Here is a 410,592-nt window from a genome sequence, read left to right as displayed (position 1 = left end):
ATATAAAGAAAATATTTTTCCGGCTACTAATAATACGCGTGAAGTTTCTGCCATTATTTTGCATAGAATTGTTTAATTTTAATATGTGCGTTTTAAAAATTTATGCAATTTATATGAAACTCTACGAAACTATACGTAATTAAAAAAAACGTTACTATTCCGCGATGTCTATCGGCATTCATATCGTAATAGCGAAATGAAGGGAGTAAAAATTAAATTCATAAAATATACTTTTCATTTTCATGGGACATTATACGTTAATGAGGGGCATGTGTTCGCACGGGAAGATTTCGCGCGTCGATACGGCGTGCGTATTTTTTTTTCATACGGCATCATTTTACTTCTGTCAATAGATATTTTGAATGAAGCGTACTGTCAAAAAGTACTGTAGTGATTACTTCCGATATCCCTCGTTGGGGAGAGAAAAGCGATGGGGGAAAAAAAAAACCACCTGTCCTTTTAATGTATTTCGATAGAACGCCGCAATTCGACCAGACAGATCGATATTTCAAACCGGGACGCGCTCTTCGCGCTGTTACGATACAATCTGATATGGATTACAAGAGGATTTTATTCATTTATTTATATTACGGCTGTGAGAGAGAGAGAGAGAGAGAGAGAGAGAGAGAGAGAGAGAGAAAAAGAGAGAGAGCTGTTATACGTGCACGCGCGTATTCATTACTTATCAAAGTGCGTTTTATAAAAAGCACACTTGTCATTTCATTTTATTTCCTCGGTCCGCTTAGTGTATCCCGCGAAATTGCACGAGCTAATCGCAAATATCAATTGTCACATAATTATATATATTGCGTGTATTACGTGAACAGTGCATGGACTTTACGGGATGTACAGATGATATCCGTGATGCGGTATTTGTGCCACGTGAAATAAAACAATTGTTGCAGGCTCATTTTTTTCCGGCAATCTGGATCAATACTTCGCGTTATATTTCGGAATAAAATTTTACTTATAATTTATTTATAATTTTATATGCCACGTATTTTGATACGTGCATATATTTTAATAAATGTATATTTTCTACATCCATGTATTTTTGATTTTTCTGATAAAATGTTTGTCATATTATACACAGTATAACGTAACATTAAATAAAATCCTGATTTTTTTTTTTTTTTATTACGAATTGAAGATGGTCTGAAATAGACCCACGAGATTTTGTAAATAATCCCGATGGACGAATGTAAATAAATAAAATATGCATTTTGTGCAAATTCGTATTATGTGTAATTTAAAGTGCGGACGCGTGTTTTTAATTAACAAAATTAAATAATATGATTGTGTGTGTAAATCGAACATCGCGATTCTCCTATATTGCGCCATTAAAACGTTTGATGGTCGTGATAATATATTTAATGGTCGCGATAAAGCAAAATACTTTAATGATCGCATAAAATGTTTCATTAATCGCGATAACGTTCCTTACTGCTGCATCAGTCATTACAATATTTAATGCCATTGTTTTATTGTTAATCTTTAATTATCCGAAGGCTCGATCATACCTCAATCCGGATTATATTTTTTTTTTAAAACAAAAATATAAAACGCGTTGTGTAATTTAAAGATTTTATATTATTATTTAAACATTGTGCCGCATTACAAACTCGTTGTCCTGTTATCGTACAAGACTCGTATTACCGATCACTGAAGAGTTATTATGACATTATTGATGCTATATTCTTGCGTTTGTACCCCCGAGGCCAAATGATTAAAGCATCGATCGCGGAACGTTCAATTCCATGGTGACCGAGCTAATACACGGGAGCGCGCTTTATGCATGTTTAAAGACGGAAGAAAACCCAGGTTTTCGGTCGGTTGATTAATGCGATTCATACCGCGCACCCGCGCGATGATAACGGTAGGATGCCGGTTCTCGAAGCGGGGCGGAAGAGAAAGAGAAAGAGGAAGAGAGGAGCGAAAGAGAGGAAAAAGGGAGCCGGACACCCGGATTAATTATTTCAATTTTCCATAGCGATACGCTCGATGAAAAAAGAGGGGAAGCATCCAGTGGCGACTATAAGCGGCCGCTTTTATTCCGTCGACCCCACACGCCGCGCGATCTGCTTTCCGATTTTTTTTTTTTCCACTTTTCATTTTCGTTTTTCCGCCGCCATCACCACCATCGCCACCGCCACCGCCACTGCCACCACGGGTGAATCCCTACCTAATGGTCCTTTCTCGAGTCCGGACTGGCGGGAAACCTGCTGCAACGTTTCGCGCAAGGATCTATTTATCAAGGTCCTGAACGTCGCGCGGCCAGCACGAGATAAATAATTCCGCTTTGCCCGTGGTATCGCCGCGGGCCATTTCCGCAGCTTTCCCTCTGCACTTATTTCCCATACCCCACCGCGATGGGGAAGCGCGCTTGCTAAGGACATTGTTTAATCGAAGTATGCTAATGAACACGTTTCCGGGACGCGGGACCGCACACCCGCGTTGAGAGCACGACGCTGTCTGTTGTTGAAAATCAGGCGTTGTAATGGATATCTTTCCCTGTATCTCTCGCGGAGCGATTCTTTTTATACTGTTTTGTACTACCGTCTAGAAACTTTCTCACCGGTGGATTAAGGTTTTACCTTATCGAACCTTATCCTTTCAAAGTTTTACGATAATTTATTTTTATCTACGATCGTTTAATGGTATTTTTAATGGACCAATCCTAAAAATCGATCTTTACACATTTATTATGTAAAAATACGTTGTCAAGCAGGGTTTTGTATAATAAATTTTTTGTGTGTGGGCAAGATTTTAAAACAGTAATTTTCTAAAAAAACAGACATTTGATTTTATCGAAATATACACAGGGTGTCTGATTTCTGATGATACACCGTTTGTGTACAAGTAGAGTGAGCAGAAAAGTCCTTCATTAAGTCCATTTTGCGATTTTTGCAATTAGTCACAAATCATAAAAGCATGACGTATTAATACATCCTTCGATAACTGAAAAATTCATTTTAACGCAAATACATTAAAAAATATATACATATAGTACTTTATAACAATATATATAATGTACATAATCCTTTTAAAATTAAAGAAAGTTTTTTCGAAGCTAATGTTTTATTTGTTATAATAAATTATTTCACAAACAGACAAAGTTTATTTAGATTTCGAAGAAGACATTCATCTAAATTTTGTAGAAAAAGGTTACTATACGAAATTTTACGGGCCAAGGGCCATAATTGACCTCAATTGATAAGTTAACCTATTATCCCTCTCATGTCGTGACGAGGTTTTCTTCTTTGCACCAAAGTCGCTATAAATTCCCGAGGAAATACTTAAACCCATGCATTATCGTCATAACAAGCTGTCAGATAATAACGAGTTTTATGAATAAAGTAGAGCAACGAGCTTTTTCTCCTCGATAAATAAAAGCGAAAAATATACGAAGATATTAGAGCGTTTGCTTGTATTTCAAATTAAAGCGTTCTTCTACACAATGAATTACATATGAAATACAGAATTACAGAAAATTTCGCGAGAGGTATGAATAATGAAAAAGTATTAATTATATTTTACGGTTACGTTATGTGCGTGATTATATGATTAAAAATTTTTATTGAAAAATTTTTATTGAATCTAGATTTTGATAATAAATAAATAACTTCGCTAAGATCAAATGTCTCATTAAACTTTAACAAGTTATTAAACTTAACAAAATTATAAATAAATTAAACTTAACAAAATTATAAATAAATTAAACTTAACAAAATTATAAATAAATTATTACTTAATACTTACTTATAAAACTTTAATCACAAATCTTTGCTTTTTACAAAATTCCTCTACTTTTATTTTCGCATCGGTGCTTCCAATGTGGTTCGAGCAGTAATAACTGACAGTCCAAACTTGCATTTGCGAACTGCGGGTTTGGAGTGAGATTTAACAAGCGGCTGACTAGCATGGTTGAGAGATTAAAGCTCGTTGTTAGCACAGCTCTCTTTCGATTTGAACAAATTATCGAACATGCGCAATTAGCTATTGCAAATCGCCAATGACCATCGTCAATATCTTTAAATCAATGCCGGCTTACGTTCTCATTACGGTTAATCGCAAAGTTGGTAGTTTTATTTTCACGACGTAACCTTCTAAGTTTCGTATTTTTCACGAGGGAAATGAAGATAGGATAAAAAGATCTCTAAAATGGAGAAAGTCGTTCTGTAACAACAGAATGTACAGACACGTTCTCTCTTGGTTACTAAAGTCCACCTTCTTAGAACCCTTGTCTCTCCCACGCTTCTATTCCTGCCCGATCGAGGGCATTCAGGCCATTCGCAAGAAAGCCTTCCTCATTAGTTTGACCGCAATTTCAAACCGAACTCGATGTCACAACATTGTTAATAGAATTGTGTCGAGTTTCAAATTGAAACCAACAATAATATCTAGCTCGGCACGCGTAAAAGCTGCTTGAAGAATGTTCTCGTTTATTTCAAATGAGGAAAATTATTATTTCCATTTTTTGCTGATTGTTGTATATAAGAAATCAAGATATATAATTTGTTTCGATAATACGATTACGAAAGAAGATAAAATTGATAACGTCGGTAAGATAAGGTAAAAATCTGATTAGGTTTTAATAATATTAATTAGCAAGATATAATTGTAATTATAATTCCTTGGAATACCTTAAATTATAAATTTTATAATTATATAATTTAATATTTTCTTTCATTAATTACATTAAACAGCCTGTAACGAGATGAGTTGGCGCTGGAAGAAAAAGAAAGAGAGAGAGAGTGAGATGGAGGGAGAGACGGAGAAGAGTAGAGAGAGAGAGAGAGAGAGAGAGAGAGACTGTCACTTCAGGCAGTTCTTTTATAATAGACGGTTTCCTGCGGCGGCTTTTTCTCTTACAGCCTTCGTTTATTCGAGAGTCAAATCGAGCGAAGCAGATTAAAATGGTGAGAGCACACGGAAGCTCATACACTTTACATCCCGAGGTCATTCACACATTAAAACGGCTTCATCGTGCTCCTACGTGATATACCATAACAATAAGAGGTATATATTCGTAGTCGTTGTATAATTAAACAGAATATAAAAAATAAAGACACGTTATACTTTACAAATCTTCTAGTTATAATAATTGTTTCTACAGTGTTTTATATATGGAATGAGCCAACGACGAAATTACCATGGAATAACTTGTTGATTTCAGAAAAATGTTTATGAAATAGAAGTTTGATTTTTAACTAAAATCAAGATATATCGAATCGCTTTAAACATATAACGGAAATCTCGAGTTGTCTCAAATATTAATCTTCAAAGGAGAAAGATTTTGAAAAGTTTTAAATATTAAAGAAGAACATCTATATATTTTCCCTTTTCTATAACAATCGTTTATGTTGTTATTTCATCTAGTCTTTTTATTTTTATAGATACAATTATCGCTTTTGAGAATGTTAATCATTCCAGATATTCCAATGTTTCTAAGAAAAAAAAAATCCTAGATATTCAGAACTCTTTCGAGAGTTTCAGGAGTTTCAAGTCATTCAAGACATTCCACGGATTCTTTAAGATCCTTTCAAATTCCTGATTTCAAATCACGTCCAATGAAGGAGAACGAATCTCTGTACGATTAAATTGTTTTGCAAAAACCTGCAGAAGAAAGACTCTCGAACGAGTGTCGTATCTTTGTGATACAAAGATACACCGGTGGTGTTTATAATCCGAAATTGAAATGGCAAAGGCGATATGCCACGAGAGGCAGATAGATGTTCGCGCGAGAACATTTCTTAATTGTTGTTAATTGCCTTCTCATGTCTCTGTTGTACAGTTGCGTCGTGTCATTGGCAACCAGCACGAGGTGTCAGGTTCAATCCTCCGGTCTCTGGCATACGTGCCTGTTTATTCACTTGCTATCGACGATCCCCCGCTGAAAGGATCGCTTCATCGGCGCGTGAGGGAATTGCTCACGATCACGCCTCCGCGAATTTTGCACGAACCGCCGGATAATACCACGGACACAGGCACACCAATGGACACGTATCCATCCATATATTCACGATCGCCTGTGTGTGAAAAGCAGCGAGGCGTTCTCGCGCGGAGAGCGTGGCCGATGTGCAACAGGATTTCCCAACCGTCGATCCGGTCCGGATAGACCCGTTGCTCCGGGATTTAATTTTCATTACGTGTCGGATAAAACTCCAGTAAGATTTTCGCCATGATTTAAATCGACAAATCCTGAGATAACCACGTACAAATATTATCGAGATAATATGCATTAACAATTTATTGCACTACGATTTATTGGCGAGTGCTTCCTTCCCCCCCCGATTTGACACAGTGACAATGTCTCTGTTTAGAGAACCGTTCTCCCCCCCCCCCCCCTCTCTCTCTCTCTCTCTAATCGATACTATCCTAGCGAATATGTAAACGTGACGCGACGGGTTTCTGCGGCGATGAGGGTGACAATGAATGCGTTGTCGAGCTTGAACGTTATCGAGATGTGTGTCCATTACCTGTGATGGATACGACGCGGCATTGTCGCGTTCACCATCTGCGTGGAACAATCGCGATGTATGCGCGATGTATTCGTGAAAACGAGTAAAGGAAAGTTCAGAGGAACTCGCATCTCAAAAGTGAACCGACACTATAAGAAAAACGCCCGTGTGACAAACAGGTGTTTAACTTATCGATTCGCGCGGATGAGGAGGAGTTTGCATTATCTCTATTTTCTGTCGCCGCTCGTAGCAAGAAAAGTCCTTAGACCGCGAAGATAAATAATAAATATATTTTTATTTAAGTATATTATATATTATGCTGCAATAGCTGTAATTTTATATATTAATGTTGCAACATTACGTTTAATATAATAAATATTATAACAATTTAACAATTTAATATTCTAACGATTGTTATATTAATTTATATACCGCGTCGAAATTTAATAATCAAGGATATTAGATTACGTATTAGTATCTTTGTATACAGAGTGTTTCGCGCTGTTTCCGTGAACATTATTCTGTGAACCGTTTAATATTAATATCCATGAATATTACTTGTACGATATGTCATCATCCCCCGACGTCGCGCACGCTTGTCCGTATACTAAATTTGAACTGCCTCGCGAAACTCCCGGAAGTTTACGTCGACCGCAGTCGCCGGTCGGCCGTTTTTACCCAACCACGAAAACATTAGATGTATGTCCACTCTAAAGAATTACACGTGTTAAGTTCAGAAGCAGACCGAGAGAAATGAAAGGAAGAAAGTCTCCGAGAGAACGTGGAAAGAAAGACTATAAGGAAAGAGACTATAAGTGGGAAAAACGTGGAGAGTGCTACAGAATAAGACAGAGGATAAAAAAGAATTAAACTGTCTCTCCACAGACTATCACGGGTGATAAAGAACGTGATCTTGGAGCGCCTTGCAGAAGAAACTCGAGAGGTTCGACCATAGAAAGGTTTTAACTTCTACTCTATATTTCAAATTTTTTTCATCACTAAGATATGTCTAAATTTAGTGGTATATCGTTCTGTATTGTTAACCTTTTATCTTTTTCGACACATTCCTTCACACATTCCTTTATTCTTATTATTAGGAATACTCTTTAAATGGATATAGAAATCACTCGAGAAGAATATAACAAAAAAGTTTCTCAAAATTAAGTTTCATTCTGAGGATATATATATATATATATATATATATATATATATATATATATATATATACGATAAATGACATGCCTCGTAAATGTTCTGAGTACGTCTTGAGAATATACGGCTGTGATATGCAGATATTATACAAATATTCTTGGTACATGTGTGCATAATGTGATGACAATACATTTGATATAAAATATGTAATAAGTAAAACGTTTACGTATTATGTAAGTTTTATTTAACTTACAAATTTAAATGATATGTTAATCATCAATTTTTGATACTTCTTTAAGGCAACATAAAGCGCACCATATTTGGTGCCACTGTTTATCTTTTTACGAAATGGTAATCTGTTTTGTACTGCACACAACAGATGCGTAAAGATAAATAAGTAAACTCGCACGTGTATTCGCTAGATGTTAGGCGTTAGATATGAGGCGGGATATCCTACGGGATCCTAAATAGATCTGTGCATACAGTGTTCCGGTGTTCTCTCTATGCACGGTATTAACCGCGTGCACCAATGTAAATATATAATGTGTCTCCGCACATTCGGCTCTTCATCCTCCGTTAACATTTCACCGAAGAGTTCAACCATAATACCCGAAACTATTGAAATCTCGTCTCACGTGGATAACATCGCGTGAAACGTCGAACAGCTTTACCTAACTCTAGGAGAAGTTTACCCTTATTCCGTTCCACATCATTTTATTATTTATTATAATGTTTTCAAATATTTGCTATGTGAACAATGTCTCTTTCTGAGTTACTGTCTACTGAAATATGTAATTAAATCTGTATTAAAATCGAGAAGAGAACTCACAGATGTTTTAACGTGACCTTGTATTCTTTATAAGGATATTTCTTCCTTTTTTTTATTTTTCCCAAAGCTGTCAGATAAAATCAGAGTCAAATAAAAATTTTAAATAAATTTTTAAAATTATTTCTTGTTATCTTTATTCATTCATTCATTCATTCATTCAGATCGTAAGAGTAATGTATTATCTATTATTAAGATATTTGAACATTGTTTGTATATTATTTTGTATACTTCGAAACAGGAATATAAAAAGCTTTTTCTTAAGCTATATATCCTAGTCATTTTCAAGGTGCATCTTTTTTTTTTTAAATTTCAAGTGGATATTGTCGGAGCAATTTCATAATTAAGAATTGTTTGTTGGGAAATTTAATATCGAGAAGTCGATTTTAGATTAGTTAAAAAATCCGGCAATAAAACATCATTGTTGCTCTATATTAAAGCATATCAGACTGTAATAGACTGTTGCTATAGAACTCGAGATTAATAAATGCTTCTGCTGTACTCTATATACGTGATCGCATTCGCGAGGCGAGCGTGCATCCTACCTGATCCTTTAGGATTCTGAGCGACGGTAGCGTGAAATCAGATACCACGTAAAAAATATATATATATATCGTCGGTCGGATGCACGGTTCGCGCTGTGAAATTCGAAGTCGAACGGTGTCCATAGAGTTTTACGACGAGCGCGGAAAAATATGGGCGCGGCTGTATGAATTTGGTACATTACGCAGCTCGCGTGTCGAGGAGGGAGTGGATTTATGTTTACGATAATATATACGCGTATGCGTTATGAGAGATAAATGATGACATTTCGCGGAGGACTCGTATTAATTAGCGTGCGCACTTTCGCGTGACGCGGAGGAAACTTTCGTTTAAATGAAATAGTGCAACTCGAACAGGACATACAGAGACAATATGAGGGGGGGGGGGGGGGTCAAAGGCGCGTATAAAATATCAATATTATGCGTATGTATGAAAATATGAATTATTTTATTCGCTATCAAAAGTTTCTCTACGCGAAAATCTACGCGGGAAGATTTACCAAGTTCTTGAATATCATTTCAGGCAAATATCATTCCAGGATTCTGTTAACGTACTTTCCTTCCCGTATCCTCGCTCCTAACGTAGGTTGAATCCTTTAAAACCCGGAAACATTTTCAAAGCCGACGCGAAGGGATGTATGGTATGTACAGTAAGTTTAAATGAGATTGCTTCTGGAGGATTAACTTTATGCCGTGGTAAAGAACGGTTTATTGGGATCATCCAGTATTTAAGAAAGTAGATAATCATCGGGGTCGAAGAGGATTCCATGAACGTCGAATCTGAAGTTACTCGATTACCCTCTCACATATCCGATCTCGAGAGGTTTCTTTATCGCGCGTTTTAATGTACATCTTTCGAATAATAACGAACAGTGATTGAATAAAGTACTGAATATTTTTATTTTATTTTATAACGTAACAGAAAGAGTATACAAGACGCGTTTAAAAAAAATCCCCTGCGATCGAGGCTACCGGAAGAATGAGGACATCTCTTCGTAAATCAGGATATCTAGCTGCTACACGAATCACGACCACACGGAGCTTAAAATCTCCTCCATGGGTCGCCAGCAAATCCTGTCCGAGTCGATGGTAAAATTGAGAATGGCAACGCGTGAACTTTACACAACCGGAAATTACGTCACAATGTGCGGTTAATTAAACGTAATTCTTATTATTCGTATGTGTCTCGTAAAACGAGTGAACTCGAGAATACATCACGTTCCACCGTGATGTGCCTGAGTAACTCCTACACGTAGGAATTTTGCCCGTAACCCGTTCCTGTCACGCGTCCTACTTCCTGGACCCGGAATTAATCTGGCAATTCCGCCGGTGCGTCCATTAGTTGATTTATTAAAGAACTTGTTTGTTTCTCGGCAGGCGAAAGGTCATGTCCCGTAATAACGAAAAGCCGCGTGTCGTCGCGCCCACGTGATAATTAGCATGCTAATGCTTTCCTCGATGAGTTGTAATCGGTGTGTTGTTGGGGAAGTCGATCGTTAAACGGGCGACTTACAAAGAGTATTACGTTTTATTCGCGTGTCTTATGCAATTTCCTCGATATTCTTAATATATTTAGAATTTTTAATTTTTGAGATTTTTGGTATTTCTTTTATCAAAAAATGACGTAAAACATAGTCAAATTAATAATTATCGAAGGATCAAATTATTGATCCAAAATCGTGAGATGAGAAATAAAAGTAAGAAAGGTAGAAATGATTAACGATCAAGATTAGAAAACCTTTTAATGTATTTTACTCAAATTTGATTTGATTTTTATTCTAATAAAAAAATAATAAATAATAAATAAATTTACAATTTATAACTTGTACACAACAAGTAGGAGATATCATTTATAATACTTGCTACAAAAAGTAGAAGATACTATACATACGTTTTACCATGATAAAAGAATGCATTTAGAAATATTTTTCATTTTTGTCATCCAATCCAATCTATCGATAATCAATTATTTAGAGACTTTTAAATAAGATTTGTATATTAAGAATTGTGGCCTGACAACATAAAATATAACATGACAAATTTCTTTCAACACGAGCAATTAAATTTTGTTTTTTTTATAAATTCTTACTAGATCAGCACGTGCAACAAGTTTTAAATCTCCAGCAACTTTCGCACTTCGTCCTTAAATATTGGAAAGTAAGCACGAAATCCGTTCTACTTCCGCTCTCGTTGTCACTTACTGAAACGCAACTCAAACTTTTGAGAAAAATACTGGCGCTCCATGCACTCGGTTCTTTTGAGCGTTTGCGACCCTATCCGGGTCGCAAAAGCGACGGGTGAAGAATTGCTGACGAGGGATGGAAGAGAATCAACAAGGAAAAATGAAAACCGGCGAAGAAAAGCGCCTCGTCGGTTAAAAAAAAAAGTAGATAAAAAATTCATACGGTGTGAAGTATGAGGAATGCGAAAAAGAAAAAAAAAAGACATTGCGAAAAGTGCGAGGAAGGATCACTTGGATGTAACAAATATCTATTTTTTTTTCTATATTCATTTTTATCTTTCTTTATATAATTGTTACCAACAAAATGTTATAAATATTAAATTAATATTAAATTATTTTTAAATATGAAAGAGCTGCGCTGAATAAAAGCTTTTGCAAAAATTTTCAATATTTTAGTATACTAGAACAGTACAAAACACGCGTGCTTCGCGCGCGCTATTAATTTTTTAATATTATATATTTTTAAATATAAAATATTTACATCACATGTTATATAATCTTGCTACTAAAATTTCACATAATTACTAATATCAATTAACGTTACTTCGAATTTTCATTTTCAAAATTTAATATTTATTCTTGTTCCTGATATTTCCTCCGTGTGTAAAGCCCAATGGAAAGATATCTTATATATAATTTTTTTTATAAACGTTGAAATCTTTATGTTTGAGATAGCGATACAATAGGGCACGGCCTTGGTGTACTTTGTTTACAATCGACGAGTATATTGTATACGCGCGCGCAACGTGTTATCATTCAACCACCGACCACGCTCGTGCGAGCAGGTGGTGTTGCGTATCGCTCGGCATTTTCATATTTTCTTTTCGAATCGACGTCACGACGAATTCCAGATGATGTTCAGAACATCTTACGATGTATGTTATAATAAACGAATGATAGCTCGCGCAGTTATGAGTTTGTCAGTGTGTTGGATTTATACATACGTATATAAACATCAAAAGATGACTTGTTTTATTTGAATATTCCGGGAACTGACTCGTATTCATTGATTGGCGCTTATCTTTTGAAGCATAGTAATAATTTATTTTTGTAAACGATATTGTAACGACGGGTGTTGCCTTAACATGACGGAAGGGCTACGTATTTCGAAGGGCTTTCTTTAATGATTTAATTCGAGTATCTTCAATATAAATTCTCCTGGAATGGCGCTTCTCTGTTTTGAAATTCTCACCGATTTAAGTGCAATTTGCATTTTGTAATACGTTTAATTAGTTTATTGTATCAATCGTTTATTATAACAAATAAAATATATAAGAAATATATCTATATATATGTATCTCAAGTAAATTGTAACGAGTCTATTAAGAGTGTGTTTGTTTTGGATGCTCATGTGCCATAAGCATCATTTTACTTTTATTATCATATTTCATATTCACGTAAAGAAAGGAAACTAAAATAATGTTTCCAGCGTCCAAACAAATGCACTCTAAAGAACAAATGTATGACAATAGAAATTTAGAAAGTAAAATATCAACAATTGTATTATTTAATGTTTCGTTATCGAAAGATGTTATAACGCTTCGTGAAAATTAAATTTGATTTGTAATTTGTATGTTGAATTTCGTCTAGCCAAACTATTGTTGTTTAGAGTTGTTTACGCGCCGCGGCTGATACGTCACGTGTTTACGAACGCTCCGCGCGTCAATTATCAATGTCTCACCGGCGTTTGTAGGGGTAGGTCACAGTACGTACGTCGTATTTCTTCGCATTTCTTTAATGTTAAATGATTGCCAAATTGCGTTGTATCTTATGAATGTAATAGTAAATGCTTCTTAACGCGTGTGATTAACGACTTGTAAGCATATCGAAATGACAAATCTCTAACAAAGTATATACATATTTAACGTGATTTATTCCTTTGATATTCACGAGTTTTTATAAACGATAACTCCTCCAATGGGTACGGCCTTGACGTGGCAGAGGGGCTCAGTATTCCGAGGGATTCCTTTGGGTTCCCCAACGGAATCCCAAAGACGAAGAAGCTAACAGTACCCGTTGCACCGTTATTAGTAACATTAATATTAACATTAGATAATATTATTGTTATTAATACTAACTAAAGTAATAACAGCATAGCCACGATGGTTCGTTCAATGGCTCTTATGTGGCAAATTAATCGGTCGGTATTTTTTAATCGACCGTCATTTTTCCGCCGCCGATTTTCAAGTGAATGAACGAACTGCAACCAGTTCGTCGCGCCGCACATCTGCTTCGGGAGTGTCGTACGTAAATGACCGGACTAAGACTTTTATTTAAAATTAATCTGCGCATGATAATTCGCGAGTGTTTTACGCGAGTGTCCTGTGCTGCGAGGACATCCGACGACCCGACATCTTGAGAGGAGGAGGAGGCCTAGGAGAGGCATCGAGCACCGGCGGAGCAACCTTGCGGTAAATATACATTTTCTTTCTCATAACATAAAATTAATCAGTTTCACATTTATTTGGATTGATAAATTTCGATAATTTAAAATTTATAGTTTTTTTTCGAGAAAGAAAAACAGTTTAAAATATTATACGCCTTTACTTCTTAAAAAGATTGTTATTAAAAATTATTTTATTATTTTAATGAATATTTAATTGAAAGACAAATATGTCAATATACGTAAAAGCTATTTTGTAAAATATCTATCATTTAGAGCGCTGTTATAATTTGAATGTTTTGTTTCTGTGTTACAGAATCATCGTAGCTACGTGGCAGATTCACTCCGCTGTTGCGCATCGGATCGGTAAGTGACACAATTTTTTTAATAGGGTTACAAATCTGTGAAACTTGTCTTAGATTATTTTTATATATTTATATTTATAAAAAAAAGTATTGCAGTTGAATCTTCACAGATTCGTTGCCCTAAAATAGATAGGCATAAACAGTGAAATATATATTTAGTGCAGCGAGAAAACTAATCGGCATAACGACAAAATCGACAACAATAATTTCGATATATTCGATATATTCGAGTATCGACTCAACATGCCTTTTTTAAAAATGGATCATTTATAATATATTACTTTTTTCTTTTATTTTTTCAGTATGTCTACAAATTGAAGTGTTTTATAAATTTCAAATAATTCATCTCAAAATTCATGAAATATATAAAATCCATTTACATTACATTTATTATTAAGTTTTATAACGTAATGCCAAATTGTACAAATAAATAATTAAATTGATAGTATACAACAATAAACCGTACGAGCTTTGAATCAGTATATTCTGTATATTCTGTAATGAATCAATGGAACGGTTACATATATCACAGAATTAAATATTTACGTCAATTTGCTCTAGCCCATTCAATGCAATAAATCTGAAAGATGTTACTTGATTGCAATATTCTTAAATTTACAGATTATCTCGGATTAATAAAAGATGATTTGATACTTACCGATATGTGATGCGTAAAAACGTAATAAAGAGTTATAATTACAGTCTCAATATAGTTAATTGCATAATTAAATTCTTCACACGGTACTTTCTCTTTTTCGTAAAAAGTTCTCTGTCTTTACTTCTATTTTTTTTTTTAGAATTTCTCACAAGAATCTCAAATAAGAAGATCTTGTCCTAATTTAAATTATTATTAAAACTAATTCAATCATTATTAAAAATTAAACGCCAATATTTTATGATAGATCGTCTGACATCTCCGATGCTGTCTGACATTTATGTACCGTCTGGTTACCGTCGATGGTTGAAACTTTCGTTTCGCAGTACAGCTCGTCGATGCAAATATATGAGCGGCTCAGAAAGCTTTTTCCTTTCGTTCTCTCGCCGCGGCACGGTTATTCACGAGCTCCTTGTACGAAGAGCAAGTTTCGAAACTTTCCGCTTGCATTTTGTACAAGTTACGTGACGTAACACGTTACGTTGAAATGCATTATATGTTCGGGTGTAACATTAAAGTTGCTTTCGTCGCTTTTCAACGCAACGTAACGTGCGTACGTAGACGAGATTTTCGTAAATTAATATCGCAAGAAGAAAGCATATTATTCGTTTAGAAACACTTTCTAATTTTTAGATATACAATTGTGTATTATTATTATTATTATTATTATTATTATTATTATTATTATTATTATTATTATTATAGAAGAAGAATACTGAGATCTAAGAAGAAATAAAATACTGACTAGAAATAAAGAAATGAATGCAGGTTCATGAAACGTCGAAGTAATTTTTTATTGTTCCATATTTATACACATAATAAGCATACGATTACATCGTATTAGGTACTATAGATGTGTATATATAACTTATACGTATATATATATATATATATATATATATATATAATATATTTATAATATCCAGCGTTTTGTACAATAAATAAAGACTCTAGAGCATTTTAAACATAACATCGCGCGTTCCCGCGCGACCGTGGCGTCGAGTTATACAATAATTCAATAACGAGCTCTCTAATATCCCTCATTACACTTAAATTATCGCGAGAACGCGAATTAGCGATGATTGTGGGCAGTTTTCACGATCGATATCACGAATATCTTGTCGAAGTCAAGATATATACACACACACTACATCTTCACGAAAAACGTCACGATTTCATATACTTTTATTTCGTCACGTCTCTTTCGCGTTGATGCATTAATTAATTGATAATTGCGATGGGTTAACAAGTTTTTAATTGCTTTGGATATGTGACTTGAAAAATCTTGAATCATTTCCAACATTATTCAAGATCGGAAGTTCTCGAGAAATCTTAAAAACACATCTGCGACGAGAACGAGAATCGAATACTCATCGCTGTATGACACATTGATTCTTCAAATTGAGAAAAAAAAAAAAAAGATAAGCGAATATCAATTTGTTCATAAGCGATGCAAAATTTGGGATTTTGAAGCACGATTGTCCAGGCGAATGTGAATTGTTTAAACAATAAATTCCGGACACAGTCGTGGAGGAAGTTTCATGTTGAATCGCTGTTCCGTCTTGAGATTCGAATCTCCCGAACATACGTTTGGAGATGATCGTATCGGGAGATGAATTTCGGATACGAGAAATACGAATCGAGATATCGGTAATATAATTCTTCAATAAATGACGAGGTACTGAAAAAAGTAAGTGCAGAGCCTCGTGCGCGGATGTGAGAAATGCGCGGCCGGATCGTAACGCAAGTTATGGGATTCCCGTGTAATCGTCCGATAAATCCGCCGTATCCTCGAAAAGAAATATCGTGTTTAAGCTTGATTCGGAAGTGAGTGTGATATAAAAATTGATGACACGTGGCTCTCGCGTGGTTAGCGCCGCGGCCTCGTAAATTCTGCATAACGGCACGACGTTACGTTACGGAAACAACGTGGTAGCTCTCTTGGACCGCACTCGAGCACTCGGGGATCGATAAGCCGCTCTTTCTTCCCGAGCTATCGAACACCACCAGGTCCTTAATCGCGTCCCGTCGTAAGCTTTAATTGTTTTACTCGTCCCATCGAGCCGAACGAACCGCTGCGCGATTGCGCAATCGATATTAATTTACAGCAATTAACTAGCGGCGTCGACCTTAAATTACAATAATTTCCTCACACATTTGTGGCTCTTCTTAAATTTATCTTTATCGCCGGTACAGATGATTATTTTATATTCTTATTTTTGTTGCACAACATTGCCAACATGCGTTTGCGAATTGACATGTGTGTTGCAAATAAGAATACGAATTATTAAAATCAATATGTTTGACCTTAATAAAAAATCGCGCGCACGCGCGCGCGAGCGTTTATATTTATCGAGTTATCTTGCCGAATGTTTTTAACAATTTTGTGAATATCCAAATGATAACTTATCAGACTTTAGTTTATCAGACTTTTCAAGGAATGCATTCGTGTAATCGTTGTTATAATTATGTTTTAATTTAATCACAATCACTTCTCGCATCTTGATATTAATCGACGGGTAATTTTTAGTTTTCATTATATTTTTACGGCGTTTTATACATATAAATATGATTATTTTTAACAACTACGTTATATTATAATAGACTTTCTAGTAATAACGGCGTCCCGATAATCAGTAATAAATTTGCTTTATAGAGTTATATATAAAACAATTAACAAAATAATAAATATAATTATTGTATTTCGAGTAGCACTTTATATTTCGAAGCGAAATAATTATCTCGCTATTTCAGTTTCACTATTTCAGATTAAATTATTATTTTCTCTGCGACACATACACGCAGCTTATATAACTTTATAATTGTATCATCAATCTAGCGAATCGAAAAAAAAAATAACAAAATTTAGATAAAATCTAACGGTAAAGCTTTGGTTTAATTCCAGCTTGGAAATGCTAAGAATTATGCGGCTTAATTACGTAGCTTATCGGTAACTGGCATTCTTAATTCTAAACGACTGTAGAGAAAACATTCGAGAGCTGCAGATTGAATGTGAAACTGTCATGGTACATCTCTCTCGCGCGATATTTGGTTTGATAGTTTAGACTTTAAACATTCACGACAATTCGCTACACCTATCCATCCTCGCAGAATCAGCTTGACCGCTGACACCTATTGTCATTTAACATTCGCTAACACCCGGAAACATGTACGACATTGCATTTCTGTCTATCGTGTATCTCGAGTTTATACGGAAGAACGACAATCGATATTTTTTTTTTTTTTTTTTTTTTTTTTTTTTTTCAAAGATACGAGTCATGTACGACGTGATTATTTGCATCAATGCGATTGGAAACCACACAAATCAGATTTTTTTTTCAAGAGTTAACCACGAACAGTATTTTATTCTGTCTAAAGCGTTTGAGAAATGTGGGAAACAAACGTCGATTTTAACTTAATCAAATATTGAATCAAATATAGCATTCACTATTTCACAGAGAATAAAACTTTGGTCGTGATTAAATTTTTTTCTGGAAAAGAGATGTTATTCATGCGGCTTCCGATTGTACTGATTTATTTAAATTGAACACTTAGATCTGTCGCCTAAAATTACGAGTAAAGTTCCGAAAAGTCTATTTTCACCCCGAGTTGAAATCTGATGTAATAAAATACGTATATTTATCCGTTTACTGATCAAATGTTTATTTAATCTTATTTATAAATTAAACTAAATTATAGAAACCGAATTCTTATTCTTCGACAATTTTGTTTTTTATTTCTAAAAAAAAAGAGATTATTACCAAATACAACAGTAGTCGAGACAACAAAGATCTTTTCGGAGCTTTAATCAAAATTACAATTACTTATGGTAAATACACGCAACGTTCGACCGGTCTCAAATAATATTCGTAAACATCGATTTTTTAATAATGAAAATTCCGGAAGCGGTATACCTTTCCTTTCGCTTTAATCGTATTAGAAACATTGAGAGATGTATAAAAATTCGACAATCAGAGTTATTTGCTGGTCCTTATATCGTATATGTATATATTTTATTTCTTTTATCCCAAATGGGATACTTATTTAATAATCATGCAAAAGATTCGATTCATGTTTTCGTTCTTTTAACAAATCTGATTAATAAATCAATAATTGCTGACGGTTTCTGGAGAAACCGTGGGTGTTACTTGTTTGCGTAGTCGTTTGAAAATTCCAGGCGCGAATACGAAGATTTCAGTGATTTCGTTACGCGGCGTAGCAAAAGAGAACGACGCCGACATCGCGACGACGCCGACTCGCAAAGTGTACGTGACCCGAGCTGAATAATACAGGGTGTCTTGAAAAAGGATAAGTTTTTAGATTTAGATACGGTACTTACGCAATTCTATGAAAAAAAAAATTTATTCCGTTAGATATTAAAATTAATAATAATAGAAAAACAAATATGAATAATTTTTCACAGAGTTTATCTGAAATTTTTTTATGTTAACGAGGATTAAAATGTTCTTGTAAAAGATATATATCTGTCATAAAAGGAAACAGGCTTGAAAGAATTAGAATGGTTTAGACTAACTGTCACTCAACAGGTACATAGGCACAACTTTTATCGTAAGCGTCATTGTCGCTTTTAAAAACGTTAACGGAACCGAGTTACTAATCGTCGTAGGGCACACTCACCGTGGTCGACATCAGCCGTGTTTTTGAAAGCACCCCGGTATACGGAAAACCCCGGAAGAGGGCGAGAGCGAATCTCGGGGGAACCTCTTCCCGCGGAACGGCATTATCGCCGTTCAGACAGTTCTGCAATCTGCATGAGGTTGCTGCATCAGTGGAACTCGAAATCGTCGAGAGCATACCTCACCCTCCCTCCCCCCCTCCTCCCTCCCTCTCCCTTCTCTGCTCTTTCTCACTCTCTGCTCTATCTACTCCTATCTATCTTTTCGTCTGTTTGACGCAGCACACAAGAATGTGAGAACATCCCTTGCCTCCGCACTCCCATTTCTCTCCCCCGTAATCCGCGCTCTTATCGGCGGGACACGAGTCGGGGCACCGAGATGTTCTCCGCGATAAGGTAATTCGAGGGAACTTTTCTGACGGACAAGTATCGAGGAAAAGGAGATGGAGAGAGAGAGAGAGAGAGATAGAGCATTACTTCCACTCGAACATCCCTCAGCGTGGTCAAAGGGATGCCAAAGAGTGCGCCCCAAACGGGCGCGCGTCCTTTAGCTATCGGAAAAGTATTTGCGGGAAATCCTCGGTTCCCGCGCAAGAGATTCTGATGTTCCATCATTCTTACTCTCTCTCTCTCTCTCTCTCTCTCTCTCTCTCTCTCTCTCTCTCTGTTACGGATTTCGTTGGGATTTGCGCCATTAAAGGGGAGACTGCGTATTTTCGCTACGGACGCTAAGTGGGCAAAGTGATCTTAGCAAAAGTTTGCTGAAATTTCGGAAGTGCTCTTTTCACGTTCGGCTTTTACGATGAATCTATTCGTAGAGAGACTTGGATCCCCGTCGCAAAAAGTAATATTATGTACGAAAGGGTAAACGTCTAATCCTAGAAATAATTATTCACCTAATACAGCATAAAGGAGGTTAGCTTAAGTCGCGTGCGATATCGAAGAGGCGATATAAGAGCAAGATATAAAATTATCTCGCTGGGCAAGATTCGTTGAATGAGAAAAGTTACACGTTGACGTGTAACTGAAGAAAACATCGGTGAGAAAAAATTAACCCCGCGCTTTGTTCGCGATGAACTTTTTACGCTCGTTACAAAGCGCCTTTGATTAAAAACCATGCGGAACAACGGCGAAGAGCGAGATGTTCACGACGGGGTCCAAGGAGGGTTGGAGGAGAGATAGGAAGAAAAATCGTCTAATGGGTAATTCATTCTCGGGGAGGGAACAAACGATCGGCGGACGTCGCTGAAAAATATTCGAATGGCCGACGATCTATAAAGAAAGAAGAACAGAAGAAGCTCCCGCGAGGGAATCGCAGATGATATCGATGCTCCCTCCCCCGACTCGATCTTGCCGCGATCCGATTCTTCCTTAGAAATCGTCGTTGAAGCCGCCGAATCACAAATCCCGTCGACGCGGCTCGTTCTTTCTGTGCGATTACCTGAGACCGGAAACGCCGCGGATCTAAATCGCAAAATCCCGCTTTCGTGATGTTGATCGAGTATCCACGATGACGTTAAGTTAATTGCGGAAGAAATCTTCGATGTCAATGATCGAACGTCCGTCGGCGCGCGGTATATAATTTTAACCCTTTGGATGCGATTCTCTCGTTTCACTTAAAATTAGTTTATATCGATTGATATACGTGCTGAAGATATACGTGCTGGACCGGTAAAAAAAAAAGAACAATATAATAAATAGAATTAATTATTAATTATTGCTTCGTGTAATTTAATTTCAATTTAAAATTTCAAATATTATTTTCCTGAATGCGTCTTATTAATGCGTTTAACGATTGTGTTTTACTTTGTAAAAACTGCTCGATTTATTTCAATTGAATATCAATAGTGTATTATTATATTTGTTAATTAAAACACTTTATTTCATAGTAACATAACATAGTAATAAATTATAAGATAAATTTCAAAAGAGAGATTATATTTCGTAATTAAAAATTCTCTTGTGAAATGACTCTTGAGTTACTTTTTGATGCGGAAATTATTGTTTAATTTAACGCACAGGCGTCTCACGCCGGAGACGCCATTAATGTAGCACGTATACATCGAGTGTAGTCGACGGATTTCCGGCGTAAATCCGGCGTAATGTTCTAAGATTATTCGCGAGGCGGCATCCAAAGTGTTAGCACAATCGCGTTAATTAGTCCGAGAGAAACAGAGAAACACTCGGGCGCGTCTGGCGATCTGGGCGTCTCGAGATCGATCGATCCGTCCGTCTAATTTCACTACTGGCAAGATCTGAAGAGGACGCTCGACGAGAGGAGGCCGACGAGGGCCGCCCAAGTAACGAGATCGAGGGTGCCCCTCCTGGACCCGGCGCCCCCGTTCACGCAAGTCTCGCGGATGCTGACGTTCTTCAGGCCGCGCCGTCCCAGGAGATTGTGAACGCCTCGTTTGTCGCTGTTCTGCAGGGTGTGCTCGCGCGACAATAGCAGGGAGTACAGCTGATTGTTGGGATGCCGGGAGCAGAAAGTCAACACCATGTCCGAGGCGACGGCCTTCATTACGTGCACGTTGCCGGTGAACTGCATGTACTTTTTCCTCTCCGCCAGGGTACCTGCAAATTAAATCAACACCCGGGTTAAAAGAAGCAACGGGCCGCGATACGCAAGATGAAGAGGAAGGGGGGGAGGAAGGGAGGGGACGACCTCCCTATCGAATTTCCTGCCCCGGCTTTTCGTGTCAGCTTCCGTCCGCTGCACGAAGTAGAATCTCTTGTACAAACGGAACTGTCGCGACTGCAGAAATAAATGTCTGTCGACGACAAGTCTATTTTTACGAAGTAGTTTTATCTTCGCGAGGAATGCTCTTGAGTGAAATAGGAAGAAGAGATGGAAAAAGAGATGGAAGCGGAACACTTTGTACCTACGGTTTTTTATTTCACGTGAAAATAACTTGCGTATATTAGGAGGGATAAAAAAAAATTGAAATTCAAGTTTTTCTGACTGGTGGGCTTATTTGAACATTGTAAGAGTTTTCAATGACATTGAAAGTCCGAGATGAGCTCGGTATATTTAGTCGGTAATTAGTTCAACGTTGCACGCTCTCATGAGGTGAGAATGATAGATGAGACTTTCTCGAAATAGGCATCTAAGATATTGTCAGGATGGGATAGCGCGACAATAAAGAAGGATCGACCGAGCAGCGAAAGCTTGACTTTCCAATTTCCTGCCTCCACCGATACGGGACGGAGAGGAGAAACATTATATACATCTACCTATATATAATGCTAGTGCCACATAATAGAAACTATATATTATATACCAGGTCCATACGTGTGGACATGAAAGAAGTATTTAGACACTTCGTTCTTCGGGAAGAAACTTTTCGCAAGAGAGAAGCACGTTTCTATGACGTGCTTTATAATAATACAGGGCTGATAGCTAAGTAACTCTAAAAGATACTTAAATTTTGCATTAATTATTCATTACATAAAAAAAAAAAAATTGTACGTTTTATATGAATATAGTATTACGTAAAATTGATGTATGATGAACTTTCATGGATTTAATTAATTTCCATTATGGTATTTGAGAAGTGATTAAATCAGGATAATGAATACGAATATACATTGTAAAGTAATAAGAAGCTGATGTGAGTGAATACGAAATTACAAAGAAACCAAAGTGTTTCCTTTAGAAACTCCCATGGTGAGGTAACAAATAGTGCGCAATACTATTGTATTTAGTATCATTTGTCACGGACTTGGCACTTTTATCTGAACACGTTTAATGGACTAAGTCGCAGCTTTGACAAATGTAAGTTTCAACCACTTCACTGGACCCCGAGATATAAACTCCAAGCTGTGCAATGTTTAATCTGCAGAAATGTTTGATCTAAGTGAATTAACTGGGATAGAACGCAACCAGTATTTCACTATTTGCTTTATAATACAAGCGACATGAAAATTTAGAGTCGCGTTTTTATCTATCACATTTAATTTTTTCTTGCAGTATTTCACATTTTTCTTATAGTATTTATAAGTAATTTTGGCACTTAAGCAAATTAATCATTGCCGTTTATTGCAATTTCCGGATAAAATACTTGAATAATCGGAATTGCAATGATATGATTATGGTTTCACTCACTATTATGTAGTTCAAACGGATTCGATGATAATTTGTGACGACGTAAAACATACGAGCGTCGTAGAAATACGCAATATTACGGCTCATTACATAGTTGAGGACGCACTTAACGTTATGAAGGGAAATATACGGAGACGCGACAGCGAGCACGTGTACAATCTATATGCGCAATGTGCATCATAAGCGATGCATATGCATTTCACATTCATGGGATCACAACGAGGTCGGAAATATTTCAACGGGGATGGCACTTTAATACCGATATTTAGAAACATCCGCTCCGTTTCGAATTAAATTTATATATAAAAAGGAGGGACAAATCTATCTCTGTTGAATCAATCGTTAATCTTCGATAACCTTGATAAACAACTTTTAATAATTCTGAAGTCGATCTTTTTCTTACATAACAAAAATATTGAAAAATCCGTGTTAAACGTAACTCGGTCAAATAATGTTCATGATATAAATGTCTATAAAATTGAAATAAATCTTGTACGTACTCTTTTTTCGCAAATTAATTTTACGACGTATAGAATAGAATAGAATTTAGTTATAGAAACGTTTAAAACTAAACAAAAAATTTTATATTTTTCTGTACGTACGTATATAATATTTTATCTGTCGCTTGTAATTAAAGTTGATCGAAGTGTCGTCGAACGAAAACGGCGACATTTTGTGATAGATACGTGACATATCGATCATTGCCGCGAAACATTGCCTGTATCCTGACAATTCATTGAAATGACGATTCACCGAAATGGTCGCGATTGACATTTACTGCGACTGGATTGTTCCGGCTATTAAGCAAAGCGAACATGAATAGCGCGCGGGCAATGAAATCGAAAGCACGTCGCGATACCCGTAATTACATCGTGATAGCAATTAGATATTTATCTACTCGCTGCGCCTTCCTTCCCGACTGCGCCAAAGTCGGCAATTATATTAAAACGACAATGGTAATTGTAGCGCGTACGCCTAATTACATATGCTGCGAATGTGCTGGCAACGTCATCGCCCGTGATCGTCGTTTCGATCGATGTCGTGATTAATATTCAAATTTGTTCCCATACGCGTGACACTATCATTACATTTTGCTAACTACCGTTGTGTATATCGCCGCTCCAAATTGAATGGTTAAGCGATGGATTGCAGTTTACTTCTCTACACGCGTATGTAAATAATTACATATTAACGGCTAAACGGTATATACCTTACCGATAAATGAGCAATCGTGTATTAACAAGCAAACCAATTAACCGATTATCCTAAATGATTATATTCAACCCTCCCCCCTTTCCCTCCTCCCTCCCATATGCTATTAGCGTTGATAGTTTTTGATTGATAGTTCTCTCTCTCTCTCTCTCTCTCTCTCTCTCTCTCTCTCGGAAAAGTATATTAAAATTAAAATTTAGAAAATTTCTTTATTAATTTTATCAACTTTTGTTCCATTTAAATTAAATAAAATGTTGTGCGATCCCCCCCCGATTATGTAGCACTTTTACATCTTATCTCTAACGTATCTTAAGAAGAGGATAAAACGCTATCCGTTTGGAAACTAGGTCGGTTATCGATATAGATAGGAGGTCTTTATCTTCTCCGGAAAGTTGTTCCGCACTTACGCTCTTGGATAGGTAGCACTTACATCTATATATTAGTCTTCCCGAGGGTCTCTTCGTTGTCTCGTCAAGCGTCGCGTCCAGCAGCCGCGAAGTACACAAGTTACACAAGAATTATGAATTCCATCGCGAAAAACTGCCCCCCTTCGCGGATCTTCGTTCTTAGAGCCTAAGGTACCTAGCCTACGGCAGCTGCAGCTCTGATGAGATTTCCCGGCCGAAGTCGAGGGAAGTTAAATTTGGCGAGAGGAAGAAGTCGGAGGAAAGTTTTTCATTCCGTGTCGTCTATATAAAACGGCAAAAACATTCTCGCGGGTGAATCCTTGCGGATGAGTCCTAGTGCTGCCGGCTCGAGGAACGGCTAATGCACGAAATTGATTTAACTTTCCGTAATAAAGTCGCTTATGTTGCACCGACGAAAAAGTGACCACTGATCGCGCGTGTTTCTCCTATTCCCATAAAGAAATGTCCGAGGTAAAAACACGTTTCGCTTCTTTTGTAAAATCAAGCGATATGCGCGAACGCAGCAAAATAGCCAGCAGCAAAATACGAATTGTTCCAAAATTTTACGTGAGTTAAAATTATATTTTGGTTTATTAAAAGCTTGTTATTTGTCGGAGATACTTGACATTTATTTTTCATTATTTTTTTTTTTGTATTTTTCATTTGATATGCTATCCTCAAATTTAATTAACTGCACGGCAAATTTAATTATTCATTCATGTGTATGTATTACATACGTAATGTTTATTTTTATGTTTATTTTTATGTTATCCGTAGAAAATAATCAACTGTCACGTTTTTATACACAAGTAAAAATATATGAAAATATTTAACTCGTTCCTATCTCTTTCTCTCTTTCCCTTTCTCTCCTTTTTATGTCTGTCTTTTTGATATGGAAAGATATTCCTCAGGAATTCTATTACGCCGGAATTTTTCTCGTACCTCAATATTGAAATACTGGGTCAAAATTGGGTTTAACAAAGATTCTCTGACGCAAAACGTCAAAATTAAAAAACACTTTTCAATAATTTGATAGACATGCATTCTTAAAAGAGATAATTATAACAGTTATTTTACAAAGGAGGCCTTTATTATCAGTTAAATTTTCACTAGTAAAAAAATCAATTACTTAAAGAAAAAACTTTTGATATATTTGACAATTTATTTTAGAATTATTATACGTAACGATTGATTAAATTTAATAGCAAATTAATATATTATACATTACACACAAGCATTAGCAAATTAAAACAAGATAAGGAAAACTATTTTAATAATTGTGCCTTTTTCATTTCACAAGACACTTTTATTATTACTACGTTATAAAGAACAATGTATTTACTGCTTTTAATTCAAAAATAAAAAACTTAATCAATTTTCCGATTATAAAGTTACATGATCATAGAAATACACGCTCATTTCAGAGAGACGTTGGTCTCCCGAATGAAGATTCATTTACGAGAGAGGATTAGCATGAGAACGAATTCCGAATAGCTGTAGTTTTCCAAAGTTCCAACAAACAACGTCTATGCAATCGTCAATCGGGAACATATACTCTTGCAATTTCACGATGCCGCGGTATATTATCCCCGGGCCTCCAGTCCAGATCGTTTTCGGTTTTCGGATTAGTATACTCCGGTAGTCAGACGAACAGAAACGAAATCCCGGAGACCTCAATCCGCATTACATTCCGCGTTATACCGGGCATTATACCGGATCCTGTATTTGCCGTTGGCCGAAGAAGAGCGAAGAATAGCGTCGGACGAGGCTCTCGGCTCGAAGTGCTTGTCCGTAGGGGAGAGGGGGGGGGGAGAAGAGGAGGAAGAGACGAACTTGCAGAGTCGGCCGGAAAGAAATTAGAAAGAGCAGATGGCCGTGCGACTTTTGAAAAATTATTTTCCGCATCGCCGGATGCTTTCTCCTCGGGAGCGCCTAGCGACGAAATTTTCCGCGTTCCTCGTCATTCCCCCAGACAGCCAGCAGTCGTAATTGGATGCCTCGACTTCGCCGGCTTACGACGGCTGAATCCTCCCCGACTGACGGTTAACCGATAATCACACGGACAATTCCTCGAATTCATTAAGATCGTTAGCCAGCACGTCTTGGGATTTTAATTGCCGCCGGCGAAGCGTGTCCTGGTGAATTACATTGATATGCGATTGCGTTCGTTCCGTTTCTGAGATTCTCTCGGCTAATATATCTCATTGATCTTCATCTGGATATATTATATAGATAATTGACAACAACTGTATCGAATCTTCCAACTGTCTGCCTCGCATTTCTTTGTAATACATTGTTAAATGTACACGACTTCAAAATGTCATCAACTTCAACAATACAGCCAGAAAGAATCACATATAAATTTCACACAGGTGTAAGGAAAGAAAGATTTAAAGAAAAAAAGTATAATGTAATTGTATAAAATTTCTGCATGTGAGTTTTATCTTTTATCATACAACATAATGATAATTAATCCTTCACAATCCTTCGTTCTTAACATAGAAGATCGTTAACTTCGTGTTTTCCTTCGGATATAAGCAATCAGTATTTTGCTCAGTATTTTTACTTAACAAACTTTTTAATCTGCGCTTTTAATCCGCCAATGGACGCAAACATAGTAAAGAGGTCGAAGTTCAAAGAAGTATTCAGCGAGCCAAACAGTTTCGTTGAACCAATTTAATCTCCGCGTATTTTTCCTTTTCGAGATCTTTATCCCTACCATTAGTCACTAGATATCGAATGAGTGCAATAACCCGTTTCAATTTCACATTCTATTTTTCATTTGAATCTTATTACCACCATCATTATTCTATTGCAATATTTATTATATAATAACATTATTTCAGTTTTTATTTTCGTCGAAATAAATCATCGATTTTATGATTTATATAACGCGATTTATTTTATTGCTAATTTAATTTATTTTATGGTTATCCAGTTATCGATCGACTTTCTGTCAAAGAAGCTAGAATTGACAAAAAATCTATACATGAGAGACAGATATGATATAGAATTTTTTTTCAATATATGTGACATACATGCTATATTTCACGATTCTTTTTTCTCATTGCTTCGTGTTTAAAACTTCTCTCGCGACGGGAAATAAATTTCGATTGATTCTTCTGATGATGAAGGGATGCCCATTCGTTGCGAGCGTTTGCTCGTTTGACGATCCATTCAGAGGGCATATCTGTTCTAAGAGCCACCAGCCTAATGGCACGTTCCTAATGCCGATGCAACTTTGGGCGCGAATCGTTAATCCAATTTACCCTTTGCGAGGAGTTGCCCTGAAACTTTCGACCACCCATCCGGCAAGCACGGCGTGATCGGTTATTCGGACCGGCTTATGATAATCACCCCCGAAAGAACTTTGAACTCTGTGCCAAAGTTGGCCATACTAGATATATCTATTTCCCTTCTCGCTGCTCGTTATCGAAACAAAGAGACACTCTTTGCGCGCAAAAATTCTATTCGCAATTTTTTGATTAATCCGATTACTTCTTTTAATTCTTTTCCATTGATTTCTCTTTCGATATTTAAAAATATATTATAAAAATATATTATAATAAAAAAATTTCAATCCGATCATTCGGATTTTCCTCTCAAGCTTTTCATGAAAAAAAAAAGTAACTTTTTATAAAGCTTTCTATAAAAAAGTAATTCTAATATAATTTAAATTTATCAAGACATTATATTTCTTCGGATACATCTAACAAATCGATAAATAGAGAAAGCGAAAGAGAGAGAGAGAGAGAGAGAGAGAGAGAGAGAGAGAGAGAGAGAAAGGGAAAGAATGGAGAAAAAGAACGGCAAAGGAATAATAATGAGACGTTCAAAAGCACAACACGTTTTCGTCACAATTTGAGATAAATTGAAAAATTCCTACGCGGTGAAAGTAGAGTTTTAATTTCGTCCACTTGCAGAAAGCTATTCGAGATATAACGAAGTTGTGGATCGTATGCCAAAATTGTTGCACGCGCGTTTTCACGGAAATTACTCATCATCTTCCCTTCTTTTGCAATTTTCGAGAATTTTTCACAATTCCATTTCTTCGTATCTAAAGAGACACTCGAGGGAAGATCGAACGGGAAAAACGGGAGTTGTTCGAGTGATTGAAAAATTAAGAATCCCGGTTTTATCATGAAAGATTTTTTAATTCGGCTAACTGTGTAACATGGAAAATCAATCGCGATGAGAACTGTAACTTGTCTTAGAATTGGGACGGTCGGGTACTTTAAAACTTATCGAGAAAAGCGGAATACTGAGAGATTCGATTAAGATATAAAGAAGTAAAGTCCGCCCACCCACCCATCCAATCTTGATCGATTTGTCCGAAAGAGGTTATAACTTGAAAGCACGTTACTCTAATTTCGCTAACATGATGTTACTAATCACGAGGCTCATTTTGCACGATTGCTCCTTACGCAAATTTGTTTTTGCATCAGGTTCCAGTTTACACGTTTCATTGCGTAGATGTCAAATGTACAATACAAACGCATTAATTTGCACATCAATGATAATTAATGCATCTGATTTCAATATAATATTAATTTACGTATTCTAACCGGCAATAGTCTCATCGTCTCTGTTAATTAGATCGCAACGTTGCATTGTTGAATTGTGTTCAATTAAATGTTATTTAACTTTATCATGAAAACTTTGATAAAAATACATTTTATTATTATCAATTTATCATTATCTCAAAGTTGAAAAATACATATAATAATAATTCGAATAAATGACGTATAAATTTAAATAACCAGCCAGTTTAGAGCAACTAATACAATTTAAACGGAAAAACAAGGAGAAAAACTCTTTACCGTTTTGTGACGTCATGGTTTGCCAAAAGCCCTTTCTTTTAACGATGTCTTGTATCCGGAAGGTGTACTCCAAATTTCCAGAGTCTTCGCTCCACAACAATCTCAACGAAGCGTGATCTAACGGCCTCAACTTCACGATTGGACACGATTCAACGACGTACGAACTGCTCACTGGCTTCGTGGGGTCCACCCTGTGCTCCAGTATTTCCACGACGTACCATTTGCCCATTATCTGTAATGGAGTGAAATTGAAAGGTTACGTGAGCGAGTAAAACACGCTAAGTATACGACAGATAAAAAACATTCTGCATTCGATATCTTTCTATCAACATGCTTTCCTCCCGAGTCTCATTTTCCGGGATACTCGAGATATTAAAAACTTGCCATCAAGTCAAAAAAATGAAAAAAAAAAAAGATAAATTCTTCGGGGCTCGGGGAAAATTAGTTCTAGATTGGTCAAAGAGCTCGCAGGGAGAAAGTGCAGGGACATCGAATGTGTGTGTGTGTGTGTGTGTGTGTGTGTGTGTGCGAGAAAGTCGACTCAAGGTAATCCAGAAACTTCGGCAAAGAGTAGAGGTATAGATAATTCCGTGAGGAGCTTAAAGCAAATTACGGACGATTTATTGGCTGCACGGCCGTTAGTGATTAAGTCCGTGAAAATAATATCGACGAGAGGGCCGGAATAACCGCCGAGTCCCGATCGGCATAATGCACGCGGGATTTGTACTTTTTTTTTCTTTCCTTCATCTCGATTTTATACCTTCGTGAAATCTTGCTCTAATCGGATTGCGCTGCGCAATACTAAAGCTCGCTCGATGGTAATCCGTATATTTATTCACCGGACTTATCCTTTATTATCCGGAGTGTCGATCGATCTTACAACTTTACGACTTTTTGCCTCGCCGGCCTTACGGTAAACAACAGTAGTGAGCAATTTTAAATAGAGCATTAAGCTACGAGTACCGCCGAGGGGGTGAGAAGTTCGTCAATCTCACTCGTAGCGACGTTGACTGATACGTGTTGGAAAAATAAAAAAGCTAAGAGTTAAACAAGGAAATAGTGACAAAATCAAGAAAATCAAACGCCTGTCAATCTCGCAACGGCGTCAAAGTGAAAAAAATAAAAATCTTGATAATATTTTTCATGTAACGCGACTTTATTTCGTAAGAAAACTTTTAATCTAACAATCGGTAATCTAACAAGCGGCCAACTTTTGCCAGATACGCGATAGATATAGCTTTTATTTCTCGCGATAATGAGAGGAAACTCGCTTTAACTTTCGATTTAATCTACATGTAAAGTTGTGTATTATGCGCAAATACAGGTAATTGTTTATTCAATTCTCTCGTATATTAAACACGATGCTAATGTACTCATCGAAAGCGCTTAGGCCCAAAGTTGATGTACAGCAGATTATCAACTTGTTGAGCTCAGATGGTACGATACTGGTTTTGCCCGCGGGAAACGTTAAGGAGAGTTCACTAAACAATGACTATAATAATCCTTGCGAAGGTCCGAGATCCATAAAGGCTCCTCTGGTTGCTCTGCCTTTGCGATACCAATGAGCTTCCAGGGCAAATGCAATTCTTTGCCGCTTCGAGAATGTTCATAAAAGGTGCAATACGTAGAACGTTATTCTTATCAGCAGGAAAAAGGGAAGAAAGGGAGAAAAGAAATTTGCCAAATTCTTCTTTATTATGTTCAATCCTTAGATATACCTTAATTTAATGTTTAACAGATCTTCAGCAAAAAAGATTTGATCATTTTTGAAAAAAATTTCTTTATGTCTTTATATCTAATCGTTAATTATTTAAAGATTAAAGATATTTAACATTTCTTTTCACAGATCTGCCAAGAGATCTTCAGTGAAAAAAAAAAAAAAAAAAACATTTCATCTTGATTTTTGGGCACTCTGCAAACGAAGCGAATAGAATAGGAATATTCGATTTTCGTTTTTACCGAGTAGATACGTGCGTGTCCACGTGTATCGCGTTCATGCATACGTACATGTGCACACACCCTAGCCTTATTGTACCGGAAAAGCGCCATAAGTCATTGTCGTCGAGGTGCACGTGATACTGGGTCACACGGCGTGGTCGGGGGATTAAAATTAACGAGATAATAAATATGGCCTTTGTCGAATAGACCGCAAAAAATTTCAATTGTCATTTCGTGGGAATCGCCTCGCACGAACAATTTGCGATATCGTTCAATTGAAACTGTGCTTTTTTTTGTTCATTTTTAACAAACGTCCTAGCTGCATGCATAATGATATTAATGCTAAAATCGAAAATCAGATCCTACGGATAATATAAAATTATGCGTACGAACTTTGGAATTGTGCTGAGGTTCGAATAATAAGAATTAGGTAAATAATAGAAAGTAAAAAAATTGTAAAGTTTACAAATTTCTATAATTTTCACAACGTAACTACAATTACTAAAATGTAACTACAATTGTAACTACAATTACTAAAATTTTAAAGTATACACAGCTTAATAGTTTGGTATATAAAAAAAAAACAGCGATGAAAAGAAATCTAATATTGAAGGTAATTTTGTTTTTGTAGAAGGACTTTTATGAGCTCGTTTCGCTCTCAAAAATGCTTACTACGTTATTGAAGTTTGAATAAACAAGCTTCTCTCGGCCGTCTTTATAACGTTTCTTACTCGTTTCTTAAGAAATCCCGATGTGACGCCCGACAATGAACTTGATCGAGTTGCTTGATTTTTCAGTCTTATAAATAAGACATACACAATGCCGAGATAGCCGTATGTTGAAATTAATAGAAGTTTAATCAGTGTCGCTTGAAAAAGATGAGATTCTAGAGAGCATTCAGGACAGATAGCCCGCATCATCATCGCGCTGGCCTTGTAATTTATATCGCTAACAATGGCTGGATAAACACAAGCCTTCATTCTAGTTGCGAAAGTAGTTAGAAAAGTTTAATTGATACTCGGCTGCAACAGCACTATTACGTATAACGCGATTACATGAGCCCTTGGATATTTCCGATTAGCCACTAAATTATGGATCAAAATCTGATCCAGCTTGCGTCCCAGTTATATATCGCGGAGAGTAAAACACTGTAGATGAAATTACTCGTTGAAAATATCATTAAAATAAGAACACGTAAAACGTGCAAAAATATTTTAGGAAAAGGTTTTAGTAGTAATAAACTTCAATTAAATGCTTATAAACAAAAATGAATCATTTATTTCTGAATAATTGATATCAATTTGTTTCAATAAGCCTTTCCTAGTTTTAGTTTAATTTTTATTTTCGTTGTTTGCTAAATTTATTTTTTCTATCAGCTTTTCAGTACTATTTTTATAAAAATTTTCCGGTTTTACGTTTATAAAATTCAATCCATTTGGTAACGAAAAATCGCATTATTTGTTGGAAGAATTGATATATTCACCATGACATTTCGAACGATGTGAGTGTAATAAATATATTTTTTTGCAAATTGAAAACATCACCGACGTGAAATGGTTTAACAATCGTGGAGCTTTAAAAGCCCGCTATTCCGAATAATCTTATATCCTTTTACTAGATTTAACGTTCATTTATTTTAACCAGCAGTTTTTCACGTGAGAAGATACGCCGCATAAAATTGGATAAAAACCACCGTCAGACCACAGCGATTTTAAGCTCGACGCATTGCCAAACTAAATCCGTGCTACTTGCGCAAGAATCCAATTAAAGACATATTTATAAAAACACTCTTACCATTTCCCTTTCTTCGGAAGAAGATGTGTAATCTAATGCCAACGCACCGTGTTCTATACTATTTGTTTTGTTTTTTTGTTTTTTTTTTCTGTATAATGTTAAAAACTAGCTTGCATTTATATGTGCGTTTAAAGCAATCCCATTTTTTCCGTTCGATTAAAACCAACAATTAATATGTGGCGTATCACGCGAAAGCATTGATCGCGCGATAATTCTTGCCGCCCTGAAGAAATTACCAATAAACTCGGCTGACCCTGCCTAAATTCGCGAATTATAATTACAAGCCGAATAACATACGCGCGTTTTGTTTGCGTGCGACGCGACTCCGGGCAAAATTGCCGGCAAATAAACCGGTGTGTCGCGCGACGATAAATTTTCGTTTATTAGACACTACCGGACACCCGGCACGGACGCGCTTCCGTGACTTATACATTCGCATATCGTAACGAGAACGTCAGCGTTTTCACGGTAATATTGCAGTAATTAGTAGCAAGGTAAATTACCGCTACGCGTACGCTAATAGCGGGTAATTTCTGAAAAAAAAAAGAGCGAGAAGCGACGTGACGCGTGTTTTTTTCCGGGTTACACCTCGTTTCGGTTGCCTCATCGATCACGTGGCGAGAGAACAGCGATCCAAATATATATTCGGCTGCCCAAACTCGGTTTTGCCGCTCGTGTATTTTTCTCTCACTTCGGAAGCGCTTTGCTTCGCGGCAACAGCAACAGCGGCAGCGGCAACGGCAGCGATGTACCTTACGGAGGTTGATGTGGGGAATATCTCGAGGATATAGGAACTAGGTATTCCCTCGTACTCTTCCAAGATACTTCCGAAATACTTGTCCCTTCGCCTTTCGTGTAATAACATACATATTTGCGAATTGAGGAGCCCGTTTCACAGTTCCCGCGGGACATGGCTTTCAGTAATAAGAGAGAGAGAGAGAGAGAGAGAGAGAGCTGGTGGATTCATCGGCAAGTTCCTGGCGATTTCGAGCCTGTCGACCGACAGCTGGCAATCTCTCTCAGAGACGTGCATTTGCATCTTTACGACTTTCGATGGCGTTCCTCGTCGGCGTTCGCGTCGTCGTGACGCCTCTCCGGCGGACGAGCGGCAAAAATTGCGCCGAGTAGGATAGGTGCACGATCACAATTTGGAAAGAAGGAAAAAAAAAAGGAATGCGCGAGATCGTCCCCCTTCCCCTGTCTCCTCTCCCCTGCTGGACCACATGCGGCTCGGTTATTGTATTTATGCCTTTATTAAATTCCGAGCGCGACACCGGACGGTGAATTCTTACAACGCGACATTTGCGATATGAAATTCTACTTTTGGCCGCGTAGGCACACAGCCTCCTCCCTCCCCCTTCACTATTCGGTGATAAAAAACGAATTCTTTAACATTTATAGCAGTTATCGATAACGTGTCATATCGCAGATAGCAGATGGCTATCGCGTTAAAAATGTGTAACGTGATATAGCAGATATATTATATTTTTATATCCTATTCTATCAAATATATTAAGAATTATATAGATATCGACAGTTTTCAGATATCATAAATCTAACTCTTACTCTTCTTCTTGGCGTATCCGAAATTTTCTGAAAGTAACTGACAGTGATCAGAATCAGATCAGTCTGTCAATATTAAAAGCCATAGTAAACATGTAGCGATATCACGAGGTAAAAGGTAAATCGGCCGTATAGTAGTTACAGCGGGTGTCGATTTTAAAATAAATTGTCACATTGCAGTGCCTACGCAAAAGGAATTTAATTAAAACACGGGAATTTGCCTCTCATCGATTCGGCACCTCGTTCAAACGCACATTGACTCGTTATCGGTAGTTTTATGTACAGGGTGTCCCAAGCCTGTCGTGCTGTTAGCTTAATTCTTTGATCAATTTGCGCGATCCTACGCGTTCCATGAGGAAAAATAGCATGGCTCTAACAGCTTTCGAATTTCAAACGGTTAATAATTAACAAATATTTACGCAACGTGAAGAAGAAAGAAAAATAGTGAAAACGTTATCAAAAAAATAGAAAGCGCTTTAGAACATTAATTTTAATTCTCGCTTTTAATTTTAACCTCGTTTCTCTCTTCTCTGGGCGTAAAACATTCGGCAGACTAAAGACTCTATGTATCTGTATCGGGATGTGTTGTTTTCGTGCAGCTGTAAGTATTATTTTCTTCAGTCCTGTGTGTATGTGTGTGCCTTTTTACGAGTGTCGAGAATAAATCGACTCGCGCGGACCGGAACAAAACACTAGGAGGGTGCGAGGATACGGGGGCAGCTTAAGAGCGTGGAGAAGAGTCTCCGGGGTTCATGGGACCAAACCCTCCCCCCCCCTCTCCCCCTTTCGTCCGTAGGACAAACTCCCAGCCTCGGCGGCGCAGCGAGCTTAAAAATGAAAAAAGGAAGAAGACCGTCAAGATACCATAAGCCTCTCGTATATCTTTCCGCCGGCATCGTTTTTATATTTAAATCGATACTCCCCCGACGGCGTGGGTGACAGTTAGCCCTTTTTCATCCCGACACGAAGGTCGATCGCGAGTCGTTGACGGTCTCCCGGTGCCCGTCGCTCATCCTCTTGAATTTATTTGCCGTTATAAGTATTTTAATTGCACTTGCAATATATCGCGGGATCATTTAACTTTAATTACTTCCTCCTCGAAATAAGGGGAGACTATGATTTATGGGCTCTCGCCGGACTTTCTATTATAGCTCGGAATAATTGAGCCCTCGATGAATTTTCATTCCCCTTTATAGAGTTTTTGCATATTTAACAAATTACTTAATTATTCGCCGGTGGTTACCGAGCATTCCACGAGATTGACAGCTGAATTTCAAACTGCGATACGATGTTTGCTATGTATTTTACCGCTCCACGTAGTCAATAACATTTCAGTCGTCCGCGAATTTAACGTACATACACAGCCTACGATAACAAAAACAGAGTTGCGAACGAAATTCGACAGATTTCATGGAAACTGCACGCAGAAAACATGTAGAAAATAAAACATTAAAGTAACCGTTACAACTTCATTACATTGAAGCATTTGGATCCAAAACTGAGGATCCAATATTGAGAATCCAAAATTGTGTCAAAATTGTTAGCGGAAACATTTTAAAACTGCGCGTTCTTCTCTTCGTGTACGAAATTTTGTTATACTTTACATTCGTATTAAACAGGATGAAGGCCGAGTGATTATCTTCCATTTATCTACGTCCATCCGAGTCCAAAGTGAATTTTATTATTCTAATGAGTCGAATTAGAGGTCGTGTGATTCAACAAGAACATAATTTGCAACGGTAGCTTGTACGGAAATGGTGCGTTACTTCCTCGTGCATCATGATTTTATCGAGCGTAACAAAACGCGCCGGATCGATCGGATCGGCGACAAAGCCCGTCGACAACTTGAATTAATCAAACTAATTTTACTTTGTAACAGTTTAATATGCGCTCGGGCATGCAGCCGCAACGGTGAAACGAAACGCGCGCTGTTTACAGGATGTTCCGAAACTATCATCCGTTTCGAAACGATACTTCCCGATCCTGCCCCCCCCCCCCCCATTCCGTTTCATCCTTCTAATCCATTTTTGTTCCAAAGGTCTGTAAAATTTCAGACATGAAAATCTCCGTTTTTTTCTTTTTTTCTACGTTCTTTCGAAATTGATCTTTTCAGTCACTTCACTTCGAACGAACTTATCGAACATATAAAAAAAAAATATATATATACGATAAGTATGATTAATTAAAATATGTCGGGACAGTTTCGTTAAAGAATTATTCAATCGAAAGAATTGATGAAAGATGAACGAGAACGATGACTTTGAACGGAGATTTTCATTCTGCGGAGTCTGCTGAGGAATCTGCTGCGTCGCACATACGATCGCAAGCTGCAATTATATCTGTAATTATATATGTTGTATAAAACAATAGATTCCGAGCGACCAATGTGGTCGATCAAATTGGACGGTTGCGAGCGTGAGGCGTATATAATTTCGTGTGTAATCCGGTGCATTTCGGTGCTATTTGCAGCCGTAGAGCTTACCATTGTTCGAAATAGTTGCTGCGGTGAATGACCGCCCATCAATAAACAATCTATACATCTTCCTCGTCTTCACATTGCGTAAAAAAATAATGCAATATATATTTTTACTTTAAATAGGACAAAATGTTATTTGTTTTATTACTATATGAAGTGATCGATATACAGTGATATTTGAATGCTATTCTTTGAACGAAGCGAAAAAAGGAAAGGTGTATTTAAAAATATTTGAAATATTGATCTTTTTAAATTTCCTTATATAGTAAACTATTTTTCTGCATTTTATATTTAAAAATAAACTGACTTTTAATTTCACAGTCTGAATAAAGTTAAAAAAAGCATGATCAAGAAAAGATTTTAAAAATTTTAGATTTCTAAATAAAAGACGATTCAAGATGATCCAATAATGAGAATAAAAAAGAGATAATTTTGTTCTAAATTTCACAGCCGCACTCATCTTATTAATTAAATGAAAAAAAATCTCGAAATGCCTCAAAATAAAAGTAAAGAAATAATTATTTATATGTACTTTCACCCTGGAATTTGTATGCGATTAACAATTTATCAGAGAGAACTGATAAATAATACGCGTGAATGTTCGTGCAACGCTAAATTCATTATAACGTTATATCTAAACTGATATTAAGTTGCACACATTTTACGCTGCGTTGATATCAAGGGAATTATTATCTCACGTAAGACGTCGGCGTCGGTTTGTTTTAGTTACGCGGGTTTACTCCGAAAGAGCTTATTTACTCGCTCGCAGGCCGAAATTTCGACATGCGGGCGGAACTGAAGCTCTCGCGAATATCATTATCATTTTCAATTATATGTCTTCAGCAACGCCACTCCATTTCAAAGCGACAATGTAACTCTATACATACGATGGATGGGGAAAATCCCTCACACGAATTCCCCACATGAATTGAGCGAAGTGCAATCAAATTAATTATCATAAAATTATTATTGAATAAAACCACCGAGTAAATAAATTAACGATTAACGATTATAATTACACATAAATTTAATATTTAATTTATGATTGCGACTAATGATAAAAACAATTAGGTCCCAAATTGAATGTGCTTATCGATGATTACCGAAGATTAAATAGGAAATTCGGATTCGTGATCACGCGTTCACGAATGTTAAAAGAATATTACGGAGCTTTTTATAAAATTAAGCTCAATCGATGGGAAAGAGTTAATTAGAACGAAACTCGTACGTACGGCATCTCGTGGTCGCATAAAATTAAAACTTCAGCTATATAAAAACGTGGTAAAAAACGAAGACTTTAGCAGATTACAAAGATTAATTTGGCTACATCCTTGCGCGTTTTCTAAGACGGCTTCTTTGATCTCGCTCGGATACACACACCTCTCTTCCGAGACATTCTCAATACAGACTCAGTTGTCTTAGCACCCTTTAAGTCGGTGCTCGCGAACAGCCCTTATTTATGCTAACTTATGCGCCGCATTTGCATACGCGCGCTCGAGATATTCGCAGTGAAACGCTGACGCGTTTCTCGCCGAGGCGGATATCGCGCTTTTCGAGATCCGATATTAAAATCTCCCGTCTGGAGATACGCGCGAGCTACGTGGGAGACAATCGCGCTTCTCGGGGTGTTCCTATTGTTACGCCAACCCCCCCCCCCCCGCAGCGCGCGCTGGTCGCGTAGCGGGCTCGACTCCGAGTGCTGAAATTGTTAGACATCTGCGTTTCCTCGATTTGCCCGATTTGCTTCTCAATGTTGAAATTGGTCAAGTCATCGCGAAGTCTCCCTTCTCATGAGGGGCGGAAAGGTTTCGACGGGCTCCGTCGAAACAGGACAGGTTTCCAAAGTTTCTCGCTTCTCACGTTTATGGCTTCACGCTTAGAACCCCGAGTGCTCGCCCCCGAGGGGTTCGCAAGTCGCACGAGGGTTGCGAGCTCACTCGATTCGTGACCAGCTATAAGATTTCGTGAAGTTGTACGATCGCAATTCTCCTCGACTCGTCGTTCCTCTATTCCATGCCATTCCGCGGCACGGGAGGATCCGTTCTTTGGGTGAAAAAAAGGAAGAGGAGACCGCCCTGCAAACACGAGAAAAAAGAAACCGCTGTATCGCGCCAGCGCCAGCTTGATTGGATCGGTGACCGCAGCTAAACAGCGGTCCAGACAGTTCATCGATATTGCCGATTCGGGATATTGCCGCAGGTGAATTACACCGTATTCACAGTTCCGAGAGGCAATTTTCCTTTCCAATTAACTACTCCGGGTCTTTATAGATTCCTAATTGCACAGCCTTGAGCGCTTTGTACAAAGTGATACAAAAAATTGCGGAGATAAAACGCAATATTAAGAAATTAATGCCGTACAATAACGTTATATGTAATATTGGCAATAATAATATCTAATGGTATATAAAAACATCTCGATAAAAACATCTCGATAATATTAAAAAAATTACAATGTTTCGCTGTATGCTATTTACATCACTCTGGAAATGGCTTTGTTTTGTATAAAGCTTGGAAACTCAAAGTTACAACTAATTTTGCAGAAATTTTGAGAATGTGTACAACAGTTATTATGTTCAGCTATTTCAACATGACTCAACGCGACTCAATTCATTCATTTTTCACGCACACATTCACGCTTTATATCTTCCGATTCAGCCTAACGGAAGCCATTAAACGTTCCATTAATCATCCATCTGAAATAGAACACCGGCAATCCGCGGATCCATTGAAAAGCCGATTAATTGCGTTCCTTTCTTCTCTTTCAAGCGCCGCGAATTGATAAAGAAATCGATCGGAAACACTTGACGATAAACTCGCCCGAGGGACATTCCGAGCCGCCATACTCCAGGCTCGGTTCGATTCGGAACGGCGACGGAAACTCGCGCGGCAGGGCGAAAGTTTTTCAATAACCCTTTAAAAGCAACGCGCGTCGATTTCGCGATGATGTCGATTTGACTTGAACAATTTAGCGTTCCCGATGATTACCTCGACGAGCCGGACGTTTCTCGTCGGAATGGACGATAACGCGGCGGGTCTTAAGACCCGCGCTGAAATAATCCGACGAGCAGGAACGAGACGATGAAGTAATTAAAGGGAGGGTGTGAGGTGGTGGATCCCGAAATACGAAATTACGCACGCGGAAACGAGTGTCTCGAAATGAAATTCAAAACAGATGGCGATTAGCACATGCAAATACCATCTCTCTCGCGCGTGCAGTCGCGCGGGAAAATGTCTCGCGGGTGAAGAGGACGCGGCAAAACACGCGGAGGGTCCATCATTATGCAAAATACGACGCGCGGAAAAATTAAACGACGAAATTCGTAAACGGCGCGATTCCATTCAGGAAAAGTCGCGAAAGGGGAAGCGACGCATTAGACTAAAATTACTCTGTATTATTTGTTCGTCTGCGAACGACGCGAGCTGGAGAAACGTACGGTAGCGAGATAGGAAGATAAAAAAAATTACTTTTTTTTTTTTTTTTTTTTAGAAAAAGAATTTAAGCACAGGTGGCACACGCGAATCGCCGTGTTCGGTCGCAAGAGGAACGGAAACCTTCGACTAGAAAATCTAGAAAATTTGATTTCATCCCTCTACAGTCAATTGCAGTTTCTGGAAAAGGAGGAAAAAGAAAAAATAATAATAATTTGGAACAAATTTCAATGGGAATAGAATAATTAAAATCAAGTGACATGGGAAATTCGATATCACCACGAACTGTATAGTGTAACTGCACAGCTGGAAAACGTTATAATTAAACGTCTGTGCGCGTCGGAAGAAACACGGAAAGAAGCTGTACTATTTGTTCCACTTTTGCTTGCTTAACGAAAACTTGATTAATTCCGTAAACACCAGCCGGTCCTTTTGCATCCGTCGTTAGTATAACGGCGAATATAAATACGTTATGTTAAAAAAAAAATTCTCGCAAATTCAAAGTGTTTCAAGAATGTAAAGCCTAAGAATGTAAAGCCCCGGTATTTTTCAACAAATATTTTTCACATATAATTTTAATTGAATCTTGTGGTAATAGATTATCTACTTTGTGCATTTTTTTACAAGAAGAATTCAAAAATTTACAACGCATAATAACTAATATTAAATTATTGGTTCTAAATTTATTGAAAAGTTTATAATTAAAATATAAGAATGCAATAATTATCGGAGCCATTAAATGCATCAATCAATATTATTATTTTTTTCGTACTATTAGTAAGAGGAAAATGATTAATAAAGTAAATGTCAATATGTCAATGTTTGTCTATATTTCATAATTTATTATATTATACTATGCTGAAAAAAATATGAAAATACTTAATTAAGGTATTTTATTTAATTAAAACTTTTTTCTTCAACAAATAGCTTCAACGAATAAAAAATATTTAATGATCGCCATCCTTAGCTTCTTCTTCATTTATTCCAATCAGAGTTTGCGTTTTTTCTTACCTAAAATATTAATGTCATTTCTCCTCTCTTCTTTCCTTCCTAGGCATTAATGCGCTTTTATCTTACCGTGCATATCTCATTAGCATGCTTTTCATTGAATAATAATGAAAAATTAGTATGCTTCTTGTAACGCAAGAAAGACAATGATTAATCATCAATGATTAAGATCTCCTACTATCTGACAATTTTGCGAGATGAAAAGTTCTGCTGGTAGATTAATGGATTCGATGTATTTTATATATATCGAGCATTTATTAATGAAAATCGTCACAATAGCGAGTTTATCTCAATATCAATTATCATCCACGTCGTAATATTTATATCGCTAATTTTATCAGGCCTGGTGTACACGATTACGTGAGCCATTTTCCTGGCGCATTAATTATCCGCTTCGTTGAAGCGTCTCTCATTTATATATGAGTTTGATAAGCGCGATTGAAAATATATTTGTCATGTTGCCAGTTTATAATGCATATACCGCACGACGCGTCGTGTCCATAATTTGCATAACACAACATTGAAAACAAGATCTAGTTTGCCGTGCGGAAAACGTCAAGCTAATTAACGCACACGCGATGTAAGCCGGCGTGACCTTTTGATAACGAATTCATCAGCACTTACACGTTTGTTTGATAGCACTGTGTGAGCGTGTATGCGCGAGAATGCGCGTGTATACATATAAATATATATATATATATATATATATATATACATACGTGTATCGACAAAATATTGTCGTGGAAACTGCAAATATTTTCTAGCATCCTTCGCCTGCGGTTATACCACGCACCCGTTATACGTAGCGAGCGAATTTCTGCTTCGTTGCGAGATGCGCGCATCACACACGTATAATACACATATACATATGCAGATACAGTCGAATATTCCCTAAACTCGCATCTCTCGCGAAAGCTATTTACGAAGACTCGCGTGTAAAAGCGGCGATACGCCGCCGACACGACGCGATGTGGCGGACAAGTCCATCTCGCGAATTTGAATCTTATGCATACTGCAGCAGTGTCGGTTTCCTGGCATCGTGATATCAGCGCGCGAGTGCGTGTTTGTTAATCTCCGTGAAATCCCGGATTGGCGGGCTGAAATCTTCTGAAATCGAGAGCTCTTGGCGTAGCGCTTTCGTACCGACGCTCGGATGCTTTTAAGCCGCTCATGAGGGACGCGCCATCCCGGGAGAGGGATTTTTAATGCATATTTTCTCGTGTGTAACACTAAACAGGCGTAATTGGAATGAAATTGAAAAGCCACCACAATATGACGCGCAGGATGATGTGATGGGCGGATTAAAAAATAATAGATGAGTAATCATGGAAATCTCAGTTGAAAGAATATTAAGGTAATTATACTTTTAATTAGAAAAATATGAGATATATATATATATATATATATATATATATAGATATAAATGATATAAAAAAGATGAAAAAGATATTGAAGATTATTAAGCTATAATAATACAAATTTATTGTAAATTACATTTATTAAAATTACTTTATGTTCAAGCATGATGAAAATATTGCAAAAATTTTTGATATTCTAACAATTAATTTGAATATTCTACATGATTATTTTAATGTTCCAAAATTATTTTCAAATCTGTGTTTGGCCAATTTTTTAGATATTTCAGCAAAACTTTCTCCCATGTAGTAAATTATTATTAATATAATTTCTTATTTAAAAATATCTAAAAAATTATCTGAAATCTGATTATAAAATGATTCAGCAATTATTTATTAATTAAAAGATATTATCTATAAATTATTATATTTATAAAAATTTTAATAAACGAGGAAATTGGCACGACTTCAGATTTAACTCGACTAATTTTATCGTACGAGCCAAAGACACAAGACAAAGTAAACCATAAGCATGACCGTCATTCTGGCTTATGTCAGAAAAGTAATCCGCTGATGGACGAATGCCGAAAACGTTGAAAAATATTTGACTTGAAACTGAAGTGGTTGTTAAATTGACAATTTCAACTTAATCCGGCCAGCGCAACGTTTCGAAATCCGACAATGAACGTGTCCGTAACTGCGCCGGATTGTCAGCCGCGCGCGGTCCCGGAATTTTCTATCGTCGTCGGATGATCGATTAATTTTTCGATCCTGCCGATGCGAAATAACGATCAACGCGCACCGAGTGCTTCGTACGCGCGGCCAGTAATTTGCGCGACGAATTTCTGGCCAGGTCCCTCGGAGAATAATTAGACAGCGGTAATTTCGGCGCCGTGCGTGTATGATTAATAGGCGAAAACTTTTCGGTAATGAGCAAGTGAAGAAACATCATTTTCGTAACAATCTAAAATATAGATAAGATATAGATGTATACGCAACGAGCATCATCTTAATCAAATCACAAAGAAGTAAAACGTATCGTAATGCATTACACGTCAAATAGATATTACATATTGCTATTTATTTTTTGGAACAATTTATTTAAATTGAAAGTCGTTCATTTTTCTAGTTGTATTCCTTTATATAAAATGTTTCGAGAAATTTGTAGATGTAGTAAGCTCAATTTGAAAGAAATAGGAAAAGAGAATAGTGTTCGAAAGAAAAAAATTCCGGCTTTCGGAATTGATTTCCGCTAGTAGAATGCAGTAAAATGCGAACGGGAAAAACAGAAACGGATCGTATCAGCGAAAACGTGGTCGCTTTCGACGTGAAAAAAAAAAGCCCACTGCGATCCAGTGTTATCCATTAGTGGTCTGCTGACACCGCCACGTGTATGCTGCGTAATCCTTTAATCGAACATTATTTATCAAGCACTTCTCTCTCTCTCTCTCTCTCTCGAGGGATAAGAAACCATCGGGTGGAACGAAGCTTTGGCGAGACTTCGGCTTAAGAGACTAACGTTAAATTCTATTCTGTTCGGAACAGCGAAAGAGTTTTCCACAGAGTTGGACCGGATGCTATTAGCGTGGGTTTGTTACGTACATTCGAGTGAACTCCAACGATTTAGTGTCCAGTTTTGTTCTTAAAATGTTCGTAGAATCGTTGACGAAACAAAAAAGAAATAATATATTATGTAATTTTGGGCCGATGGAAGCATCGAAAGATCACTCGCTTCAGAGATTTAAGAATTAACGTCTTCCTTAACATCGTTATATGCGGGAATGAATATTGGTAGCATGTTGTACGCGAACGGATCGTATCCTCGCAGACGTTGCAGACGGGTTTCTTCGACTCGGCTCGTGAATACGACAAATTAACGTGGAATTACCATTTGAGTTACGATGCGATTGATTCAAGGAACCGTCGCTTTCGCAAATCGCCCGTAGCGATTGCTCCGTAAGCTCGAACGTGCCTCGGTGAAGAAAGCAGTTGCTCGAACGAGGAGATGGGGCAGGCCAGGCGAGAAAACGGGACGACCGCGCGAAGGAAGAGCGCGCGCTAAAATTTGCATTTAAACTTAGGCTGGCGCAGACCGAGTTTTCTATAGCGTTGGCGCCGCGCGCCATTAACGCAGCCCGCGGCATTATTATATTTTGTATTTAACCAAACTTCGAACTGCCTGTTATTTCCGGAGTTAAGCCTGCGCCGCCGCTTCGCGCGCTGGGACCTTCCAAGTTTTCAACAGCTTTCGCGTTTCCATCCTCCGAGGAGGAGGAATTCACCGTCGCGAAAAGAGAGAGAAGGGAGAAAATGCTGCCGTTTGCCTTTCAAAGGAACGGACGATTCTACTATCTTTTGTTGGTCCTTTTGTTACACTCGCGCGCGTGTCTCTGAATATACCGCTTCTGTTTGCTTTCTTTGCCGAAAGCTTCGCCAGAACGATGGTCGAAAATGGTTTCAAACTTCTCTCTCTCTCTCTCTCTCTCTCTCTCTCTCTCTCATCCTATTTTGCTTACGGCACCATTATGTCAGGCGTCATAATGCATCTGTCCTACATTTAGTTATTTTTCATGCAACGGATTAGCACGACGATTAGATTATTCTGTAATATTCTGTTGCACTTTAATTATGACTCACAGATGTATTATTTATTATTTATCAAATTGCAACGATGCAAAAATTGAGACCAAGTAATAAACGCAAATATTTTCCGTTTTTACTTTACAAGATGCACCACGTAGAGATGCAACCCGCTTAGCATCTCTTGGCAAAGATCAGGACTCTACACTTGTGCATTCTGAGTAATGTCAAAGCAGCCCACAACTTTTGATTTGACTTTAATTATGTTATAAAACTCATAAATGTCTTCTTTCAATTTTGACAAAAAAAATTCGAAAGCGAAATTATTTTAAATCTCAATATAAAAATATAACGATACAACTCGGCAAACAACAATATTTTCGAAGCATATTTACGTGCATATCAATTTTCTTTTTCGTTTTCAGTCCCCAATTTATTTCCCGAATGATTGCTCTCGACTTATGAAACAGTCTACATGTTTGAAGAAGTTTGACGAAAGCGAGAAAAGAAATGTTAGTACAGTCCAATGTGAAAACGGAAAATAAACCTAATGATAACGCGTGGCGATGAATAGCGAAGCGGTGTCTCGGAAAGTAGCTTACGGCGTGCACGGCTTACGGCGACATCGACGGTGGTTAACGTCGACGGCGGAGAATTTGCGAAATGGCCGACGGCGTAAATTTCACCGGCCGTTTCGCAGGCCGCGATGCCTGACGCCCGCATAATTTATAATTTTAATAACCGCGGCAAATGCCGGGGCGCCTCACCGCCGAGGCTCCACCGACTTTGCTCGTTCCACCCTCACGTGACGACAATCTGCCTGAGTAATGGCGCTAACGAGTGGGAGAAGAACTTTCAAAGAAACTCAGTCGCCACTCCGGCGTCCTCGACCGCGCCCGACTTTTACATATTTGCATGCCGCAGACCATTAGAGACTATTATTCTAATAAATCGGCTTTCAATTAAATTACAATTAGCCTCGCTTTCTAGAAATTCTGAAAAAATTCTGAAAAATATTTTATTTTTGGAAAAAAAATATTTCAGGAATTATCAATCTTTGTTAAAACTTAAAAGACCTGTAAGTCTAATAGATTTTTCCGACAATTAAAAATCTAAAATTTTGAAATCCTGGTGAATAATGATTTTTTTTTTTTTATAAATCTCTTTTCGAAAGTACTCATATAATTTGATTAAAAATTAATTTTAAATTAATTTAGAAAAAACGGTGATTAGAAAATGCGAGAGTAGAAATATCTCAAGTACAGAAATAAAAAAAAATGTTAGATCAAATAAGATATAATGTACTGAGTAATTAATTAAAAATAGAATCGCGATGCTTAATCAATTTGAAACAATTTTCAACCGCATTCTTCAAATGCGGTTTTTAACCGCGTAAACGCGCATATTTTGGCCATGTAAACGCATATAGGATAAAGTCGTAAAAGGGAACGGTTAGAAAGTTTCATAATCTTAGCTATAGTCGCTCTTAAAAACTTCCCAATGTCTTTGGGCGAGCAGCTTCTTGGACAGTGTGATCTTATTAAAGTATCATCTTTAAGTTGCGTTATGCACGCTTGAAAACTTAAATGAAAATTTGTAAGTATCAGAAAAGTCTTTGAGGGCAGATGTTTTTCTTTACTCTAGTTACTGACTTTCGGTTACTTCCATCAACTCCCTTTACCGTAAATTCTCTTTATACATACGGATAATCAAATATTTATTTCTCACGTCACGTTACACTTTGCGTCGTAAATTTTTACGACAAATCGACCGATATGACAAATATATTCGCGTTGTGAACGAGCGTACAGTTCGGCACCAGGTAACGATAAACGTGAACGTAAAAATGATCAGGTGCTTAATAACGTACGAGTCCGCGGCAATTTCGCATTCTCGTCTGACGGAACGGAACTGAAATATATATCCCGTTTAACAAACAGTCGCGACAGAACGCTGTCGCGCTTCGACAATATGTCGGCACGTCGCTTCGGATGTCCTTCTGGGATCTTGTTAGTGCGTCGGCAAGCAATTACCCGTAGGCAAGTCTGCGTATCAGCGACAGACTGGAAAATATCGTGAAGGGAACGTAAACAATTTTGAACTGCTCGTCAGCCTTCAGCCTTGACAAATGACTCAATTACACCTTTTATTTTTCGCATTCGTATATTAATGCCGTGCTCATTTTATTTAGCGAGTGTATCTCATTGAAAACGGGGAAACCGCCATTTATCATATATCTCATTAATATCTAGTTGCGATGACACGAGGATTATTCCGACATAATCCGGGCAGAATGCACTCCATTTGCATATAACGTATGTGCACGAATTTAAAAGCAAGAATTTAAAATACAAGCATATTATTAACATCCACCAGTCCGTCCGTCCGGTGTAACATCGTCAGAACTGTCAGAATAACATATAGACAAGAAAGCATGCCATTTTCCATGTTCAGAGCAAGAAAATGAAATTATACAAGCGCGTGTTCTTTTTATACTTTTATGCTTTTATGCTACGTTGTGCATTTTGAAAACAGGATTCATATTTATATTTTAACGAGTTTATCTCGACAAGAGTCGCATCATAATAAAGAAGTAGGTTAAAAAAATTACTAAGAGACAAGAGGACGCTTTTTATCATTTTCTTCCTCGCTCGTCGTCGCCTACGTTCCCTCTTTTTCTCGCGCATTCTCGATGCGCGACTGCTGTAAAAGTACGAAAAGCGAAGGAAGAGATCGCGCGCTGTGCAAAATTAATATTTATCGTGATCACGCGGTCCGAATGCTCGGATGGGTGTCCGTGGAGCACCACCGATCCGAGATACAATCATCAGAGATTTTCCTCGGTACGTCGCGTGTAATCGCGTTTGACCCTAAACACGCCGCAATACACAACGTTATAGTCACGTGCAACGTTGACGTGTCGTGCGATTGCATTTTGCACGGAAGGGAATCGGGACGGACTCGGGAGGCGTGCGCGTTGAATGTAGGTCATGGCATGTGAGTCCTTGCCTATGCCGTGATGCGACGTATCCGCATCAGGGCGAATGCCGCAGTCGGACTAATAGTAGAGCACAGACCAGAAACGACAGAGATTTGAATAAGCAATACGGCGGCCTACTCGAGATCAAACCGGTAGAAGGAGGACCAAATCCTTCCTTATCCTTCGATAAGTTTTTTGGCCAAAGTAGAATAAACTTTTTCTTTTGTGTCAATGCCGTGGTATTGTGATCTTAGTGATCTTCGAATTACAAAATTATATAATTATATAAGGAAGGGTTCGCGCCGAAAATTTTATAAACATAAAACTGCATTCTTCTAATTAATTTTAAATAAAATTTATCTTGACAGACTCTTGATTCAAAATGTAATATTGCAAAAAATGTGAAAAATTGGATAAAATTGCACTAAATTTGGTATTTTTACTAAATAAAAATTCGAATCCAAATTAACTAAAAAAATGTTAAGAAAATATCCAATAGTTCTGAAAAATTTGCGCAAAAAATATTTATTTAAACTTTTATAAATTAAGTTAAAAATTGCTAAGTAAATCAGCAAAAGTCTGTTTGATTGATTTATATATAGTTGTTTTTATTAATTTAATCTAACAATATATTGAGTTACGTTGCTGTATTCTCTCTCTCTCTCTCTCTCTCTCTCTCTCTCTCTCTCTCTCAATTCTCTTAAAGAAGAATAAACATTTACAATATATTTCAGTGCTTTTCGTGCGCGTACGTACGTATCCGTCGATCCTATTTCTAATGGACCGAATGACCTTACCGAATGCCGTAACTGCATCGGCGACGCAGCGTTTTCCCATAGGCAGGAAATCATTATGTAATCGATGCCTGCGGGCTATTTTTACTTCCAATTTATGCGCCCGTCGAATTTACGACGTGGCTCGCTGTATCGGTACTGCCGGTAGTGTAATCACCATTGCATAATCCTGCAGCAAATTCGATTTTGCTCGGATGGAGCAAAACAAACCGCTCTATTTACGCATTGTGTAAAATAGAAATCGAATCCCATTCTGCGATTACTCTGCATATATTCGCTGCAATAATTGAGCGAAACTGGCGATTAATCCGCTAATGGGATCTTAATATAAAATCTGTAAACTAAATAAAAAAAAAAAAATAAGATACCTTGAAACTTGACAGCTGCTAGTTCTTTTTCTTTAATTTTTTTTCATACTTTTTATTAAAATCCACTTGATTATGTAGAGTAACGCATTTAAAAAGCACCGTTGCTAATCACATTGTACCCCCCGTGTTTATGAGATTAGTCCGCTTACTTCGATATTGCGAGGGTACGCGGGTACGCGAAGTTTAGTTTCCTGAATACCTGCTAAAGTTGTTATCTGATATCATGCAGCTATAGCTGATATCGGCTGATATCAGATAATAATTAAGCATTACAAACGTTAATGTACGATTAATGTAATCTTAATCTCGCTCTCGCTCCCTCTTTTTCTCCACCTCTCACTCGAACATCAGATAATTTTTATATCACTATTCATTTATATGCCGAGAACGATGAATAATTAAACCGTTTAATTCCTTCCTTATTAAGTAATTCTTAATTAAGTTTTTGAGTACATTTTATTTCGCGTCTCTGTGCATTTCCCACCGCTCCGCGAGAGCAACGTTTCAAACGCTATGATTTAACTATGCATGCGATATTTGATGTGCAATTATTCCTGACAAACACGATGTATTAAGTCTCGTATTCCACGAATGTAGTCCTATATTACAATGCAGCGTTAGGGAAATCACGGTTTGGTCCGTTAATGCGGATGTACGATTTCCTCTATCGCGTATGAAGTTAGTATCTGGTTAGTATCTAGTTAGTCTAGTACAGTCCAGGATAAATGAAGTGATGTTTGTAATACGAAGACACTAGGGATTAAGATCTTTTTAAACGTGAATTGAACAACTGCCCTGTAAAGTGTCCTTCTTCCACAACAAGCATTGAAAAGCGCGAGAAATGCCTCGGAAATAGCTTATCATTATAAATTGAAAATTCCTGCGGGAATAACTGATCCGCGCACTCGTTTGGGTTTAGCGAATCTGACCCTAATACATTTTCGAATATTCACATACATTTACCGATATTATATACGCCGATATATAACGGCGGAAAATATGATAAATATTTGAAAGAGGAGAAATACAAGAGGAGAATACAAGGAGCGGATACAAGCATAAAAGTGGATGTAAGGTAATTAAAAGAATAAGAAGGATGAAAGCAAGAACTAGATTCATACATGGCACGAGATATATATATATATATATATATATATATATATATATGTTTGATATGATGGAATAGAATAGTGAGAGCTAAGGTCTTTTATTTATGTTTTTTTTTCATTAGATTTTCATTGAAAGAATTAAATTGAAAGAATTCAATTGAAAATGTAAAATTTGTATTTTATTTATGCAAATATTTGTTATGACAAGATTGCTAGCAAGATGCATTATTGCAATTACTACATTCGGATCAAGTTATTTACCAATGATGGCTGATTTATTGGGAATAAATATTTTGATAGCGCCAGAAGGGATGCGACTTCTGATCGATAAAAATGCATGTTCAATATATATATATATATATATGCACGTGATACGGGTACGAAAGACATGTATTTCGGACATGTAGGTCACACGATGCATTTTCTTGTATACCTTTACACGGTCAAATGAACAGTTGCGTAGTAGGCAGTTTAGCCTAAGTGTAATTATATTTCGTTTGCCAATAATGTAATAGGCTTTTTTCATTTTTCATTAACGCACGTTTCGTTTTGCAAGCCGTGCAATTTTGTAAATTTAAAAAAGGGAGAACATGAGAAACATGATGTAAAAAGTTTGAAATATTTATATAAAATTATCAGCGAGATCAATAAAATAATATGTAACATGAAGATGCATTATTAATTAATATTTATGAAATTAATTGATTCAAGTAGCTATTTGTAATTTATAGTTTTGAATTCAAAATGTAATATAAATTCAAGCAATTAATTAATTTGAGCAATTAATTAATTTTCAAGAATCCTCAATTAATGTACAAATTTTTACATGTTCCATGCAAAAATGATACGATGTAATTATAATATAAAGGTAATTTAAAGTTAAAGTAAAAAAATTTTCAATTAAGACAAATCTTTGCTAATAATTATCAGGTACATAAATAACATTTTTAAAAACAATACATGTAAATTATAGTTTTTTTACAATAATAAAAGATAAACCATTAACATTATTAACACATATTATTTTACAATATTGATACTTAAATATTTCATATATCGAAAAGATTTATATATAGAGAGAAAATTACTTGGAAACTATACACTTTGTTACTGTCATGGAACAAATTTAACTATTTTAATTTTGAATTTGCTTTTATACATTCTACTAAGGTAATATCTAAGGTAATATCTTTTTTATTAAGTGTTCAATTTAATATTATTAAAATATTATTTAAATATTAAAATTTTATTTTTCAAATTATTTTCAATATTATTTATATTATAATATCGTCAACGTTTTTAATATTTTTAAACCTTGTAAAAGCTAATGAATCCATAGTCACTAGTTTTGGCATATTTGTTGCAATCGGGACACAAAATGGAAGTGTAGCGTATCGACTACTCCACTATCTATTATCATCTTCATTTTACGCGGGAGTAAATCCGCGAAAGTTACGAGACAGAAAGTGCCTGAATTCTGGCGCCGACTATACACCTTCATCGATTTAATCCGAATGTGGTGTCAAAACTCGCGCATGCACGTGTCGCAGTGTATAAATGATTCCGATTCTGGAAACCTCGCCGTCCGTAGAACAAAGCGGCGGCGGTGGTGGTGTTAAAAGAGGAGGGAGGGGAGGGAGAGGGGGACCGGCTGAAAAAAAGAGAAGACGAGATCGCGATCGATATCTCCTTCTCGCGTGAACCTTTCCTAGCGTCCCGCCATCTCGCTCGCTGATGCATCTATGTGTATGAATTTAACCCAACGCTTCCGCGAGCTCCTCCTCTTCTCAGCCCGACGTCACAATATAGAATAGCCTTTCCGTTCACGGCCGAGCCGTTTCGCGATCCCTTTTGTACGCGGTCTTTTTCACGCCAGGCTCTCTCGCGCTCTTCTCGACCCTTCTCCGCTTCTCGTTCCAACCCCCTGCGTGGCGTTCATCCACGCTGAGAATGTTTTACCCGGCGGATGACGTATATCCCGAATGCGTTCTCCTATGGAAATCGCGCGAAACTCCGCAGACTGTGGACTATCGATGGGAAACGCGGTTGCCAATGTGCCGGCGGAACAAGAGACCGCGTGAATATTCCTACGTTTTTTTTCTCTTTTTTTTTTTTCTAAATAGAAAATTTATCGTATATTATTATGTACGTATTAAATTATGTGAATTGATATTCTCTCTCTCTCTCTCTCTCTCTCTCTCTCACAGCGATTATGTAAAATTCATCCGTTTAGCACGAGGAGAGAGAAAGGAGGGCGAATATATATTATTTAATAATTACATTACGACATCGAGTAAATTTAATCTAAATTACTCGATGAAGATTTGAATAATGCTTTTGAGTGAAAGTCAAAAGTAACATTATTTAACAAACATTTCGTGATATTGCGATGTGTGTTTAGGTCGCATTGGTTTTCGGGCAATCTTGAGAAATCTGGTCTGAATTTCATTCAGAGTTGGCAGAGATGATTGTTATATTATTCCTGGGGAATACGCCAATTTTATTTTCCGTGATTTCGCGGACATGTACACGATTGCAATCCTGCAGGCTTACGGTTCCGTGAGCTTTTCGCGGTCGTGGCCGCACCGGAGCGAGAAGTTGCGCGAACAACTTATTTACGATCTATGGGGGAGTTAGTTATGGGGCACTTTTTATCGTGGATATTTCGCAATAGCTTTTTTTATTTGCCGGTTGCCTGCGGGCGATGTAGAGTGCCTACAAGGATGGATCAAGGAGGCCGCGTAAGAAAGCTCTTAAGGGAAAATTGAGGCTCTCATAAATCGATGCGGTACACTGATCCCCGAACTCTTTAGAAATTATGTTGTGTGATAGGTTTTCTATTGTTGTGATATCTCCCCGTTATAGAGCCCCGCGAAGCGTGAAAGAGAGGCATTCGATCCTCGTGGGGAATTTGCAGCAAAATTTTTGATCAAAAACATGACAGTGAGGTATGGCACCGCGAATGAGGATCGATTGTCTTTGTCGCGATGCGATACTGTGCGGGTAAACAGGTGCGTTTACATCCGGAGCAATACGCGGACCACAATCGGTGCGGATTAGTGGAGCATTAACATCACCTAGATCGGGAATGCGGATCATTACATTCGAAAATCCACCGTATCTGATCGCCTGATCGCATGAAAATCGTAATTTAATTTGTACCTCTGTGACATTGTGCAAGAGGGCAGAAATTAGCCCTTTACATTAATCATCAGCTTTTCCGGTCGCAAGACTTTTTCCATGGACAAACGGATATTCATTTTACATAGTTACTCCGCTGATGTGTAAAATTTTTACTGCTTTCTTAATAATATGCATATTTTTTTCAATATTCGAAATGCATGGTACTTCATTACGATCTGAATACAGAACAATGTTACAACGATGTGATGAATTAAAAATATAAATATTTCATACAAATTTTCTGTAGCTTTACAGACATGAAGAAAAACTAAAACCATTTAAAAAAAAATTCATTTTTATTTTATTACTTTATCAAACATTTTATTATTTTTCATGATATTTTACACACACACACACACACACACACACACACACACACACACACACACACACACACACACAAAACACACACATATATATATATATATATATACAAGATCCCAAATCAGCGTGTTAATTCCATATACTTTTCATTAATTTTAATCTGTTTTTTTTAATGAAAATATTGAAATAGCAGTAGCTTTCAAATTATAAATTGCAAATAAATAAATTTGCGTAAATCAAATCTGAAAATTACTAATAAATAAAATGTAAAATGTTAGTCTGCAGATAATTTTAAAAAATTGCACTTTGATTTTATTTTAATTTAAGTTTTACTTACAAAGAGATATAATATTGGTAATAATATTGGAAATGACAAATTTCGAAAGAATGATATTTTATAAAATTGTTTTTCGAAGAATCTTAAAAATAATCAATGATTTTCTAGAAGAAAATACGATCAGTATATGGAATTTAATATTACGTAATGAATTAATAATTTTATTTATTAATGAAGTGATGTCATGATTCGTTCACACGCAATATCAGTTCGCTCACTGCGACTCACAATATTGAATTCTAAAATCGATAATTTTAACACATTATAAATATCTCTTTTTTATTCAGTTGCCCTTTCAATTATGATATGCAAATTTGTCTGATAACCCCTATACGCGGGAAGTTTTTTTCTATTAAAACTTCTATCGACGTCTATAAAGCACACGGCTCAACCAACGTTTTATTTTTATCGCAAGCATACAGGTTCTCTAATTTAACTCGTTTAATTTGTTCCCTGAAAGATATATACGCCATAAAGTAAAGGAATTGCATGAATGATAAACGATAACACAGAATTATAAAAACGTAATTATTTAAAGGTATATGGAGTTTATTATTTATTCTGACAGATAGTATCTGCAAATTAAATATAATTTTGTATCGAGAAAATTGGTTTTATAGATTTCATCCGGATACACGTTTGTATTATTCATGATGTATCCACGATATACGATCGAACGGTGTCAAACTTCGAAAGCGTGTGTCTGACGGGCCGTCGAAACAAGTTAACATGAGTAACATACCATTACTTTGCATTTGAATATTTAAAATATGTAACGATGACGTTCCTTGTGAAAAATTCATACACATACATTTAAATGTGAAATGTATGTAAGACACACATACACACACACACACACACACACACACACACACACACACACACACACACACACACACACACACACACATATCTACACATAGTGGTTGAATCAATCATCTTATCAAAAGACAATAGAATTAGTCGATTATTTCTCTTTGCGTCGGACCGAAATTAATTTTTTCAAGCCCAACTAAACTAATATTATTAAGATAATTGTGTCATCATCGAGATCATCGTGTTGTAATGGCGCTCCGCATCCCCATTCTAACACCCTGGTGACCCGATTCGCATAGTTATGCGAATACAATATACAGATACCACATGCGTTCGATACGACCCTCTTCCATTTTAGCTCGCGAGTAACAATTCCCAGGATTCCATGTGGACAGGACTTTTTAATTTGCGACGAGCCTGCAGTTTTTTTTTTGTCATCATCAACCTTCCTTTGTATGCATCATCACGCATTGCTTTCCGCATTGCAATTCTTTTTCCATCTCTTTTTCTCTTATACAAAACGCTTGCATTTTATAAAGCACCGCGCATTGTTCGATTGTAAAAGCATATCGAATGCAAAACAGCAAATTCGTATTTGCAAGGCAGAACTAGAAGGTATAAGATATATAAAATATGATATATAAGAGGTTGAAAGGTAAATATAATTAATGGAAAATGCATTGTATGCACACGCAGAGTAAAAGAATAAATAAATATAAAATATTAATAATAAATTATACAATATTTTTAAATTTATTAAATGTTTTCCAGCAAATAAAATATACATAAAATCTTATGCGTTCCGATTTATAAATTGTAATAAAATGAAGAATTTATTGATTTCTTTTAACTTTTATAATCATACGTAATAATTATGGTATGTGATACTTTATCTCTTTGATTTATCACACTCTTTGTTGCCGCGTCGTCGAACATCATTTGCGAATATTTATCTACACAATTTTTTTAAACTTTTAAAAATTGCCTTTGAATTGATATATAAATATTCTCATACTCATCGTGCGAAGAAATGTGAAAGAATAGTGGACAGAAAAAAATCGAATAAGTGGACACAAAAGAAAGAAGAGACAAATTTGTTTTTCGTAATAATTCGCATTTATATATAGTTTCACATTTTGGAATGAATTCCAATCATTTTTTCGACGCATTTCCCGAAGAAGCTCCACATTTCAAGACGAATCGTTCTTGCAAAAAAAAGGGAAAGAAAAATATAGACGTAACGGAAAATCTCGGTCTCGTATTGGGCGGTACTAGCGTCGCCCTTCACGTTCTATCGACGAGCGTTATCCTACCATGAAGACAGCTTTAGCGGCGGATCCAACTCGCCGAACGACACATTTTACGAGTCGGACTTTATCGGACGGCTGCTGTACGTGAGTAATGAAACAGAAACGGACCGGCATGGCCATCAAGGCCAGCTAGAAGGCCGAATTAGAAAAAAAAAAAAAAAAAAAAAAGAAAAGAAAAGTAGTCGGCTCTAAACCCGACTGCGCTTACCCCTTTAATGAATTTCGTAAACGGTCCGATTGAACAATTCACGCAGCAAATAACTGACAGCCGGCCGGTTTGTTCACACATCATGATTTGCTTATCAGCGTACACCGCACCTGGCACTAACAGCGTACACACCATTAAATTATCGACAGTAATTACGTGTTTCGCGGACCCGGCCTGCATGCATCGGAGAGCCGGCCGAAAAAAGAAGATTGAAATTTGTTTTGCTATCGTGTAATTTACGGTTATTTGGCACGTTGTTTCACAAAATCATAAATCGTTTAATGTAAAATATAAATCGTTTTATAAAATAGATTATTACGGGAAAATTGAAATCGTCAAAATTACAAAATTACACCATTACGAAGTGGTTAATAACGAGTTAGTTTTGCGTATGTTGCCGCAGTGCAACGCAATCAAATTATTCATGAAGGAAATGAAGAAAAGCTCTGCCGAAAAAAAAAATTTGTTGGCTCCGTACTTACAACTTATAAAAAATGTATTAACAATCAAAGTCAAAATTTTTATGTATAAATTAGCGTACGCGATGATATTTATATTTTATAATTTATTTGAGATATTTAAATTTAAGTTGCGGAAAATATCTTTCACTGTGATAATTCAAGGTGAATCATAAGAATCAGACGAGCGGACAAAAAGATATTGTGGCACGTTGGGCTTAATGCGATCGTTTATTGTCTGTTTCGCAGAATATTGCATTTCTGTCAGCTGCCTTCATTATTCCCGGTTTACACCAAATAGTAAATGCACTCCATTTGCATGTTGGTTTATGAAGCGCTGTATCACTGTTAGTTACCTTACTTAAATTGCCGATGTCGTAAAAGTTGCGCCTGCGATAAGGAAAACCCATTTAAGTTGCGGCTGCCGCGATTAAATCATTTTCGTCTAAATTTCCTTCTGGCGACTCTCAATTTTCAAAGTTGCCAAGAAATTAAAGTACGCTCGCCAGTATACCAGTGAAGTAAGAATTACTAGATTCATTTCTCATGTAGTTAATAGTAAAAGATATTATGCAACATTTTGCAGCAGACAGATAATAAGAATTACGTTTTAGTTAATTGCAAATGGAGATATAAAATAGATATAAAATTAAAATTAAAATCATAATAATTGGTCATATTTACTATGAGGCAACTTTAAAATTAATCTAATCAAATAATTCGTGATTAAAATAGCAAGGGAATCTAAGACCTTCGACATAACAATTCCTGATATATCGTAATTAAGTTATGTAATGCTTCAACTGTATTTTATCTAATGCGAATTTAATTAACAGAAATATTAGCATAGAATTTCTTAGGAAATTAAGCGAGATTACTTATCGACTTGTGGACGCTAATGCATCTGCAGTCATCATCACTAATAACGCATTCACCAATCCCAATTAAAGAGAGATCTGCAGAAAATTCCGATGAAAATAAATCACATATTCTCTTTACGAAGCTAAACTGTACGCACTGCCGTCTATTATCCATTTCACTGTGATAGTGTATTTTGGTTGCGTTCGTTATTCATGCAACAGTAATGCACTTCAATTACACGATCGTTTATGAAATTCCACGTCGTTATTGCCAGTTGAGATGGTTGAAATGGTTATCATCGAGAAAAATTTTACGCATAACAACATTACTTATATATAGGAGGAGGGGGAGTGTTTTTAAATATTGTAACACGAATTGAAACAATTTAAATATTGTGTATCGTAATAAAATGTTTTCAACATTTTTTTTTTTTTTTTCGTTAACTAGGTATGACATTTTTACAATGAATTTAAATTGGTGGAATTCACGTCTAAATAGAATGGAGCATTTTGGAGCACTTTTATATTCGCAAATAGCTAATACGAAAGAGAGATGGTTCATGAAAAATTCAAAGAGGAGCTTCCAACATTTTTTTACAAGGGACCGTAATATATTTTGATGTGTCGTCGAATATCGTTTACGAGCAATTTCAAAATCATGTGAAAGCAGGAGTAACACTTTCACAATTTCTTGGGTTTACGATATTAGACATGAATATGTTAGCTAAGGCAAAAATATGAAACCGCAGCCTCTTCTTTCCGTCCCCGTTCTTTTCTACGTAGTTTTTTTAACATGATTTTGTGAAACTGCACTCTTCTAATACATCAGCTATGGATACTGGCTTGCGCACGCTTGCTATGAAAAATATTATTTATTGAAATTTTTCAGTAAGGCGGAAATATATTTGACAGACGAGCCATTAAAATGATAAGAAAAAGTAATAAATCTAATTTACTTTTTTTTTACAGTTTTACAGTTTTTACAGTTTTTAGCTTCGATATCTCCTTCTTTTTAGTCCGATACGTAGTATCTCGCTCATTTCACTTTGCTATCAGTGTTAATCGACCGATTTCTTCAAACTTCCTTTGGCTGTATGAATTTCATATCGGTGCACCGATGTGTAAACGCTAACTTGACGTTATATGCATTCGCGCATGTCGATGTGTACACCCGTTTGAGTAATAAAGAGGGTAACGTATCGTGTATAGAAGTACATAGAGTTTCGCGGTACATAGTAGTATATACGTTATGTACCACAGCGTGATGCATGCAGATTGGATTGAAGTCATAAGAGAAAAGCGCGCGGAGCCGACTACGATTTCGACTAACGCTGCAACGAAATAGAAGGTGATCCGCGACTCTCGTACGAAATGTCAAGAGTAAAATTTCTACTTTTACGTCCAAAATAAAAATCCGTGTGCGGAAGAAAGAAAGTTAATTAACTTTTTCGAAATCAATATTAAAGAATTCTTCCGCTCGCGATTCGCGCGGAAATTTCGTTCTCTCTCCGGCTCCAATTTCAGGCATTCTTAAGGGATAAAACATGAATTCCACGTCGCACAGAAGCTTCGTCGTTCTAGACGTTAACCGACAACGTAGCGTAGTCCGGTGAAAAGTCGTGCGTGGAAACACTGGAAATTCGAAACCGCGGTGAATTTGCGGTTAAAAGAACGCTCGCCGCTTTCCCATACGGCCCGAAAAAAACGTTCTACAAATGCGGTCCTCTTCAGCGCGCGGGTTCTCCAAACTTGCGGAATTATTCTTGCGCGGAATTATTCACCCTTTTGCCTGTCGGATGTTTATCCACACGGTTATATCACACGCATTACTCCGTTATTAGTATGTGCACGTCAAACAAATAATTAAGCTTCCAGCGGTTCCGATTAACATGTGTGTGTGTGTGTGTGTGTGTGTGTGTGTGTGTATGTGTGTGTGTGTGTGTGTGTGTGTGTAAGCGTATATGTTTGGAAATATTCATTATATCACATTAACTAATGAAGTCTATTTTAGCATTTTTTTTATATCTTATGTCTTTTCCGTTCTTTAAAAATATGTAATTTTTAACTGCCGACTTGTCTATTACTACCAGCTCTCTTTTTATAATAATAAAAAAAAATAATATAACGTCTCATTGATATTTTTAATTTTTACCTTCATTACCAAGGCAGAGAATTTAAATATTTTTTTACAGTGGCAGTTTTGAAAACGTATTTATATATTCCGTAGTATATACCGCGATCGTTTGTGAAAATATTCGAGAATGCCGGAAATATATTTATAAATTAAAATCGTACAACCACTTTTGCGAGCCACTCTATATTTTGTTTGTTTCCGAGAAATATTCCGACGTTGAACTTTTTTAACTAAATCTGTGTTATCCGCGCAACGTTTGCAGAGCGCAGAAACTGTTGCATTGTCGCCAAGTATAAATATAACTGCAGAGAGGAACCACTCCTGTGATGTATATCCACAAGACATCTCAAATAGAGTTTGTACTTTTTGTCTACTTGTTATCTACTTGTTATCTACAGTGTATTCCACAATACCGGGCGTGTGTCTCGCATTATGATCGACAAATTTCCAATTCATTTCACTGTCGTCGCGTTCTGTCAGTTGACAATTTCTATCGAACGAAACGAAGCTTCCCGTCGAAGGTGTGGCAGATCGCGAGGAGTGCACGAGTGTGCGAGACATCTGTTCTTTCTAAAAGTATACTCGGAAAAGAATCTGTCAGCACGATTTTCAATAGCTTAACATTTCTATTTCGAATTTCTATGCTTTAGCCTACTGCTTTCCAAATTTATTTCAATTTATTCTATTCCGCATTTCTATTTGCGAAATTTCGTCGACTCGAAATTGATCAAAAATCATACACACATGTTTTATAAATAAATAACATTTCCATTAAAATTATTTCTCGAAACGATATTGCTGAATTATTATTGATTTTTCCCCGTGAAAGTATAAACATATTTTGAAGATCAAAGAATTACGGGCTGCTTTCAACCCGTATAAAAGCGTCAGCAGTTTTAAAATAACGTTTCAGCAAACAAACAAACGTTTCCATAAATATATTAATGGTGCTATGTGTGCGACATCATCTAGCTGAAATCTTTTCTGAGGAGCTCGTGAAAGAATGCACTTCTTTTTGGCGTCGCGGCAAGACGCATGTCAGGATGGCGTGCCTTTGCTTCAGAAAATATAGTCGTCGACTTGTTCGCTTTGTTTTTCGGGTCAGACAATGCAGATCTTGAATACAAACGAGGCTCAGGCATCCTGCCACAGAGAAACCACGTTCTTTCGCCGCATCCGTAATGACGGGCAAATATGGGCAAATTTTCTACAAATTCGTACATTATAGAGAACATAGACGTCTCACTGTCGTCTACACGAATATATATATATATATACAAATAGTACGATGATATCTGCATCTTTTTAATTTGCAAAGTTTCGAAACGTAAAGTTTAGATTTAAAATTTGTAATTTGTAAAACGCTCGATGAGCGTTTCCTCTCTTCAACCGGAAACGTTGCAAAGGAAATGGAAGTTTTCAAAAATTGGAAGAGCCATACTTTCCGCCAATTTCCCAGAGGAATCGGCCACGTATCGATAGGATTATATTTATATAGTTGCCCCCCCCCTCCGCCCCCCCCCCTCCCCCCCGCAAAAAGAACTTACATGGCACAATAATATATTCGACCACTCTCCGTTTCTCACTTCGTTTTCTGTTATTCCATTAAAATATTGCGCGAGTGCACATTCCCGGAACGGCCGTGTGCATATGAAATAGCGATCGCGGCGCATCTGCGAGCTCACGTTGTCGCGACGTCAGATGTCGGGATGTCGCAAGTGCGGTCTGAGGAATATTTCCCCTCGTTCTCGAGCGACGTTTTCGCCGTTGTCACGGAATCTTGAACAGCCGCATCGCGAGAAAGCTCGCTCGGGTTTCGGTCCGGGGCACACAGCACGGAAAGTCTCGCCGAAATTTCTTACGAGGCTCGTGCCTCGGGATCTCCGCTATCCAGAAAGTTGTCTCGGGGATGCAATCTTGAAATGCAACGTTCCACCACGTTCGAGCGAGAACGACGGTGTTTCGTTGCGACGGGGGGGGGGGTTTATGTATTTATACACCCCCCACGACCGCTTTATTAATGCCACTCGTGTGTTACTCCGTGCTCCCGGAGAGAAAGATTCCTTAGGATGTGCGCATTCTGATTCTCATGATCTCTCTGTCGTGTATTTGTTCTCGTGTCTTCCGACGATTTGGACTGCAGTCGCGTCTTCTCTCTTTCGCTTTCGGGTTTGACATTTGAAAGACATTTTAACTTTCGTTTAAAAGCGAAGAAACTAAAAGTACCGGAATAATAATAAACATAAAATTGTGTCATAGTATTATACTTCATTTTTTAGCAAGTTAGAGATAATTTAGAAATTTATTGATTTTCAAATTTACATTGAATTGAATAGTTCCTGGATATTAACATATAAGAAACTTTACTTTTAGATCACCAAATTAATTTTTAATTTTTGATTAATTCTTAACTTTTAATACTAATTTAATCATTAAAAATATCAACGATTTTAAACATAAATTCTTAATACAATTAATTTCTTAAAAGTCGATAAATGTCAAGCTTATGCTAATAACTCTTCTTCATGTCTGAAATATATATCATAGTCACATATTATCAGATTATATTGTACTCCGTAATCGCACGATTATCTTTATCCGTAAATTTTACATCGTACATTGTCAATGTATACATGCATCACGATACCGGATGGCCCCTCGAGGGGTTTTGCCCCGAGATATAATAAAATGCTTCTTTTCACACATACATATATGCATACATTCACTCCCCCTCTTTCTCCCCCCCCTCTCTCTCTCTCTCACACTGGTATGAGCGTGTTAAAACGATGGTGAAACAAAAAGTAATGCCCATTCATCTGTAGGACTTCCGGGTCGATCGTGATCGATCGGGAAAGAATCGCAGGGGCTTTGCGCTGTCGCGTCCGACAGAGAAATAGGGGTAAAAAGGGGACGTTTCTTCTTACCCTGTCGCAGCAGCAAGTTAACCGCTGTCTAGAAAACGTTGAAAAACTTTCCTTCTTGCACGAGAGAGATCCGGACGAAGTATAGATCTTACGACGGGTCGCGAGCTCGTTTCTGTACTATCGAATCGAGTCGTCGAATCGAATGTTCGTCGCGAATTGACTCTCGTCAGATTTTTCTATGGCGGCTTTAACGATGCGAGAGAAAAGGCGGATTATACGCTCGCTGAATGATAAACGACAGATTACGTAATTTCCCTCGTTCAATGGAAGGGAAAGATAATACACAATTGATCTTAAATTTATGTCAAAATTATTTAGCGTAAAAAAATTGTAATTTAATTCTTAAAATTCTTAAAAGATATGAAAATTATTGTTATACTCGATTAAGTTTAATGTTTTAGCTTCTGCATATGAAAAAGGCGCTCTCTCTCTCTCTCTCTCTCTCTCTCTCTCTCTCTCTCTCTCTCTATTCTTTTCTCGCTTTTTCGCGAGGAATCGATACGAAATACCATCTTCTAACTCATTCCACTTTTGTGGGAGGGGGAGACTCCTATCAATTCTTCATGAAATCTAACGGGGCGGAAAACAATAGGATTGCCCAGTTTTGCTGAAATTTTGATGTCGCGCATAAAGCAGATAAAACGTCGCTCGATTTTAGTTCTTTCATTTCAAGAATGAAAGGAGGATCAAACCTGAATTTTTAACATAAAAATTCCTTATCTTTTTAGTAAACGCCGAAAACTGCTGCGAAACTTGAAAATTTAATCAGTATTAAATATGTCTTGCAACTCTCTCTTACAACTTTGCATTTCTGGTTGTACTTTTGAGTGAGAAACAAATTGGAATTGACGATAACCAGATTGCCAATCAAGATGCAAGAAGAAGAAGAAGAAGAAGAAGAAGTAGTAGTAGCAGTAGTAGTAATACATCTTTTCGTTTTCGTGCTACTGGTAAATTTGATCAAAAGTTACCGCCGCGCGCCGTCTTGCAGTAAAAGTTAATCAAATGTTAAAGTTCTCGCTTTTTTTTTACGTCACGTTGCATTTTATGTCAACCTCATTTCTCTTACATATATAACGCGTTATCCTCCGTGAATTACCGTGTATTTCAACGTTTTTCCTCTATGCGTGTGCGGAAAAGTACATTATCGGGACGACTAATCAGAAGTTTCACGGAACATTTGCTATCGTTTTTATTCGCAGCATCTCCCTGGCCTCAATTCACTTGACAGCTACCGATCGATCATTCACCCATTACGTATTATGTAAGAGCTCATCAAACTGGCATCATTGGCATCGACGCGCCCACGTCGCATTTCTACGAAACGAAGCGGGAGATAAAAGTATCGTTGTTAAAAGAGCATTTTGTTTTCGACTGTTAAATATATTGTTATCTAATAAAAATTTTTTGCACTTAAAAAATATCCTGTCCACGGAATCTCCGCGTACCGTGGTAAAGATACACGTACTTGAAATTAAGATACATAGTAATTTTATCATTTCTATCTAATTATATAAATTTGTATAATCATATTTATTACTATAATTATATAAATGGTCAAGCAATCCTATCATTGTAATTATTAATTATCAAATAATCATGCTAGCATATTTGTATAATAATCAATAATCAAATAATATGCTGTGCACTACTATTAAATGCTAGATTAAGTTTGCTTTAATTATTACAGACACAATATAATAGATTGTTTCGATTTATCATAGATATTATATTTTGATATTATATCGAATCGAATATTGCAATAACAGCGTTATTAAAAGAGGTATATTATAAAAGTATGCATTTAGCTACTAGCGCAAAGATGCGAGATCAGTTTTGTCAAGATTTTCAGGATTAAATATACATCGCTCATACCCCGAATAAGATAAAGAATATTTTTAAACACCTGAGAGAAAAAAAAAATGTGTGTCGCCAATGAAGACATCCGTGAAAGTGCAGATCTCCTCTGATCTTTGACGGTCGTAAATCTTGAGGAAAAGCCACTTCCCGGATTCTCCTGGGCTTTAAAAGCGAATTTAAAATAGATTTCGTAGGTAATCGCTATCCCCGGTATCCCTCTTTGTTCGCAGCAGATAGTTACGACGAACAGATCGCGCGCAATCCGGCAGACTCTCGAAATCTACCTATCGAACGACGGCCTCGTGCCAAGACACGTAATTCCCTTCGTGTAATACGCGCGGTTAATTATAGCATTATTTATCAACTAAAGAACATCCATGGCGTACTGCGTCATATAAAGGATTACTCCAACTTAATAATATCAGCTTCGCTAAAACCCTTACTTACTATAAAAGTATAACGACGATGGAAAAACAATAATTTCGGGGGGGAACGGATAGTGCCACGTATAGTACGGTTTATAAATCGAATATCACACGATCGCGCGTTATCGTGCGCGCGCGAAGAATTGAAAAGATAAAAAGACTATATTTTATATATATAAAAAGCTATATACAATATACAATATAAGTCTTTTTTTTTTTCTTTTTTTTTTTTATTTTTAGCCTTTGTGTTTTGTAAAACCACGAACTATGTTGCCACTTTCTGTTTCTGTAAGAATTATTGTGTGTTAAAAAAAATTTACGAAACAGATATTCATTTCACAGATTCTAACTCTTCAGCTTCCCGTTTTTCTTAGTTAATTTCTTCCATAAACAGGGACGTGCGCGAGATGAGGATAGCGATCGAATCCAGAATCCTCCCCCAGACTATGAGATCTCACTTAGAGAGATCCACCAAGCGTCATTCGCCGTAATTGAAGACATATATTTTGTATGAAATACCCGCGACGTTTCCTGACGTTCGATTCATCGCAAGCGCGGCATAGCCTTTTATTCAAACGCGCGGCGAACGATGCGTCGAGACGAGATCCAAAGTCGCAGCCGGGAAGGTCTCCTAATAAATCTCCTCGCAATCCCGATCGATCGTAAATCGCCGGGCTACAAAGAAAAGCGGGCATTTCCGCCCGGTGGCACGGAAACATTGGATTCTTTTCCACGAGCTTGAAAAGCGAACCCCACGGACGCGGTGGTGCAGCGGTGCACCGGGGCGTTACATCGGAGGGTGGCCGTTGTACCCACCTTGCAGGGGAACGCATCGTCGCGGTCGCTTGTACATAAGGGTTGTGATCACGCCGGCTTTATACTCATACTATGTGCTTTTTACACGGAATTTATGTTAATCCGCTCGCCCGGATATCGCAAATCTATACAGGCGAGGGAGGATATTTTTGGTGTAAACCCAGAAAATTAATAGCGAGACCGTCGTATGAACGATATTTTCCTCAAATATATCGATCGTACATAAATAAAAAAAAAAAAAAAAAATTGAAATTCTCTAAAGAAATATTAATAATTTTAAGACGTATCGATAAGTTACGATAACACGGTTATGCATAATAGTAATAAATGATATACAATATTTTACAATATTTTATATATTTGTGAAATATTATTCCGTATTCGTCAATACATCACAAGTATTTGACACATTTTTTTTATCACGGAAAATATAAAATGTAAAATGACAAGCTCTCAAAACATTGTATTTTAAAATATTTCTGCTTTTGGTCTGATTTTTCTTTTTGAGGGAAAAACGTATAAATTCGGGGATACTCATGTCCAGTGTCATTCAACAAGATTTGAAAATAAAATGAGACAGTTGAGAAATGTTATACGGTAAAATAGTTACAAAACTCATAACGTAACTCATATAGCAAGTTAAATAGAGGAGATTTAGCCATTTAGGTAACAAACGTATTTAATCAGAGTTTGATTCGAGTAAATGAATTTGATCGGAATTTGATTTGTGTGCATGTATACCACGCTTGATGCAAGGAACAAGTTGCAGCGAATTCGGAGGACGAAATTGGGAACATCAAGTTGGTCGAAATTAGAAACTTTCGCTGTCTCAATATGGTGATCGTAATACCGTAATCCAGTAATCCTGCAATGTACTTCACGTTAAACTAACATGCAGGGTAATCCTATATATTAGACCTAATATAATAGGATAATCCTGTATTAGGAGCGATAAACGCCACGTTGAAATTTATCGATACACCGAGTGCAATTTGGGATTAATTGTATTTAAAGAAAATGCGTTAGAACATTTTCTAGAACTTTATACTATATACTCATAAGATTCATTATCACTTCCATCATAAAAAAAAAAACTTAATATAATTGCGAATTTTTATTTTAAATTAAAATTAATATATTACAATTCATTAAAATTGCATCACAGAATTATACATTAATTTTTAATTCGATATGACGGTGACATAAATTTTATGTCGTTTTAATAATATAATTTTTATGTACGAAGATGTTACACCAAGTTATAAAAGTAATGTAATTAGATATAGAATTATATATGTATATATACATTTATAAATAGGTAAAAATTAAAAATCTCTTTCCGCGCCGAAAGATGTTGACGCGAAAGAGTTTCGCGCTTCAGTTCTCCTACTCTTAACACAATTTAAATCTTTTCTTGAGAGAAAACTAAGTTTCAAATTTATTAAAATTCTGACGATAAAAATTCACTTAAAGTTAGAATGACGGATCTCAATAAAATATTCGCTTCCAGCTTAAACCACTGGATCTCGTAAAATTTTCGCATTACGCTTCTCTAATACGCGACACGCGTGCTTAATAACATGCTAAACTGCTAAACACTTAAGGGTGTCCAGAGAAACTCTGCAAAATAGTGCGCAGAGAGGACAGGACTTCTTCTCGCATGGGGAGAAAATTCCCAGGAATGCACTTACAGACGCATGTGACACGGTGTGGAAATGCAACTTTTGTGACAGCTTGCACGTAACTCGAGACATGACGCTTTTCACGCTGCATATCCGAAATGTTTAGGTCTTAACGAGTCGTAAACGAGTAGTTTATATTTACGCTATAAGATGTTTAAATACGTGTATATGTATATTTACGCTATAAGATGTTTAAATACGTGTATATGTATATTTACGCTATAAGATGTTTAAATACGTGTAATATGTTTTAGTGAGATTTAATGTCGACTTTTCGAATCGGTATCGTACGATTCTAGATGTGAAATTATTTGCTTCTAAGCGATCGAAATGATATTTCTTTTAAATTCATCACGAAGATATCGCGCGATAACGTCGTCGTATATATTTTGATTGGCGAATTACAAATAGTGCCGACGACGTTCATAGCTGCCGTTATTACTTGTTGTATTATCTGACGCCAGCAGGCATTTTCATGTGATATAATACAGAGAGTCATAACTTTATTCCTCTTTGACAGTTGCATTTGGACTGACGGTTTATTGCGATCCATGCCCTTTTGCGCGCACGATCATTTTCGATATCAGCAGATGCGCCTTTGACGAGGGAAAACGTTGTTACACCCAAACTGGAAACCGATATCGCGTAGCCTTTTTGAGTAGAGATGGAGACAGATAGAAGATGAATAGATAGATAGATGAATAGATAGATAGACAGATAGATGAATAGATAGATAGATGAGTAGATAGGTAGATAGATAGATAGATAGATAGATAGATAGATAGATAGATAGATAGATAGATAGATAGATATAGAGAGAGAGAGAGAGAGAGAGAGAGAGAGAGAGAGAGGGAGAGGGAGAGAGAGAGAAAGAGTGCCGGAAAAAGATAGGCCGGCTCTTTTTCGCCTCATGGAAAATTGCCAACGCGAACATGCTTGCAATTATGAGTGCACCGTGCACGTCGTTGGAACCGATTCAACGCCCGCAACAGCTTGCCCGTAATTCCGGCTGCGGCAGCGCTTACGCTTTACATTCAGTTCATGTTTTTCCAACGGAATTAATGTTAATCGCTAATAGCGGCGGAAAATTGGAAAGTCCGCGATGTAAAAGAGGAACGCCGACGGTTTCGGCTCGTTGGCGCGATGCGCCGATTTTCCGCGGTTCCTTTCGGTAGCTCCCCGGGGGAGCTTCCCCGAGGCGGAAATACGCGGATTACAACGCTTCGTCCTTCGAGTCGTAAAAAGTTTTCTTCTAGGTCGATAGACTCGGTCGGAAGATCGCGAATGGCGCGACCGAGAATACGGGATGGCGTATCGCGAAAGCTTATTAATAATAAAAGCGACGAGATTTTGATGTTTCACTAACGAGAAACTGTCTGTTACGTTTCATCGTGTGTACCATGTGACAGGGGGTCGTTTATCATCGCAGAGATATCTTTCTTTCGGCTAAATGACACCTTCATTATAGAGCAGTCCATATCTGACTTGTTTTGATACGTCGCGCGGAATCGAAGCTTATTCCTCGTGACTTAGAGAGAGAGAGAGAGAGAGACGAAGATTTCTGATGAATTATTGATAAGGGGTCGATGATTTTTATATAAAATTTGTATACGGGAAAGTTATAATGGAGATCTGAGATGTACATATTTTTACACGAACTCGCCAACTCGAAGCTTTAACTAGCTTTAACTAAACTTTGAGAATACACGACAATCCACAGTAATTTAAACGAACACACTCGGAATACGTATTCGACGTCAAAGGGATTGCTCGAGACGAAGGATTCGTTCCGGAACTTCAGATAGGGGGCGGAATATGGACCAAAAGAGAAAGTTCGCCTTCTTTCACCCTTCCCTCCTCCCTCCCCCCCCCTTCCAACTTCCCCATTTCTCCTCTCCGCTTTCCCACTCCTCAGAAGTGCAAATGCATACGTCGCTCGACAAAGCAGGGGTTGGGCGTTTTCGCGCTGCAACAGCTTGCCCATAAGCCGCCTTTACGCTATTGCTATATAATTTATATTCAGTACGCACAGACTTTCGCGCAAAACCGGCTTACGCGGCCTCATCGTCGAGGGTACGAGAAGGGTACGGAACGATATGTGCGGAAGAAGGCGCTCCAGCCAGCATCTCGCGGATGCGAACCGCCCCTTCCCGCCCCTCTCCCCTACCTCCCGTCGAGCAAAGGCGGGTCTTTTCAAGTTTACGAAACGTTAGTCAAATTGGCCGCATGGAAACGCGCACGCCAAAGGCTTTCGCCCCGCGCGGCCGGGCGAAGCGCGCGAGATCGGGCGAAGTTTCAGATCCCTCGGCCGCATTAGAAAGAGGATTTCCATAAATAAAGGGAAGAGAGCGGAGAGTTTAAGTCGGGGCGCTTTATGAAATTTCCTAGACCACGGGAACGAGTCTCGCCCTCCCCGTGATATTCGCTCTCTCACGACAAAGCGAGACGGCGCGAAGACGACGTGCGTTTCGACGGACCGTGATTGTTCTCGCGCGCTTACCATAACTCTCACGCGCTAACAAAACTGTGAATAAACGAGAGATTAATCGCGACGGAAATGACCAGAAATAGAGACTCGTTTGTCGCGAAGACGGAACACTCCGAGAGGATCTCCGAAAGGGCGTGAAATAAATGGCACAGAGACGATCGTGCTCGTTCCGCCCGCTATAACATATATTATACACGATATATGTCACGACATTATATTTCATATTTGCATACAATTATCAGCTCACGTACACTAATCCACGTTCTATCGTCCGCATGTCCGTACGTCCGTCAGCTGGAAAGACGTACAAGCCCGGGAGCGAGCTTTTGACGACATCTTGAACTCGAGATTAATTTTGGAGAGAAGATTCTTCACAAAGTCACATCTCCATGAAGTAACCGGACGTTTTTGAATACGAAAGCATCGCATACGGGACACTTCTCGAGATGATTTTTCATTTTTAAGAAGAATTTGTCATCAGAAATTGAGATCTTTCAATTGACTTGAATTAAAGCTGTCCGTTTCCTTTCGAATTAAATCCCGTGCCAGAATGAAATCGCACTGCGATATCTCCTTGATATCTCGCTGCTCATAATGCAAACATCTTTTACAATGAATTTTGAAACCACGCTAATTACCGGTGCGAGAAGTTTAAGAAATAAAACCCGGAAATAAATTCGGATGTCGTCGGTGAATACCTCTCTCAATGCGCCATACAAACGGCACAATGAGAAACGGCCGTGGTTTATTTGTTATTATTGTCTGCCGCGAAAACTTACACCGAAAGCCTTTTCAACAAAAAAATGGAAAGAGGAAAGTTCTCTCTTTCCTTTTCCTCCTTTCTTTTTCTTTTCTTTTTTTTTTTTTTTTATAAGCAAGATAACGCCCGCCTCGCCGTGGCCGCGATTTCGCGTTTGCTGTTACGACGCGGTTGCAAATGAAAGCGCCGCAGATGCGGTTTGCCGTTACGCTTGCTCTCAACACGTGACAGACGGACCATTTACAGGAACAGCTTATTTCGTGCAATTTCTAGACCGACCGTCTCGAAATATATGAAATACAAGAGCGCAGCATCACAAATAACAAATCGGTCTCGGGGAGAGAATCATTAGACGCTTCTTTTTTTTTTTTCGAAAATAATGACAAACGGGTCTGTCCCAAAACAAATGTTCGGAGTTAACTGTTTGCGATGCAACCGTGCAATTATACGTAAATCCACGGGTTGGTTTTTTGAAAATGAGAAATATGAAAAAATTTATAAAGTTTCATTTATATTCGTATTACTTTTTTTCATAGTTTGACCATTAATTTTGGTTTTATCCGCTTTTTCTCACGGATTAAAAGAAAAATGTAATATATCTGTCTGCAAAATGTGCATTTCTTTTTGTAAAACTATTCTAGATTCCTTTTAGGGGTATAATTTTTATTATAATTCTTATACCTCTCGATTTGTTATCTCTCTCTCTTTCACATCCTTCCGATTTTCTCAGATATAGATATTATTTTTCCTCTCACTCTCATAGATCGTAGACAAGCCGGGCATCGTGCTCTTAGCTCATTGCACGGCTGTAAGATGCAGTTCATACGAGTCCTATTGAACGACGACAAAAAGAGAAAACGTCGAGAGCTCACCGTACGATAGGAGCCTTGATAATAATGTAAGGTAAGTCCAGTTCGTGCGGAGGATGTGAGAAAAGATACGGGAAAGGGTGGCCTTTTTCGAACGTTAACTCGGCGGCATTGAAACGGGAGGGAATAAGATAGTTTATGAAATACGTGGGGAGAAAATATTCTGTTGAGATTTCCGATTTGCGAATGTGTATGTCTCCGCAATTCGCCGACGACTGCTTTTTTCCTCACTCGCATTCTGCTTTCTTTTTTTCTAATTTGTATCCGCAAAGCAGGAATAAAACCGATATAACTGAACTCGCAATAAATTCGTTTGTTTGAAAATTGGTAGCGCCCAAAAATGCAATAAAATAAATCCGCGTAAAAATAATAGCCATAGAAAAAAAACGAAATAAAAAGTGTAATAAAACAATTGTTTGTAATTTTATATAAATATTTTTTATTTCTCTTGAAACGAGAGCTGCATATATAATTCGTTGCGTACAAATTTTAATCTGACTGGATTTATTCATATTTATGTAATTTATGAAGTTTAGCAGACTTTCGTTAAAAAATTAAATTTTCAAGCTCGTCTAATTTGTGTTTCTCTTGTGGATAAAAATATTGTTCAACGATGTCAAAGCATTCCTAACAAATTGAGCCCTGTAAGAATTTATTAATTCAATATCACTTTCGGTATACAAATTTCTAAGAAAACTTGGTAATTAACTCTGGCTATTGACAAGAAAATAAAGCGTTGTAATTTATTAAATTCAAATTATAAAAATACTTTATTATTTATATCGCTGGCTTAATATTTATAAGAATACTTATAATTTCTTGAAATAATAATAATATGATTTTTCACATTATAAAATTTTATTAATTTAAATGGTCTTATAAACAAAATTTATAATGATTGAGAATATATTTCAACTAGATCTATATAGTGTGATTTTTTTTAAATGAATATTTATTGCTAGAATCGTAGATGCTTTAGGATTATTGATCGCCGCTAATGTATCGAATACTTAGAAAGCACAACACTTAGTCACGTTAGCGTACGGGTAACCTTGTTCCATTGAAATAACGGGTCTTGAACACGATTTAATTCATAACGACCACTTAATGCACCCTGCATGAAGCTTTAAGCGAGCATGACTTTGATAACTGCACGCATCGTGTCTCCAACAAGCTGTCTCCGATAATCCGTATCGAAATCCGTCGGATATGTCGGATATCCCAAGACATTGGCATTTCAATTAACGAATAGCGAATACTCCCACATCTAATTAGAATGCCCGAATAATAATGTGTGTAATAATTTGTGTTGGAATAGAAACTCGGTAATTTGTATATTGGATTAATCGGCTGAGCGTGACTCTTCAAACAAGGCTCAGTTGCAGTTTCGGTAGTGCATTTAACAATGTTTTATGGCGTTGCGATATTTCATTACATATCGCTGCACCACACGGAGAGTTGTGCGCGCGGTAAAAAGTGGCTCGTTAATTACGTATATGACTAACCCTCGTGGGATTGGAATTACAAGTCTTGGACGTAACCGTTTAAATTATGACCGGCACTTAATGCACTCCGTAATATAACTATATAAGCCGGAGAGCGGCTTGACAACTTCGTAGAGGCAGCGTGCCAGGAACCTCGTAATTGTTTTGAATTAACGATACTTTAAGCTTCGCCCAACTGTGAACCATTAGTTGCGATTCGTCCGTAACGATTGTAACGTCCAATTGTAACACTTGCGTACAACTGCATATCCTCCGCGCTAGAAAGAGGAGGTTTGAAAAAAAAAAAAAAAAAGTTACCGTTCTCCATTCTGATTTCAAGGATTATTAGGATTATTAGAATCCCGTTGACGGTTATTTCAGCCGGTTTAATCACGTAAATCGCTTTTATCACTAAAAATAGTTACACGGCGCGAGCTGGAAGTGACATTTCGTGTATAACAAAAATGCAAATTCGCATACGTCCATTAACCGGCGAAATAAATTTCGGTGGTTTTTTTCGTTAAAGAAGAAATGGTTGACCTGCTTTTTGAGGCCGTGACACACAGCGCCGTTAAATCTGGTTTAATCAATGGACGTGCCATGTTGCATGTACATGCATACATATGCGCGAGCATATACGTTGCGCATCTGAACGATTCGATAACAAAATCAACGCTTTGCCCGCTTTTTTTCCAGAATACCCTTAAAATGCATATTAATGAGCGAAGAATCAACTCGATTAGTTAAAAAAAATTTGGTATATATGAAATTCACACTTAAACTTAAAATGAAAAACGCGTCTGTACATCATCATCTGTACTCTTAAAAGTTGATCCGTACAAATTCTTCAATTTTCAAGCGCTCGCATGTTAAACAATGCTTTGACATCAAAACGAACATCGTTTTTCCCTCCTCTTTTTTTTTTTTTTTTTTTTTTTTTAGTTAACATGTAAAACGTAAACGTAACTGTAGTCAGAACAAATTGGGTAAGGCTGTGTGTATATATATGCTTCAACATAACACAAAGGTTCGAGTTTGAATCTAAATATCATCGAGCTAACGAGTCTCTTTTTAACGACTCTCCTCTTCTCCTCTTTTGTCTATGCGTTATAGTTACTATTTTTTACCGATAAAACAAATTCAATTTTTAAAACGATACGCCGTTCCTATATTATTAATATTACATTTGTAGTAGGCCGATATATCCGGATTGACATACCCGATTTATTACAAACTTTCGCGTTTCATATTTTCTGAACGGCGATTGATTGATTAAAAGCGGCTTATTTTCGGTTACACAGTTTAAATTACGTGTATCGAGCGGCCAATATAATATTTATAAATATTTTAGACACACTTATGATGCGTTTATTGATGTACGAACGTGTTAGGATAGAGAAAATTGCCATGATGATATAGTATTAATGAAGTTTATCTTTATTTAATGAGAGGTGAAAATTAAACGAAATAATTAATTAACGTGAAATCAATGTATCGCGCGGCGGATATGTGAAATCACGTAGACAAATTTCAATTACGCACATCTGATATCAAACGAAACGAACCGCGCGTTTTGCACCACGAAAGACATTTTTTTTCTCCGATTTGTGAGAAAGTTATATTAATGCAAATATATGCCAGACAGCCACAAGTGATGCTTATGACGGACCGTTGAATTATCGGCGAGCATCGGGTAATGTTCGTGACGGGGAACATATTAAAAGCCTAATATATTATCCCGCTGCCGAGACATTTCATCTGTACGCCGTATCGTAAGTATTTATAACAATCGGACGTGTTACACGGATCTCTCGTAATATCATTCTTTTTCAAGCATGCGCTTTTTAAATGGGGGGGGGGGGGGGGAGAAAAAATGAACGTATTCCCTCTAAATGTTCCTCAACGCTGCGTACATCTAACCGAGCATAAGTTAAATTTATAACAGACGTACAAAAGAGGGAGGAAAGTTGTAATTATATAATTAACATAGAAAATGCATTTTCTGCAGAAAAGTAAAATACTAAAATCTGCAGAGGTATGGGATAAATAGGTGCTCCATCTTTTTTCGGGATAACTTTGCGTAAAGGAGAAACATTTTTTTTCGCGGTGCGCTTTATCCGACAAATTACAATTCGTACAAATTAGAACGATGTACTTGAATGGAAACACTTTGCACAGGGATGCATTTTTCCTTGGTATAAAATTATCTGAGGCAAGAGACGCATCGGGACACGCAAATACTTATTTTCATCCCTTTTATATCACTGCCCCGTGTGTTTGCGGAGCGATAGCGTGGCGATAGCGGACGCTAATGATGGCAGCACACACATACCTTGTCGAGATCTATCTCGTCTTGAGCATTGAGTTCTGGACAATTGAAGATGTTGTTCGTATCGATGGCATTATCGCCCCTAGTCAGACCGGCGAATACCAACACCAACACGCACCACTTCATCGTTCACGTTAGATCCCAACTAATTAAGCGCCGAGCCTCACAGGAGCCAATTACGGCGGGCAGTTAATATAACCGCTCTTGTACCGCACGGATGTCAAATCTCTTTTATTTCGTCTGTTCGCTTCTACTTGTGTGTATATGTATATGTATATATACATATGTGTGTGTGTGTGTGTGTGTGTGTGTGTGTGTTTTGTGTGTGTGTGTGTATGTGTGTGCGTGCTCTTTCACACGAGTGAATCAGTTACATCTGTTCAGTTCTATAATCGACCGTAATACGCTTCAAAAGAGATTTCTACGAGTATTCTTTACTTTCACCGCATACATCGCCTCCTCAAAAAATGATATTTCAAAGCGATTCGATTATTCTTTTCCTCTTTCGCGAGTTCACGTTATGCTCTAGATTGTGCCTAGATTTCTTCTTATTGAAACGATAAAACACTTGTTCGCGGCAGCATCACGATCGCTCGCACTCGTGCGATTTCCAAATTGATCGAGTCACGCGACTTCTGTCCAGCTCTCTTTCTCCGTCACTCACACTCGCCTGTGCCTTATCACTATTACACTATCTGCCCGTCCTCGATACTAAAGCGAACTTTAACTTGATGTCCAGCGCGCCTGTAGGCCGCCCCTGTTTGTGACCCCCGATAATCGATGCTCCTTCAATCCATCGTGCTCGATCTCTCGCGAGATTCTACAATTTCCTTTGGATTCGCTCGCAAGCTTGTAGGAAAAGTCGAAATACGACGCGCGAGAAAAACGTGGCACCAGCATCAACACCGAAAACTTTACGAGCGCCGCTTCTTCCAGATGTCCATCCTAGACTCGACGAGTATATCTCAGTCGCGCGCTTAAATCTCACGCTTTTTATTTCCTGTGAGAAAACTGTAAAGTGGGTGGTTACGTCACTTCACGAAGGATTCCTATCGAGCGTTTATATCGAGAGTTATGCACCGTCGTTGACGCACGTAGCAATCGCTCCGAAACGTTGCGAAACGATTGTACGGAGATCCTTTCGCGGATATCCCGGAGAAAGAGGGAGATTTTTTTTTTTCTTTTTCTTTCCGGAGAGTATCCTCTCTCCGGGCACCTAGTAGTAAAATCTCCAATAATCAGACCGGACGTTCCCGCCGACGGAGCTCTTCAGAGATAATTCCCGAGATAGGGAGGGGGGGGAGGGGCAGAAATACCGTAGCGATGTAATCGAGAGAAACTCCGAAGGCGAGCTCCGCAATTCCGCGCGGAATGAAGTTCAGTTTCTCTCTCCCTCTCGATCCCAGCCGGTTGGATCGAGTTGCACCGTCGTTTTCAATTTCCGTTCCGCCCCTCTTCGCCGTGACGCCGCGAAAGCGTGAGTGGCTTTCTCGGACAGTCGCGGTATCACGAGCCTGGTATCTGGCCGGCGCGCGATAGACGGATAAATAGACAGACGTACAGACGTCGACCGCCCGCCGCGTATCGTCTCGCTCTCGCGTATGCGTACGATCGCGTAACGCGATTCGCAACGCAGGTCGTCCGCGATAGTAGCCCGCGATCTCCGTAGGGAGGGATGTGCACGCGACGAAGTCGGAGGGCACTCTGACGTTTCCAGCTGCTCTGCGCTGCGCTGGTCCTCGTTCGGCACGGCACGGCACGGCACGGCATGCTACGGCACAGCACGCCACGTCCGTCCTTCCTCCGTCGCGGACGCCAGAACGAGGAGAGAGAGAGAGGGAGAGAGAGATAGAGAGAGAGAGAGAGGGGGGGGGGGGGGAGCGGGCTAAACGGGGGATAACGACGGTGGGTGGAGGAGCGACGGAGGATCGCGCGAGGGATTCTGAAAACGGAGACAATATGGAATGGTCGGAGGAATACACTCCGCGTTTGCCATGGGATCGTGGTTGTCTTATGGAACCTTATGTGGCGCGATAAAGATGTTGCAAATTACGAGTTACAAATGGGAAGGGATGTGGACGCTTGTGAAATAGAAATCAACACCGTGGATCTCTCTCGAAGCTGAACTGAAATACGCGATTCGTCCCTGCGGGAAAAATTCCATTGCATTTTTATTCCTGCATAAAAAATTCAATTGTCACTATTTTAATATAATCTTTTATACATTCTACTTTATAGATAACAATTGTATTTTAAGAATGAGATTTATCTCTTGTACGTATCCTGGTTTTAGAGATGAGAGATGCGAACCTTTTTAAAACGAAGAGAATATTATTCCCAGACGATATTTTCTTCGTGCAAAGAAGAAATAATTTTATCTCAGACGATCTTATAATTTACATAATGCATCCATCAGGATAAGTGAATCACTTTTCCTTTCCTACGAAATCCTTTTCTCTTGTTTACGGATTTATTTCTAAATAAATCACAAGTGGATAATTCTTTCGCGAATAACCTGTCGCGAATAAAAACAACAAGTAATATAAGATATTAACACTAAATTTTTTAATAAATATATATTTCTTTATTTGAGACGCAAAAGGATGTGTAAGAAGGGAAAAATATTAATAAAAGATATTTTTTCCTTATCGTCGAAAAGGGAATTTCACCAAATATTCGCAGTATTTCGGACTTTGGATTCCTTGATGGAACTTTCCTTTCGAGGTTGCCACAATGCCATCAGGATCATATCGACCACATCAAATATCTTCCATCTCAAATCGAGCTCGTAGAATTACAATGGCGAATCGAGAATTTCTGCTGGACAAGTTAGGGCGTTTGATTGGCTGATATTTTAATATCTCACGCCTCGTTACGCGCTATCGCTTGGAAAAGTGAAAACGTATAAGAATTATCATTATCGCAAGAAAATCACGCAAAAATCACAGTACGATTAATTAAAAAGAAGCGTCAAAAGTGAGGACGACATTCAGTTATGGCATTTACATGTCTGAGATAGATTTCGTCGAAAATGATATCGATTATTATAAAAACGACTCTTTTTACTCATTTTGACTGAATATTTATTTATTCAATTTATTCAATTTACTCGTAAAATGTCATAATTCATAATTCTAAATTTTTATACATGTCTTTCGAAAAAAATTTACTTTTACATCCTCTTGTTTGCACGTAAATATTCTTCTATGAAAAAAAAATTGTATGAACTTTCTCACTTTTCTCCTCTTGTAAACGCCGTAAATAATTTTTTGTGCCTAATCGATACTTAATAGCACGGCTAAAATGCGACGCGATCTCAACGATAGATAGTTTTTTTAATTTTTAAATCGGCAATTTTATGATTTACAGCGCGCAAAATGTAGCGTGGATAAAAACGCGGGAAGGTGCTGGGTTGTAAAGAGATGTTCAAGCAGTAAAACGAGAGAGAGAGAGAGAAAGAAAACGTCGCGCCGGAAACGATGAGGAGAAAGACAGACACTGTCGTGAGGCGTGCAGGTCAAGACGATAAGACGCGAGAGTCGCGGGAGAAATGGCTCGCGGGGAAGGAGGAACGGTGTCCGCATTGTGGTGACCGCATCGGTGGAATGAGAGTTTAATTCGTTCATTGCGACCGCCGTACGGCGTAGCCCGCGTGCTGCCATCGCTGATAAACGGAGAGCAGCGAGAGCAAGGGGAGATCGAGAGCGCCTTCAGCACCGAGATGTCCGTGGGACGAGACGGAAGCGCGATGGGCCATCATCTTTACGAGTGTAGATGTTGGAACATCCGGATACAGGTATTTCTCTTCCCGAGCTCTCGCGCATTTTTTTTCTCCGCACCTGGGTGAGGTTACTGAGAGTAAGGTACTACTTTCGTGGTTTACGCGAAGGCGAAGGTAACCGCGCAGGAATTACACGCGCGGAGTTTATTCATGTTTAATGTACCCGTGGATGCGATTCCCTTAGGACGCATCCAGGAAGCCATTACGTACGTAACGATCTAATCGTGTTTTCTATTAATAGAAATAATTGAGCGCTTTGTACCTTGTACAATTTATTTCGCATTTTAGAGAACTTAATTAGAACGATAGAACTTAATTAATTATGATATAATCAGGTCAACCTAATAGGTTGCGTGAGACAAATCTACTTGTTTTAATGGACAATTAAAACTGGATGGTAAAATGCGCGAATATAGAGTAAAATGCGAATATAGAGAATGTCATAATGTACATTTCTTCGTAAATAATCAACCGCCTTTTTTTCTTACTTCCATATTTGATTCATACTTGATAAATATTACAAAAATATTTGATATGATTATATTGAACAATAACTTTCTCATATTCTTCTACCTTTCTCTGGTTATATAATAATTAACGAAATATAATAATTAACTTTTCATAGATGCGAAAAAATACGTCAAAAGCTTTCTTGAAAAAATTTTTTGTTATAATTGATAAATAATTTTTTGTGCAAACATCTATAATTCCGTATTAGATTCCATAAAGATTCTAAAGTTAAGAAACTTGGTTGAATTATTTCTCTCATTAATTTAAAATTGTTCTTTTTTTCTCTCTTAATTATAAATTTCAACTGAATTAATACGTTTTTTTCTAAATAACGGTTATTACAACAGCATGCAAACCGCATTGACCAGTGCGAGAATATAAATAAAATTCTTTATTGCATTGTTATTAAACAAATTAATATTATTCACAATAATTTATATTTTATAATATTTTAGAAAATTTATAACAATATAAAATATTTATAGAACATTTTGGTAAAAAATTTGAAATTTACATTCCATTTTTATGTTCTGTGGAATAAACATAGATTGTTGCGGCATATCGATCTAAAGGTGCAGCTGCTATCGCTGAAAAAATTATTATTGTCTAAAGTTTGATATGAACTATAACTATAAGTGAATACGTTTACCGTGTACTTAAACTTTTTAGGTAAAAGAAAACTTTGTTCTTTTTCTTTGAGTACTTGAGTAGAAATGCAATATCATCCTAATTTCTACCATTCGGCTTATGGCATTATTAATTCTCCTCGCTTCAGAGACGTCACGAATTCTCGGCGGAGAACTATACTCAGAAGTTGTTAGCCCGTACTTACCGAAATGACGTGCTGTCAGTCTTGCTCTCTGGAGAGATCGATTGTTAACTCGGTGTTCGCAACCCATTCGTTTTTGCTTTGGCTCGACCACCGTTTCATAAGTTTACGAATATAAGTATGACTAATCGACGCGGGCAAAGATGTATGACACACGAAAATAATTATTTGCGCATAGCGCAAACACGACAATGACTGGTGGGAGTTTGCAGTTCAATTTTGCACTCGTCTTTCGCGGGATCCTCCCTTTTCAGCCGCATTAGCGATACGATAATTCATTTTAATTTCCCTTCCCTGGCCTTTGTAACAATTACAAGTACACGTGATTAAAATTGAGCAGCGCATTTGATACGTAATATCGTATCCGACTCTCGACGAGGTAATAATTTTTTGAGAATACAACATAAAATATGTATAAGGAATTAAGTTAAATGCGCCGTGTGTTGGAGAGGCAGAATTTTGTTGCGCGCTGGGCTATTTGTCGCGTGTTCAATATTTATATGTCACACGCGCGGTGTAGTCAAACATGGCGTATTTACTAATGATATTCGATGAATACAAAGCGTGGGTATCGATCAATACCGAATTACGTTCCATCATTGAATGCTCCGTCATTTGCCTCAATGTGAATATTTATTCACGCGGCAATTTCATATTTTACGCTCTTACTCATTTTTTGCACAAGGAAAAACTAAAATTACGAGCTTTACCGAATACTAATTAGAAAATACAACTCATGCATATTTTCTTTGACTTCTTTGCTCTCTGAAAAGGTAAATTAACAAGGTAGAATAAACTTTTTCGTTGTGCCTCTCCTCTCCCGCTGTCATAGAATTATTTCAACGTGGAATTTATAACGATTACGTACAGCATCGCAAACACGCGGCGGGGCAACGCGATCGCTTATCGAAATTACGGCAAGAGTATGAAAAGCATGAAAATATGATAAGCTCGTTACGCGCTCTTCGAAATTTCGCGCACGCTCTCGCCGATCTCTCTCGTCGAAATGCACTTCTTGCCTGCATTTCGCACAAGTGGATTAATTAAAGCAGGAGGAGATTATCAACTGTGCCGAGTGCTATTAAGGCAGGTTTTAAAAAACTGGGAACGTTATACGAGCGAGCATTAGCGCGAGGGATGAGATAGATTCGTAGGGATGGGAATCGCAACGGGAAACGCACTCATTTTTTTCCCCGGAAAAGAAAATCTCCTTTTTAATAAATACTTTAATGCAATCTAATGAACCGAAGGCTAGGATATATATATATATATATCGTAGCCTTAGTAATATATATATATATATATATATACATATATACGCGTGTAATTTCACATTTAAATTCAGTTAACGCGCGCTGACATTATAAATAATTAAATTTACAGTTTTAACTGGCAGCGAGCACGACGTCCGCCGCGAGAGTAGCGATTCAAATTTCTCTCCCGGTTTATTTGTTCGTGGCGCGAAACGCTTATCCTGCCTGTCAGAATTTTATCAAATTCGCCCGAATATCGTGCACGCGGGGATACCAATTAACTGCCCGAAATACGGCGCCGGCATACGCGATATTTCCTTCAACGTTAATGAACACTCGCGATACGGGCGGGCGAATTATTGTTACGTTTAGTTTAAAAATTATGCTCGACGATTAAATACATTTGCCGTTACACGGAAAATGTAACTCGTGAAATCAAAACGCGCGCCGCGCGCACATTCTCGATTTACCCCCGCTAATGAAAGCTAAAGTTTTGTCAGACAATACTTGCGGGACCATTCACTTCATTTCCGTTATTACATACGGCCGTTGTGATAAATCTGCTTGTTTTCATGAATATTATGCTTGGCAGAATGCTCGCGCTGAGTCTACTTGTAATGTCATCCCTTTCTTGATTAGTGATAAAAATTATCAAGATGAAACATAATAAAAATATACTTTTAATTGGATTGCGCCAACATTGCGCGAGGGAAACTTACGTCGAGATAGAAACAATTACACAGATTATTCTTTTTTAAATCTGCGTGAAAGAGCCAGAATAGTAATAATAAACATAGCAGCGTTCCAAAGAGAGAAATTTCCAAATTAGTTTCTACTACATTGTACGTGTAACATTATGGGCATTTATCTCTGTTACTTTCCACGATATTTTCGCCGTAATAAAATTACGCCGCGCGTTGCTCTTCATTTTTTCGCTCGTGAATTAATACGTATCGCGGTGAAAAAATTCGTATCAAAACTTTCCGCCGAAGCAAATTGTGACATATATACCTGGGGATGAGTCGCGTTAAAGCACATTTTAAAATTCGCAATGCTCAGTCAGTCAATTAACGGCACTTTAATGAACCATAAAAGGGGAAGAAGGAAAGGAGAGAAAAATTGTGTGAGAGAAACGACAACGGTTAAGTTTACTTGTATTCGGGCAGAATCTTGAGTCTTTGTCTTTTTACACGGTGTATAAAAACGAGCAAGAACGAAAGAAAGATACGAAAGAAAGAGACAATGGTTATTTCTCTGTAAGTTCACGAGAATGTGAAATAAGAGGGAGATCGCGGTAACTACTTGCTGAAACGTGCCGCATCGGCATTGCGGCAAGTAGTACGAGTCGACGATGGCTCCGACCATTATGTGCCGACGAGAGGGATAACGGCAGATCGTTCTCTCGCTTAAATTAAACTCGACGATATCTTCGACTTTACTGTCTCGTCCCCCTTTTTAATTTCGACAACAGCCCGAGCGACGGAGAATCTTCGATCCGCGAGTTAACGAACGAGTAACTGAATCGACGTATTCTCAAATGAGTGTGGAACGAGCTAGGTGTTTAAGATATGGCAAGTGAGAGAGAGAGAGAGAGAGAGAGAGAGAGTGCGCGCGCGCATATATATATATATATATATATACACATTGCGAGACTGGAATAGGATTATTTTAAAGCTCGAACAGACTGCGTTCATAGGAGATTTCCATATTTACGACTTGCCGTGGAACGTCCGAAAAGGCGAGAAGCGCTCACAGATTTAGTTTTGTATATATTGATCTTTGTTTTAAAAGAACCATTTATTTGCATATATATCCTATATATTGCACAAAAGTTAGTATCGAATAGTTTCTTATTTCTTTTTAGAAGCCAGCGACAAAATATGAGAAAATAAGATAAAGTTCAGTTATATCCGCGTTATTAATGAGAAATCAATTTTAATACTTAAAAATTGGAATCAAGAATTGTAATTATAGTATTTCTTTATTATATCAATGTGATTTTAAATCGCTCTATTGTTAGTATAATAATAAATTAATTGAAAAATGGACAGTTATAATTTCTATTTAAATAATTATTAATTTGCAACTCGCGCATATATCATTTGATAAACCATTGAAATACTATATATTACAAACCATAAATTTAAAAGCGGGCAATTAAATACTCCTTGCTAATTTGCATTAAAAAAAGATAATATATGTTTTAATAAAGATATTTTTTTAATGATTGATGTTTTAACCAACTTGCATCTCAAGTGATTAACAATAAAAGTTTCGATAAATTAGATTTCCATATAAATAATAAAATTTTGTTTTAGTTAATTTAAAACTTAAAACAAAATTTCAGTATCTATTTTAATCCAATGTAATAAAAATTAAAACATTCTCATAAATATTAATCTCCTTTGAACTGCTTCTAGAAAAGAACTCTTAATTAATCAAAACGTTTTTATTATAAATAATGTGACATATGGAACAATCAACGGGTACAACGTCATTACATATGGTATTTTATCCCTTACAGCACGAAATCTGATTATTATAATTACGAAATAAATTACTCCAACGTACGTTTTGAAGTAGCACTCTCCAGAATTTGAATCCGGAAATTCTCGGATCCTCCATGGAAATATCGATCGATTTGGTGCGCGGTGTTCGACCAACTCCATGAATAAATTTACATCCATCGAACCGGGAAGTCTCTACTTTTCTAATTGCAATCTCGCTTATTTGCTCGATACGTCGCGTTTCTACCGGGACACGAAGCGGGGAAACGTATGTATGTACGCTCGCTAATATTTTAATAGTCATGACGGTAGCGCCAGACGGCTGCCATTGTCGATGAGGGATTTTATCGACGTGTTGACTTTACCGCCATTTCGCCGGGCTGCCGACTACCGGGTCAATCGCACCGTGAAAATCGGATATGACGTTTGCTCTGCCCCGCGAGTGTTCCCGGCAGCCAATCAGGGTCATATTACATGAAAGTTCGCGAAATCACGATATCTAATGGAGCGCAGACTTAGTTTGTTAAAGCATTAGTCTTAAAAATAACTCAGTTATTAAGACACACACACACACACACACACACACACGCGCGCGCGCGCGCGCGCGCGCGCGCGCACACACACACACACATGTTAAAATATATTAAAATATCTTGATTTAGCGCTTTTCTTACTATTTCTTAGACAAATTTCTTATACATATGTAATCTCAGGAAATCGATCATTATCGATTACAGAACATTCAATTTTTTTCAACTCATCTGATCGGCCGTTTATTGTAATATTTCTTTTGCCATTGTTTTAAATGATTTTTAACATTCCGCACCAGAACTTGTAACATTTTTCCGAAACCGCGAACGGTCGTCGCGCGTCTTTGACGACCCTCGGCTCAACAACTCACAGACCGTAAAGTGTTAAAGCCACCGTAAAACTACCAAGTTAGATCCGACAAATGCTAATACTTCTTCGCGCAAAATCTGTCGTTTAATCCTGGAAATTCTCCGCGACGCGAAATGCGCGAAGGAATCTTTCCGATTTTCCGGTGGCGCGGCTCCTTTAAATTTTTCTGCACACAATGGTCTCTTACGGGAGTCAATAAATTTGCTTTTCCATTTAACTTCGCGACGCACTAGACACAAGCCGGATTTTACACGAACTGCTGTAAGGAAGGAAGAAAGTACTTACGACGATTGCGAGTGAGTGTCAATAGCCAGCGCGCAAATATCCGGACAAACAGCCGGTGCGGAACCAGAAAACATTTTCGGCAACGGTGGCGGTCCAGGAAGTTCTCTGTCTCTCTGTCTCTCTCTCTCTCTCTCTCTCTCTCTCTCTCTCTCTCTCTCTCTCTCTCTCTCTCTCTCTTTTTTCCGGATGCCATCCTCTACGGCAAACACGATCCTCGTCCGTCAAATATACGCTATCCCAGGAGATAAGCCGGAAAATACGGCGTACTCTTAACGCACACGCACTCGAGATACCGCGACTCGACACGAAAAACTGATGTATTATGTATTTATTTATTTCTCCCCGTTGCGCGGAGAGAACCCGGGATCCGGCGCGCGGTAATGAATTATGCATCTTGATAAGGTTACGGGTGCCTTACAGAGCTACACATATGCGAGCGTGCGCGAAAAGCTTCGCGATTAGACAACGGACGCGGAAATGCGTTTTGGGGCGCTCGGGGATAGAATTGAGAATCGAATCGAATAAAAATCATTTGATTATTACGCGGATGTAGAAACGAAAAATCTCATTCGCACATAAATCACGTCTCGCGATAAGATTTACTCTCTCTCTCTCTCTCTCTCTCTCTCTCTCTCTCTCTCTCTCTCTCTCTCTCTCTCTCTCTCTCTCTGCTTCGAATTCCGATAGTAATATGAATAACTACGCGTACGTTGCGCCGAGCTGTCGATCACGCTGTCGTTCCATTTTAATTTTACAACGCGGCCCGATGTGCGTCTTGAAGTTAGACAAGCGTAAAAAAATCTGTTAAAAATTGATTTTTGGATCGAAGGGAATACGATATTGTGGAATCCGGCTGGCAAAAGGTGAAACAGCGCGTTTCCTCCCTGTTCGGAGTGCGGTAAAAAACGAATGGAATTTGAAACGAATTTGAAAAATTCGATCGTCCCTTTGAAAAGATTCGGCAGATGTCAAGCGTGGATAATGCGCGACCGATTTGCATAAGGGGAAGAAAAATGGGGAGGAAAAGTACCGTCACGACGGACACGTGGAGAGGCGGAAGTGCGGTGGCTCGAAACTCGAAAGTGGGTCGGCCGAGAGTCGCGCGAAGCCCCCCCCCCCCCTCTCTCTGAAGTAGATCGGCAGGGGCGATGCGCCGGGACGAGCGCGGTAATTAATATCAGTTTAGCGGCAACTTGGAGGATGCAATAAGTTAATAAGCGGAGAAGCCGCGCGCGAAGTTTCGTGCCCGCGATCGAGCATCCGACCGACCCGTGCCCCAGCGGAGTCTCGAGCCCGCGATGCCTTTAGCCATTTACACTCACGTCTTATCCGCGCGTGATATACACGGATATATCCCGGATATATCGTGATGCGATTGAGGCTTTTCCCAGTGCCCGCTGTGCGCCCGCGGAACGGGAATGGGATCTCGGATTTTGCCTCGGCTAACCGGAAACGAGAAAAAAAAATTGCCAAGATTATCCATTATCGCTTATCCTTTGTCGAGAGAATTTTCCTCGAGTATTTCGAAAATCGCGTTCAGGCCTCGCGTCAGCGCGTTTCCCCGGGATTTTGGAAATCACGATTTCGCCAGTGAACACGTGTTCCTCTCGCTGTTACCAAGTTAGTTACGGCGTTGGACGAAACGTGGAGAGCACACGCTAGAGCGAAGGGGCGCGCTCACGCAGCAGAATCACCACTTTCGGGGGGTTGAAAGCTATCCCGCAGGCATGCTTATCTGCCTCGGCGGTTCTGCCAAACTATTGCTCGCATCCTCGGCTATCTCCCTCCTCTTCGTACTCCCTCTTTATCTGCCCTCCGTCTGTCTGCCGACTTATCTATTTCTCGCTGCTTCTCCCGTACTCGATTAACGCCGTGGTATTGATCAGAATGCTTGCCGGAAATCTTGCTCGCTTTATCAAACTTGCCTGTGTGACGCCTCTCGATCCTAAAAGAATTCGTATTCGTAAGGCGTGTATTTACAAAATGATTTCTACTTTTGGATACAAAAGTCACACTACATTTTACCGTAAATAAATTATTTATCGAATATAATTAAAAATTTTATATAAATAACAACACCCACACAGAGTAGGGTCAATGTACTTTTGAGTTCACGCTGCGTTCTCCTGAAAAATTTCGGGATTACAAGTTTTTCGCAGTGTGTTATCCGTTCGCAAATTCTACGTTAGTCGAACTACGAGACTAAAACAACCGAGTTTGCTTATTTGGAATGCACGAAAATAACGAACGATAACGAGCACGCACTAGAAAAGCAGCTAAGCGGAGCTTGGCATAGATGGATATGCAAAGGCGCGAACTGCAAGGCGAGAACAATCACAAAGCTTGTCGGACGTACCATCAGTTCCGACGTGTCGCTAATAGGTAAACACACGTGCATAAACATACCCTTAGCCATGGAAGACGTATATGACGGCGCTTAGAACCTGCCTATATATTCTGAACTGGTTCAGATAAACCGAAATTGCATTGAGGGAACGCTAAACTTTGGTATACAACCTCCAGATTAAAGCCAATAATCGCTTATTTACGTACGTAAGGAAAGCTAAAAGATAAACTTAAATGAAAGTTTAAAAGATAAGGAACGTCGAAAAGATATTTTAATATTTTAATTTCAATTATGCTGTAAAGTTACACGCTTCGAACAAGTCATTCGTTATAATTTGCATATCTTTCTCTCTCTCTCTCTCTCTCTCTCTCTCTCTCTCTCTCTCTCTCTCTCTCTGTCGTGTTGCGCCATAATGTCACCCCATATAAGATTTTTTAGTTTCGTTTCTTTATAGAAAGGATAAAACAAATGAATATCCGCGCGCGTGTCATAAGAAATGTTTCCAAGAACGTGATACGCTGCGCGAATATTCATTTTCTATATTTTATTCCTCCTGTAAAAGTAATAACCATCACCAGTTTGCATTCGAGTAACTTTTATGAGTATAACGGTATAATGGTAATTTTCAATTTAAAATTTCAATTTTCATATGTAATTTAAAATTTCATATTTTTCGTTTCACTAATTTGATCTTGCCAAGTTTTTAAATCGTCATATGCTTTTAAAGGTAAAAATGAAAAAATAATTACGTAACGAAACCATTAGTGAACGGTCGATAATTTTAATAAATAATTGCATTACTTTATACACATTAATAAAAATGTATAGCTTAGGCTTTTAAATTTAATTAAGTAATAAGCTTAATTTAATAATTTTGATTAATAAAGATTACATTGTACAATTTTTTCTTATTATCACAAATTATCACAAATTATCATGACTTTTACCCATCTGAAATTAATGGAATATTCTGCAATCATAATATTAATAGATCAATCAGAACTATTCGCTAATCGTTCATTTCCGATGATTGACTTCGTCGTTTGGTAGTTTCGGCCAATGTTATCCCCCCCTGATAATTTATTAAACGAATTCATCTAATTATAGATTTTTTTTCAGAATAACCTTTTTTATAAGCGAGAACTTAATTCCTCTCTTCGTCTTGGCTCCCCCGACTTCATTTCGACCCATCTTCGCTTTATTTTGATCGCTTTTTCCGTTCAAAAGCATCCATTATACTCAGTTCTGCTGGTGACTTCGCGTTAATGGCTCGACACGTCATATACTTCAAACAATGACGTCATTAAGATTCGTCCGTAGAAAAATTTGCGAATTGCCGAAAATTCCGCGTATTGTTATTTTACGTATCTTACAAAAAACTCGATTACGGCAGTTTATGTACAAGTGAAGAAACTGATTATATATTATTGGCATTAATCTAATTAAAAACACTCTTCATTAAGAGTTTTAAATAAACTACTGTTGTTGAATTAACGAGATTATTTTCAATTAAATACATTTTTTTTCCAAAGCGATTTGCTCGCTCATCGAAAGATTTACGTTGTCTGCCAATGCTTCATCGATCGCGCGCTTCACATTCACGCGATTCCTAGATCCGCTGTCAGGTTTCTATGCCAATGTAGATATCCATCGATGATTGACTCACGTGCCATCGCCATGGCGATGGTAACGACGGAGACATCGGGCCTTTACAACGTTCGATGGACATGGCGCGTGACGGGATGCGGAAAGGTAACAAGGATTTAATCGTCGTGCCGGGGTGCCTGTGTACCCACGCATGTGGATGTTTGTGCGTGGGTGCGTTCGCGTAATAATACCTTGTGGTGCGAAGAGAGACTAAAGCCGGAAACCCGCAATTAGTTACCTCAATTTCCGTTTCGTTTAATTGTGCCGCTACGGACACGATGCGCTCGATACATGTGGGCGATGCGAGCGCCTCAAAGGAAGATATTGCCGAAATGAATTTTGAATTACCGTAATTCTAAATTACTTGCAAAGTATCGCAAAATTACAGGCCGCACGGGGAAATTCGAGATAAAACAATTTCCATAAACGAGATTCATCTCTGAAATGGAAAATAAAACTAACAAATAGAATCATATTTGGTTACATCTAAAAACTTAAACTATTTATTAACGATTATCAATTATATCATTAAAAAAGTTATTTGTTTAGTGATTATTTGTTAATTAATTATTTGTTAAACTTAAACTAAAGTTATATGTTAATCGATCATCAAAATTGATCATCGATGTCTATTAAAAAATGAATCCAAATATTGCTTTGAGCGAGCTACATACGTTGTAAGTTCGGTAATTTAACGGCACATAGTTTCGCGATATAAAGCATTTGCCTTGAATTTATATATATTTAAGGAAATAAAGAAAAAAATTATTCGACACTAAGACCCTGTCTGCCGATTAATGTCATCATGTCATCTTTTTATTTATCTTTTTAAAAAATATATACGATTTAGATCATTGTTTAAAATTATTTATGAAAATTAATGATTATTTATATATTCGTCTTCTATCATTTTTTAGGAGTATTTGAGATTTTTAATTTTTTGTGGTATCTTCAAAGATGACGATCATGTCACGGGAAAGTATTTTCATATATTTTGTAGAAACAATTTTTCTAACGATATTTCAATTATTGGGCCATTTATTGGATACGCGACAGGACAAAAGCAGACCGTGTCGACAATCTGGAATTGCGCGGTCAGGACTCGCCCTTCGAATCATTAAAATCGAACGAGGTAAAGACGACAAAACACCTCAGTTACACAATGGTCTTCGTGGTAAGCTCTATACAGAGAGAGAGAGAGAGCCACATCGGAGTTCACAGAAGAGGACTTGTCTTCAGGAAGAGGGAGAGGGAAAAGCGATAACAAATCGTCCGTTCAATGGCGGCGGCTTTTGGAACAAGGCTCGGAGAGTGCCATCATCGAAATAGAGGATATCTCGAATCGGTGCGCAATGGACTCACGCCGCGTTCATACCCGGTCACGGCGAGATCGGTTTGACGTATACCGGGGGGTGGATCGCGAAACTCGCGAGGACTCCCTCGGACACCCTCGACGTAATTTTAACGTCAATTCCACCTCGGCGGAACTTTGATCGAACGCCATCATTTATCAGAGCTTACGCAAATTCAATATTTCCACGTTTAAACTCGGAGATTAAATCTCCGTTAAGGCAAGGCGAAATTGACTGGAAAGCGAGATCTTATTTTTATCCCTCTGTCTACCGTCACCTGAAATTTGATCGAACGAAAGCTTTTCGATTCTTAATATTATATTCCTAACGTTTAAATCGTTTTTCGATTAGATCAACGAATCCGTTCTCTGTTGAGGGGAAAATCGATTGCACACTTCATCGTGCGACTACGCACGCACGATTTCCATATTTGACGATACACCCCGTACAATCAGCTGTGGTATTTGTACCCTTGGGAAAGGAGATTCGGTCTGAAACGAATACCATTTAATGCTTTCAAGCGTGCTTTCCTCGAAGTAAGCTTTGACGTTTAGATACGTGAGAGCACAAATGCCCGGATTAAATCTCTACCGGATAATCGGAGCTCGTAATGTCGTAGAAAGTGCGAAGGGTATTGCATTTCTATCGAGCGCTATTTCGGGATACTATTTAAGGATACGATAACAAAGTTTAATTATTTTTATTGTACATTAAGTTTCTGTTATATAGCAAAAGATAAAACTCAATATAAGGATTTTAATACACGCGAAAAAAGAAATTAAAATGTCCTCTAAACATTTATACGATAAACTTATTAAAAATTTGTTTCGTTTATCTTGTTTAAATAATCGACAAAATAATGAATAAAGTAATAATGAATAAACAAATACAAGAACACATAAAATAGAATTAAATTGGTAATCTTAAAAACAATTGAAAAAGATTTAAATAATAAAAATTTAAATAGAAAGTTAAAAAAACATCGTTTTACGACGTGAATATTTTAAATAATAATCTTTAAATTTAAAGCTAAGAAGCTAAGAATAACTTCTAAATTTAAGTAATGATATAAGTTGGTGTGAAACTTTTAATAACTTTTAAATTTGTAAACTGTAGAATATTGTGGTAATTTTTTATTAAAGAAAAACTCTAAACTTGATAAACTGGATTCGTAAAATTAAAGTAGCGAATTAGTGAGATATTTTTATATACATCATTATTAGACATTCTCTTTTTCTTGATATTTAATAACAAATATAGAAACATTTAATAAGTGAAAATATAATATATATAAAGATTTAGTTATAACGTAATGTATGATTCTTCATATCACATTCTTGCAAAGTCAACATTTTTAATGCACAAAAATATATTTTAAAAATTATTAATATAGTATATAAAATATTATTAATATTAATTATAATAAATTATTAATTTAAATTATTTATATATACATATATATGTGTATATTTGTATATTACTTTATTAATCAACAAATTTTATGTTATGTTATGTTTTCTGATGCATAAAGTAGTATCAGTTAACTCAATAAATTCCATGAAAATGGAACAGTAAATAAATAAGAATAGATTATAAATACTTTGATCAAATCTTTGTATTTATTGTTAGATATAACCTTTCGATCTATCCAGTCAGATACTTCATTATCTTTGTGACTTTAATTTTAATAATAGATTCTTAAAGACAGATTGTAGCAAGTTTAGAATAAATTAAGGAATTAACGAAATAAGCCATTTGTTGCCTAACATAGGTAATATTTGCAAAAAATTTCTATCTGTATTCTTTATTGATTTATTGTCATTTGTTATCTGAAAGTCCACATCATTTATTCACAAGAATAAAACATGACGTGGAATGCAGATAGATTTTTCGTTCCGCGAAGAATCAAGCATTTTGAAGATATAGTACCGATATTATTGTATTTTAAGCTTGAGTTTTAGCATTTGTATAGAAACTTCAATGGTAGGATAGACTTCTTGGCAGTCTCAGTCTTGGTATTTGAGCTTTGTGAGGGGAACAAAGGATATAAATGCATATCAAATAATGCTACCGAAACGGCACATTCTTGGAATTCTACATAAATTCAACCGAACTATTATTGTTGTTTGTATATTTTTATTATTCGTTTATATATATATATATATATATATATATATAAAAACACATATATAGTACTATGATTATTCTATAAATTCGCAAAACATTATTAATTGTGAATATTCTAAACTAGAAATTATAATGTGTATAATGCGATAACGTAACAAGCAATAATGTATATATTTATAATAATCAGATTGTATTATTACTGTCTAATCAATGATAAGATATTCGTTAGTGATGGAAATAAGCAGAAAATAATGAATTACAAGCTCGTTAATTCTCTATTATCGACATCGCCTCGTCACAAACAACTGCCTTCCCATCGTGACAGCAAATTGGCTCTGTGTTCTCCAAACCGGTGAGTGTCCAAAGAGCCATATTACATGATTTCATGTACACAGCCACCTATAAAATATAAAAGGATAAAATAACATAGCGCTTTGTGTTATTACTGTGAAAATTACCATTTAAAACGTCAAAAGAGCGAAGTAATCGAACAATTACATTTTATTCACATGAAATAATATGTTTTTATTATTGCCATTCACATTTTTATACGTAACTCTAGTCCAATTATATATTATAGTTTATTTTTTTATTAAAAGAAAAATTAATTGCATGAAGAAAGGTATTTTTATAAAACACTTTCCTACTCTGAATGTTTAACCAAAAACTAATTTTATTAGTTATAAAATATAAAAGGATGAAATAACATAACGCATATACATAAAATATGTATTTTTTTTTGCTCACCTTCAAATTTTCGATGTGCTTATTCAATTTCTCACAAATCAACATTGGTGCCTTATCCCGAACACTTTCGGCCTACGCATAGAAATGCATCAATTTTAATATTATTTTTTTAATTTTTATTACTCCTTAATTTTTTCCACCTTGTCTAATATGTTCTCGATAGAAGTGTGAACTACTATTTAAAATCGTTTACATGTATGTTTCCAATTGGAAAATAAAAAGCAGGAGCTTTTCGGAAGTTAATGAAGAAATCATGTAGCAGCAGAAATAGAACGGAAATGGTGTAAAAGAATACCCACCAAGGCGATACATAACTGTTGACACTTTTCGGCGCCTTCTTGATCGCAGCTGACATTGTATTGCAGCGTGTGTTCTATTATCGATTTCGTTCCCGGAACGGGGAACACCGCGCAACTGCACGCGCCCTCCGTGACTTTCTCTTGGCTTACGCAATATAATAGTTTCTTTTTAAGTACAAAACAATGTTGCAACGTTTGCGAGAATAAAATTATTTTACGCTTGAAGGAGATTTATCGAATTCGCAAACTTTGTCATTAATAATTTCCAATTTCGAAAGAAAAATACATATATATATATATATATATATATATATATATATATATATATATATCAGACTAACTCTGCAACCAATGTAATATTTTTGAGATGTGTATAATTATAATTTTAATATATTATATAATATAATTAGATAAATATAACTTGATTAATTTAAAAATTTGAAATTGTCTCTTCGTAAGCGCAAAAGAGCTGTCAAATTATTTAAAAATGCATATTTTATAGCATCTCTTCGTCTTACGTTGTGAGAGACAAAATTGCCATCAGAAGAAGAAATTGCCACGTCGCCTGCATCGCTGTCGAATTTACACCTCGCGTCGAGATCCTCACGAATAAACCTCACTCACGATTATCGCGGACGATCGAGCAAGCATGTGGCATATATATAGACTCGTCGTAATCACCCCTTATCCTCCCGCCTCGTACGTAAGTGCATGCAGCGGAATGCACGCATAATCACGCGATACCATTGTTAGTCGCGGGCGTCGTCTTCGCAGCGGTTCGAATTTTACTCGTCGATACTCGGAGCGACGTTCTCACAGAGATAATCACCGTCGCGATGTAATTCGAGAATAATCGTCAAACGTGTGTACTCTCATTCGGAGTTTCGTCGGCGTGTACATAACGCCATTTCGACCTCGGCGAAAAATATACGGCGGAATTCCCATTAACCGCTGGACCGTCATTAACGACGCACGAGACGATTTTTTTGTTATTTTATCCATCGACCTTTTTCCATAATATTTGCTCGAAATTTCATACTTGCTTGCACTTTAAAGCTCACCTCTCCAAAAAGTTTTCCGTCTTTGATCGTGCTAACTTCCGAACTACTTGCCTCTCTCTCGAGAGAGAGATTTTTCCTAAGAGACGCGACTGCAAATCGATTTAAGAATTTATAAATAAATTATAACCGTGATGTGAATACATAAATGGAAATAAAATCTAAAAATAGAAAATGATACATTAGATTTGAAATATCCGATGTATCCGATAAATATCCTTTTATATACAACCAATTAGTAATTTACCGTTTCCGGCTTTTAATACGCATTAATGCACATTAATACGTTCAATCGGGTTTATTATAAATTTCACAGAGAATAATGGTATATACATTTTATAATTCATATATGAATTTTACATATGAAAAATATTTATATAATTGCGAAAATACAGCTTTTTAGAAAGCTTATTTGCATGCTTATTTGCAATAATTTTTTTTTTTTGAAAATACAGAGATTTTCAATTGCAATGTACATTAAATAAATACATATCTGCAAAACAACAATTTTAAAACAACAAGCATTCAAGCATTCGGTTATATAGATTATAATATCTGGATAATATAATAATACAAATTATATAGAACAATTATTATTTAAAATTCAGGTGGTTGCATTATTTGTATAATTCGATTCTTAATACTTGAAGAATATTAAATTCGTAATTCAAATCCAAATTTGAAAAATTAAGTAGACTAATTGCATAAAATGGTTTTTCGTTACATTAAGTCACATCGTGTTTTATGCAATTAATTTTCTACTCAATTCTTCATATTCTGAATTCACGACTTTAATTTCTTCGGATATTAATATTGGGATATAAATAATTCGTGATCGAATTTGTTATAAGTTAATCATGGTTAGCCACGTAATATAGTCATGTCTTATACTTACTTATATTGTATTGTTGTGCATCACGTTTAATTTTTATTCTGAATTTTTATTTCTAAAATTTAATATTATATTTATTCCTATTCCTAATCTATTTTCTCGCTTACCCTTATATCTCGTGACATATATCACGTCTCCGGCGATCACGCAGGTGCAGTGATAAAACCAGTCACGTGACGACGCATCGCTGTCCGACGATGCACCGGCCGTTTCCACTGGCACCAACATGGCGTCCGTCATCAAAGGTGCGACATTCATGGTATCACTCTAAACGTATGCACGTATACTCGGCCTATGGTACATTTTATGTATTTACGGCAGACATTAATACAATTATTATATCATATGTGTTTTCGTAGACACGGGCGAGATTTGGGGAAGATTGTTCGATCATCGTCCGTTCGTCCAAGGGGAGATTACGTTCTTTCTGCGAGAGTTTCAGGTGAGCACGAACTCGGTATGATATCGTTATCTCGACACTATCGTTATACCGATGAAATTGACTTAATTAAAAATATTCGGAGATATAAATTTACATACGTGGACATAACCTATAAGTCAGATCACTGAAAACTATTGTAGACAAAAATAATAAATACAGTTCTGTTAAAAACTGTTATCATCTTGTCTGCATAATAAGATGATTTAAACTTTGTTTGTTTTTAAGAGCTTTTTTAATAAATATTTAAAGCTTCTTTTTATTTTATTTATGTTATGAAATCAGATATTGTTTCTTTTGTATATTTTGTAAATTTTGGAATATTGTAATTGAACATTTTATTTAAAAGTAGAGTATTGTATACATAATACAGTTGTAGAGATTTTTGAATGATTGGTGGATATATCATTTTTAGGAAAAAAGATCCGACAGGGAAGTAGAACGCTTGTTTAAAATACTTGAGTATGCAACGGAATTAAAAGAGAGTCAATTGGATCGCACTGAGCAACTTGGTGATTGTCATTTACCTAGCCTTAAAGCAAATGTAGATGTTGCACTGAGTATGTGTAATCGTGTTTTACAAAGAGAAGAAAATTTTGACAGTGTATGTGAATCAACTTTTATATCTCTCATTGTTTCTACAATATTAAAAAGAATAGATTCATATAGATATTTTCACTTTGTAGGATAACGTTTTGAGTGAAAACAGATTACTTAGAAAGAAGGAATGGGAAAAGTTCATAAATGATATGAGTGATAAATGTCAAAGAGTGGACCAAACTTTTCAAGAGAAAGAAAACGAGATACAGGAGTTCTACGTTGACTTGGAAAAGAAATTGCATATTACACCATAAGAATAGCAATAATTTTTTTAATCTATCTATGTATTGTCTCTCTTGCTATTTCAGCGTTTTATAAAATTCTAATATTTTTCTTAAGAGACAGAGAGAAAGAAGTGTATATTGAATTTATATAGATATGTCACTAGACTCAATTGTGGATCCTACTATAACAATAAAACCATCTAAGAAGTTGATAAATTTTATCTTGAACGATATAAAAGATGCAGATGGTGCTCCGGATGGCATCATATCCTTACGCAAATCGAAAAAGTCCAAGAAAGAAAAAGTTGTGAATATTACATTAAAAATTGAAGATCTTAAATGGTTAAATAAATATCTAAAAGAACATAGAAAAACCGCAAAGGAAAAGATCTACTTACACGAACTTTTCGACGATTCCGATGTGATATTACCAACGCCAATAGAGACACCGCGAAATCCAGAGTTGGAGGCTAGAATACAGAAATTAACAGCACAACAAAATGCTAGAGAATATCAAGCAATGACGAAGAGTATCGATTCCACTCGGAAATTCCTACCAGAAGACAGCATCGCCTATCAAAGTAAACAAAATATTCAATATTCTTATTTCTTTTTTAAATATATAAAGTGTAAAAGACAATTTAATGTAACTTTCTAACATCATTTTATATTATCATTTACAGTGAAGCAGATAAATAAGCAACTGATTGCCGTGGCGCAATTTGTATTTTCTGTAATAGCTGGCTTCGTTTTTGGGTTCCTTGGGGTAGAACTCATAATTGGGAATTTGGACTTTGGATTTAGATTACTCCTAGGTATAATCTGCGCTCTAATTATAGCATTGGCCGAGATCTATTTTCTAGCTGTAAAATTGAATGAGAATGGTTTTGATGTCATGGCTGGAAAAAAGTTACATTATGACTAATGTTTAAGCTTTACTCCACCTTGCCTTAAACATATATGTAGCAAACAAAAATAATTGCAGTCAACCGCTAATCAATTAATATGCTAAGCTATTTTCGCTAATTTTATATTATACAAAGTTTTAAAGATGTATATTAGTCACCTATAATTGTCATATAAGGCTTAAAAGACCAAATAAAACAAAATATATTGTGACATTTTATTTTTTTCATTCGATAAAAATTGATTCTAAGGCTTGTTTATAAATAAATATATAATTATTAATATAAGAAACACTGATCAATATAATTGCATGAATAATGAATGTCATGAGATATATATACAAAAATATGTACGAGGAGAGAAATGTAAAAAGATCTTAATATAATTTGATCAATTGTAAGTATATAAAAAAATAATAATATCTTCTCTTTTGAGATGAATTCTCATGGCCTTTCAGAACTTTGAACTGTTATCACTGTGTTTGCTTTATGTCTGCTAATAAACACTACAAACGTTATAATCTTAATACAGAGATCTGTAAAGAAAATTTTCCAAAAGGACACGAGATAAATCAAGTTTTGTTAAATAATTAGTCCAAAGTGTGTGAAAACGTGTGCGTTCTCATCTCTTATTTTCTTCACTGTCACTTTTCACACTGCTCTCACTTTTATCACTATCCGAATGACAAGCGCCATTTTCCTTGGTTTCACTTTCTCTCTCGCTGCCTGATGAGTTCCCGTTGTCTCCCTTTGTATCGTCGCTGTCTGAACACGAATCTGTGTCAGAGTCGCTATCACTGTCCGAATCTGAGCTACTCTCCGAGGAGCTACTGCTACTACTGCTGTGGGATGCTTCCTTGGCTGCCATCATTTCTTTAAATTGTCGGACCGTGATCTTCCTGGGCATTATCTCTCGTAGAAATTCCAGCGTGTCGTTAGTCTGCACCACTTCCGCCAGGTGTTTGTAATCCAGAGATGATCCCTTGTTGCTTTGCATATGGGCCTCCTCTGTCAGGTAATGTATAAAAAGTTCCTGCAAAGAAACATATCGCAAAATATCAAATATTGGACACATAAAATTGTTTTTTTTTTTTTTATTATTAAAGATTAATTTAATAAAAATCATGACACACGTTTCAGCAAACTAGTTCAGGTACATATCTCTAACCTCCAATCCGTAAAGTTCCTTACCGTGGCTTTTGTAACAAGATACAAGCCGTCCTGTCCGACGGTATCAACACTAGGCGAGCTCTTCATAATAGTCTTCACTCTTGAAATCGGCAAGCGCAGCTCTTTAATTCTCGTAGTAGAAGTCTGAGAAGTTTGCGTGCTCATCGTGCTTACGCCTCCTTGTTCTTCTTGTTATTTATGTGGAAAAGATGAATTAAAACAAAACCGCAAAGAGAACTCACACAAGCACCACGATTTAAAGTATAGCAATTAGTTTAACGATGCTCCCTATTTTCGCAGACGGCACTGCTGTCGCTGTAAAGCATTGACTAATAAACCATGACAGAGGAGAAACTTTGAGTTTCTCGTGAACAACATGTCTTTGCTCGATTGAAATACCAACGGCCAATCAGCTTTCTGCTTTCCGATTTTAAAAAATATCTTTGTTGATTGGCTATTGCTCGATGCTTGCCGTTTGTTGCGTACGGTCTAAATCAGGCTTTAGCCAATTCTCTTTCCATTCGAGAGCTCGGAGATTTTTATCACGAACACTAGGCTTAATTGACGAATCCAAGCAGATTTCAGAGCGAGTTTCATAGATTTTAAAAATCTAATCTTATCTAATCTTAGATTATCTTAAAATTTCACTCAATGAAATAATTGTATATTTCAAAATCTGAAATAAATCTAGTTTATTAGTCCCATATCTGATATCTAAAACCTAGTATCACGTTATGTGAAAATGCATGCAATTCATCGTAAATAATTTTTGATTATCCCAATTTTTCTTTCGCAATCATTACATTATAAAAAATTATAGTTAAAAATTAAACTTTTAAAGATTTAAAATTATGCATTATATGGCAGTATAGTATGGTATAAATGGGTCTAAATATAACGTCGCCTCTCGTACTTGACGAGACTGTCAAAAAAAATATTCTTCATAGCAATACAAGTTGTTCATTTGTTCACTACAAGTGATTTTGCAAAAGAACTTTACTAACGACTTTAGCCATATTTCCGATGATAATCCGGTGATGGATCTGTGTAATCTTGTTGAAGATTGAAGAGTTCGGTATTATTTTTTTGCAAATATTGCAAAAAATCATGAAAATGCGACAGCAACAACTGTATGCTTTTTTCATCCAGAGGTGTATAAGACAACATATTGCCAAGTCGCACTGCAAACAAAAAAAAAATTGTTATCTAAATAGTAATTATTGAAATTAGCGAATATTTTGACTGCATTCTAATGTTCACTGCCATTACTGAAATCTGTAATATATGTGACACGAGTCATTTATTGTCAGCACTAGCAGTGGATATTAAGATACAGCTTTTATAAAAGTGATAACTACCAAATAGTCTGAGCAGATGGAATGCTCCATACAATTGACTTGGCAATGTTTCCGGATTGTCATTCATTATCTGTATAAATTGCGGTCGTTCCCATTTATAGAGCAATTGAAGACCTAATGTCATATTAAAATATTCCCGAATGCCTTTCGTTATTTCCAACGTACCTTCCCTGAAACATGGTTAAATTGTACTTAAGTTCATATATTAAATTATATGTACATATAAAATGAGTTGCAATATAAAATATTGTCCTTTTTGTAATTGTAATTTTTGATTGCCTCATACCTAACATCATTAGATTTCCCAGATGATTTTGCTTCTACATAATCATCTAAAATTTTATCAACTGTATTTTGTACAGGCAATGCAGGTAACTTATGATGTTTTAGTATTACTTCAGATTCATCTATCAGCACAAACTTCAATTCTTCAGGCAATTTGATTTTAACCTCTATTTTCGTGAGATATTCTTCGGTATCTCCAGATGGTTCTATTCGACTAAAAAAAATTGATTTTTTTCCAACAGATCACGTAATATAGAAAGATATCATGCATTACACAACAAACCTTCGTTTTTTTCGCGTAGGTTCAGACACAGATTCGTGAGAAGATGAAGGAGTCACTGTATTACTTTTGTTAAAACGACTCATACTCTTGTCAGCAACAGGAGTGCTCGATCTACTATCTGCATCTTTTTCTCTACCCCCTTCACTTCTTCTTCCTTGTGTTTTAGTTGTTGTATTTCCTTTTTTGTTCTTTTGAGCAGATTGCTGATTCGAATGTGCTCTTTGAACCTCTCTTTGTTTTTGTACATTTGCCTCATTGTATTTGAGCACTCTGCTTTCCGGAACCCATTCATCCCAACTATTTTTTTTTTTATAAAATAGAATTCAGTATATATTTGATTTTATAAAAATATAAACTTAAAAATATAAACTTTTTATTATACATATATTATATAAAATAACCTAGTTTTATGACAAGTATAAATTGAAATTGTAACTCAACAATATATGGAAAACTTACTTCTTGTTCCAGCCAGCATAGTGAATTAAATATTTCACTTGTTTTTCCTTAGTAATATTGAACTTCAAACACTTGGCTTCGTATATCAATGGCCCATGAAAGCACAATACTTTTTCTCCTATATTTAAGTCACAACATTTAATGTATAACAAATGATATACCAAAGAAGATAGAACAAATAATTACTTTAAGCTTGAAAAATTGTACCTTCCTGAAATTTACATTTTGGTGGCATTCTCGTATCTCTCGTATAACACTTATTTGAATTACTTTTTTTCGTCAATCGTACAATAAATTAGACAAAATTATAGCAGACACAACTCTTTTACAACATTTTTAAACAATCATTTTAATCTATCAAACGCTCCTAATATGTCAATTACATTTCATGCATTGAGTTAGCTGACGAAATAGATACTGAACTTTGTTGAGAATTTTTGGCCGCTTTCAAGTAAGAAAAATTTTAGATAATCCGTCATACGATTGGCTGTTTGATAGTGTATTCTCCGACGCTCTACAATTTCTCCAGTTAACAGCCAATCATTTATTGTCGGAAAGCATCCATTGATTGATGATCTCGGAATGACTTTGTTTATTTACTAGCAGAATTATACTAGCTTATATCAAAGATCCGCAAATATGAAATGGTATATTTAAATTAAATGATATATTAATAATATATTAAAATTTACTTAATAATTAATAATTTCCTTTAGTCAACTGATGTGAACGATATATTATTGTTATTTTTTTTTATGGTTGAACTCAGAGATGTATCCTTGGGTTAGATGACAATTTCCCGAAAAATGAAGAGATAAATGATACTAATGAAATCCTCTAAACGAATAAGGATAATTATTTAGAATAGCCTTGTTACCTCCGATTTTGATAAAATTATTTAAATTTAAATTTAAAAATTTAAATTTAAATTTAAAAAGTTTTAAATTTTTAAATTTAAATTTTTAAATTTAAATGTTTAAATTTTTGAATTTAAATTTTTAAATTTTTGAATTTAAATTTTTAAATTTAAATTTTTAAATTTTTGAATTTAAATTTTTAAATTTAAATTTTTAAATTTTTGAATTTAAATTTTTGAATTTAAATTTTTAAATTTTTGAATTTAAATTTTTAAATTTTTGAATTTAAATTTTTAAATTTTTGAATTTAAATTTTTTAATTTTTGAATTTAAATTTTTAAATTTTTAAATTTAAATTTTTAAATTTAAATTTTTAAATTTTTGAATTTAAATTTTTAAATTTTTGAATTTAAATTTTTAAATTTTTGAATTTAAATTTTTAAATTTTTGAATTTAAATTTTTAAATTTAAATTTTTAAATTTTTGAATTTAAATTTTTAAATTTTTGAATTTAAATTTTTAAATTTAAATTTTTAAATTTTTAAATTTAAATTTTTAAATTTAAATTTTTAAATTTTTGAATTTAAATTTTTAAATTTAAATTTTTAAATTTTTGAATTTAAATTTTTGAATTTAAATTTTTAAATTTAAATTTTTAAATTTTTGAATTTAAATTTTTTAATTTTTTAATTTAAATTTTTAAATTTTAAAATTTTTGAATTTAAATTTTTAAATTTAAATTTTTAAATTTTTAAATTTAAATTTTTAAATTTTTGAATTTAAATTTTTAAATTTAAATTTTTAAATTTTTGAATTAAAATTTTTAAATTTTTGAATTTAAATTTTTAAATTTAAATTTTTTAATTTAAATTTTTAAATTTTTAAATTTAAATTTTTAAATTTTTGAATTTAAATTTTTAAATTTTTGAATTTAAATTTTTAAATTTAAATTTTTTAATTTAAATTTTTAAATTTTTAAATTTAAATTTTTAAATTTTTGAATTAAAATTTTTAAATTTTTGAATTTAAATTTTTAAATTTAAATTTTTAAATTTTTGAATTTAAATTTTTAAATTTAAATTTTAAAATTTTTAAATTTAAATTTGAATTATTTAAAAATTTTACATTTTAAATTTTGAATTGTATAAAAATCTTTGATATGATTGCTTTTATCTTTAATTTCTCATAGATCTAAATATATAAATCATTCATATTGAAGAATTTTACACAATTGCAAAGCAGTCTTTAATTTAAAAGTTGCTGAACACAGCCATTAATAATTGACCAATTATAGTCGAGTATTCTTATTATATTCAATCTGTGATTGGTCAATTTTTAGTTTCAAACTTATGATCTGTTAGTGTCGGTCCACAATAGATGATTTAAGCTTTAAGAAGTAAGAAATTTACCAATCATAGTCGATTATTCTTTTCATATTCGATTATAATTGGTCAATTTCTTACTTCTTAAAGATTAAATCATCTATTGTGGACCGACACTTACTTGTAGCTTATTTTAGAATGGCTTATAGAGGCTGCGTTCCAATATTCACTGCCAGTACTGAAAATATATAATTCAGGTCACATATATTATAGCTTGCAGTATTGGCAGTGAATATCGGAACGCAGCCAGAGTTTCATGATCCGGCATCGACGCCCGGCACCGATATTATGGCGCAAAAATCACAATCGTCTGTGCAACGTGCTCCAATTGCCAGTCGATTGTTTGGAAATCTATAATCACGCATTTTGAGTTCACTTGGTCATATTTGACGTGTCGTTATTTGTGAAGTTTTCGTATTTATTATGGAACATCTGTTCGCTTCTGTGATACTGATTGTATAATAATTCGTAAACACCTTTTTCTTGATGAATATTTTATAAATGTCGGAAAAGTTGCCAAAGTAAGACGTAAAAACTCTTTTTGTTATTATCGATATCAATTAAATGTCGATTACTTAATATTTTGTAATAATGGATCTTGCGGCCACGCAAATTTATGAGGATGAAGATTTTCCACCTACTCAGGATATTTTGCGTACTGTACAAGAGGAAGAATCAGATCAGGTTAATTAAATATATTTAAATTATAATTAAATATATTTTTAATTATACAAAAATGGAGATTATTTGCAAATTATATTTTATTATAATTTATAATTTTTATATATAGTAATATAATAGATTTTATTAAATATTGTTTAGTTTCTTTGTATATTACATAATTATTTTTAATTTTGTAAATTTATGATAACTTTTTATGTCTTAATTAATGTTAAATATTTTAGATTGGAACATTGAGCATTAATTCTACTGAGTATCAAATTAAAAAAGGGATTACAAAAATTGGTAGACATATTAATTGTGACATTGTTATCAACGATGGGGTAAGTTTTATATTATTTCTTATTTGTACAAGGATTTAATCCATTGTTTATATAGATAGAAAGTGAAGAAAAATTTTGAGATAAAAATATAATAAATTTAAATATAAAATCAAGCGTAACATTGCATTAAAGTAAGTTTAAATCTAGTTTTGCGAAGACTTCTGATTATCATTGTACAATTATTTATAGCTCATCTTTATTGCTTCCGCCTGTATGTTTCAATATATTTTCTTCAAAATTAATTGAATTCCAGAATTCTTTTTGTCCAAAATTATTATTGATATCCATGTTAATTTTATCAGGACTAGCTATATGCAAATAGTGAAGTTCTTTTTCCGAAGGATCTAATCTTGGCCATTCTACATTGGCTACTTTCGGAATTCTGAAATAATTGAGAATGTTGATATCTTCGAATTTTATTCACAATATTGTATTATATCGAAATATGTATTTTTTACTTACCCCTCTGTGGCAAACGATGCTAAAAAGTCAAGTAATATATTTTGCATATCTCGATCCTTTTGTGTTGTTGTTGGATCTAGCCAAGCAGTATCTAATATATAGACTAAATCATCACCGTGAGAAACTCCTAGATAAAATAATATAAAGCGTTAAATTAAACTTCTTCAAAATTTATATGTTAAATTGTTCCGAGGACATTATTGTTTTACATTGACTTACCATAATTTTCAGTCGTTCCACTCATCGCATTGCTTAAGCTTTGCGCTCCTCTATAACTGAAATAGTAAAACCAGACTGGATTCTTATTTACTTTGGCTTGCATTCGCGCGGCCTTTTCACCATCGACCACGAAGAAACGATCGCCTGCCATTTGTATCAATTCCTTTGTACTCGATCGGTCTATTGATTTTGTACCAAAGTAATGTTTCTTAATAAGACGCGCAATCTCGATATGCTTTTCTCTGGGAATGGTATAATTGAAATCGAGAAACTCTGGTCCGAGAGTATCCCAATTGTCATTCAAGTATTTCAGATTTTGATCGTCCGCGACGAACTCTGCGATAAATTAATATTATTCATAGATGCCTACGTGTTATCGAGAGCAATTTTCAAATTTTTCTGCAAATTGTTTCACCTGCTACAGGATAGAGGCCTTCTTCGCTTGTTACTCCCGTAACCCAGGGTAAGTCCTGGACTTCTCCACTGTTTATAATTTCAATAGGTGTTCTGTCGATAAAAGGTACTTCATCGCCAACTTTCTCAGGTACGGGCCCGAAAGGAGTGAAGGGATTATAGAAAAACGTCTGAAATCATAAAAGAAATCAAAATTTTTTTTCATTCTACATCCAAGTAAATCGCGCTTGTCATTCTAGATTCGTGAATGAATCTCCATAATGGATAAAGGAATAAATTTATGGAGATTTACCATAAATTTACTTGTGGCCTGTACGATTGCGCGAGCTGGACGATACCTCAAGCAACGAATCATATCTCTAGAAGTAATTGTAGGACATCCCATCAAAGCGCCAAGTTTCTTGGCTTTCTCTAAAGCATTCTCAGTTTGCGTCCAACAATCGAACGTTGTACCGCTGAATGATATGCCACCTATATAAAATTACGATATATTAATTTAATGAAATGAACTGAACATTTTTGAATTAATTTTTATGCCGTTATCACAAGAATACCTCGGAAGAGACCTTTGCTCATTTTTGATAAGTAATGATAATGTACACTCGCACCGCCAGCACTCAAACCGATCAAAGTCAGTTTCTTCGGATCACCACCGAACCATTCAATATTTTCTGATACCCAACGAAGTGCCATATTTTGATCTTTTAGACCCATATTACCAGGGACTATTTCATCTCCCGTACTGAGGAAACCTAATATTTTTTTAAATTTTTAAAAATATGAATCGGGTAAAATGAACTTACACATATATTTTAAAACTGGCTAAAAATTAAGTCTTATTTATATCAAAATATTTAAAATTTAATTTGAAGATTACTTTTTTAATAATATGTTAATAGTTTCATATCAGTTAATTAACGTTACATACCTAGCGCTCCTAAGCGATAATTAACGTTACATACCTAGCGCTCCTAAGCGATAATTAATTGTGATAAGTATTACGTCACGGTCCATCAGATATCTTGGACCATATAATGTACCGCTTCCACCTTGGAAAGCACCACCATGAATCCAGAACACTACCGGCATAGGAGTTTTATCTTCTCTTATTGGCACGTAAATATTTAAATACAAACAATCTTCAGCACCCACAACTTTGTCCAAAGATTCTGGTATCATATCATATTGAATGCATGGGGAACCGAATTTTGTAGCTGATATTTCGCCAATCCATGGCGGTATTGGCCGAGGAGGCTATAAGAAAAACGAGAATCTTTTAACTAAAATTAAAATATTTTTTAAATATTTAATATTAAAAAAAAAAAAGAATCACAAAAAATTTTATTTCTAAGTAATAGAAAATAATTAACGAAATCAATTACCTATTGAAAAACTATTAATGTTTATCGAAGATATCTTCTGATTCGTATAAGAGTTATGTAAAAAATTGTATATAAAAAAATGCAGTTTTAAATTCGCATTTATATATTAATAATTACATTGAATACGTACTTTGAATCGCAATTTTCCAACAGGTGGCAACGCATAAGGAATCCCCTCATACGCCTCGTACTTTCTACCATGTTGCGAAATCTTGTAGTAACCCTTTAGTTTTCCCAAAGGAATTTTAACTCTTGGAGCAATCTCGTCTGTATTTGCGTGAATGACAAGGCTGAAACAAAGCACGGCGATTAGTAGTTTTATCAGCATGATTTCTAGCGTGTTGCCCTTGATGCAAACTGCTGCGAACTGATTGCTTCTACAGCACGCGTTTGTTTCTTATATTCGATGTGATTTACATCGTTCAAAGTGCATATGCACTTATAACATAACATGTATAATTAGATAAATGTCGTCGCAAAAAAAAAAACTCATACACGTAATAACTTAACTTAATATCTAATAGAAATTATTTACTTACGCAACTGTTTTATATTTATCACAGAATTTGCGTTCTTTTTAATAGTTTATCCGTCTATTCAGTAAAACAAAAAGAAAAAAAATTTAGTTTTCAAAATGAAAATAAATTTAATGAAATATCTTGAAACATATTTGAAATATTTATTAAATTGAACAGTAAGAATTTGCAAGAGAACCATAATGTATAACTTTTACATAGTTTTTATTTTATCATCAAACAAAATAAAATAAATTTTATTCTTATCCATTATGCATACACAGGTTTTGCATCACCTTTTTTTGCATAATAAAAAAATAATCAGCAATCCGATACTAAGAAAATATTTTGAATTTTTTTAGACTGTATCAAAAATACACGCAGAAATTGAAGCTAGTGGAGGCCAAGGATCAACCTGGATCTGTGACCTGAATTCTTGCAACAAAACAAAGCTTAATAATGTAACGGATGTTAAATGTTTTTGCTATTTGTCAATGTGCATTCGATTGTCGCCTCAGCATCTTAATATGCATGCTATATTTAACTTGTCATTATATAATTTTATTTACATATATGAATGTGACTAGTGATATACCAATTAAAACATAAAATGTTTTAATAAACTATGCATATACTATGAGATATACATATACATACATGTGTATGCGTATTATATAAAATTCTTATAATTGTATCGTATAAGTAATAATATTTTAATGCTTCATTTAATATAATATAACAAAATAATATGACATTTGGTTTTCAAAGCAAATTAAAAAAAAATATTTTTTGCACAGTCGATATTGCGGCCTACTCGTTTGTATGAACTCAAAGATGAAAGCATCATTGAATTCGGTGCAGTACATGCAATTTATCGTAAATATCGTTCAATCAATGACACTATGATACCAGAAACACCTGCACCATCACGGCAAAAAATTACGGATAAAATAATCCCGAATACGCCAGATTCATCTCTCGTAAGTATCTTGCATTCGATTAGCATATGAAATTGAATTTAAATAAAATTTTATAACATGTCTGTTCTTCGCATAGAACAATTCATCCGGCGTGGATGATGACGGATCTGTTATTCTTGAAACTCAAAAAGAAGAAAATAGTGTCTTTCGACAACCGCGAGTTCCACAACAACGTCAATCCACAAGCATCGATAAAAAGAGAATCTCCTATTCTTCCTCTGTGAGTGAAAATTCTCAAACCACCACGGTTTTGCATACATCTGACATTAACGTTAGCCAGAATCAAGTTAGTATATATGACGTGGAAACGCAAAATATTGAGAAGCGACACGAAATAGCAGAGAAATCCATACATGATATCGAGACGCAAATACTTCCTATAGATACGCCTGAATATCTTGTCAAAGCTAATACTAAAACTAACAAGCAGTTGTCAAGGCTAAACACTCGCGATAAAACAGCTGGCAGCTCTACAGATATCTACGATATAGAAACGCAAAATTGTATGGACGATATTAGCGAAATGGAAACACAAAAGAGCCAGATTGATATTCAAAATGTAACACAAAAGAAGTTTATGGATATTCATAATATAGAAACACAAGATTGTGCCAGTATTGACGAAGATGGTAGCGGCAATCAGAAATCTAAAATCGGCGAAAATAAATGTCGAGAAAAAGATTTAGCTGAAGTCAGACGCAATATTCACAATTTAGAGACGCAGATATATGATAATGAGGATAATGCAGAAGATATATCTGACTTGGAAACTCAGTTTACGTTAGACAATATTACGGGATGTAAAGAGAGTAGAGATATATCTGAAATAGAAACTCAACTCGAGACGGATGGCATTGCAAATAAGATTAGTAATGCTCAAGCCAATGAAGACATAGATAAAGACGATGTAACAAACATCATTGAAGATGGAACAAGTCATGAAAATATTACCAGATTATCGAAATCTAGATCCACCAGCCCTGGATATTTAAATTTATCTTCACCAGGAATCGATGAGAATTATCCTTGTTCACCGTTAAATCAGAGTGTTCATTTACTTGAATCATCAGATTTATTAAGATTCTTTGGCGAGGATATTGATAAACAAGAAGTGCAAGCATCTAATGCATCTACACCAAAATTACTTACAAAAATATTATCGAAAAATGACAGTAATGCCGAAAATGCATCAAATGCGTCGAACAACGAAGAGAATGATGAAGATGTTTTCAATGCTCCTACTCAACGCACCAAGCATAACTTTGAAGCTTTATTGTCGGATTCTGAGACAGATGAGGAAAACGCGCTTGTAATGTCTAAATCTCCCCAAAAAAAGGAGCCTCTATTACAGCAAATCAACGATTCAGAAACGAATGCAGAGGAATATCTTGCAGAGCTCGCTAAAAAGCAGCATGAATCTTCAGAAACTGCTAATAAATCGTATAATGAAAGTAATAAAAATGATCTTGGTACGAGTGTCGAATCTGAAGATATGTTTGAAGCACTAACGCAAAAGTTGAATAATCCTATGATTACAAATATCTCAAATTCTTTAATTAATCAACCAAAAGAAATTAATAAAAATAATGAAACTGTTGACACAGCATCAATGCAAATTAAAAGTAACAGGATAACGAAACAACAAACAACAGCTGATCAGAACAATGAAACAACAAACGCACCCGCGCCAGATATTAACGACGTAGCACCTATTCAATCAATTTTATCACGTGAGACTTCTCCAGAAATACCAATAAGTTCTAAAATTTCTTCGTCGAAAAATGATCAAAATGGCATGGATGACAAGGCAGCTACACAGATTATTAATGTAAAATCAGTTGATTGTCATACATCGGAAAATCTTGATTGTGAAGATATAGATTATGAACTCGCACCCACGCAAGTAATCGGAGAAGTTGAAGACAGAAACGAGAGAAATTCCATTCACGAGAAAACTAAAAAAGATTCTTCTAAAATTAATATGAATGATACTTTGGAACAGAAACTCAATGAAATGTTTGATGATATAAATAACGAGGTGAATAATACTGATGAGCTGCCTATGTCAACACAGTATTTGACAAATATTCTAGAATCATCGCAATGTCTTGACTCTACCAATAAATCCATTGTTGATGATGGAGGCAATGTGTCACTAAAGTTAGGAAGGAAAGATCGCGTATCTCGTAGTCAACGTTTACATAATACTAAAACAAGTATAAATAATGTAAATAGTGCAGATAGTGATTCGCAAAAATCAGATATTTATTTTTCTACTATTACTACAAAACGAAAGAGAAATATTTTAAAAGATACACAAGAGCTCGTAGATTCGGTGAAAGACATAGCTCTTCCTCGTCAAGATGCTAATTCTAATGAGAAAGCTATGGATAATACAACGGAATCCAATATTACGAAATCCGGAGTACTATCGAATGTTACGGAATCCAATAAAAGAAGAAAAAGAATCTCAAAGATGAAAAATAAATCCGATGTAGTAACAGAAGCATTAAACGATAACAAAAATAAAGTCATCTCAAGCAGGAGTAATGAAAGAAATCTTCGAAGTTCCAACTCGATGAAACAGGAAGATGAAATCCTATCAGAAAGGAACAAACAAGTTTTAGACAGAGATTCAGCCAAATGTAATGTCGATGACGCAAAAGAGAACTCGTCGAGTTGCATACCTTGTCCATTAGAAAATGGACAACGTGCGCAAACATTACATGCATTGGACGAGAGTGACGATGACATTCTAACACGTTTACCAGCTGTTAGAATATCTGGAACACTCTCAAATCCGGCGAGTCCTTCTGCATTATCGACGTCATCAGGCTCCAGTTCAAGATCTAAAAAAGTCTTAAGAAGTAAAAGAAAAAAAATATCTTTGAAAAGAAGATCGCTACATGAACAAAATATTAGAAATTCTGAGAAAAACGATAAACCAGTCGATAGTCATTCCTCAAATTCTATTCCTAACACCCCAAAGACTGCTAAAATATCAAATTTTGCTGATACTTCGGATGATTCCGATAGCGAAACCAATATTATGATTGATAAACGATTCCAACAAATGGCAAATAGAATTTTGAATAATGAATTTGGTTGCCAACAAATTAAAGAAAACAAGAACAGTACTCGTTCTTCATTTGATCTATTGGAGAATCCAAAACAGAGTACTGTTGAAACAAAAAATTCTGCGCGCATTAATTCAAAAATAACCCGACAGTCCAGCAGACAAGCTGATCAGAATTCGCGTCTTCTTCAAAGAGAAACCCGTACGAGAAATGCACCCGGCAATTCTGTGGAGCTAGAAATGAAATCTACTGTTGCTAAGAGAAAAACATCTCTAAATATGACAGAAAAAGGCGCAGAACAAGCCATTTCGAAAAAACGTAAAACTAGTCAAGTCATTGAGAAATATTCGGTTTCTACACGTAGTCGAAAAAATACAGCAAAAACCGCTGCCAAGCAATCTTCAAAAATTCTTGAAGATTTTACTGAAACAAACACACGGGGAAATTGTCCGATGATTGAGAATATGAAATCTTCCGAGGATGATAAGACAACATCTAAAACTGTATCAGAAGAAACTTCAAAAACTTTCGTAAGTATGAGAGCGGACGTGAATATTAATCCTATTATACGAGTGAAACGTATAATTAATAACAATCGAGCCACATGTATCGACAATGTAACTGTGGAAGGAAATAACAAGAAAAAATCAGTTCAAGAAAAACAAATAATAGAAACGGAAACAGATCAGGTGCAAGGTAAGGTCCTGCGAGTTTTACTTCGTCCCATACAGAGTTCCACAGATGACGAATCGCAAGAAGTGGAGAGAATTATGGCAAAAGGTCCGAGTAACGCACAGGATAAAAATTTATCTATCAGAGAAAATAGTAGTGCAAAAATATTCCAAAAGAAATTGAGAACTAGAAGTAGTAAACGACCTAATGAATCAAATTCTGCTAACAGCAGTGTATCATCTGAAGCAGCAGATTCTGATAATTCTGCTCCGAAAGCTAAACGCGGAAGACTTGCTAAAAATTTAGTTTCTTTATCACCGGAAATTTCAAAAAAGAAAGAAATATTTAAAAAACCTAGTCGTATCAATCGGAATTCTCCGAGTCTTAATTCTTCCGCGGAAAATACGATCGATGAAAATAGCCAAAGAAGTACAGAAAGTGATGTTTCAACGAGCTCTAGAATTTCAAGATCGAAGACAATGGGAATCGGGAAGAAAGAAAAGATGAAGATAAATCAAAATAATTCGATTGATTATGATGCTTCTTTAAAACTAAATATAAGCGTAGAAATGTCTCCAATTTCAACATCTTCCAGAACGCCTTCCAGATTGCGCAGGAGTACATCTGTTTTAAGTAATTTTTCACCATCTGCGACGAAACATAAGATTTTGTTTACAGGTATAACAGAAGATTACAGTAAGATTATTAAAATGTTAGGTAAGTATTAAAAGATAAGATTTGTCTACGATTTATTAGTATAGTTATTTTTTCATCCTTTAATATTTCCATCTTTTTTATTTTTTATAGGTGGAAGTAAAGTGGATGATCCGGCAAATTGCACTGTTTTAGTTACTGACAAAGTTCGTAGAACATATAAATTCTTATGCGCATTGGCGAAGGGTATACCCATAGTTACGATTGACTGGTTAAATGATAGCGAAACAGCGGCGCAATTTTTAAATTGGGAAAATTATATATTAAAAGATCCCGTAGCCGAAGCCAAGTTTGGTTTTAGACTACGAAAAAGTCTCGATAAAGTTAAGGAGAAAAGATTGCTAGATGGCTATACTATTGTATTAACATCAGGTCTTACGTTACCACCTATAAAGGAATTAAAAGGTAAATTAAAATTTTTATAAATTAAAAGGTAAATTAATTATTTATTTTTATAATACATAAAATATTTGACATGTTATGTTTTCATAGATATGATAACATCTTGCGGAGGAAAAGCTTTATTACGTCCACCGGCAAAATGGCCCGAGAAAACGGTAGTAATATCCTGTGAAGAAGATTTGCCAAATGCAAGAAAGTTCCTTGCAAAAGCACCAAAAACAGTTACAGTACAATCTACAGAATTTATTTTGACTGGCATCTTACGGCAGGAAACAGAATTTAACAAATATAAATTTATGTGATAATCAGTAGAGTTTGGGTAATACTACATATTGATGCTGTTGATACTTGGATATTCAGGTATTTCAGCTATTAAGATAAAGATTAATCCAAACTGACAATGCTGTATATTGTTACGTTTCCAGTGCATAAAAACCGGGTGCAATCAAATTTTAAAACTTTTTTATTATTTTATTCTTTTTATGAAATATTCAAGCAGTAAATCTGCTCACTAATATATATATCTTAATTTTAAATTGCCAATTATATATATTTTATAAAATTTCACGTTTTAAAACAAGTCATTGCGATATTATTATTAATGATATTACAAGTTTTAGCACTATATTTTTTTATTATTTATAAGATATTATAGGAATTAGTTGATTATTTTCATATTGTGAAAATGTTCTTATTTTATAAGAACTTAGTACAAAGTTATGTATAAGGCTAACAATATCTGAATAAATCATAGAGCTTGTTTAAAAAAATCGTTTGCCTTATATCCCATTTAAAGCTTTTTAGATCTTTCAATAATATTTAAAGCTCTTCTCTTTGTATTCCGGCTTTCAATGTATTCTCGTCGAAATTAATTGAATTCCAAAACTCCTTCTCTCCTAGATTAGCATTACTATCCATGTTAACCTTATCAGGACTAAATATATGCAAATAATGAAGTTCATTTTTTAAAGGATCTAATCTTGGCCATTCCACATTGGCTACTTTTGGAATTCTGAAACAATTTGGAGGATTAGTATATTTGCATTCTACTCGATATTGTATACAATGTATATATTTTCTGCCTACCCTTCTGTAGCAAACAATACCCAAAAGTCAATTAATTTTTTTTGCATATTATGGTCTTCTTGTGTCGTTGTTGGATTTAGGAAGGGAGTATCTAATACGTATAATGTGTCATCGGCATGAGAAACTCCTAAAACAGATTAATAAATTCTTAAAATATTTATTAAATATAAATATGTATTCTATATATAAATTCATACAATAAAATTGGTACATTCGTATTTCACATAGACTTACCATAATTTTCAGTCGTACCACTAAAAAAGTCGCTTAAGCTTTGCGCTCCTCTGTAACTGAAATAGTAAAACCAGACTGGATTCTTATTTACTTTGGCTTGCATTCGCGCGGCCTTTTCACCATCGACCACGAAGAAACGATCGCCTGCCATTTGTATCAATTCCTTTGTACTCGATCGGTCTATTGGTTTTGTATCAAAGTAATGTTTCTTAATAAGACGCGCAATCTCGATATGCTTTTCTCTGGGAATGGTATAATTAAAATCAAGGAAGTCTGGTCCGAGAATATCCCAGTTGTCATTCAAGTATTTCAGATTTTGATCGTCCGCGATGAATTCTGCAATGTATTAATTTTCTTAAATGCTTCCATTAAAGAGACAATTTTCTAATTAATCCGGGCGTGATCTCACCTGCTACAGGATAAAGGCCTTCTTCGCTCGTTACTCCCGTAATCCATGGTACATCCTGAACGTCTCCGCTATTCACGATTTCAACGGGTGTTCTATCGATGAAAGGTGCATCGTCGCCAATTCTTTCAGCTACCGGTCCGAAAGGAGTGAAAGGATTGTAGAAGAACGACTAAAATTTTAAGAAAATTGAATTGAATTGTGAAATCTTTTTCTCATATCTATAAGGCTCGCGTTTGTTTCAAAAGCTAAAGAAGAAACGAGATTTACCATAAATTCACTTGTAGCCTGTACGATCGCACGAGCTGGACGATATCTCAAGCAACGTATCATATCTCTAGAGGTAGTTGTAGGACATCCCATTAAGGCACTCAATTTTTTGGTCTTTTCCAAGGAGTTTTCAGCCTGTGTCCAACAATCGAACGCTGTACCGCTAAATGATATCCCACCTATATGATGAAAAACCATGATATAATTCAATCATAGAATTCAAGCCATAGAAATTATTTAATCTCTTTGCATTGGCTTTGTTACTTTGTCTCATAAAAATATAAATATGAGAATACCTTGGAAAAGACCTGCGCTCATTTGCGATAAGTAATGATAATGCACACTTGCACCGCCCGCACTCAAACCCACCAAAGTTATTTTCTTCGGATCACCACCAAACCATTCGATGTTTTCTGACACCCAACGGAGTGCCATACTTTGATCTTTTAGACCCATATTACCAGGAACTATTTCATCTTCCGTGCTAAGGAAACCTATTATTTTTTATAAAATCATTTTTCAAAAGATTAGAAGCTTAAGACAAACATAGAATCAAGCTGTGTTTAAAATTTACATTTTAAGATTAGTTGAAAATCAAGTTTTATCTATGTCAAAACACTGCACTGATAAACTTTGACAGTAGAGCTGTTATTTTATATATTAAAAACGATATATTAAAAACTTTTATTAAGTTAAACATGTAATGCCAATGTTACATACCCATTGGCCCCAATCGATAATTGAATGTAACAAATATAACATCATGATCCATTAGATATTTAGCGCCATACAACATGCCACTACCAAATTGGAAAGCACCACCGTGAATCCAAAATAATATCGGCATTGGGCTTTTATTACCCCCCTTTTCCCGTATTGGCACATAAATGTTTAAGTACAAGCAATCTTCGGCACCCACAACCTTCTCCACATTTGGTGTTTGTTCATATTGAATGCACATAGAACCAAATTTTGTAGCTGATAATTCGCCAACCCATGCTGGTATTGGCCGCGGAGGCTACGCAGGAAAAACAAGAAACTTAAATAAAACGTTTGTTGCAGGTATTTAACGTTAGAAAGGTTTTATAAAAACTGGCAGTGCAACAGAAGATATTTAACGACAAAGTACTTCAGCATCAGATTTATTTAAAAAAAATTTATTTCCGCTTTATTAGTCTATTTGCTATAAAATTGTTATAGAAACGCTTAAAAAATTCATATTTAATTATATCAATAATTTGTGACTATATACCTTAAACCGTAACTTTCCAACAGGTGGCAACGCGTAAGGGATCCCTTCGTATGCTTCATATTTTCTACCATGTTGTGAGGTCTTGTAATAGCCCTTCAGTCCTCCCAGAGGAGTTTTAACCCTTGGAGCAATCTCGTCTGTGCTTCCGTAAACGGCGAAAGCGAAGTAAAGCAGAGTAATCAGTAACTTCAACAACATGATTTCAAGTTAGTGTGTTGTCCTTCGTTCGGACTATTGCGAACTGACACTTCTTTATCGTCTCACTTGTTTCATATATTGAATAATCAGTGCTCGTTGTCTGCACACATACATAAATTTGATAAGCCTTGTTGAAAATAAAGTGTTTATCTCTTGTCAATGATAATCACTACTTGTGCTTGTGTATTTTTATCTTATTTATATCGCACACTTATTCTAACTGAGATGATTAACAACTGCATTTCGAGAAAAGCCGATTAGTGAAATCCAATCCGATTCTTTATCTAAGAGGATGGACATCTCCTAAATTTTTATCTCTTTAATAGACTAGGAAGTCGATTGTGTACCTTGAAAGGTGAAAATTACAAAAGTTTAGGAAATTCATTAATCTGCAACTATATCAAAATCAAAAATTAAAGTAAGTAAATTTCCTCATTTTTGTAATTTTCATCTTGTTCAAGATATACAATTAATCATTCATATCTTTTTCGTCTTGTTCAAGATATACAATTAATCAGAGTAAAAGAATTGAAAAAAATTTGATTTTAAATTTGAAGATAAATTTAACAAATTGTTATCCTAAAAAAATCTCCGAGTTATCTCTTAAATGAAAAGAGAGAGCAAAGTTTAGATTCGAAGATAAGATAAATCTTATATCGATTGATTATCACACACACAGTTTGATAACTTTTTTCTATGGAGAATCAATAGGCATTCGTTTGTAAATATGTATACGTGTGGCGTATATTTTTTCAAAATAACAATAAATCTAAAAATTCACTAAAATTTCATAAAGTACTTTAATTTTTATCAAAAATGTTGCTGATTTGAACTGTTTACAGCTCAAAAATAATTTAAAACAATTCATTTTACAAATTTAATGCCATGTTTAATTAAAATCATTTATCCGATTACTTTATACATAAGATGTTTCGTCATTTTTTTCAATTTTCTTGCTAATTTGAATTATTTTTTTTATTTAAGCGAAAATTTTGCAAATCTGATTTTATATTCATAATCAATGATTCAAAAAATTCCCATTTTGTCTTGTATTAAACTGTTTGTTACATAACATTATTCTGTTTCTAGCTATTAAGAAGGAAAATTGAAAGGATAATAAGTGTCCTTAAAACCGCTTATGGGCCAAAATGGAAAGACATAGGTAAAATATTTTTCATAGTTCTATATTTAATGCCAAATTTAATTCTAAGCTTATGGAATAAAATATTTTTGCTATTTCTATTTCATATCTGTAACTACATTAATTTCTTTTTTTAATTTTTATGACGATAATTTTATGATTCTAATATACATTTATATTAAAAATTTTCTGGGTAAATAAAGTATCATAAGAAATGCATTTTTTTATAATTGTTAAAAAATAACTGAAAAGAATAATGATAATCCTCCACATATGTCTGATCACTTTGTCACATGCGAATATTGCTTATGTAACTTATTTAGTGACGGATTAACGCCTAGGCAAACAAGGCCTGGAATGGCAAATTTGAAGGGAGTAAATTTGACGGCAAGTTTATGAAAACAGAAAATTTTCCAGTTTATCATGTTATACCTTTATAAAATATATTTATAAACGTTTATAAACGTTTGCACTAAGAAATGCGGGGGTATAAACCTTTATCCATTTTCCTTTTTACTAAATTTATGAATTAATAAAATCACTTGGAAGCGGCTGAATATCGATGCCTAGGGGTGGCAAAATGTTTAATCCACTGAATTTATTTATACAGGTACATGAATTATATGAAAACAAATGAACAAATGAAATTAAGATGTGATATAGATAATGAAGATAACAAATAAGGAAAAAAACAAGATGTACAGGCAAAATTGCATTCTCGTTAACTAGAAATTTTTATTTCGTAGTGTTTTCGATACAATCATATCTTTTTAATGCTTATACATCAATATAAGATAATAAACTAATTCCTCACGCAAAACTTGAGGAATATTACGCAATTCTAAACCAATATAATCGATCACAATATACGTGAGCAATCCATCGTGATTGAACATCGAACATTCTCGGTTTAATTTGAATCGATCAATCAGCCTTCCTTGTAGCTGTGTTTTGTAATATGTCGCGATACGAGTGGCTTGTTATGTTATGATGACATCGATAGCCAAATACACGATGTTTATCGATAATTGCTCGTTTCAATGACGATTGCTCACGTTACATGCGTGAAAAACGCACGCATAAAAAAAAAAGAAAGGCTTCAGTTAATGATTAAGTTATCATTTATTAGATCATAGATTTTTCGCGATCGAAGCAGAAGTTTAATCAACCATATCTTATCAACGAATTCAAATAAACACGCAAAAATTAATATAATATCACCATAATTATCTTACGCAAAATGAGAGAAAGGCAAAAAAAAGTATCATGCAAACTCCAGATTCACGAAATAAGCCGAAGTGCAACATACGTTACTTTATACTTTGATAAATAACGCAATCATCAGTGCCTTTGACATAAATGATGACGATGAAGCACGAGTTACCATGCCGATATTACGTTGAGTGAGAACCTACGACTAAATGCATTTTCGATAGTAAAAAAAAGAGAGAGAGGAGAGAAGAAATGTGTTTTTCTCTTATTCCGGTCGTCTTAGGTGGGGGCTAAGTCCTATGAGATGAGATCCAACTTGACGCCGGCTCACGAGAATAGGAACGTGCCGTAATCTGAAATGAAAATTGAATTATAATTGCGGGGACGGACATTGGGGACAGGAGACATGAGAGGCCCTTTCTCAAAGGGTATCGTGCGAAATGGGAATATTGCGCGTTACGCAATGCGAGAGAAAGATAAATAAACACGTCGTACGTCGTGTGAGTCATCGCGCGTAAAGACAGTCGGCGCCGATAGCGAAAGTAAGACGCAATATCGCGGCAATATCGAATACAAGGTGTATACGCGCGAGAATCTGCGCGATAATTCGCGATGGACAAACGAGGCGTCAGATGGCGAGACTCGACTCGCAAAACGAGTTTTGGAAGCCGAGGAACGGCGAATGCGAAAGAAAAGACGAACCCGACGAAGCACGAATAAGAACGAACGAGCACGATCATGTTATTTACATTTTTCCATTATAATCTTTCCAAAACGGTTCAATAAAACAGATTTAAAATTTGACAGGATGGACAGAATATTAAAGTTAATTAATCTATTTTCCAGTTTATTTCGAAATTAATCGAAACAAAAATTGCAAATTATTCCTTATCACTCTTGAAAGGTTGCCGCAACTACAACTACAATCGAGATACCTGCGTGAAGATATTCAAATTCGAAATGGGTTTAAAATAAACTTCACGTAAGTACGCATATAAGACGTGAAGTGAACGCAGATGTGTGAATCTCGCACGGAAATGTCGTCACGAATCTCGTCACGCGATAAAGAGAAAAAAATCGCGTCGTTTCTGCTCGTAAACAAAAGCAACTCGATTATTCGTAGAGATAACCGAGGACCGCGAATGCTCGGAGTAGAGGATTGATTCGCGACGCGAGAGATCTCACCTCTACTCCTTGCTCTTGCTGATCTGCCGTTTGTTGTGCTCGGTATTCATCAGCTTGGTGAGGATCTTTCTGGAATGGCCGCTTGGGTCGAAATGATTGGTATGTGCTACGGCCTCACGTTTGCTCCTCTGCTTGCCGCCGTGGGCGGTGAATATGTGCTTGTCGTAGTCGTAGTTGAAGTGCTCGTACTCGTCAACGTGCGCCTCGGACATAGTTTACGGGGATTCGATTCTCTCGGGGTCGTTTATGAAAAATATGAAAGTAGAGTCGCCTCGCGACGCAGACTGCGCAAAATGTATACGCCTTGTGAAACGCCTTGTAAGAACGTGTTCCGACCGTGAAGATCGATTCGATACTGCTCGCGCGGCGTTCGCCGACCCGAGTTTATATACGTCGACCCGGCTCACGCGCGCATGCGCGGTTCGCGCGATTCGACGCGTATCGAGGTTCTCTTCATCGGCGACGGCCTCTCGGCACGGCGACTTCTGCAAATACGGTACGAATTTAATATGCAATGATTTTTCTCATTAATTCCGGAAAGAGAAAAAGGAACGTGCGCGCGGCTTTACTTGCTACTTTTTTTGTCCAATTACGTGATATCAATGCGTCGTACAATGGTAACCTTCATCCGTGCCGATAATGTCGTATCGAGAAAGTCCCATTTCGATCAGACTTCTTCGCAAAATTATGCAATTCCTGTGGAGACTTATGATCAATCTATATTCGATAGATCGAGGGAAACAAATCGCGAAACAAACAAAGTTTATGACGCAATGTGATAACTAATCGAGACTGGACACGTCAATAAAATTTTCACATATACATTTATACATTTTAGATGCTTCTTCGAACGAAGCGACAAGCACGAATTCTCAAGGACAAGAGTAATCAGATAGATAGAACATTGTACCGTAGGAAGTGGGAACATATGTTGTATTGTTATACAGCCAGTCGTCGAAGTCTGTAAATTATGTACTCAGCTGTATTTTCCAAAGTTATAGTAACTTTAACTCCGAATAATTTATTCAGCGACTCACTCTTCAAGTAATGTTTATATTATTTTTTAACATAGGCAGATTATATATACTTTGTTGTTTAATCACATCAGATCAGATCATCATAATAAATTATATAATTAGAAGTTTTTTATGAGTCTAAATTAAATTAATCGGAGATTGATCGAAGATATGCTTATTTTGCACTTATTTCAAAATAATATAACGATATAAACAACAGAGATAATTTCTATCTATAGATATTGTTATCTGTGTATTAAGTACAAACCGAAAACCTAAATAAAATAATTTAGCGTGCGATGAGTCATCAGACATTATTGCTCAGAACGTAATCGAATATTCGGCAATCGAGCCGGGCTATCGACAGCATAATTTAAAACGGTCGCGACTTCTTATAACCATGATTTCCGTCGTAAACAAGATCTTCACGTTCCCGTTGCACCCAGCAATCATTACTCACGTGGTTAATCTATGTTCCAGGCACACGTGACCTAGAAAATTCCAACACGTAAGCTTCTCCGACATCCAAGTGCATTGCCTCCTACAAGTTCTATGGATTGTGCAGCGCTGATACAACTGCACAACAGTGCACTGCCTTCAACAAAGTGCATTTGATTTCCGAAGAGAAAAGTTTTATATTCAGGACTGCACTTCGACTTATCTCAGAAAAATCCTTGAAGAATCGCATTGGCAATTCTGTTGATCTGCGTTAAGTTGAAAACATTTGCGAGAATGAAACGAATAGAAAGGAACGAAAACACGCAATTAGTTGCACATGCGTATTTGAGGAATCGACATTTACGACATTTATATATTATCGATAGGAAAAGCGCGTGTCAGCTCGTTTTCTAATCATTCATAAAAATAAGGCGTGAACTCGCAATTCACCTTGTGCAGCGAGACGCTCATAACGAGGACATAAACAGTTCGAGAAATATTTTGTTGTTACATTCACCGAGCGGGATATGAATATCACTCGGCGTTGTGTGAAGAAAGCGATATCACACATTGACCCACACACAAGATCGAACTTGCTTCTACGACACACGATGCGAAATTATCGAAGCGTAAAAGGTTCGTCACAACGAAATTTCTAGATTATAGAATATTGTATTTCTCGAATCACCTTATTTTAGATCACGCGATTACAATAACTTTTTTGTTTTACATGCGAATTTTTTTTAGTAAGATTTTTTGCTGACATTAGTGAGTTGAATAACATCGCGATGAGAACAATAAAATTAATAAATAATATTCTTCGTACCCCGACATTTTATGAAAAATATTTTGATACGTTTGCAGAATCCATAACATGACATATTCATCGCTGCGCGCGTGTTTTTGCAGTGAAATATAATATTTATTCAAGCAGGTATCGTCGGTATCTGTTAATTAATGATATAAACAGATGTTTTATATTTGGATATTTATGTTCTTATTCGATATTCTCATATAATGTTGTCTCGTTCCTCATTAAATGTCACGCATGCGAATCTGGCATCTGGTTTATATTCACAAGAGTGAATTCTTTCATTCACGGCGCAGTTTCGTCAAGGTCGAGTAGTGATACGAACGATGAATTATCTCGACTAGGCATGGAATACGTGCTCGTTCTCGTGCACTTCTCGCCGACATGAGGTGACGTTTAATTATAGCTTGTAGAAAACGTTATCGCAGCTAAGTCAGCGGATGACAAAGTCCGCGGCTCTTCCTTTCTTCTTTGTTTTTTCAACGTTTTACGAAAATGCCGTGCGAAGAAAATTGTCTATCATATTCGAAGGACGGCGATGATCAGACGAAAGGAAATCGGGCGCAGGTACATAGTACCGTTAATCGATTTCCTGATAAGACGTTAGCATTAATCGACTCCGGTCTGTTCTCAAACTGGCGACTAAATCGCGAATCCTCCTTTGACGGCTTCGAGAACAGGTTTCGCCGAGTTGTAGTAGGGGAATCGCGCTAAAGCAATGCTGTATATGAGCGACGCTCCCAAACGCCGCCTTTACATCGCAGAAAGCTCCATGACCCCAAGAAGACTAGAGGAAGGAGAAGCGCAGTGACGTACCAAGGATATGAAAAATAGTTCCTTCTTAGCAAAGTACTAGTCGTTAAAATAGTGCATTATTTCATGTAATAAAATTTGTTTTTATTAAATAAGAAAGTTATTAAAAAATTATAATAGAGAAACTTACTTAGGAATATCGCGGAATAAATATGTAGGAGTGCGACTGTGAAAATTAAAATGAAATATACAGTATGTGTTTTAAGCTACTTGGTAGCTTAAAACGGGAAACAAATCGCAGCAATGCCAATGTCAAGGCTTTACAAATACTATACAAATACTGTAAAAAACACGACAAAGCTAGGAAGTTTTCAATTAAGTGTCACATTCACGAAGCGTTGTACAGGCTGTGCTTTCGAATCTTACAAATATATATCAATCATATTACAAGGAATAAAATTCATCGATATTTCCGTATGTCGTTATACTTATGTCATTATACCTAGCTTACATACAAAAATAAATAAATATCTCGGAAGTTCAAGGGAAGATAAATTTGAGATAATGGATATCATTGGAAGGAAAAGCGATGTAAGGATAAGGTATGACGAGAAACGTGTAAAAGTTGTATTGAACGATAATATTGTGTCAATTTTTCAGACACAAACTCGCCAATAATGATAACAAGATCGATATCGTATCAATATTACAATAATCACGAAAAGATATTCGATGTTGTTTGAACAAGATTTTGTTGTTCGCAAAAGGTTTGCGTCACGAGGTGACGGCTGAATAAATCACGCGAATCAATCGATTCCGTAAACATCGCCGCCTTTGCGATAATCGGCGTTCGCGAAAATTGTGGAATTTTCGTAATGTATAACACAAACTACGCTGCCGCGATTTCTATAGCGTTTCACAGTATGTCCTAAACGTTTTAGACCATCGATCACCTGTTTAGGGACACCGTATTCGTAAGCCACCTTTGGCGGAAATAGCTGATGATGTATTCTTGCCGAATCTACGGCCTCTTTGACTGTCTGCCCCATCCAAAGTATTTTCGCAGTCACCTAAAAATAAGGAACACATACAATTTTCGTTTCCTGAGAAACTGTTGATTTATAAAATTTCTCAACACTGAATGCTAAACAGAAAGCGGGCTGTTGACTATTTAAGATGTTACTAACTTGGGACACTGCCGTTGTAATTTTCGTACCACCCGCGGCACCAATGACCATTTTGACGTCACCATGCTGATCGACAAGAATGGACGGCACCATGGACGACAACGGCTGCTTCTTTGGTGCAATGTAATTATTAGGACTTGGTGGCATACCGAAGTAGTTGAACTTTAACGGAATGCTGAAGTCATCCATGCCATTATTTAACAAAATGCCAGTTCTTTTGCTGACTATTCCGCTTCCAAAACTGTAAAATCGTTAGATGGAAGGAGTACAAGGATATTTCAAGCAAACGATGCAATTTTAGGTGGAAATTTGCTTACTAATAGTTAATGGTGCTGGTAATCGATACGGCATCGCCATTCTGCGCTAGCACCGATACGTGCGCGGTACCATGATCCTCAACACCAACATAATTAGAAGAACCATAGTGTCGTGGATCTTGCCACGTTTGCTCATCATCTATTTTCTCTCGAATCGCGCGTGCGAAGCTTTTCGATGTCAGATTTCTAATTATCTTTAAAGGAATTCAAATAATGAATAAGTTCTAATAGGATTATAAAGAGAAATTATTTCACGTATTTACTTCGGTCATATTGACGAAAGCTCCGTCACCGAGATTTGTCCTTAACGCGAACGCGTATTTGAACGTCTCTATCATTCTATGATACGTGAGGATCGTCGCATTAAAATCGGCTATACTGGCAGGTGTGAAACCATAATCGTCGAAGATGTTAAGAATAAACGAGAGAACGGCTCCACTACCGGGTAGTCCTGTAGTCAGAAGTTTTATCCCGCCCGAGAGATTCGTTTGTATCGGTTGATCCCACAAAACTCTAAAAATTAAAAAGATGTACACTTAAGAATATATATTTTGTAGCAGATGATTATTCGATTACCTGTATTCGTTAAGATCTTTCATCGTTATGATTCCTCCTTGTTCTCGCAAATCATCGACGAGAAGTCGTCCAATCGTCCCGTTGTAAAATTCAGTCGCATTTCTCTCAGCAATAATACACAACGTTTCGCAAAGCACGTGAGGTTTAATGACAGAGCCCGGCTTACGAAACTCGTTAGTTGTGGGATCGACAAACAGCTCCCTGTGAAAGATTGCAAAGAGAATATTACATACTCACACACTGTCGTAGTTTCATCATTCGTTATATGTGGTTTGTATTTACAAGTTCATACCTTAGAGTTGGATCGTTATAAATATTTTTCTTATTATATACAAGGCCGTCATATTGCACTGCTGTCAACACGTAGCCCTTTTCACAGAGCTCGATGCTCGGTTTGAACAAATCTGCCCATGGCAATCTACCGAATTTTTGATGAGCCTCCCAGTAACCGGCCAGTTCACCAGGCACAGCGACTGCCAGTGCGCCTGTCGATAAAAATTCAATATTAAGTATTTTTTTTTTCTAACGCACACGACATTTGTTTAGAAAATAACTATCTCTTTACCAAATGAAGACGCATTCGGAGATTTCCCATCGTACATCGTAAAATTCGCTGCCAAAGGTGCACGATCTCTGGCATTGAGAACAAAAGCCCGGCGCGTAGATCTTTGATAAATTGTCATCATAAATCCACCGCCGAAACCCAAACTTTGCATATTCACGAGTCCATTGCATATTAACGCAGCCAGCGCTGCATCCACCGCCGATCCGTTTCGTTCCAAGATCGATCTGAAAAAACATGATTTTTATCGAATCTCGTCGATTACTCTTGCGAATTAACCCTTTTGTTGCGGACATTATACAGGGTGTCAAAATTCGCGACTCAATATGTGTCTTCAAAAAATATATTTATGGAAAATCACTCACCAATTCGAGACGACTTGGCGATTTAGAATATACAAAAATAAAAATGTCAAAACAAAGGAATTATATTCATCAATATAAGGATCTGATGGTAAAATATTATTTTCCATAAATAGGCTTTTTACGTGAGGAACTTAAATTATTTGAACAACCCTGGTTCTGATACTGCATGCCACACGTGTAGTGAGCAACAAGTGCATCGGACAGGTGCATCGCGCCGCGGTGAAAGAATTAAAAAAAATTGACGTTTTTTTTTCACACTTACTTGCCGATAACAGCACATGGTGCTCCATCCGCACAAACAGCGCTGCGTCTGAAAGTTCTCAACTTACTCCACGATGGTGGTTGCAAGTTTTCTGGATCGGGTGGCACGAGAAACTCACCATTTCGCGAATCCGAAGCGCCGCTACGCGCGTACGCGATCAGACCGATGATTATGACGATTATCACTGCGGCCACAACGGCACCGATTATGATTACATGTTGTACACGAAATCGCGATCTAGAAAACAGCGATAATATACTGATAAAGATTGTATCAAAATTTGACTGATCAATTTTTATAAACATAAACAGTTTTGATGAAGAATAATCTCGTTATTTTTGCATTGTAATTTATCAAATCCGCTTTTAAGAATAACACCGATAATGACTTTATTTATTGTTTTTTTTCTCACTTTATCTCTCTGTATCGCTGAGACTTTATGCTGAGATCATTTAGCATGTATGTAACTTAATAGGCTAATAAATTAAGATTAACAGATTAAGAATTAATAATAATGCATATGCTTAATATAATTTTATTATTTTAATTTGAAGATACACTGATATAACTAATTTGACTATGTACTGTGATATTAACGTATATTGATTATCCTTTTTTTGCATGCATGATATGCAGAGAAAATTAGATTTTAATACTTTCAGTTTTTACTATGAAGTAGTCAAAACATATAAATCAGTAATAATATTACTGACCTGTCTAAAAATATGTTAATTTATTCTCTTAATTATTGATTTCTAATATAAACAAAATCGATAGAGTCATAATGCGTAGAGTGAATTGCATATATCGAGATGATGAGAATATTTTTGCATTAGAATTTTGCATTAGAATTTTTAAATAGTTAGATGCTATTAAGACTGTACATATCTAATAGACAATAAAGCTTGGCATAATTTTCTTTGGCATAATATTCTACACACTAATATATTTATATTTGCAAGTACACTATCGATAATGTAATATTATAAAAATAAATTTCTAATGTCTAATCTGGAAAAAGTTGATATGAAAATTAATAAAAACATTTATTAAATTTTATATAAATAAACGGCAGTAATCTGTTAAGAATGTATAATTTTATTTCCATATATGCAATTCTCTCAATTCAAAACTCTGCGCGTTATGAATGTATTTACGTATCGATTCTTTTTCGTTGTTTATATTAGAAATCAATATATTTTAATATATTATAATACATATTTATGCAATTGTAATTTTTTAATATTGGAAAGTACACACACACACACACACACACACACACAAACGCACATGCGCGCGAGAATCAGGAATAATATAAATGATGTGCAGATTATTGAATTTTAATTTTGCAACAAAGTAAGACTCTTTTTCTTCTTGAAATCTGTTTTTACCGTTATAAATTATAATTAAGCTTAAACATATTATTACAGGATCTTAAAAATAATTATTAAAAACCAATATGTGTAATTTATTTATAAATATATATATATCTAATATTCTAATTATTCTTTTAAAATGGAATATTCGAAACATGACAATCACGCCTGTTAAAAGTTATTTTATCATTTTATCATTGATAATATGTTTATATTTATCGTTATTTTATGTGTGTGTGTGTGTGTGTGTGTGTGTGTGTGTGTGTGTGTGTGTGTGTGTGTGTTTTATGTGTGCGTGTGTGAGAGAGAGAATATAAAGTCTATCATCTCCAGATTGCCGACTGTCAGTCAACGAGCGCAGTTGCAAGTGAGTTGACGTTTCATAGACGTTTCCTTATTTCTATTTTTTACAATCTATTTTTTACAATTCTGAGCTATCTAACAAGTTAATGTAATATATTACGTGATCTCGTAAGTGGCGCGTTCGAAAAATTTTTTTCGAAATTGCAATAAATTAGCAATTAAGGGCATTAGTCTCGAGATTCTTCAACAATTGCTAATTGTGTGCGAATTTCAGTTGCATCTATTGAAAACTCATCGTACTTAAACTTCAGGTCAGTCAATTATCCTACCTAAAATAAGATTTTTATTTAGATTCTAGATCTTAATTTTTAATCAAGATTTTTATTATTAATTTTATCATTAATTTAATTTGCATTATCTTATATTACAGAAACAAATATTATTTTCGAAAAGTTTTATTTGTCTCGATAAAATTTTATTTAGTACTCGTATTCATTCATTTTATTCTTATTTATTATTTATATAATTCGTATTTATTTGTATTTATTATTCATATAATTCGTCATTTATTTTTTGTATTATAACAGGAAAATATTTTTTAATATGATCCTATAAATGAATATATTATTAATAAAAAGATTATTTTTCTCCCAATAATAAAAATATATATTAAAATGTAACAAAAAAATGCAATATTCGATTAAAATATACTTAAATTTACATTTTGACTTATAATTTATGATTTTTTAATTATCATTTATTGCTAATAAAAATGTTTGATTTTTTTTTAAATATTATGCAAATACAAGAACATTATAATAATTTATTATCATTATTTTTTATCAATATTTATTGACGAAATTACAAATCATTTTCATCAGTTGTACTAAATCATTGTTATTCTCACGTATGCCAGCCAGATTATATAATAAATCATGCTTTTAAATATTTAATCTTTGAAACAAGAGATGTAGAATTTTAGATTTGAATTTATTGATGCTTGCTATTTCTATATTTCACTTTTATTTTTAAATGTTCTTACATTTATTTTAATTAAAATATTTTATCTTATTTCTATTCTTATTATCTATATAGATGAATAAATAAAATCCGAAATATTTAATCTATTATAAAATATTTAATTTAATACAATAATTTCTTTTTACTGTTTTTTATATTTTTAGATATTTTAAATTAGATGCTGATTAAATAAAAAAACTCGAGCAAATTAAACAAATCATTTTCAATGAATAAGTGTTCATTTTCAGTGTTGCGAATATTAAGTATGTTCTTTTTGGCTGAACTTTGTGCATTATTCATCTTTTCCTTTTTTTTTCTCTCTACATTGGAAAGAATATAAAGAAGATATTTACGATATAAAAAATTTAGTAAAAAAAAGGCCTATTAATAGTATCATTCAGGATCAATAAAACTGTTTGTCAATAGACAACAATAGGACAGATAAGAATTAGCGCTGTAAACGGTACGCAATTAACACTTTTTATCACAAAAAATTCACAACTTTTTATTACAAAGTCCAAACGTTTGGACTTAAGTGTAATTTTGTAATAAAAAGTTGTGAATTATTTGTAATAAAAAGTGTTAATTGCGCACTGTTTACAGCTCTTTCTTATCTTTCTTATCTTTCTTATTCTTATCTGCTCTATTGTTATAACATTAAGAATCACTTTGTTTGTTTGTGTTTGTTTGCATTCTTTTGCTTAATCTGAATCCGATTTTGAATAACTAATAAAATTGATATTATTGATATCAAATGAAGTATAAAAGAAATAAATAGGGGAAAAAAGTAATAAAATGTTTTTGTACTTATTATCATTAATTATATAACAATCACATCACCGGCAGAGTCAAAAGTATTTTACACTGCTGAAAATGACTTTTGCTTATTCTAATGCGCATTATATAATCTATAATGCGCATTATACACTATTTGAAACAGCTCTTAAACTTTTTGTTGCGCAATAAATTCATAAACAAAGAGAAATAAGCACAATGCGGCTGCGTGATAACATGATAAATAATATCTAGAGATCGGAAAATATGCTAGTGATCTACTATGCTGATCTAAGAACGTCGGGATTTCCCACGAATGTGAAATTGAAATCTAATATCTCCGTTTCGTTCTGAGGAAGCTTCTCTCGCTGGCGAACAAAACGAGGAAGAGGTCGCTTCCATCGCGGGGGGGAGGGAAGGGGGGAGGGGAGAAGTGTAAGAGAGAGACCGAGCTCCTATAATAATGCACGTATGACGTCACTCACTTGTCTATCTTAAATCTGTCGAGTACTCGTCTCGATCTATCGATATGCGACGAGTGCGAGCCGAGGAGCCAGGCGTTCCCGACATCCTCCGAATCGAGAAGCTGGCTCCTCTCGTAACCGGTGCACCGGCGCGCGTCATCGGCGCTGGTGTACACGGAACTCGTGCTGGACGAAGGCGAGGAAGCTCTCATGGTTTTTCTCTGCGAAAAGCTCCATTTATTAGTGGATAATAAATGGAGCCGCACGCCCGCTGCACGCTCCGTGCACGACGTTAATTCATAACATTGACTCACTCACTCGGAAGACATGCCGTTCGTTTTTCACCATCTACAACCGCGCTTCTCGGCCGGCGTGCGTCGAGAGATTCCACGCCATATCAGCGTTGTTAGCTCTACATCCTATAGTACAGTAACTGCTGTGCCGATTATTACAGAGGCAATGTCGAGAGTTGAGTCCTTGAGTTGGAGAACGCATGCGTGGAAGGAACTGCCCGTTCCTATAGACGAAATATGATAATTGCACCGATGATGGCGAGATAATAATCGCATGTTGCGGTTAAAAGATAGCTACACTTGCTGGCTCCCGTTAGAAAACATTGTTATATTTTAACGTAACGTTTTAAACGGAGAGCAGAATTGCGAATTGTAACAGCAAATGTATCAGCCGAGTAAGCAAAATCGATACGAGCCTGCGCGACGCGAGGCAGGCCACGAAGCGACAAAATAAACGCAAACCTCAAGTTGCATGGCTCAAGTTTCGAATGAAATTTATGAATGTCCGTGCGCAACTTTGAAAATTTTCGATAGCGCAACATGTCATACCTCCGTTCTTCCAGCAAGTCGAACGTACACGTTAAACTAGTCTTATCTGTCATTTTTCCAAATATAAAGAAAAGTATATAAAACTGCGAAAAACAATGCGAATATTCTATTCGCTTAACACTCGGTCGCACTTTCCGCTTAGCCGCGTGCGAGTGCGTTTTCCAGCAAATTTCCACCGGCACTTAAGTTTAATCGAATCAACGGACTATCTTGCACTCCCGAACGAACGTGTTGAAATTTTTCGATGACTCCACCAAGCGCGAAAAAATTCGCGGACGATGTCAGGCCACGTGAAAAGCCCGATGATGGACGGGATTTATTCATGAAGAATGAACGATGAACGACGAAGCTGGAGATCGCTCATGTGTTAAATGACACACTTGCTTCACCGATGAACGCGCGTCACGATGTGGTAAGGTAGCGGAATGCAGCCCGCCCGGAAACACGTTTTGGGAACAGGATCGGTAGAGATAAAGAATAAAATGTTTATCTGAATCCAAACAACGAACAGTCAAATATATTAAAGAGAGATCCCAAAGCTGATTCTGAGCTGCGAGCGCGTGCATTGAAAAGAAACAGAGTCAACATTGCTTATCTTTCTGCGGAATGAAGCATACCGTAAGATCCTGTAAAATGCCGAATTTTCAACAGTTTCCAGGTATTTTTTTTTTTTTATTTGCACTAACTTTATACATTGTTCAGACATTGTTTATGCCGCAACTTTTTGTAATGTTAACATCGATACAACATTCACACCCGACAAAGTTCCTGAAATTTTATCATTGACACAGCGATAAACGGCAATTGTAGTCAATTATCCGAGCCGCACGGTTTCTAATTTATAATTTTAGATCGATGGGCGGTTCAGTTGATCGTAAATAAGCGATTCCAGCAAATTTTGAAATTGCATGGACATGCGCGTGAAAACGATCGAGTCTCGTGCGTACGATAATAGGATGTTGCTTAACAATGAATATTTAATAGCAGTGTATTATATAAATTAAATAGACACCGATACAGAAGATGATCCGTATTCACGTCGCATTAAGCGTGCATCTCCGATTAATTCTTTTTTACAGCCGTCAACTTATAAATAATATAAATATATATGTAGTAATAATTATTCTTAAATATCGTTAGACTATATATAAATTAAAATGTACAAATGTATCATATATAAATTAAATGTATGTAAATGTATGTAAATGTATGATTGGAATGAGAGAGAGAGAGAGAGAGAGAGAAACTGACTTGTAACAATAATAGATAAGATACGTGAATACGGATCGACCTTTGCATGCTTCTAACAATCTCTTATCGAAATGAAAACATTCTTATTATTGTAATCACGTCATCATCACACGTTCAGAGAGAACCACGTTCGAGATATCTGTACACATAGATTTGTACATACATATATGCCCTATGCGGTTTTTGGAGGAGCATCAATTCCAACGGCTACTTACACTCTATTAGCTGATGTATCGTAGCTTTATCTACATTTACTAATAATCATTGCGTAAACGTCAGTCATCAAAGAATCATGGAATTCACGTTACAATGAATGCAATTGTAACTACCGAGCGAAACTTGACATTTACGAAAGACACAAATGTGAGAGTAATTTTCTTCTTCCTTACTATACTTTTTCTTCTCTTCTTCTTCCAATAGTGTAACATGGCGCTCGATGAACTTAACATCCGAGTGTTCGCATCTTTGATTCGACGTTGTTACTACTTTTTGTCAAAAGAACTTTCTCGGGTGTTCGACTTCCGTCCGTTGTTCTTCGCTACTCCACGAGTCTATATGACTTGCTTCGGCAAATTAAAGATAAATTGAACCGGAACGGTTCAATTGTAGATAACGAGTTTTCGCGAATTCATCGTTGACGCAAACTTTCGGTATTTGATTGGAATTTAATCGAAGACGATCATTGATTGATTCTTCGTTCATTTTATGAGGCGTGCGCAAACAAACTACTCGAAACCAAGTTTGCCGATGGTGTATTAATCAGTTCCGTTCTTCGATTTTTGTTATAAAAGATGATTCCACGTTGTCGTTGCGTCACGTATAATTGCAGAGCGAAAGTACAAAAATATAATTTCAGGATATGTCAATATGCTAACGTCGACCCGTAAAGATCTGCAAGGATCAAATCCATATTTTTCCTCAAACTTTTTACATTTAGGACATAAGATACGAAATTGAGATCAGGCTACACGTGTTTGGACGAGTTATTTGTCAAATATCGTCTTCCTCGCTTTCATATTGCAAATAGCGTTAAATAGTAAGTTATCAAAGTAACTATGTCGCATTCCATCTGCTAATTTTATTTCCGCGATTTCACAAAATAAAACGTGTCGTGACGGATGATGTTCGCTTATTTTGAAACTTCCTGATAAGCGCCATACGTATCAGCGTCACTTAAATATACGTGGTGAAATTTTATTTCATCCTTGACATACCCGCACACGCACACACACACACACACACACACACACACACACACACACACACACACACACACACACACACACACACACACACACACACGCACGCACGCACGCACACAGACACACATGAGCGGATTATCCAAAGAAAAATACATTTATGCTTAAAAGGACAGGCTTAAGAGGAGGGAGTTAGAAGTGGCCTCAGCTGCGCAGCCTCCTCGCGATCCTCGGAATTTTCGAGTTCACGATTGTTGCTCTTCGATTTTCCTCGTGGAGATTTCGTCTGCGAATCCTCCTTCGACTTCTCAAGATTGTCATCCTCATCGTTCCTCTCCACTTTGGCTTCGATTTCTTCGACACTGCTCCAACTGCTCTCGCTCTCGCTGAATTCTCTTTTCTTCATATTACCATTTATCTTTTCCTTCTCTCTTTCATTTTGTTCGCCACTTTCCTGCATTCGAATAATTACATTTAAAGCTGAAATTGCGAATTGAATTAAGTAAAATAAGAGAATACAAAGAGACAATTGTTTGACTCTTTTGTTACGATCACTTTTAAAATTGTTATATAAACAATGTTACTTTTAGATAATTTAAAATCATCTAGATAAAGCAAAGATAAATTACATTTAAACTTATCTTAAATAAGATAAAGGTAATTTTAATTTAAATGTATCCAGATAAAATAATTATATATTATTTAGATAATTTTATGATAATATCTTTTTAAACAAAATATGGAATACAAAAATAATATTTTTATAGAATTTTTACTATTTATTAGTTAGATAGCGTAAGCGAGGAAATGTAATTAATGCAATTCTTGATATAAATGATTTATATTATTCTAATCACATAGTCACTACACCGCTCTTTGAATAAATGTTTATTGAAAAATATTTGATACGAACTAAATCTAAAATTTAATCGGATTCATATTTATACATAACAATTTCGTAATTATTTAGCTTTCAGTTAGTGTCTGTTATATGATTCGTTTCAAACATTCATTTTTATTCGAAGTATAAATTAGATCGAATCTACTTCTAAATTGCGTAATTAAGATAATTTGCAAAAGATAATATTTACTTTATCTAAGATGAAAGTAATATATATTCCAATTGTCTAGATAAGATAAAGCCTTTCTTCATCTAGATAATTTTATATACATAACGGCAACACTGATTATAACGTGTTGCTAATTGTAGAATAATTATACAATCATTTAAAGCAATTATATAAAATTATCGGAAGATACGGTCGTGGATCGCGCCAATTGTGCGCGCTAGCGCGAAACACGGACGATAACATTAATCTGTAAAATAATTTCAAATCCAACAAATTTTGAATCCATTTTATCTGAAACACGTACCATGGCGAGAGATTTAAGTAGCGTGGTAGTCGTTGTCGTGGCTGTAGTTGTGTCCGTGGTATCGCTGCTCTCGCTGTTATTATTCGGCCTAATCGCGGTCGATAGCGCGCCTTCTTCTAAATTTTTGCCACGCACGTATCGCCGCGAAGACCAGCCCGAGTTCTTCCCATTACCCTTGCCATACTTGGGAGCCACGCCAGTGGTCCACACGCTCGCATCGCTGCTTCCCGTGCTGCTCTCGCTTCCAGTGCTGCAATGTCGCCATCGGCGCTCTGTGCACGCGCCATAAACGACGTCCTTTTTTTATATAATATACGTTAAATGCTAATCCAGAAGTAGTAACATAGTTTCCTCGACGATCTATCTTTCATTTGCAAATCTCCTTATGTAAAAAAACCTGCGATACTTCAGCGATATTTATGATACGTAGTCACAGTTTACTTCTTCTTAATTAAGATAAAGAATATTATATTATGCACGATTGCAAAAACTTGAAAAAGGAATGAAACGTTTATTACGAACGTCATATATATATATATATATATATATATATATATAGAAATAGTAAACTAACGTAACGTGATTATCTTTGTAAGTCGCGATTTGATCAGAATTGCAAATGCGATTGAAGCACACGTAACACACTAGAAATGCTATCATATGACGTACTTTCGCCCGGCGGTGGATTACTATTGGAATTGAGGGGTTTTCTCAGAAGGGGGCTGCCTCCTTGGTCTTGGCTCTCCTCGCTGTACGCGCGCGTTATGAGGATCCTCGGGCTCCTCTTCGGGGTCTCGCACATAGCTATGGAACATCCCGCGCCCAAATCTGCCCCGATAAAGTCGCTCCGATAATGGGGACCCATCAGACTGGCGGCACTCGCGCTCGCCCTCACCAATTTGCTCGGCTCACCTTAGCGCGCCATGATGAAAGGATGACGCTCATATCAGTGTCGAAACGTTTATCCATCAACGATCAAGAAGTCTTTCAAAAGTTTTATTTATTTCACTAAAAGTTTGTACTTCTTTTTTTTTTCTTTTTTTTTTTTTTCATAGAAACATTCGCGTACAAGGTACAAGGACTTTGAATTGTCGGTTCGTCGGTTTGCGAACTTCAGATTATTTGAATACGCACGGATATCTAAAGCTAAAACGATATCAGCAATAGAGATCGCATAATCGCGCGTACCTGATTCGGTGGTCGGCACTCTGAGAGTATTACACGAGACGGCGGGCTGCAATCTGCCGCGTTGAAACCCCAGATTATTGCTTTCAAAACTACCCCCGGTCCTGCACGAGCCGAGGGCCAATAGCGCCTCGCTGAGCCTTCGTTGCAAGGGCGGGAATGGGAAGAAGGAAGTGTTCCCGCTGCCGGAAGGCCTTCTGGAACCGGCGACGCTCGGTGTTCTCGCCTGTATCTCCTGGAACACGATTTATGGTTGCTCTTACGCCACCATATACGTATATTTATATATATATACGACCATAATGGAAATATAAGAGCAACGATAACCGTAAACTGAGAGAATTACTACTGTCCTTCGAGCACCACACCACAAACGTTTATTTTTCTTGCGTTTCAAATTACCTGCTGCAACTCCGACTTAGTTGCCTTTTTCCGCCAGTAATTCTGGACGGATCGTCGCAGAGTCTGCGATTTCAGGCCGTAGAGGAGACCGTTGATGGGTGGCGAGCACGCGAGGAGGAGCGATGCTAAAGAGGCGAGCCTGGGATGTGCGTGAAGACGGTGCTGATTACCGGCTCCGCAAGCCTCCCAGAGGATAAGCCCGCAGTACGGAAAATAAAGTAGATACAGAGAACCGACCAGTTGCATCACCTGAAAAGTTGTTCTTGCGAAACCAATCGTAAGACAAGACAATCTATCAATGGCGGGCCATTCGATCGCTGTGCGAATCTATTTATCCTCATTGGACAATAAACGGAGGTGTTTGTCTCGAAGTTTGACTAATTACACAGATATTAAAGATTCTGGACCCCCTCGAATAGAAATTGAATTGCGGCCCATAATCATGAGACGCTGCGAACGAGGAAGTTTCGGTAGATACTTCGTCGATGCCTCTCAGCGTGGCGTCTATCGATTTGACTTGCTAACTCCAGGGCAGACAATTAAATTACAGATCGGTCTTTAACTACGGGCGCTTTTCATTAGCCTGATTAGCTTAAATCAAGTGACTTGACAAAAGCCCAAATTGGTTGGATGTTCTTATTAAAGAAAAATTGATTTCGCTTCCATCGTAAAAAAAATCGTTAAGAAAGGTCGTGAAGATGGCTTGTTACGCTAATAGGATATAATCGCTTTACGCCTCGCCTTAATCACGAGCTTTAAAATTCCAGAAAAACGTCTGTACAAACCGTGCTGGCGGCACTGTGGAAACGCGGCGGTCCGCCGGCGGAAGGTGCGGTGACAGTTGGCACGAAGAATGGATTTCGCTGGTGGGTGATGGTCACCTGGGCGCTCAGGGTGACCTCGTAGATCGCGCTGGCGATACGATGCCGATGATACCGCGCTATACCCAACACGCGTAAATTGCAGACCGTCACGAGGACGGCCGGCAGGCCCAGGCCCAGGATGGCGTAAACGGCGCCGTAGAGCGCCGCGGCGGATCCCCAGGTACCGTTCCCGAAATCTGGGGCGCAGCAACCCAACCCTGGGCTATAGCTGCATCGATATATTCGGATATTGAAAAGAAACAAAATCGGTGTATATAAACGTGATTTCGCTGCGGATTGGTAATACGGGAATTTTTTCTGTATTTGTATCACGCGTACGTTGTATTACGCGATTGAAAGTAAATAAAAAAAATAAGAAGTTTGCCGAACACTTTATCGTTCGTTTACAATTCGTTCCGTCTAACTTAACTAACGCTTCGTCAACAAAAGTTCCGTTCTGAATGAGAATTCTTTCGGGTGCGCGTTTCCGAGAGCTTGCGCGAGAGGGAAATTCTCGAGATTGTCTCTCGCAGCGCGAGCCTTTATGCGACGCGAAACAACTTGCCTCCACGAAGGGCGAGCAGGGAGCACACAAAGCAAATCGAATCTCGTTCATTACGCGCGGAAATGCAGCAAATCGCAAAGCAATGCCGTAGAATGAACGCGAGCGAATGCTACGGAATGCAACGGCTAGTTTTCGTCCAGGTGGTGATGGTTAATGTTGTGTAACGTGTAGTTATACAAACCTATAAGGTGGCACTAGGCCCGAGAACGGCGGCAAGCAGAGGAGTAAAGCGCCTGTCCAAGAGGCAACCAGTCCGACGACCACCCGACGCGGAGAAACCAAAGCGGTGTAGTGTAGCGGTGCGGCAATCGCGTAATACCTGCAGTAGAGTAATTGCATGGCATGGCCGGTGAGAACTCTATGAGACATAATTTAGATGCCGGCGTGATGTGGTCGTTTCACACTCGGCCGGACGTTTAGCTCTAATGATTTCGCGCGAACCCATTAGTCCCGATTTGTCACTTAATCGGGTTAAATGGTACGGCAACATGTGAAATACATACAGCGGATGGATCGACGTCTTCGAGAAAAAGATTGACGGAAAAGCAACGGTTTCCGTTCATGGTCATGGAGAAGGAGAAAATGCGGAGGCGGATCACGAAGAAGTAAAGAACGAGGTGATTTAAATCTGTTTAAGCTCTTGAATAAAATATTCCGATCGAGCCGCAGTCGGGCCTGGCAATGTTCTTTTACAGAAAATAAGAAAGAGAGAAAAGTTTTCCATATTCTCGCCTTCCGTGTTTCCTTAGAAAAAAAACTGTGTGATGCGTTGAACAGAGGTTTGAGTGAAAAAGGAATGAGTGGAGGAATATACAGCCTTAATAAGATTTTTGAAACTGAATCGCTTTTGAAACGATATAAAAATATGATCGAAAAATATAATATAATATGAATTTATTAAGAAGGAGAGTAATCTAGATATTGCTTTGAGCGGACTACAAGTTACAAGTTCGATAATTACAACAACACGTGATATAAGCATTTATCTTGAATTTATATTAATTTATGCTTTTAAAATGATTGCAATTAATTTATGCTTAATTATATTGAATATATTGATTCAAGAAACGAAATAAAAATTATTCGATACCAAGACCCTGTCTGCCGATTAATGCCATTCATTATCCTATTGTTTGAAATACATATATCGGTACCTTGGTTTGTTTATAATATAATATATTTACACGAGATAAACGAATGAAATTATTTTAATCGGAGTTCTCCGACTTCAATCTAGATTCGCCGCCGTATAAAAACCGCAAAACTGTTAATGCAGCGAGAGGATAAGCAACAAGTAGAAATGGAAGCACTTGGGGATTCTAGGATATAGATTGTATCGAACATATCATATTATCTGACAGCTACAACGATATTATTTGAACTTACAGAATCCTTATTGATATCGTCGGATATCCTTTATATGACACGTTGACTGAAACTGAAGCTTCGTTTGTATCACTCAATGTACGTCACGTATCGAAATTCAACTCGATTTTTCATCAAATTTTCCCCTTCAAGTTTCTGAAGCTCTTCACTCTTAATTTATTTTAGTAACAATAATGTTTTTCGGTGTGAAATTCAGTTTAACAGTGTTTCAACGCATCACGACTGGAAGTGCGTGCGATGTTACACTTTGTATTACGCAAAAAGATACAAAATCGATAAGTAGTAGTAATGCGAGAACAATGTTATCGGATCGTTGCATTATATAATTCAATCGGAAAACATGTTGAATAGCATGAAATTATTCTGAATGCGCAATTACGTAAAACGCGATATGCAAATTACACGCGATTAATTTAAACGTAACGATCAACGGCAACCAAGCTCCTTTGCGCGTATTTCATTTTTTATAAAAAGTCCCGACGCATCGATTATCATTTATTCGAAGAATCAGCCGTGCTTCCATAAATAAAATCTAATAAATTAAATCAATACCGATTCTTGATTTATTCAGAAATCTAATCGTCAAAGCACATCTTCGTAACCGCGTTCTCTCTGAATAATATCGTAAATTGATATTCGAAATAGCGAAAGAGAGAACGCGTGAGAGATTCACCTGTCGCAGTTCAATCCGGTGACAGTCCAAAGGGCGACTGGATGCAACAACGCCAACAGAAAGCCGTGAAGGACGCACCATGTGCCGGCGGCCGGCCACGAGCCAGTTGCGAAAATCAGCAGTATTAGACACACCGCCGCTTCCACGGCGCCCAAATGGATCAGCAGTAAAGTGTTCGCCGTCTGCTGTTGCTGCGTCTACGGGCATTGTAATACCACTCGTTGATTATTCGCTTATTCGTTACCAGGACGCTCCGTTACCGGCGCGCTTCTTAAGCTGTCCGGCGGGATTTTGTAATTTAAACTTTTAATATTAGTCCGACGCGCCGCAAACGCAATTACGCGCTGCCTTACCATTTAAGATCTTGAATTATCTAGGAGCTTTTTTCGTCCTTTTTCTTTCTCACGACGTCTTCAACGACGTCGGCGTCGTTGCGGGAGCTTAAAAGCGAGCGAAGAAAAAAAAAGAAAAAAAAAAAAAAGAAAGTAAATCAACGTCATTGTTGTAGTATAAGAGCGATTCTGCATCTAAATAAGATTGATGTCAAATGTACCATGTACGCTTTTTTCGAAAAGTTGAATTCACTTTCTTTTTTTTTCTCTCCTTGCAATTCAGCCGCAGCCTAGATACGCTTTTAATGTATCTTTTAATATCATGAACTCTTTGACCGAAATGTCAGGAAAGTTCACGTTAAATTACGTTCGAGAGAGAGAGAGAGCAATCCGCACGTCTCTCGAATTCGTCATTTTTGGCACGAGCAGTTGCGATTACTAAAATGTATCGTACGCTTACGGCAGCTTCTACAAAATTAACGGCGAGTCACGTTTAAACTGAAATCCACCCTGATTAGCGCGTCATTGCTAAAGACACGATTCGACCAGAAGTAGAAAAAAATTACTTGACAAAAGTTAGAGAAAAAAATAAAAAAAGAAAATAGTATAGATGAAAAATTTCACGCGTGTTATAAGTATCTGATTGTTATCGTTCACCTGTTTACCAAGACCGAAAACGACAAGGAGAATGTAGCCATTCAAGAGAAGACCCAGAATTGACACGAGGATGAGAATTACGCCGAAGGCCCAAGGGCCCATTCCTCCTCTTCCTCTCGCGTGCTTTATTTTCTTTCTCTTTCTTTCTCGTTCGTGATTTTTTTTCTTAGACAAGAGGAGCACTCGGTTCAAGTAAATTTGTCGACTTCGTTGGGCCACCAAATTCCTTTTTGTGATTCCGTCATGATGGCGATTTCGTCTGAAAAATCTAAAAAAGTCACAGGCGTCTTTAGTAAAGGTGACTTTGAATAATAAATAATTTAGTCAAATTTATTATCGAGCATTAAGCAGATCTGCCTGCTATAAAGTATTGATATCTCTCGATCGTTGGTCACTTCATTTTACAGTTTTATCGAAAACATGACTTGCATATTATACTAAGTTATATCAAGCGAACTTTGTATTTACACATAGCAGACACACGATGTAAACGATATTATCTTCAGCGGTATGCTTCAGCTCATCTATCATTAGCATTTGTAATATCATATAAATATCGACATGTAACGCAAGTTAAATTAGATAGTCAAGGACATCGTGGTATTATACGCGAAATGTCACATCCTAATTAAATGTTGAATTCAATCAAGTTAATTGTAATCTCGCTAATTTCAAAGACACAAGCACAGACTGGATTTCTACGCGTAAGGACAATCTTACAAGTTTTACGAATTTAAAGTCTATCGAAAAGAAAATATTACGATCTTTCATGACAATGCATTATAGAATAAATAGATAAGATTTTTTTACACATTTGAATAAGCATCTAACTCTGGACATCTTTTTATGCGAACACGTTACACGTGTCGTTCTTTTTACAAGTGCAAATTATTCATGAGAATAATTCTCTAACTAGAGAGAAGAGAGAGAGAGAGAGAGAGAGAGAAAATTATCCTTATAAATAATTTGCGTACATAATTAATAAATAATATAAATAATATAAATTGCGTATTTAATTAATACACATAATTGATAAATTCATAAAGCTAAAAAAATTTATATATATTCGTGTGATAATAACATCGTCGTTTAAACGAAAGAAAGTCTCTTACTGACTTCGTCTAACGTCTTCGATGATGCCAGAAACGCGTATTTTCCGCGACATATTGTTTTGCGGATCACGGCAACAAGCAGCTGCCGAGTGGCGTAATTTGATTTCGACGGTGCCGCGGCAGTTCCATTATCGACCATTAGCGTATCTCTCCCGTAGTAGACGACTACGTCGATACGATTTGTGAGAGACGGCTGGTGCAATTGCTAGCTAGCCTGCCGTCTCGCGACGAAGGGAAAATGCGACCTCATTCGCCTCGTTGTTGAATTTTACACCATCGACTATTAATAGTAGTCGGTAGCCTACAATTTAAGTTGGGATATGAATCATAAAACATCGCGGTACACACATTGATGAGACTGTCCAGGCTGTCCAGGCGTTTGAGTCTGATTAGACCTCGTTAAACATTTCCAATTATTACCCTAGAGATAATTTACGACCGATCTAATAAGACTTTTGCGTCAATATCGCTACATATCGCTATAATATTGAAACTCGTTGACATTTATATTTCGCCGATCGCTAACCTAATTTTCGATTATTAGTTTCACAATAGTTTTGCAGTAATGTATTGGTTACCACATAATTAACTGTAGTGGAATGCGAGTAATGCCATTAAAACCCTAAATCCCGGTAAAATCTTGTCTTCCTAAATCGCCGTCCTTTCGAATACAACACATATCGATCCCGCAAATATGGTGAACGGAGAATTTCATACTGAATTCCTCCACGCGCTCCCATATACGTGATTGCCACGCGTTACATAGGTATTTACAAGAATTTATCGGATTATTCGCTATCGTGTGTTATTCTCTACTGGCGCATTATTACATCATGTTCTGATATCGCAAATCGCAAATTCTTTAAGTTAATGCAGAAATAATGAGCTCCAAGTTAAAGCAGATATTTTAATATTTTAGTATGAATATAGAAATGAAAATGATCATTTTATCAATAAGAATCACGATGGCAAAAGAACATTTTCTCATCTCAGATGGCTTTTTAACAGATTATACCGAGTTAAAAGACGAGATTGTAAGACTTTTACCTTTAGAAAGGTCTATATCGATTTTTTTTAATAAATTACCAAGCTGAGATTTAAGATCTTACATAAAAAAGACTATTTCAATTCGTAATCCTCTTTTCTTAGGAGGATTGCTCCTTTTTTGCATCTATATTCAGTTTGAATTTAGATGTTCTTAAAGCTAAAGTTATTGTCTAAAAAAAAAAAGATTATTGTTGCATAATATACTCGAGACTTATTTCTTATCATTTTACTAAATAAGATAAATCTGAATGTAATTTTCTCTTTTATTTCTTTCTTATTTTTAGTTTATGGTCAATTAATAATTTTCCGAAACGTCCTTAGAAATTAAAATTTAATTAATAGGTATAATTAATAGGCGCGCGGTATACAGCCTAAGTTCTTAAATTAGCGATCCAGATTTAATTTGTCGGTCAATTTGACATGGAACGATCCGGAAGTTTCTCCCTTATGATTAATGGGCGAACCGCGCGTGGATGAGCGGGGCATTTCCGAGAGCGAAGTATACGCGACGGAATAATAAATCTCCGCGAATGCATAATCGCGTGTTATTTAGCGATCGCGTTCCAGTCCCCTGCAATTTTATTACTAACGCGAGAGTGCGACTCTCTTCCCCGTGTCTCGGGTTGTATAAAACGTAATCCACCATGTGTCCGCTTATACAGTTTATACATATAAACACCGCGACGGTACTTTGCGAAATGGAATTTGCCGAATAGTAGAACTGTTTGTACTTAGGAAATGACAGACCGAGGCAAATAATCGTGTTTCACGGCAAATTTGTAAAGGATAGGTATATTTGGATAAGATTGAAAAAAAAATGTTTAATTTTATGATATCGGCGCGGACGGTGCGGAAGCGCGATCGATGTCGACCCTCATCCGCTCGTTCCTTTTATCCATTTTTCCTCGATTCCATCAGTGAAACCTGCACCTGTACTGTGCCATCACGCGAGGCGTAGGTATACAACGACATTACAACTCGACCTTCCTCTTATTCCTTTTTTCGTGTCCCACTGACCGCGAATTTTCTACGAGAATCCCATAATTCATGCGCACGCGAGAACTTTATTCGCCGTGGATTCGCCACGCTGCCATTAATCTCGACCTGTCGTTTCGTGATGAATTAACCCGCCACTCCCTGGTATCGGTTGTATTTATGCAACGGGGATGATAATAACATTTTCATCTTTATTTGCATCCCCGCCGCAATTACGGGTATTAGAAGGATTTTTTTTTTTTTTTAAATATCGGGGAGGAGGTCGCGATCTTTCCTCTTCTTGGGGTGCTGCGCGAGGCACGCGAAACTTTTTGGATTATTCGATGACCGATGATCGGTTTCCACGAAACGAGTTTGCCGATTGGTAAAGTCGATTATATAAAGCGGCGGTTTCAGACAACTTGTTGCGCTGATGGCAACGCGCAAAACGAGACGCGACTGTGGTCTCGGGGGAACCGTCTCTTGCGAGGGGTCGCAGAATTGCAGAGCCCCCTTCGGGGGCTATCAGTTATCGCTAGGTACTTGTTGCACGAAACACTTCGCACGTCGCGCCGACGAAATGAGTCCTCGAAGGATCCCACGACCGATCGATATAACGAAAGCGCACTCGCGCATTTTGGATTTCCCATTGGCGATTCGCTTTATCGCTTATCAACATCGGCGGTTCGAAATGTTGTGAAACCACATGAAAAATGCGAAACGACATACACCATCAATTTTCCCTCGTAAAATAGAATCAACGTGTCCCTTCTGGCCCGATCTGGCAATATAATTTATATTGCCAGGCACGCGCGCTTGACGATTTAATTTATTTACCGCATTGAGCTCGGGTTAGCGTCGTTATAGCGGTTTCACGTTATCCAAATTTAATCACGGCCACGGAAGCTTAATGGGCATGTTCTTCGATAACGAGCTCGTACGTAGACAAGCGGAGTATCGAACGTGTCCCAATTCGGTTGACGGCGGTATGGTTCGACACATGTTTTCCGCGGGTGGAAGATGGTAAACCACGACCGGAGAGTGGCACATGGTGTACGGACAAGGCTTGGCTAGATTTCGTTCACATCCGAGAAACTGTGTTCTACTCCATCATCGAAAGCGGAAACTTCTGTCTCGGGCGAGAGTGTTGGCGGAACATCGATATAACATAGAGACAGTGGGTGACTCGATATTATGACACGAACGGAGACCCATTAGGAAAGAGAAAATAGTTCAACTTCTAGTTTGCTAGATAAATTTTCAAATAAGAGCAAATTTATTTGCTATTACCTCCAATAATAGCAATATTCTTTTTTTCATGGAGCCTCTTAGCCTTTTTCTTTTTCCTCAATGGATTATATGATTTGTATATTTGATGTCAAAGTGGATATCCTTTGTACATAATTTATATGCAAAATAATAACACTATCAACTGATGATAGCCATAAAATATTATTATAAATAATTTAAGTTCTGAAATAGAAAAAGGCTAATATGAAGAATTTTATTTGAGTGTGTAATATAATCATTTCTTGTGAAAGTACGACAAATAGAGAACATTAATAACTGCTATTATTTAATTGATCAATAAAGGATACATGTGGGGGTATTAAGGACGAAATATGACATATACAAGGTGACTTTCTTCTAATTCCTAAGCTCGTTACTTTAATCAACGATAAATTCGGCAAACCAAATAAGTCCTTTCAGACACGAAAAACAGCAATCAGACGTCGGAAAAATTTTGCCGTCTAAACAAACGTGAAACGTGCGTGGAAATTGTTTGTGTTTTCGCTTGCAAAACGTGTGCAAGCAGAATTTCCCGAGAGGAGAGATAATTAATCGCTTTGTACATATCACTTCTGCTAATTCAGCGGCGATGGTAGCGGAAGATTATAGTTCACTGCGCATCGCAATAGGTTTCGGCCGAAATTGTTAGAAGGAACGAATTGCGCTAATCATACGGATGATGTATCTTGTTTTATTATACAAAATACTGTGAATTATTTTATTTTTATCAGGAGAGGGAGATAAGTCACTTGAAGCGAATGCACTTACGAGAAAAGTGTAAAGTTTTTATATATATATATATATATATATATATATAAATTATATTTATTATTTTAATAAAGATTTTGATGAAAATAGTTTATTTACACGAGACAGCAAAGCGTATGATATTTTTCTCTTTCGTATTAACCTGTATCCAGCAGCAACTGTTGCTTCATATTTAATTTTGACCAGAGCAGTCATGTCTTTCTCTGTTCGCCGACGGTAGCTGTTCGCGAGGACGAGACATGCAATTTACTCGCTTACGTTATATTGGCGTGTCTTGAGACGAAGCGGTGATCCCCTTTGTTCGCACACAGAGGCAACTTTTTTTATCGTACCATGGCTAAAACGCCATGGAACTTCTTCTTTTATGCGAGAGATGCGCATTTCTCGCTCACGATTCTACCGTCGTCGCTTCAATCGAGAATGACGATATTATAATTGTTTTTAGCAAAAATATTTGAAAACATATGAATGTAAGCCTACGCATTGCGTGTGACACGTAGATAGTATTACGTAGGTATCTCTTAAGCGTAAAAGTAAAAATAAATTCCAATAATAGTCACATTATAAAATACGAGCGGGGCAGTGAAGAGGATAATAAAGGATGATATATAAATCCCTCCATGACTACCAGTATTATCCTACTGCAAATAGGCGTTCACCGTTTGTCAATCGATCTACTATACATCCACGCCTCCTTGTGCCCCTTTTCTCTTTTAGAAGTGCTTTTCTTTCCGATCTTTGTGGCAAACTATTACTTCACTCAAGTGGAGCATTTCGTGCCGTAGTTGTGCGCGTTTCTTCTTTGTTCCATTTTGCTCGTGAGAAGAATAGCAAAAGATGGAAATTAAAATGTTGAAAAGCACATTTTAATAAACTCATCAATGAACGCACGATCGCATAAGCCAATTCAATCTAGTGAAAGGGCTATATATAAAAATTGATATCGTAAATGAAATTGAACATGTAGCGCGGTACGATATTTTTATTTCCATCAGGACACGGAAATGTTTATTTATATTTAAACATCCGGAAAATCTCGCTGCTTTATTATTTCATGCCGAATACTGAAATAACCGGAGAAATTTAGCAATAGCGTGCCCTCGTTCTACGCGATGATTACTTTAGCAAAGTGGATTCTTCATTTTCGTCTTTATTATCCCCGAGGTAGCAGACCAGGAAATAGCCGAATCAAGAACGACAATGAGAATACGTGAAATCCAGGGTAAATATTCCATAGACACGGCACCCTTTAACGGAGCTGTTAGTACGGCCTATCCACGTATTATGCCTTCGTCAATTCAAGAATATCATGGAAGAAATGTACGCTAAGAGAGAGAGAGAGAGAGAGAGAGAGAGAGAGAGAGAGAGAGAGAGAGAGAGGGATTATATTCTTTCGTTTTTCCTTATTCCCTCTCTTCTTATTTTGGGGATCGAGCCATGCTTCGCGTAATCTCTTCTAGTGCAGGAAGACTTTAGTAAATTAAATGTATTATTTATATATATATATATATATATATATTTAATATATAAATATATATATATATTATATTTATATATATATTTATATATTAAATATATATATATTTTTCTAGACTAGTATATGTTATATGTTTTTCTGTTTATGTTTATGTTATAATAATATATTACCTAAAATATACAGTTTGTTCCATAAGTTGAAGTCAATTACAGGAGGGTGATTGGAGATTCAAAAGTAAAAAAAAAGTTGATATGAACATAAATCCGAAAATGCATTGTTTTTGAATTATCGCCAGTTTCAGATAATATATTGATGAAATTGTATATTGAAATTGTCTATTGTCAAAAATAACTAAAAACTAATACATTTTAAGTATTTATTTATTTTATCATTTTAATACATATAAAATTAACTTTCATGGTTGCAAATTAATACCTTCGAAGTATAATTCTTCAACACTTGATTCCTGTAAAACATACACAGATATAAAATATATTTTGCAATAGTGTATAATTAGATATTTCTATTTAAACATTACAATTTTTTACGGAATATTAAAATCTTTTTCATGTATTATGATTATATTAATATAAAAGATAGATTTAGATGTATCTGTCAATTTATAATAATGTCAAAAGGTAGATATTAACTAATATGTTAATTTTAAATAAAAATAAGATCTGATATTAATACAAATAATTTTTATTGTTAAAAAAAAATAAATAAATAAACAATAATCATATATACCTATAGGCCATTGTCCTTTTAGGACATGGTTAGGACATGGTCCTATTATAGCATCGACTTTAGTTACTGCATGTACTACAGGTAGCATTGTAAGTACAAGAGTGAAAACTATTGTCAGTAAAACAAAATACAATGGTTGTGAATTCATAATTTCTTGTTTTTAGTTTCATAGAAAAACTAACTTTTCGCAAAATGTCACATGTTATATATATATCAAGAATGTAAATAAAAATATATTATAGTTTAATAAAATTTGACCATTATCGATACTACATTTCTGAGTCATAATCGTGATCCTGTAAAGTCGTGAAAGATAAAAAGTTAAAACATAAATAATAGTTATAAAACTAGTTGTAAAACGATTGATTATTCATCAAAAGACACGAGTAATGTTTCGCGCCAAGCTACATATATAATAAAGTTACGCAGTTATGTGATGAACAGAAACTCATTACGAAGTTAACCCGCAATTTTTGAATTTTATATTTTCATCAATTATATTGGTATGTTTGGTAAATGTCGCCCAATTAGTTACAAAGTTAACTCGTTATGAAAAAAAACTAATAATAAGTTATCGATACATATGTCATAATAATTGCATAAAATTAATCTTATTGGATAATTTAAACATTAAAGATTCTAACAAAATTAGATCTTTTTACTTTTTAAAAATTTTTTAATTTATTTATTATATCTCTGTAAACATCATTTTTATACCATTTCGTGACACATGAATTTGAAATTATCCCAATTTATGACACATGCTGGTCTATATTATTGATAGGTGATATCATTGATAGGCATACAAACGTCCATATTATTGATACGTCGTAGAAATATATAGATAAAAAATTTACGTGACTCCGCCGTTTGCGGCACCAGACTCCCCTCTCGCATTGCACAAAATGATAATTATTTTTTATACGGCGGGGGAAAGAAATAAAAACAAAAATAACATATTTTGTATATTATAACGATAAACCGCCACTCGGAACTAATCTCTCGCCCCTTTCACGTCCTACAGGATAAATTGGAGAGTTGGATCGCTACCTTCTCCGGTTTCGGCATACATCTCAGCTAAGAGTGACATTATAATATATCACACGTCACACAGTTAGTGTCAGCCGGCTTCGTTAATGGATTTTAATTAATATCGTTTGCCGAACAGCTGCACGGCCGTCTCTCTTCTCTACGCCTAATTACGAGAGGCTCCATTGGCCCTACCGGCCCCACGGGTGGTTCCGTAAATAATAAAACGAGTCCTTGGACGCGAAAAGATTCGATCGACAATCGACCTTGAAGAGCTCGTGAAATTATTCAGGAAATATGAAACAAATAAATCTCTATAAATACGGCATGGCGATTCGATCGTTGGCCGCTTATCATCTTTTATGTAAAGGCGATATGCTGGAAGGAATCAGTAAAAGAGAACTCGGGGAAAATAAAATCCGACGAGAGTAAAAAAGAGAAACGCTCTTCAGTTAGAGCGACCGAAGACTACGAAGATTTTCTAGCGAGATCGTATCTTCCTATGACCGTGGACTTTTTTCTGTTCCCCTTTCTATTTTATGTTTCCTAAAGGAATTGTAATTTTAACGTCGAGATTGGCAAACTTTGTGATCGCGGTTCGACATTTACGTTACGAAATAACCCTGTTGATGCTTCGAACGAAACGCGACCGACGTGTAAAGCGGAGCATGCGCTCGTCCTTGAAAGAAGGTTACGCACTTTACGCGACCTTGAGAGAAACCCTCTCGCTCCTTCAGATAAGGGCTTTGGGCGCAACGATCGATCGGTCCTTCAGGATAACTCGGTGATAAGCGATATCGCAAAGGGAAAACGAGAGGAAACATCCTGGGAAAATCGTCGGACGATTAATCCAACACAGACAATATCTGATTTGCATGGAAAAGCCGATTAAAATTTGTTTTCTGGTTGTTGCCGGGACGCTGCCTAAAAGAGATTCGAGCTCAAAATAGAAATTGCTGAAATTATTCACTGGAAGAGGAAATCGCTTTTACTTCCGACGGAGTAAGTAGTTACTGAAATCACCTTAAAACCCGATTGAATAATAGAGACAGGAGGGCGTAGGATTGATCTTTGTAAAAATAAACGTCCTTGCAAAAAAAGATTTAGTGAGGAGGGTTGGAAAGATCGGTGTTTCTTCGTCGGCGATAGACACATTTTTCATCAGCACGCTATTCGAGCACGCATGTGTGCAGACATAATGGCGACAATACAATACGAGCGTACTGATTTCCTTGGATGGACGACGAAGATCTTATGTTGATATTGTAGGATCATTATGCTCTGCCTCTCGGAATGGCTGCTCGCTCACTTCGCCACGAGGGATTATTTCAAAATTATGCAAATTCCGTCCGGAGTTTGATAAGAGATAAAGAGATTACGACCAGAGCTAAAATCTCGAGCCAGTTGCGGTTAATATCACCACGTATTATAAGGATCTTACGCATCAAATTTTGCTTGCAATACCTCATTAAACTGGGTGTTTAAGCCAGATTAAAATTTTAAAGGGATCTGTGTGATCAAGCTTACGCTCTCTGCAGCTACTGCTCTCTTTGTTTGATTGTGTTATCACAACTATCTCTTCACTAATCTTCTTGGAGAGTGATAAATTACTATGGAGGATTATGAACGATTCGAAATTTCCAAGAGATTCCCATTCACGATTATCTTTACCTCGTTGTTAGGAAGGTTAAATCTAATGCGATTAAATGTTAGAAGTGCTCTTAAAAAAAACACGGCTATATAGTAATTCGTAATTATTGCGAGATTTCTTTCTTCGAAATTTTGACATTTGGCACGTGGCATATTCTCTAGCTTCTTGCAAAAATTTAGACTAACATATTATTTACTTTCGCGCCATGGACAGTTGCAATCCTCATTTCAGTAACGAATCAAAGATATTGATGTAGCGTGTCATAAATTCAGAGATCGCGATTAGAAGTATCGCTCGGATACTCAGACAACTTTTGTCCTATTAAAAACAATTGTTATAACCCAGAAAACTTCCTGATCTAGCGTTAGTTTCTAAAGCGTGATGAGGATAATAATCTGATCGTTTCTTTGGTATCCTCCGATTATTTCCGTATCGCTCGTGAATTTGTCACGTTCGTTCGCTTATAAAAATCGGCGATTCTTAATAAAAAAGGATGATTCTTTATTGTCTTTGCACACGTGTATTGATTTGTTGTTTTCACGACGAATGCTCTGTGATTCTTGTCACTGATAATTCAAACTCTTTAAAATGCTAATGCAGACTTCGTGCCTTGGACTTTATCAAGCACAGTTAATTTGCGAGATAAAACAAAACTTTACGCTAAATCGCTCGTGATCTTAATTTTATTGATACTTGGCAAATTGCTGAAGGTGGCTTCGTCGTGATAAAAGGTTAATTCGACGAGTTAGATTTCGCAATAGCGATAGGGAAATTTGGTTGATATTACAAAGCCAAAAGCCAATGGGCTTTGGCTTGAACGAGAGACATCAGGATATTGAAATACCTCTTTGTCTGCCAAGCAGGATTGTCGATAATCGATTTCTACCAACGCGATTTCACCGCACAATGCGTTAACATGCTTTAATTGGCAGTTGCAGCTTGCCAATTCTGCATTTTACACGCGATTGAGTAAACTCGCGATTCACCTTACGCGCGCGTCGGATGTCTCTTGTGTTAATTAATCGTTCCTCTTCGTATCATCTACAAAATTTGAAAAAAAAAACAATCAAAAATATTTCCATCATTTCGCGTGATTCGTTGAAAGAAAAATAACATGTATATATATATATATATATATATACATATATATACATTCTTTGCGTCGCGTTGCGCAAACAGCGTATTCTAATTCGTACGGACGGTAATTATCTGCTCACCCTTTAATATTCCGCGATGTAACGCCATGTAATTTATCGCCCATTTTTATTTACCGTCTTATACTTCAAGCTATTAGACATCAGCGATTTCAACAGACGCGAGAGCGTGTTCGCCGTCCCGCTCGTCGGATTCTCTCCTTCGTCTCCTTCGTCTCCTTCGCCCGCGATAATGAGAAAATCGAACGGAGATCCAGCGACGACGGGGGTAACCCCAGCGACAAATTACGCGGTCGTCTCGCACCCGGTTTTCGCACCCTCTCCCTCTCCCGCTTCCGCGGTCGCCATGCTCTTTTTATCGACCGGATTGATCTGAAAATGACGGATCGACCGACCCTTAACGAGACTACGACGGAGGCCGTTTGTGGTGGCCGTTTTTCCCTCGGGGAGGGAAGCCTCGTCTCGCTCGTGTGTCTATTTTAACAAGTTCTACGCGCATCGACAGAACAGCTTCCTAATGGAGCGAATGAACGTCGCGATATATCGTATCGACTGCTGATTCATCCATGGACCAAAAAAAAAAAAAAATGAATTGTATTCCGCCGCTTAATTTCCGTTAAATGCGAATAAAATTATAAATTTTCAATCTGATTTTATCTGATTTTATTCAATCAAGTCCCAGATTCGCACATCACTCGATCGTGAAGAAGTAGTTTCTCGCTTAAAATATTTTCATGTTTAAAGTAGAGCGCACAACAGTTTAGAATGTTGTATTTAACCTACATGTTTCTGAAATAAAGCATAAGAGTTGGAATTTTTCCTGTTATTTCCTAGATTTTTATTATTTTTTCTAGAATAAATTCAATTGTAATCTATTCAGAATAGTTTCATGATATGTTCCTTTTTTTAGAACATGTGTTTATATCCGACACATGCCGTTAAAAGAAATATCATTAAAATTTACTGTAACCTGTCGGAAACAATTGAAGACAGGACGAACGATGTCTTGGAGAATTCCCCTGACGAGTCCCCGAGAAATGAAGGAAAAGATGAAAAAAGAGGAGAAAAAAGAATTATCATCTTGCGAGATTCTTGCGACAAAACCCGTTTCAGGCTTAGGTTTTTATTATATTTTCAATATAAAAGCGGTTTCGCATCACATCCCGCTGCTGCCGGACTGAAGCTGTCAGGTTTTTGCAATATTATGCAATGATAGGGAATCCTGACTGACATCACGGGTGAATCACACCATGGCGCTCAAACAAGGGGAATGGAAATGAGGCGAATAAAATGAACGAGATACAGAGAGATGTTCGAGGAATAAGAGATAACCGCTCTGGAGTTTTTCTTCTACGAGCTCCGATCGACGAACGTCAAGCGTGCGTTCTGATATAAAAAAAACATAAAAATTTAATGACACATTTTAAATTTCAAGGATTTCATTCGCGTTTTCACATTTTTGCATTTCTCAAGTCCCGCAAAATATTCCCTCGATCCCGATTTGAGGCTCACTCCTCAGGAAGATACGAAAAAAAGAACGAAGACTCTAAGATCATCGACCAGCGGTCGTCGATACGACGACGTATTCTTATTCCTTACGATTGAGAAAGCTATTTTCTACGACCGCGGCGTTGCGTTCACGTGATTGCCGTTCTGTTATTGGCGTTCCGCGTCGTGATCGTTGTCGTAATCGCCCCGTAATATTCTTTTAATAATTTTCATTAGGATACTTTTTAAGTAATTTTCATTAGGCCGCGATCGTTCGCGACGCGAAAACACACGCGGACAGCTGCGTGCATGTTCGCTCGTCGTTGATAGTTGGTTAGTAGTCCTCTCCGCAAGGAGATTAGATGTTTCGTTGAATAAAAGAAATCGCCACGTGTTCGTGTCAATCCTACGAACATCCTAATGTATTCGCGTCGCCACGGGGGTATTGGACCGATCGATAATGTATATTTCGTTCTACGTAAATGCGGCATTCGCATGCTTGTAACATAAGGGTCGGGAGGAATATCGCAGTTACAAAGTAGGTACGGGTCGTCCGTAATGCTCCATTTTCATCTCGTATTTCGCATTGCAGCGAGAATGTTACCCGTTTGCACAGGTCGGCCACGGATTCCCGCGTCGCAGGTGCTCGTGGGATTTAGGAGAGGACCCTTTCTGGAACTGCGATTCTCAGCTTCCATCCGTTGTAATAATTGTGTTTATCCCGGGGCATTAGACTTCAACTTTTACACCGGGGCTTTACAATATTGTGCGCGTCAAAACGCGCAAAAGGACGCAAAGAGGAATAGAAAAATAATAAAGTGTAAATAAAGACGAACGAGCAAAAATAAGTATCGTTTAAAATAAAATAAAAGTAAAAATATTTATTAAACGTAGCAAGGCGCGCAAGTTAAATGATACAAGATAAAAATTTAAGATTTGAATTCGTTTCGGCTACAGGAGGAGACTCGTATAACGAATAACTAGGAGCAAAGCGGATTAAAACTTGTAATAAAAAAATGACATTAAAGAAAAAAATAAAAAAATGTAACTAAATTGTAACCAAAGTTTGTAAGTAGAAAAATATTTGTTAAAGAATTCTGACGGCGCTGTTATTAGCGATTAAACTGAATGAATTTATTAAAGTTCATAAACATAAGTTCATAATGTAAAGTACTTTTCCTTCGACCGAAATGTCGAGTTATTTCGAGCTAAGTAAAACAAACAATGGTGACAACTTTGGCTTTTCCTCAAGTCTAATGGCAGACGGTCTTCATATAGACTTAGCGATGGCAATTCAACTTTGAGTAATCAATTCACTAGTTAACTAAGTATATTGAAATAGACGGACGAAATTTACGGGCGTGTCCTTAGTGAGATTTAATTAAAGATCTCTCGTTCACTTTGTAATTTTACTTTGTAATTCTTCAACAAGACATGCATTGTCAAATCGAAATTAAGATTCTGGTGTACAAGCTTGTTACGGAATATTCCCCATATCGATCTTTGTCGCATGGAAGTTGTCTCAGATAAGGAACAGTTGCATTTATGCAAGAAGTGAGATTATATTATATAATAGATTTTCCGGTGATTTGCAAGCTGATTTTTGAGAAATCCCTCACTCGGTCTCCCCCGTTCCTTCATTCTGTCCTCTTAAATGACGATGAGCTTCGGTTTGCATGGCCTAACCACCGGTATTGATCCGGAATACCGAATCGAAACTGGACGAGACGAGTGACATATCGATCTCACGGCATGTCCTAGTTTCGTCAAGTCAGCCGTAAAGGATACACCACCTTAGCGCTCCTTTCGACTCGCCTTTATGTCACTTGTCCCGAATGATCGCGATTCAATGAAATAATGAAATGAAAGTTTCCGAACGGGGGCGAACGTAGGAGGAATTCCATGTAGGGAACAATTCGGGAGGATCGAAGGGATCCAGTAAACCGAAACTGGACGATATGGCTCCGGAAAGCGTTCTCCACGTGCACCGACCATGGTGACCTTGGCACGCTTCCCTCAAGGTGCATCAACGTATCGTCACGATTTCTTCATCGGCATCGACTTGATAACAGCAGCGCGAGATTTTTTCGGAAAGTTTCCTTAGAATTTCGCTAAACGTGCGGATGCATCTCGCAGACAGGTGTTAAATGTAACGCAAATGTAACGGCAATTTAAAAATATCAACTTCTGTAAATATTAATACTTACGACTTGGTTTACGTAACTTAATCTTCAGATTATCTTTGAGTACTCTTCAAGTATAGTAATTAACTATGCAAGTAATTAATGCGGGCAAGAAAGGAAAGGAAAAAAACGTCGGTGGATCGTCGGTCTTTGTTCACGACGGAATTATTAGATGTGTATTTCATCCTGAACTGTCAGTAATATGTCCTATCTTTAAATACCGGAGCCCGCGATATTGCGGCTGAAAGTTCGTTATGACATACACATCTCGAGTGAATCTTTGCGGTTTGGATCACGAAATGAAATTTTGGGCGGATAAATTCGGCTTTGCAGCACAGGGGATCCGACCGTAACGTGAGTCAGTGCGCGAGTTATTTGTCGAACCGCACGCGAGTGTTTGTGGAACAAACTCTCACATGTGCTCCGTGAAATACGCGGAGAGGAAACTGCTTCGAAAACGTTGGTCATCCGGGAAAAATACACGGGAGACCTTGGCCCAGGAAGCAAAAGCCCCGACGATGCCTTGACACGCAATCTTTCCCTACCGTTAATATTTCAATCATTTCTAAATATATTATACCGCGACAGGATAGGATCTTATCTGCACGTTGATATCTTGACAGATCCATTATAGTATTATTCTACATTATTTTAATCTCGACGAAATAAAAAAAAATTTCACGGCATCCACGGCACGATTTACTAATATTGATTAAGCAGCTCTCTCTCTCTCTCTCTCTCTCTCTCTCTCTCTCTCTCTCGCGTACACCTCTGCCAGCAACGGCAGAATTATTACTACAACTGACCGGCCGGCACCTCGGGGTTCCGGACATCTGCAACTCTTCTTTAATATACTACCCATTTCACGTAGCCGCAAGGAAAACAAATATAAAGGTGTTAAATTCGGAGTTGGAACCGGCTGTTCGCACATCACATCACGTTCGCAAGATTGAAGGGATATACAAAGACGTGGCAGATGGTAGGAAGATACTTACGATGCATATATTCCAATTACCCAATATTGAGAGGATGACATGCAATAAATATCTCATGATCTGAGGATGAAAACCGTCGACGGCATTTATGCGATGTTTATTGCGATGTTTTATTTCGCGGCATTTCCACGTTGCCGGCAATTGCGATGATCAAAGAAGGAACTTATATTCGGAAGATATTTCGAGCGTAACAGCGTAACGCGGCAGAGAAAATCAACACGGCAAATATCGGCCATTGCTAATAATTTTTTTCAGGCCATTGAGAGTAATGCTCGAGAGTAAGAGCTTTTACGTATATTTAAATATAAAAGGAAGAAGGCTGATGCGCACTTTCATGATAGAATGAAGGAATATTGTGAGACTTGTATTATTTCGCTCCGCAGGACAAAGACAACCGATGATACCTCCCCCCCTTCCTCCCCCCCCCCCGAGAACGTAAACCAAAAGCGAAAGAATACGTTTTAGCATATTTCAACAACAAATGGATATTGCACGAACGTATCCTCGGGCAATCGTTTACGAAACGAGTTCGTTTGAAATATAAAATCGCGTCGTAAAGTAAGATACAAAAAGGGAGGGACAGAGGACAGAGAATCGCATTTTTGCATACAAATCGAAATTTCTCGATCTAATTCGGAAGCAATTCTCGCAAAAGAAAAAAAAAAAAAAACCAAGCCGCGTTCTCCGCTAACGACTCGGAGCGCGGCGAAACGTATCGAGACGATCATTTCGGGGGGGAGGGAGGGGGGGGAGGGGGGGGGGACGGGATGGAGGCTGCGAGTTGCAAGGGAGGAAACGTCCGTCTGAATAATACAGATGGCTAGATTTTTCTTGCGGGCCTTGGCGCGACGGCGCGTCTAGCTGGTCATCGTTCCTTTATCAGGCGAGGGTGCCCGAAAGTCTAGCCAAGTAGTCCCGTTTCTGCATGTTGCGGCCAAGTGGCAGTCGTATGTTCTCCTCTTCCCGTCCATAAACCTCCCTCCGTTCGCGCCGCGTTAGTCTTCCTGAGCGGAAACGCTTGCGAGAGCTTGCGACACCATTTTCCCAAGCTAATTAAATCCTTTCCCATTTTGAAGCCGAGTGCGATTACGGGTCGCGCGAACAGAAGCGAACGCGGGATGGAGAACGCGCCCCACTCGGAATTTAATTATTCGGCGAAGTAATTTTATATAATTGTATTAAGCTCCTCCAGTATTTAATCGCTATCACAATTGTAATTTCAGTTATATATGCGTAATACTGTGTTCTTTCATATTTTTTTGTACTCTAATTGTACGTCGCTCGGTTCTGCTGTTATATGTGCTTATGAGATCATTATTAATGTTTTGTTGAGAATAGAAAATGTTTCACGTTACCCGTGTAATATCTTCTTTCCATCAGATATAATTGTTACTAAGGTTGCCTAACGAGGCGCCGCTAATCAACCATGGTAATTTAATAGGTCGAAATTCCAGTGCAGTTTACTTCGGTGCTTCTCGGTGAACTCAGAATAAACGGCGGAAAACACATTTCACATTTCGAAACTTGAGTTTCGCGTATTACGTTTCACAATATGTCAAAGAGAAACTAACAAGACGCTGAAATAATTAGCGCAGATGAGTGAAATACGAGAAAAAATTAGAAATTGCAATGAAAAAAAAAAAATATATTATAAAAATATGCAAAATACTTTAGGCGGTATAAAATTTACATTCTATTTTTCCATTAACTAATCGTTGTGTATCTCGATATAAAAATAACTTGTATAGTTGATAAATCGGTATTTTATCGGTTGTTTGATAAGTATATTTAAAGAGTTTGGAGGACTGGAATGCGATTTGGTTTGTAAATATCCTGTCGATGGATATCGGATATTTTTTTAGCCGAGCGAATTTATGAAGCACAAAAAATTCCGCATTAGCAAGTCGATGGAAATGTGTTTTCGAATTTAATGAAAAACGCAATCGCCTGTTGCCTCGGCAAACTGCATAATACGTAACGACATTCGGTATGCAGAGCGTAACGAGATCAGTCGATGAATACGGAGAGGTACGTGTAATTATAACGTGCAATTAATCGTCGCGTGATTATCGCGATACTAATCCTCCCATATATCCGTCGTAAAAAGTTGCAAATACGGGATGCAACGTGCGCCCATACGATCCGACATTTATCTCGATTCGTGACCATTTGTAACCAAAGTCGGATGAGTTGTCACGCGATTCACGGCAGGCAGGGATTTGGAATTTTCGCACGCCGGGAGTACGGAACTGCGTATCTCGTGCGGGAAAAAGAAAGAGTAAAAAGAGAGAAAAAAAAAAGAAAGGGATAGGAAACGAATCACACGTTCGCGTAGATCAAAGAGCTCGCGTAGGCCGAGTCGCGAATGCGGCTAGTCGCCTCTGCGGAAATACCATGCGTAAAGGGAATGAGGAAGAAGGAGAGAGAGAGAGAGAAAGAAAAAGAGATACATATCGTATCTTTATATTGCTCGCGAGAAAGGTCGATTTCCGACTTGCGGAAGGTTATAGACCTTGCCGCTTCATTATTAACGCGATGTGTATCGATTTTGTCTGCCTGCCTCCGTAAACTCGTTTCTATTCTCGCGGAGGAGAGTCTCCCGCCGCCGAGAATCTCTCGCGTCCTCTCCTTCGGAGGACTTCCGCCGTTTCGAACCGATTTCAAAAATTAATCGTCAGGTCGCGCCCAGCGAGTAACGACAGCAAGAGGCTTTTGTTTCCGCAGAAGGGATTTCCTCCGCGGATTTCCTCCGCGTGACGAGAACGAATGAAATTTTTATCGGACCGAAACGGCGGACGGAAAACAAAACGAACGGCGCTTTGTCGAGTCGAAATTGTTAAATCGCGTAATAATTTTTATCGCGAACAGCTGCGAGAGCCGATCTACTGACCTTCTGAATTTTAGAATGCGCTATTGTGGGAGAAATGTATTGTTCATGTTAACGTTATATTAATCTATGCGCGGCACCGTAGGTTTTCGCTAAAAATACGTCTCCGAGGCGAATGGAAGTGGCTCGCGACGAGTTAATATATATTCCGTGCTTCTGCCGCGTCATAGATTTTTACGAAAAAAAAAACCTATCAAATTCATGGATACAATTCAGACAAGACAAATAAAAAATTTTCTTTTTTAACGAGTTTATTTTAAAACTTATTACTTATTAATTTATCGTGATTTTCGGAACTGAATTATATATTTTTTGAAATAATTTGTATTAATGAGCGCGAATTAATCATGAGTACTCAAGAGCTCTCAGTAAGCAAGATCTATAGTTTTCAGTAAGATAGAAATTCTGCGAGCTTTCCTACCTGATTTCGTATCCATCCCAAAAATCTGGGGGTAAAATCAACTGACTTTCGCGTTCATCCCTCGTGCCGGCGGGCAATCGAGGATCCAGAAGGCCGCGACGTCGATTTCATCACCATCGACTTAGCGATGTAGATCCCTCACGCGGAATATCATCCGCTCTAAAACTGCAATTGGCTCGATCGATGCTGCGAAGTACTTTAATGTTTGCTCGCATCGATGAGACAACCCGAGACAGCGGGATGCGACGATATTGTTCAGCTTTCGCGAGAGAACTCTCGAATCCGCCGCGCGCGCGAATGAACGACGGCGAGCGGAGGGTCGTCGCCGTTTGGCCGGGAAGACCGACCACCCCGATGTATATCCTTCTCTTTGATGCCACGTGCTAAAGTCGTCGGGCAAAGAGAGCGAGGGAGAGAGGAAACGGGCGCGAGCGACCACGTCGGCGCGTCGCGACGCCTCCATCGACGCGCGCAATCGGCGCTTCCGGGGTGCCGTACGAGAATCGTGGTTGTTATCGCGGTTGCTCTTGGAACGAAACAGAAATCAGCAAATCCGCTGTGAACCTCGCGATCATGTTTGCAATTATTTCGAAAGTGCGATCAATGTAATTCTTAATCGATTTCAGACGAAAGAATAAATTCTCTTTCTCCTTTCCTGTACGGAATGACATGCACGTCGCTCGCTTCTGACATTAGTTAGATTACCGATTTTCAAGACGTCGAGAGACGTCTTTATTATCAAATTTTGTAAATTAATAACGTAAAATGCGTACTAATACGAGTAGATAGATTTCTTCTCGATCGATCGTCATCTGAGGATTTTTAATGATCGACAATATGTGCAAATCAATGATTACTCGTCATTGGCTGTACCCTCCCATGTGGAGTGTAAAGGGTTAATTCACCGATTATTGGATTACCGCTTTCGTATCAATACATGTCCGAGAACATCGAGAGAGAACATTGACAGCATGTAATCTGTTTCGACAGGTATAAGTACGCGATATCATCGAGACAAGTGCTAAATCAAAGCGATGCAAAATCTGACAATGTCAGAAGACATTTCACTTCCGGTCGTAATGTTCCTTCTATCATCATTCTTTTAAATCTTATTTGTAAGCATAATGATCGATTTTATGAGCTCGTAAATACTCAACTCTTTGACGGCAACCTCGACGGCAATATTGATAAGATTTTCTTATATATCTTTCAAGGATGATATATGAATAAAATATCGTATAATTTAAGATAGAAAAATGTTTTTCTGAAAAGCATACATGCTAGAAATTTCGAATAAATAATTGTTATATTCGGCAACTTATGGTTCATATTATTTTTTTCATTTAGAATAGAATATGATATATCATTTAGGACAAAAAATTTCACTATTATGATTAGAAAATGGCTGAAGTTAATTACATATCATTTCTATCACTAATCTATAAATTTTATAATTTTTTTAATGCCTAAGTTACCGTGTAGATAATATTTTCTTTACGAACATCTAACAAATATTCATAAAATGAAAATTATAAGAAAGATGAAAGATATCCCTTTGCATTGCGTTTGTTTGTTTAAATTTGAGTGAAAATTATTATAAAAGATATGTGACACGACGGAACAAGTTGAAACTATAGCTTCATAAACAACCGCAGTCCTTGTCTCGCGAGTCGATAATCATCAATGATGATACTGTTACTGTCCTCTACAAACTTCACAATATTTTTTTTTTTGCATCTGATTTTTTATCGTTGTACTTTATCATCGCCATATGAAATTCTTAAGTAAATTGAAAGTCAACGGGTGAGCATGTAATCACACACAACATACACACGCACACGCACACGCACACACACACACACACACACACACACACACACACACACACACACACACACACACACAGAATGTGGATCTATCAACTGAAAAATAACTGGACACGGTGTTCCTTTCCTCACTTTATCATTGTTAATTAACGTGCAACATGGAAATTAAGCAATTTAATAAAAAAAAAAACGTTGAAACTAATATGGCAAATAAAAATTAAAAACAATAAATTTTCTTCTTATTCAAAGAATCTTAAATTTCAAATATGAAACTGTTGTATACGCATTGTATAAATATACAATTACATTATATTACAAACAAGATTTTTTTTTTCTGTGAAATTAAATAAATTTCGTTACTTAAATAAATGTTTCAGAGTATCAACAACAAGTGGAAGGAAAGTTGCTAAATTGATTTTAAGAGCAATACATTGGAATTGGATAATCCATAATAATGAGTAAACTTCAGCTTCGCTACACAAGAGATACTATCACTCGTCTTACGCTGCAGCAAAAAATATTCTATGAAAAAAATGGATATTTAATATTTCCTCGCTTGCTACCGCTAGATATAATCGATAAATGTCACAAAAGGTATATCTAGCTTGAAAGTACAAGTGCATCAAACTTTCATTATTTTTCTTTAAAAGCTTCAAGCTAATCTAGCTGGAAATCTAGCTTCATACAGTGAATTTATATAAAAAGTTTTTCGTGTAAAACATATATAAATATTTTGTGTAAAATATATATATATATATATATATATATATATGTAAAATTGTTGGCTCTCCTTTGATCACTGCAGTTTGTTTTTAAAACGTTGGAAATGCACGAAATGATATATTTATTTAATGCAAATAGATATGAAGAGATATGGGCGTAAAAGATCTTCAAACTAGAAATTGCTGCGCGGAGACATTAATCAGAATAATCTTGTGTCGACGGTCCATATTATGAGATAGCTTAATAATCTGACAGTATTATTGAAACATTCGACGTTTCGGTAAATTTGCTGACTGATATTAACGCGCGTGCAAATATAGTGACTGGCTATAATGTCACAGATGACTGATCATTCAATACGAAATATCTGAAATGTCGGCGTACAATAAATTGAAGATATAAACTTCGTTTTTTACGGGTATCAATCACGTGCGTGGATTTCGACAGCTATTTGGGCTTGATATTTTTATCTAAAAAAAAAAAATCAAAAGATTTGTAAAGGCTATACATGAAATGAATATTCGAACTGCTATATTTTTGTTTTTCAGATTCGACGAAATTATCGAAGGAAAGGTTTCGCGAGATGGAATCATAGTAATGTACGATATAAAAGACAAGAAATCGGTAAATAAAATACAAGACATACATGGAGACCCAATATTCCGTAAATATATCAAATTTGAAAAGATCCTTGACATAGTCGAGTGTTTTACGGGACCGAATATTCTGGCGATACACAGTATGCTCATTGCGAAGCCGCCCGATATTGGATTTGGAAGTTCAAGGTAATTATTAAAATCATAAAATCTTCAAAAATAATTTAAATATTTTTTTTATAGTTTATAGTTTGATATAAAACGAATAAAAAATACAACGTATTCTCTTAGACATCCGCCGCATCAAGACCTTTATTATTTCCCGTTACGACCAGCCGACTACATAGTGGCCGCATGGACAGCCATGGAACCCTGTGACAGCAAAAATGGGTGTCTTTACGTATCGCCTGGATCGCATCGTTTAGATCAATTGTTCCTTCACGGTTATCCTCCGGAATCGGAAGGAGTGGTGAACAAATTTTATCACGGCGTACATGTAGGATCTCTCTTAATTTCTTCTTATCCAGATGTTAATCTTCCTGTATCATTTTAATTAACGTTCTTTCATTAAGGAACTACCTTCAAATCTCAACCCTTGGGTAAATCTTGAGATGCAACCTGGTGACACGGTATTTTTCCATCCGCTGCTCATTCACGGATCTGGCGTTAACAAATCTGACCGAACGAGACGAGCAATTTCCTGCCATTACGCAGCAGCGGATTGCAGTATCGTCGATGTACGTAAGCGATAGACAGAACATACGAGTCCGCAAAGAGACAGTTTGAAGATTTTAACATGCTCATGTATTTTTTCTTTTTTTTATAGGATGACCCGCGTCAGGATAGCATCAGAAATGAAGTTTTAGAAATAGCGCAAAAAAAATATCCCGGCGTAGAACTAACATACACGGATATATGGCGCTACAAGTCCTCGCTCGTGCGTGGGTTACGAGCGTCTTTATAAAACGTTTCAAAAATGAATTATTGACTAGATTTATCAAAATGATTATTTCTTGATAAAATAATAATTAGATAAGTTTATCATAAGGCCGAGATAATGTTATTGAATTTAGTAAACGGGAGTAATATTCGGGAAACGGGTAGATAAGTAATATCACCACAGAAAAAGAAGTAACGACAACGGCGGGATTGTCGCCGTTATTATTTAATGAATTAATATTACGTTGATATCGTTGCGAGATATAACAATGCTTTGCGAGGGGATCCTTGTAAGTATTTTCGTGTCGAACACTGGAGCTCGAGGTGCGACAAGTAGCCAAGCAAATCTGGAAACGATCTGTACGAATAAGTGCTATCCCTACGTCCTTTTGCACTTTTGCAGAGCCCAATAGAATATCCTTTCGACTTTTTATTTGCTGACAAATTTAAATCGAGATAAAAATTTATTTATAGATACTTTTATGTGTTTCTGTGTAACTTCAAAAACAAAATGTATAAAATATAAATAACATTACAGAATAAAAAATTTACCTTATCAGGATGCAGGCAGCAGGAAACACAATATTCGTAAATAGTACAGCACCCTTGAGGATTGCACGTTTTACAACTATATCTCTCTTTTTTGACCGTAGACGTCTTTTCGTTCTTAGAAATCTGCCTTTCTTCCACTATACAACATCCATTTGAAAGGAGATCGTGTCTTGAACATACTATACCACGATCATCAACTATCAAGCCTTTTCCCTGATCAAAGTAACATATATGATAAACGACTTGTCAAATTAAATGAAATAAAATAAACTTGGACAAACACTCACTTGAATAGAATTACGACAAGATTCTGCAGACACATCACTGTCATTTAAATTAGACATATCCATATTTCCTGCATTATCATTAGCTGCTTGATCAAATACTTCAATTGGCCATAATAGAGATTTATCAGATGCTTTTAATCCTTCAAGAAATGTGTTGTCATCGGCCATCAAGTCTTCATTATTATCATTGATCATCATGGGATCCATATCGATATCATTGTCTAAATACGGCGATCCTTTCTGTAAAGAAAATAATAAAATTTTCTGTGATAAAAGTTACAAAAAATCATATCATACAGTCACAGTTAGATTATCGACATGATGTGATTTTTAGCTATACAACTTAATACTTGCCTTATCATTTCGGAGTAACGAAAAGGCACAATACGTCAATGACAGGGCGAAGATCAATCCAAGAACAACACGTCGTCTGAGTAGTCTGATCAGACTTATGCAGTTTGGCATCCTTCCTACGTGCCGCTTATACGCTCCTCCTCATCAAAACAGCTTCGAATCTTCCAGACATAATATTCGCGGGATTAACATTGTGCCATATAAAAAAAAAAACATCATGCACAATCGCGAGAAGGATCTGAAATCATGGACATCAAAAAGCAATTGTAGATGTCAGAAATTCGCGTGGAGAGATTAAGGTTATAATTATCGAAAACTCGAGGAATCCTCGGAACATTACTTTGATACGTACATTAAATTATCGGCTTCATTGCTTTAACGAGCGAACGAAATGGTTCCTGTCAATTGCCGTCACGTTGATCAAGTCGCATTCATTGATTGCGTTAAAAATAAAATAACCACGCGCCGATGCGCGATGACGAGACAATGAGATGTACCGACATATCTTCAGGTTCAATGACTTGCATGGTAACGCAAATATTTCCGCAGAGATGCCGCAGTAGATGTCGCAATTCATACGATTCTTTTTTTTTTATAGAATTAATTAATAGTATAGAATAAATTAGTAATATTGGATTTCAAAATATTCTATGATAAATTAAATCTTCTAATGCAAAGAGCTGTGTCAAATCGATAGAATATATATATATATATATATATATATATATAGAATATAAAAAAGTTTTTCATACAAGAACATAATATATAGAATACCCTACATATATGTAAATATATAGAATATTCAATAAAGGGAAAAATGATGTTTTTGGAAGAAATATTTCAAGGTAAAAGTTGTAAGATTTAAAAAGATCTATTTATAGATCTTATCAGTTTGTAAGATGCCAAAGTGAACGTGCCAAGAATTCGTATAGAAGTGTTAACTTTGTTTTTTTTTTTTTTTTTTTTTTTTTATGAAAACCTCCATTTTTGATTATATTCTTGTAGCTGATCTCGAGAACTCTGCAAAACATTATAATAAAATATTTTTTTTTAATAAGTACTTTCTGAGGCTTGAATTTGACATGCAATTCGACATAAAATTTGGAGGCTCGAGCCATGCCTCGTGCAATCTCTTCTGCTGCCCTCCAGAAGAATTTTTGATACATTTGTCAGTGACGTTGTGTCACCGCTGCGGTCCGACCTAAGATCTTTATCTTTCATCGAAAGAGAGGCCATTTCTCTGAAGCACTGGTCATATATTATAATGTATGTATGTGTGTGTGTGTGTGTGTGTGTGTGTGTGTGTGTGTGTGTGTGTGTGTGTGTGTGTGTGTGTGTGTGTGTGTGTGTGTGTGTGTGTGTGTGTGTGTGTGTGTGTGTGTGTGTGTGTGTGTGTGTGTGTGTGTGTGTGTGTGTAGTGTAGTATATTGTATTGTTCAACGTGTTGTTCTAAACACGTTAAACAGTACAATAACAATACAATGCAATATGATAAAACTGCAACCGATTATTTCTTAAGATAATAAAATTTCACTTCTCCGCTTATCTGCCGCGTATATATTTGGTACAATCTTAATAAATTATTATAATATAAAAAGTGTGACTAATTAAGTAGAAATAATAAGGGATTGTTGTATCAGATTGAATTTTAAAACTTAAATGATATTATAAATAAGACAACTATAAATAAAACAATTAGACGAATATTTTGATCTCTGAATATTTAGATCATTCTCGTTTATTATCTTTATATTTTACATTATATTACTTTTTTAATATCAGCATGCAACATAATATACAATAATTGTTTTAAAATATTCTTTTCTTTTTATTAAAATGTATTTTATTTATTATTCCAAACCATTTTAATTTAACTAATCATACACGCATCGCGGTAGATGAATTTTTGTTTTAAAATGGCCAGATCCTTTTACAGAATATAAAGAAATTAGGAAAGAATTGAAGAGTTCGAGCTTATTTACGAAACCGTTGTTTAAGAAAATAAATTTAGTTTTGTTATGGCTTTTGGATTGACTCAATGGTTAATATCATTTATAATATTTTTAACTATTATGTCAATTATTACCTGGTCCGCGATACATTTAAGTAACAGAAATGGGATCTCCATGGATATCGCCCTGAGATTTCTTGATGTAAATGACTCAATCGAATGGGAAAAGTATGTTTATCTCTTTCCTAGAGAGCCTTTTTATTCGTAAGTGTGTGTTTGATATGCTTATCTTTTTCGGTAAATCTCCTTCCAGAATCGTGCTAAACTCGACACCATCAGTGATAGAAAAAACTGATAGTTTGACGTTATTCGCAAATGATCAAGGCTCCGAAATACCAGACATTGTGCAATTTCAGAAAATATTGCAAACCTTTTACACAACTAATAGTAACATTGTTAATAGTGCGAATTATGATATTACGACAGTATTCATCAGTATTAGTAATATTTCAACATTGAGCGATAATACGACTATGTCACACATCTCTGATAAGACCTCTACATTAGATAATCATAAAAATGTCAGCGAGAAAGTCACAGAACGGTAAGCGTAAACTTTTTATTCATTGATGCATTGATTTTTATGTTTATATCTATATGATAATCATCATTATACATGTGGAAATGTTTTAAAATATTTCGCAGACCAGATCATATTTCGCAAACTACACATCCAGAGTTAACGTACGAAGTGAAATTGTTCGACATCGACAAATTGTGGAATTCGAGTCGATTTATTGGAGCGAAGCTTTCCGGACTTTTTCAGGATGAAAAAAATGGAACATCAAATATGTCTGTTTTTACATCCACGTGAACATTATCTGAAGCAAAACAAACGGATGCAACAGACCAACCAATAATACATACTATGCAAAATGGAGAACTTGAGATATCGACAAAAAACCCTATAAAATAATATTTTATATATTTCGTTATCCCTTTCATATTTGAGTTTATTTTATTTTGCACGTTTGCTGACAATAAATGTAATAAAAAAAAAGGTTCTTTATTTAATTTTATGACCAAGGTAAAGACCATAGTAAAAAGTCGATAGGATTTATGATCTATCTAATGTCATAAAAAATTTAAGCTACACGAGAAGATTAGTTTAGTTTTTATAATAGATCTACACAGTTTTTCAAGTGTTTCTTTTACAAAAAAGGTAAGAAATAGTTGTAACAAACAATATATTTTTTGTAAAAGATTAAAATTGCAATCTAGAAAAACGTAATTTCGAAATGTAATTTTTAAAATAATAGCTTCACACGAGTGACCACTAGTGCTTATGGTCGAACCTTTCTTCATTTTTATGATCCCTAACATATATATAAACCGATTTTATAACGTTTTTCTAACGCCTTTTGGCTATCCCTGCGCATATCCGTAGTGCACGTGTGTTAACACGGATGATCCCTAATATCCTTTTTTTAATATCCCTTGTTTATTCTAGCAATGTTACATCTGTTTGGATCCTAAGTTGAAACAGTGTTTCAGCTTCAATTTTTTTTTAAAGTTAAAATATTTTAATATGCGGAGCACGAAAGGAATCACATTATCGAACAAAACAGCTCGTTGTAGTTGAGTAAGTAAGACTCTCAGTCTCTTTACAATCAAAGGGCATCAGGGTTTCAGTTTAAACATTTCGTAGATAAGGGTGACGCCTTTACTGTTTGTTTCTTTTAGTTTATCGCGAAGATGTCAATCTCTGGTTGGCTCATATTAATAAACGATTACGTCATTGACTCAAGGATTGACTGTCAGAGAGGAGAGGTCCAAGAAGCGTGAATGATTAACATCGTCCAATAGTAATGCAAATGATCCTGACGATTGATACGAAAAGCATACTGTAGACTTGGTCTCTCATTTGTATAATTTTTGTCGTTTCGCGATGTCAGCGAGAGACGAACAAAGCAGAAGCGAGAAAGTGTTGCTGCAATTTTGTCGAACGTGCAATACATCAAGATGGCGAACACCTGAAGCCAGCGTTGTCATGGATCATGAAAAAAATCCTGTCGTATTTATCAATCAGCGATTATATTTGCCGAGGATGTCATCATGTATTATATAAGATATTAGTATATCTCGATACGAGTTGACTCTTTAGTAGTGCGTCATATGAAAAAATTCCGTATCATAATAAAGAAACTTTGCTGTTAGGGAATTCTTAATATTGTGCCCTATAATATTCTAAAAAAACTACGTTAATAAACTACATATTGTTCAATTAAAAATAAAATATTTTTTGTTTTATTATTTATATTACATTTTTTTATTTCTTATATTTTAATATTTTAAAAAGCTATTTCAGCGATAGATATTCTCCATCAAAAATAAAAAAAACCTTGTGGCAAAATAAGATATACTCAAAATTGCAAAATTGTCTATCGTTTTTTTCTCACGTTCTCTTATTTATGAAATACTTATTGTTTCTGGTGTTTTTCATGAATGTCTACAAATACATTGCATGATCTGAAAATATTTCAATGCTTCAATACTTATCTCATCATTGAGAGTAAATGGAAGATCAATAATTGGAATTTAAACATTTTGTGTTCATACAGAGAGGTATTACACATATCAAATGTACATTTATTATAGATTCAATATTTATTCAAAATAACTTCTATTTTTTATTTATTCATAATTACATACTTCTTTTATTTGTATTCTTATATTTCAGCAAATTCAACGCATGTTTAGTCTCGCATATATTTTTATAAATCACTCTTTCACATCATGGTCACAAAAACCTTAGGCATCAAATTTCGGTAACATTTCACGCTGACTTCGAGGGATGATTTACGTTATACTACACTAAGTGTACCTATCTTCTTTCGGCTTGACTTGCCGTGACGATGTCGACCAACATATGTTGTCAGATTCGTAAAACTGACAATGAACTCAATAGAAGTATTCAATCAATTCAATTGGTATTGAAAAAAAATTTTTTGTTGAATATGTTATAAAGATAAGAATTGCGTAGACGAAGTAGAATAAAATTATTATGTTAAAATCGCGTTAATATGTAATATATGCAAAATATGTAATATATGCAAAATAATTAATTATTTTGCATATATTACAAATCAATAAACAGATCTCAGATGTAAAAATGTGTATATATAGTGTAAAACATTCTCCTTTTGATATAATGATGGAAAAATGGAACTAATCAATTCAAACTAGTTCAGCACTAATTATCTCCTTAATATAAAATTAATGCATCTTTTCCATCATTTTAACTGCTGCATTTGCAATAAGATGCATTAAAAATATCGTTGACGCAAATTCACGTGATAGTTTTAAAAACAGAGATGCATTAAAAATATCGCTGACGCAAATTCACATGATGAGTTTTAAAAATAGAATGACGTCTTCCGTTTTATGATGACTAATTCCTCTTCTCCTAGGATACTTTATCTGATAACTTTTTCTCTCTCTTTTTTTATTTAACCAAGAAAATGGAAGGGACGGATTATATCAATAGTTTTACTCAAATGACGCTTGTGAACGATAGCCTCATTGGTCAAGTTTTTCTTCGGGTATTATGACGTGTTTATATTTGGCAGTATAAATAGCGGGACGACACGCTCGAAGTTCAGTTCAAAAGGAAGCGTCTACACATGCGTATACGATCGCGTAGATGGCCAATCGATTCGAATATTACTAAATAATTTTGAGAATATTTCGTTCTCTTAGAATATATCGTTCTCTTATTTTATTCTACGAAAATTGATTAATAATTGATAAAAGAAAGAGAGACTTTCTCTGACTGTATTGACGATGTCGTTAATACAGATTTCGAAACAAAACTATCTGCTGTTTCCATTTTTTGGTTCTTCGTCGATGATTAACGCAAGAAAGAAGAAAAGATGCTAGAATAAACCTGAGAACAGGTACAAAAGACATATATATATATAGCAAAGAAATACAACTTCATACACATTGTTTCGAATAATTATGGAAGGGATACAGCTGATGTCAGATTTTATTTCATGAAAAGAGAAATGTGAGACACATAAGTGAGATGAGTGACGCCAAAAATTTCGTTATCGTTAGAAATGAGTTCATTAATTGAAGCAAAGCGACACGACGAATCTCAAGTTACGTTACGTTGCAAATTTATATTCGATACGTCGCAAAATTACTTGGAAGATACACTTGCGAGCAAAAGTTTAAGCAAGAAAACAAATGACCCATTTGTTGGTAAGATTTGCAATGTAAAAAATTCTATACAACAAAGAAACATTTAAATCAAACTTAATAAAAAAATATGAAATAAATGATTTAATTTTTCAAATCTTTTTCCCGTAAAATTTAATTTAAAAATAAAAATATTTAATGACAAAAATAGAGAGGTAAAGAGGGAAAAAAACCCAATTTTTTTTATCTAACTGTTCTCTAAAATATATGGAGCCGTACTTCAAAAAAAAAAGAAAAAAAAAGAAAAAAAAATGAAAAATTCTTGGAAAGAATTTTGTCAGGTACAAATTCTCCTCTCTTCAACATTTATGATTCAAGTTTCGTACTTTTTCGCAAATCAACTTCCACGATTTGCCGACAGATGGCATATATTTAGCATAGTTTATGTTCGATAATTAATAGGCCTTCTTTTCAGCTATAAACTTCTAACGCGATCCATCTCTCTTTCTTTTCTCTCCATGAAGATGAACTATGCAAAAAATTCAGCTGAAAAGAAACAAGCCTAATGAAAACAAATTTAAAAATCGATGAGATGACGCTCGATGCTTGACGGATATCGTAACAATTGAAAATGAAAGGAGAGAAGGAGATAGCTGCGATAAACAAAGACAATCGTCGTCGGCTTCTATCCCGAGGATTTCTTTCCCGAGTGTCTTATCGGCCATTCGTCGTGACGATTAAGCATGTACGAGTCGCGACTTCTTTTAACTTCCTCGAATTTCGCAAAGTTTTGTGTACAGATATCGTTGTATACTATGATGTAGGGTGAAGACGTCGTGATTGTTCTTCAACTTCTGAGTACTACGGAAGACGGGAATTTGCTGATCGGAAAGAGAATTACCGAAGATAAATAATCCGATTTAGCTTCGCTGGCGAGACATGGAGAAACATGAAGAGCAGGCCTCTGGTGTTTTTAATAATTTCGAACTGAAGCGGCGGTTCTGCGACTTTCGTCGTCGCAGATTGCTAAAAAAGGTGCGAACATGTTTCGGCAATTAAATGACGATCATTACCGTCGTAAGGATATTAATGATCTCTTATTGCAATGTTCCTTTTCGAAATTATTAATTTTAATACAAGACATAGCGTGCAGTTTCAGCGTGCGTTTATTAATACTTTTGTCGCGAGGCTTAGGGAGGCCGGTTGTTTTTATAATTAATAAATTTATTACGTAAAGCTGTGAGTGGGAAAAAGAGAACGTGAGAAGGAGTGAAAATAAATGGATATTTGTCGAAAGATCGGGCAATCAATCCTTATTCTCTCACTTTACCTTAGTAAGTGATTGACGATGAAGTTAAGCGATGGAGATCTTATCCTTCTCGTGAAAATTCACAGAAGAAAATCTTGAACGCAATATTGAATTGGACAATGTGGAATTTCGTAAACTCAAGCTGAAAAGTCTGATTATGAAGTAAACAATTGTTTCAGCTGGAAAATGATCTGCGGGAGCTAGGACTGTCAAGATGGGCGACACGCCGAGGACTAATGCAATTAATCATCAAGCCGTACGTGATTCTTAGACGAGTGCCGGACTCTTATCGCGAGTAAGTTTCCGTTTTGTAACGTGATAGTCGCACGGATGCGCACAAATCACATTTCTAGCTTGCGATTCACACAAAACTTATACCCGCGTCAGCGTCCACGCTAATTAGTCGTCATGCGTTGATATTTACTAATTTGCAGATAATGCAAGAATAAAAAAACAAATCATTTCTGCTGCAAGGTATGTGCTGTTTTTATATGCAATGCAAATCATTGTAATAAAAGTTTTATTACAAAGATGATAGAAATAGCCTGTTACATTGATCACGATTATATAGAATTGACGATTACAAAATTGATCAAGAGTATTTAATTTTATTAAATTATATAATTATCGAATTATTTTGTAATTACTCAATTACGTTTCAAACTGTAATGAGAGGTGAATCAGTATACCCCCCCCCCCCCCTATTCCTTGATAATTCACATCGTTTTTCCATCCTTTAAGTTTTTCAAATTAGATAGCAAATTCTGTTAAATTATACAATTTTTTTTCTATATAATAATAAGCAGCTAAAATATAATTTTTATTGAAGACGCATTCAATTATATACAGTACGTATACATTTTTTTTTCAATTAAAATTTGTTTGTAAAAAAACAAGATTTAGAAATGAAAAGCTGTTTATAACTGTTATATATAAAGTTTTTTAAATGTATTTGATAGCAAAATTGAAGTCAGACTATCAGACAAGATTTGGCGTTATTATTTTCTTTCAAAAGAAAAAAAGACATTCCAATCTTTCATGTAATATTTCATGTATCTTATATCTTACGTTTATCCATTATTTAAATTACAAGTAAAACTTCCAGTTTTTTTTTTTTTTTTTTTTTTTTATTAGTATTTAGAAATTCCAATGGCAGGTATATATATCCTCAAGAGGTTTTTGGGTTTTCTAATGTAATGGTGAAGGAATTCCTTCTCTTAGCGTTTCTTTGTTTCTCCTCTTTTGTTATTTGGTCCCTTTTCCGTTTGTATGTTGGTATACCGTGTTGTGACCGCTCCGTCTCAAGGGTTGCAAAAGAAAACATCGGCAGTTAGAACGAAACACTTGTGCCGGTTGGATATCTATTTCTTCTCTGGGATTATATAATAACCAAACACTTGTTACATGATAGTGACGGGTCAGTGTAGAATAACACGAAAGACTCATTTAATATTGTTAATCTGTTAAGTGACACATGTGATATTACAGTTTGTCCGGATATAATCGCTATCGAATCCACTTAATAATTCAAGGTATCTATGTGTATTAGATATAGTTAATACATTAATAGATATGAAACAAATTGTGACAATCGATATGTAACACGTATTACATTAACCATACATTACACCATTTTTTTTCCGCGCAACATTTATTTCGCTGGGATCTGTACTGTTCCTTTTTTTTTTTTTTTTTTTCAACGTGAGTGATTTTATTGAAGTGAATTTTTTTCAAAGTTGTCATCAACTACATCACGCATCTGATTTTCGTATTCTGATTTTCTATAGGGAGAGGTTTTGAAACAATCTTTCGATAAACGAATTGTTATCGCGTTTATCAGAATTGGTGTCGCGTTTACACTTTTAGAAAGCGTAAATTACTTCATTTAAAATAAAATACAAAAAGAATTACAATAAAATTATTTATAACTCACCTTGTATCCTTTAAGTTTAATTTTTATTGTAAAGGAGACAATTGGAATATGCACTTTTAATTATTTGTTTAATAAAAAATGCCAAAAACAAGTATGTGATGTATTTGAAAATAAAGATATTGTACATGGAATAATAATATAATATTCATCGCTGCATTGTTTAAAAGAATATTTACACATTGCTAATTGCTTCGTTCTTATGATTGGTGCGTATGTATTACTTCATTATTCGATGATTATTACTTCATTATTCGAATAAAATGTTAATTCATAGTATCAATTGCTCTAATACATTGCAAAAAATCTATTTTCGGGATGTGGCATTATACAATCATATTTACGCTCACATAAATGATAATATCTAAGATAAATCATCTCGTCAAATTCTGATTTGATTATGGAATATCGTATGCATAAACACGTGACATATACAAATAGTTATCAATAATCATATGCTCCTTCCTCGCAAATTGATGAATCGCGCAAACTCGATTCATAGATCAATGAATTTTTAAGAACTTTGCTGAGTTTGTATTTAATATTTTATATTTTTAAAAATAAGGCAAAGCGAATTTCGTAACTTGCAAATAAATTTTTGACTGCTTGTAAACATTTCTTTATCGATGAGATCTTTATTTTATTATTTATTATGAGATATTTATAACGATCATGATAATTTTTTTTTTTTACAAGTTAACAAAACCATAAACAGGATTCCCAATAATAATAAATAATAAATAGTGAAAATATGACTTTGGGAATGGCGCGGTAAACAATGCGCAATTTAGTATGAAATATTAAATATATGTTTTACCAAAGCCATATTTTCACTTACTTATTATCTAATAAATTTTATTATTCATATATTTATCATAAGAAAACATGAAGTTATAATTAATAATAGAAATCGCGCAGATATAATTAAATTTAAAGAATTATATGAAAATAAAGGTGATGAATAAGATTGAAAATCCGAGGCAAAATTTTTTTTATTATTTTTTTTTTTAATCTTGCTGGTTTTGAATTTCAACAAATCAAATTCGCCGCGATGTTATATATAAATCTCATTATTTCAGCGATATTCGACTCTTCCGGTGTATTATTGCAAGCAGCGAGATAAAAGCATACAACAATTATATTTTTCAATTGCATCTTCGTTTATTTGCGGTCTTGCTCGTGGTCATGCTCGTGAGTCTTCGATCCATTTACATCGTATTCACGAGTTTGACATTAAAGGTACAGACGAATAAAAAAATCTTATAACGGTACGCTGATAAAAAATCGAGTGAGAAAGACCAGCGTGCTGCGAATGAAATATTGTGATGGATCGTTGCAGCATCCCGCATCTGTTTTACGAAATATCTTTGACTTTGTGATACTCGATGATACACGAGAAAATTCAAATTCGTATTTTCGAATTTGCGAACGATTCTCACCGTCTTTTGACATGATCATGGAATATCGAAGACAATCCGCGAATAATCAAAGATCGCTGATCGGAACATGTGAAACCAAAGATGAAAATTATTCTAAAGGACAGAAGAGAACAGAATTTCCGAATCAGATTCGCGAAAGCTTTCTTGCTCGTGACAGGCTTTCGTATAATGAACACAGATTAACTCAGTTTCTTGCGTGAGTGTAACAGACTATTTAACTTCCAAAATACCAATTAATTTTCGAAGAATTAACGAGCACAAGCATTTACTCTAAAAAGATAGAAATTTAAAATAGATTTTTTTTTCTTTCATAATATTAATTAGCACATCTTGCAACAGAACACTTTTTAAACAAATATATATTTTTTGCTAACTTATTTCAATTATTTTATTTATATTGATAATTGCGCAATTGTAAATATCTTTGCAATTGTTTAATTTTTTATTATATTTATAATGTACGCTATTATTATATACAGCAATTTCTGTATGTTTCAGAAAAATATTCCAGTACAGCAACCAAAATTTGCTTTCAAATCATAAGGAAATATTGCAAAGCAAGCAAAATGATATGGAAAAAAAGCAACAAACAGATAATTCGCAAGATATTCATCACAAAGAGACACAAATTCCAAGCAATATAACTATATCATCAAATAGTATAATGGACGGTAATAAAATTTGTCAAAATAAAATTCATGAGTCCAGTTCATCTAGAAAAATGTTATCAAGCGGTACTATACAGAATTCTGTTCAAGAGGTAGCAAAAAAGAATTTTCATATTGACAATAATGTTACAAGAAATCATAAAGATATTTCTGCAGAAAAATTAAATATTAACGCAACTTCTAGTGCGTCCTTGTCGAAAAACGAATTGTTAAGCAAACATGCACAGCATTTTATCCATAAATCTGTAAATAAAAGTTCTTGTTCCGAAAATAAGATCTTTTTGAAAGATAAATCTACTTCGATTTCTACAAAAAGTACAAATATATCTGTTACTCAAAAATATGTTTTATCAGAAGATAAATCATCAGAGACAACCGAACCAATTCAATTAAAAAAACATTGTCTTGATTCTAAAAATAGCATCGATTTTTCAAAAGATAATGCTGTTTTTGCAGGAAAAAATAAAGAAAAACAAAAAAGTGAAACAGATGTAAAAGAATTTTCTTCAGAAAAAATTAAACTCGTAGATACGTTTGTACAAGAAAATTTCGATAAATCTAGAAATGATAATAGCTTCCCTAAAAGTTCAAGCAACACAATAATTTCAGAATTAAAGTCGTGTTCAAAAAAAAAAGTTAATGATTCCAGAAATAAGAATCAAAATGCTATTTCAGAAAAATATATGCAGGCTTCTCAAGGTAATTTGGAATTGTTGGCTGAGGAAATAGGTATGCCATTAAATCATACATTTGAAAGAAAAAATATGAATCAGATACAAATAAATTTAAAATCTAAAAATCTGCAAAGAAATAATTTATTTATTGACATGAGTTCTAAAATTAAAAAAAGAACAAATTCCGAAAATTTAGATGAAAATATATCGCTGACAAAAATACGAAAGCGAAAAAAGATGGATGCGTCACCAGATAAAAAAATGATCGACAATAATGCTAAAATATCTAATTATGAAATATTATCCGATAATGAATGTGATCATGGGAAGCAAAAAAGTTGGGGGAATGTTACAAAATGTATGGTAAAAGAAAGAAAACATAAATTGCTGAAGCGAAAAAGCGAATTATGTAGAAAAGAAAGGAATAAGAAGATTAAAAAGATACAAGATAAATTTCACGATTATTTTAGAGACACTTTTGATCCCGATACTAGTGAAAATGAAGAGGAATGCGAAATTCTGTTAAATTGCTTTGAGAGAAAAAAACAATATTTCGATAATTTATTGTATGATACTGCAACAACAGATTACGAGGCAGAAGATATTTCCAAAATGAATAAATATTCAATACATAAATCAACTAATAATTCACAGAACGATATAGAGAGTGCAGCATCAGTTAAAATAAAATTCAGTAACATATGTGATTCTACTACATGTAAACACGAAAAGTATGACGTTATATATGATGCTGTAACAGATGAAGAGACGGAAGATAAAATATCTGCATATAAACGTAGCATATCAGCTACTACATCACAGGAAAATGTAGAAAGCACAATACTGACTAGAATAAAATCTGAAGACAGTTTATGTAATTCTATTACATCTATCGAAGATTATGCTACGCTTGTTGCTGCAACAGATGAGAAGATTAAGGATAGAGCATCGATACATGACACATTAATTAATAATTCACAGAAAGATACAGAGAGCGCAATATCAATTGAAGTAAAATCTGATGATAATAATTCATGCGATTCCAATGCATCTATCGAAAAGTGTTATGCTATACACGATAATGCAACAAACGAAAAAGATAAAATATCGATATATGAATCTGGCATGTCAATTAATAATTTTCAAGAAAATATAGAGAATGAAATACCAATTGAAATAAACTCTGACGATAGCTCATGCGCTTCCACTATATCTACTGAAAAGTATTATGCTATATATGATATTATAGCAAATGAGAAAGTGAAAGATGAGCCATTGATATGTGAATCTGACATGTCAGTTGATAACTCGCAAGAAAATATGGAGAACATGACACAGACTAAGGTAAAATCTGACGATAGTTCATGTAATTCCGCTGCATCCACCGAAAAGTGCTATACTATACACGATATAAAGGATGAACCATTGATATATGGATCTGACATATATGGATCAATTAATAATTCGCAAGAAAATTTTGTAAACGCAATATTGACGAAAATAAAATCTATTAATAAATCATGCGATTTCATTGCATCCACCGAAACTTGCTATGCTGGGCACTATGTTTCGCGCGATGCTACAACAGAGAAGAAGATAAAATATAAAACACCGATATGTAAATCTAGCACATCAATTAATAATTCGCAAAAAAATATTGTGGATGCAATACTGATTAAAATAAAATCTGTCAATAAATCGTGCGATTTCATTGCCTCAACTGAAACTTGCTATGCTGTGTGCCATTATGCCGTTTCGCACTATGCTCCACGCTATATTTCGCCTTATATTACAGTAAATGAGAAGAGGAAAGATGAAATATTGACATGTGAATCTAGCACATCAACTAACTCGCAAGAAAATATAAAGAATGCAATACCGACTGAAGCAAAATCCAACGATGGGTCATTCGATTCCATTGCATCTACCGGAAATTACTATGCTACACATATTTCTACAACAGATGAGAGGATAAAAGATAAAGTCTCGACATGCAAACCTGATACATCATTTAATAATTTGCAAGAAAATATAAAGAATGTAATACAAACTAAAATATCTCACGATCGCTCATGCGATTCTACTGCATCTACCAAATATTATGATAGGCATAACGCTACAACAGATGAAAAGTTGAAAGATGAAGCATTGTGTGGCACTGATAGTAATTCACAAGAAAACAAACAGAGTGCAACATCACTTGAAAAAAAAACTGAAAAGTCAAGAAATTTCTTTATACACGCTGAAAAATATTACACTAGGCATGATGTTACAATAGACAACAAGATAAAAGATAGACTATCAATACGTGAACATAATGTATTAACTGATAATTCTCAGGAAAATATAGATAATGTGATGATGACAACACAGCAACTTTTAGAGAATTCTTCATTAATTTTCAATACAGAAAACATGAATAAAAATCATACATATGCGCATAACGAAATTATTGCATTGTCTGTGTCTCCTAAACTGGACATTGATGATATGCATTTAAATAAAGACATAGAGAAAAAATCAAATATTTATACAATAACAGAAAAAGCAAATATGCAGACTATCCTACAAAATCAGAAGGAAGTAATGCACGATGTTGAAATTATTGATTTAACCAATGAGGATGCAAAGACGCAAAACGATGCGATGCCAAATTTAGAATTATCTACTACATTTACACATGAGTCAATATCGTGCGACATGGATAAAAAAGATGGCTGCAATAGGTCACAAAATACGAAAGATGGACAGATAGTTGAGCAATCTTCAATAATAAAATCAGAAAGCAATTCTCCGAAAAGTAGACATGATACAATAACGGTAAATTCGTCTACATCTTCAAGCAAATCAAATTCCAGTGATGGTCATTCGTCGGATAGTCACTTAGAAGATAATGATAACAATAGCGATATTGAAGTAGAAATAAAAATAAAACCTAAGTGGAAATCTCGAGTATCACGAAAATTCTCAATAAAAGCACCTTGGTCTGCAGTGAACTCGTGCATAAAAAATTTACATACGCTTAAGGATAATCCAAGTTTTCTCGAACTCTTTCAAATGAATCATAAAACATCTTTTGAAAGATTTCAACAAGGGATCACGAATTCCAATAGTAAAAATTCAGAAAACAACACATCAAATCTTAATCAAGATGTTACTGCCGAGTGCATCGAGTCAGTAGTACCAAGTACTAAGAAAGATATATGTGATTCTAATCCTATTATTAAAGATAATTATTCTCAAGAAAAATTTCAAGATTATGCAATTTTAGTTAAAGATAAAAATGTAACCATGGATTGTAACCAAGAAGGGAACGAACCCGTACAATCCGTCAAACAAAAGACGCAGATAACTGTTGAAAACAATCTTGAATTAAATAAATTTGTATGTGATGTGCCTAATTTAAGAGCACAACTAGAAGCTTCCACGAACGACAAAGAGAAGATAAATGAAGAACAAATTTCTCATGATAATACCTTAGAGAGAATTGAAAGTACAACAAAACATAATCAAAGAGAACAGAATGAAAGCATGACATCTATCGAAAAGCAAAAGACTCAGTTGACTGGAAACAATACTGGATCAGCAAAAGCTGCGTGTGACACTAATACAGGAGAACAGTTACCTTCCCTGGATGTAACGCATAACAAAGTAAGAGTCCGATCCATAGAGGAACTTAATTATCAACGATGTACCACGCAAACTATAAATCATGACCCATCGATTACATCAAATATTGCATGCCCAAAATTCCTTCGATCAGTATTTTCTCAATTAGCACCTTCTCAATCAGTATCTCCTCAATCAGTTCCTTCTCAATCAATACCTCTTCAGTTAGTGTCTCCTCTATCTTGTCAAACAGCACCTTCTCAATCAACACTTCCTCAATCAGCACTTGCTCAATCATCATCTCAATCAGTATCTCCTCAATCAGTATTCAAACAGCGGCCATCATACAATAATAATGTTAAAGAAGGATATTCTTCATCCAAAACAGGTACTGAAACTAAATCTTCAAATATTAGTAATGATTTAATAAATTCACAAATCACAACACAAATTGTAACAGAAAATATTTACAACAACTTCTTAATCTGTCGTAACCTTAGTCGATACAATCTAAGCCCGACACACTTACAAAAAATGAATGAGTGTTTAAAACAAATAAGAGAAAACATGGAAAAGTTAAAAATGTGGCATCAGTTAAGTTTTCAAGATGTTGTAGTTTTTATTAATCAAACAATGCAATTAAGTCCACCAATATCAGAGTTGGAATATAATACTTATATACGATTATATACATCTTCTATGACACGAAATTCAGGACAATATGATGCAACAGCTAACACATTGCAATATTCGAATATTACTGAAGCTTTTTACAGATCTCCGGAGACATCAGTATCAAATGTTAACCCACGTCCATTTTCAAATGCGAGAATGTCGAATAATAGCAATTTTGCACAATCCTTAATAACACCATGTTTGACGCCGACAATCCCGAACATCAACCAGCAACAATTTTTAAATAATTCAGCTAATTCTTCACAAGTACCATACCTGAGACAAACTGCGCCAAATATTCGCCAGCAATATATGCGTTATGCACCTGCAGTACATTCAAGTATGCCGAAAATTAATCAACAACCACCTTTTAGAAATGCAAATCATTTGATTCAAGGTCAGCGTATGTCATCAGCAAATATGTCGAATGTTAGTAATCAACAAATTTTTGAAAATATGAATAACGTTTCATCAACATCGAATATTAATATGCGCTCATATGGGCTAATAAGTCAAGGAAATATTAATACATCTCCTCACATGAAACAATTATGCGTTGCATCAAAAAGCATAATTAACAATACCACAACTATATCTGCCACTAATGTGCAACAACAGAGACAAGTATACTCTCAGACGTCACAAAACTCAGGAACAGTAATTTATCCTCCGTCTATGACAAATCAAAATGTTCCTCTCAGAATGCAGCAGAGTGCGCATAATAATGTTATATCTGAATCTTTTATAACAAATTCTAACACTTCAAAAACTGATGTTGCAATGGGAAATGTTAGACCTGGAAATATAACTCGGCAATCGAACTGCAATTTACAAGTATCTCAAGTATTTTCAAAAGAAACGCAATCCTTATCGCAATACAATCAAAATCCAAATAATATTTATGTTACGTCATCTCAGCCTGCATGTAGTAACACGCAAACTAATCCCGTTCGTAATATTTTGACAAATCCGAACGCGCAGCAGAAGATGCAACAAAATCAGCGCGTGAATCAGTCCAAGGATTTGTCGATTAACAATACATCAACAAATGCGCAACAAAACGTGCCGAAGAAAAGAAGGAAGTCCAAATCACAAAATAAAACACAATCCATAAATTCACAAGACGTTTCGCAAAATGCATCTGGCATTATTTTGAAAACTTCTATACCTCAGGGATCGGATATACCACATAAATCAACTATCGAATATGCGATGCTTAAAACATTACAAAAGGATAAAACAATATCTATTTCGCCAAACACACTTGCGCTGTCGAAAATAGATAAAACTGCCTATAACTTTAATCTAGCAATTCTAACGGATATTCAAAAAATTGTATTGCGTGATCAGATAAAATTATATTTCCTCATATCAAGCGAACTACAACATTTATTTACCAGGCAGGAATTTGATGGCGCATATCAAGAAAAGTCAATTTCAATGCTGCTGCATTTATATCATCACCTAGATAATTATATAAATGAGATACGATCACAAATTACTCGAAAAGATACCGAAAACTGGCAAAACTCGCAAAACATATCAATGTTACAAAATGTCAGAACGGAAATGTCTTCGGATAAGTTAACGAAGTCTCAATCTGATAAAAATAATGAAAATAATTCTGAATGTGATAGAAATTCAGAAAAGCAATCTTCGGAGGAAAATAATAATTCAAGCATTTCAACGAACTCGGTTACGGTTGTAAAGAATAATGTATCAACGGAAATACAAAATACAAAGTCAGCTTTTACAGCTTTGAAGTCCACAGTAATTAAGGAATCACTTCCGACAAGCACAAAATTACAAGAGCAGAATAGTGATATATTAAAGGAAAAATTAAACAAACCTTCATTGCTGGATGCGAAGAGAAAAGAAAGACATAAAAATTTAGAAACATTACTGCTAAGACATTCAAAGACGCCAGAAGATAATTCGGTCACAGAAATGTCTCACATGAACTCGGAAACGGAAATGCAAAGTAACATAAAAATTAACGAAATTTTTTCGATGTCTCTGACAAAAAGTTCATATGGTCAACAAATATCAGAATCAAGATCTCCTTCTACACAAGATTCATCGAATTTGTTACGAGGGGCTTTAACTAATAAAATAGTAAGCCAAGTAGAAATTGCAAAAAGTAATATTAAAGAAGGTTCTAATAATACAAGGGAAGAAAGCGAAATTCCTAGCATTATGACATCAAATAATGCTAGAGAAAACGATACGATATCGCAATCTTGTAATAAGGAAGATCAAAATAGAAAAGTGAATTATGCCAATAATGAAATATCCAGGAAAAATTCACAAGATGTAATATCCGATGATATTATGGAAAATACTGAAATATTAAATTCCACGGTGTCCGATCCGTCGAACGTATCAAATAATTTGATACGATCTTCACTGAACGTGTGTTTAATATCTCCGGTAAAGAGGTGCAAATCTGTGGAAACACTGCATATGCGTGCCGTACGCGAGGAGCATGCTGAAACGTCAGATTTTTCCTTAAATACGCAGCAGAAAGATCTTGCAAATGAACAAAGTAATACTTCCTCCGTGGAAACGTCCGATAGTTTCGGGGAACTGTATATCGATGAAAGTGCGGACGCTTTGCGGCAAGAGCGGCACGATCAGGTAGCAGCTGAAGAGGATAAATTGAATATGTCGCAAGATTCAGCACATTCGTTCGATGCAATTAAATTGGAATCTACAGAAGCGACATCGTTGTCATTCCTGTTGAGAAACATCGCTGAAAAAGATCTGGTTGATATACGTCAAGATTTTGTAACAGAAGAGGTGGAGAAATTTAATGTGAAATCGCCATTAGAAACGCAGGAAATGCAATTACCAAAGATATCAAAGAAACTTGAAACTTCGGAAGGTACGTGGATAGAAGGTATACCTTTGACCGATATCGTAGAGAGACAAATAGAAGATAAAAATGAGCGGCGATGTTCGTTAAAAATAGAAGAAATGCAGTTTCAAGAAATACCACTCAAATTTGAAGTTCCGTCAAAATCGGAAGATGCATCGAGTATCGAGGACAGCGATACGATACAATGGATTGACTTAAAACTATCTGAAGATGAGGAAGAAGAAGAAGAAGTAGACACGCACACGCATAGTGGCATTAAAATAATTAATGAACAACTCAAGCAAGTATCCGAGCCGAGATATTACGAGAAATCACAAACTTTCGCTCTAAAGGACAATCCTATAGACGTAAATGAAAGGGAAGTTTCCACAGAGAACGATATTCTTAATGTTGACTACAACGCCGAATGTATTTCCGAGGAAAGGGACGATTCGGAAATGAGAATTGCAAATATCTTAAATGTTGGGAGCATATCACCGTCGTTATTTGAGAGGATGAATAACGACACGGTTGTTGAAAAGGACTTGGAAGCGTTTGCGGATGAAAACGGTGAAAAGTCATTGTATATAAATGATCATTTGGAAAGTATAGATGAGGTGGATGAAAGACCTTGTTTACGTTGTAAACGTAAGAGTACAGTATATTGTCAAGCATGCTTGGAAGCTCATTATTGTTCCAAACGTTGCTCATCTTTGCATTGGAAGGCAGAACATTATAAGCAATGTAAGGGTCGCAATGATTCAGTTATCTGTATCGACGTATAATTTAGAAGCGCATATTTCTATGTTTGCAATCTCAAAATCCTGTTGAATTTTTTAAGATTTTAGGATTTTAAGTTTCTTAGAACCAAACACGTTCGATCGATGTTCTCGTTTTCAATTAAGAATATTCATTACCCGTATTTACGAAATTTATATGAAAGCTATTGACGCGTTATTTTTCTAACGAAATTTTTCTAGTTGAGTTATGCAGGATGAATTTCACTAATATTTTATGTTTCTTGTTGACGCTGACGATAAAAGGAAATACACAAAAAGATTAAAGAATACATGATATCTATTTTTGTGAAAAGAATATTACTTTTTTCACAATATTTACAATGAATACTTAAATTTATGTATTTATTAGACCCGAATTAATTATAATTTGTCATGCATGTGCGTGTGTGTATTTGTATGTACATCATATATGCACATGTGCATGTACCGAACATATATCCATATATCCATCACATATATCCATCATTGCTTTTGCGAGGGAAGTGACGATGTAGGAAATTAGATATCATATATTTTTTAATATTCTTCGTTCTAATTTTGCAAGAATTATTTCATATAGATAATAATACATACATAGATAAAGTATTAATTTATATTAATAATTTAGAAATAGGAATTTACAAATAAAGCTATAATCGTTACTTATTTTATAAACAATTAGTTGATATATCGCATATTTAATTTTTTTATATTCTTGTATCAGATTTGACAATAATATCATTTGCCATTTAAACCGAAAAATGTCTGTTTATTACAATATATATATTTTTTATTACATAATATTGTCTCTTATAAGAGGCAATATTATATTTATTGTAATTACGTTCACTATATATAAAATATTTCATGAAATAATTTTTATACTTTAATAAAAAAAGAAATGAAAAAGATTTGTGTAAATACTTATTTTTTTCTCGTGCATGGCAAATCACACAATGAAGATATGAAAGTTGACAACCGTCAATAATTTGATAATTTTATATAACTCAAATATAATTTGATTATTTAATTTAAAATGTTTTATTTAAAATTATAGTCCTAGCATTTTTATATTTTTATCCGAACTTTAAGAATTTGTTTAACGATTCACAGGAGACCTGGAATATCCTATTGAATAATTATATATTTATATTGAATCAATCGTAGAGTAGAGCAAAGCTTTTCATTCACGAACTAGCAATATTTATGTTTCTGAATGAGATATAGATTCAACATTTGAAGATGCTTTCGAAAAACATTTATGTTTATGTAACAATTTTTTGTAAGTTAATTTTTTATATTATTGCAAAAATACATTATTTTTAAAATTTTTATATTGTCTAATAGTTGAAACCGACAAAAGTCTTGCAATTAAAAATATTGTATGAGAGAAGAGAATGATGGTAGGAACAAACTCTATTGAATTTATATAAATACCGAGATCTAGCTATGACTAAAAAATGCCTGTTTTATATTTCTTGTAAGGAAAAATAACTTTAAATAGCATGTCTCTATCAATTTATTGACTCATTTGTTCATAAGTCAATACAATATACAACAAAGATTATAAAGAATGCTAATGCTCAATATGATCATTTGATAATCTAAGTAGGATTACTGTTTAATCTTCATAACCATCAGGTAAAGCATTTGTTTTAGGATTATGGAAAAGACTGTGATTACCATCTCCCCATGGGAATTTCTAAAAATAACATATAAAAAAGTACTGTAAAATATGCATTAATAAGGACTGCTTAAAAGCTTATTTATTTTTCATATTTAATATTATGTCATGTTCAATACATACCTTTGTTCTTATCCTCATATGTTCATAAGCAATGAATTCTGGATGTTCATCACCATGATGAGCTTGATGATTCAAATAACAATTAACCATAGCCAGGCCAATTGCTGGGAAGCCTACGAAGAATGAAAGCCTCTTCCACAAAAGTTGCGTCTGCTCTATAAAGTGCATAACGTTCTGTTATATAATATTCATTGATAACTTATTTGCACATCTTTGATATGTCTTCTCTTCATTTATAAAATATGATATTACGTTACAACGTTATTCAAATATAAAAACTATCATTAGAGTCTTAATTGATAGATATTTAACAAATTGATACTGCTGCAAACAACAATATTGTCTAATTTGTCATGCGAATATAAATCCCGTTGTTTCCAAATGCGTAAATAAAATGTATTAAAATATTAGCACTTTTTATTCATATTCACCTGAACTGACATGCGCGTCAGGACCAGACGCATATTTTCTGGAAAAGGTGCGAGCAACTTTCATCCAAGTAGCCATTTTTTAATTCTTCTGCTTGAAGCAGAACCTGAGAGCCTGAGAAGCGTGAGAGCGGACATGCCCGCGATTTAGGCTGTGTTCGTAAATTCACTGCCAGTACTGAAAATCTATAGAATACGTCACGTAGACTATATGTTTCAGTAGAACTGAATTTACGAACACAGCCTTACCTGTAACTTTGGGTCTGTTCTTTTTAGCTGAAACTGGCTGCACTAGTTCAGAGTTTATCTTTTTTTCTTCCAGTGTAAGAAAGAAAGATAAACTGTGAACTAGTACAATCAGTTCAGTCAAAAAGAATAAGCCTAGTGCCTTATGTCCACGATGCTAGAAATCGGTCCGAGATCTTGGATGGAAAGAGAATTGACCAATCGCATTGGTTAATTGGCCGAATTATTCAAACGCAATTGGTCAATTCTCTTCCCATCCGAGATCTCGGACCGATTTCTAGCACACAAGGCATTGTATTCTATGATATAACTAGCGCAACCAGTTCAGAGAAATAGAACAAACCTAAAGCTTTCTCTGTATTGAACGCAGCCATTTTCAAGAAGCGCAAACACGTTCGTTTACCTTAGCTGTTGAATGCGTTGCGAGACGTTTGGCTAACCAAAAATTAATTTTACAATTTTGCAAGGATTTTAATAAATAAACAGGTTCGCCAAAATGACTATGGCAATGTTACAACGTCGCGCCAATGTAAGTATTTATTATAAAAATTTGCATATCGAATTACAATTTGTTCGATGCTAACTTAACCTTATTTATGTATTGTTCTCTGATTTACGGAACTTTTTTTTTTAGGTAAGGCTACCACCCGAAGTAAACAGGGTTTTATATATCAGAAACTTGCCATATAAAATCACAGCTGAAGAAATGTATGATATATTTGGTAAATATGGAGCTATCAGACAAATTAGAGTGTAAGTAATTAAATATTTTATGTTCAAAATTAAAGTTTCACAAACTTCTACATATAATACTATATCGCTAACAACAATCTATAGAGAGAAGCCAGACGACCATGAGGTGTATGCTAAAAATCAGTATATAGGTGTAAAATTTCTAATTCATATTTTATTTTTTATTGAATCTTTTATTCAAATATATAGCATGTTGTAGACATTTTTCTAAAATTAACAATATTATCTTTATTTGCATAAAGACATTTTATATTTATACAACATTAATATCATCTTTTGTAATGTTATACAAGTATATAACACTTTAGCTCATATTTCACATGGCAGACTGATATTTTTACTATAAATTTACTAGGTGTTAGCAGTTTAGTATTATATATAGAAGTATGTGGAAAATCTATAAAGAAGTTATATAACAAAACTCACGATTCTTTTTTTCTCTTTAGAGGTAACACGGCTGAGACCAGAGGTACAGCATTTGTTGTATATGAGGATATATTTGACGCCAAGAATGCATGTGATCACTTGAGTGGCTTCAATGTATGTAATCGTTATTTGGTGGTTCTATATTATCAGAGTAATAAGGCATTTAAGCGAATTGACGTTGATAAAAAAATGGAGGATCTAGATAAATTGAAGACCAAATATAATCTGAACGATGAGAAAAAATAATTGATTAAATATTTATAGGAGATGTAAAGTGGGATATTTACAAAATATTTATTAAAATGTGATTATATTTATGTGAGTAGTTTGTTAATTTTTATAATGTATTAGCTAGCGTAACAAACAGAATAGAAAGAGCAAAGAGGAAAAATATTAATTTTGAATAAGTTCATGCAATATGAATAAATGTATAAATAAATTTGTATATAATTTTCGATAGTTTTGATGTATCTAATTTCTATCTTCCTTAACCTAATTGAATTTTTCATAAGTATTGTTTTAATTAGTTTTAATATTGTTTTAATATTTATATATATATTTTTTTTTACTATACATGTGATATAAGCATGAAGCATCAGTTTCTATCATCTAGGCATATCCAAGATTTTTTTTCGGAAGAGTTTATTAATTCTGGTTACATATGCAAACGGCAACTTTTTGTGTTAATAAATTGCTTCTTGAATATCCTAGAACTTGGAATATTTCCTTATTCCTAATTTTGAATGAGAAAAATATTGGGTTTTGTAAATTATAATCTTATTTTAAGTTTATTTTTTAGATTGCAGAGATTTGAACTTCCCCCTTCCAGATACGCTCATGATTACCACACTTTTCCCCTTATTTTAAATTACGAGACATAAACGGACATTTAATTTTACCTTAATAGTACTAATTGTATAAAAATTCCTCTTTACTCATTCTAAAATATATGTGAAATCTATTATGCATGTCGCGTAATTCTGTAACTAAACTCGAACTATTCTTCAAAATCTTTTCTTTTTCAATTAATTTCATGTATTCATGATTTTTATTATTTATATTATAAATTAAAAATCTAAGAACCCCTAAATTTTTAATATCTTTCTCTAATCAGAAGAACTACTGCTCGAATGATGCTATACAATTATCATTAATTTATTACTCTTCTTCTTTAAAATCATGTATGATGAAGAGCGACAGTGCAAGTGTCAAAAATACGTTTCCTAAGTATGATATGCGTCATTACATCTAACATAATATCACGTGAGGTCATGTCACGTGAGTATAATGTGTCTGCTGTATCTTTAATCGCGTAGCGTAACCGCGCTCGGAAGCGTGTGGCACGCGTCCGCGAGCGTACACGCACGCGCGACCTGTCGCGTCGCGTCGCGTCGCGTCGCGTCGCGACGCGAAGCGACGCACCCACACGCGGTCGCAGCGGCGGGCATACGATTCGAGCCCATTCGATTTCAGTCAGTCGAAAGCGAAAACTCGCTTGGCGTTCACCTCGCCGCACCCGTTGCTCACACACAATCAGGCGCGCGCACGCACGCACGCACGCATGCACGCACGCACGCACGCACGCACGCGCGGACACACCGCACGTTCGCTCGCTCGCGTCCCGTCTCTGTCGACGGTACGTCGCGATTCTCGTGTTCGTGTCTCGGCCGCGGTAATCGACAACAGGGCCGATTACGGCTCGCGGCGGGAGTCTCGTCGCGTCACGCTCGCTGTTATTTTGATGCTAGACAGAGACGCGGCGTCATATGTCATACGACTGCTGCGGCGGCGACGGCCGCGTCGCCGGCGAGTCGCTCGGCGACGCCCTGCGCAGCGCGCTGCGTCTCATCCACGAGGCTCTGCACGGCCTCCTCAACGTCGATTCGCAGCACCGCTCGTGGACGTTCCTCCTCGTCGCCCTCGCCAGCCTGCTGCTGGCCGCCGGCCTATTCGCCACAGGGCGCTATTACGTCGCGTCGAAAGTCACTAGATCGCAACGGGAATAGAACAGCATCGCCGAACGTTCGACGATAAAAAGTTACAGTATGACATATGATAAAAACACTCCGTCGGCTGTCCGGGACAGCTGAAACACGCAACACGCCTGAAACAGCGAGAGCCATGAACGATAATCTGTCGTCCACGGGGCTTTATCATTTGGAATGATACGGGTGTATGGGTCGATGATAGCCCCGGGACTTTGCAGAATGCCAGAATGCGGTGCGTTCAAGGACTTCATCGACGCATTGGTCGCCGACGGACCCGCGTTGTACTTTATAAAGTCACTAGAGCGTATCGTGACGGAGTGTATTCGGCGATACGTGACAAATGCCGATTTTGCACAGTGGCCTCTGTGAATTTATTCCGCCTTTCTCACAAATAAACAACTATGAAAGTTGTGAAATTGCGTATTTATATCGACCTATTATTTATCGTTCGCTAGTCGTTTTACAAGCCTTCTCCTACGTCGTATAAAACTTATGTGTAATTGATAAATATTCTTGTCCTTGTCCATGTCTATTAGCATAATCGTGCATTGAGAGGACGGCGCGTTTGTCAAAACAAAACAAAATCAAACGTTTATTCGTCAAGATCAAGTTTTTTGCTTTTCGAGAAAAATTTCTCTCTGCGTTTAATCGTTGCCAATCGTCGCGTATGTCAATTTTTTCGAAATATACAGTTCCTGTTATTTAATGCTCGATAGAATTTTATTCAATCGCGGCGTGTGTACAATCGTAACGATTTATCTAAGCCGTGCAGATGTCATGCGCGAGCTTGACTCGTCGCCTAGAAACGAGCGTGTAAGCATTGCGTTTCCCCCTGATTCTACATCGTCTACGTACAATTCAAACTCGATCGCCGCCACAGCTCGTCACGCAGAGGCGCAATATGGCGGGCGCGTAGCCCGCCACTGTCGCCACTGCCGTGGACTTGATTGGCGCATGCGCGTGGCGGCAAAGTGACCGCGCGGTGACCGCGGCAACTTCACTTTGAACGCGCGCGGCTTATAGTGCGTCGCAACGTCGAGCGCGAACGGCGTATTCCTCATCGTTTGTATCTCCATTACTATCATCAACAACATTACAGTCACGTCGAGGCTCCATCGTATGAATGATCCAGCGATCGACGCGAGAAGATGCGACGACCACATCCTGCTGCCTATACATTTGCATCGAGGTGAGTGCACGCATTCATTCCCACGTTCATTCTCGCGGCCATTTTCGTCGCGCGCACTTTTCCTTAAAGTGAAAATTTAGAATGGAGAAGGATGGAATTACGCGGTAGAAACTTGCGTTCACTCAATACTTGTTTAACAATTTTAATTTTATTAAATATTTTCCTTCTTACCCTTTTTTTCTTTACTACCATTTTACGTTCCATTAGATCGATTAAACTCGAGCTCAACATTTTTTGTTTTTATATTTGCCATGTTGGAAAAACTATTTTCAGGAAAATATTAAAAAAACATATAAAAATCATAAGTTTAATTCATTCGACATTTTTGGAATGTATTGATGATGCGATACAAGATACATATATAAGATATATATAATATATATATATATATATATATATATATATATGTGTGTGTGTGTATGTATATAGAACATAATTTTACGACATATTTTTAGAATATCTATTTTAAAACATTTCTGAAAGATATTGTGATGATAAATTTATTCTCTTTACTTATCAATACTAAAAATCTATAAATGTGATATGAACTATATGTTTTTGACAACATACGTTAGAAAACGCAGCTTTAATAAACATCGGCGCCGCTGATTCGATCGGCGCATGCGCGCGTCGTGCGGCAGCACAGTGATCATGTGATCGCGTTAACTTTAGTTCGAACGCACGCGGCTACGTGAAATGCCGAACGCGAGTGGTACGTTTTTCACTACTTTCGTCTTCGTCGGTCGACGACGACGTTAGATCCAACGACGATAGATACGTTCGAGACACGCGTGAATGAAGGGACGATTGACGAGAAAATGAAATTGCGTCACGACGATCTGCTTACTTGACGTTTGTCAATTCACAGTGAGGTTAGTGCATACATTTACTTGCGCGCTATTTTTTTGTTGGGCGCTATACTTTTCCTTTTGCGCGGAAATTGCAATGAGAAAATCATACGGACTAAAAAATATAACATGTAGTAATATACATAAATAACAACAAAAATATAACATATAACATGGTAATATCAATATAATATTTATCTGATGATTTATTTTTGAAACAAATGTTTTTTATCCGCAATTTGTATTATCATTATTTCGCATATCAGTAGATCCAAACTGTGCAAAATTCTTACTTTGACTTTTTTTATTTTTTTTAGTTATAAAAAACTATTTTTTGAACATAGATAAAAATTTTAAGCGTAACTTGTTTCGAGTTTTGATATGTTTAAAACATTTATGGTATACAATATACATGATATTGTGTGTAAAACATATGTATAAATGTGTTCTATACTTTTAGAATTTGTACTGAAATAAAAAATGTTTCGTGAAAGTTTTACTATATTAAGCGGTTTAACCTATGACCTTTTATCCTGGAATGTATCTGAGAATTGGATTCTGTATCCAATCGAGGTCAAAGAAAATAATTTTTGTCCGAATTTAAAAATGACTGTAATATTAGAAATGCAATTGGAAACGGACACTGTTATATTCTATTTATAAATATAAATATAAATTTGGCATATTTTGAACACTGCCGTTATTGTGTTATTTAAACAATGATAGTATTTAGTGTGAAAATGAAGTAATTTTAATTGCATGATTTATTTCAAATACAAATTGAAATCTTTAAATCATTTATTTATTTATTCTTGTTTTAAACTTTTAATTGAAGCTTTATAGCTTGAACATTTATAGCATTATTATTAAACAATATTAAAAGCAACCGATTTTAAAATAAAATTATTTTTAAAAATTAAATTTGTATTGTTCATTTTAGATACAATGGAAGTATTCAAAGTTTTCCATGTTACTTTATTTTAAGGAAATAATTAGATATCATGGGAAAAGTCGATTTTGCATAAAATTGATGAAATGGCGCTATATTTAGACGTGAGAAATCATGCGTTAATAAAAATTTTTCTTACTGTATACTGTGCTCTCTCTTGTACATCATTATTATTATTATTATTATTAACAGCAATTAAAATCTGCACTTTACCCTTACGCATAACCATTCAGGGCGAGTAATTTAAAGAATCTCTAGCTTATCGTTTAGTACCATAAAATACTTGTACGACACGTTTCATTCCGATTCCGAAAGAATCTATATCTAAAAATCGTTAATGGTATTCGCGAATTCTTATGCGCTTTAAAGAAGTAAAGTCTATCATTAGTGTTTTTATCGGTACCATAAATATCTTGGCAGTAAAACATATATAGATTTTATTATGTTCTCAGGGCAATACATAAAATATTATATTGTAAAATACATATTTTTCATATTTTTTATATTTTCAAAATTTTCTCGTATAAAAAACATTAAACGAATCTATATCTATCTATAATTTTACAGATCTTTTTGTTCAAAGATAATTTATTTGAAACAAAAGACATGACATATAATTTAAATATAATAAAAATAGATACGACAAAAAGCTTTCAATGGAATTTTATCAGTAAATTCAATGGATTTGTATCAATAAAGAAATTTTTATATCTCTTCTTTCTGCTTTCAGAAAAGTTTTTACAGTTACTATGAATCTTTTAGTGGATAGAAAGTTATATTAAGATGGAGTATAAGATTTTCCATTTTAGTATAATGGAATATGACGCAAAGAGAGTCAGAGTTAATTTTATTTTAAAGAATACATTTCATACGTGAACAAATATATTTTAAATCATATATAAATGAATAGCAGAAATTTATCTTGATTAAGAATTATTTGTACAACGATTTCGTTTTAAATTTTAAAACATTTATATAGCGTTTATATGTCAGACAGTTTAACAATAACGTGTTCAACAAATCTAATGGCTATATAATATAATAGTGAAGAATTATTAGATTGTATTACATAATTTTATATAAATTTACTTTTCAAATCATTATTTAAAGAGTGCTCAAATAGATAGAAGTCTTGAGATAAACTCTGAAACTTCTTAAAATATCAATTTTATGTGATGATGTTTAATGAAATAATGTTTGATTTGACAAATATAACAAATGTTTTTAAATATGATTACATAATATGTACTACTTCAATAATGTAATTAAAATTATATTTATGTGCTTCAAGTTGGAATTACGTTAATACGCGTTTGCTAAATTTGGCTGTCTTTGAACTACATTTTCGTTGATGGTTCTTATGATCGGAACGAAGTTCCAGAGATTTAATATACAAACGTGCGATCGAGTTAACGAAGTTTTTAACGCAAGTTCGAAGGCCTACTGCGAGAAGAAGCGTTGCCATCGTTTTTGTCTCGCTGAGGTCGGAGCTCCAAGTCTCGGTAGGCACGGAGCTCATGTGCCGACTGCGGAATAAACACAGAAATAAACGTGCCAAATGGATCGGTGGCGAACGCCCCCGAAGGGAAGGCAGAAAGATGGAAACACGACGGTGGACCTCCTGAGAATTCACGAGAAATGATGTACAGTATGGATGTTCTGAGTACATCTTGAGAATATACGAAATATATATAATATGAACATATTCTGAATATATCCTGAGAAATTTATACAGAGATTTTCTGATGTTCCGAGTATATTTTAAGAATATACAGCTTTAAGATATTACGAATATTAAGATATTATTCGATGTGAATATAGAATATTTGTATCTTTAATAGCTTACATAGATTCTAAGAATGTTCGCAGGATATCTCAAAAGTGCGACGATTTCCCGTTGTACAAACGTGCGTGCGTACAACGAAAATAGACGCAGGAAGAAGCGACGACTGGAGTGAGACTTTTTAGTGAGATTCACGCACACGCGCCCTCTCCCCTCGCGATGACTTTATTTTGGATATAAACCAAAGTGTAAATCGTGATCTGAAATTAATTTTAAAAATGTGCATTCTGACGTCCTTTTCGCGAATATATTGGTCAAAGAAAGATTATTTAAAATTTGAGATTGCTTTTTAAAATTAAAAATAGATGGAGATCTAATTTTAGATTTTGGACAACTTTAATTGATATTTATTAGAATAATTATTGATTCTTTTGTTTTCTATTGTCTTGTTTTAAATTTTCCGTTTACTTGTTTATTTATTTACAAATATATATCTTTACATATACATATACATACAAATATATATATATATACATATATATATATACATACTGTTGAATTTGTATATTTTGTGGAAATTTAAATTATTTTGGAACACATAGAGAATTATTCACGTCGCGGGTCGGATGATCCACGTGATTGCCGGTCGTATTTCTCAAATGTGGATCGTTAATTAAAACATTAATCGCAATGGGTGGCGGAAAAGGGTGAGAGAACAGACGTGTCAGAGAAAGCCGAAATAAAAATATCAGATTCGAACGACTCTGCACTGGAACTTTACGGTATGTCTTATCCTGTTTACGGCGCCTCTCGTCGTAAACGCAGGATTGTTTCGCCCGTTATTTTCAGCTTTATTTTAAAGAGTACAACGCAGCGCCCTTAGTTTGCATACCCGATAACAGCGATCATTCTTTTTTCACGATATCTGAAAATTAGTGGAACTTGCCGGCAGCGTCAAGAAGTATGATTTAAAGTTAATCTTATGTTAGGTATAATGTATGTTTTCAAATTACGATAATTTATGATACGAAGTTTTATGTGTAAATTTTATCATTTACGACACAAAATGAGTAAATGGAGTTTTTAATAATCTGTAGAAGCTTTTAGATCGATGACGTATATATTTAATAACAACATATTAGCTATATTATACCGTATTATACTGTAATTAATAGGTAATTATAAATCCTAAATTATTTTGCACTTCATGTTCTATAATGTATTATTATACAATATATAATTAAATTTTTTATTATATATCGTGCAATTTTATAATTTTTATATAACGAATAATTTCCTTTATTAATTATCATTATTTGAAACACGGTTTATGAAAATATACTTTATGCAACATTATAACAATTGAGTAAATATATAATTATACACGAGACATATTGCTCTTTTTATGAAAGAAAATATTTGATAATATTCTTGTTTATTGTAGCTATTACAATGATAATACATTTCAATCATTGGTATACGTTTCTCGTGTAGCGAATGTATACACACACGCACGTGAAAAGGGTTGACAGAATGCCGGAGTAACAGTCTCATAAACAATTAAGCGCTGTCGTGGATGCGAATCCGGCCACGTGTTTCTCTCTTCATCTTTTTCCTTCTGTCTTTATATCTCTGTAGTACAGATACTTCTGTGCCCACGAGAAAATTATTTTCAGTAGCAGATGATTAGAAGGCATGGATTTTGTGTGTGTGTGTGTGTGTGTGTGTGTGTGTGCGCGTGCGTGCGTGCGTGCGTGCGTGTGTGCGTGCGTGCGTGCGTGCGTGTGCGCGCGTGTGTGTTTGTCTGCGGTTATATATTATTATAAATTTATAATGAGTTTTCATTATGTTACAATAGCAAAATTTCAGTAATTCTATTGTTAATTGATTTAACATTCCAAATATTACTATGCTATAAAAGAATTCCAAAGTTTGGACATAATAAGTGTAATATTAAGAAACCACATATAACGATATTAGAACACATTAGTCGTAAAATTTTCTCATCGTATATTTATTGGAAAATATAGGCATTACTATGATATTTCAGATATTTCGAGAAAATATACAGACATAGTTATAATTTATTTTTTTTTAATTTTTTTTAATTCGCAATTTTCTTTACAAAAAACGTTGAAAACTTAAAAAAAGAACTGACTTATTTTGAATTTTTCATTAAATGCTGTAATATTTTAGATTCAGACTGTTGTTGTATTTTTTGTGATATTGCAAAAGGAATATTATCTCGATTGGAAACTCTTGGTAAATGCACTAGTTTTAGAAATAGGTACAGTCCAGTAGATACTGTGTTATTTATATAGTGAGAGACGCCGTTTCGATCGACTACAAAATTAATTACGCGACAGGAGGAATTAGCTCTAATTGACCTGAATATACGCAATCGCGATCTTATTATATCTTCTTGTAGATGTCGTAAAGAGAGAGCTTTACGAAGGTTAGAATCGTTCTGCCGACAGAAATTGTTCCGAACCACTTAACTATCGTTGCTTATTATGTATATACTTGTACCTCTATCTTTATTAATTATCAAGAAGTATGATTTTATAAACTTAATTAAAACTAATGCGATAAACATAAAATGATATATTAGACGATAACATTGGAATTAAGGTTAATTAGGATTTAACAATTATCTTGAAAAAGAAGAATTAGAATTCTTTAATTAAAAAATAATAGCGTAAGATAAAAAGAAGATTACAATTAATTGTTTTTGGAATTAATAGGATTTGACCGTTATATTGTTGTTGAAAATGATCAGTCTCGTCAATTACTTTCAATAATAACAATATAAGAAAAAGACACGATGGAAAACGAAAGTTTTCTCTGATCGAGAAAACACTATCTTGCACTATTAAAAAATTAATTATATTAATTACTGTGGAATATAAAGAGAGAAAGATGGTCGTCCATCTAGGTCGTTTCATCACGCGTGCTCGAATATACCGCAAAATTCAGGTACTTTCTGTATTTCATATTCTATCGAATAGGCCAGTGTGGTTACACAAATGTGGCTTTAACGAGCGTGAACGCAGGGCGAAATGCGTGGAAATGCGGCGGACGCAGAATAATGTCGCCGTTTGAGAGCGGCGCGATTTCGCGCTCCGCAAGATTTTTTCTAAGAGCGTCATTTTTTTTTAATTGCAGGCTTCCACCCTCGTTTCCGACCAGCAGCGATGCGGTGAGTTCGAGTTTTCTCCTCCTCGCGTTTTATCATCGTGGCACCGCTTCTCTCTTCTTTCCAGGTAATATGTGACACTTGTTTCTTTGCCTCTCATTGTTCCGTGTTACAAATACAATCATGATGACCGGAAATCCGGAAGTTATTATATTGTGAAAGATTTCTTAGATTTCTTTTGCGTAATAAACGTTTAATAAATTTAATTATTCAAGGAGAAATTGCGTGAAATCGCTATTTTTGTTTAAAAATTTAAAATGTCAAGCAATTTTCTCGTGACGTTGGTATTTTGAGTAATAAAAAAAAAAATAAAGAAATATCCGTAACTCAACAATTAATTTTCTTGTGTGTATATTACATTTTATATAAAATAATTATATATTGTAGTTTAAATTCTGAGCCAATATAGAAATAATCTTTCGTTTGAGCTTCCGCCTCTCCGTACAGCGACCGCAAATAACAGTGATAGGCAAGCCTTAATTAAATCCGTGGCAAGAATTGACAGTGCATACGCGTACCTTTCATTGACGAATACGCGCGTCACTTCATTTACGTTAAATGCAATGCTGTGCCCAATCAATGGCCTGTCCCCGTTGTACGTGGATAGCTTAATCATTACAAGTATAATTTACTAACACATAACACGCGATAGTATAGTAATTCTATCTTAACCATTTGCAAAGTATATTTTATTGCAATTTATCTGCATTATTTAAATCTTTCGTTTATTTAAAAGTTAATAAAACGCGATGTTATCGCATTTTAAGCGATCGAAGCTATTAGAAATTGTTTTTTTTTTTTTTTTGAAAAGCGTTTTTTTTTTTAATCAATCTTTATTAAAAAAATATTATCTTGGATAAATACACGCGTGAGTAAAAGTATGTTTCTTTGAATTTTGCAATGCCAGTCGCGGATGTCACAAAAATAGTTATAATAGTTAGAAGGTTAACACTTGCGCGATTATTAGACTCTGTCGTAACCGTTATAGTTACGTTACGTTAATAATTATGGTACAAAGTAAGCCTCCGCTTTGCCAAACAAAGAGTTAATTGCGGGCTATTAAACGTTCAGGCGCATAGCTCTGCTCGCGTATCTCGTTATATCGGAGCAATTTCGTTTCTTCACGCTGGAAATGCGTCACGAGCATTATCGGATAAATTGAAAGCATTAGCGTGGCGAATCGAAGGTTAGCGTTTGCTACGACTGAGGCTACGGCTATTCAGCTTCGCACAGGCTCGTTATCCTTTTATCGTAACACTTCACGGCAGGTGAGTCGATGCTTTTATTATGCCACCCTGTGTATGACATACGACCTCGGCCGAGATTTGTCACTCTTCAGGGCTAACCAGTAATCACTCATCTTTCTCAGTACAATTTCAACAGATTTTATTTATTATCAAGAAAAATAGTTTCTTCAGAAACAATTAATTTTTCATAAGAATATGAAACATACGGTATATACATAATGATAATTTTAAAATTTACTGACGTCGAGACATTTAAAATGTGTCAAAAAAATTGGAAATTAAATTCTGAAATTTTAGAACAAGGAAATATTATAATTAGAATTTTAAATATAATGTTAAACTAAAAAATTAAAAAAATCATATATTTTTTTAATTAATCAGTCAAATTGCTCGAGAAATTTGTAATTAAAGTTGTAAAGTTAAACGCGAAATTTCCGATCACGAATGTTATTTCGTTATTCTCAGATATCGCTTTAAATCATATACGAAAGGATTAAGTTGAGAGCTCGAGCTCAGTCTGTCTTTCCATGCGGGATTTTCACGTAGGTTCAATGCACTCGGCGCTGTCACATGATAAGGGCTTTGCATGTGCACGCGACATATCGCTAATAGAGCAGGTCTCGATCGAGGTTGCCGTACCACGATAATGAAACAAATGAAAAGAAATGACAGCGCGGATGAAGATAAATGGTCTCCAGTATACTAGTCTCGATCTCCTAAAAGTAAAATAACAGAAGCGAATGAGCAAAGCGAATCGACTTTGTAGGTAGCATTCGTAGTCTTTTCTCGATGAATAAGAATTCTTTATTTATACACATGTACATGAAGTGCATGTATATGCACTTGTGTAAATAAGAAATTCTTATCAAGAAACGACTATGAATATTATTTTAAGTATTTATCATAACAATGATATGATGTCTTCTCTCGTATAGACTACTGTGTAACTTTTAAACATTTGATTCTTTTTGATTTGTGACCGATTATTAAAATGATATAAATATAAGTTATCTAATAAATCTTGTAAATTTGAAATTATAATTTTTAATTGCGGCTGAAATATAATTTTAAAACTAGTAAAAATATTGAAAGTTAAATAAATAGTTAAGAAAATAGTGAAAAGATATATAAATATTTTTGCATTTCGTACAAATTAATTCTCAAAATGTTCGGGAGATCTATGAATGAAGAGAAATCAGGGGAACCGGGACACCCTGTAGTTCGAGCGTGTTTTGACATTTCGCTTGGTATGGGACAAACCTGAACAACGGTGGCGATCCAATCGGCATCTCAGATCGCGAATAAACCTGACGGATTTGAATAAAACGCTCGTTAAAATGATTTGTCCGCCGTCGGTCGTCCGACTTTAAACGAGGGCCCCTAAATTCGCCGCAAATATCTGGCGGTGGGTTCTTCGGCACCGCGAATTTTCATTCCCACCGGTCGTAAATCTCCCTCCGAGCGCGCACGGTGACTTTTTGCGACACCCGGGAAGCCCGATATCCTGAATTTAAATTATGCTTAATTTAATTCCCTCGCGGCTGCGCCGCGATTGAGCGTGATATTTCGTCGTCGCGATGCGCTTCGGTCGAATTCCAGCGATTTTTTTTTAAGGTGCAACATGTAAAAGTGTCTCTCGTGTCGAAACTACGAAAATCAATATCCGTGAATTTTTTAAACGAGAGAAAATAAAAAGAGAGATAGAGTAAATTGAGTACGTTTAGCGCCTCATTTCACGTCCTGGAAAAAAAAAGCGGGTCGCGTAAAATGATTCGATTGCCGATCAGGACAACATTGCTTGGACAAGGACGACCGCTGCCATTGTCCATTGGCCTAAATCGCGGTCTAGCTAGTCACTACGTACAGCATGCTAATTCGGACGAGGAGAAATGCAAATACCTCGCATCTTATTTCAATCCGACGTCCGAGTTTTTCTTGTTAGCGCCGAGTACGTTAATTGGGCCGATTTAATTAATCGAGTCGATTTGACACGTCTTCTCTTTTAACGTCTTCGAATCTCATAATTTCAGTATTTCATGACTTTCATCTTTCTCTTGTATTTTGGCAGACTATCCAATCATCTGAATGGCGATTATCTGCGAAATTGTTTGTATAATTAATTTTTAAATTATTTATCCGAATAAAAAAACTTTTGAGATTTTTTTAAAAATAAAACTTTCTAAAATAATAAATATTTTGGTTACTTGGTGTAGATAATAAATAATTTAATTAATCATTCGAAAGATTCGAGGAAAAATTAGAGGGAAATTAATCTGATTTGACGATAATATCAAGATGAATCGTGCGTCGTTGTTATATTTTGTTGTCAGTTTCCTATATCCTACGGCTCTCAAGAGATAATAACAAGTTGTAAATCTTATACGCACACGTATAGCAGGAACCAATAGCGATCTCGAATATCAAGTTTCTCCGCTCGCACTACTTCTACTTTCGTAGAGAAGAGTAACAACGCAACATCTTGCATCGGTTGCAAGTCGGAGCCGCGTCGTGAAAAATTCGATATGTTCATATAATGTATCGAATACCTGTAGGCGTGAGTAGGCAAAACTTGAAATTACGACAGATATCAAGAGACACGTTGAAATAAGAAATCAATTATGCACATCAGGTTTATTAGAATCGCTGGAACAGAGATTAGAATTGAAACTCATAAATCTTTTACATCATATTTCTCTGAATAATTATTCATATTATCATTCGAGATTTGATTTATACAATTTTTATGTTAATGAATATCGTATTAAGTCATAAATTAAACGAACCGCGGGAAATAATAGCTTGAAGTTTAGAAAGTGTTGAGGGAACTTGAATCTCTAATAGAGAAACATAGCATGTATAATTTGGAGGTTTCGTGCATCACATTCCAATTCGTTTTCTCGACGAGAGTACGTTCCTTAAGTCGTCGGAGGTGACCGGCTTACCGGAAACTCACGGTCGCGGAATGCGCCAACTTCTCGTTTCTCTTCTTCCGCGAAGAGGACGGGAACGCAGCACTTCGGTTTATTCGCGAATATATTTATGCGCGACAGGTGCGTTAATCTATGGGCGATTCCGGCGTCGTGAAATACTTGTACGGTCCGCAAAATAGATTGCATCCCAAAGTAAGTAACGCAGGCCACAAAACAAATCAGTTTGATCTAAACTTTGTATCATTTTATAAGTTGACATAAATCGTGAGTAAGTTCGTAAATTATATTAGAGAAATTTGTCAAAGTTGTACGATGGTGCTGAATTTTTTTCTTACTTAATTTGGACTTCATTGTTTCAATAATTACTTATTTATTTATGATATTAAGATATATTTAATACAATGATATAATTGCAAGCGTATTTTTGTAAAGTTGTGATTATAAAATATGAAATATAATAGCAGAATAATCTGAAAGTGGAATTATCCATGTATATTAAACAAATCATTTTTTCTTGATTTTAATAAAAAATAAATTGAGTGACTTATTAAATTTTTCTTTAATTAAGATTTCCAAGATTTCCAAGATTCATAATAACATAGTATAATGTTTGAACATATTTTTTATTTGTCTATCAGAATGCGAGGTGTCTTTCTACTGCCTTTAAATTATTTCTCAATTATTCGATTGCGTATAATAAATGAAAAAAAAAAAAGGAAAAAAAAAATGTGAAATTCATACTTCACACGCTATCGGATATCGCATGTGCGACGTTTCGTTATTTTTCCGCAATTGTATTTAAAGATTCGACGTGACAGTCATTGGCTTTTTTTTTTTTTTTTTTTTTTTTTTTTTCCGTAAATGCTCGCGTGATGGAAAGCATCCTGACGGTATGATAAGCGAGCTGTAAAGCTCAAAAACGACGTTCGTGTTGCCGGTATATCGAGATTCACGATGCAGATACGCCATTCCGTCGGGTGTTTTCCCCCCGTGTAGTAACTAGGCTAATCGTTCGGATATTCGTGATGTACGAACTTTACGGCAGCCGATCGCACTCTAGATTGCGCGTTACGCCAGTAGCTCTCTTAGAAATACGTATATTTGTGCGCGATATATTGTTATCCGTGTTTTCGCTTTAAATTCCGTCACTCTCCGCTTCTTCTCGTCGCCTCTGATATTTAGCCGATTTGGAAATGGAGGTAACACTCGATTTCGGCATGACCCGATTTTATCCCCCCCCCCCCCCCGCGATAGCGGTATTTCAATCACGTAAGCGGTACGGATTAATAGCTCCACTTTTTCATCGATAATCGTACATATTTCAAATGCAACGCGTCAAAGTTGTCGCGCGTCAATGATGATACCTGATTAAATTCGCATTGACGTAAAAGAAATCCGAGATAAATTTACTGTGAAGTCCGAAATTAAGAAACTCGATACCATTTCTCTCGTGAAATCATATTAAATGTACCAATCTTTCGAAGAGAATATAACTAGCAGATGAAACGTACATTGAATATGAAAGTATTTTAACGTCTTTTTCATAATATTCTCTGTAAGTTATTATTTTTTGAAAGTAGAAAATAATGTAGTTTTAAATTATATATCTATTTTTCTCACTTTTTTCAACTTTTTGTGATATTGAAAAATATTTTATTTTTATCCAATGTTAATATAATTAATTAATTAATTTAGATATTAATTTTAAATATTGTTGAAAATTTTTAAAATATAATTTGACTTCTTTGAATATTAAAATAAAAAAAAATACATAAAGAATTATATTACAAATTATTGTTACTAAAATTTGCTTTAATATGTAGAATCGCAAATTCTAAATTGAATCTCGATTTAATCTGACATATTTGAATCTTTTCAAAATACTTGGAGATATTACATAAATTAGAGATATGTTTTTGATTTGAAATAAACGAGAAATCAGCATTTCGTAAGTTTTTTTTTTATTTTTTTTTTTTTTTTATATACAAAATCTCGTCAATCTGCGGCAGTTTTCTTGGAAAGTTCTTGGGATAGTTTTCCTTCTTAATTTCTGCTTCGATCTTAGGTGTTCTTGATGAATTCGATCACAGGACATGGATCCCGTTCTCGGCAAACATCCGGTTATATACAGGATTGTTTTCATCCGACGAAAACGGCCCGCCGTGAAAATAGACGACCTCTCTCCCCTTCGCCACCTCTTCCCCTAAAGCCGTGCGATGCGTGCGCGTGTGGGAATGGGGATGATGCAGTTGGCCTGGATAAAGGTCGGTGGCCGACCTAGCCCCCCGGCATGAACGGCCCGACTATCACTAGCTCTCTCTCTCTTTCTCTCTCTCTTTCTCTCTCCCTCACTCCCTCCCTTCCTCCCTCCCTCTCTCTGTTCCCCCCCCTCTCTCTCTCTCTCTCTCTCTCTCTCTCTCTCTCTATCTTTCATTCTCTCTTTCTCCCTTGCTGCTGTGCCACCCATCTCGGTATTGATTTTGTTAACCTTCTAGATTCTAGCGGTTCTCTACCCTTTCCGTTCTACTCCAACCCCCTCGTCTCTCTGCGCGACGACATTCCCTCATTCGGGGGCTTGCCGCGGCGTTTCTCTTCGTACCGGGCCGATTTCTCGCGCTTTTCTATCTTACCTTAAGGACGATCCCGAAATGAAATGTTGGTGTTCTAAGAGATGAGGAAAAAGTCAATTGGATCTCTATTGAAAAAACTTCTCAGAAAAAATTTTTACTGTATTACATTTATTATTGTATACATACAGTCGTTAATAATATATAATTATTTTCAGATATGTCTTTTAATTAAGATTTAAATAGACTAATAAAGTGCCGAAGATTATAATTAATGAATCCGTGGGTGTGGTGTTTTTTAAAGTAACGATTTAATTTAATGTCGTCGAAGTTAATCTGATAAATTAAATATAATTTGTAATTAAAAAAAATCGATTAAAATTATCATAAAAGCATTGTATTTAATTACAAATTCAAATAAACACAAAAAGATATTTATTTAAAAAATTTTTATAGGGAATATTTATTTTAAAAGGATTGAATTATATTTTAGAATAACTAAACTAAATTTTAATTCTATCTTTTAGAAGTATAAATACTATTTCTCTATACAGCACCTTACGTAAATGAATAATGTTCTATAATCAAAGGACTTATTTTCGATAACAGTGTTATGTTTATACATATGTTTAAGTGGGGCACTTTTTTGCGATTTCGATCGACGAGACAGAGAACTAATGCTCTCTTGAGAAAGCGGGCTACTGATACCAATCGAAGGCAGTAGCGGTGTCAGGTATAACAAGGCGAGTATCTGAAATGGGCGATCTTGATGTGTCTAATTAAGCTGAAACCGTCTTGGTATTGCTGCTTTCGTTTCTGTAACTTCCGTACCCACATCGTCGCATTAAGCGAATATTGTAAGTGCTCCGTAACACCAGGTGCTTATTGTAATTTACGGTCGCGGCACTCGCATTCTTACACCTACTCGCGAATTCATTCACCGCGTTCATTAACGCATACCTACACTTTCCGCTCCGTCGAAACGGAGCAATTTGGTTTTAAGGTACTTGCGATGTATATTTTCCCAGCCACAATAATATTCCGAATTAATTACAATTAATTGCGATAAAATCTTGATAACTGTTGAAAACTGTTAAAGTAACAATAATTTAACGATAATTTTAGACTTTTTAAATTTAAAGTTGACCATGCACAGATCTTACACTTGGTGCTTAAATTTTATCTCCAGATTAGATTTTATTTCTACATTTTACTTAACGGAAAGAAACAAAATTAAAATGTAAAAGTACTGAAATATATAACTATTTATCAAACATCTTTGTTGAAAAAAAGAAATCTCTTCTTTATTTTAAATTAATGGAAATAATCTTTCCACGTTGTTATTTTTGCAATTAATTCGAATGTTTGAGAAATAAAAAAATAAAAGAGATAAATAAAAAGAAATATGAGTATGGTATAGGTTTTTTGAATCTAAGTTTGATAACTTTGCGCGCACACGCGTTTGCTACTTACACGCATATATGTGCAATGCGAAGCTTGCTAATAGAATTCTAATGCCGTGTATCTGTGCCACTGTGCGAATTGAATTCCAATTGCATGCTTGATTTACTTGTTATTCACTCGCAATTCTTCTCGTGTTACATCCGTGGCGCTTTTGGCGCCAGTCCATCTTCGTCGACGATCGCTGGAACGCATCTTGGGACGCACAACTACTTCAAAAGAGTAAGAAAAGCCTAAATATCATTAATACGAGTCGCCTTAGATCATTTTCTTCTAGTATATAGGAAGAAATGAGAAAGGAGAGAATATATAAAGAAATTAATTATATAAGAAAAATTAATACAGGAGAATAACGACGACAACTTTGAATGCGACAATAATACCAGATCTGTCGCTGCTATGAAGTTATTTGAATAGAAGCTTTCACGTATTTCCTAGATAGATGTCAAGGAGTTCGATTCAGTCCGTTTGCTAACAGTCCTGTAATTCAGCTAATTCAGCGGGGATTTGTTACTGTCAGCTGCCACGGGCATACAGACATACAGGACACATAACGTATGTATATGTACCCTGCGTGAGATATATAAACCGGCGATTACGACGCATGTGGCAGCTCTATTATCGCCCGAAGGATCAATCACGTGCACGCATGTTGATTGATAAAAATGGATTTCGAATTTAATCACGATTATCGAGCCCGTAGAGCTTTTAACACCGATCGCTCTTATGCCTTTAAGCAATGTGAAAGATTTTACTCAATACCGAGTTACACGATCGAGGTACATGTAATTTGCAATTATTTACTTATGTATGATATCTAAATGATCATGGAAGATAAATTTTACTTTCATAATTATATCTATGTGCATACGCTAAATTTATTAAAATTATGGATTGATAATTAATGAAAAAAAAAAAAAAAAAAAAACCTTACTGTGTACCCGTGTTGTCTCTCGGTGATAAATATTTATTATTGCAAAAGTGTCGAGCGAAACAAGTGACGCGTGACCTCGTTTCTTTCGCGATTAAAACGCACGCGTGCTTGGCGCACGGTGTATCAATGGCGAGATTGCACAGTCGAGAAGAGCTTTTTTTCTTGCTAAAAGAAGGGGTGAAGAAGCGCCGCTCTTTTTACCCCCGACGTGGAGCGGTGGAGTCTCCGCAAAAAGAGAGACTCCGCATTCACTTGACACGACGGCGATAGAGACGAACGACGGAAACTGGGTCGTGTGACGCAGGTACCCACAATAATAGAGGGAGCAGAATGACGACCTACTTCGGTCGATTCCAGCATAGCCGAGATTCATACCGACGTCAGAGAGACTCGACCTCGCGAATTTACCTGTTATATGCTAGGTAATATGGAGTCTTTTAATGTAACTAATATATCTACAACCCACTGATGTCTCTTTTTCGAGAGTGAACATAAAAACCCAAGAATGCTGAAAAAGTGTGTGTGTGTGTGTGTGTGTGTGTGTGTGTGTGTGTGTGTGTGTGTGTGTGTGTGTGTGTGTGTGTGTGTGTGTGTGTGTGTGTGTGTGTGAAACCAATTATAAAACTAAAAAGTTGAAAACAGAAAAAGAAAACATTATAAACTAAATTAAAATAGTTAAAGGAATCTCTAATTACAAGGAATTAACATATTGATCTTCGTTAACTCAAAGGGTGCAAAAAATAAAACGAAAATAACTTTCTAATAATATAAGAATTTTATGGTAAACATTTTTATATTATATGAAACATTGATATATTTTAGTGATAAAGAGATTTATTTTCTCGCTTATAAAAAAATTTTATGTAGTGAAATTTAATTGTAAAAAAATTTAGTAAATATCGAATTCAATAGGTTAAGCAAATATGAAATTAATAATTCTTGTGAGTCTATAATATTATTTTAAAGAAGGATATTATAAGAATAAATATATTAAATTAAATGACAACGTGTATCTAAATTAAATGAAATTAATTGACTAATTAATTGACTAAAAGTTATGTACTAATTTATAAATTATTATTATAAATAATATAAGATATATAAATTATTATTTGCATTAAAACACTTGATACTTTTCTTTATTCTTTCTGTGCGATGTTAGTTTAAATTTTTTGCATTTAGAACTATACGTATATAAAGAACTATACGTATATAAAAGTTTATTTACATATTCTCCCAGATTGAATTTTTGTTGATTCAATTTCGGGATCCATACAATCTTCTTTTCATCCGTTAAAAGTTTGGTCGGACACTGGAAGGATTTTTTTCTGCATTTTCGTACAATTGGCGTGATTTTCGTAGTGGGATTTTGTGGTAAATCATAGGGCGCTTTCGAAGGATACGACGAACCTTGCTTAGGAATCGGACACAAAAGCCACGACAAGAATCGGACAAGGCGTCGCGTTGTGTGCCTACAGAATTCTACGAAAATAGCTTTAGTGTCGTCTCAGTGTCTTTTCTCCCTTGAGCGACCGGCAACACGCAGTCGGTCGTCATCACGCCACAAAGTAACAAAGTCACGTAACAAAGTGCATCTTTGAAACTGAAGCAGCTTTGAAACCGCATGGCTACGCCGTCGAAACGTGTAATTTGCATGGAACGACCGGTATCCTCAATCGGGCCTGCCTCACCTGCGCGCAACGCTGCAACACGGATCTGTGTTGCAATTATCGCCATTAACGAAAAGCACTTCGTGGTAAGAGCTTCAGTATACTCTCGTGGGCGTGTGTCGCTGTCCCTTTTTCAAAGCACTTCTTATCTACACGCTACGGAGAAAAAAATATATTTTGATCCAAGTTGTCCTTAATTTTAAGTAACGTCGTTACGATTTTTTGAAATTCTAGATATGCGTAATTTCGTAACAAAAGTTTGCACCTGTAGAAAAAGGCACCTCTCTTCGCAGGTGTCTTTACGATATTCTCTACGGCACATCGGCAATCTGGCTTGTCGATTGTATGGACCGTTACACAATCGAGCGCATAACGAGTAAGAAATCCCAGCCGGCGGCATAATGCCGTCACTATGCGAACGTCTCGTGCGAATCAATGGATTTCTTATACGCTTCTTTACTCCTCCTGTGTCCCCTCACACTGTGTTCTCCGCCTACCCGGATTCTCATTTCACATCTCTCACAAATTTTTGGTGAAATTATTATTATTATTATTATAATATTATATAATAAGTAGTGAATTAATTCCGTCTCGTTGAAATGAGCTTGTGAGATAAATCCACAATTGATGTTTCATTTCTTTTTGGTTTCATTGTTTTTCTACTCTATTTACATGGCATTGCTAATAGTGCAAAACGCATTACTTTACATCATAATTGTAACTTCCTGGATAGATTCTGACTTTGTGGAATACATGATACAGGAATACATGATCTTATCGTATAATTGACAATCTCGAATGAAATATACAATTTCTCTTTAAATTTTTATATTTTTTTTATGAGTTTTTATTCCATGTAAAATCAAAATAATATTTCTTACAGAAGGGAAATATTATGTATATTAATTTTAATTATGTGAGATTTGATTCGTATCGTGCTAGTAATGAACGAAAGGAATCAACGAGTCGCGTGTCACGAAGTGTCCTTATGAATGCGAACACACCGGATACCATTAGTGTAATCGATTGTATGTATCGTTAATTATAGGAAACAAACGTGTTTTACCGTACGCGCAAACCTTCTCTGATTGTTAACATCGTGACACGAAGAACAGCTTGCACCACACTCGTTTAACCTTATGAACATGAGTGAGCAGCCATTCATTTTCCACTTAAGATCGTATTTATAGTCGCGTTTCTGCTGAGAAACTCGGCTGAAACCAGTCTTGAAACGTGATTAATAAATGTATCTTGAGAATCGATTTGATATTTATTAAATTGTATTTATAAAAATAGAAAGTCTCAACTGCAACAAGATAAATTCAAAATATGAAATATTTATTTAAGTTCTCTCTTAAGTTTCTCCCTTGATGTTTATACATTTTGAATATTGAAGATTAAAAGTTACATATTTATATATTGTAAATATTTATTTAAAATACAAATAAATTCATAATTATTTAAAAAAATTATTGATATTTGTTTTAGACAATAATAGATAACGAGCAGAAAAGGGATAAAATGAGATTAAAATAAAAAAAAAATGTTAAATTTATCGTAGAAAAAAATTGTTTAAAAATAAAATGGTTGTAAAGCTTCCCTTATCAGTAATTCTACGATTAATCGATAGACGTGCCGTCGAATGTTAAAATAGGAATATAACATCATGCTATCGTTAGCAAACCGATCTCCCGTGATTTCTCGCATTTCTAACGTTGAGTCTAACAGAAAAACTGGGCATTTGCCAGGGGCGTAACAGGAATGACAATACGACATGCCTAAGTGCACACGATGACGATGTGCATAGACTTCTCTTCTCTTTAAACCAGTACATATTGATTGTGATAGCTGAACGCTTAGAAAAGTTGGCAATAACGAGCTTATAATTTCTCGATAAATAAATTAAGCTATTTACAGTCTAGGAAAAATTCTTATAATTATAGAATATATTAAAAAGTTAAAAAGATTTTCTTAGATTATGTTTAGATATTATTTAATTGCAGTAACACTTAATATCTTTAAATATTATAAGATTTAATGTAGTTGATCATTAATAATCATCAAGGGGTTCAAATTTAAATCTTTATTCGCGATGAGCCAAATTTTCATCTGAATTTATCTTTATTTGATCATGGTAAATTTTTTATGTACCTTTCAGGTGACATATTATCGATATATTTTTACAACTACACTGTATATAAATTTCCATATATTAATACAAATTGACTTATGCCATTCCTGCTTTGCCCGATGGCAATCCGGGAAACGTCGAGATTTATCGATAAGATATTCTCGCGACTCGGCGACTTGTCAGACGAGTTGTCTAGCAAGGAAAAATTAATGATGTCACTTGACGCAACGCGAGGTAATGAAAGAGAGCGCGAAGTCTCTCTCTTCTCTCGGTGTACATCTTGTTGGAGATCGGATAGGTGTCGACAATACGGTAGAAAGTCTCCTCCCTCTCCCTCCCCCCTCCCCTCTCTCTCGCGAACGTTTTTTCCTCGATAGAAAATAAATAGAGAGGGGAGGGAGGGGGGGGGGGAGGAGGGAAGGAACGATTGGCAATTGGTCGTGTACCAGGGGCGATCGTTCGGAATATCAATGAGAATCGTTACGCGATCCGACGATTGGCGACGCGTGCAGCAGAATTCCCCCGGAGAGCGTAACCACGTACGTAAGGCGTATCGGGCGCGAGGCCACCGGTGCATTGTCATCTTCCCACACGCGAGCGATGCGCGCGGAGAAATGCGAGGCAACTGCAAAAACGCGATATATACCGGAGGGACGAGAGGGGGCGGGGAAAGAATAATGTCGGCGTTCGCTTTTCGATAACCTGGTTCCGTTCCGTCGTGGATTTCACGGTCGTCCGCCGCCGATATGCTGGTCGATGAGGAATAATTTATCACTTTTCCCTTATTCTCAACATTTATTTTTTTTTTTTTTTTTTTTTTTTTTCCGTTTCTACGAGAAAGGAAGGGAGAACGAAAGAGAGCGAGCCTGATTTCACTGATTGTCACTTCTTCTACATTCCATCTTCTTGGAAATGTATGTATGGGATAATCTATGATAGGTAGATATTTTATTACGTACTTCGGCTTACGTCGCCAAGAAGGGACTTGGTTTACAATTTTTTTTTTTTTTTTCTTTTTATCCATCCGTATCTTAATCTAATGACAAGGCCTATATATAGGTATTATCTCTCATTTACATTCTATCGCTATATCCTGTGTTCGAATCTACGCCTAAAAACTATTTACTTACATACAATTACATACATATAAATAGATACAGATATACTTAAATTCTTGTAGACTCGCATACATTTAAACTCATGCTCCTATTCCCCTATACTACATTCCCATTTACACTCCCTATTTCATTACTATACATGTATATATGTTGTAAGTCAATTATTTATTTCTTTTTTTTTTAGCTCCTTTTCTTTCTCTTTCTATAGTCTTCATGAAATATATTTTTTTATCTAAGTCCTCTGACCATATATTCTTATATATTATTTCCTTTGCTTCTACTAATAAAACCAAACCTCTTGTCCTATTACAATCCTCCATGTAATGTTTTAAGCAGTCTAATCTTTTTCCACAAAATATACAATCCCAATCATAATTCTTCAACCGATATTTATTGATTTCCTCCATATTGCCACGTCTTAATTTAACCAACGCCCTAACCCCTTTTCCTATTTTAATACTATCCAAGATAATATATGAAGATATTTACAGACTTAAGATAAAAGATTAAGATGAAAAGATATTTTTACATAGATTTAAGATCTATATTTGAATTTAACACAATTTTCTTCGACTTTCCTCAATGCATGTATTCCTATGAGTATCTGTTTTCTTAGAAAAAGAATAAGGGAAAATCAGGTAGAGGAAAAAAATTAGCGTGAACTCTATTATTCGTCTAAGTTATGCGATTTTTATTTAATGTTCTTTGACAACCGTTTCGAGTCTGAAATTTCACACCATCGATTTATCTCGGCATCGATAGTTTGGAATATCTTTCTGAAAAACTCTCGCTATCTAAGTGAACGTTTTCTCAGTATTACAAAATAATATTTCTACAGCTTATATGATTGAATGATTCTGATAGATGTAATGCGAAACTAATATGCAAAACCATGTAAATTGTTTAGAGATTCGTTATATGACTGAAGTTGAATCGCAAAAAAGTGTTTTTTTTTTCCCCAGTAATTTTACTGGTAATATGTGATGAGTAATTTTAGAAACTCAAAAATTGTGATTACATATTTTTTAAAACAAGACTGCACAAAAAATATTATTAGTGATTTTTTGGGACAAACCATTAACAAATGACAAATTTTTAAATAATTGACAAATTTTTTTATCAATTTAAACTTGGTCTTTTCTTATGGAACTTGTGAGATAGAGTTTCATGAAAGAATATGATATTTTCGTTGACATCTACTTTCATATCGTTCGCAGAAAAAGTTTCTAGAGCAGTTTCTTTGCAATTCTGCCTTAAGTAACTTCGAACATGTCGCTTCCTTTTTCTCGTCACGTCACATCGAACTGAAACGGAAACTGAACTTGGCGTGATATCGATCGTTAAAGTTGCCCGATCGGAGAAATCTGTTTCGCGATGCCAAGAGGAAGCTGTTAATGCGCGATTTTACGTAATGCGAAATGTGGGTGTTGGTACGAGGAAAAAGCAGAAGACTAATTTTTTTTTTTAAGAAAGTGCAAAAATAAATCTGTCTTTTACGTTTAAACGAAAATCGAATCTATGCCTAACATCGTCTTTGTTTTTGTTGAATGTATATACATTTATTATATTTTTAAATCTAGAAGAAAATCCAATCTCAGCACGGAAAACTTCCAACAACGTTGCGAAACAAACAGTTTCGCTGTTCATAGCCATTGATGCGCTTTATTGTTTAGTTGCTTAATTCACAGTGCGCTTGTTTCAGCGCTTAATCTATCATGTGTCATTTTGAAAATGGCGAGATCTGTAGGTATATTATTCCAAACGAGAATCATGTCGTGTCGTGTCGTGTCAGATAAGTTGCACACTCCGGGTGGGGGAAATAACAAATTACGGTTAATTAAACGTACATTAATATCGTGTAGGCAAGAAAATTAATTGACGGGTTTTCGCCGTAGCTTTTGCCGACTGTACGTCGTGCGTGTGATAGATACGCAGTTATGAATGATGAGTTAAATGGTGCATTAAGCAGATTAAGTGGCGCTGTTTTTGCACGCCTTGCGGCAGAAAATCTGCCGCTTAATATCTCATAATAAGTAAGCTGTAGTTTATTCCTTGCCTTGTTTTTTTCCAAACTTATAAGAAATTGAAGTAGAAATGTCTTTTAATGAAATATGCCTCGTAATGAGAAATGTCGACCGAAAAAATTTATTAAGTGGCGTTATATACGTGATAATTTAAATCTGAAGAAAACCGCTTAACGGAGAAATCTTTATCTCGTATAGCAAAATTATCCAGCAATATTTGTTATTCATTATTGACTCAACAAGATTGCTCAATAATAGACATCGACGTTGCAACCAGGTATCTACGTAAGCATAAATGTAATTCGTTGGTAATGAATTACGTCGTTGTTTTCTCGCACGATTAAATTGATATCACGCTTTCGCCGGCAATCATTCGCGTCATTTATCAAGCACCTCGTTCGCGCCAATCAGGCTCGCGTGCAGTAAAATAAATCAACATGGTAATTAACGGCTGAATTCGTTAGTGCGTAACTGCTCACCTATTCCGGAGAAATATTTATTCTGTGCCGCGCGTGGTGATGGAGGTGGTGCATTAGGCAGATTAAAAGCTTAATGCTATTTTTTTTTTTATGAGCAAAAAGATTTATGTGTTGCCGCGCGGCAATCATGTAGTTGCCGTAATGCTAGAAATAGAAATGACCGCTATTTCCCGATGAGAATTTGGAAATTGATGAAGTGTTATTTATCCACGAGGAATCTATTTCCTCCCAAAAAGTTCCCCTCTCTCTCGAGGATTTTAACATTCTCTTGCTTCTCGGACTTATATAAAATGCACATGATTTACCTTTAATTTTGGCTTTGCTGCCGAGCATCCGATTTCTCCTGATGTAATTCCCGATCCTCTCGTAACTTAACGATCGATATCGCGCCAAGTTTAGTTTCCTCAGAGGCGCGTGACGAGGGAAAGGAAGCGTGGTCGGCGTAGAAATCACTTTCGGTGGCGAACAACGTCCCGGTAATTTTTACTTCTCACCGTCAACGCGGTTGCATAAGCCGCGGATAATATCTTTGTCCTTTTGTTTCCTTATCAAGGAGGCTATCATAATATTCTTATAAGTTATTCTTATAATTAGTAGAAGTAATTTCTAAATCCTTGACGCAATAAATAAATCAACGCTTGGTGATGAGAATTTTAATAATAAGATATATCACTTTTCAATTTTATATAATTAATATATATATATATATATATATATATATATTTAATTTCCATGTGTAAATGTATCCAGTTATTACCAAATTATTACTAATATAATATTGAACATCAAAACTGGAGAAAGAAATTCAGAAATGCTTGATTTCTTTTGATATGTATCTGCACCGTGTATATAACTGTTGGATGCGATCTATCGAATTAAGAGATTAATTTTAAACGAATCCTTCTTTTTATACGAATATTCGACACTTATTTTCAATTTCGCTTCATGGTGCCTCGTATTGTCACAAGACACTGCACACAAGACGAAGTAAATGTAAATGGCAGATAATACCACATGTCGAGAACCACATGTTTAAGAAATATCTTTCATTCTTCGATCACATCAGTCGTTTTGTATCATCTGCACTGCAAAAGTGTTTAATCCACCGTTAGTTTTCGTCTGACAAGAGCGAAAAGGTTTAATAAATATTCTAGATCCCGCATATTTAAATATTTTTCCAATTCCTCATATCCCTCTTTTATTCTTTTATCTCACCATTTTTGCGAATTTTCCAAGTTAATCCGTTGAGAAACGTTCCGTTGGCTCAAAAAGAAGAAACATCCAAACTATTTTGTAATTATTATTGATATATTTATATTGATATATTGATATTTTAAATATTAATATATTGTTGAATGTATCAAGTACAACGTACGTACAACTGACTCTTATTACTCTTTTTGTTTTAACATATAAATCTTTTAATCGGTAAATTCTTAAGTTATCTAAAAATTAAATTTTGGGAGCATATAAAAATTTAAGATACAAAGATACAATTTTTATCTTACATCTTTTTAATCTAAAAATATTTAAGAATAGCTACAGAAGGAAAATATAGGAAATAGAAGGAGAAATAGAAGGATTAAAGAGGGAACGGGAAAGATACAAAAGGGATAAAAGGAAATTTGTAAACGAATATAACAGAGGAAATACATGAAGTAAATGAGCAGAGAACGTAACTATTGGCCTTCGCCAATACTGCGATTGGGTTTGTATACGGTGCTGGCGATGGCAATGGCGAGGAGGAAAGAGGTGAAGGGACGTGGGAGCGGGAGGAGGAGAGCTTTATAATAGCTCAACTCTGGAATGAGGAAGTCTCGTACGGGACGACACTGCGGGAATACTAAAGTCTGGGTTACTAGTTGGTTGTTGGTTACTTCGCGTATTCCAGGCTCATAGCTCGAGCACGAGATGGAGCTTCCAGGGATTGTATTTCCGTCCTGGACGCCTTTACGCTCTCCTGTCGTCGTGAGCCGTTTGCGTGAGTGAATGAAGAGGCTGCACCTACCTCTTCTTAATACATTAGTCAAATTTCTTTTCAAGGATTTATTCATTCAGCTAATTCGATATTGCGCCACACTCACGTTCGGTTCTGCTTAGAATAAAATATCTTTCCTTACAACTTATAAATTTTTTTTCTTTTCTCTCTTTACATTAGACTTCTCTCTTAAGAATAATTTACATTATTTTTAGGTATAAAATTAATTTTGGCACTTGGTACTTTAATTTTTCATATAAGGAATACAGGAGGTTTAATGTTTGTCTCTGTGAGACAAAGCCAATGCTCAATTCTATTTTACGAGGTTGTCGAACTTAACGCATCGTTTATATATTTGTAAAAACGCGAGATATTCGATGTCTTTCGAATTTTATGATGGCAATTAAGGATAGCGACGATGAAAGTCTTATGATAGTTGAATTCTGGAATGAGGAAACCACCGCACACAACAGGTATTAAAGTCTGGATTACTTGGTTGCTTACTTGGCGCATTTTATAATTCTCCTCAATCGTATTTCTATGGGTAATGCATCCATCCATTGTAAATGTGAATGAAAATCTAGAAATTTATATAGAATAGTCTTCGTCGTGCGTTGCAGACAAGATTTTACATTCATTATATATTTATGCAAACGCTATCGTATTAATAATAATAATAATATTGTAATAAAATATAATAATAATCTAAATAACAAAATAATAACAATTTAAAATAACAAAATTATATATCATAATATTATTGTATTTTCTTATTTATTATTTAATACGTTAATTATACATTAATAAACGCATTTTGTATTTGATTATTTCGAACCCTTTTCTTTGAACGATGGGGATCGATAAAAGGAAAAGAAAATAATATAATAATTCATTTACACACATTATCGCGAAATTAATCAGTCTATTCGTGACATATCACGCAGTATCGACGACTTTATCGCGCGGTACATTGGCAACCGGTTTGCAAGCTTCCTACATTTCGTCGTGACGCATCGATTCTTGAATTTTGCCCATTCAGGTATTTTCATCGGCATTTATACAAACTAATGGGAAAGAAAGTAAATGGCACGTCGGGAATAAATACATACATAATTCTAATTCTGACAGGTTATAGCGCCGCGTGTACATATTATTATGTTAATTAGGGGAAATTACGAATTTATTTCACACAAAATATTTAACGCGTTATTAGTCGATAATAATATCCGTACGAGGAAAAATAACGATATATAAGATAAATTTTATAGGAAAAAGATAATATAAGATAAATTGTAATTTGTCAAAGAATAACCATTAGTGTATATTAGAAACTAGACGAATGCGCACTTGCATTTCTATATCTCTATTATAATTGAGGTAAAGGAGGAAAACACGTGAGAAAAATTCGGATTCTTACGTAGATGTTGTTTATCGAAGCGCTAAAAATTCTTCACATTGACAAGGAATGACCTCGTTGGGTAAGATAAATGTCGTCGAATACCGCGACGAGTATCTTTCTGTCGCGCACTCGCCTCTGTCTTTTCCATTGTGTGCCACGAAAGAAAAGAAGAAAAAAATTGGAATTCTGACAAAATGCACCAGCCACAACTAAACGTGAAAAAACAGTAACGGCGTCGTGTTCACGTCGATTGACGTTTTGGCCGCCGCATCCGCTACAGGCTTAGATTACTGCGGTCTTTTTAAGCCGAGTTTTAAGTTACGTTCTTTTACTTATATATCGCGTCGTGATTGTATTTATGCGATTGTCCGATGCAATCTCTCGCAAAAGTGCACGTTTAATATCAAAAATTCAATTTCGACGAAACATTATTTTATTACATGCATCTTCTATCAATAATTTATTTTCAAATTAATTACCAAAATTTTTTTTTGAATATTAAGAATAAACAGTTTGCCACGACATAACGTCTAAGAATAGAACAATGCAACATTAATTTCTCACCAAAGTAAATATCACAGATTTCGACTGTCGACACCTCTCGATCGATTGTTCTCTCGTCGGGTGGCGACTTTGTCGAGGCCAAATCGTTAAACCGTTTATATCAATCGACCGACATAATTGACTTTCGACTCCTAGCTCCTTTCCCATTGCGCTCGATGTGTCCCCGGCTTTGACCTACAACAACAACGCCGTCGATGCTCGGTCCATGGCCTGGGCAAAGCAGGTGAATCAGTCTCTTAAGAGATTCGCCCTTGGCCCTGGGGCCGAGCCTCGTGATTCCGCTTCGTTGAATCGATTGCGCGCAGCTCCAATCTGCCGCGCTTGATGCACCGCAGGCCCGGGCCAGACGCACTCCTGTAACGAAGAGAAAGAGAAAACAAGGGAGAGAAAGAGAGGGAGAGCGCGCGAAGCGAAGAGCATCTCTCCAATGACCTACATGCCTGTCCGAAATAATCTGACATTGCAGGCAAGACCTTAACCGCGACCCCCGGCGCTGGAGAAGGAACTCGCTCAACGAGCGAAGAATCGTCTTCGGATTTTGCGAGCGATCGAAATGTTCATGTAAAGTTGTAGTAAATGAAAAAAAGATAACAACGGTAATGGAAGAAAATGATACTGATGATGATGCTCGAAGAAAAAAAGTTAATAACGAGATAAGGATAATTTAGCAACGTAAAAAAATTTAATAAATTGTGAATAAAAGCAAAGTTTAATTGCCTCTCGATTTTCATATCGCGTACGCTTATTTATTATTTATTAGATACATGTAATATATATTATAGAGTATTTTGTCCGGAGAGAGCTTAGAGTCTCGGTACGCGAGTATATGAGTATCGATTCCTGGAAGTTCGGCACAGCACCCAAAAGAGGGAATCGACGGGTGTGGTCGAGGAGTGCGTACATCGATCGGCACTTTAGCCTCGACGAAAGCACACCCTTCCCCATGCAGTGGAAAAGAGAACGACTCGTTCTGTCACGACCGACAGAACCTCCCGACAATATTCCTCTTCCTGTAATTTCAATATTATCCGAGGGATTTAAACTAATCTAAAAAAGCCAGATTATTATTTTAACAACAAAATTGTAGATAAAATTTAATTAACGACAAATCATTATGGCTGGATATAAATCTATTTTTATTTTGTGTATAACAAAATTGAAAATTATTAATTGAAAAAGTAAATATACAAAAAATGAGAAATAATAAATAATATAATAATAAACAACAAATATAATAAGTAATAAATAGCAAGTAATAGATATTATAAACGGTTTTATACAATTTCGTAAAATTTTGGAACAAGTAGTTTCAAGTCAAGCCTTAGTGTATGACGATGCGCCTTGAAACTACCCCATTAGCTTAAAGAGCGACTAGAAAACCACTTTCCTTTTCTAAGGCCGGATCGAGCACCTGCCTCCCTCAATAAGCCGTCCATGCATGGAGGTCTTTCTATAGGACATGATAACAGCCCTCACTCAGCGTCCGACTGAACTACCACGATGCCAAAAGGGGTGCTTCCGCGTGGACATTCGCGCTAGTCGCAGCAAGCTAGATGGATAACCGAAATTAATGCCGGGAATCCAGTGGACGAGACGGATCGGGTTGCTCGTTCACCGACCGCTGTTTTTTTCTTTTTTTCTCTCTTTTTCATTCTCAAATTTAATCCGCGAATGGGGCAGGCAGGGGACGTATAAAGAGGTGGATCCCGTCTAGACGGGCCGGTGACGTCACGAGACAAGGTCGGCCGTCGTCTGTGTCTGCCTGACTCGTGGTAGCACACACGTGCTACTCTCGTTGCGATGTGGCTTCGCCTCTCTCTCTTTTTCTCCCTCTGCTCTCTATTTTCTCTCTTCTCTCTTCTGTCCTTCTCTCTTCATCTCCCTCTGTTCTAAGGTCTCTTTCATCCCCTCGTCTTCTGTTAGTCCCTTCTTGGCTCGCAGGACATCCCTCGAGGATCCCGCGTCCTCTATGAGTGGGGATAGAAACGCCAAACCACCCTCGGTAAGTCGGTGTTTCGTCTTCCCGTCTTTACCCCCGCACGCGTCCCATCACCCCCGTCAAAACAGGGCTGAGAGCTGAGTCGTGAACTACAATGGACCCGTGGCGAATGTTGGGGATGCGAGAAGCTTCAAGGAAAGGAGATTACGATAGAATCGCGCGGATGGGTAATGAAACCGTATCTCCTCTTTTGGACGGTTTCTGATCTGCAACTACATTTCAATAATTTTGCTAATATTATTTGTATTATTGATGGCACTCGTATTTACGCTTAAAAATAAATAGGAGTAAATATTTGGAGCAATGCAGCCAATGCTATTATTCATTATTATTCAATGAAGAAAGATTAATAAGGAGTACGTTAGATACATAAATTATTAGAAACAGTTAATATTATTAACATATTCTATTGGCATTATTCAAAGACGATAGCTTACTTTATTAATTTTGCATTTACTTATCGCGATTTTGTATTTCTCTCTTTCGCTTCCTCACTCTCTCTCTCTCTCTCTCTCTCTCTCTCTCTTTCTTTGTTTCTTTTTCATTGAAAAATATATGTTACATACGATTAAACATCGTGATATATACCGTTTTTGCGCGATTTTAGTTTTTAGGACACTTTTTTTTATCTTACAAACAGATCGGTGACCTCGATAGACACCGCCGGTCAAGACAACCGGTCATCGATCACGTTGAGATCGCCATCGCGATGCTTTTGACCGTCCGCGAGGCGAATAATATCTGAATTCGTGTCGTCCCGGCGTAGCCGATCGCCAGCTCATCAATAATTCAGCGATTCAACGAGCGAGAAACTCGAAAACAAGGCGAAAAGAGAGCCGACGCTCTTATGTGTACTCGACGATGGAGACAGTCATGTCTTTACAAATGATCGCAGACGCGTCACCTAAGAGACACTCATCGGCATAAGATTGAATTTCGATTTTTCGAGACTGCGATAATAACATGCGAGTGATACGAAAAGCAGGCGCGGAGTGACAAATGCGTAAGGATAGGAATTAAAACTCTAAATTGTAAAAGTAATACTATAAAAAAATTTGAATATTTGAATATCTGTGTACAGCAATTGTCGAAAATGAAAACAATCAGCAAGAGAAATAATTTGTATAAATTGCTTTTTCACGCAACAAATGATCTTTGTTATAATAACAAAGAGTTAATTTTTTTTAAATTATTTTAGCTTCATTCTTTTTTTAAATAAATTAAATGGTTAAATTTGTTAACTTGTAAGCACATTTATAATAAGTTTGTTACATGTGTATAAAATTCGTAATATATAAACTTATGAGCGCAGCTTTCCACAATATATAATTTTCGCTTTTATATAAAGAAACGAGTTTAAAAGTGCCATGTGGAAATAAAATTTTTTATTAAATATATATTTTGTACAGGAACAAAATTACATTGTACATGGAAGAATCAACAAATATTAAAAATATAACAACATTAATCGATAAATAAAATTTAAGAACGTAAGGACATATGTGTGCCAATCTTTCAAGACTCTCGTTGATATCGGCAGGTCTGGAGACGCAATTTTAAAGCAGTTGCGACGAATGCACCAGACGTTGAATAAGAAATAAGCCGTTACATAAAAATAATGAGGCTTGTGTGTGTGCATATACGGTCAAAATGGCACGTGTTGCTATTGTGTGCAACCACGGCTTGTGTGTGAGTGAGCAGACAGCTGACATTGTAGCTTTAGAAACGAGACGAGTGGAAGGTACAGAGATTCCAATTCGAGTTTTGACAATGCCGAGTGCAGGCCAACGCTAATTTACTAATTCAAGCATAATTGCCTTCTCGGAAGGGGGCAGACGAAATATATATTGAGCCAGGGTCAACGGTACTGCATTAGAGAGATGTAAAGGTCGCAATAATTAAGGACAATTTAGGGGAAGTGCATCGTCAAACTTTCTCGCGATGGATTTTGTCGCGATAATAATAATAATGGCGTGATAGCGTGCGCCAGCACGCAGACGTTTTATGCAAATTATGTGAAGAAGCGTAGTTAACTTTGATTATAAATTATAATTTACCGTCTGTACAACTCGGGCTTAATTTCACAAATTAGAAAATTAATCTTGATGATAGACATTTACGTGTATTTGCAGGCAATAGTTAAGCGCCATATCGTCTACTAATCTATCATTCTACATCTGTTGTGTGTACGACAACAGCAAAATTAATGTGAGAAAAATGAGATCGTCATTGATGATTTATGCGAGCGTGATTCCTCATGGATAAATTGCTTAGCGACGTTTGTCGACGACGATCGTACAGGCGGACGATCAGCTTCGTCGCTCCCTGATGAATAAGTTAATCGGGTTAATCCATACGTGCTCCGTTAAAGAAGGGCTTAATCACTTCCGTGTATGTACGGTGGTCAATGCTCTTCCTCGTTTGCCGCGCGGAATATGTGCGTGCGTGCGTGCGTGCGTGCGTGCGCGTGCGTGCGCGCACACGCGCGTTCGTGCTATTGTAACATTACGAGATTATCCGCGGTCGTCGTCGGTTTCGTAATTTCTGTCTAGCCGCGCGCGAGCGTGAGACTGCCGCTTCGCGTTAGATTGGATCTAATTTTCCAATAGAGACTGACACGCTTACTCGCGTTCGCGGACTGTCGACACTCACGGCTCACGGCTCTCTCGATCTATTCGCGAAATTCCCAATCTCTCTGCTACGCGCGGATTTAATTCACTGCATTCCTCAAGTAATTTAAAAAAAAAAAAAAAAATAGTGTCTATAAATTAGCTTCGGATGTGACAAATTAAAAATTTCTATCTACATATATCCAATTTGAAGTCTGCACATCTTCAAAATAAATGTTTGTAATTTTTTATCTTATATGTTTAAATACCATTTATATTATATCTCACGTTTTTTTACACTAATTTATTTTGAGACGCGTAGATAGGATAACAGATATATATATATATATATATATATATATATTTGTTCTTTATATCACGTGTGCATTTTTTTTTTAATCTCAAATTGCACGATTGTCTTCGTCACTACGTGACTCCAAAAGCTCGATCTTATCGATGTAAACGCGGCTCTCTGTCGACGTGGTCGAATTGGCATCGGAATGACGGTGGTGGCGTCGGCGGCGGCGGCGGCGGCGGCGGCGGCGGCGGCGGCGGCGGCGGCTCGACGTTCCGGCAGAGGCGTGAAACGCATTTGCATCGATATCTGGGCCACAGTGTCTCGTTTCCCAATGAAGTTGTTGGGTCCGGCCGATCCGCCTAATGACGATTCATCGTCACGAGCTGTTTGGTTCAACGCACTTGCACTCCGATCCTCTCGATCGCGCAAATAACGCAAACGACAGTGGCGCACGTTCATTTGTGCACGTGAGTCCAGACTTTACGATATCTTCGGTAATGAGGAGAAATATCTCGCGACGATTACACTTATTTGGGACGTGAAGCTTGTCACGACCGCAACGACGGAATCGAAGCGAGCTGATTAGAATTGCACGTCCAGAAGTGACGCAATGTTATTCACCGTGGAAATTTTTCGTTCCACTTTAATCGTCGATCTCGAAATATTATTATCAAACGATACATTGACTTTTTAAACGTAGATATATAAACGTTAAATTTACATAAGAATCTTTTCTCCCGCGTGTCTCAAGACAATGTTTATCGGAATTTAGATAAAATGTTAATAATTATCTTTGATTATACTTGAATGTATTTATTAAAATATGTTACTTGCTTTTCAAAACTCTTGTCGTTTGGTATGGCCCGACGATAAGATTATGCGAAGTGAATTGCGTAATCGAGTGGATTACCATAATTGCGGTAGTCTGAAGTTTCAAGGCTCAATATTAATAATTTAATATTATATCCGAAAGAGCCTCTTTTGTTGTAATTTTGCGTTCGAGCGTTGCGTAAATCGTATTTATAAGGAGAAATTACGCGTCGAGAATGGCAAATGCTTGAATTCGTTTAAATTCCTCTCCATTCGATGACGTAAGCATGCCGAATTGCGCATTGCGTTCTGCTGCTGTGGCTATCGTAGATAAGAATCTGAGCCATATTATCGCGGCTGGCCATTCATTTAGAGTTGCAGCGCGACGAACAATAATAATCGCTGTACAAAGTAGGAGGTCTTGTTTGTCTGTCTACCTAAATTCGCCTTTTCACGAAATTCTCACGCATATGTACGATATTCTCGAAGCATTTTATATTATAACGTTTATTAAAACAGAAGCGAAAATAACTTGACGGGCTAAAAGGGATAACTGAATTATTGTCGATAACAATAATTTTGGAGTTCATTTTTTGGTGAAAATTACGTGATATCATAAAGTAACACTCTTTAGAGAATAGTTGACGCAATTGCTCAACTCGCATGTTGCATTCAACAGTTTACGATCGTAAAAAAGCCCAGTAATATATGCTGTGGACAGAGTCGTTGCCCAAGCTACTTTAAATTATTACGTTAGCATCTGCAACAATGTAACGCTGTTGTCGCGCACTCGCTCGATCAACCAACGCTGCCGACTAACGCCAATGCATGATGCTATTTGACTAGGTCTACGATGTCGTTCTAGCGATAAACAGATTAATTACTCGTAATGCCATACTTTTAACCGGTTCAGGTCATGTGCATACCAGTTATACTCATTGACATCGTACATTACTGTATCGATAGCATATATATATATATATATATATATATATATATATATAATTAAAATTTTTATTCTTTTTATTAAATATAAATTAATTTAAAGTACATATGACAACCATTCCTAAAATAATATTTAACAATTTGTGAATCTCTTTCTGCAAACATTTAATTACAAAGTTATATTTTTAATAGGTAGTAATTTTATAAGTAATTATAATAGTAGCTTTTATAATGTAGTTATAGTTATTTTTGGTAATTATTTTTTGAAGTTATATATTTTGTGCGTAACAATACACATCTGAAAAGAGGCAGGAAAAATTAATAATTGTTTTCGCAACATCGACGTTGATGTCGTTGATAAATCAAATTGGTACGGCTGCAATTTTTTTGCCAACGTGGCTTTGCTCGATCGATCGACCTTTTGTGCGCGCAATTTGCATTTTCCGATCGCATAAATTTCATGAAACTTTTTGTTCACGTGATTGTAGCGTTCGTTCCGTTTGTGGAACGACGTGCGACGGACAGAGAGGCAGAGGAAAAAAAGCGTCCTGCCGACGAATGCAATGAAGGCAAATGGACGATGAGGAAAACAATGCTGCAGTCAACCCGGTGCAGTATGTGGGCCAGACAACAATAATTGTTCGGCGTTTCCTGGTATATTATATCGCGTCTAATTGATAGAGAGAAGCCGCCTAATTCCGACGCTGTTATCGTGCTATCTTTAGCATAAAATCCGCGCACTCGTTTACCGAATGTGTATTCTCTCGTACGAGAAAGCCTCCCCGAAAGTTTTTGCGTTACGCTCAGTTCGTAACTCGAAGTCATCCATGTTTTTGAGTAACGGAGTAAAAGTTTGTTTTATGAAACCGCAAATTGTTATTAAGCTACGAAAGGAACGGTGTTATTGGCGACATTCTGACGTAATTTATTTTATTTTGAAATTTCTTATTATTTTAATTTTTATATAGCGACGTGTGTGCATGATAAATTATCTTATGCAATTATATGAAAGAAAGAGAGTCACTCCGTGACTATACATAAAAAAATAAAGAAAAAAGAAATGTTAATGAGAGAATGAGGTAATATGAATTAATAACTTCGAGAGTTTGCAAGTTTTTGCGTGTTTGCAAGGAATGAAAAATAAAGCTAAATATCAGAAACGATCAATATTCGATTAATTATTTTAATTAAGAAAATTATATGTATATTATATATATATTAATTATAAATTATATTAAATTCTTCAAGGTGTACAGATAATAATTCATGCGGTTAATGTCAGATTATTATCTCGATGTACCGATGATTATCTCTATGAGAATTTGTTTCATTGATACGATCAAGTCGGTGCCAAGGATTTCTCGATCGCGATTCACCAAGTAACATCGATCAACCGCGCATCAGTACCGAGTATTTCTATTGACCGATCGCGATATATACCGGCTATGGCAGTCGATCTCTCTATCGAAACACTGCCGCAAGGATTGCACTGTCGATGCGAATAACTTCGTTATCCTTTCACTTACGAGAGAACGCGGTTTCTCTTATCACCATCTCGCATATCGATTCTTAGGTGAGATCTCAAGGTCGCGATGTCTCAACGAAGGTCACTTTGCATGCATTTGCAAGAGAGAATCTAATGATCTTTCATGAATGTTCTTTCATTTATGTTAATTTCGCTGGATTGCATTGGTGATAACACGGCGTGGTTGCTGACCGCGAATAAACGGACCGTGGATTGCGCGACGGTACTGCATTTGCCACGTATAATTTTAATTACGTCACGTGCACGCGTGATTTGCGGTAATGCGCGGCGTTAACGCTAAATTATGCCGGTGCTGGAGCTAAGAGGTAGAGGTCTCATCTCTTCTTCTCTCTTGGACGCGAATCGAGGAAAAATATTTTCTCATAAGGACGAGCTAATCGTACCTTTCATTTTCTCAAAGAGAATAACAGATTTTTTTAATCTTTTAATCGACATGAATAAAATACACGATAAGGATAGAGTTTTATTTTTTTTTTTTTTGTCTTCCATACATCGTGAATCATAATATTTTATAAATTATTGCATTGCGCACGCGTCCCGTACTTTGTATGATAATTCACGATTCCCTGGAAGCGATGAAATTCACATTTCATCACAGACATCATTTACCTCTTTCTTCTTGCAATTTCACGGATTAATATAAGCGTATAAAGTTTCTCGCATTTTGTATCGACATAACGACTTTTCATAGTCGCTAGAAACACATGAAAACTGTTCCCTCATATCGAAATTCGCGGCGACTCGCGGCCGACGTCGTCGAATTCGGCATCGCGATTTAGGTTTGCACCTGGAACTTGGTCCGTTCTAATCCACAGTGTGCCGTTGTTCGGTCAATAGAGGATCCTGTCGACGATGTTCGTATAACGGTATCCGGCGGCCGCGACGGGCCGACTCCTGACACGTCGCAATCGCGTCGCGACGCCCGGTATTCGTACTCGCGCGCGAGTATTCCCGTGTATTCAATCGACGTTCGTACGTGACGACGATACGTGTATTACGTTAGCGTATTGATGTAGCCGACGTTACATACGTCGTGTGGTACCTGTATGTACGTATCTCGACGCGCACTGAATGCCAATCGCCCCACGAAATGGCTCGATACGCATGGATTATGTGTACGAATTTCTTTCTGCGTCAACGTTGAGCATCGAAGACGGACACCTTTGTTTCTTGGCCGGGGAAATTTACGAGTTTGCTCTCCGCGAAAGTTTTCTTCAACATTTTCATGAATATCAAAAAAACTTGAAGTTAAAGTAAAGTTGAAAAATATAAAAAAGGAATTTTTATCTAAATGAGAAATATATATATATATATATATATATATATATATATATATATATATACGATGATAAAAAAATTTAATAAGCCTTGCATTTTTCTTATATTTGGAAAAATATATGTATTTTTATATATTATAAAATATTTTTTGTACTAAAGATTATCCACTAGATTACGTTTAAATCTTATTAATTATATAATTTGATTGTATAATATAGGAAAATTTATCGCGGAATTTGAACAACACGATTCGATTTGATATGTAGTTAAGCCCAATAATTGAGAGCATTGTTGAAATTAGGCATATCCGTCTTTATGAAGTTCCTGAAGTTTAGGCATGACTTTCACCTAACTTAAATATCCAATCGTCGATGACTTTTTTTAAATATCTAGTTTATTGGGGTCCGTTGGAGGTAAAAGAGAGAGACTGACCATAGAGATGTAGAACTCTTTATGTTTGCTTGTGAAATTAATTACTACTTGATCTTTGTGATGAAGCTCATATATATATATATATATACACAAGCAAACATAAAGAGTATACATATATATATATATATATATATATATATATATATATATATATATATGATTAAATATACAACTAATAAAAATTTATTGGAATATATTATCAAAAAGTTGCATTTGCAATGCGTATTTAAAGTATTTATTATTTTATATTTATTAAACATATACTTATTATTTAGAATTTATTTATTATTTCGAGAATATTTATATAACAAAAAGTATTCGAGAATATTTAATTGTGTTATATAATTTTCATTTAATATTAAATTTCTTAAGTATTCCATAAGTAAGAAATCTTTTTGTCGAATAAGCATTCCCTTAGATAGTGATGACTACTACCTTTTGTGGTCAGCCGAGAAATACCGCAAAGGACAATATCAGTCATTACTACTTACTATTCAATGAATTAAGAATGAAGATGAAATTGAATTCTACGTTACGCTATCGGAAGCAATTGTTCGATTGTTTATAGGAAGTTATTTCATTTCCTTATACTTTCTAAGAAAACTCGTTAAATTATTACTTTTATTTATCCTGCAGTTTTTATTTATTTTTATTTCCACCTAATAATTATCTTTAGGCTTCTTAAGAAATTGTATACAATTAATATTAATAATAGTTAAAATAAAATATGTCTGTTTAATAAATTATTTTACATAATTATGCCTTAATAATTACGTTATTGATAAATATTTCTATTTATTAAAATAATATGAATATTTAAAATTTTTATATTAATCAATACAGATAGGTATAAAAAAAAATTATATAACTATACTAATTTTGTTATATATAATAAGGTTTCTTATCCTTTATGAAGGGCTCTTTTAATCTGAGCAGCTGTGTTTTCCCAACAAAAGAACGGCTTACTAATTTCTTCGCCACACGCAAATCTTTGTCAACCGACAACCGTATGGCGAACCAAAGTCTAAACAGGATACGAAGGATTGAGCCTCGTTAGAGTCTGGTCCCCAATCGCCAAATCGGAGCTGGTGATTTCGGCGTCCCATGACGCTCATTCTATCTTTATTTGACGGCTTTTTTTTTTAATCGATCGATGCTTAGAATACCTAGTCTAATATTTGAAATCAATTATTGTAATAAGCGACTAAATTCAAGAAGGAAACGAGACTAACATTGTAAACTTAAATTCCAGAAAAATTGTAGCAAGCAATTATAAAATTACAAAAATAAAAAATTCTCCTAGCTGCTAAGAAAATCAAATGAGAAAAATATAATTATTAAACACATTTTTAAATTATAATATTTGATTTAATATTGATTATCCAGCAATTCAACGCGGTTTTTTTTTAATGAGAAGAAATGGAATACACAATAAAATATTTTTAAATTGCTCAACATAATAATAATATTTCCATTGGAATTGTCGAGAAGAAGGTTGTCAATATGTTCGTTGGGATGACAATGTGTTCAGCTTACAAATTTCCTCCAAATCAGATTGTATTTGAAGGATGACATTTTGATGATGACTCGATTGTCGTCTTTTCTACCTGTTGGGATCTTCTCTTATGGGAATTCCATCTTCGCGAAATTGAAGAAATGGCAAGGGTATCCAGGGAGAATGAAAACGACGATCAAAGAGATGGAAAGGAAAGAGGTGAGGGGTGAGACTGGCGGCTGTGTGGCACGGCAGTCTGGCCAGTCGATTACGGTGCCGAAACGAGTGCCGGAGCGTTTCTCCAACCAGTTTTGGACAGTGTCTTCGCTCGTGGCTATAAAGAAAAGGACAGAGTGCCTTGGCAGGATCGTGAGGGAAGTATGCCGTCTACGCGAGGAGAAAGCGAGGACCGAGGAGAACGGCCGCGATTGAGGAAGAGGACTAGAGGAGGAAAGGTATCCGAGCGGAAGGACGGAGAGTGAAAAGAGTGCCGAAGGAAGCGTGATTATCCGTGAAGACGAGAAAGAGAAAGCTGGATGAAGTGGGAAGTAAAGGATCGAGATGGCGAAGTGTCCGAAGATAAAGAGAGCGTAAATGAATGCAAACGAAGAATGAAGAGGATAATACCTTAGATAACGAGAAAAATGTGGATGCAAGATGTGGAATGTGAAGGAGATGGTGAAGTATACTTGAAAAGACAATCAGAAGAGAAGAGAGAGAGAGAGAGAGAGAGATGCAAATAAAAAGATGGAAATATGAACTGGTATTATTGAGGAAATCTCAATGGATAGAAAAGATGAAAATGAAGAGAAAATGAAGAGTAAAGAAAGATATGTCTACAAGGAAACAATAAGCACGTGGAATACAAGTGGAATATATTTAGGAAAGAAGAAAGGAAATGAGAAGATAAATAAATGACAACGGAAACGATAAGAAACGCGATAAAATATCAAAGTAAATAAAAGAATGTTTAATTAACAATATTAATTAACAAGCGCAATTAAAATCGTGGCTTCTATCTTTCTGTCGTGGACTGTACAAGGGTAAGATGTAGAATGAAGTAGAAGTCGACCTAAGAAGGAAATGCCGGACTGATCGAGGTAGAAAACTCGTGGTGACCAAGATAGGGATAAGGAAGGGAGGAATTGGAGGAGACACTAAAAGGAACCACCTTGACGGCGTTAAGGAGGAAGGAGAACAACGTCGTACCAAAGAGGACTAACACCATCAAGGAGAAGAGGAACAAGAAGACGAAGAAGAAGAGTCGGCGGTGGAGGCGGTCGTCGCGAGTTTGAGTTTCGGTTTCGTTCGTTTCGCGCCTGCTCCGCGCGAACGGGAGCCGAGAGTGAACCTGTTCAGCGACGAGGCAGACGAGGAGGGACTGAATCGAAGTGGGAACGACAGAGATCGACGGCACGACCCAACCGCGAGTGCGTCAGCGGCGGGAACGATAGAAAGAGACGGGTTCCCTCGCAAGAGCAAAGCGGAACGAGATGGAAAGGAGAGAGAGAGAGAGAGAGAGAGGGAGAGAGAGGGAGCAAGAAGAAACGACTCCGAGCGCACGAGGGATAGAGAAAGGGAGGTCGTCGAGGGAACGTGATAGTGCAGGTGTGAGGAAGACGGGGAGAGTCAGGCGGGGAGAGCGAGAGGGTATAATAAAGAGAGAAAGAGGAGGACAGACTTGAGGCGCTCTGCTCCCAATAACGACTCTCGCCCTCGGTCAGTCGCGCGCGAACCGCGGAGCCGCGAACATCTCTCCGTCTCTCTTGCTCCGCCGAGAGAGATTCCGGCGTTTCTTCGCGTTTATTTCAATCTGCCAATCGCGTGCTTGAAATCGAAACTGGCACATGTTACAGGAGGAAGCGAGAAAAAAGTGAGGGTGGACCGGTGGCGACAAAAGAATTCGGTCGATCCAAGAGGAAGGTGGAACCTTCGATGATCGAGGACTCAGCTGGGGAAACAAATTGTACGAAGTAGGAGGAAAAAGCGAAATCCTCGTTTGGCTTATACGAACAGAAGCCGAAGAAAAACGGTAAAGTCAACAGTGGTCTGCGAGCTTTTGGCTCTGGGAAAAGTAGCGCTTGTGTTTTAAAAGCACTGTCAGGAAAGAGCATAATTAGCCTCGGCTGTTCAGTTTATTCCTACGCAAAATTATTGGAAGGATCGACGAATCGACACGTGGAGGAAGCTTTGCTCACTCTGAATGCTATCGGTTGACACGAAAGAAGTGACGCGCAGTGGGGTGATTAGTCGTCGGATGATTGCTCAGGAGAATTGTTTGCGTCAAGAGCAACGGGGGTAGAATATCGTGAATGCGGCGCGACTCGAAGCGAAAACGACGAGGAAACTTTTAGGGAAACATTTATCGATCGGCTTCGGGAAAAGTGATGAGTTGTCACCTTTTCTTTTCGGCGTGGGAGATAACGCGCGAGGTTCTTTAGCGCGAGAAATCCATAACTTTCACGCCGATATCAGAGATATCAGCATGGTCGGTCGGGTAGGTGCAAAGTATGTGGCACTTGCTTCATAGATCAAAGATTCATACAGGTTATGTTTGCGAAATTTGTGTTCGCTGTCACTCGATAACTTTTCTCGAAAATATCGGCTCGGCGTTGTCATTAATTTCTCCGACCACATCGGTATCCATTATAAACATACGTCGTTCTTCCCACTTCGAGCTAGCCTCGTAATCGTCAATTCAACATTGGTCCCCGAAAACTCGTAGAGCGCCTCGATAACGTCGTGAAAATCGCTCGATCCAGCTCCGCCAGACGCCAGCATCGATCTCCCAACTGGAAGGAGCGATTCCGAAGAGCCGAAGAGCCCCGATAATCCCACCATGATGCGCCAAGTGCCGTGCACTCCGAGATAAGACGGTCCGCGCGAAACGAAGAGGCTGGCATCGGCGTGGCGGCGGCGGCGGCGACGACCACGACGACGACGACCACGGCGGTGGCGACGGAGGCGGCGGGTGGCGACGGGAGGACAGTGGTGAGGAGGAGACGGAGGATCGATGGATCTGTAATGCGTGCAAAGTGCGATCGGCGTGCACGACGACACGGATACCCAGATACCGCAGATCGGGTCGCGGGCGACAGCGGAGGCGGCGGGGAGGTCGACAGGGACCGGGTCTCGGAGTGGCGGAATAGGGACGAATGAGTACTTTTCGAGGTTATCTCTCGGGGGGGAGAGTACATCGGGGCATACTGTCGGTGATATCAACGACGACGACGACAACGACGACGAGGACGTAATCTCGCCGAGTGCGGAGCGGCGCATCCGAAGATACGTATGAGTGGGTGACCGAGTGAGAAAACGGAAAAGGCGGCGAGGAGAAACGACGAGGAGAATTTCTCTACACGATTTTTGAATATAAAGGCGAGAAGGACTGTGTACGACGACGAGGAGGAAACGAGCAGGACGTAGCGGACGCGCAACGCGTCGTATATATATATATATATACGTGTCGTCTCGTTGGTGCGCCGAGGAAGCGGAGGCAACACGCCGACGGAGAACGCGGAGCTATTGCTATTTTGGAGCCCGCCAAATATCTCTCGCCGCACAGTGCTGCTGGCTGGTTGAAGCTGCGGTGTTCTCTCGCGCCTCTTCCTCCCGTCCTGCTTTTCTTTCCGCCCGGTCGATTCCCCCTCGTGAACTGGCGGCCGATTTTGCGCCGATGACGCATGGCACCGGCCGAAAGCTCTGCGACGTGTGACAGGTAGGAACTGCATTCCTCCTTTTTTTTTTTATTTTTTTTTTTTTTTTATTTCTCGTTTCCTCCCGACCCTGCCTGCGTAGTGACCGTGAGCGCAATGGCTCGTGAGATTCGACAAAACAGGGGTTGCGGCGGATTCGGGGATGCGCCAGTCTCTTTCGAGGGGTGATCAAGACTCGACCGTGAGAAACTAAACGCATTGTGCGCTTGACTTACGTCCGGGGAGTAAATACCGCTCGTCTATAACTCTTCATGTTTACGTCGTCACATGGGGTAATCGGAATATGATCCGATCCCTACAAAATTTTCCCGGTTGCCACTAACGATTTCGATAAAAAAATATTTTCAATTTTGCAATATTATCGTTTTGAATGAGAATCTCTGATGTAGCATTTCTTTTGATGCTGCATGCTCGGAATTCGCCTATGAATGTATCGAGATTATTTTTACACGTGTCTCGCATACTGCGTCACTGGTATTTTGTGAAGTTATGCTTTCCAGCATGCTTCACCTCGTATATTAAACATTATTTATAACGGGGAGACATTTAAATTACTATTTATAACAATCAGAAACAATGTTGTGATGTTGTCAATCACACGATCAAAAAGCGTATTGCAAACAAATTTGAAGCAGCTGAAAGCGTTGCTCATCGATCATCGATATCTGCCTTTATGGCCGCGTCATTCTGTCATAATGGCGCATGGAAATATGATATTTTTACTAAATTTTGACTGTCTTCGACGATAAGTGGAGGGGTTAACGTCACGCAATAATGTGAATAATTTTGCGCACGATCGCGCTGCACTCGGACTTTTGTAATATTTTTTGAAAAATCGATCAAAGAACTCGTATTAAAACACTGCGCAAAGTATTCTAACAAAAATATAAAATAAAAGAGTAACAATTACGCGATAGTAAACGTGAATATTAATAGGAATATAAAATCATGAAAAAGTTAATTATAAAAATTTCTGACAAATATTGAAATGTGAGTGACTAAGTCTTTGAATTTGTCAACTAATTAGGCCTTATCGCAATTGATAAGGAATGCTCGTCATAATTTTTGATACGTATAAGGCGAGATATCTTTATCGATAAGTACGCGAGATAGTAGATATTCGCCTCCGTTGTGCATTACTGTTGCACGAACGAAACGTGGTGTTTTTTGCAGCGCGATTCATCCCGCCGCCTCGTTGGGACGTGGCCCGCAGAAATTCGTGTTTTTTTCTCCCGCATAGCGAATACTTGGCGCATGGACCGGACGTGGCTTGCCGATCACGTCTGCCACCCGGGCTGAATTATACGCGAAGGGATAAAATTCGAGACTACGCGATGCGACAGGACGGGACGGGACGGAACACGACGCGACGCGACGCGACGCGAAGCGACGCGAAGCGACGCGATCGTTCGAGGGACCTTCGAAAATCCTCGGGAACGTGAGCTGCCGCACTGACGAGCGTCGATTAGCGAATAGAGTTATGTGTGTCCGTGTGCCTCGCGCCTGATCGATTGGATAAATACGAGGAGGAAGCCCTCTTCTCTCTTTTACACGAAATATCTTACCGTTTGCGAGGATCTCGGTGAGGGAGGTCACTTGACGAAATTGTCTTGACGAATATAATCGAAGTGGAGAAGCGAAATGAAGGCTCGAACGTGACGCGGGAATTTATTCTCCGCGTGTGTGTCCGCGATATTTTTTTTTTTTTTTTTTTTTTTTTTATTTTCCTACGACGTATTACGTGAATCGACGTTCGCGTTAATACAAGAATTGTGCCGGGTACCGTTAGTGGTTTCTTCTTAGTCAAACCCGAAATAGCCCGATGAATATTCATTTCGGCGATGGACGAAGTTGTAAATAAGTTGTGGAAACTGTGGACTGGGACCGGTATTTAAGATTTAAAAGGTTATCTATGTGAATATGTGAAATATTAGAAAACTTACCTTTGTAAGTTTTCTAATATTTCACATATTCGCATGTTTGACTTCCTACTGCTTGATAAATCATATAAAAAAAAATGTATGATTTATATAATTCGTCATGGTTGAAAGAAGAAAAAAATTTGCAGATTTTACATTATATTAACGCAGCATATATCGCGCATATATACGACTTAGAAATGAAGACGTAAAGATAAAAAATAATATTAAGTGTAACGCAAAAATAATGTTGAAAATAATATATTAGTGTACATTAAAATTTTTTCAAAGTTTGAAAATACATGCTACAATTGAGATATTGAGATTGCTGTTAATATTTCGGATGATGCTAAATTATTTACTTGCCATTAGTTAAAAATTACTCTTCAATTACTCTTCAACTTGAGTTTTATTCATCACGCACTCGCAAATGTAACATCTTCAAAGACACACGGGCCCCTATTGTGCTCTAGAATATTGTTGGAGTGTTAACCTTGGCCTCTCTCGCAATTTTTATCATACCCGTGCGGCCTGCAAAACGGCGTGCTCTATGTACGTGCTCCTCCGCTTATCTTACTAGTAATACCATGCTTGTGCACCGCGTTAGTGCCCAGGCGTTAGCTGAGTAAATATTAGTTGTAGAAACGAACATATATTAACTACATTATGAGCCAGCGGGTCAATACGCCCCGCGAAAACGCGTCGTTAATTACGTCTCTATATCTCATAATATAATGTAAGGTTCTAAATTAAAAATTCTTTGAATATTTGATTGAACTTGATATAACTCTAATTCAATTCAATTCAATAAATAGCTAACTTCAACAGTTATACAAAGATTATTATTACTTTGCGATTTTATTTTGTCTCGACGAATATATATTGATCCGTATATTTTTAATAATTTTTTTAATTCTGACGATTGAACAGATGAAATATGACAAATGAATAATTATTTTTCTATGTGCTTTATATGAAACATCATTGTGTTTCTTGATTAATTAAAGCAACGTGCTTGTTATGATTCGGATTGCATTTGTTATGATTTATACTGTAGCTTTATCCTGTCTAATCACGTGCTCTTTTACCAGATGGAGAACCATCATCTTTTTGATTATTTTATTATCTTGTTATTCCGATGCGAATTCCGTGGGAAAAAAAAATGGCGTAAACGATATTTTTGCTTTTATAAGCAAATTTTAATTTTATAAATACTTTTATTAAACCGGTTATCTCGATATTGAAATCACCCGCGTTTAAAATTATTAGTGTTTGGCGACAACTTTTGAACAATCCGAATTTCGAGATCGCTTGTCGCCCGATTGCATGCCTGCACTAAATTATCCGTTGAATTTTCGTATGAGGTAGGTATTTTCTCTCTGTCGTTGTTATAAGACTTTAACCTTAACACGAAGGTTATCTATCGTGCTCCGATTCCGTCCAAGAAATGTTCAGAGAGCCAAGACGATACTTTTGCCACTGTGCTTACAGTGGGGATAAATCTGGCGAATATTTGGAGATGACGTTTGTTATGGCATTGTTCGTTTATTCAATTTTTAAGATTAAAAGAGGCACGAGAAATGTTAAATCAATGAGAAAATCCAAGTGATCTTTGAAATACTTTTAGAAATATATGTACAAATGAGTTATTAACTTATAATATTATACCATTTTGCAACACCGCCGATATTTATGCAGTTTATTTATATATTTGACTACAAGTATTGCGAGAAATTCCCTGATTAAGTAACTTTGTGTTCAGAGTGCTATTGAGAAAAAAAGCAAACAAGCTGGGTGTTATGTAAAAATGACATAATCAATCAGGTTTAGTGATAATTTGATGTAAATTAAATTTACGGTATAGAGTTTCTCTTATATTACGCGTGTCTATTTCCATATAGCGTCACTCTATCAAGGAAACATTTTTGTTAAAGTTAAAAAGAAACATAAAACAATTAATTATTCCTCCTTTCTGACGAATAATTACTCACAAGATTAACGAATTTCGTGATTATAGTACGCATGAATTCAAGTCTGTCGTGGAAAAAGCGTCGGCGAGGAAGAGCAGGTCCGTTTTGCGCGTACGATAATAAAATAAAATCGAAAGAGAGGAGCGAGTAAAGCTGATAATGAGGCCCCATAAAATCGGGCCGCTTCTTTTCGTGGCCCCTTCTCTCGCCCTGTCAGGAGATACCGTCGTACTTGTTAGGTAGCTTTCACACGAGAACCTGGCGGTCGGCATTATCGGTCCTGATGAATCACTCATTTCCGCTTCGTAATAATAATGGCAGGCATGCGCGCATTTGGTAATCAAGGAGAGCGCGATTAAATCTGCATATGCGGCTAAATAAGTATCCGAATTAATTATTTTTTTTTTATAAGAAAAGTTTATAAAAAAGTTTCGCATAGGATTACGTTTTTAAAAAAAGACTATAACAAATATAAATTTAGAGATATATATATATAAAATGATAAAAAGCTTTCTGATATGAAATCTTGTCAATAGAAAAAGTCAGTTTAGTTAGACTGGATATGCGTGGATATTAATATTTTGTATTAATTATTAAGAATAGAAATGAAAGAATAGAAACGAGAAGAATCTTTATAAAAATAAAGAAATATGTGTAATTAATTTTATAAAATAGAAATTTATTTCTGTTTAATATTTTCATATTTTTTTTTTTATAAAAGAAAAATATTAGATTAGAAATGTTGAGAATATTTGGAATTGTTTTGACTGTTTTGGAAAAACATAAAAGTATATATTGTAATATACGTATATTACACGCCAGTTTCGTTGTGATAATAGCTTAAAACAGCATCCTGAAGCATATCGCGTCAAATTTAGCTAAATAACTGCGCTAAATTGCGTACTTTTATTATCACTTTACAGAGCGTAGATTTGCTGAAATCTCGCAAGCAACGACTTTCCAAAGCTTACAATGAAAAAGATCGGCCCACCACAGCGTATTGTTACTTCGCCATAACTTTGATACATAACTGCCGAAGTACCAATCGATATGTGGGACCTCTTTAAAAGTATCTTAATTCTGCGATAATTATTGTCTTAATCTCCGAACCCTTTTGCGCTTAAATTTATTGGATTTTATTTTTTACAGATATATAGGATTTTATTTATCGATACACATATATATTTTATATTATTTTATTACAACGTAATATGTGTGTGTATATATATATATATATATATATATATATATATATATATATAAAACAATATTTTATGATAATAATAATAATAATAATAATAATAATAATAATAATAATAATAGGATTTTAGGGACATTAACTTAATTCTTCAGAATGCAGAATTTAGGTTTAATTCTTTCGCGGTCATTTTTTAAAATATCAGTAACGTAACGATACGTACTTGTGTCTATAAATGAGTTAATTGTACAAGAACGAGGCTATCGAATGAATAATGAAAGGACCGGCCGAAACGGTTACGCAAGAGGAAGCGATAATGCAGGCGGATTTGCGGGGCAAGGTTTAATATCCTCCATACGAACCGGCACACACACACACACACACACACACACACACACACACACACACACACACACACACACACACACACAGAGAGAGAGAGAGAGAGAGAGAGACACGCGATCCACAGAGGAGAGTCGCGGAGGAGAGTCCGAGCGACACGCCTCGCGCCCATCGCGCGATCCATCGATCGTGATGGAATAACGAGCTGCCAAAGTCGCAGCCGAATCCGCCGGCTCAGCCATTCTTCGCGCGGGAACAGCTGATGGGCGGCGGTACTTTGATGCCCGACTGCTTATCGATCGACGGATTCGAGCCGCACAACCTGTCCCCCCGTTATCAAAGTCACGATCGAACGAAATAATTCGGACGAGTCACGTAATTCCCCCCCCCCTCCCCTGCTCAAGCCTCCCCCCCCTCCCGCTATTAAATGGCAGTTCCGTTACCTGCAATTTGCGCTTTCGAACGTACAATATCATCGATCGTCGGCGAAATAATTGCGAATCGTGTACCACACGTCAGTAACGATTTATTTTAATTTTGCGGGGACAAGTAAGTGAAGTCTGAGAAGGATCGGAAAGGAGAGAAATATTTCAATAAGTTCGAACTCTCTTCGAACTCTTCCGATGTTTAATAATAAAATTTATTTTCTATAAATTATTACGAAATAATTGTTTCCTTATGCTCGAGCTATTTAGGTTTGGTTTCTGGAAGCATTAAAGAAAAGAGAATATTTCGGTTATTTTAGTTATCAATCATACATACTTGAATATTTATTGGAATTTCTCTGTTGCTGGAGTTCTCATTTAGATTTCTATTGTTTTGCAGTGTAAGTGCAACCGCCTCGTTCGACCGTTCGATCATTGCTAGAGAGTCTAATTTAGATTGAATTACTTTCTGTCTTTCTCTGCTGCGTTCTTTATCATTCGATTACTCAGTATCGATTCTAATTCTAAATGGATTGAGCTGTCAACGGGGTAAAGAGATCAATTTTGACCATCGCTATATAAGTACAAAGTTATTTAAAATTAAACTGTCTCTTTGCCAAGACACAAAAAAAAGAATATTTCCATATTTCTTAATACATATTTTTTAATAATATTGATACTTTTTTATATTTCCAATTAATAATTGAAAATATAATCCTTATACTACTTTTTATTTATTTTAGACCAATTCAATATTAATTTTGATATTTATATATCTTATGTAATATAAAATGTATGATATTATTGCTCAGATTTTAAAGATAATTTTATGGAGGTTTTTTAATAATGCGAAATTGATTGGCAAAAGGAATAAAGTTATCGTATATATATATATATATATATATATATATATATATATATATATATATATATGTACACTATTATATGTCTAATAATTTCATCGCGGTACTTGTTACAAAAATACTTCGTCAATTTATCTAATGGGCTAAGTAGCACGTGCTGAAGGTGGATTAAAGCTTATTATCTCGATCTCCATTTCCGCATGTGCGTTATTACATTGGTACGCCAGGGCGCGTCATGCGGTCCATGATGAACATTGATGACTTGAGAACGAACTTTGACCCGAGATTGTCATCATTAAGCGCGATTCCGTGATTCATTTGCGTGTGATACGCTAAGCGCTTCTACGAGGGGGAGAGTCTCTTTGTGTCCACAGGAAGAAGAACGGGTTGTAATCTCATGTTCAAAATTAGATGGTACGAGCGGCAGAAAGACAATGCCGAGAATCGACACGGAAGGGTTTATAGAAGATTCCATCTATTATTACGTATGTGATTTCGCTCCGCATTTCAAGATTTTCGGCTGTTTTGAATTTTACTGCCACGACTTTTGTCGCTGCATTCTATAAATATGCAATTATTGTATAAGTCAATAGAGATATCGGTATTTAAAGTTGACTAACTACATCACATCCGGATGCAAAACGATAAAGCTGAATTATTTTTAAATATATTAGTCTTTCACTCGGACGTATAAAAATTTTAATTACGTAGAATTTATCATGATTTTGTAATTTATCTAAATTTGAAGAAAATATTTATTTGATTAATTATTTATGCTCGATCATAATAGCATTATGCACGAGATATCATCACTGAAAAATAATGTAATTTAAATGAACTGATGTAATTTATGCACATAATCGTGCACGACGTAAAGGACATAATTATCGAATGTAATGCATATGTCCTAAAGCGATGGAAAAATGGAATTAAAACAAAATTGAAGTGGTGTGGTTCCGCAAATAGCACGCAGGTGGGTCATGTTAATTATGTATCTATCATGGACAGTATCTGTGTGTAACGTTATTCACTTTGCATAGCCTTTATATCTTCACATTTATCGATCACATCTTTATTACATTTACCTTATCTTTTATTTGCCATAGCGAAAGAAAGTTTATATTATTTACATACGAGACTTTTATTTTTGTTTTGACTTAATAGTCGTGTTCTCAGTTAATTCAATCAACAAAGATATTTTAGATTAATACGACAAACAGTGAAATTTTAAACATTCTTCATTTTCTATTCGATATGTAATATTAGGTATACAAAATTTTAACAAAATCTCATCTTTTGACAACCAAAATATATTTGCTATCTTATTAATCTTTATGATTCTGCAAATTTAACTCTTATATATAAATTATTTAATTTTTTTTATTACATTTAACGTTTTATTTTCCAAATAAGCATTACATAATGTATAATAATATGATTTGCTTATCAAAATCAAATTGAAATATAGGACGTAGAATACTTGGCGTCTTGTAATAAAATTTACATTCAGTACACACGCGCGCGCGCGCGCACACACACACACACACACACACACACACACACACACACAGAATTTCTGTTATGTTAAATATTTTGTAATGACAACAATTCGATTGACACAACATTAATCGTTTGTTTGGCGCGTACGATATAACGTACGTTGTGTATACATACAAAGTCGTTGCGCCATTTGTACGAAGATCAGGCAAGCAGCAGACGCGACTTGATCTATATATCATCGGATTATTATTATTCCTCACATAGTCAGGATGGCATCGAGAAAAAATATGATTCTTCCATATAAATAACAATTATATTTAAAAACTTAAAATCTTATTTTTATCAAATTAAATCATATGGAATTAAAACTAAATCACTTTTCACATTTTGATTCGCCATATTGAATCCGTCATTTTAAATTTCGAAATTTTGATCCCAAATTCGCACTCAGCGACCCGAACAATACTTCTAGTACAAACTTTTATAAAAATCGAAGCACTCTTGCCCTTTTTGATTCAGTTTCAGATTCAGAGGCTGATTTTCGTTGGCAGACAAGAGTGATTAAATACAACATAAGACTATCAATTTTTCGAGGTGCACTTTAGGCACCGACGTTGTTTTACCGCAAGAATGTTACGTAAGAAAAAATACAAATATTGATGTGTACCGTCGTATAATACAGATAAAGCGATACGGACGATAAGGATGATCGATCGCTATAATAAGAAAAATTTATATACAATTCCTTGCGTAGTGAAAAATGCTAGAGACGTTGAATGAGGTTTCCTTCGAGTGGGAACAATGTAAGTACGTAATGCTGTACGGAGCTGGGGAAAAGTTCTCGTGCGTGATCTCGAAGGGTCGGGACGTGGAGTGCGGCAACTTGACTGCTGTGCATTCTGCTATCTTCCGCGATCGTAATCACGGATGCGCGCGGGACTGAACGCGGTTATTTATAACGCCTTTGAGACAGAACGTGGCGGAGCACGCGGCAATGGTATTGCATACCGAGAGATGAAGAGAGAAAGAAAGGCGGAGAGAAAGAGAGAGAAAAAAACGTCAAGTGACCCCTCCATAATGGATAATAAACAGGCGGCGCAATTAACATAAGCGAGCCTTGTATCACGCGCGAACTCACTAAATGATATTCCACGTAGAAAATTTTAAGAAGGAAGTCTATACTATAGATGTCCGTTGGAAATTTGGACGTTGTTATTATTGCTGTGAATTGTGAATTTTCAATATTAAATAAAGTAATATATCGTATAATATCGTATAAAGCAAGAAGATAATGAAAAACAATATGACGATAGGAAGTAGAAGATTCTGAAATTTTAATTTCGAATTTATTTTAGGACGTTGATCCTTTATCAGAATTAAACGTCTTGTTAATATCTTCGTAAAATGATATTTTTTTAATTAATATATCCATACATTATCCAAACTTTTTTTACAAAAGTTGTTTTAGGAATGATTTACTAATTGCTGTTCAGTTATCTGTTGGCTCATAAATTATCTAATTAACATCCGCATTTATCTAGTCTATTTGTTTATTTCCTTATCAACACTCGAGTATGTACTCGATATATTAATCTAAAATATGTTGACATAGGTAATGTATTTTTCTAACATATTCACATATAAGATTATTTTTAGAGCGACTTTGCTTTACTGATATTGATTAAATAATTTGAAGATTGACTAATTGACTTTTTATATATAGAAGTTTCATATATTGTATATTTTCGATTATCTTTTATACATGATCATATTAATATTTATGATCGATAGATATCATTGCATCAAGCTCCGAAACATAATTTTTTATTGATTAATATTTTAAACGTCAGATAAAAAATAAAGTAGTTTCTCGGACAAGCTGATCTATAAAAAAATCTATCTTTTCAAAGTATATAATACTGATAAGTATACAATACTGATTATTTACATACTTGAGTACGTATCGATTTTGCTGTTTTTATTCTTTATATCCGTTTTACATCGATTTTAATCCATTTATATGTTTCTTCTTACATGCGGCAAAATATAGAACGTGCAACTATAGCGAATATGGGGGAGGGCGGCGTTTATTATCCTTTTCTTTTAAATTAATCATTTCGCTCGAATTTAATTCGGAGAAAAAGCAAATAAATAATTTTTAGCGATATTTGTGTAGAGGCGGATATAAAATTGAAGTGAAACTCGAGAGGATCATTTCGGGATATTAAGAAACAGAACGAAAAATGTGCTTGTATAATATGTGGAAACGTTCGCGCGAGAGAAATGCGCGATCATTTTGGATATTGTTGAGCGAGTAGCAAGGCATAGGATCTGCTTGGTGTCACAGATCGCGATAAAAGCGGGTTTCAAAAGGCTACATCTTAAGTACGTGCTCAACGTAGAAGTGCGTCTAACGCCACCCTTCATCCCCGTTAACGGACGAGTAACCCTTCCCGAGTGACAAAAGTCGCGTTTCTAAAGGGCAACATTTTAGTTAGAGCGGATGATAACCGTCGACACTAGTCTGAAGGATCGGAAAAAGAGATAACAGAAGGGCGTCTTGAGAAACATATATGTATAAATTAATAACTGACTGGTAAATTTATTATATTTTTATTTGGAGTAATATATCAGATTAAGAATTATTAAATCAATTTTTTAATGTAAATAAATTGCGTGTGAATTATGATGATTTTCTCAAAGTTGAATTTTTATATAGCGTTGAAAATGTTTAAAATAAAAATTAACATGAAATATGTTTCTTGTATATAAAGAGATATCCAGTGCGACATAACTTTTATTTCTTTGGATTACACGATGTATTCATCTCTAATATGTTTGAGCGATATCGAACCGAACGATATCGCGATATCAGTTTTTATATTTACGTGATAAGTGCTGAGTTTGGCGCGATTGCATTAGGATAATTGTGTTGACAATAATTATCTATCCGATTCGCCGTAATTAATATTGGATTATTATAAAATTTCAAAAATTGAAAAATAGGGAAAGTTCTAAATCTAATAAGAATTATTATCATATGGAAAATATATAATTTTATTAAAGTCGAAAGATGAAACAAGAAAAAATTTTGGTCATTTCAAAGTTGTAAAATACCTAGAAGGTAAAATTCTTTAAAAAAAAATACAGATGCTGTATCTTACGTATGGAGTAACTCAGAAAATATAAATGCTACCTCTTACCATATATAGGATAACAGAAATGTAAATACAATAAAATAAAACACAGATAAAGTAGGGATATTTATTTTGTTTATAAAGAAGTAGATAAAGGAAAAATATATTATGTTTTGTAATATAATCAGGAACTGATGGTAGACATAACAAAACTCTCTTTGCCATTCTCATTATTAGATAAGTTAAAGGAACGAAATCACCATGTTTCTTTGAATGATCTTGAGCCCGAGACTGCGTTCGTTAACACCACGAAGTTTTCTTGGCAAACGTTGTAAAACTCCGTTCGTTATCTTCGCCATAAACGTGCTGTTACGGTACGGCGCTTAAACAATTAATCCACGGCCGGCAGTTCGTTAACTTCGCGACGCCAAAGTTTGCGCGCACGATGGAGAGTAGTTCTCGTTATCACCTGCAGTTTGCATACGGCGCCACGAATTTTGGGATCTTAAAAAGTCGGAGGCGTGAGAATGTTCCAGACAATAGAGAAGAAAGAAGATGCGTAGCCAGTAGAAAAAAAATTACATGTCATCTGATTATTTTAGGTCCTTAAGACAGAAAAAAACAAATGTAGCATTTAAAAAAAAAAACATATGGAATCCACAGTGGAAACCAATTATTTTTTTTTTATTATTCAGAGAAATATGCTTCTTTGTTAAAAGATCCAGAATGTGAAATAATATTCATTTCATTGTCAATCTAATTCTTTTCTCAGATACTCCAAGATATTTTCTCTTCCTTCTTTCAAGATAGCGAGAGAGAGAGAGAGAGAGAGAGAGAGAGAGAGAGAGAGAGAGAGAGAGAGACGCGAGAATATGTGAATAATAAATCGGATGAATTTTTCTGTCATCATTACAAAACGGCGCGTCGCAATAGGATAATATTCACGGCGGCGTTTTGCGAAATCAACTTCACCTTCGGGAGTTAAGGCGCGTAATTTATTTTCCGCCGCGCTTCCCTCGCGCCGTGCCGCGTTGCATCGTAGCGGCTCGCGAATGCAATCTAGCCGAATGACGCTGCACTATATATGCAACGTCGCCGCGCCACATGGCGCGGCGTGTGATACTTATGAATGAGAATTAAAGGCCCTGCGCGTGTGAAGCGAACCGCTGGGTCAACGAGGCGAATGCCGAGGCGAGCGGAATAACAAATACCTGTCACCCGATATTGTTACTTTTCTTTGCCGTTTCTCTTAACTCTTTCTCTCTTCCTTTGTCACACATGGGCGCCGAGATTCTACGCGAGCTTTTTTCATTTTGTGCTCCTACGAATAATTCGTAGGAGGAGTTTGGCTTAAAGTCAATGTAAACGTGCAAAGTTTTGGAATGCACATTCTGAAAATTTTCTTAAATTTCTTAAATAAAAAAAAAAAATTTTTTTTTTTTTTTTTAATGAGATAAATTGTTCGATTGAAATTATGTTAAAAGGACGCAAGAGACCATTTCAATCGGAATGTGCGTTAAATATGTATCGGATATGAACGAACGAGCTAACTCGGGTAAATTTTCCCGGGTTAATTTTACGTCTGTACACATTAATATGATATATCATCGGAAATTCATAGTCGATTGTACGCAACTGGTGTCATTACCGCGGCTTTGCAAACGGCTCTCGTCGTGTAGCTGCATCGCTATTTCGAGATTAACGCAATGAATGAATCTATTAGCGGATAAACATGTGTTTACGATCAGCGTCGTTCGCTCATTTATTTTATGTCACTGCCGAAATAGCGATGGTCAACTCGAGTGATGACCAGGCTTCCTTGACGATTCATACTGTATCCCTTATGCATCTTTGCGACGATGACATATGTTTGCGACGTCGTAGCCGAATTCATCATGTATTCTTGAATTTCCTTTACGTTGGATTTGTCTTAATTCGTCAAACAAAAGAGGTCTTAAATTATATGGTGCGCAGAACAAATAGTTTCTTTGTCGGCTCGTCTAACGAAAATTTGAGATCTTTGTTGTTCGAAAATATTGCCGATGTATTCAGGAACGTGCCAAGATATTTGAAATTTTCGAGCAGATGAGATTTTTTTTTGTTTTTGGAAATTATTATTAGTCGTTGCACTAAACTTATATAACTTATATTATTAACTTCTTTTTTTTTACGCTTTCCAAATCTAACTTTTTTCGTAAAATTGATAAGGAGCGAATGAATAAAATTGTTGTATTAAATAAGCAGCTAAGGGAGTAATCGCAAATTTTACTATACACAAGACTACACAAGTAATGGTTATTAATTATTTATTGGTTATGATTAATTTTTTTTTAATATAATAAGGAATTACGGGTAGTCTGCGTTATTAGTCGCTGTATCACCCGGTACATAGAAGATACGGTGAATGATACACTTTTCCACTTTCTCCGCGACCGAGATTGCACGAAGCCTTGAGCATAACACATAACGAGGCAAAACTCGCCTTCGTCCTGCCCGTATACACCGTGTATCTAAAATATCGATAGTGAAAATGTTTTATTAGAGAACTATTAATTTACTTTTATTTTTCATATTTATTGTGTCATTTTGCAGCATTCATAAATTTATATTTAATATAAATTCAGAAATTAATAACTGAGATTGTATTTTGCAAAAATTTTCAGAAACCTTACATTAAAAGTTAATTTTATACGCAACAGTTTTAATGATCATTTAGTTATTCATTTTGCGTTTGTAAATTAAATTTTTTTTATTTATTTTTACTGACACAGAGGAATCGTGAGCATTATATGTATCGTAATTTTAAAGACATTAGAAATGATGGCGAATAATTCATTTTATTAACGAATGATATTTAAAAGCTAAAAATAATTGCAACATTCTCAGTAACTACGTACTTCGATAAGAAATGATAAAATGCGACTAACTGCGACGATATTTGTCGACGGTACCAACATGATATCATCTCTTGTTTATGCATCGGGATGCGTCCCAGGTTCATCTACATATTGTGATGATTGAAGTCGTCGACCTAGTCGCTTCCACGTGCGAAAAATTTGTGCTTCATTTTGTACATTTGTAGTGCAATATACATAAATAATATACATTAATTGTTTTAATTATGTCGGAAAATTGCAGTTGATGTAAAAGCAATAATTATATAAAAAAAATTAAACATACGTTTCTATATAAATCAATTTTATCATATTTGTACATTTAGTAATATTAACTCTGTGAAGAATACTACATAGAATTAATATTACTAAAAAATTTCGGTTATAAATTTATAATATTTATATGTTTTAATATCATGATTAAAGAGGAAAAAGTATCAATTTGATATCTAAAGAGTTATATCTATTTGTGATATGAAAATTATACACATATAATAACACATATAAAATTATACACATAATATGAGACTTAATTTTATTTCTATAATGTGACACAAGTTTTTCGAAACTTTTACGATTAATGTTAACTTGATCAAAGCCAAGACTGGAATATAAACGATCTCGTTATCATTCGCCGTTGTTAAAATTGACGCATCAAGCGCCACGTGTACGCTGCAGAATGTACATTATCTCCCCTGTATACATGAAATTTCAAACCTCTTCGTAGGATAATCTTCGTGTAATCCTCTCGAAAAAAGCCTTCGATATAATTTACAATATCACTCTTAATATACCATATTAATGAAATTTGTAATATTATTATAATATAAAAAGATACATGATACGCGCTCATCTACGCATAATTAATCTTCAATAGATCCTTTTACTATCAGACCACGCTCCTCGAGAAACATTTCACAATTATAAATTTTACTTTGTTGGTGATTTTCCGCATCTCTCGTCTTTGGTACTCGTTATTCGTTTCTATTGTCCAGACCGAAGGTCTTCGTCGCTAAATCGCGAGCCGGTCGCGGTCGACGATGTTCGCATGAGAGCCGCTGTGCGTTCCCATTTCTCCTTTCAGCGGTCGGTCGCTCGATCCGCGGTTGTATAACACCAATGAAAGTACTCCGACGGCCAACGTCACGTCCACGTTCACACGGGCCGTTCGTCGCGTCCTTTGGCCGTAAACCGTCCGGTAGTTGTCATCGTCTTCGCGGCCGGTCGGTCGGTCCCTCTTGACCCGTCCGTGTCTAAACGAAGACGTAACGAGCGGCCGATGGCATGCGGCGTACACCAATACCGGGACGACCGTGCCGCGGTTCTCCGCGATGTGCGGGCTGAAATCGAGGATGCGGATTATCCCGCATCGATCCCGCATCGCGAAGATCGATCGAGGATCCAACTGTGTGGTGTGGCTGACGCGTGAAATATTCAGAAAAAATTCAGAAGTACTTTATTAAGATCTACCGCTTGTATTCCGCAAAAAAAAAGTGAATGTCGAGGAAAGCGGAAAATTACTTTCTTCTCGCTGTTCTTCGCGTTTTCCCTTTCGTTCCGAGATGCGACTTTCCGATAGAGCTTATTTTATTACGCGATAAATTCTCCTCCCTCTCATTTTAACAGCAGAGAAAAACTAAGAACTTTACTGCACTGATTAACGGCACCGCGATGTCAGCCGATATCGTCGGAGAAAGAGAGAGAAAGCTGGAAAAATGTGTTTAATTTTTTTTTTTTTATCTTATCGAGCAACTTGATTTGATGAGCCGCGAATACGCGGCGTGCATTTTGAAGTGGAAGTTATCGCGCTGATTATCTCACTCGCCGATGATATGCAAGTGCAACGCGCGATACGGAATGCCGATATCGCGGTCGTCAGGTGATTTGATTTGGGTCAATACTTTGGCGCGAATAGCGCTTGTGGGATTCGCGCATATATAAATGTGCAGCTGTTGCGTATTTTCCAATCAGGCGCTACCATATGCCGGTCCGATAAGATAGCGCTTTTCCTCGTGATAAATTTATTGAACCTAAAGTGCACCGCCGAACATGCTCGCAATCTTTTTTTTTTTTTTTTTTTTTTTCCCTCCTTAACAACGAACTTCGTTTTTTGCAGCGCAAAAGCGTTTTATTTGGGTAGCGCTCATATCGGAAATAGCGGAATCGATATTTCGATAAAGCGGACCGGGGTAAAAAGAGACTCGAACTTACGGGGGGGCGATATCTTTTTGTGCGATCGTAAAATATCGTAAATTGTAGGACGAATAAAAATAGAAACACGCAGTCTTATATCAGTATAACAGAATACACATATAATTACGAATACGGGACGTCTCTACGGCGATTGCCACTTTATTCCCCGTACGGAGAGTTTAACGAAGTTTTCATTCGTCGCGTTCGTAGAATGATTAATGACGATTATCTATGTCATTCATTTATCCGTTAATCGAATCGGCAATTAATACCGGTTCTAGAGAAAAGTTTCTTATTTCAACGCGTGAGATAAGACATCTTTTAAGACGCAACTCGAGGCGAAATGGCATGGGCACGTCATTTCTTGTTTTCTACGTCGACGACTTTATCCGTCGACCTCGTGGAGGGACGATTACCTAAGGTCAAGGCGCGTATTTGTGTTCGCACGCAGAAAACCTCGTCACTAATTATCTGTGCCTGCGAAGATATGACAAGCCGCGATAGGGTTAAGGTTAACTTAAAAATATATAAATCTAACCAAATGTAAAAAAATGTATAAACGTAATTATATTTGGCAATGCAAAAATTCCGTACACAACAGGGAAATAATGGAAATTTAACTATTAACAGGAATGGACTTTCTTTTTCAAGCCGAATATTTACAAATAAATATATGCATTTTACGCAGATTGTAAAATTAATTACTTTTAATTGCAGAGTTTTGAGATGTAAATAATAATTATAAAATTTGATACAGATTTAGAAAAGAAAAAAAGAGTAGAAAGAGTAGAACGAAAGATTGGAGTTAGGCGAGTTTTACGATTATTTATTAAATTTTATTATTTCTAATTCGTTATATTTTTTTATCACGATATTTATCAGGATAGATATGATATAAATACGCAGATTTGAAGGAGTGCGATTATCTCTCGATCTACGCGATTATTACGATAGACTAAGCCTCACGCGAGTAACGAATTTTCTTGACCGGCTCGGCTCGCCATCGCGCAAGTTGCAATCCGGCGTGCAGGGCGAGTGCAGTAAAAGGCGATGCGCGTCGCGCATATCGGTATATACGCTCGTTGTGATTAAGGCCATGGTCATAAGAGCTGCCTGCTGGCGTGCTTATGGATGCGAACAAGTTAAATACTTGGCTCTGATCTAGGCGCATATCGTCGCGCGCGCGTTCGGTTACAAAGTTCCTGCCTGTTTGCAACGTGACACCGCTGTTTGCCGACTATCGCGCGTTAAACAATGGACAAGGCATTATTTACAGGATGCTCGCGGACCTTTCCCGAATCTTAATTTAAAATTACTTTTTTTTTTTTTTTTTTTTTTTTTCGAATCGATCTTCGGACCGTCGGTAATATTTTCGGCGATAAATCGAAGATAAATGCCGAAAATGCACGATTAAAAATGTGGGATAAAAGTAAAAAATTTGCTTGAAGTTTGACTCTCTGAACATTTCACCTTGCAAATTGTAGAGGAGAAAAATTTATTTTTAACAATATTCAATATTGACGTGACATAAATTTGATTATTTCAGAAAAGAAATTAAAAAATATATATCGAAGTATGTATGGTATTTAAAATTCTTACTATTTTCAGACTCACTTATTCGCATTCTGCGAATAGATTTTAATTAATATAAATTAATATAATTAAATAGCGACTTTATCTAAGTAATTAAAATTTACTTATCATCTTAAAAACTTAAAGAGAAGATTTTTTTTTCGTTTTCGACGATCGAGTCCTATGAGCAGATCCCAAGCACGTATCATCGGTCTGCGGAATTGACGGTTCCCCGAAATTACGAAGCACGCGATGGGATTTGCCGATGCGGGCTCCGCACCCGACGAGAGACGCGTGCGTTTTCGTATGCGGGACGCATTTCTGTCGGACGGGCGAATTGCCATACGGAGGTCTCCACGACGTCGTTTCGGTCTGCGAAAAAGAGGAAGAGGGAAGAGGGAGGCATGACGCCTAAAAGCGTAGACTTGTGTGCACTTGTGAAACATGCTAGCGTGAATGCGGGAAGAGAGTGACGAGAAGAGAGAGAGAGAGAGAGAGAGAGAGAGAGAGAGAGAGACTCTCTCGAATGCGGTGCTTCCGAGATAACAAAGCGCGTGGCTCTTTCGATTACTTGCGATTATTAATTTTTTACTTCTTGTGTTTGAAATCAGTTTAAATAATATTTGCTACAAAAAGAAAGAATAATTAAAAACACTGACTAATAGAGCATCTTTCTTTCTCTCTCTCTCTCTCTCTCTCTCTCTCTCTCTCTCTCTCTCTCTCTCTTTCTCTCTCTCTCGTTTTAATATTAAACCCAAAATATTTTATTTATAATGTTATATTAGATTACAATTAAATTGTGATAATTATTTTTCTCATGTTGCAAGGCTTTATTAGAAAAACTTATTAGATAATAAAAAGTTCTAAAAAATTATATGACAGCAGAAAGTTATACATAAAATGTACATAAAATGACAATGGCCAATACCTTGATAATATTTATACAATCTTGAATGCGCATTTAAACACATTATCGTAAAAGTTACTACTACTTGATCCTATCACGCGATTGTCAGACTTCAGAATATCTTGTAATAGTCTTCATTGCGTGCGAATGAAGCTGCGTTCTATCAAGATTTTAATAGAAATACTAGGTGACATAGATTTAACCGTTGACATAATATATGTCGTTTATTGATCCTTTGCGTCGTAAAGGCGCGTTTTGCGTGACAATGTTGCTTCGTTTTATTACTTCGTGGTAATTGAACGCGGTCGTTGGCGCAAATATTATACCGTTCTCTTCTTTTGCGGTGGCTGAAAATAGTATATAAGGATCATAAAATTTCAGTGCACATTATGCAGAATCGTATCATCAAATTCGGTCATTTTCCTTGCCATTGCGGTTTCAAATACCAAATGCAATATATATGGATACGATTATATATAATAAGATTCAATTAATCAGTAAAATTGATTAAGAACACGATTAAGTATTACGATTAACGTTACATCGTCATGTGCTATATATTGATCATCATTTTATCATCACGTTAAATTCTTTAGTATCGATTGACCATTCAGTGAGAATATATATCTTTATATCGTTTTATCAATGTCCTTTTACATTATTCATAGGAGTAAAATGACTGATAAAATTGAAAGTAACATAGACAATTCTGTTTATAAATCCATCGGCATAATTTATATCGAATGTACAGAAGTGGAAAAGCAGTAAATTTTATATATTTATATAGCTAGCTATATCGTTATGTCAAGGGAAGTAATTTCTTACGTAACACGTGCGAAATGTATATAGCAAGAGCAGCTTAAGATCGCCACACGAGAATCAGCTGTCGATGCCTCGAATCAAATGCAGCGTGGCAAGCGTTCACGTGTGCGTTTCTTGGCACGTGTGTCTCTTACGTGTCTTTTTGTACTTGTCTCTTTTACATTTGTTCGTCGCTCTTTCTCCGGTCTATCACTCGTTTCCTTTCATTTCGACTTCCCTTTCGTACATATCGCGCGTGTGACATATTCAGCTTGATGCTAGATGTTACGACCGACTCTATCTCCCTCTTCAGTTTCCATCTGTTTTATTGCTCTATCGGATCTCCTCTCTGATATCACATCCTCTTTCGCTCAATCTTGTGATTCTCTTCCTCCCCCTCTCTTCTCCCCGCCCCCCTTCCTCTCGCTCTCTCTCGGTCCGCCTGCGTGTCCGTCTCTCTCTCTCTCTCTCTCTTCTCTTGGCTGCGTGTCACTCTGCGTACGCGACGCGTGAATCCGCGTGCGTGTTGGTGAGCCGACGAAGGGGCCAAATAACTCCGAGGGGTAAACGACTTCCACGCGTGGCGAAGCGCCGCCGCGTGCGTGTCGATGCGGGAGATGAGCCTGGTGTCCGTCGGACCCTCGGCCGATTAGAGCCCCGAGACCCGGTCTGGCCCCGCGAGCGGAGGAATCTCTCGGCCCTGGCAAAAAGGAAACCGTCGAGAGTTCGTGTTTTCAGTCTCGATGGAATTTACGTGTGAGACACGTTTGGTGGCCGGCTCGCGGTTTACATTCTGTTCCAAATGAAGTCTTGATCCCTTTAGGGAAAAAAAAAAAAAAAAAAAAAAAAATGAAGAGTTCAACCCCGCAACGCCCGCAACAACGTCACGAACGTCATCTTTCTCGTCTGTCGTCTGTCCTTGGTAAATATGTGTTCCTTGTTTGTAAATATTTTTCTATCGTATAGAATTTTGTCAGTTTACTACATTTCTGTAATATAGTAACTGTAAACGTTGTCAGACGTGCGTGTAAGTGAGAGAATCGAAGTACTTCACTCTCGTAAATTTTTGCTGCGTGTGAAACTCATCGCGAAATGATACTGCAAATGAATACGCGCGCGCGCGCGCGCACACACACACACGCACACACACACACACACACACACACACACACACACACACGCACGCACGCAATTTCGATGCTCGGGAACGAACGACGCGTATGTGAGACAAACTCGCCGGACTCATTGGTAATACCGAGCGGCCGCGCGCGTCCCGCAGATTACGACGCGTGTGACGTGCACGTGCAGGTGCATAACGCACGTCAACGGACGGCAGCGGTGCAGGGGGATGGGTCCCATCGGGGGATTCCGCATGTGGGTGGACAGGAGGTGTATGCCCGTGCCCGTGGTTATTCCCAGGGACGGAAAGTGGGTCACGGAGTCGCCGTACGCGGATGAATAGGGGGATAGAAAATGCGTCTGCGTGCACACATGCGTGTACATGCGTGTATGTGCGTTAGAGACGCGCGTTACGTACGTACGTATGTCCCGCATCTGCATACGCGTCGCGCGTGTACGCATCTCTATTGTCGAGCTTTTCCGCCTTTATCGCAGCTTCCTCCTCACTTTTTTTACGTTGCCATACGACCGCACGTTCGCGAGACACATTATTATCCCAGATCCAATTTTAGCACTTTTATTACGAAACGTCTCTTGTTCTATGAATAAACATTTCGGTACGTCGATATGCTCATTCTTATGCCGGATGACACGTGAGATTCATATTTGTGAAAGGCATGTAATTCGGAAATAATCGAAATCGATACGTAGAATTAACTTAATTTTAACATTTGTCTTGAAACTTCCCGTTTAAATTAACATTTTATCGGTATATTGTTATGTTTCACGGCTATTTAATTTTGGATATGACGTCGGAATACACATTGAAACTTGTATAATATATGCTTCAGGTTTGCGTACTTTGTATTCGCATTTTATTCGCATTTGTTATTATTTTTCTATTTTTGCAGGTCTGCAGTTTAGCTAATCGCGAAAGATAGAAAAATAATTAAGTATCAAGTAACGAGAAAAATGAAAATCTTCACTAATAACGTTTTCGTTTTGAGAAGAAAATCTATCAAGAAAATCTATCTCGTAACGTTTATTTTAAAATACCTAAATAAAAAGGAAAATATATAATAAAAGATATAGATAGTGAAGTTTCAACTCGTAATGTCTTTTTAATTAAATCTTCAATTTAATTTTTCCACATCTCCTTTCTGTATTCTGCAGCGCAGATTTTACGGATGTAAATCCTCCTAAAGGCTTTTATTTGCGATGTTCGTAAGCGTGGCAAACGGCGCGTATCTCTGAGTGTGCATTGAACGCATGCATCGCGCATCCTTACGCATTGTCGCGGCTTGTTTCTTTTTTGCTCCCCCCCTCCGCCCCCTCCCTCCTCCTCCCGGTTTGTTCCTCCCTTATTCCTTTCGTCATTCGTTATTACTGCATTGTGCGCATACGTGACACATATCGTTCGTGCAGCTCGCGCACGTTTATTACATAACGAGACGCGCTCGTGTTTAAGGCTGCACGCATAGAAGCTTCTCGCGCGAGACACGAGTACGAAGCGCGGCTATTATGCACTCGGCGAGATCCATCTCTTCCTTTCTTTCTCCCTCTTTTTCCTTTCTCTCTCTCTCTCTCTCTCTCTCTCTTTCTCTCTCTCTTTCTCCTTTTGCCGTCTCTGTCGATCACGCATGTACTCGGATCCCTCTTCCCTTCTTTTGCTTTCCTTTCCTCGACATGCGAGCTGCTGCGTGCTGCTGCGTCGTAGGAAGCTACGATGTAAACAGAAATGCGTGCATTCGCATCCGTCCGTCCGTCTGTCGACGAGCGCCTTACGTTTCGAGGAATGCGTCGCCGTCGTTGATTCTTGCTGGTTCTCGTCGATTGCATCACTGCTTCGGGATTAAAATTGCTATAATGTCCGATCGTAGGCGAGTACTGTTTCTTGTCAGACTTTCTGTAATCAGCGCGTGGTTATTGTTGTAAACCCGTCTTTCTCTCCCTTCTCTCGCTCCCTCCGTCTCTTTTCATGGCTAGCTTTTGTTATGCAAATGCGCCGAGTTTCAAATTATGTAACGCCAAGATTGATAAGTATCGAGTAAATGTTGTTCGAGGATTACACGTGTTGGGAGTACCCTTTGGACCTTAGATAGGTAGGATACGATGAGCAACATAAATCATTTCGAAAAACATGAATCTCTATTCAATTTCGCTTTTATCTCATCTGTGCATTTGCATCTGTATGCCCACGTACAGTTTTCTCATTTTCCTATCTCTTCGTTCGTATCCAAATTCACTGTCAAATAAGTAAGTTTATTTTTTGTGCGCGAGATTTCCCGAAGATCTTTCATTTGAGTCAACGTCGACGCGAGTAAAACGTGTGAATCTGCGCCGGAACGAGAAGAGTCTGACGTTTGACGTCATTTGGCAAACATTCACGTTGCTCGAACAGCCACCTCTTATTTCGTACAATCTCTCTCTGTTCTTCTCATCTCTGTTTCTCCCTCACGGTTTCCGTCCGTGCGGAGCGACTTTTCGAGGTGATTCGCCTTTTTCGACATCTTTTGGAGTCTGGCAGCGAGGTCTTTCTAATCACGAATTCGAGACGTTACACGTTTTCACGTCGTTTTCCATTTTCTTTGAGAATCGATCGAATTCTGACATTTCGGATGAGTTTAAGAAACAACGCAACAACATTATTAAATTTCCACGTTGTAATGTAGCATATAAAAATGGAAATAGTAGACAGGAAATTATTTACATCAAACTGCACTATATATAAAACTAGGTTTGTTAAAAAAATATGTTATTTATTTATGTGCATTATCTTTTACGATACATATATATATATATATATATATATATGTAAGTATATTTTTCATAAAAATTATCATATTTTAGGATTAATTTTTGCATTATATTTGTACCTATAAACATCTCATTTCTGAGTTTTGCGAGATATTCGTTTCGCAAATACGGAAAATGTAATTACGGTTACCAACAAACAATGAAATATGAAAATGTTATTTCAAGCTGGTAATATTACAGCGTGATGCGCTCGCGATAAAAATGTCGAGGGGGCGACAAATAGGATCAATAAGCGTGTATCTCGCCTGCATTCGCGGGCGTTACGTTTCGCCACCGAATTTCAAGATAACCGAATTAGAACGGCCGCAAAAATAGCCGGATATTCCCGCGCTGGAGGGAGTCCTCGCGGCTCGCCTTGGTAAAATGTCAATACGTCCGGCGGAGGGAATGGAAATTCAGAGGCGATACTCCACGTTGCGCATATAGGGCACCTGCGTGCAAACGGTGGAAGCGCTTTGCAACGGTGCGAGCGTGTGTTTGTACGTGCGTCAGGAGGAGCGATGGTGTCTCGTTGACCCAGTTCGGCGATTCCGCTGCAAGCTGCAAGCTGCAAGCTGCGAGCAGCGCCGTGCCTGCATGCGAGAATGCGCCGAGAGAAACCCCTGTCGCCTGGAATTGCTCGGGTTTCATTGCTTTCTCCTATCGAGCTTGGCTCTGATAACAAACACATTTCCATGCAAGCGAGCATTATATTATTATTATCCCAAAGATGTAATTTCTCTCCTTTTATCCAGAACGTAGAAATTCTTCTTATCTTCGAGGAAAGCACGCTGGGATTCTATTTTTCAATCACGATTAAAAATTTAGGTATCGGATACCTTGTTAATACTGTAAAAGAATCTTCGCTTATTTTAATTTAACCGTTACATCCTAACAGATCGATTTTATTCCGATTAACAGACTTTCCCGAGTGTAATTCGAGAAGACGTAGGAAAATTACTTCCATCTAGATCGATTCTCTAATTGTTGCTTTTAGAGCGTTATCGCCCATAGAAAGTAAAGTTCCGCATTCTCTCCGCGTCGATCACTGACCTTGCATTGTATGTAAAAAAAAAAAAAAAAAAAAAAAGGAATGCATAAGCAAACGCGTGTTACAAGTGGGACGTAGAAGTATGCGACTCTAATGGTACGGTCTCACGTACGCGTTACGTCTGAATTATAGGTGGCCGCGGATGCATTACCTTCGGACGAACGAGCGCGTCCGAATTACTTGAAAATCAATAAGCGCTGCTAAGAATACGCAAATGACTCGATGCACTTTCAGTGCATTCTCAATCGCGGCCGGGCCGGCCGGTGCGGCGGAGGCGAAGGCGCGCGCAAGGCGCAGAAGACCGGCCGTTTGCTTCAAGGTGAATTTATAGAGGTACGGCCGCGGATTATTTGCGGATCCGCTGACGGAGGTCGCGTATAAATTTCTGTTTGGATTGAACACGCGTCTCTACGACTCCAGAGGCGCGGCGTGTGCGCGTCTCGGGAAGCGCTCTCGGAGATTTCGAAGGTCTTGCGCCGCGCCGGGGCAGCCAGCCATCGGAAGGGTATCGATGATTTACGCGAAATTGACTTAATAAACTCGTTAAAGCGATCGCGCGGTCGTGCCATTATGTTTACGGATGAGCGGCGTATTTCATCTTATTACTTAAAATTATTTATATCTGCAGGATCTCCCTACGCCCTCGTCTCTACAAGATGATTTGATTTCTTATCGCAGTCGCAATAGGTTAATCCGCCTATAAATATCTCAGGTTTTATCAGCATTGATAAAGCCTTTTTAACCTTGCTCGAGGGAGGGCTTCGTGTCTCCCTGATTCATTACTTTCAATATTGATCCAGTTGCATTTACGAGAGCATTGCATTAGGCGGCAAAATACGAGCGTCGCGCATAACGTCGTACGGTATAATTAATCCGTTTATTTACGTGTGGACGTTACTTTACCCGGTTATCTCGTTTGTTCTTTATTTTTTTCTGTAAATAGATCGGCTTTTGTCGGTATCGACGAAGAAGTCGGACTGCCTCGTGTTCGCGCCGACTTTTGCACCAACGGAGGAACTTTACTCGCGAATCGCACTTCTATCGGGCACACATTCGCGGGATGATAAGAGGCACTTGCGCCCGTTCTCGATATATCTCGATAGCCGCCGCGAATGGACGCATTGTGTCACGTTACCTTGCTGCACCACGCTGCGTGCGTGCGTGCGTGCGTGCGTGCGTGCGTGCGTGCGTGCGTGCGTACGATTGTGCGGTTGTGCGCGTATATTGCGTATCTGCGACGATATTACGGCCAATAACGCGTCGCGGACACCTCGCGCAATGTAAACTCTCGAGTCTCGAGTAAGTTGGATGACCAGACAGCACTCGATTCCAGACCGACTTGTTCAAGTATTCTCGACCAGATCGAGTGCGACTTCGTCGCGTTTAACGACTTCCAAGGATGGAAGGTCGGCGTACGATAAAAATAATTGCATTAATCTGCTGCTCATGAGGCGTCGCATCGAGCGGACACGTCTCAAAATTACTCCAAGAAATTTCACGTTGGAAACGGAAAAGTAACGGAAAAAAAAATTTATAAATTTAATGATAGGGAAAACGTAATTAAAATTATATTAATACGTAATTGGATTTTAATTTTAGAGCTGTGACATTTTATAATCGATAGTCACCAAGTTAGCTGGCTAGGATTTCTGCGTTGTGCTTCCGTCTCGATTTTCGGGCCGTCGAACTCGACAAGAATTATACGTCGCACGATAAGCGTGGAAATTTATTTCCACGGTGCGCGTCAAGATTTCTATATTTAGCGCAAGGATACGTCGAGTGCGCGGTACTCTCCTCGGCTCGGAATTGCGTCGGGTGCATTAACAGTGAACGGTGACCTTCTTGTAACGCATCTCGAATTCCTGGAGCGGAGTCGCTGCCGAAATTTTGTGAGGCGCGACGACGGGGATTGACGGGCCGTATAATCCGACGGGCTTGACGATACGAGTCGCCAGTCGCTATATATCCTCGCACTTTCCCTCTCGATTTCTCTTTTTACTTTTTAAACTATAAAGCGACAAAGTGTTTAAATATCTTATCGGTGAAAGGATCGTGCGTCGCTGAAACACGCTCGTCTTTAGTTATTTAGATTAGATTTCAAGGTAAAAAGAAGACGAGCGATTTTTTTGGGGGGGAGGAGGGGGGGGGGATAACGAGGGTGTTGTACAAGAGAAACATTTTTATATCAATCAGTATATGTCTCTTCAAATTTTATCGTTTGTTGGGCTCTTTTCTCTCTCTCTCTCTCTCTCTCTCTCTCTCTCTCTGTTTCTCCTCCCTATAACTCGTTTTTTTATGTTTTATAATTCGTCGCCAATCGCTTGCTTTAAACTTATGTATCTTTATATTTATTCCGTGGTTTTGTAACGCCCGGAATAAACCTGATAAATATCTTATTTGAAATGTGGGACACGTTTGCAATTCGTATTACTACGGATTTGTGACGCGCCACCGTGATATGAAAATACACTTTGCTCAAATTGCACTTTGCTTTGTTACTTTAGATTATCATCAACTTAAATTTCTGTCTTTATAATATATCAATATCGTTGCTCTATTATTATGGAGATATATCCTTCCTAAATTAAATTAATCTTTTTCTAAGGGATTAGCAAATGTTATCAAGAGAACAATTAGAGAAATAGGAAAAAGAGGCTAGAGTTAATTTGTGAATTTAACGTGGAGTAATTCAAAAATTTGGAGTAATTTAAAAATTTTGTTAATAGCAATCTCTCGTTTATCTTGCTCGTAAAATGCGCCGAGCACGTGAGATATTAAAAAAAAACTCTGTGCCGAGAGGATTAACCGTCATTGTTTCGACGCGGCGCGGCGCGGCGCGGCGTGAAATTCTGTATTGCCTCATCCACACAGGAAAATCCGCGTCAACCCTCTTGAACGGGTGGATATTTAGGCCGATGCGCTCCAAATCGTCCGAGGTACCAGCACGAAAACTGGTGCATCGTGCCCCATGAGGCATCCACCCCCGGCCGCGGTGGTGGCGATCACCGCGCTTGCGCTCGGCAACGCACCCACACGTCGATCGGTCGCATCTCGGTCGGTGATTTTGCTCGGGTGAAGCACGTCGGTGAATCGTGTGTGTTCACAAAGTAGGTCAGGTCTCAATGGCGAGAGAGAGAGAGAGAGAGAGTGTATGCGCGCGCGAAACCGATGCACATGCAGCCGTTCGCTTGTTCGTGCGCAACGCTATGCATCTATCTTTGAACTATGCAAGCCGAGAAACTCGCACATAGCGAGTCTCCTTTTAATTCCTCTTTCTCTTCCCTCCTTCTCGGCGTCTCCCCTCATCCCCGTCGACGCTACCTTCGTCGTCGCGATGCACAAAGCAGCGGTGATGCGCCGAGTGCGCGTCGAGTGCATCGCCACGATGTAGGGTTCTTCAGGAATCACTGAGCTATTCTCAATGGAAATTCTCGGTCAGATGTAAGCTTATTTAGTTGCCTGTGTTATCTATGATGACTTTGATGACAATGGTATCTCTATATCTTTCGGATTTTGCATTTTTCTCTTAACTTCCACGACTTCTGTTCTTTTTTAATGCTTGGACATTTTTATATTATATATATATATATATATACTTTGTTAATTTTTTATTAATTGTGATTAAACTTTATTAATTACGATTTAACTATGCTGTAATGTCCTACAAATAATTGCTTCAGAATCAATTAGTATGCATATTGTAAAGTGTTCTATATTATCTGATTTTTTCATTGTGTCGAACTAGGTCATCGACAAGAATATAGGGAGATTAAGCGGAAGAGCAGAGATACGTAGGAATTTCTATTTCGCAGTGCGTCGATAATATCTGGGAAAGTGAAACTAGGATACCGAGACACTACGGTCCAGTGAAGAGAACTTCTGAGTTCCATTTCATTCTTGCATGTTAAAATCAAGCGATCTCGTAACAATTTCGATCTATCGTGTTGCCGATTTAAAGTCACGGTTAATTTGTACTTGATGTTGCATAATTCTAACGTATACATCGTTAAAATTTTCCGAATATTCTAACAAGACGTTTCGAGAGAAGATTAATTTTATAATATCCCATAATTTTATTTGTTAGCAAATAGCAAAGAGGAAAATTTATATTACATTTGCGATAATTTTTAGTCGCTTCTCTCTTCAAGAGTCGCTTCTTTAATTGTGCTCGATTGTGCTCGAAAACGGAGCGAGAATCGTGCCCGGATGACCTCAGAGTTGCAGAGCTTCGGGGCTGCAGGTACGCAACTGCGGCCTGTCCCATATTCTCATGGAGAGCTCGGACGCTCGATAACCGAGATATCGAGACGTGACGTAGGTGTGAGAGGCGAGTGAACCGGCCCACAGCCGTGCGCTGCTCAGTTCCCGTGTGCGTGTACGTACATTACGTACACTTTACTTAATGAAACAATTGGACTGACCCGGACTACTGCTCCGGCGTTGTCGACACTCGTTTCGCGAAAGAAAAATACGATATAAAAGCTGCGACCGGATCATTGATGAGGATCGTCGCATTCCTCCTCGGTAAAAAGAATATAGAATTGTCGACACGTTATATTACAATGTTAATTTAGAACTAAATATTTTTTACATTTTCGAACTAGTACCTTATATATATATATATATTTATTTATCGCCTTTTCAATTTTTTTATTGGGTTTAGATATTACTATTAAAAAGATAGAAAAATGTTGTTGAATTTTTTATTTGATTATCCATTTTATTTTGAAAATACAAGTTGCAGATTTAACAAAACGAGAAGAGCTTCGACTCGCGTACAAGGAATCGTTTGTGGAAAATTTATGTCACACTTAAATCGACGTGTTGTTTACGACAGATACATCTTCGGGCATTCTCTAGGCATTGCACGTGCCTTACTGGTCAGTGGTCTTATTTCGTGAAATTATTGGCACGATAGGCACTAGTCCGGGTCAGACCAATTCGCTTCATTAAGCGGAGCGTGTACAATGCATCACACGTACATGTCACTTGGTTACGAGGTAATACAACCAGTTCCCCGCGTTTACACCTACGCGAGGTTTATGACGAGCATGTGGAGCAGGTCGCAGCTGTATACCTGCTGCGTCGCAAGTGCTGCTCGCCACTTGTAATGCGCGCCACAGATTATTATTTAATTTGCCGTACTTTGTAAGACCGAAGACTGACTGCGACGAGGAGCATTAAATGATACGCTAATTTTCCTCGATTTGTGCGCAAAATTTCAAGCTGTCGCGTAATATTACGAAATATAGCTCAGAAATATGAAAATAAATATTAGTTATATGTATATAAAGTACGATTTTTATAAATTTAAGCTTACTCATTTATTAATATATTTTTTATTAAATTTTCACATCTCAGATACCTTATTTTAATATTAGCAAAGATAGAATTAAATAATACCTCCAAAATTGTCATTATCACGTTATAATATTTTACTATAAAAACTGTATTCCGCTTTGTAATTTTGAGAGGCGCTATTAGACAGATACCTCATCTATTTTTGGCGAAAATATGAAAAATAAAATTGTCGCTTATAGAGGAAAAAAAAAATCATTTGCAAATTTATCTTGCTCTCGTTGCACATCATTAATTTCTAGGATATTTTCGAGAGCAATTTTAGAAGACCCGAGGCAATGTTTGCGGGATATGACGCCGTTTGCATTCCTGACGCGTTCTCTCACTTCTTTCATCGGATTTCTCACGTGCGAGAGACGAGCCGTGCGAATCTCTTCGTCAAACGCGAAGACACGCAAATCGCGTGTCACTCGGTCGATGCAGCACCTACGCGATCACGCTGGCACGGGGCAGGACGGGGGTGGTGAACCAGTCCGGTTGCGGCCCCCGCGTACCTGCCGCACCGCAGCCGCATCGCGGCCGAGGTCATCCGGGCAGCGCCTCGGTCTATTATCCTCGTTCCCGGTCCAATCGGCCCGCATAACAGCTTTTTTTCACTTTCTTTCACTCTTCTCGTTGCCTCCGCCGAGCGATCGCCCAACTTCCGCGCTTCGTTCTTTTCGGAAGTTTTAATTGATCCTCGTATGGTGAACGTATTGTTATTGTTATTGTTGCATTGTTGTTATCCACCGATAAAATGTAAAATGTCCTTTTCCATAAGCATTATTTTTTTAAACAATTTATTAAATAAATATTTTAATTATTTAAAATAAAACTATTTATTACTTGGTAAACTACACAATCGAATTTGTTGAATCAACAATTGATTCGTTTGTGTGGTTTCTATTTCAAAAAAATCTACTATTTCAAAAAAAAGAGATAAATAAAAATAAAAATAAATTTCTTTGAATCTAGTAAAATTTATTAAATTCCGAAGAATCGTTTTCTCTGTGTATTCGATATTTAGAATAGTACATCTTTTTTTAACTCCAGTTGAATTGTGTGCTATATGATAACATAAAGAAGAAGCGAAGGATTACGCTCGCGAAACAAGCGCCTTCTGAAAGGGCTTCTCCAGCCTCGAGAATTCGCTCGCGCGTTTCCGTGGTCTTCCAGGAACGTTTCCTCGGATCCATTACGACCTCTCGAACGATTCATTTCGAGTGCCTTCTTAACGACGTAACGAAGAATTCGCCGTGCGAATGTCGTTTCCGCGAATTCATTAAGGTTGACGCGCGGCGCAAACTCGCGCGGAGTACGCTTGAAATAAACGCACGGTCGTGCGTGAGCCGAACGATTTACACGTGTACGCACGTGAGTGCACGCGTCGGGCGTGAGCGAGTCTCGGATTGTGAGCTAGTCAGACGATCATCATCGGGAGGACAAAGTGACGAATTATATAAAGATCTAATGTCTATAAAACTTTTATTATGTAGATTTTTTTTTTATGGGGGACCTTTTCGGAAATTTTTCAAAAAAATTCGATAAAGAGCAATATTTCATATTAATCAAGTTATCAAATTTAATCACAATATCTATAAAATTAATAAAAAGATGAGAGACTTTTGGATTTTGATCAGATTTATGGAGATTTTGATTATGAAAAGGATGTTCAGGATCGACACATCGATTTTGCAACATCATACGTGTAGTGTTCATCTATTTCGCATAATTTACTAACATGCATACATATCGTATATTCGCTTTCTCTCTCTCTCTCTCTCTCTCTCTCTCTCTCTCTCTCAGAACATCTAAGATCTATTCAGAAAGTTTTTTTTTTTTTTTTTTTAAGGAAACGTGAATATACAATTAGTCGATAAAAATTTAGAGAAAGAATGAATCGAATTAAAGTTAAAAATACTTTTACGTGAAAATGATAGATTAATGCATAAGATTAATAACAAAATATATAAAATTAGAATCATTTTATGATAATTGCGGAATTTGACAAATTAAATCGACTTGGGTGAATGGATTTCTAATGTAAATTTTGATTCGCCTTATGGTCAGATTGACTTGCCGCGTCATAGAGAGACCTGCGGATTATTATTGCCGAGCGAGCGATGAAACCGCAGGAAACTGTTGTGAATCAACCGAGACCTTGATGCCGATGCACCGTTGCAAATTATTCTCGAGGATCTCTCGCTTGCACCGCGATGCAACCCTAGAACGTAGGACGCGATATATATGTATATGAGTAGCGACGGCAGCGGCGGCGACGGCGGTATCAGTTTTAGTGCGCTGTAAGTCAGTGCATTACACTACACAGGTTCCCTTAAAATTAGCTCGTAATGACTCTGTAAGACTCGCCGTTGTAAATTAGCGGGCGTCACGGGAAAGTAGCAAACCGACCGGAATCGTCGGAGCGGCCTCGGCAATTTTTGCCGAAGTGATGCAATCCGGTCTCCCGAGCAAGCTTAGAGAATAACCTTAGAGAATAAGAAAAAGTAACGCCTGCGAAACGGAGAATACGAATCCAAACCGAAACTACGTATCCAGAAGATTCTTTTAGCGCGTGTAACTACAGTTTAGCTTGTCTCTACGGAACTCGAATTACTTTCTTTCCCCTCCCCCCCCCCCCCCAAGACGTAATTGATCAGATAAAGAACCGATCGTTCGCCGATCGGGACGTGGATTCGCGAGTTAGTTACAACGAAGCACGACGAATCAGAGAGGCGCGACGTACCATTGATGGGAAAGCAGCAAGAAAAGAGGGAACAGCTCGCAAGAAGGGACGATTATAGCGCAGGTCTCGAGGAAAAAAAAGCCCCCCCCCCCCCTCGCCGCCCCCCTCGACAACCACGTAGAGTAGAGTAGGTCCGGCCGTGAAGAGGAGAACTGTCTAGACTCCGTGTTAGTCATCTCGGAGTATCCGCACTCGGAGTCCAGAGTGGAGTGGCCGCGGACTCGGCCTCAAATCGGGAGTGGATAACCAGCCATCGAGCCCAGGCCGCATCTAATTCTCGCGACTTGTCACAAAAAGCGCACATTGTTGCGCGGCCCACAATAGCCCCGGCTGGTGCGCACACGTACGCCGTACGGAGAGCGCACGAATAGCCCACGTTAGTCCAACCCGCCACAAACTAGCATACGTTACGGGGCACGTTGCATAGGCGATGTAATAATAGATTGTATTCACGGCCCCGGTGTATGCTGCGGTGGTGCACGGCGCCCCCACCGCAAATTACGGACAATCATCCCCGCCGTGCGCGCTATCCGCATCATCCTTTTTTCGGCAAATAACACGCTGCTCGCATCTACAGGGCGAAAGACGCGCGGAGCTGGAAGACTGGGAATATGTTGCCGTGGCAAGAAAAGAAGATTTCGAACTCGATAGTTCTCATCGCGATATGATCTCCTCGCAGATTGGCAGTTGAGTCTAACATCGAGAGACAGTCGCGAGTCTAGCTCGCTTTTTTAACGCTACTAAGCGATTCCTGTTTGAATTCAGAAAAAATCTATTATTTCAAATTAAATTAAGTAAAATTAGTATTTTTATTTCTCTATCCTCTTCAAAAATGCTTACATCGATTTCAATGGACGAATGGACGATCTAATCGAGAATTTATTTAGAATTGTACGTGGCCAATTCGCGTTTTACACTTTTGCCAAGTAAGATTATCGTAAGAATCGGAAAAGGTTATATTCTAATGTAAACGGGAAATAATTTTCAAAGTTATGTGACGCAAATTGTCGCTTCACTTTGCCGAATGCGACCGGGTATCCTTTTTATGTCATTTCCAAGAGATTTGTAAAACTTGAATTGCGTCCATTCTAATCCGACCACCCTGTAAAAGCCCTTCGCCAGCGACTAGCGTGGCACTGGAGGTGGATGTCGGGGAGGGGGCGAGTATTCTTTATTACGCGGTGCAGTCCGCAGCTCATGGAAGCACGGACACCTACGACCTGACCACACGCAATCCTCCGTCTCGCCTGTTCTCGTCCTCTCTCACCCCGCCCTGTCCTTTCCCATTGCAATTGATTTACAAACCCCGTATTAAGCTTACGTACGCGCTCGAATTGAGCAGATGGCCGGCGGGTGAGGCGCGCGGGATGTCTTTGTGTTGCGATCGCTAAGTGCGAAATTATTGGGAGGGGGGGAGAGGGGCTTGATGCATCAGCAAGAAAGAGAGAAAGGGAATTGTGATGCGCGATAGCGCTTACGTGAAGCCTGGGAAATCACTCGGATATTAATAAGTGAAACGGTAATAAGTGAACGGTTGATACTCAGTATTATATAACAAATTTTCATAAACAAATTATCATATCTTCCTGCATGCAAATTTCCTTTTGTTCTTCCATTTTTTCAGAAAAGCACTGAAAACGATCTTGAAAAACGATTCAACGAAATATATTGTGATTAATTATATATAATAATTATACTGTCACAATAATAATGTAATATATATATATATATATAATTATAATTTCACGCACGGATAATTTGTGCAATTTACAAGATTAATACGATTCAGTGAGCTTTTATTGTGTCGAGCTTGAAATAAGAATGTAATTTTATGGAGATATTTGCACGGAATGAAGAAGATCCGATTCACGAAGATCCCCGAAGAGCGCGGATAAGATTGCATTGTCTAAGTAGGTCGAGCGCGCCGTCCCGCTTTCGCGATACATTTTCCACCGACAGCTTTCGGGGTGGAGGAGTATTTCATATTCTCGTTCTCCTTCAATCCTGCACTTTCTTTTTGCCCTCACGCGGGATCGTTATTGCGAGCTTGCGCATTATGTTCCGTGTCACTGCTCCGCCAGTAGTAGCCAACTTTTGAGGCAACTTCCTCCGCGACCGTTTGTTTCAACCCTCAATGGTCCTTCCAGGCTTCATACAACTTCTCGGTTTCCCCTGGCTCATTCATACATTCCTATATAGATTTGTACATTGTTGGTTGGGTGAAAGAGCGGCCTAGATTAGTATTCCATATATTTTCCAATATTGATTTATTTATTCGCATGCGTTATTTGCATGCGTCACAGGCATTCAATGCAATTATTTGCCTGATATCATTATCGCGTTTCAAGGAACGATCGAAGCGGATTGTTATTATTTATATAACTCAATTCTTATTGATTTGCTTCCCATAATAATTTACATCACAAAATATATTGCGATTATTATTTTATTATAAACGCCCGTAGAACGAAGACATAGGCAGATAGGAATTATTAATTATAAATAATAATACAAAATAATTAATTTAATCACGTACGAATATATGAAACTCTCTGCTCTCTGGGCGCTAAAAGGAAACCATAATGCGATATACGAGAGAGTACGATGACTCTGGCCGGTAAATATATCATGAAAACGGCAAAGCTCGCACCTTTTGACATCGACGAAATGGCAGAAAAGTACGAAAGTTCTTCGTTGCAAAACTCGTAAAAACATCCAGGCAACGTGTATCGTACGGCCACGAGGGATGCCGCGCGATGCACTGACAACATCTCGAATATATCTGTCGTCAGTTTCTCGTAGTTTTATCATCTCATGGGAGAGCAACGAACGACCTGACACATCGCCATTGTTGTGGTCCGTTCGCACGTTCATTCTTTATGCAACCGAGATGGTTGCGTTTCGTCTGTACGGTAAATACAAAAATACTTTTCTGTATGCGTATCATTTCTAGCGCATCTCGTTTACGCGGATATCTTATTTTTTTACGTAAATAATAACGCATTGGATTGAGAGGAAGAATTTTTAATTGGTACAAAGATATACGTATCATTAGGTTTAGGTTTTTTTGTTTTTTAAAAATAAAACGCTATGTTTGTAAAATAAAAGCAAAAGTTTTACAAGCAATCATCAAAGTAATATTATTTTATAAAATATCTTTCTTTCATTAACACTCATATAATCTCATTTACGCGAGTATCTTATTTTTTTTACGTAAATAACAACTCGTGTTAATTTTTACGCGACGCCTTTGCGCACGCAAAGTGACAATCGATGCGTAACACGGCTCTGCCGTAGCACAACTCATGGGAGATACGATATGAACGTGGAGAAGTGGGCGAATTATAATTATTGCGAGAATCGTAAGGATTTAATTTGCAAAACGAGAACAGCGATAGCGATATTACTCCATACCGGCCGCGTACGCCTTACAATCACAATATTCCGCTCTTCTAAATTCGAAAGAAGACCTCTGAGATCCCCGAGATCGCCGCAAGCGGAGTTATTGAATTGTAATTAATATTCACCGCGTTATACACGATTCCCAGGAAGCCGGTGGCAGATGATATTCACGAGCGCGATGCGGGGAGAGAAGGGGGGGGAGAAAGAGAATACGTTCCCTTTCTTTCGCGTCGCTTTCTACAATAGAGCGGGGGGGGGGGGGAATCGGGATTCTCCGCTATTCCGCTCCGCGCGCAAAGCGAGAAATTACTTTCGCTACTTTCAGCTCTCCCAACAATGCTGTGATTTAATAGAGATCGTGGGCACGCTCGCGTGAATGCGCTACTTTCATCTTCCTTCGCTCGCGCGATTACGAGTTTTCTTGCCGTTTGTTTCTGTAACAACACAAGCCTCGCGTGCTCCAAGAGACAAAGTCGGACAAACGTTTAATATTCCAATTGTTACGTTCGACGAGTCAGAAGAAACGTTAACCTGGTTCTTTCTTCTGGATATAAACATCCAACTCGTTATCTACCCAACTAGTTTCTCGCTGCGGAGGTAGGCATTATTGCATTGTTTTCGAAATTCCTTCTGGCTTTCGTAACACTTTTTTGGTTGACAAATGATATATTTTAATGCTATGTGCTTTCTTCTTTAGAATATTTACAATATTTATGTCAAGAACTGCATTAATTACGTTTCCCATCTTCGCTTAAGTTATGCGATAAATAGTAAAAGTTTTATAAAAATATTGTTTTTGTATTCTATGCTCTGCTTAATAGCGATATTATCAAATAAATTTTACACAATTTTATCTTTTAGATAAATTTAAATTTAAATCATCTTTTTCATACTTAAGATAAATTTAAATGTAATTTATCTTATCTGATCTTTATTTTACATATCTCTAGACGATTTTAAGTTACCTGAGTAAAACATTCGAATGTCGAATATTTTTCATATGCGTTAAATGAGCGGCGATACATTCGTGGATCCGGCGATTTCCTCGAAGTTTTGCGTGAAATGTTTGCGTCGAAACCGCATTCGATTTCTTGTCTTCGAAATGTCCGGCCGCGATGTCGAGACTTCAGGTATTCACTTTCCACGGTTTTCGCGGTGGCGGGGGCGCTCCGAGATCAGATATCGTGCCCATCGGAGCGATACGATCCGATCCGCGGAGTGCATTTCCCCCGAAGGGCGGTTATCGCATGCCGTAACGGCGATTCAGGGGTTGCAACACTTCTCGCGTGGATGACGTTCCGCTGGACACGGCGCGGTTCGAAAGTCACCGTCGACGCTCATTTCGAAATTGCGCGGCCGCGCGCGATCCGCGATTGCGATTTCAAAAAGAAAAAGAAAAAAAGGGTGAGAGAAAGGGAAACTCGATCGTTTTGTCTTGACGATTTGCTTTCGGATAACTGCCTCGAGTCCATCGCGTCGATCTATCGCACTTGGTGCGAGTGCACTTACGTGGCGCTTCAGAAAATGCGCAAACTTATAATTTTATTACGGCGATATGAAACGAGATCACTGAGATAGCGTTGAATTTATGGCAAGAAGGGCGTGGACATTTTCTAAATGTTATTATGGCGATGAACCCGATTCTATAGAAATACTCGGTAACGATAACAGTATTTGCGATACGATACGGTAGATAAAGAATAATTTATCTCTATCTCCTACATCGTGTATTTTTAACTTAGGCTTTTAATCTGGGATTTTCTTTTTAACTGAGAATTCGCTCGAAGTTAACGTAATATAGAATAACGCTCATAATATTACTTTTTTTTAGCACAATTTTTTCTCAATAACTTTTCATGTAATTGACAATTTGAAAAATTTTTATGTACAATGTCAGTTACGTAGAGCGTAGAATAGTTCGCAATTTAGAAACGAGCTTCGCCGTGTGCGTTCGATACTATTCCACCGTCGAGATTTCATCGTCGAGAGAAAACGAGATTAATCGCCTCTTTTTGCGCGTTGTGACAGCTCGTTACAACGTTGTTGCGGGGCACTCAGTCTAGGGAACTATGGAAATTTTTTGAAAATACGCGACATCGACTCGGGACGAGTGCGCCGAGTGAACTTGACAGATGGTTCTCCGCTTTTTATCGCGAACGTGCACCACCGTAGGGGCCTGTTTATACACGAGTTTATCAATGTAACGCACAGTTGCAGCGTGGTTTACTCCATAATCCATTCGAGATCGTCGCCCGCATAATTCGTTCTCCTCCGCCTATGGCGAAATGCAAGATGCAACGCGTGTCACAACAGCCAAACAAATTATGGCTGTTAATGGGAAATAGCGACATCTCCTACGGATTAAGATTTCAATAATAAATATCAATCGGAAAAATTTACAAAGAGAGAAGGAGACTGTGAAAATGTGTGAATGTACGAATTGAAGAAAAATATTTATAAATCCTTGAATCTTGATTGAACTGTTTATTATAAATCTCCGATCGAAGATTTGCAGAAATAATAAGGGAATAAATAAAAAAATGTCGAAACGCTCGTTGCGCAATCTGGAAATCTTTCCGATATCGTCAGCTCGCGAGAGAGATTGACTGTCACATTCGCGCGTTATAAGCAATAAATTATCGACTTAATTTAACACGGGCCGGTCTCGCCTCCCGTTTCGAATTAAATGGTTTAATAAATTTGATCATTCGACACGCTGATATTATCGTGTACGATTCATTTGATCGCATAAGCGCGAATTAAAGGCGCGATTAACAAATTACGAAACGGACAACTTACAAGCATAAGAACGGTGATTTTTTTTCTCTCTCTCTCTCTTTTTTTTTTTTTTTTTTTTTTTTCCAGTAAATGATTATAGCTGCAGCGTTGCGGCTGGTGCGTAACTGCACGTAACTGCGTGCTAACGCTTTAAATAGTAATTTTTGCCTTCAGCAGAATGTCGGGTTTATCTCTAATAACGATATTAATAACGATTACTTTTCCGATGAAAATGTAGAAAATGTTAGATTTTAAAATCTAGTTGTATGCTTGAAACAAACTTTGTAGTCTTTGATATCAAATTTCACTTAAATATTAATCCATTCAGATATTTGTGATGATAATTCTTTCTTACATAATAATCATGTAAAAATTTATGAAAAATTTATGAAAAATTAATTAACGATAAAGTGAAAGAAATGAATTAATAATACTCCGTTAAAGATTTATAAAAGATCTTATTTATCTATTAATTCATCTAATGATCCAAGAATGAACGCGCGAATGAGACACGAATTAATTAATTTAAATGAATTAAAATTCGCAATTCGTTCTTCAGATGCAACATTGTATTTTGAGCGAACTGGCAAGTTCTCGAGTTGATTCAATCGAACATGTCGATTCACCCTTTAATATCCGGTACTCACTGGTTCTCGGCCGTGCTGCCGCCTTTAACAAGCGGTTTCTTTTGAACCGCTCTGTATGACAACGTGCTACACGCTGGCATTGAGGTGTAGTCTAAGCAGAATAGGCTAACTAACCAACTAACCACGAGACCACGTCAGTAGGACAGTGAAAGGCGACCTAGACCAAGTCTCTTTCCAGCCGCCGCGCGGCGCGGCGCGGCGCGGCGCAACGTTGGAACCCAACAGAGGGAGAAAGAGAGAGCGCGCGAACGAGAAAGAGAGAGAGAGAGAGACAGAGTTAGAGACGCACGTGTCCCACGCGTGTGTGTTTACCAACACGCGCGGCCACGTGCAGCGCGTGTGCGGCGCGTGTCGGTGTGCATACGCATACTGACCGGTGCGGTGCGGCGCGGCAGGGAAAAATGGAGTTGCAGCGGCGCGGGAGTTTGCCGCTCGCTCTCGCTGCCGCCGATATTTTAATGCCCCGCCGGACGCTGTCGGAAGTGCAGTTAAAACGTCGTTAACGTAAATTATTCCGAGCGAGCATTCCATAACACGCCGGGGTAGGAGAGGAGTGGAGGGAGAGGGGAGGGAGGGGGGGTACCTCACCCACGCACGTCACGGATCACGTCGCGCCCTTCGCCCTTTCGATTCAGCTCGATCGAATCTCTATCCGTGGCTCCCCCGACACTCCGGAAATGCCCCGGATGCGTGCTCCACCCCTTTCTTCTCGGGTTCCGCGAGACCGACGATCGCGATCGATGACACTCCATTACCGTCTTCCGCAAGACGTCTTTATCCTCTCGACATACGCGAGCGCGCACGAACGTATGTACGTGGGCTTCTCTGGGCTTCGATTACGAAGATATTTGAGTCTCCATTCAAGCCTACGGGCGACATACCGGCGACAATTTATTACCGGAAATTTCTTCCTCGGAGCCGAGTGGAAACCGCACCTGGTTTCCACGCCGCTCGACGGAATCGTAGACAAAGTCACGTTTTCATACGGAGGCCGCCCGGCGTGGCGCGGTGTGAATGACTGACGCCGACGTTCTGGAGGACACACCGTGTAGCGTGTAGTTATTTGAAAGTGTAAAGAACGCTATATTTGTCGGAATTTTATTTCATATTTCCGTCGCTGCGTAGTAACGTTGTGCGTAATGTTATGCGTAATAAATTAAAATCCATGATAATTTTAATTTAGAAAAAAAAAAAGAGAATTAAAAACAAAATTAGATTTCGTTATGCTGTAGTATCGTGTTTTTATCAATCATATTATTATGATTTGTGGTAGCTAATTTTAATGTCGCGATATATGCAAATATATAAATAATAGATAAAATATTCGTTGATTTATGGAATTTTTATAAGAACAAAAAAAAAAGGTAAATTAGAATCGCAGCAGCTTCCAGACGGTTCACCACTTTTTCGTTAAGAAACAATATATCATTATCATTTCTTTTTTGTAAATTTGTTTTTCTTGAATAAAAACTGCAAAAAAGCGTAGGATCATTTTTAGCGACTGGAATCGCTAATCCGACTCTCTGGTTTGATTCCTACGACTGATTCATTCGGGAGATATTTGCGGGTCGGAGCTGGTTCTGTAGAAGATTTTCACTCGGGATGAGAGGATGGGGGAGGCGGGAAAGGGGTAGAGGCCGACGACTTGTCCGAAAAGGATTTACGATCGACAAAAACGCGCTCTCGCAGAATTTCGCCATCGCAGCCGACCAACCGAGCGTTCGAGACGACGAGAGAGTCGGTCGGCGCTTCGATCCTTTCGATTTCGTTCTCGTTGCGAGATTGTAACTTCGATGCCCGGCTCTTGCCGCGAGAAAAGCACAGCACGAAGATAAAAATAACACAATTTTCGACGACCTCCTTGGCTGCCGAAAGAAGAAAGTCAGACGGCGTTTTCAGAGAGAGAAATCAATGTAGCGGTCGCGATACAATCTTAATTGAGATATGCAGATATCAGTTATGTGTAATTGTGTGTTAATTATTAATTCGCAATACAATTTTTCATTATCAAATTTGTCAAATAATAAATTAAAGCTCGAGGGGCTCGCTCTAAAATTCGCGTATTAAAAATATGGATGATAAAGATATTATAAATATATATAAATTTCTTTGATTTTTGATAATGTAGATGGAGATTAATTGTCTCAACAAGATTAAATATCTGATATGGGTTGATAACGAGAGGTAATTCAGGCGCCAGATCTGCGTCTGTTTTCAAGAGGGCCGCAAACTTTATCTTAATTTTCATGCACGCACGGTGGTGCATGCTGGTGAATGGCGAATGTTATAGGGTCAATGGCGCATAGAAACGGCATCATAGTACCGTAAACAGATTCGTATTCTTAGACAGGATTTTAGGGGTCAGCCACCATACAGCCGTTAAGCCATTAACGATGATATAAAATCTGCTCTCGCTAATACGGGCGACGATGTTCTGCAATTTTCCGCGCTGTTTATTCAGCGTCACTGGTAAATCACGACGAGTATTCGCAAATTCTGTGACTAAAAATAGCAATGTCTACTAATTTCGTGAAACATTTTGCCCTCCTGATTTGTTAATTTTTTTTTTTTTATAAAATTTGGAATCAGAGCAGACTAGATGTTATAGATATCAGATAGATGTCAGATATATCAAATATGCTTCTTTTATTTTGAAATAATGATTTGATTACTTTAGTATTAAGATAATAAGGTAATAAAGATAATGCTTGTGAAAACATTTTATTATCTTGATACAGAGATGATCAAGTCATATTATTTCACAATCAAAAAAATCTCATGTGTTTGACCAAAATACTTGTTTTTACTATCATAATTATCGTTCTGCTTTTGACATTTTGTATTCAATATCAAGAATTGCGATTATAAATTTAAAAAATTACGCGTTGACGTTAGGAAATAAGCTTACGTTCGACTTGAACTCCGTTTTCAAATAAATTCAATTTCAACGGAGATCGCATTCGGGAGGGCACCTTTGGAAAATACACTCGCGGGGGGGGGGTGTCTTTTTCACACTTCGAGAGATAAACCACGCGGCTAAATCTCTTACGTAACTCCCCTTAAAGTTTCGTAGAATTTAATTGCCGGTGCTCGTGGTCTTGATTTACGAGCGAGTTTGCGTCGCGGCCGAGTATTTTCGAGCGCGTAAGTCGGCGCGTAACTGCGAAGAAATCCCGAAGCGAAAGTGAGTCTCGTGTCTCTTCGCCGTCACACACATATTCAGCGATAGTGGCGTTCTAGTGCACAGACTCCTACTCGCGCTGTCAGTGAAAACCGCACCGGTGCGATAGCCCGTGGAATGGAACGCGAGGGAAATGAGGAAAGTCGGGCACCGATGAAAGTGAGAGGACGCCGGCTACAGGGTGTCTCAGGCGGCTTATTCCGCCTGTCGACCGCGAGAGAAAGGAGTTCACCTCTAATGGAGTGGCCGGTTCGGCCGGTCCGATCGATGGGAAACGAAAAAGGCGCAGTGGCGGAGGGTTTGGCTGCCATTGCGGGCAGACCCAAACTTTTGGGAGAATCGTCTCGTTGCCCAAATTTCGAGATGCCGCTGTTTCAGAGATGCGACTTTAACCGCATGTACGCGCAAATGATCGTTTTTTTTTTTTGGGGGGAAGTCCTAATTGGGCAAAGAGGTAATTGATGATCAGTAGCGTTTGGAAATTCCTGGGAATTCTTATTTATTTTTTTTTTTTTTAATCTTAAAATATTTGTGAAAAATGCAATAGCACGCAAAGAAATCGGTACATTGGGAAACGAGAAAGTACATCACAATGTAAGTTTTTACATTTATACGAGTGAATAACTGACTTGGTTGGGAACAGCTTCCTAGTGGAAATCTTCGGAACGGAGTATGCGTTACTTTTATCACACGTCCACGTAATTTTAATGCACCGTTAAAATAAATTTCTTGCATCTGGAAAGATTATTTTCTCGTTACGCCCATGACCTAGACATCAGACTTACTTTGGTGGATTCCTGGAGGTAGAATTGATATGCGCGTTCTACACCGTACGATGACGAACGGATTAAATCGGAGAGCAGCTTTCACGTTTGCTCTCGCGCGTGATTCTTTTCAGTCCTTTTTTTTTTTTTTTTTTCTCCCTTAATGCGCGCCACGCTTTATTCGCCGAGTGCGCGCGACCGCCCGAAGATTTCGTAAGGCGATTGTTCGAATGTGTTACGTCAACGGCGAACTAATTCCATATAATACAATCCGGCTGAGACCGGGGTGCGGAGTCTGGTGTCGTAAAGTTCCACAATTTATACGCCGTAAGTTGGTCCGAACAATGTTACTCGCGCTTACGAGCGAACGCGCTCTTTCGACTGGCGGCTTTCCGTGTAACTCTTGAGAGTATTATTTGTTTGCCGTTACAAATAAATACGCGAAGAAAGGGAGACGACGACGGTTTTCGTGAACCTTTTTCTCGTGTAAGAGAGATTAAATACTACTATTGGACGCAAAGTCCTGAAAGTTGCGTTCGCATTCGCGGAACAAAGGGAGATTTTTCGGGGACACGTCGGATGGTATGCACATTCGCAATTATAATGCGGAAATAATGCAGCGAGATGCATAAATTAAAAATGTGTCATGTTCACCAATACTGCAACCAATGCAATAACGAATATAATACAAGACAATGCAACAATAAGTGAAAGTATATTTTACATTTCCAAAAGCACCACTTTTCTCTAATCAAAATTTATTTCCAATGAGGTGACGTGGGTTGAATTTTTTCCATTTTTAAAAACTCTCTCTCTCTCTCTCTCTCTCTCTCTCTCTCTCTACAAGAAATAGAAAAGTCAACTCGATTTGAACTTTGTTCAATCTTTTATCTTCTAAAAATTTTGATTTCTACATTCGTACATTTCAATCTCATAATTATTTTAGTCTTTCATCAACAACCAAAGTTAGTTATAAAATTAACTATAGTCTTATCGATACATTATATAAATGAGATTTTTCTTTTGATTGCAGATTGCCTATCCAGACGTGAGTGCGATTCTAAGCGGAAAGATTTCTTCTACGAAAGGTTTCTTCCGACGAGGAAGAATTTCGGTTAGAATTTGCGAGGGTGCGAAAGACGGAAGAGGAAAAAGCAACCAGTTAATTGCGCATACGCTGAAAAAGTGAGGGGAGAATAATGGCGGGCGAGGACACGCAGATCTTGTCGAACGGCAACGTGGAAGCGCTCACGATCATCCCGCCGAAGATGACGAACGGGAACGGGTTGATATGTGGCGATAAACAGCACAATAACAACGGTTCTATACCGAATGGAAAGTTGCATGGCGGAATCGGCGGTGCCGAAAACGGCACTTTGATCGTCGATGAAAGGTCGAGCAGTCTTCACACGGAGTTTGACGACGCTGACGTGTCTTGCGGATGGGGTCCTTTCAGGCCTCGTTGGCTGCAGTACTTCGCCACGAAGCAAGCCTTCTTGGTGACCTTCTGTCTTACTTGGGCAAGTACAAATTTTATAGCCTTTTGAGAAGATAAAATTTATAAAAATTTTATGTAATCAGCAGCCAGGGATAATTTAATTATACTCTCGAAACTCACTCGTATTTCTTTAAGAATAATTTTATAGAGACAAGGAAATGAGAAAAGTAAAAACTAAAAGTAAAAAGATAAAAAAAAGGACTACGGTAATTTTGGACGGTAATGCTAAGAGATTGAAGAGCAAAAGAGCAAAGAATAGATATTTCTTGACAAACAATTTTATTGCAAGAATTTTACAGCGAAGTCCATCTCGATATGCCGGCGTAAGTCTTTATTTTTCTACTTTAATTTTCTACAGGTGCTGCAGGGCATGTACTATACGTATTTTGTCTCCGTCATCACGACAATAGAGAAGCTCTTCCAAATCCAATCGAAGACGACGGGCATTATCATGTCGGCCACGGAGATCGGTCAGATCGGGTCCTCTCTGTTACTGACATACTATGGCGGCCAAGGTCATCGGCCCAAGTGGATAGCCTGGGGCATGATCCTCTTCGCCGTGAGCTCGTTCACCTGCTCGATACCCCACTTTATCTTCGGCGAACAGCTGATTCTTCAGAACGAGATGCTGTTCAGCGGTGTCGAGCCTGGCGCCGAGGGCCGTGGGCCCAACAGCACCGACCCGATACCGGCGAATCTCTGCAGGTTCCAGGAAAGGAACGGCACGTTGGACGGGTGAGTGCTGCTGTCATAACTCTCCTTCAGGTTATCCTCTTCTATTTCTAAATTCTTAATGAGTGACGCCTTCCGACGATTCATCATAATGAAGAGAGATGTCTTCATTAGCTTTTACCCTCGTGATTAAGTAATAGCTAACTCGACAGTCGTGAATCATCAAAAACAAAGAGAATTAGGATTTATTAATAGCAATTAAAGCAAGTACAGACAAAAAATCGAATTTTTTTAGCATTATCAGCAACCATTAGATTAGATTGATCAATCCTCTCATTAATTTAATAAGAGGAATTTGCTTATTTTCATAATGTATAGATTTTGATTTTAGTATTAATTTAGAAATAAAAAAGGAATATTTCACACCCAATAAATTGATATATAAATGATAGGTAGATAGTCAACAAAATGGGTCAACTCGTTAATTTAATTAATATTAAGAAGATAAATGTAGCTATTATATAGATTGAATATTTTAATCCGGTTTAACGGTGATTTCTATAATGATCCATATTTTTGATTTATTTCTCGCTTAACAAACAACTTGCTCGTTTACTTGTGGAAATCGAGAATGGAGAAGCATTTATAATATGATTGAGGAAAATTTATGATCGCGTTATTACAATATCTCGCGGAAAAACAAGGCGGCGTGCAAACGATTAGCTGTGTTATCGTTTCGAGCGAGATACAATAATTGTTTGCTGTGATAAATACACAATGTGAAGTGGAATACCGCCAAAGTAATAGGTATGCAGTTTTGCCTCAGACTCGTATTATACAAGAACCGGTTCATCGTATTTCTGCGGGACGAGAAGCGTCTGGCAGTTTATAATCCGAAGGCAAGTAATGAAAAACGAATTGCGCGCTTCACGTTATCATAAGGACTTTGTAGCCGAGTTAAATGTTTTCGAGTAAAAGTTCTATTCTGTTAAAAGTAGCTTCAGGAATAGAAAACATTAAAGGATTAGAATATATTCTCCGAAAGAAAGATTACTATTTTTTTCTTTGAAAATAATAAATGTCTTATATTTCATAAAAATATATGATTTAGTATATTTTATATTTATATGTATGTCTTATGTTTATAAAAATATATAATTTAATAATGTATTTTATATTTAAATGGCTCGAGGAAAGATGCACATGAAAATTGTAAAATTAATTCAGAAAAAAATTTTTTTTTTTTTTTTTCATTTTTATCAAATTAGTTTCTTGATGAAAAGATGAAGATTAGTCATCAATTTTACGCTGTACGACATCGATGACGTATTGTCGAAGTGCTCGAAGGAGATCAATTTTCACGAGATGGAAAATGATAACGTATTTGATTAATAAGCAAGAAAGTTTGATCGATAACATTTCTTGACAGCGTTAATTATAATAATGGGCTTCGTTCTTCCGAAGGCATGTCTACGCACTATGTAGTAATTCTGCTAATTGCTGTTACATAATGAAAGTGTGTCCATCGAGGTTAAAAAGATTTGAGTATCTTAACGCAAATCGATGTTTCGAACGGAATAAGAGGCTTTCCTTACAATTATATCTTACTTAATCAATTTACTGTACATTGTTCTATCTGTTCTTATACATTTTATTTCTTGCTTTCAACAATTACGCCTATACATCGGACTTTCTTTCATGACTACTCATCTACTGCTTTGCACAACATATTGTTTGATTCAGTTCGTTTCTCACCGTTTAATAAGGAATTAATTGTGGTACTCGTTTTTATTTACATACCTGACTGCATTATGTTTTTTTTTTTCTATTTTAATTTTATTCATAATTTTAATTCTTTATTCAATTTTATGTATATTGATATGTTAAAATAAATATAAATTATGAATTAAAAATACTTGATTAATAATTGGCTTTTTTGACTGAAAATATTTATTTCTTGCAATAAAATAATGCTATAATTGATTTTATTATACTTTTGTCTTTTGAAGATGGAATATATCGACGACCGCACCACAAATCGATTCCGTGGAATATTGCGAGGGTGATTTTCTCACAGAGCAAAGAATACAGGGTAAAATAACCATGGTGGTGCTTGCGATATTTTTTATATCGTTACTCGGAGTAGGAATGGGTCAAACAGCAGTTTACACCCTGGGTATACCGTTCATCGATGACAACGTGGCTAGCAGAGAGAGCCCCTTGTATTTCGGTAAGTTTTCTTATTAATTTGCAAAATCGAATTATAATTTTAATCTTTTTTTCCTTTTTTTATTCATAATAGATTATACATTTTAATTTTTTTCTTTTAACAATTGAATTTGTTCATGTGATTGACTCACTTATAATATTTGAATATTTATATTCATTAAATTCTAAAATCTAGAAATTCCTCTCTCTCTCTCTCTCTCTCTCTCTCTCTTTCTCTTTCTTTCTCTAAAATAAAATTATTACTTTATATTGCATTAGTTTTTTTTAAATTAGTTTTTAGTTTAATTAAAATTAAAAGATCTATTTCTCTAAATGACAAAACAAATTATTCAGACATGCATTATGTTATAGATATTTGAAATTAAAAAAAATTATTTCATTTTATGTAACAGCGATTACCATTGGAGTACGGATTCTTGGTCCAGCATTAGGTTTCATCTTAGGTTCTTTCTGCACAATGGTCTATGCGAATTTGTCAAAGAATCCACAAATTACACCAACGGATCCACGATGGGTCGGCGCTTGGTGGCTGGGTAAGCTCAAATAGAACCAAAATTAGAAATAATAATTAATTTAAAGAATAAGTCTAAAGAAGTAAATCTAAGAGTAACGTAATACAAATATTTTATTCGTTTTGTTTTGAGTTTTATAATAACGATATAATATAATTGACTTATTGACTTATTGGAATTTTTCAAAAAGCATTTAATCTTAAATTTAATGTGGAAACATAAAAAGATTCGGTTCTCTCTAAAAATCATTTAACCTTCATCATTTAAATTATGTCGTCAGAATTATGTCGCGAGAGCGTGTCATAATCGGGTTTCAAATGATCTCTTGTCCTTGTTTTCGCTTCGAAAGTTATGCTCAACGACATAATTATAATTTCTTATTTATGGCAACTAATATTAAATCTACAATTAATTTTTAAATTTGCAATTTTCTACAATCGAATTTTTTTCGTTTGTTTTGATAGAAATATCAAATGTATTTTTTTAAATATTAGTTAATCGTACCGTTATAACATATACGATTCTTTTCTATTTATTATTGCAATATGTAATATGTAACATTAATTAATTATAATAATTATATAATTATAGAATAATGCATACTGATTATCTGGACATCGATTATCCAAATATTAATGATATATATGAAAGATTTTTGTTCAGTGGCTAATTTTAACACAGGTAATGAACAATTATTAATAAATTTGTTTATTTCTAATTATTGATATGATTTATTATATCGCTGGATTTACTTTCAAATGTCTAAAATTAGATTATACATAGATTATACATAGATAAAATTTTGATATTCGCAAATAAAAATATGAAAATATTAGTAAGAAACGTATAAAATTTGATACGGACATTTGTAATAATAAATACTTGTATCATCTATTTGTATATTATAAGAAGTGCGAGATAAACACAAGATGACTCTCACACACAGTACAGATAACAAACCATTCCAAAGAAGATATTGTGTCAGTAAGCAAATGTAACAGTTACAGTAAAAGTGTAAAGATGCAAGATTCAAACAGCTTCTGCAGACTTCTCCAAGTGGTGATGCATGACAGAGATACGAAAAATATAATGAAACTGTATATTTTGAAATTGTATCATGTAGAAAAGAAATCAGAATACGATATTGCTCGTCACTTCAGAATGCCAATAACAACAATTAGAAGTATACTTTGCAAGTATAAATGGCATCAAACAGAAATCATTTTACGAATAAATGAACGTACATATAGATGGACACCTCTTCTTCAAGGCTCCAAGGCAATTCTAGAAGAAAACCTATTAGAACTTATGGCTAATTTAAATAACAAAATAAAATCCTTCCATATTAACTTTACAAAAACACCACATTTAAAGTAAGTAGTTACGTGTGTGTGTGTGTGTGTATGTGTGTGTGTGTGTGTGTGTGTGTGTGTGTGTGTGTGTGTGTGTGTGTGTGTGTGTGTGTGTGTGGTGTGTGTGTGTGTGTGTGGTGTGGTGTGTGTGTGTGTGTGTGTGTGTGTGTGTAAAATGTAACATGTACTTATATCTTAAATGTAAATTTACATCATATATACATAATCTATGAACTTTTTCTATTTAAAATATCTTTGTTACTTTAAACAATAATGAAAGACAGAAACTAAAAAGTTTTACACATTTTGACTTAAATATAAGTAAAGATTCTTTATACATTTATATATAGTCATATAAGTATAATTTGTATATTTATATAAATGTATATATGTACAGCCATTGTACATATTTATATAAATGTTTGCGCAGATAATCGATAGCAGACGTTATTACACGACAATTCAATTTGTCTAGATAATCAGTGTGTCTTATCACGTTCGTAAAATTTTTTACCGCAAGGCTTGTTATTAATTACTTTATTTTTAAAAATTGTGAAAACGAGTCTCTTTGACTCTTAATTTTTTATATAATGTTTCAGGATTAGTGTTAATCTCAGCTATGTTAATTCTGGTGAGTCTTGCAATGTTCGCTTTTCCAACCCGGCTGCCCGCGAGTAGAACTCCTCCCCGACGAGCAGACTCCAAAAAGCCCAGTTTGCGAGGTAAGTCCTGATTTATCCTTCGGAAATGTCTCTGTTCTCTTTCGTCAGGCTAATCGCGGCATCGGATCTCCTGCCAACTTAATCTGTTTTTATGGCTCACCGTAAGCTGCTTTGCGGCAGTTCTCATCTCTCTTTCTCTTATTATCTCTTTCCGTTTCGCGATTTCCCGTGCAAACGATTCTCTCTCGAGGAGAGAAAGGAGATCTCTCGAGAGCGAGAAGGATAACGGACACGGAGTACATTGCCCATTTCGCCGTGATATCAATTTATCCTCGTTGCGCGCACATGTAAATTTAGTCCGAGTCTGTATATGTCACTGCATTCGGCCGTGTTTTCTGTCTTTCTTTCTGTAATTGCAATCTGCACGATTACAGTATCTCGACGCGTTGGTGATGATTCGTGCTGGCGAATCGCTATCACAAAAAATCGCTGTCGAATAAATCGAAAATTGAAAATTAATTAAACGTCTAGAATGTATTTGAGCAGTTTGAAAAATGTATAAATATTTGGGGTAGCACAATATTTTCTTTTTCAATTAGATGCGAATGTTACCTTTTCAAATGCTCAATTGTTATACTTTATATCGATCGAAAGTACAAAGTTCATTTTGTGATCATTTTATATATTCACATCCTATTTGCGATATATATATATATATATATATATATATATATATATATAATATTCATATATAAATAATATGAATATGGCATATAAAAACGGATACTTTGGAGTTTTCGCGCAATTGCTAATGATGTTTTCATATTAATGGTAAATGTTTTCGCTCGCGTGCAGAAAGGTTTGCGACGAAAGGCGAAATTCTGCACGCCTGCCACTTGCCATAGCGCCGCAGATCGAAGGCTAACGAGAATGCAAATAGAAGCCGGAGACAATGTGCTCTTCGTAAGTTAATCGGGAGCTCACAAGCGAGCGATTTCGCCTACGGTTTGAATAATGCTTTCTCTTGTACATATATTTATATTGCGCATCAAGGTAATCAAACATCGACATCGTGATGATTATTCGAATAATAGTTTTCGTTAGTCCATTTTCTTTTGACTTATTAATTTAATTTTTGTACATTAAATAACTTTTATTCTACTGCCGATTAGAAAAAAATCAAATAAAAATATACGAGGATTATTTACAAAATGCGACAAAGATTTACGAAAGCGACAAATCATGCGAGAAAGAATGTTTATCTGTTACATTAACATTTACCTCTAGATATTAAAAGATCGATATCAACACTTACAACTTCGTCTTCATCAAATTAGGATATACGCTTAATTTATAACAACCCACGCATTCGAATCGCCCTCCGTTCTCCAGCGACTATCAAGACGCGATGAATCGCTATGTCACATCCGCTGCTGCATCGATATCTCGCGCGAGGTCACGATATTGGTCTCGTCGCTGTCGCGCGGCAACGCATAATGCATTCTTACGGCTCTATCGGTATGCGCATAAAAGAAGGAACGAAGGAACGATCGGACGATCTTTGAAGCTACCGACGGTCCAAGGTCAATGGCGAATCTAGGCGCTGACCGGAGAAAATCGGTATCGCCTCTGCCTCTAATATATGCGAGTCCAATCGGGAAAGTACGACTCGCGCCGAGATTTACAGGTTTCGACACGCCTGTAAAAAAAAAAAAGAAAAAAAAGAAAAAAAGAAAAAAAGAAAAAAATTAAAGAAGTTAGGCGCGCGATTAGGCTCTCTCTCCGTGGAGAATCGTCTTTCCTCGAGCGATTCTCTCGCGAAATTCGGTGACCGTGAATAATCAGCCTCGTCCCTGATTAGATTTCTGCGCTTTTGCCGGCTTTTTTTTTTTTCTTCGTACCGCTGTTTCCAGGGACCTGAACTTGCACTGCCAGAAGTGCCTCTTTGAAGACGGTGTTTCATGCTTCGTTTGCGATCCAATCACCTTGACCTGTTTAATCCTCTGATTTCTCTTATGCTGTGTCCAAGGTGTATTAACGAAAACCTAACACATCGTCAAATTAATGCGCTTTTATATTATCACCGTACAGTCGCTGTACTGAGATTGCAAATATTATTAATTAAATCTGAATATTACATCGGGAAGACTATCCTAAAAGTATGTCAAAGAAAATTAAAAATAAAAGTGTTTCTAATCTTTTTTGATGTGATTTTAATTTGAGTATATAATATGTAATTTTTTGCAATTACAAATCAGATCCTTTTGTAATTAAATTTTCATCTCGAAAATAAAATTCTACTCTGCGATAATTTTTTTTAAATTATATATTTATTCGTACAATTGCTCATCGATGAGAAATTTCAAAAATTACATACAGCTTTTTATAATGTGAATGAAAAAAGGGGATACTGAGGGGGGGGAAAAAAATACAGAATACATTTCTATATATAATAATACCGAGAGGCTAAATAGCGCATTTTTTTATACGATACGATTCCCCCGAAAAATTTCCGAATAATTTTCGAGAAGCTTCTTCTCGGTTATCACGAGATTACCATGTTAGCTAAGCGAAAAACTTGTAAGTCGACCGGACATCGAAAGTCCTGAAATCGTCGGGTGCTCCTTTAACATACCCTCGCGCGAGGATGGTGCGTTCACGCGTGCGTTCGCGTGTAAACGCGCCCGCGTGTGTTGCGTGCGTGTAGCGCGTCGGGAGCGCACACGCCACCGCCGCCGCCACTCTCTGCGTGTGTGCGTTAATAATAATGACTGACCGACTCGTGCACGAGGTGGGGCAAGTTCACGGTCACGCGTCGTGCATAGAGGCGATGGTGGACACGCACGCGCGTACGTTTTGCGCGTGCACACGGACTAACGCGTGCGTGTGTCTCTCACTCCGCTTCTTTTTTTTTCTTTTTTTTCTCCTTCTTCCTCCTCCTCTCTCTCTCTCTCTCTCTCTCTTTTTTTTTTTTTCGTGTTCCGTGTTCCTCTCGCTCTCTTCCTCTCTTTTTCGCCTCTCTCTCGGTCGCCCTACGTACGTGAGTTCGACTACGAGCCGGCATTACCAACACCGTCGCGCTTAATTCGGCGGATCGCCTACGTGCGAGCCTTTTTAATGTCTAACTTTTAACCCGCGTCTCTTCTAATGTTTTATTTATTGCCGGACACGCTGGTATTTTGTTTAAAGCGAGTTTCCATACCTCTGCATATTTATAACGAATATTTTAGCGTCGTGTTTTTAGGCGTACTTTATTTTTGAGCGCGGATGTTTTAGGCGCGCAGTTGCGACGACGCGAGCAGATCGCTTACACAATCCCACGAAAGGCGTGTGATGTCGAAAAGTCGTAAATTTATATATCACTATACTTGTAAAATAAAAACAAACGCTAGATATGTCGAATTCACAATTCAGATCAGTTTGAGAAGATACAATTTAGCCGTCCTATTACATATTTACATCCTACATAATATTTGACTCTCACTGATTGGGCCTGCGAGAATAGATATTTCAATCGGGCTGAATTGTTGCACTTAACTATATCGTACAATTGTTAAATTTGATGAGCGGAATCATGAAACGCGTAACGTTTATACATATCTATATGAATCTATACGCCCTTTCACCGATCCCATCAATTTACCCGTGTCTCCCGCGTGTTAATTGCCAACTTAATGAAGTTCGCGGTTGCAAAATCGATGAAGCGAAACGTTTGTCCGCAACGCGAACAGATATATTTTTAAATATACACGACGGCAATCGGCGGCATCTCACGTTCGAACCTTTAAAGGGCACTCTTATACGCGCGCGATAATACTCGAAGCGTAATGTTAGTCACGTTTGTCTACTCATGGTCTGTGGGACGTCCCTATGCGGAGTTGCCACGACTGGCCTCTCCTAGCTGGTCTCTCACGGGCGCCTAGAAGACTCCTAGGCAGTCCTAGGCATACAGCTGCACGTTTGCACGCACAAGGTTACGCATATACTATACACTTTCTACAGTATCGTGCGAAAAAGACGCTTGACTCGTTCGAGTAGATAAATTAACACAGTCCCCAGCACAGAAAGAGACTGAAGACATTTATTCGGCTTCTCTTTGAACAAATTTGAATAAATTGCGAAGTAATTAACTCAACGTGCGATTAATTAATTTGCAATTTAATTTGCTCTTTTTATTAAAATTACAATAGGATTTTTTAAGCCACTTATTTTTGTTTTAATGAATATTTTATAAATTATTTGGAAAGTAAAAATGTGTCGCGTACAGCTTAAAATATTCCCGAATTGTTATTTGATATTTTTAATTATTGGATAAAAAGATTTTTAAATTCCAACAATATTTTTCTCATGATATTTTTCTATTTTATTGTGGATAATAAAAAAAAAAGAAATTTTAAAGCTGATTTTTTATCGAAATTATTATTTTGCTGTATACATATATTTTTTTTTTTAAACTTTCCAAATATATTAGAAAGAACTTATTACTTCTAAAATTTAATACATCTCATAATTTTATATTTGATAAAATGGAATATTAATATTAAAATGTTGTTTTTGTTTTATTAAATATAGTACGTTTAGAGAAATGCGTTTCCCATTATGCGATTTTTGCTATTTATCGAAAACAGAAGATGATATTTGATGACGTTTTCTCATTAAATCATATTGGAAGATGGATAAATGCATTTGCCGTGTTTGAAGAATAATTCTGTACATTTAGATCGCAATATCGTTCTCTTAATCGCCAGAGAACTAGAGAGTGCTGGCGAACTATAGCTTCTGAAGGAACAGGTCTATACGTTTTCAATGGGTCAATACGTTCGGTCGGCCGAGCGATGTACCTCCGTCTGGGAGTAGGAGCGTGTGTAAAAGTCCACGCGACACATCGATCTTCACCGATACGTTACATTGATTCGACGAACTAACTACCAGTAAACTTAGTCGTCGTCGTCGTCGTCGTCGTCGTCGTCGATGCTCGAGTCTCATGGAATAGCCCGCGAGCGACGCTCGGCCGTTTTACAACGCAGAATCGTACAGCACGAAGAGAGGAGGCCTCGTCCCTTTCTCCTTTTTTCGGCGCGATCTCTCCCTCCATCCTGTTCCCACCACCCTCGACCATCTTCGAACCCCTTCGCATCCTCTCGAAGGAGGACGCGAAAAGGAGGAGAGACTCGATTGCCGGCTAATTAGCTCGCCCCTCGTAATCGAGCTCGTAAATATACGGCGGATCGGTAGACCCGGCAACTCTGTCAGATTCGCAGAGGATGAGTATATACGGCTGCTGCACGGCTGGCTCGAAGGGACAGAGAGATCAGGCGAGACCGGGACCAATAAGAGATAACCGTGGCCACGCGTGTGCATCTCTCGCTCGACGCGAGAGATGCATCTGCAGAGCCGGATCGCGACTAGGACTATCGCTAAGCCCTGCGTAACCTTCGCCCATGAAACGTGTAACACCTCGAGTCGATGACCCGCGTGTCCGTCGCACGTTAACGCGGTGATCTAAAGCCTCCGATTTCAGCCTCATTTGTCTAATTGAGATAATTTCATATCTCTTTAAATCTTTTGAACTTCGACGAAAATTGTGAGGTCCATTAAAATTTTAATGACTGCGATTTCGCTGTCAAATGATAGATTTTGACACAGCGACATAGATAGAGCGACAAAGATAAAAAGAGAAAAAAATTTTAAACATTTTAATCGTGGATAAGTATTTCTTTATTACGCGACAATGTAATTGCTTGTTAGCAATTTTCTCTTGGCTCCTCCTGAGTCGGAAATCGACATTGTCAAGAACTAATAATAAATACAGTGAAATCTTACGAGTTGATTCGAGATTAATTTTCACATGTACGCATTCTCGTACTGATATTTGGAATATTTATCGTTACAGATTTCCCGAATGCTGTAAAAAGGCTTTTGAACAACGATATTCTCATGTTCAGAACAGCGAGTAGTGTGTTGCACATCTTGCCGATTGCCGGTATCTACACCTTCCTGCCAAAGTACATCGAAAGCCAATTTCGCTTGCCGGCCCATCATGCAAACATGATCTCAGGTAATTATCGCGGGTGAAATACGCGAGCGGGACCCGGAAACCTCAAAACGCATTCTCGATTATATTATTACTAATGCACACCGTAAGAGATGAATCGTGTTCGGAGTAACAGCGACGACACATCGTTCCCGAAAGATCGGACGGGCGACGTCGCAAGATTTCGTCGCCGGATGTCCGTCGCGATTACGACGCAAAGTGAATAATTTGACGTAAACGTCAGAACGGTCGTGTCATTTCGTTCACGAAACGAAAAAAAAAAAAAAAAAAGAAAAGAAAATTATTTTCTCACTTGGCCTGTTATGCAGGAAGTCGCGACAAAATCTACCGGCCAATCAAACTGAATTATTTGTCATTATCGCGAACGCTCTACGTACGTGACTTAAGAAAACGTGTAAAATTTACCGCGACGTTTTATATCGGTTTTTTTTTTCTTTCGTTTTTACTCGAGACGTATTAATCTGACTGCGATAATTAATAAATAATATTAAAACGGCATAATGGGAGATAGCGCTAAGTAACGGCCGGTTGGCCGCTCATACGGCGATAATGCGGAATGGATGGGTTCGATGTAATCGGTTCAGAAGGAATTTGCGCGTATCTCGGTATTAATTCTACGGTATATCTTATTTCACGTGCGTGCGCGCGCTAATTTATGACATTGTCCGCCGAGTAATTGGCGCCAGCCGTTACAGAACAAGGCTGCGCTTCCTTTCTGCATTCTACTTCCCGTCGTTTCTATGCTCGCCCACGTATTTAAACTACGGTCGTGTTAATTATTCAGCGAATAATTTGGCAGAACTACCGCGCGATGCTATTGTATATAGATTTTGAATTGATTATTCTGTAGCTATCTGTGATGAAACTATATCAAGTTAATAAAAGTATAAAAAAAAAAAACACTTTAATCTTGAAATATCAGTTAGAAATTTATGACGTTGTATATTCGTTCTTTTGCAATTTTCTATTAAAAAAAAAAAAAAAAAAAAAAAATGTTTTACTTATTGAACGAAATATTACTTTATACAGAAAATTAATAATAATATGTAGCTACATATATATTAATATAATATAATAGTATTCTTTACATCATTCGATATGTTTGGAAGATGAACAATGAAGTTCTTATTCAACGATTGGCTGATTTTTTATTAATAAAGCGACTCATTCTTAGATTTTCATGACTGGACTATGACCTAGAAACGTGAATTGCCAGGTGAATGGTTTTGTATAATGAGGGTTATTTTTTTGCCCAGGTGTTGGCGGGATCCTAGTGATGGGCTTGGGCATCGTACTTAGCGGCATATTTATTTTGAAGGCGAAGCCTAACGCCAGGTTCGTCGCAGCCTGGATCGCCTTCACCGCGGCCGCTTACGCGATTGGCATGGGTGCGTTAATGTTTATCGGTTGTCCGATGGACGACTTTGCCGGACTTGTAACACATCCCGACACGGGGTAAGTAACTTACTAACTTCATTGCATGAAAAGAAAAATTTAACGAAGCGTTGCTCTAATAATTGCGCTTGACGCGAACGCATCGATAAGAAAATCCAAGTTGTTAGATTACGAATAAAACACAGATTAAAAATAAATATATAATCATTGACATACGTGCATATATTAAGTAAAGATAATAAAATTTATCTTATAATTTATAACTCATTTATAACTCATAATTGGATAACGATAAATCAATCTAACACTTTATTAATTTTATATCTAATATCAAGAATAACAAAATATCTAGTAAAATCATACCTTTTAGTTTTAGATCATAAAAATAACTTTTTCATTAAAATAGGATATAAGAGAGAGAGAGAGAGAGAGAGAGAGAGAGAGAGAGAGAGAGAGAGAGAGAGAGAGAGAAAGAGAGAAGAAAGATAAGAAAAATCCAATAAGAAGAATACTTTAAACATAGACTATTTCTCGAATTTATTATAAATGTGACACAAATCCATTTTCACAGTTTGTCAGATAACATCGTCGCTTGACGGGGTTTTCGAAACGAAAGCGTTTGACTCATGTTAATAACATTGTTACGAAATTATCGCGATTGTCGCGTATTCAAACGCGCTGGCGGACGACGGCCGATGTTTAACGAAAGACAACGTGTTCGAATGCGTGTCCGATTAGAAATGCGCATCGTAAGTACGTGTATCGGAAACGCGCAGGGAGACCCCTCACTCTCCTTCTCCTTATTTACAAGTCAACGATATCTCTCCCGGTTTCCCTAAATACATACACATTTCGAGTTCTTCCGATTCGGGCTTCTCGTTTATCTGTCCGGCGCGAAAGCGGGAAAACCTCGACAGTGACTTTGTGCAATCTAGAGCATTATATCCCATCGAGCGGAACAAACTGTCATACGTCATGTCGTCATTCATTAAATAGCCTAATTTTAATATAGATTTTTCTTTTAATAGCAAGGCTTAATTGATTTTAATGCTCTAATTGATTACGCTGCGCTGTTGTAAATCGCTAAGCTGGTTTTATCCCTTCTGTTTTAGTCTAAGATTTTTCTTTAATCTTTTTTATCTCTCTTTCTCTCTGCCTTCTTATTTTTATATTATTTTGTCAAATTGTAGAATTTAAGAAAGATGTTTCGAACAGAAAATATTATTAATTCGAGAGTTTTTAGATTAAGAACATTGATATTATTCTAGACGTTCGAGATATTTTCTAGAGACAATTTTTAAAATTCAAGTCACACTTGCCGAGAGAGACTTTTTTTTTGCTTCAATGAGAAATTTTAATTACGAAATCTAAAATACTAATTCTATTTATATCGGAAGTGTTCTCATTCGCGCTTTATCAATTCGCGTTAACGAGCAAAAGATCAAGTTTTCTTGAAGCATGAAAAAAAACACACTTTCATTCAAACTAATTAATTTATTTTTTTTATTACGTAAAATTAATTATCTCTCTTAAGTGAGCATTGCAATTAAGTGAAAATGAGATAGCTTAGTTGGTAAAGTAAAGGCTGACCTGCAAACGACCCGTTTCCGCAGGCTCTCGAGCTTTGAGCCGACCTGCGATTCTACCTGCGATTGCGATCGGATCAAATTTAGTCCAATCTGCGGCGCCGACGGTAGAACGTATTTCTCCGCGTGCCACGCAGGCTGCACGAATTATACGGTTGCTGACGGCAAAGTGGCATCGGTAAGTGCTAACCTTGGTAGAACCGGCACCCGGCAAGACGTGCTCTGATGACACGTCTGCACGAGCGAGATTACACGGAATACGATAGTAATTGAATGAATCGGTCGTCAGCTCGGAAACGCCGTAAGGTCAAGAATCGAGATTGTTACGAAATTAATCGGAGACCAACGCGGAATTTGAAAGATTTTCTCTGCTTATTCTGCGAAATAGCGCTTAGCGTCACGGTTGTTGAAACTGAGGATGATTTCGAATATCCAGTGTTATTATCCATTTTCCAGTAATTATTTTATCCATTTTTTTTAATCTCTGTAAAAACAAGAGATAAATCTCGAAGAATAAATATTCATCTCGAGCGACTTTCGAGGCAGAACGTTTTTTTAATAGTTGTGTGCTTTTGATATATAAAGCAATTATGATTTTTGCTATAATTTTGGTGTTCCGATGATGTTACGTTTGATACTTTGCAGTTTTATAATTGTCAGTGCATTGGACAAAACATAACGACATCCGAGCTAGTAAGCACGGCGACGATCGGTTACTGCGAATTGGAGTGCAGTAATTTTTGGGTTTATATGATCCTGTTCTCGGTCTTCGTTTTTATTCACTCGACAAGCGAAGTGGGCTCTATGTTGCTCATTCTGCGTTGCGTGGATCCTAGAGACAAGGCCATGGCACTTGGCCTGATACAGTTCGCTATTGGCTTGTTTGGTAATTATTTGCTGAATCATCTTTTCTGACAATAAAAGTAGAAAAGTAGAAACGCGAAATTTTTCAAGAGAATTTATTTGTTTTAAATAAAATATAAATAAAGCATAAATAAATAAATAAAACTTTATAATTTTTTGTTTGAAGACTAGTAGAAGATTGTAGTATTTGTGGATAAATTTTATAAAAGAATATGAATGCCACGAAAAATTTCGCAAACTGAGAAAAAGATAGATTGTTAAAATACAAATAAATGGTTATGTAATAAATTAGAAGCATTTAATTTTTCAGTGTTTTAAAAATATTTCTTTTTTCTTTCTTTTAATCCGTATATCATAACATCTTTATTTTTTTGTCTCAGGCAATGTCCCATGTCCTATCATTTACGGTGCTGTAGTGGATTCCGCTTGTCTCGTATGGGAATATGCTTGCGGTGAGCGAGGCGCCTGCTGGCTTTACGACTCCAACGTCTTTAGAATGTTCTATCATGGTACATACAATTTAGAAATATGTAAAAATTTATCTACTACTGAAGAAGAAACATGAATTAAACGAGAATAACGTTATTTTCAAAAAAATACCTTATTTCATTGAATTTTAATTAATAGATTAATTAATTTAATAGATTATTAGTAATACATTTTTTTTTCGATCTGTTGTTATTTAAAATGCTATAAAATATGCGAGACAATATGTAAAATAAATAAATTATATTTAAACACAAATTACGTAATAATTTGAACGCTTGTTTCACAGGTACAACAGGCGGTATTCTCCTATTGGCCTTCATAGTGGATATAGTTGTTTGGTACAAGGCCGGGAGCATAACCTTCGTGGAGGAGCAGGAGGGCGAGACAGGCACCGCGGAGGAAATGGCGACGTTAAAATCGCGGGACGCTCAAGCAGTCGAGAACGACTATTTGTGAAGGTTTCGCATTACTCTTTTGCGGTGAAGGGCCGCGACGGCGACATTATCGTTGTCGTCGTCTAGGGACGCAACGCAGTGTCAACGTGGGATATGTAGAGGCGTTGTTTTTCGCGAATGGTGCCAGTATAGCTCGTCGTGCTTCCCAGAAAAAGATAGACTCGCTGGCGATGAACACGCGTCAGAATGGAACTTTTGCTCGAGGAAGTTCCGTTCTGACGAACAGAAAGAACTAGTCCCTCTTGTGTCGACGCGCATCCGAGCGTGAAGAAGCGGACTACACACGAATCGCAGGAGGATCGAGACCGAAAGACTGAGAAGGGAAGGACGACTCGAATAATTTTGATTCGGTAACTCGGAGAGATTCAAGGTTCAGTTACGCGATAAACAGGAAGGAAGATTGGAACAATCTCAGCGTATATATATATATATATATATATATATATATATACATATAAAAGTAATCGATGAACGTGGGATAATGAAGAACGAAGGAAACACGGAAGAAAGGGAGACGTGAGGCGGATTACAGTTCGTCTGCGTCACAATGCATCACACAATGTAATATAACTCGAATGCGCCGTGGAAAAGTTAGTAGGGTTTCTCTCTCAGGGAGGCTTGTCAGTAAGTACACGCAATAAAAGTAATACTTCCGTGCCTACGAAATGACGGTGCTTGCGGCGAGCACGCGGTCCGCCGCACCGACAGATCCGGGGAATCGAATCGAATCAAAGCACACGAGCGACGTCGCGGGTGGCAGTGAATGCGGTTCGCATGGACGGACAGTGAGGGATTGCCTCGTGCTTTGCACCGGCGTTGATTAGTATATGACGGCGTTCCCGCCGCGTTCGCACGCGTGCACGCGTTATCCAACTCTCTAACGGTAATGTTCGTTTACCGTGACGTAAAAGGAAACGCGAGGCACATGCATAGAATAATAGTATTTTCGTTTTTTTCATTTAATGAAAATTTCGTAGAGGTTTTACAACGGAAGGAGGATATTAAAATCAAAACTGAAAGAATTACCGCATATTGATATTTAATTTGCGACATTTAGTATCTAATATTTTAAAATTGTTACAATCAGAAAAAAATCTAATTTAATTAAAACGCGATGATGACAAATTTTAATATTGGTACAAATCATGAAGTTTTGAATTTAAATCTCACTTTTTAAATACATGAAGTAATACAAATTTTTAAGATCACAAGATACAAAATTTGATGTCAAACAGACATTAATTGCCGAAATTTACTATTTCGGCGAATAGATAAAGCGGTTATGAGTAAGTTGTTTTTCTCTAGAATAAATTTAAGTTAATGAATGAAGTAGCGATAATAAAAAATAGTTTTTATCATTATTTCATTATTTTTATTTTTTTAAATTTATTATTTGACATAAAAATAATAAATGAAATAAAAAAATATAAATTTTTGAAAAATTTTAGATTTGGAGATCTTAAAAACAATTACGAGCAAACAATCGCATATCAAGCAAAACACTTATCAAGTTAAAAATTGAGATAATTTTTGTCGAACTGAATCTTTATGACTAAATTTGATAACAAGACTTTTAACATTAAAATAATTGCAATATAATTTATTACAGATTTGTTGTAATACTATAATATTAATTATTAGTTATATAATACTAAAGAATATTAAGAATTTAATAAAGTTTTTAATCTTTTTCCAGACGTTATAATCTAAAATTTATACGAATAAATAGTTAATATGCCTTGCATTTCCTTTTTGAAGATAACGTTGCACGGTGCGTTACGTCAAACAATGATTATCTCCGAAAATATATAAAAGAAACAAAAGGAAACTGCCGATCATTCCATTGCGATTGGAAAATTTCTTCGCAATTAGAATGCGTAAAGAGCAGGAAAAATATATTATATACATGTAAAAAGTATATACTTTACGCACTGTACAGTGTATAATGTAACAACTTAAATCGTCGATTCTGATCAGTCGATTCTCGATCGCTCACAAACGAACGTATGCGCTTCGAGTATGTGCTCGTGTGCACCTCTGCTTTAATCCTTGCGTGTATTCTCTCTATTGATATTTCTGAAAAAAATCATCATGATGGCTGATGCGCCGAGGCGCATCGCGGAGATAGAAACTATCCGCGAAGACAGCATTACGGAAACGAAGCGCCGAACGATATGGATCTAAATTGCATAAATTTCAGAAAAGAAGAAAAATCAGTATCAGTACAATTGTATAATTACAGATTTCTTATTATTTTAAAAATTATAATTGCAAATAATAGTATATACTATTTAGTATATACTATTAGTATATACTATTTGTTATGATACAGTTGAATTATCGCTGATTAACAACGACAATAGAAATATCTCGAAAAAGTGTTACTTTTTTTAAGTTACTTTTTCTAAGACTTTTGTGTTTACACATTTGCAATTATGAATATATTTTAAATCTATATTATTTTCGGCGATAAAATATAAAAACTTATGTAGAGACGATTAATCGATTAAAAATTATAGGAAGTGACATAAACTTAGTGTATATTAACTATTGAAATCAGAAATGTAGAAATAACGAGATAATAAGTTATTATATAATGCAATATAATGCTAAGGATTAACGCAGCAACGACTACCTCTTAATATGTTGTACATCATATTATTGTTAAAACAAAATTCATTATCAATTTATTATTGATAAATCTTCTAGACTTTATAAGAGATAGAAGATAATAATAAAATGAATAGAAGATAACAAATTAATCTTTACATTAAAAGATTAATTATTTAGCTCAATTCTAGGAACTGTTTTAACAATAATTACGATGTGCAAACGAAATTCAAGTATGCTCTGTAAACTAATATATTTTTATGTATTTAAGTACGTAATATCGTATTCTTGAAGCATAAAGACGTTCGTTTTGAGCGGCTCGAAATATTCTCATTGTCTATACAATTGAGTCTCGTCATTTGCATTATTAACAAATTTTTAAATACCATTATTTAACTAAAATTTTGAAAATTGTGAACAAATTCTTTTGACTTAACATTTGACCAAATTTACATATTGTTTCTGTAATTCTGAAATTTATAAGTTATTCGTATTAATTTGTAATCTCTCTGAGTTAAACAGGAATTTATTTAAAAATAACACAAATCATATTATATATATCTTCGTTTTTCATGATGAACGTTATGTCTCGAAAATGAAAAAAATTTTTTTATATATAAAATTAATTTGAAAAGTTTAAAATTAACTAGATTTAAAATTAAATAATTTTATAAATATATATATATATATATATATATATTGATTTAATTAGATTATATTATTCAATCTTGAATTTATACAATTATTTTTATGGTAATAATGCAAATCGGGATGTACACGAACAGTGTTCATTTGCTCCACTTATAAGAATTGATAAAACATACACGTACACATACATAGACACGACTGTTATATTCGGAATTTTTCTCGGATCTCGGTTGACCTCTTAGGCAGTACCGTCCGTCTGTTACACTTACATAAAGTACTATGATAAATACTATACGTATATATTATATATGTAGATATGTAACAATTACAATGACTGGCGCAAGTCTTCAATAATACGGAATGAAAGAAGACGACGAAAAGGAAAGGAGAACAAATGAGAGGTCGACGAGATCGAAAGTGAAGATACCTACGATACATGCGATATTTTTGGATGATTTGACGAAAATGGAAGTAAGATAAAAATAACGTTAATTACTATTATTATTATTGTCGTCGTTATTATGATTATTGTGCTGGTGTGTTAAAGCGGCACGGGCAAAACATGCAAACACACATACAAAAAAAAAGCAAATGGAGAATCATTAAGAAAAGCTGTATTTTAATATGGTACACTTTACACATGTGAAATACGCTCATCGATGTTTGATTGTTTGTCTCGTATATTTTTTAGGGTTTCGCGTGTCTCCTTCAGTAACGAAAGAAAGCGTTTTAATAGCAACGCGTATCTGTTTCTTGTGTCCTTCTAGAGAATTGCCTGCAATTAATGTAAGTATGTAAGAAAAAAGTTTGCATTTAAGATATGCATCAGTCGACATGGGCAAACAAATGATTTTAAAATTATTTACTTTGAGGTATTAAAAAAATTCCTTTTCATGAGAAAAGGAGAATATTTTACTGAACTTGGTAACAGTAATCAATCGTCTAAAATCGTTTAAATGTTATTCCAAAATAAAAAAAAATTATTTAGAAATTATTTAGAAATTAATTGTAAATATTAGAAATAGTATTATTTAGAAATTAATTGGAATTATTTAGATTCTTTAGAAATAGAGTTAAACATCATTTTTAGATACAAAAAATTATTGAAATGTTAGGTAATTCTCTAGTGTTTCGGAAATATTATTTTGATTTTAGACGATTATTTGAGCAAATACCAGTTCAAATATAGCAAACTAGCTATAAGTATCAATTGGCGATTTTATTTTTTATATGATTTGTTTTTTTTCTCGTCTGTGTTTATTAACCCTTAAATACAAACATAATTTTAATGTTAGAGTAATATAAAACTGTACTCGTGTTGCAGATTATTCGTTTTTTGATATCTTGTTCTTTTTGTCTGCATATATCTATTCTATGTAACTTTTTCCCAGTAAACAAACTGTTAATAGGATGATAGTAGATTTACTTAGAATATGCAAGAGCATCTAATATCCATTTATGTCTATATTAAGCTACTGACAGAGCTTACTGATATATTCTGATTGGTAACAGAAATCAAATAAGATTGAATGCAGATTTTGCTCTATTTCTGCTATCAATGCATGTCAAATTCTATAGTAAATATGCAAAATCTATTTAATTTCTGTTATCTGCAATGGCAAGCTGCAGTCATATTTTGTTAACTAACTTTATTACATTTCTACCAGCATTCTTCCAACATTATGTATGTCTGATCCTATAGCAAACTTGTAGCCTTTCTATATCAACAAAATTTGCAAATAACTTTATAAAATCTGTTTTTGACAAATTTGACTGGCCGAGTGAATTTAATATTTTTATTTCGCAATATAGATATTATTTTATTTCTTCTGATTTGAATTTAAGGGTTAATTCGCTTAGACGTGTGATTTAGCGTAAAACGGGAAATATATTTTTAGAAATATTTATGTTTTTGTGCCAGCAATTTGTACATTTCTTCAATTGATTTTAAAAAGTTTTATTATCTGCAAGGCACGAAAATATGCCTATCGATCCGATATAAAAATGACGAAAATTAAAATTGTTTATAAAATACAATATCACTTTATATTTAAAAAAAAAACTTATTGATCTATTTGTATTAATTTTGAATAATCTGGATTAGATTATTATTACATGACAAAATTATAAGATTTTATAAATTTGAAATTAGATTTTAAGGCGAATGCATTTCTTCATGTATTTTTTGTAACCAGTTTCTCTAACAATCGAAAATATGTAATTTAATTTAGTAACTGGTACGAAAGCGGCGAAATTGTTTTGTTACGATTAGCGAGGCACGATGAGTGCGCTTTATTAAATTAAAACGAGCGGCTGAATAACCAGTATCGTTCCGTGATATTCGCAGTTAGAAGAATGTTTATTAAAATGATGAAAGATGCATTTTGGAAAATTTCAAAATTTCTGTATCTCTCAAAGATAAAATTCTGTTTTAAAATTATATTTATTTTATAATCTTTCAGCTGCATATTGTCGAACGATATGGGTTATTCTCGATAAATATCACGGGTATAAATTCGATACATACCGTACCGAATAATCATTCAAATATGCAGCCATATATGTGAATGGCCATGTACGTTTCTTTCGTGCGGTGCTGTTAACCGAGAATTGTATTTTTGTATATTCGCGGAAAAATTAATAATCTATATTTTAAACGAACACAGCGCGGCACGGCACAGCGATATACGGGGGATTATATCTGATTAATCTGAGGCACAGAGTGCAATATATATTGGAGATATATATTGGCGTACAGTAGATATTGCGAGTCTCAAGTGTATTTGCGGATTAAGACATTTTATAATTCCCGTATAGAAGCTTCTCGATGATCAAAATCAAACTCTTGAGAAAAATGTTAAGAGATCATGCTAATTAATAATTCGTATAATCTAAGTGATTACCGTTATATCTATACATATGTATACCTATATCGTGTAGAAATTGTAACTCATCGCCGTTCGATTGATCGTAAATATTTTTTAAATCATGTCGATCGTAGAACGTCTATAATCTGCGCCGGAATCAACGGCGAATCAAGTCGCGTGTACAAATTAAAAATGTTAATGCCGTTTTCCTCTCTTTCTGTCGATCGAATTTTCTCAACTTCGATAACGATTTCATTGCCATTTATCCGAGAATAATAACGGCCTGCTCATAACGATTCCCTTCGATGGAGATACAGAGAATGGAGAACTGAGATGCAAACGCGTGAGATATTTTCACGAAAATTTTTCTTAAATATTTTTAAATATTATTAAATATTTTCAAATATTGCAATGCTGAGTCACATTTTAAATGGTTTACAATTTTAAAATTTTTTATAACGTGAACTTATTTTAATAGAGCAATCCCATGTATAAAAATATTTATTTTTATTTTATCTCTTTTTTATCTATTTTTTCAATTTTAATATTTTATACAATTTATGATTTTTAATCTGCAATATAAATTTTACAAATATAGAATTTTTTAGCAATGCAAAAATAAATATATTCTCATGTTTGCCTCTCAATATCTTGCAATGTGGTATGTATGATACAACTGTAAATATATAGACAAGTACAATAATTGCCAAAATAATTCGAGGCTCAAGATCGAGCCTCGATCTTCAGTCTTTCCGCCGATGCTGATCCAATCGGTAGCAAATGATTCGCGATCACTTCCTACTTACCTGGCCTTCGTCTGCACTCGATAGCGCGTCCGTTGCAAACGAATTTCCGTTACGACTAGTGATTCGAGGTGATTAGTTAAATAGTTGATATTTTCGGACCGCGAATTATTTGTTGACCGCCCATTGCGTAAAATCATGCGACGTAGAATCGCGACGACGTGCGAATAATCCGAAACGTAAAGACTGTTCTGAAATTGGAAACTGCCGACAGACTTAAAGGTGTATCCTTATCTTTTTGAAGATATACTCCAAAGCTGTCTACTGCCAGAATGAAACTTTGTTGTTCTTCACTGCCGCATAAAACTAGAGATAGAAACGTTTATCTTTGTTAACGTGAGACATACTCGAAATCCTATTTCATTCAGAGAAAAGACATATATCCTTCCGTTACCGTTTCCTATATCTGTGCATTTAAGATTCTTTATCGCACGTCGTACAATTTTCGTCGTAGTTTTGTGGGCACGCTTCGGCGGTAGCTTCGCATAATGTTTTTTCGGTGGAACGTTCTATAATCTAAAAAGAAATGATTATTGACGAATATGCGAAATATACCATAGTACTATATTTTAGTGAGATCGAGAGAGAGAGAGAGAGAGAGAGAGAGAGAGAGAGAGAAAGAAAGAAAGAGAGAATGATATATCGATAATGTATGTAGATCCGTAGCCTCCCCCTCCTCAATCGCATAATTCAATGATCGAATGCGATTTTACCTAATTAATCAATGTAGAATTTTTCGTGGGGGAATCATAATTGCTAGTCTTTAATTATGCGCGGCATGCGCTCGTAAACTCTCGCCCTTTCGTCGACGCGAATGTACGCGCGCATATCGCAAATACTAGAAGTGAGTAGTATGCGAAGTTTGACGAGGAGAATTATTACTTGAAAGGCGGGATGTACGATGAGTGTGAAATGTAAATCGCCATTTTTTTTTATGTGGACAATATTAGTAGTTACAATTATGTATTTCATAATTACGATTATTTTATTACGACTATTATATTGATATTATTATCGCTATTGTAAACTATTAATTAGAATTTGAAACTTATTGTAACGATAGTGATTACAATTAATTATTAATTACTAACTTCTAGAGCTCTATTATACGTAATAGCGAATTATGATGATTGTAATAATAATTGCGGCTTTGATTTTTATACATAATATTTTATATATACATATTATATAGAAAGGAAGGAAGGAACACACACACACACACACACACACACACACAAATCCATGATTAGAAGATACGTAAGTGTATTTTGATATGGAGCATGTATGCTACGTTGTGTGTGTAAATGTGGTAAGAGTAATTTTACGTATCCGGTTTACGAAACCGGAAGATCGCAGAACGAATTTTCTTTTGTGCGAGTCTCGTTGAGTTGGCGATCCGTTTGTCTCTTATATCGTTTACTTCTCTTGGCTAACAAAACAAAAAAACATTGTACGAAGAGGAAGTTCGTATTTAGGATAGATCATATCTTTCTTTATGAGAATTTTATTTTTGAATGAAAAAGATTTATAAACGTCAAAAAACACCGAATGCGAAAAATTTGAACAATCGTTTGAGACAACTTACGTAAGCTATTGTAAAACTTGGACGAACGGAGACAATTTTACTCTCTAAGTTAATGGACACTTTTTTAGCAGGCCAGTAGCGAGAGCTTTCGAATTATAATTGTAATCTCGTGGCAATCGTTTTCTTTGACGTAAAATTTTCGCAGTTTGAACCTGAATCCTTTGAACTGACGTGCGAATTGAACGAATATCGTTTATTTCAACACAATCCGAACCTTCATCGGGATACGTCGTATCGCATTCTCGATTAAGGCTGTAAATAGGAAGTACAGACATTCGTTGAGCCACGAACTTAAGGTTCCCAATAACTTCCGACATTTAAGTGCCTAAAGACCCAGATACACGTCTATTCTCTTCGTTGTCTAGTTTCTACAGTTGGATAAGGCACTGCTTGTCAAAATGACAAGAACTAGCGTTTGTCTGTCGTGTAATAAACTTTATTTGTTGTGTCCGTCACCGGAATATTTGTTCAAAATAATATAACGGGCATTTCACAAAAAAAAAAAAGATATAAAATTGTATTCTCGATTTTTCGATTGAGTACAAAAGAGAATAATTCTTTTCACATTGCATTCTTCGCAATATCTACGGTACCTGTGAAAATATTGCAATAGTGCAAAAGTGTTAAAAAGGTAACTGCACATTTTTACTAGCTTCTTATATGCATCTTTCTTCCTTGTATTGTTGTATCATACTTTTTAATCGTTATAAATTTCCATGTGTTGCTAAATGAACATCAATGTATATAGCATAGAACAACGTACAAAACTATTAACCTTCTGATGCTTCTCAATAATTGAAATAATTTCGCGCATCGTTTTCTTGTTTTTAATAAAAAAATATCAATTCGTTCGTTTATTCTACATTTACCAGATCACGCATCACGAATAATCAAAAAGATCCCAATCGCTTGATAATTCATCAGAGAGTTAAACAAAAAAGTTATGCTCTTCTATGACAAACGATATATGATGCGCCGAACATTGCAAGACCAAAAAAAGGAGATGCAATAAATAAATATGAATAAAAATAGAAAAGTCTATATGTATGTCCACGCAAGTGGTGTGATGGTTAGTTAGGGTGTACACACTAGAAATTGTGGCAGCGCTTTATCCAACTTCGCTAGTTTTTATGCTCGCAAAGGACGAGAGACTGTCGCTCGACATCCTCAACAGATCTCAGCACTCCGGCGAAACGAACAAGGATCATTTATTTTTTAATCAAACTCGCAAAAAGGCCAGCTCGTTTCTGTGGAGTGCGCCTAACGAATAAATAATTATATATTATAAATAAATTAATGAATAAATATAAATACACGCGCGCGCGCACGCACGCACGCACGCACACACACACACACACACACACACACACACACACACACACACAAATATATATATATATATATATATATATATATATATATATATATATACAGATGCGTGTGCATGTATATACATACATACATACATACATACATACATACATACATACATACATACATACATACATACATACATACATACATACATACATACATACATACATACATACATACATACATACATACATACATACATACATACATACATACATACATACATACATACATACATACATACATACATACATACATACATACATACATACATACATACATACATACATACATACATACATACATACATATATACATATGTAAATCTAAGTGCGGGAACCTTGAGGCGCGTGGGACAAACCAGAAACGGAAAATCCTCGAAAGTGGAAGCGCCGGAACGTCGTCGGTCGATGTTTTTGTTTTTGAGGATGTAAGAGTCAATTTTTCGATTGCGTAAACGAAACCCCTGCATCACTGTAACATACCTCTATAGCACGTCTCATAGTTTAATTAGCCCTCGGGTTATCGGTCATGTTTTAAATTTTCTCAGACGCAAAGAGAAAACGGTATGTACCTTCGAATATATTTATTTTTCTGACTAGAAAATCGCGAGATTGAAAAGGGAATAAGGATAGAAGTCGAAGAAAGGGAGCTAATGCATTTCGCGAGCGGTGTTTGGTAATCCGAGGGTTAAGACTGATTCTACAAGCGCGTTATGAAAAATGCTAGACCGAGCATATTTTATATAATTATACTGTCATTATTATTGTTTGTAATTATACGATTACTATCGAATTTGTTTTTAATAAACGGCAAGTGCCATGATTACATATATGGACTAGAGCATTGAGCACTCTTTCAGCCAACCTTAAATCTCTCTTGGCGGTTAATATGAAACGGTACATTATAATATGATATAAATAAAAATTATTAAATTACTTCATCAACAAGTTCAATTAGTTCTTGGAATAAAAATATTTTAAACACAAGGCCAATAAAATATTAACATTATTTCATTTAAACTATGGTCAACTTCGCTTTTGTGAATATTATATTGCAGATTTAAAGCATGCAAAAGAGTTGTAACATTTAATATTTTATATGAAATTTAAGAGGTATGTTAATTTTTTAATATATTTGTTATATATAAAAATGTTATTTAATGATATAATAATTTTAAAAAATTTCATTGTTATATATGTGCGAACAACTTTGATAGTTGACAAGTTTAACTTGACTGAGTATTAAATCCATGCTCTGATTATATTTGATTGCTATTGTTATCGCCATTGGTATCAGTATTTACGTTACGCTTAATCATAGTAAAATAATAACATAGCAAATCTTACCGATTATCCTTCTGGTATAAAAAAATAGATTTCAAACATTTTAGTATTAAAGATATTTTAACAAATTAAAACTATTTCTTTCTCTTCATCTCAGTTTTTAACTTGTATCCTTTGTTTTAAAGATTTAATAATTTGTCGACGAGAGGCAATCATATTTCAATGAAATGAAATTTTTTTACGAAATATAATATATCTTACTTTCTTTCAGTTTCTATCTTTTTTATGATATTTTGATTTAATAAGTTCTTATTATTTTATCCTCAAAACAGAATGCATTGCACAGGAAGAGCAACGACAAAATGATATTCATTAATTGATATGTAAATATATCATATATGTATATATATATATATATATATATATATATATCATATATATTACACACACACACACACACACACACACACACATACACATATATATATGATATATTTACATATCAGTTAATGAATATCATCCTTATTCCTATCCTTGTACCTATCTTTATTCCTTTTCAATCCCGCGATATATATAATTTATATATCTGCATTATATATTTGCATGTTAATTATATATGTTTTATGTTAAAAGACATTTGCAAACATGAATATTATTTCGTATTGTAATAGTATATATATTGAACTGTCGCTTAAACTCAAATTGTATGAAAGTTTTATAACACGAGGGAAATGAAAAACAAAGAAAAATGAGCAGTTTAGATGATTAACAAATTGAATAATATTTTATAACTTGTAGGTGATTTATGTTTATAGATGATTCTTCAATTGTCATTATGTATGCTGTAATATATAGACTATACAATTAAAAAGAAAAATATGTAGATACGATTGATGTGGCTTTGTTTACTTTAGCTTCATAAATTTATTTTTTAGAACTATGAATATGGTTACTTATATTATTTTATTATTGCGACATATAGTTTTACAGAAATTATAATTAAGCGTAATGATTTTTAGATATGCTTTGCAATTTCCTTTTTCTTTTGAATAAAAGTTTGTCTGCATTTAAACTTCATCATCAACTTCGTCGCTGACATCAAATATATCATCTCTGTTGATATTTTTGTTGGTATTTGTGTTAAAATTCACATTCGTATTTTTATTATTTGTCCTGATATCGTCAAAAACACGTCTGCTCTTGCCTTTATATCGATTAGCATTGATATTCGTGTTTAAGTTAGTGTTCACATTAGTATTCTCGTTGCGATTTTTGCTTTTTCTTCGATGCCTTGTCGGCGCTGCGATTTCCTCAAGTTCATTTTGAAGATCCAATCTTCGAAGAATTACGGAATTCATTGCATAAGGTTTTCGGGGACTTGTCTGCAATGTATAATTAAAAAAGTGTGTTAACTTTTAGAATAATTACATTATTAATAACAAATTTGCATAAAAATTAATAAAAAAATCACTACCTAATGCTCTAATTAGCCAAAAGTTATTCTAAAACGTATATGTATGCACACAAAAAATGATTATTAAACATTATTAAACATTATAGAAGAAGAAGAGAAACCATATTTTTTATTTATTCAAGGTTTGATCTAACATTTGTATGTTATTATTTGTATATTTGTATATTATTTTTTATATGTTGCATCAATACCTCATTGCTTTCGTTACTAGATGTCTGGAGATGATCCGAAAACAGGATATTGAATAGCTTTTCGGCAGGTACAAGGCAATTCAACGTGTTTTGTTCAGCTTGCTTGATAAGCATATTCTCGAGACGTTGCAAAGACGCTAAAATGGTGTCCAAGTACTGGGATCTTCTGGCGTCGGCATATTGTGACAGTAGAGCCAAGATCTCACGAAAATAAAATGGCAAAATTAAATCAGAATATAATAAAACGTTGCACGCAACGTTTTATTATATTTTTAAATAAATAACTCTTTGCATTCAATACATTTACAAAACAATTTTTAAGGAACTATAAATAAAAAAAACAAATCCAAATGATGATGATATTTAACATTATATTCGACAATTAGTTTAATGAAAAAAATAATTCACTTACCAGACAGATCAACACCTGCCGCGAAATTGTCGAGGAAGACATGATTGTCAATGTTGGAGGTTTTCTCTTACTAAATCGATAGTCTGGCACTGCGTGTTCATATAGAAACGGAGGTTCCTTATCCATATTCCTTATCCAGTTTCTAATCCATAAATGAAGGTCACTTCAAAATTAACTGTCGCAAAATTAACGTTTGCAAATTTGCAATGATCGTAATAAAAAATTAATTTTATAAGGCACATGATGATTACATGGGGTGATTACATGTTATCGTTCGCGTGAGTGAATGTGCTAAATTCAATTTATTCTTTACGATATCAACAATTGACGGCTGTGAAACTATAAAATGTCTTGGAGCTTTTGAGATCGAAGTACATAAAATACGCGCTAGTAATATTACACGTATATTCAAATCAGCTATAAATAATAGCAAGGATCAAAATCTTCTCTTTCTGCCAATACTCATTGAATTTATACTTTAAGCAAAAAATAATTACAGAAGAATAAAAGCTCGGTATATCGGTACTATTTGCTGAAAATAAGTAAATCAAATTTTATTTTTTTTTTTTTATTAACTTCTTAACTTTGTATTAATTAGATAAAAATAAAGAATAGAAGAAGATAAAAAGTTTGTCATCGATCAGTATATTCATTTTTTAAATAAAATATTTCTGATGACGGAATTAGCTAAAACAAGGATTGCAAATAAAACGTATGAACAAAATATACATATATAGTAAACAAAAAATTCATTTATTTGTAAAAACAAGAGGAGATCAAATACATTAAACTTATCATTTGTTGCAAATTTATTGATATCAATAATAAATTTGAAATAAGTTTGGTATTAATAATTTTTCGGACATTTAACCAAATTGTTTTTTATATTTAACAAAAAAACATGACGTCGAGCTAATGAAGAGCATCGACGATATCTTTTTTACGAATTTTGATTCTAATAGTCACATAATCATCATTCGTCGCGATAGGACGATGTAGTGATCTTCTGTTGGGCGTGTCCGTCTCATCGCTCTCCGACTTGATCTCTTTCGACAAAAACATCTTTAGGGAGACCATCATGTCGGCCACAATGTCTCTTGTCATAATTTCTTCGTCCAATATGTTTATGGTTGGTGCGTCTCTGGTGAGTGCCCTTCGTGTAATCTTATCGAGCTGGCTCGCCACTTTGTAAATAGACGGGGCTGAACCACCTCTTCTAGTAGTAGATGATACGAGAGGTAGAATAGCTTCTTCGAGATCCTTCATGATGTTCTTTGAGCTAGCGAGGTGGTTAGTGCGGTTGCTTAAGCGAGCTTCTATTACTTTCCACAATTCTTGAGCCAAGTCTTGTGCATTTATATTCACGATGATGTTCACATTCTTATTCTGGATGAGCGATCTTGACTGTAAGTTTGACTGTAAATAGCATTTTTGAACGTAATGTTGAAAATCGGCCGTCAATGAAATATAGACAAAATCACATTTTTTTTGAAAAAAAATGAATTGTTGTATTCTTCTTGTTGATTTCGATTTGTTGATTTGATTTTAATTTGGTCTCGTTTTAGATGTTTTTTTCTTACATATTTAAATATAATAAAAAGATTTATAAGTAACGCGAATTAATTTTAGTTCTATAAAATTAAAAATTATAACATATTATTATATATGTAACATTCTTTAGAAAATTTTATTTTATTTTTTTTTAAGAATTATTATGCATACCATTTTTAATTAAGTCAATTGCAACAAAAATTAGATCTTTTATTGTTTTTTTTTAGTCTTCTTACCTCTTCTTCTTGCGAGAATAGTTCATCCGAATGTAACTGAAAAGATTTAAAAATTACAGTATCATGAAACTCGTATAAGCATTATATCGCTCATTACAGAATAACTAAAGAAAATTATTATAAAAATAGTTTATATCAAAGAAAATAATAGCTTATGAAGCTATCAATATTGCATTATTATTATTATTGTCATTATCGTTAATCGCTTTCTTATCTTCTTATTTTGCTGTCCTTACTTGGGCGCTGGCCACCACCAGGATGGCGCACAATATTCGCAAGTATCTCATAACGTAATTGTCACAGGTGTAATTGTCGTAGACGTAATGTAATGTATTGTTAGCTCAGTGCGTCTCAGAAACGGCGAATGCATATACTATAAACCGACTTTTTATATGCGATAACCCGGCGAGCCCGTGGATCTCTCACGCAATGCAACGGCGCGATATCGAGACTTGTGAAAATTAAATCCCCGTCGTTTAATTCGCGCGATATAATTTACAATCGTTTGGTGTGATAAGTTCGGGCCATCCGTTTATAGGCAATCAGTTTGCAAACGCACGCGATACCGATGCCAACGATCGGGCAACGTAATTCCAAGGGACTTTCACGAAACGCACATTTGAATTGTAAAGGCCATTAACTTCTCGTGCATTCAACGTTGTTACGCTAATTCGCGCCATGAGAATCGCAAAATTAACACGGTCTTTATTGAATTTTTGTCTCGATCCTCGTTATTTTTATATTTGATATTATCAATTGTGATTATTTTCTTATAAATTAGCGTTAGAAATTGGAAACGTAACGAACGTAACGAACGGACTATGATTCTTACGCAGGTGACCATTGTTTTCTTCGATCTTTACTTCTGCCTCTTTTGTCTGTGCATAATTAGAGGTGATATTTTTTATTTTTTTATTAATTTCTATCTTTTGACACTTGTAAGACTTCAACTTGTAAGTAAGTATAAAGTATGATGTAATAATTATCTTCTAGCACTGGTAGTTTCTCTTCGACTGTAATCTTGATCATCTGAGAATCGTAGAGTTGAATTCACAACTTGACCATCAACTTGATTTTTCTAGACAAATTTGTTTATTACAAAAAATAATTAACAACATTAATTATTAATAACATAAATTATTAATTATTAAATATTATTATACAAAATATCATCATATGAGATATATTAAATATAAATAACATAAATAAAATAATATATAAATAATATATAAATAAAGTTTTAAAATTATCTCTTTAAAATCTCTTTATAAAAATTTATCTAATTTATTAGATTACTTATAGAATAGATAGTAATAGATATTTATAATTAGTAATACTAATAAATTAGATATACTAATATCTAATTTATAGATCTAAATATATTTTAGTCAGTTTGATCGTATCTTATGAAAACTAATCAAAACGAAAAGATAAATATGTTCTGGCTTATTATTCATGACTAATTGATTTTTGACGCGACTACAGTAAAATTAATTTTATAAGAAACAATTTCTTGATACGTAGTGCGCAGTTGTTAAGAACAATTTTTTACAAATTTCAGTTTCAAACTTACAATTTTTACCATTTTTTGAACTGACATATTTATTAAGTAGTTCTACTTCTCTATTTTGTTATTTGATATATTTACCCGACATTTAACTCATAATTCTAGATTTGTGTACTTACTACGTGATTTGAGCCTTGCTCGTCAATTGTTTGCTGAGAATCAGACGATATGTTTGATGGAAAATTTTTATTCTTTTGTTCGTTATAATAATCGGTCACATAACTTGCGTTACCACTCATTCTCTTCTCTATAATCGGCCATAGTGCATTGATTAATCGAACATCGATCTCTTGCAATTTTGCTTCAGACAGCTGCTCATGCAAATTCTCTTTCTTTAAATTATCAATGACAGTACGATAATCGCTCAATTCTGATAAATTATTTATGATGTGAGAAATTTGATTTCTCTCACTGTTAGAAAGTAAATCTTCTTGAGGTCTTCTTGTTTCGTTCACATTAGATTTTACAATATCGTTCACATTTTCAGAATTTTGTAAATCTTGCGTATCGTTCGAACTCTTGACTTCCGTAATTGGAATTAATGCGGATTCTAATTGATTCGGTGATGTCGCAATCTCTTTCAATTCATTTTCTCCGTTTTTATTAGATAAGTTTTCGGAAAATGTATTTAATTGTTTGTCTCTGTCATCTGTTTCTGTTTCGTTTATCTTCTTAAATTCTTCATCTCTTATTTCTTCATCAACTTGACCTGCATGGTGATCCGTTTCGTTACTTTTTATTAATAATTTTTTATCGATAAACCTATTGGCGTTTTCATCTGTCTGAGTGGAAGAAAGATCAGTTTCACTCTTGTTATTTTCATGTTGGTTAAAATCCGGAAACGACCTAAAGAGTGGAATAGAGGAATCTTTTCGATCATTTAACAATGCCGGTACATTATTGCTATCGTCGATCGTTGAATTATCTACATTTGTCGGTAAATTACTAGTTTTTATTTCTTGATTATTTTCTTCAGTTATGTTAAACATCTCATGAATATTCTGAGATTCAGAAACAATTTGATTCAATAAATTATTTGTGGTTTTTATAGCCATTGGTAAAATTTTAAACATCAATTCCGCAAAGTTTCTTGTGCTCGATAAAATCTGATTCACAACAGGAAAATTGTTCATAATCTGCGGACTCAAGATGCTTTCAAAATTTTTAATTATACTCGGATCTAAAATTTTTGAACTTATGCCGTCAATTGTTCCTGATAGCGCATTATGTAGCTGCGGAATATTATGTAGCTGATTCACATTTTTTTGTACATCACTAATAATTTTTGGGACAGATTGTATTAGGCCCGTGCTCTGATTTATCCCAAGCGGTGATTTCTGCAACTTTTCCAATTCCGGAAAAAACTCATTCACAGTTTTAGTTAAATCATTTATAACCGATGTATTCGCAATATTCTTTCCTAGCTCGATTGGGTTAAACAGTCTTTGGCTGATACCATCCTCCACTGGTTTCAGATCTCGTACATCTGCTCCAGATTCATTTGCATTTAGCGAATTATTCGTTGTACTTAAATCAAGACTTGGTGTTTGCAAAGTGTCAAAATTAATGGTTTCGTTGCTATGTCCGGTAACATTCGATAAAGTGTCTTGGACATCTTCTACAGATTCCTGAATTAAGTTGCTCGTCTTGGAATCCAAAGTACTTGCGATATCTCCATCACGGTTAATATTTTGAGTGCTGGAATCAAACGACTCTTGTAATTGTTGATCGGAAGCTGTTTGATTTTGATCTGAATTTTCTAACAAAGTTTGGTTATCCTTTATTTCAGAATCGCCAGACAAATCGGAAGACAAATGATTCTGAATTTCTTGATTCTCATCAAGTCGATTTAAAGTTTCTTGAAATGGCAGTTGTGTTACGAAAACCTCACTTGTTGAACTTGATAGATTATCATTGTGTTTGTTACAACTATCTTTTTTCTCGATTTCCTTTTTCAAACGCGTTAAACGATTCGCCGTCCGCATCGCCAGTTGCAAAAAAAGCTGTAAAATTTTCTCATTTTGGGCTATTGAATCTGGATCATTACGCAAAGCATTCCAATCAATATTTGGTGGCAAAGAATGTACCTAATAAAAAGAAAAAATTTAATTCGCAAGATGAGTATACGTTTAGAAACAACAAGACCAAAGAATGAAGATGTGTATTATTTATTTGGAAACGTCAGAAGATCTACATCATCGTTCCTTGTATCCTTTGCCATTATTATTATTAATATTATTATTTTAATAATTTTTTTTACTACTTGTGTGTTAAATTTAAATAGAAATATCAAAAATTTTACACAAAAGAACTCTAATATAATACTAGAACTTTATATTTTATATTATTAAAATAAAAGATGTTTCCTTTCCTTTTCTCGATTACACTTACATCAATTTTATTTTAAAGTTTCTAAAAAAAAGCTTTAAATATACTGTTTAAATAAAATTTATTTTACCCAAAAGATCAGTACGTTAATAACGATCAAAACGAAGCTGTTCGACCACATTTTACTATTTGCCCTGACGATATAAATGCAACTGCTTTAAATATGGCTATAAAATTAATATTGAACATTTCGATGTCGTCCGATTTTAACGACTGTTGTCATTGCATCACGTTTTCATCTACGGTTCATATCGGATTTAATGCCAAGATTTGTTGTTTATCAATTGTTTAATTCTCTTACGACTGTTTCTTCCTGTTATTCACACATCGTGATTCATTAAACATTCATTAATTAAAATGACATCGGCCAATTATTTTTACGTGTAGTAATTATAGAAAACATAATTTTATAATCCTTAGGAATTAAAAGAATTAAGAGAAGAACAAATTATATTAATTATATTGTACATTTTGGCAACAATTATTATTTAATTAAACGTTTGTAAAAATAGGATATTCAATATTTGTATAATTTTTTAATATTGGCAAAAATTTCTGATATAATTTCATATTTAAACAATAAAACTAAAATGTGATGTGAAATCTATATTGTTCAATTGGAGTTGAATATTAAAGTTGAATGTTTATCGCAAGTAAATGCTAATTTTATATACAGAAAACGCGAAGAACTTGGAAGAATTATCAATCGTCAATTTCAATTATAAGGAATCAATATCCCAATGATTATAATGTTACACCATACTTTTGATAACATATCGCGATCGACAGGTCAGCTGTCTGTTCTCCATCGATCATTAACTACGAAAACAAGCCCTCGAGAAGAGCGTAGTAGATTTAATAATTACTTCAATGTCACGTTATAGCAATTGATGTATTTTCTGCTCAATTACACATACAAGCATTCAATCAAACTAACCTATTTCCATCGCAATTGCACTTATTGATAAGTGATATGACGTGGTGAGAAGTTTTCAAGAAAGAATCGGAGCATGGATATTTTTTTTTTTTTATATATTATGTAACTAATCAATTCTCAACAACGTCTCTTATTGAAAGAAGTTTGTTTGGGAAAATTTTTGCAACAAAACACTTGTATAGGAACACAGCTATTTAATCTAATTTTGTAGATTTTTTTTAGGATTGAAGAGTCGCCAGAAAAGCTGCGCAACTTTCCTCAGTAGGCAAACACTGTCCGAACGCTTCTAGTAATAGCGGTTCCTCTTTGACCGCCATTTCGTAATCTCGAAACGATATTTTTCCATCGTGATCGACATCGAGTTTCTTCAAGGCCAACTCCGACAAATCTTTCACCCCTTCATCCGGATCCTCCTCACCTGGTTGCTTTATCAGGCAATTTCTACAAAATTGAAAAAGTAGTTTTGCAATTACGAATAAGACAGATTTTTACGTCATAATAGACATTATGATAAAAAAAATTTTAATTGCTTTTTACTTGAGCAACTGAAAAATTTCGTCTTTTGTGATGTATCCGTCATTGTTTAAATCGTATACGTGAAAGCAGAAAGAGATCTTGTCACGCAAACTACCCCGCAGGAACACGTCGAGTCCCATAATCCACGGCTCGAGTCTGATGGCACCCTCAATTTCGCGGTCCCAACAGCAGAATAAACGCTCCACTAAAATGTCCTCCGTGATCACGTGAAACGTGTTGTGAAGAAGTTCTCGAAAAATAGTCCTGTCGATTTTCTGTCGAGCAACATAAGTTTCAAATATTTTTAATGCAATATATATATATTAATTAATAATCTACATATTTTTTTCCATTTTTTTATTTGTCTAATAAATTTTTAATTGCGAATATAATTACCTCGACGGCCGGCCTCGATTGTGGCCTTCTGCCGATAGACCCAACTTGTTGTTGACCGGAATTGGTAGTTAATTTCTTATAAAGTTTGCAGAGATTATCCAGTTCCACCCTAATAAAAGCAAATTAATTTCCAAATCAAACAATAGTCGAATAATTCCCCGCGTAATAAAACGTAGATAACGTTTTTATTTCTCGACTTATATACATTTATATGCCATTAAATTGTTATGTTATTTACAACAGAACATTTTAAAACGCATTTTTGCAAATTATCTAATGTTATTAATTTTTTTACATTATTAATCTAATTTTATTAATTTTACTTATCTACATCCCTTATCTTGATTGATTAAAGTTTTATTTAACTTTATTTATTCTCTTTTAACAAAAGTAACAAAATGAAACACTAGAAAATTATAATTAAGGATAATCGACGGCGTCCCTACGGACTCGCCTGGAGAATCTCGTCTTTTTTTTAAGAGACTCGATGACTTTGACGATGTACGCGGAATTCCTGGCACCTCCGCCCTCCGGCATTCTTTTACGACGTCTCCTCCTCGACGACTCGCCCTTGCCGGAAGCGGCGGGGATCTGCCGCTTTGCTGATGCCTTGCGACCGCTCGTCAGGAATATAGAGACGCTTTTCATGAGCGTCGGGCCGGCACGAACGCTTATGCCCGCCCGACGCTCGGCGTCGGCGCCGACGCCTGGTTGAGCCCCTCCAGTCGGCGTGACGCTTCGTTCAGACATCTCGGTTCAATGACTGAAACTCCCGAACTGATAGACAAATTTTAATTTAGGTGTTTGTGTTAATATTATTCAAAACAAAATTATCGTACATTACAAATTATACAAATATATATTATTACAAAATTATTATACGTTAACGTTATTCAATACAAAATTATTTGAGCAATTTTAACTTCTCATTCTCTTTCTGCAAAATTAAAAACAATGACAATATTTTTTACGCAAATAACATTACAAAAAATTTGAATGTAAAATTCAAGTGTAATATATTTAGTTAGAAGTTGAAAAAGGAACATGTTTCATAAAAGTAGTAGAATAATAGAATAGAGTAATAGAATAATCTTCAAGTTACTATTATTATGGATTTAAATTACACTGACTATTCACATAGGCAATCATTTTGCTAAAGTTTCTTTTCTACCGCAGAAATGTTGCACGTGTGGAATAATCATGAATGGAATAATCATGATTGTAATAAAAATGCAAATTTAGAACTTAGAAACGGGAAAAAAGGAAATGAAAATAGAAACCGTTACCACGGACCGATATAGGCAATCGAGTCAATTAATCGATAAGAAATAAATTCACGAAGAGAAGGAGGAGGAGGAGGAGGAGGAGGACAGCCATTCTTTTTTCATATCCAAAAATTGCAAACAGCCAATCGTTGTTCGTCAAAAGATTGCCTCTGTCTCACGCAACCGAGTTATTATTATTTACGACCACATTTGCGTAATTCCCTTGTTAGTTGGCTTGTCGATTTCGCTAGCATTTTCGCATAGCATAATATTCCAATGAATTTAAATCGTACACTTATGCGCGCGTAACACAGGCTGCGTGCGTAGAGAATGCAATTTGCAATTTAGAAGGAAAAATGACTGAATGTTATAACACAAAGTTCATAAGTGATGACTTGCGCTTTATATTATAAATATTGTATTATCCTTTACTGTATATGTTGAAGCGCTACATTGAGAGATTAAAAAGTTCATGTCTCGTAGTCGTTTTGCGAGATAACATGTAGAAACTTTTCTCATTAGATAGTGACTACAACTCGTGACTACGAACTGTCTAAATCAAGCCAACTTGTGCATTTATTTAGAATTTGTTTAAGTTTGGCACGCAGCGTGCACAAAGTAGGACACGAAAAATTGAAGAAATCTTTGAAAGGTTTACGCTCCATGCTTTATTCTATATGAATTAAATGCATTTTAATTACACATGAATTTAATGGAACGAATGCCAGCGAATGGAATTTTAGAGTGACTCGAAGTGATATAGAACGAAGACTACGATAGAAGACCAAATTAGATCGTGCTGCGATAATGATCGACACGTGTGTTCTATGGATTCTCCGTATCTATGGATTCTCAATTTAACTTCTCTAACTTCTAACTCGCGATTGACGTAGCATGCATGTGAGTTTCGCTTTAATCTACATATATTGATTTAAAAACATATTACCTGGCAGTTCTTGACATAATTGTCGATTTTGCAGATAGAATTTTATGGAATTATAAATTATATTATATAAGAAAGTGTTAAGAGATGAGACATTTTTTTTTATCTTATTATCTCAAATTATAGATATTAATAAAAAATAAAAATTAACTTTTTTTACATTCTTAATTAAGCTAATTAAGCTTGAAAAAATTCAATTTCTGAATAGAAGCACAGCAGTAATGATGACAAATAATTGTCAGTGATAACTGTGCGCTTGATAATTTAAAAAATATTATTTCTAAAAATATATTAATAAAGCGCATTGTGCAGTTGAAAGCGCGAAAGTGGTTCTTGCGAGTGACTTTTGGTCACCGTCATCTTCTTTATTGTGCGAAAATGGTTCGATGTGTTGAAATGTAACTGGAGACTACTTAAAAAGATTCACTGCCTCTTGTTGATATGCGTTTAATACGATTGGTAGGTTCGATTAAATCTGGAAAAAACTTACCGATTAACGACAAAGAACTGCTTCGTCGTGACAAGGCTTTCGTCGTCAGCGACGACTACTTTTTATCGATCAAACGTATCAAATAGCGAAGTTGAAAAACATTTTAACGCGATATCTAGCAACAGATTGGACGGATGATATATCGTAGATGCATAAATATTTAACGTACAGCAGACAAGACAAACTGCTGCAAAAGAATTATTTGCAAAATTATTAAAAATTAAACAACATGAATAATACATACTTTTTAATTATTTTAATATAATTGTATATTTATTTATTTCATTATTTAGTGGTATTTATATATTTTAGATGTAACATTTATATTTTTATAAAAGCATGACATTTAAACATATTTATTAAAATACCATAGTAGATCCAGTTCTTATAACTTTCAAGCATGTTATAAAAAGATTAAATATTAAAATTTCATTCTTATTCATATATATTTTATCAGAACTTTAATATAATGATACGTATTAATTCTTTTTTAGTATATTTTAGTATAGTTTTATACAATTGGTACGTTGTTCAACTGATCAACGGGGAAGATGTCGTCATCGGAGTTTTCTTCTAAAATAGTCGTCGACGTTGAATGATGTTTTCTAAAATGTCAAAATTAACCACTAATTAGCTAACACGTTAGTGACGTAGTCTGCATTTCTTATAATTGCTTTTATGATGATCTTACTTGCACAACTTGTCTAAATATTTTCGAATTTGCACCACTTGACGTTGAATATCAAGTAACGTATTAGTCATCCGTTCTTCTGATGTTGCGGTTTTTTTGTATCCTTCAGCAGCTCGTTCTGCAGTCAATTTTAAAGTATTAATTAATTTTTTATAGAATTTATATAGAATTTACATGTATAACATAACTCTTTGTATAATTTATATTTTATTTAAATAATTGGATTTATTAATGTTAATATCATTTCTCGATATAAGAATACATTTTAAAAATGATTACTTACTGATTCGAATGTGCTCATCAGTAATTTCTCCATCTTGATAAACAATATCAATTTCCTTCATAGTATTAATTAAATCTTTGACGTTGTCAAAATTTTTTACTGTCGGATTGTTATTTGTTGCTTGTATAATAGAATCTGTATCGTTGTCGAGCTTAGCATACATACCTCTCTCTTTAAATTGCTCTTGGACAAGTTGTTCGATAAGAGAGCTCAGCTGATTTAAAAATTGTATCTAAAATGTAACACTTTATTTAGTTCAAACTAACAGACCTGCGCATTAATTAACGTCAATGTAATTAATTTGTATACATATATTACTTAATTACGTCGCAACGTATTATTATTACCTCTTGTTTATTATTATCCTTATTCTTGCTTATTTTTATGGCAAATTTTACGAGCTTCGCGAAATTTTCTTCGTACCATGTAATTAACTCTTTTAATTGCTCCGGTGTGTTTATAGAAATCTTCTCGTCTGTTAAATTTAAAGAATTACTTGACACAACACTTTCTACTTGGTTTGATAATAATGCATTCTGATTTGATATATTTCAATGTACATTTTGACTTTTGTGCAAGTTGTATTTTTTAATCTAACGAATTATGGATAAACAAATATTTTATATACAGGGTGTTCCGCGAGACTTCTGCCACCGCTCGTAAAAAAATAGATGGGACCGAGATGAATATAAAAGTCTCGTACCATTTTGTGATATTCGCAAATAATAATCGAGATATTAATTATTAAAAAATGCCGACCCAAAGCAAACACGCGGTAAGACACTTCCGCCCGGCGATCATTGTTGACAGGCGCGTGAGGAATTGTTTATTTCAAACGGCAATAGCTACGCACGAGCCGCTTGAAGTAAACAATTCCTCACGCGCTTATCAACGATGATCGCCAGGTATCAGTATCTTATCGTGCGCTTTGCCGATAAGTCGGACTAATACGGTGATTTTTAATAATTAATATCTCGATTATTATTGCGAATAGCACAAAATGGTATGGGACTTTTATGTTCATCTCGGTCCCATTTATTTTTTTACGAGTGGTGACAGAAGCCTTGCGAAACACCCTGTATAATACATGTATGAGTGTTTGATTTCTGACGCACATATGACGCAAACATAAAACAATAAAAAAATCCTACCTGCATCTCTCACATTCGAAAACGTGAACGAGCGGCAATGCGCCTGAAAGCAAAAATTTTATTTCATCACACGATGTTTTATGTTCAATCTATCAAACTTAGATTAAGTACATAATGAAGGGGAGCTTTAATTTTCAAGTAATTGAAAAATCAAAGTCACACCTTTCGGAAAAATTAATCTTCAGGAACTTACTCCAATCGTGAAGCAGGCGAATAATATAATTACGAAGAACTTCATCTTCATCTCCCCCGGTTACTCGTGCTTCGCTAAGTGAAACTCTAATAAGATCGTCTAATAGACGAAGTCGTTTTATACGTATCGAGTATGTGAACAAAGGCACTTGTGTAAGCGACGTTTCCCAAAACATTTGACAGAAACATCCGGCGAGAAATAAACGAACATGTCGTTGTGCATCGAAAGTGCGCGAAGTGACTCAGATGCATAGGTTTGCACGATTATTTTGCAATTAGATATATATATCACTGCAGTAACATAATATGTTGTTTAAATATCAGTATAGAATTGTAGAATAATCCTAAAGTATAAAATGTTTCTGAGTCGAAATTTTATTCTTACTTTTGGTTTTAATTGTAAAACGTTTACAGATTCTAAAATATTGTGACAAGTTTAATTTACACGTGAGAAATGATTTACCGTGTGGTAAATTCTGAGTACATTTTGAGAAGACACGAGAAATGATTACTCAAATTGATATACTGAATATATTCTGAGAAATAATACATTCATAGATATTGTGAATACATCCTGAAAATGTATTGTTATATCACGCAGAAATTATACGAATGTTTTCAATATATATGACATAAATACATAATTTTAAGTTCTACAAAGAAATAATAAGATGTGAAAAATTGCGCAAATTAATGTAATTTTAATATTAAAACACATTTACATATCCTTTTATTTTTATACCATTTCTTTAACTTCTTGTGAAGTAATTTTATGATTAAATAATGAAACATTAAAAGATCATGAAATAAATTAAACAACCAAATATTCCTTTTTTTAAATAAATTTATTTTATGTAAAAATATTAGCGTTTATATGTATATAGTAAGTTCACAAGTACAATTAATTTATTGTCACGTGAGTCCATTCTCAACCTTCGATGACAGCGAAGCCTTTTTCTTAAGTCGTTCATCGTCCATAACGGGAACTGCAATCAAAACACATTATCGTAAATCGCATACTATCCAAACATATATCAAAATGATGTCAGAATTAGAAAATGATAAAAGAAATGATCAACGTAATGATGCTAATCGATGGAAAAATGGCGGACTAATGTCACGGATTATATAACGATATTTTAAGATGTTGAAAAGACATGGGATTTTTTTTTAACAAGTTTTGACCTCTCAGAAATTCGAAATAATTAATTCACAATATTTACCCAGCATTAGCAAACGAGGAGGAAAAGGAACCACCGCCGAAGGGTGTGTTTATCGAACCGGCATTGGCTCCACTATTGGCGAAGGAACCTCCGATGAGACCTGGATAATGCGATGGACCGCCGCCGCATGGTCCTCCATGTGATCTGCAACCACCTCCGAATCCTCGGTGCCCTCCGATGAAACCCGGATAACGCGATGGGCCGCCGAAACCACCACCGTAACCACCGCCGAAACCACCGCCGTAACCGCCGCCGTATTGACGTTTAAGACGTGCAGGTTCCGGTGCGGCTGCTCTTATTACTCTTTGAAGATCTGAATAAGCAATTTTGATTATAAACTTTGACTTAATTTTTAATTTATTTTCAAGACATCTTGAAAATAAACTAAAAAGTGTTATTTAATGATAATAATGTGCTTATTGATTCGATATATTTATCAACATTCTTATCAAAAGTTCTAATTATATTTTATACAAATTTTGACACTATGTATGTATTTCTATCAAGTGCAATTAATCATGAAACATTCGAAATATCATCGTCATAAAAAGTAAATAATCTGATTCTTTCTTTCCTGTTTAATCGAGACGTATATCAATAAAACACCGGGCGCATTATTTATTAAAATTAATCCAGACGAAATTGAAATTGAAAAGAGATGCGACGTATAAATCAGTGCAATGCACTATTATGTTTCATAAATTTTCTTTGTTTTAAAAGCCTCCGAGTTTACACGAAAAATTTTTCATTAAAATTTCCAGTTATTTTGCAATTTTGACACAAACCCAATGAAATAATAATACTATATTATTTCGATAATAATTCTAATCTATAATAATCAAAATTCCAATTCCTGTGATATTTTCACGATTACCAGCTATGTTTGTTTTTTACCTTGGGATTCCGGTGGAGCCGCCGGTAACGCGACTGTAATCGCAACGAACAGCGCAACGGGCAAGAGGATCGCGAGTCTCGACATTCTGCCGATGCTGATCGTACCGCCAAGAGTATCCGGTGCCAAATGATGACGAGAAAATCGACCAGGCAGTCTTTATATACGTCCGCGTTCCGGGATATCCCAATGTCGCGCGTTTACGCAGATACGAAACAGGCAGTTTTGGCCGCGTCGAATCGGCCGCATATCATTAGTACGAACAAGATGAGCATCTTCTTTGTCGGTGTTGAGCCGATGATACGCCGCTGGCGCTGTGTCCCTGGGACGACTTCCTGCTCTCTTGGTGGAAACGTCATTTCGTGACAAGTCCGAGCGGATGAGCCAGCAATCCTCGGTGAATCGCTTGTTGAATCGTCTTCATTTTTAGTAGCCAAACAGTAAAGTTTTCAAGAGAAAACACGGAGAAAAAGCAGGTAGATTGTTAACAACATATTTTTATATCGACGATTAACTAATTAATTATTAATTTTTAGATTAATTATCATTATTAAGCTTATAACATTTAATATAGAGGTCAAATTAAAAATAGATTTTTAACCTAATAGTTAATTAATTAATATTGAAGAAATTGTACAAACAATTGAGTTTAACGATTGGCATAGTCACAAAGCACGGTGAAGGTTTTTACGGAGAACGGAAGTACCAATTCTGTATACATAATTATTGTCCGACATGTCGTTTACATTATCTTTTGGGCATTTTATTCTTAACAGAACACAAAATCTAGAAAAGTCACGTAAAATCCAGCATTCAAGATACAAAGATAAAAACACGTTTTTTAATTATTAACCCTTTTCACCTTTGAGTTTCTTGCATTCCACTGTTGCATAAGTATTCAAGACATCATTTCTCAAACTGTCGTCATCGATGTATATAATCATCTTCAGATGACATTCATTGACCAACATTAATTACACTCAGATACCGGAATAATCAGTTGAAGCTTGAAGAAACTTGAAATCTTGCTTGTCTAAGAGATACATTAACGGTCAATTAGTGGCCTTGATTTTTCTCGGGACTTCACAATCTTAGGTCGATGAACGAGTATACGGGATTCCCCCGTCTAGGTACTCTATTAAACTGCTATTACTGAAAGCGCGATTTTTTGTGGATAGTCTGCTGAACAAATGTATTTTAATCCTCAATTTTTTATTCTTAAATTATACTGTTGATAGTTTTCAAAACTTTTTTGACGAGTTAATTAAAAATTATTTTAAATATATATATATGCTACATACAATTTTTAATTTCTGTAAAATTTAATTCCAGAGAATAGATGTAGAAGTAATTTAGATGTTTATTTAGAAAGTAGGTTATGAAATCTTTGAAGAAGGTTACTCGGTTTACTCGGAATTTTTAATAGACTGACATCTGAAACATTTTGTAATCTTGTAAATAAAATTAGAAACTTAAATATTGGAGGAGATTACTTTATAGATAAAATTAGAAAATGATCTGACAATGTGTGTGTGTGTGTGTGTGTGTGTGTGTGTGTGTGTGTGTGTGTGTGTGTGTGTGTGTGTGTGTGTGTGTGTGTGTGTCTATATGTGGTGAATAAATTTGCTGCAGACAATTTTTTAATTAGCAAACACTTCAAAAGTTTATTCATAAATAATGGGAATTCCCATTATTAACCCATTCTAATGTAGAATAAAATCATTAGCATAATATTATTCATAATTAAGGCAAATTGCTCGTTAGCATTACATGTATTTTATCATGTTATCTACATTACATAAAAATTACTGCAGAAGTATTTTAATTCGATGAATTTATTTCAACTAAGAAGATGAGTAGTATATCTATACTCGCACAATAAATTTGCAGATTTTTTACAACCGTACCCAAAGAGAATCGTTTTAAAAGTTACATCACACTTAAATTTGGGACTTCCTATAATGGAACTGGATATTACGTGTGGCACATTATTATTCTTTCCGAAGACGAGTGATTGCAATCTTGCATGAGAAGTGCAAAGTGAGCCTATAATTTTGCCGGCTCTTGCCTATGCAAAGATATAATTTTTCTGATAAGCATCAATAGTTGTTTGTAAAATACCTATAATTATTATATCGCCCTCTTATAAAAGTAGTTCTCATCTTTTTTAACTTGCATTTATCAAAATGTTTAAAGAATCAATGATTCCAATTTTTTATTTTTCTGAAAATTATAAAGTAATTTCATCATTGTACTTAACTTGTGTAAACTTATCGGGCGCAAAACTATTTCATAATATAAATTACGTCAACGGATGTTTATCTTAACTGTCTTTGTTCAACATCGAAAGAAACGTTTTTCGAAAAACTACTTGATCTTTATCAGTCATGAAAATTTCTCTATTGTTTTATCAACATTATTATATAGCAGATATTGCAGCAAAGAAAGCTCTTTATTTTATATAATTTTTTATTGTGCACATTCAAGAAATTTCCAATATTTTGAAATCTTGAAGTTTCCCTGTTCATATTGATCCCATCAACTTTTTTAATCAGCTATACATATAAATTTACGGATAAATTTGGTAAAAATAAATATGTCAAAGTAAAATATGTAGTTTGACTACATTTTACTTTTATATTTGTCATAATCTGTTATATATGATAGCTATCGCTTTTTTTATTAATTTATTTACGGATTATTAAAATATACACCTCGTTTTGAATAAAGTGCGTAATTGAGACAATAAATACGTCAACTTTGTATTTTCATATATGACTTATATTAATGTTTAGTATCATACAATAGTTTTTTCTTAAAGATTAACATTTTTTATCTAAACAAAATGCATATATTATGTATAACATAATACACAATTTAAAATTTTAGAAAATATAAAGCCAGTCTTCTATTTTAACTTTTTCTCTTATGTATTTGTTAAAATTAACATTCACAATAAAAACATATATAAATTAAATTCACAAAAAGATATTTATTGAAAAATATATTATGTATAAATCAATCAATTTTATTTTAAATTTTACTTGCCTTTTCAGATTTCTAAATAAAAATTTTAAATTTTAAACAACAGTAATAGTTATATGTATATTAATATTTAATCAGAATTCTTAATCTATATAAAAATCTATAATTTATTGTGTATTACATCGGTATCAATCTTTTATACGCTATATAAATTACAACTATAATATATTCTACAATTAATGTTACAGTTATTTTATTAAAAATTAACTTTGCATATCATTTAAATTTAGATATAATTAAACGTAATTAATTCAAGTTATCTAAGATTTGTTAAGTCAAACAATTACAGTCTGTCTGGAAATTTACTATAAAGTAGTACGGCAATAATTTAAAGCTTAATGTAGTCTAAATACTAAAAAATTGCAAATTTATGATAATTTACTTAATTTCAACAAAATATCTTATGTAAAAAATTGCACAATTTCAGACAGATTAAATATTGCTCCCTAAATTATAGTTCTGTTTTCTTCTTAAAAATACTTCTGCAAATAATTCTATTTTTAAAGGTATTATATATTTTTTAAATATTTAAGACTTTATTCTAACTTCATCCTAAAAGTTGTTCCGAAACGAAGTCAGTTTTTCAACGATAATATATTGATCGCTTTAAGTGTTATTCTTCGTATGATTGCGGGCGTCGTTTTTTCCTAACAAAAAAATTATATAAGAAATATATTAATACTTATAAATTTGTTTACATATTTATATATTTATTTCTTATAACAAGTGTTTAAATAAAAATAGCTTTTTCTGCAAATTATTTAATTAATTTAACGTTTCTAGAGAATATTTTCAATATAATTTAAAAGAATCCTTTTTCTAATATAATTAATTAATTATAATAATTTGTTTTCAGAGCAATTTTATGAAAAAAACTCAAAGAAAAGAAAATATAATTTACCCAGTTGGAGATCCTCCATAAGCGGTAGCTACTGAGCTGGCGACTCCACCTTTCCCTGTGGAATAACTATTTGCGATGGCAGTAATGGCACCAGGAATAGATCCGGAGGATCCAGCGCGAGTAGCCAATCTTGGGAAGCTGAAGACCATAGGGAAGAAGTTGTTCAAATGAGGATATCCCTGACGACGCTTGTTGCCTTTGAAAGGTACGAATGGTACAACCGGTTCATCTTCCTCATCCACATCGTCCTCATCGTCCTCGTCATCGTCAGCATTAACAGTTACGGGTGTCTTGTGCGTTTTCTTAGTATGATGCACTTTTGGTCGAGCCACGGATGAGGGCACTTCCGTGCTGGCTGCGATCGGCTTTTCCGATTGCGCAATCTCAGTAGTTAGCGGAATCTGCTCTGATTCGCGATGTCCCTACACAGATAATACAGATCTATACATAGTTACTTTATAGAAACATTTAATAAATAATCTGATATTTAAAATAATGCTTTACTTTGAGAATGATTGACTAGTTTAAAAAGAAAACTAATCATCACAATTTTAAGCATATACATATCTGATTTAAAAAAATTATAAACTCACTATGATTTTATTGTATTTTAGAATTTCTGGTTCTGGTCGCTCATTTATTTATTTAAAAGTTATATTTGCATATGTCGAACGCATGTAAAGCTTACGAAAGTTTCGTACCTGAGGAGTCAAAGGATCTTGATGATGATGATGGTGATGATGATGCGGTTCGTCGTGATGAAGCTGTTCCTCCTCGTGATGCTGCTCCTCCTCATGGCGATGCACCTCGTTTCGATGATGGTGGTATTCGGGTTCCTGCTCCTCTTCGGATGCCGGCGCCGCCTGTGCCTCGGCGCTGGACACTTCCGGTTCCTCGATCGGTTCCGGACCGCCCTTAAGATGTGGCGCGTGCACATCGCCGAAGAAAGCTTCGCCGCTCACGGCATTTCCTTGCGCAAAAACGCCCGTTGCCTGACCATCGTTATTCGTACGACGTATCGGTCTGTAGTAACCAGTGAACATCATTGTTCTGTGCGGATAAGAACGCACAGCTGTCCTCTTTTCCCTTAGGAACATCACAGGATTACTGTAAGTATCCAATGTGACGGAAACTGTAAACAATACGGATTTTTAATTTAAAGATAAAAAAAATGCCATTATGATTAGTATATTATAATATTTGTCATTAGTTTTCAGAGAGAGAGAGAGAGAGAGAGAGAGAGAGAGAGAGAGAGAGAGAGAGAGAGAGAGAGAGCTTTATTTTTCTAAAAAGAAATCTTGTGTCTTTATCGCGTTTATTAATAGAACTAAGTTAATTATCGTACATTGTTTAGTGCATAATTTTATAGATTTATTACTTTTGTTATATATTTTTTTATTATTATATATCATACATTATAGCATTTATTTAAGAAATTTTGAGATCTTTTATAATAATATATCTATAAAAAAATACTGTTCCTAATAATAATGTTCTGCAAATAATGCTCTGCAAATTAAAAAGTCATTAATTTTCAATACTTACTAGGTCCAGCTGGAATCGCCTTCGATTCCATCATCGCGATCGTCGACGCAATTGCAATCAGAACAAAGCTAATGCAACTAGCCATCGCTCCGATCTTAATAATCCTACGTCCTCAAGTTTTTCGTAACGATCCTTTTTCTATGCGATCACCCTTGATTTCCCTTTCAAAGAGATCCTTTGAGTAATATCGACTTTTTCGTGCTCGAGCGATCTTTAACAGAAAATCCTGATAATTAAGCGGTTCACTTCCACCGAACCTTGCCGATCTACTTGACGCATCAACTTTTTGCACGATGCTGGTAGTCCTCACTGTCGCAATCGCTTTTATACCATGAACCACACGGAACACACAGAACAATGGGATGGGTAGGTACCTTGGGTAGGTACCTCGTACGGGGGTATGAGATGGATCGGATCCATTGGTGGATACACAGGGGGATACGGGATCAAGTAGATACCCCACCAGCTTTCCTCAAGTGGTTGCTTATACGGTCAGGATCACGGTCAAAGCAAACACACGCATCGTCAAACGTTACGTGACCGCCATGACCAATGCGGCACATGAATTAATAGTGATCTGCACCGATGACAATCTGAATTTGCGATATCGGTCCGAAATAGGAACTGACCGTGATGATCTCTGGCTCGAGCTCTTTTACGTAAATGAAGTAGAATTATCGATATTACATGTGTTTTTTAAAACGAAACATCTAGTAATTTTGTACACATGTCTGATGTGTGTAAAAAATATTTCCTTAACAAATTTATTAATATTTACAATAATTTAAATCAAAGGGGAAAAGACTGCAATTTTAGATTTACACTGATTTGTACTATATCTATATTGGATATTTTTTTTCTTTTTTTTTTTTATTAAAATATTCTGTGTTCTTCAATTCATTCATTGTTTTTTGATTAATGACAGCGATCAATCAATAATGAAAGAGAACATTGAATAAATCCGTCCAATAAATCTTGAATCAGAAAGAACCAAGTAAGCGCGAAGCTCATGATTGAAACAAAGTGTTTTGTAATGAATTCGCTTGGGAAACGGCGGGAATGTGAATGGGCGATGGTTGATGAATGTTGTGGAGGGCCGATGGCCCCTCACTTTCCCTCTTTTACGATGTGAGTTCTGAGTCACCCTGATCAAGATGCGATAGAAAAATCTAGCGTGCCAGACAAACAGGCTCGCGGGCAGCTTCATGTATTTTCAATCGTTTCTATAAATATACACGATCAGAGAATCGAAGAATTCTGCTCACTCCATGCCATTCACTCACCGCCATTTTCTTCTGGGATAACGACCTCCCTGGGAAAGTTCTCATGCCGTCAATAAAATTAAAAGCTTGATAAATGCGATTGCAAAAATTATCATTAGTAAATGTAAAAAAAAAAAAAAAAAAAAAGAAATGCAAATAGGCACAGGGTCATGGGAAAAATTCAAAATTCAAGTCGTAACGACCGCAAAACAAATCTGCATGATTAAACGCGATTGCGAGGAAGTCGGATTAGTACTTTGGAAAGTTATGAGAGGGATGCGCTGTACGTCACAAACATAAAATGTGAATGGAGGAACGTCATGCAAAGAGAACGTCTGCGTAGGGATCAGATAAATTCCACTTCTGCCTTTACAGCTGAAGATGATGGAGCATGGTTGAAGGGATACTTTCTTTCTGTCTCCCTCCCTCTCGTCTTCCCTCCAGCTCTCTCTCTCTCTCTTTCTGACATATCAAGACGGATCCGACTATGAGCGCATTTTACTATTCCAGACACGATAGCCAGGGCCACTACCATTGGACTCTTACGGATTCCTTGATCATCCCTGAAAAATTATCGTTACCTCTGACCAGCCGCGCTCGTTCGGACGAATATGACTAACATAATATTAATATTAAAAAATCACACGTAACATAATATTAATATTAAAAAAATACACGTCGTGCAAGAAGTTAACGTTAAACCTGCATCAATATTCGTAGATAGGTTTGTCATCGTTGCTTAAATTGTTTGAAATCGTTTTCAAAATTATTCTAAGAATAAGTAAGATTATTTTGCAATAAAAACTTTTATGATATTCAGTTGTCTTGAGATAGCATCACGTTAATTAAATTATTGTAAATTACGAAATATTTTTTAGTCATATTGATTATAAGTCAGAATTGCTCATTTAATTTATGCTTAATGTAATTATTTAATCTTTATTTTATTGATCCAATTGAAGTTGGCAAATAACGCGTGGTCCGGCGGTTGTGAAGGAAGAAAAAATTCTTTGGAGGTTCCATATATTTGCATTCCCAAATTAATTCAGCGATTGTAATTCCAGAACTCATAGTAGGAACGCATCGTGATCTACGTATATCAAGAGAATAGCGACGTCGCGAATGTGCTGCGGAGATTGATTTCGATGCTCTCCAAGAAGAGGAAGAGAATGCGGTGGCGCATAAAAAATATTCCGGGCGGGATGATGTACGAATTTTGCGATACCAACCGCGATACGCCTGCCTTTTGTCAGACTCGCTACTTTTTGATCCACCTGGTCACGCTCGGAAATACGATATGCGTGACTTGGAAAGCAGTGCGATTCGGAGTTGATTCATGAAATAACGCGGATTCGTGGTATGTATATTACGTCTGCGTCTACCGGAATACGAGCGCGATCGATAAACTGATTTAACGGATGTGACAACAAATGATTATTCTAATCTGTGTCTACTCGACAATCCATGACCCCACTAAAGTAAATCACAAGAGCTTTAGCAAGTGTATAGAAATTTATTTGCGATTAATTGTTGCCGATAAATTTTTAAATTAAGTATTTTTATCGTATCTGAATGGATTAATATTAATATATAATAAATAAATTGTATAACGTTAGTGCAAAGATTCTTCCTGAGAAAATTTGCATTTCAAAAAGTTAAAAATAATTAATGCTTCTTTTTTCAAATTAAGTAAAAATGTACAAAATAAATCATTGATACGCCGCATTTAAAGTGGCAAACGATTGGATGAGAGACAATATAGGACGAGTTCAATAACCGAATAGTGTGTCTGAGATGTGTGTCCGATTTGCGAATGAAACATTTTTATAATGCGGAAAGCAGGTGCGTCTAGTACCGTTGCATTACAATTATTCTTCACAAGATATATCGGGCATGTATTGTACGCAAAAGATACAGAATTAATTATTATATATATATATATATATATATATATATATATATATATAAAATATATATATATATATGTATATAAAAAAATATATAAAATTTAATATTTTTATATTACAATCAATCAGTCTTCTAAAATCATAGCGACATATTTTTTATCATATTTTTATCACAATTTTTTTCTTGCTAATACAAGTTGAGATTTTTATATTACTTTTACAAATAATTTTTATACTTACTTAATTATTCCGATTTGAAGTAAATATAATGCAAGATTAGATTACTTAAATATAGTTTGAGTTAGTTTACCTACAATATTATATTTCTCCACAATTATATTGGAAAAAAATTACAATACTTTTTGCGCTGAGTTTTGTGAATTATCTTATAATACGTTGACAGAGAAATTCATATCTCGTATACGAAAGCGGCAGGGTCCCCCTTCGGGTCGCGGAATTAAAAACAGAGATCCCAGAATTCCCAGGATTTCAGCGGTACACCTGACTCCCGCTTTTGCGAATGTCCACGCGGGTTTGCCGACGGAATCTCATTTGGTGCCATCGCGCAGGCTGAATTAAGATTAGCCGATGTCGAATTACACGTGCTGTGCAACAGCATACGCCGATCGGCGCTCACGCGCGCGACAAGCCGTCGAAAGACGTGAGACATACAGATCGTACTACTTTGGTAGCCTCGCCTAACTCGAAATCTTGTCGAGCGATCGACTGGCAAGTGATGCTGATTAATTCGTGACGCATGTTAAATCGACGTGTGAATTTGTCGCTCATTGTTCGTGCATCGATTCCAACGAAAAAGGATTAAGTCATATGCATTCATTACCGAAAAGGTTCCTTGAAATGAATATTTTCAATTTCACGTATCAATATTTTTATTCTATTTTTAATTTTACACACATAAATATATATATATGTTTATTTCTTTTACACATATTTTAAAATCTCTAAAAAGTCTTTAAATGATATATCTTTTCGGAATAATTGAAACGTCCACATAAGGCAAAAATTTTCATTATTATACACATTATTATACACTGGAGATTTTTACCTCAACTTCCACGAAACAGTTCGGTGTAGCGATATCCACGATCTTATTTGAAAACGAATCACGAAGAGTAGTCCGGTAAGTCCGGTAAGTACGGTGGGTTGAATGACCGTGTAATATCTCGCCTATGGATTGCGTTCATTTTGCAAATTTTCCAAATAAAACGAGGATTTGTGCTATATTGAATCGTAATATACTACGTGTTGCCTGAAACGCGTAGTATCCTGTTCAATGGCGTAGCTAAGACGAAAAATTCTGTCGTTAGAATTCTGAAAATTTGAGAAAATGTACAACAAAAATGTCATAGTAAAATTATTCAAAATCTTTTGATTAATTACTTAAATGCCTCTTTGAATAATATTAGTGAGAGCTTTTTAGGTAATTTTAATAAAAATGAAATATTATCATATTCATTTAAATTTTTAACAATTAGATAAAAAATTATTATTATTAAAACAAAATTATTCTTTAAATAATACAGATATAAATATAGATATAAATATGATTATTTTTAAGATTTTTTTTTAAATTTTCAGCATAAAATTCGGTAAAGCTGAAATAAAACAACGTTCCACCTTTGTAGTTAATCTAATCTTCTAGCTGCACCACTGACGTCAATAATCAGCAAATCGACGGTGAAGAAGCGCGTTTTAGGATTTAGTGTCCAGCTTTTCCAAGGAAGACATAAAATAGTTGCAGGTGCACTGTCAGCCGACATAAACGCCCGCGCATATACGCAAGCGGTCTACATGTACAAAAACACACACACACACACACACACACACACGCGCGCGCGCGCGCGCGCGCGCGCGCGCGGACACTGGGAACTACGAATTTTGCATCACGATAGAGGTTTGATGCAAATGAGAGATCGGGTCGAAGACGAAACACCTGCACCGGTCCATTCTCCTTGCTAGCCGAGAAAATTGATCGGCTGTATTTGTATTCACATCGTGGGATGGCTACTTCCGGCCTGAATCAACGCGTGAGATTAAGATCACTTCGACCTTAACATAAGAATTATACATAACGCAATCTGACAATCTCTTCACGTGTATCGACTGATATTGATCTTCCAAATTATTAAGTATACACATAAAATAATACGTAATGCTAATCGAATTTTAATATTAGGAATGCGAAATTTTCCTGCTTGCTATGTACAAAGTGAACGATCGGCTATTTGCAATGTTACAGCTGGTCATAAATCAAATTCAAGAATCTTCCGGCATCCAATTCAAAGAAAAATTGCAACTCTTCTGTATACCGGAGATAGTGGGTGCGTAATATATAATTTCATTTGATAGAGACAGAAAATTTGCATACGACTATTCATGTAGCATCATTACTGGTCATGCTTATTAAAGGTAATGTGAAGAGTATGACTAATAGAAACATTGCTATGCATGCGTTCGCGAAGAATTTATGTGATAAGTAATTATTATGAAACATATGACTTTAAGGAAAACATCAAAAATTCATAAAATTGAAAAAAAAATGTGAATATAAAAATCTGTTAGCTGAATCTGTTGAGGATCTATATGTAAAATAACAAATGTAGTAAATTTCGAATCAGGTCTTTATATCTTTATTACTTAATTATTAAAAATTAAATTAAAAATCAAAAGTTAAAATTAAAAATTTAATTATTAAATATTAAGTATGATCTAGCGATTTTATTATTATAATTTCAACCAGTTAACGAAATGATATTACGCTATCAAACGAGCTGTTTTGACATGGCTCGTTTTAGACATGCGTGTCACGTGCCATGAGTGCATCGCGTGGCATGGTGCATCGACATGATGCATCGCGATCGCTGTATGACGATCGTGCTAGCGGCTCTCTTTTGAGTGTGAGCTACCATATTTCAGCCAACTGATCTTTTTTCTCAGCTTGCATACGAACGCGGAATGCTTGACAATCGGCCGACCGATGATCGCATTGTGAGACCGTGACGTATTTCCGTCAGTAACGATGTGCTCGCGAAGAAACTGTATTCAGATTACATTTGTCACTGTCTCGCGAAAATTTACCATATTATTTTTCTTAAGCTTCAAACAAAGAAGTGATTTTGTTAACGAAATGTGCGTGCGAATGTGTGAACATGTGTTAAATTTAAAGTTATATCTATAATCAAGAATTTTAATAAAAAAAAGGAATAGTAGTAGTATGATAATAAATCTCGATAACTTATTAAATTATTAAATTAGTTATTATCAAATTAAAAGAAATCCTGATTTTAAATATTAATTGTTATGCAAAGATAAAGATATTAAATATTATTTAGATTTAGTTAATTGCGTCGTGGTTTGTATAAAATATGGATTTGCAAAAAGTCAAAGAAAAAAAAATAATATTTTCAGCGCACAGTGAGAAAGCTGGGAATGTTATGACACAGAAAAATTTTATTATCCTTTTTGTTACATGAACCGTGGCCTAAAAGTTCATCGAAAGTAGTGTGATCACAGATGAGGGTATGGAGGGTCGTGCGGTTGTCCTCGGAGTGTAAAATTTTCACCGTTTCCGAGATTTCAGCAAGTATCCCGCGACGCCCAGATCCAGATACCTAAAATAAGTTTGTCTAAGTCCACGTGCATTTTTACATTATAAATTTAATATTGATAATTGATATTACACTCTTGTAATACTTCATAATTGATATTGCTAAGTGCAATTTTAAAACAAATTTTCGATTTCATTTTAAATTCCAAATTAATACTAATTAATATACTGTTTAATACTAATTAATACTAATTAATATTTTCTCTAGTTATATTATCGAACGAGTATCGGTCAAAGAATCAATCGCGTGCTCAAAGATTTTACTTTGCGGTTTGGCTATCGGTAAACAGCAACTGAGTGAATACATCGTGATTGAATATTTAGTAAAACATAGCAAAATATTATCAGCAGCTGGTATCAATAAGGATTTCTTAATTTTTCTTTTTAAATTATGCGCCTATGAACACTTAACAAATTTATACGGTGATGTGACTATTTTAGCGCTTTGACGTTTTAACAGATTATTTAATTCACATCTGATCCTGTTAAATAATTCAACAAACAAGGAAAATAGTTCTTTATCAATTACCTCCTTCGCGTTGTAACAATGCCACGTTTCTCTCTTTTTTCTGGCGTTATACGGCTTCCATCGGCAGAAACGAGTCTGGACGCAATTGCAGTCGGTCTTTCCGGTGGACCAGTAGTTGCTGACGGCACATTTGATAATAAACTTTTACCTTGACGATTTTCTTTTGATTTTCTTCTAACATTTAAATCCGACGATACGACAATTTCATCAAACGTCTGGCCGAAAAATGCTGCGCAATGAAAAAAAATTAAGTAAATTATTTAATAATTATTAAAAAAAAATACAAATTAAATTTCTATTTTGTACAAAATTTTTAAATAAATATTCTTTTTAAAATACATAATCAAATAATGTAGATGTAAAATATATATATATACTTTTTTTATCATTTTACTTACGTTTTTCATTAGATGCCGTCTCTTGAGCATTGATTATGATACAGACGGAACTGAATATTAAAAGGACCAAGATTTTTATCATTTTGCAACGGAAATTTTAATATGTCCAAAAACCGAAATTTTTGTTATCCTGTAAAATAAATTTACAAAAATAATACGTGAGAAATAGATACGAAACTGTCGCTAAAACTTTCTACTATACCGCTACTAATTTTTTCGATCATACAAAAAATTATGCTAACAAATTATTATTATTATTATTGAGTCACGCCTTCGTAGTCAGGATCTCTCAACATCCGTTAGCTTCAGGTAGAATTGTTAAAAGGCCTTCGACGATTTCGTAATCACCAATCGTAAGAACGTGAGTTCGAAGAATAACTAATTGAATCACTTTCTAGAGCAGTGAGCTTACGGCAGAAGCTTACGTAAAAGCAGCGGATTGTGAAACTCAATGATTGACGTTATCGCAATGAGACGATATCAATGCTATAATATATGTAAATATTATATGAATTATAATTAAATATGATTAGAAATTAGTATTTTTTGAAGAGCGCTCGTTGTGCGTTGTGTGTGTGTGTATGTGTGTGTGTATAATAATAATAATAAAAAGCAATTAAAAAATATTGTTAAAAAGAATCTAGATAAGATTTATTTAAAATAATTTAAATAGTTTAAATAAATCAGTGTAGTAATTCGTGTAGAATTTGATTAACTTTCTCTCAAACTTTTCTCTTAAAAATAAAAATCAAAGTCTCTTTTATGACTAATGACTACTCGTGCTAATTTCTTTTTCGAGTTAATTAGCATTTTATTTTAGCACGTCGTTGAAAAGAAAAAAAAAGTTAAAAAAAAACATACGACTTGTCGTATCCTTTTTAAAAAATAAATCGCACCGAGTTCAACACTACGATTAACTTTTATCACTTCTATCGTCGCGCGACATCCTCGCCTGCGACCTTGCGCTCGAGATGACGGAACGGGCCTTTTTATGGATCAGCTGAGTCTCACTTACTTGTACCATGGACTCCGGACTTAACACTTAATACTTAGCAGTATGTATCTCGACTTACCGGCGATAAGTTGAGGATACTTTCCGAGTCGACAACCGCACGAGAAATGCGAGCACAATGACGCGGGAGCCTTCAAGAAAGCATCGCGGATTTGCTATAGTACGTGGAGAACAGGAACAGGCCCATGGAGTATCACGGGAGGAGGTGCTTTAAAGACGTCATGTACTGTAGTCTGTTGCACTGGCCGGACCACTTTCTATTTCATTTTTTCCTCTCGATTACACCCTCTCTCCTTGTCCCTCTCATCCGATCTCTCCGTCTGTTTATCTGGACGACTCCCGTATTCTGTCTCTCTCTCTTTCTCTCTCTCCCTCTCTCTCTCTCTCTCTCTTTACTCAGACGGAGGGACTGGTTTACCGGCTGGCAGGGCCGTAGGTGTCCAGGAGCGGCTAAACAATGGTTAACGACAAGACGGACCTTTAACGAGCCTCTTTGACACATCTCGGGTGTCGTGGATGTCACTTCTTCAGGGTGGACGTCGCTATGAGATGTAGAAATGCCAATCTCAAGCGACGATTGGCCAATGATCTTTCGAGAAGAGAATTTTTCTCTTACATAAACCAAAGGAATGTAAGTTCCTTGACTTTGGTATAGATCTTATCTAAATAATAATATAGAGTTAATATTCCGAATAGTATTTTTCGAAAGAAGAGTCGGAGACTTAGGTTTCTTTTGTGACCTTAGATGATTTTTGAGGCGCAAAATATAACACGCTTAATGATCCTCTAGTAGTTTAAAAAATAACAGGGTATCTCGGCCCAATAAGCTGCGGTTAATATCACAGCGGACCTTTAACAAGCGAGCGTAATTTCTCGAATGTTCTTCAGTTCTCTTCTCCGGCCGTCATGCATGAATATTTTCGTGTTTATTATTATAAAGAACTATAAAAAAGCAAGCGAGAATTAATTAATACGAGTATAATTTTAATTTTAATTTTAATTAATTTTCTATAATAAGAACGCAATTATTTAATCTCTTTCTCTAAAACTATTTTAATCATCGTTTTATGCAAATCGTTCCAAGAGGAGAGATTTACAAGGAAATTTTAAATGAATACGTCGAATAAATATCAGATAATCTCTATTTTTTTTTTTTCTACAAGTTTCTTTATTTATTAATTTTTTAAAAATAGCGCAAAAATTACTAGACATTTATTACTAATGGAGATCACTAGAAAACTTGCAAAACTGGTCCATCGGTATCCTTCGCTAAATAACAAATAAATAAACTGTATTTCTCGCCGAAGATTCACGACGTTCTTCAGCGAGCGCATCCTCCTATGGAGGAGGGCGTCCTCGAGGGCGCCGCTCTCCTCCTGGCAGCGCGAGGAGAGGAGAGTGAGGAGAGTATCTCGAAACGGAGGATGCTGCGCCGGCGAAGAAGATTGCGTGTGCGGTTCGTCCGGTCATTGCACGAGGCTTTTCGGATCTCGATTTCAGGGGGCCCTCGCTCTTTACAAGGCCCTCCTCCCTTCGGCTTCCTATCTCTTTGTGCCGTTTATCCAACGACCCTCCGTCTCGCGGCGTTTCCTCCCTACTTCATCGCTCTTCGTGTTCCTCTGTCCTCGCTCCTCTCCTGCCAGATTTCGCCTCCGTCTCGCTTGTTCGTGCGCAAATCGCGGCGCTACGTCGCGATATTTTTCTCGTTTTTATTTTGGGGAACATCTGGTGGCTGGCATGCGGACAAAGGGAACTTGCTCGCTCAGGAAATCCTCTCGCAGGAGGCAAGAGGGTGGCTCGCGCACGCGGTTAGGCTTATTTACTTGCTCTTAGCGAGTGACGTAGAATGTTTGTAAACAATGGACCCACAATGATGGCGGAGAGACGATGATGGTGGAAATAAATTAGGGGTGATTTTCGGGGCCGCGCAGCTTCTGCGGATCTGCAAAGAATAAGAAACCTTGAACATTCAGGATATACGGATTATGTCTGACTCCGTTGACATTATTATTAAGCTAGCTGCGCAAATAAATTTTGTATAATATATTTAGTAAAAGATGCTTGTTTAAAAATAGTAAAAGATAGAAAATGAGAGAAAATGGTTTTGGGTAAAGTTTAAATATTTTTATAGCTCGCTGGATTTTTTTAAATGATAAGATTAGTAAGTAAAGGTACTTGTATTTTTTTGAAAGATAAGCTACGTCGAGTGTAAGAAACAAATTTTATTTTTAACATGTCAAATTGGCTGAGTCATTCTTAATGAAAAGAAGTAAGTCTCGGGCAATTTCCTAATTATATTTAACGATTGTGTAGCGAAGGTTGCGTCAACACAGGATTACATATAATTTAAAATCCCATTATGGAAACAACTACGATATCACTGCCTTCCGATTACAGCGTAGCGTAATAAAACGTTTACGGAGTTATGCAAAAAAAAAAAATGTTGAAGATACAGGACTGCAGGCGTAAATTAAAAAATTCAAAAATAATGTTAACTGTTCGAAGTACACGAAATTGATTTAAAAAAATCATCTTTTGAGGAACAGGTTTGAATCAAAATATCTTTAATACATAGCTCAAAGTCATAAAATGCATCGTTATGCTTTAAAATTGGTATCAATCTTGTCATGCTTATATTCCATGTTAGCAGTCGGAAACGATCCGATTTAAACTCGCTCGGTCGAGTCCCAAGCTCTCTGACTCCCTTCGAACGAACAATAGCCATTTACTGCATGTCCAAGCGTCGCAAGTGTGTGCATAATCGACACTCCGATTCACGTGTAGGTGCATCTCTCGGGAGACTAAAACGGACCGGTTCGTCGCGCCGAGAGAGAGGAGCGTCGTACCTAAACTACGGGCCCCAAAACAACAATATGGCGTCTGGCCGTCCCTTTAAAACGAGTTAATCCGTCTGTCTGGCCGTCTGCCGATCGCCTGAGAACCAAGAAGATTCATTTCCCCTTTGTTCATTCTTTTTCACACGTACCCCGAAAGAGCCATGTACCTCAATGGCACACAATACGCGAACGCCGCGCCAGCTCATATTCGCGGGGCCTTTCCGGGCAGGTCCCTCACACACACACACACACACACACACACACATACACACACACACACACACACTTGCGCGCCTGTAATCGTCGCTCTTGTGCTCACACGAGCGCACACTCCGGCGAAAGTGAAATACACCCGTATTTCCCCGACAAAGATTGTTGCGTCTTCGGGGCCCGCCGCGCCGGACAGATGTTTCGAGCCCGTTTCATCCGCGTTGGGTCAGCGCGCAGCGCGGGGTGTCGGGAGCACAACGAGATCGCGGTAATATAATGCGAATCGCGGATTCCCGAACCCGACCTCCGGGCCCCCTGAGTTCGTTGACCTATGCCCGAGACGAGTCCGGCGCAATTTCGTGGGCGGCACATTTATGCTGCAGCGCAACATCCTTGGGCTTTAACCCTTCTCAGCATGCGAAAGATGGAATACTCCTCGGTATATACAATTCAAACGTAAATATGATTATTTTTTTAATATCGCGTAAAATATAATCTTTGGATTCAGCAATGATGTTTATAATTAAACAGCCCAATCTTAAAGTATTTTCACAAAGTATCTTCTCTTTTTAAAATGAAGACTTTTTTACGATAATCTTTAACGATAATATGATTAAAATACGAATTAATTAATTGACCGTAAATATAAAGATTGATGTAATTTCACAAACGCAAAGGGAGAATCTGAATGATCAGTTCTGTTATTTAACATCTTTTTATACATTATTCTGTTTCTAATAATGTGCAGGATATTTATATTTATTTTTATCAGCGTTGTATGTCCTCAATTAAATTTTTTTTAAATTAATATTTAAGTAAATAGACATGGCGATAATTATAATTAATTAAAATAGGATTTGTGGTTCAACATGCTTACCCTTTCACGGATTCAGAATCCGTCCTGTCCCGACGAGGACTGAGCAGCGCTAAACGAGGCTGTGAAAGGCCCGACGCTGAAACTCGCGCTCTGTGCATTGGCCTGGCTGTGTCCTCCGCCATAAGGACCACCTCCACCTATAGATCCTGCCGATGCTGAGGCAAAAGACGCTCCTTGACCGGAATGATGGCCGCCGTAGTCCGGCTGCCATCTGCGTAAATCAGAAAGTAGAATGCAAACGATTACTTCTCTTGCAAATCCCATTTACCAACATTTGTAAAAGCCACTATAAGACCTTTTTTAATTTTTCATATTTGAGTTGTCACGTTTACATGTAAAATGAAGATTACTATTCTGATCGTCAATTATGTAAAATAATATACTATACATACCCTCCGCCACAGCCATAACCGCGGCATCCGTGTCCTCCGACAAAACCATGCGGCCTATGGTGTTGGAACGGTTTATGGTGATAATATTTTCGCTTATTTCCGTAATGATAATTGCGTGCATCATCATTGTAATCATAATAGTCACTACCGCCCAACAAACCGCCCAACAAACCGAATTGTGGCGATCTTTGTTCTCTCGTAGCCTCTAGAATAATAGACATTTAAATATATAGATATTTGTTCCGTGTTAAAATTTAACATTTATATATTGACATTTATGTATTTGAGTTAAATTTTTAGTAATAACACAACTTTCTTTAAAAAAAATTAAAAAGTATATCTTATCGATATAAATGTTATACACGATTAAAATAAATGAACTTTTAATCTATAAATAAATAAATTTTACATTATTTTGTAAATAAAATAGCATTTTAAATGATGTTTTTTTCTAAATACGCTTATTACACAAAGTTTTAATCTATAAAATTTTGATTACTGACCAGTTTCAGTGGTATTATTCACAATCAAAGCAACGGGATCCAGTACATCAGAATTTGCCACTTCTGTCGGTTTACCGAACGATTCTTTCAGAAAAATCGCGCCAAGCGCCGTCATTAAAAGTACAAATCTTCTCATCATGGAACGGAAACGTCACTGTTACTTGTAAGTCGTCTAAAAAACGATTCAAAGCTGGTTTCTCTTTTCATATGCTTTTATAGGAAACCCCTTCACCATCGAAATTCAAGGAAATTGCTCATAATTTCACAACGTAACTTTGAATGCTGAGAGACGGTCATTGGTCTTCGTAAAGTGGACGACCTTCCGCTCCAGGGACGACCGGAAGTAGGCCGAAGACTCACATGAGTATAAATGGAATCCTCATACGATAGCTATTGACGCAAGTTTATCTTCGACCATACGTTCGAAAATATTGCACGTTCACTTAAGTTTACTCTCCTGTTATGTACATACGCTCTTCTCGTAGAAGAGTCAAGGAAAAAAAAAAATAATCACCTTTCTTGCGTTATTTCATATAATTTAGACATTTTTGGTTATTAATATAAAACATTATCACAAATTTTTATACTTAATAAATGATAACAATTCGTGTTGTGTTATTCTGTGAAAAAATGTTTTAATTTTCGAGAAGAAGAAAGAAGATAAAAACTGTTTCTTTATAGTTATATAGTTTTTTATATATATATATATATATATATATATATATATATATGCATTGAAATATATTAATTTTAAGGAAGGTGGTCAACTTTTTTACTATTCAGGGACGAACGGAAGTAAACTAAAGACAAATATGCGTATACATAAATAAATTTTTTATATCAACATAATTTAACATGTAATAATTTTGATTATATTTCTATACGCCTACTTAAATTTATATCTTCTGTATGTATCCTGTTCGTATTTTATAATCTTTTTTATCTCAAGAGAGATAAAAATAACTTTTTCTTTGTCATATCAAAATTATTTTGTAAAATAAGTATTAATAATAAAAATATTATTTTGTAAAATCTTAATAGTAAACTTTTGCATAAAAGAAATTGCATAATGTTTGAAAGATTTTACATTTTATAATACAATGAGGAAATGCAATGTATAATTATGTTCGATAATATTCATGAACTCTAAGAAAGACAAAATTATTCAAGGAGATTCACTCTGCGATCAGGAAAAACATGTGTGATAATAATAGTTGTAGCTATTTCAACAATAAATCAAGATACAAGTGATATTTAAAACCTGCTTAAGGATACAGAAAGAGAGTGTTTTCTTTTTGTTTCATTTCTAATAAAATTAGAGCTAGTCTTTATTGTAAATAATTATTGATTATATTCCACAACAAAATTATACTGCCAATCATATTGTCATAATTACATTGTCACATTGTGCTTGTTTAAAACATAGATCACTTTATCAATTACTATTTGTTAAATTTTATACCTTTTGGTAATTAAAAAAGCTATTAAATTATTAAATTACCGATATAAGAAAAGAGATGAATGTAGGAAGTGTATTAATGCACTGATTGCGTTGATTAAAATGCTACATTAATATCGAAAAGATCACAAATTTTATTGAATTCTTACATACTGGCATGTCACGCAATAATATATTACATAAGAGTGCATAATAGGCAAAAAATGACGTCAAGCCCATTAAATACATACAAAATATAAAACGATAACGCGTGATAATAAACGATAATTCTGGGAAATCCCTAAAGAAATGACACGCGTAACGTAAAAAGCTATTATCAATAATTACATATTAATTGACGACAATCGCGTAAGAATTCGCGGGATCGGACAAACATCATATACGTCATGATTAATTCTCTCTGTATCATTCCTCTCTCTTTGGTTCTCTTTCTTCATTGTTCTCTCTTTTTCTATCTTTTTCTCTTCGCATCTTCACAATTCTCTCTTCCGTTTTTCCTCATACTCTCGCAGAAACATGTTCGACGAGTTTTTGATCTCCGTTGTTTCCGACATTGCCTGCCATCGTGAGAGTAAAGACAAAGAGAGAAAAATTTACCGATCACGAATGCTGTTATTTCCCGAAAAATCCCAAAAATACATGAGGACATAAGCACGCTCACTTTGTTCATTGAGTATTACTCTTATGAGTGGCACAGTTGAGATCGCATTTATTCCTCGGGATCTGAAGTGATAATCAACACAATCAATAATTTCACAATCAATAGTCAATAATTTCTTAGTCTCAAATCGATGCATTACATATAGCAAAGAAATATTGCATAAAACTGTGAAAGTGAAAGATAAATCGCATGGAATTACTTTAATTGGGATTTTTTTATTTAATTGAGCATACACATTTGCATTAAAAATTTTGTATATAATATCTTTATTATAATTATCTTATTGGCACGTTTCATGTAAATCACAGATCCAGAGTTCAAAAGAGGCGATCTACATGTAATTAATTATATATAATTTAAGTACACTTATAAATATATAGGGAGTATTAAATTAAAATCTTTACTTGCGTCTTAATATATTATGCTATGTATATTCAAATCATTTCGATTATCGTAAGACGTTTCGGATGAGTATAAAAGTGATTTAGTTTGAGACAGATCACGTCATTACCAACCAATTAATTCAAAGACTGGCTTCGTCTATAGATTACATTTCTGTATGTAGCCAAAGAATCTTTTTGTCTTAAATTCTAATATTGTAATTTTTTAGCGCTGACTTCATCGAGAGAAGCAACATTCAATTTACTTCCGACGCAATTCGCAATACGAATACATATAAGTACCTAAGTATCTTCACACACATTTTCTAATAAATGCTCAAGAGTGTTTATCTATTTTCAAAATCGAATTAATTCTGACTTCGAGGAGAGAGCTCTAATTTACAATCGTGATTTCTAAAATTGCGCTGAAATTTATAACTCGCGATTATAAATTTGAGTGCCTATGAACGGGCAGTTTTTACAATAAATCTTCTAGTTTTTCAAGAATTAACTTAATGTAGTCCTCGACATAAAATTGGACAATGTAACATATTCACCGGATTGTTTGCGGAAACGTCAAATATAAATTGGAGTATTATGTCGTTCTTGTGACCGAGGAGCTTCGAGTACCTCCTCGTCGATTCGGCTCGTCGTATCACAATGTTTAAGCGAAGATTAGCATATCCCTAGTGTCGACCGAGGCGGACGCTTGGCTCGACGCGGAAGTTTTCGATGTTATATCACCGTAAGATCCCGAAGAGGCATTGCTAGATGCGTGCGCGTCGGCTTTTGCGGATGCTGATCCACCGTTGGAGTGCGCGCTGGACGTGGCGTCAGCTTTGGATGAACCACCACCGGATGCGATCGCATTGGAAGATGCCTGCGCGTTGGCACTTGAGCCTGCGGGATGGAATAGCGAATCATTTAATTACGATCAGACCGGACGCCACAGCCTCTGCCATGATCGACGCTGATGCCTCGGCCTCGGGACTAAGGCCTGTGGAAAAGTGAACACGAATAGCTCTGTTACGATCGATGAATAGCTCGACCGCTGAACATATAAACACAAAAATATGAATGCGATGCTTCTGATTTTCCATCGGAGTGCTGGATTAGTCTTTTTTTTTCACTTTTCCATCCAATGGTTTGTGAAATTCATGAAAGTGCAAGTGAATTGCGTGCGATAATGTAACACTTTGTGTTCTGCTTGGAGATTGATTAGCGATGACGTTGAATGACTGGTTTTCATAAGCTCGATCATTAATCGATAATGATACAAAACCCTGAGTAATCTTTCATCTCTTGTATCGTTCACAGGATAAATTATCCGTTGGAAGTTGTTAGGAGAAACGCATCGTTTGATCGATGATCATCTGAACGATGGATATTTACATATAATAGGATGTTACGTATCAAACATAAACGTCGACAAGGCGTTACATAATGACGATAACAATTAAAGGAAGTCGTGCTTATTCCTAATAAAATAGTAATAACTATTTTAGCTGCCAGTTTTAAAAAACCTACGTGCTTATGCCGTTAATTTTCCGAGTTTTAAGACATGCGTGAATTTTTTTAGCATTACCCATGTTACAGGACATCACATAAAAATACAAATTTATGTGTGAATTACATATGTACCTCCTCCGACTCCTCCAAATCCACCTTGACCACCATATCCTCCGGTATGTCCTGTTCCTTTAACACCACCTCCGTATCCACCAAGGACACCACCAGAACTTCCAGCATTGGCATTAGCATTAGCATTGGCATTAGCATTGGAAGAGCCACCGCCATATCCACCGACGTTCGATCCGGCAGAACCTCCATGTCCACCAAGACCAATAGGTGAGCCTCCTCCGAGAACAGTTCCATGACCACCGGCAGCGCCAGCATTGGCATTTGCATTTGCGCCAGCGTTGGCACCGGAAGAACCTTTACCATAATAATCTCCGATAACGGTTCCGCCACCGTTTCCAAATCCACCACTGCCTTGACCACCTCCGTATCCTCCGTGACCTCCAGATCCTCCAGAGACGTGTCCACCGGGTCTTCCAAGGGCGCCTCCGCTGCTTCCACCAACGGCTCCAGCGTTAGCATTAGCGCCAGCATTGGCACCGGAAGAACCATGTCCACCATGTCCTCCAAAAGCATTTCCGCCACTGTTTCCATATCCACCGCCTTGACCACCAGCGTTACTTCCGCCATATCCTTCATGTCCACCACTAGATAAGCCTCCTCCGTGACCTCCGAGAACAGTTCCATGACCGGCAGCGCCAGCATTGGCACCAGCGTTGGCACCGGAAGAGCCTTTACCATAATAATCTCCGATAACGGTTCCGCCACCATTTCCAAATCCACCAGTGCCTTGACCACCTGTGGTACCTCCGCCGTATCCTCCGTGACCTCCAGATCCTCCGAGAACACCTCCGCTACTTCCACCGACGGCTCCAGCGTTAGCATTGGCATTAGCACCAGACGAAGCACCGCCTTGTCCTCCGAATTGTCCTTGTCCACCGTAATTCGGTCCAGTTCCTTCGTAACCTCCAGAAACTCCTGAAGAACCACCGTATCCGCCTGAGCCAGATATCGGAGTTTGTTTAATCGGTCCGAATCCTCCTCCAACATTACCGGCTCCAGCACCGGCATTGGCATTGGCGTTCGCGCCAGCATTGCTTCCGAGCGGACCTGGAAATCCTACTCCGGATTGTCCCGGATAGGTGGTAGTAATGCCTCCCGGTTTCTCACCCAAAACATTGGGAGGTTGAGAATGTATTCCTCCGCCAACATTGTGAGATACGCCACCAGTGAGGAAGGGATTATTCAAGCCTATCGGTTTCTCTCCACCAGCATTGGAATTGACATTGGTATTAAGCTCTTCAGCGGAAATTGCACCATTCAAGAACGGATTGTTGGTACCAATGGTCCCTGATTCTGGGTAACCGTTGAGCTGGGCACCATGTTGATATCCACCGTGTTGATAATTTCCACCGTGTCCTCCTAAAATACCTCCGCTGTTACCGCCTGCATTTGCTTGAGCGTTGGCATTAGCGTTAGCGTTACTTGCGCCGCCCGATAAAAACGGGTTGCCTTCATATCCGGGATGAGGATACGAAGTTCCATGGGCACCGCCCTGTCCATAGCTGTTGGCTGTATTAAAAAATATTTCAAAATGTTATTTCTTTTATTTTATTTATTGTAATTGATAATATTATGTATAACAGTCATATATAACACATAACGGGACAATGCATGAAAACATGTTCCTACAAATATGAAGATTAAATTTCATAAATACAATTGATAAAACACATGATACGAAAGTTACGAAGTTTATGCTCTCAGTCTCAGACACGCTTAATGTCAGATTCTTTATTCCATGTTTCCTCCATTTAAGGTATACAAGACACCATGAAGAAAACAGCGAAAATACATTATCAACGGACAAATCCTTGTTTCTTGCTATTGTTGTGAAAACAATGTGGTATCAAAGAACGTAATACGAAACAAAACTTTTAACCATCACCTTGACTACAACACAAATGCAGAAAATATCTTCCAAATCACATGCATTCTTGAATACAATTTCCGTATGATGTAAAATCTGCGCAGGAAGTGTCAGTCGACAAAAGTGCACGAGACGATTATGTGCGTATCACATAATTAACTGTATACAAAGAAAATCGTTCGAAAATCTTGAATGGTCGTGCTCCAATCCCAACTCTATCTATTTAATTACCAACATTGTTTGGCAAAACATACACGAAGATGATTAATCATAATTACGATGTGCCGATCATGACGTGCTTCCATGAAGAATTACATAAAGACAGCGTAGAAAATTCGTGGTGCTGCCACCGGTTAGTGCATTAGAATTCCAACATAGTGTCGATGATCATGTGATGACTTTTGAATGCGCTCGATCATGAAGTATCCCACCTGGCTTACTAGGCACTGTCTCCTCGATGACGATGATCTCGATGGGCTGTTGCTTCGGTTTACCGTAATACGGTCGGTGAGGTTGGGGGTGATGAGGACGTGGGTGGTGATACGGCGGATACCGCGGGGATGATTCCTCGACAATCACAATTGGTATCACGGCTCCTCCTTTACCGCCCCCGGGAATTGGACGAGGTTGAAATACAGATGGTGTTGGCTGAGCGAGCGGTAACGTGTTCACGGGAATAACTTCTATTTTATCTATCCTTCCGCCAGGATGTTTGTTGGGTATCACATTTACCCCGCCGCCATTTGCAGCCGCGTTCGCTTGAGCGTTAGCGTTAGCGTTAGCATTACCGATCGTCTTGGGTCCGGAAGGATAATAAGAATGGCCAATCGGACCTACTCCGACATTGCTGTTGGCATTCGCATTGGCATTAGCGTTAGCACTGGACTGAGAGCCACCGTAACTTCCGTAACTCGGTTGAGTGACTTGATGGGGATAATAACCGTTGTTCACGCTATTTCCCCCAGAAAGATACCCCCCGGGATTTCCCACAGAACCTAAGTTAAAAGCGCCGATTATTAAATCCGCGGATTTTATCAAAAAATATCATTAAAACATCATATAATTATTTCCGAAATATCTTATAAGGTCAGAATATATTGGGATATAATATCTAAAAAATATAATGTAAAAATTATTATAATATAATGTAAAAATTATTATAATAAAATTATAATAAAATATAATAAAAATGTAAAAAAAATGTTTTAATTTAACTGAAACTTATTCTTGAGATATTTAGAGAATTTTAATATATTTTACAGATTTTATTTGTTATATGAATTATTTTAATTATTATAACATTCTATTTAAACTCATGCTTTTTTTGAAAAAAAATAGTTTAAAACTATAAAAATCAGATATATTTCTATAGTTATGATATATTTCGAGCCTACCTTGTGCATTGGCATTGGCATTGGCTTGCGCATTTGCATTCGCATTGGAACCACCATATCCGCCATATCCATTGGCACTGGCTTCAGCATTCGCTTTTGCTGAAGCCGAAGCCAAACCAGCGCCATTTGCCTGTGCTGATGACGAGGCCTGTGCTGAAGAAGTGGAGAATCCACCACCGATTCCGATTGGTCCGAAATTCAAATTTCCTGCTAACGATTGAGCATTGCTAGTAGCCTGGGCATTACTATTACTTTTTGATCCCAAAATGCCCAACGGATCCAACAAACCGATGCCAGTATTGACTAGATCGCCTAATCGTCCTTCGCACAAATAAAACATTATAAGCTTATCGAAAATATTATAATCATTTATGATTTTCTCAAAAATCGCTTTGTAATATCTTCCACTTATCCGTTAATTATTCTATACATTCATAAATATACGATAAATATTCATAATATACGAGAAATATTTAAATTTATATAAAAAATTGATAAGCGATTTGATCTTTCAATCTTCGCAAAAAAAAAAAAAGAAAAAAACTAAAAGTCATTTTGGCATGACATAATCATCTTAAATCAGATATTATGTCATCATATTGTAACAAGTATTTGTAAAAAGCATTCCAGTCATAATATTCCTCAGAACTCAATCTCTTATAAAATAAAAGGTAAAGCAACATCTTTGAAACTCACCAGGTCTCGCAGAGGAATCCTTGATCAACAGCAGTACCACCACTGGCACCAAACACTTGAACATTCTCATGACGATGATTTTCACTTTTGCGATCGAATGATTATTCGTCTATCACTCACAATATCCTTTCTTGTTTGTCTGTCTCACCGATATCTCGATAGTCGGAGAATCAAGAACGACTGAAGCTCTCGCACGAGGACAACATCTTATATACGACACACGCGTGGATTTTACGTCGGACAATAATTGACTCTCTCTTTCTCTCTCATCGCGTTCTCCAGTATCATCGTCTCTGTGCTTCCATTTAGGATTCCCTACAATTATTCTCTTCCATGAAACCGATACCACATCCTTAGAAAACATTACGTTTTGGGAGAAATAAACTTTTGCGTTAAAAGTCGTAAATTTAGATTAGTAATTTAATTATATTAAATATTAGTTTTAATAATCAAGCTAATCAAATGACAACAATTTTGCCGCTCGATTATCACTCATAAAGTCGATTATCAAGGTTTCGCTCATTTCGACGAAATACATATTTTTGATGTTGGGTTATTCCTTTTTGTCTATTAAAAAATATTTAACAGCTTAAATAAGCATTATATTTATATGAGATTTCTAATTAATTTGTGATGAGAATTTGTTCACAAGAATGATTCAATAAAAATGATACGTTGTTCTAATTTTATGTTAACTTTGCCTATAAATAAACAAAACTTTTGAAAAAGTATAAAAGAAAAGAGAAAAAGAAGCAATATAATAAAAGACAAAGAATTATTTTTTAGTTTTTTTCAATTATTTAATATATGTGTATTTAATATATATAAGTAATTAATTTTATTAAAGAAGTAATTGCGAATAATTGTATTAAACGAGTTTATTATTTTTGATAAAATAAAGAAACATTGACATTATTCTTGATTCTTGTATAAAGATAAATTTAATTAAAAAAAAATATTGATTCTCAAACACAATCTTAGCGACGTGGCAAAGTCATTTGCAATTTAAGCAGTGAAGATATATATCATGTATGCATGTGTAGACTTCAGTGAATTCTGTCTCCTTTTTATATCGATGACTGCGACAATCAATAATCATAAATAGATAATTAAAGATTTTATTTCCTTATAAATTTAAGTGAAATATAAATGTAAAATATAATGTAAAAAACATTTAAATGTTTATCTTTTATAAAGATAATTCAATTCAATTATTTTGTTGATTGTGCAAAAAATTAATAAAATCTAAGTTTATATAATCATATCATGTTAGTAGGATTAATCTTAGAATATATTTATATTTTAAGAAATATTTTCTATTTATAAGGATGTATTATAATGGTAATAAATGTGACAGAAGATATGATAAATGAATGCAAGTTAAGAAATTTTATTTATTTGGTGTGTGTGTGTGTGTGTGTGTGTGTGTGTGTGTGTGTGTGTGTGTGTGTGTGTTAATTATTAAGATTAAGATTATTATAGTTTGATAGGTCTCTATTATGAAGCTTTAATCTTTCTTCTCCCCCCCCCCTCTCTCTCTCTCTCTCTCTCTCTCTTTCTCTCTCTGAAAATTTGACTTAAATACAAAGAAGCAAAATAATTATACAAAAGAAAAACCGTTGCTCCGCTCTTTCTTTTTATAAAATTAGCATAAATAATTGCAATCAACGTTAAAATCTACTTATCTTATGAAATAATTAAATGTTATTGTTTATTTTTAGCAAGTTGCAGTCTTATTACTGCGATCTAATGAGGTTTGCGGTCGATTAATTAACATCAGGCAATTTAACCAATCGCAAACATAAAGCTATTTTCATCCTCATAGATTCCAGCCTCAAGTTTCTTGCGAAACCTGTATCGTTCCGGTTCTTCAAGGTCAGGTTCAATGACTAGCCCCATCGACAAATTAATAGCCTGGAGAAATCTGGTAACGCCCAGAAAAATTCGTAAAACTTATAAAAATCGCGACTTGCAGCATTAATTTGGTTTAGTCGTACAGTATTACATTAAAGCAAACAAATAATATTTTTGCAGTAACATAAAAGAAAGAAAAATGTTGTTACATATCGGTCTGTTATTACATATCTGTATTCATAATAAAATTTTTGTTATATGTTTTTAATAATACATATACAAATTTAAAATATATAATTTAAACATTTACAATATAGAAATTAATAATTTCTGAAGAAGAGGAAAAAGAATGAGAGTGTGGGAATTTTTTTTTTGTTAAATCTGTTATTATTAGTTTATAAGTACCATAGGTAATTTCATTCTCTCTCTCTCTCTCTCTCTCTCTCTCTCTCTCTCTCTCTCTCTTTCTAGTTTCTTTACATAATAGATTGCAGATTTTCCTATTAGAAATGGGGAATCTGTTGATCGTGAATTCGTAGTTATTTTACTTAGAATTAATTGAACAATCAAACGGAGCTCCAAGTATATTCGCAAGCAATCGGAAAATAAACAATTATCTTCGATGATAATACGGTCGGCCTTGTCTCTAATCATAAACGCGCACAAATATTCGTATACATGGATGTCCGATCTTCACTTTGCGATAGTAGTTCGTTATTTCCGTCTGCGTCATCGTAATGACGGGTGATGAACATAAACGAATGACTTGAGTGAGTTTATCTTCAGGTCTATAATGACCTTCTAATTTTTAATTCAAGTTGCGACGTTATGTCAACTGGTCCATGGAGGGATTTCTCATGCATTTCAACACTCGGGGAATCTCCGTGACGTGGCCAAGGTAAGCTTGTGTTACAAAGTGGACGACATTTAAAATCATTTGTTTGACCTAATGACGTTCTTAGAAAAACATTTTGTATGTATATTGATGTATTAATGAATATAAATTATTTGCATCATGTATAAAAAATTTATCAAAACTTTGTAACAAATAATAAAACTTTCTACAAAATTAACTTCCACGATATCTTTCTAAATTCAATTATTAAATTCAATTCAATGAATTCTAAGAAAAAATAAATGTATCTGTTAATTCAATCCTTCAAATTGAATTTTTATTTTCTTACAGAACTTAAGTCTATTATTTAAAAAATATAATTTTTTTTTTAATAATGAACATTATTCTTGATATGAAATTATATAGTGCAATGATAATTTACAATAAAAGTTTGTAACAGAAAAGGTCTTAATGGACGATTTGATCAGTAACCTTATGATAAGAAAGATATAGATAAAAAAGGCAATGATTTCGTTGACGTTGCGAAATGAATGGATCAAGTTGGATTGAGAATCGAAAAGGAATGCCAATATTACGATATAAAGTCACATGTGTTGAATGCAGATACAAAACCCACGAGAAACCTTCGAGTATATTTAATGACTCACCTGTCGCCTGATGGAGCTCAACCAAGCGACAAAATTTGGTTAGGAAAACCCAATCGTTTGGCTTACGTACTTTAACTGCACGTATCACGGGTATTTACTATACCTGTCCATACGCGATGAACGTAATGATGTAACACATGTATTTCCGTGGGTAGCGGATTATTAATCATCCATTGTTTAGAACTGAATTATTACTAATGTTATTGGTATTTACAACAGTATTGCACGTCTGACGTATATATCAATTAAGACATTAATTAATTTATAAAATTATTAAAATTAATCGTAAATTATTGCATATACGTAAATTCTACTCAAATGCAGATCAAATATTATATAATATTAATACATAATAGTATTAATATATATTTTGGATATGATATTAGATACAATAGCGATTGTATCTAATAGCCAACGATACAATTGAATTTCAATTCTTTAAAATATTAATGTCATTTTGTACAATATTCAACCGCAAAAAATGCATATTTGACGCATTTTTCTGCCAATTATCAGTAATCATAATAACGTTTTGCTACGACTCATTTAAATTGCAACAATTATTCGCGCTTGCTTTGCGTCGATGAGCGCGCGAATAACGTTTACTAATACATAAAATCACAGATATGCGCTATGTCAAGATCAAAATTAGTCTCTATTTTTTTAACATTGTTTTTATATATAAACTTCTTCTCGGTCTCTATTTTATATTCTTCTTAATGGTATTACATCACTTAAGTATCCATTTAATGTTTCATTTTATTTGACGATTCATCCATTATTTTTCCGTTATTATCACTACAATATGTGCACCCTAAGTATTTTACGATTGTACTTATCATTAATAAAAATATCAAAGATTAGAGATTAACTTAAATATAAATAATAAGTAATTTATATTTTTTTATAAAATGACATAGACTATTTCTTACAGAACATTTTATTTTATAGACAGAACAAGTACAAAGGTGGACGCAATATTTGGTCTAAATTTAAAAAAAATTACATAAACTATTTTTTTAATAATATATAAAATCTTTTTGGAAGCAAAAGTTTGAAATTATCAAACTTCTTAAGAACCGTTTAGAGACTACAGAGTGTAACGTACATATATATAATATGATAATATGACGGTAACATAAAAAGAACGCAAAGATCTTTTATTATAAAACTTATCGCATGTCTATTAATACTGTACTAATTCTAAAACTAATTCTCACAAATATATTATGTAAAAAAATTATACATCTTTTAAAATGAATTGAAAAATCTTTATGTTACAAAAATCTTTCTTTCTTTATATTAACGAAAAACCACATATATCCACCTCATATAAGATTATATTCTCACGTACGATAATAATATTATTGTCATCTTTTGTCCATTCGAAAATATAATATTAGTTCTTCTTCTACGCAAAGCGATCCTAACTATTATTCGAAAATAGTCGTCTAAATTGAATATACAGATAACCACTACATTAGCGTAGTCGTAACCGTTAGTTAAGTGTTTGCGAAAAATTGACTTTTCCAGCCTTTTTGCATCGTCGCACATTTATACAGCTCGATAACAACAATATGGTGATAACGAATACTCACTAAGAAATAATTATATAATTGCACTCGGAATTGGCGTTGTTTGTTTAACTATTTATCTAACAACGTATATATTATTTTATATATGGTAATAGATAATATATATAGAAAGAGATACATTATAGTAGTATTCCGTTTCTCATGTCAAGGTCCGATTCTTTCGTTGCTAATAATGCAAAAGTTAAAAAGTATGTTGACATTATTTGCTCTCATTCAGACAGAAAGAAATAATTACAAAAAATAAATACGACTGATTTTTAATAAATTTTTAACAAGTATAAAGTCTTCTCAAGTTAAAAATATAGTGTAAAAGAAATAGATTGCTTATATAATATGCATTATAATAAATTAAATATTTTAAAAAATAATAATAATAATAATAATATCAACAATAATATTTCTCATTGGACATTTGCGAGATAGTAGATATTTCTCTCTAAAACGGATATACATTTGTAATCTCTAAAGAATCTCTGAAAACACATTCACAAAGATATGTTTAACACACAATTCACGCGCGATTTGTTACGGAGAATTTCCACGAGATAAAATCTGTATTTTCCGATTGGCTCGTTATCCTAGTATTTATGCGCCATTGTAGAAAAATAATAAATTTGTACAATTAAATAGAGAAATAATAAGCGCCATTTTGTTCAGACAATGATTTGTCAATATCTTGATAAAAAATTATTTTTCATATTATTAAAATTAGGTATATTTAAATGTAAGAGAAAGAAACAGAAATCAGAAAATGGAAAATGGAAATATTAAATAGAATATATTTTTTAAACTCAATTTACATGTATTAATCTTAATATTCTTATTTAGAATTTGTATGTAATTTACGAAATTCTTATTTTAAAAACATTTTTTTACTTTGATATATTTTGCTATCTCGCCATGCAAAATATATTATTAGCGAACCATTCGATTCAAAGATTTATTCTCAGAGTAGCTACCCTTTTTTCGTTTTTAAGGCAGATTTTATGTTAAGATCTTGTGATAAGAAAATTTACTCATGTTCTGTTATATGATCAATAATAAAGATAATTGCATAATTAGAAAATTTTTAAAAACAGTTATAAAATTATTTATTTAAAACAGTTTAAAATTATTTATTTAAAATTACGATGTACAAAATGTACTATCTTGTTGTCTATTAAATGAATATATCTGTATAAAGAATATTTTATTAAAAATCTAAATACCAAACAGAGTTCAAACTTCTAAAAATCAAACAACATTGGGTTTGTACTTTTTTGGACTAATATATAAACTGAAAATTTCTATTATTCATTTATCTATCATATTTCATTATTCATTACTTCAGAAATGTATATGAAAAAAATATCAAAGTACTTTAAAAAGCGAAGGTATAATCGATAGTAAAGAATGCGAGGTAGAACTAAAATATAAATTAATGAAACGATAAACGAGCCCCTTACTATCGCGGTCTTTTAATGCTAACTAAATCGCGAAGAAAAAACGCGTACGTAATATTAATCACAGTTATTATTAATCTGAGTGTGCTGCTCATCGTCAAGATAACTCTATCGCACGTAAATGGAACAAGGTCACGGATTCTAAAAGTTATAAATTATTGTTTCTCATTATTGTCCGTTTAAAGCTAATATAAATTCTTTCATATTAAAATTGTCGAATAAAAAATGTGATCAGCAATTACAAATAATTATTATATACAAACAATTATGGAATAATTCTGTATATGTGTTATGTATACTATTTTCAAATGATATAATATTTAAGAATTATTCTTGTTATATAAAATGCATTTTTTGTGACCCTATTCTATCACGATCGATATGTCGTCTCGCTTTCACAGTTCCCACTAAGAGCCCTTGTTCCCAACCTCACCCTCGTCACTCCAATTTTTCGTAAATTCATCATCGTTTATTGTTCACGGTAGTGGCGATTGCACCGCCGTTTCCGGTGGTTTGCGGCATGAATTGTTATCGATACACTCGTTCTGTTTGTTCTCCAGCTCGGTCTTACGAGCGAGAGCGTAGTTGTTCAAATATTCCACTACCTGCATGTGGCCAAAAGTCTCGGCTTCGTCGACTGGTCTTTTGCCCCACCTAAAAAAAAAAAAAAACGTTGTTACGTTGTTAAATTTAAATATTAGCTGGATGAAAAAGATGAGAGCTCATCAAAGCAAATACATCATCTCACATGCATCTCTTTCGCTTTATTTGATCTGCTACGTAATGGTAATGGTTAATTAAAAAATTGAAATGTAGAAATAGAATAGAAATAAAGATAATAGAAGAGCAATTTATTAAAAATGTGATTAAGGTGTTGTTAAAATAATCATTGATTCCGATACTCCGTACCTATCCTTGGGATCATGTGGGACCCCGCAATGTTCGATCAGAAACTCGACGCAATCTAGATGACCTTCGCTGGCGGCCAAGTGCAATGCGGTTCTGCCGTCGTAATCCGACAGTGTCATGTCCATTCCGCTCAATCGGTGTCTAAAATTATGAATATTAAACAATAATCAAAACTAATGTTCTAATACTCTATCTCTATTAAAATTTTACGCTAATAAACTTCGCAAATATAGAAACTATCAGACTATCATAAAAATGTCATGTGATAAAAAAATAACGCGCAGCTGTACAGATCCGTGCGTTCATTTTTATTAAACAGGTTTTTAAAAGCCCTCACTCTCACCTTCTCATCGCTGTGACGTCACCACTAGCAGCGCTGAACAGAAGATTAACGATCGAGAGGCCTTTCGTCTCATATTTGTGCCGTCTAGGATCCTTCTTATTCGTTGCGTGCTTTAAATTATCATACCTGCGGTATCATAATGTAAAACGTATTAAACTAATAACAGATAATAAGATGAAAGAAAAAACTGCGAAGAAAATGCATTAAATTCAGATTTATAATCACATTCTTCTTTTTCGTTCTTAAGTAAACAATTTGATTTTAGATTAACCGTATTGTTGTACCTGTGAAAGTTAAATTCATTCACAAGCTCCTCACAGAATTGCACACCGCGACAGGAATTACCAAGCGGATCCAAGGGTGGAGACCACGTGCAAATTCCCATGACATTTGGAATTACCACAAGGAGGCTTCCCGATACACCGGATTTCGCTGGTATACCAACCTAAAATAAAGTGTTGCGTTCTTCAACATGGCATTGATTCTTTTTTTTTTTTTATCAAAGCTTAATATCAATATAAAAATATTATTGAAATTATATGTGTGTAGCGTACAAAAGTTATTCGTACTAAATTATAAATTAGTTTCATCAATATATTTACTCTTACTCTAACATATTCATCAAATTATTTATTATTTTATTATTATTGCACAATGTATACTTATAATTTTTCACTCACTTTAAACGCGAATTGTCCGCTATAGTCGTACATGCCGCAGCTGTGCATAAGACTTAAAACATCACGGACGCTGTCCGGTTTTAGAACCTTCTCCTCGGTAATCGGACAAATACCGCCGTTTGCTAACGTAGCTGCCATTACTGCCATCGTCTCACAATTTGCTTCCATGGCACAGCACTAGCCAATAAAAATAAAATTCATTATCAGAGTGTATATGTATAAGTCGTTACCGAAATAGAAATAGAAGTGGTTTATTCTGGTCCCTCAATCTCACCTCTAGACTCGCGAAATCGAGGTACCGCGAATTACATTGCACACTAAATATTGGAAAATTGTTTACAAATTTAAAGAAAGTTCATGTTTATTCTCACAAAAAATATCGAAGAAATGTTTTATCGTATAGACATAAAATATAAAAAAAAGTTTAATTTCTTTGCTAATAATTGGAAAAAGGTAACGAGACTTTATTTAGATTGTTTTAATGATTGTATAAGAAAGAAATGTTTACCTGAAAATAAAAATCCATAACTTCTTGTAGATTTGTCTTCTCCGGATAACATCTGTGCTCTCTCATGTAAAATCCTAAAGCGTAATTTCGATCGGCAGCTTCTCGCTCCGACAGAAAGACAGCGTTGTTAAATCCCAAATTTTCACCACCGGCCAATCTTTTAAAATAATTCATCGCAAAATCAAATTTTTCTGCCAGACCCATTTCTGGCTTGACTAATGTTTTCAGAAGCGAACAAACCAATATTGCACCGGCGTTGATCATTGGATTGTGCGGCTTTTCTATAAAGATATTCGTTTGCGTCAGAAATTAATCTTGCAAGTAAATAATTAAAATATAAAATGTATAAAAAAATATATAAAATAAAAATTTGAATATTATCTTTGTATTTATATATTTTTCTGCCAATTTTGATTGAGTTTATTGCATTTATTGCATTTATTTATATTTCACTATTACTTGCATTATATTTGATCAAGAAATACTGACTGTTATAATCAAGTACGAGTTCGTTGAAATTTCTACCGGACGGTTCTTGACCAACGTATTGATGTACCATTTCCTGACCCAGCCTGTCCAAGGCTATCGCGTAGGTCAAAGGTTTGCTGCAACTTTGAAGGGTGAACGGTATCGAGGTATCCCCAATGCTAAACCGCTGGCCGTCGATAGTGCACACAGATACGCCCCAATATTCCGGATTCATCCTGGCTAACTGCGGTATATAGGAGGCGACCTTGCCTTCAGTGTTCGTTTTACATTTCCAATAAAAATCCTCAATGTGTTTCGTGAAACCTGACCAGTCGGGAATTATAAACTGGTGCCTGAACGCTCGTGAGATCAGAACGATATTGGGATTTATGATCCTGAAAGAAGAAAAAGCACAACGCATTCGCGCACAAAGAGCGTTTCTTGTCGTAGATATTTTCCCTTAATATCTACTTTAAATATTATATTTTTAATTTAGGAAAATATATTTCAATGTTAAATTAAAATTTGTAAATATTTATTCATTATGCATAAAGAAGTACACCAGAGCTTACGTTGTATAAAGCATATCTAAAATTATAATATTATATTTTATTTACTTCATAAGCATATAAATTATATTTTGAGATTTTATTATATTTATTTTTTAGATTTACCTTCTAAATTGTTCTCTGTCTAGCTTTTGCGTTTCGTGCGATATAGCTTGGGCACCAGAGTTTGCATGCTCTTTCTTTAGATTGTCCGTAAGTTCTTGAAGTCGAGGATCATTCTTTCTTAAGCCGGTTATTCTTAAAGCCTTAAATAAATAAATATAGATATTAATTATCTATTGTAATCATTTTGGAGATAATATAATATATCTCTGTGAAAATATCTTGTTCTGTCATACATACAGCTAGAAATTCTGCCACTGATACAAGACCGGTCTCTTCCTTTTTAAACATGTCAAATAAAACATCTTCGGCATTTGTCGCTTGATCTTGATCTCGAGTGCTATAAAATATAAAAAAATAGAATTATTAAATAATTTATAAATAATAAGTCAACACCATATGTGCAAACAATATAATCCACAACATAATCAACAGATATTTTTACAATAAATTTTTTTATATTATTATTATTATAAATAACAAAATAACATATACAGAACAAACTATCATATTATTATTATTATTTATTCTGACTAAATCACCCTACATCTATTATTTAATGACTATCAAATAAACACATTTCATTTACCATTTATAAATCATCGTTTGTTATATAAAACCATGCAAAATGATAAAATTGATTACTTTAATGAGCGATGAGAATAAAAAAGTTAAACATAAAATATCGGTTTTTAATGAAATAACCATCGATGATGTGACGTAGAATAGTAAATACTGTGCTGTTATGCTTAATGAGCTATTCATATCACGTCATGCATTAATGTAGCGCATAGTACTCACTACATATAGTGGCTGTCATGAATGAAGCTGTATTCGCTGTAACGAAAAGCAAGACAAACGATTTTGCATTAGTGATGATAATAATAATTGTTAATGCGATTGTTACCTAAGAAAGCGCGCCAACATCCGTGTGGACTGATCATTTTTCTTCTCTAACCAGATCGAACACGCGATTTTCGATTTAATCGCGTAATCTTCGGTAAGTTTAGCCAACTGGAGATTATTAGAGTTTGCTTTGGAATCGATCGACTCGATATAAGGCATAGTGATTGTCGTGCTTCGCCTTTTATTATTATAAATTAATAAACATAATACTTTTGCCCTCGCAAATATTAATTTACATTTATTGCTTTATTTGTTATTTTTTTATTAGTTAAACTTAGCCAAAAATTTGTTAAATTAATTAAAAATTGGCAAATATTTAGTTTTTAGTATTTAGTTTTGCAACGTAGTGTGCAATCACAGGACATAACTAGGACACTTTCGTTCACATAACACAATACAAAGAGTGTACTAAAATGATTGTAAAATGTAATTAATTTCTTGTCTAAAAAAACGTTTTGCTGGCTGATTGTAAAGTCATTCTGTCGCAGACTCTACCATGCTTTTTATATCCCGAAAAGAAAAAAAACATGTTCTTGACCTTCATTTACCCCCACAATGATGAAAAAATACATCTTAAAATAGTATAGCCATTTACGTCAGATTGGAACATATGACATCTTGAGAGCGAGAAGCTGCATACAATTTGCATTCGATGACAAACAATTACAACAAACAAAAACCAATAACAAATTGCTTAATATATTAGAGTTGATTAGAGCTAGAGCAGGAAGCTCTGTGTGGAAAAGAAAGAGAGGCCAAAGACTAGCTGGTTGATGAAAAGAGAGTTTATGTTTGAAAATAGACACACAGGCTAGATTAGTTACATGATAAAAAAAAAAGGATCATCATAAATATGTATAAAACTTACTAATGAAAGTTAAGTTAATAAAGTTAAATAATATAAAGTTATAGGTAAATCATACATATTAAGAAGAATTAAATTTAAAAAATATTAAAAATATTTATCTCAAAAGATTAAGAACTTTTTTTTATAAGAAATTTAAAATTCTTTTAAACTTATTTTTATTTTATTTTTTCTAAATAATCTGTAATTTAATTTTTAATAAAAATTAATATTTAATGATATATTTAATAGATATGTTGTAATAAAAGTTTCAATATCAAGATTGATTCTAATAAGAATTGAATAAAGATACTCTTAAGAATAAGACACTCTTACCGAAATGCTCTTAAGGGTAGTTCTTTGAAATCTCCAATTGTGTCGCTGTAATGACCACTAAATTCAAAATCGTCCATTGCTCTGATTTTATCCGGACGTAAAAAAGACGGACCAATATTGTTACGAGAAGTTTAAGGATATTTTGCGATTTACAACATACTTTGAGATCTCGAGAAATCGTTCTTTGCTTCAGTATAGCAACAGATACAGTCACGATCTAAAAGATCGTACGTTGCTGTGCGCGCTTAAATGACCAATAACAATACTTGACCCAAACAATTGCGATGAGTCAATAGATCGCGATGGTTTAGTATGATATCAGTTGCATCGGTAAATCTATTGCGACAATCATTATGCCTTCTATAGAAAATAAATTCTATATGTATATCGTTCGCAAGTTACAATAATTACACATTTGTTTGCATTTGAATAACGTGTTTCGGTGTTACATTTACGCTTTTTTACGGCGGCCTATGTTTAATTAAACATATAAGAAATTTAGATGTATTACGTATTCATATAAAAATATTAATATTAGAAAAATAGCTTGTAAAAATATTCAGTGCTGAAACTTGTTTTATCACTAATTTTTGCTTATTTCAGAATTAAACTATGTAAAAGTGTTTCATACCGTGTCTGAGAATATTCTAATTTTGCTGCAGTTCCAAAAGCGGCATCCAGATATTTTACTTTTCCTAGTTTCGTGGACATAGCAGCTCGTTTCTGTAAAATAAATGTTTTGTTCCATAACAATAATTGTTGCTCTCAGTAGCAATAATTATTGCTGAGAGACTACAATAGTTTTCCTTATTGTTTAAAAAATTATTTTTATAAGGTCGCTACGTTAAGCATTTGCATAATGATTAACAATAATTGTTGCTCTGAGTAGCAATAATTGTCGCTGAGAGACTGCTAATTTTCTTGTTTAAAAAAAATATTTTTTTATGGAGTTGTTACGTTAAGCATTTGAGATGGTCGTGTAGGAAGATTGGATTGGTTGCTAGGCAGCTCTGTATTGATCCTTCGATGTATCAACATCATAGTACTCTAAGCGGAAGCCCACCACGTGTATTCTAATTCGGATCAGTAGGATTGCGAGTACACACATAAGCGTAATGAAAATTGAAAGCCTGAATAAATTAGAAGGCAAGATTCATGAAAGATTACTCTTGTCGCACACTCGTCTCGTTATGTAATCGACACCTAACCACAAATCACTTTTTATATCTTGCATAGTAATAAGGATATTTTGTTTACAATAATATGCGGACATTTCTTAATAATTTCATTAAATAAATAAACTTCTTATGATTGTTAAAATATTTTTATTAAGTATTTGTTATTTGTATATTTAAATAAAATTTTATTAATGTAGAATGCGATATATATATATATCATAATATGCTTATAGTTAAATACATAATTAACATGAATAATTGAATAACCGTGAGATATACTAATTATATACGATAATTATTATTATTAATTTATCATGCGGGAGTTACTAACTGCAGAAGTCTAATTCGAACATCTCGTTGGCATAACAGAAGCATGTGAGCTACGTGTCAAAGTATTTTTATCATCGATATAGGCCATTGCCACCGCCCACGTGGTTGTAATTGATGAGAATCGATTTTCTTCACTAACCTCTTAAGAATGAATACCTGAGTTATAATATAATGATTAAACTTAATTTGATTTAATAAATACATTAAATGTCCAAATTGCCATTGTTGCGTAATACATCTGTAAACGCCATGTTTTCCTTACTAGACATTTATGTGAATGTTATAATCCCTATAAATTTCTATTGTGTCATGATTTGTTTTTAAATCTTTATTTTTATTTTTTACGAGATATTCTTACCCTGCTAGTGAAATGCAGTTTTCTGAATCCATTTGTTCCGAGTCTCATGAACTTCAGCATCTTTGCGCATCCTTGCATCATCACTTTTCTTGAGATTAAAATTCTTCTTACTGATAATTTCGTATAAATTTATTTAACAATTTAAAACAATCATAAATAATCTTTAATAATTTAATTAAGCCATGAACAAAAATATATTAAAATTTTTATAAGTAAGATATTTTGATTTGCAGTTTGGATTTTCTATATGTCAAAGAATAATCAAATAAAATCAAATAAAATTTTTTTTTTTGATGGTTAAAATTTTCTGATCAATGTCACAAACGAGTATTGATGTCCGTCGTTTCGCACTTTAAAATGCAAAAATATTCATTCGTCCTACACTGTTTGATTCATATATCTCAAAATATAATTTTTCCAACGTAGAGATCAAATATCTCTATAAATTCCGAACTGTGATTATCGCAATATCATGTGAATTATTTACTCGTCACAATTTTACCTGCGACAACGACGTCGCCGACGGAAGACGACCCTCGGCGTCCCGACGGCTAGCGTCTACTGCACCGAGGGTCGTGGAGAAGGTAAGACCGGCCGGTGAGACATGCGCGATTAGGGTTGGTACAGAATTTCACTATAGCTGACCCAGAGTATGTCACGAACTCGTTGATTGGCGTATAACTAGCATCAATTATCCCACAGGAAGCAAAACCACAAAATGTATCGATCTCGGGAAGTCTGTCCGAGTGTGCGAAATAATTTTGGCACGTCACATTAGACATGTTATAATTTATATATATAAATCATAACTGAAAATTGTATATTTATTTTAAATTATTATATTATTTATTTTATTATTTTAATATATACATATGTATAAAATAATTTAAAACAGATAAATATACATTTTTTCCTTATAATGTATTTAAGTAAAAAAAATGTATATAGATTAAAGAATAAATTATGAATTATTGAAATTAATAAATACAGTAATGAACACTTATCATTTATTGTCTTGCAATTATTACACAATAATATAATATGTTGTACAATAACTGTAAATCTCGTATGTATAATCAATCGTCATATTGTGCGTAATTGTGCGTGATCCAAATAATTATTATTAAATTTCGGTTATTTCAACTTGTAAAATGTGATATATAATATAAACTGCGACATAGGACAAATTTTCTTTAATTAAGGTATACCAGTATAACACAATGTATTACACAATGTATGTTGTGCGATCAATAAGATAGCTGTTCTGCAGACGAAGCTATTTTATTACATTTATAAGTATAATTATTTGATTAACAAATATAATATTACAATATTACATTCAATCAATTACGTCAATTAGAAAACTATGAGATTCTTATAAGTAATCAGAATGAAATATCTCATACACTCATTAGACCTATCGAACAAGTTTCAGAGTTAACTCTAGATTGTACAATAACCAGAACAGGTGAGGCAGTTTTAAAGTTGATAGATCTTACGTGTATATTGATATTTAATACTTTGGTTTCTATCTTCCCTCTAATTCTTGACAAGTTCAACATTTACAGCGTAAACGAGATAAATAATAAAAAGGATTACATTTAATAAAAAGATGAAGAAAATAGCATGTTCATATAATTTTCTGAATTAAAAAACTAGAAAATTATATAAACAATTTAATTAATAATTTAAAAAATTGTTTGTTAAAAATTGTTTTATAATCAGGCAGTACATAAACATAATTTAAATTTTTATTACTGAATCCACTTTTGGCACTTTGTGAAGATCCAAATTCTAACAAAATCATATACAAAAGGAGTATTTCATACATAAATGACAAGTATATGATTTAAATGAAATTAAAAGTCAATGTCAACTCTAATTTCTTAGCGGAATATATGCAAATTGTGTAACTATAACATTTTGCAATTCTAAACATTATAAAACAGTGCACTAATATTGTATTGTATACGCGTAGTATTGCACGCGGTATAATATTGTACGTCATTATTATTTTATAAGTTTATTATATATCACTAGTGCACACAGGTGAATCGCATCAAGTTTTATCTTTTTAAGATTTGGAAGACTGTAGCGTAATCGTGTATATTCAAATATACGTATAAATGTTCAAATACAGAGATAAATTGTATAGAAATTATAAAAAGTTTATTCGAAAATATCACAAATGTCTCCAAAAGATGGATATCTTATAATTTCGTATCGTACTATAAAGTGTTAAAAACAGCCGTTGATTGTATCTAAAAAGAAATTATAAATAAAATTGTATGATTATGATCTTCTTTGCAGTGTTGTCGCTTTCAAAAGTGAGTAAATGATTATAAATCTATATTTACAAATAATGCGATGAGTTTTTTGATTTTATGCGCAGAACAGAAAATCCTTAGTTCTATGATATAAATAGGATGAGAATGATAAGTGTAGAGTTCCTAAGAAAATTTTTAGCAACGACAAGAAAAATACAAAAGAATATGTAAAAATTCTATGCTGATTTTGATCTGTTTAAAATCTGTTAAAATTTTTGTCTCTTAAGTACACTAATTACTCATATAGGTCACATTTCAGTCGCATCAATTCTGAAAACGAAGGCAATTTTTATTGTAACCAATCTATGTTGAAAGTAGCACAGATTTAATCTACATTAAATTTGCAAAATCTGTGCATCGAGTCAAACTGAGTGTTTAATAATTTTCTAAAAAAAAAGTTAACCTATGCTGCACAGTAAAACCAAATGAGAAATCGTGATTTCGTAATTGTTTAGAGTTCTCAAATCTTAATAAGTTCTCAATTTTAATGTTTTTTTTTTTTTAATTAAAGCTCATTCAATTCTGCACAAAGTTGTCAAAACCGATTTTTAATTGCTTTTTCAACGAATGTGAAATTGCGGTTAAAAAACAAAATGTATTTACAATTTTAAATTAATTTGTTTTAAATTGAATATACATATATTTTGTAATATATAATAATACATTTTTTATGTTTATATTATTTATTATATGTATCGTTACTTATATTGGAATCTCCAAGAGAATTTTTCTTAAATCATTTATATTGGAAATTGATATTTCTTATCTTAAAAAAATTATTGCTTAGTTTCCAGTTCTTTCCGAACACACACACACACACACACACACACACACACACACACACACACACACACACACACACACACACACACACACACACACACACACACACACACACACATGTGTATATATATATATATATATATATATATATTTACTTGGAAATTGCAATATAAATAAATAATCTAAATATAAAAAAATATATTTATACATCTATTTGAATATATATTTAACAAATATATTAATATATTTATTTTAATATATATTTTGTATTGTGTTATTATATAATACAAAATATATATACTCAATTTAGTACAAATCAGTCTAGAAATATAAATGTATATTGTATTTTAACCATTATTTTATATATAAATTATTTATATAATATATTATATATATAATATATTATATTATATAATTTTGAAATAAAGGTTCAATTAAAAAATTGACTTCGACATCTTTATTCGAAATTCAATAAGCTTTGATTAAAAAAAAAAGATATTAAGAAGATATTAAAATTAAGATTTGAAGCCTAACAACAACAATTATGAACCATGATTTCTCGTTTGACTCCACTGCGCGCTATATCAATGGATTTTTATGGATTTACCATCGGATTTACCACCATCTATATTAAAACGATAAATCATAATGATGCAAGTAATGCAAGTAACTTGAATATCTCTAAAAATATTATTGCGTAACGACTCGAGAGAGTGAATAATGACTCTTTCAAGTCTTTAAGTAATGTTGCGTCTTCTATACACATTATTTCTTACAGTACACGATGCAACGCTAGTAGAGATCTGTCACATCAATCTGTATCAAGTAAAGCTCTGAAACATGCGAAATTACGCTTCTTGCTTCCTTTTCTATCACGAATTCTAGACATTTTCAAACAATTCAATCATTTTAATTGCAATCTTAATATAATATTATTAAGATAATTTAAGCAACTGAAAATATTACAGCTTCGAATCAACGATAAGAAAATAATGTACATTACGTGCTATGATTTTCTAAAATCTTATCTCACCAACGTTATTTTTCTGTTGAATCAAGAGCGTCGCGTACGCGACTAGCGCTATCAAAAATAGTGCCATTTTCATCCGCGATGATGAACGCGGATTTATCATTCATTCTACCTACAACCAATTACCTCACTTATTGTATTTGATAAAGAGCAGACGATTCTATAAGGCCAATTCTATCGCTTGCAATTTACTATTTCGACGCTGTCTTCGCAAGGCGTTTACCTAAGGCTTTTTCCAGATCGCCACGTCATCAGATCACCGTGTCCTGATAAGCGGGCGGTCCACTGAGAACAAATTGTCGCTGACTCTGCCTGACAACGTCGGTGCGATTGGGTACCTGTGGCGTCGCTCTGACGCCATGGTAATTGCTATAGCTGGACCTGGCGCTGGCCGGTCGATTGCTGTAGAGCTCCTCCATGTCCTCGCCGTTCAGGCTCTGCGTGCTGGTCTGCTGGAATGTGGGGTTGCTCTGACCCTGCCACTGCATCGGGTTCAGCTCGCCGGACGAAGCCTGCCAGTTGTCGGTGAGGTTGCGGGTGGAGCTGGTGGTCGGATGTTGATCCCAACATCCGACGGGCGGGCTCTGACCGGCCGGGAAACCGGACGACGCGTTCGAATAGTTATTCGAGGAGTCCTGGGTGACCGGGGGCTGCCAGAGGACTGGCGACGAGACCGCCATGTTGACCGCCTCCGGCTGCCAGTTTCGGTCGGCGTTTCGCTCGCGGTCCCAGTTGACCGCGATCCGATCGTAGTTGAGCGTACCCTGCGCCAACGAGCTGACGTTCTGATTCGTTAGGTTGCCGATGCAAGGTGCGACTGTGTTCGCGTACAGGCTCTCCTGATGGTCCATGATGCGGTTCACCGGGTTCTTGCGGCGCGACTGCCGCACCGAGCTGCGTCGCGTGCTGGAACGCCGTGTGCCATCCCGCGAGATTACGGAACGTCGCTTCACACGACGCGGCGTCATCGGCTTCGGCGACACGCTGTCATCCTGCACCGGTGGCTCCGGCTGCGAATACTCGATGCTGTACAACGGCCGAGGCTGCTTCTTCTTTCGTTTAGTTCGTACTGTCGAGGAAACAAAGAGAGGCAATCAGATTCCGCGGTGCAATGATCAACCCGAATCAAAAGTGACCCACTTTTGCCTGTTTATTCGATCGAATGATCGATCATCAAACAGAGTTCACTGACAGTTAAGTATATGAAAGTCAATTTCATCAAGATAATCTGCAATTTTGTTTATTCTATATAACTAAATCTTGTTATTTTAGTCTTTTGTCTATTACTAAACTTGTCCATTGTATCTTGGAATATCTTCAATTAATTATTACTCAATACTATTTTTATAAATATATTTGCATTCTAAAACTGTCCTAAAACAGTCCTCGTATTTTTTTAATAAATAATTATATTAAATCCTCTGATCAAAATTTTTTTTTTATAAAACGTAACAATGTCTATTAAAGTATATAACCATTTCCAAAAAATGCGAAACACTTAAAGCAAAAATTTTGATGACAAGAAATATAGAAAAAATGAATAAAAAAGATTCCCCAAAAACCGTACAATAGGAAATTGTTAGAAAAGGAAAAGAAAAAAGAGTGAAGGGTTAATAAATAAAAAAGCAAGCAAATAGTAGCATTGCATATTTATTGTTCCCAATTAATTGCACCAAAATAAATAATGTGATACAGTGGTTAAATACAAAATTAATTATGGTGACCTTAAAAAAATATAAATATTCTGTACAAACTTGAGAGATGCTCAATAGAGACTGTACTTGATTAGAAATATCAAATCTGAAGTGACAAAGAAACCATGCGTATTTGAGGTTTCTCCTTACTTCAACTTTTTTCAGAAAAATTTATTTGTTTAAAGTATCATTCATAGAAGAATAATAGTATTCCATATCTATTAAACACATTTCTTTCATTATTTAATTTCATATAAGTACTACAAAAAATAAATATAAATAATATTATACATTTAACATAAAGATTTACTATTATCATTATGTTCTACAAATATTATATCATATGCTTGAAATTAATTCATATATAATTATTAAAAAAAAAAACGCTTTTGTAGCACATAAAATTATTTTGAAAAATTCAAATTTTGAAAAACATGTAATTTATGTATATATAAACATGTATATATGACATGTATAATATATAACATGTATGTATAATAATCTTGATCTCATGATCTTTCTCTCGTATTTAAAATTTAAAGTTGTTTTAAAATAGATTATATATTATATTGCTATCTTCTATTTGTCTGTTAGCAGTCTTTTTTATGATATCGGCATATTTATCTATATACTACTTTTTACATACGAAAGATTAATATATAACATGTTAAATATATATCTATAATATATATTTATTTGAATATATGTATTTATATAAACATATATTTTGTCTGATGTCACTTCAGATATTAAATTATAATATAACGCAAAATATCAGTCATTCATATACGAAACGTCATAAAACGAATAAGATTTTATATAATCGTGTTTATCAAAAAGAATATCTGAAATTATACATAAAAAGAAATTTCAGATTAAGTGTGTGCGTACCCATACATAACAATGAAATTTAATCTACACATTTAGATACATTTATATATCAATTTATTCTATGAAAATGAGCACGGGGATTTTAGGAGTCAAAAACGTTTGGCTCTACTGAGTTGAAAATACAAAAAGAAGAAAATCACTACCATGCACTATTAAACAAAGGGAAATCGTGACATGCGTACTGTTCTTTTAAATCCTTCTATGATAAAAAAAACTCTTCGTAGCACCGGGTCAAATTCATAATTGAGCTATAAAATAAACTAATTAAATGCAGTCTAATTACTTAGGAGTACTAGCTTAAAGCCCCTATTCATCCATATGCACATATGTATATATGTGCATAGAATTCTATAGAAATGAATATTATATAGGCCTTTCACTTTCCATATAGAATCTAATAGAGAAATAATTCTACTACAACACGCAATATGATTTTCACCAAGATTTCTCGTAACTCTTAAAAAACTGATATTAGACAAAGCTATAAGTAAAATTTTACACCTAAGTAATATGTTCCGATCATGCTGCGTTTAATTTGCCACCAACACTTTTCTCTATTTAGCGTGCATTAAAATCTCCCGACGTAAACAATTTTCAAAATGCCGCTAATCAAATTTCATACATTAAATAATAAATATTCCGCGGAATCTTAAATACAGTTTCTATACATATCACAGTAAATATACTAAGATGTAATTCGTTAATTTATGTGTAGAGAATGAACGATACGTGTAAGTGAAACTCCTCACCGTGTGTAAGATGATTCACAGCTATCATTTACTTCTCTCAACTTCTTTTTTTGTACAAATAAATGCGTGCAAATTAGTAATTCCTTTTCTGACTTCTCACATTCCATTAATCTTATTAGCATTAAAATGGTATTAAGTAACGGCCACAATAGTATTAATTATCCACAATTAATGCGTTCTCTTGCGCCGCTACTGCATGTTGATAATCATCTTAATCATTTATTTGTACAAGTTAAACAGTAAAGAGAGTGGAAAGTAATTCTGAATCATCCCATATATATATATATATATATATATATATATATATATATATATAAATATAAATATGCAACATTTATGATTAGTAGATAAGTCACACTGCACCGATTGCTCGTACGGACGTACAAACAAAGTTATTGAACACACATACCTCGACATCAGTCGATCGTTTCGATGCAAAAACACGAAGAACACCATCAATAAATATTATGTGGTGGTATTATATAAAAATAACTCACAATTTAGAATTTAATGAAAATAGTTAAGGAAAGAGGCATCTCAAGGCTAGTTACACTTAATTGTTCTATCTATTTGGCAAGTCTAGGAATTAAATAATATACCGCACAAGTGAACGCCGTATATGCGATAGTATAGAAGTAAGCTAACTCTACTTATTCTTCTCGCTATATAAGAGAGCAGAAGACAAGGACTTTCGCGGGGGATTTTTTTTTTTTTAATCTGCCGATCGTGCTCGTAGAAAGTGTCATCAATTTTAACGCGAGTAATCTGGGCAGTCGCGCGAATAGTCAAATGGAGCGTCCGGTGGTCAAAAGTTACTTGCGTGCAGGGACAATGGTCGGCTGTCTCGTTTCGACTGGGACGACGACATGTCGTGCTCGTTCGGCGTTTGATCAATAGCCAATCTCGGATCGGAGTGGAACGATCTCAGCGGCTGGTCGCGCACGTGATCGATGAAGACGCGGGATTTGACTGGATTCCTGGCCTGTTGCCTGCTCGCCGCGACCTGACGGCACTTGATACGCGCGACCGGGCTGTACTTCGCCGAGTGCGGATAGTACAGTCTGTTTTTCTGATATCTCAACTTAGCGGCGCTGTCCAGCGAGTCGTACTCGTCGTCGTACACGGGCGACACGGGTCGCTGCAAGTGGTCCACCGGATTCAAGTAGTCGATCGTGTAGTCTACGCTCTGAAAATCGCGGCTGGACGAGCGACTGGCGTTACTACGGACGGTATCGCCCCTGAGACCGATGGCATTGTTCTTGCCGCGCGCGCCGCTGCCGCCCAGCAGCTTCTCGCCGCTGCGTTTCGGAAAGCTCGACTCGCGATAGGCAGATTGATGAGAGCTAGCCGTGCCGGCCGGGCAATTATTTTGAGCGGAATTTTTGAGGGAGTAGGCGGGTGGTGGAAGAGCCGAGTAGCTAACGTACATAGGATGCAACGGCGTGTGGCCTGCCAACCCGAAGTCATCACCTCCGACAAAGTCAACTGAAATATCATTCAAGAATCCATCGCATTAGATGAGACGTTCGCCGACGACAAGCAGTCGGAAATAAGCAGTGCGAATAATGAATCGATCGAAGAAGTGAGTACACGACTAATAACGCCGGAGATATTACTATATTTACTATCAATGTCTTTCCTCATTAAACTTCTTTTTGAAGAAGAAATGTCCTATCCCGAAATCTTTGATTTCGGATTTAACATTTGGTCCTGTTATATGGCATAGTCTGCTTAATATTTTGCTGTGCCTTCGCAAATTATAACATTCTTGGCTAAAGAAAGTGAAAATCATACTATAATAAGACACAACACCATTCCGTTCATGCGAAGAAACGCTATTTTAGCAAATTCTTATAGTAATAACAATAATAATAATAGATACGAATTACAAATTTCAAGATGCAATAAATTTAACATCGCTACATATTCAGACTTAATTTACATTCTGTAGCTTTATGATTATACTAATTAAAAAATTATTTAATCGTGCTAAAAGATAGACAAATATGTATGGCGTGCAATTGATGAACATGATTAAGCGGACTTACCAAAATGGAGGATCAAATCCACCAATGAAATCAACTGTAACCGATAACCCTCTTTTCAAGCAATAATAAATAATCGCGCGTACTTATATATAATTAGTGAATTACCAAGGATAATTCATATAATTTCTTATTACTAATTGAAATTAACATAATGTGCTGTCACACTAGCAGTAAATTCTTGAACAATTTTGTGCAAATGTAAAATATACTGTGCAAGAGATATATATTCAAAATATAATATGATGAAAGCACATCTAATTAATTTAATAAAAAGAAGAAATCTAGCACTCATATAAAATTAATATAATTTATACGGATTTTAAAATTAATTTACATAGAAAACGAAATAGATAATTAATCAATCAAGCGTATTTTTTGTAATCTAACTTGGAATAATTGATTTAATTTTACAAGTTATAAAAAATAGAAATATCACGATTTTTAATTTTCCTGAGCGCATATAAATTTATATTCATAAGATGATATTCTGTCTTTCTATTTTTCCTTCTTACTAAATATAATAATAACCACAACTTCGCCCCATTTATCATAAACCACAAACCAGTAAAGTATGAATGATCATCAAATTTTAATTCAAGCATGCTATCATATATATCATTATATCATTATATTATTAAAATATTAAAACTATAAAAAATATATTTTATTATTACTAAAATCTCTTAAACATAAAACTTATAGATATGTTTGACCATATTCCGACACGGGAAAGTTTCAAAAGTAAAATTTCAAAATACTTTTGTGCAAATTAAATCGCAATCACAATTTAATTTAACTATATTAAAATTTAATTATATTAATTATATTATATTAAATAAATTTTAAACTCTTTTTATAAAAAGTACTAGTGCGATTAAAAAACTCAAAATAAAAATTAATAGAAATTAATAAAAATTTTAATTTTTTTCTTTTGGATATACTTTCCATTTGAAACTTTCCACGTAATTCAGATCAGAAATTAATTTAATTTAAACTTATATAATTGCGCTAAATATACTCACAGCTATCATCTTCCTCAAGGAACACTTTACTGAGACAAATTCCACCGACAATTGCCATAAACTGAAACATGTAAAATAACTTAACTTTGGAACTAATAAATATAATAAGACAGTAATAATAAAATCTGTGTAATTATTATATTAAAGTAATGTATTCTATGATAATTCTTAAATAAAATAATAAAATCTAAACATAATAAAATCTTTGTTAATTATTATACTAATGTGTTGTAATGATAATTCTTAATTCTTAATTTTTTACTTACCCCTAGAACACATTGTGTTGCAGCATGTAAAATTTCTATCACTTCGTAACTTAATACGCAGTCTGTCACATTAGTAGGTCGGGCAGGTCGAAAAAGCTCTGGTTCTGTCACGTCATAAACGGCTTTACAACCTGGTCCATTCACATACCACCATGAAAAACTACCAGTACCGAGGTTAAGGATATCGCTATTCTAAAAAATAATTATAATATTATATAAACTCTTTTTATATAAACACATACAATAATCTATATCGTGTTGGATAAGTATCTTCTCTTACTTTGTCCAATATCCCTACATTGAGGTAAAAGCATATTATAAATATGTTCCACCCTAGCCATAATGTGTTCCATATACAATACTAAAACAAAAATTTTAATTATTTAAAGGAAATAATTAATTCAACAATTAATAAAAAGATATAGAAAAAAATAGGTTTACGTGACAAAACATAAATTATTTTCACATAAAATATATTCATCTAAATTACTTATGGATATATAATGTAATTACTTACCGATATGATATATTTAGGTCTATATTGAAAGGCCCCAAAGAATCCTAGTATTACAAAGATAATGTTGAAAAAATTGACCAGTATCGGGGCCCACATAAACCCCAAAAAATCGAATACTTGGCGTTCTATAGTTGTAATCTAAAAACAGAAATAAAATAGATTAATCGCACAATACACAAACATCCAACGTAATATAAAGTAATAAGTGACAAGCATCTCAATTTCTGTTGATTCCTTTTAGTGAGCGTTCTTAATCTATGGCAATTGCCCTATGTTCTAAATACTCAGTTAATTAGTCATTCTGAGTCATAATGTTTGAGGGCGTTACATACATGTATTGTTCAAAACCATTAACCTTTTTAAATTTCTTTGTAAAAATATCTTGGAATATTATTGTAATCGATAAAATTTGATAACAATCAATATATAGTCAATATTTTACAAAACACAATTTAAATTCTACAAATTAAGAAAAAATATATCAAAAAAATACAAATATATAATATTTATATATTTAAAAAAATTTATTTATTAAACATTTATATAAAAATTTTCTATATATTTTAAATTTATCAATTTATACTGTATGTATATACAGAATTTTTGTACATTAGTCATTAATATTATAGACATATACTGTGCATTATTTAGATAATGTACTGTGCAATATTTAGAAATTAAAATTTGACGTTGTAACAAAGAAGAAATTTTCCTAACATTCCACCGAAGAAATCTGAAGATTTATCATTCTTATACTGCAATTACTTTCTTATACTTCTGACATAAAAAGCAAGTCATTCGTAGCGTGCTGGGATAAGGAAACAAAAAATGCCTATAAGTGTTATTTCTTCGTTATTATTGGAGAAACGTTTATCAAATGATATAATCGTAAATGTAATCGTGAACGGTTCCTTTTCGAGGGAAATTCCTCGAGATAAAATATGCTACTCGGATCGATATGATAAAACGATATGATAATCCGTAAATTTGAAGTGACGATAAGAAAAACGTGGTAACGGCTCTTCGTCGAGTCTCTCAATGGACGCTGCGCAAGTACGCGTTTGCTTGCAGGGCAGCGTGACTAACGATCGTATCATATCTCAATCGCGGAATCCGTAAGAAGAAAAAAAAAAATAAGTGACTCAATCTGTGGAGATAAAGGCCGCGCGCATATGCATATATATGTATATACATATACATAGGTAATTCGTAACCAGACGTTGCGGTCAAACGAGAAGGTGGGCATACGCATATCCGAATGAACGTTGCACTCACTAGTTGCAGACTGCATATTGTCAGTAGAAAATGCCTTCTGCTGCAAATTCCCATGTCATTTGGCCGCGCTCCGCTCAGCGAGCGATCTCACGCGGTACGATCGGAGCAAACAACGACGACACTCGCTCGCACTGCATCACTACTGCGGCACGTTCCTATGCGCCGTCGCCATCTTTCGCTTTTCCCGTATTTGTTGCTCGGAACACTTGTTCCACCCTCCCTACCCTACGTGAAATTTACTGTATACACAAGCTGCAGCAGCGGCTGCAAGTGCGGCATGCACCGTGCGATCGTAGCCAGGCAACCGGAGCACGCTCGTTTTGTCACGGTTGGCGAACGACTGCCACCACCGTGGCACGTGTAACAAATTCACCTCCCCTCCCTCAACACTGTGGTATCCGTGTGAAATCACGATGCTTTGTGGGGCCGAACTGGAATGGAATTTGTGATTCTTCTGATTCATCCTGATCGAGAGTAACGATCGTAGATATGCAAGGTCGATCTGGGGAAGAAAGGAAGATGTAGATTTTGATGCAGAAGATTGTAATTCTAGAGCAACAATGTGATTATATTCGTAAAAAAAAGAAATAAATAAAAATTGTAAATTTTTAAGTGCAGGGAACTAAAACGTATGTATACAATACTGCAACAGGTTTGCCAAGTGGTAAGTACAAATTTTCCCGCCATCGAGAAAGAAATATGTCTTTAAAGTAGAATTAAATATTTGGACCGATTAACTGACCTGCATACCTGAATGTCCATTCACCGAAATGCTCTTGCGTTTATTACAAATTATATCCGAGTGCTTAGATTGAACAAATTTAACGAACTAACGTATTCGATAATCGATAATCGATAAACTGTTATGTTCAAGCTACGAAATGTCCAAATATCAAAACATATGTGCGCGTCATAATTTATAATTTACTCCCAAAGTATTTGCATAATTATTAATTATTATGACAATGTAGAAATTGTTATAAACAACGCAAGAATAATTAATAATTGTTATTTACGAGTCTTCTTGACTTTTAATATCAAGTTAAGCATCAGACGTCGAGACTGTCGAAGCTATTAAAAACCCTCTGTCTTCCATGCTTATGGTGTTTTTACTTCTGCACACATATCTTCAAAGACGGTGAAACTTGTTTAACAAAAGATTATTATTGTTTATATTAAATATTAACCAAACTGTTATAAAAAAATAATAAAATTTACAGATATGTTTGTAATTGATTTTTCTTATCTTATCTAAAAAAGATAAGATTTTTATTGTGACTTTATGCTTCGGCAATAGATTTAATTAAAAACATCTTAAAGCTTAATTTCTTGAAAAAAACATTTATGTAGGATATAAAATTTTCAGAAAATTGCGATCACCGCCGCACATTACTCAAGAATGAGAAAGGACACAATCAAGAAGAAACAGGATACTTTTTTGATCGAGGAGATTCCAAAATCGCCAGCAATTTTTCGAAAATTCGAACAAGCAAAAGTGATTCTGCATGGCAAATCTGCTGGATTTCCAGTACACAAATTTCAAAGCGGACCAATCGAACGAGGCGTACTTGTAGAAAGCGTAAAAGCAAACGTTTTCAAACATTTAAAAGAGGTAATTTGTCAAATGTCAGAAAAAATTCGATTATCATACAGGTGCAATTAATATTAAATATGTGGATAATAATACGAATGCTTTGAATTCTTCGTAGGTACGGCTCTATTAAGGTGTAACGAGGGCACGTTTCGCGTGCGCAAAATATATGGAGATGGCAATTGCATGTTTAGAGCGATCAGCTACATTTTATGGCGAAACGAGGAAGAGCACCAATCGCTCCGAGCAACGGTCTGTGTGAACATTGCAATAATATAAAAAAAAAAAATTAGATTTGCTATTTTAATATCAAAGATTTGTGCAAGCTTAAAAATAAAACCACTTTGCGATGGGGAACACGAGGCTTAATCAGTTAAATCAAATATACGCTATATATTGCCAACATAAATATTAGTTAAATATTACTTTTATGATGTTGACTTGACAGAAATTCAAGGGGTAATTGATATATGACGGCATGCATAATATGAATCATTTGGCAGGTTGTGCAGCATATTAAAGACAATTGGCGCGAGTATGGCTCGTTCGTGATGGCTGAGTGGAACATTTCGGATTCTCAAGAGTACTACGATTACATGAGCCCAGTGGGCACATTCGCCAGCGAGCTGGAATGTACAGTGGCAACGAAGCTCCATCGTATGAATCTTTCGATCTATCGCGAACTCCATGGCAGATACGAGCTCAAGCTGGTCTTCCACAACCGCGTAAGCCTCAACTACGAAACTGCAAGACTCCTATTTACCGGATGCTCCGAAAATGGTCATTACGACGTTCTGTTACCCGATTCAATGTCAAATCTTTATACAAGCGACCAAATACATGAGTAAAAATATAAAATAAAATAATTTTCACAATTACAAAAAATTATAATGTCTGGATAAAATCTTAATTATCAGTTGATTTTCTTTAATAAATTTTACGTTTTGTAAAAGATATTGTATAATTTATAAAAAGATTATATAAGATTATATAAAAGATATACAGGAAAATATGTGTATTAAATTTATTAACATTATTACAACTTAATTATTTCTAAATTTGCGGACATAAAATTATTTAAATTGACAATCGAAGTATTAGGAGATTATTAAATCATGTAATCATCAATCAAGAAGATATAAAAGGATAAGACTTATTATAAAGACATAATGTTATCTCAAATATTATTAAAAACTTCAAAATTATTTTTAAATATCTCTACATAAAAAATAAATTTGAACAAATATAGTATTTTATGTAATTAAATTATATCTTATTTGATGAAAAAAACAAAACATATTTTTTATTTTTATTAACAGAAATATTATTTTCTTAAAAACTACAAGGATATTTTCTCGCAGTATAATAATGTAGTATAATTTATAATTTTAATATTTGACTTTGTATAATTAATTGAAATATCAGAATAATTTTTCTTCGTACAATTCGTAGGAAGGTACTATTTGGTGTATAAATTTCAAGAATTTTCAAAAGTTTTTGCTATTCATCTCGAATGAATTTGCTAACAGAAAACGCGAATTCCCACACTCGTGTTGATGGCCGACTGGAATACTTCACGCTTCATGAGCAAGAACAGGATTTAAAAAGAATAATCACATCCCTGCGTGTGAAGCCATTGTGAGACCGTCGTTATTGCGCTATATATCGCACAACTACAATGTAAGATCACATAGAATCCATTAAAAATCATATACACCATCAAGAATTACATTTAATCGTTATATAATTATACTTTAAAACATGATTTAAAATGCAAAAGTATCGACATGCTAACAAAGAAAAACATACATATATGCAAATAAAAAAATTATATAAATAAAATATACAATGGTTATGACATAATTAAATATAAAATAAAATGCTACTACTTTTTTTATTACAATATGTTTTTAATGTATAAATATTTCTAAAACTTATTGTTACTTTTTATCTAAACTGTTTATTATAATATCTTGTAAATAAATCTAACAATATCAATTAATTCTCAAGAGAAATTCCTTCACCTTATTTGATATAACATTTTTGAGCACCAACTAATGCTAATAGTGCATTGACCTCTTCTAATCGCCTGTACAACCTCCTTGGCAATTTGTTGTTCTTGTTGTCTTGTCGAGCTGCAAAAGAGATTTACATTATAATATAAATAGTTAATATAAATAGTTAATATTAAGAAACAGCGGAAAAATTTTCTTTTTTTCTTCCCTTTCGTGAGATGATTTACCTGGGTTCTGTCGTTGGTGAAATTGCGAGGAACGTAAGTTGACTATTCCGATTGCTTAATTCTTGACCTAAACTTTCCATCAGACCTACATGTAAATAAATCATTTGTTATTAATCGACATTTATTGTTTACCGCACGCGATTTGAAGAATAACATTTACGATAAGTTATACTCACTGGCAATTGCCGTCCTCGAACTCAAGTATACATCCTGAGTGGATGCAATTGGCATAATTCCAACAATGTGTGCTCTATCACGTTGTAACATAAATGGCAAAAATGCTAACACCATCTGTAATGAAATGAGAAGACGTAAAACTGATTATAGATAAATAGTAAAAGTACATTACTATATATTCTCAATTTATCAAAATTGACAAATATAAACAAATTTTATATTTTCTAATTAAATCTTTTTTTAACAAAAATAATCTTGATTTATAACTCTCTAATTTCATTTTTGTATACAAATGTTTAATTACAATATGGAATAAATATGTCTATCTATCTGTATTTTCAAACTATATATGTACAAAGTATAAAGTATTTTAAACTCAAGAGGTTCTAGATTTCTTATTATATATGTTTTTCGATTAAATTTCCGGAATAAATTTGTCTTCATCAAAAATATTAAGGCTTAAGGAACACCTTATGAATGTCATCATGACATAAAACTAGGTCTACGATCTCCATTCTCTCATCAATCCCGTTAACGTCATATCTTCTAAAAAGATGTGAATCCGTTATTGGATCGTTAAAATCATATTTCTATATATCCCTAATATGTAAATAGCATTTCTAAGCAAGTTTTCATCAGAGATATTACAAGGCTACAATGTTAACGACCTGCCGCGATTTAATATGGTACGACACGTCGATTGCTTCAAGGACACAACTGTTGCCCAACGCTCACCCAATAATGGCTCATAAGAGTTGTATTGGCCGTATCAAATATATCTTGATAAGGTTGGCCGGCGCAGGTCACTAGGACATCGATGCCACCGATCTCATCCTCGACCTTCTTGGCAATCTCGCGTATGGCATTACGGTCCAGCAGGTTGCATTCGTATGCCGCCATTATAGGCCCTACATTCTCCTGCTCGTGTTCCCTATGATCAGGCCCGATTCCCTTCACTTTATAGCACCGCGATCTTAACCTGCTGATTATCTCTTCCACGGATCTAAAGTCGTTATCCACACAGATCACGGAACATCCACCCTTTGCAAATTCCTCGGCGAGAGACTCGCCGAAGGTTGACGAGACACCGGCAATCTGTTACAGAAAAAATATATATCTGCTGAGAAAGTGTTGCTTTTCAAGGCTACTGAATTTTAAATCAACTTTTAAATCAACTTGTTCAGATAGAGAACGAAAGGACGCAAAACTCCTAAACATTCATTACATTGAACTGTTTTACACATGGGATAATCTCTTCTAGCTCTTTGGGTCCTGATTAAAATCATATTTATTGTATTTTACGTATTACATATCTTAAATTAAATATTTTATATGTTAGCTTTAAATATAAAAATGTAATAATAATGAATAAAAAATATATAATGTGTATGTGTGTGTGTGTGTGTGTGTGTGTGTGTGTGTGTGTGTGTGTGTGTGTGTTGCAAAAAACAAATATACGTACTAAAACTACATCGCCAGTTAAATCTCTTGGTGGTTTTGGTAGAAATGATTTTATGACATCAAGAAGAGTCAAGAAACCAGAGATAACAGCGCCAATTAAAAATTCGATACTAAGATAAAACCAAAAATTAATTGAAAAGCCTGTCCTTGAATCTGTAACCACTGCTTCGTCCCTAACTCGTAGCATCATCCACTGCAATATAATACAAATTAATTAATTATTTTATTATACTATATTCTTTTAACAAATTTCATTTTAAATAAAATTAGAAACAAATTGCTTTATTTATTAATTTCCAAAATACATATACATATACATAATTACGTTATTTACGTAATTGTTAATATATGTAATTAACAATAATTATTGTTATCTGCTATATAATATTGATATATGATTGAATAAAAATAATTAATATATATAATTACACTATTTCTGATATAAGTAATTGTTATATATAATTATTTTTTATTTCTAACAGTCACGTGTATAGAATCATGATTTTTATTTATGAGTTTATTTAGATTTTCTTCTTCTATTGCATTTAAGTATCTGTAAAAGATTTTTATAGACAAGTCATTTTCAAACTTTTCTTCGTCACTAGAAAATATGACAAATTATGCTTACACTCTCTCGAAATCAACCTTTTCACAGTGAGAAAGTATCAATGTGAGCAATAATCATTATGTAATGTGTAAACTCCTATGCCTACCGTGCAATGTATAATAAAGAATGTGGCGCTTTGCAGACATGCAAGCACCCCAAAAGATTTACGACCATCGCTTTGACGTGTGAAAGCAAACTAATTAAAAAAATCGGTTATGTCAGAGACTAATAGAAATCTTCAAATGGAATTATCACTCTCATTTTTCACTCAAATTTTTGCTATATTGTAATTAACTAATAGAATTTCATTTTCAACTTTCATTAATTATCGTTTCAATGTTGCAAAACTTGATTCTTAAGAAAGACATTTCTTATTAATGTAATATCTTTTGCAAAAAGAATTTTTTTTTATGAACGTTAATTCGTATATTTACGTGAAACTATTTGCTGCTATTTGATAGGGAAGTTAATTATTCAGAATTTAACTTCCAATCATCATTGAGGCAACTAACCGAACGAACCCGGAAATTAAACTTGTGTTACTTAATGGTGTTGCCGTGCAATACACGTGTCCGTTTTCATTTCTATCTTACATTAGACGTAACAAGTATGATGAAAACGGTCCAGAATCGGTCACAAAATGCAACAAAACCGTGATATTATATAACACTGGAATTAAGCTGCACGCAACATTGAATCGGCTATATGATTAATACATTCATGAAAACGTAGTATTAATCTTTTACAAAAAAAAAGTAAAGTTATGACAATGTGTGACAATGTGTTTGTTGAAGGAATATTAAAGGTATAAATAGTTAGAATGTATTCTATATTTTAGTCATAACAAAAAAAAAATAATTTTCGAAATAATATTCATATTTCTTTCTCTATTATTATCTTAAATATAATATAAATGAAACAAATATCTATGATTATCACTAAACATTTTCTTTGTCAATTTTATCTTAAAAAAATAAAATAAATCTAAATGTAATAATTAATTAATTTAATTGACTTATGATTATATAATATTATAATTTATAACTATGGCAACTTTATTGCAAGGAAAAGAATTTTATTTAATAAATAATCTCTCTCTCTCTCTCTTTTCTCTCTCTAAACATATCGCATGAATGTTTGTAATAGTGACGTATATTGAATCCAAGAGGATTCAGATTGCTGCGGTCTGTCGAACCGTAAAATTGCTATCGCTGTTTTCTCGTTTGAATAACATAAAACTCTTCTGGTTGAGTCGCATTGCGATGTAATTTTGATGTTAACAGAATGCGTAATATTATTTTTAAAATATTTAGCTTAAGGACACAATAAGTTATATCAAATCATTTTGTTTTATTAAAAATTACTATCATTAACTAAATTACTCTTATGCCACATCAATTTTGTATGAATTCGCTGTAAAAAAATGTCGTGAGATCATTTCCTTGTGTCGATTAATCATTTTCTTTAAATGAGGTTTAATAACTATGTAATGCAATGAAGAAAGCTATATTATTCATTTGAAATGCGCAATTCAATGCAATTAAATTTTCATCAGAACATCAGAAGCACCGTATGATCGAAGACTATTTTGCAGCACATTATAAAACTTTGATGAAACAACCAGTATGACGAATCAAGTCATAAGGATACAAAGTGGTAATCGAAGCAAATTTAACGCTCGTAAATATGTAATTTATACTTCGCTAAAACATGCATTTCTTTTTGCTATTATATTGTTTTATTTGTTTAAGCTACGAATAAAAAAATAATGTAAGAATGAATAGCCCATTGTATAAACACAGAAATGTGAGCAAACAGTTTGCGGAACACAATAACAGTGTAAATGGTACGCAGCACTAGACATAAACGCAACACCATAAATCAGGCGCAGTGTTTATAGAGCGTATGCTCTTTTTCTTATTACATAATTTATGCTTTCTTTAAGCGCACTGCTTTCCCGCGAGTGAACAAAAATCAAGAGAGAACAAAAAATTCCTGCGACTGAACAAAAAATCATTTACCCGCCCTACTTGCATTTGTCGCAATCAGGTATCTATTATATAATAACTGCTATATGTATACGCAAAAAAAAAAAAAATCCAGAGCCACCGCTTTAGAACATAAACATAAAACCTGCTTTGAAATTATACACCATTGCGAATGATAGATGTTGACACGATTCGAGATAAATAAAATCCGTCAGTTTTTTTCGTCGATCGTAATTAATGCTTCAATAGCGATAATGACGATTTGAAAAACAGGTTATATTATACTCATTAATGTGGAATATTGATTATCATCGCTGCGAGATACAAAAGATCATGACGTACGTACGTACATACATACATATATACATATAGATAGGAGTTAATTCCTCTTAGAGAAGCTAATCACGATGTTATTGTTTTATTGATTGAGACTATGACGAAGGAAATTTATATTTTTTCGCGTCCCACGTGAGAGAGTGGCAGGCGATCATATCTCAGAAGGCTTAAGGCTAATTGTACAGGCCAGGGCAGCCGCATTAAGTTACGTCAAAAGTTCTACATAATCTTTAGCATTTAATTTACAATCTCACACGCACGCACATGTACACAATAATTTTTCTAAAATACGAGAAAGTTGAGAAAATTGACATTTAATTGATAGCCTCTGCAATTTCCAATAATTATATAAGTCATAAACTTATTTCGCATTTTTATAGAGTTTAACTGTCAAAATAATTTTCTACATAATTTTCTTATATAACCTTAGCACAGATATATCATATTGCAAATTTCCTTGTATCCCTAAGACGATAAGCTTAAGATAAAGACTCGCTATCTCTCGGCGGAACTTTCTTTATATTTACCCTTTCAACTGTATCTCTGTCAACCCTTTAAGTATTATGAGCGCTGTTAAATGGTATGTGCGATACGCGACGTAATGTTAAGGAATTGAAGGGAAACTGTCTTGTGGTTGAACTTTTATTTATTCCCTTCCCAAATAAGAAGAGAGGGTGTGCGCCACGGCGGGGGCCCGACCACCCGAACCAGTCGTGAAACTCGTAATTATTTTGCGAAAAAATATCACCTCATCAGTCAGGAATCGAACCTGGATCTCCTGCTTACCGGGCAGGCATCTTATCCTTTCGATTACCGAGGCATGTGATGATATTTATCGCAAATAACGTATTTAGAATAACACGTCAACGATACAATGATACACATATATACGTATATTACAATATACATATGTACATGTATTCTCTCGAATCCTCACGACCGATACTCCAGAGAGATGATGATCCTAGTCCCTCTCTCGATGGATGCAGGTCGGACTGCAGCGGCGACACCCTCCAACGTCATTGGCAAATATACAAATAATCCTCCTGATGCGCGACAGGAGAGATTGCATCAAGCACGGCTCGAGCCCCCGATTAGACATCGATACACTTGAATCGAGATGAGGACGTTTTCCGCTTTGAGTTTTCAACGAGAATGACAACATTTAGTGTTGTAAGATGGATCTTCGTTCAAGATGAGATAGGTGATATTTCGTTAATATGACAATCAATAACGCAACACGTTCTGTTATAAACAGGTAATTGGGGCGGTTTCCTAAGAAGGAAAAATATGAGAAATTTGAAAATATATCAATACGTTGCGACAATTCGTTTGGTTAGCGCTACTAATAAATCGTAATCGGTTACAAAATAAATTTAGACCTTCAGAATGTTGGTCTAGACCTTTTGAAGAGAAAAGAGAAAAGAAAAAAGTGTTGAAAACTATTTTAGTATTAAATAAAGATTCTCAAATACTGAATTGTGACACGTAACATATGCCTCTCCCTGATGATAAATGATTATAAGAATATTTTTTCTAATTTATCAAATAATGGCATAATTCTATATATATATATATATATTGTCTATAATTATTTCAATACGCGACACGTAACAAAGATATTCCATTCTCAGCGTTTATAGCGCAGGTCTGTCTCTTGTATCGTTCGTAGTAACCTTTTCCACGCGATCTGCATTTGAAAAGTTAAATCAAGGAATATTAATTATGTATTACTAAATGTTGCAACATGCTTGAAAGAAATTTAGAATGGCAAAGCTAATGGTAAAGGTAGTCTACTTGAATATCTTTCAAGAGCACAAAGAACGCAGTGGTAACTACTATGTTATGTGCTGAATCAGTCGATTGCATACAACGTATTGAGATCGGTAATTTACGCGTTATACTCGGTCTCATATCATTTGCGTAGGCATTTTTATACCTGATGCCGCTTTATAATAATAGAAAAAAATTTATGCCAAATCAATTAAAGTAAAGATTTATGATGCAGAAAAATGTTTAATAATGACGTATATTTTTTTTTAAACCAGTTTAACATTTTACATCACCACATTCCTGATATGTTAAACAGAAACTACATTATTTACAAAAGACACAGTTTTATCTTTGTTTAAACATTTCGTTTGAAGTAATGAATAGATATATAAGATTACTCACTTCTGTAAACTTGACATGTCTGTTTGTATTTATGATAAGAAAATGAATATTATTCGTATGAAATTTAGTGAAATTTTTGAAATGTATTATATATCTTTATGTTTTTACTTAAAAAAATATCGGAACTTTGTTATTAAGATATTTTTGTTATTAAGATATTGTTATTAAAATATTTATTTTGAGATATTTAAAAGTTTTATTTAATTCTTAATAAACTCTATAATTTCTTAAATCCTAGAACTGGATATTAATTATTATGTTTATGTTAAATGATTTTTTTTAATTTTCATAAAATTTTTTGAAAGTATATATTAATTACATAGAAACATTCCAAGCCAAATCTTAGGAAGACATCATATTTAATTTCTTAATAGTAAAAATCACTTTTAAAGCTTTGTACTATAAAAATACTCAAAATTGATTTAAAAAATTATAAAATAAACTACGATAAAATTTGATTTTTTTTTTACTTTTATCTTTTAACACAAGTCAAAATATCTGTATCACAATTGATATAGATCTATGATACAGATGTAAAATAATTTTTGACAGATACCTATTTTAACAGATTATATCCAAACTTGCACTATTTACAAAAAATCCGCATGGAAAATAGTACACACAACAGTATTACGGTTGTACGGAAGAAATGCACTTGGAGCGAGAAACGTTACCGCGAGGGATACGCATAGATCACTGGATCACGCTGGATCTCTAAGGCGCTCGACAGTTTTGTGAACAGTAGGAAATGCGGGGGAACAACAATTCCGCGAATATAATGGCGACGTCGACGATCAGAACGCTCGAATCGCTTGAACTTGACTGAACACGGCAACAACGTACAGGAAAAGTGGAGGTGTAAGACCCAACCAAGGTCGTCTTCTTCGTTATCTGACTGTCCCTTTCCTTCTTGTTGACTATGGTGACAACTCTATAAGAATGATGGCGATGCATCTATCAACCACCATATGATGTAACATAAACTTGTAATTTGTATTTCAATAATTGTTTTTCAATTTGGATTTTTTCTTATTAAAAATATCCTTAATTTATAATAAAGAAAGTTCTATCATTTTTAGATAAAATTACAATGCAAATGTTTATAAATCTTATCTTTCACTATTCTTTTTAGGAAATCAATAATATTTATAAAATTTTAATTTCAATAATATACATCAGTATTATTATTTTGTTTTATTTTGTTTATCTTGTGATACTCTTGTGATACTCAGTTCTCAAGGCATTCTCAAGGCAAACAACAAATTTTAATAAAAAGAGTAAAATGATATATTTGACATTTCTGCTTAAAAAATTTTAAATTTATAATTGGTTATAATTTAACAATAAAACGTCATAAAATTTTAATCCTTAGAAAAATTTCTTGAAAAAATTAAAATAGAAAGTAATAAGTTTATAAATTATACGAGAAAGAATTTGAATTTTAGTACTTTCACTCTTACTCTAGTAGATAGGAATCCTTAACTTAATGTCATGTTTTCTAAAGTAACACCATAACATTTTGACATTCTGCTCGTATTGCACAATATTCTACGCATCTCATTCACAATATTCTAAGCATCTCGATATACATTGGTATACATCACAGTTACGCAAAATAATCATAAGATACGCATACAGATAAATATTAATGTAACTGCAAATGTAGGAAAAAGATATCTATAGCACTCGATAGTTGAATTCTTAAATAAAAACAAAAAATATTTTCGTATTGTAAATATTTTGTTATCTCTTATATTGTAATATAAAATTATTACATTTATCTTCTACCTTTAATCATGGTTTAATTAGATTGTACAATAAACTTTATAAGAGCTGTATAAAAAAATTACGATTTGACTGATCGATTATACACAAAGACGGATTGAAACAATTCATATAATACTATTTTTACATAATTGATTAAATTTTATATAATAGCTGTAATATTTTCTAATAAATTTGTGATCAATAAAATAGAATTATATATTATTCAAATATAATAAAATTATATGTCATTTAAACTAAATTAATTTTTAATAAATCAATTCAGAAAATATTGTTGCTCATACATGCGCGTATGTATATGTGTGTGCGATGTGATGTGTATCCAATAGGAAAATAATGAAAACATTCTGATTTAAGTTTGAAACTGTCTATTATGGTAAGTTAAGACTCGAGTTATGCATACCACCATAAAAATAACTTTTATGCTTTTTATTTCTTAGAAAATTAAAATAAATTTAATGTATAATGCATATATAAGTGTGCATCAATAATTTTTTTTTTTTGAAATATTAACAATCCTCCTTTTTAATTTTTGAAGAGTGATATAAGCGTAATATAATGTTTATTATATATTATTTATTATTATAACTTTTATTATTATGACCTTTTATTTCATATACATAAAACTATTTTATTTGATTAATATTACTTTTTTTCTGCATATATTTATTGCTTTTGTCGCAATCATTATCCCTGATTTATCTCATTAATATATATAAGTCGTATATCTAAGAAATCATTGTGTTTATTATGTTTAAAATGACATCACAGTAGAATAAAAAATTAGCTTCCAGTTATATGCAAATTATTGTGAGATCACATGTATAAATTCAAAGTATATAAATAGAGGTGAATACGTTATTGATTTTTTAAATCAAAAATTTAATAATCAGATCGCAAATAAATAAAATTGTACACGCGTTTGGTACAAGTTAAAAAAACATGAGTTTACATCTAGCGATGAAATTATGCGGCGAGTTGCCATTAGAAATAACGCGGAAGTACAAAAGGTACGTTCAAGCAATGCAATTTTGGATTTTTTATAGGAAACGGGCGTGAAAATCGATAGAAATGTGTAATTCACATACTGGCCGAAATTAACACACTTAATTACATAATCTAGTAAACCAACAATAATAGCGTGTCTGAGATCGCACATTTGATATGTCTAGTTTACTTTCTAAAAGAACACTGTACTTTTCCTTCCTATACAGACTAGTCATTGGTACCCTTATTATTTATATCGCAATGTATACACTATATATTTACATCATGGAAAAGTACAAGTATTACTATATTTTCAGTGATTGTTCTCTTGTAGAAAGCATATTATATAACACATATTTCACACAATCGAAATATACACTGTAAATTGTATGCATAGATATTTAAGAAAGTTGTGAGATAGTATAAAAATTTCATATTAATTTCTTTAGCAAAGTAAAAAAAGAAAGAAAGTAGAAAATAAAAATAATAATAATTATGGAAGTATTAATTTTTACTATGTTTGTGTCATCAGATAAAATTACAAAGAAATCTTAATGTGTTAAAAATTTATTAAAAAGCTTTTTTACACTTATTGCTAAGAAATACTAATAAAATATGTAGAAATATATTTATTAATCTTATAATAAATATTATATACTATAAACTTATTATATACTATATTATACTATAAACAAATATCTTTTTGTTTCATGCATCACATAAAATTAAAATGTACTTGATAAAAAAATATAAATATCTTTACTATATACGATTTCTAAGCTCTTATCAAATCTAGTTTCAATTTAATTGCACCCCTTTCTTACTGCTTTCGATCGACATTCGCTAAAAAGTCTAGTATCAAATGCATTACGCTCTCCGGAACAATTCTAAAGAAAACACATTCTGATACACCATTACCATTACATAATGTAATTTTATTATTGAAAAGGAACGTTCATGGATTAAAAATATAACTATAAAAATTTGTATCATATTATAAAATAAATATGAAAAAGAATAAATATGAAGCTACAACTAATTACTACGCGACTTCTAATACTTCCGATACTTACCTGTTGATTGCATTTAGGGAAAAAAGACATCGTGGTATTGAATATTCTGTATAGTTTCTTCGAATTGCTTTAATTATCTCTTGAGCGGCATACTCTGGTGTCACAACACCAAAGATATAAGGAAATCTGCAATTAATTAATTTATTATTCTTGCAAGTATGAAACACATAATAAAATTAACAAGGATACTTCTATTTTATATATATATTTTAGTATATTAAATATATATATTTTATATATATATATAAAATCTTTTTGTTATGTTATGTGTTATTTATTATATCTTCTTTTATATATATATATATATATATACACACATAACATAACAAAAAGATTTTTTCCTTGTAATAATTTTTTTAGCAACTTTTATCACTTTACACTTGAATCAAATTATTATGATCAACATTATTGCATCGCCGTTTCATTTTGTATTATTTCATTAAATTTGCATTTTTCTTATGTATTCTATGTAATCTTTTTTACTGCCATAAAGACTGAGAGCCTTAATAACGTCTAAATCGTAATAACGTTCTGAGTAATATATCAAACGTTTTTCTAAGATGATGTTAAACGTTTTTCTTTACACTGATAATAATACATGAAATATATTGCCGATAAATATATATAAAAAATAGAAATCGTCAAAGATAGTAAAACACAAACGCAATAAATAATTTTCTTCTAGTCTTATTATTACTTCACGGATCGTTCCACTTACTGCGCGCTAATTATATTCTATGTAATTACGCTATATTGCTGTGGATAAAGAGGACCCATTTCGTAAATACAAAGCTCGCGTGCAAATTACGACTGGGCCGGAAGGTCTTTGTGCGGAAATGTTACTTCATCATAGGTATCGTCGACGTATACGCGTTAAAAAAATACTCGCCTAATTAATATCATGATAAGTAATAATCGCGTGATGCGGATAAGATGTAATTACATTATGTGTATATTAGGCTTTATGTGTTTTCCGCTATAACATCTTACAAAACACAGAATTTATTATTAGTCGAAACGTAAGTACGTTTTCACCTGTATTTAGGATCCTTTGCTAATCCTGTGTCGACGTAGAATGGATATATTGTTGTAAAATGAATGTTAGGTTTTCTTTCATGTAATCGTACCTCCTCGTGAAGGGCCTCCATAAGACCTAAATTAAACTTATCAAAATCCACTGCGAATCCAAAAGTTGATAAAATAATTGATAAAATACCTCTCACAGCAAATTTTGAAGAGCAGTATGCTATTTTCTGAGACACCCCGTAGATGCCACACATACTACTTATCGCTACTATGTGGCCACTTCCTTTTAGTAGCATCGAAGGCAGAAATGCTTCTATTGTCTAAAATAATTATTCTTCGTAAACTTTTTATTGTAAACTTTCTATTTAAAATAATTTAATTTAGTAAATAATGTTATTACAACTTATCGTACGTTTTTTTTAATAAAATGCGTTTTTCCATTAGGTTTTTAGAAGGAAATATATTTTTAATCATTTAATTCAAAAATATTGAGAAGAATATAACATAATAATCTAATAGAATAATCTCGAAAGCATACGTATTTAAGGTTGCTCAATAAAAGATAATGATAAGAATGTAATTTAATTCCATTAGCACATACCCAGAAGTTTGAAAGTACATTAACATTGAATGTTTTTTCCACGTCATCTGGATTTAGACTTAGATATGGTTGATGATATAATACAGCTGCATTGTTAACGAGTATCGTCACGTCCGGTACGCCGACTTTTCTCATCATTCTCACCGTCTCGCGTACTTCCAATCTGTTTGAGACGTCGACTACAAAACCGTAGACCTAAAGATATCTACAGCTGTACTTATATGTCTTTCAGATAACAAAGTGAGGAAAAATATTAAAAAAAAAAAAAAAAATAAAAACAGAATACAATTTAGAGAAAGATTAATACCTCTCCGCCATTTTTCGACACTTCTCTCATTGTCGCTCGATTGCTTTCGATATCATTGTCCCAACAGACAACTATACAGCCCATCGAGGATAACTGGATAGCTAATTCGCGACCGATACCGTGACCGGTTCCGGTGATCTAATTTTGATATCATTAAAATATTTTTGCTATGACGTATATAGGTTTCAAGAATTTTAAGCCATTGCAATATCTATATCTATATTTTAATGGAAAGTAAAACTTACGAGAACGGTTTCTCCTAGTAAACGTTTCATAGAACGCGGTATAATCATTCTGAAAGTTGCGATTATCATCGCCAGACTTATCTTCGCCGACAAAAGAGACAGATCCAAGAATAATCGATGCAGTTTGACGTCTTTGAAGAAACGTTGAATAATCTTCATCTTGATATAATTAATAAATAAAAGTGTATTTAGAGGTGTCAAATAAGTTTAGATAATAAATGAAAATTTAAAGACGTAAAATTCATTATTATACCACATTATTACAATATTTATCTCGCCAATTTGAAATTTTACATTTAGTTGTAAAAAAAAAGGTAAAAGGTAAAAAAAATAAAAGAAAAGAAAGAAATTTCTCAGTAAGATAGTAAGGTCTACATTAATTGTGATGATTGCGAACCCTTGGAGAACGTTAGAAAGTGCAACGTATGAATCTAGTAGAAATGCTCGAGTAGAAATGGGAGAAAAATATAATGGAAAAATCCACACATAAATCTCGTACTGTGGTTTCGTGATGTAACCCTCAACAGACCGTAATGCTCGCCAATCACTTTCCTTTCAAACTACGTCGTCGTGTGGCGACCAGTTAATTTATAGTTGTTATACACAGTTTTAAGAATAGCGTCATTAAATTAGTAACAGTTCGTAGCCATGACATCCATATGTAGATTACTAATGTCAATTGACTTGAACTTCGTCACTCTTTGTTCCTCAAAGTAAGAAAAATGGAATTCAATAAAATAAAGTTAGTGAATTAATTAATACATTTCTCTTTTAAAGAAATTATATTATTTACTAAAATATTATTTTATCAAAAAAAAGAAGATTAATATATTTATTTAAAAATATATCGAACGAATTTGAAATTCGTTGAAAACTCGTCATCGCATAAAAGTGCCAACTCTGTTCCCATATAATTTCACTTTTGTGATCGATATTGCTTCATTGTTTTACAGAGGATATTTTTTATTCTTATCCAAGAGCGGCTGTTAAGGAACGTATAGTTGCCCAAGTATGCGGAAAATGTGCTTGCTTTCTCTCTTTCTCTTTGTGCTAAACAGACCGTAAAACAGCCCTGCGAGCATTTTATTATATCAAGCGATTTTATCGTATAGTTAGAATCGAGATGTTAAGAGTGAAAAAGATTATCGAGGATCCAAAATTGAAGAGATTCTGGATGAGATGGCGGATTCTTATGTGGAAAGCCGTCCTTATGCGGCTACACAGCCCTATAATTACCGCATTAGAGATCGTTATAGCCATTGTCCTTTCGTTGCAGATACGTTTAATATTCGAACCGCAAGCTCTTCACTCGCAGGTAACCTAGCTAACTTTTAATTAGAAAATTAAATTAAATTTCTCTCACAATTATTATGTAACATAATTATCTTTGATGATATTTTCGTCTACATTAAGAAAAAGATTTCTTTAGATTTACCAATTATGTTATAATAATTTTTATAATAATTTTTTAACAATTGTCATTATGATTATAAATATTTTAATAATTCTAAATATATTTTATATAAAGTTAGATCAATATAATCGAGACGATATCTTAGCAAATTTGCCTGATGACGTACAATGTTGGTACGCACCAAAAGATGCATTTGTAGATGAATTAATGCTGAAAGTCGCGAAAATGCTTCATACAACTAGTAAGATACAATATCTCTAACTGTTTATAACGTTTAAAAAGAAAGTTAAATAAAGATCATGCATAAGATATTGCATATTAGTTCAAATAGCCGACAGCGAAATCAGTCTTGTGCGTTCACGTTTTACGAAAAATGATACTTCCAAGGTACTATGGGCGATATTCGAGATTGATAAACTCACATCTGGAAAATCAAAAGTATTGGAATATAAAATACGTTCATCGGAAATAGGTGAAAATCGTATGATCATGATGCATGAGGATGAACCTGCTTATAGAGGTATTTTAAATATATTTTCATAAATTTGACATTTGTAATTTGACGATCGATATAATTAAGAAGTTATATTATATAATATTATATATTATTTAATGTTTATTGTCAAAGATCCGTATATATTAAGTGGTTTCATGGCTCTGCAAATGGCAATTGAAAAATCTTTCGTAGAGATGTGGACAAATCCGACACTACCAAGAATTGCTGATAATGTAAGTATTCTAAATAAATAAATTATTATAAAATTGACATGAAAATAATTATTTTAAACACAGAAATGTGACAAAAAACAGTTATCAATGTAGATTTCTTTGTAGTTAACTATTGGCCGATTTCCATTTTATAAAGTTGATTTTTTAATTCTGCCATATGTCATTCGACCCAATATCAGCATAATCTATTATATGATGGTTATTGCCTTCATTCTATTACCAATAGCGACGCTAAAAAAGGCACTTCATGATAAAGAAACTGGATTCAGAGTGAGCTCTTAAACAGAATTGATTTTATTTTTTGACCATTATAACTTTTCTTATTATCTTTGTACGATGTAAATAAATAAAATCAAAATGTACATATGTTTACTTTAGGGTCTTATGAGATTAACGAATATGTCTTTCGCAATGTTATACGTCGGATGGATTACTTATCTTATGATCACCTTGTTACCCGTGACGATTGCGTGTACAATCATTCTATATCCAGTGTTCTCAGCCGCAAATGCATTAGTCACCGCCATATTTATCATGATGTATAATATTCTCTCTATGCTCTTCATGTTCACCGTTAGCACATTTTTCGATCATTGTAAGTTATGTAAACATTGGAATAAAACAGGAGTATGCAAATGCTTTTTGCGAAGGAACGAAAAATTTCAGCTTCATTTATAATGCCATTTGACTCATTCGTATATCTTTTTAATGACACACTATTTTTATAAAAAAAATTTTATTTTAATCTTAATCTTTTTATAATCGCGCATAATTTTGTCATAGCTACGAAAGCATTGCTCATGTCGGTTCTGTTTTGGCTCTTTTTAACGCATTTGACTATCGTTCTGGATCAATTTCTGATACAAGAATCCATCTTATGGATCAGTTCGCTATTTCTTCCGCATAGTGGTTTGCTATATGGAATAGTGGCTTTCACAACATGCACAGGTTTCGGTAAGTCACTCTGCGTTCAATTTAAGTTTAAATTATCTAACACAGTAATAACTAAAACCAATCGTTTAAATAAAATTTTATTTGTACTTATATATTATTTATTTGCGTGCACAAATGTTTAAATAAATTTTTGTTAAAATAATATATTTAAATAAAATAAAGAATATTTTTTATTTTAATATAGATAAAAATATTTTTGTTACAAATAAAATTTTATCTTTTATGCATTATGAACTTGCCAAATTTATATGTAAATTAAATTTTAGTGAATGTACATGTAAAATGAGGAAGTCATAATCATTTACATAAGAGCCTCTCAAGCAAATTATTCAAGCGTATAAATTACAACCTACATATATATAAAAAACCTATTTATCACAATATTTAAATCACTTGTTTCTTATACCCTGGTTGTATTTTTTATGTAACTGATCTTTTTAACTATTCTATATATTTTATTTAATTGATATTTATTAATGCATTTATTATTCTATATAAATATATCATTTGCATTTATAATATAAATTACAATAAACCGTAATATGTTTGTAAATATATAAATATATTATAAAAATAAGAAACAACAATGTATATTAATGCGTGAATTATATCACATTGTGATTCTTAATAGAGGATTACGAAAGCGACAATTTGAGAAATATTTGGAAAAAAGTGAAATTGCGCAATTATACCAGTCCTACTTCATATCTGTGGCCACAATGGCTTTCTGAATTTATAACATTACGAGACACTTATGATATCATTCATGCCGGAGAACAAATTTCCATTGGCACAATTCTTTTTGCATGGCTATTACATATTATTTTCTGGTATTTATTAGCGGTATACTTGGATAATATAAATCCAGGAAAATTTGGCAGCGCAAAACCCTGGTATTATTTATGCAAAGTAAATAATTTACAAATATTATTTTTCATATTCTTGCAAATATTGCAAAAATTATTATTTGTCTAATCAATTTATAAAAAATTTATATATAATTTGCTTACAACAGCAATTTTTTTTTATGTTTAAATTTTATTTTTAGTTTGTTTTTAAAAGCATATGATGTAAAAGTTATTTTTATACAAATTATAAATATAAATATATATATTGTTTAGAAACCTATTTATGATAATGAAGATTTAACAATTCTTGGATCTACTAATTGGTCGGCAGTGGAACATACACCATCATACATAAAGGTATATAATATTATATTTCTTGAATTCTCAGACATGTATGTTATGTTTATATAAAGCAACTAAATGCATTATTAAAAGAATGTAAAAAATAATGATTAGACATGAATAATGATGACATTTTGCAAATTTGTATTACAAATTAACATCTTAGCATTTTATTTTTTATTATTTTGCGAACTCAAAATCGATCTATTTTAAAAAATTAAATAATACAGAATTGGTACACATATAATAAAAATATTTTATCATTAATATATCATTTAAATCATTTTTAAGAAATTAGTTATCATTGTAATATGAGAATTTGTTATTTAAGTCGGCACAGAGAAAATAAATTTTATTTAACAAGATAAATAATCATTTATATCTCAAGATCATATATATGAGTAGATCATATATATCATATATATCAGACACTCATATATATGAGTGTCTGATTCAAAATGGCAATGCTTGTATGCAGATGGAGCTCTATCATTTTGTGATTTTTCACAATTAATAATAATTTATCAAAAATCGCATAATCACGATTCAAGATTCGAATAAGCATGTATTTGCCTGGCCCATTGGAGAATATCAAACGCACAGCGAGATGCCATCACTGCGATCGCCTAACATTCGCGTTTGCCAAGAGCGCGATGAAATATTTGGAGGTGTGTACTATAAACAGATGTTCTGTCTCATTTGTCCTCTATCATCTAACATTTTGCCACACTTCTACAACCGCGACACATGTAAATGTAACATTGGGCGATAACATCTCCCCAACAAACAGAAATGGATAGAAGTGGATATTCGTGTAGTCATTGCCGAATCCAAATTCTTGATTTTTTTAACTCACTTCACTTCATTTTCTACCTATTTTCAATCTATTTCCGGATGCTGAGTCGCTGTGCGTTTGCATTTGTCGGTGGACCAGACAGATACGCTTATTCGGCGATTTTTCATAATAACTTTCATAATAACTCACATTACTAATTGCGAAAATGATACAGGATTTTTTTGTTCAATTTAACTCTATCTGCATATAGCCATTTTGAATCAGTTCCTATATTTCTTACCTGATTCTTTATATAATTAATTTATAATTAATATAATTTCATAACTTGCAATTAATATGTGAACAACAGCCATCTATTCGGGTGAGATGTATTAGGAAGGAATTCGGCAAAATTGGCGAACCCATTACGGCTATAAATGATGTAACGATTAATTTCTATCATCAAGAACTCAGTGTCATTTTGGGTCACAATGGATCTGGCAAAAGTTGTTTGTTAAAGATAATTATCGGTATAATAAAAAAATTAATTAATTCAATATCGATTTTTCTCGTATATTAATGAGTAAATTAGTATATTATTGTAAATGTATGATAGGAATGTACAAATCGACTCATGGTCACGTCTATGTGGAAGGAAAAAATTATAACGAGAAGGAAAATGTAATGTATCCAGTTGGTTACTGTCCGCAAGAAAATATATTAGTTTATTACTTAACAACGATACAGCATCTTTATATATTTGGTATGGTAAGTATTATGTATGGTATGGTATGTATTATGCATAAAACATGTTTGCATACGTCAGATATAAATAAACCACTCACGCCGTCTCTTGTGACGAAGAAGACTAGTTTATTGGGATACAAAATGTCGCTAATTAAATAAAACCTGCGTTTTAAACGAATGTGTAATGATGCCGAACGCGTAAAGAAGAAGAACTAAAATAAAAACTAGAATTGATAAACCAAGAAAACGAAAAATCATAACCGCGCGCGCTCTCTGTTAGCCGAATCGTAAACTCAATACAAATACTTTTCATATAAATTATTAAAATTTAAAAATATATCTGTAACAATCAAATTTTTATATATTAAATATATTAAGTAGCATTTTCAATCTAACGATAGATATATTAATATCGTAAATTTATTTAATATATAAAATATCAATTTACGTAAGTTGCCTTTTTTATCATTAAGAAGTTAAGAAACATTTAAAAATTAATGACCATTCGCGTACGCAACATAGTTAAAGTTACATATTAGAAAAGTTACATATTAAAAATAAGCATCATATTGATCTAAATAAGAACCAGTTCAGTTCTATATTCTGTATTCATAATCATTTAATTTAGTATTAGAAAGTTTGTGTTTTATGGTTTATCTATATATATTACCACTCAAACAAGATGTAGAGAAAAAAAATATAATAATTCATTTGCTTAACTAATTTTACGTCAAACAACTGTAATGCAATATGTTTCAGTCTGGATCAAATAAATTTTGTTAAATTTTGAAACTAAAAATTTATTGAAAAGTGCAATTTATTTATTTTAGATGAAAGGGATGACGTATGAAGATGCTTATAGAGAATCACTAAAGCTATTGAAGCAGCTCGACTTAGAATATGTAAAAGATACAAAAGTGAAATCTTGTCCCTTTGAAACACAGAGAAGAATTTGTTTAGCAATGGCACTTATCGGCAATACTACAGTATATTACTTTATTTATAAATTTAATGAATTATGAAAATTAGAAATTAGAAGATTAAATTTTCACGATATAAAGTTGGAACGTTATTATAACAGTCTCAGAACATTGCTATAAAATTCTTAGAATATTCTTTTCGGTATGTTCTAAGAATTTTAATAGATGTTAATAAAATTGATGGCGATAAAATAATAATATACGTTACTTGGTTTAAATTAAAGTAAAATGTTAATAATTTTGGCAGATCCTGATCCTTGATGAACCTACATATGGCCTTGACCCTGAACATAAAAGACAGATATGGGATTTACTTTTGGTAAGTGGTTTTTCTTGAAATAGATTTGTTTTTACAATATAAACTAAATCAATTAATGCACAATAATAATTTATAGGATATAAAAAGAAACAAGACAATTCTAATAGCAACAAATTCTATAGAAACTGCAGATCTTCTTGCAGATAGGATTGCTATTATTGCAAACGGGCAGATCGAATGTTACGGTTCTAAGATGTATCTAAATCGTAGATATGGTGAGATCTAATTATATTTTTTATTAACAAAAGACATTATACTAAATAATAAAGTAAATTATAAAAAATTAAATTAAATTTCTTTATTAATACACAAAGAAAGTTAAAATTCTTCTAAACTTAAATGAAACTAGGAATCGGCTATATTTTGAGTTTATTGGTACAAGAGAATTGTAATATAAAACGAATCCATACCGAAATACAACAATTCTCAGCGGATGCAATTACTCTGCGAGGCATAATGGGTTTGGTAATAAGATTTGATGTGCCGAGGCACAGTCGATTCACTAAATTGCTCCAATATTTAGAATCCAATAAGGAAGAATTGAAAATTAAGTCAGTTGCACTGAGTGCTGCTAGCATTGAGGGTCAATTTCTCAGGTTAAAAATGTTTTTAATTTAAGATTATTATTAACAAATTTACATTAACTTACATTAACTTACATTATTATTGAATATAACACAAAATATAAAATTTTGAATTTATAAAATTGATAATCGTTGAAGAAAATTATTTAATTTTAATTTTAATTTTTGATACTATAAAGATATATTTTAAAAATTGAAAAATCAACTGATCTCGACGGTAATTATTCTGCATTTAGAATAAGTTTAGAAAGCCATTTTAAAGAACGTAACATAAAATTACCAAGCAGTAAGTGCGAACTTATTGTGCAACAAAGACGACAACATTTGTTACAGAGAGGTAAAAATTTTTACACAATTATTTCTATTAAAGTGTAAAATATATAATAAATAATATAATAAATAATGTAATGATAATAATCATTTATTTTTTCGTATTAAATTAAATTAAATTAAATATTCTTAATCAAACTATATTAATTTATCTTAAATTAATTATCAGCTGAACCATGGGAGCGATTGACCGGTAATACTTTATGGCGACAACAAGTTTTTGTTATGTTTTATAAGAAATTATTACACATCGTTTCATCCTGGAAACTATACATGTTTTCCGTAAGTTTTTTTCGAGAAAGTATAATATATTATATTTTTTAAATAATGAAAGCCATTTTAGATAATTTTGGCGATTATTACTCTTATTTTAACCACTATGATAGGCGAATTGAGCGGTTTCACACTTTTTGACATGACGTAAGTTAATCTTGCTTGTCTTATGATAAAAAAAAGTATTTTCTTTTACGCAAATTTACATAAATTATTGTAGCATTTGTTACATTAGTTTACCGTAGTTATATTATCCTTCAATAATTATCCAAATCGCTAAATCATTAATCATCATGGGTGTTTTCAATAAACATCATAATACACTGCTATTACACAAAAAAAATTATACAAATTATTCTGGCATTTTATTTTATGATATAAAGACTTTTTGCTTCTTTATCAAACACTCTTGATAAATCATTTACTAATAGAATACTACATAAAGAAGATAATATTGAAGATAATATTTTATACTACATAAAGTAATAACTAAATGCTTGTAACAACCATATGTTGTAAATGCATATAACTATATAACAACATATTTTACGAATAGCGTTATAAAAAATGTTCAGATAAAATTAAAATAAATAATTATATGTATAGCGAGAAAGTAATGAATCTGACAAGTTATATGGATAATAACTTTCACGTGCTATATTATGCAGCCGATGACAAATCCATCAAAGATTTTCTTGTCACATTATACATTACTGGTCAAATGTACAGTGAGAGGCATAATTATCATATCTCCAAAAACGTTCCGGCCACAGACCTTATGATACACCCTGACTTACACTCGATAGAGGTAGAAAGAGTAATCCTAAAACTTTTGTAATTAATTAATTACATTAGTTAATTACATTAATTACATTAATTTTACAGTTTAGGGATCGTTATGTCATGTCTGTCGACATATATACAGATGGATATGTGCAACTTATGTATTCGTCCACTGCGGTACATAGTGGACCAATTGCATTAAATTTACTGCATAATGCGTTGTTGCGTTATCATTGCGGTTCAGACGATTGTTGGATCAAACTAACAAGTCGACCAATAATTCAGCCAGGACAGGTAATGTTTCATATTAATAAATAGATTAAACTTTGTTAATGTTCTAAAGAGAGTATGAATTTTAATTTTATGTTTTCGCATTTATTTTATTTCGTTTATAAAACAAAAAGTTTATAGCATATTATAAAATAACTAAAATTAAAGTAAAAAAATTTTTAATATACATTAAATCGTCATATACATTAAAATTTGCAGTGGCAACACCTTTTGCTCCATCCACGAAGTATACGGAATTGGGAAAACGCCGCTGTAGTAATGACTTTGTTCCTTCTTCTACCCTCTATTGACATGGGAATACGAGAACGAAAGGCAACATCAAAAATGCTGCAGACTAATGCGGTCGGTATGTCTATACGGATCTATTGGATTCCGATATACATCATTGATTTCCTTTGGTACGCTTTTTCCATAATGCTTCTCGGAATTGTTATTTTAATTGCGTATCGCCGCACTCTGTACTTCTCAGCTTTAGAAATAGGTAAGAATTATAAAATATGTAAAAGATTAATCTTTGCTCATACGTAAGCTCCAAATGTTTTTATTTTACGTATATTTCCAATTTATAAATTTAAAAATCAACAATTTGTATGTATTTTATGAATTTTGTGGCAGTTCAAACACACACAGCACATGTGTTATGAACATTTACTACTACAGCAACATTTGTTATGAAACAGAAATATATATATTTACATATAAGCGTCACAATATGAATAAAAAAATTGAAAATCTAAAAGTACTCGTGATTAATCAATGTTTCAGTCCAAGTGCTGATGATATTTTTATGTTACGGTGGGTGCGCCATTCCATTAGGTTATTGCATACAACTTTTCACGAGAAAACCAGGAAATGTATATCTAACCGTAATATTGATCAATATTATAGTCAGTAAGTAATTTATTAATTTAATATTCTATTTTATATTGCTTTGAACTTTATTATAAAATAATAACGTTTAATTTAATTTAGTATACAAAATAACTTTACTTAAATATACAATATGTTTTGTAGTATTATTGGTAAATGGTACTATTATATTTCCATTGGTATTTCGTATATTCAGCGGTACCGGAAGATATATATTCGAAGTTTTCGTACATATATTTCCACCTTATATTCTAGCTTGTGCTTTAAGCAATTATCTTATACTAACTTTATACAATAGACAATGCGCATATTTCAATACCTGTGATACAGAATTTTATGTTGAAGATCCTTGTTGTCGTAAGCTCATAAAAATTATTGTTATTCTAAATTAAGCATTTCTATTAAGCAATGATTATTAAAAAATATGTCTTTACATTTTAGAAAATTGTAACGATAAAGGTTGTTATAAGCCTTTAGACGTCATGCTGATCAAACAATCTGGCTCCATGTATTATCATTCGGTTATAGACGACATACTTTTAATGATATCTCAAATGTTTGCTTTTTATATATTACTAGAAATTTTTGAAGAGAAAAATCGTAGAAAGTGGTATAATTACTTTATGCCTTCCATAAAGTATGATGATGAGGATGTAAATTCGGAAGTCGTAGAGGAAAGGAAACGAGTCGAAGAATACATGAAATGTAGGGAAGAAAAAAAGATTATACATTTGTATTACTTATGTAAAAACATATAAATTTAAAAATTATAAACTTTTATTATAATTAAAAAATTTTTACTTTCATCAGAAAATATTTTATTTTCTCTTTCTTATATGCAGACTATGATGAAACAAAATCGCTTCCACCACAAGTTGCTCTTGTTGTTCAAAATTTAACAAAAGAATATGCTGGAAAAGCAGTGGTTCAAGAAATCAATTTTAGTGTAAGCAAATTTATAAGAGTCTAAAAATAAAATTCTTTTCCTATGTATTTTTTAAATATGTATTGTATACAATATTAAATAAATAAATTTCTCATTTAGATCTACAATCAAGAGTGTTTTGGTTTGTTAGGATTTAATGGTGCGGGAAAATCAACGATATACAAAATGTTAACAAGTCAAGTAAAAATGTCGGCCGGAAGAGCAGTAATATATGGATATGAGTTCGCAAAAAATCAAGATATGGTAAGCAACATCTTAATATTCTTAAAGAATATGTTTGTGCGTGTGTGTGTGTGTGTGTGTGTGTGTGTGTGTGTGTGTGTGTGTGTGTGTGTTTCACATAAGCATATTCTTACTTTATATATTTAATATTCATCTTTTTTATGTTCAACACTTTACAGAAATATAAATATTTATTTTATTTACATTTTATTTACATTATTTGATTTTTTAAATAATAGCCATTATAAACTTTTTTAACTTCTTTTATTAAGTTCGTAGGTATGATCGGATACTGTCCACAAATTAATGGACTAAGTGATTTTATGACAGGAAGACAATACTTACAACTTCATGCAGCACTTCGTGGTGTTCCGTACAAACATATCAATGATGAAGTAAACAAATGGTTAGATGTATTAGGTAAAAACGTACAAATTGAAAACAAATCAAACATTTCTTATTTTGTTTAGAATAATGCAAAATATTAAAAAGCAATTTTTAATTAAGTAATAAATTTCAATTTTTAGATATGTTAGACTTTGAGAATTTAAAGATCGCTCATTGCTCCTTGGGAATTCAGAGGAAGCTTTGTATATTGCAAAGTTTTATAGGCGATCTGCCGATGGTATTTATGGACGAACCTTCCGCCGGGATTGATATAATAACCAGACATGCAATCTGTGAAATTTTGCATCATATACGAGAGATGGGAAGATCTATATTAATCACTACGCACAGGTTTATTCAACAAGTTTAAAAAAACAAAATACACTCTTTTATTAAATAATAATAATTTTGTGAATTTCAGTATGCGCGAAGCAGAAGCGATGTGTACGCGTGTTAGTTTCTTAGTTAACGGCCAATTTAGCGCAATTGGATCCTGCGAACATCTAAAAGCAAAGCATGGCCGTAACTTTATACTAAACATTAAAGTAATACCAGGATATCAACTTGCAAATCTTGAAAAGATTAAGACAATTATCGAAGAAACTTTTCCAATGATAAAATTTAAAGATAGTTATTTGGTAAATGCAATGATAAAACTTTACTTTCCGATCTTTAATTTATTATTTGTTAATTTAAATGAATCAAATGCATTTAAGATGCACTTTGACGAAATATAAATTTAAAAGGTTTATATAAAAAATAAAATAATTTTTACATTGCGGCAGGGTGTCCTTAAATACGAATTGGAAAGTGACATTTTATACAGTAATATATTTGATAAACTCGAGAAATTAAGACAGAGATACGTATGGATCACAGACTATTCAGTTACACAACCGTCAATGGATGAAGTATTTTTAACCTTAGCAAGAAAGCAACGAGAACCTCGCGTGAAATTAACACTTTACAAACGTCTACGTTCGTGGATTATACGTATTATACGTATTATACGTACATTTGTACGTAAATAAAAATAAATTTTGTTGTCATATTTCATTATATGCGTCTTTATTACTACTTGAATGTTCTTTTTATACATCACAATTATTTAAATAATATTAATAATTAACTATTACTTCTGGAAATATACCGCTGTTCAGTCTATATTGATAACTACTTTTATACTATATTGTAAACTAATTCACCGACGATCGTTCATGTCAGTATTCTGTGATTATTTGTGAGATCCATCAAGCCTTCTTGTTGGATCATAAATTTCAGTATTTGAGAGATATTTTATTAATATTAAATTTATTTACAAATAAATATTGTTTTGCACATTTTTTGCATAAATATATATCCCTAATAAAAAAATATTAAAGAAAATAATACTTTCTCTTTCTCTCCCTCCTTCCTCTCAATCTTCTCATATATTCACTAAGAAGTAATACAGCTTTTACCAGCAATTGATAAATTACCAATTGTTAATCAAAGATATTTCTTCCATATTTGCACATTTATATACGCGCGCGCGCGCGCGCGCGCGCGCGCGCGTGTGTGTGTGTGTGTGTGTGTGTGTGTGTGTTCTAAGTAAAATTACAAATTGTATAAAGGATATTAAGTAATATATTTAAAAATAAATAAATATGTCATATTTATGAAATTCTTAAAATCTTGTACATATTTACAACGAGACTTACGGAAATCATGTACCTAACGTGACGAGCAATAAATCACAAAGATTATGCAAATTTTGCATTAGAACTGCTCACATATGCATAGATATTTGATAAATTATATTTAAATAGCATTGTATCGTGGTTCTTTTACGCCTTTCAAACCGACGATTAATCAAAGCAGCAAAGAGCGCAGCACGGCAATGTACTTCTATTATAAACATTGTTAGTAGTATTATATAAATCGTGACTATCTATCATGCCTGCGTCTCGAGCGAACGTCGAGTCGTTCTCTTCCTCCTTCGCGCGAAGAAAATTACGATAACGTGCAAAAGTATATATCCGAGTGCCGAGACACGCGCCCATTTACGCGAACGTAAATAAAACGAGGCGCATTGTTATCTCTCAACTGTCAGTCGAGCGAACGGATATTATCAGTCCGGACCTTTGAACCGCAAGAGAGAAATTCCCTCGGTGAAAAATCAGTTCCCCTCGTCCCTTGGCCGTCGCGATAAAACCGACCAACCCACCAACCCTCCCTCGTTCCGACCACTTAGACACCCGTGCGTGTACCGTGACGTCGATTATACCGGTCATTAAATCCCGATGCGACTAGAAAGACTGTCAGTCGAGGCCGGCAACACCTGACGCGACCTCTAATCGAAAGAAGACAATCGCGATCGAGTCACGGAGGGAGAATCGGCGACGCAATCATGAGCTGACACGAAATCTTAGATATTAATACCGGCAGCTAGAGTAAAGTCTATCTGTGTGCCAAAGCGTACGAGCAAAATTTAATTCGTTTGTGTCTCACGCCGTCTCCGAAAACGCCACGGGAAGATATGAATCTCTCTGCAAAATTCTCAATCTAATCACAGAGAAACATCGCGATTCAGACATTTGCGTCATAATAATAGTCTGCGTGATTGATGTAATTTCTTCGCGGTTGTAAGGTCGCCAAGATAATGTATATATATTTTTTTTTTT

The 410,592-nt window shown here is 35.2% G+C and overlaps 35 protein-coding genes and 1 long non-coding RNA gene across 77 annotated transcripts; 11 read left to right on the top strand and 25 right to left on the bottom strand.

The window, feature by feature from the left end:
* Positions 1–17,825: 17,825 nt before the first annotated feature.
* LOC105425576 (uncharacterized) lies at positions 17,826–78,258 on the bottom strand. The gene is made up of 3 exons (XM_011636417.3): positions 76,473–78,258; positions 29,807–30,038; positions 17,826–21,836 (listed from the first exon to the last, which is right to left on the bottom strand). Exons 1-3 carry the CDS (start codon positions 76,593–76,595, stop codon positions 21,505–21,507), a joined length of 687 nt encoding a protein of 228 aa, XP_011634719.2. The 5' UTR covers positions 76,596–78,258; the 3' UTR covers positions 17,826–21,504.
* A 1,988-nt stretch (positions 78,259–80,246) lies between these two features.
* On the top strand, positions 80,247–98,482 carry Muted (biogenesis of lysosome-related organelles complex 1 subunit 5). 3 transcript variants are annotated; one of them, XM_089072026.1, is made up of 5 exons: positions 80,247–80,265; positions 97,155–97,248; positions 97,363–97,460; positions 97,858–98,046; positions 98,129–98,482. In XM_089072026.1, exons 2-5 carry the CDS (start codon positions 97,230–97,232, stop codon positions 98,294–98,296), a joined length of 474 nt encoding a protein of 157 aa, XP_088928152.1. In that variant the 5' UTR covers positions 80,247–80,265; positions 97,155–97,229; the 3' UTR covers positions 98,297–98,482. The 3 variants fall into 3 exon arrangements, with proteins under 3 accessions (XP_088928152.1, XP_088928151.1, XP_025073666.1); XM_089072025.1 differs by lacking the exon at positions 80,247–80,265 and adding an exon at positions 94,341–94,359; XM_025217881.2 differs by lacking the exon at positions 80,247–80,265 and adding an exon at positions 94,343–94,359 and having other exon boundaries at positions 97,363–97,445.
* Positions 94,269–96,159, bottom strand: LOC105425573 (uncharacterized). Its single transcript, XM_011636414.3, has 4 exons — positions 95,572–96,159; positions 95,054–95,198; positions 94,755–94,826; positions 94,269–94,406 (listed from the first exon to the last, which is right to left on the bottom strand). Exons 1-4 carry the CDS (start codon positions 95,622–95,624, stop codon positions 94,275–94,277), a joined length of 402 nt encoding a protein of 133 aa, XP_011634716.1. The 5' UTR covers positions 95,625–96,159; the 3' UTR covers positions 94,269–94,274.
* Positions 98,421–99,387, top strand: LOC105425589 (vacuolar ATPase assembly protein VMA12). Its single transcript, XM_011636431.3, has 2 exons — positions 98,421–98,847; positions 98,950–99,387. Exons 1-2 carry the CDS (start codon positions 98,421–98,423, stop codon positions 99,189–99,191), a joined length of 669 nt encoding a protein of 222 aa, XP_011634733.2. The 3' UTR covers positions 99,192–99,387.
* On the bottom strand, positions 99,376–100,860 carry Chrac-16 (chromatin accessibility complex protein 1). The gene is made up of 2 exons (XM_011636416.3): positions 100,363–100,860; positions 99,376–100,204 (listed from the first exon to the last, which is right to left on the bottom strand). Exons 1-2 carry the CDS (start codon positions 100,504–100,506, stop codon positions 99,794–99,796), a joined length of 555 nt encoding a protein of 184 aa, XP_011634718.1. The 5' UTR covers positions 100,507–100,860; the 3' UTR covers positions 99,376–99,793.
* A 156-nt stretch (positions 100,861–101,016) lies between these two features.
* On the bottom strand, positions 101,017–103,152 carry MRG15 (mortality factor 4-like). The gene is made up of 6 exons (XM_011636413.2): positions 102,934–103,152; positions 102,727–102,844; positions 102,268–102,564; positions 101,986–102,198; positions 101,700–101,869; positions 101,017–101,522 (listed from the first exon to the last, which is right to left on the bottom strand). Exons 1-6 carry the CDS (start codon positions 102,959–102,961, stop codon positions 101,350–101,352), a joined length of 999 nt encoding a protein of 332 aa, XP_011634715.1. The 5' UTR covers positions 102,962–103,152; the 3' UTR covers positions 101,017–101,349.
* Positions 103,153–105,214: 2,062 nt separating this feature from the next.
* mu2 (mutator 2) lies at positions 105,215–125,285 on the top strand. Of its 6 annotated transcripts, none has more exons than XR_016138319.1 (11): positions 105,215–105,649; positions 105,871–105,969; positions 109,324–109,422; positions 109,759–109,941; positions 110,018–114,407; positions 114,498–114,809; positions 114,897–115,166; positions 117,865–117,927; positions 118,078–118,260; positions 119,342–119,414; positions 123,287–125,285. XR_016138319.1 is itself a non-coding variant. In XM_089072549.1 (7 exons), the coding sequence occupies exons 1-7, from the start codon at positions 105,557–105,559 to the stop codon at positions 115,106–115,108; spliced, it is 5,388 nt and encodes a 1,795-aa protein (XP_088928675.1). In that variant the 5' UTR covers positions 105,215–105,556; the 3' UTR covers positions 115,109–115,576. The 6 variants fall into 6 exon arrangements, 1 of the variants encoding a protein (XP_088928675.1); XR_016138318.1 differs by having other exon boundaries at positions 119,342–121,587; XR_016138316.1 differs by having other exon boundaries at positions 119,342–122,286.
* LOC105425567 (carboxylic ester hydrolase-like) lies at positions 105,953–108,858 on the bottom strand. Its single transcript, XM_011636402.3, has 8 exons — positions 108,577–108,858; positions 108,027–108,318; positions 107,619–107,816; positions 107,357–107,535; positions 107,066–107,234; positions 106,651–106,986; positions 106,432–106,558; positions 105,953–106,351 (listed from the first exon to the last, which is right to left on the bottom strand). The coding sequence occupies exons 1-8, from the start codon at positions 108,772–108,774 to the stop codon at positions 106,153–106,155; spliced, it is 1,698 nt and encodes a 565-aa protein (XP_011634704.3). The 5' UTR covers positions 108,775–108,858; the 3' UTR covers positions 105,953–106,152.
* LOC148937604 (uncharacterized) lies at positions 106,975–107,895 on the top strand. The gene is made up of 2 exons (XR_016138324.1): positions 106,975–107,113; positions 107,195–107,895. It is a non-coding gene; the product is annotated as an uncharacterized LOC148937604 (long non-coding RNA).
* LOC148937603 (carboxylic ester hydrolase-like) lies at positions 114,831–118,252 on the bottom strand. Its single transcript, XM_089072567.1, has 8 exons — positions 118,055–118,252; positions 117,523–117,820; positions 117,099–117,296; positions 116,803–116,981; positions 116,536–116,704; positions 116,127–116,462; positions 115,893–116,019; positions 114,831–115,818 (listed from the first exon to the last, which is right to left on the bottom strand). Exons 1-8 carry the CDS (start codon positions 118,250–118,252, stop codon positions 115,626–115,628), a joined length of 1,698 nt encoding a protein of 565 aa, XP_088928693.1. The 3' UTR covers positions 114,831–115,625.
* LOC105425570 (nuclear protein 1) lies at positions 120,104–122,002 on the bottom strand. Its single transcript, XM_089072580.1, has 2 exons — positions 121,791–122,002; positions 120,104–120,958 (listed from the first exon to the last, which is right to left on the bottom strand). The coding sequence occupies exon 1, from the start codon at positions 122,000–122,002 to the stop codon at positions 121,793–121,795; it is 210 nt and encodes a 69-aa protein (XP_088928706.1). The 3' UTR covers positions 120,104–120,958; positions 121,791–121,792.
* On the bottom strand, positions 124,928–133,215 carry LOC105425571 (scoloptoxin SSD14). Of its 5 annotated transcripts, none has more exons than XM_089072559.1 (10): positions 132,333–132,753; positions 132,036–132,245; positions 128,078–128,314; positions 127,454–127,677; positions 127,181–127,373; positions 126,889–127,089; positions 126,576–126,825; positions 126,313–126,506; positions 125,996–126,236; positions 124,928–125,878 (listed from the first exon to the last, which is right to left on the bottom strand). In XM_089072559.1, exons 1-10 carry the CDS (start codon positions 132,341–132,343, stop codon positions 125,615–125,617), a joined length of 2,025 nt encoding a protein of 674 aa, XP_088928685.1. In that variant the 5' UTR covers positions 132,344–132,753; the 3' UTR covers positions 124,928–125,614. The 5 variants fall into 5 exon arrangements, with proteins under 5 accessions (XP_088928685.1, XP_011634709.2, XP_088928686.1 ...); XM_011636407.3 differs by having other exon boundaries at positions 132,036–132,235; XM_089072560.1 differs by having other exon boundaries at positions 132,036–132,235; positions 132,329–132,752.
* On the top strand, positions 129,792–166,613 carry LOC105433940 (phytanoyl-CoA dioxygenase, peroxisomal-like). Of its 6 annotated transcripts, none has more exons than XM_089072574.1 (7): positions 129,792–129,820; positions 130,031–130,067; positions 164,171–164,387; positions 165,065–165,301; positions 165,404–165,608; positions 165,685–165,849; positions 165,939–166,613. In XM_089072574.1, exons 3-7 carry the CDS (start codon positions 164,248–164,250, stop codon positions 166,074–166,076), a joined length of 885 nt encoding a protein of 294 aa, XP_088928700.1. In that variant the 5' UTR covers positions 129,792–129,820; positions 130,031–130,067; positions 164,171–164,247; the 3' UTR covers positions 166,077–166,613. The 6 variants fall into 6 exon arrangements, with proteins under 6 accessions (XP_088928700.1, XP_088928701.1, XP_088928697.1 ...); XM_089072573.1 differs by having other exon boundaries at positions 129,810–129,931; XM_089072575.1 differs by lacking the exon at positions 130,031–130,067 and having other exon boundaries at positions 129,803–129,820.
* Positions 134,171–162,328, bottom strand: LOC105425566 (uncharacterized). 3 transcript variants are annotated; one of them, XM_089072563.1, is made up of 10 exons: positions 161,968–162,328; positions 142,744–143,011; positions 141,755–141,951; positions 139,877–140,014; positions 139,053–139,359; positions 138,268–138,516; positions 137,869–138,100; positions 137,350–137,592; positions 136,681–136,952; positions 134,171–135,760 (listed from the first exon to the last, which is right to left on the bottom strand). In XM_089072563.1, the coding sequence occupies exons 2-10, from the start codon at positions 142,843–142,845 to the stop codon at positions 135,485–135,487; spliced, it is 2,016 nt and encodes a 671-aa protein (XP_088928689.1). In that variant the 5' UTR covers positions 142,846–143,011; positions 161,968–162,328; the 3' UTR covers positions 134,171–135,484. The 3 variants fall into 3 exon arrangements, with proteins under 3 accessions (XP_088928689.1, XP_088928690.1, XP_088928691.1); XM_089072564.1 differs by lacking the exon at positions 161,968–162,328 and adding an exon at positions 153,684–153,906; XM_089072565.1 differs by lacking the exon at positions 137,350–137,592.
* On the bottom strand, positions 165,331–167,778 carry LOC105433930 (SREBP regulating gene protein). Its single transcript, XM_089072570.1, has 5 exons — positions 167,597–167,778; positions 167,241–167,482; positions 166,891–167,126; positions 166,604–166,816; positions 165,331–166,488 (listed from the first exon to the last, which is right to left on the bottom strand). Exons 2-5 carry the CDS (start codon positions 167,353–167,355, stop codon positions 166,141–166,143), a joined length of 912 nt encoding a protein of 303 aa, XP_088928696.1. The 5' UTR covers positions 167,356–167,482; positions 167,597–167,778; the 3' UTR covers positions 165,331–166,140.
* Positions 167,779–169,113: 1,335 nt separating this feature from the next.
* Positions 169,114–172,137, top strand: LOC105433944 (uncharacterized). The gene is made up of 4 exons (XM_011649467.3): positions 169,114–169,423; positions 169,509–169,799; positions 169,901–170,837; positions 170,939–172,137. Exons 1-3 carry the CDS (start codon positions 169,263–169,265, stop codon positions 170,067–170,069), a joined length of 621 nt encoding a protein of 206 aa, XP_011647769.2. The 5' UTR covers positions 169,114–169,262; the 3' UTR covers positions 170,070–170,837; positions 170,939–172,137.
* Positions 172,138–172,723: 586 nt separating this feature from the next.
* On the top strand, positions 172,724–188,249 carry LOC105424355 (uncharacterized). Of its 7 annotated transcripts, XM_089072544.1 has the most exons (6): positions 172,733–173,151; positions 173,259–173,461; positions 173,874–174,143; positions 174,223–174,433; positions 174,887–175,002; positions 178,575–188,249. In XM_089072544.1, exons 4-6 carry the CDS (start codon positions 174,338–174,340, stop codon positions 187,342–187,344), a joined length of 8,982 nt encoding a protein of 2,993 aa, XP_088928670.1. In that variant the 5' UTR covers positions 172,733–173,151; positions 173,259–173,461; positions 173,874–174,143; positions 174,223–174,337; the 3' UTR covers positions 187,345–188,249. The 7 variants fall into 7 exon arrangements, with proteins under 7 accessions (XP_088928668.1, XP_088928672.1, XP_088928670.1 ...); XM_089072543.1 differs by having other exon boundaries at positions 172,734–173,461; XM_089072542.1 differs by lacking the exons at positions 173,259–173,461; positions 173,874–174,143; positions 174,223–174,433 and adding an exon at positions 177,877–178,272 and having other exon boundaries at positions 172,724–173,151; positions 174,887–176,239.
* A 590-nt stretch (positions 188,250–188,839) lies between these two features.
* LOC105424348 (cytochrome c oxidase subunit 6A1, mitochondrial) lies at positions 188,840–189,739 on the bottom strand. The gene is made up of 3 exons (XM_011634539.2): positions 189,577–189,739; positions 189,146–189,300; positions 188,840–189,040 (listed from the first exon to the last, which is right to left on the bottom strand). The coding sequence occupies exons 1-3, from the start codon at positions 189,650–189,652 to the stop codon at positions 188,960–188,962; spliced, it is 312 nt and encodes a 103-aa protein (XP_011632841.2). The 5' UTR covers positions 189,653–189,739; the 3' UTR covers positions 188,840–188,959.
* Positions 189,740–190,175: 436 nt separating this feature from the next.
* Sf3b6 (splicing factor 3B subunit 6) lies at positions 190,176–191,457 on the top strand. Its single transcript, XM_011634538.3, has 3 exons — positions 190,176–190,348; positions 190,454–190,572; positions 191,019–191,457. The coding sequence occupies exons 1-3, from the start codon at positions 190,316–190,318 to the stop codon at positions 191,242–191,244; spliced, it is 378 nt and encodes a 125-aa protein (XP_011632840.1). The 5' UTR covers positions 190,176–190,315; the 3' UTR covers positions 191,245–191,457.
* A 658-nt stretch (positions 191,458–192,115) lies between these two features.
* On the top strand, positions 192,116–325,111 carry Oatp74D (Organic anion transporting polypeptide 74D). 8 transcript variants are annotated; one of them, XM_089072556.1, is made up of 13 exons: positions 192,116–194,175; positions 200,921–200,954; positions 281,157–281,643; positions 281,980–282,356; positions 284,303–284,523; positions 284,915–285,055; positions 286,986–287,108; positions 292,942–293,106; positions 294,360–294,558; positions 296,112–296,262; positions 296,730–296,970; positions 297,329–297,457; positions 297,724–308,611. In XM_089072556.1, the coding sequence occupies exons 3-13, from the start codon at positions 281,323–281,325 to the stop codon at positions 297,891–297,893; spliced, it is 2,238 nt and encodes a 745-aa protein (XP_088928682.1). In that variant the 5' UTR covers positions 192,116–194,175; positions 200,921–200,954; positions 281,157–281,322; the 3' UTR covers positions 297,894–308,611. The 8 variants fall into 8 exon arrangements, 6 of the variants coding, with proteins under 6 accessions (XP_088928682.1, XP_088928680.1, XP_088928683.1 ...); XM_089072554.1 differs by having other exon boundaries at positions 200,921–201,018; XM_089072557.1 differs by lacking the exon at positions 192,116–194,175 and adding an exon at positions 194,791–195,047.
* On the bottom strand, positions 310,132–311,577 carry LOC105424354 (uncharacterized). Its single transcript, XM_089072576.1, has 3 exons — positions 311,143–311,577; positions 310,731–310,931; positions 310,132–310,447 (listed from the first exon to the last, which is right to left on the bottom strand). The coding sequence occupies exons 1-3, from the start codon at positions 311,266–311,268 to the stop codon at positions 310,133–310,135; spliced, it is 642 nt and encodes a 213-aa protein (XP_088928702.1). The 5' UTR covers positions 311,269–311,577; the 3' UTR covers position 310,132.
* On the bottom strand, positions 311,695–313,216 carry LOC105424353 (uncharacterized). The gene is made up of 3 exons (XM_089072276.1): positions 313,166–313,216; positions 312,930–312,965; positions 311,695–312,558 (listed from the first exon to the last, which is right to left on the bottom strand). The coding sequence occupies exons 1-3, from the start codon at positions 313,214–313,216 to the stop codon at positions 312,055–312,057; spliced, it is 591 nt and encodes a 196-aa protein (XP_088928402.1). The 3' UTR covers positions 311,695–312,054.
* Positions 312,828–317,177, bottom strand: LOC148937602 (uncharacterized). Its single transcript, XM_089072581.1, is given in 3 exon segments — positions 312,828–316,583; positions 316,955–317,010; positions 317,013–317,177. Coding segments are annotated over 3 exon segments (2,103 nt in total). The 5' UTR covers positions 317,074–317,177; the 3' UTR covers positions 312,828–314,597.
* On the bottom strand, positions 317,379–320,644 carry LOC105424344 (calaxin). The gene is made up of 4 exons (XM_011634534.3): positions 319,188–320,644; positions 318,734–318,842; positions 318,359–318,612; positions 317,379–318,262 (listed from the first exon to the last, which is right to left on the bottom strand). Exons 1-4 carry the CDS (start codon positions 319,481–319,483, stop codon positions 318,040–318,042), a joined length of 882 nt encoding a protein of 293 aa, XP_011632836.1. The 5' UTR covers positions 319,484–320,644; the 3' UTR covers positions 317,379–318,039.
* LOC105424343 (uncharacterized) lies at positions 321,911–323,905 on the bottom strand. The gene is made up of 6 exons (XM_011634533.2): positions 323,750–323,905; positions 323,557–323,599; positions 322,753–322,880; positions 322,406–322,637; positions 322,123–322,240; positions 321,911–322,036 (listed from the first exon to the last, which is right to left on the bottom strand). Exons 1-6 carry the CDS (start codon positions 323,798–323,800, stop codon positions 321,943–321,945), a joined length of 666 nt encoding a protein of 221 aa, XP_011632835.1. The 5' UTR covers positions 323,801–323,905; the 3' UTR covers positions 321,911–321,942.
* On the bottom strand, positions 324,575–325,980 carry LOC105424341 (uncharacterized). Its single transcript, XM_011634531.3, has 3 exons — positions 325,866–325,980; positions 324,972–325,284; positions 324,575–324,734 (listed from the first exon to the last, which is right to left on the bottom strand). Exons 1-3 carry the CDS (start codon positions 325,948–325,950, stop codon positions 324,716–324,718), a joined length of 417 nt encoding a protein of 138 aa, XP_011632833.1. The 5' UTR covers positions 325,951–325,980; the 3' UTR covers positions 324,575–324,715.
* Positions 325,981–326,250: 270 nt separating this feature from the next.
* LOC105424342 (uncharacterized) lies at positions 326,251–331,672 on the bottom strand. The gene is made up of 4 exons (XM_011634532.3): positions 331,355–331,672; positions 330,511–330,941; positions 329,810–330,231; positions 326,251–329,555 (listed from the first exon to the last, which is right to left on the bottom strand). The coding sequence occupies exons 1-4, from the start codon at positions 331,437–331,439 to the stop codon at positions 329,522–329,524; spliced, it is 972 nt and encodes a 323-aa protein (XP_011632834.2). The 5' UTR covers positions 331,440–331,672; the 3' UTR covers positions 326,251–329,521.
* Positions 331,673–337,974: 6,302 nt separating this feature from the next.
* Positions 337,975–340,318, bottom strand: LOC105424340 (uncharacterized). Of its 2 annotated transcripts, none has more exons than XM_011634530.3 (4): positions 340,152–340,318; positions 339,079–339,208; positions 338,681–338,909; positions 337,975–338,155 (listed from the first exon to the last, which is right to left on the bottom strand). In XM_011634530.3, exons 2-4 carry the CDS (start codon positions 339,158–339,160, stop codon positions 338,104–338,106), a joined length of 363 nt encoding a protein of 120 aa, XP_011632832.2. In that variant the 5' UTR covers positions 339,161–339,208; positions 340,152–340,318; the 3' UTR covers positions 337,975–338,103. The 2 variants fall into 2 exon arrangements, with proteins under 2 accessions (XP_011632832.2, XP_088928705.1); XM_089072579.1 differs by lacking the exon at positions 340,152–340,318 and adding an exon at positions 339,321–339,566.
* Positions 340,319–341,234: 916 nt separating this feature from the next.
* On the bottom strand, positions 341,235–345,200 carry LOC105424339 (uncharacterized). Its single transcript, XM_011634529.3, has 4 exons — positions 344,910–345,200; positions 344,407–344,611; positions 344,015–344,225; positions 341,235–342,032 (listed from the first exon to the last, which is right to left on the bottom strand). The coding sequence occupies exons 1-3, from the start codon at positions 345,046–345,048 to the stop codon at positions 344,027–344,029; spliced, it is 543 nt and encodes a 180-aa protein (XP_011632831.2). The 5' UTR covers positions 345,049–345,200; the 3' UTR covers positions 341,235–342,032; positions 344,015–344,026.
* A 1,282-nt stretch (positions 345,201–346,482) lies between these two features.
* Positions 346,483–353,283, bottom strand: LOC105424338 (uncharacterized). Of its 3 annotated transcripts, none has more exons than XM_089072550.1 (5): positions 353,008–353,272; positions 352,312–352,632; positions 351,349–351,912; positions 349,051–350,559; positions 346,483–348,309 (listed from the first exon to the last, which is right to left on the bottom strand). In XM_089072550.1, exons 1-5 carry the CDS (start codon positions 353,075–353,077, stop codon positions 348,074–348,076), a joined length of 2,700 nt encoding a protein of 899 aa, XP_088928676.1. In that variant the 5' UTR covers positions 353,078–353,272; the 3' UTR covers positions 346,483–348,073. The 3 variants fall into 3 exon arrangements, with proteins under 3 accessions (XP_088928676.1, XP_088928678.1, XP_088928677.1); XM_089072551.1 differs by having other exon boundaries at positions 348,266–348,406; positions 353,008–353,283; XM_089072552.1 differs by lacking the exon at positions 351,349–351,912 and having other exon boundaries at positions 353,008–353,255.
* Positions 353,284–357,288: 4,005 nt separating this feature from the next.
* GLS (glutaminase) lies at positions 357,289–367,540 on the bottom strand. 6 transcript variants are annotated; one of them, XM_011634519.3, is made up of 13 exons: positions 367,435–367,540; positions 366,933–367,042; positions 365,698–365,789; positions 363,782–363,817; positions 363,221–363,320; positions 362,984–363,123; positions 362,331–362,704; positions 361,842–362,122; positions 361,334–361,510; positions 360,938–361,098; positions 360,654–360,779; positions 360,311–360,451; positions 357,289–360,055 (listed from the first exon to the last, which is right to left on the bottom strand). In XM_011634519.3, the coding sequence occupies exons 2-13, from the start codon at positions 367,011–367,013 to the stop codon at positions 359,878–359,880; spliced, it is 1,887 nt and encodes a 628-aa protein (XP_011632821.1). In that variant the 5' UTR covers positions 367,014–367,042; positions 367,435–367,540; the 3' UTR covers positions 357,289–359,877. The 6 variants fall into 6 exon arrangements, with proteins under 6 accessions (XP_011632821.1, XP_011632822.1, XP_011632820.1 ...); XM_011634520.3 differs by having other exon boundaries at positions 366,933–367,020; positions 367,435–367,492; XM_011634518.2 differs by lacking the exon at positions 367,435–367,540 and adding an exon at positions 366,024–366,139 and having other exon boundaries at positions 366,933–367,428.
* A 377-nt stretch (positions 367,541–367,917) lies between these two features.
* NKAIN (sodium/potassium-transporting ATPase subunit beta-1-interacting protein) lies at positions 367,918–379,920 on the bottom strand. Of its 2 annotated transcripts, none has more exons than XM_011634515.3 (6): positions 379,535–379,920; positions 378,260–378,397; positions 378,023–378,103; positions 377,743–377,934; positions 377,477–377,537; positions 367,918–372,141 (listed from the first exon to the last, which is right to left on the bottom strand). In XM_011634515.3, the coding sequence occupies exons 1-6, from the start codon at positions 379,586–379,588 to the stop codon at positions 371,324–371,326; spliced, it is 1,344 nt and encodes a 447-aa protein (XP_011632817.2). In that variant the 5' UTR covers positions 379,589–379,920; the 3' UTR covers positions 367,918–371,323. The 2 variants fall into 2 exon arrangements, with proteins under 2 accessions (XP_011632817.2, XP_011632816.2); XM_011634514.3 differs by lacking the exon at positions 367,918–372,141 and adding an exon at positions 372,707–375,891 and having other exon boundaries at positions 379,535–379,919.
* On the top strand, positions 375,847–382,135 carry LOC105424336 (uncharacterized). The gene is made up of 4 exons (XM_089072578.1): positions 375,847–375,988; positions 380,901–381,146; positions 381,244–381,377; positions 381,629–382,135. Exons 3-4 carry the CDS (start codon positions 381,312–381,314, stop codon positions 381,971–381,973), a joined length of 411 nt encoding a protein of 136 aa, XP_088928704.1. The 5' UTR covers positions 375,847–375,988; positions 380,901–381,146; positions 381,244–381,311; the 3' UTR covers positions 381,974–382,135.
* On the bottom strand, positions 382,136–390,953 carry LOC105424334 (estradiol 17-beta-dehydrogenase 11). 2 transcript variants are annotated; one of them, XM_011634512.2, is made up of 7 exons: positions 390,668–390,953; positions 385,007–385,198; positions 384,280–384,639; positions 383,544–383,658; positions 383,368–383,452; positions 383,150–383,260; positions 382,136–382,798 (listed from the first exon to the last, which is right to left on the bottom strand). In XM_011634512.2, the coding sequence occupies exons 2-7, from the start codon at positions 385,193–385,195 to the stop codon at positions 382,726–382,728; spliced, it is 933 nt and encodes a 310-aa protein (XP_011632814.2). In that variant the 5' UTR covers positions 385,196–385,198; positions 390,668–390,953; the 3' UTR covers positions 382,136–382,725. The 2 variants fall into 2 exon arrangements, with proteins under 2 accessions (XP_011632814.2, XP_011632815.2); XM_011634513.3 differs by having other exon boundaries at positions 390,786–390,953.
* Positions 390,954–392,240: 1,287 nt separating this feature from the next.
* firl (firelighter) lies at positions 392,241–396,491 on the bottom strand. Its single transcript, XM_089072569.1, has 7 exons — positions 396,136–396,491; positions 395,891–396,028; positions 395,584–395,778; positions 395,173–395,302; positions 394,992–395,109; positions 393,957–394,082; positions 392,241–393,770 (listed from the first exon to the last, which is right to left on the bottom strand). Exons 1-7 carry the CDS (start codon positions 396,292–396,294, stop codon positions 393,704–393,706), a joined length of 933 nt encoding a protein of 310 aa, XP_088928695.1. The 5' UTR covers positions 396,295–396,491; the 3' UTR covers positions 392,241–393,703.
* A 468-nt stretch (positions 396,492–396,959) lies between these two features.
* LOC105424351 (ATP-binding cassette sub-family A member 17-like) lies at positions 396,960–408,985 on the top strand. Its single transcript, XM_089072167.1, has 30 exons — positions 396,960–397,450; positions 397,664–397,790; positions 397,872–398,069; positions 398,178–398,278; positions 398,384–398,548; positions 398,657–398,873; positions 399,062–399,232; positions 399,864–400,141; positions 400,354–400,437; positions 401,568–401,727; positions 401,814–401,965; positions 402,775–402,930; positions 403,172–403,243; positions 403,320–403,458; positions 403,593–403,839; positions 404,064–404,164; positions 404,327–404,439; positions 404,501–404,577; positions 405,037–405,238; positions 405,316–405,507; positions 405,703–405,985; positions 406,270–406,395; positions 406,519–406,731; positions 406,816–407,079; positions 407,217–407,320; positions 407,420–407,563; positions 407,815–407,962; positions 408,070–408,280; positions 408,351–408,567; positions 408,715–408,985. Exons 1-30 carry the CDS (start codon positions 397,259–397,261, stop codon positions 408,958–408,960), a joined length of 5,100 nt encoding a protein of 1,699 aa, XP_088928293.1. The 5' UTR covers positions 396,960–397,258; the 3' UTR covers positions 408,961–408,985.
* Positions 408,986–410,592: the final 1,607 nt, after the last annotated feature.

This window comes from Pogonomyrmex barbatus, unplaced genomic scaffold, assembly GCF_055798465.1.
Source record: "Pogonomyrmex barbatus isolate J1 unplaced genomic scaffold, ASM5579846v1 scaffold13, whole genome shotgun sequence".
Taxonomy (NCBI): Eukaryota; Metazoa; Arthropoda; class Insecta; order Hymenoptera; family Formicidae; genus Pogonomyrmex; species Pogonomyrmex barbatus.
Note: the sequence above shows the minus strand (reverse complement) of the source record. Positions and strands in the feature narration are given on the sequence as shown.

Coding starts and splice junctions, on each gene's coding strand:
- LOC105425576 (XM_011636417.3), bottom strand. CDS start 76,595: ATGAAGTGGTGCGTGTTGGTGTTGGTATTCGCCGGTCTGACTAGGGGC. Junction 30,039..76,472: donor ACGAGATAGATCTCGACAAG/GTATGTGTGTGC, acceptor ACTCCATTACAG/ATAATGGGCAAATGGTACGT. Junction 21,837..29,806: donor AACCATGACGTCACAAAACG/GTAAAGAGTTTT, acceptor TTTAATTTGCAG/GTACCCTGGCGGAGAGGAAA.
- LOC105425573 (XM_011636414.3), bottom strand. CDS start 95,624: ATGCAGGCGACGTGGCAATTTCTTCTTCTGATGGCAATTTTGTCTCTC. Junction 94,827..95,053: donor AACAGTTATGTATCGCCTTG/GTGGGTATTCTT, acceptor TTCTATGCGTAG/GCCGAAAGTGTTCGGGATAA. Junction 94,407..94,754: donor AGCACATCGAAAATTTGAAG/GTGAGCAAAAAA, acceptor TATATTTTATAG/GTGGCTGTGTACATGAAATC.
- Muted (XM_089072026.1), top strand. Junction 97,461..97,857: donor TTCAGGTGAGCACGAACTCG/GTATGATATCGT, acceptor TATCATTTTTAG/GAAAAAAGATCCGACAGGGA. Junction 98,047..98,128: donor GAGAAGAAAATTTTGACAGT/GTATGTGAATCA, acceptor TTCACTTTGTAG/GATAACGTTTTGAGTGAAAA.
- LOC105425589 (XM_011636431.3), top strand. CDS start 98,421: ATGTCACTAGACTCAATTGTGGATCCTACTATAACAATAAAACCATCT. Junction 98,848..98,949: donor AGACAGCATCGCCTATCAAA/GTAAACAAAATA, acceptor TATCATTTACAG/TGAAGCAGATAAATAAGCAA.
- Chrac-16 (XM_011636416.3), bottom strand. CDS start 100,506: ATGAGCACGCAAACTTCTCAGACTTCTACTACGAGAATTAAAGAGCTG. Junction 100,205..100,362: donor ATCTTGTTACAAAAGCCACG/GTAAGGAACTTT, acceptor GTTTCTTTGCAG/GAACTTTTTATACATTACCT.
- MRG15 (XM_011636413.2), bottom strand. CDS start 102,961: ATGCCACCAAAATGTAAATTTCAGGAAG. Junction 102,845..102,933: donor AAAATGTAAATTTCAGGAAG/GTACAATTTTTC, acceptor ACTTAAATATAG/GAGAAAAAGTATTGTGCTTT. Junction 101,523..101,699: donor CCATCTGCTCAGACTATTTG/GTAGTTATCACT, acceptor TTTTGTTTGCAG/TGCGACTTGGCAATATGTTG.
- mu2 (XM_089072549.1), top strand. CDS start 105,557: ATGGATCTTGCGGCCACGCAAATTTATGAGGATGAAGATTTTCCACCT. Junction 105,650..105,870: donor AAGAGGAAGAATCAGATCAG/GTTAATTAAATA, acceptor TAAATATTTTAG/ATTGGAACATTGAGCATTAA. Junction 109,423..109,758: donor ACAAAACAAAGCTTAATAAT/GTAACGGATGTT, acceptor TTTTTTGCACAG/TCGATATTGCGGCCTACTCG.
- LOC105425567 (XM_011636402.3), bottom strand. CDS start 108,774: ATGCTGATAAAACTACTAATCGCCGTGCTTTGTTTCAGCCTTGTCATT. Junction 107,817..108,026: donor TTATCGCTTAGGAGCGCTAG/GTATGTAACGTT, acceptor AAAAAATATTAG/GTTTCCTCAGTACGGGAGAT. Junction 107,536..107,618: donor GAGCAAAGGTCTCTTCCGAG/GTATTCTTGTGA, acceptor AATTTTATATAG/GTGGCATATCATTCAGCGGT.
- LOC148937603 (XM_089072567.1), bottom strand. CDS start 118,252: ATGTTGTTGAAGTTACTGATTACTCTGCTTTACTTCGCTTTCGCCGTT. Junction 116,705..116,802: donor AGGCTACAAGTGAATTTATG/GTAAATCTCGTT, acceptor TTAAAATTTTAG/TCGTTCTTCTACAATCCTTT. Junction 115,819..115,892: donor GTATTGTTTGCTACAGAAGG/GTAGGCAGAAAA, acceptor AAATTGTTTCAG/AATTCCAAAAGTAGCCAATG.
- LOC105425570 (XM_089072580.1), bottom strand. CDS start 122,002: ATGTCCGAGGCGCACGTTGACGAGTACGAGCACTTCAACTACGACTAC.
- LOC105425571 (XM_011636407.3), bottom strand. CDS start 132,362: ATGGTGAAAAACGAACGGCATGTCTTCCGA. Junction 127,090..127,180: donor TATAACGATCCAACTCTAAG/GTATGAACTTGT, acceptor AATCTTTCACAG/GGAGCTGTTTGTCGATCCCA. Junction 126,826..126,888: donor AAAGATCTTAACGAATACAG/GTAATCGAATAA, acceptor TTTAATTTTTAG/AGTTTTGTGGGATCAACCGA.
- LOC105425566 (XM_089072563.1), bottom strand. CDS start 142,845: ATGGGCCCTTGGGCCTTCGGCGTAATTCTCATCCTCGTGTCAATTCTG. Junction 141,952..142,743: donor TTTTCGGTCTTGGTAAACAG/GTGAACGATAAC, acceptor CAATGCCCGTAG/ACGCAGCAACAGCAGACGGC. Junction 135,761..136,680: donor TACTTAAATCTCTCGCCATG/GTACGTGTTTCA, acceptor ATTCGAATGCAG/GAAAGTGGCGAACAAAATGA.
- LOC105433940 (XM_089072574.1), top strand. CDS start 164,248: ATGAGTAAACTTCAGCTTCGCTACACAAGAGATACTATCACTCGTCTT. Junction 164,388..165,064: donor ATCGATAAATGTCACAAAAG/GTATATCTAGCT, acceptor TTTGTTTTTCAG/ATTCGACGAAATTATCGAAG. Junction 165,302..165,403: donor ATTGGATTTGGAAGTTCAAG/GTAATTATTAAA, acceptor GTATTCTCTTAG/ACATCCGCCGCATCAAGACC.
- LOC105433930 (XM_089072570.1), bottom strand. CDS start 167,355: ATGCCAAACTGCATAAGTCTGATCAGACTACTCAGACGACGTGTTGTT. Junction 167,127..167,240: donor ACTCCGAAATGATAAGGCAA/GTATTAAGTTGT, acceptor CTTTACAGAAAG/GATCGCCGTATTTAGACAAT. Junction 166,817..166,890: donor CTTGTCGTAATTCTATTCAA/GTGAGTGTTTGT, acceptor TACTTTGATCAG/GGAAAAGGCTTGATAGTTGA.
- LOC105433944 (XM_011649467.3), top strand. CDS start 169,263: ATGGCTTTTGGATTGACTCAATGGTTAATATCATTTATAATATTTTTA. Junction 169,424..169,508: donor GACTCAATCGAATGGGAAAA/GTATGTTTATCT, acceptor ATCTCCTTCCAG/AATCGTGCTAAACTCGACAC. Junction 169,800..169,900: donor AGCGAGAAAGTCACAGAACG/GTAAGCGTAAAC, acceptor AATATTTCGCAG/ACCAGATCATATTTCGCAAA.
- LOC105424355 (XM_089072542.1), top strand. CDS start 177,950: ATGAAATATTGTGATGGATCGTTGCAGCATCCCGCATCTGTTTTACGA. Junction 178,273..178,574: donor AGATTAACTCAGTTTCTTGC/GTGAGTGTAACA, acceptor TGTATGTTTCAG/AAAAATATTCCAGTACAGCA.
- LOC105424348 (XM_011634539.2), bottom strand. CDS start 189,652: ATGGCTACTTGGATGAAAGTTGCTCGCACCTTTTCCAGAAAATATGCG. Junction 189,301..189,576: donor TGACGCGCATGTCAGTTCAG/GTGAATATGAAT, acceptor TGCACTTTATAG/AGCAGACGCAACTTTTGTGG. Junction 189,041..189,145: donor ATATGAGGATAAGAACAAAG/GTATGTATTGAA, acceptor TGTTATTTTTAG/AAATTCCCATGGGGAGATGG.
- Sf3b6 (XM_011634538.3), top strand. CDS start 190,316: ATGACTATGGCAATGTTACAACGTCGCGCCAAT. Junction 190,349..190,453: donor TGTTACAACGTCGCGCCAAT/GTAAGTATTTAT, acceptor TTTTTTTTTTAG/GTAAGGCTACCACCCGAAGT. Junction 190,573..191,018: donor GCTATCAGACAAATTAGAGT/GTAAGTAATTAA, acceptor TTTTCTCTTTAG/AGGTAACACGGCTGAGACCA.
- Oatp74D (XM_089072556.1), top strand. CDS start 281,323: ATGGCGGGCGAGGACACGCAGATCTTGTCGAACGGCAACGTGGAAGCG. Junction 285,056..286,985: donor GGTCGGCGCTTGGTGGCTGG/GTAAGCTCAAAT, acceptor ATAATGTTTCAG/GATTAGTGTTAATCTCAGCT. Junction 294,559..296,111: donor GTAACACATCCCGACACGGG/GTAAGTAACTTA, acceptor CCGTTTCCGCAG/GCTCTCGAGCTTTGAGCCGA.
- LOC105424354 (XM_089072576.1), bottom strand. CDS start 311,268: ATGGATAAGGAACCTCCGTTTCTATATGAACACGCAGTGCCAGACTAT. Junction 310,932..311,142: donor GGCAGGTGTTGATCTGTCTG/GTAAGTGAATTA, acceptor TATTTTCGTGAG/ATCTTGGCTCTACTGTCACA. Junction 310,448..310,730: donor CTAGTAACGAAAGCAATGAG/GTATTGATGCAA, acceptor TATACATTGCAG/ACAAGTCCCCGAAAACCTTA.
- LOC105424353 (XM_089072276.1), bottom strand. CDS start 313,216: ATGAGATACTTGCGAATATTGTGCGCCATCCTGGTGGTGGCCAGCGCC. Junction 312,966..313,165: donor TGGTGGTGGCCAGCGCCCAA/GTAAGGACAGCA, acceptor AAATCTTTTCAG/TTACATTCGGATGAACTATT. Junction 312,559..312,929: donor TATTCTCGCAAGAAGAAGAG/GTAAGAAGACTA, acceptor TGCTATTTACAG/TCAAACTTACAGTCAAGATC.
- LOC105424344 (XM_011634534.3), bottom strand. CDS start 319,483: ATGTCTGAACGAAGCGTCACGCCGACTGGAGGGGCTCAACCAGGCGTC. Junction 318,613..318,733: donor AATCGAGGCCGGCCGTCGAG/GTAATTATATTC, acceptor GTTGCTCGACAG/AAAATCGACAGGACTATTTT. Junction 318,263..318,358: donor GAAATTTTTCAGTTGCTCAA/GTAAAAAGCAAT, acceptor TCAATTTTGTAG/AAATTGCCTGATAAAGCAAC.
- LOC105424343 (XM_011634533.2), bottom strand. CDS start 323,800: ATGAAGATGAAGTTCTTCGTAATTATATTATTCGCCTGCTTCACGATT. Junction 323,600..323,749: donor TCGCCTGCTTCACGATTGGA/GTAAGTTCCTGA, acceptor TTTTGCTTTCAG/GCGCATTGCCGCTCGTTCAC. Junction 322,638..322,752: donor AGGATAATAATAAACAAGAG/GTAATAATAATA, acceptor GTTACATTTTAG/ATACAATTTTTAAATCAGCT.
- LOC105424341 (XM_011634531.3), bottom strand. CDS start 325,950: ATGTCGAGACTCGCGATCCTCTTGCCCGTTGCGCTGTTCGTTGCGATT. Junction 325,285..325,865: donor GGCTCCACCGGAATCCCAAG/GTAAAAAACAAA, acceptor TTGCTTATTCAG/ATCTTCAAAGAGTAATAAGA.
- LOC105424342 (XM_011634532.3), bottom strand. CDS start 331,439: ATGGCTAGTTGCATTAGCTTTGTTCTGATTGCAATTGCGTCGACGATC. Junction 330,232..330,510: donor AAGATCCTTTGACTCCTCAG/GTACGAAACTTT, acceptor TTATCTGTGTAG/GGACATCGCGAATCAGAGCA. Junction 329,556..329,809: donor TATGGAGGATCTCCAACTGG/GTAAATTATATT, acceptor TTTTTTTGTTAG/GAAAAAACGACGCCCGCAAT.
- LOC105424340 (XM_011634530.3), bottom strand. CDS start 339,160: ATGATAAAAATCTTGGTCCTTTTAATATTCAGTTCCGTCTGTATCATA. Junction 338,910..339,078: donor GACGGCATCTAATGAAAAAC/GTAAGTAAAATG, acceptor TTCATTGCGCAG/CATTTTTCGGCCAGACGTTT. Junction 338,156..338,680: donor ATTGTTACAACGCGAAGGAG/GTAATTGATAAA, acceptor AACTTATTTTAG/GTATCTGGATCTGGGCGTCG.
- LOC105424339 (XM_011634529.3), bottom strand. CDS start 345,048: ATGATGAGAAGATTTGTACTTTTAATGACGGCGCTTGGCGCGATTTTT. Junction 344,612..344,909: donor GAATAATACCACTGAAACTG/GTCAGTAATCAA, acceptor CTATTATTCTAG/AGGCTACGAGAGAACAAAGA. Junction 344,226..344,406: donor GGTTATGGCTGTGGCGGAGG/GTATGTATAGTA, acceptor TGATTTACGCAG/ATGGCAGCCGGACTACGGCG.
- LOC105424338 (XM_089072550.1), bottom strand. CDS start 353,077: ATGAGAATGTTCAAGTGTTTGGTGCCAGTGGTGGTACTGCTGTTGATC. Junction 351,913..352,311: donor TGCCAATGCCAATGCACAAG/GTAGGCTCGAAA, acceptor CTTTTAACTTAG/GTTCTGTGGGAAATCCCGGG. Junction 350,560..351,348: donor GACAGTGCCTAGTAAGCCAG/GTGGGATACTTC, acceptor TTTTTAATACAG/CCAACAGCTATGGACAGGGC.
- GLS (XM_011634518.2), bottom strand. CDS start 366,107: ATGATGTTGATACATCGAAGGATCAATACAGAGCTGCCTAGCAACCAA. Junction 363,818..365,697: donor TTAGAATATTCTCAGACACG/GTATGAAACACT, acceptor TTTTCGTTACAG/CGAATACAGCTTCATTCATG. Junction 362,705..362,983: donor GACAGAGAACAATTTAGAAG/GTAAATCTAAAA, acceptor TTCTTCTTTCAG/GATCATAAATCCCAATATCG.
- NKAIN (XM_011634515.3), bottom strand. CDS start 379,588: ATGGGAATTTGCAGCAGAAGGCATTTTCTACTGACAATATGCAGTCTG. Junction 377,935..378,022: donor ATGTAGGGATATTGGACAAA/GTAAGAGAAGAT, acceptor ATTATTTTTTAG/AATAGCGATATCCTTAACCT. Junction 372,142..377,476: donor CCTTGAGGAAGATGATAGCT/GTGAGTATATTT, acceptor TTTCCTCGACAG/TACGAACTAAACGAAAGAAG.
- LOC105424336 (XM_089072578.1), top strand. CDS start 381,312: ATGTTTAGAGCGATCAGCTACATTTTATGGCGAAACGAGGAAGAGCAC. Junction 381,378..381,628: donor ACCAATCGCTCCGAGCAACG/GTCTGTGTGAAC, acceptor ATCATTTGGCAG/GTTGTGCAGCATATTAAAGA.
- LOC105424334 (XM_011634512.2), bottom strand. CDS start 385,195: ATGATGCTACGAGTTAGGGACGAAGCAGTGGTTACAGATTCAAGGACA. Junction 383,453..383,543: donor TTCGAGGACGGCAATTGCCA/GTGAGTATAACT, acceptor ATTTACATGTAG/GTCTGATGGAAAGTTTAGGT. Junction 383,261..383,367: donor TCACCAACGACAGAACCCAG/GTAAATCATCTC, acceptor TCTCTTTTGCAG/CTCGACAAGACAACAAGAAC.
- firl (XM_089072569.1), bottom strand. CDS start 396,294: ATGAAGATTATTCAACGTTTCTTCAAAGACGTCAAACTGCATCGATTA. Junction 396,029..396,135: donor TACTAGGAGAAACCGTTCTC/GTAAGTTTTACT, acceptor TATCAAAATTAG/ATCACCGGAACCGGTCACGG. Junction 395,303..395,583: donor ATGTACTTTCAAACTTCTGG/GTATGTGCTAAT, acceptor TAATTATTTTAG/ACAATAGAAGCATTTCTGCC.
- LOC105424351 (XM_089072167.1), top strand. CDS start 397,259: ATGTTAAGAGTGAAAAAGATTATCGAGGATCCAAAATTGAAGAGATTC. Junction 398,070..398,177: donor GGATGAACCTGCTTATAGAG/GTATTTTAAATA, acceptor TTATTGTCAAAG/ATCCGTATATATTAAGTGGT. Junction 398,279..398,383: donor TACCAAGAATTGCTGATAAT/GTAAGTATTCTA, acceptor ATTTCTTTGTAG/TTAACTATTGGCCGATTTCC.